General features: G+C 34.0%; 25 protein-coding genes, 12 long non-coding RNA genes, 1 other non-coding gene and 2 pseudogenes across 90 annotated transcripts; 26 read left to right on the plus strand and 14 right to left on the minus strand.

The window, feature by feature from the left end:
* The first annotated feature begins 2,608 nt into the window (after positions 1-2,608).
* Positions 2,609-4,378, plus strand: LOC107175952 (E3 ubiquitin-protein ligase RSL1-like). The gene is made up of 3 exons (XM_052442675.1): positions 2,609-2,852; positions 3,028-3,427; positions 4,261-4,378. The coding sequence occupies exons 1-3, from the start codon at positions 2,609-2,611 to the stop codon at positions 4,376-4,378; spliced, it is 762 nt and encodes a 253-aa protein (XP_052298635.1).
* An 8,384-nt stretch (positions 4,379-12,762) lies between these two features.
* LOC102617543 (putative DNA (cytosine-5)-methyltransferase CMT1) lies at positions 12,763-19,348 on the plus strand. 2 transcript variants are annotated; one of them, XM_025095778.2, is made up of 22 exons: positions 12,763-13,121; positions 13,212-13,255; positions 13,542-13,644; positions 13,742-13,849; positions 13,933-14,052; positions 14,160-14,259; positions 14,409-14,578; positions 14,705-14,770; positions 14,878-15,141; positions 16,066-16,124; positions 16,204-16,270; positions 16,357-16,456; positions 16,574-16,686; positions 16,763-16,831; positions 16,904-16,990; positions 17,084-17,171; positions 17,739-17,857; positions 17,947-18,051; positions 18,145-18,188; positions 18,281-18,350; positions 18,433-18,536; positions 18,936-19,348. In XM_025095778.2, the coding sequence occupies exons 1-22, from the start codon at positions 12,837-12,839 to the stop codon at positions 19,111-19,113; spliced, it is 2,463 nt and encodes an 820-aa protein (XP_024951546.2). In that variant the 5' UTR covers positions 12,763-12,836; the 3' UTR covers positions 19,114-19,348. The 2 variants fall into 2 exon arrangements, with proteins under 2 accessions (XP_024951546.2, XP_015383373.2); XM_015527887.3 differs by having other exon boundaries at positions 12,764-13,121; positions 16,357-16,686; positions 18,936-19,347.
* Positions 19,349-23,942: 4,594 nt separating this feature from the next.
* LOC102615293 (methionine S-methyltransferase) lies at positions 23,943-106,821 on the plus strand. 2 transcript variants are annotated; one of them, XM_052441241.1, is made up of 13 exons: positions 23,943-24,328; positions 25,995-26,188; positions 26,496-26,702; positions 26,850-26,945; positions 27,722-27,910; positions 27,982-28,170; positions 28,264-28,500; positions 29,411-29,545; positions 30,114-30,434; positions 30,597-30,776; positions 31,202-32,170; positions 32,302-32,631; positions 106,662-106,821. In XM_052441241.1, the coding sequence occupies exons 1-12, from the start codon at positions 24,085-24,087 to the stop codon at positions 32,626-32,628; spliced, it is 3,288 nt and encodes a 1,095-aa protein (XP_052297201.1). In that variant the 5' UTR covers positions 23,943-24,084; the 3' UTR covers positions 32,629-32,631; positions 106,662-106,821. The 2 variants fall into 2 exon arrangements, with proteins under 2 accessions (XP_052297201.1, XP_006470814.2); XM_006470751.3 differs by lacking the exon at positions 106,662-106,821 and having other exon boundaries at positions 32,302-32,788.
* LOC107174851 (putative disease resistance RPP13-like protein 1) lies at positions 34,929-137,489 on the minus strand. 29 transcript variants are annotated; one of them, XM_052441214.1, is made up of 4 exons: positions 135,643-137,483; positions 110,788-112,785; positions 72,932-73,194; positions 34,929-35,655 (listed from the first exon to the last, which is right to left on the minus strand). In XM_052441214.1, the coding sequence occupies exons 1-4, from the start codon at positions 137,325-137,327 to the stop codon at positions 35,129-35,131; spliced, it is 4,473 nt and encodes a 1,490-aa protein (XP_052297174.1). In that variant the 5' UTR covers positions 137,328-137,483; the 3' UTR covers positions 34,929-35,128. The 29 variants fall into 29 exon arrangements, with proteins under 29 accessions (XP_052297174.1, XP_052297173.1, XP_052297191.1 ...); XM_052441213.1 differs by lacking the exons at positions 72,932-73,194; positions 110,788-112,785 and adding exons at positions 74,871-76,216; positions 113,795-114,177 and having other exon boundaries at positions 34,929-37,594; positions 137,047-137,479; XM_052441231.1 differs by lacking the exon at positions 72,932-73,194 and adding an exon at positions 64,823-65,037 and having other exon boundaries at positions 34,929-36,545; positions 111,636-112,785; positions 135,643-137,479.
* Positions 85,287-94,686, plus strand: LOC102607930 (uncharacterized; annotated as a pseudogene).
* On the minus strand, positions 98,437-100,006 carry LOC127902340 (uncharacterized). The gene is made up of 2 exons (XM_052441246.1): positions 98,796-100,006; positions 98,437-98,479 (listed from the first exon to the last, which is right to left on the minus strand). Exons 1-2 carry the CDS (start codon positions 99,286-99,288, stop codon positions 98,454-98,456), a joined length of 519 nt encoding a protein of 172 aa, XP_052297206.1. The 5' UTR covers positions 99,289-100,006; the 3' UTR covers positions 98,437-98,453.
* On the plus strand, positions 107,170-130,362 carry LOC112496442 (22.7 kDa class IV heat shock protein-like). Of its 2 annotated transcripts, XM_052441244.1 has the most exons (2): positions 107,170-107,630; positions 130,096-130,362. In XM_052441244.1, exons 1-2 carry the CDS (start codon positions 107,259-107,261, stop codon positions 130,327-130,329), a joined length of 606 nt encoding a protein of 201 aa, XP_052297204.1. In that variant the 5' UTR covers positions 107,170-107,258; the 3' UTR covers positions 130,330-130,362. The 2 variants fall into 2 exon arrangements, with proteins under 2 accessions (XP_052297204.1, XP_052297203.1); XM_052441243.1 differs by lacking the exon at positions 130,096-130,362 and having other exon boundaries at positions 107,170-107,867.
* LOC102612651 (uncharacterized) lies at positions 121,061-123,163 on the plus strand. Of its 2 annotated transcripts, none has more exons than XR_008054726.1 (3): positions 121,061-121,318; positions 121,572-121,638; positions 121,919-123,163. It is a non-coding gene; the product is annotated as an uncharacterized LOC102612651 (long non-coding RNA). The 2 variants fall into 2 exon arrangements; XR_008054727.1 differs by having other exon boundaries at positions 121,582-121,638.
* On the plus strand, positions 133,677-169,232 carry LOC127902342 (uncharacterized). Its single transcript, XR_008054724.1, has 2 exons — positions 133,677-133,812; positions 168,643-169,232. It is a non-coding gene; the product is annotated as an uncharacterized LOC127902342 (long non-coding RNA).
* Positions 161,853-165,295, plus strand: LOC112497019 (uncharacterized). Its single transcript, XR_003063556.2, has 3 exons — positions 161,853-162,989; positions 163,347-163,444; positions 163,593-165,295. It is a non-coding gene; the product is annotated as an uncharacterized LOC112497019 (long non-coding RNA).
* Positions 166,552-201,601, minus strand: LOC107176807 (putative disease resistance RPP13-like protein 1). Its single transcript, XM_052441240.1, is given in 3 exon segments — positions 166,552-168,660; positions 197,723-200,389; positions 200,391-201,601. Coding segments are annotated over 3 exon segments (4,461 nt in total). The 5' UTR covers positions 201,221-201,601; the 3' UTR covers positions 166,552-167,696.
* Positions 173,771-175,951, plus strand: LOC127902345 (uncharacterized). 3 transcript variants are annotated; one of them, XR_008054730.1, is made up of 3 exons: positions 173,848-174,106; positions 174,360-174,426; positions 174,707-175,951. It is a non-coding gene; the product is annotated as an uncharacterized LOC127902345 (long non-coding RNA). The 3 variants fall into 3 exon arrangements; XR_008054728.1 differs by lacking the exon at positions 174,707-175,951 and having other exon boundaries at positions 173,771-174,106; positions 174,360-174,516; XR_008054729.1 differs by lacking the exon at positions 174,707-175,951 and having other exon boundaries at positions 173,771-174,106; positions 174,370-174,516.
* On the plus strand, positions 186,808-187,418 carry LOC127902339 (22.7 kDa class IV heat shock protein-like). The gene has a single exon (XM_052441245.1). The coding sequence runs from the start codon at positions 186,808-186,810 to the stop codon at positions 187,384-187,386; it is 579 nt and encodes a 192-aa protein (XP_052297205.1). The 3' UTR covers positions 187,387-187,418.
* Positions 193,366-196,796, minus strand: LOC127902338 (uncharacterized). Its single transcript, XM_052441242.1, has 2 exons — positions 196,265-196,796; positions 193,366-196,029 (listed from the first exon to the last, which is right to left on the minus strand). Exon 2 carries the CDS (start codon positions 196,022-196,024, stop codon positions 193,391-193,393), a length of 2,634 nt encoding a protein of 877 aa, XP_052297202.1. The 5' UTR covers positions 196,025-196,029; positions 196,265-196,796; the 3' UTR covers positions 193,366-193,390.
* Positions 196,742-197,947, plus strand: LOC127902343 (uncharacterized). Its single transcript, XR_008054725.1, has 2 exons — positions 196,742-197,480; positions 197,566-197,947. It is a non-coding gene; the product is annotated as an uncharacterized LOC127902343 (long non-coding RNA).
* A 13,465-nt stretch (positions 201,602-215,066) lies between the features above and the next one.
* On the plus strand, positions 215,067-219,122 carry LOC102627519 (uridine 5'-monophosphate synthase). The gene is made up of 6 exons (XM_052442541.1): positions 215,067-215,941; positions 216,415-216,498; positions 216,620-216,702; positions 216,790-216,877; positions 216,968-217,222; positions 218,709-219,122. Exons 1-6 carry the CDS (start codon positions 215,147-215,149, stop codon positions 218,835-218,837), a joined length of 1,434 nt encoding a protein of 477 aa, XP_052298501.1. The 5' UTR covers positions 215,067-215,146; the 3' UTR covers positions 218,838-219,122.
* Positions 219,123-219,645: 523 nt separating this feature from the next.
* On the plus strand, positions 219,646-228,020 carry LOC102618607 (uncharacterized). Of its 5 annotated transcripts, none has more exons than XM_052442543.1 (13): positions 219,646-219,932; positions 220,569-220,644; positions 222,437-222,613; positions 222,764-222,840; positions 222,928-223,082; positions 223,779-224,066; positions 224,288-224,417; positions 225,802-225,909; positions 226,038-226,140; positions 226,222-226,347; positions 226,789-226,982; positions 227,214-227,333; positions 227,580-228,020. In XM_052442543.1, exons 4-12 carry the CDS (start codon positions 222,788-222,790, stop codon positions 227,308-227,310), a joined length of 1,254 nt encoding a protein of 417 aa, XP_052298503.1. In that variant the 5' UTR covers positions 219,646-219,932; positions 220,569-220,644; positions 222,437-222,613; positions 222,764-222,787; the 3' UTR covers positions 227,311-227,333; positions 227,580-228,020. The 5 variants fall into 5 exon arrangements, with proteins under 5 accessions (XP_052298503.1, XP_052298502.1, XP_052298505.1 ...); XM_052442542.1 differs by having other exon boundaries at positions 227,585-228,020; XM_052442545.1 differs by having other exon boundaries at positions 227,214-227,315.
* Positions 228,021-228,376: 356 nt separating this feature from the next.
* On the minus strand, positions 228,377-230,941 carry LOC127902735 (F-box protein SKIP5-like). The gene is made up of 3 exons (XM_052442680.1): positions 230,881-230,941; positions 229,199-229,313; positions 228,377-228,822 (listed from the first exon to the last, which is right to left on the minus strand). Exons 1-3 carry the CDS (start codon positions 230,939-230,941, stop codon positions 228,477-228,479), a joined length of 522 nt encoding a protein of 173 aa, XP_052298640.1. The 3' UTR covers positions 228,377-228,476.
* Positions 230,942-230,944: 3 nt separating this feature from the next.
* LOC102627232 (uncharacterized) lies at positions 230,945-238,825 on the plus strand. 3 transcript variants are annotated; one of them, XM_052440431.1, is made up of 16 exons: positions 230,947-231,262; positions 231,363-231,496; positions 231,927-231,984; positions 232,464-232,679; positions 232,863-233,138; positions 233,480-233,614; positions 233,681-233,806; positions 234,390-234,434; positions 234,555-234,662; positions 235,460-235,602; positions 235,940-236,063; positions 236,328-236,402; positions 236,806-237,174; positions 237,305-237,397; positions 237,830-237,983; positions 238,425-238,825. In XM_052440431.1, exons 1-16 carry the CDS (start codon positions 231,014-231,016, stop codon positions 238,667-238,669), a joined length of 2,550 nt encoding a protein of 849 aa, XP_052296391.1. In that variant the 5' UTR covers positions 230,947-231,013; the 3' UTR covers positions 238,670-238,825. The 3 variants fall into 3 exon arrangements, with proteins under 3 accessions (XP_052296393.1, XP_052296391.1, XP_052296392.1); XM_052440433.1 differs by lacking the exon at positions 238,425-238,825 and having other exon boundaries at positions 230,945-231,262; positions 237,787-237,934; XM_052440432.1 differs by lacking the exon at positions 231,363-231,496.
* Positions 238,826-239,357: 532 nt separating this feature from the next.
* LOC102623699 (cell division control protein 48 homolog C) lies at positions 239,358-244,560 on the plus strand. Of its 4 annotated transcripts, none has more exons than XM_006470777.3 (11): positions 239,358-239,500; positions 239,670-240,612; positions 240,991-241,607; positions 241,729-241,881; positions 242,137-242,253; positions 242,372-242,476; positions 243,157-243,222; positions 243,348-243,412; positions 243,499-243,700; positions 243,909-244,046; positions 244,133-244,560. In XM_006470777.3, exons 2-11 carry the CDS (start codon positions 239,769-239,771, stop codon positions 244,178-244,180), a joined length of 2,355 nt encoding a protein of 784 aa, XP_006470840.2. In that variant the 5' UTR covers positions 239,358-239,500; positions 239,670-239,768; the 3' UTR covers positions 244,181-244,560. The 4 variants fall into 4 exon arrangements, with proteins under 4 accessions (XP_006470840.2, XP_006470839.2, XP_006470841.2 ...); XM_006470776.3 differs by having other exon boundaries at positions 239,373-239,550; XM_006470778.3 differs by having other exon boundaries at positions 239,373-239,550; positions 239,743-240,612.
* Positions 244,561-255,283: 10,723 nt separating this feature from the next.
* On the plus strand, positions 255,284-257,755 carry LOC102623397 (zinc-finger homeodomain protein 4). The gene has a single exon (XM_006470775.4). The coding sequence runs from the start codon at positions 256,436-256,438 to the stop codon at positions 257,378-257,380; it is 945 nt and encodes a 314-aa protein (XP_006470838.2). The 5' UTR covers positions 255,284-256,435; the 3' UTR covers positions 257,381-257,755.
* Positions 257,756-261,062: 3,307 nt separating this feature from the next.
* LOC102622928 (protein root UVB sensitive 6) lies at positions 261,063-267,597 on the minus strand. Of its 3 annotated transcripts, none has more exons than XR_008054957.1 (14): positions 266,918-267,597; positions 266,405-266,503; positions 266,149-266,262; positions 265,986-266,057; positions 265,796-265,906; positions 265,593-265,712; positions 264,500-264,601; positions 264,333-264,405; positions 264,087-264,170; positions 263,919-263,983; positions 263,704-263,805; positions 263,413-263,595; positions 262,135-262,348; positions 261,063-261,364 (listed from the first exon to the last, which is right to left on the minus strand). XR_008054957.1 is itself a non-coding variant. In XM_006470774.3 (13 exons), exons 1-13 carry the CDS (start codon positions 267,290-267,292, stop codon positions 262,286-262,288), a joined length of 1,563 nt encoding a protein of 520 aa, XP_006470837.2. In that variant the 5' UTR covers positions 267,293-267,597; the 3' UTR covers positions 261,821-262,285. The 3 variants fall into 3 exon arrangements, 1 of the variants encoding a protein (XP_006470837.2); XR_369809.3 differs by having other exon boundaries at positions 261,064-261,370; XM_006470774.3 differs by lacking the exon at positions 261,063-261,364 and having other exon boundaries at positions 261,821-262,348.
* Positions 267,598-275,659: 8,062 nt separating this feature from the next.
* On the plus strand, positions 275,660-283,195 carry LOC102622638 (CLP protease regulatory subunit CLPX2, mitochondrial). Its single transcript, XM_006470773.4, has 15 exons — positions 275,660-276,416; positions 277,202-277,263; positions 277,476-277,570; positions 277,701-277,780; positions 278,198-278,248; positions 279,302-279,373; positions 279,454-279,531; positions 280,677-280,739; positions 281,484-281,554; positions 281,657-281,756; positions 281,933-282,037; positions 282,296-282,358; positions 282,498-282,620; positions 282,727-282,885; positions 282,995-283,195. The coding sequence occupies exons 1-15, from the start codon at positions 275,820-275,822 to the stop codon at positions 283,052-283,054; spliced, it is 1,779 nt and encodes a 592-aa protein (XP_006470836.2). The 5' UTR covers positions 275,660-275,819; the 3' UTR covers positions 283,055-283,195.
* A 3,079-nt stretch (positions 283,196-286,274) lies between these two features.
* On the plus strand, positions 286,275-299,427 carry LOC102622126 (cullin-associated NEDD8-dissociated protein 1). 3 transcript variants are annotated; one of them, XM_025095780.2, is made up of 29 exons: positions 286,275-286,513; positions 286,837-286,940; positions 287,063-287,232; positions 287,522-287,732; positions 288,464-288,629; positions 288,749-288,878; positions 289,203-289,317; positions 289,572-289,729; positions 289,806-289,929; positions 291,066-291,116; positions 291,192-291,274; positions 292,406-292,490; positions 292,568-292,669; positions 292,770-292,868; positions 293,691-293,801; positions 293,882-293,965; positions 294,115-294,255; positions 295,300-295,392; positions 295,521-295,642; positions 295,740-295,902; positions 295,985-296,224; positions 296,630-296,869; positions 296,959-297,135; positions 297,240-297,386; positions 297,492-297,608; positions 297,865-298,033; positions 298,403-298,480; positions 298,590-298,728; positions 298,873-299,427. In XM_025095780.2, the coding sequence occupies exons 2-29, from the start codon at positions 286,905-286,907 to the stop codon at positions 298,967-298,969; spliced, it is 3,648 nt and encodes a 1,215-aa protein (XP_024951548.1). In that variant the 5' UTR covers positions 286,275-286,513; positions 286,837-286,904; the 3' UTR covers positions 298,970-299,427. The 3 variants fall into 3 exon arrangements, with proteins under 3 accessions (XP_024951548.1, XP_006470834.1, XP_006470835.1); XM_006470771.4 differs by having other exon boundaries at positions 286,276-286,513; positions 296,621-296,869; XM_006470772.4 differs by having other exon boundaries at positions 286,276-286,480; positions 296,621-296,869.
* A 536-nt stretch (positions 299,428-299,963) lies between these two features.
* Positions 299,964-303,244, minus strand: LOC102621258 (uncharacterized). The gene is made up of 8 exons (XM_006470767.4): positions 303,021-303,244; positions 302,412-302,480; positions 301,643-301,762; positions 301,153-301,235; positions 300,976-301,051; positions 300,723-300,893; positions 300,375-300,503; positions 299,964-300,297 (listed from the first exon to the last, which is right to left on the minus strand). The coding sequence occupies exons 1-8, from the start codon at positions 303,093-303,095 to the stop codon at positions 300,133-300,135; spliced, it is 888 nt and encodes a 295-aa protein (XP_006470830.1). The 5' UTR covers positions 303,096-303,244; the 3' UTR covers positions 299,964-300,132.
* A 10,368-nt stretch (positions 303,245-313,612) lies between these two features.
* On the plus strand, positions 313,613-316,969 carry LOC102620976 (protein NRT1/ PTR FAMILY 4.3-like). Its single transcript, XM_006470766.4, has 5 exons — positions 313,613-313,999; positions 314,368-314,585; positions 314,895-315,335; positions 315,676-315,800; positions 315,913-316,969. The coding sequence occupies exons 1-5, from the start codon at positions 313,870-313,872 to the stop codon at positions 316,814-316,816; spliced, it is 1,818 nt and encodes a 605-aa protein (XP_006470829.2). The 5' UTR covers positions 313,613-313,869; the 3' UTR covers positions 316,817-316,969.
* Positions 316,970-326,591: 9,622 nt separating this feature from the next.
* Positions 326,592-327,152, plus strand: LOC127902658 (uncharacterized). The gene is made up of 2 exons (XR_008055088.1): positions 326,592-326,742; positions 326,838-327,152. It is a non-coding gene; the product is annotated as an uncharacterized LOC127902658 (long non-coding RNA).
* A 4,162-nt stretch (positions 327,153-331,314) lies between these two features.
* Positions 331,315-332,797, plus strand: LOC102619854 (uncharacterized). 2 transcript variants are annotated; one of them, XR_008055010.1, is made up of 3 exons: positions 331,440-331,454; positions 331,616-332,512; positions 332,605-332,797. It is a non-coding gene; the product is annotated as an uncharacterized LOC102619854 (long non-coding RNA). The 2 variants fall into 2 exon arrangements; XR_369803.3 differs by having other exon boundaries at positions 331,315-332,512.
* A 17,812-nt stretch (positions 332,798-350,609) lies between these two features.
* LOC127902699 (uncharacterized) lies at positions 350,610-351,116 on the minus strand. The gene is made up of 2 exons (XR_008055154.1): positions 351,032-351,116; positions 350,610-350,928 (listed from the first exon to the last, which is right to left on the minus strand). It is a non-coding gene; the product is annotated as an uncharacterized LOC127902699 (long non-coding RNA).
* Positions 351,117-364,022: 12,906 nt separating this feature from the next.
* On the minus strand, positions 364,023-371,574 carry LOC102619176 (mitotic spindle checkpoint protein MAD1). 2 transcript variants are annotated; one of them, XM_006470764.4, is made up of 16 exons: positions 371,254-371,574; positions 370,680-370,779; positions 369,996-370,156; positions 368,955-369,152; positions 368,765-368,857; positions 368,299-368,415; positions 367,201-367,448; positions 366,925-367,096; positions 366,240-366,350; positions 365,953-366,156; positions 365,552-365,714; positions 365,319-365,409; positions 365,159-365,228; positions 364,877-365,005; positions 364,727-364,765; positions 364,023-364,359 (listed from the first exon to the last, which is right to left on the minus strand). In XM_006470764.4, the coding sequence occupies exons 1-16, from the start codon at positions 371,440-371,442 to the stop codon at positions 364,270-364,272; spliced, it is 2,175 nt and encodes a 724-aa protein (XP_006470827.2). In that variant the 5' UTR covers positions 371,443-371,574; the 3' UTR covers positions 364,023-364,269. The 2 variants fall into 2 exon arrangements, 1 of the variants encoding a protein (XP_006470827.2); XR_008055086.1 differs by lacking the exons at positions 364,023-364,359; positions 364,727-364,765; positions 364,877-365,005 and having other exon boundaries at positions 365,198-365,228; positions 365,319-365,416.
* Positions 371,575-371,652: 78 nt separating this feature from the next.
* Positions 371,653-371,726, plus strand: TRNAV-AAC (transfer RNA valine (anticodon AAC)). Its single transcript has one exon. It is a non-coding gene; the product is annotated as a tRNA-Val (tRNA).
* Positions 371,727-373,883: 2,157 nt separating this feature from the next.
* LOC127902742 (putative ribonuclease H protein At1g65750) lies at positions 373,884-374,864 on the minus strand. Its single transcript, XM_052442703.1, has one exon. It carries the CDS (start codon positions 374,862-374,864, stop codon positions 373,884-373,886), a length of 981 nt encoding a protein of 326 aa, XP_052298663.1.
* Positions 374,865-381,054: 6,190 nt separating this feature from the next.
* On the plus strand, positions 381,055-388,542 carry LOC102618110 (auxin response factor 1). Of its 4 annotated transcripts, none has more exons than XM_052441790.1 (16): positions 381,055-381,228; positions 382,007-382,105; positions 382,813-382,928; positions 383,310-383,405; positions 383,529-383,585; positions 383,719-383,871; positions 383,975-384,059; positions 384,257-384,347; positions 384,443-384,607; positions 384,898-385,017; positions 385,098-385,173; positions 385,438-385,606; positions 385,685-386,184; positions 386,552-386,742; positions 387,401-387,614; positions 388,282-388,542. In XM_052441790.1, exons 2-15 carry the CDS (start codon positions 382,048-382,050, stop codon positions 387,570-387,572), a joined length of 2,049 nt encoding a protein of 682 aa, XP_052297750.1. In that variant the 5' UTR covers positions 381,055-381,228; positions 382,007-382,047; the 3' UTR covers positions 387,573-387,614; positions 388,282-388,542. The 4 variants fall into 4 exon arrangements, with proteins under 4 accessions (XP_052297750.1, XP_052297748.1, XP_052297749.1 ...); XM_052441788.1 differs by lacking the exon at positions 388,282-388,542 and adding an exon at positions 381,729-381,913 and having other exon boundaries at positions 381,056-381,228; positions 387,401-388,133; XM_052441789.1 differs by lacking the exon at positions 388,282-388,542 and adding an exon at positions 381,729-381,894 and having other exon boundaries at positions 381,056-381,228; positions 387,401-388,133.
* An 830-nt stretch (positions 388,543-389,372) lies between these two features.
* On the plus strand, positions 389,373-390,127 carry LOC102617827 (uncharacterized). Its single transcript, XM_006470758.4, has one exon. It carries the CDS (start codon positions 389,513-389,515, stop codon positions 389,999-390,001), a length of 489 nt encoding a protein of 162 aa, XP_006470821.2. The 5' UTR covers positions 389,373-389,512; the 3' UTR covers positions 390,002-390,127.
* A 199-nt stretch (positions 390,128-390,326) lies between these two features.
* LOC102626958 (E3 ubiquitin-protein ligase RSL1-like) lies at positions 390,327-392,066 on the minus strand. The gene is made up of 2 exons (XM_006470871.2): positions 391,210-392,066; positions 390,327-390,707 (listed from the first exon to the last, which is right to left on the minus strand). Exons 1-2 carry the CDS (start codon positions 391,395-391,397, stop codon positions 390,545-390,547), a joined length of 351 nt encoding a protein of 116 aa, XP_006470934.2. The 5' UTR covers positions 391,398-392,066; the 3' UTR covers positions 390,327-390,544.
* Positions 392,067-413,056: 20,990 nt separating this feature from the next.
* On the plus strand, positions 413,057-413,702 carry LOC127902632 (uncharacterized). Its single transcript, XR_008055059.1, has 2 exons — positions 413,057-413,259; positions 413,374-413,702. It is a non-coding gene; the product is annotated as an uncharacterized LOC127902632 (long non-coding RNA).
* A 1,758-nt stretch (positions 413,703-415,460) lies between these two features.
* LOC127902104 (uncharacterized) lies at positions 415,461-418,476 on the minus strand. Its single transcript, XR_008054585.1, has 3 exons — positions 418,237-418,476; positions 417,562-417,642; positions 415,461-415,736 (listed from the first exon to the last, which is right to left on the minus strand). It is a non-coding gene; the product is annotated as an uncharacterized LOC127902104 (long non-coding RNA).
* Positions 418,477-420,750: 2,274 nt separating this feature from the next.
* Positions 420,751-421,887, minus strand: LOC127902635 (uncharacterized). The gene is made up of 2 exons (XR_008055062.1): positions 421,343-421,887; positions 420,751-421,149 (listed from the first exon to the last, which is right to left on the minus strand). It is a non-coding gene; the product is annotated as an uncharacterized LOC127902635 (long non-coding RNA).
* Positions 421,888-429,074: 7,187 nt separating this feature from the next.
* LOC112496511 (5S ribosomal RNA) lies at positions 429,075-429,193 on the minus strand (annotated as a pseudogene).
* A 538-nt stretch (positions 429,194-429,731) lies between these two features.
* LOC102611756 (uncharacterized) lies at positions 429,732-430,522 on the plus strand. Its single transcript, XR_372610.4, has 2 exons — positions 429,732-430,089; positions 430,208-430,522. It is a non-coding gene; the product is annotated as an uncharacterized LOC102611756 (long non-coding RNA).
* Positions 430,523-467,782: the final 37,260 nt, after the last annotated feature.

Consider the following 467,782-nt stretch of genomic DNA (forward strand, 5'->3'; position numbering starts at 1 on the left):
ATTTTCTGTATTCTATACTTTAAAATTGAAAACAATAATATGTGTTCGGTAGACATAATTGAGAAAGATAAAAACAGTGAATATGTTTTTGGTAGTATCATTTTGAAAAATAATTTTTACTAAATATTTTAGTCATACTTATAGCAAAAAAAAGTAATTGTAATACATACATAGACATACCATAAATAATTTCATATTAACATCAATAAAAAGAAATTTACATTGTCATTGTTTCTTTCACTATAATTAAATGATATATTACAACACATATGATTTATACAAAATAATCATTAAAAATTACACCATAGACATCGTACATCACATGTGTAATCATGCCACATAGAAGTTGCAAAGTCCTAAAACAATCTGTCAGTTGCTCTGACATTCCACCAAACAATATCTCTACAAATGACAGCCCTCCAAATATGGACTGCATGCAAAATTGTTAAAGCAGGCTATAGTCATCATCCAAATGCGTGTAGATTAAAATCTGTAGACTTAAATGTGAAACAAGAGATTAAAGCAGGTGATTACCTGATTATGATTTTCAGCATATATACATAAGTATCTTATCGGAATATTGTCCATTGCACACTAATGTGTTGACAATCTGCATGATAGAATCAAGTTCAATAAATTTCGGGATAATTCACAAAGAAACCACAAAATCTCATCTGATGTTGAATTAACATCCGATAATCAAATAACAACTTTGCTTCTACTCCGTTCGTGATCAGGAGTATTTTTAAGAAATGACAACCACATCTTTAATGCAGAAAGATTGAGAAAATAATCAAATCCCAAACCACCTTGAGTAGTTGTTTCACATAGTCCAGAATAATATGTTGCCTGGAAAAGAAGAGGACATTTTAAAGTGAGGTAATGCTTGTTCGATCTTAACCATAATAACAAGGCCAAGACAAAATGTTGAGTTTTGATTGTGAACCGAAAAGCACACAATTAAACCACAATACTTACATCTTTAACAATTGTTACAATGTTTGGATGAGGAGCATGCAATATCTCATTCACCAAAATGAGATATAATAATGCATCCTTGTCAACATATTAATTGAAGTACTTGCAACAAGAACACTTCATGTTGACAACTAGCTGTAACAAAGTTTACAAACATATCAAGAATAATTGTGAAGTTGAATATTGCGTTTAATTGCAAATTAGTCAGTTTCCTCCCCACATTAACTTGAGTCAAATAAAATGACAGTTTATCAACCCAAACAAAGAATAATCTCAACCCAAGCACGATATGAAAAACACAATAAAAGAATTGAACCCAACCAAATGACAGTTTATCGACCCAAATAAAGAATAATATGAATCCAAACATAATATGAAAAACAGAATAAAAAAATTTAACCCAAACAAAGAATAATATCAGCGAGCCAATGTCGATCCTCAAAATTTACCCAAATAGACACAGCACCATCAGCCGTCGATCCTCAACGCAACAGCAGAAGCAGTAGCAGTTGATCCTCTATGCAGTAGCAGCAGTCAATCCACCACTAGCTGAAGTAGAGCAGAGATGCACCACTGCCACCCCCACCAGCAGCCGAGATGCAGCAGCAGCAACAGCAGCAGTCGATCGCCAACGCAGCCAGCAGCAACAGTCGATCGACCACCAGCCGAAGCAAAGCAAAGACGCACCACCAACACCACCAGCAGTCGAAAGAGCCGAGAAGCAGCAGCAATACCCAATTTTGCTTGAAGAACTATGACGGAGAGAGAGGGCTGCGATGGTGAATTGTGGTTGAAGAAGAAGAGTATCCATGAAGAGAGAGAGTTGTGAATTTAGAGAGAGAAGTGAGTGTGGTTGAAGAAGTAGGGTATCTGAGGTTTTTTTTGTAATTTATTTTGGAGTTTGGATTGCGATTCATTGAGAACGAGTAAACACTTCTCAGTTTTATAACCATAAAGTGAAATCTGAATTTTTTATTTTATAATTTGTTCTTCAAATTCAATCTACTGAACATGTATAATATCTATACTCTCAAAACGAAAATGAAAACACCACTCTAAAAATGGTACCGAATAGGCCATTATTATCTATAAATTTATTGAGTTATTAATCTACTGGCCTCAAGTCAAGACAAATAAAAATTACTATTTAGTCTAGGTTATTGTTTTATCAAATGTTAAATTAACTAGGTTCTTCTGTATGTGAAATTTACATTTTGGCTCGTGGCTTCTTCGGTCAAAATAAATGGAAGTGTGATTAAGTGAGCAAAAGAAATTTTACTTAAAAAAAGAAAAATGATATGAAAAAGTCAGTGAATCCCACCACGATTCCATGAAGTCTAATTTTGTGGACAAGTTATTTAGGAATATTTTGTCATTAATTCAACTTTTATATACTCACGCGTGACCCAACCGGAGTCAATGCCAGAATTTTGGAAAGATTTAATAAGTAAAATTCTGAGATATTATTGTACTTTATAAGTCTAGTATTTTTTTATTATTAAAAGAATCTATTTCTTATTCAAATTAAAAAATTTTCCATGTTGAGTCAAATCGTGTTGGTTTTGGAGACACAAAACCTAAAAATAGGGTTTAAGTAGAAGAAGGCACAAACACCATCAGCGTAAAAATAATGGAGACACAGAAGATTCCCCAGATTGAGATTTTAGACCTTGAAGAAGAAGATGAAATGATTTTCTTCAATCCCACTTCACAAAATGGCAAAACAAAGAGAATTGAAATTTCAGTTCAGCATTATTGCAACGACGAGAGAGGCCCTACCAAGGCTTCTCAAAACATTATTAATCTTGAAGACTACTATGATGACGATGACGATTTGCATGTACTTAACTTTGTGCCTAACAACACTCCTTTTGGTAAAATAAATTAAAGAGGCCCTTTTCAATTCACTCAATGACTGAAAATGGGCAGTCTTCAAATTCCGAAAACCCCAGCCCGGTTTTGTTTGCGAGATTTGCGTGGAACCCAAGTCACCAAATGAGTCCTTTACAATCAAGGGTTGCTTTCATTCATACTGTACCGACTGCGTAGTCAAGTACGTGGCCTCAAAGTTGCAAGAAAGCATTACAACAATCGGCTGCCCTGTGGCCGGTTGCCAAGGCTTGTTAGAGCCCGATTACTGTCGGAATATACTCCCACAACAAGTGTTTGATAGATGGGGGAATGCTTTGTGCGAGGCAGTGATTCGTGAGGATCAAAAGTTTTATTGCCCTTTCAAAGATTGCTCTGCACTTTTAATTGTTGATAATAGAGGATCTAGAAAGGCCATAAAGGAATCAGCATGTCCTCATTGTAACAGAATGTTCTGTGCCCAGTGTAAGGTTCCTTGGCATATTGGGATTCAGTGTGCGCAGTTTCAGAAGAAGTTGAATGTAAATGAACGTAACGACAATAAGTTGATGAAATTAGCGGAGAAAAAGAAATGGAAGAGGTGTCCTAATTGTAGCTACTATGTTGAGAAGACATACGGTTGCGATTATATTAATTGCAGGTCAACTTTTACGGCTTTAATTTCTTGGATTAATTTTTCTTCATTTGTTGGTTCTTACTTTGAATGTGGGGTTATCAAACTGTTAATTGTTAACAGTGCAAATGATTTTGGGTTTTCTCCGATTAGTTTTGAATTGACTAATGACTATGATATCGCATGTAATGTAAAAAGAAAACAAAAACAAGATGAAAACATTCAATAATGATAATGTAAAAAAATGAAATAAAATAAAATAAAAACTCTGAGTTTCTCTATCAAATTGTCACTTTCTAGTTGAACGAGATTATAATGTCTTAGGGTTCATTTGATTCAAGTTCTGACATTGTAATTTGATTCAAGTATTATATTTGAGTCGGATGTGTCCTATGATGTATTATTATTATTATTATTATTATTATTATTATTATTATTATTATTATTATTATTATTATTATTATTATTATATATATATAATCTTTCTCTAGTGCCGTCGCCCTCTTTTTTTTTATGCCTGTTAAATTATGTGGTTTAATAGAGTTATGTGTGTAGACACACTGTTAAATCAAGAGGTTTAATAGAATTATGTGTAGAAATGCAATTAAACCAAATGATTTTATAGTAAATTAAAAACTGACTCTATTAAACCACATGGTTTAACAAAGTGTACACATTACAAAAAAAAAAAAAGCGTCTGCATTTGAAAATAATTATACACACGTGCACACATAAAATACAACCTCCTCTCTCACCAGTTATTTTTTCCGTTGTATTCCCTTGTGCTGCTATGTTCCCAGGTGTGGAGCAACATTTTCCTACGGGAAAGGAACATTATTGGCCAGCAGCAATGTTGCACCTGTAAATCCCATGTTTCCAAGGTATGCTAATGCTGCAGATTTTGCACGCAGACTATAAATCGATTGGTATCAATCGTCTTAAGTACCCTATCCAACTAATTAATTTTCCCAACTTATTGAAAACAAATTGTTGTTAACGAATGCTGCAAATTAATTTTCTGCAATACAATTAGCTGTTATTGCTTTATGCGATTTTTTCTTTTCTAGTCTGATCACGCGGTCTTGAAATTAATTTCATATACATAATGGATTATTACTGACTGGAATTAATCTGCGCATTTCTTTCTCACAGCCAATGAAGTGAAAATAATAATTATCTTAATCTATGTTTTGAGAATTTGCGCTGAAGGGGCTTCAAATTGACCTACATCATCCATGTCAAGCTACATCAGTGATTGTGTAATTGGCACTGCCTTGTGGTTGACGTATACAGACTTCAAAATGAATGATGCTGTGTCCAATCCATCAGTTGAAATTTTCGAGAATAATTTACACAAATAGTCTTCACAGATTTCATATTTGTTTTTACCACATAAAATTTCTTGTTAATTTATTTTAACATATTTACTAATTAATTTATTATATTTCTTTTAATGCTAATATTATTTTTTTTCTATCAATTAGATGTAAGTGGTGTAGAGTTTGCCAAAGTGTCTCCCCAATTATAAAAGGGAACTCAGTCCAAAAGTCAATTTTTAAGTTTGTAATCAAAGGGTAAACTGGTAATGATACCCTAAAAGGGGTTTTCCCATCCAAATAAATGAAAAAGGAGCATAATATTCCAAATCGCTCTTCTAGTACAGTAAAGCAAGCAACTTCTAGAATTACAGTCTCCAGTAAATGATTCAAGTAATATTGAAATTTCATAATGATAAACATATTGATTCTAAAAATTATCGATTCATTAAATTACTATTAAGGTAAATAATGTTACGCACCCCTCTTTCCAGAATTCTTCTAAAATTTAAATTAGTCTTCTAAAATATCCTTGAAATAAATTTAAAAAACTAAGGGTGTTCACCAAAATTTAGAAAATATATTTATGTGAAATTTAAGTTTTGGCGTTGGCTCCTTATGCTAACAAAAAATAGAAAAATGAAGAGAAAATAAAATACAATTAAAGAGGAAGTGTGATTAAATTTGCAGAAGAAATTTTACGGGAGAAAAGAATAAAGAAGATAAGGCTTTATTTATATTTTCAGATGTGGATGGAAAGTATAATTGAAGAGAATGTATTAAATTATTTTAAAAAATTAACTAATTATTAATTTTTAATTAAGGTCAATATTAGAAATATGAAAGTTTAAGAAGTAAAATACTGAAAGATAATAATTTGAAATTCTAGTATTTTTCTTATTATACAAAAGAAAAAATTATTTTCCTTAATCAAATTAAAGGTTTTTCTTTTTGAATCAAATTGTATTGGTATTAGAGACGCAAAACCTAAGAAATAACGCCAAAAAAGAAGGCATCAATGGGCCTCTGGCCTAATGGGAGAGTTTTTGCACTTACAATGTTAAGAGTAAGGGTTCGAGCCTTCATAAAAGTATTTAGAGGGTTAGTTTCAATCTTCCCTCAATTATTATATAATTAAGTGGAGACATAATCCCCTCGAATATTTGAGAGGGTTTGAAGAATTGGGATTAATTTCAATCCTTCCTCAATTATCATATAATTGAGTGGAGACACAGTCCCCTCAAATATTTGGGAGGGTTTAAAGAATTTGGACCGTGCTTCAGAGGAGCTTCAGAGGAGTACATGCCATGACAAAAGTCCCAGTTATATAATCTGTTTGTAAATACTAATTGTAATACCTGATATAATATCAGTAACAGTCCTGTATAACAATATTAAAAAAAAGCCAAAAAAAAAGGCAAAAAACACAATCAGCGGAACCCCATATTGAGATTTTAGATCTTGGAGAAGGAGATGAAATTATTTTCTTCAAACACTTCACAAAAGGGCAAAACAAAGAGAAGTGCAATTTTAGTTGAGCTATACAATGAAGAGAGGAGCCCCACCAAGGCTTCCCGCTTCATTAATGCTGAAGACTGCTACGATGGCGATGATGATTTGCACCCTTTTCAAATCATTCAATGACTCATGAATGCGGGTAGTCTTCAAGTTCCAAAACAACGAGCCTAGTTTTGTTTTTGAGATTTGCGTGGAACCTAATGGCCTGTTTGGTATTGTTTTTAAATTTGTATTTTTTGAAAATAAAAATGGTGTTTTGCAGTTGCTGTATTTCAAATTTAAATATGCGTATGATATTATTTTTTGTATCCTATATTTTAAAATTGAAAACAGTAATATGCGTTTGGTAGACAAAGTTGAAAATGATAAAAACATAGAATATGAGTTTAGTAATATTTATTTCAAAAATAGTTTTTATTAAGCATTTACATTATATTTATAGTTATAAAATAATTATTTAGCTAATACATACACAAATACAACAAAATAATTTTAACAAATTTATTATAAAAAAATTACATGATGATTTAAAAAGATAAAAACTGAGAATATGTGTTTGATAGTATTATTTTCAGAATAATTTTTACTAAACATTTAAGTTATAGTTAAAGAATAATTGTTTAATTAATTAATACATGCACAAACATACCATTAATAATTTTAAAAAATAATAATAATAATAAATTACATGATGACAGTTTTAGTATTAGCATTAATGAAAAAAAGTTTTATATCGTCATTGTTTTTACATTATAATTAAGCTATATATTGTAACACATATAAATTAAACAAAATAATTATTTAAAAAAATACATGATAGACATCATGCTTTAACAAGTGCTGGAGATAAATCAAATTCAACAGTGTACAAGGTTCTTGTAAATTACACTTATTTTATGAAAATAAGCTCTAATGACAACAATGTCAACTACGAGCCTACACTTTCGCCGTGCAGCAAAGATGATTACAGTATGTCAACAGAGTTTGACAAAATTTCAGCATGTAGTTTCTTTACCAACACAAACCATAAAACTGCTACTACAGAAATAGAGAACAAAAAAGATTGATAGAAGAAAAGCAAGTGCCATGCCAAAGAAAGGATGAACTATATTTGTTTGTCCTTGAAGCTGACTGATCCCAAACGAAATTGCGAAAACCATAAGTCCAAGTTAAGCCAAGAATCCATATTTCCTGCATGTGAGTTATTAAAAATGAAATTAAATACATATATGAATCATCAAAATTAATTGAGATTGCTCCCCTAAACTTAATAACCAGCAATGAAACTGGTAAGCTAATAATGTGTACATTGATAATTGATGCTACTTTTCAATTTGGTGACCAGTAATATATTTTCAATAAGGAAGTTCAAATGTGTGACCTATCTAAGCAAGTAAAGTAGTAATCTAGTGAGGGTTATTCACCCAGCTAAACAAACATAATTTTTTTAACAAGCTATCATCTTGAATTGCTAATTCAAATTCGACACATGTATGCACAGATGCACAAGAACAAACAGAATTTTGCACACCATTTATTATAATAATTGAGCAGATTATTTTGCTTTTATTATTATTATTATTATTTCATATAACCAAACACTTCTCAATCAATTTCATACGATTGTAGTCAATGCGAATATAAGTAAGAGAGCTCATACAGGAAATAAGAATTAGGATTCAAGGATTGCTCTCATTCATATACCGACTGTATGGTCAAGTATGTGGCCTCAAAGTTTCAAGAAAGCATTACAACAGTTGGCTGCCCAGTAAGCACCGGTTGCCAAGGCGTGTTAGAGCCCCAGCACTGTCGCAATATACTTCCACAACAAGTGTTTGATAGATGGGGGAATGCTTTGTTCGAGGCTGTGATTGATGATGATCAAAAGTTTTATTGCCCTTCAACAGTTTCTCTGCCCTTCTGATTATTGATGATGGAGGATCTAGAAAGGTTATAAAAGAATCAACATGTCCTCAGTGTAACAGAAGGTTTTGTGCCCGTGGTGCAAGGTTCTTTGGCAAAGTTTCAGAAGAAGTTGAATGTTAATGAAACAGACCATGATGACATTAACTTGATGAAATTAGCGGAGAAAAAGAAATGGAAAAGGTGTCCGAATTGTAGGTACTATGTTGAGAATTGTACGGTTGCGATGTTATTCTTTGCAGGTCAGTTTTCTTAGTCTTAATTTCCTTGGATTTATACTTTTTTATCTGTTGGTTCTTATTTTAGAGGGTAAAAGTTCATTTAATCCTTATATTTTAATATTAGTATCCATTTAGTCCATGTATTTTTAAAAATGCATCGAAACATCCCTACCATTAAAGTATTAATGCCCCTACCATTACTTTTTATTTCTTTTCGCTTACTTTTACAATATTACATTTTTATAATAATTTTTTGTTTGGACATTAATAAAAAAATAATAATTAAATTACCAATTTAACCCTAAAAAATTATATTAATTTTTAATTGTCAAAAATTGTATGCAAACTACCAAGTGTACAAATGGTGCTTACAAAAAAATTAATATAATTTTTTTTAAAAATTTTCTAGGGTTAAATTGGTAATTTAATTATTTTCTTTTTATTAATGTCCAAACAAAAAAAATTATTATAAAAGAGTAATATTGTAAAAGTAAGTCAAAAGAAATAAAAAGTAACGGTAGGGGTATCAATACTTTAATGGCAAGGATGTTTCGAGACATTAGGGACTAAATGAACACTAATCTTAAATATATAGAGACTAAATAGGCTTTTACCCTATTTTGGATATGGGGTTTAAAAAAATCGTAAATGGCTGAGGATTTTCGATATTTGGTTCTTTTTTGTTTAATAAGTCAACAGTGCAAATGATTTTGGGGTTTCTCTTATTAGTGTAAAAGCGATTATAATGGGAAAAAATTTCAGTATGCAAAAATTCAATAATGAATATGAAAAAAAAATTACTTCAAGTTTCACATCAAATTGCCACTACTCCTAGGGTTCATTTGAGTCAAGTATGGAGATTGCCATTCACCAAGTTAACTAGTTTTGAGGGTTTGGCCTTATTATTGATCAAAACTAGCAAGAAATTTTAGGAATAACAATTTTAACCAAAAAATTCAGTAAATACTGTAGTTATTTATTGGAAATTATTTTAGCTTAATCCCATCCTCGAAAGACCTTCAGATATCATGCGGTTGCCGTTCAATAATCTTCCCCTCTTGTAGCAAAATATAGATCCGCACCTACGAACAGTATCAGCGCAATGGAATAAAAAGAAAAAATAGTAGTAAGAGAAAGTAATATTATATATATATATAATATTACTGTGAATATTATTTATTTTGTTAGGGTTTATGATAAATTTTCTAAAAATTACGGTGTGTAAGAGGAATTTCCAGAGGCTCTGCTATACTGCCACTAATTGCATTTAAAAAATACTATTAAGAGTGAATGATAGCATTTTAATTTTTAGGCAATGCTAAGTTAGTCAACGTTAAAAAAAAGGAAAAAAAAAAAAGAAATGGGTAACGCTATAGCTACTTAATTTGTATTCCAGTTAATCTACCATCTTATGCATCGTTCATTAATTAATTTTATTCGTAAAAATAAAATAAATTAATTGATATCGTGCATGTGGTAGTAAATAACATCAAATGTAATGAAAATTTCAATATCCCAAGTCCCAACTGATTTATCATAGCATTAGTGAAAAAGAAATTACTTTGAAATACTACAAATTATACAAAGCTTTGAATTACCACAATTTCATATACCAGATGGATTAATTACTGAATGGAATTAATCTGTGCATTCATTTCTCAAAGCCAATTTAAGAATCAAATTAATTCTTTTAACCTTTGTGGCATTAATTGTAAAATTGATTATCTAAGCATAGGACTATTTGGATCCTAAAAATTACTCTAAACACTCTAATTTAATACTTTTAAGGACAATTTATTATAAATCAAATATTATATAATTACTTTAAACACCCATATAGTACACTCATTATTTAATTTAGGGAAATTATCAGCCATATACCCTTAAATGACACCAGTATCAAACGTGCTACAACCCTTTTTAAGTGTATCACTCGTATACCCTAAGTTGACAAAACACTTCTGCCATCCACCGATCCGTTAACTGCCGTTTGCGAGCGCTGACATTATAAGGGTAATCTAGTCTTTTTTAAAAACGACATGTCATCCCATTTACATAGTAAAAAACGACATGTCATATGATATATTTTGATAAAAATGACATGTCATCCCATTTATCAGATAATTGTTAATAATTACTAAAAAAAATAAAAACTACTTTACAACCAAATCTACTCCTCCAAAATTTAACCTAAATTATTGAAGATCTACTCCTCCAAGATCCAACTTGAATTTTTTATGGTATAATATGTATAATTATAAATAATATGTTGTTAATAATTTTTTATGGTATAAGATGAATTTTTTTATGGATAATTGTTAATAATATGTACCATTAATAATTCATATTTTTTTAATAAAAAAATGTATTGTTAATAACAAAATAAAAAAATTATGTATTGAAAATTTACATTAATTTTCAAGGCAAAATTGTTTTTTTACCTCATTTTGAGTTTAAAGGGTAAAATAGTCATTTTGTTCAAATTCTGTTAAGTTCTTAACGATAGTAAACGGAAAGGTGGACGCTAGAACTCTTTTGTCAACTTAGGGTATACGAGTGATATAAGCGAAAAGTGTTGTAGTACGTTTGATACCGGTGACATTTAAGGGTATACCGGTGATAATTTCCCTTTAATTTAAAACTTTTATTTCTAATATCTTAATTAATATTTAGATGAACAGCCAAGAAATCAATTTTGAGAACAATTTTAGCTACAAAGTATGTATGATACTTTTTATTTTTAAAAAATAAAATGATAACAAAAATATTGTAGAAGAACCTTTTTTTTTTTAATTTTGGGCTTTAGTCCTTCTTCTTCAATCTTCATCTTCTTAATCTCTTTATCTTCTTCTTCTCCTTCTTTTTCTTTTTCGTTTTTGGTGTAGTATTTAAGGAATATTTTTTATTATTATGTTCTCATTACAAGTTATTTTAGGTGAAAAAATCAATATTGAGAAAATAAACAAAAAATTAATAATTAAAATGATGTCAAACAATTTGTTTATAACTTAACTTGATTATATCGTTGTAAGCATATGTTAAATCTCTTAAAATTGATGTGCTTAATAGTTTTATTAAAGTATTAAGTACATAAATTTAATTAACTTAAATATTTTAAGTAAGGTTACTTTTGGAATTTTAGATAGTGTACAAAGTAAAACTTAATTTTTTGAGTGATAATACAGCCACAAACTCTAGTACAAATTTATTTTGTACAAACTCCTTTGGCCTTAACTCATAGGTTGAATAAAAATATAAAATAATATAAACAAATAATGTTCATCAATAGATATTTAATTCAACCAATTAAATCATGCCACATTAGTTTATACAAAAAAAAAAAAAGTTTGTATAAGAGTTTATACAGAGTAATAGAGTGCTCAAAGTAATAGTTGAAATGCAAATAGGCCCACCATTGTGAAAATCAAAATTTGAAATGTTGTTCCTTTTTTCTTTTTAAAATTAGATATTGATGGGGTAATGTTACTAAAAGTGATTTTTAAAAAAATTTACCAAACATCGAAATTAGATTTTAACTTCCTAAAATCACTTTCAAACATCTCAACAACAATCGCAAAAAGGCCCTTAGTCCAACATCAACTTTTGAATTTGTAATTGAAGGGTAAAATTGTAGTGATACCTTAAAAGAAAATTTCTCATCCAAAATAAATGGAAAATTAAAAAAAAGTAACGGAGCGGTCCTCTATGTATATGTTGTTGAAACATAAAAATCTACATGATCATAATCATAAAATCACAAGGGTGTTGATCTCGATGTTTTTTCCCCTTAAAATATAGTGATATTGTAATGTGTTGCATTGATTGATTGTCACGTTGGACGATACTTTTGAACTATTTGTATATGCTCCGGTGTACGATTTCCTTCAATTTAAGATGATGCTATAGATTTTCTTATTGATAGTCCGAGCTTGTTTGTTTTTTGATCCAATACTAAATAAAATTCAGTTTTCGTCATTAATTTGTTTTAATATTTTTGTTAAATTAATATAAAAAAATTTGCTAAATATGTTTAAAGAAAATTAATGCACAGCAGAAATCAGCAACGCAATATCGCAACGTACGTTTTGGAATGGTGATAAAGGCGATGGGCCTCGATGGTATGAGTCAAAAAGCCTAATGGGGGCCACATAAATTTCGGAATGGGATCAAATTGTCTAAAAATTAAACCCAGATATGTATAAGTATATTTAATAAACGTTTAAGGGTTTCAATGAAAATATAGTCTTTCCCGCTCGTTCCGAAAATTCAAATTCCCTTTTTAAAAATCCCTAAACAAAAAGGAAGAAATTTTCCTAAAATGTTCCTTCATCTTCTACCATTTTAGAATCCGAAATAAAACAATGGGTCGACGTCCATTTTAGAATCCGAACTAAAACAATGGGTCGACCCGTGAAGCGGACGTCGACCCAAGTAGCTGCAGAAGAATCCAACCATTCCAAAGCCAGGAGACGGAAACTAAACTTAGCAGAACAACAACATCAACAGCAAGAGGAACAACGAGAGGACGAGGAAGTGAAAGAGGAGCCGGTCGAGCTGGTGACCCGAGTCAAGAAGAAGACCCAGAAGAATAAGCCCGACTCCGACCTCTTTTTTGTGAGCCCGCCAGTCTCGGCTGATGAAGCTCTCAAGAGATATCCTGATAGATACAAGTACTCCTCAAAGGTTGATTTTTTTTTTTTTCATTTTTGTCCTCTTTTTTTCTGTAAGTGTTTTTTGGGTTGTGTTTCCTGAACTTTGTTTTTGTGTTTTAAGGGTCATAAGAAGAAGAAAGTTGCTGCAGGGGTTTCCTCTATTGGGTAACTTTTTTCACCATCCTTTAATGATAATTTATTACTTTTTTATTTACTTTTTTTTTTTGAATATTTGAAATTGTATTAGGCTACTCTTTATGGGGTATGTTTGTGAATTGTAACTATTGCTTAATTTTGAAAGCACAGCAGCATAATTTTACTTTGCTTAGTTGCTTTTGTTTACTTAGCACCTTCTTATTTTATCCAATATCAACTTTGGTTTAAAAGCCACACAGCCACAATCCTAAATATACCCAGTCTTGTGTTGATTTTAATCGTTTTGTGGGCGTAGAGCTTTGAATGAAGAAGAGGAGGTTCTGCAAGCAAGGTGTCATTACACCCAAGCTTCAGTAGATGGCTGTTTGTACAATCTTGGTGATGATGCTTATGTCAAAGTAAATTCTTATTTCTTTCTCTTGCTATGTTTATTCTCTCTTCATTTAACAATTGTTTTCTAATTCATACTTCTATATTTCGTTTCTTTGTTTGAAGGCTGAGGAGGGAGCTGTTGATTACATAGCTAGAATAGTCGAATTGTTTGAATCTGTAGATGGGGAACCATACTTTAAGGCTCGATGGTTTTACAGGGCTGAAGACACTGTGAGATTATTCTACAATTACTTAATAATATCCTCACATATTGTTTTGTTGGATAAAACTTGTAATCTTTGGTTTAATTTCAGGTCATTAAGGATCTTGCATGTCTTGTTGACAGAAAAAGAGTATTTCTTTCAGATGTCGAAGATGACAACCCATTGAATTGCATTGTATCTAAAGCTAAAATCGCTGAAGTGGCAACCAATGTAAGACCATCATATGCTTGTTTCTTCTGTTATTTCACCTTTTTTATTGTTAAGTAGTTGCTTGCATAAGATATTAATGACCATAATTAGTTCAATTAACTTTGCAGATGGACCTGGAGGCAAAACAAAAAAATATTCCTCCCTGCGATCTATACTATGATATGAAATACACATTGCCTCATTTGACATTTTTAAACATCAATAATGGTAATTTATGTTGCCCTAATGTAGGAGTTTTACAATGATGAGACAACGTATATATTGACAATTTTTTTTCCTCATGGCATTCAATATTGTGGTTTTCCTTATCACAATCTTCATTTATTGAACTTTTCTGTTTTACGTTGGTAATTCAGAAAGTAATAGAAGGGATAGTGATGCATCGTCAACTATTTCAAGTGAAACTGGCTCAAATAGTCCAATTGGGCAGCCTGAAATGAGTTTGCTGGACTTGTATTCTGGTTGTGGAGCCATGTCTACTGGTCTATGCATTGGCGCATCCTTATCTGGAGTAAAACTAGTCACTGTAAGTCAAAATCTGAAACTTGATGTTTATTTTCATCAACTTATTAATTAATATACTTGTATTTATGAAAATATTAAAGGCTAATGTTTTTGCTAATTTGGTGTGTGACGTATTTTGTTCATGTAGCGGTGGGCTATTGATATAAATCCTCATGCGTGTAAAAGTTTGAAATTTAACCACCCTGAAACAAAGGTAAAATATCTTAAAGTATTACTTATCTGTTACTACACTGAAGAGTGAAGATTTATTATTTCTTTTATTTTAATGTCTTCAAAATATCTCCGCTGAATGATGATCAGGTTAGAAATGAGGCAGCAGATGACTTTTTATCTCTACTGAAGGAATGGGCAAAGTTGTGCCAGTACTTTTCTATATATGATACTGATAAAGTACCTGAACAAAGTTTGAATTTCATGAGCGAAGAAGAAGAAGAGGAGGAAGAGGAAGAGGAAGAAAATGATGATGACGCCAATGTTCCTAATGAAGAATTTGAAGTGGAGAGGTTAATAGCTGTCTGCTATGGTGATCCGAACAAAACAAAGAAACCTGGAGTGTATTTTAAGGTATACATATTTGATATAGAAAATGATCAGTCATCTTGGACAACTTTATTTTCCTTTTTGTTGTTTTGCTTGACTTTTGGTTACATTGTATTCTCATCATTGTAGGAGCGTTGCTTGATTACAAGTTATCTCACTTTGTGCCATTTGATTGATTCATTCTGCTATCTAATTGGTGAATTGGAGCATCTCCTTATAATAGTTTTACTAATTAAAATGCCGGTGGTTGTCACAATAAGGGAGCACTGAAATTAGAATTTTGCTTCTAAAAATTACTGATGAAGCACTACTTAACAGTAGATATGGAATCCATCTTTTCTTTTGATAATGAAAGTGATCAAAGTTTGTAAAATGTCATTGCCCTGATTTCAGTAAAGTTTGCAATTTACTGCAAATTGCAAAATGCAAAGTTTATCACCTCTTTGCATTTTGCAATTTTCAGTATATGACTGCTCTGAAAATTTGAACTGGTGCTAATAAATTTTACCACCAAGAGTTCTTAAGATAAACTAGGACTAGCTCCTATTCATGATAACTTAAAAGAGTAAAAATTCTTTAGGAGGGTGTATTGTAGAGCAATTAATGAATGACTTTCAGTTATGGTAGAAATTTTACTATCTTGGTGGTGAAACTTGATTAACAAAATGTTTTCATAGTGGGTACATGTACTTTTAGGAGGGAAACTTGTAAGAGGTCCGATTAGGGAATGTGCGGATCCTTTGAGATCTACATGAGAGCATAAGATAATGAGCTCTTATGTGGTGATATGTCTAAAATGAAGATCAACTGTAGCTCTAGTTTGCAAGAAAACATGTGTATTCTGAGGGTTAATGTACCCATACTATTTGCTCGATCTGCAACATGTTTATTTAAGTTTGTTAAAAATTTGCTACACTGTAATAAATTTCATTATTTAATCACGTTTAGGTGCGGTGGAAGGGTTATGGTCCAAGTGAGGACACTTGGGAGCCGATCGAGGGCTTGAGGTACTTTATTTCATTGCTATTATTTTTTCCTTCTTAAGACGTATGCCAAATGATTTGTCTCACTTTATACGTTTATCAGTAAATGCAAGGAAAAACTGAAAGAGTTTGTGACAAAAGGGTATAGGTCAAACATATTGCCTCTTCCAGTAAGTCTCTAATAATATATCTCATTATGGCTGCATTTTCTGTTTTTAAATTTCTTATATATTGTATGTCCTCCTTGCTTTTGTAGGGAGATGTTGATTTTATTTGTGGAGGGCCCCCATGTCAAGGGGTTAGTGGCTTCAATCGCTTCAGAAACCCACAAGCTGCCTTGGAAGATATTAAAAATCGTCAGCTACTGGTGTTTATGGACGTTATTGAGTATCTAAAACCAAAATATGTTCTAATGGAGAATGTTGTAGATATTTTGAAGTTTTCTGGTGGATTTTTGGCTCGTTATGCTGTAGGGCGTCTTGTTTCCATGGATTATCAAACACGTTTAGGGATTATGGCTGCAGGATCTTATGGTCTACCGCAATTTCGTTTGCGAGTATTTTTATGGGGTGCCCGTCCTTTTAAGGCAAGTGCATTTCAGTTTTATCTTGACGGGACATAATGAGCTTTGAGATCCCAATGGTTTTCCCTTTTATTCTCAGAAATTACCGCAGTATCCTTTACCAACTCATGAGATTGTGGCCAGGGGTGTCATACCGAATGAATTTCAGGTATGTGAGTTATTAAACCTATGCTTTTGTCATTACCAGAACATATTTAATTAATACTTACCATTCTTTCAGGAAATTATTGTTGCATATGCGAACAATCAACCTTGTCAACTAGAAAAGGGCGTTCTTCTTAGTGATGCAATATCGGATCTCCCACTCGTATGCGTTCCTCTCAAATTAATTCATGCATTCATAAAGCTTGAAGGTTGCTTAAGCTTTAATTTTTCAAAAATTTTCTTTTTCTTGTCATAGGTCACTAACAATGAGAGTGAAGATGAAAGGAAGTATGGGACCGTAGCTCGGACAGAATTTCAAAAGTATATCAGACTCAGAAGGCATGGTGAGCTTATAAGAATATAGTTTGTTCTTTCTATCTCAACTGTTAAAAAGTTTCTTTTATTTGCATTTATTATTTTTTTCTTTCATTATTATTTCAAAATTACCATAGTTTACTTCGTAATACTGAATTTTTGTGACCTCCATTAAGGTAAAATAACTGTTGTAGATAGAAACTTTTGAAGAAAGTTTGTGAGTCTTTAATAACAATGAATATTTGGAAGATGCTGAAAGGATTGCTTAAATGATCGAGTTTTTAAGATTCTTATAGATATGTTTATTAACTGATGAAATTCATGTTATCTGATGCTTCTAATAGTTTCCCCCTTTTTCCAAATATTATTTTTTGGGATGAAATAATATTATCTGATGAAATTCATGTCATCTACTATGCCTTGCTCATCTAGTTTGAACTTGCATAGTGTTCATCAATTATATTCATGTATTGGAAATGTAACAATCGGTGCATCAGTTAACCTTTGTACCCTTGTCTACATAGTTTGAAATATGAATCTCGTAAAAGAACAAACTTATGAATGTTGGAATATGATAATCTCGTGCCTCTTTGTAGATGTGGTTAATCTTTCTTCTGCTCAAATGGCATCACGTCCCTCTTTGTTGTATGATCATCGTCCTTTCCAAGTGAACAATGATGATTATGAACGAGTCTGTTGCATTCCTAAAAGGAAGGTTTTATTTCTGTCTGCTCATGGTCTTTGGCTTATACACAAGTGCATACTTTTTTTTAAAAAAAATTTTTGCCTACTTTGTGTTTTTAGGGTGCAAATTTCAGGGACCTACCAGGTGTACTGGTTGGTCCAGACAACAAGGTACGATGGGACCCATCAATGGAGAGAGTGATGCTTAAATCTGGGAAACCATTGGTACTAAATTGCTAAATTGTGCTTAAAACTTTTTTTATTTTGTAAAAATTTCATGTCTACATAATGAAGTTATTGATTTAATTACTCGTAAAGGTCCCTGATTACGCCATGAAGTTTGAACATCAATCATCAACCAAGTAAGAGCGATATATTATAATCTTAAATTTGAGCTGTCTTTAACTTGTTATGACTTCATTTCTAAATCATCTTATATGTTGATTAAATATAGACCGTTTGGCCGTCTATGGTGGGATGAAATTGTCAATACAGTAGTGACAAGAGCTCAACCTCACAATCGGGTTAGTATCTGTTAATAAACTATTATGCTATATTTATGTTTGTGTTTACTCATACGCCTCTTCATTTTACCATTTTTGCTAGATCCTTCTTCATCCTTCACAAGATCGAGTACTGACTATCCGTGAGAATGCAAGATTGCAAGGGTTCCCTGACTGCTATCAACTTTTCGGACCTGTGAAGGAGAGGTAAATGAAAATAAATTTGATCGCTTGTTAAAATATTCCGTGACTGCTACTTGCATCTTGTTGACTTGTCTCTGAGAGAGCATGGGAATTATTGAGGTTTCCTACTTGCATTGCCATTGTTTTGTTGAAAATGCTTTTGATCTTTGCGATCTTGCTTCTGTCATGTTGTCACCCATTACTGCTTCTATGTTATTTAAAATGGCGTTTTAAAACCTGAAATCAGTCATCAAGAACAGAATTACTGGAGGATCTAGATTGTTATGGGCAAACAATGGAAGCATAACATCTGCAAAGACTTGCTTGTCTTTGATGGACAACTAGCAAGTAAAAACCTTGTTTGATATGGTGCTTTTGGAAACCAATTTGCAATCCAATTCAATATTACTATTCATTTTGCAGGTACATACAAGTTGGGAATGCTGTAGCAGTTCCAGTTGGTATTGCATTGGGATACGCTTTTGGTCAAGCTTGCCAAGGATTAGCCGATGATGATCAGCCATTGACTACACTCCCTTTCAAGTTTCCCAATTGTCTTGCACAGTCATCTTCAACGCTTGCAGAAGAGGATTCTGATTGAAATTGTAAGGAAAACATAAATATGATTCATCAAATTATACTCTTGTTAGTCGCTAGTTATTACCAATTTGATTTTTGATTGGCTATTGATGTACGGACAAGCATGTTCAATGCATTATTTGTTATTGAAGATGTTTCGAGGCAGGAATTAGAATATGTTGCATCTTTTAGTTAGTGTTTTAGATATGCATACTTTATGCTTTTTCAGTTTGTAATCACATGGATCAAATTAAAGGTTTAGTTTTTGGGGTTAATTTTGACATCAATCATAATTGTCTATATCATTATTGAAAGGGTGTTAAAGTAAATGCCAAAAGGATGATTTTTTTTCTTCTCTTGAGTGTGAGGGATGTTTATGAAAGTGACACCATCATATGGGATCGTGTCATACTATTAACGTATTGTTTGAATTTATTCACCAAATATCACATAATCATGCCTTTTATACAAGTGTATGTATGTAGACGTAGTACATACTCTTATATGTAGCCATGAGATCGAATCATGTCTTAGTAAAGGAAAAGTTGCTTCTTGTAATCTTATACTACGTTCTTTGATAAAGACTTTCGCTTTTTGCTTTGAAATGGCAACTACATAATGAAGTAAAGACTTTCGCTTTTCATTCTTTAGTGGCATTCTCGGATGAATTGACACATTTTGTGACCCCATGCTTAAACCATATGGTGCTTTTTATCATCATTGTTCCCATTTCCATTCTGCATTTGGCTTTTAGGAATTAAGGGCAAGCAACTTGCAAGCTTCTTTTTGTCACCAACCCAAAAGGCCAAAACCAAATAAAGGAAAGCAACTCTCATTAGATCGGTGTGCTTCATTTTCTAGTCTAAAACAAAATATCAAACGTTAATTGATTTGATAAATTTTCAAAGGATAATGAGGATGGAAATTGCACGAGAATCTATCTGGATAAAAATAAAACCTTTTTTTTTTGGGTTTTTAATTCAAAAGAGAGAAATATAAGTTGTATTTTACTAATTAATAGAAATAGAAAAATTTTAAAAGCATTTATTAGTAGAGGGGAAAAAATTATGAAAAGATTTAAGACAAATGTCACTAGTATTTTCTCAAATCATGAATGGTTACTACAAATATTAGACAACAAAGAGACACGCGTAATTTATTGAAATTTCCAATTCAGTTGTTAGTTTTTCATTTTTATGATATAAGTTTGTCTTAATTTTATTTTATTTTTGGTGAATTACATAAGTGGGTCACTTGTCTAAAGCTGTGCAGTCAATAACTACCGACATTGTTATATACTAGTCTTAATCAAGCAATTATCTAATAAAATCAGACATCATATATTGTTTCAATAATAATAATAACCCACTCGTATGTGTTCCTCTCGAAATTAATTCACGAATTCATAAACATTGAAGGTTGCATAAGCTTTCATTCTTCAAAAGTTTTATTTTCCTTATCATAGGTCACTAAACATGAGGGTGAAGATGAAAGGAATGGTGAGCTTATAAGAATAAACTTTGATCTTTCTATCTCAACTGTTGATCAAAAAGTTTCTTTTATTTGAATTTATTATTATTTTTTATGTCCCTACTATTTCTACATCAGCATAGTTTACTTGGTAATATTAAATTCTTGTGGCATTCACCAATTCTTGTGAAATTGTAAACTGTTATGGATAGAAACCTTGGAAGAAAGTTTGTTTGTAAGTCTTCAATGACAAATCATAGTAACTCTTTGTTGTATGATCATCGTCCTTTCCAAATGAACAATGATGATTATGAACGAGTCTGTCGCATTCATAAGAAGAAGGTTTTATTGCTTTATCTGCTCATTGATCTTTGGCTTATGCTCATGTGCATCCCTTTTTTTTTTTTTTTGAGTTTTTTATGCCTACTTAGCGTTTCTAGGGCGCAAATTTTAGGAACCTACTACATGTCCTGGTTGGTTTGGACAACAAGGTACAATGGGACTCATCGATGGATAGATTAATGCTTCTAAGAAACCATTGGTACTAAACTAGCATTTACATTTTAGACTCAGATGCGAGAATTCTGAGGGGTAGAAATTTTGAAATTTGGATTGTGGAGTAGGGGTATTTTATTTACTTACATTGCAACAAGAGTGTGGAATAGAAATTAGAATCTCATTCATGTATTTACTTTATCTTAGATTGAGAATGAATTGTTTTAAATTATAATTATACTCTCATTTAATTTTTAATTATAAAGTAAATAAAAATATTTTTGTAAAAAATAAACTATTTATTTTATAATTAATTTTAATAATATAAATTAATAATAATTATTGATATTCTTAATTATGTAAATCATAATTTTTTATTAATTTTAATTTTAATTATGTAAACTAAGAATTATTGACAAGGGCAACACAAATGAAACATTATTATTTATAATATATTACAAAACAATATTTTCTTAGAACAAACTATTTACTATTGTTAATTATTAATATTATAATACTATTAAAATCATATAAATATAATACTATTATATTTTCAATAATGATAGAATATAGTGATATTATTAATTCTCTATGAACATAATAATATTATTTCTAAATAATTTTAACTTAGATTAGATAAATTATTGTTTTTAAATAAGTTTAATATGATTATTATTGAATAAATATTTATTTTAATAAACATAATGATATTATATGTAATAAGAGAAACGTTAAAAAGAAAAACATGGGAGTGGAATCCCACTACTCATTCAAAAAATGAGTGGGACTCACGGTGTGAGACTCACATTCTCCTCTTTAAATGAGTAAGAAAATATTAGAGCTAGAGAAATCTAGACTTTCCACCCCCATTCACGGAAGTAAACACAATATAAATTGATAAATTGTGCTCGAAGCCTTTTTTTATTTTGTTAAACTTTTTGTTTACAAAATGAGGGTACTTATTGGTTTAATTATTCAGTAAAGTCTCTACTTACACCTTGACGTTTGAACATCAATTGTCAACCAAGAGTGAACTATATATTGCAATCTTAAATCTAGCTTTTTTTTTTAATTTTTAATTTTAACTTGTTATGGCTTGGTCTTTAGATCATCTAATATGTTGATCGAATACAGACCGTTTGACCGTCTATGCTGGGATGAAGTTTCCAGTACAGTAGTGACAAGAGCTCAACCTCACAATCGGGTTAATTAGCATTAATTCTTTTAATACACTATTATGCTATATTCATGTTTGTGTTTACTCACACGCTTCTTCATTTCACCATTCTTTTCCCACATCCTTCACAAGATCGAGCGCTGACAATTAGTGAGAATGCAAGATTGCAAGGGTTCCCCGGCTGCTATATATTGACTTTTCGAACCTGTCAAGGAGAGGTAAACGAAATTAAATTGGATCTCTTGTTAAAACATTCCCCGGCTGCTACTAGCATCTTGCTGACTTTGTCATTGAGAGAACATGGGGCATTATTGAGGTTTCCTACTTGCATTGCCGGCACATTGTTTCTTCGAAATTGAATTTTGATCTTTGTGATCTTACTATATTTGGTTCTTTGCATTCTTTAATCTTTAGTGGCATTCCATGATGAGTTGACACGTTTTGTGACTCATGCTTAAACCATGTGGCCATTTTATCATCATTGTTCCCATTTCTATCCATCTGCTTTCGGCTTTTAGGAATTAAGGGTATGCAACTTGCGAGCTTCTTTTGTCACCAACCCAAAAGGCCAAAACCAATTAAAGAAAGCAACTCTCCTTCTTGTTCTATCATTCATGTTTCATTCTCTAGATTGCCTTGCTCTTTGGTTTATGAAAACGACAAAATATAGAACATTAATTAATTTGATATGATTTCAAACCATAATGAGGATGAAATACGACAAAATATAAAACATTTATTAATTTGATAAAATTCCAAAGGATAATGAGAATGAGGGAACAATGCTTTGTAAATAGCACTAGAATTGGATGTGGATAAAAATAGAATGCGCTTTCTTTGGGTTTTTAATTCAAAAGAGAGAATTATAAGTTGTATTTTAATAATTAATCGAAAAAGAAAAGTTTAAAAAGCATTTATCCGTCAATGGAAAAAAAACTTAAGAAAATATTTAAAACAAATTTCACTTAATATTTTCTCAAACCAAGAATGGTTACTATGAACATTAGGCAACAAACAGACAATTTCCAATTTAATTATTAGTTTTATATTTTTATATATACAAGTTCGTCTTGATTTTTTAATAAATAACGCAAGTGGGTTACTTGTCTAAAGCCAGACAGTCAACAACCACCGACGTCGTTATATAACTTTCGTTTTAAATTTTTTAACACCTAATGTGAAATTATCCTCAAGGTGCCCTAGACTTTATAAAATATAATATTAAATCCAGTGCTGAAAAATGCTACAACTTAGATCCATCTTGTGCTCTTTTTGTTAGAGGTCAATAGAAGGTCCCATTGTTGCCGTGCAGTTTGGCTTCATAGTAAAATACTGCCATTTAGATTTATTTTGATGTTCAAACTAGGTAAAAAATTTATATAAATTATTAGTTGATACAGGTTAATTTTCTGACCAAAATCGTACAAAGAAACTGAAAGTGTTTATTTTTGTTATTTCATGACATTCTAACAATCTATAAGGGGTCACAGAAAGGTTGAACCCCTGCTTCCTGTCCTTGTTTTTCTTTTTTTTTTTTCTGTGTGTGACTCATGAGTCGACTTTAAAGAAATATCAGTAAAAGTGCTTGAAAAAGATATTCCACGCAGACTAAAAGTATCTACTCACCACGCACCACGTGTAAAACATATGACCTTTTCTCTTGCTCCGCATCAAAATATTTTTAAAATAAATAAAATGATAGCTGTATGTATGTATATCTGTGTACACACGCACACGCTCAAGTACCGGGAACGAGAAAACAGACTTCTACTTCCTTCTTTCAATTTTCTAAGCTCACGCTAGCATTCTCTCTCTAAAACTAGGAACCCGTAAATTGAGTGAACGTACGGAATGACGGCAGCGACGGCGACGGCGGAGGCGGAGGCGGTGGAGGAGTTCTTGAGGAAATGCGAGGCGTCGGGTGACGAGGCGTACGGTGCGTTTCGGTCGGTGTTGGAGAAGCTGGAGGATCCGAGTAGTCGGACTCAGGCTCGGGTCTTCCTTTCGGATCTTCAGAAACGGGTCAATGACTCGGACGAGTGTCTAAACAAGTACCATTTCCGGATCCAAGATGTCGTCTTGGACCAATACGAAGGTCCATTACTCTTGTTCATTTTTTCTTGTTTAATTCGGTTGACCTTTTTTTTTTTTTTTTGAGCTAGTGGTTCGACTTTCTTTGAATTAGGGACTAAAAAGTGATTGTTTGTTTTTTTAGTTTGGGGAGTGGTTTTGTGGAAGATAGTTCGGAGGAAAAAGTGCTTTTGAAATTAAGTGATTTTTGGGAAAGTAGTTTAAGTGCTTATGTGACATAAGAAGTGCATTGTAGAGAAGCAATTGTGCTTTTCGTATGTTTTAAAGGATTTTTGAGTAGCTCAGTTTGGCAGTTATCTAGTAGACGACAATTTGGAGAAATAGTGCTTCTAATAAATCGTTTTTTACAATGTGATTTATGTTTTTTTTTTAAATTCATGAAGTGCGTTTTAGGAGTTTTTCTGAAAGAAACCCCAGATAAAAACAAATGCTCTTTTTTTTTGGGTAGTTCAACTGGAAACTTGAAGAATCTGCAGAACTTATTTTTTTCCTTTTTTAAGAAGAATATGATTTGATTACTTGAAAAAAATTATGATTATGAGTGCTATTAATTATGTGCATTTTTTTATTCATTAACTTTCTTAACTTAGGGTGTTTATTTTATCACGATTATTTTCATTCAACCATACAATAGACTTTGGTTGGGTCCACCTTAGTTGGGTGTTTCTGAGCAACCAATGAGTGTCTTGAGAAAACTTGGATGGAGTGCCAATCTTTTTCAGGATTCAGTTCCCAAGAAAACAAAAACGAAGTCGTAGTTGTAGTTTTTTTTTGTCTTTTTGTGTGAGCCCAGTGAGCTTTTGTTTTCACTTTGTTCTCTTTTGTTTCTTTCCCTTCTTTTCCTACTGTTTCTTGACAATCAAACAGATCAGGATTTGTTTCATTTAAACGTTTACTTTTGGTGTAATCATTCGCTCTAACTCGAATAATACAGAAGTTTAGTGCTAACAAACTAGAAAGGGAATTAATATCTGAAGCTGACTTGGGAGTGGAATGTATGTTACTATGTAGTAGATAGAATTTGCTTTTTAGGTAACACTGAAATAATAACTGCTGTTAACTTATTTCAATAAGTTTGTAAATCATTTCATAATAAGTCCTAGATTTTAATGGTTTTGTTTCCTGAAATTTTTCGTCAGTGCATGAGCAAAGTTCAATGGATGAACTTCTCTTTCAATGTCACAGCTCCTCATATTAACTGTATGAAACAGTAATCTGGCTCTGTACTTTGGAGCACTTTAATAGTTGATGCTAATTCCTTAGCCATTTTATTCACCTCGTGCACAAATTATGCAATCAATAAGCCAACTCAACTTTCATCTTTCTTCAGTGAAAAATTTGCAAGGCCACTAGGAGGTTTTTGTACATCTTATGTAACTTGGCCGTCGTGGTTTCACCATGTAAATTTTCCCTATTGGAATTCATGATCCCTCATATGCCACTCATGAAGCTGCTTCTGCCGCTTTAAAAACACCAAATTTCAGTTTTATCCTTTCTAGCTTATTAACTTGTCTGCATACGCATTATTATCTTTGTTATTGTACGAAAGTTTCATTTATCATCTTCCCAACATAAACATCCATAGGTCATCGTTCACTTTTTCCCTTTAGATTCATGCCCGATTATGGTTGCTGGATTTTCTGCTCTGACAATATTGTTTCTAAGTATAGGCTACCAAGGGAGAAAAAAATTGACAATGATGGTCATCCCCAGCATTTTTATCCCGGAAGACTGGTCATTTACTTTCTATGAAGGACTGAATAGACATCCTGACTCTATTTTGAAGGACAAGACTGTTGCTGAGCTTGGTTGTGGAAATGGATGGATAACCATTGCCATAGCTGAGAAGTGGTTGCCTTCGAAGGTTTGTTGGTTTGTCGTCCTTTGCCATGTGGGAGCTTTTGTTTACTTCCTTACCAGTGCCTTCAGGAGCTCCATCATGATTTCTCTCCTCATCGTTTTCTATCTCCTTGTTTTGCAAGGCCACTTGTTTATAAGTAACAGCGTTGGCACCAGATTATGGTGTTTTAGTGCCCTCCTATTCAGAAAAATTACATATCAATGAACATCTGAATTATCAAGTCTGTCCTTGTCCAAAAGTCTTGATTGGAGAATGTTGAAAATATAACCTTGTAGCAGTTCTTTTATGCTGTCTGAATATTCTTTTGCAGGTCTATGGCCTTGATATTAATCCCAGAGCAATAAGGATCTCTTGGATAAATTTGTACTTAAATGCATTAGATGAAAAAGGTCAGCCCATCTATGATGCGGAGAAGAAAACTTTACTGGACAGGGTGGAGTTTCATGAATCTGATCTTCTCGCTTATTGCAGAGATCATGACATTCAACTTGAACGAATAGTGGGATGCATACCTCAGGTATTATCACTATCTGCAACTCATGATATTTCTCGGGGCTTAAATTTTGGTGAGGTTTGTTTTTCCAACATCATGTTCGAATTTTAGTGTGGCCACATGGATAACCTTTTAACTACTAGTTTAACTTATTTTGTTTTCTCCATGCAGATTCTTAACCCCAATCCCGATGCAATGTCCAAAATAATCACTGAAAATGCAAGCGAGGAATTTCTGTATTCATTGAGTAACTATTGTGCGCTGCAGGTTAGAAGATATTCTAAATAATTTAATTGTGATGGCAAATTGTGGGGAAGTTAGCAATTAAGTTGACAGGCTTCCCCTACTTTCACATATTCAGAAGTATACATGTTATAATTTTTGTTTGAATCTTGCATAACTTAGGTACGGTTGATGTCTTTAGTTGTTCAATATCAATTGGGAAATAAAGCAAACCAGTGAAGACTGTGGGAAAAGGATAATGTGAGTTTGACAGATGCTGAGAGGAGATAGGGAAACTTGATCTGAAAGATTTTTTTTTCTTTTTCTTTGCCCTGATTTTAGTTTTTTCTTAGTGTTTAACCTCTTTACAATAACATTGATTCCCATAGTTCATGTTTCTAGGTGCACTCAACAACTATCTGTTATGTCTTGTGGATGACTGAGAAAGTTTATTCATTTTGACAGATTGCTTTTTGAATACAGTACAAGTAGATTGACTAATAATGAATATATTGTATCAAGTTGTTGCATTTGAAAACTGTGCATGACTGCGGTCTTTATCACTTTTATTCTCAAGGTTCATGTTGACCTAAATTTAAAAGCCTTGGACGTTTGGAAAATCTATAGCACTGAGTTTGCGAAACCTTTTAGTGCCCTCAAAGATTGACTGCTTCAATTGTGTTTTCAATATCTTGTTTTTAACATATTTGTATATATTATGAAGGCTAAGCTGTGTAAATGAGAGATATAACGTAAAAGGTCAATACACAGCTGTGTCACCTTTTACTTCTTCTTTATTTATTTATTTTCTCTGTATGCAGGGTTTTGTGGAGGATCAGTTTGGCTTAGGTCTAATTGCTAGAGCAGTTGAGGAAGGAATTGGTGTCATCAAACCTTCCGGGATTATGATCTTCAATATGGGTGGTCGTCCAGGACAGGGCGTTTGTAAGCGTTTGTTTGAACGCCGTGGTTTCCGTGTCGACAAGCTTTGGCAGACTAAAATTCTTCAGGCAAGTGAACCTTTTTTTGTGGAAATTCATTATCTATCCCAAATATCCACCTCTTGAATGTGTTTTTGCAGGCTTCTGACACAGATATTTCAGCTTTAGTTGAAATTGAGAAGAACAGTCCTCATCGTTTTGAGTTCTTCATGGGACTTTCTGGTGACTTACCTATTTGTGCTCGAACAGCATGGGCCTACGGAAAGGCTGGTGGACGTATCTCTCATGCTTTATCAGTTTATAGTTGTCAACTCCATCAACCAAACCAGGTTTACATTTCATTTGGGTTTTATTGATAAAGTGGGTAATTGCTCTGACCAGGGAAGTGAGCTAAAATGATATCAACTTATATTTATGGACAGGTTAAGAAAATTTTTAAGTTTCTGAAAAATGGCTTCCATGAGATCAGCAGTTCTTTGGATTTATCTTTTGAAGATGATTCAGTTGCTGATGAGAAGATTCCATTCCTGGCTTATCTTGCCAGTGTTCTGAAAGAGCGTTCTTTTTTCCCCTATGAGCCACCAGCTGGAAGCAAAAGATTCAGGAACCTGATTGCTGACTTCATGAAAAAGTACCACCATATTCCGCTAAATGCTGATGTGAGAAAACCTTAACTACTCATCTATTTTTGTACTTCTCTGGACAAGTAACTTTTGTGTTGTCTGTCCTAGGTTCTGTTTTCCCTGATGCATTTTTTCAATTTCTTTGCATGTGAACTCCTAGGTTCTGTTTCTCCTGATGCATTATCTCAATTTCTTTGCATGTGAGCTTGGTGCATTCATATTAGTTTAGGAGGGAATCTATTGGTCATTTACTTGTTTGTGACGAATAACGTATGAAACAACCTTGTTATTTTTTGTTCTCAATACGTAGAGCTCTATGGACCAATTGCTTTTCTTCTTTTATCCTCATTAGAATTTCTTCAGACAACTTCTACTTCATGCAATTTGTGATAATTTGTACTGTTTTTGCGGTCATTCTTATGTCTATTGGACAAATACTGTAATGTGAAATTCTGTCTAATGGTATCCCTTATTCCTTTTGCATCCTGTCCCCTCAAGTAGTTAAATGCACTTTTGGATTTGTTGATTTTTTTGGTTTGATGAAATCTTGATTCTTATGTTATCTATCTGTTCATTTAATTTGACAGTGGAATGTGTTGTTGCTGTGAGTTATGCTGCACATGCTTGTTATTCGTCCAGTCTTTTTGTGTAAACATAGAGTTTTGTACGTACTTATATATGTACTGGACCTGGGATATTTGCACCTGACCTACTTATTAATGTACATGAAAAATGAAGAACTTTTTGAGATCTGGAATGGATCAAGACCTGCAACTTTCTACTTGTAGATTTTCCACTGTCCAGTCCAATTGTAAAATACAGTTTGTGATTGCTGCATGCATAAATTAGCCAAACTTAAAGATGTTGTAGTTGCCTTTTTCTCTTTTTTCGTATGTGAGTAAAACAATCCACATTCTTAACTTTTCTTCTCCACTTGTTTCTCAAGAACGTTGTTGTCTTTCCTTCAAGAGCTGTGGCAATTGAGAATGCTCTTCGATTATTTTCACCTCGCCTTGCAATTGTTGATGAACGTCTAACCAGACACTTACCAAAGCACTGGTTAACAAGTTTAACAATTAAGGTATGATCTATTTCTGATTTGTTTTCTGTTATTTTTGACATAGTTGAAAATTTCATTTTTGGGCAGATTTTCTTTGCTATTCTGGGAACAAGTAATAGTGCTCATTCCCTTGCTTGAACACATACTAGTTCAGTCGCACCGCAGATTTTTTTAGATGATAAAATATCAGATATGAACTCAGCACATTGTTCTGTTGCCTTTATTCCTCAAGTGACAGTAAAAACTAGTAATTGCAGTAGATGATATATTTAATGAAAATTACTGGGGCGACCAGACTTTTGTGTTGACATTGAAGGGGGAGATGGAGAAAGACCGCAGGAACATAGTGAGCAGGGATAGCTTTGTCTTATGTTGTGATGTTTGATTTTCGCAGCCTTGACTAGTGGAGCTAAGAAGTTTATTCCAATCCCTAGTGCACTGAGAACATTTCATTTTTATTTGTAGTTGCTGCATTTATTGTCCTGGCTACAATCTTGTTCGAAGACTTTCCCCAACCCACCTCCTTTGAATTTCTTTGTTGTCAGTAGTCATCTTGTGCTGCATAACTACAAAAACATGCTTCTTGCAGGGTACAGATACTGAAAACTCTTCGGAGCATGAACTAACAGTAATTGAAGCGCCACGCCAGTCAGATTTGATGGTGGAGCTGATAAAGAAGCTGAAGCCTCAGGTGGTAATTTCTGGGATTGGTGATTTTGAGGCTGTTACCAGTTCAGCCTTTGTACATCTTCTAGATGTTACAAGAGAAGTTGGATCTCGTCTTTTCTTGGATATATCTGATCACTTTGAGCTCTCCAGCCTCCCAAGTTCCAATGGGGTCCTTAAATATCTTGCTGGAAATGTTCTTCCTTCACATGCGGCAGTTATTTGTGGCCTTGTTAAAAATCAGGTGATTGTTTTTCATTATACTGGCCACTTGACTGTTATGCTATTACAAGAAGAGATTTCTGTTTTTTCTGATCAAGTCATAAGATGGGTTTCAAGATTCGTTCTCAGTGGTTATCTCTTAGCTTTTTGTTCTTATTTATGGAAGCCAAATTCATCTTTGCAGGTTTATTCAGATTTAGAAGTTGCTTTTCTAATCTCAGAAGAAGAGGCCATCTTTAAGGCCTTGTCGAAGACTGTGGAAGTACTAGAAGGGACTACTGCACTGATTAGTCAAAACTACTATGGTTGTCTTTTTCATGAGCTTCTGGCTTTCCAGCTTGCTGAGCGACATACACATAAAGAGGTTATCCTTCTCTCTTTTTTTGCTGTTTTCGTATCACAGAATCCATTTTTGAATATATGTATTTAGGTACAGAAGCACATGAATATTCATGTTTTTATGAGTATATTTAAGTATATCCAATGTTGATTAACTCTTCCATTTGAGCATGAGATAATCAGATAGTTGATATTTATGTTACAAAATTCAGAAGCAACATTAGCACTGCAGTATCATGCAAGGACTATAACAACCTGGATTCTTTTTCCACCTGGATTTTTTTGTTGATTCACTTGGCATATGTTTATCCAACCTCTGATTTTTCTTAATATTTCTCTGTAGTTCATTTCACGGCACTTTTAGTTGCTACATTGGCATTTTCTGCTATTTGTTTTTATTTGTTGAAGCAAGTTAGCTCATGAAATTGCTATTTGATAAATGTTGTTCAGAGGGATTGCGAAAAGGCCAAATCAACTGAGATGATCGGGTTTTCTAGATCAGCCATCTCTGTCCTCAACAGTGCTGAACTGTCAATTACCGAGACACCAAACTCTGGCCTGATTCATATGGATGTAGACCAAAGCTTCTTGCCTATACCGTCTCTGGTCAAAGCTGCTATCTTTGAAAGTTTCGCAAGACAAAACATGTCTGAGTCAGAAATTGATGTCACCCCCAGCATCCAACAGTATATCAAGAGCAATTTTGGTTTTCCAATTGATATCAATGCAGAATTCATATATGCAGATTGCTCTCAATCTCTGTTTAATAAGCTAGTCCTCTGTTGTATCCTAGAAGGTGGAACATTATGCTTCCCAGCTGGCTCAAATGGGAACTATGTTTCTGCTGCCAGATTTTTGAAAGCGAACATTGTGAATATTCCTACTGAGTCTGAAGTGGGCTTTAAGATGACAGAGAAGACACTTGTGACGATACTCGAGACCGTGAAGAAGCCGTGGGTGTACATTTCTGGTCCAACAATCAATCCAACTGGCTTGCTTTACAGCAACAAAGAGATAGAGAATATATTAACTGTTTGTGCAAAGTATGGGGCAAGAGTTGTGATTGATACTGCATTCTCAGGATTGGAATTCAACTACGAGGGTTGGGGTGGCTGGGATTTGGAAGGCTGTTTGTCAAAGCTGTATTCTTCCACCAATTCATCTTTCAATGTGTCGCTGCTCGGAGGGCTGTCTCTGAAGATGCTGACTGGAGCACTCAAATTTGGGTTTCTGGTTCTAAATCATCCTCAGTTGGTTGATGCATTTAGTAGCTTCCCGGGATTAAGCAAGCCTCATAGCACGGTCAGATACGCTATAAAGAAGTTGCTTGGTCTGAGAGAGCGAAAAGCAAGAGACTTGATGAATGCTGTTGCAGAACATATAAGAAACTTGGAAAGTAGATCAAAGCGCTTGAAAGAGGTACTTCTATCTGCCCTCTTACAAGAAAATTTGAATTAGCCAATTACATGTAGTACATAATCTTTGAATTATATTACTCAATTCCAAATATATGGCCTACCATTTTCTCCATGGTGATCTTTCTGCAACAGGCACTTGAGAATTGTGGGTGGGAAGCGGTTCAATCCTGTGGTGGTGTTTCAATGGTGGCGAAGCCCTCTGCCTATCTCAACAAAACTGTAAAGATCAGCCGGCATTCATCTGGCAGTGGTGAGAAAACTGCTACAGAACAAATCAAGCTTGATGACTCAAATATCAGGGAAGCCATAGTCAAGGCAACTGGTTTGTGCATCAACAGTGGCTCGTGGACCGGAATTCCTGGCTATTGTCGCTTCACAATTGCACTGGAAGAAAGCGAATTTGAACGAGCTTTGGATTGCATAGCTAAATTCGAAAGCATCGTACACGTAGTTAACTAAAAAGTGGTATTGTCATTTGTCATGATTTATTTCTATTGCCTGATGATGATACCCATCACGCCTTAGTTGTCGTGAATAAATTGTGACGTTTTGAGATTATAATATATGATAACACTGATTAGTGTTGTCTCCCATGTGAATTGAGAAATTATTTTCCCAATTGCGCTTTCATTTGAACAATTTCACTGTAGATTTATAAAATAATCACGAAATTGTGTTTTATAATAAGTTACGAGTAATTGGTTCAATATTAATACAAAACTATTTTAAGTAACATGTGCCTATTTTAAGTAACACGTGGCATATTCTAATTCTAGCAAAGTTTCCAACTAAGATTCCCAAATCAAAAGAATTTCAATCTCCAGAACATTCTGCAAAACGTATCTTCTAGTCTCTACGTTGTGCTAGAATTTTCTCTTAAGTTTTTTAGCAAAGACTTCTAAAGAACTATCCAGATATCGAGCTATAATCCAGTCAAAGTGTATATATTTCTCTAATGCACCTCCCTCCATTTCACCAGAAAATCAACAAACACTTAGCTTCAAACAAACACTTTCAAAAAGCTAGCTAGCTACCCAGATGGCAAAATCAAGAATTCTTGCAATGACAATGCTGTTTCTTGTTGTGGCAGCAACATTGATGAACATGGCATCACAAGCAAACGCTCTGATGCCGTACACACGATCACCTTTCTTTGACATGATGTTCCGAATGACGGAAGAGCCTTTCAGGGTTCTTGAACAAACCCCTTTAACAATCGCAAAAGGAGCTGATCATCATCAAACTCTAGCCCTGGCGAGAGCAGACTAGAAGGAGAGTGGATGGAGCCTTTACTTTCTATTATATTTGTAAAGCGTACCACAACACACGTGATCACACTCGACATTCTCGGAATGAAGAAAGATGATGTGAAGATTGAAGTTGAATAGAACAGGGTATTGAGAGTAAGTGGGCAGAGGAAGGCTGATGATTATTATAAGGAGAGGGTTGAAGGAGAGAGATGGCACAGAGCTAAGAGACCATTTGGCAAGTTTTGGAGGCAGTTTAGGATGACAATGAGTGCTTGACTTGGATCATATTAAGGCTCACTCAGTGCCAAAGCTTGCAGAGGAGATGAAGAGGCAGCCGAAGGCTATTAACGTTGATGAAGAGTCTGGTAATTCTTCCAATGAAGATATTAAGCCTACCAAGGCTCAAATGTAATTGATTAAAGACAGAAGTGATTGCTGTGCTTGATGTGCTGTTTGTTTATGATCTTTTCTTGGTTTTGTTGTGAGATGTTTCTATTTGGATGCTCTATTTAATGTATTTTGATGGGTTTTTGAGGAAGGCTTGTATGTATTGACAACAATAAAGTGCTTTTTATAAATCCTAGTCCTACAACACTAAAAGAAATTAATAGGCTTGGTTTATAGTTGATAAAAATATCTTTTTTTTTTAAAAAAAAAAAGTCTTTTTCTTTGGCATATAGTATGCGTTTTCAGGGGAAAAATATTTATCCCACTCCTAATTCGTCCTCTTCTGTGATATTAATGTGTTAGCACGAAGATTCATTGCAATTGCAACAATTTTGACGAATCCAAACGTTCAATAACTGTTAAATTGTATTTATAAATACTAATAGCGAAGGTACAGAAACGATTAATTCAAGAAGTTGCTTAAAGTGCATTAAATTAGAGAGTATAAATAATTGGCATTAAAAGAACATTATAACGTCATTGCTGATGAGTTCTGGTGAACATATTAAGTTAAGGCCACAAAAATCGAAATGCACGTAGCTTCGTTTGTTTTTTGTTTTTGATTTTTTTTGGGGGCAAATACATAATCTTCGTTTGTTTTCTTTTGATTTTCTGTTTTTGTTTGTTATGGGATTTGATGATGATGTACATGTACGAAGATTATGTAATAAAATGCTTTTGAGTTTTATACAAACACAACAAAAGAAGAACACTAACATACTAATTAATTACTAATAAGAACATTAACAATTTTTGTCGAAGTCTGATGAAGAGAAATATTACACATACGTAACGGTACCACGGAAGAAAAAAATAAAAGAAACTAAAGTTTATTTCAACAGCTAAGAATGAAATAGGCATAAAAAATTAACCCATTAATTAATTAATTAATATAGTCCCCCGCTACTAAATAATGCGAGCCCCTTACTGTACTTAACATTTTTTTTTTATTAATTTAAAACAATTTTCAACTGAGATTTGAATTTTAAAACTACATACACAAACACACCTGATTTTAAAGAAAAAAAATTCTAATAATAAAATATTTTAGATATGTAACCATACAGCGAAAGAACAAATATAAGAAATTAAAGTTTCAACAGCTGAGAATGAGATAAGCATAAGAAATTAATTAATTAATTAATTAATAGTCCTCCTTTGCTAAATAATGCGAGTCCATTGTTCTTTTTATTTCAAAAACCCATTAATCACCGACACATACACGCCCAATTTTGAAAAAAAAAAACTATTAATAAAATATTTTAGTCGTCCTCTGTTGAGTCGTCCTCTGTTGGGTCGTCATCAAAAACCCATTTATAATCTATACTAACATAAGGTATATGGGTTAACAAGTTCCAATATTGTCCTCCATCCTTTCTGCACTTCTCTTCTATCAACGGACAATCCCAGATCCATAGTTCCAAAAGTGAGGAAGGCAGGCCCTTCTCCGGAAAGTATTTGAGCTTGGGACAATCAATGAGTTGCAATATAGTGAGGTTTTGAAGATCAACAATTGAAGAAGATAGGCGTTCCAGATTTGGAAAATCTTCAATCCACAGAGACGTTAGAGAGGCAGGAAGAGGAAGCGCGGTCCCTAATCTTTTGTCCTCTAGTGGAAATGACACCATGTCGTCATCGCATCCGCTGATTGCAAGACGTCGCAGAGAGGAGAATCTGTGGAATCCCCGACCCCACTCAATCGTTGACTTCCAAATCTCCATATTACCATCAATCTCCAGTGAATGAAGGTTGGTGGGAAGGCCATCTTCTTCAAGGCTTGGAAGCTCAACTCCTTTTCCTATTGTTAATTCTTGAAGAGAGGTCAGATTGTGCAATCCCTTGGGTAAGGCCTCTAGTCTCTCACAATCATATATGTCCAGCCTCGTGAGTTTCGCGCAAGGCAATCCCCCTTCGGTAAAGGACACCAGATTTTCACATTCCCATATTTCGATCTTTTGAAGCTGGCGGAGATTATGTAAACCACTCGGTAAAATTTTCAGACTTTCACAATTAGAAATGTCGATTGTTTCAAGAGATGTGTTGTTGTCCAACCTTTCTGCTATTGACTCCAGCTTTGAACAATGAGAAACATAAAGGGACCTAAGAGACGGAGGTAGATTGCCAACTTCAAGGGACTCAAGCGTGGCAGGTAACTCATTTTTTGAAAATATACATGTCAGTGATCGACAACTGCAAATACGCAATTCCTCAAGAAGATATGAGGTGTACCTTCTGCTGCTGCTACTACTCTGGATGCCCTCTTCCACTGTCAAAGTCCTTATATTATCGCAATCGCTGATTCTCAGCTGCTTGAGGCTCGGTGGTAGCTGGACTCCAGCAATATATGTCAACGAATGGCAAACCCAAATCTCCAAGATCTCGAGAGATGAATTGGTGTCGCACATCCATGCCTCTGGTAACGATTTCAGTGCGTCACAACAAACAATCCCAATTTTCTTCAACTTGGAAGGCAGAGCAACCTCAGGAAAGGAAACGAGGGAACTGCAGCCGTAGATTTCTATCTCTCTCAAGGAACTGAGGCTGAGCGATGATTGTGGCAGCTTCACAAGGCCTTCGCAATAACTCAATCTTAGATATTCGAGTCTGCATGACAACTCGCTGAGCTGCTGTTGTTGGTCTTTCTCTTCCTCCGCCACCAAGGATTGAAGTTTGGGACAGCTTCTTATCTCCAGACTTTTGAGAGAGCAAATGTCTTGCAGTAATTCGTTATGACTCTTCCATATATATGTCTGCTCTTTCATATCATTTATCTTCAATTCTTCCAATTTTGGCAGTCGTGGCTTTAATGGCCCTGCGAGAAACACTTGATTTGATGTATCTCTACAAACCACTAAATTCTGTGAGCCGAGATGATCAGTTGCACTTCTCCACACAATCTTTTTACATCCACCAATCTTTAATTTGCAAAGAGCTGGAAGACTCGAAATTGAAACTGACAATTCTTCACATCCTTTAATAACAAGCTTCTCCAATGCAGGAAGGTGCTCTGGAAATGTTCCTTTCAGTTTAGAACATCTTAAAATGTGAAGCTCTCTCAATTTAGGAAACCCTTCAACTCTTTGACTGGATCCATGAGGAATCCAGTCTTCCCATTCTCGCATGTTTTCAAAACGAAGAGTCTCCAAGCATGGAAAAGGAATTGGAGGATCATTCCCATAGAACTCTGAACCCAACCTCTTTACACTAGTCATTCCACATACTGCAAGATGCTTTAGAGAGGGTAGTTGCCCGACTGACGGCAGGGTAGGACACATGCCACAATATTCAAATTTTAAGGTCACCAACTTTGAGAATGAGGAATCTCCGAACCAAGTTGGAAATTTTGCACCTCTATAGCCGCTGATACAAAATTGTTCCAAATTTTTATTGGGTTCTAGCATGTCAAGCACGTCCTTTTCAATTTCCGCCTCCCTTGAAGACGAGCCATCGGTACTGAGTGTCCATCGAAGCAATAATTCTCTAAGATTCTTCTTTCCATCCAATTGAGCCTCCTTTGCATCACCAACGTCTTTTACATTCTCCAATTTTGAAATGTTAAGTGTCCCATGAAGGTGCGTCAACAACTTTAGCTCTCGTAAACCGGAACCACTGCCTTTTCCCACAACAAAATTACACAACGTCTGAAGACTAGTCAACCTACCAATTCCTACTGGCATTTCCTCCAACGACTTCGTATTTGAATTCTTAAGATGATGCAATTTGGCGAGGTTTCCCATGTCTGCACACAACTTCTTCAGCCGATCACAATCTTCCAACAAAAGACTATGCAAATTGTAAAGCTTGTTGACTGATTCAGGCAGAGTTCTAATCTCAGTTGTAGACAGGTTAAGGTACCTTAAATACCTCAAATCACCAATTGAATCAGGCAGCTCAGGGATGCAGTATCCACGCAAAGAGAAGACCCTCAAGCGTCGGAGTTTGAGCAACTTAGGAAGAATGCTAGGAGCCAAGAAGCCAGGCGAACTTTTTGTCAACATTACTGGTAAAAAAGTTCTCAAATGCTGGATATCATACAAGTCCCCAAACCTTTTACCGCCATCAAAATATTCAGGAATGTATGATAGATGACGAAGATTTTCGGAAAAACTTTGCTGCTTGTAAATTTCTGAGGTATACTCCATTGTGAAGTATATCTCCCCCGCAGCCCAACGGGCAAGGTCATTGATAAGATCGTGCATCACAAATCGTGATGTATTGTTGCTTAATTGCTGGAAAAAAGATCTTGAACGTAGCTCTTGAAAGAACTTTCGACCTAGAACTTCGTTAGGATTCCCACTCTCTTTATGAACCAAGAAACCCGAAGCACTCCATAATAAAATTATCTCCTCCTCTTCAAATTCATAATCCTTCGGAAACAACGAGCAGTATGCAAAGCATTGTTTCAAAATTGGAGGAAGATAATAATAGCTCACTGCAAGAGCTGGTATAATGGGACATCTATCTTCTGGTAATTCCCATATCTTGCTACTGAGCACATCTTCCCACACACCTCTGTCATGTTCTCCACATAAAAGTCCTCCCAGTGTTTTTGCTGCCAAGGGCAAGCCATTGCATTTGATCACTATCTTCTTACCAATGTCCTCCAATGACTTGTGTGAACTGAAATCTCTTGTCCCCAAAGAGTGCTGAGCAAACACAGACAGACAATCCTCAGTTGACAAGTTTTTCAATTCATAAGCTTGATCCGGCCTCATGATTTTTGCAACCTGTTGATTGCGAGTAGTGACAACAATCTTACTTCCCTGTGCGCCAGCTTCAAACGGACGGCTCATGTCAACCCAGTCATTGTAATTCTCATTCCAAACGTCGTCTAAAACGAGCAAAAATTTCTTTTGAGATAACTTCTTCTTCAGCTCCTCTTGAAGCAAATTTAAATCACTGTCATCAATAGTCTGCTTGGTAATGGATCTTAGAATTGTTTTTGTTAGCCCCTTAACGTCGAAATCCTCAGAGACACAAGTCCATGCCTTGAGATCAAAATGATCCTGCACTCGCTTATCATTGTAGACAAGCTGAGCAAGAGTGGTTTTGCCCAGGCCGCCCATACCTATAATAGGAATAACAGAGAATCCACCATCGTTGCTTAAATCATCCCTCAACAGCAGTTCAACAACATCCTTCTTTTCTGTTTCCCTGCCATATACTTTGGCTTCAGTCACTAAAGAGGTTGTCTCCAGCCTTTGACTGGCTTTGTTGGACCCTCCAGCTGAACTTTCTTTCAAATCTAGCAAGTTTTTCTGTGTCACAATTTCTTGAAATCTGCTGTTGATCTCTTTGATTTTGGACATCAAGCCATAATCGAACTGAATCGATTGTGGAGTAAAAGTGGTGCAGCAAGCAGGAATGAGCTTCCGAAACTTACTTGTTCTGGCACGACTGCTACTGGGTTGATCATGAGCAGCAGCTGGTTCTCCATTTCCAAGCAGCAACATCCTCCGGAAAGCCTCAGTTTGAAACTCATCCAACAAGTCTTCAACATCATAAGCCAAGTTCTGAAGCTTGCCAAGCCACTTCTTCACAGACCGATTAGTTGTCTTCTTCTCCTCAGCATCATCAAGCACCGCCTTGATCATCTCCAACATATTCTCCCACTTCATTAGATAGTCTTGGATCTTCTCTTGGCGTGCAAAAAACAGAATCCCCTCTGAAGCTAACTTATTGACCAGCAAATCAACAGATGCCGTAAGGATTGCCTCTCCGATGATCGACATTTTTTTTCTTTTTTTTGGGCAAAGGAAGAAAGGAGCAGAATTATGGGTTATGGAAAGCAGAATGAGAATATTGAACGGGTGAGAAAATGGATAATTAAGCGGAATGAGTTTGTGATTGTGAAGGGTCTGGTACAGCAAGCTTAGTAGAAATCACGCGTTTGTACTTTATTGACCAATGACTAAATAATTTGGCAATGCACCCACCACCACCACTTGGTGAGCAAAATGAAAAAGTTTAATAAGTGGAGGGGTCCAGCAAAATACGACGTAAAATGTGGCAAGTCTCCCCACTTGTTGTTCGTTGCAGCTAAGAAAAGAAAAAACAGAGCCCACCACCCATTAATAATTTAGCAAATCACCAATCATCACAAAATTCCATTAGATATTCGTCGATCAAGTAGTTAATCCAGTGTCTGCTACGTAGAGCCTTCACTTTACAAATCTTCAACTCATAAACCAAGTTAAATCAAGACGTTTCTCTCTCTGTATATATTTTTTTTAACTCCTAAAACGTTTCTTTTTAGAAATATATTACTTTATTCATCTAATATGTTATCTAACAAATAGACACAGATGAAATCACTCTAAAGTGAAGATGAAAGGGGAAAAAAAAAACATTCCAACCACCAATAATTTAGCAAGCGTCACTTTTATTCCACCAAAGTGTAAATAAAGCCAGCCCCCACCACCATCGATAATTTTGCAAGCTTCACACGCTTGTTGTCTTCTCCTTGACGAACTGGACGGGGTGGACCAAGAATCAATGAAAGAATTTTAAAAATAATAATAAAAGAAAAACATAAACATTTTGGACTCAGAGTAGAACCGTAATTAATGCTAAAATTTACTCCGCTAACGTTTTCAAAATATTGTTCTTTACAATTGTACAGCAAATAAGACTAAGTTTTGGACATTTTCATATTCACTTACTTTCAAAAGCAGTATTTCGAAACATTTTACAGAATCAAGTAACAGTTATATAACGAGAAAAGTGCAAAGTTGTGTAATTCTAATGTTTATTTTATCACTGACACTCAGATCATTTTTTATTTGGGTCGCCAACTCGCCAATGAACCCATGATTGAATAAGTGTTTAGAAAGAAAATCAATAAAAAACAGTTTTTTTTTTGTCGTCGAAATATAGTAAGTGAGAAAGATTATTCTGTTTTTTTTGTTAATTAGGTTAGTAATTATGATTGAGTGACTCAGAACTATATTCTAGATTGAGAATCAATGGTTCTCCCACACTGAGAGGCTGTAAGTTTAAGATTGTCGTTTGCTATTTCATCAACAAGAGAACACTTGAATTTATTAAAAAGAGAAGGCCATAAAAGTTTTCTTTTATGAGAAATGTATCTGATCATTCCTTTTTACTTGAAAATTTCATATATAAAAACTCATTAATAAATGACAGAATATACATAAATTATTAATTCATTTGATAGTTGATTATCGAAGGACATGTGACCCATGGGAGCATGCAGACTATAAAATAATTCTTTTTTTTATTAAACAAAAAATCGGTGATGTTGAAAAGCAATATTAATTCGACTGATAATTGGGGTGAACATTCATAAAAAGAATGCCGTATGAAACTAAATTATTAATTCGTTTGACATGTGACCCACAATAAATAGTTAAATTTGGCGGCAACAATAATTACAAGACGAACTTAAAGCAGCGCATAGGTTTTTCTTAAAAATACATAAACAATTCGATATTTGAAATTCTAATATCTCAATAATCTAGTTATCCTGTATTTAGATCCACATACAATTTCTTTTTTTCTTTTTTCTGATTTCCAATCGTTACCAAAAGAAAATATTTAGTGATCCCTTTTATCAACTTGGTTTTATTGACTTTCTTCCAATCATAGAAGTGAAAAGAGAAACAGAGGCCAGCACCAATAAGTGTTGTGTTACCAGATTCTGTAAAGACAAAATCAGTGCCCAGCAAAAAGAAGCAATGTTTTCGTTATATGCTGCTTCCTATTTAGTACATGCATATAAAGATATGCACGTGCACATGCAGCACATCTATCTAAAATTTAAAAAAAGTAATTAGAAATACAGGAATTATGGTAGAAATATAACAGGAATAAGAGTGAAATTACAATTTTAAAATTTGGGAGAAATGAAATGCGATATTTTTTTTATGAATAAAATAATTTAATTTTTTTTAATTCTACCAGCAAAAACCATTAACTTATCAAGTTATTGGTTTCATTCACAGTTAACAGTCGGTTTCTTAGTTTCATTCCTTAATTCTACAAGAAAAAAACAGAATACTTGACATTTACTATTTGACAATTTTTAAGAAATGTCAAGCATATATGACATTTTGTGAAAAACTGAGTAATTGTGAAATATAAATGACAATTTATTTAAACGTCAAATAATTGTGACGTTTTATCAAATAAATGATAAATATATTACATATTTATTAAATAATTATCATTTACCTTTTCCTTTTATTGACTTGAGAAAAAAACAAAAACATTGACTATACTGCTTTTGTTTTCGTTCTTAGAACAGATTTTAGTTTCTTTTGAGAAAATTCAAACTCATTCCCATTACTTTCTTTTCAATAATCACCTCTCAGTTTTTCATCAATCACTCAATACCGAATTACATCTCCATTCTCTTTCGAAGAAGAACGCACGAAGAATTTTAGCTTGCTTTCGCTGCTTCTCGAATATTGGGTATTGTTTCCTTTAATTTAGATAATTTTTTTTTTTATATCTCTCTTTCTAGTTTGATAATTTATGGTTATACTTGAATTAATTGTATTTTTAATCAACCAAGGTTGATTTAATTGATTCCAAGTCTCAATTTCCTGTTCAACAAACAAGGAACGCACAAATAATTTTCATTTTCATACTCAATTTTGAAAGAATCAATTTATTTTATCTTTGGTTAGTACACTTCTGTTCAATTTTTGTTTATTTAACTTAAGATATCTTTTTCTTTCTTTTCTTCAAGCAGATTATAGATTATATTGAGAACAGAGCTTTCTCCTTAATTCCGCCAAGAGCAACGTTGATTTCAGGTGATAATTGAATGTGTAATATTTTCAATTGAAATTAATTGAGTCTCGTAATAATAATAGGGATTTGAGATTTACATCCTGTTGAAATGATTTTAGAGTGTTTTGCTATTTGAATGCGTATTAATTGTTCCTCTGTTTCAAATCCAAATCCACTGGTCTACTATTCATTATGACAATGCATATGCCGATATTGTCTTCCATCCTTTGTGTACCTTTCAATTTAGTGAGGTTTAGACAGGGGTTCCAGATTTGGTAAATCAACAATCACCAGATATGTAGAGCGGCCGGAAGAGGAAGCATGGTTCCTAATCCTAATCTTGATTTAGAGCAGATTAGGTAACATGTGACATTCTACATTCTTGCAATGCCATTTCTTGTTATGGCAGCGGCATTCTTGGTCATGGCATCACAAGCAAATGCTTTGATTTGAAGACTTGCTTGGCTATGAAAAATAAGGAGAGCAAAGGTAATTAATCTTGGTGTGATCAACATTTTTATGGGGGTACTAAGAAAAATAAAGATAATATAAGGAATGTTGTTGAGGAGTATTTTCATATTTACACAAGTATTCAAAGTAAAAATTGATTTCTTAAAACCCATTAGCTAGCGCACATAATAATGGGGAGAAAATTTTAGACTACGAATGGTCCCGCCCATTTAATAATATTCTTCAATCAATTATGTTTACTTCAAAAAAAAAAAAACCTATCTCTTTATTACTTTCTAACTATTCATATTAATGTGTTAATAATTATGAAGAACCGGTGTAATTTATATGATGTAGGAAGCACTTTAGGCAAAATCATTTGAATCTCAAAATTTCGTGATATTGTGCCAAATATCGAAAACAGAGCTTCCTATCACAGAAATTAGGAATCACTGGAGAGTAGAGTTACGTGACTGAATAGTATCATATCACAGAAACTCAAAACTCAAAAGTGCAATAACATTGAACATTCAGCTGGCTAGCTTATATTGATTAATTAATACTACTACTAGTTCTTTATGATTAATTAAAAGATAAAATATTTGACAATCACGAAACATTATTCCATCACTGAAGAGTAGAGCTTCCTACATTGTTACCCAAGCTCTTTTATATCTCCCAAACATTATTAGAGTCCCACATTTGTGGGCACATCATTAAGTAAAATGTGCCAATTAGGAAGAACTGGCTTCTTTGTTTTGTTTTCTTGGATGTGTTGCAATTTTCAAGTATCATTCAAAATTTTACACCATCAACACAGGAAAATTATATATATTCTGTCAGCACTTGCATATGTTGCAAGTGCTGACAGAACTTTTCATTTGATTTGATAATTGGCTAAGGGTGATTTCGATAACGTTTCCAAAGAAGACATAGAACAAAGATCAAAAAGAAAAATAAGTAATTTGATCAGTCGATGCAAAAAATGAGCGAGCTTCGTAGTCTGACTAACAGGAAATGGCTTGGAGCAAGGATCAATGGACAAGTTTGAGGTTTATGAATAAACAGAACAGAGGAAATAAGTGATCAATTTATTACTTCGTGCAATGGCCACAGCAACAGCGAAAATATGTCTACATGACTACATTATCCGACTGGCATGGTACTATAACCGTGCAGCATTACACTAACATTTCCTTATCAATCAATTTTGATGGTATGATATTAAAAACATAGATTTCATAATTTTATGTAATTCAAAGAAAAGATATAATTGATTTGAGTTAGTTTAACATATAAGGAAAGAGTAATGGGGAATGATGTTGATGTGGCATGTGATGAGTAAAGATAGACAACAAATATTGATCGTGTAATAATGAAATATGTATTTATTGAAAATAAATTGACAATTAAAATTAATAGATATATATCCAATGCATCGAGTTTATTTTATCACTTCGCTAACCATTTTGTAACTACATGTTAATTAGAAGTTCAATTAATTTTGACCAAAGACTCTAGAGAATGTCGAAAAGAGATTTGATTTTTGTCTTAAAAAAAATTAGAAATGAAATAAGTCAAAATCAATCACAAGAACAACAACAAGAGCATATTTTATAAAACCACAAATACATAATATAAATTTAGTTTCGAATTAGATAATTATTAATTTGTATTGTAAGAGAGTCTTATAGAAAAATAGGAATTTTTTAAAAGGAGATTTGCTTAAGGAACAACTTTAGTTAATGGAAGGAAATACAAGTTTGATTTTGACAAAGTAATCACTAAAATATTTGACAAGTTTGAGATGTTAAAAAACTGGAAAAATAGACAAATAATGAAAACCCTACAAGTTGGCAAAGCGAATAAACAGAGGAAAACAGAGCAAATATTTACCGTTATACATATATTTTTTTATTTTTTTCCGAAAAAGAATGTTGCGATATTTTTTCCCAAAAAGAAGCACAGTTTGATATTACTACCAAAGAACTTTAGCTACCATATATAAGCACGTGTCTAATTACCAAATGAATTCCGCTATAACAAAGAATAAAAGCTAATTTCATTGATGGCATATGTCGTGCTTTCTTTTCTTTTATTTTATTGAAGTTACTTTGTAAACTGCTCCAAGCTAAATACAAAATTTACTCTTACACTAGGATCTTTGCAATGGTCCAGCAATTTGTATTTCCATTCGGTGAGGTTGGTTTTTTTCTTTAAAGTTGGGAAGTCCATGTTTGCCATCAAGAGTACGATTAAAGAAGAGATGTTACAATACACAAAAAGGAAAAAAAATGCCCAAGGAAGCTTGGGACACTTTTGCAATGATTTTTTTTCAATGAAGAATAACACACAACTACAACTTTTGGACAATGAGTTACAGTCAATTTCACAGCAAAGCAACTTCAATAACCGCAAAATTTTTGGGTTAGATCCTACTGTTGCAATTTCTGAATCCAGAATGAAGAGAATTATTATCCATAGCTTGGTCATATACAATATGTGTGTGCGTGTGTGTATGTGTGTGTATTGGGATGTCACAGGCCCTAAAAGATACAGCTGAACATCAATCCTAAATCTAAAGTGAAAAACAGTAGCTAGAACATAATCTTTGTTTTGATGTCTTTGTTTATAAGCTCAAACAATTGACAGTATAGAAAATGCATGATAGAACATAGAACTCATATTTTAGCAATAATCCTAAGCTCACTGGCCCTTAGTTCAAACTGGCAGTTCTTATTAGTCAAAGAATCAAATTGACTTTTAGTTGTATATAAGTAGAGCACTAGATCAACAAATAATTGAAGACTTGCTTGGCTGTGGAACCATAGGAAGGCAATTCGTGAACAGCCTTGATATTTCATTTGGTTTTATTTAATTCTTTGTAAAGTCGTATTGTATGTAAAATTTTTGTTAAATGAAATCGGTATGTGAAGAGAATTTTTAAAAGCAACCATCAAAGTCACGATCAAAGGGACGAAATCAGTATAAATATTGATTGTCTCAAGTTAGATTATACAAAGATGAAATAATTCTAATCTAGAAAATTCGATCATTATAATTTGATTTCCATTATATTAATTATGTTCAATCTTGCTATTTTAATGAAGAACACTCGAGGATTTATATACACTCAGCTTATGAAATTAATTACAAAACGATCTTTGACCAAGTCTGATGAAAAGATCATATTATAAGTGCAAAGTTACACTTCCCGATCATGCAACTATCCATCGAATTGTGTATTGTGTTATCGTTGAGCTCTTAGGAAGATTCAGCTGCTGAGGAGAAGATGTAATCTGTTTTTATGTGACAAGCCATGTACTCTGCTTTTATGGTGTTTCTCTTGGTAGTTTTGGACAAAACTGTAATGTAAATTTCTATCTTAAGGGATTCCTAATCCTTTTAGTTAGTTTGGGATTGTTGATTTATCTATGATGTTTGGTATCCAAAATTCAGGTGATGATAATCTTCGCAGTACTTTTGTCAAATTTTCTTTTATGTTGGTGTTGTTTTAATTAAATATCACAAAGGTGCAAAATGCGGTAAAATTAACATTGAGCTCATGAGATTGCCATTAGATATATTGAAAAAGAAATTGATACAAGAAACTGAAAATTAGTTGTTAATTATGATGGGAATATAATCTTTGAATTATAATTATATCTATCTAACGCATGTGCACTAATCTTATTTATCTCTATCACTGAAAAAGCAGAGTGGCCTGATTGAATAGTATCATATTATGTCACAGCAATCACAAAAACTCACTCAACATTATGCTAATTTATACTAATTAATTAATACGACTAACAGGAAAAGTTGGATCTCGCCTTGCTAAAAATCAGGTGATTGTTTTTCATTTTTGCGGCTACTTGACTCAATTATGTTATTGCAAGAGGAGATTTCTATTTTGTCCGGTTTAAGCCATAAGATGGGTTTTAAGATTCATTCTGATTGGTTATCTGTTAGCTTTTTGTTTTAAGAACTTCTTATTTACGAAAGCCAAATTCTTCTTTCTAGGTTTATTCATATTCAGAAGTTGCTTTTGTCATATCAGAAGAAGAGGCTAAGACTGTTGAAGTACTAGAAGGGACTACTGCGCTGATTGCCTTTTTCATGGGCTTCTAATATCCAATGTTGATTATCTCTTCCATTTGAACATGAGAGTAAAAAGATAGTTGATATTTATGTTACAAAAGTTGGAAGCGACTTAAGCAATTCAGTATCATGCGAGGACTATAATAATAACCCCGATTATTTTGCCTCTTGGATTTTTTTGTTAATTCACTTGCTTTATGCTTATCCGACCTCTGATTTTTTCTTAATATTTCTTTGTAGTTCACTTCACAGCACTTATAGCCGCTGCATTGGCATTTTCTGCTATTTGTTATTGTTCATTGAAGCTAGTTAGTTTACGAAATTTCTTTTTGATAAATCTTCTTCAGAGGGTTGTGAGAGGCCAAATCAATTGAGATGACCGGGTTTTCTAGATCAGCCATCTTTGTCGTCAACAGTGCTAAACTGTCAATTACTGAGACACCAAACTCTAACCCGATTCATATGGATGTAGACTAAAGCTTCTTGCCGATACCATCCCAGTCAAAGCTGCTATCTTTGAAAGTTTCGCAAGACAAAACAACGTTGGTTTCCCAGTCGACACAAATACAGATTTCATATGTGCAGATTGCTCTCAATCTCTGTTTAATAAGCTAGTCCTCTGCTGTATCCTAGAAGGTGGAACAATACATTATGCTTCCCAGCAGGCTCCAATGGGATCTATATATGTTTCTGCTGCCAAATTTTTGAAAGCGATCATTGTGAATATCGCTGCCCAGTCTGAAGTGGGCTTTGATACTTGTGACAATACTCCATCGAGGCTGTAAAGAAGCCGTGGGTGTACATTTCTGGTCCAACAATCAATCTAACTGGCTTACTTTACAGCAACAAAGAGATAGAAAATATATTAACTGCTTGTGCAGAATATGGAGCAAGAGCTTATTTAGTGTCGTGTCAAAATAAATATAACAAAGTTTAAGCTGAATATAAATTGTTAATTACAGGCAGAGCAAGTTGAGTTTAAAAAATGCGAAGCACCCAGTCCCAAAACAGAGAAGCTTGACGTTGGCCGGCAGGATTAATATTATTTTTTTTAACAACAATCAAAGCCAGTCGGGAATTTATTAAGAGGTTAATTAGTTGAAGTATAAAAAAGGAATTAGCAGGATTCACGCCCGACCAAATCCACATGGCCAAAGCAAAGGATTAAGTTTGAGAGATTATAATGAAATATAAGTAAGCTTCGCACATGCATGCGTCTGACTGACAGAACAAATGAAGGAAACATAAACTTATCATTTTTAAGATGTAAGCATCAAAACATTCGACAAGTTTGAGGTTCGTGAGATATTGGGAAAATATACAAATAATAAAGCCACTACAAGTTAAGCAGAGCAAATAAACAGAGGAAATAACTGATCAATTTAGTTCTTTGTGCAATGGCCACAGCAACAGAGAAAATATGCCTACACGACTACATTAATCCTACTGGCGTGGTACTATCACCATGCAAATTAACATTAACATTTCATCATCAATCAGTTCTGATGACATGATATCAAAAACATTGATTTCATAATTTTATGTAATTTCATATAAAAGATATATATAGTTTATTTGAGTTAGTTTAAAATATGAAGAAAGAGTAATGGGGAATGATATCGCTGTAGCGTGTGATGAGTAATGATAGACACCAAATATGGATCATGTAATTATGATATATGTATTTACTGAAACATATTTGGCAATAAAATGATGCTTTAAAAATTTAATATTGTTTGCTTGAAAATAATTTGACAATTAAAAGTAAAAGATGTATATGCAAAACTTTGACCTTATTTTATCACTTCACTAACCATTTTGTAAGTACATCTTAAATCGAAGTTCAATTAATGCTGACGAAAGACTCCAGAGAATGTCGAGAAGAGATTTGATTTTGGTATACCAAAAAATTACAGATGAGATAAGTTAAAATCAATTACAAGAACAACAAAAAGAATATATTTTATAAAAGCCACAAATACATATAATATATAATCAGTTTCGAATTAAGTAATTATTAACTTATATAGTGAGAAAGTGTTATAGGAAAGTTGGAATTTTTTAAAAGAGATTTGCAAAGGAAAAAGTTTAGTTTAGTTTAGTTTGCGAAGGCTCAAGTAATTCAAAGCAATTAGCAATGCAATTGAAGGAAATATAAACTTCTAATTTTTACAAAGTAATCGCTAAAATATTTGACAAGTTTGAGATTTTCAAAAAGCTGAAAAAAATAGACAAATAATGGAGACCCTACAGATTGGTAGCGCAAATAAACGGAGGAAAATATGGCAAACATTTATTTTTTCCAAAAAGAATAAAAGCACGTGTCTAATTACCAAATAACTTCACTTTAAAAAATAATAAATGCTAATATCATTGTTAGCACATGTTGTGCATTTTTCATTTATTTATTTGCTATTACTTATTGAAGTTACTTTGCAAACTGCTCCAAGCAAACTACAAAATTTCTTATCACTCTAGGATCTTTGCAATGGTCCTGCAATTTGCCTTCCTTTCTATTAGGTTAGCTGTTTATTCAAAAGAAAAAAAATTGGGGAAATGGAAACCTCACCCTCTTAATACAGATTTTGAATTTTATTATTATTATTCAAAATTAGATAACTATGCAAATAATGGGCGGTTATAACCAGTGAAACTGTGTCTAGCTACGACGCAGGTTTAATTTTCTCTTGATTAAATATATAAACAAAACTAAATCACCTGAGCCTCTGGTTTCACTATTTTTCAACTTGAAATTAAAACGCAAAAATTGATGGTATTGGAGTTCGTTGTTTAGTTTTGCTGTAGGTCATGGGGAATCAAATAGCCATCCATTTTTAAGTCTATTTTATGTACTATTGGTCACTAAGTATTGGGATGTCATAGGCCCTAAAAGAAAAAGCTGAAAATCAATCCCCTATCTAAAGTGGAAAACAGTAGCTAGAACAGAATCTATGGTTTGATGTCTTAGTGTATAGGCTTAAACAATTAATAGTATAGAAAATGCATGATAGAATTCATATTTTAGCAATAATCCTCACCTCACTGGCCGTTAGTTCAGAATGACAATTCTTATTAGTCAAAGAATCAAGATGATTTTTAGTTGTATATGAATAGCGCAGTAGATCAACAAATAATTGAAGACTTGCTTTTGCTATTGAACCACGCGATGGCAATTCGAAGACTACAGCTTAGCTCTGCCATTCGAAGTAAGCAAATCAGCTGCCCAAAGACTGCCAAGCCATCAAGACAATACCAAGATACAACATCAAGAATTACATACAGGCCGTCACATATTACATTTCTCCTCTGTTTTAAGAGAGATTTACGAGCCCATGCAGTAGAAGTAATTAATTAATTTATACAGTTCAGTACTCATTCCTCCTCTGTTTCAAATCCAAATCCACTGCTCTGCCATTTATTATGACGCAGGGTATATGGGTTAGCAAGTGTCGATATTGTCCTTCATCCTTTGTGTACCTTTCTTCTAACAAGGGACAGCACGAGATCTCTAATCACAAAAGAGAGGCAGGCAGGCCGTTCGCTGGAAAGTACTTGAGCTTGGGACAATTACAGAGTTTCAATGAAATGAGGTTTTGATGATCAACAATTGAAGAAGACAGGCGTTCCAAATTTGGTAAATCAACAATCACCAAATATGCTAGAGTGGCAGGAAGAGGAAGCGTGGCTCCTAATCCTAATCTTGATTTAGTATTGCGTATGTAACATGTGGCATTCTACATTCTTGCAATGCCATTTCTTGTTATGGCAGTAGCGTTCTTTCACCATGGCATCGCAAGCAAATATTTGACTTGAAGACTTGCTTTGCCAAGAAAAATAAGGAGAGCAAAGGTAATTGATTTTGGTGTGATGAATATTTTTATGGGTGTTCTAAGAAAAATAAAGATAATAGAAGTAATGTTATCGAGGAGTATTTTGATATTTACAAAAGTGTTCAAAGAAAAAAGTGATTTTTTGAAATCTATTTGCTGGTGAACATAATAAAATGGCATTCCGACTTCTGCGTAAATTTAAAACTACAAATAGTTTTACTCTTTTAATAATATTCTTCAATTAATTCTGTTTCTTTCACAATAAAAAATCCATCTCTTTATTACTTTCTAACTAGTCATACTAATGTGTTAATAATGAAGAACCAGCGTAATTTATATGATATAAGAAGCCCTTTAGCACATTAACCCGAATTTAGCTAATGCATGTGCCTAATATAGCGAAATCAACATTCGGCTCATTAGAATGCCATTATATATACTGAAAAAGAAATTAATACAAAAAAAAACTGAATATTAATTGACACTGGATCATGTTGGATTGTTAGTTGTTAATTATGATGGGAATACAATTTTCATCTTTTGATTATCCGCTAACTAATGCATGTGCACTTTCATTTGTGTCTATATATACAAAAACTTGTATCCCATGGTTTACATATGTATGAAGATAATGTAATAAAGTGCTTTTGATAAATTCCCCTGGTCTGTTTACTTCACTAATTCATTAATGTGCAAGTCCTCTATAGAGCTGTGTTGTGCGTACAAGTTTTGCTACATGAAATCGTTAGGTGAGGAGAATTTTTAAAAGCATACATCAAAGTAATGATTAAAGGGACAAAATCAACATAAATATTGATTATCTTGAGTTAGATTACACAAAGATGATAATGTAGTAAATTTATCATAATACACTACTAAAAAATGCATTTTAATGACACAAATTTTATGACATACATCTTTATGTCATGAAAATACTTGCATGATGTATAATGCTTCTGTGATTATTTGATGATAAATTCATAATTGATGCAGATACAAAATGAAGTGATGATAGGTAAATATCATGTGATTTTTTTTATGGGTAAGAATATTTGAACCCACCAAATTACTCTTTAAACTTACTTTTTTATTGATAATTTTATTACAAAATTACTGATAATTTGAATTACTATTACAGACAAACAATAATTATATAAAATTATTTTACTTTACCCATTGTTTAAACCTACCGCAAAACTCAATCAAAGTATGCTTATTTTCTTCTTCTGCACAAGTGTAGCAAAGTTTTTAATAAGTTCCTCCTTCATCCACAGTTGAGAACTTTCTAACTTTTGTTTCTTGTTCTAGTAATTTGGATATGCTGTGTTAGATACTGAATTTATTAAATTTCTTCTTCTCTTTTGAATAAAATCTCTTTAAAATTCAATCCATAAAAAAAAAATTAATCTCCTTATAATTTAATATGTTTCGGCTGTCTTAGTGGAATGATGCAATTTGTGTCAATCAAAGTTTTGAAGCATCCTAAATTATATATTTTTTTGTTTAATTTGTTTAGAGTTCAATTGTTTAGATCTAGGCTAATTTTTATTGATAATATTTATGATTAAATTATATGAGTATGCTTAAATTTTTTTTTCCTTCAAATTTATTTTCTGATGTTGCATTTGGTTAGCAAAAAGATAAAAATAGTAGAAAATGTCCGAATTATTGTTATGAAAATGTTGTTTTAGTCTGATATTGGGAAAATATCCTTATACATATCGGCATGATATTCATGGGAGACCAAATTGAGAATGATGGCAGACTATGCATTGCTCACAACTAATTTAAAACTCACTATTTCTATTGTTTGTGTTTTAGTAACTTTGGGGGAATTCCAACTATAGTTAATAAGCTATAAACTTGTTTAGGATTACTAATCAACTTGCTAGAAAGAGTTGCAAACTAATTAGCTTTCTCTTATAACTTTTACAGATCATCTGTGGAGGAGAACTGCAAGGAGTTGAAGACTCTAGACCCTAAACTTCATATCTTGATTTATAAGTGCAATGGCCATAAGTCCGAATTATGGGCTGGAGATGGTATATGTAATCTTTCTGCTCTTGGTGTTTTTTTTTTTTTCCCCTCTAGTTATTTTTTGCTCTCTACTCCATTGTATATTTGTATTCAAAAGTATTTTTTTCTTTGTTTTAAGCTTTCAAATTTATGGAGATGATCTTATTAGGTGTTAAAAAAATAGTTGTAGAGCTTTACTAAAACTATGTAAACTCTTATTGAGATTTGGGTTTGATTTTGTAAGATTGCTAAAAATTTCATATTTTATACTTGTTTTATACTTTTCTAGTCGAATTTCTTGCTTGTGGAAGATAAAATAAAAGTCCAATTCATGTTGTAAAATTTTTTTTTCCTCCCTTTTTTCTTCCCTTATAATCTGGCTCTGGTTTTGGTGCAGTTTATGGTTTCAATGCAGGGAACCAATTTCATCAGAATCATCTTAAAGGATCAAAGTGGCTTCCTTTTGTAACTGGGTAAGTCAATGCTACTTCCTGAATTCGATTTGGAGTTCTTTCGGAATAGATTTCCTTCCCTTACATCACTTGGCTTCTAGTTGCATCTTCTTGGCTTTCTCCAACGGACTTTTTTATTGGCAAATTCGTTTGTTTCTATTGTTTTCAAGTGCTAGTGCTGGATTTGGAGGTATGAATGGTGCCTTCATTTTTATTTTTTTAATTTTCTTTTGGGTGTATAGTACTGTAATATACTTCTTTGTATAGCTAGTACAAAATAGTTCTTTAATTTTATTTGTCATGATTTATTTCTATTGCCTGGTGATGACACCCATCACGACTTAGTAGTCGTGAATAAATCGAAAATCAAATTGCACTGGTTTTTACCGGTTATCAACAATTGTGATGTTTTGAGATTATAACATACTTGACAACGCCGACTAGCGTTCTCTCCTATGTGAATTGGGACAAAAATTATTTTCCCAATCACGCTTTCGTTTGAACAATTCCACTTCAGATATATAAAATAATGATGAAATTGTGTTTTAAAATTAGTTACGAGTAATTGGTTCAATATTAATACAAAACTATTTTAAGTAACACGTGGCATATTCTAATTCCAGTGAGCTTCTAACTCAGATTCCCAAATCAAAAGAAACGTTTCAATTTTCTCCAGAACGTTCTGCAAAACATTTCTTCGAGTCTCTACGTTGTGCTAGAATTTTCTCTCAGTTTCTTTTCCATAGACTTCTAAAAAACTGTCCAGATACCGAGATATAATCCAATCTAAGTGTACATATTGTAAGAAAAACGATACACAGTGAGATAACAATTTAAATAGTAGCTAATTTAAACAACAATGTAAACTAGCAATGGGAAACAACAAATGAAGAACTGAAGAGAAAGGAGACCAAAACAGAAATATAAACCCGAGGCCTGCGGACAGTTTCCTTAAACATATTTACCCCCTCTTGGAGTGCTTTAGGTCAGCTGGTATCTGTTTCCCAGGATACAACAGGCACGAATTTTCGGCTAAGCACAGGCTAGAAATTCTGGCGAACCACAACAACGAGCTCGATCAGAGAAAACAGACGACGAAGATGGAGGAAGGAAAATAAGTGTGCTGGTTTTTTCAGTGTGCAAAAAAACAGAAGAGGAGATGCCTTTTTATAGTCATATGAGGATGTAACAGCTACTTTGTATTGAATTTCTGAATTCAATATATTTTATTTAATTGTTATAACAGCCAAATCAATTCAATGAATTGATTTCAAAATTGAATTAAAAAAAACGTGAATTATATAACAGCTAAAAATAATTGTTGAAGCTGTTACAAATCCTTTGAATTCAAACGTGAAACTGTTACAATAAAAAAAATTTTAAAAGGAAATTAAAAACATGCCAAGCTTGCATGGATGATTTTGGGCTGACATTCGCGTACGCAGACGAGTTCAACCAAATTGGTCATGGATTTGCACCCCCCTGCACACGCGCACGTGGAGAGAGCCTCTATCCTTATAATTCTTGAACAAGCATGGTTAAGTGTTTATATATAAACACTAATCCCTAGGCTTCTTTTTCCCATGTGGGATAAGCCTAATTTCTTTTCAAATTTCCAACTTCAAAGGTGAACTTTGAGAGACAATTTCTCATTCACCCAAGCACCATTTTGAGAAAATAAGATTATACTTTTGAAGTATCAAAGGAGTAGAATCCGAACCTCACAAGATTTTCCACTTTCGTTAAGTGGGACCCACTCAAAATATGCCCTCAAAATAGCATCTATATATGCTATTTTTTCAACAATCCCCCACATGAATGAAAATTGGCAGTAAAACAAAAAACCGCTATATTTTTTTTACATCAAAACCATTTTTGACCTTAATGATTGAGTTTATTGGATTGATACCTAGCACATGATAGGTTGGTGTTATCCTTTTAACCTTCCCTTGTAATAGTATAATTACTTTACTGGCTGATCAGTAGACGCGATGTCTTTGAACTGTGCGGCCGTTAGTGTAAACGATCATATACTACACATAGGTATTTCTCCTAACACTGTTGAGTTCTCATGGTTATGTTCGTTTTGGCCTTGAACATCTACCTGGTTCTGCAAGAGTTTCTAAGAGCTAAACCCATCATAGCTCCCTTTGAAGCGGCCCCACTTCTCTCTCACATAGGTGATATCTTAATTAAAAGTAACCCGCATTACTCCGCTCGAATTTTCCGACGCATAAGAATCATTAAGAGCCTAGCTCAACCTTATTCCCCACGAGCATCATTGTTTCATAATATGAATGGTCAATGAGGTAATCTTCTCAAGAGAATAAACCCCACAATAATCCAACTTTAGTCTTTAACAAATAGGTTGTTCAATTGAACCTAGATCTTGGGATCTCCAGTCTACTAGGTTGGGTTTTCCTTCGTTATTGACTAATCAATCTATGAGTTTTAATCCCATTCCCCTCGATGATTTTTCTACTAGCTCTCTATTTAACCCTTTGGTTAGCGAATCCGCAATGTTATCCTTTGACCTCACATAGTCAATAGAAATAACTCCAGTAGAAATAAGTTGTCTAATGGTATTATGTCTATGACGTATGTGTCTAGACTTACCATTATACATATTGCTTTGTGCCCTACCGATAGCTGATTGACTATCACAATGTATACAAATCGAAGGCACATGCTTTGGCCACTTTGGAATACCTTTTAAAAAATTGCGTAGCCATTCTGCTTCTTCACCACATTTATCTAATGCAATGAATTCAGATTCCATTGTAGATCTAGCAATTACTGTCTGTTTAGAAGATCTCCATGATACAGCTGCACCTGCTAGTGTAAATACATAGCCGCTAGTGGATTTTGAATCTTTTACATCTGATATCCAGTTAGCATCACTAAATCCTTCTAATACTTCTGGATACCTAGTATAGTGCAGTCCATAATTACGAGTGTATCGAAGATACCTAAGTACTCTTACGATAGCTTTCCAGTGATCAGTTCCTGGATTACTCGTATATCTACTAAGTTTACTTACCGTATAGGCTAGATCTGGTCTGGTACAACTTGTTAAGTACATCGGACTGTCTATTATTCTAGCATATTCTACTTGAGAAAAACCCTCTTCTCTATTTTTCGATAAATGGATACTAGTATCTAATGGAGTTTTAGACATAATATTATCATTTTTATTAAATTTTCCAAGAATTTTATCTACATAATGATTTTGACTTAGAATAAGTCCATTAGAAGCCCTTCAGATTTTAATTTCCAAAATGACATTTGCAAGACTCATGTCTTTCATGTCAAACTTAGACTTCAACATATTCTTGGTAGATTTAATCATGTCATCATCACTTCCAACAATGAGCATGTCATCAACATATAAACATAAAATGACATAGCCATTTTCCGTTTCTTTGACATAAACACATTTGTCACACTCGTTGATTTTAAAACCACTTGTGATCATCATATGATCAAATTTCTCATGCCACTGTTTCGGTGCTTGCTGCAAGCCATATAATGACTTTACCAATTTACAAACTTTCTTTTCTTGTCCTGGAGCTATAAAACCTTCAAGTTGCTCCATATAGATTTCTTCATCTAAATCTCCATTTAGAAAAGCCGTCTTTACATCTATTTGATGTATCTCGAGATTGCGCAAAGCTGCAATTGCTATTATCATCCGTATGGAATTTATTCTCATAACAGGAGAATAAGTATCAAAGTAATCAAGGCCTTCTCGTTGCCTATTACCTTTAATTACAAGCCTATCCTTGTATTTATTGATTTATCCATCAGCTTTCATTTTCCTTTTGAAAATTCACTTATACCCCAAAGGTTTACATTCTGGAGGAAGATCTGCTAGCTCCCAAGTATGATTTTGTAAAATGGATTCAACTTCACTGTTAATGGCTTCTTTCCATAAAGTGCCTTCAGCTGAAGTTACAACCTCTTTGAAGCTTTGAGGTTCACTTTCTAGCAAATACGTCAGAAAGTCTAGACCAAAAGACTTTTCTATCCTAGCTGTTTTGCTACGTCTAACCTCAATTTCTTGTTCTTGATCTTCTTCTTCTTCTTCTTCTGGTGCTTCATCATTTTCTTCATTTCCAAGTGTTGTTTCATGAAATTGTCGCAATTCTCTCGATTCCACTCTAGAATTGCAAGGAAACACATGTTCGAATGATGCATTTCTTGATTCTATTATCATATTTTTGTGGACATCTGGAACTTTAGACTTATGTAACAAAAATCGATAAGCACTACTGTTTTGTACATAACCAATGAAAATGCAGTCAACAGTTTTTGGTCCTATTTTCACTTTTTTATTGAAGGAACCACTACTTTAGTAAGACACCCCCACACTCGTAAGAATTTATATGAAGGTGATCTATTTTTCTATAGCTCATACAGGGTTTTATCTTCTTGCTTTCAGGGTATCTTATTTAATAAATAATTAGCTGACAAAACAGCTTCTCCCCACATATTCTGGGGTAACCCAGAACTTATCAACATTGCATTCATCATTTCCTTTAAAGTTCGATTCTTTCGTTCTGCAATCCCATTAGATTGAGGTGAATATGGAGTCGTGACTTGATGTATGATTCCATTTTGTTCACATAGTGACATAAACATAACAACATACTCACCACCACGGTCACTCCTTAATTCTTTGATTTTTCTATTAAGTTGATTCTCAACTTCATTTTTGTCGAGAATAAACTTTTTCAAAGCTTTATCTTTACTTTTCAATAAATATACATAGCAATATTTTGTGCAATCATCTATAAAGGTAATAAAATATTTATTATCACCTCTTGTTTGAATGGATTTAAAGTGACAAATATCAATATGTATTAAATCAAGTGGTTCGGTGTTTCTGTTAATTATTTGGAAAGATGACCTAGTTAGTTTTGCCTCAACACAAGTTTCACACTTATGTTTCAAATCAATTTGGAAATTGGGAATATGCTTCATGTTAATTAATTTACGCAAAGATTTAAAATTAACATGTCCTAATCTACCATGCCAAAGATTAGAAGACTCAAGCAAATAAGCAGAAGAAGTAGCTTTATTATTAATTATTGGTTTCAGAGTCATTACATTGAGCTTAAATAGCCCATCATTAACATAACTCTTTCCCACATACATCCCATTTTTAGACAAAACTACCCTATCTGACTCAAACACCATTTGGAAGCCATGTTTGTTCAACAGCGATCCAGACACCAAGTTCTTCTGAATTTCTGGCACATAAAACACATTGTTCAGAGTCAGTTCTTTCCCAGACGTCATCTTCAAAATCACCTTCCCTTGACCATCAATCTCAGACGTAGCCGAATTCCCCATGAATAGCTTCTCTCCATTGCTAACTGCTTCAACTGAAGTGAACAATCCTTTGTCCGAGCAAACATGTCTGGTTGCTCCCGTATCAATCCATCATTCTCTCGGATTATAGCCAACCAGATTCACTTCTGAAACCACTGTAGAGAGGTTTATGTCTGAAACATGTTGAGTGATGTTTTCCATCACATTCTCCTCTCGCTTCTTTTTAGGCAACCTGCAATATGAAGCATTGTGACCCATCTTATCACAATTAAAACATTTTCCTTGAAACTTTGTTTACTTCTTGGAAATTCCTCCTTTCGGACCCATTTTTTTATTTTTATTTTTAGGTCCATGTTCGACAAAATTTGCCTTTGCCATAGAAATAACTCCTTTTCTTTTTGCATTTCTGTTATCTCCCTCAATTCTGAACTTAACAACCAGCCCTTCAATATTCATCTCCTTTCATTTGTGCTTCAAATAGCTCTTGAAATCTTTCTAAGCAGGAGGCAATTTTTCAATAATTGCGGCAACTTGAAAAGTTTCACTTAGATGCATCCTTTCTGCAAGGATTTCAGATAATATAATTTGAAGCTCTTGTACTTGACTTATTATAGTTTTAGAATCCACCATTTTATAATCTAGGAAGCGACCAACAACAAACTTTTTGGTTCCCGCATCCTCGGTTTTATATTTCCGGTCAAAGGATACCCATAACTCCTTGGCTGTTTTCTTTCCTATGTATACATTATACAAGGAATCACTAAGGCCATTCATTACATAATTTTTACATAAAAAATCTTAATGATGCCATGCATCAATTGCACTTGCAACTTGAATATCCGTTTCACCCTCTTTAGGTTTAGGAGCATTCTCGATTAAGAAACTTGCAAGGTTCAACATGGTCAAGTAAAAGAATATCTTTTGCTGCCAACGTTTGAAATTCTGGCCATTGAATTTTTCAGGCCCTTCCGCATGATTGACAGGAATTGCCACAGAGGCTGGTTCCTTTACAACAGTTGGTGCAGCAACAGAAGATGAAACTGGGACATACGGAATATCATCAATGGTTTCAGTTGCCATCTCAATGATAATTGATTCTGTTTTAAGATTGTAAAAAAAATGATACACAGTGAGATAATAATTTAAATAGTAGCTAATTTAAACAACAATGTAAACTAGCAATGGGAAACAACAAATGAAGAACAGAAGAGAAAGGAAACCGAAACAGAAACAGAAACATAAACCTGAGCCCTGCAGACAGTTTCCTTAAAACAGATTTACCACTCTTGGAGTGCTTTAGGTCAGCTGGTATCTGTTTCCCAGAATACAACGGGCACGAATTTCCGGCTAAGCACAGGCTGAAAATTCCGGCGAACCACAACAGCGAGCTCAATCAGAGAAAACAGACGATGAAGATAGAGGAAGGAAAACAAGTGTGCTGGTTTTTTCAGTGTGCAAAAAACAGAAGAGGAGGTGCCTTTTTATAGTCATATGAGGATGTAACAGCTGCTTTGTATTAGATTTCCGAATTCAATATGTTTTACTTAATTGTTATAACAACCAAATCAATTCATTGAATTGATTTTAAAATTGAATTAAAAAAACATGAATTATATAACAGCTAAAAATAATTGTTGAAGCTGTTACAAATCCTTTGAATTCAAAACGTGAATCTATTACAATAAAAAAATTCAAAAGGAAATTAAAAACGTGCCAAGCTTGCATGGATGATTTTGGGCTGACATTCGCGTACGCAGACGAGTTCAACCAAATCGGTCTTGGACTTGCACCCCCCCTGCACACGCACGTGTGGAGAGAGCCTCTATCCTTATAATTCTTGAACAAGCATGGTTAAGTGTTTATATATAAATACTAATCCCTAGGCTTCTTTTTCCCATGTGGGATAGGCCTCATTTCCCTTCAAATTTCCAACTTCAAAGGTGAACTTTGAGAGACAATTTCTCATTCACCCAAGCACCATTTTGAGAAAATAAGATTATACTTTTGAAGTATCAATGGAGTAGAATCCGAACCTCACAAGATTTTCCACTTTCGTTAAGTGGGACCCACTCAAAATATGCCCTCAAAATAGCATATATACATGCTATTTTCCACTTTCGTTAAGTGGGACCCACTCAAAATGTGCCCTCAAAATAGCATATATACATGCTATTTTTTCAACACATATCTCTCTATGTCACCTCCCTCCATTTCACCAGAAAATCAACAAACACTTAGCTTCAAAACAAACACTCTAAAAAAGCTAGCTAGTTGATGGCAAAATCAAGAATTCTTGCAATGGCAATGTTGTTTCTTGTTATGGCAGCAACATTGATGAACATGGCATCAAAGCAAATGCTCTGATGCTGTACACACGATCACCTTTCTTTGACGTAATGTTCCCAATGACGGAAGATCCTTTCAGGGTTCTTGGACAAACCCTGTTAACAATCCCAAAAGGAGCTGAACATCATCAAACTCTAGCACTGGCGAGAGCAAACTGAAATGAGACACCAACATCACACGTGATCACACTCGACATTCCAAGGATGAAGAAAGACGATGCGAAGATAGCAGTTGAAGAGAACAGGGTACTGAGGGTGAGTGGGGAGAGGAAGAGCGATGATTATTATAAGGAGGAAGTTGAAGGAGAAAAATGGCACAGAGTTGAGAGACCATTTGGCAAGGTTTGGAGGCAGTTCAGGATGCCTATGAGTGCTGACTTGGATCATGTTAAGGCTCATTTGGAAAATGGTGTTCTAAGGATCACAGTGCCAAAACTTGTTGAGGAGAAGAAGAGGCCGCCTAAGGTTATTAACATTGATGAAGAGCCTGGTAATTCTTCCGATGAAGATGTTAAGGCCGCCAAGGCTCAAATGTAATTGATTAAAGAAAGAAGTGTTTGATTTGCTTGATGTGCTATTTGTTTTGTGATCTTTTCTTGGTTTTGTTGTGGGATGTTTTTCTTTGGATGTTCTGTTTATTGTATTTTGATGGATTTTTAAAGATGGCTTTTATGTATTAACAACAATAAAGTGTTTTTTATAAATCCGGGTCCTAAATTTGTAAAAGAAATTAATAATACTCTTGGTTTATTGTTAATAAAAATAAAAAAGAAGAATCTTTTTCTTTAGCATATATTATGCATTTTAAGGAAAAAAAAAATTATCACATTCTAATACATAAAGATATTCCTCTTCTGTCATATTAATGTGTTAATACGAAGGTCTATTGGAATTATAATAGTTTAGATGAATCCAAAATATTCAATAATTGATAAATAGTATATTGACACACAGAAAATGTGCGTGTGTATGTATATAAATGAGGTTTCAACAGCTGAGAAAGAGATAGCCATTATACATTACACATTTGCACTCAATAAGAAATCAATTCATTAATATAGCCATTAATACGCCTGGTTTATTGTTAATGAAAATTAAAAAAGAAAAAAAGTCTTTTCTTTGGCCTTTATTATGCATTTTAAGAGGAAAAAAAATTTATCCCACTCCAATTCATGAAGATATTCTCTTTTCTGTCATATTGATGTGTTAATATGAAGATCCATTGCAGTTGGTGAATTCAAATATTCAGTAACTGATGAAATTGTATTTATAAATTCATACTAATAGCAATTGAAGATTATAATTAATTTTGTAATATGGTCTAGCCCTCCTGTGTTTAATTAGCACTCAAAAACCACTTTACAATAGGGCATTAAAAGAACATTATAACGTCATTGCTGATGAGTTCTGGCGAAGACATTAAGTTAAGGCCACAAAAATCGAAATGCACGTAGCTTCGTTTGTTTTTTATTTTTGATTCTCTTTGGGGGCAAATGCTTGGCTTCGTTTGCTTTTTCGTTTTTGATATTTTATTGGGCTTTATTGTGTGGCATCTTCTTGTTTTCTTTTGATTTTCTGTTTTGGTTGTTATGGGATTTGATGACGACGTACATGTACGAAGATTATATAATAAAATGTTTTTGATAAATTATGGTCGGTTTAGAATTAATTAACTAAATTTAATTTACTTGATCAATTGATATTTGTAAGCATTGTTGTTATACAAACACAACAAAAGAAGAACATTAATGTACTAATTAATTACTAATAAGAACATTAATAACTTTTGCCGAAGAAGAGAAATATTACACATATGTAACCGTGCAGCATATGTAACCGTGCAGCTAAATAAAAGAAACTGAAGTTTATTTCAACAGCTAAAGAATGAGATACGCATAAGAAATTAATCCATTAATTAATTAATTAATTCATAGTCCCCCGCTGCTAAAATAAAGCGAGCGTCTTACTCTACCTAACATTTTTCCTTTTATTAATTTAAAATAGTTTTCAACTGAGATTTGAATTTTAAAATTACACGCTTGATTTAGAAGAAAAAAAAGTCAAATATATGTAACCGTACCGCGGAAAAGACAAATATAAGAAACTGAAGTTTCAACAGCTGAGAATGAGAAATTAATTCATTAATTAATTAATAGAGTCCTCCTTTGCTAAATAATGCGAACCCATTGTTCTTTTTATTTCCAAAACCCATTAATCACCAACACATAATACACGCCCAATTTAAAAAAAAAACTAATAATAAAATATTTCAGTCTTCCTTTGTTGAGTCGTCATTAAAAACCCATTTACCAGCTATTCGAGCATAAGGTATATGGGTTAACAAGTCCCAATATTGTCCTCCATCCTTTCTGCACTTCTCTTCTATCAACGGACAGCGATAGATTCTTAATTGCAAAAGTGAGGAAGGCAGGCCCTTCTCCGGAAAGTATTTGAGCTTGGGACAATCATAGAGTGTCAATTTAGTGAGGTTTTGAAGATCAACAATTGAAGAAGATAGGCTTTCCAGATTTGGAAAAAAGGCAATGCTCAGAGATGTTAGAGAGGCAGGAAGAGGAAGCGTGGTCCCCAGTCTTCTGTCCTCTGGCTCTGGTGGAAATGACACCATGTCGTCATCGCATCCTCTGATTAAAAGATATCGCAGAGAGGAGAATCTGTGAAATCCCCGGCCCCGCTCAATCATTGACTTCCAAATCCCCATATTACCCTCAATCCTCAGTGAATGAAGGTTGGTGGGAAGGCCATCTTCTTCAAGGCTTGGAAGCTCACCTCCTATTATTGTTAATTGTTGAAGAGAGGTCAGATTGTGCAATCCCTTGGGTAAGGCCTCTAGTCTCTTACAATCATATATCTCCAGCCTCCTGAGTTTCGCACAAGGCAATCCCCCTTTGGGAAAGGACTCCAGATTTCCACAACCCCCAATACCAATCTGTTGAAGCTGGCACAGATTATGTAAACCACTCGATAAAATTTTCAGATTTTCACAGTTAGAAATGTTGATTGTTTCAAGAGATGTGTTGTTGTCCAACCTTTCTGCTATTGACTGCAGCTTTGGACATCCATAAACATCAAGTACCTTAACGGACGGAGGTAGATTGCCAACTTCAAGGGACTCAAGCGTGGCAGGTAACTCGTTTTTTGAAAATATACATGTCAGAGACGGACAACTGGAAATTGCTAAGTTCTCAAGAAGAGATGAGGTGTACCTTCTGCTGCTGCTACTCTGGATGCCCTCTTCCACTGTCAAAGTCCTTATTTTATTGCACCTCTGGATGTCCAACCTCTTAAGGCTCAGTGGTAGCTGGACTTCAGCAATATATGTCAACGAATGGCAATCCCAAATTTTCAAGATCTCGAGAGATGAACTAGTGTCGCACATCCATGGCTCTGGTAACGATTTCAGTGCATCACATTCTCTAATCTCAATTTTCTTCAACTTGGAAGGCAGAGCAACCTCAGGAAAGGAAACAAGGGAACTGCACTTGTAGATTTCTATCTCTTTCAAGGAACTAAGGCTGAGAGATGATTGTGGCAGCTTCACAAGGCCTTCGCAATATCTCAATCTTAGATATTCGAGTCTGCATGACAACTCGCAGAGCTGCTGTTGTTGGTCTTTCTCTTCCTCCGCCACCAAGGATTGAAGTTTGGGACACCCTCTTATCTCCAGACTTTTGAGAGAGCAAATGTCTTGTAGTAATCCGTCATGACTCTTCCATATATATGTTTGCTCTTTTGTCGACAAAATTAATTCTTCCAATTTCGGTAGTTGTGGCTTCAACGGCCCCGCAAGAAACACTTGATTTGATGTATCTCTACAAACCACTGAATTCTGTGATCCGAGATGACCAGTTGCACTTTCCCACACAACCTTTTTGCATCCACCAATTAAGAATTTGCAAAGAGTTGGAAGACTCAAAACTGAAACTAACAATTCTTCACATCCTTCAATAACAAGCATCTCTAATACAGGAAGGTGTTCTGGAAATGTTCCTCGCAGTTTAGGACATTCTAAAATGTGAAGCTCTCTCAATTTAGGAAACCCTTCAACCCCTTGACCGGATCCATGAGAAATCCAGACTTCCCATTCTTGCAGGTCTTCAAAACGAAGAGTCTCCAAGCATGGAAATGGAATTGGAGAGTCATCCCCATAGAACTCTGAACCCAATCTCTTTACTCTACTCACTCCACGCACTGTAAGATGCTTTAGAGAGGGCAGTTGCCCGACAGACGGCAGGGCAGTACACATGCCGCAATCTTCAAATTCAAGTGTTACTAAATTTGAGAATAAGGAATCTCCTAACCATGTTGGAAATTTTGTACCTCCATAGCCACAGATACCAAATTGTTCCAGATTTTTATGGGGTTTGAGCATGTCAAGCACACCCATTTCAGTTTCTGCCTCCCTTGAAGATGAACCATCGGTACTGCGTGTCCATCGAAGCAATAATTCTTTAAGATTCTTCTTTCCATCCAACCGAGCCTCCTTCGCATTACCAACGTCTTTTACGTTCTCCAATTTTGAAATTTCAAGTGCCCCACGAAGATGCATCAACAACTTTAGCTCTGATAACCCCGAACCACTGTCTTTTCCCACAACAAAATTACACAACGTCTGAAGACAAGTCAACTTGCCAATTCCTAGTGGCGTTTCCTCCAACGAATCTGTATTTGAATTATTGAGATGATGCAATTTGATGAGATTTCCCATGTCTGCACACAACTTCTTCAGCCGATCACAATCTTCCAACAAAAGACTATGCAAATTGTAAAGCTTGTTGACTGATTCAGGCAGAGTTCTAATATTAGTTCCAGACAGGTTAAGGTACCTTCAATACCTCAAATCACCAACTGAATCTGGTAGCTCGGAGATGTGATATCCACGCAAAGAGAAGACCCTCAAGCGTTGGAGTTTGAGCAACTTAGGAAGAATGCTAGGAGCCAAGTAGCCAGGCGAACTCTCTGTCAACATTACTGGTAAAAAAGTTCTCAAATGTTGGATATCATACAAGTCCCCAAACCTTTTACCGCCAACATAATATTCAGGAATATATGACAGATGACGAAGATATCGGGAAAAACTTTGTTGCTTGTTAACCTCAGAGGTATACTCCATTGTGAAGTATATTTCCCCTGCAGCCCAATGCGCAAGGTCGTTGATAAGATCGTGCATCACAAATCGTGATGCATCGTTGCTTGATTGCTGGAAAAAGGATCTTGAATGTAGCTCCTTAAAGATTTCAAGACCTAAATCTTCACCAGTTTTCTCACGCTCTTTGCGATCCAAGAAGCCCGAGGCACACCATAACAAAATTATCTCCCCCTCTTCAAATTCATAATCCTTTGGAAACAATGAGCAATACGCAAAGCATTGTTTCAAAGGTGCCGAAAGATAATAGTAGCTCACTCTAAGCGCCGGCATAATGTCACATCTCTCTTCTTGCAATTCCCATATCTTGGTACTGAGCACTCTCTCCCAATCACATCTGTCATCTTTTCCTCGCAAAAGTCCTCCAAGTGTTTGCGCTGCCAAGGGCAAGCCATCGCATTTGGCCACTATCTTCTTGCCAATTTCCTCCAATAAGTTATCTGACCCCAAAGAATGTTGAGCAAATACAGCTAGACAATCATCAATTGACAACTTTTTTAATTGATAAGCTGAGGCAGTTCCCATGATGTCTGCAACCTCTTGATTACGAGTTGTGACAATAATCTTACTTCCCTTCGCTCCAGCTTCAAACGGACGGCTGAGGCGAACCCAATCATTGTAATTCTCATTCCAAACGTCGTCTAAAACAAGCAAAAATTTCTTTTGAGATAACTTCTTCTTCAGCTCCTCTTGAAGCAAATTTAAATCACTGTCATCAATAGTCTGCTTGGTAACGGATCTTAGAATTGTTTTTGTTAGCCCCTTAACGTCGAAATCCTCAGAGACACAAGTCCATGCCTTGAGATCAAAATGATCCCGCACTTGCTTATCATTGTAGACAAGCTGAGCAAGAGTAGTTTTGCCCAGCCCGCCCATACCTATAATAGGAATAACTGCGAATCCACCATCGTTGCTTAAATCATCCCTCAACAGCAGTTCAACAACATCCTTCTTTTCTGTTTCCCTGCCATATACTTTGGCTTCAGTCACTAAAGAGGTTGTCTCTAGCCTTTGACTGGCTTTTTTGGACCCTCCAGCTGAACTTTCTTTCAAATCTAGCAAGTTTTTCTGTGTCACAATTTCTTGAAATCTGCTGTTGATCTCTTTGATTTTGGACATCAAGCCATAATCGAACTGAATCGATTGTGGAGTAAAAGTGGTGCAGCAAGTAGGAATGAGCTTCCGAAACTTACTTGTTCTTGTACGACTGCTACTGGGTTGATCATGAGCAGCAGCTGGTTCTCCATTCCCAAGCAGCAACCTCCTCCGGAAAGCCTCAGTTTGAAACTCATCCAACAAGTCTTCAACATCGTAAGCCAAGTTCTGAAGCTTGCCAAGCCACTTCTTCACAAACTGATTAGTCGTCTTCTTCTCCTCAGCATCATCAAGCACCGCCTTGATCATCTCCAACATATTCTCCCACTTCATTAGATCGTCTTGGATCTTCTCTTGGCGTGCAAAAAACAGAATCCCCTCTGAAGCTAACTTATTGACCAGCAAATCAACGGACGCCGTAAGGATTGCCTCTCCGATGATCGACATTTTTTTTTCTTTTTTTGGGCAAAGGAAGAAAGGAGCAGAATTATGGGTTATGGAAAGCAGAATGAGAATATTGAACGGGTGAGAAAATGGATAATTAAGCGGAATGAGTTTGTGATTGTGAAGGGTCTGGTTCAGCAAGCTTAGTAGAAATCACGCGTTTGTACTTTATTGACCAATGACTAAATAATTTGGCAATGCACCCACCACCACCAGTTGGCGAGCAAAATGAAAAAGTTTAATAAGTGCAGGGGTCGAGCAAAATACGACGTAAAATGTGGCAAGTCTCCCCACTTGTTGTTCCTTGCAGCTAAGAAAAGAAAAAACAGAGCCCACCACCCATTAATAATTTAGCAATTCACCAATCATCACAAAATTCCATTAGATATTCGTCGATCAAGTAGTTAAGTATTTTTGCTAGAATGAATGCAACCAAGATTCTATGGGATATGTATGAAGATGATGTAATAAAGTGCTTTTGATATATTCCCCTAGTCGGTTTACTTCACTAACCATTAACGAGCAAATCCTCCCAATGACCCTCAATACTCTTGTGCACAATTAAAATAATTTCAATTATATATATATATAAATAAAAAAACTCTCAAATATATTATTTGATAATCACCAAAAAAAAAAAAATTCACCCCAATAAATCACATTACAGTCTATGTTGCAAGTGTTTTTAGGACTAATTCAAAGAGAAAATGCGAAGGACATGTAATTGAATTTGGGACACTGAATATATTCCCAATTACCCTTTAGTGTAAATAGTTCCACTTCAGATATATATAATGATGATGAAATTTTGTTTTCTCATAGCAATCATTCTAGTGTTTTACAATGAGTAATTGATTCAATATTAACACAACACTATTTTAACATGTGACATATTCTATCATAGTGTGCTTCAACTCAGACTTCTAAGTTTCCATTTTAGAACAAGTTAAAACAGTTCCAACTCAAAATCAGTAGTGCGCAATTGGGTTGTTATAAATATTTCTAAATTTTAGTCTAATTTGAATTATTTAATTGTGTTTGTACAAACTAGCTTTATCACTTCTTTTATATTGATACCCTTAAATTTCAACCTTATTTTATGTTGATGCACAATCTAACTTAACAAAAATAATATTCAAATTGTCACAATTTTTTTTTTTAAAAAAAATATACAAAGTTAATTTTTCTTCTTCTTTACTCTAGGATCCAGCTCCATACCCCTCTTTTTTGTCGTTATGCTACTCAGCCGTTAGATTTTAATTACGTTAATCTAATGGTTGGGATTTGCAAATGAATAATGAAGTGGTGTTCGGCTACTATCCGAGGCCATTGCATCTAATTGGTTTTGTGATTTTTCACTTTCTTCCCTGTAACACTTGACTAGTTCTGGAAATTGCTTTTTGGCATGCTAATTGTTGTGAAAATTTTAATATACTCGCAAGCGCACGAATCTAGAAATAAAATAGTGGTAACGAGGTCGATCCCACAGGGATTGGCACCCATCACGCCTTTAGTTGTCGTGAATAAATCGAAAATCAAATTGAACTGGTTTTTACCGGGTAGCAACAATCGTGACGTTTTGAGATTATAATATATGACAACACTGATTAGTGTTGTCTCCCATGTGAATTGAGACAAAAATGATTTTCCCAATTGCGCTTTCATTTGAACAATTCCACTGTAGATTTATAAAATAATCACGAAATTGTGTTTTATAATAAGTTACGAGTAATTGGTTCAATATTAATACAAAACTACTTTAAGTAACACGTGGCATATTCTAATTCTAGCAAAGTTTCCAACTAAGATTCCCAAATCAAAAGAATTTCAATCTCCAGAACATTCTACAAAATGTTTCTTCTAGCCTCTACGTTGTGCTAGAATTTTCTCTTGAGTTTTTTAGCAAAGACTTCTAAAGAACTATCCAGATATCGAGCTATAATCCAGTCAAAGTGTATATATTTCTCTAATTCACCTCCCTCCATTTCACCAGAAAACCAACAAACACTTAGCTTCAAACAAACACTTTCAAATAGCTAGCTAGCTACCCAGATGGCAAAATCAAGAATTCTTGCAATGACAATGTTGTTTCTTGTTGTGGCGGCAACATTGATGAACATGGCATCACAAGCAAATGCTCTGATGCCGTACACACGATCACCTTTCTTTGACATGATGTTCCGAATGACGAAAGAGCCTTTCAGGGTTCTTGAACAAACCCCTTTAACAATCGCAAAAGGAGCTGATCATCATCAAACTCTAGCCCTGGCGAGAGCAGACTAGAAGGAGAGTGGATGGAGCCTTTACTTTCTATTATATTTGTAAAGCGTGCCACAACACACGTGATCACACTCGACATTCTCGGAATTAAGAAAGATGATGTGAAGATTGAAGTTGAATAGAACAGGGTATTGAGAGTAAGTGGGCAGAGGAAGGCTGATGATTATTATAAGGAGAGGGTTGAAGGAGAGAAATGGCACAGAGCTAAGAGAGCATTTGGCAAGTTTTGGAGGCAGTTTAGGATGCCAATGAGTGCTTGACTTGGATCATATTAAGGCTCACTGAGTGCCAAAGCTTGCTGAGGAGATGAAGAGGCAGCCGAAGGCTATTAACATTGATGAAGAGTCTGGTAATTCTTCCAATGAAGATATTAAGGCTACCAAGGCTCAAATGTAATTGATTAAAGAAAGAAGTGATTGCTTTGCTTGATGTGCTATTTGTTTATGATCTTTTTTTGGTTTTGTTGTGAGATGTTTCTCTATGGACGCTTTGTTTAATGTATTTTGATGGGTTTTTTAGGATGGCTTGTATGTATTGACAACAATAAAGTGCTTTTTATAAATCCTAGTCCTACAACACTAAAAGAAATTAATACTCTTGGTTTATAATTAATAAAAATATATATTTTTTTTAAAAGTCTTTTTCTTTGGCATATAGTATGCGTTTTGAGGGGAAAAAAATTTATCCCACTCCTAATTCGTCCTCTTCTGTGATATTAATGTGTTAACACGAAGATTCATTGTAATTGCAACAATTTTGACGAATCCAAACGTTCAATAACTGTTAAATTGTATTTATAAATACTAATAGCGAAGGTACAGAAACGATTAATTCAAGAAGTTGCTTAAAGTGCATTAAATTAGGGAGTATAAATAATTGTGTGATACAGTCCAGCCTTCATCTGCTTATAATTAGCAACCAAAAACCACTTTGCAACACCATTAAAAAAACATTTTAACATTATTGCTGAGGGAAGAGGCAACTTAGGCTTATTAACTCGTATTATTAATGCTGATGACGCAGCTGGTAATCCTTTTGGTGAATATATTAAGGCAGCTGAAGCTTAAAATTAATTAAGCCCACTAAAGCTTAAAACTAATTCTTCTAGTGACGATGCTTTGCTTAGTTCGCTTTTTGTTTTTAATTTTTTTGGGGCTAACGTTTTGCTTATTTTGCTTTTAAAATTCTATTGGCGTTGCTGTGGAATATTGTTTCTCCTTCGATTTTCTGTTTTTGTTGTTATCGGATTTGATGATGGTTTATATGTACGAAGATTATGTAATAAAGTGCTTTTGTAACAATATATATATATATATATATATAGATGTTTCAACAGCTAAGAAAGAGATAGCCATTATACATTACACATTTGTACTCAATAAGAAATCAATTCATTAATATAGCCATTAATACGCCTGGTTTATTGTTAATGAAAATTAAAAAAGAAAAAAAAATCTTTTTCTTTGGCCTTTAGTATGCATTTTAAGAGGAAAAAAAATTTATCCCACTTCAATTCATGAAGATATTTTCATTTCTGTCATATTGATGTGTTAATATGAAGATCCATTGCAGTTGGTGAATTCAAATATTCAGTAACTGATGAAATTATATTTATAAATTCATACTAATAACGATTGAAGATTATAATTAATTTTTTAATATGGTCCAGCCCTCGTGTGTTTAATTAGCTCTCAAAAACCACTAAGGTAAAGGCAAAATCATGATAAATTGTGGTCGGTTTAATTTACTTGATCAATTGATATTGGGTAGCATTGTTCTTATACAAACACAATAAAAGAAGAACACTAACGTACTAATTAATTACAAATAAGAACATTAACAATTTTGCCGAAGTCTGATGAAGAGAAATATTACACATATGTAACCGTACAACTAAATAAAAGAAACTGAAGTTTATTTCAACAGCTAAGAATGAGATACGCATAAGAAATTAATCTATTAATTAATTAATTAATTCATACAATTTTCAACTGAGATTTGAATTTTAAAATTACATACACAAACACACCTGATTTAAAAGAAAAAAATTTTAATAATAAAATATTTTACGTATGTAACCATACCGCGGAAAGAACAAATGTAAGAAACTGAAGTTTCAACAGTTGAGAATGAGATAGGCATAAGAAATTAATTAATTAATTAATAGAGTCCTCCTCCTTTGCTAAATAATGCGAGCCCATTGTTCCTTTTATTTCGAAAACCCATTAATCATCAACACATACACGCCCAATTTTAAAAAAAAAAAATAATAATAATAAAATATTTAAGTCGTCCTCTGTTCAATAATCAAAAACCCATTTAAAATCTATTTTAACTTTAGGTATATGGGTTAACAAGTCCCAATATTGTCCTCCATCTTTTCTGCACTTCTCTGCTATCAACGGACATCCCCCGATGTATAATTGCAAAAGTGAGGAAGGCAGGCCCTTCTCCGGAAAGTATTTGAGCTTGGGACAATCCTCGAGTTCCAAGTGAGTGAGGTTTTGAAGATCAACAATTGAAGAAGATAGGCGTTCCAGATTTGGAAAATTACCAATCATCAGGGATGCTAGACAGGCAGGAAGAGGAAGCGTGGTCCTCAATCTTATGTCCTCCGGTGGGAATGACACCATGTCGTCATCGCATCCGCTGATTGTAAGTTGTCGCAGAGAGGAGAATCTGTGGAATCCCCGACCCCACTCAATCGTTGACTTCCAAATCTTCTTATTATCAATAATCTCCAGCCTATGAAGGTTGGTGGGAAGGCCATCATCTTCTTCAAGGCTTGGAAGCTCACCTCCTTCTCCTATTGTTAATTGTTGAAGAGAGGTCAGATTGTGCAATCCCTTGGGTAAGACCTGTAGTCTCTTACAATAAGATATCTCTAGCCTCGTGAGTTTCGCACAAGGCAATCCCCCTTGGGGAAAGGACACCAGATTTTCACATTCCCATATCCCTATCTCTTGAAGCTGGCGGAGATTATGTAAACCACTCGGTAAAATTTTCAGATTTTCACACTCAGAAATACTGATTGTTTCAAGAGATGTGTTGTTGTCCAACCTTTCTGCTATTGACTCCAGCTCTGAACAACTCCAAACATCAAGGGACTTAAGAGACGGAGGTAGATTGCCAACTTCAAGGGACTCAAGCGTGGCAGGTAACTCGTTTTTTGAAAATATACACGTCAGTGACGGACACCTGCTAATATGCAAGCCCTCGAGAAGAGATGAGGTGTACCTTCTGCTGCTGCTGCTGCTCTGGATGCCCTCTTCCACCGTCAAAGTCCTTATATTATCGCAATGGCGGATCTCCAACCACTTAAGGCTCGGTGGTAGTTGGACTCCAGCAATATATGTCAACGAATTGCAAATCCAAATCTCCAAGATCTCGAGAGATGAATTGGTGTCGCACATCCATGCCTCTGGTAACGATTTCAGTGCATCACATTCTCTAATCTCAATTTTCTTCAACTTGGAAGGCAGAGCAACCTCAGGAAAGGAAACAAGGGAACTGCAGCCGTAGATTTCTATCTCTCTCAAGGAGCTGAGGCTGAGAGGTGATTGTGGCAGCTTCACAAGGTCTTGGCAATCTCTCAAATCTATATATTCGAGTATGCACGACAACTGGCAGAGCTGCTGTTGTTGGTCTTTCTCTTCCTCCGCCACCAAGGATTGAAGTTTGGGACAACTTGTAATCGTCAGTCTTTTGAGAGAGCAAATGTCTTGCAGCAATTCGTTATGACTCTTCCATATATATGTCTGCTCTTTCATATCATTTATCTCCAATTCTTCCAATTTTGGTATTCGCGGCTTCAATGGCCCTGCGAGAAACACTTGATTTGATGTATCTCTACAAACTACTGAATTCTGCGATCCGAGATGACCAGTTGCACTTTCCCACACAATCTTTTTGCATCCACCAATTATGAATTTGCAAAGAGATGGAAGACTCGAAACTGAAACTAACAATTCTTCACATCCTTCAATAACAAGCATCTCCAATGCAGGAAGGTGCTCTGGAAATGTTCCTTTCAGTTTAGAACATCTTAAAATGTGAAGCTCTCTCAATTTAGGAAACCGTTCAACTCCCTGACTGAATCCATGAGGAATCCAGTCTTCCCATCCTTGCATGTCTTCAAAATGAAGCGTCTCCAAGCATGGAAAAGGAATTGGAGTATCATTCCCATAGAACTCTGAACCCAACCTCTTTACACTAGTCATTCCACATACTGCAAGATGCTTTAGAGAGGGTAGTTGGCCGACTGACGGCAGGGTAGGACACATGCCACAATATTCAAATTTTAAGGTCACCAACTTTAAGAATGAGGAATCTCCGAACCAAGTTGGAAATTTTGCGCCTCCATAGCCGCTGATACAAAATTGTTCCAGATTTTTATGGGGTTCTAGCATGTCAAGCACGTCCTTTTCAGTTTCCGCCTCCCTTGAAGACGAGCCATCGGTACTGTTTGTCCACCGAAGCATTAACACTTTAAGGTTCTTCTTTCCATCCAATTGAGCCTCCTTTGCATCACCAACGTCTTTTACGTTCTCCAATTTTGAAATGCAAAGTGTCCCACGAAGGTGCGTCAACAACTTTAGCTCTCGTAACCCGGAACCACTGTCTTTTCCTACAACAAAATTACACAACGTCTGAAGACAAGTCAACTTGCCAATTCCTAGTGGCATTTCCTCCAACGACTTCGTATTTGAATTCTTAAGATGATGCAATTTGGCGAGGTTTCCCATGTCTGCACACAACTTCTTCAGCCGATCACAATCTTCCAACAAAAGACTATGCAAATTGTAAAGCTTGTTGACTGATTCAGGCAGAGTTCTAATCTCAGTTCCAGACAGGTTAAGGTACCTTAAATACCTCAAAGCACCAATTGAATCCGGCAGCTCAGGGATGCGGTATCCACGCAAAGAGAAGACCCTCAAGCGTTGGAGTTTGAGCAACTTAGGAAGAATGCTAGGAGCCAAGTATCCAGACAGTGAGCTATTTGACAGCATTACGGGTAAAAATGTTCGCAAATGTTGGATATCGTACAAGTCCTCAAACCTTTTAACACCATCGTAATCTCCACGAATATACGACAGATGACGAAGATTTCTTGAAAAACTTTGTTGCTTGTCAACCTCTGAGATATACTCCATTCTGAAGTACATTTCCCCAGCAGCCCATTGAGCAAGGTCATTGACGAGGTCGTGCATCACAAATCGTGATATACTGTTGCTTGATTGCTGGAAAAAAGATCTTGCACGTAGTTCTCGAAAGAACTTTCGACCTAGATCTTCACTAGGATTCCCGCTCTCTCCGTGATCCAAGAGACCCACAGCACACCATAATAAAATTATCTCCTCCTCTTCAAATTCATAATCCTTTGGAAACAATGAGCAGTATGCAAAGCATTGTTTCAAAGGTGCCGAAAGATAATAGTAGCTCACTCTAAGCGCAGGTATAATGTCACATCTCTCTTCTGGTAAATCCCATATCTTGCAACTGAGCACATCTTCCCAATCACTTCGGTCACGTTTACCACGTAAGAGTCCACCAAGAGTTTTCGCAGCTAAGGGCAAGCCGTTGCATTTGATCACTATATTCTTGCCAATGTCCTCCAATGACTTATGTGAACTGAAATCTGTTGTCCCCAAAGAGTGCTGAGCGAACACAGACAGACAGTCCTCAGTTGACAAGCTTTTGAGTTCATAAGCTTGATCCAGGCTCATGATTTTGGCAACCTCTTCATTGCGAGTGGTGACAACAATCTTACTTCCCTGTGCGCCAGCTTGAAATGAAAGGCTGAGGTGAACCCAATCAGTGTAATTCTCATTCCAAACGTCATCTAAAACAAGCAAAAATTTCTTTCCAAATAGTTGTTTCTTTAGCTCCTCTTGAAGCTTATTCAAGTCGTGATTATCCACATTCTGGCCAGGAGCAATGGAAATTAGGATTGATTTTGTAAGCCTGCTAACATCAAAATCATCGGAGACGCAAGTCCATGCCTTGAGATTAAAATGATCCTCCACCTGCTTATCATTGTAGACAAGCTGAGCAAGAGTGGTTTTACCCAGCCCGCCCATACCTATAATAGGAATAACAGAGAATCCACCATCCTTTCTTGAATCATCCTTCAACAACAATTCAACAATTTCCTTCTTTTCTGTTTCCCTGCCATATACTTTGGCTTCCTCCACCAAAGAGGTTGTCTCTTGCCTTTGCCTGGCTTTTTTGGATCCCCCAGCTGAACTTTTTATCAAATTCAGCGAGCCTATTCTTTCTTCAATATCTTGAAATCTATCGTTGATTTCTTTGATTTTGGACATCATGGCGTAATCGAACTGAATCGATTGTGGAGTAAAAGTGGTGCAGCAAGTAGGAATGAGCTTCCGAAACTTACTTTTCGTGCTTGTACGACTGCTGCTGGGTTGATCATGAGCAGCAGCTGGTTCTCCATTTCCAAGCAGCAACTTCCTCCGGAAAGCCTCAGTTTGGAACTCATCCAACAAGTCTTCAACGTCATAAGCCAAGTTCTGAAGCTCGCCAAGCCACAACTTCACAGAATCATCAGTCGTCTTCTTCTGCTCAGCATCATCAAGCACCGCCTTGATCGTCACCAACTTCTTCTTCCACTTCACTAGATCGTCTTTGATTCGACCTTGGCGTTCAAATAAACGAAGCCCCTCCGAAGATAACTTATTGACCAGCATCTCAACGGACGCCTTCAGGATTGCCTCTCCGATGATCGACATATATTTTTTTTTTTTTGGGACAAAGAATGAAACCAGATTATGAGCTTGTGGAAAGCAGAATGAGAAAAGTGAATAAGCAGCGTGAGTTTGTGATTGTGTCTAGCAAGCCTAGAAATCAAGAAAAACCCACCGTAAAAGTGAAAAGTAAAACGGAGCCAACCACAAATATAAAATCAGAGGATCACAGAAATTAAAAAAAAAAATCAAACACGTAATGATTTGTAAAGTTATTAGCGATTTGTAAAAATCAAACATGCGTCTTCTTCCTCTGAGTGTTTTTTTTTTTTTTTAACTTTATTAATTAATTAGTGAAGTAAATTTGTAAAGATCACGGGCATCAAATTATTGGGAGGTATTAATTGCGCTTAGTATTTACAATTTTTTGTAAAACTTTTTAATTTCGTTGAAAATGTATCGTTATTAAGTTATTATTGATTTCACTCTCTTTTACTTTTTGACGTTGCGAAAAAGACAGTAAAAAACTTGCTAAATGTCATCAAATACTTGTATCTCATCTCACAAATTAGCAATATTTGTTTGGTATTTCATCTCAACGGGACGAAGGAACGATAGAAAACGCGTTCCCTCATCAAAATTTTCTTTCGTGAGACCGATAATAAATAATAAAATATTCTTTTATGGGATCGATTATAAATAGTAAATTAAAGAAGGGTCGACAGAAAACGCGTTCCCTCATCTAATTTTTCTTTTGTGGGACCGATAACAAATAATACAATATTCTTTTGTGGGACCGACTACAAGTACTAACATAAAGAATAAAAAAATGAAAAAAAGGATAGTGAAATAACTCAACGGAGAAGTCTATAAATGCTTTTGTTTGGTAGCTGGCTAAAGCAGAATCTGTAAGTTGCAGAGTCAAGTTACACTTAGCCTGCTCCATAACTCTAATGTGAAACAAAAAAAGTCCTGCCACCAATAATTCAGCAAGCTTCACTTTATTACACGAAGGTGAAAGCAAAAAGCCAAAAACAGCCCCCACCACCATCAATAATTTAGCAAGCTTCACGCGCTTGTGCTTGTCTTGTCTGCTTGACGAACTGGACATGGGTGGACCAAGCATCCATTGAATAACTGGAAAAAGTAAAAAATAAAAAACAGTGTCCCGCAAAAAGAATCCATCTTTATGTGTTGATATGCACATCTACCGAACATCTACAAAATGGAAGTAGAAATTGAAACTTACGTTTTTTAGTTATGGCTCATATATAATACAAGTATCAATATTTAAGTAGAATAGAGTTCACATATACACATGCGTCTAGTTTTAAGTTTTAACCGAGAGATAAATTAATCATTAATACTCAGGTGTTTCTAAATAATTGAATAATGATATTATACGAACCTTCCCTTTACAAGTCTTCAAACTCATAAACCAAGTTAAAATAAAATTAAAAAAAACGTTTCTCTCTCTCTCTCCTTTTGCTATATGATTACTTTATTTATTGAATTAATTTCCATGCTATATCAAAGACTTAAAAGTACACTATAATTTTTTATAATCATAATGGTAATTTCTATCATCATATTAAATTATTGTCGTGTCAAAATAAATTATAACAAAATTTTAGCTGAACATAAGTTCGACTCATTTATTAAATATATATACTTAATAAAATAATAAGACGATTAATATGTTATCAGTGATATAGACCCAACTGAAATAACTCTAATGTGAAAACAAAAAAAATCCCGCCACCGATAATTGAGCAAATTAACTTCACTTTATTACACGAAAGTGGAAGCAAAAGCCAGAGGCAGTCCCCACCACCATCGATAATTGTGCTTGTCTTGTCTGCTTGACGAACTGGACATGGGGGGGGGGGGGGGGGGGGGCCAACCATCCATTGAATAACTGGAAAAAGTAGAAAATAAAAAAATCAGTGTCCAGCAAAAAGAATCTACCTTTAGGTGTTGCTTCCTATTCAGTACATGCATAGATAATGTACATCGACCTGGAATTAAAAAAATGGAAGTAGAAATTAAAACTTACTTTTTTAGATATGGCTCATATATATTACAAGTATCAAGATTTGATTAGAGTTCACATATTTACAATGTGCCTAGTTTTAATTGAGAGACAAACTAATCATTAATAATCAGGTTTTTCTAAATGATTAAATAATGATATTAATTATTGATATTTAAAAAATTTGTAAGAAGTATAACTAATATGTTGGGATATGTATTTGTGTAGAATGGCAAATATAAAGAATAGCAATAAAAATAGTGGAACTTTAATATGATGAAAAAAGGTAAACTGTAGAAAATTAATATATAATTCAAGGTACGTTACAAATATCACTTTCCTTCAGACATTATTTACCCCACCAATTGAGTGAATGCACATGAGTTAAGCAAATATGTCTCTAGGATATAATGAAACGCTTCTTTGTTTGCTTGTATTGTGCATCGACAAAAGTAAATCTGAATATTCCTTAATGTTGCAAGCTTGCCACGAATTAATATATTGTTATTGTAAAAAAATAAAAAAAATAATGTATTGGATATTTGATGCATAAAAGAAATAGATATTATTAGATGAAATTCATTTTGAGAAATAGGGCTACAAAAAGAGTGGTGTAATGTCGTTTTATTAATGTCTAAATGGCATAAATATGACATCTATTTACAAATATATTTATGCTCTTTTATTTAAGTTATCGTCTTTAGTAATGCCCTTGATTCATATCCATTAGATCAAGCAACCTAATCCCCACTAAAACTAACTTATTGAACAGTAACTCAACGGATGCTGTAAAGATTGCTCTTGGATGATTGACATTTTTTTTAAAAAAAATTTGGGCAAAGAAAGAAACTGAATTATGAGTTTATGGAAATTAAAGCAAATGAGAAAGTGAATTAGCACAATGAGTTTGTGATTGCGAAGGAACCAGCAAATCAAAAAACAATTAAGCAAGAGAAAAGGACAATGAACACTTTAATATTCTAGAAAAGGGATATGAAACCTCTAAACATTTTAAAAAAGATATATAATCTCCTTTTTATTAGTAAAATCTGTTTATTTCAGTAGTAACATAATCTTTAATTTACATTTACTATCATGTCCCTATAATAAATAAATTAATATATTTAATTTAAAAGAGTGAGCCCTCCAATTTTACTTCCCATTTGCTCAATTGCCTTTCATTCATATACAAGCATGTTTAACATCTCATTTTGCCTAATTTGCCTTGGAAGAAAATAAATTTGATTTTATTTTTATCTATTATTCATCATTTTTTATCATCTTAACATTGGGAAGGATATATTCATAATTTAAAGTGAATAATTTGGATAAAAGATAATTATATCTTAATTTTAAGTTTTAAATAAAAAGTTGTTGGTTTTATTATACATGTCATTGATGACATGTCTTAAATTAATATATTTATTTATTTATTATCGGGATATAATAATAATTATAAATTAAAAATAAATTTATTATTAAAATAAATGGAATTTATTAACAAAAATAGGAATTATATATCTTTTTTAAAATATTAAAACATTATTTTTTTTTAGGGTATCACTATCCATTTCCCATTAAGCAAAACAAAAGTGAAAAGAAAAATCAGAGCCCACTATAAATATAAAATTAGTGGAGCTCATGATGATGCATTTGCTTTACATACTAAATTAAATAAAAGCCGAACCAAGAATCTTTGCCTTAGCTTAACATGATTAATTAGGCACTACTTCATAGAAAACGCGAAAGCAATGAACCCTTTTTTTAATCTTAAATGTCATGAATATAATTCTTCTGCGTTAATTAATCATTCTTCTCTGACCGTCTCTTCAGGTTCATTTCAAAAGTTTGAAGATAGTTTATCAATTCTTCTACTTATAAAAGCAAGTTAAATTAAAAGATTTTAATCTCTCTTCTTATTACTATAAGTGCACTGTGCACGACATTTTTTTACAATAAACAATGCCAATTTGTAATGTAATGTTATATTCATATTCCCATCGCGTCGAACTCTTTTTTTCCCTCTTTTTTAAAAGGAGACGGTGCGGTTTGGTTGTTCGCAAAATTAGTGGTGTGGGGCTCTATTTGCTTTTGTTTTCACTTTATTAATTAACTAGCGAAGCAAACATGTAATCATTTGTAAAGGAGTCACTAGCACCGGATTATGTAAGATGAATTCGTAAGACTTATTAATTTCAATTGAAAATGTAGCGTTATTAGGTTATTAATTCACTAAGTTAACTTGAGGTTCTAATATTTACTAATTGTGGTGATTAATTTATTTAACTTGTCATAATTTTCATTTGAGAATGAAATTCAATCAATGTATGAAAAAAGATAATTTTTTAAAATTTTTAATTCCTATGATTTGATTTCACTTTTTTCCGGATATTGACGCTGTAAAAGCTTGCCCAATGTCATCAAATGCTTGTATCCCATCTCACAAATTAGCAAATATCATTTGGTTTCTTTATACGTGGCCATCACAAATTAAAAGTAACAACATCCACCATATATCGAAAATTAATTTTGAGAATACTTTTGACTTTTAAAAGAAAAATGCGAGTACAATTTAATAAGAGAGAACAAGAATTGATCATGTCCCAAGAGACTGAAAATAAGATTATATAAACTTGAATGCAGGCATATCATATGTTAATCTTAATTTTTTTTTGTTGCTGAAAATTAATTAATTTGTTCCACTATTCCTTTTTTAATTGTATGGTGAGAAACACATTGGCCACTTCTGAATCATGTTGCATATTTGTTAACTCAAAGAAACAGTACACTTTTGTATCAATCAAACTCACTTTGTTAATATTCTTCATTATTATGGTTAATGGCTTAGCAAATGTAGAAGGAGGAGTCAACCAAAATGTAGCACTTTCTCTTGTATTAACCTTTTATTAATTGTTGAAGTTAAAAAAAATGTTAAAACAAGTTAAAATAGTTCCATCTCAAAATCAGTAGGGTGTAAGTAGGTTGTTATAAATATTTTTAAATTTTAGTCTAATTTAATTGTGTGATGCACAAACTTTCTCACTTCTTTCATATAAATAAAGGGGAGAACTATTTGAACTCATTAAATCACTTTTTAAATTCCTCTACTTATTAAGGCCATCATAAAAATTCAAAAATCCTTTTTATACTCACTACATCTCTTAAAAATATCGCAAATATGACACATTTGTCTTCACCTTCTATTTATCTTCAACATTCACAATTTTTATTTGAATCTGTAATATGTTTAACACTGTTCATTCACTCATTAGAGTTCCAATAATAGAATATAGAGATTAAAAATATCATTAGCAAATTATTTGTTTGTGTTCTATATGATATTCTTGGTTTGGAAAAAGCTTCATCGGCAATATATGTAAATAAAAGACTAAGAACTTCCAATAATTCAGATTTGATCGAAACTTCACAAACTTATTTTCACTTAAAAAAATAAAATAAAGTAAAAGAAATTCTCGTGTTTTAAAAGAAAAACTGCCAGACATGTTTCTAAAACAACTAGAAACCAAACTAGGCTTGAAGCAGTGAGTTTTGAATTATAAAAAATACATAATTGTAATTTCACCTAAATCAAATGATGAATTTCATGACAACGGATTTAGACTATAGACCAATACACAAAGAATTGGATGTTCATCGCATTTGTTCTTGAAATTGTTTTGCGCAAAAAAGTTAACTATTGTATTATGTTGTATTGCATTATTTTAATATAAGTGTATTATATTATGCTGTATTGCATTAACACTGTATTATATTAATACTATACAACGTTTGGTTCTACATTGTACTATATTAATTTTTAATTATACATACACTATATTATGCTATACTATATTATTTTTTTGGTGGTTAATTTCAATTATATGTTTGGAAATAATATTTATTAGTACTTAGCAAAATATAAAATATAGAACCTTAAATTTTAGAATATTTACATCAATTTTTTTTAGTATAAATGTAAATAATTATAATAATTCTTCATTAAACTTATGTAAAAATAACAAATTCTGAATTTTTGCTATCGTAACATTTTTTTTTTAACGGCGTTTTTCAAATGTATACCTTATTGATGATGCACCATAAAAATAAATATCAAATTTTGCGATCATGATCAAGTCGAGTTTTACATTATGAAAGCATGACACAAAAATTGAAAAAAATAATGGCCGGCAAAAAGTTATACAAGCAACAACAAAAGTGCTAATTACTCGGAAAATAAACAATCAAGAGCCGCTGATAGATATGAGTCATATGACAAGGTAGAGGAATACAGATATCTGCATACATTTTTAACAAAGATCATCTTTGTAACCAATTGTTGGCTTTGGCATTAAAAGATCATCTTTGTAACCAACTGGGTAGCTATAAAATGAATACTAAGTCAATCAAACGGGAAAGCTTGCTACAAGACTTTGAAGCATTATTCTGTTGCATCACCTTCCTCCTCTGCCTCACTTCCTGCATCCCAAATTAAAGAACAACAAATATTAAATAACAAAAACAAAATCTTCAATAGACTTTTCATACTCCATGGAGCAAATCTATGGGAATCCACAAAATAATTGAAATATATCAATGCTGCAGGTCATAGTAACAAATTACAGATACACAATCATGCATATGCAACTAAAAAATGCTTATTTATTACAGCCGCTTTTTGGCATGACTACTTCATAAGTTATATATGATAGATAACATTATTATTCTAATCACATGGTTATGATTTTAGTTGGACATACAAAAGCTACGTGCATGAATCTGTATCATGCCACCTTTCATGAGTCAAAAATTTAAATCAAATCAATTTGGTTGAGCCTTCAAATTCCTATTCCAGTCAAAGGAGATGATTTTTCCAAAGGTAAAGAATGAGTCCGGTTACTTAAGCATGTCAACCTTTTTTCTAGGCTAAGGTTTATCCCTTTCCATTTCACTAACTCTCCTCTCACTACCTTGCGTCAACATTTGCATACTTGATATACTTTCACAACCTTAATCTAATACTTTCATTTATGCTGATATAAAGAAGAAGTTTGATTTAAATCTGGACAGGTAACAAGATTAAAAAACTGCCTTGTAGTAGAGCCAATTCTTCCAACAAACATTTCTTGAACCAATATCTAAGATTAAGCTGGATCACGTAAGACAAATATGCCAAGAAGATTTTTAACTCACCTGACACTATGGATCTCCAAATGTACTCAATTAGCTTAGGTAAGCCATACTTCTTCTCAATTATGAGCCCAGTAAATAGGACCCGAAAAACTTGCATTCCTCTGCTGACATTCATTTCAGTGTTGCAAGAATTACAGATTCCATGACCATGGACTGAAGTTCTTTTGTTAAGACAGGCGCAAGAGAGTACGCCCCTATCCCACTAGTATTTGGCCCGGTGTCACCATCACCAACTTGTTTATGGTCCTGACAAGACATTAGAGGTATGGGCGTATGGCATTCTCCCCATCCACGAAGTCCTTTAGAACCAAAAGCATTGTTTACAAGCATCGAATCAACAACTTCTATGAATCATCCAATGTCATAGTTAGAGCTGGTAAAATTTGACACGATCCAATTATTCGACACGAACACGACACTAATAAATGGGTATGGGTCGTCAAATTTAACACGATTATTAAATCGGTCGGGTCCGGGTCAACACGATTTTTTTCCGTGTCGGGTTAGGGTTAAAATTCTTGACCCATTTACCCGATCAATGACTCGATTATATTTTTTATTTTAAAATAATTTATAGATTCTTGTCATCAAAACTTAAATATTAGAGAATTTTTTTTTATTCTTTAAAAAGATGAATATAGACACAATATTTTATTTATAAAATTTTAAATATATTTAGAGCTTTAATAATGTAAATGTATAAAATATTGGTAGATACGTATATTTTATAATATTGATATATAATATTATTTACATATATATAATTAAAACCTCAATAATGTGTGTAATATTTTAGTAGATATGAAAATTTTATAATACTGATAAATTATGTATGTATGGATGGATGTTGAGACAAGCTAGAGAAGCCATGAATGAGATTTTTCCTTTGACTCCTGCTATGTGGCAAGAATTTGCGAGAGATGAAGCCTCTATTTCAACCGGGTATCTGTCATTTCCTTTTTACAGTGGTTTTTGATTTTGTGAACAAATACTTTTTTTTTCGCTTAGAGATATAGATGTTTATGTTAGTTATTTGCTAATGTAAAAAGGAACAAAAACTGCTTAAAAGGTATTAAAGAAAGAAAAAAGGAACCAATTTGAAGAAGGGGATACTCATAGCGGGAGTTCTGCTTTGGGGTTTAATTGATGGGAAGAAGAAATAGTTTATATGTTTACAGAATTAAACAATTGATCACTGAGTTAGTTGAGGAAGATAATTAATCACAATGTCTGAAGCTGTTGCTGTTGGCGTCACCTATTGTTAAGATTTCATCCTTTTTTATGGTTTTACATAGCTGTGACCTAAAGCTTAATGTATACGTTGATAATTACATAATTGGTTTCTTGCTGATACTTGGCTTTAATTTGTAAGCCTGAGGCTCTTTCGGGAATTGAGAAGATTTACGGAAGAGGAGTTTCTGATTATCTGGTTTGTTCTCTTTATGCTTACAGAATTTGAATTAACGCTCTGCATGAATTTATGATTCATTTTTTTTGGAGAAATATTTTATGAAATTGAAGCATTGGAGTAAAGCGTACTAGTCGTAAGCTTGATTCACTTTGTTTTGATTTTATTACCAAGAGGTGCTAACAGTTCATGATGCATAAAAGAGGGGGAAAAAAACTCTTCTTGGTAGATACATAAATTTTAGTTTCTGAATCATTTTCAACGAAAGAAATAATTTTACAGAGGCTGAAGAGCAGCATTTTCATTTATATGAAAGTTCAATTGTTATATCATCTGTTTCCATATCTTTTGTGGTAAATAAAGTCCTTGATGATGGCAATAAGAAGCACAGAAGAAGTTGTTAGTTTCATATGTGGAGATTTTCATCATAGTAGTTCATTGAAAGTGAAGGCAGCTGAATACCCTTTTTTCTGATGCAGTCTGTCCCTCTTTGGTGTGATTATTTAAAATTTGTGCAAGAATATGATCCATCTATACGCGAATGTTTACCCAATGGCACTTCAAAGGCAAGGAATCTATTTGAGCGGCTATTACTGCTGCTGGTCTGCATGTTTTAGAAGGCAGTGAAATATGGGAATTGTACAGAGAATTTGAGCTAGCTATATTTAGTAGGATTGATAAGATTAACTTGAATGTGAAATATTTTAATTTATTTTACTTTTTTTTGGGCTTAAATAACGAGTTTATTCCCATCTATAGAAAGAAAAAGGGAAGGTTTTTTTTTTTTTTGCTGGGGGGGGTGTTTCCAACCCTAGCACATGACAAGCATTCCAAGACCCTTGCTGCTTGTTTTGCAGGAAAAGGAAAAACAGGTTCTGCGGATTCGAAGTATATTTCATCGCCAGTTGTCTGTTCCCCTTGCTAACTCAAGTGCAACTCTTCTTGCCTACAAATCTTGGGAGCTCAAACAGGGGGCTGTTCTTGATGTTGAATCTAGTAATGTAGATGGGATTTCTTCTAATGTTGCCGCAGCATACCAAAAGGCATTGGAGATGTGTAATGCACGAGCTCATGTTGAAGAGCAGATTTCTAGGCAGGATTTATCTGACTCAGAGAAATTTCAACAATACATGGCAGATGACTTTACTATCGTCATTTGATAGCTTTTTATAGTAAGTGAAATCCAGCCCTAAAAATTTTATTAATATGAATATTTTTTTGGGGGGATTTCTTCTTATGGCATTATTATTTTGCTTTTGTGTAGCTAACAATTAATATGTGCACTTTAAATATTATCTATTGTTTCTTAGCAAATAATAGTAATAATAATAAGTAATAAATAATTAATATCTGCATTGTCAAATAATAATAATAATAATGTCTGCTCTTTTTACTCTTGGGGGGGGGGGCATGCAGTGTCATTATCTTCCTTCTTCTCCTTTTTCTATTTTGTGCTTTCAAGTTTAATATTATTATATTAATCTGTTATTGTTGTAGATATACTTGAAGTATGAGCAATCTTCTGGAGATCCTGGTAGAGTTCAACTTCTTTATGAACGGGCTATTACCGACTTTCCTGTATCAAGTGATCTCTGGCTTGATTATACTCGTTATCTTGACAAAACATTAAAGGTTTATCCTTCTATTTTCTATTTTACTTCTTCTGTTGCAGCTATTTGTATACTAATCGACTCTCCTCTTCAGGTTGGTAATGTTGTGAGAGATGTTTATTCCAGGGCTACAAAAAATTGTCCCTGGGTAGGAAAACTTTGGGTACGATCTTTGCTTTCTCTGGAACATGGCCGTGTTTCTGAGGAGGAGATATCCACTGTAGGTTTAATTGTTACCCTTCATTCTGAGCTTAATCAATTTTCCTGAATGTATTCATTCTGAGCTTAATCAAGTTTCCTGAATGTAATTGATTTTGATTGTTTGAAGTTAAAGAAATGATCAGCTTCCTAGGCAAATTTCTTGGCAAGCACTTGATTGTGGGAGTAACTGAGGAGAAGCATTCCCTAGTGTTTTTTTTTGTTTTTCTCCTCCCCTAAAATTGCAATATACTTCCCTTGAAGAGTATTTTTTGCTTTAGCATTTACACATCTGTACAGAAGCAAACATGAATCAGAGAGATTTAGTGGGCAAATTCACCTGTGCTGACAAATTAAAGCATATTAAATACCGCGGTGGTTGTTGGAATGCTCCAAAAAGTGTTTTCTTGGTGCTCCTGCTCCTTTTGCACTTTCATAGTGTTTTAATAACTGGGTTGTTTAAATGTCCTGTACTTATTTTCTTTACAAATGTCTTTGTATTTTTTTAAATTTATAAAAGATTGTTCTAATTATATTAATAGCAACAAATTGCGCAAACTCAAATCTTAATTTCATTCTGCCCCTATTACATATATACGGGATTCTCCTATTATTTCATCAAATTTTCCATTACTAATTTCAGGTCTTTGAGAAGTCACTACTATGTACTTTTTCAACCTTTGAGGAGGTAGAGATATAATCTTATGTCTTCTGTACATACCTTGGTTTCTTGAGCTGTATGATTTGGTATATATCTACTTCTGATTCATCATGCATTTTTTTGTTAACTGGTTCTTTTTTGTTTGAGTACCTAGATCTATTCCTTACTTGAATAGATGGTTTGAGGTGGAGAATTTTATTCTCCGGTGAAGTTGAGGGCGCCTTGGATTATTCATTGATAACGGAAACCCTTCAGGTTTGTAAACTTATACTGTTGGCTATTCAATATTAAAATTGGTTATACTCCTTAATATCAAGAAATTGAAGCTTCCCAAATCATACCCAAGAAATGCTCTATTGTGGATTACTGGATGGAGCTAGTTGCTAGATGATACCTTTAAGATTCAAGACATATGTTGTTTTGTGTATGGCTATCAAGTACTTTGGCCTGCAATTGTGGCATATTGGTCTTACGCCAGCATCAGGTATAACATTGTGTCTGGCATATATACCATTGGAATTCTGGGTTTCTGTTGAGTGGGCTCCAACAGCTATATTTGTGTCCAATGTTGTGGGGTCCTCTTCTTTGGTGCTTTTAAGTGAAGTTTTAACTTTCCTTGTCAAAATTTTGTTACAAATCAAGTAGAAGGCACTGCACTGAAGCATTGGTACTTCTAGATTGCTTGTTTTGCATGGTAGATTTCAATCCATTGCTTTTATTTCTTGGATCATGTTTATCATTGAGGACTTTCTTGGCCAGTCATAGAGCTGACTAGTGCTACCATCATCATTGGTAGGGCAAAAAAGTCAATTCCTATGGGATGCTTTCTGACTTAGAGAAGATGTCTTCAAGAATTTGTGGATTTAAGTCTTCACACGATGTTCAACTCTTGATAGTCTAACCTTGGTACAGGATTTATAGCTGTCTTCCAAGTTTGTGCTCATAAATGAGTAACCTGTCTGTCTTTATGATACCAGTTAAATTTGTTAGCTTTCCGGGATTTGGAGGTTGTAAATGTCCATAAACAACAATGTCTTCTCTTCCTTACAGCGTGCATCAGATTACTTGTCAGAACAGATGAAAAATAACAATGGTTTGCTGCGTTTGTATGCTTATTGGGCACGTCTTGAACAAACTATGGGAAAAGATACGGTTTCAGCTCGTAGTGTCTGGGAGAGGCTACTTAAGATCAGGTTCACCAATTTTAATTTTTGCCAGTGCATACATAGCAAAATTTCTTTATATCTATATATTTTCGGATAACTTGTGCTTCTCTTAATGCAGTGGTACAATGTTGGAAGCCTGGCAAAGTTATATATCTGTGGAAATTGAATTGGGTCATATTAATGAAGCTAGATCCATCGACAAGAGATGCTACAGTAAAAGATTTACAAGGACAGGTTCAGAGGTAAATTTCTTTCATCCTGCTTCTTTAATGAATATTAACTGCTTAACAACGTACCTTGTTGTTTCCATCTTGTTTGTTTAACTGGTCTTATTTGTAAACACCTGAAATCATACATCTTAATTTCTGATAATTAGATGTTATTTTAGATATCTGTATCTGTTAATGTTCTTTCAAGTCTGATTCCAATGCATATTTAGTTAAACTGCTCTTTACTGCATTTTGGATTAGTTGATATCTTCCTTTCCTAAAAACAGAATCATTCAGGACATATGCCATGCTTGGCTGCAATTTGAATGGGAATTTTGTATAAAATTTTTAATGAATTTATGGGTTTGATGAGTAAAATTAGGGGTTCATATAGACTCACCCATAAATTGAACCCTTATTTTATGTTGATGCACAACTTAACTTAACAAAAATAATGTTCAAATTGTCACAAAATTTGAAAAAAAAATCATACAGTTAATTTTTCTTCTACTTTACTCCATTATTCAATGGGCATATAATAAATTAGGAGAGGGGAGAAATAAAGGGGAAAATTAGAGTATTGTCGCAATGATACACTGATACAAATGCCCATTGAGTGATTGTCAATGGGCATATAATAAATTAGGAGAGGGGAGAAATAAAGGGGAAAATTAGAGTGATTGTCACAATGATACACTGATACAAATGCTTATGTATGTGTAGTGTGTGTGTGGGGCGTTCTTTAATTTGACCAAAAATAAATGCATTTATTTGTATTTTTAATCAAAATCGAGGGATATAAACAAAAATTTTACCACTCCAGAGTCCAGACATGTATCATTGCCTCGTTAAAAAAAATTGCATAAAATTAAAAAACCATTAGTGGCTGAAAGAGAGAAACAAATTAAGAAAGGGTTCAAAAGATGGAACCCGAAGAGAAAACCCTAGCAACAATCCCAGAAGAAGAAGAAGAAGATGGAGACACGGCCATGCCCGACGTCAAGAACAACCCTAAACCAACAACAACAGCCAACTCTTCGGACTCGAGCGATGCCTCTGACTCAGACTCGGACTCTGACTCAGAAGATGAAGCAAAACAGAACATGGAGCTTCAAACCCTAGAGTATCAGCTATCCAATGAACCCTCCAATTACGACACCTATGTTCAAGTAACTTCAATACACATATTTATTGAGTGATTTTGTGGATAACCGTTTGCTTGTTCTTTCTTGGGTTGTGATAAAAATGGTTTTTATCTTTTTTTTTTCAGTAAATAAAGGTTTTGAGAAAAATGGGTGAGATAGAGAAATTGAGACAAGCTAGGGAAGCCATGAATGAGATTTTTCCATTGACTCCTGCTATGTGACAAGAATGGGTGAGAGATGAAGCCTCTATTTCAACTGGGCATCTGTCATTTCCTATTGCAATGGTTTTTTATTTTGTGAGCAAATGTTTTTTTTGCTTAGAGATATAGATGTTTATGTTAGTTATTTGCTAATGTAAGAAGGAACAAAACCTGCTTAAAAGGTATTAAAGAAAGAAAAAAGGAACCAATTTAAAGAAGGGGATACTTATAGTGGGAGTTCTACTTTGGGGTTTAATTGATGGAAAGAAGAAATAGCTTATATGTTTACAGAATTAGACATTTGATCGCTGAGTTAGTTGAGGAAGATGGTTAATCACAATGTCTGATGTTGTTTCTGTTGGCCTGAACTAGTTGTTAAGATTTCATACTTTCATTCAACAATACAATAGACTTTGATTGGGTCCACCGTAGTTGGGTGTTCTGAGGAATCAATGAGTGTCTTGAGAAAACTTGGGTGGAGTGCTGGTCATTTTCAGGATTCAGTTTCCAAGAAAACAAAAATGAAGTCGTAGTTGTAGTTTAAATTAATTTATGTTTTTATCTTTTTCTGTGAGCCCAGTGAGCTTTTATTTTCACTTTGTTCGCTTTTGTTTCTTTCCCTTCTTTTCCTACAGTTTCTTGATAATCAAACAGATCAGGATTAAGTGTTTACTTTTGGTTAGGGGTGGGCGTTCGGTTCGGGTTAACCCGAACTAAACCGAACCTGAAATTTATTTCGGGTTCGGTTCGGTTTGGGTTAACTCGTGCAACCCGAACGGATTCAAAGCTTCAATCTGTTCGGGTTAAATTTCGGTTCGGGTTCAACCCGAACCGAATTTTCAACCCGTTCGGGTTGAAGCTTTTTTTTTTTTAAAGATTTAGCTTTTAAATTAAAAATATATATACATTAATTAAACCAAAAAATCCCTAAAAATGAAAAATCCCTAAACAAAAATCTCTCCCTCTCGGCCTCCCCCTCCTTGCTCCCTCTTCTCACTTCTCAGTTCTCACTTTCTGTGAACTGTGGTTGATGACATCAGCACTTCAGCAGCAGCCACAGCAGCCCCGTTCAGCTCCAACAGACACCAGCCGGCCTCATCGTCTCACTCCCTCCCCCTCCTTGCTCCATCGTTTCACTCCCTCCCACGACGACAACACTCACAGGCCACAACAGCAGCCAGCAGCCCCGTTCACAGCAGCCCACTCGCGTCAGCCAGCACGCCTCGCCCGCAACTGCGCTGTGCGTTCAGCTCGCGTCCCACTCAGCCCAGGAAGTCTCGATCTGCCAACGCTGTAGCTGCTCTGACCTCCGAGATTAAGGTTTGTCTTGCCTTGCCGACGGCGACGCTGTAACTTGCTGACTTGCACGCAACTGATGGCAACAACCCGAATTGAATTTTAAGTTTTTAACAGCCTGTTGCTATTAATTAAATTGTAAATTTTTAATTAATTGATTGACAATTATTCAATTATTTGAAGTGGGTTTGTTGTTGTTGATTGATAATTGAACCCGAACTAATCCAAACTAACCCGAATTAACCCGAACCGAAATTGTAACCCGAATTATCAACCCAATCCGATCCGAATTGTCAATCCAAACCGAACCGAACCGAATTGGTTCGGGTTGGCGTTTTCAACCCGATTGGGTTCAATTCTCCAACCCGAACGGGTTGAAACCCAAACCGAAACCCGAACAACCCGAACCGAAACCCGAAACGCCCACCCCTACTTTTGGTGTAATTATTCACTCTAACTCGAATAGTACTTAGGTTTAGTGCTAACAAAATAGGAAGTGAATTAATATCTGAAGTTGACCTAGGAGTGGAATGAATGTTACCAAAAATATACTATATGGTAGATAGAATTTGCCTTTTAGGTAAGACAAAAATAATTACAGCTGTTAATTTATTTCAATAAGTTCGTACATCATTGAATAATAAGTCCAAGATTTTAATGGTTTTGTTTCCTGAAAATTTGTCACGAGTGCATGAACAAAGTTCTATGGATGAACTTCTCTTAGTTAATTTGAGTTCAATGTCGCAGTTCCTCATATTAACTATATAAAACACTAATCTTGCTCTTTACTTTGGAGCATTTTAATAATTGATGCTAATTCCTTAGCCATTTTATTCATCTTGTGCATAAATTATGCAATCAATAAGCCAACTCCACTTTCATCTTTATTTAGTGAAAAATTTGCAAGGTCACTAGGAGGTTTTTGTATGTCTCATGCTAACATGGACGCCATGGTTTCACTATGTAAATTTTCCCCACTGAAATTCATGATCCCTCATATACCACTCATCACTCATGAAGCTGTTTCTGGGGCTTTAAAAGCGCCAAATTTTAGTTTTATCCTTTCTAGCTTATTAACCTGTCCGCATCTGCATTATTATCTTTCCTGTCATACGAAAGTTTCATTTATCATCTTCCCAACATAAACATCCGTAGGTCATTGTTGACTTTTTTGCTTTGACACTTATTGTTTCTAAGTATAGGCTACCAAGGGAGAAAAAAATTGACATTGATGGTCATCCCCAGCATTTTTATCCCAGGAGACTGGTCATTCACTTTCTATGAAGGACTATATAGACATCCAGACTCTATTTTGAAGGACAAAGCTGTGGCTGAGCTTGGTTGTGGAAATGGATGGATAACCATTGCCATAGCTGAGAAGTGGTTGCCTTTGAAGTTTTGTTGGTTTGTCGTCCTTATGCCATGTGAGAGCTTTTATTTCCTTCCCTACCAGTGCCTTCAGGGGCTCCATCATGATTTCTCTCATCATTTTCTATCTCTGTGTTTTGCAAGGCCATTTGATATTTATAACAGCATTGGCACCAGGTTATGGTGATTTAATGCACTCCTATTAGGAAAAATTACATAATTATCAACTCTGTCCTTGTCCAAAAGTCTTTGTTGGAGTATGTTGAAAATATAACCTTGTAGGAGTTCTTTTATGCTGTCTGAATATCCTATTGCAGGTCTATGGCCTTGATATTAATCCCAGAGCAATAAAGATCTCTTGGATAAAATTGTACTTAAATGCATTAGATGAATCTTTTTCTAAGCTTTTCTGTCACTGTCACTGCAAAAGGTCTTTTGTATTGAGGGTTATCTGTGGGGCTAGGAAAGGTCAGCCCATCTATGATGCGGTGAAGAAAACCTTACTGGATAGGGTGGAGTTTGATGAATCTAATCTCCTAGCATATTGTAGACATCATGACATTCAACTTGAATGAATAGTGGGGTGCAGACCTCAGGTACTCTCACTTTCTGCAACTCATGATATTTCTAGGGGATTAAATTTTAGTGAAGTTTGTTTACCCAACATCAAGTTGGAATTTTAGTGTGCCCACATGGATTACTTTTAACTCCTAGTTTAACTTATTCTGTTGTCTCCATGCAGGTTCTCAACCCCAATTCCAATGCAATGTCGAAAATAATCACTGAAAATGCAAGCGAGGAATTTCTGTATTCATTGAGTAACTATTGTGGATTGCAGGTTGGAAGATATTCTAAATAATTTAATTGTGATGCGCAATTGCAATTGCCGGGAAGTTAGCAATTAAGTTGATAGGCTTCTTCTGGTTTCACATATTTCTAAGTAACAACTTTGGTTTGAAGCTTGCATACCTTAGGTAAGGTTGATGTCTTTAGTTGGTCAATATCAATTGGGAAATATAGCTAACCAGTGAAGACAGTGGGAAAAGGATGATGTGAGTTTGACAAATGCTGGGAGGAGATAGGGAAACTTAATCTGAAAGATTTCTTTTTTTTTCTTGGTTTATTTATTTATTTACTCGTGTGACCTCTTCACAATGCCATTGATTCCCATAGTTCATGTTGCTAGGTGAACTTAACAACAACCATCTATTATGCCTTGTGGATAACTGAGAAAATTTATTGCTTTGGACAAGTTGCTTTTTGAAATAGAGTGCAAGTAGATTGACTAATAATGAACTTATTGTATCAAGTTGTTACATTTGAATATATTAAGGTCATATAAAGCTTACTTGTTATACTTCTTTTTTTCTTTTTTCCCTCCCCATTTCCCTGTATGGAGGGTTTCTTGGACGATCAGTTTGGCTTAGGTCTAATTTTCTCGAGCAGTTAAGGAATTACTGTTATCAAAATAAAGTTTCCTCTCACTCACTAGCCAATTGAGCAGCTCGTCACCGGTCGGATTCATTGCCGATTGCAGCCCACCTCCATCATGTCAGTTCAGTAGCTTGTCGCTGCAGTCATGATCGGCCTCTTTGTTGTCGTTGAAGAACCAATCAATAATGATGATGATTGATGATGATGATGATTACCATTGTTGATGATTAATATTATTGATGATGATGATGTAGATGATGTAATTGCGGTGAGATGATGAAGATGAAACTGAATTGTGATGTTGATAATGAAATTGACAGAAGGAAGAAGAAGATTGTGAAAAATCTGACTTCTTCACTCGTATTACATTAGAGAAGAATACATATTTATATACATTACACCCTAGGAATAAAATGGTAAAAAAAAAACAGCTAAGATATTGCAAATCAGTATCCCTGAAAATTAGGGATTATATATCCTAAAATCTAGTATTTAAGTCAACACATAGCTGTAAAATACAGCTAACATCTACAACAATAGTCAACACACAGCTGTAAAATACAACTGACATCTGCAACACTCCCCCTCAAGCTGGAGCATAGATATTCTTCATGCCTAGCTTGCATACAAACTCTTCAAACTTGTGTCCATGCATTCCTTTTGTCAACATATCTGCAGTTTGTTGTCCTGTTAGAATATACACCAAACAGATAACTCCAGTTTCCAATTTCTCTTTAATAAAATGTCGGTCTACCTCCACATGTTTTGTCCTGTCATGATGGACAGGATTATGGGCAATATTAATTGCTGCCTTATTGTCACAGTAAAGTTGCATAGAACTATTTTTTATTAACTGTAGTTCTTTGAGAACACGTTCTATCCACATAAGCTCACATACCGCATGTGCTAGTGCTCGAAATTCTGCTTCTGCACTGCTTCGTGCCACTACAGTTTGCTTCTTGCTTCTCCAAGTTACAAGGTTTCCCCACACCTTAGTACAATAACCCGTTGTAGACTTCCTATCCATGATGTTTCCAGCCCAATCCGCATCAACAAAAGCTTCTACATTCCTTTTTTCTCCCTTCTCAAAATAAAGTCCCTTTCCCGGTGTTGACTTCAGGTATTGAAGTATTCGGTTTACTGCCACTAAGTGAGCTTCTTTTGGGGCGTGCATAAACTGGCTCACTAAGCTAACCGCAAAAGCAATATCAAGTCTAGTATGGGAAAGATAAATTAATCTCCCTACTAGCCTTTGATATCTCCCCCTCTCCACGGGTGCACTATTTTCTTCAAGACCCAACTTGCTATTTGGTTCAATTGGTGTGGCAGCAGGTTTACAGCCAATCATACCAGTATCCTTTAGCAAATCTAGGGTGCATTTCCGTTGTGTAACTAGAATACCTTTAGCTGTTCTAGCTACCTCCATTCCCAAAAAATAACGTAGTGGTCCAAGATCCTTGATTTCAAACTCACCAGCTAATTTTTCTTTTAATCCTTCCAGCTCTTCTTTGTCATCTCCTGTTAGTATAATGTCATTAACATACACGATCAAAATAGCTAACTTCCCTTCTTTAGACCGTTTGTAGAACATAGTATGATCGGCTTGCCCTTAAGAATAACCATAGTTCTTCAAGACTTTCCAAATCGATCGAACCAAGCCCTAGGGGACTGTTTAAGGCCATAGAGAGACCTTTTTAACCGACAAACTCTTCCAGCAGGTCCTTTTTCTTCAAAACCAGGCGGCATATCCATGTAAACTTCCTCTTCCAATTCTCCATTCAAGAATGCATTCTTGATATCAAGTTGGTTGAGAGGCCAATCTAAATTTGCAGCAAGAGAGAGAAGGATCCTTACAGTATTAAGCTTTGCCACTGGAGCAAAAGTTTCTAGATAGTCCACCCCATAGGTTTGTGTGAAACCTTTCGCCACGAGTCTTGCTTTATACCTGTCCACACTTCCATCAACCTTAAATTTGACTGTAAATACCCACTTGCACCCCACAGTCCTCTTGTCTTTAGGTCTTGGTACAAGCTTCCATGTGTTATTCTTTATTAAGGCTGCCATTTCTTCTTAAACAGTTTTCTTCCACTCATTTGACTCTAGGGCTTCATGGATGTTTCTTGGAATAGTGGTATTAGATAGACTGGCCACAAAATTCCTATACTCCTTAGATAGATTTGCATATGACAAGAACTTGTTGATAGGATGTTTAGTGCAATTTCTTACCCCTTTCCTTATCGCAATAGGCAAATCTGTGGACTTCTGAGCTTCGTTCTCAGCATATTCAGTAGGTGGGTTTTGATCCTCCCTTAGTTCAGATCTCGGTTCTGCTTGGTCTATAAGTGGCTGTACCTCTTGAGTTTTATTCTTCTTTCGTGAATAGACATGAAACTCGCCTATAGGTTCCTCCAAATGTGAATTGGTTTTTATTCCTTCATTCCTTGGTGACACTATTGGTTGATTAAGTTCTATGGTGTTAGGTAGGTTAGGATGAATGTCTGGACTGAGGAAGGAGGTATTTGGTAGATTGAGTTCTAGGCTGGAATTACTGGACATATTAGGTTCTAGGCTGGAACATCTGGACATATTGGGTTCTAGGCTGGAACTACTGGACATATTGGGTTCTAGGCTGAAATTACTAGGCATCTTAGGTTCTAAAATGCCAAGAAGATCCCAGGAATTATCTTCTCTCAAATTCTGCCCCTGAAGAGAATTACTCGTGTAAAAAGGCTGATTTCAAAGAACTTGACATCCATTGTGACGAATAATTTTTTGGTAAGAGGATTATAACACTTGAACCCTTTCTTGGTAGGAGAATATCCTAGAAATAGGCACTTGATGGCTCTAGGAGACAACTTTGTTCTTTGAAGACTCGGAAGATATACAAAGGCTGTACAACCAAAAGTTTTGAGTGCAAAATTAGAGGTAACAAGGTGATTTTGTGGGTAGCTGTCAAGAAAAACAAAAATAGGTGTCTTGAATTTAAGAACTCGAGAGGGCATACGATTTATGAGATAAGATGCTGTAAGAATGGCCTCTCCCCAATATATTTTTGGTACATTAGTTGTGAACATAATGACCCTAGCAACCTCTAAAAGGTGTCTGTTTTACGTTCTGCAACCCCATTTTGTTGTGGTGTTTCGGAACAAGAACTTTGGTGGACAATTCCTTGTTGTGATAGGTAATTCCCTAAAATAGAATTGAAATACTCAGTTCCATTATCTGTACGGAGTACACGATTTTCAGTTTGAAACTGAGTTTTTACCATGACATGGAATTGTTTAAAAGTTTGTCCAGCTTCAGATTTTTCCTTCAAAAGGTACACCCAAGTGGTCCTAGAGTGGTCATCTATGAATGTTATGAACCATTTTGCTTTTGACAGGTTGTTAACCCTTGAGGGGCCCCAAATATCACTATGAATCAAAGAGAAAGGCTGGGATGGTTTATAAGTACGGGTAGGAAATGAAACACGTGTTTGTTTAGCCATTTAACAAAAGTCACAATATAATAAACTCAAATTTTGATTTTTAAATAAGGAAGGAAACAAGGTTTTTAGATATGGAAAGCTAGGGTGGCCTAACCTATAGTGCCACAACATTATTTCAGAAGAAACAAATTCACATTGAGAGACCTGAGCATGTCCTTTCACGAGTCTTTTATTCTCGAGATAGTACAGTCCCTCATATTCCTTTGCATTCCTAGTCATCCTCCCCAAGATTGGATCCTGAAATAGACATTTAGAACCACAGAATTTAGCTACACAGTTTGTGTCTTTAGTAAGTTTACTAACTGAAAGAAGATTGCATTTAAGATTTGGGACATGTAAAACTGAAAAAGAGTCAAACAATTTGATAGTTTTACTGTTCCTTTTCCAGCAACAGTGGATAATGATCCATCAGCAATCCTCACTTTATAATTACCTGGACATGGAGTGTAACTAGAGAAAAATTGAGAAGACCCTGTCATATGGTCTGAGGTCCCTGAATCAACAATCCAAGAACCTTTTTCAAGGGATTGGATGCTAAGGGCTGATGGGTTACCTGTATGGACTGCATTACAACTAGAGGAGGTCAAGTCATTTTTATTTGCTTGCTGATTTTGTATAAGGAGCTGTTGCAGCATCTCAAATTGATCTTTTGCGAGGGCAAACTGATTAGTTTTCTCTGTCACCATTCCCTTTGCTTCTTGCTGCCGTTTTGGTTTCCAATCTGCTGGCTTTCCATGAAGCCTCCAGCATGAGTCTCGAGTATGCCCTTTCTTGTGACAATAGTCGCAATAGGGACGTTCTCCATGTTTTTGTCCCTTTTGGTTAGCTGACTGATCTGTCTTTTTGGTCACCAGCGCTGATCTCTCCGCCTCAGGTTCCTTCACCAGTCCCATCATGACTCTCTTTCGACTTTCTTCACGCCCCACCTCAACAAAAGCTTCTCGGATGGAGGGTAGAGGATTCTTTCCTAATATTCTGCCACGAACTTCATCAAGTTCTTTGTTGAGTCCATAAAGGAAATCAAAGAGACGTTCTTTATCCAACATCCTCTTATTTTGATGGCATCCTCAGAGCAATGCCATTGCGATTCATAGTAAAGGTCAAGTTCATGCCATATATTGTTTAGAGAATTGAAATATTGAGTCACTGAAAGACTCCCTTGCTTTTGGTCACGTAATTGTGACTTGATTTCAAAGAGCTGAGCTGCATTCCCCAGGTCAGAGTAAGTTTCTGTCACGGCTTCCCAAAGCTCCTTCGCAGATGGTAGGAAGAGATAAGTCCTACCAATATCCACGTCCATCGAGTTGATCAACCAAGTTTGCACCATTGAATTTTCAGCATCCCACTGTGGATAACCTGGATCCAAGACATCAGGGGCTTTGGTTTCCCCTGTAATATACCCTAATCGGCCTTTGCCACGAAGAAATAGGGTGACAGATTGAGACCATTGCAAAAAGTTTCTGCCATTTAACTTGTGCAAAGTTATTTGCAAAGAGGGGTTTTCGGTACCTAAGGAGACCGAAGAGATGTCCTGCCTTGTTACAGAACTGGAGGAAATCTCAGATTCTTGTGTAGGGTTTGTTGTCTTCTCCATTGGATGGGTTGAGAGTTTAGAATGAGAAAAAAATTCAGAGGCTTAGTTTAAAAGAGTTGCTCTGATACCATGTGAAAAATCAGACTTCTTCACTTGTATTACATTAGAGAAGAATACATATTTATATACATTACACCCTAGGAATAAAATGGTAAAAGAAAAAAAAGCTAAGATATTGCAAATCAATATCCCTGAAAATTAGGGATTATATATCCTAAAATCTAGTATTTAAGTCAACACATAGCTGTAAAATACAGCTAACATCTACAACAATAGTCAACACACAGCTGTAAAATACAGCTGACATCTGCAACAAAGATAATTGTGGTGATGATGATGATGTTGATGGAGAAGATGAAATTGACATGATTGATGATGAAGTAACGAAGAATTTGTAAAACACACACACACACACACACAGAGAGAGAGAGAGAGAGAGAGAGAGAGAGAGAGAGAGAGAGAGAGAGAGAGAGAGGAGAAGAGGATAAAAAAAAAGATAGAGAAAAACAGGAGAGAAAATAATAACAAAAACAAAAGAGGAAAATAATTATTATTGTTATTATTATTATTAACAATAACTTTCTTAATAACCATAATCATATAATAGATAATAAAAATAGAAGGTAATAATAACTAAGGGTATTTTAATAATTTAAATAATTTATTGTAATTTCAAGGTAAAGTAAATATATTAATGATAATACAGTTTATTTTAATTTTGATTCTTATAATTGAAGTAAATAATTTATTTTAATTTTTATTTCACATTTTAATTTTATTCTATTCTGAATTAGTAAACGCATCATAAAATCATGTGATTCTACTCTATATGTGAGATTGATTTTTTTCTTTAAGGCCTACGACATCCCAATACAAGTCTATATAGGACCAAGCTACTAAGTGGACGGTCATAAAAACTTAAAAAGGCATAAAATTGGATGGCCGTCTAATTAATTTCCCGTGACCTACAACAAAAATTTAAGAAGGAACTCCGATACCATCAATTCTGCATTTTAATTTGAAGTTGGAAAACAGTGAAAACAGAAGGATCGGGTGATTTAATTTTATACATATTTAATCAAGTAAAAATGGCACGTGCGTTGTAATTTGCCCAGTTATCTTACTTTGAATAATAACAAAGTTCAAATTTTGTATTCAGTGAAAAATCAATTCTATAGTGAAAAACACTAGCTAGAAAAAAATCTATGTCCTGATGTCTTAGTTTATAAGCTCAAACAATGAATAGTATACATACAACGCATGATAGAACACAAACTCATATAGATTTTTAGTTTTGAAATTCATTTCAGAAAATCTGTTCTGTTCAACAGGTTATAGATTATCAACTAAACTCTGCCCACATTCTTAGCTCTGCCATTGGAAGTACGCAACTCAGCTGCCCATCGACCGCCAAGCCATCAAGACAATACCAAGATACAACATCAATAATAATAACATCAAGAATTACATAGAGGCCGTCGCACGTTACACCCACTCCAACAGGAAACTAATTAATACCCTCCAAGCTCCTCTGTTTCAAATCCAAATCCACTGCTCGACCATTTACTATGACGTAAGGTATATGGATTAATTAACAAGTGCCGATATTGTCCTCCATCCTTTTGTGTACCTTTCTTCTGGCAAGGCCTTTTCTGGAAAGTATTTGAGCTCCAGACAATTGCAGAATTTCAATTTGCTGAGGTTTTGATGATCAGCAATTGAAGAAGACAGGTGTTAATAATTATGAAGAACTGGTGTAATTTATATCATGTAGGAAGCCCTTCAGTTACTTTTTTGACCGTGCTCAAGCTCTTTTAAGGGCTAATATTAAAATTTCGTGATATTGTGCCAAAAGAGCTTCGTACGTCATTGTAACTGTTCATCGTTATGTGCTGCTTCCCATTTAATTACATTTATCTAACATTTAAAAGATGGAAGTAGAAATTAAAACTCAGTTTTTCAGATATGGCTCATATACAATGCAAGTATCAAGATTTAATTAGAGTTCAATATACATGCGTCTAGTTTTTATTGAGAGAAACAAATCATAAATACTCAGGTGTTTCTAAATGATTGAATAACGATATTATTGTTATTTATAAATTTATAAGGATAAATAACTAATAGTCCACCATAAATACCGAAAAGGGTCCCCAGCATAACTTGAACAACTTTACTTGTGTTTGCTCATTGAATAATGTTATAAGAAAGAAATACATATGTCAGAAGATTCATAGTATATTGGAGTGTTTTTTGTACTTGAATGAGAATGAATGAAGGTATGTTAATTTACTTTAAATAATTGTCTAAAAGGAATAGAAATGCTCTATAACATACCAAATACTACCTTAATCAAAATTTATTTGACAAAAATTTTTAAAAAATGGAATAATTAACCCTAATTAAATAATTGTCTTATATCACCAAACTCTTTTTTTTTTAATTAAGCCATCACCAAACTCTGTAAAGCATAAAATATAATAGGCAAATTTGAGTTAAAAAAAAATGAAGTTAGGAAAATGACTTGCATATTGTCTTTGATGAGCGCATAATTTTCTTTTAAAAAAAATGTTGAAATGAACTCAAACTCGTTAGTGCAACTTGTCGGTTTTAAGTTGTAGATACGAGTGACATGTCATTTTAGCTGAACTAGATTCCAGAGCTCACATTTGGGCAGTGTCATCCAAGAACATTAAAACTCACGTGACTATTGCACGCATGGTTTAAGCTGAAATGACGTTGCTAGCAGTCGTTTAAGGAAGGCCTTTAAGTGTCACATGAGTTGCTCGTGATAGGAGGTTAAAAGCTGTTGGTTTTGGAGGGAAACCCCTGAAGCTGTTACGCCTGCATCTTCTGGTATATAAACGAGCTGGTTCTGGTGTCATAGTCAGTAATCAAGGAAAGAGAGATAAAGCATCTGTACTGAGAGAAAATCTTGACAGGGTGGTCTCTGTATTGTGTATAATTTCTCTATAACCTTGGAAGCTTAATAAAACTGCTCTCTGTGTTGGTTTTCTCCAGTGGATGTAGGCACCCTTCAACAGGTGCTGAACCACTTAAGCTCGGTGTGTTCTTTGTCTTTGGGTTATGATCTTTGATCTGTGCATTGTTCTTTGTTAACGTAAGATTAGTTCTTGAATCTTTGAGTCAGAGTTGGGTCTTGGGGTAAGGTTAATCTAGTAACTAAAGGTTAATTTCACAACAATTGGTATCAGAGCTCTAAACTCTGATTTCAAGGTTCAAGAATGGGTTCAAAAGTGGATCTTGAGAAGTTTACGGGGCAGAATGATTTCAATATGTGGAAGATCAAGATGGAGGCTTTGTTGATTACTCAAGAGCTGGGAGAAGCCATAGATCCAGTCACTAAGATTGAAGAAGGTGAGGCTTCATCATCTAAGATCCCAGAACAGGTAGCAGAGATAGACAAGAAAGCCAGGAGCACAATCATACTAAGTCTTGGTGACTCTGTAATTCGAGAAGTGGCCAAGGAAAGGACTGTTGCTGGTTTATGGGCTAAGTTGGAGAACTTGTATATGACAAAGTCTTTGGCAAATAGACTTTACATTAAGAAGAAGATGTTCTCACTGAAGATGATTGAAGGGGCATCATTAACAGAACATGTTGATGAATTCAATAAGGTTTGTGATGAACTGGAGACTATAGATGAAGGGCTGAGTGATGAGAGCAAAGCCTTGCTACTAATCAGCTCTTTACCAAAGTCTTACGAGCACTTTGTGGATGCACTGCTGTATGAGAGGCAAACACTCTCCCTAGAAGAGGTTAAATCTGCTCTTGGCACAAAGAAGCTGAAAGATAAGCAAGATAATCCAGAAAGTGAATCAAGTGAGGGATTGATGGCAAGAGGCAGGTCTGAGAAAAGAGATAACAATGAAAAAAGCAAGGCAGATCAAAGTCTAAACAAAAGAATTTGAAGTGTTTTCATTGCCATAAAGAAGGGCATTTCAAGAGAGATTGCCCTGAAAGAAAGAACAAGAATAAAGAAACCAAAGAAAGAACAGGTAATGCAGCCATAGCCACAGAAGAAGAATGTAACTTTGAAACAGCCGGAGTACTCATTGCCACAAGTCAGAAACCTCAAGGTCAGTGGGTCCTTAACTCAGGTTGTACCTTTCATATGTGTCCAAATAGGAGTTATTTTACAACATATCAGCCATGTGATGGGGGTATGGTTCTAATGGGTAATAACTCAATGTGTAAGGTAGCTGGTATTGGGACTGTTAGCCTTAGGATGTTTGATGGGGTGATAAGGGAATTGACACAAGTGAGATTTGTCCCTGATCTAAAAAGGAACTTAATCTCAATTGGCATGCTAGATCAAACAGGTTGTGTAATTAAGGCTGAGAAATGTGTATTGAGGGTAATTAAAGGATCAATGGTGATCATGAAAGGCATAAAACAAAATGGTCTATATGTGATGGATGGACATACTGTTGTTGGGGAGGCAAGTGTGACTGACAGTAAATGGAACAGATCAATGATGTGGCATTTAAGGATGGGGCATATGAGTGAAAGAGGTTTGAGAGAGTTACAAAAACAAGGAGTGTTTGGGGATGATCAAATAGGAGCTTTGGGGTTCTGTGAGGATTGTATTCTAGGAAAATCCTCCAGGTTAAGGTTTGAGATTGCAGCTCATACCACCAAAGAGAAGCTTGAATACATACACTCTGATTTGTGGGGGCCTGTACAAGTAAACTCACTAGGTGGATGTAGATATTTTCTGACTTTTATAGATGATTTTTCAAGGATGGTTTGGGTCTTTGCACTCAAAAGCAAAGATGAGGTTCTGGAAAAATTCAAAAACTGGAAAACTTTTGTTGAGAACCAGACTGGTCTGAAGGTGAAAACTCTGAGGACAGACAATGGCTTGGAGTATTGCAACAAGCTGTTTGAAGAATTCTGTGAAAAGAATGGTATTCAGAGGCACAAAACTGTCACCTACACCCCTTAACAGAATGGCCTTGCTGAGAGGATGAATAGGACTCTGGTGGAGAAGGTGAGATGCATGTTAATCTATTCTAAGCTCCCAAAAACCCTTTGGGCAGAAGCTTTAAACACAGCATGCTATCTAGTCAACAGGAGCCCATCAACTGCTATAGATTGTAAAACACCAATGGAGCTTTGGTCAGGAAGAAGGGCTGACTATACAAAACTCTGAATCTTTGGGTGCACAACATATGCTCATGTGAAGTAGGGTAAGCTGGAACCAAGGGCATTAAAATGCAGATTTCTGGGGTATCCGGATGGGGTCAAGGGCTATAGATTATAGTGTGTTGACACAAAACCACCACAGTGCATCATAAGCAGGGATGTAAAATTCCATGAAGAAGAGCTATTGAATAAACCAAAGAGCTCAGATAACAATATGGAATCAAGCACTGAGACTGATATAGTGAAGTTTCAGGTGGAGCCTCAAAACTTGAAAGAACTTGAGCCTGAAATTGAAGGTACTGAAGCAGAACCTGAAGCTGGTGTTGAACATGAATCAGCTGAAAGTGAAGAGAACACCTATCAGTTGGCTAGAGACAGAAAGAAAAGGACAATAAAGCCACCTAAAAGATATGCAGTAGTTGACTTGATTGCATATGCTTTGAATGTTGCTCAAGAGCTGAATGATGATGAACCTAGGACCTATCAAGAAGCTATCACAGGCAAAAACAAGCTGGAATGGAAGAGGGCAATGGATGAAGAGATGACATCCCTGATTAAAAACAAGACCTGGACATTGATTGAAAAACCAGACAAGAGGAAAACAGCAAGCTGCAAATGGATCTTCAAAATTAAAAATGGTGTACCTGGAGCTGAACCTAGAAGATTTAAAGCTAGATTGGTGGCAAGGGGTTTTACACAGAAGGAGGGAATTGACTTCACTGAAGTATTTTCTCCTGTGGTGAGACATGCTTCCATCAGAGTTATTCTTGCACTTGTGGCTGTGCAAGATATGCATCTTGAGCAGATGGATGTAAAAACAACATTTCTGCATGGTGAGTTACAAAAAGAAATTGTAATGCAGCAGCCTGAAGGATATGTAGCATCTGGAAAAGAAGACTATGTTTGCTTACTTAAGAAGTCTCTGTATGGGTTGAAGCAGTCACATAGGCAATGGTATCTGAGTTTCAGATATTTTTGACATGTCGGTTTATAACCTTGATTGTGCATGCCCTGTCGGTTGCGTGATGAAACAGGAGAATATTGACATCTGTGTATTATCGTTTACTTCCTGCAATTAAATCACATGTTGTTCATTCCATTTACACTATACGGCACATTTGGCAGTTGTTTTGGTCACTTATTGAAGCACGGGTTAAGTACTTGATTCAAGGTTGTTAACTGACCTTTACAAGGCGGGAAAATTCTGGGTTTGTTATAACAAACCCCGGAATGCAGCTAGTGAGTGGGGACTTTTCTAGACTCTTCATGATATGTATATATAGTCTTAGAGGCTATAGTTGAGACATATGAAAAGCTTCTTAATGTTTGTAGTTTGATCTCGGTGATGGAGATAAGATTGCTGCCCTGTTCTTCAGTGGATATAGGCTATCTCCAAGCCGAACCACTTAAATTGTGCCTCTGTTTTGCTTGATGACTACCAGTGGTGAGAAAACACCTACAGAACAAATCAAGCTTGATGACTCAAATATTAGGGAAGCCATAGTCAAGGTATCTGGTTTATGCATCAACAGTGGTTCGTGGACTAGAATTCCTATCTATTGTCGCTTCACAATTGCACTGGAAGAAAGCGAATTTGATCGAGCTTTGGATCGCATAGCTAAATTCAAAAGCATCGTACAAATAGTTAACTAAAAGACGGTATTGTCATTTGTCATGATTTATTTCTATTGCCTGATGATGATACCCATCACGCCTTAGTTGTCGTGAATAAATCTAAAATCAAATTGAACTGGTTTTTACTGGTTAGCAACAATTGTGACGTTTTGAGATTATAATATATGACAACACTGATTAGTGTTGTCTCCCATGTGAATTGAGACAAAAATTATTTTCCCAATTGCGCTTTCATTTGAACAATTCCACTGTAGATTTATAAAATAATGATCAAATTGTGTTTTATATTAAGTTACGAGTAATTGGTTAAACATTAATACAAAACTATTTTAAGTAACATGTGGCATATTCTAATTCTAGCCAAGCTTCCAACTAAGATTCCCAAATCAAAAGAATTTCAATCTTCAGAACATTCTGCAAAACGTTTAGTCTCTACGCAGTGCTAGAATTTTCCCTAAGTTTCTATTGCAAAGACTTCTAAAGAACTATTCAGATATCGAGCTATAATCCAGTCTAAAGTGCATATATCTCTCTAATTCACCTCCCTCCATTTCACCAGAAAATCAATAAACACTTAGCTTCAAACAAACACTCTCAAAAAGCTAGCTAGCTATCCAGATGGAAAAACCAAGAATTCTTGCAATGACAATGTTGTTTCTTGTTATGGCAGCAACATTGATAAACATGGCATCACAAGCAATAGCTCTGATGCCGTACACACAATCACCTTTCTTTGACATGATGTTCCCAATGACGGAAGAGCCTTTCAGGGTTCTTGAACAAACCCCTTTAACAATCGCAAAAGGAGCTGATCATCATCAAACTCTAGCCCTGGCGAGAGCAGACTGGATGGAGACACCAACAGCCCACGTGATCACGCTCGACATTCCAGGGATGAAGAAAGATAATATGAAGATTGAAGTTGAAGAGAACAGAGTACTGAGAGTGAGTGGGGAGAGGAAGAGTAATGATTATTATAAGGAGGGAGTTGAAGGAGAGAAATGGCACAAAGCTGAGAGGACATTTGGCAAGTTTTGGAGGCAGTTTAGGATGCCAATGAGTGTTGACTTGGAACATGTTAAGGCTCACATGAAAAATGGGATTCTGAGGGTCACAGTGCCAAAGCTTGCTGAGGAGAAGAAGAGGCAGCCTAAGGTTATTAACATTGATGAAGAGTCTGGTAATTCTTCCAATGAAGATATTAAGGCTACCAAGGCTCAAATGTAATTAATTAAAGAAAGAAGTGATTGCTTTGCTTGATGTGCTATTTGTTTATGATCTTTTTTTGGTTTTGTTCTGAGATGTTTCTATTTGGATGCTCTATTTAATGTATGTTGATGGGTTTTTGAGGAAGGCTTGTATGTATTGACAACAATAAAATACTTTTTATAAATCCTAGTCCTACAACACTAAAAGAAAACAATACGTTTGGTTTATAGTTAATAAAAATATATTTTTTTAAAAAATTCTTTTTCTTTGGCATATAGTATGCGTTTTGAGGGGAAAAAAATTTATCCCACTCCTAATTTGTCATCTGTGATATTAATGTGTTAGCACGAAGATTCATTGTAATTGCAACAATTTTGATGAATCCAAACGTTCAATAACTGTTAAATTGTATTTATAAATACTAATAGCGAAGGTACAGAAACGATTAATCCAAGAAGTTGCTTAAAGTGCATTAAATTAGGGAGTATAAATAATTGTGTGATACAGTCCAGCCTTTATCTGCTTATAATTAGCAACCAAAAACCATTTGCAACGCCATTAAAAAAACATTTTAACATTATTGCTGAGGGAAGAGGCAGCTTAGGCTTATTAACTCGTATTATTAATGCTGATGACGCAGCTGGTAATCCTTTTGGTGAATATAATAAGGTAGCTGAAGCTTATAATTATTTAAGCCCACTAAAGCTTAAAACTAATTCTTCTAGTGACGATGCTTTGCTTAGTTTGCTTTTTGTTTTTAATTTTTTTGGGGCTAACATTTTGCTTATTTTGCTTTTAAAATTCTATTCGCGTTGCTGTGAAATATTGTTTGTCCTTCCATTTTCTGTTTTTGTTGTTATCGGATTTGATGATGGTTTATATGTACGAAGATTATGTAATAAAGTCTTTTTCTTTGGCCTTTATTATGCATTTTAATACGAAAAAAAATTATCCCACTCCAATTCATGAAGATATTCTCATTTCTGTCATATTGATGTGTTAATATAAAGATCCATTGCAGTTGGTGAATTCAAATATTCAGTAACTGATGAAATTGTATTTATAAATTCATAGTAATAGCAATTGAAGATTATAATTAATTTTGTAATATGGTCAAGCCCTCGTGTGTTTAATTAGCACTCAAAAACCACTTTACAATAGTCATTAAAAGAACATTATAACGTCATTACTGATGAGTTCTGGTGAAGATATTAAGTTAAGGCCACAAAAATCGAAATGTACGTGGCTTCGTTTGTTTTTTGTTTTGATTTTTTTTGGGGGCAAATGCTTGGCTTCGTTTTTGATATTTTATTGGCTTTATTGTGTGGCATGTTCTTGTTTTCTTTTGATTTTCTGTTTTTGTTTGTTATGGGATTTGATGACGATGTACATGTACGAAGATTATGTAATAAAATGCTTTTGATAAATTGTGGTCGGTTTAGTATTAATTAACCAAATTTAATTTACTTGATCAATTGATATTTGTTAGTATTGTTGTTATACAAGCACAACAAAAGAAGAACACTAACGTACTAATTAATTACTAATAAGAACATTAACAATTTTTGCCGAAGTCTGATGAAGAGAAATATTACACATACGTAACGGTACCGCGGAAGGAAAAAATAAAAGAAACTGAAGTTTATTTCAACAGCTACTCTTTCTTTACCTAAATCCTGCACCTCTCATACTACCAACAAGATCGAAAACCTTATCGAATACTCCTACATCCCAGACTCTGCCCAAATCAGTGAATCCACATACCTCCAATACAGTACCCCGTTGCTAAAATAAAGCGAGCGTCTTACTCTACCTAACATTTTTCTTTTTATTAATTTAAAACAGTTTTCAACTGAGATTGGAATTTTAAAATTACGTACACAAACATACCTGATTTTAAAGAAAAAAAATTCTAATAATAAAATATTTTACATATGTAACCATACGGCGGAAGAACAAATATAAGAAACTGAAGTTTCAACAGCTGAGAATGAGATAAGCATAAGAAATTAATTCATTAATTAATTAATAGAGTCCTCCTCCTTTGCTAAATAATGCGAGCCCATTGTTCTTTTTATTTCGAAAACCCATTAATCACCAACACATAATATACGCCCAATTTAAAAAAAAGAAACTAATAATAAAATATTTCAGTCCCTCTGTTGAGTCGTCCTCTGTGGAGTCGTCATCAAAAACCCATTTACTAGCTATTTCAACATAAGGTAAATGGGTTAACAAGGCCCAATATTGTCCTCCATCCTCTCTGCACTTCTCTTCTATCAACGGACAATCATAGATACTTAATTTCAAAAGTGAGGAAGGCAGGCCCTTCTCCGGAAAGTATTTGAGCTTGGGACAATTCTTGAGATACAATGAAGTGAGGTTTTGAAGATCAACAATTGAAGAAGATAGGCGTTCCAAATTTGGAAAATTGTAAATCTCCAGAGACGTTAGAGAGGCAAGAAGAGGAAGCGCAGCCCCTAATCTTTTGTCCTCTAGTGGAATTGACACCATGTCGTCATCGCATTCGCTGATTTTAAAATGTCGCAGAGAGGAGAATCTGTGAAATCCCCGGCCCCGCTCAATCATTGACTTCCAAATCTCCATATTACCCCTGATATCAAGTGAATGAAGGTTGGTGGGAAGGCCATCTTCTTCAAGGCTTGGAAGCTCAACTCCTCTTCCTATTGTTAATTCTTGAAGAGAGGTCAGATTGTGCAATCCCTTGGGTAAGGCCTCTAGTCCCTTGCACCAACTGATATTGAACTTTATTAGTTTCGCACAAGGCAATCCCCCTTCGGGAAAGGACACCAGATTTTTACATTCCCATATTTCGATCTCTTGAAGCTGGCGGAGATTATGTAAACCACTCGGTAAAATCTTTAGATTTTTACAAAAATCAATTCTGATTATTTCAAGCGATGTGTTGTTGTCCAACCTTTCTGCTATTGACTCCAGCTTTGAACAACTAAGAACTTCAAGGGACTTAAGAGACGGAGGTAGATTGCCAACTTCAAGGGACTCAAGCGTGGCAGGTAACTCGTTTTTTGAAAATATACATGTCAGAGATGGACATTCGCTAATATGCAAGCCCTCGAGAAGAGATGAGGTGTACCTTCTGCTGCTGCTGCTGCTGCTACTCTGGATGCCCTCTTCCACTGTCAAAGTCCTTAGATTATCACAATTATGGATGTACAACATCTTAAGGCTCGGTGGTAGCTGGACTCCAGCAATATATGTCAACGAACGGCAACTCAAAATCTCCAAGATCTCGAGAGATGAATTGGTGTCGCACATCCATGCCTCTGGTAACAATTTCAGTGCATCACAAGAACTAATATGAATTGTCTTCAACTTGGAAGGCAGAGCAACCTCAGGAAAGGAAACAAGGGAACTGCATTGGTAGATTTCTATCTCTCTCAAGGAGCTAAGGCTGAGCGATGATTGTGGCAGCTTCACAAGGTCTTGGCAATCTCTCAATTCTATATATTCGAGTCTGCATGACAACTCGCAGAGCTGCTGTTGTTGGTCTTTCTCTTCCTCCGCCACCAAGGATTGAAGTTTGGGACAGCTGCCAATCGTCAATCTTTTGAGAGAGCAAATGTCTTGTAGTAATCCATCATGACTCTTCCATATATATGTTTGCTCTTTTGTCGACAAAATTAATTCTTCCAATTTCTGTAGTTGTGGTTTCAATGGCCCCACAAGAAACACTTGATTTGATGCATCTCTACAAACCACTGAATTCTGTGATCCGAGATGACCAGTTGCACTTTCCCACACAACCTTTTTGCATCCACCAATTTCCAATTTGCAAAGAGCTGGAAGACTCGAAACTGAAACTAACAATTCTTCACATCCTTCAATAACAAGCATCTCCAATGCAGGAAGGTGCTCTGGAAATGTTCCTTTCAGTTTAGAACATTTTAAAATGTGAAGTTCTCTCAATTTAGGAAACCCTTCAACTCCTTGACTGGATCCATGAGGAATCCAATCTTCCCATTCTTGCATGTTTTCAAAAAGAAGAGTCTTCAAGCATGGAAATGGAATTGGAGAAACATTCCCATAGAACTCTGAACCCAACCTCTTTACTCTGCTCATTCCACATACTACAAGATGCTTTAAAGAGGGTAGTTGCCCGACTGACGGCAGGGCAGTACACATGTCACAATTTTTAAATTTTAGGGTCACCAAATTTGAGAATGAGGAATCTCCCAACCAAGTTGGAAATTTCATACCTCCATAGCCTTTGATACAAAATTGCTCCAGATTTGTATGAGGTTTCAGCATGTCAAGCATGCCCATTTCAGTTTCTGCCTCCCTTGAAGAAGAACCATCGGTACTGCAAGTCCATTTAAGCGATAATTCTTTCAGATTCTTCTTTCCATCCATTTGAGCTACCATGGCATCACCAACGCATTTTGCATTCTCCAATTTTGAAATGTTAAGTGTCCCATGAAGGTGCGTCAACAACTTTAGCTCTCGTAACCCGGAACCACTGCCTTTTCCCACAACAAAATTACACAACGTCTGAAGACTAGTCAACCTACCAATTCCTAGTGGCATTTCCTCCAACGACTTCGTATTTGAATTCTTAAGATGATGCAATTTGGCGAGGTTTCCCATGTCTGCACACAACTTCTTCAGCCGATCACAATCTTCCAACAAAAGGCTATGCAAATTGTAAAGCTTGTTGACTGAGTCAGGCAGAGTTCTAATCTCAGTTCCAGACAGGTTAAGGTACCTTAAATACCTCAAATCACCAACTGAATCCGGTAGCTCGAAGATGTGGTATCCACGCAGAGAGAACGCCCTCAAGCGTTGGGGTTTGAGCAACTTAGGAAGAATGCTAGGAGCCAAGTAGCCAGGCCCACTATTTGTCAACATTACTGGTAAAAAAGTTCTCAAATGTTGGATATCATACAAGTCCCCGAACCTTTGAACGCCATCATAATCTCCACGAATGTATGATAGGTGACGAAGATTTCTGGAAAAACATTGTTGCTTGTTAACCTCCGAGGTATACTCCAGTGTGAAGTATGTCTCCCCTGCAGCCCAACGGGCAAGGTCGTTGATAAGATCGTGCATAACAAATAGTGATGCATCGGTGGCCGATTGCTGCAAAAAAGATCTTGAACGTAGCTCCTTAAAGAAATCACGACCTAAATCTTCACTAGGATTCTCATCTTCTTTGTGATCCAAAAAACCGGAGGCACACCATAATAAAATTATCTCCTCCTCTTCAAATTCATAATCCTTTGGAAACAATGAGCAGTATGCAAAGCATTGTTTCAAAGTTGGAGGAAGATAATAATAGCTCACTGCAAGGGCTGGTATAATGCCACACCTCTTTTCTGATAATTCCCATATCTTGCTACAGAGCACACGTTCCCACTCACGTCTGTCATGTTTTCCACGTAAAAGTCCTCCAAGTGTTTGTGCTGCCAAGGGCAAGCCATCGCATTTGGTCACTATCTTCTTGCCGATTTCCTCCAATAACTTATGTGACCCCAAAGAATGTTGAGCGAATACAGCCAGACAATCATTATCTGACAACTTTTTTAATTGATAAGATGGAACAGTACCCATGATTTCTGCAACCTCTTGATTGCGAGTAGTGACAATAATTTTACTTCCTGGTGCACCAACTTCAAATGGACGTCTGAGTTGAACCCAATCATCGTAATTCCGGTTCCACACGTCATCCAAAACAAGCAAAAATTTCTTTCCAGACAGTTGCTTACTCAGTTCCTTTTGAAGTGAATTCAAGCTGGGATCACCCACGTTCTGGCTAGCAACAATGGATGTTAAGATTGTTTTTGTTAGCCTCTTAACGTCGAAATCATCAGAGACACAAGTCCATGCCTTGAGATCAAAATGATCCTGCACTTGCTTATCATTGTAGACAAGCTGAGCAAGAGTGGTTTTGCCCAGCCCGCCCATACCTATAATAGGAATAACAGAGAATCCACCATCGTTGCTTAAATCATCCCTCAACAGCAGTTCAACAACATCCTTCTTTTCTGTTTCCCTGCCATATACTTTGGCTTCATCCACCAAAGAGGTTGTCTCTGGCCTTTGACTGGCTTTTTTGGATCCCCCAGCTGAACTTTCTTTCAAATCTAGCAAGTTTTTCTTTGTCACAATTTCTTGAAATCTGCTGTCGATCTCTTTGATTTTGGACATCAAGTCATAATCGAACTGAGTCGATTGTGGAGTAAAAATGGTGAAGCAAGTATGAATGAACTTCCGAAGCTTACTTGGTCTCGTATGACTGCTACTGGGTTGATCATGAGCAGCAGCTGGTTCTCCATTTCCAAGCGGCAACCTCCTCCGGAAAGCCTCGGTTTGAAACTCATCCAACAAGTCTTCAACATCATAAGCCAAGTTCTGAAGCTCGCCAAGCCACAAATTCACAGACGGAGCCGTCCTCCTCTTCTCCTCAGCATCATCAAGCACTGCCTTGATCATCTCCAACATATTCGCCCACCTCATCAGATCGGCCTCGATCTCCTTTTGGCGTGCAAAAAACAGAACCCCCTCTGAAGCTAACTTATTGACCAGCAAATCAACGGACGCCGTAAGGATTGCCTCTCCGATCATTGACATTTTTTTTTCCTTTTTTGGGGCAAAGGAAGAAAGGAGCAGAATTATGCGTTATGGAAAGCAGAATGAGAAATTTGAACGGGTGAGAAAATGGATAATTAAGCAGAATGAGTTTGTGATTGTGAAGGGTCTGGCCCAACAAGCTTAGTAGAAATCACGCGTTTATACTTTATTGACCAATGACTAATAATTTGCCAATTCACTCATCACCACCACTTGGTGAGCAAAATGAAAATGCTTAGTAATTAAACGTGGCAAGTCTCCCCACTTGTTGTTCCTTGCAGCTAAGAAAAGAAAAAACAGAGCCGTAATTAATGACAGAATTTTAAAAATAATAATAAGAGAAAAACCTACACATTTTCGACTTAGAGTGGAACCGTAATTAATGCTAAAATTTACTCAGCTAAAATTTTCAAAATATTGTTCTTTATAATTTTCAAAACCGTAATTAAGGTTCATCTCAAATGTTTGAAGAGACTCTATCAATTCTTCTGCGCTAAGAATATTAAAATTCTTATTTTTTCTTCAAACGTTGAATAATGAAAAAAAATGTTAAATATGGAGAAAAATAGAATGCATCCATCTTTGCTGTAGAAGTCTTCTACTTATAAAAGCAAGTTAGAATAAACGATTTTAATCTCTCTTTTTATTCCTGTAAGTGCACTACATTTTTTTTGTTTTAATCTCAATGTGAAGTCGTATCATAATGTTATGTTAATGTTATATTCTTGTTGGAAAATGAAATTTTAGATAAAACAAATTCGACTCATTTGTTGAAGGTATATATTTAGTAGGTTGCTAACATAAAGTAAATGAACTAAAAGACAATACTACCAGCGATAATTTAGCAAGTTTCGCATGCTCGTCTTTCTTGAAATATTATATGGGAATGGGATCAAACAACAGTGATACAAAGAGAAAAATGGTAATCCTCTGATTGTATTTTTTTTTTCTTTTTCAAAAGAGATGGTGGGGTTGGGTTGTTTGCAAAGTTATTAGTGTGGGTCTATTTAAAATGTTAAGAAATTTTATGTCCTTTTTTCAAAGTGAATTTCCATTTTTCATTTCTCATTAAGTAAAACCCACAGCAAAATTAAAAAGAAAAAACAGAGCCCACTATAAATATAAAATCGAAGGAGCTCATAATTATACCTTTGCTTTACATACTAAATTAAATAAAAGCCGAACCAAGAATCTTGCCTTTACTTAACATGATTAATTAGACACTACTTCAGAGAGAATACGAAAGCAAAGAACCCTTTTGTTAATCTTAAATGTTAGGAAAATAATTAGCTTGGAATAAAGCTGCGTTATTCTCCTCTTACCGTCTCTTCAGGTTCATTTCAAAAGTTTGAAGAGATTTTATCAATTCTTCTTATAAAGGCAAGCTAAATTAAAAGATTTTAATCTCTCTTCTTATTACTATAAGTGCACTGCTTTTTTTTTATAATCAACAATGTCAATTTGTAGTGTAATATTATATTCATATTCCTGTTGCGTCGAAATAAGGTAAAATGAAATTTTAAATCACACAAATTCGACTCGTTTGTTAAAGGTATATATTTAATAAGCTAATAACATAATTAACATAACGCTATTATTACACTAAATGAAATAAAAGACGGTACCCTCCACCAATAATTACATTAGCAAGCTTCGCATGCTCGTGTTTCAGGACCTAGACATTGGCGAATTAATCTAGGATAACGAAACAATTTCAAAAAGCAAAATGGATACTATACATTTTCTTTTTTTAATTGTACAGAAAACGGGACTAATTTTCAAATATTTTTAAATTCACTTATTTACAAAAGCTATACAAAATGATTTCCTTTTTATTTTTGATGAGCATAATTTACATACATATTTTACTATTTATTATATAATTACTAGTTATTTTTATTTGTTATTTTAATTAATTGAATTATTTTATTTCATAGGAAATTAATTGGAGATTATGGATGAAAAGTGCGTAAAGAATAACAATTTGACAGCATTGAAGATCAAATCAATTTGCGGAAGGAATTAAGCAAATGTGCAAGAAATTCTATTCGAAGAAACCGAAGCCAATAAATTGAATATCCATACTCGTGCAAACAAAGAAGAAGTTTAAAACTAAAGTGGGCAGCACATTAAAAAAAGCTTTTAATTAAGTCTTTGAATGGAAAGTCAAAATAGAATAAAGGAAGGAAATCAATAGCTTTTGGCTTTTATTGTTTTCAATTACGTGGCAGGCTTAGAGCTTTAGCTTGTAAGAGTTGGTTTGGTTATTATCACAATAGGATTTGGTGGCCAAGCAATATAAAAGGGAGTTTTGCTTTTGAATTAAAGGCTGGACGGAAACAAAAGGGAGGAGAATTCGGCTTTGAACAGAGAGCAGCGGCAACGGCAATATTTCGGCTTCCATGGCTGAATTTATTTCTTTTGTTGCTCACAATTTAAGTATGTCTAGCTAATTTTCTTATACTGAGGTTAAGGATGAAACCCTATTCAATGAAATAATTATCTTTTTATTTATTTAATTCCCTATATATGTGCTTTAATGTTTATGGTTTTTATTTCACATGATTAATTGGACGTTATTAAAATCTTTTCATCAATTCTGTCATGCATTATTAATTGTTAGGATTAATATTCAATTAATTCTATACTTGGATCTATAAAGTTTATACATGATTATCTTTGATTTTATGTCTTTCATTAAATTATTTACATAGAGTGCTTAGGAAAACTTTGACTCTTTGTTATTTAATATGTTTACATGAGATGCTTACATGTCATACTATTAAGTAGAAAAAGAACCTACATTACATTTAATTTTAATTGGGCTTAATTGTTATATTTATGAGATGACATAGATTGATTTTGAGTTGTCACTCTAAAATTAGGGATTCATTAATATTTGGATAATTACAAATTAAATAGTGGTGGATTCCGAAACCTTGATAATTTTTATTTTATTGATTTCTCATTTGCTTTAATTGTTTTCTTAGTTTAATAAGTTTAATTTCTTTTAAAAATTCAAATTACTCAACTAAGTTAGGATTAATATTAATTTTAGATTTAAATTAGACTTTTCAATTTATAACAATCCATGTGGGATTGACCTCGTTACTACTATTCTATTTCTAGATTCATGCGCTTGTAAGTATATTAAAACTTTCACAACAATTTTGAAAGGAATCAAATAACAGTGATACAAAGAGCGCAAAGTTGCAATTCTCTTATTATATTTTTTCTCTTTTTTAAAAGGAGATAGTGGGGTTTGGTTGGTTGCTAAATTATTGGTGTGAGGGTCTATTTGTTTTTGTTTTCACTTTATTAATTATACCAAGCAAACATGTAATCATTTGTAAAGGGGTCACTAGCATTGGATTATGTAAGATGAATTCATAAGACTTATTAATTTCGATGAAAATGTAGCGTTATTAAGTTGTCAATTCATTAACTTGAGGTACTAATATTTACTAATTGTGGTGATTAATTTATTTAACTTGTCATAATTTTCAATTGAGAATGAAGTTCAATCAATGTATGAAAAAAATAATTTTTTTAGATTTTTAATTCCTATGATTTAATTTCCCCCTGTTTCGATTATTGACGTGTTAAAAGCTTGTAGAATATCATGAAATGCTTGTATCTCACCTCGCAAATTGACAAATATTGGTTGGTTTCTCCAAAGGCTACCATAATGAATTGAAAGTAAAAACAACAACCATTGAAAATTAATTTTAAAATCATTTTTACTTGAAATTTTTTAAAAGAAAAATTAAGCAAATTAGATTACAGATATCAATCTTAATATTTTGTTGATGAAAATTAATTAATTTATCTCAGTACTTTCTTAATTTTGTGTTGTGCACCGCATTGGTCACTTCTGATTGTGTTGCATATTTGTTAATTCAAAGAAATAGAACTTCTTTATCGATCAAACTTATTTTATTAGTATTCTTCATCATATGGTTAATGGCTTAGCCAATGAAGGAGAAGGGGTCAGCCAAAACAAATAAAGTACTTTCTCATGCATTAACCTTTATTAAAAAGCTTTATTAACTGTTGTAGTTAAAATAATTTTAAAACAAGTTAAAACAGTTCCAACTCAAAATCAGTAGGCTGCAATTGGGTTGTTACACATATTTCTAAATTTCAGTCTAATTTAATTGTGTATGGACAAACTAACTTTATCACTTCTTTCATATTAATACTCATAAATTTCAACCTTTTTTTATGATGATGGACAATCTAACTTAACAAAAATAATGTTCAAATTATCACAAAATGTTCTTTTCTTAAAAAAGAAAAGAAAATCATATATAGTAGTTAATTTTTCTTCTTCTGTACTCCAAGATCCAACTCCGTACTCCACTTGTTCGTTGTTATTATACCCAGCCATTAGATTTTAATTACGTTGATTTAACGGTTTGGATTCGTAAATGAATAACGACGTAAAGTTTGGCTACCATCTGAACCCACCGCATCTAATTGGTTTTGTGATTTTTTGCTTTCTTCACTGCAACGCTTGACTAGTTCTGGAAATATCGACCGCCATCAACGGCAAATCTGAACCATGTATTATTTGCGAATACATTCATTAAACTATTAAACATTCAGAGAAGAAAGCAAACCGTGGCAGTATAACAAAAACTGCGAATGGTCATTCCCAACACGAACCCCTATGGTTGTTTTCCTTTTAATTTTCTTCTTTGAATTCTCCTTTTATTAATCATTAGAAAAACTCCATTTTTTTTGTTTTAAATCATGTGTTATTAACATTTACATGGTTAATGTCATCGAAATCGAATGGTTGTTATCTACGAAAAGAGAATTGCTAGAAATTTTGTTAGTCCCATTGCAACAATATATTGTTATAAATTGCATTGTTTTCCATATAACAAATATAATAAAATCTCAATAAATTAATAGTTTTTGGGACCATAAAAAAATTATTAAAATTAAACAAATATCAATTAATCAGTAAATTAATAAATTATTAATTTATGAAAATATTCATTATTTTGGAAAAACATGATCACGCTTTTAATATTGATTTACCTTGAGTTAGTATCTATTAGGTTTTATTTGTCTATTAGTTTTCTCTTGGGAAGATTTTTTAAGAGTTAGCTGCTTTATATTAACAGTAATAAAATTATTATTTAACGGTTTTGTTTTTCCATGCTAAAGACCGATTAGTCGTCTTCTTCTCCTCAGCATCATCAAAACCAGGGTTTTTAACTCCTAAAACGTTTCTTTTTAGAAATATATTACTTTATTCATCTAATATGTTATCTAACAAATAGACACAGATGAAATCACTCTAAAGTGAAGATGAAAGGGGAAAAAAAACATTCCAACCACCAATAATTTAGCAAGCTTCACTTTTATTCCACCAAAGTGTAAATAGTGCCAGCCCCCACCACCATCAATAATTTAGCAAGCTTCACACGCTTGTTGTCTTCTCCTTGACGAACTGGACGTGGGTGGACCAAGAATCAATGAAAGAATTTTAAAAATAATAATAAAAGAAAAACATAAACATTTTGGACTCGGAGTAGAACCGTAATTAATGCTAAAATTTACTCCGCTAACGTTTTCAAAATATTGTTCTTTATAATTGTACAGCAAATAAGACTAAGTTTTGGACATTTTCATATTCACTTACTTTCAAAAGCAGTATTTCGAAACATTTTACAGAATCAAGTAACAGTTATATAACGAGAAAAGTGCAAAGTTGTGTAATTCTAATGTTTTTTTTTTTTTATCACAGACACTCAGATAATTTTTTATTTGGGTCGCCAACTCGCCAATTAACCCATGATTGAATGAGTGTTTAGAAAGAAAATCAATAAAAAACAGTTTTTTTTTTGGTCGTCGAAATATAGTAAGTGAGAAAGATTATTCTGTTTTTTTTGTTAATTAGGTTAGTAATTATGATTGAGTGACTCAGAACTATATTCTAGATTGAGAATCAACGGTTCTCCCACACTGAGAGGCTGTAAGTTTAAGATTGTCGTTTGCTATTTCATCGACAAGAGAACACTTGAATTTATTAAAAGGAGAAGGCCATAAAGATTTTCCTTTATGAGAAATGTATCTGATCATTCCTTTTTACTTGAAAATTTCATATATAAAAACTCATTAATAAATGACAGAATATACATAAATTATTAATTCATTTGATAGTTGATTATCGAAGGACATGTGACCCATGGAAGCATGCAGTCTATAAAATAATTCTTTTTTTTTTTTAACAAAAAATTGGTGATGTTGAAAAGCAAAATTATTATTTCTCTAATTAGGGTGAACATTCATAAAAAGAATGCCGTATGAAACTAAATTATTAATTCGTTTGACATGTGACCCACAATAAATAGTTAAATTTGGCGGCAACAATAATTACAAGACGAACTTAAAGCAGCGCATAGGTTTTTCTTAAAAATACATAAACAATTCGATATTTTTTATTTGACAGTTTTTAAGAAATGTCAAACATATATGACATTTTGTGAAAAACTGAGTAATTGTGAAATATAAATGATAATTTATTTAAACGTCAAATAATTGTGACGTTTTATCAAATAAGTGATAAATATCTTACATATTTATTGAATAATTATCATTTACCTTTTCCTTTTATTGACTCGAGCAAAAAAAACAAAAAAACTGACTATACTGCTTTTATTTTCGTTCTTAGAACAGATTTTAGTTTCTTTTGAGAAAATTCAAACTCATTCCCATTACTTTCTTTTCAATAATCACCTCTCAGTTTTTCATCAATCACTCAATTCCGAATTTCATCTCCATTCTCTTTTGAAGAAGAACGCACGAAGAATTTTAGCTTGCTTTTGCTGCTTCTCGAATATTGGGTATTGTTTCCTTTAATTTAGATAATTGTTTTTTATATCTCTCTTTCTAGTTTGATAATTTATGGTTATACTTGAATTAATTGTATTTTTAATCAACCAAGGTTGATTTAATTGATTCCAAGTCTCAATTTCCTGTTCAACAATTTTCATACTCAATTTTGAAAGAATCAATGTATTTTATCTTTGGTTAGTACACTTCTGTTCAATTTTTGTTTATTTAACTTAAGATATCTTTTTCTTTCTTTTCTTCAAGCAAATTATAGATTATATTGAGAACAGAGTTTTCTCCTTAATTCCGCCAAGAGCAACGTTGATTTCAGGTGATAATTGAATGTGTAATATTTTCAATTGAAATTAATTGAGTCTCGTGATAATAATAGGGATTTGAGATTTACATCCTGTTGAAATGATTTTAGAGTGTTCTGTTATTTGAATGCGCATTAATTGTTTGATTAAATGTCTCTTTAAAAGATTATTTTTGTTTTTAGCAAACATCTTAATGCACTTTACAAATTGAATCCAACAAGGGAAAATTATAGAACTGCAGCAGTTTTCAAATTGATTGCATATTAGAAGTAATGTTAATTTATGCTGCAACAGTTCAATGGGCTGGGCACAAGTTTAGGACTTCAGTTGCTCAATTAATGAATCCACCACTCATCAGACTTGGAACTTATATCTATTGAATCAATAAAAATAGTTGATGGAATCAATGCCGAAAGCTTCATTTGATATTTATTTATAACATCTGTTAGATTCTGGACAATCACAAAGATATAGTAGCAGAAACTATGTTAGAGACACTATAGTTGCTTAATTAGTGAAATTGTGCTCTCATTGCCCCCTTTTTTTGGTTGATTCTATAATTTTATTAGTTGTTCTTGTGGTTGTAAACAATATCAATTTCTAATATTAATAAAACTGAATGAATAAAATGCGATGCATTTGCAGGAAAGTTAATAGTTTAAATATGGATAAATCTTGGATGTTGATGGATAGAAGGTCTATAGAATATGAGAACATGGTAAATGAGTTTCTCAAGTTTGCAGTACTTCATGCTAGTCATCTTGAGCTTTTGAGATGTCCATGCCAAGCATGTCTTAGTTTATAGGCTCAAACAATTAACAGTATAGAAAATGCATGATAGAACACAGAACTCATATTTTAGCAACAATCCTCAGCTCACTGGCCCTTAGTTCAGAATGACAATTCTTATTAGCCAAAGGTTCAAAATGATTTTTAGTTGTTTATAAGTAGAGAACTAGATCAACAAATAATTGAAGACCTGCAGCTTGGCTATTGAACTATACGATGATGCCAATTCGAAGACTACAACTTGGCTCTGCCATTCGAAGTAAGCAACGCAGCTGCCCAAAGTCTGCCAAACCAAGAAAAATAAAGACTTCTCCTTAGCAATTAAGTTAATATAAGGAATGTTGCATGTCCACAAAACTAGGTAGACGCAACTGGGACTTCAATATATATATAGATATATATATATATATATAAGCATTTCCTAGATCAATATTATTCTCAGTAACTGAATATTGAAGCTGACCATCACATTTAATAATAAATCAATATCAGGAATGTTGTTGAGGAGTATTTTGATATTTACAAAAGTGTTCAAAGTAAAAATTGATTTCTTAAAACCCATTAGCTAGCGCACATAATAATGGGGAGAAAATTTTAGACTACGAATAGTCCCACCCATTTAATAATATTCTTCAATCAATTATGTTTACTTCAAAAAAAAAAAACCATCTCTTTATTACTTTCTAACTATTCATATTAATGTGTTCATAATTATGAAGAACCGGTGTAATTTATATGATGTAGGAAGCACATTAGTCAAAATCATCAGAATCTCAAAATTTCGTGATGTTGTGCCAAATATGCAAACCAAAGCTTCCTACATTCTTTGTACGTTTGTGTTAGTTACAAGCAATCACAGTGGTAAACGAAAAAAAACGAATTAAAACACATGAGGAGATTTAAATGAAAATGTCTTAATCATATATCGCATGTAAGACCTTTTGTACTCAAAACTGATCAGCACCCATTCTGCCCGCCGTGTGATCACATCTTGAAGGGAGTGTTGCTTCAGCATTTTTATCATTTTTACTATTTCTAGGATCCATTTTGTCACCTCCCTCCCTCCCCCCGGTTTCTAAAATAATTATATAATAACCATATAATTATTGGTTGTTCTAGCAAATAAAAAAAATATATATATATATATATATATTAATCTTTTAATAACATTATCACTTTGTCAAAATAAAAAATCTCCTCATTAAATAATTATATTATATATATTCATTTATTTATCCAAATAAAAAAGTATGAAGTCAAATAGTACACAATAATTTAACTAATTTGAATTGGTTTATTTTTAATGAAACAAATAACATTCCTAAATGCTTCTCTTGATCCTTAATTTATTGATAATTTTGTCAATTTAAGGTCGGCTATATATTGATTAAATTACAAGCTTAGACTATCGAAAGCTGGTTACAGTTATGGAGGCAGGAAAAATTTTATTGTACCAGAAATTTTTTCTACAACAGTCCATGCAAAGTAAACATTTGTAAGGAAATTGGAGAATAATTACAAAGCCAACTAAATTTTATGAGAATCAATTTGGAGTTTTTGTTAATCGCCATTTTGCGTTCATACAAAGCAAGTGTAGATACCGGCACAATAAGCTAAATGCAAAATCCAATGTAGGACAGTGGGGTTGGGACAACGAAATGGGGAAATGGGAATCTAGGTAATTGCACTGAACCTTAAACTGAGAGTACGGGCACTTAAAATTTTTAAAGTGTCTAATAAGTTTCAGCTAAAAAGGAAATAGGCTGTAAAATTGCTAAATTCATTTTGATTTCTAAATTCATAAATAACCTTAAAAGTTCTCTGATACAACTTGTCAATAATGGTGAAAATTCAATTTCAGAATGACAATTCTTATTAGTGAAAGAATCAAAATGATTTTTAGTTGTTTATAAATAGATCACTAGATCAACAAATAATTGAAGACTGGCTTGGCTATTGAACCATACGCGGCAATTCGAAGACTGAAACTTAACTCTGCCGTTCGAAGTAAGCAACTCAGGTGCCCAAAGGCTGTCAAGCCATCAAGACAATACGAAGATACAACATCAATAATAATTACATATTACACCTACCCCAATAAGAAATTAGTTAATACAGTCCTAGAAAGAAATTTACAAACCCATGCTGTAGGAATAATTAATTAATTTATACAGTTCGGTACTCATTCCTCTTCTGTTTCAAATCCATATCCACTGCTCTGCCATTTATTACTACGCAAGGTATATGGGTTAGCAAGTGCCGACATTGTCCTCCATTCTTTATGTGCCTTTCTTCTATCAAGGGACAACCCAAGATCTCTAATCGCAAGAAAAATATTTCAAAGTAAAAAGTGATTTCTTAAAATCTATTAGCTAGTGCACATAATAAAAGGCCATTCATGGTAAATTTTAGATTACAAGTAGTCCCAATAATATTCTGCAATCAATTCCGTTTATTTTAAAATAAAAGAAATCCATCTCTTTATTACTTTCTAATTAGTCATATTAATGTGTTAATAATTGTGAAGAACCAGCGTAATTTATATGATGTAGGAAACCCGTTAGGCAAAATAACCTGAATTTTTTAAAGTAGGGGCTAGACATATTGGGCATAACCTCAGTTTCTGTTACTTCTTTGACCCTGCCTAAGCTCTTTTATGGGCTAATATCAAAATTTCGTGATATTGTGCCTAAAGAGCTTCCAATTCAAGGAGCTCCCCTGTTTTTGACTGAAACATATGTAATCCGAAAAATTTATAATTAGATAAATCATTCAAAATCTCCCTGAATCTAACCCACATTTCTATGGTTTAATAACATATCACAAAGGTGCCTAATATAATGAAATTAGCACTAGTTCACGAGATTGCCATTATATATTACAAGTCTTTTTATGATGTAGATTAGAAGGGAAAATACGAAGGACATATTATATATTATATATGATTGAATTTAATCCATGATAATTAGACAAAATAACACTAATCTAGCTAACTAATCCACCCATCATAATAATTTGATTTTCATTATTTTATTGTGTCCAATCATGCTAATTTAATAAAAAAAATACAGAACACTTGAGGATTTAGATATTCAACAACTTTGGCCAAGTTTGAAAAAGATTAGAGCTTCCTTCATGCTTTGTGTTCTTATGTTACACATGATCATATTATGTTACATTTGACAGAAAACTGAAAATTATTGAAAAAAAAAAATCTTAGTTAGCACATGATCAAAATGAGAGATTAATGCACACACATCACAACAATGTTTCATTCATTTTGAATCTATATTTACAAAACTTGTATCCGATGGTTTACATTTGTTTAATCTAACTGCTATGACATGTGTACTGTCAAAACGCTACAGCTGCCATCTCTGTTTGTCCTTGTTGCATCCTTGATCTTATATTATCCTGGAGATTATTGAATGTTCTTCTCATTCTCATGTGCTCGAGGGTCCTTTCTTGAGACATTTCAGCAAACACCTGATTCATCCTATTAAACATTAGCATCATTAATCAGTAAATGATGTAAGGTAGCCCTGTTTCGTGAAGTCAACATAAATCAGTCACCTTAGATTTTCTGAGTCTCAGAGCACAATGGGTGATGATTTGATGAGAAATATTAATATGCCTTCATCCCCTGAATTAGCTAGAGCTGGTTGTCATTTTCTTCTTTCTTTTGGTACGGTTTTAGATTTTTAATCAATCAGATTCAGCTGCATGTTTGCTTTTAGTCCAAACCAAAATAAGATATTAAGTACTTTTGCCAGAATAGACGCAACCAAAATTCTATGGGATCTGTAGTTCCTAGTTCATGCAGAAGCGACCGAATGCTTCCTGCAACTCAGGCAGATAGAACCTTGGTTGATTCGTTTTTCTTCATCTGAAATTCTACCTAATGCCTATCCTCTTAATTGGTTTAAATTCTTCTTTTTTTTCTTTGAATTGTTGATTTATAATGTCTTGTATGCAACATTTATAATTTCGGATGATGATAATCTTGTTTAAGAAGAGATTTCTAGTTACGGCAGCAGCGTTCTTGATCATGGCATCACAAGCACGTGCTCTGGTTTGCTTAGTTTCCTTTTTGTCTCTGATATTTTCTTGGCATTGTGGGATATTGTTTCTCTTTTGATTTTCTGTTTTTGTTTGCTTAGTTTCCTTTTTATGTCTGATATTTTCTTGGCATTCTTGTTCTCTCTTATAATAAAGTGCTTTTGATAAATTCGCCTGGTCGGTTTACTTCACTAACCATTAATGAGCAAATCCTCCCAGTGACTCTCAAACTCTTCTACACAATTATAATAATTTCAGTTTTACATATACAAAAATGAACAGCTCTCAAACATATCATTTGATAATGACAAAAACAATAATTCACTCCAATAAATCTCATAATAAATACATGATCTACATTGCAAGTCTTTTTAGGACGCATTCAAAGAGAAAACATAAGGAATGGCAATGCAAGAATATGGAATCAGAATAACAGTGATACAAAGAGAAAAAAAAAGGGGATGGTCGGGTTGGGTTGCTTGCAAAATTATTGGTGCGGGGGTCTACTTGTTTTTGTGTCACTTTATTAATTAATTACCGAAGCAAACACGTCATCATTTGAAAAAGAATCACTAGCACCAGCTTATGAAAAATAAATTTGTAAGACATATTAATTTGAAAATATTTTGGAATTTCAGTCTAAGTTGATTTGTCTAATTATGTATGCACAAACTAGCTTGACCACTTCTTTCATATTGATACCTATAAATTGCAACCTTATTTTACGTTGATGCACAATCTAACTTAACAAAAAAAATATTCAAATTGTCACAAAATATTTTCTTCTTAATATATATATATATATATATACATACACACAGTAGTTAATTTTCCTTATTCTTCACTCCAGGATCCAGCTGCATACCCCTCTTTTTTGTCGTTATGTTGCTCAACCGTTAGATTTTAATAACGTTAATCTAACGGTTGAGATTTGTAAATGAATAATGAAGTGGTGTTTGGCTACTATCTGAAAATATCGGCAGCCATCGACGGCGAATCTGAACAAAGGCAACAGGAGGTGATCGTGGTGAAATTGTTTTTTGGCATGCGAATCTAACGACTTTCAAATACGTTCATTCAAATATTAAATGCAATTCAGGCAAATAGAAACTTGGTTGATTGATTGCTTTTCATGTGAAATTCTACCTAAGGGCTATCCTTTTAATGGTTTGTACTGTCTTATATGCAAATTAAATTCGGAATTCGGGTGATAATAATCTTGATTTAGAACAGATTAGGTAACATGTGGCATTCTACATTCTTGCAATGCCATTTCTTTTTATGGCAGCACCATTTTTTATCATTGTTTGTGTGGACCTATTTGCTGAATTCAAAACTTGGCGTGTTAAAACGGCATCGTTTTGTCCATTAAGATGTTTCAAGTTGTCCCCGGCTGGACATATGACTCACTTAATGATACCAAAACGGCGAGGCATGAAGGTGTTTCGGCTAAGGGCTTAAGTTCTGCATGTGACAAGCACGTGAGAGAAGAATCAAGTTAGTTATAAGTTGTTATACACGTGGCTGGATCTGGTGCAATCTGGGGTAATGAACAGCCGTTATATAAGCTGAGCTTTCAGGCAGTTTCAGCAAGATGTAAAGAGCTTCTAGAGAGAATGAAGAGAGAGAAAATGTATCATCTTATTCCTTGTTAGTTTCTCCGTGTGAGCTCTGTAAAATACTTTGATTCATAAATAAAACTCATTTTAGTCGATTCTCCCTTGGATGTATGTTCTGCCTCATTGCACAGCCGAACCACGTAAACAGTGCTGGTTTCTTTTTTTTTCATTTGTGTCTATCACTAAAAAGCAGAGCACTTGCTTGATTGAATAATGTCATATTACATCACATAAACTCTCTCAATTATTGAAAAAGAAAATCGTAAAAGAGATGTGTTGAATTGATAACTGAAAAAATCTTAAAAAATCTTCAAAGTTTTCAATTATTGATAACTGAAAATTATTGAAAAAAAAAATCTTAAAAGAGATGTGTTGAATTGTGAAATTAAAACTGAGTTTCAGACATTTCTGACATGTCGGTTTATATTCTTGATTGTGCATGCCCTGTCGGTTGCTTGATGAAACAGGAGAATATTGACATCTGTGTATTATCGTTTACTTCCTGCAATTAAATCACATGTTGTTCACGTGATTCCATTTGCTCTATGCGGCACATTTGGCAGTCGTTTAGGTCACTTACTGAAGCACGGGTTAAGTACTTGATTCAAGGTTGTTAACTGACCTTTACAAGGCGGGAAAAACAAACCCGGAATGCAGCTAGTGAGTGGGGGACTTTTCTAGACTCTTCATGATATGTATATATAGTCTTAGAGGCTATAGTTGAGACATATGAAAAGCTTGTAACTTCTTCTTAATGTTTGTAGTTTGATCTCGGTGATGGAGATAAGATTGCTGCCCTGTTCTCCAGGCCGAACCACTTAAAATGTGCCTCTGTTTTGCTTGATGACTACCAGTGGTGAGAAAACAGCTACAGAACAAATCAAGCTTGATGACTCAAATATTAGGGAAGCCATAGTCAAGGCATCTGGTTTATGCATCAACAGTGGTTCGTGGACTAGAATTCTTAGCTATTGCCGCTTCACAATTGCACTGGAAGAAAGCGAATTTGATCGAGCTTTGGATCGCATAGCTAAATTCAAAAGCATCGTACAAATAGTTAACTCAAAAACGGTATTGTCATTTGTCATGATTTATTTCTATTGCCTGATGATGATACCCATCACGCCTTAGTTGTCGTGAATAAATCTAAAATCAAATTGAACTGGCTTTTACTGGTTAGCAACATTTGTGACGTTTTGAGATTATAATATATGACAACACTGATTAGTGTTGTCTCCCATGTGAATTGAGACAAAAATTATTTTCCCAATTGCGCTTTCATTTGAACAATTCCACTGTAGATTTATAAAATAATGATCAAATTGTGTTTTATATTAAGTTACGAGTAATTGGTTAAATATTAATACAAAACTATTTTAAGTAACATGTGGCATATTCTAATTCTAGCCAAGCTTCCAACTAAGATTCCCAAATCAAAAGAATTTCAATCTTCAGAACATTCTGCAAAACGTTTAGTTTCTACGCAGTGCTAGAATTTTCCCTAAGTTTCTATCGCAAAGACTTCTAAAGAACTATTCAGATATCGAGCTATAATCCAGTCTAAAGTGTATATATCCCTCTAATTCACCTCCCTCCATTTCACCAGAAAATCAACAAACACTTAGCTTCAAACAAACACTCTAAAAAAGCTAGCTAGCTATTCAGATGGCAAAACCAAGAATTCTTGCAATGACAATGTTGTTTCTTGTTATGGCAGCAACATTGATGAACATGGCATCGCAAGCAAACGCTCTGATGTCGTACACACAATCACCTTTCAGGGTTCTTGAACAAACCCCTTTAACAATCGCAAAACGAGCTGATCATCATCAAACTCTAGCCCCGGCGAGAACAGACTAGATGGAGACACCAACAGCCCACGTGATCACGCTCGACATTCCAGGGATGAAGAAAGATAATGTAAAGATTGAAGTTGAAGAGAACAGAGTACTGAGAGTGAGTGGGGAGAGGAAGAGTAATGATTATTACAAGGAGGGAGTTGAAGGAGAGAAATGGCACAGAGCTGAGAGGACATTTGGCAAGTTTTGGAGGCAGTTTAGGATGCATATGAGTGCTGACTTGGATCATATTAAGGCTCACATGGAAAATGGGATTCTGAGGGTCACAGTGCCAACGCTTGCTGAGGAGAAGAAGAGGCAGCCTAAGGTTATTAACATTGATGAAGAGTCTGGTAATTCTTCCAATGAAGATATTAAGGCTACCAAGGCTCAAATGTAATTGATTAAAGAAAGAAGTGATTGCTTTGCTTGATGTGCTATTTGTTTATGATCTTTTCTTGGTTTTGTTGTGAGATGTTTCTATTTGGATGCTCTATTTAATGTATTTTGATGGGTTTTTGAGGAAGGCTTGTATGTATTGACAACAATAAAGTGCTTTTTATAAATCCTAGTCCTCCAACACTAAAAGAAATTAATACGCTTGGTTTATAGTTAATAAAAATATATATATTTTTAAAAAAAGTCTTTTTCTTTGGCATATAGTATGCGTTTTGAGGGAAAAAAAATTATCCCACTCCTAATTCGTCCTCTTCTGCGATATTAATGTGTTAACACGAAGATTCATTGTAATTGCAACAATTTTGACGAATCCAAACGTTCAATAACTGTTAAATTGTATTTATAAATACTAATAGCGAAGGTACAGAAACGATTAATTCACGAAGTTGCTTAAAGTGCATTAAATTAGAGAGTATAAATAATTGTGTGATACAGTCCAGCCTTCATCTGCTTATAATTAGCAACCAAAAACCACTTTGCAACACCATTAAAAAAACATTTTAACATTATTGCTGAGGGAAGAGGCAGCTTAGGCTTATTAACTCGTATTATTAATGCTGATGACGCAGCTGGTAATCCTTTTGGTGAATATATTAAGGCAGCTGAAGCTTAAAATTAATTAAGCCCACTAAAGCTTAAAACTAATTCTTCTGGTGACGATACTTTGCTTAGTTCGCTTTTTGTTTTTAATTTTTTTGGGGCTAACGTTTTGCTTATTTTGCTTTTAAAATTCTATTCGCGTTGCTGTGGAATATTGTTTCTCCTTCGATTTTCTGTTTTTGTTGTTATCGGATTTGATGATGGTTTATATGTACGAAGATTATGTAATAAAGTGCTTTTGTAAAAATACTAAGGTAATATACATTACACATTTGTACTCAATAAGAAATCAATTCATTAATATAAGCATTAATACCCCTGGTTTATTGTTAATGAAAATTAAAAAAGAAAAAAAAAAGTCTTTTTCTTTGGCCTTTATTATGGATTTTAAGAGGAAAAAAATTTATCCCACTCCAATTCATGAAGATATTCTCTTTTCTGTCATAAAGATCCATTGCAGTTGGTGAATTCAAATATTCAGTAACTGATGAAATTGTATTTATAAATTCATACTAATAGCAATTGAAGATTATAATTAATTTTGTAATATGATCTAGCCCTCGTGTGTTTAATTAGCACTCAAAAACCACTTTACATAAATGAGGTTTCAACAGCTGAGAAAGAGATAGCCATTATACATTACACATTTGCACTTAATAAGAAATCAATTCATTAATATAGCCATTAATACGCCTGGTTTATTGTTAATGAAAATTAAAAGAGAAAAAAAAAGGTCTTTTTCTTTGGCCTTTATTATGCATTTTAAGAGGAAAAAAATTTATCCCACTCCAATTCATGAAGATATTCTCGTTTCTGTCATATTGATGTGTTAATATGAAGATCCATTGCAGTTGGTGAATTCAAATATTCAGTAACTGATGAAATGGTATTTATTTATAAATTCATACTAATAGCGATTGAAGATTATAATTAATTTTGTAATATGGTCAAGCCCTCGTGTGTTTAATTAGCACTCAAAAACCGCATTACAATAGGCATTAAAAGAACATTATAACGTCATTGCTGATGAGTTCTGGTGAAGATATTAAGTTAAGGCCACAAAAATCGAAATGTACGTAGCTTCGTTTGTTTTTTGTTTTTGATTTTTTTTGGGGGGCAAATGCTTGGCTTCGTTTGCTTTTTCGTTTTTGATATTTTATTGGCTTTATTGTGTGGCATGTTCTTGTTTTCTTTTGATTTTCTGTTTTGGTTGTTATGGGATTTGATGACGATGTACATGTACAAAGATTATGTAATAAAATGCTTTTGATAAATTGTGGAACAAAAGAAGAACACTAACGAACTAATTAATTACTAATAAGAACATTAACAATTTTTGCCGAAGTCTGATGAAGAGAAATATTACACATAAGTAACGGTACCGCGGAAGGAAAAAATAAAAGAAACTAAAGTTTATTTCAACAGCTAAGAATGAAATAGGCATAAGAAATTAACCCATCAATTAATTAATTAATACAGTCCCCTGCTACTAAATAATGCGAGCCCCTTACTGTACTTAACATTTTTCTTTTTAATAATTTAAAACAGTTTTCAACTGAGATTTGAATTTTAAAACTACATACACAAATACACCTGATTTTAAAGAAAAAAAATTTCTAATAATAAAATATTTTACATATATAACCATATGGCGAAAAAATAAATATAAGAAACTGAAGTTTCAACAACTGAGAATGAGATAGGCATAAGAAATTAATTCATTAATTAATTAATAGAGTCCTCCTTTGCTAAGCTAAATAATGCGAGCCCATTGTTCTTTTTATTTCGAAAACCCATTAATCACCAACACATAATACACGCCCAACTTTTTTTTTAAAAAAAACCTAATAATAAAATATTTCAGTCGTCCTCTGTTGAGTCGTCCTCTGTTGAGTCGTCATAAAAAACCCATTTACCAGCTATGACAGCAAGAGGAATATGGGTTAACAAGTCCCAATATTGTCCTCCATCCTTTCTGCACTTCTTTTCTATCAACGGACAATCCACGATTCTTAATTGCAAAAGTGAGGAAGGCAGGCCCTTCTCCGGAAAGTATTTGAGCTTGGGACAATGATAGAGACCCAAGTGAGTGAGGTTTTGAAGATCAACAATTGAAGAAGATAGGCGTTCCAGATTTGGAAAATTGTAAATCCACAGAGATGTTAGAGAGGCAGGAAGAGGAAGCGCGGTCCCTAATCTTTTGTCCTCTAGTGGAAATGACACCATGTCGTCATCGCATCCTATGATTTCAAGATGTCGCAGACAGGAGAATCTGTGAAATCCCCGGCCCCGCTCAATCATTGACTTCCAAATCTCCATATTACCCTCAATCCAAAGTGAATGAAGGTTGATGGGAAGGCCATCTTCTTCTTCAAGGCTTGGAAGCTCACCTCCTTTTCCTATTGTTAATTGTTGAAGAGAGGTCAGATTGTGCAATCCCTTGGGTAAGGCCTCTAGTCTCTTACAATCAAGTATCGTCAGCCTCGTGAGTTTCGCACAAGGGAATGCCCCTTGGGGAAAGGACACTAGATTTCCACAATACGCTATGCTAATCTCTTGAAGCTGGCGGAGATTATGTAAACCACTCGGTAAAATTTTCAGATTTCCACAATTAGAAATGTCGATTGTTTCAAGAGATGTGTTGTTGTCCAACCTTTCTGCTATTGACTCCAGCTTTGAACATCCGCGAACAGAAAGGGACTTAAGAGACGGAGGTAGATTGCCAACTTCAAGGGACTCAAGCGTGGCAGGTAACTCATTTTTTGAAAATATACATGTCAGTGATGGACAGCTGTTAATACGCAACTGCTCAAGAAGAGATGAGGTGTACCTTCTATTGCTGCTGCTGCTGCTACACTGGATGCCCTCTTCCACTGTCAAAGTCCTTATATTACTGCAATTGTTAATCACCAACTGCTTAAGGCTCGGTGGTAGCTGGACTCCAGCAATATATGTCAACGAATGGCAAAAGCAAATCTCCAAGATCTCGAGAGATGAATTGGTGTCGCACATCCATGCCTCTGGTAATGATTTCAGTGCATCACATTCCCTAATCTCAATTGTCTTCAACTTGGAAGGCAGAGCAACCTCAGGAAAGGAAACAAGGGAACTGCACTTGTAGATTTCTATCTCTCTCAAGGAACTGAGACTGAGAGATGATTGTGGCAGCTTCACAAGGCCTTCGCAATATCTCAATCTTAGATATTCGAGTCTGCATGACAACTCGCAGAGCTGCTGTTGTTGGCCTTTCTCTTCCTCCGCCACCAAGGATTGAAGTTTGGGACACCGTCTAATCGTCAGTCTTCTGAGAGAGCAAATGTCTTGCAGTAATTCGTTATGACTCTTCCATATATATGTCTGCTCTTTCATTTCATTTATCTTCAATTCTTCCAATTTTGGTAGTCGCGGCTTTAATGGCCCTGCGAGAAACACTTGATTTGATCTATCTCTACAAACCACTGAATTCTGTGAGCCGAGATGATCAGTTGCACTTCTCCACACAACCTTTTTACATCCACCACTCTGTAATTTGCAAAGAGCTGGAAGACTCGAAACTGAAACTGACAATTCTTCACATCCTTTAATAACAAGCTTCTCCAATGCAGGAAGGCGTTCTGGAAATGTTCCTTGCAGCTTAGAACATCTTAAAATGTGAAGCTCTCTCAATTTAGGAAACCGTTCAACTCCCTGACTGGATCCATGAGGAATCCAGTCTTCCCATCCTTGCATGTCTTCAAAATGAAGAGTCTCCAAGCATGGAAAAGGAATTGGAGTATCATTCCCATAGAACTCTGAACCCAACCTCTTTACACTAGTCATTCCACATACTGCAAGATGCTTTAGAGAGGGTAGTTGCCCGACTGACGGCAGGGTAGGACACATGCCACAATATTCAAATTTTAAGGTCACCAACTTTGAGAATGAGGAATCTCCGAACCAAGTTGGAAATTTTGCACCTCTATAGCCGCTGATACAAAATTGTTCCAAATTTTTATTGGGTTCTAGCATGTCAAGCACGTCCTTTTCAATTTCCGCCTCCCTTGAAGACGAGCCATCGGTACTGAGTGTCCATCGAAGCAATAATTCTCTAAGATTCTTCTTTCCATCCAATTGAGCCTCCTTTGCATCACCAACGTCTTTTACATTCTCCAATTTTGAAATGTTAAGTGTCCCATGAAGGTGCGTCAACAACTTTAGCTCTCGTAACCCGGAACCACTGCCTTTTCCCACAACAAAATTACACAACGTCTGAAGACTAGTCAACCTACCAATTCCTACTGGCATTTCCTCCAACGACTTCGTATTTGAATTCTTAAGATGATGCAATTTGGCGAGGTTTCCCATGTCTGCACACAACTTCTTCAGCCGATCACAATCTTCCAACAAAAGACTATGCAAATTGTAAAGCTTGTTGACTGATTCAGGCAGAGTTCTAATCTCAGTTGTAGACAGGTTAAGGTACCTTAAATACCTCAAATCACCAATTGAATCCGGCAGCTCAGGGATGCAGTATCCACGCAAAGAGAAGACCCTCAAGCGTCGGAGTTTGAGCAACTTAGGAAGAATGCTAGGAGCCAAGAAGCCAGGCGAACTTTTTGTCAACATTACTGGTAAAAAAGTTCTCAAATGCTGGATATCATACAAGTCCCCAAACCTTTTACCGCCATCAAAATATTCAGGAATGTATGATAGATGACGAAGATTTTCGGAAAAACTTTGCTGCTTGTAAATTTCTGAGGTATACTCCATTGTGAAGTATATCTCCCCCGCAGCCCAACGGGCAAGGTCATTGATAAGATCGTGCATCACAAATCGTGATGTATTGTTGCTTAATTGCTGGAAAAAAGATCTTGAACGTAGCTCTTGAAAGAACTTTCGACCTAGAACTTCGTTAGGATTCCCACTCTCTTTATGAACCAAGAAACCCGAAGCACTCCATAATAAAATTATCTCCTCCTCTTCAAATTCATAATCCTTCGGAAACAACGAGCAGTATGCAAAGCATTGTTTCAAAATTGGAGGAAGATAATAATAGCTCACTGCAAGAGCTGGTATAATGGGACATCTATCTTCTGGTAATTCCCATATCTTGCTACTGAGCACATCTTCCCACACACCTCTGTCATGTTCTCCACATAAAAGTCCTCCCAGTGTTTTTGCTGCCAAGGGAAAGCCATTGCATTTGATCACTATCTTCTTACCAATGTCCTCCAATGACTTGTGTGAACTGAAATCTCTTGTCCCCAAAGAGTGCTGAGCAAACACAGACAGACAATCCTCAGTTGACAAGTTTTTCAATTCATAAGCTTGATCCGGCCTCATGATTTTTGCAACCTGTTGATTGCGAGTAGTGACAACAATCTTACTTCCCTGTGCGCCAGCTTCAAACGGACGGCTCATGTCAACCCAGTCATTGTAATTCTCATTCCAAACGTCGTCTAAAACGAGCAAAAATTTCTTTTGAGATAACTTCTTCTTCAGCTCCTCTTGAAGCAAATTTAAATCACTGTCATCAATAGTCTGCTTGGTAATGGATCTTAGAATTTTTTTTGTTAGCCCCTTAACGTCGAAATCCTCAGAGACACAAGTCCATGCCTTGAGATCAAAATGATCCTGCACTCGCTTATCATTGTAGACAAGCTGAGCAAGAGTGGTTTTGCCCAGGCCGCCCATACCTATAATAGGAATAACAGAGAATCCACCATCGTTGCTTAAATCATCCCTCAACAGCAGTTCAACAACATCCTTCTTTTCTGTTTCCCTGCCATATACTTTGGCTTCAGTCACTAAAGAGGTTGTCTCCAGCCTTTGACTGGCTTTGTTGGACCCTCCAGCTGAACTTTCTTTCAAATCTAGCAAGTTTTTCTGTGTCACAATTTCTTGAAATCTGCTGTTGATCTCTTTGATTTTGGACATCAAGCCATAATCGAACTGAATCGATTGTGGAGTAAAAGTGGTGCAGCAAGCAGGAATGAGCTTCCGAAACTTACTTGTTCTGGCACGACTGCTACTGGGTTGATCATGAGCAGCAGCTGGTTCTCCATTTCCAAGCAGCAACATCCTCCGGAAAGCCTCAGTTTGAAACTCATCCAACAAGTCTTCAACATCATAAGCCAAGTTCTGAAGCTTGCCAAGCCACTTCTTCACAGACCGATTAGTTGTCTTCTTCTCCTCAGCATCATCAAGCACCGCCTTGATCATCTCCAACATATTCTCCCACTTCATTAGATAGTCTTGGATCTTCTCTTGGCGTGCAAAAAACAGAATCCCCTCTGAAGCTAACTTATTGACCAGCAAATCAACAGATGCCGTAAGGATTGCCTCTCCGATGATCGACATTTTTTTTCTTTTTTTTGGGCAAAGGAAGAAAGGAGCAGAATTATGGGTTATGGAAAGCAGAATGAGAATATTGAACGGGTGAGAAAATGGATAATTAAGCGGAATGAGTTTGTGATTGTGAAGGGTCTGGTACAGCAAGCTTAGTAGAAATCACGCGTTTGTACTTTATTGACCAATGACTAAATAATTTGGCAATGCACCCACCACCACCACTTGGTGAGCAAAATGAAAAAGTTTAATAAGTGGAGGGGTCCAGCAAAATACGACGTAAAATGTGGCAAGTCTCCCCACTTGTTGTTCGTTGCAGCTAAGAAAAGAAAAAACAGAGCCCACCACCCATTAATAATTTAGCAAATCACCAATCATCACAAAATTCCATTAGATATTCGTCGATCAAGTAGTTAATCCAGTGTCTGCTACGTAGAGCCTTCACTTTACAAATCTTCAACTCATAAACCAAGTTAAATCAAGACGTTTCTCTCTCTGTATATATATTTTTTAACTCCTAAAACGTTTCTTTTTAGAAATATTTTACTTTATTCATCTAATATGTTATCTAACAAATAGACACAGATGAAATCACTCTAAAGTGAAGATGAAAGGGGAAAAAAAAAACATTCAACCACCAATAATTTAGCAAGCTTCACTTTTATTCCACCAAAGTGTAAATAAAGCCAGCCCCCACCACCATCGATAATTTTGCAAGCTTCACACGCTTGTTGTCTTCTCCTTGACGAACTGGACGGGGTGGACCAAGAATCAATGAAAGAATTTTAAAAATAATAATAAAAGAAAAACATAAACATTTTGGACTCAGAGTAGAACCGTAATTAATGCTAAAATTTACTCCGCTAACGTTTTCAAAATATTGTTCTTTACAATTGTACAGCAAATAAGACTAAGTTTTGGACATTTTCGTATTCACTTACTTTCAAAAGCAGTATTTCGAAACATTTTACAGAATCAAGTAACAGTTATATAACGAGAAAAGTGCAAAGTTGTGTAATTCAGATCATTTTTTATTTGGGTCGCCAACTCGCCAATGAACCCATGATTGAATGAGTGTTTAGAAAGAAAATCAATAAAAAACAGTTTTTTTTTTGTCGTTGAAATATAGTAAGTGAGAAAGATTATTCTGTTTTTTTTGTTAATTAGGTTAGTAATTATGATTGAGTGACTCAGAACTATATTCTAGATTGAGAATCAATGGTTCTCCCACACTGAGAGGCTGTAAGTTTAAGATTGTCGTTTGCTATTTCATCAACAAGAGAACACTTGAATTTATTAAAAAGAGAAGGCCATAAAAGTTTTCTTTTATGAGAAATGTATCTGATCATTCCTTTTTACTTGAAAATTTCATATATAAAAACTCATTAATAAATGACAGAATATACATAAATTATTAATTCATTTGATAGTTGATTATCGAAGGACATGTGACCCATGGGAGCATGCAGACTATAAAATAATTCTTTTTTTTATTAAACAAAAAATCGGTGATGTTGAAAAGCAATATTAATTCGACTGATAATTGGGGTGAACATTCATAAAAAGAATGCCGTATGAAACTAAATTATTAATTCGTTTGACATGTGACCCACAATAAATAGTTAAATTTGGCGGCAACAATAATTACAAGACGAACTTAAAGCAGCGCATAGGTTTTTCTTAAAAATACATAAACAATTCGATATTTGAAATTCTAATATCTCAATAATATTGATCATGATTCAGTTACCAATTAGATCCACTTACAATTTCTTTTTTTCTTTTTTCTGGTTTCCAATCTTTACCTAAAGAAAATATTTAGTGATCCCTTTTATCAACTTGGTTTTATTGACTTTCTTCCAATCATAGAAGTGAAAAGAGAAACAGAGGCCAGCACCAATCAGTGTTACCAGATTCTGTAAAGGCAAAATCAGTGCCCAGCAAAAAGAAGCTATGTTTTCGTTATATGCTGCTTCCTATTTAGTACATGCATATAAAGATATACACGTGCACATGCAGTACATCTATCTAAAATTTAAAAAACGGAATTAGAAATACAGGATTAATGGTAGAAATACAACAGGAATAAAAGTGAAATAAGCAGAATGAGTTTGTGATTCTGTCTAGCAAGCCTAGAAATCAAGCAAAACCCACCATAAAAGCGAAAAGCAAAACGGAGCCCACCACAAATATAAAATCAGAGGAGCACAGAATTTAAAAAAAAAACAAAAGAAAAGAAAAAGCCAAGCCAAGAATCATATGCCTTTGCTTTACATATTAAATTAACATAAAAGCCAAGCGAGGAATCCTGCCTTTGCTTGATATTTGACAAGATTAATTGGACATTACACATTATTTCACAGAGAATAAAACTTGTATAGAACCAAACCCATCAAACCCTTTCTTTATCTTAAATGTCAGAAATATAATTAGCTTGGAATAAAGCTATACTCTTCTCCCTTTTCCATTGCTACAGGTTCATATAGGCATATCATATGGATTTTGTTTTATGCTAGGTAATTATTAATTTATATAATAATATATTTCCCTCAAAATATACTACTTGAATTTGAAATAATTTTTTAAAATAATTTAATATCACAATAATAGTCATGATTCAATTCGGTTTAGTTTAATTTTTTTAGAGAAAAAATTTGAGAAAATAGACAAATAATGAAGACGCAATTGAAGCACAACCAATAAACAGGGTAAAGTGAATTGCGTCCTGTCCTTGAGCACTCAATTCTCTTCAATCTCAAATTTATACGTACATTTTTGTAAATTCATGTCATATACTAGAGTCTTTTGGGTTCTGTTATATCAATTGTTTCGTGTTTATCTTGTTTTATTAATTTATGGAGCAAGATTGCTAGTAGCGATAAACCTGGAATAAAACGATTTATTTATTTTATATATATTTTGCGTTGTTATCAGCAAAAAATATGATGGGTTTCGTTTGTAACAACTAGCTAATTGCTTAATACATTTTTGTACTTCTCGTCGTGAAGTCACGAGGAACTTGTAAATAAGATCATAGACGTGGTACGATGTGACGTGATAAATTTAAATCAAATCTAAACTAAGATGGTTCATATATAGTTAAATCAAATCTAAACTAAGATGGTTCATATATAGTTACATACTGAATAAAGATATTTAAACATAAGCATTCAATTTTATGATATACCTAATAGTCATTGGCTTATAGTTATTAAAGGAACTGAATAGAAATAGACGAAGAAAGTGAAAAAGATGAATTAGCGCACATGATGATTTCTCAGATAAAAAGTTAAATTTATATTCTTTTTTTTAATAAGTGTGAGATGATTTACACCCTAAAATTTATTTTGAGCACTCATATTTTTATTACAAAAAACCCTATAATTCAATTTACTGGTATGGACAATTCAATAAAAGTAAATAGAACAATAATACTTTCGACACCATCAGGCTATAGCGCGCACGCACGCACCCACATAAAAATGATACAAATTTAAAAGCATATTTAACAAGTTGGCTATAGGCAACAATAATACTTTCGACACCATCAGGCTATAGCGCGCGCGCACCCACATAAAAGTGCTTAATACAGTGAAATTAACGTTCAGCTCACGAAGTCGCCATTATATTTATTGAAAAAGAGATTAGTACAAGACATTGAAAATTAATTGACATTGGATTAGTTGTTAATTATGATCTTGGTCTTTTAATTATCATCTAGCCAACACAGGTCCACTAGTTTCATTTGTGTCAATCACTGAAAAGTAGAGCTTGATTGAACAGCGCATATTACATCACATAAACTCACTCAATTTTCATTGCCATACGTGTAGCTCAAAAGTACATATTATATCAGTGAACATGGAACATTCAGCTAACCTACACTAATTAATACATACGACCATCAGTTAATAGTACCCAGCAACATCCATCCATTAGAGTGGAACTCCCAGTGATTTCGTACGTACAAAAGACAATATTTGACAATCACAAAAACAAAAACAATTTACTCCAATAAACAACATAACAAATACATGGTTGATATTGCAAGTTTTTTTTTTATGATTTTAGTTAAAACAGAAAGTATGAAGGACATATTTATATATAATAGAATGTTATATATAATGTTATCCTTGATAATTAGATAAAATAAGACTAATCTACCTAACTAATCCAATCATCATACTAATCCAATTTTCAATATTTAATTATGTCCAGTCACGCTAATTTAATAAAGAACACTGAACACTTGAATATTTATATATTCAACAACATTGGCCATGGTTGAAAAAGACCATAGCTGCATCTATGCTTTGTGTTGTAAATTAGGACATGATCATATAAATATTGATTGTTTCAAATTAGATTATACAAAGATGAAAAAATGCTAATCTAGAAAATTCAATCATAATAATTTGATTTCCATTATATTAATTATGTTCAATCAAGCTAGTTTAATAAAGAACACTCGAGCATTTATATATACTCAACTTATGAAATTTAATTACAAAACAATCTTTAACAAAGTCTGATGAAAAGATCATATTATAGGTACAAAGTTAGACTTCCCAATCAAGCAACTATCCATCAAATTGTGTGTTGTGTTACCGTTGAGCTCTTATGTTAATTACGGCCAGACCGCGCTTTGGCTAACAGTGAGACATATGCGGACATAAGATCTGCAAATGAGGTGCTGCGAACGAGCGATGTACTGTTTTTATGCGACATGCTATGTACTCTGTTTTTATGGTCTTTCTTTTTGTGGTTGTTGGACTAACTGTAATGTGAATTTCTATCTAATGAACATCCTAATCCTTTGAGTTATTTTGGGATTGTTGATTTATATATAATGTTTAGTATCCAAAATTCAGATGATGATAATCTTCGCAGTAGTTTTGTCAAGTTTTCTTTTGTGTTGGTTTTGGTATTTTAATTTTGTACGTACCTAATGTTAAGGTCAATAGGGACCTAATTTAAAAACTATTATAATTTTACATATATAGATACAAATTCATGTTTAAGAATCCTTTTAATCAACCATTCCAGTGTTTTATATTGAGTAATTGGTTCAATATTAATACAAACTATTTTAAGTAACATGTGGCAAATTCTAGTGAGCTCCAACTCCGACGATCGATTTATTTTTTTCTTTTTTTTAGGACAAAGAAAGAAACCAAATTACGAGCTTGTGAAAAGCAGAATGAGAAAAGTGAGTAAGCAGAGTTTGTGATTGTGTCTAGTAAGCCTAGAAATCAAGCAAAACCCACTATAAATATAAAATCAGAGGAGCACAGAAATTCTAAGGAAAAAAAAAAGGAAAAAGCCAAGCCAAGAATCATATGCCTTTGCTTTACATATTAAATTAAAATAAAAGCCAAGCCTGGAATCCTGCCTTTGCTTGATATTTGACAAGATTAATTGGACATTACACAGAGAATAAAACTTGTAAAGAACCAAACCCATCAAACCCTTTCTTTATCTTAAATGTCAGGAATATAATTAGCTTGGAATACAGTTATACTCTTCTCCTTTCTCCATTGGTACAGGTTAATCTCAACTGTTTGAAGAGAGTCTATCAATTCTTCTTAGCTAAGAATATAAAAAATGTATAAACTTAACAGCTAATGACATAATTAACATAACACAATTATTACACTAAATGAAAGAAAAGAATTTAACAAGCTTCCGCACAGTCTTGTTTCAGGCTGGACATTGGTGAATTGACCAAAAGATCAATAAAAGAATCTCAAAAAACCAAATGGAAATGGGACTAATTTTCAGATTTTTTCAAATTACACTTATTTACAAAAGCAATACAAAATGATTTCCTTTTCAAATTACACATATTTACTAATAGTGGTGATTAATTTATTTAGCTTGTCATAGTTTTCAATTAAGAATGAAGTTCAATCAATTTATTTGGGGGGGGCGGGGGGGGGCAAAGATATTTTTTATTTTTTTGGGGCAAAAAAAAACATAATTTTATTTTTTTTTCTTTTAGATTTTAATTCCTAGGATCTAATTTCACTATGTTTCGATTATTGATGTTGCTGAAGAGGGCAGTACAAGCTTGCTGAAAGTCATCAAATGCTTGCATCTCATCTCACAAATTGGGCAAATATCGGTTGGTTTCTCTACGGTTTGCCATCATGAATTGAAAGTGACAACAACCACCAACTTAAAAATAATTTCAAGTATCTTTTTTACTTGAAATCCTTGAAAAGAAAAATTAATCAGATTGAATTATACATATATGTTTGAGGGAAAGATAGGAAAGGTAATAGAGCGCCACGTGTCTGCCAATGGAATGATATCAGCACAATCGGAGGTACCCTGCATAATCCGAGGTGCCCGACATGACTTGAGGTACCCCGTATAAATAGAGGTACCCTGCACAATTAGAGGTATCCCACACAAATAGAGGTACCCCATACAAATAGAGGTACCCCATACAGATAGGGGTACCCTGTGTAATAGGGGTACCCTGCGTAATAGGGGGTACCCCATGTAATTCGAGGTACCAGGCAAAGCGGATGCAAGAGAATCCACCGAAAATACCCGCCATGAGAAACGTCTCCGCCTCCTAAAAGATATCATTTGATTTTTTCAGAATTAGGAATCAAAAGCGACGTGCTAAAAGGAGGGACAGCCGCCTGCTACCTCTGCCAAAAGTGAAGGACACTGTCCCAAGGACAGTGGTCCCTAGCCGCCTACCTGACAGCTACTGCAGAGGTACCCTGGACCACTCTCCAGCGCGCGCCACGTTTCCAAAAGATGAGATACGCCGCGAATATGCAAATAACGGCCCAAAAATAATTATAAAGAGGTAAAAGGACGTTAGCCAAAAAGGGTACGCCACGTGGCAGCTGAGGTACTCCATATATAAAGGTGCCTAGATTTCATTCTCCAGGATGCTCTCATTCGCCCAAAAATACTCACACTCCAAAAAAGAGGTTTTCTTCAACCTTAAACCCTAATTTACAGAGGGCTAGCTAGCTCTCTTTGCCATAAAAGCTTGAGTTTGCTAACTTGAGCGTCGGAGTGTGAACGCCGAGGTACCCCGGCTTCACCTCTAACCTCCATTTCACTGTTTTGCAGGCGTGAAGCTCATTTTGAAGGACACCTCTCTTGTTTCTGACCTTCCACCATTGTTACCACTCTCTCTCCCCTTCTCACCTCCCACGAATTTCAGATACACCGCACCGCGCACAACAAACCAGTGAGGTACCCCATCTCCCCTCAAAATAACAAATTTATTGTTCTAGATTGGTTTGGTTTTTCTTACCCCAAAATCAGTTGAAAACAATATACATAAATTCGATACCAGTTGAAAATGTGAGTATGATTAATTAATAAGAGAGAACAAGAATTGATCATGTCCCAAAACAGAGAAAACTAGATTGTGCAAACTTGCGTGCGCATATCATATGTTAATCTTAATATTTTGTTGCTGAAAATTAATTAATTAGTTCCACTACTCCCTTTCTTAATTTTGTGTTATGTACCCCATTGGCAACTTCTGAAATATGTTGCATATTTGTTAATTCAAAGAAATAGAACTTTTGTATCAATCAGACTTTACTTTATTAACATTCTTCATCATTATGATTAATGGCTTAGCAAATGTAGGAGGAGGGTCAGCCAAAATAAATAAAGTACTTTCTCATGCATTAACCTTTATTAAAAGGCCTTATTAATTGTTGCAGTTAAAAAAAAAATAAATCAAGTTAAAACAATTCCAACTCAAAATCAGTAGGGTGTAATTGGGTTGTTATAAATATTTCAAAATTTCAGTCTAATTTAATTGTGTATACACAAACTAATTTTAGTACTTCTTTCGTATTAATACTCATAAACTTCAACCTTATTTTATCTTGATGCACAATCTAACTTAACAAAAATAATATTCAAATTGTCACAAAATGTTTTTTTTCTTTAAAACAACATTGTACAGTAATTAATTTTTCTTCTTCTTTATTCCAAGATACAGCTCCGTACTCTATTTTTTTGTCGTTATTCAGCCGAGCCGTTAGATTTTACTTACGTTGATCTAACAGTTGGGATTTGTAAATGAATAACGAAGTGGCGTTTGGCTACCGTCTGAACCCACAACGTCTAGTTGGTTTTGTGATTTTTTACTATCTTCTCTGTAACGCTTGACTAGTTCTGGAATTGTCGACCGCTATCGACAGCAAATCTGAAGCATGCATTATTTTTGGGCATCGATTTTTCTTCTTTGAATCTGATATTCATTTCTTTTCTGTGGCAATAATATCATAAACTAATATTTCCTATTTTATTACGAAGGTTTAAAGTTCACCTTTCACACTAATGTCATTCAGTTCTTGAATTCTTGATAGGTTAAAGTTTTTGTGAAGCGCTAATCAAATATGTCATACATCAAAATGCAGGTCTTGCATTTCAATCGTTGAATACTGCCCCTTCTCTTACTAATTTTCAAATTCGTACTATCTTATAATTGGATCATCGATATTTTAAGCGCCAGACCTTAATAAAACTAAAATTGTCCTTAATATTAATAATATTAATCACTTATATAATATTGGCTTAAATTTTTTAGTAGATAATTAAATTAACTTTTACTAATTTACTAACAACCCCTTAAATTAATTATGTAGTTCGCGACCTATTTTCCTCATAAATAAGAGTAGATGATTAAAGCCTCCTTTAGTCGATGGGCCATAATCATTTGAAATTTGCGTTGCTTTTTCTATGTAGGACTAAGAGATGTACCTCAATTCTTTTGAACGCATGTAAAGTAAATTCATAAGCTTCGAAGAAGTAAATTAGTCAAACTAATCAAAACATCCATTAAGCTGGTCAGAGGATCAGACCGCTCTCTATCCACCCTTATCACCGCCTGGTCCAAACTCATTTTTCTTTGAAAATAGACAAATAATAAAGCCACTACAAGTTAAGCAGATCAAATAAACAGAGGAAATAGCTGATCAATTCTTTGTGCAATGGCCACAGCAACAACAAAAATATGTCTACATGACTACATTAATCCGACTGGCGTGGTACCATCGCCATGCAGCATTACAGCAACATTTGATCATCTATCAATTTTCATGATATGAGATTAGAAACATTGAGTTTATAATTTTATGTAATTTCATAGAAAAGATATAATTGATTTGAGTTAGTTTAACATATAAGGAAGGAGTAATGAGGAATGATATCGCTGTGGCATGTGCTGAGTAAAGATAGACAACAAATATTGATCATGTAATAGTGAAATATGTATTTATAGAAAAATATTTGGCAATAAAATGATGCTATAAGAATTTAATATTAGTTGCAAGAAAATAAATTGACAATTAAATTAATAGATATATATGCAATGCTTCGAGTTTATCTTATCAATTTGATAACCATTTTGTAACTACATATTAATTAGAAGTTCAATTAATTTTGACCAAAGACTCCAGAGAATGTGGAGAAGAGATTTGATTTTGGTATTAATAAAAATAGAAATGAAATAAGTCAAAAACAATTACAAGAACAACAATAAAAGCATATTTTATAAAAGCCACAAATACATAATATAAATTTGATTTTGAATTACGCAATTACTAATTTATATAGTAAGAGGGTCTTATAGAAAAATAGGAATTTTTTAAAAGAGATTTGTTAAAGGAAAAAGTTTAGTTTGGTCTAGTTCGTGAAGGCTCAAGTAATTGAATGCAATGCAAGTGAAAGAAACACAAACTTCTAATTTTTACGAAGTAATCGCTAAAATATTTGACAAGTTTGAGATTTTAAAAAGGCTGGGAAAATAGACCAATAATAAAGACCCTACAAGTTAGCATAACAAATAAACAGATGAAAACAGGGTAGATATTTACCATTATACATAGATATATAACGAATGTTGCGAATTTTTTATAATAGAGAACATAACTCATGGTTTAGCAATAATCATCGGCTCACTGGCCGTTAGTTCAGAACGACAATTCTTATTAGTCAAAGAATCAAAATGATTTTTAGTTGTTTATAAGTAGAGCACTAGATCAACAAATAATTGAAGACTTGCTTTTGCTATTGAACCATGGGATGGCAATTCGAAGACTAGAGCTTAAGTCTGCCATTCGAAGTAAGCAACTCAGCTGCCCAAAGACTGCCAAGCCACCAAGACAATGCGAAGATACGACATCAAGAATTACATACAGGCCATCTCATATTACATCTCTCCTCTGTTTTAAGAGAGATTTACGAACCCACGCACTAGGAGTAATTCATTAATCTATACAGTTCAGTACTCATTCCTCCTCTATTTCGAATCCAAACCATTTATTATGACGCAAGGTACATGGGTTAGCAGGTGCCGATATTGTCCTCCATCCTTTTGTATACGTTTCTTCTATCGGAACAATTTACAATTAAATAAATCATTCAAAATCTCCTTTAGTCGAACCCCCATTTATATGGTTTAATTAAATATCACAAAGTTGCCTAATACAGAGAAATTAACAAATTCAGCCCATGAGAGTGCCGTTTTAATGCAAGAAATTGAAAGTTAATTAACACTGGATTATGTTGGATTGTTACTTGTTAATTACGATGGGAATATAATCTTGGTCCTTTTATTATCATCTAGCCAACCCATGCGCAATAGCTTCATTTGTGTTTGTCACTAAAGAGTAAAGTTGCTTGATTGAACGGTATCATATGACAGAAACTCAAAACTCTATCATTGTCCGAGTATACCATGCCACATATGTAGCTCAAAGGTACAATAACATTGAACATTCAGCTAGCTAGCTCATACTAATTAATTTATAGGATTGTTAGTTCTTTATGATTAACTAAAAGTGAAAAAAAATTGACAATCACGAAAACAATAACAATTCACTCCCATAAATAACAAAATAAATGCATAGTCTATATTGCAAGTCTTTTTATGATTTTAATTAAAAGAGAAACTACGAAGGACATATTATATATAATTGAATGTTCTCCTTGATAATTAGACAAAATAACATCAATCTGGCTAGCTAATCTGATCATCATAATAATTCGATTTTCAATATTTAATTATGTCCAATCATGCTAATTTAATAAAGAACACTAAAAACTTGAGTATTTATATTTTCAACAACTTTGGCTAAGTTAAAAAAAAAATATTAGAGCTGCATTTATGCTTTCTGTTATTAAGTAGGCCATGAACATATTATGTTGCATTTGTTTGAAAATTATTGAAAAAAAATCTTAAAAGAGGTGTGTTGAATTGTGAGCCGGAAACTGAGTTGTACACGTTTCTGAGATGTCGGTTTACAGCCCTGATTGTGCATGCCCTGTCGGTTTCTGGATAAAACAAAAGAATATTGACATCTATGTATTGTCGTTTACTTCCTGTAAGTAAATCACATGTTCTTCACGTGATTTCACTTACTCTATACGGCACATTTGGCAGTCATTTTGGTCACTTACCGAAGCGCGAGTTAGTACTTGATTCAAGGTTGTTAACTGACCTTTACAAGGTGGGAAAATTCTGGGTTTGTTAATGTAGCTGGTGAGTGCGGGACCTTTCTATATTCTTCATGATCTGTATATATAGTCTTAGAGGCTATATTTGAGACATATGAAAAGCTTGTAACTTCTTGGTGATGGAGATAAGATTGCTACCTTGTTCTTCAGTGGATAAGATCGTCCAAGCCGAACCACTTAAATTGTGCCTCTGTTTTGCTTGTTTCTGTTCTTATTCTTGGGAGGTGTGTGATTTGCTAGCAATTAGAGAGTTTAGTGAGATCTTTCTGGTTTTAGGTTGAGTTTAATGGATCAAGAATCAACAAGATGTAATGAAAACAAAATGAGAGAATAATGCACACACATCACAGCAATGCTTCATTCATTTTGAATCTATATATACAAAATTTGTATCGGATGGTTTACGTTTGTTTAATCCAATGGCTATAACATGTGTACCATCAAAAGCTACAGTAGCCGTCTTTGTTTGTCCTCGTGGCATCCTTGATCTTATATTATCCTGGTGGTTCTTGAAAGTTCTTCTCATTCCCAAGTGCTGAGTTGCTTGCTGAGATGATGAATACTTGATGGTCCTTCCTTGAGACATTTGATGAGAAATGATGTAATCAATATAGATCTATTTTGAAAAATCAATATAAATCAATCCCCTTAGATTCTCTTTGTCTCGTAGCACAATGGGTGGTGATTTGATGAGAAATATTAGTATGCATGCATCCCCTGCATTCGTAAGAGCTGCTCGTCTTTTTCTTCTTTCTTTTGGGTACTTTTTTATTTTCATTCAGTCAAATTCAGTTGCAATCAGATATTAAGTATATTTGCCAGAATGGATGCAACAAAAATTCTATCTGATCTGTAGTTCATGAAAAGCGGCCGAATGCTTCCGGCAATTCAAGCAGATAGAAGCTTGGTTGATTGATTGCTCTTCATGTGAAATTCTACCTAATGGCTATACTTTTAATGGTTTAAATTCTTCTTTTTTTCTTTTAATTGTTGATTTATACTGTCTTGTTTGCAAATTAAATTCGAAATTTCGGATGATGATAATCTTGATTTAGAACAGATTAGGTAACATGTGGCATTCTACAATCTTGCAATGCCATTTCTTGTTATGGCAGCAGCATTTTTTTCTCAATTGTTTGTGTGGACTAATTTTCTGAATTCAAAACTTGGCGTATTAAAACGGCATCGTTTTGTCTATTAAGATTTTTCAACTGTTCATGAATGTGTTTTTGCTAAGGACAGCCTAAGTTTTAAGTTCTGCACGTGACAAGCACGTGAGAGAAGAATCAAGTTAGTTATAAGTTGTTATACACGTGGCTGGATCTGGTGCAATCTGGTGTTATGAACAGCCGTTATATAAGCTGAGCTTTTCAGGCAGTTTCAGCAAGATGTAAAGAGCTTTCTAGAGAGAATGAAGAGAGAGAGAAACTATCATCTTATTCCTTGTTAGTTTCTCCGTGTGATCTCTGTAAAATTACTTTGAATCATAAATAAAACTCATTTTGGTCGATTCTCCCTTGGATGTAAGTTGTGCCTAATTGCACAGCTGAACCACGTAAACAGTGCTGGTTTCTGCGTGTGATTGTTTGTTAATCTTGCTTATTTCTTGTTTCCTAATGGCTGAAATCTTGCTTTAAGTTCTCAACTCATCTATTGAGTTCATCGAGGTCATTCAATTGTTCATATGTAGCTAGTTTGATCTTGAACAAGGTCTTGGGCAGTGTTTTGATAGCTTGATTAGCGGCTATCTTGACAGTACAATTGGTATCAGAACTAGTTCTTCAGATCAAGATCCAAGTATGGCTACATCAAAGATTGATCTTGAGCTTGTAGACTCAGTGATAAGGGAAGTGGCAAAAGAATCCACGCTTGCTGACTTATGGGCTAAGTTGGAGAGTATGTACATGAGAAAATCCCTTGCTAACAGATTGTACATAAAGAAGGGGATGTTTACCTTAAAGATGATTGAAGGCTCATCTCTTGATGATCATATTGATGGGTTCAACAAAGTCTGTGACACTTTGAAAAGCATTGATGCAGAATTAAATGATGAAGATAAAGCCTTGCTATTAATGAGCTCTCTTCCCAAAGTCCTATGAGCATTTTGTTGATGGCTTGATGTGTGCATATATGCATATCATAAATTTTATTTTATGATCGCGGCTAATCCGACGACTTTCGAGTACATTCATTCAAATATTAAACGTACCAAGTCTACAGATTTACGTTTTGCCATTTGTGGCAGGATAGCAAAAATTACAAATGGTCATTCCCAGCACGAACACCTATGGCTCTTTTCCTTTAATTTTCTTCTTAGAATTTTCCTTTGATTAATCATTAGAAAAACTGCTTTCTTTTTTTTTTTCTTTTTTTAAACATGTGCCGTTAACATTTACATGGTTAATCTCATCGAAATCAAATGGTTGTTATTCCCATTGCAACCATATATTGTTATAAATTGCATTGTTTCCTATAACAAATATAATAAAATCTCAATAAATTAATAGTTCTGGGACCAATGAAAAATTAGTTAAAATTTAACGAATATCAATTAGTCGATAAGTTAATAAATTATTAATTTATGAAAATATTCATTATTTTGGGAAAAAAATGATTACGTTTATAGTATTGATTTACCTTGAGTTAGAAGCTATTACGTTTTATTTGAATAGTAGTTTTCTTTTAAGAAGATTTTTTAATTATAAAGACTATTGTATGATTTTTATTTTTCCATGTTAGAGATGATAGTTCTGCTATACAAGCTGTTTCGATCAAAGGATTAGATGATATTGACATTGAATAATTTTTTGTTGCAAAATGACAACACCAATTAGAATTTCTTTTCGCATTACAAAAGTAAAAAATGAAATCCAATTCTAAATTAATTTACAAAGAAATAAACTATGCTGAGAATATATTTTACACAAGCCATATAGACATATCATATGGATTTTATTTTATACTAGGTAATTATTAATCTATGTAGTAATATATTTCCTTCAAAATGTACTATTTGATTTTGAAATTATTTTTTAAAAATTTAATATCACAATAATAGTCATGATTCCATCGGTTTGAGGTTTTTTTCTTTTTTTTGTTTAAGAAAAAAGATGGGAAAATAGCCAAATGATGAAAACACAAGCTAAGCAGAGCCAATAAATAGTGGAAAGTGAATTACTGTCCTTGAACACGTTCTCTAATAATCTCAATATTCTACATACATTTTTGTAAATTCGTGTCGCATACAAAAGTCTTATGGGTTTTGTTGCATCAATTCTTTGGTGATTTATCTTGTTTTATTATTTTACGACGCAAGAGTCCTCGAAGCAATACATTTGGAATAAAACGATTTAATTTATTTTTTGTTGTTATTAACAAAAACTATATATTATTAATTAATCAACTCATCGAGATATTGGTTTCATTTGTAACAAGTAGCTAATTGCTTAGTACATTGTTGTACTTACTCGTTATCATATCAAGAAGAACTTGTAAATAAGAACATAGACGTGGTACGCTGTGATGTGATAAATTTAATTCAAATCTAAATTAAGAGATGATTCATATATATAGGTACATACCGAACAAAGATATTCAAACATAAGCACTCCATTTTATGATATACCTAATGATAATCGGTTTATTGTCCATAGGAAATTGAGTGAATAGAAACAGATGTAGAAAGTCAAAAAGACGAAAAAGCGCACATGACGATTTATAAAATAATAAATTAAATTTATATCGTTTTTAATAAGTGTGAGATTATTTGCATTTTAAAATTTATTTTGAATGCTCTTATTTTTTATTACAAAACCTCATAATTCAATTTACTATTAAGAACAATTCAATATAAATAAATAGAACAATAATACCTTTGACACCCACCTAGAGCGCACACACCCATGTAAAATTATTAAACCTTAAACCGAAGAACGTTCTTCCTCAACATTAAAACTCGTGCATTATTTAAAAGTATATTTAACAAATTTTCACAAAGAGACTCCATGATTCTAATTTCTTTGACTTACATTTCAATTTTTGTGGAATATATATCTATTCCATATTAAGAGATTCTGAATTTTTCACTCGGCTGTCAAGGAGATTGCACTGAATAAACAACAGCAGAAAAACAAATAAAAAACCTGATACACATGTAGAATATACTCATTAAATTTTAATTTTCGGCACAATTATGAGCTGCATATTTACACACACACACAAATAACTGTTCTGCAAATATGTACAAAGCAATTTCAGCCATCCAACTTTTTTTGGAATTTTAATGAATATAAATTTTATAAGTTGGACAACTATGAAACATAAAATTAGCAAAATGATATTATTAACAAATAAGGAGAGGAAAAGGTAATTATATCTTGGTGTGCTAAATATTTTTATGGGTGTAGTGAAAAAACTAAAGATAATGGAAGAAATGTTATTGAGGAGTATTTTGATATTTACAAAAGTGTTCAAAGTGAAAAGTGATTTCCTAAAATCTATTAACTAGTGCGCATAATAGAAGGGCATTTTGAGAAAATTTTAGATTACAAATAGTCCCATCCTTTTAATAATATTCTTCAATCAATCTGTTTATTTCAAAATAAAAAATCCATCTCATTTTTACTTTCTAATTAGTCATATTAATGTGTTAATAATTACGAAGAACCAGTATTATTTGTATGATGTAGGAAGCCCTTTCGACACAATAACCCAAATTTCTAAGAGTAGCGGCTGGACTTGATTGGGAACAACCTCGATTCAGTTTAAAAGGTTAATCTCAAAATTTCGTGATATTGTGCCTAAACAGCTTCCTGCATCCGTATAACAGTTTCCAAAACTTAATGAGTCCAAATATCCAATGGTGATGACACATACGCATGGAAGTCCCCTGATTTGAGTTTGACTAAAATAATCTGAATAATTTAAAACAACACATCAGGCCAAAGTCCTTAAGAGATGAACTGGATTTCGGTGCATCACATTCCGAAATTGATACTAACCTTAATTGGGAAGGCAGAACAGCCTCTCTTTCCTACTATTGCACAAAATGGCAAGTCAAGCCAATGCAAGGAACTTCCCTGTTTTTTTACTGAAAAATACATAATCTGAACAATTTGTAATCAAATAAATCATTCAAAATATCCTTTAATCGAACCCCCGTTTCTATGGTTTAATAAAATATCACAAAGGTGCCTAATACAGTGGAATTAACACTCAGCTCATGGGATTGAAATTATATATATTGAAACAGAAATTAATACAAGAAATTGAAAATTAGTTGACACTAGATCACGTTGGATCGTTAGTTGTTAATTATGATGGAAATATAATCTTGGTCTCTTAATTATCATCTAGCTAACGCATGTGCACTAGTTTCAATTGTGTCTATCACTGTAAACAGTAGAGTTGCTTGGTTGAATAGTATCATATTACATCACAGAAACTCACTCAATTTTCATTGCCATATGTATCTCAAAAGTGCATGAACATTGAACATTCAGCTAACTTATACCCAACAACATCCATCAGTCAAAGTGAAAACCCAATTGATTTCATAAATACAAAAGAGCAAGTTTCACACATGCATGCATGTGTCTGACCAACACAACATGGCTTGTGGCAAGGATCAATCAAAGAAATATAAACTTACAATTTTATAAATGTTAAGTAGATAAGAGCACCAGCTCGGCCATGTCGTCATCCCCACGCTGAGGTGGACCACCTCAGCCGAGTGGTACGAGCCGAACACTGGTAATGAGCCTTCTACAAATGGGCCGACCAGAGACGAGTACCAGCCAGAAGAGTATACCGATCAGAGACATATACCGAGCCGGTGCCCATCCCCCAAAGAGCGGGAACACGATCTCACAGAATCACGCCAGTTGCGCTTTTCCCAGAACCGTTGAGGGAGACGCGAGATCCCACGTTTGCCCACAATGTAGCAGTTAGAATCCCATGAGGGGCTGCCACTACCCGAAAAAAGGGGACGGAGGGTGAATGAAAACGTGGGACAGCGGCTATAAAAGGGGAAGAAATCGATGAAGAAAAGGACAGAAAAAAGGAGAGAGGGGAAAACTCTGCCAAATTGTATCCAGACCCTTTTTTAGTACCAATAGTGAGTCAATTCTAGGCAATTATTTGAACCTTAATTGCACCGTTTTCCCGTAAATACTTTGTGCTAACTTAGGCATCGGAGGGTTTACGCCGGCAAAACCACCGGCGTCTCTGACCCATTTTTGTGAACGCAGGCTTAGTGAGAAAAAGAAGGAGAAGTCTAACTCTAGCAACTAGAGCGATCGTTGAAGCAAGGAGAAATTGACATCCTCATTGCTGATATTACAAACGTTGGTGTAAAGATCTGGTCGGGCATAGGACGAGCAGATTTCGGCATCAACAATAAAGTAAGCATCAAAATGTTTGAGAAGTTTTAGATTTGTAGAATATTGGGAAAACAGACAAATAATCAATGAAGAAACTGCAAGTTAAGCAGATCAATTAAACAGAGGAAATAACTGATCAATTCTTTGTGCAATGGCCACAGCAAATGTGAGGTTATAAGTTGCTGATGTGTTGGGCTTAAATCCAAGATTCGAAGAGTTCTGTGTGAAGACTGACTTCAGTTGGAGGGGTCTTATTGTAAATTTTATGCTGATGTGGCAGAGTTCGTTGAGAATTCGTTATGCCTTTTCCAGAAATATCAGAATAAAAGGCGCTGGTGATTAGCCCCTGATCTGAGATCAATATCTTCTTCATTTCTTGTTCATTTTGTTGGAAATTTGGTTCTCTGTGATCCTTGTAATTGCCTCTTCGTAATCAACCTGTATCTCGATTGTTATGATCAACAAAAGAGCAGTTTTTTCCTTCATTGACTTGTGTACTTGAAACAGTGCTCTGTGTTCTATTCTTGGAATTGCTTTCGTGTTTGGTTGATCTGGTTTGATTCTTTCAAGTCCGATTCATCAAGTTCTTCACGAACTAACTTGTGTAGCCATTAAAGTTTCAACAGCAACAGATTAAATCTGTCTACAAGGCTACATTAATCCTAATGGCGTGGTACTATCTTCATGCAACATTACATTAACATTTCATCATCAATCAATTTTGAAGATATGATATTAAAAACATTGACTTCATAATTTTATGTAATTTCATATAAAAGATGTAATTGATTTTGAGTTAGTTTAACATATAAAGAAAAAGTAATAAGGATTGATATCAATGTGGCGTGTGATGAGTAATAATAGACAGTAAATATTAATCATGCAATAATGAAACATGTATTTATAGAAAAATATTTGGCAATAAAATGATGCTATAAAGTTTAATATTAGTTGCAAGAAAAAAAAATTGGCAATTAAGATTAACAGATACATGTGCAATGTTTCGAAACATGTATTTATAGAAAAAAAAAATTTCTTGCCAATTAAGATTAACAGATTCATATGCAATTAAGATTAACAGATACATATACATATGCTTCGAAACATGTATTTATAGAAAAACATTTGGCAATAAAATGATGCTATAAAGTTTAATATTAGTTGCAAGAAAAAAAATTGCCCATTAAGATTAACAGATACATATGCAATGCTTCGAGTTTATTTTATCACTTCGGTAACGATTTTGTAACTACATATTGATTAGAAGTTCAATTAATTTTGACAAAAAACTCTGGAGAAAGTCGAAAAGAGATTTGATTTTTGTATACAAAAAAAAAGTAAGAAATGAAATAAGCCAAAATCAATTACAAGGACAACAATGAAAGCATATTTTATAAAAGGCACAGATACATAATATAAATTTAGTTTTGAATTACGTAATTATTAATTTATATGGTAAGAGAGTCTTATAGAAAAATAGGAATTTTTAAAATAGATTTGCTAAAGGAAAAAGTTTGGTATATTTTGTGAAGGCTCAAGTAATTGAAAGCAATACAAGTGAAGGAAACATAAACTTCTAACTTTTACAAAGTAATCGCTAAAATATTTGACAAGTTTGAGATTTTAAAAAGGCCAGAAAAATAGACAATAATGAAGACCCTACAAATTGGCAGAACAAATAAACAGAGGAAAACGGAGCAAATATTTACATATATATATATATATATTTTCCAAAACCAATGTTGCGATTTCTTTTTGTAGAGCAAGTGAATCCAAACACAAGCCAGAATAAACGACAGCGTTTAGAGCAAGGGTTAAGATTCGTTATGAAGCCACGTGAGTAAGCTCGTGATCTCCATAAGTAAAACGACGCTCAGCCTTGCGTTTTGCTCATAACAGACTTAACAGAGTTGCTCGTGCCAGTCACGTGTTCATTTAAACTCTTCTGAATCGGTTTAACGGCTGGACACGTGGGAAGCAGCTTTGCGTTCTGGGTTCGAAGTTTGTTATTCTTCTGTTATATAAGCTCGTTGTAGTGTGATTTCGAGGGTATTCTAGAGTGTTGTTCAGTTAAGAGGAAGGTGATCCTTGTGCTCTGTAAACTCATCTCTGGATACTTTGTTTTTTCTTGTTCACGAATCAATAAAAGCAAGCTGAACCACATTATCTCTGTGATTTTGTCTCTGATTCATCTCTTTCTTTCTTCTTGATTCTATTTCTTGGAAGTTTAAGTCTGGTTTGTTGAATATTGAGTTGATTCAGATTCGGTTCTGTGCTTGTGCATCTTGTGTTGGTCTCATTCAAGATCTTGGGCAGAGTCTTTGGTTTGACAAGTTAATTAGATCGTCCAAAGCTCTACGTTTTTTTTTTTTTTTAACAAAAAAGAAGCACAGTCTGCTATTAATACTGTAGCATGTTAGCTACTATGAAAGCTCGTGTCTAATTACCAAATAAATTCCACTTTAACAAAGAATAGAAGCTAATTTTATTTTTTTCTTTTTGTTATTGAAGTTACCTCGCAAACTGCTCGGAAGCTTATTACAAAATTTCCTTTTACTCTAGGATCTCTTGAATGGTCCTGCAATTTGTATTCTTTTATGTGGGATTGGTTTTTTCTTTAAACAAAACTTCACGGATCAGAAACCTTACCCATCGAATACCAACTTTGAAATTTATTATTATTCAAACTTAGAAAACTGCAGAAACAAAGTGCCTTTAAACAAATTTCAAGGATAAGACAAAATTAAATAAGTTAATTTCATTGTTACTACAGAAACAAAGTGCCCTCATAGCACCAGTTAAGCTGTGTCTTGCTACCATGCTGGTTCTATTTTTAGTTTATTAAATATATACAAAATTAAATCACCTGAGCCTCTAGTTTCACTAGTTTCCAACTTGAAATTAAAACGCGAAATTAATGGTATTGGAGTTCGTTATTTAATTTTGCTTTGGTTCATGGGGAATCAGATGGCCATCCAATTTTATGTCTATTTTATGTACTATTGGCCACTAAGTAGCTTGCTTATATATGTGTATTGGGATGTCATAGGCCTTAAAGCTGAAAATCAATCCCCAATCTAAAGTGAAAAACAGTAGCTAGAACAGATTCTATGTTTTGATGTCTTTGTTTATAAGCTCAAACAAATTAGTAGTGTATAGAAAATGCATGATAGAACCCAAAACTCATATTGATTTTTAGTTTCGAAATTCATTTCAGAAAATCTGTTCCGTTCAACAGATTTAACTAAATTATCAACTAAACTCTAGCCATGTACTTGCTTATCTATGGGTAGAGCACTAGGTCAACAAAGGAGTCCATCTTTAAGGCCTTGTCTAAGACTGTGGTTGCCTTTTTCATGAGCTTCTGGCTTTCCAGCTTGCTGAGCGACGTACACATAAAGAGGTTATCCTTCTCTTTTTTTCTTTGTTTTCATATCACAGAATCCATTTTTGAATATATGTATTTAGGTACACACACACATGAATATATATGCATGTTTTTATGAGGATATTCAAGTATATTATTTGACAATCACAAAAACAACGATCCACTCCAATAAATCTCATAACAAATACATGCTCTATCTTTTTAGGACTAATTCAAAGAGAAAATACGAAGGACACATAATTGAATTTTGTCCATGATAAAGAACTCTAAACAAATTCATAAACTTATTGCAGTACCTGTTAAAAATTCATTTGTTTCTTCTTTTCCTTTGATCAACAGCTAAATACAGCCTTGAAATTTCATTTAGTTTTGGTTAATTTTCTGTGGAGTTGTGTTGTGTGTAATAGTTTTGTTTCACGAAATCGGTAGGGGAAGAGAATTTTTAAAAGCATATCAATGTAATGATCAAAGAGACGAAATCAATACAAATATTGATTGTCTCAAGTTAGATTATACAAAGAAGAAAGAAGCTAATCTAGCAATTCAATCATAATAATTTGATTTCCATTATATTAATTATGTGCAATCATGCTATTTTAATAAAGAACACTCGAGCATTTATAAATAGTCAACTTATGAAATTAATTACAAAACAATCTTTCGCAGAGTTTGATGAAAAGACTGTGTATTGTGTTATCTTGAGGTCTTATATCAATTAAAGCCAGGCTGCGCTTTGGCTGACAGCGAGATATATCCAAACATAAGTGCTGCGAATGAACTGGGAAGACGGTAGGAAGATTAAGCTGCTGAGGAGAAGATATATGCAAAAGAAATAAAGCTAATCTGTTTTTATGTAACAAGCTATGTACTCTGCTTTTATGGTCTTTCTCTTTGCGGTTGTTAGACAAACTTGAACGTAAGTTTCTATCTTATGTGTGTCCTAATCCTTTTAGATAGCTTGAGATTGTTGATTTATATATGACGTTTGGTATCCAAAATTCAGATGATGATAATCTTGGCAGTACTTTTATAAAATTTTCTTTTGTGTTGGTGTTGACTTAATAAAATATTACAAAGGTGCCTAATATAGTGAAATTAACATGAGCTCATGAGATTGCCGTTAGATATATTGAAAAAGAAATTAATGCAAGAAACTGAAAATTAATTGATACTAGATCAGGTTGGATAGTTAGTTGTTAATTATTGTTAAGTGTGAACCAGAATTCAGTGTGCAGGGCAAACAACAATGTCGACCATCAGACTTGGCAGAAGACTACATGTCCAATAAAAGCTGATCAGGGCTGTACGACAACCTTCCCATGTCAATCAGAATTCGTAAAGTAATGCACGTGTGTAACACGTGATCTCCTAATAACATATTAACTGAAACGGCAACTTTTTTTTTTGAAAAGGCTGAAACGGCAACTTACTACTGTCGTTTTGGGATATATATGTTACGCACACGCTCAGCACAAGGGGGATTGGTTACCAGTTAAAAGAAGCGGGAAAATTCTGGGGTTAACTACTTAACTGTAACAAACCCAGAATGATTTGCAGGCTTCTGAGATAGGTTTCTAGGAGCTTCAAAGCTTGTATAAAAAGGGTCCTGATGACTGAAGTTGAGAGTGGTTTTTTCCTTGTAATCTCTGAAAAGGCTTGAGCCTTGTTTCCTGCATTAATAAATAATCATAGCCCTGTTTCTCAAAGAGGATGTAGGCTGTAATGGCTGAACCTCTATAAATCCTTTCTGTGTTTTTTCTTTCTCTGTTGTGTGTTTCTATTCTTGTTTTAGATTGTATTGATTCCTAATAAAACTGTTAATCATTCTTCATACTGAATTTTATTAAATCTCTTCTTCTCTTTTGAATAAAATTTCTTTAAAATTCAATTCATAAAAAAGAAAATCTCCTTATAATTTAATATGTTTCAGTTGTCTCAGTGGAATGATGCTATTTGTTTCAATCAAAGTTTTGAAGCATCCTAAAATTTTGAGATCCAAATGAAAATAAATTAATTTAATTCGTGGTGTACTCTAAATTTTCAGCTATAAAAAAATAGCGAAATTGAAGTGCACTTGGGCAAGAAGAAACAGAGACTGCGATTATACAATTTCAGTGTTTGACTCTATCGGCAAAAAAAGAAAATAAAAAAGAACTCCCATTGTTCCATTGTTTTTCCCATAAATAATAATATACAGAGAATTTTGTTTAACGAGAGATATAATAGGTATTTAGGTGAGTTTATAGCGTAAATTTTAAAATTTTAAAATTTAATAATGGATTTAATAAGTAATTGGGTTCAAATAGTATTTTAGTGGTTTTAAATAGCCCCACCCTTTTTATTTTTAAAAAAGATTTAATTACAAAAATATTACTTCCAATCGACAGCATTTTATATTTTATTTTATTAAATATTATTTTATTTTTGAATTACTAATAATGCACAAAACGGCATCATTTATTGATATTTTTAAATTGTTTAAGATTTGTTTAATTAGAAAATTTCCATTGTTGATATTTAAATAATTTTAAAAAATAAAATAATAAAATTGGTGTCGTTTAGTTTTGTTAAATATACTAAGGGCTCGTTTGGTATGCCGGATTGGATTGGATCAGATTGGATAAGATAAAATTGGATTGGATAATAATGGATTATATATAATACTATATTGGGTTTGGTCCAATTTTAGATTGAACTATAAATAATCATCTCTTATATTATAATATTATAATTTACAAGTTATTATTATTATTATTAATAATATAAACTAAAATTTTGTATTATTAATTATACAAATCAACCTCAATGATATTAATGAAATATAAATCATAATTTAAATAATTTTTATTTTTTTAAATATATTTATGATATTTTTATTATTTTTATTCAATAATCTATTATTTTATAAAAATTTATATTTGTGAATATTAATTTAATAATAATTTATAATGTAAATTTGAAATTATAAAAATATTTAATAAATAAATAAATTAAAATAAAATTTTCATTCAATGTGAAATTAATAATGATTTTTAGTATAATTTATTATTAAAATTATTAAAATCAATATTTTTTATTACATTTATCACATATTACTATAATTTTAATATTTATAAATTATTATGTTTAATTGAATTATTAATATAATCTAATACTAACTAATCCCATAGTCCCCTTGAAATAATTTCTTTTACAAAATTGAAATTAGCTTTGGGGCTCACGATAAATAAATTCTAATACTTTTGACAGAACTAAATATAGGAATAGGATAAAATTTTAACAAAGAGTTTAATCTCCACTTTTAATCCTCCTCCAACCAAACATGCCCTAAGCTAACGGATCATGGCAAATTTGTAGTAAGTGATGAACGATTTGATAAGCTCTACTCCATCAGTTCCTTAATTGAGAAAATTCCCAAGCCCGTGCAGCCTCACAATTGATAGAGACCCGAAGCCACCAAACTCGACAATCATCACTCAACGTCGTTGCAGGCTACCGGTCGCTCAACAAGCACCAGTTCCTCACTCTACAGCCATCACTCAAGCGCTGCCATTTCCTGTTAATTATTCGCTCGAATTAGGGTTCTGATATTTGGGGATTTTTTCTTAATTGTGGAATTATGAAGTAATGATGATGACGACGAAGATGTGGTGGTTGACGACGGCAAAGGCAACGTTGAATATTGAGGCACTGGAGAAACAAGCATTGGCTATTATCTTGGTCGATTTGCCTCGAATTGATCACTAAAAATGGGGATATCGTGGGCCGAGCTTCAACGCAGTCGCAAATTTCATTTGGATAACTGAATTTTATTTTATTTTTGTGTTTAATTTGTTTAAAGTTTAATTGTTTAGATCTAGGCTAAATTTTAATGATCATTTTTATGATTAAATGACATGAGTATGCTTAAGTTTTTTTCCTTCAAATTGATTTTCTGATGTTACATTTTGTTAGCAAAAAGTTAAAAAATAGTAGAAACTGTCTGAATTTTTGTTATGAAGATGTTGTTTTAGTTTGATATTGGGAAAATATCATTATACATATTGCCATCATATTCATGGGAGACCAAAATGGGAATGATGGCAGGCTATGCATTGCTCACAACTAATTTAAAACTCACTATTTCTGTTTTTGGTGTTTTAGTAATTCTGGGGGCATTCCAACTATAATTAATAAGCTATAAACTTGTTTAGTAATTACTAATCAACTTGCTAGAAAGAGTCACAAACTAATTAGCTTTCTCTTGTAATTTTTACAGATCATCAGTGGATAAGAACTACAAGGAGTTGAAGACTTAAAGATAAGAACTACAAGGAGTTGAAGACTTTAAACCCTAAACTTCATATCTTGATTTACAAGTGCAATGGGGTTTCCCCCCAATTATGGGCTAGAGATGTACTCTTTCTTTTCTTGGTGCTCCCCACCCCCCCCCCCCCCCCCCGCCCCCCCAAAGTCATTTTTTGTTCTCTACTCCATTGTAAATTTGTATTCAAAAGTCTTTTTCTTTGTCTTTAGTTTTTAAATTTATGGAGATGATCTTATGAGGTCTTAAATAAATAGTTGTAGAGCTTTACTAAAACTATGTACAATCTTATTGAGATTTGGGTGTGATTTTGTAAGATTGCTAAAAAATTCATATTTGGTATTTGTTTTATTTTCCTAGTCGAATTTCTTGCTTGTAGAAGATAAAAGAAAAGTGCAATTTCATGTTGCAATAATTTTTTTTCCTTCCCTCTTTTTCTTCCCATATAGTCTGGCTCTGGATTTGGTGCAGTTGATGGTTTTAATACAGTGAACCAATTTCGTCAGAATCATCTTAAAGGATTAAAGTGGCTTCCTTTTGCAACTGGGTAAGTCAATGTTACTTCCTGAATTCAGTTTGGAGTTCTTTCGGAATAGATTTCCTTCCCTTACATTACTTAGCTTCTAGTTGCATCTTCTTGGCCTTCTCCAGCTGACTTTCCTATTGGCAAATTCCTTCGCTTCTATTGTTTTCAGGTGCCAGTGCTGGATTTGGAGGTATGAATCATGCCTTCATTTTTACTTTTTATGATTATTTTTTTAAGGTGTATGGTACTGTAATATAGTTCTTTGTATAGCTAGTACAAAGTAGTTCTTTAACTTCTTACGTTCGGCTATAATGGTCTTGACATATGATAGGGCAGCTCTATCACCAATTGACGTGGAATGAGAAATAGGAGACAAATGGGATTAGAAAAATAAGAAACATGACAAAAATAAAAATCTAATCTACTCATATAAGCAACTCATCAAATAAGTGTATCACATACTTAAGTGAATAACAATCTGTAATTTCCACGAATCAAAGTAAAATTATAATATTCTTTAAATAAGACTCATAAGCTTGTTAGGTGTTATATTGAATCATCTAAGTTGAATAATCTTTTGGGTCGAATATTTAATTTCTTATTCCATACGTTTCAGTCTCTCAATAGTTGAATTAGCAATGAAAATTTGAAAATGGAAAAATCCAATGCAATTATTTTAGCTGCTTATCATAGATAAGAATTTCAAATTTGACACTTTATTGTCTGTTGTCAAATTCATAAAGTATGAACCTGCATTAGTTTAGTTCTCTAATATTTATAAATAAGTAATACTTGAATTAAGATGAAAGAAAATTGAAAAGTAGAGTTGCTTGATTGAATAGCGTCATATTTTACATCACAGAAACTCAATTTTCATTGCCATACGTAGCTCAAAAGTGCATGAACATTTAAAATTCAGCTAACTTATACTAATTAATTAATACGAGTCTCAGTTCTTACTTCTTAGTACTTGGCAACATCCATCCATAAGAGTGAAACTCCTATTGATTTCATATATACAAAATAAATAACTTACAAAGGCAATATATACAATCACGACAAAAACACCAATTCACTCCAATAAACAACATAGCAAATACATGGTCTATATTGCAAGTCTTTTTACTATTTTAATTAAAAGAGAAAATACGAAGGACATATTATATATAATTGAATATTATCCTTGATAATTAGACAAAATAACACTAATCTAGCTAACTAATCCAGTCATCATAATAATCCGATTTCCTTTATTTAATTATGTCCATTGATGCTATTTTAATAAAGAATACTGAACACTTAAGTATTTATATGCTCAACAACTTCGGCCACGTTTGAAAAGATCATATTAATTATTAATATAAAGAAAATAACCCTACAAGGTACATATTACATATGCATGTAGTTGCAATAAATACATAATAATAAAGATTGTAAAAGTTCAGGGCCATTAATTCAACAATTACTAAACCAATATCCCAATAATTGTTTGATTACTAATCTTAGCATTAAAAGATCTGCAAATTTTATTCGGCCAAAACAAATGCTTCCTTATTGCTTCCTTGATCTTATCCTGCCTGGTGATTCCTGAATGTCCTTCCCATTCTGATATGCTGAGTTGTTTGCTGATTATAAATACAAATCACCTTAAATTTTCTTAGTCTTGTTCTTCATGCGAAATTCTACGTAATGGCTTAGTTGGTTTAAATTCTTCTTTTTTCTTTGAATTGTTGATTTGTAATGTTCTTCTCGCTCTCACATGTGGCATTCTGCACTCTTCCAATGCTATTTCTTGTTATGGCAGCAGAATTCTATATTTTCTCCCAGTTTCTTTTGTAAAGACTTCTAAAGAACCATCCAATGGAAGTTAGATTATACATGGAAGAATAAATAATGCTAATCTAGCAAGTCCAATGGTAAAAATTTGATTTTCATTATATTAACCGTGTCCAATCATGCTATTTTAATAAAGAACACTTGAATAATATTTTCATGTCCAGCATGTAAAATTTCAAAACAATTTTTGCCAAAGTCCTCCTCGGCTAAATTAATTTATGCATTAATAAAGTCCTCCTCTTCTAAATAATACAAAACCTGTTACGTTGTTCTACCATTTTTTTTTTTAAAAGCATTCTACTATTTAATAAAAGAATTCGAAAACTCGTTCTAGACATACACCGAACCATATTAATTTAAAACAGTTTTCAACTGAGATTTGAAATTACACACACAAACACACCGAGTCCTTTATATAAAGTGCTTTTAATAAATTATGGTCGGTTTACTATTAATTAATCAAATTTAATTTACTCAAATTACTCCTGTACACGATCAAAATAATATCAATTCTATGATATATATATACGTGCACATACATACAAAATGTAAATAACTTTCAAATATAAAATATTTAAAATAGACGAAATAACTTTCAAATGTTTATTGTATTTTGATGGGTTTTTGAGGATGGTTGTATGTATTAGCAACAACAAGGTGCTTTTTATAAATCCGGGTCCTAATTTTGTAAAAGAAATTAATACTCTCGGTTTATTGTTAATAAAAAAGAAAAAAGAAAAAGCATTTTTCTGTGGCATATATTAAGCATTTTAAGAAAAGAAAAAATTACATTCCAATTCATGAAAGACATTCCTTCTGTCATATTGATGTGTTAATAGAAAGATCTATGTAAATTATAACAATTTTGATGAATCTAAATATTTAATAACCGATAAATTATATTTATAAATATTAATACCGGTGGCACATAAGCACTTAATTCAAGAACTCGCCTATAGTGCATTAATTTAAAGAGTAGAAATATTTAATAAATCATGCCCGCTTTACTATTAATTAATAAAATTTAATTTACTCAAATTACTCCTCTACATGATCAAAGTAATTTCAAATATACAACACACAAAATGTAAATGATTGAAATATAAAATATTTAAAATAATCACCCCACTAACAATTCACCACAAAGATTATAAATAGTCGAAATAATGATAATCTAAGGGGTCCGGTCATAATAATTTAAGTTTTATTTATATTAATTATATAAAAAAGAGTACTCGAGATTATATATATCCAACAGCTAAAATTTCAAAACAATATTTGCCAAAGTCTGATGAAGAGAATACATATATATAACATGCACTTGCACACATTCTATTGTTTAATTAAAAAATTCGAAAGCCCATTATATACATGATAAAGACTTACCGACACCGAACCATATTCATTTAAAGGAATTGTTTTCAACTGAGATTTGAAATTTTTTTTTTTGAAAAGAAACTTCTATTAATTCTGAGATGATAACAGATACATGACTTGTAGAGGGTATGAACCCTTCCATACAACAGTTTCGCATTTCTCTAAAGCTAGTTTAGCTAGAGAATGGGCAATGGCATTGCAAGATCTATGTGTATACACACAACTAACATGATCGAAGCTTTCTTTCAATTTCTGAATTTCCAATACTACCCAATAGATCTCGGATCTGCTGCCCTGACTGTTGTTTACTAAACAAACTACTTCTTGCGAGTCTGACTCCAAAATTACATCTGTCACATGTGCATCTTTTGCCACCTGCAAGCCCCATTCCATAGCTTCTGCCTCGGCATAAGCTACACTTCCATGGAATTTTGAGACCTTGATCGCAGCTGCTGTCACTTGCCCCGTTTCATCTCTAATCACAGCCCCCAGCCCAGCAAGATTCTTTTCTGAGTTGGTAGCGGCATCAGTGTTGATCTTAACAAAACCTTCTTGAGGGGGATTCCATCCCAGCTGCGCCACTTTCTGCTGCTTTCCATGGCTTACAGCAACTGAAGGCTGCACTCTCTTATAAGCCTCCATCACAGCTTCAGCTTTAGCCACAACAGATTGGGGGTTCTCTCGCTTGCCTTTGAACAGCCATTGGTTCCTTGCATTCCACTTTGCCCAGAGAATCGCGGCAAACAAATCTACATCAGCTTTGCTTCTCAATCTTTTCACGCCATGCAACAAGCTCAAAACATCCTGCCCAGGGGCTGCTTGAATATCATTATCAAAAAGGGATAGTCTCCAAACCTTCTTGGCTGCTTTACAATCAACTAAGGCATGAAACAAATTCTCTATTCCCATTTTACAAAGCTGGCAGGTAGGCTCTTGGACAATCTTCCTCTTCCACAAATTCTCAGCTGAAGGAAGTAAGTTTTTGGCTGCCCTCCAAACAAAAATTCTGATCTTCTTCGGCAAAGCAAGAGACCCAATTTTTTCTTTTTTAAAAAAATTACTAATAATAAAATATTTCAGTCGTCCTCTGTTCGGCTGTCAAAAACCCATTAAGATCGATTTGAACAGAAGGTATATGGGTTAACAATCCTCCATCCTTTCTGCACTTCTCTTCCATCAACGGACAGCGATAGATACTTAATTGCAAAAGTGAGGAAGGCAGGCCCTTCTCCGGAAAGTATTTGAGCTTGGGACAATCCACGAGATTCAAGTGGGTGAGGTTTTGAAGATCAACAATTGAAGAAGATAGGCGTTCCAGATTTGGAAAATCTACAATCCTCAGAGATGTTAGAGAGGTAGGAAGAGGAAGCGCGGTCCCTAATCTTTTGTCCTCTAGTGGAAATGACACCATGTCGTCATCACATCCTTCGATTGTAAGATGTCGCAGAGAGGAGAATCTATGAAATCCCCGACCCCGCTCAATCATTGACTTCCAAATCTCCATATTACCCCAAATATGAAGTGAATGAAGGTTGGTGGGAAGGCCATCTTCTTCAAGGCTTGGAAGCTCAACTCCTCTTCCTATTGTTAATTCTTGAAGAGAGGTCAGATTGTGCAATCCCTTGGGTAAGGCCTCCAGTCTCTCACACCCATAGATCCTGAGCTTACTCAGTTTCGCACAAGGCAATCCCCCTTCGGGAAAGGACACCAGATTTTCACATTCCCATATTTCGATCTCTTGAAGCTGGCCGAGATTATGTAAACCACTCGGTAAAATTTTCAGATTTTCACACCCAGAAATATTGATTGTTTCAAGAGATGTGTTGTTGTCCAACCTTTCTGCTATTGACTCCAGCTTTGGACAATACCAAACAAAAAGGGACTTAAGAGACGGAGGTAGATTGCCAACTTCAAGGGACTCAAGCGTGGCAGGTAACTCGTTTTGTGAAAATATACATGTCAGTGATGGACAATCCCTAATTTCTAACTTCTCAAGAAGAGATGAGGTGTACCTTCTATTGCTGCTGCTGCTGCTACTCTGGATGCCCTCTTCCACTGTCAAAGTCCTTATATTATCACAACTAAGGATGTCCAACCTCTTAAGGCTCCGTGGTAGCTGGACTCCAGCAAGATATGTCAACGTACGACAATGCTCAATATACAAGGTCTCGAGAGATGAATTGGTGTCGCACATCCATGCCTCTGGTAATGATTTCAGTGCGTCACAACCTTCAATCTCAATTATCTTCAACTTGGAAGGCAGAGCAACCTCAGGAAAGGAAACAAGGGAACTGCACTTGTAGATTTCTATCTCTCTCAAGGAACTGAGGCTGAGAGATGATTGTGGCAGCTTCACAAGGCCTTCGCAATAACTCAATCTTAGATATTCGAGTCTGCATGACAACTCGCAGAGCTGCTGTTGTTGGTCTTTCTCTTCCTCCGCCACCAAGGATTGAAGTTTGGGACAGCTTGTAATCGTCAGTCTTCTGAGAGAGCAAATGTCTTGCAGTAATTCGTTATGACTCTTCCAAATATATGTCTGCTCTTTCATATCATTTATCTTCAATTCTTCCAATTTTGGCAGTCGCGGCTTTAATGGCCCTGCGAGAAACAGTTGATTTGATGTATCTCTACAAACCACTGAATTCTGTGAGCCGAGATGATCAGCTGCACTTCTCCACACAACCTTTTTACATCCACCAATTTCAAATTTGCAAAGAGCTGGAAGACTTGTAACTGAAACTGACAATTCTTCACATCCTTTAATAACAAGCTTCTCCAATGCAGGAAGGTGCTCTGGAAGTGTTCCTTGCAGTTTAGAACATCTTAAAATGTGAAGCTCTCTCAATTTAGGAAACCCTTCAACTCCTTGACCGGATCCATGAGGAATCCAGTCTTCCCATTCTTCCATGTCTTCAAAACAAAGAGTCTCCAAGCATGGAAAAGGAATTGAAGCAACCTTCCCATAGAACTCTGGATCAAATCTCCTTACGCTGCTCATTCCACATACTACAAGATGCTTTAGAGAGGGTAGTTGCCCGACCAACGGCAGGGCAGTACACATGCTACAATATTCAAATTTAAGTGTTACTAAATTTGACAATGAGGAATTTCCTAACCAAGTTGAAAAATTTGTGCCTCCATAGCCGCTGATACAAAATTGTTCCAGATTTTTATGGGGTTTTAGCATGTCAAGCACGCCCTCTTCAGCTTCTGCCTCCCTTGAAGATGAACCATTAGTATTGCGAGTCCATCGAAGCCATAATTCTTTAAGATTCTCCTTTCTATCCAATTGAGCGTCCTCGGCATCAATAATGTGTTTTACATTCTCCAAATTTGAAATGCAAAGTGTCCCCCCAAGTTGTGTCAAGGACTTTAGCTCTCGTAACCGGGAACCACTGTCTTTTCCCACAACAAAATTACACAACGTCTGAAGACAAGTCAGCCTACCAATTCCGACTGGCATTTCCTCCAACGAAGATGTATTTGAATTATTGAGATGATGCAATTTGATGAGGTTTCCCATGGCTGCACACAACTTTTTCAGTCGCCAACAGCCCTCCAACAGAAGGGTGTGCAAATTGTAAAGCTTGTTGACTGATTCAGGCAGAGTTCTAATCTCAGTTCCAGATAGGTTAAGGTACCTTAAATACCTCAAATCACCAACTGAATCCGGCAGCTTGGGGATGAAATATCCACACAGAGAGAAGACCCTCAATCGTTGGAGTTTGAACAACTTAGGAAGAATGCTAAGAGCAAAGTATCCACGCGACCTATTTGACCGCCTTACTGGTAGAAAAGTTCGCAAATGCTGGATATTGTACAAGTCTTCAAACCTTTTACCGCCTTCATAATATTCAGGAATGTATGACAGATGACGAAGATTTCTGGAAAAACTTTGTTGCTTGTTAACCTCCGAGGTATACTCCATTGTGAAGTATATCTCCCCCGCAGCCCATTGAGCAAGGTCATTGACGAGGTCGTGCATCACAAATCGTGATATACCGTTGCTTGATTGCTGGAAAAAAGATCTTGCACGTAGCTCTTGAAAGAACCTTCGACCTAGATCTTCACTTGGATTCCCGCTCTCTCCGTGATCCAAGAAACCCACAGCACTCCATAATAAAATTATCTCCTCCTCTTCGAATTCATAATCCTTTGGAAACAATGAGCAGTATGCAAAGCACTGTTTCAAAGGTGCCGAGAGATAATAGTAGCTCACTCTAAGCGCCGGTATAATGTCACATCTCTCTTCTGGTAAATCCCATATGTTGCAACTGAGCACACCTTCCCAATCACTTCGGTCACATTTACCACGTAAGAGTCCACCAAGTGTTTTCGCAGCTAAGGGCAAGCCGTTGCATTTGATCACTATCTTCTTGCCAATTTCCTCCAATGACTTGTTTGAACTGAAATCTCTTGTCCCCAAAGAGTGTTGAGCGAACACGGACAGACAATCATCAAATGACAACTTTTTCAATTCATAAGCTGGAGCAGTTCCCATGATGGCTGCAACCTCTTGATTACGAGTTGTGACAATAATCTTACTTCCCGGTGCGCCAGCTTCAAACGGACGGCTCATGTCAACCCAATCATTGTATTTCTCATTCCAAACGTCGTCTAAAACAAGCAAAAATTTCTTTTGAGATAACTTCTTCTTCAGCTCCTCTTGAAGCAAATTTAAATCACTGTCATCAATAGTCTGCTTAGTAACGGATCTTAGAATTGTTTTTGTTAGCCTCTTAACGTCGAAATCGTCAGAGACACAAGTCCATGCCTTGAGATCAAAATGATCCTGCACTCGCTTATCATTGTAGACAAGCTGAGCAAGAGTAGTTTTGCCCATCCCGCCCATACCTATAATAGGAATAACAGAGAATCCACCATCGTTGCTTAAATCATCCCTCAACAGCAGTTCAACAACATCCTTCTTTTCTGTTTCCCTGCCATATACTTTGGCTTCAGTCACTAAAGAGGTTGTCTCTAGCCTTTGACTGGCTTTTTTGGACCCTCCAGCTGAACTTTCTTTCAAATCTAGCAAGTTTTTCTGTGTCACAATTTCTTGAAATCTGCTGTTGATCTCTTTGATTTTGGACATCAAGCCATAATCGAACTGAATCGATTGTGGAGTAAAAGTGGTGCAGCAAGCAGGAATGAGCTTCCGAAACTTACTTGTTCTTGTACGACTGCTACTGGGTTGATCATGAGCAGCAGCTGGTTCTCCATTTCCAAGCAGCAAGATCCTCCGGAGAGCCTCAGTTTGAAACTCATCCAACAAGTCTTCAACATCATAAGCCAAGTTCTGAAGCTTGCCAAGCCACTTCTTCACAGACCGATTAGTCGTCTTCTTCTCCTCAGCATCATCAAGCACCGCCTTGATCATCTCCAACATATTCTCCCACTTCATTAGATCGTCTTGGATCTTCTCTTGGCGTGCAAAAAACAGAATCCCCTCTGAAGCTAACTTATTGACCACCAAATCAACGGACGCCGTAAGGATTGCCTCTCCGATCATTGACATTTTTTTCTTTTTTTTGGGCAAAGGAAGAAAGGAGCAGAATTATGGGTTATGGAAAGCAGAATGAGAAAATTGAACGGGTGAGAAAATGGATAATTAAGCAGAATGAGTTTGTGATTGTGAAGGGTCTGGCCCAGCTAGAAATCACGCGTTTATACTTTATTGACCAATGACTAATAATTTGGCAATTCACCCATCACACCACCACTTGGTAAGCAAAATGAAAATGCTTAGTAATTAATAAGTGTCAAGGGTCAACCAAAATACGACGTAAAATGTGGCAAGTCTCCCCACTTGTTTTCCTTGCAGCTAAGAAAAGAAAAACACAGCCCACCACCCATTAATAATTTAGCAATTCACCAATCACCACCACTTGTTACGAAATTCCTTCCGTTAGATATTCGTATAGGTCAAGCAGTTAATCCAGTGTCAATTACTTAGAACCTTCACTTTACAAATCTTCAACTCATAAACCAAGATAAATCAAAACGTTTCTCTCTCTCTATTTTTTTTTTTAAACTCCTAAAACGTTTCTTTTTAGAAATATTTTACTTTATTCATCTAATATGTTATCTAACAAATAGACACAGATGAAATCACTCTAAAGTGAAGATGAAAGGGGAAAAAAACATTCCAACCACCAATAATTTATTCCGCTAACGTTTTCAAAATATTGTTCTTTATAATTGAACAGGAAATAAGACTAAGTTTTGGACATTTTCATATTCACTTACTTTCAAAAGCAGTATTTCGAAACATTTTACAGAATCAAGTAACAGTTATATAACGAGAAAAGTGCAAAGTTGTGTAATTCTAATGTTTATTTTATCACTGACACTCAGATCATTTTTTATTTGGGTCGCCAACTCACCAATGAATCCATGATTGAATGAGTGTTTAGAAAAAAAATCAATAAAAAACAGTTTTTCTTTTGGTCGTCGAAATATAGTAAGTGAGAAAGATTATTCTGTTTTTTTTGTTAATTAGGTTAGTAATTATGATTGAGTGACTCAGAACTATATTCTAGATTGAGAATCAATGGTTCTCCCACACTGAGAGGCTGTAAGTTTAAGATTGTCGTTTGCTATTTCATCGACAAGAGAACACTTGAATTTATTAAAAGGAGAAGGCCATAAAGATTTTCCTTTATGAGAAATGTATCTGATCATTCCTTTTTACTTGAAAATTTCATATATAAAAACTCATTAATAAATGACAGAATATACATAAATTATTAATTCATTTGATAGTTGATTATCGAAGGACATGTGACCCATGGAAGCATGCAGTCTATAAAATAATTCTTTTTTTTTATTAAACAAAAAATTGGTGATGTTGAAAAGCAATATTATTATTTCTCTAATTGGGGTGAACATTCATAAAAAGAATGCCGTATGAAACTAAATTATTAATTCGTTTGATAGTTGGTTATCGAATGACATGTGACCCACAATAAATAGTTAAATTTGGCGGCAACAATAATTACAAGACGAACTTAAAGCAGCGCATAGGTTTTCCTTAAAAATACATAAACAATTCGATATTTTTTATTTGACAGTTTTTAAGAAATGTCAAACATATATGACATTTTGTGAAAAACTGAGTAATTGTGAAATATAAATGATAATTTATTTAAACGTCAAATAATTGTGACGTTTTATCAAATAAGTGATAAATATCTTACATATTTATTGAATAATTATCATTTACCTTTTCCTTTTATTGACTCGAGCAAAAAAAACAAAAAAACTGACTATACTGCTTTTATTTTCGTTCTTAGAACAGATTTTAGTTTCTTTTGAGAAAATTCAAACTCATTCCCATTACTTTCTTTTCAATAATCACCTCTCAGTTTTTCATCAATCACTCAATTCCGAATTTCATCTCCATTCTCTTTTGAAGAAGAACGCACGAAGAATTTTAGCTTGCTTTTGCTGCTTCTCGAATATTGGGTATTGTTTCCTTTAATTTAGATAATTGTTTTTTATATCTCTCTTTCTAGTTTGATAATTTATGGTTATACTTGAATTAATTGTATTTTTAATCAACCAAGGTTGATTTAATTGATTCCAAGTCTCAATTTCCTGTTCAACAATTTTCATACTCAATTTTGAAAGAATCAATGTATTTTATCTTTGGTTAGTACACTTCTGTTCAATTTTTGTTTATTTAACTTAAGATATCTTTTTCTTTCTTTTCTTCAAGCAAATTATAGATTATATTGAGAACAGAGTTTTCTCCTTAATTCCGCCAAGAGCAACGTTGATTTCAGGTGATAATTGAATGTGTAATATTTTCAATTGAAATTAATTGAGTCTCGTGATAATAATAGGGATTTGAGATTTACATCCTGTTGAAATGATTTTAGAGTGTTCTGTTATTTGAATGCGCATTAATTGTTTGATTAAATGTCTCTTTAAAAGATTATTTTTGTTTTTAGCAAACATCTTAATGCACTTTACAAATTGAATCCAACAAGGGAAAATTATAGAACTGCAGCAGTTTTCAAATTGATTGCATATTAGAAGTAATGTTAATTTATGCTGCAACAGTTCAATGGGCTGGGCACAAGTTTAGGACTTCAGTTGCTCAATTAATGAATCCACCACTCATCAGACTTGGAACTTATATCTATTGAATCAATAAAAATAGTTGATGGAATCAATGCCGAAAGCTTCATTTGATATTTATTTATAACATCTGTTAGATTCTGGACAATCACAAAGATATAGTAGCAGAAACTATGTTAGAGACACTATAGTTGCTTAATTAGTGAAATTGTGCTCTCATTGCCCCCTTTTTTTGGTTGATTCTATAATTTTATTAGTTGTTCTTGTGGTTGTAAACAATATCAATTTCTAATATTAATAAAACTGAATGAATAAAATGCGATGCATTTGCAGGAAAGTTAATAGTTTAAATATGGATAAATCTTGGATGTTGATGGATAGAAGGTCTATAGAATATGAGAACATGGTAAATGAGTTTCTCAAGTTTGCAGTACTTCATGCTAGTCATCTTGAGCTTTTGAGATGTCCATGCCAAGCATGTCTTAGTTTATAGGCTCAAACAATTAACAGTATAGAAAATGCATGATAGAACACAGAACTCATATTTTAGCAACAATCCTCAGCTCACTGGCCCTTAGTTCAGAATGACAATTCTTATTAGCCAAAGGTTCAAAATGATTTTTAGTTGTTTATAAGTAGAGAACTAGATCAACAAATAATTGAAGACCTGCAGCTTGGCTATTGAACTATACGATGATGCCAATTCGAAGACTACAACTTGGCTCTGCCATTCGAAGTAAGCAACGCAGCTGCCCAAAGTCTGCCAAACCAAGAAAAATAAAGACTTCTCCTTAGCAATTAAGTTAATATAAGGAATGTTGCATGTCCACAAAACTAGGTAGACGCAACTGGGACTTCAATATATATATAGATATATATATATATATATAAGCATTTCCTAGATCAATATTATTCTCAGTAACTGAATATTGAAGCTGACCATCACATTTAATAATAAATCAATATCAGGAATGTTGTTGAGGAGTATTTTGATATTTACAAAAGTGTTCAAAGTAAAAATTGATTTCTTAAAACCCATTAGCTAGCGCACATAATAATGGGGAGAAAATTTTAGACTACGAATAGTCCCACCCATTTAATAATATTCTTCAATCAATTATGTTTACTTCAAAAAAAAAAAACCATCTCTTTATTACTTTCTAACTATTCATATTAATGTGTTCATAATTATGAAGAACCGGTGTAATTTATATGATGTAGGAAGCACATTAGTCAAAATCATCAGAATCTCAAAATTTCGTGATGTTGTGCCAAATATGCAAACCAAAGCTTCCTACATTCTTTGTACGTTTGTGTTAGTTACAAGCAATCACAGTGGTAAACGAAAAAAAACGAATTAAAACACATGAGGAGATTTAAATGAAAATGTCTTAATCATATATCGCATGTAAGACCTTTTGTACTCAAAACTGATCAGCACCCATTCTGCCCGCCGTGTGATCACATCTTGAAGGGAGTGTTGCTTCAGCATTTTTATCATTTTTACTATTTCTAGGATCCATTTTGTCACCTCCCTCCCTCCCCCCGGTTTCTAAAATAATTATATAATAACCATATAATTATTGGTTGTTCTAGCAAATAAAAAAAAAAAAAAATATATATATATATATTAATCTTTTAATAACATTATCACTTTGTCAAAATAAAAAATCTCCTCATTAAATAATTATATTATATATATTCATTTATTTATCCAAATAAAAAAGTATGAAGTCAAATAGTACACAATAATTTAACTAATTTGAATTGGTTTATTTTTAATGAAACAAATAACATTCCTAAATGCTTCTCTTGATCCTTAATTTATTGATAATTTTGTCAATTTAAGGTCGGCTATATATTGATTAAATTACAAGCTTAGACTATCGAAAGCTGGTTACAGTTATGGAGGCAGGAAAAATTTTATTGTACCAGAAATTTTTTCTACAACAGTCCATGCAAAGTAAACATTTGTAAGGAAATTGGAGAATAATTACAAAGCCAACTAAATTTTATGAGAATCAATTTGGAGTTTTTGTTAATCGCCATTTTGCGTTCATACAAAGCAAGTGTAGATACCGGCACAATAAGCTAAATGCAAAATCCAATGTAGGACAGTGGGGTTGGGACAACGAAATGGGGAAATGGGAATCTAGGTAATTGCACTGAACCTTAAACTGAGAGTACGGGCACTTAAAATTTTTAAAGTGTCTAATAAGTTTCAGCTAAAAAGGAAATAGGCTGTAAAATTGCTAAATTCATTTTGATTTCTAAATTCATAAATAACCTTAAAAGTTCTCTGATACAACTTGTCAATAATGGTGAAAATTCAATTTCAGAATGACAATTCTTATTAGTGAAAGAATCAAAATGATTTTTAGTTGTTTATAAATAGATCACTAGATCAACAAATAATTGAAGACTGGCTTGGCTATTGAACCATACGCGGCAATTCGAAGACTGAAACTTAACTCTGCCGTTCGAAGTAAGCAACTCAGGTGCCCAAAGGCTGTCAAGCCATCAAGACAATACGAAGATACAACATCAATAATAATTACATATTACACCTACCCCAATAAGAAATTAGTTAATACAGTCCTAGAAAGAAATTTACAAACCCATGCTGTAGGAATAATTAATTAATTTATACAGTTCGGTACTCATTCCTCTTCTGTTTCAAATCCATATCCACTGCTCTGCCATTTATTACTACGCAAGGTATATGGGTTAGCAAGTGCCGACATTGTCCTCCATTCTTTATGTGCCTTTCTTCTATCAAGGGACAACCCAAGATCTCTAATCGCAAGAAAAATATTTCAAAGTAAAAAGTGATTTCTTAAAATCTATTAGCTAGTGCACATAATAAAAGGCCATTCATGGTAAATTTTAGATTACAAGTAGTCCCAATAATATTCTGCAATCAATTCCGTTTATTTTAAAATAAAAGAAATCCATCTCTTTATTACTTTCTAATTAGTCATATTAATGTGTTAATAATTGTGAAGAACCAGCGTAATTTATATGATGTAGGAAACCCGTTAGGCAAAATAACCTGAATTTTTTAAAGTAGGGGCTAGACATATTGGGCATAACCTCAGTTTCTGTTACTTCTTTGACCCTGCCTAAGCTCTTTTATGGGCTAATATCAAAATTTCGTGATATTGTGCCTAAAGAGCTTCCAATTCAAGGAGCTCCCCTGTTTTTGACTGAAACATATGTAATCCGAAAAATTTATAATTAGATAAATCATTCAAAATCTCCCTGAATCTAACCCACATTTCTATGGTTTAATAACATATCACAAAGGTGCCTAATATAATGAAATTAGCACTAGTTCACGAGATTGCCATTATATATTACAAGTCTTTTTATGATGTAGATTAGAAGGGAAAATACGAAGGACATATTATATATTATATATGATTGAATTTAATCCATGATAATTAGACAAAATAACACTAATCTAGCTAACTAATCCACCCATCATAATAATTTGATTTTCATTATTTTATTGTGTCCAATCATGCTAATTTAATAAAAAAAATACAGAACACTTGAGGATTTAGATATTCAACAACTTTGGCCAAGTTTGAAAAAGATTAGAGCTTCCTTCATGCTTTGTGTTCTTATGTTACACATGATCATATTATGTTACATTTGACAGAAAACTGAAAATTATTGAAAAAAAAAAATCTTAGTTAGCACATTATCAAAATGAGAGAATAATGCACACACATCACAACAATGTTTCTTTCATTTTGAATCTATATTTACAAAACTTGTATCCGATGGTTTACATTTGTTTAATCTAACGGCTATAACATGTGTACTGTCAAAACGCTACAGCTGCCATCTCTGTTTGTCCTTGTTGCATCCTTGATCTTATATTATCCTGGAGATTATTGAATGTTCGTCTCATTCTCATGTGCTCAAGGGTCCTTTCTTGAGACATTTCAGAAAACACCTGATTCATCCTATTAAACATCAGCATCATTAATCAGTAAATGATGTAAGATATCCCTGTTTTGAGAAGTCAACATAAATCAGTCACCTTAGATTTTCTGAGTCTCAGAGCACAATGGGTGATGATTTTATGAGAAATATTAATGTGCATGCATCCCCTGAATTAGCTAGTGCTGGTTGTCATTTTCTTCTTTCTTTTGGTACTGTTTTAGATTTTTAATCAATCAGATTCAGCTGCATGTTTGCTTTTAGTCCAAACCAAAATAAGATATTAAGTACTTTTGTCAGAATAGACGCAACCAAAATTCTATGGGATCTGTAGTTCATGCAGAAGCGGCCGAATGCTTCCGGCAACTCAGGCAGATAGAACCTTGGTTGATTCGTTTTTCTTCATCTGAAATTCTACCTAATGCCTATCCTCTTAATTGGTTTAAATTCTTCTTTTTTTTTTCCTTTGAATTGTTGATTTAAAATGTCTTGTATGCAAAATTTATAATTTCGGATGATGATAATCTTGTTTAAGAAGAGATTTCTAGTTACGGCAGCAGCGTTCTTGATCATGGCGTCACAAGCACGTGCTCTGGTTTGCTTAGTTTCCTTTTTGTCTCTGATATTTTCTTGGTATTGTGGGATATTGTTTCTCTTTTGATTTTCTGTTTTTGTTTGCTTAGTTTCCTTTTTGTCTCTGATATTTTCTTGGCATTCTTGTTCTCTCTTATAATAAAGTGCTTTTGATAAATTCGCCTGGTCGGTTTACTTCACTGACCATTAATGAGCAAATCCTCCCAGTGACCCTCAAACTCTTCTACACAATTATAATAATTTCAGTTTTATATATACAAAAATGAACAGCTCTCAAATATATTATTTGATAATGACAAAAACAACAATTCACTCCAATAAATCTCATAATAAATACATGATCTACATTGCAAGCCTTTTTAGGACGCATTCAAAGAGAAAAAAGGGGATGGTCGGTTGGGTTGCTTGCAAAATTATTGGTGCGGGAATCTACTTGTTTTTGTTTCACTTTATTAATTAATTACCAAAGCAAACACGTCATCATTTGAAAAAGAATCACTAGCACCAGCTTACGAAAAATAAATTTGTAAGACATATTAATTTCAATGAAAATGTAGCGTGATTATGTTATGAATTTATTAACTTCATTAATAGTGAAAATGAAGCGTGATTTTTGTGTCTATCACCAAAAAGTAGAGTTCTTACTTGATTGAATAGTATCATATTACATCACAGAAACTCTCTCAATTATTGAAAAAAGAAATCTTAAAAGATCCCTACTCTCTGCTTAAAAAAATCTTAAAAGTTTTCAATTATTGATAACTGAAAATTATTGAAAAAAAATTTAAAAGAGATGTGTTGAATTGTGAAATTAAAACTGAGTTTCAGACATTTCTGACATGTCGGTTTATAACCTTGATTGTGCATGCCCTCTCGGTTGCTTGATGAAACAGGAGAATATTGACATCTGTGTATTATCGTTTACTTCCTGCAATTAAATCACATGTTGTTCACGTGATTCCATTTACTCTATACGGCACATTTGGCAGTCGTTTTGGTCACTTACCGAAGCACGGGTTAAGTACTTGATTCAAGGTTGTTAACTGACCTTTACAAGGCGGGAAAAACAAACCCGGAATGCAGCTAGTGAGTGGGGGAATTTTCTGGACTCTTCATGATATGTATATATAGTCTTAGAGGCTATAGTTGAGACATATGAAAAGCTTGTAACTTCTTAATGTTTGTAGTTTGATCTCGGTGATGGAGATAAGATTGCTGCCCTGTTCTCCAGGCCGAACCACTTAAATTGTGCCTCTGTTTTGCTTGATGACTACCAGTGGTGAGAAAACAGCTACAGAACAAATCAAGCTTGATGACTCAAATATTAGGGAAGCCATAGTCAAGGCATCTGGTTTATGCATCAACAGTGGTTCGTGGACTAGAATTCCTAGCTATTGCCGCTTCACAATTGCACTGGAAGAAAGCGAATTTGATCGAGCTTTGGATCGCATAGCTAAATTCAAAAGCATCGTACAAATAGTTAACTAAAAAACGGTATTGTCACTTGTCATGATTTATTTCTATTGCCTGATGATGATACCCATCACGCCTTAGTTGTCGTGAATAAATCTAAAATCAAATTGAACTGGTTTTTACTGGTTAGCAACATTTGTGACGTTTTGAGATTATAATATATGACAACACTGATTAGTGTTGTCTCCCATGTGAATTGAGACAAAAATTATTTTCCCAATTGCTCTTTCATTTGAACAATTCCACTGTAGATTTATAAAATAATGATGAAATTGTGTTTTATATTAAGTTACGAGTAATTGGTTAAATATTAATACAAAACTATTTTAAGTAACATGTGGCATATTCTCATTCTAGCCAAGCTTCAGAACATTCTGCAAAACGTTTAGTCTCTACGCAGTGCTAGAATTTTCCCTAAGTTTCTATCGCAAAGACTTCTAAAGAACTATTCAGATATTAAGCTATAATCCAGTCTAAAGTGTATATATCTCTCTAATTCACCTCCCTCCATTTCACCAGAAAATCAACGAACACTTAGCTTCAAACTGAAGAAATTGTAAAACTGAATAAATGCTGCTGTTTGGCAGCTGAGAAAATGCAGAGGAAAATTCTTTATTTCATTAATGAATTGATATTTTGTACTTAGAAACAAACACGAAACGTGCAGCTATTTATACATGCTACACTTACTAACTAATTGCTTACTAACTGATTATTAATCACAAGCTCACTCAGCTAATCAATAACAGAACACAGAGTATGCATTGTGAGGTTAGTTAGGCTGGTAATTTCTGCTGACGTGGACCTTCTGACGTGGCACTAATGACAGCTGATAACTTGACACGCTGACTCTTCTTCTTCACTTCTGCACAATGAGCTATCTTCACAGCCCCCCTTAAACTCAAAGGACATGAAAAGACATTGAGTTTGTCCCTTAAATAATTGAATTGAGGAGAAGATAAAGGCTTGGTTAAGATATCTGCAATCTGATCTTCACTTGGCACATAACAGATTTTGAGATCACCAGCTAACACTTTGTCTCGATTAAATGAACATCAATCTCAATGTGTTTGGTTCTTGAATGGAACACAGGATTCTTTGCTAGTTCTGTTGCACTTATATTATCACACCATATTGTTGGTCTCTCTACACAGCATACTTCCATTTCCAGAAACAATGACTTCAACCAAGCTATCTCTGAAGCAGCTGAAGCAAGTGCTCTATATTCACTCTCAGGCTGAAGACTTAGTGACTACTGTTTGCTTCTTTAAAGACCATGAAATCAGATTGTTTCCAAGATACACACAGTAAGCTCCAATCGACTTCCTATCATCCAAGTCACTTCCCTAATCTGCATCAATGAATGCAGTAATTTTCAAATCACCATCCTTTACAAACTTTAAGCCATAATCCTGTGTCTCCTTCAGATATTTAAGAACCCTTTTGCAAGCCATGAGATGTTGCATAGTTGGTGCAGAAACATATTGGCTTAACTTATGAACAGAATAAGCAATTTCTGGTCTTGTCAAGATCAGATACTGGAGACTACCTACAATGCTTATATAATGAGTTGCATCTTCAACATAGTAACCCAATTCTCCTTTAACTATCTTCTGCAACTTTGAGTCCTTGCCACTGCACATTGGTGTTATCACTCCTTTACACTCAAGCATGTCTACTTTAGCAAGCAAATCTCTGATATACTTCTTCTGAGACAAATAAATGCAATCCTGACCATACAACACTTCTATACCAAGGAAATAGGACAATCTTCCTAGATCTTTCAATGCAAAAACAATATTAAACTGTTGAATGAATCTGTCCAATTCTTCACTGTTAGGTCCAGTAACTAATATGTCATCAACATATATCAATACCATAATGAATAACACTTTAGTTTTTCTTAAGAATAAGGAAGAATCAGATTTTAAATTTCTGAAACCCCATTGAAGAAGACATCCCCTGAGCTTTTCAAACCAGGCTCTAGGAGCTTGCTTAAGACCATATAAAGCTTTGTGTAATCTGCAAACATAGTTAGATTTACTCTTATCAACAAAGCCTTCAGGTTGCTGCATAAACACTTCCTCTGACAATTCACCATTCAAGAATGCATTGTTGACATCCACCTGTCTAACTATCCACTGATTCATCACTGCAAGACTAAGAACTACTCTCACTGTTGCTGGCTTTACCACTGGACTAAAAGTATCAAAATAATTCACTCCTTCAATCTGTTGAAACCCTTTTGCCACCAATCGAGCTTTATACTTAGCTACACTGCCATCAGTGTTATACTTTATTCTATACACCCACTTATTCCCAACAACTTTCTGATTTTCTATTCTTGGTACTAGAGACCAAGTTCTATTTTCAATTAGTGCATCATACTCATTTTTCATAGCTATAAACCAATTTGTGTCTTGCAAAGCTTCATCAATTGAATCTGGCTCTTTGTGAACTAACACTGCAGTATACATTTTTGGCTTAAAAATACATGTTTTTCCTCTTGTGGTCATGGGGTGATTGTTCTGAACAGGTTGAATATTGTTTGAGGTTATTTGGGACTGAGATGGTAATGGAATTTGAGTAGGATCTATTATGTTTGGTGAGTCTAGATCATGAACAGGTTCAAGAGCAGGATTGAGATTTGGTGTTTGACATTGTGTAACTTCATTTGCTTGTTGATGATCTGCTGATGGGAACAGTTCTGTGCTGCTGGAACATGCTGGAGAGCAGGATTCAAAACTGCTGTTACAAGGATTTGACACAACAGGTAGATTGGATAAATGGAAAACTTGATGAGGGGACAAAGTAGAGCTGGATATTGATTGTGTTTTGTTCTCAGAATTGAAAACAGGATCTGAAGAAAAAGGGAATGCATTTTCATCAAATATGACATGCCTTGCTATGTATACACGACTAGAATGATGAAGGCATTTATATCCTTTGTGAGCAGGGCTATAACCAATGAATATGCATTTACTTGTGTGAAAATCAAATTTATGCTTATTGTAATCTCTCAAATATGGATAGCAAACACAACCAAAACATTTCAACATCTTATAATCAGCTTTATGTTTGAAAAGTTTTTCATATGGTGTCAACATTTTAAGAGCTGAAGTTGGTAACCTATTGATATGATAAACTGAAGCATGGAAAGAATCCCACCAGAAATGCAAAAGAAGTTTGGCTTGAGCTAACAATGTAAGACCCAATTCTACTACTTGTCTGTGTTTTCTCTCAACTAAGCCATTTTGATGATGAGTATGAGGACAAGAGTGCCTAAATAAAATGCCACACTGATTTAAAAATTCAGTGAATGATCTGTATTCTCCCCCCCAGTCAGATTGCAGTATCTTAATGGTTGTTTGGAATTGGTTTTCAACTTGTAACTTGTATAGCTTAAAAACCTCTAAAGCTTCTAATTTCAATTTCAATGGGTAAATCCAAGTATATCTAGTGAAATCATCAACAAAACTAATATAATATCTAAAACCTTCTCTTGAAATAACTGGTGAGGGACCCCAAAGATCAGTGTGTATAAGCTCAAGAGCTGATTTGGTTTTGATTTCTGTAACTGGGAAATGCAACTTGTGTATCTTACCCAACTGACATGCTTCACAGAAATGTTGTGTTGCTTGTTTAACCATATTCAGAGAAAACTAATCAGCATGATGGAGTTTAAGTAAATGCAATAAGCTTTGAGAGTTTGGGTGGCCAAATCTTCTGTGTAGAAGAGCTATTTTATTAGGTTTATCAGAACATACATCAAAACCATTCTGTAAACAATTGTTTGAATTATTTATGTACTTTACAGATGGCATATGAGAAGCAAGATGACAGCATGATAACATTGACAGAGGTTTATTAGCTTGACTATGAGACAGGGGAGATGACTGAAAATTCTTGGTAGAAGACATAGGTTTGACCAGCAGTTTATACAACCCTTTCTCAGCAATGCCCTGCATTAGAACTTGTCCCTTCAGCAAATCCTTCACAACACAAAATGATCCAAGAAATTCAACAGAAATGTTATTGTCAGTGGTAAGTTTTGAAATACTTATTAGGTTCTTGGTGATAGAGGGAACAAGCAAGATATCTTTAAGTGCAATATGTGAATATGTAGGTTGAGATTTTGAATTCTTGAATGAAAAATAAGAGTCACCAATATGAGTTATTGACAAACCTTCACCATTGCCAATAATGAGCTTATCATTACCTCTAAACTCATCTCTGATGGTCAGATTTCCCATGTTGTTTGTCAGATGATGAGTGGCACCACTGTCCAGGTACCAACCTTCATCTGCAGGTCCTTCACAATATGCAGCAGAAGCAGTTCCAACCCAGGGCATACCAGAATTGTCAGATGCACAAGGATATCCAGACTATGACATGTGTAATCCATTATTGTTGACAGGCCATGGATCATCATTTGTTGGATAGTAAGGTATGTATGCAGGTTCATAATTTGCTATGTAGGCAGACTTTGAACCTTTTCCTCTCTGAAATTGCCTTGGTGGCTGAGGTATGTAATTCTCTTCAAATCTATGCCAGCATTCAACAGCAGTATGTCCTACTTTGAAGCAAATCTGACATGTATTCATAGAATCATCGCTGTTGGATACGTGTGACTCAAAAGGGGGTAAATTTCCAGTACCATTGAAACCAGTACTGCCAAAAGAGCCTCTTCCAGAAGAACCAAATCTATTGCTTCTCATCATCATTTGATTTCTTCCTTGATTACCAAAATGACCAGTTCCAGCAGGAAAACCCCTTGGATGAGAATTCAAAAACATTCCTCTACCATTAAACATACCATTTCTACTACCTGAGTGACCATTATAATTACCTTGGACACCTTCTGTATATCCTCCTTTCCTAGCTTGACCTCTTATTTGAGCATAGTATGCATTCATCATACTATTATTATTCCAGTTAGACATATTAGCATAGTTTACATTAATCATGTGCTTTTCACTTTGATTTTGTTCAAGTCTGGCCTCATGAGTAAGTAATAAGGCATAAGCATCATCATAATCCAATTTGCTTGCTGTGATAAAAGTAGCTAAATCCAAATAGCCAGCTCCTAGACCATTGAGAATTTGCTGCAACATATCTCTATCTGATACAGGACTACCAGCACATGCTAATTTGTCTGTAACTTGTTTCATTTTTAAGCAATATTCTTCAATACTTAGTGAATCTTTTCTTAAGACACTCATCTCATACTTAAGTTGAAGAACTCTAGCCTCAGATTGTACACCAAACCTTTTCTCTAGTGTTTTCCATATATCGAATGAAGTAGTGCATGAGTGAACTAAACTGAGAATACCTTCAGTTATTGAGCTAAGAAGCCAGCTGAGTAATGTTTGATCTTGAGATCTCCAGATTGTGTATTCAGGATTCTCGATCTGTTGAGAAGAGCCAGTAGTTGTTTCAGTAAAGCTTGATGATGCTATGAATCGGTTTGGTGCAATCCGTTCTCCATTGATGTATCCTTCAAGTCGATTTCCTCTAATGGAGGCCAGGACTTGATTTTTCCAGAGCATGTAATTAGATCTATCCAATTTGATTGGTGTGATGAAAGAAAAGGTTGTCTAATTTGTAGCTACTGTATTTTGATTGTTTGTAATTGCCATGATTGGCTCTGATACCATGAAGAAATTGTAAAACTGAATAAATGCTGCTGTTTGGCAGCTGAGAAAATGCAGAGGAAAATTCTTTATTTCATTAATGAATTGATATTTTGTACTTAGAAACAAACACGAAACGTGCAGCTATTTATACATGCTACACTTACTAACTAATTGCTTACTAACTGATTATTAATCACAAGCTCACTCAGCTAATCAATAACAGAACACAGAGTATGCATTGTGAGGTTAGTTAGGCTGGTAACTTCTGCTGACGTGGACCTTCTGATGTGGCACTAATGACAGCTGATAACTTGACACGCTGACTCTTCTTCTTCACTTCTGTACAATGAGCTATCTTCACACAAACAAACACTCTCAAAAAGCGAGCTAGCTACCCAGATGGCAAAACCAAGAATTCTTGCAATGACAATGTTGTTTCTTGTTACGGCGACAACATTGATGAACATGGCGTCACAAGCAAACGCTCTGATGCCGTACACACAATCACCTTTCTTTGACATGATGTTCCCAATGACGGAAGAGCCTTTCAGGGTTCTTGAACAAACCCCTTTAACAATCGCAAAAGGAGCTGATCATCATCAAACTCTAGCCCTGGCGAGAGTAGACTGGATGGAGACACCAACAGCTCACGTGATTATGCTTGACATTCCAGGGATGAAGAAAGATAATGTGAAAATTGAAGTTGAAGAGAGCAGAGTACTGAGAGTGAGTGGGGAGAGGAAGAGTAATGATTATTATAAGGAGGGAGTTGAAAGAGAGAAATGGCACAGAGCTGAGAGGACATTTGGCAAGTTTTGGAGGCAGTTTAGGATGCATATGAGTGCTGACTTGGGTCATATTAAAGCTCACATGGTAAATGGGATTCTGAGGGTCACAGTACCAAAGCTTGCTGAGGAGAAGAAGAGGCAGCCTAAGGTTATTAACATTCATGAAGAGTCTGGTAATTCTTCCGATGAAGATATTAAGGCTACCAAGGCTCAAATGTAATTGATTAAAGAAAGAAGTGATTGCTTTGCTTGATGTGCTATTTATTTATGATCTGTTCTTGGTTTTGTTGTGAGATGTTTCTCTTTGGATTCTCTGTTTAATGTATTTTGATGGGTTTTTGAGGATGACTTGCATGTATTGACATAAAGTGCTTTTTATAAATCCTAATCCTACAGCATATAAGAATTAATACGATTCGTTTATTGTTAATAAAAATATTTTTTAGAAAAAGTCTTTTTATTTGGCATTTATTATGCATTTGAAGGGGAAAAAAAAGTTGTCCCACTCGTAATTCATCCTCTTCTGTGATATTAATGTGTTAATGCGAAGATTCATTATAATTGCAACAATTTTGACGAATCCAAACGTTCAATAACTACTAAATTGTATTTATAAATACTAATAGCGAAGGTAGAAACGACTAATTCAAGAAGTTGCTTAAAGTGCATTAAATTAGAGAGTATAAATAATTGTGTGATACAGTCCAGCCTTCATCTGCTTATAATTAGCAACCAAAAACCACTTTGCAACGCCATTAAAAAAACATTTTAACATTATTGCTGAGGGAAGAGGCAGCTTAAGCTTATTAACTCGTATTATTAATGCTGATGACGCAGCTGGTAATCCTTTTGGTGAATATATTAAGGCAGCTGAAGCTTAAAATTAATTAAGCCCACTAAAGCTTAAAACTAATTCTTCTAGTGACGATGCTTTGCTCAGTTAGCTTTTTGTTTTTAATTTTTTTGGGGCTAACGTTTTGCTTATTTTGCTTTTAAAATTCTATTCGCTTTCTCCTTTGATTTTCTGTTTTTGTTGTTATCGGATTTGATGATGGTTTATATGTACGAAGATTATGTAATAAAGTGCTTTTGTAACTATATATATATATAGCCAATAACACGCCTGGTTTATTGTTAATGAAAATTAAAAAAGAAAAAAAGTCTTTTCTTTGGCCTTTATTATGCATTTTAACTTTTAAGAGGAAAAAAAATTTATCCCACTCCAATTCATGAAGATATTCTCTTTTCTGTCATATTGATGTGTTAATATGAAGATCCATTGCAGTTGGTGAATTCAAATATTCAGTAACTGATGAAATTGTATTTATAAATTCATACTAATAGCAATTGAAGATTATAATTAATTTTGTAATATGGTCAAGCCCTCGTGTGTTTAATTAGCACTCAAAAACCACTTTACAATAGGCATTAAAAGAACATTATAACGTCATTGCTGATGAGTTCTGGTGAAGATATTAAGTTAAGGCCACAAAAATCGAAATGTACGTAGCTTCGTTTGTTTTTTGTTTTTTATTTTTTTTGGGGCAAATGCTTGGCTTCGTTTGCTTTTTCATTTTTGATATTTTATTGGCTTTATTGTGTGGCATGTTCTTGTTTTCTTTTGATTTTCTGTTTTTTGTTGTTATAGGATCTGATGACGATGTACATGTACGAAGATTATGTAATAAAATGCTTTTGAGTTTTGATAAATTGTGGTGGGTTTAATTTACTTGGTCAATTGATATTTGTTATCATTGTTGTTAACAATTTACTTGGTCAATTAACAATTTTTGCCGAAGTCTGATGAAGAGAAATATTACACATATGTAACCGTACAGCTAAATAAAAGAAACTAAAATTTATTTCGACAGCTAAGAATGAGATACGCATAAGAAATTAATCGATTAATTAATTAATTAATACATATATGTCCCCCACTGCTAAAATAATGCGAGCCCCTTACTCTACTTAACATTTTTCTTTTTATTAATTTAAAACAGTTTGGGAAATTTTCAATAATAACCATTAAAATTTTCATTTTTTTCATCTTAACCCCCCAAAAATATTTCTATCAACATTAGCCATTAAACAACTTTTGAGACCAAAACACCCCTCCCTCATCTCTCCCCCAACACTCCCTTTTTCTCATCTCTCCCAAACCGATCCAACTCCCATCATCGGCGGCGACATCAACCCTCGTCGGCGGCGGCTCCATCTCTCACCGGCATCCGATCTACAACCTTCAACAAAACCTAGGTTAGTAATTTTTCTTATTTTCATTAATTTAAAATGAGATTTTAGAATAATAATAGTTATAGCTTGAGAATAATGGTGGTGGTGATAATGGTGGTGGTGTTTGTGGTGGTTGATGGTGTTTGGGAGTATTGTTTTTTGATTTTGATGTGGCTTAATTTTGGGGATGGAGAGGGAGGGGGGTACGGCGCGCGCGCGCGCCCATCGCTGGGCAGCAGCGCGCGCCGATGCGCGGCCCACTGTCGCACCAAATCTGGTGCGAGAGCGCGCGCCCGCGCGCCTGTCGCACCAGCTTTGGTGCGACAGGCGCGCGCTGTCGCACCAATTTGTTGGTGCGACAGGCGCCTGTCGCACCAGCTTTGGTGCGACAGGCGCGCGCTGTCGCACCAATTTGTTGGTGCGACAGGCGCGCATGTCGCACCAGCTTTGGTGCGACAGGCGCGCGCTGTCGCACCAATTTGTTGGTGCGACAGTCGCACCAATTTGTTGGTGCGACAGGCGCGCATGTCGCACTTAAAAATTATAGTGTTTATTATAGTGTTTTTTTTTCCGATTATTTTTTTTTTCTGTAAACGTAATGTAATAAATTTATAAATATTACAGATACATGGCAAAATCAGAATCACCGGATATTGATGTAGGCAAGATGTATTTTAGTTATGCCGATCACTTTCCTGGTCGAATTTCGAGCATGTGTAAGTTATCTTCGGTCATAAAAGCCATCGAGGAAAAATTAACAAAGCGGCAGTTGACTATGTTCAAAAAGGATATATTTGGGCATTTCTTGGAGTGTCGAAGTTTTCCATTTAGTGGGGTAATTGTGCACAATCTTTTGCTGAGGCAAGTGGCCCATGAAGAAGATAGCCGTGAGGATCAGTTATGGTTTCAAATTGGTGAGCATTTGATTCGCTTGTCAATTGTCGAATGGTGCTTGGTTACTGGACTTTCATTTGGTGTTGATACCAATCAAAAAAATGATCAAATGGAGCAGAGGCTACGGAGTACGTATTTTGGTGGAGTTCATCGTAAGATTAATGTGAAGGAATTCGATGCAATATTTAATGAGTTGAAATTCGAGGAATTGGACGATATGGACGCATTAAAGATTGCGCTGTTTTATTTTGCGGACCGAGTACTAAATGCAAGAAAAAATCACTGTCAAATCAATTTCGATTGGCTTGACCAAGTTGATGATATACAGTACTTCCGAAAGCGTCCATGGGGTCTGTTGTCGTGGGAAATGATTTACGAGAGTCTTGACAATGCACTGTTCGAGAAAGACCAGAAATTTCAGAAGACTCGGTCGAAAAATCCAGATCATAACATTGAAAAATACAATCTTTATGGCTTTACGTCTGGGGTTCAGGTGCGTATTTGTTTTTGTTTATTAATAAGTTTTATAGTATTAAATATTTGATATGTTGTTTTATTTGATTTTTTAATTTGGTTGTTGTAGGCTTGGATTTACGAAGCAATCGGAGGGTTGCCATCAACATGGGTCGTCAAAACGAAGAATAAGATTCCCCGCATTTTGCAATGGAAGCCCATGGCGTCTTCGAGAATCAATTTTGCCGAGGTTTATTCGTTCTTCAACGACGAATCTCGTCTTGTAAGTAATATGTATTACTTATTTTTTTAACTTTACTAAATTTAAGTTATGTATACTTACTTAAAATTTTCAATTTAATTTATTGCAGGGGGACGTTTTACAAACTCTTGAGCCAAATTCAAAGGAGAGTAGCAGAAATTATTGGGTCTCTGTGAAGGATTACTTGCCAAGCATTCCAGGCTGGGTTCTTAAGGTTGGTATACTCTAAGTACTAAAAATTTTTTAATCGAAATTTTTTACTTTTCATTTAATAATTATAAATGATACTTTATACAGCACCAACACTCAATCAACGCGATGCCGTCGGTTACAAGGCAATCAGACGAGCATGACGATCATGACGACAAACCAAACCCAATACCAGAGCAGCGTCATGACACTTATGAGGATGAGGTGGCTGTTGATGACCACCAGCAGCGTCATGACACTTATGAGGCTGTTGATGACCACCAGCAGCGTCATGACACTTATGAGGCTGATGATGACCACCAGCAGCAAACAGACAACTCTGATGACGCACGGGAATCTGAGGTTATAAATAATATACGATATTGTTTCTTTATAAATTATTTTTTTTTTTGTTATTCTAAAGTTTTCTGTTTTTTCTTTTGTAATAGTCGAGGACAAAGCAGTTTCAAGATTACATACAACGACGGCTGGATAAGATTGATCGTAACGTTTACGAAATAAAGTCAGAATTAAAAGATTTTAAAGAAACCGTTGTTGGCTTCATCGACACATTTTCTAAACGTCCAAATAAGGATTCTCCCACTGCACGCTCGTATGCGGTGAGCAAATTTTTATTTAATAATTATGTGCGTTTAACTTTTAATTTGATAGTTGTTTAATATGTTCTTCTCGGCGAATGGACAGGCCCCGGATGACTATGGAGTGTATACTAACGTGGGCAATGAAAATTTGTCTACGCCCACGTCATTGTATAGTTTCTACGGGGATGTTAGTGGGGAGAGCGTGCAGGTGTTCTCGGATGTGCCTCCCGGCGTTAGTAAGTTCGGCCGCGCGTACATACCGTCGTATGTTTATAACAGTCCTTACATGATTCCTCCAGTCAGGCGAAGACAGAACGTCCGCCCTTTGCCTCGACCCCAAATCTTGGAGCATGCGATTGACATGAGTACGACAGTGGATATAAATCCACTGAGAGGGTTGGAGGACTCTAGTATGTTTGCTGAGTTTGATCGATGGTTCACTGGTGATAGCAGAGTCTGCCGGAGAGTCCAGCACCCGCGGTCATTCTTTCAAATAATCTTGGGGACAGCTTCGATGGGATGGCTAGGCGATGAGGTATTTATATTTTCGTCGTGATGTATACTGTTGTGGATTTGTGTTTAATTTTTTTTTAAATCGTAATATTTCTGTTTCTCTACAGCATATTCACGAGTATCTCCGCTTGATTAGCGAGAAACAACGGCAGTACCCAAATGCCTTACTCCAACGTGTCACACATACTGACACATTTTTTTGGGTAACGTGCATACAAATCGTATAAATACTATTTAATTTTGTTTTTCATTATTGCCTTTAAGTTCTGTTAATGTATGCATTTCTTGGTTATCTATGTACTAGGTGTTCCTGAATCAGTTATGGAACAACGGGGATTGTGCGGTCGATTCATTAGTATTCGACGATCGCGTGAATAGTTATCTTTGTGGGCGACAGCACACAATGTCCAAATCAATGACGGATGTCGATATGGTATGTATTTTGCTGCAATTTATATACAAGTTGTCAATTTTTCTTAGTTGTTTTTCAATTTCATATATAACCAACATGTTTTTTAATTTTTATATACAGTTACTCATCCCTGTTAACTTGGACGGCGAGCATTGGGTACTGGCACGAGTAGACTTTCGGAAAAACAAAGTCTGGATTTATGACTCATTACTCACATGCCGCGACGACAAAAGATATAGGTTGAAATTCAAGCCACTTGAAGTTATCTTCCCTCGATGGTTGGAATATGTTGGGTTCTACAACATCCGACCTGAGTTGCGGAGTGCCGACCCCTGGAAAGTTATCGCAGTTAGGAGCGCGCCACAACAGGAGCCCGGAACTGGCGATTGCGGTGTTTTTGTATTGATGGTTACGATGTATTTAATGTTCGGGCTTGGATTGGAGTTTAACGCTAGTCATGTCGAGTACTTTAGAAAGAAGATTGCGGTTGACATATTTAATGACGATATTGTATTGTAAACCGTTGTAGTAATTTGAATGTTTAAACTTGTTTTTTTTTAAATTTGCGCACTTAAGTTTATATAATTTTAATGCTCACATTTTAATATTTAAAATCAAATAAAGTTTTATGAAATATAAGTGTACAATACACAAAACACAATAACAACTAACTTCGAGTCGACGCTATGGGATTCTTACATCGCTTACGATTATGGCCCAGTTCATGACACCGCCCGCATCTAACAGTCCGCCTGTTAACGTCCTCGCCAGCCGAGGGTATTCTGAGCTCTTTACGACGGCCAGGTGGTGGTGCCTCAACTGGTGGGTATACTTGCATCTCCACCATTTCATCTGGAATTTCCCAATCAGCCACATCACCAACTGGCTCTACTGGTTGTGCATAAGCCAACGCCAACGATTCTGTAGTGTAAAAGTCCGAGCATAGGTTAATAAAATCCACCCGGTGTGTTAGACACGCCGCAATTGCATGAGCACATACAAGCTGGTCAAGCTGAAAGACTCTGCATGTGCAAGTTCTCTTTTGCAAGTCAACCAAACCTTCCTTAAGCCCACCGCCTACCACTTGAAATCGATGCGGAGACACCGGCCGAACTATCATTCTTTCAGCTATAGTTCTCCTCTCAGTGACTATTTCATCCGCCCATGTTGTTAGCCGAGTAGTCATTGATTCAGCCACAATTTTTCTATCATAAAACCATTGCTGCATTGTTTTTCTAAAGTTATCAACAAGATGAGTAACAGGAAATTTTCTAGGTTCCCGCATGAAAGAATTAACACTCTCCGCGATGTTGGTGGTAAGTATGCTGTACCTCCTACCTTCAAATTGAGACCTTGCCCAATTACACGTACCGACATTATTTTCTAGGTAATCAGCCGCACCCGAGTGGATCATCCACAACCCTTCAAGTTGTCTCTTAAATTCCTCGTGGCCATATGCTTTTGCTGCATTAATAAAGGCAGGCTCAAATTGATCCCAAAGAGCTTTGGACATTCTAAACTGAGACTTAATGTTACCTTTGACGTGGTAAAAACAAACGCCATGAGTTGCATTGTGAAATACTTTAAGAACGGCTCTCCTTATGGCAGTGCATCGATCAGAGATAATTACCAACTCAGGTCTATCACCAATCACTCCGTGTAACTTCATCATAAACCATTCCCAAGCATCATTGTTTTCTGAATCCATGATCCCAATGGCTAACGGATACAATTGATTGTTACCATCAAGACATGTTGCCACGAACATGCTTCCACGATATAGTCCCTTCAGATGAGTACCATCTACAGCAATGACAGGCCGAATGTACTGCATAAAACCCTTGATGGAAGATCCGAGTGCTACAAAATAGTACAAGAAATTACCATCTCCATCCTGCTCGAGGTGAGTAACTGTACCCTCATTAGCTGTAGTTAGTACGTGAGAGTATTTAGGGAGCAAGTTGTATGACTCTGCAGGGTTGCCTCGAACTATTTCAAGACCAACTTCTCTCGCCCGATACGCCTGCTGGTATGTTAACTGAACACCGTATTCCTGTTGCATATCTGCTCTTATGTCATTCGGAGTATAAATCCTCTTGTCTTGAATATATTTTTCTGCGATAATATGACCGACAACCCGGCTCCTTACTTGATGACCTCCATCAACCAATACCTCATTATGACAAGTGTGTACATTGTCAATTCTCTTCACCACCCAAGGAACATTTTGCTCGTTCGAACATCTAGTTGCTCGAATACGCCATTTACATGATTCTGAACAACAGTGAGCCTCGAAACGTGTCGTAGTAGACCGTGCAATCTTGAAATCAAACTTATCTCTAAAGGCAACCTTGCGTAGTTGTAATATAAACTCATTCTTCTCAGCAAATAACTTACCCACACTGATATCATCTGAATCACAACTGCTAACAAAGCTTGGAGCAACCATGTTCGAAGGCAAAGTTGGAGCAAGGCTTGTAAGGGGGTCAATTCGCCTTCTCGATCGAACCATAGAAGGACTAGGTCTATTGCCTCTGTTATTCACAGGAGTATTGTCTTCACACTCATCGTCGTGCTGAAACGACGGAACATTCGAAGGACCGGCTCCTCCATCATCACCATCATTATTGAAATGAGTGCCCCTCGTATTATTAGAAGGTTCTGCACAAACATTATCCCCCTCTGTCTCATGATGAAAATCATCATTGTCCCGAAAATCATTGTTGTGATACGGAGAATACCGTTGCTCCAACGACGTCGTTAGTGGAAATACCGTTGCTCCAACATCCTCTAACGTAACGCCGTTATCATCAATGTTGTCATAATTATCGTGGATTGGAGAGTAATATTGCTGCAGCGATATTGTCCTTGGCAACACCTCTTCATCATTATCGGGGCCAGACATATTTGCTCTAAACGAAGTTTCTGTATCGACATGTGGCTCAATACCTTCGCTCGGAACTCGAGGTGATGTGGTCACGAATATAGGAATGCATCCAAAATTGGCTACGTCGGATGCCATATGCAACACAACCCTCACCATTTCATCATCAAATATATCCATGGGCAGTGCACATATACGATATAATGTGTTACTAGACCTCAAAGTTGTCTTCATTGTAATACTATATTCATTAGGGTTTATTTGTAACACCTCGTATACTCTTGCCAATAACTGATCAAACAGACAATTTTTTCCAACCAAAAAAGCTCGATTTTTACCATTCACATACTCCATACGGCCATCCTCTAATGTCTCCCACCAACCATCGTAACACAATTCAAGTACAACTGAATCCATTAAGCCTGAAATTATCAAAAAAAAATTAATTAGATCCGGATCAAATTAATACAGATTTAATGAATCTCCAAGAGTTGGTGCGACAGGCTGCCTGTCGCACCAACTCTTGGTGCGACAGGCTGCCTGTCGCACCTTCCTTGGTGCGACAGGCGCCTGTCGCACCAACTCTTGGTGCGACAGGCAGCCTGTCGTCAGATTCACCCACGACTCAGTTAAGCAAGTTCAGAAAATAACACATACCACTAAGTGATGTCGATTAGTGTTGGATTCGGATAGATTATGATCGGATTTCACCTTTACTGTTGTCTTTTGCCGTCGACGTTGGTTGATGATTAAGCTGCGTTTGGTTTGCCGATATGGGAGAAAGATTGTTGCTTTTGATCTGTAAAGAAGGGTAATTTGGGGAGAAAGGCTTGTGTTTGGCTAATGTTGATAGAAAAAAGTTGAGAAGGTTAGTTGGGAAAATAACAAAATATTTATGGTTATTTTCGTAAATTTCCCAAACAGTTTTCAACTGAGATTTGAATTTTAAAATTACATACACAAACACACCTGATTTTAAAGAAAAAAATCAGTCGTCCTCTGTTCAGTCATACACGCCCAATTTAAAAAAAAAAAACTACTAATAAAATATTTCAGTCGTCCTCTGTTGGGTCGTCATCAAAAACCCATTTACCAGCTATTTCTTTTTTTTTTTTTTGAGAAGCATTTACCAGCTATTTCAACATGCGGTATATAGAATATTTCAGTCGTCCTCCGTTCAACCATCAAAAGTCTCATCTATATATAGTAACATCAGGTATATGGGTTAACAAGTCCCAATATTGTCCTCCATCCTTTCTGCACTTCTCTTCTATCAACGGACATCCCCAGATGTCTAATTGCAAAAGTGAGGAAGGCAGGCCCTTCTCCGGAAAGTATTTGAGTTTGGGACAATCCCCGAGATACAATGAAGCGAGGTTTTGAAGATCAACAATTGAAGAAGATAGGCGTTCCAGATTTGGAAATCCAGAAATCCACAGAGATGTTAGAGAGGCAGGAAGAGGAAGCGCGGTCCCTAATCTTTTGTCATCTGCCTTTGGTGGAAATGACACCATGTCGTCATCACAATTAATGATTGTAAGTTGTCGCAGAGAGGAGAATCTGTGAAATCCCCGGCCCCGCTCAATCATTGACTTCCAAATCTCCATATTACCCTCAATCGTCAGTGACTGAAGGTTGGTGGGAAGGCCATCTTCTTTAAGGCTTGGAAGCTCAACTCCTCTTCCTATTGTTAATTCTTGAAGAGAGGTCAGATTGTGCAATCCCTTGGGTAAGGCCTCTAGTCTCTTACAACTAGATATCTCCAGCCTCGTGAGTTTCGCACAAGGCAATCCCCCTTCGGGAAAGGACACCAGATTTCCACACCTTCTAATACTAATCTCTTGAAGCTGGCGGAGATTATGTAAACCACTCGGTAAAATTTTCAGATTTTCACACCACAAAATACCGATTGTTTCAAGAGATGTGTTGTTGTCCAACCTTTCTGCTATTGACTCCAGCTTTGAACAACTCCAAACATCAAGTACCTTAAGAGACGGAGGCAGATTGCCAACTTCAAGGGACTCAAGCGTGGCAGGTAACTCGTTTTTTGAAAATATACATGTCAGAGACGGACAACTCTCAATGTGTAAGTGCTCAAGAAGAGATGAGGTGTACCTTCTGCTGCTGCTACTCTGGATGCCCTCTTCCACTGTCAAAGTCCTTATATTATCGCACTTGTGAATCAACAAATTCTTAAGGCTCAGTGGTAGCTGGACAGCAGCAATATATGTCAACGAATGGCACTGCCTAATACTCATGTCCTCGAGAGACGAATTGGTGCCGCACATCCATGCCTCTGGTAACGATTTCAGTGCGTCACATTCTCTAATCTCAATTTTCTTCAACTTGGAAGGCAGAGCAACCTCAGGAAAGGAAACAAGGGAACTGCACTTGTAGATTTCTATCTCTCTCAAGGAACTGAGGCTGAGCGATGATTGTGGCAGCTTCACAAGGCCTTCGCAATAACTCAATCTTAGATATTCGAGTCTGCTTGACAATTCGCAGAGCTGCTGTTGTTGGTCTTTCTCTTCCTCCGCCACCAAGGATTGAAGTTTGTGACATTTTGTAATCGTCAGTCTTCTGAGAGAGCAACTGTCTTGCAGTAATTCGTTATGACTCTTCCAGATATATGTATGCTCTTTCATATCATTTATCTCCAATTCTTCCAATTTTGGCAGTCGCGGCTTTAATGGCCCTGCAAGAAACACTTGATTTGATGCATCTCTACAAACCACTGAATTCTGTGACCCGGGATGACCAGCTGCACTTTTCCACACAACCTTTTTACATCCACCACTTATGAATTTGCAAAGAGCTGGAAGACTTGTAACTGAAACTAACAATTCTTCACATCCTTCAATAACAAGCATCTCCAATGCAGGAAGGTGCTCTGGAAATGTTCCTTTCAGTTTAGAACATCTTAAAATGTGAAGCTCTCTCAATTTAGGAAACCCTTCAACTCCCTGACCAGATCTAAGAGGAATCCAGTCTTCCCATTCTTGCATGTCTTCAAAACGAAGAGTCTCCAAGCATAGAAAAGGAATTGGAGAATCATTCCCATAGAACTCTGAACCCAATCTCTTTACTCTGCTCATTCCACATACTGCAAGATGCTTTAGAGAGGGTAGTTGCCCGACTGACGGCAGGGCAGTACACATGTCACAATTTTCAAATTCTAAGGTCACCAAATTTGAGAATGAGGAATCTCCGAACCAAGTTGGAAATTTTGTACCTCCATAGCCACTGATACAAAATTGTTCCAAATTTTCATGAGGTTTTAGCATGTTGAGCACATCCTTTTCAATTTCCGCCTCCCTTGAAGACGAGCCATCCGTACTGAGTGTCCATCGAAGCAATAATTCTCTAAGATTCTTCTTTCCATCCAATTGAGCCTCCTTTGCATCACCAACGTCTTTTACATTCTCCAATTTTGAAATGTTAAGTGTCCCATGAAGGTGCGTCAACAACTTTAGCTCTCGTAACCCGGAACCACTGCCTTTTCCCACAACAAAATTACACAACGTCTGAAGACTAGTCAACCTACCAATTCCTATTGGCATTTCCTCCAACGACTTCGTATTTGAATTCTTAAGATGATGCAATTTGGCGAGGTTTCCCATGTCTGCACACAACTTCTTCAGCCGATCACAATCTTCCAACAAAAGGCTATGCAAATTGTAAAGCTTGTTGACTGATTCAGGCAGAGTTCTAATCTCAGTTCCAGACAGGTTGAGGTACCTTAAATACCTCAAATCACCGATTGAATCCGGTAGCTCAAAGATGTGGTATCCACGCAGAGAGAAGGCCCTCAAGCGTTGGAGTTTGAACAACTTAGGAAGAATGCTATAAGCCAAGTGTCCACGCGAACTATTTGACAACGTTACTGGTAAAAAAGTTCGCAAATGTTGGATATCGTACAAGTCCTCAAACCTTTTAACGCCATCACAATATTCAGGAATGTATGATAGATGACGAAGATTTTCGGAAAAACTTTGCTGCTTGTTAACCTCCGAGGTATACTCCATTCTGAAGTAAATTTCCCCAGCAGCCCATTGAGCAAGGTCATTGATAAGATCGTGCATCAGAAATCGTGATATACTGTTGCTTGATTGCTGGATAAAAGATCTTGCACGTAGCTCTCGAAAGAACTTTCGACCTAGATCTTCGCTAGGATTCCCGCTCTCTCCGTGATCCAAGAGACCCACAGCACACCATAATAAAATTATCTCCTCCTCTTCAAATTCATAATCCTTTGGAAACAATGAGCAGTATGCAAAGCATTGTTTCAAAGGTGCCGAAAGATAATAGTAGCTCACTCTAAGCGCAGGTATAATGTCACATCTCTCTTCTGGTAAATCCCATATCTTGCAACTGAGCACATCATCCCAATCACTTCGGTCACGTTTACCACGTAAGAGTCCACCAAGAGTTTTCGCAGCTAAGGGCAAGCCGTTGCATTTGATCACTATATTCTTGCCAATGTCCTCCAATGACTTATGTGAACTGAAATCTGTTGTCCCCAAAGAGTGCTGAGCGAACACAGACAGACAGTCCTCAGTTGACAAGCTTTTGAGTTCATAAGCTTGATCCAGGCTCATGATTTTGGCAACCTCTTCATTGCGAGTGGTGACAACAATCTTACTTCCCTGTGCGCCAGCTTGAAATGGAAGGCTGAGGTGAACCCAATCAGTGTAATTCTCATTCCAAACGTCATCTAAAACAAGCAAAAATTTCTTTCGAGACAACTGCTTCTTTAGCTCCTCTTGAAGAAAATTTAAATCAATTATCAACAGTCTGCTTAGTAATGGAGCTTAGAATTGTTCTTGTTAGCCTGATAAGATCAAAATCATCAGAGACGCAAGTCCATGCCCTGCGATCAAAATGATCCTCCACTTGCTTATCATTGTAGACAAGCTGAGCAAGAGTGGTTTTACCCAGCCCGCCCATACCCATAATAGGAATAACTGCGAATCCACCATCCTTTCTTGAATCATCCTTCAACAACAATTCAACAATTTCCTTCTTTTCTGTTTCCCTGCCATAAACGGCTTCCTCCACCAAAGAGGTTGTCTCTTGCCTTTGCCTGGCTTTTTTGGACCCCCCAGCTGAACTTTTTATCAAATTCAGCGAGCGTATTCCTTCTTCAATATCTTGAAATCTGTCGTTGATCCCTTTGATTTTGGACATCATGGTGTAATCGAACTGAATCGATTGTGGAGTAAAAGTGGTGCAGCAAGTAGGAATGAGCTTCCGAAACTTACTCTTCGTGCTCGTACGACTGCTGCTGGGTTGATCATGAGCAGCAGCTGGTTCTCCATTTCCAAGCAGCAACTTCCTCCGGAAAGCCTCAGTTTGGAACTCATCCAACAAGTCTTCAACGTCATAAGCCAAGTTCTGAAGCTCGCCAAGCCACAACTTCACAGAATCATCAGTCTTCTTCTTCTCCTCAGCATCATCAAGCACCGCCTTGATCGTCACCAACTTATTCTTCCACTTCACTAGATCTGCTTGGATTCGACCTTGGCGTGCAAACAACCGAATCCCCTCTGAAGCTAACTTATTGATCAGCATCTCAACGCACGCCGTAAGGATTGCCTCTCCGATGATCGACATTTTTTCTTTTTTCTTTTTTTGGGTTTTTTGGGACAGAGAAAGAAACTGAATTATGAGTTGGTGGAAAGCAAAATGAGAAAAGTGAAGAAGCGGAAAGAGTTTGTGATTGTGCCTAGCAAGCCTAGAAATCAAGAAAAACCCACTGTAAAAGTGAAAAGTAAAACGGAGCCCACCACAAATATAAAATCAGAGGAGTACAGAAATTTAAAAAAAAATCAAACATGTAATGATTTGTAAAGTTATTAGCGATTTGTAAAAGTCAAACATGCGTCTTCTTCCTCTTGAGTGTTTTTTTTTTTTTTCTTTTTCAAAAGAGATGGTGGGGTTGGGTTGTTTGCAGAGTTAATAGCGTGGGTCTATCTGTCTTTGTTTTAACTTTATTAATTAATTAGTGAAGCAAACATGTAAGGATTTGTAAAGATCACGGGGATCAGATTATTGGGAGATATTGCGCTTATTATTCACAATTTCTTGTAAGAAGAATTTGTAAGACTTATTAATTTCGATGAAAATGTATCGTTATTAAGTTATTATTTAATTCATTAAGTTAACTTGAGGTATTAATATTCACTAATTGTGGTGCTGGTGAATTTACTTAACTTGTCATTATTTGTAATTAAAGAATGAGGTTCAATCAATTTATTGGAGAAAAATTGATTTTAATTCTTAGGATTTGATTTCACTCTCTTTTATTTTTTGACGTTGCCAAAGAGGCAGTAAAAAACTTGTTAAATGTCATCAAATGCTTGTATCTCATCTGACAAATTGGCAATATTTGTTTGGTATTTCATCTCAACGGGACGAAGTAAGGATTGCCTCTCCAGTGATTGACTTTTTTTTTTTCTTTTTTGCCGCACAGAAAGAAACAGAATTTTGAGTTTTAAAGCAAAATGAGAAAATTGAGCAAAATGCATGTAACAAGTCTTCCGCTTTTTTTATTCCAGTAAAGTGCAAATAAAAACAGAGCCCACCACCCATTCATAATTGGAAAATGATAAACGAACGAAAGCGCGTCGAAGGGACGACAGAAAACGCGTTTCCTCATCCAATTTTGTTTTTGTGGGACCGATAATAAATAATAAAATATTTTTTTATGGGACCGATTAAAAATAATAAAATAAAGAAATAATGATTATAAATTTTTGTATAAATTTATTTTATATAAATTAATATAGTATTAATTTATTAGTTAAATAAAAATATAAAATAATAAAAATAAATTATATGGACTAAGTAATATTTAATTTAACTAATTTTATTATACTATATTAATTTATACAAAATAAATTCATACAAACGTTAGTGGATATAATTACTCAAAATAAAGAATGAAAAAAAGGATAGTGTGCAATTTTTCTTTTAATAATTTGGCAATTCACCAATCACCAGTCACCACCACTTGTTACCAGATTCAATGAATGTAAAAACGCACCTCGACATTTGTGGAAAATGGGATGTATCTACTACGAACCTTCCCTTTGGAAATCTTCAAACTCATAAACCATGTTAAAATTACTTTATGGATTGAATTAATTTCCATACTAAACCGAAGACTTAAAAGTACAATACAATTTTTTATAGGCAATTCCTATCTTTTATATATATATATATATATATGTAAGGTACGTTCTCTTTATATAAACAGTATATATGTAGGATTTATATATTATTTATGTGAGGAGAATGTATCTTATATGTATATAAAATAATGAGATTTTTTTTTATAATAATCCCAATAGAATATCTCCTGTCACGTTACATTACTGTAGTGTCAAAATAAATTATAATAAAATTTTAGCTGAACATAAATTCGACTCATTTATTAAATATATATACTTAATAAAATAACAACGATATAGACCCAACTGAAATAACTCAACGGAGAAGTCTGTAAATGCTTTTGTTTGGTAGCTGGCTAAAGCAGAATCTGTAAGTTACAGAGTCTGTAACTTAGCCTGCTCCATGTGAAAACAAAAAAAGTCCTGCCACCAATAATTCAGCAAGCTTCACTTTATTACACGAAGGTGAAAGCAAAAAGCCAAAAACAGCCCCCACCACCATCAATAATTTAGCAAGCTTCACATGCTAGTGCCTGTCTGCTTGACGAACTGCACACAGCACATGGGTGGACCAAGCATCATTGAATAGTTGTAAAAAATAAAAAATAAAAATCAGTGTACCGCAAAAAAATGGAAGTAGAAATTAAAACTTACTTTTTTAGTTATGGCTCATATATATAATACAAGTATCAAGATTTAAGTAGAATTCACATATACACATGCGGCTAGTTTTAACCGAGAGATAAATTAATCATTAAAACTCAGGTGTTTCTAAATGATTGAATAATGATATTATACGAACCTTCCCTTTACAAGTCTTCACACTCATAAACCAAGTTAAAATTAAAAAAAAACAAACGTTTCTCTCTCTCTCTCTCCTTTTGCCATATGATTACTTTATTTATTGAATTAATTTCCATGCTATAACGAAGACTTAAAAGTACACTATAATTTTTTATAATCACAATGGTAATTTCTACCATCATATTATATTATTGTCGTGTCAAAATAAATTATAATAAAATTTTAGATGAACAAAAGTTCGACTCGTTTATTAAATATATATACTTAGTAAAAATAATAAGACGATTAATATGTTATCAGGTATAGGATCATTTGGGCAATGCAATCCGAAGAGTATTCCAGAAACCGAACGTGAGAGACAGTGGAAAGGGTATGCTTGCTATCATTGTCCTACGTCCATTGGAAAGTTATATTTTAAAAATCACCAACAAGGTATTTTAGCACCCCCGTGAATTATGTCGTTTTTGTCACCCATATTTGTAAAGTAAATAGAAAAGCAGTTGGACTGAATTATGATAATTCTCATTTAAGTTGTTGGACTAAATAGAAGACAAATATATAATACAACTTTTGCAACAAGAATAACAAAAAGTATCGGAAAAGAAGGATGACTCAAAAAGGAGTTCTATTATAAAAGAAGATTAAAGTCCTATTCTAAACGAAGACTCAACAACTTTAAGTAATTGAAACTGCAAATGACACGTATGTTCTTTATGCCCCCTCAAGATAGGCCACGGGTAAAGAGGCCAATCTTGTCTCTTAGCAGTAGGAACTGAGAACGTGGCAAAGGTTTGGTGAGGAGATCAGCAAGTTGGTCGGCAGAAGAAACATGAGCCACACGAAGTAAACCAGATTGAACCTGTTCACGGATAAAATGGTAATCCACTGCTACATGTTTCATTCGAGAATGAAACACAGGATTGGAGCTTAACTGAGTAGCACCAATGTTATCACAATAGACAACTGGAGAAGATTGCAAAGTCACACCAAGTTCAGCAAGCAGTGAACATACCCACCGAAGTTCAGCAGCAGTAGCAGCAACTGAACGATATTCTGCTTCTGTAGAAGAACGAGCAACCGTTTGTTGCTTTTTAGAACTCCAAGAAATAAGATTCCGCCCAAGATAGACAAGGTATGCACTAGTGGAAGAGTAATCATCTTTATTGCCAGCCCAGTCAGCATCCGAGAACGCATGAAGAGCATCAGAGAACCCATGAAGAGATAAAGGAGACTCACGATGGAGAAGAAGACCTTTATCCAATGTGCCACATAAATACCGTAGAATTCTTTTAACAAGTACCCAATGCTCATCAGTAGGCTGATGCATAAATTGAGCCATCTTATTGACAGCAAAAGAGATATCAGGACGAGTGAGAGAGAGATATTGCAAGCTCCCAACTACAGCACGAAATTGAGAAGGATCTGAAAGAGGAGTGCCTGAGGTGATGGTGAGTGAGGAAGAATTTGTTGGTAATGGGGTAAGGACGGGTGTAGCATCTGCCATATGAGTTCTTTTAAGCAAGTCTTGGATATATCTTCTTTGAGAGAGCAATATGCCTCGCCGATGTGGAACAACCTCAACGCCAAGAAAATAAGAAAGAGAGCCAAGATCTTTCAGGGAGAAGCGTTGAGCCAGGCAGTCAACAAATTGAGAAACAAGGTCATCACTATTACCAGTAACAATGATATCATCAACGTACACCAGTAAAAACAAAACATGTCTGCCAGTGTTGAGAACAAAAAGAGAAGTATCAGAGTGAGAATTCGTGAAACCCGAATGCACAAGAAATTGGCGTAGTTCATAATACCAAGCCCGTGGAGCCTGTTTGAGACCATAGATAGCCTTATGAAGTTTACAGACATATGTTGGACAATCAGAATCAACAAATCCTGGTGGTTGAGCCATGTATACATGTTCTGAGAGTCGACCTTGAAGAAAGGCGTTGTTGATGTCGAGTTGGCGAAGAGACCAACCATTGCTTACTGCAATGCTAAGTACAAGTCTCACTGTGGTAGGTTTAACAACCGGGCTAAAAGTCTCATGGTAATCCACACCGGGTCGTTGATGAAATCCTTTGGCCACAATGCGAGCTTTAAACCGATCAAGAGAGCCATCAGAGTGTCTTTTAATGCGAAAGATCCATTTACAACCAACAAGATTAGTGATACCATCAGGAGGAACTAGTTCCCATGTCCCATTACGAACAAGAGCATCATATTCTTCAGACATAGCTCGACGCCAGTTATGATCTTTGAGGGCATGAGTCATGGAAGTAGGTTCAAGATTAGGTGGGGATGATAAGTGGGTGTGAAGGTTGAGTTTTTGAATTGGTTTACGAATATTATTCTTGGCCCGAGTAGTCATGGGATGTTGGGTGGTATTTTGTGTTTCGGTGGGTTGATGGGTAGGATTTGGTGATTGTTGGATGGGTGGTGAGTGTTGCTCTGTTTTTATTTGATGTGTTGGTATCTCAAAGGAAAGTGAAATGTCTTCAACAGCAGGCAGTTCTTGTGGGCGCTCTTCAGGTGGAGTAGTAGAAGGCGGCTGAATTGGAGAAGGTAATGAGACAAGGAGCATTGGGGGAAGCCAAGTATCTATGGTGGTGGAGGTAGGGCGAGGTAGATGATCATGAAGAGAGGTGTATGGGAAAACTGACTCTACAAACTTAACATGACGAGAAACAAATATTTTGGAAGTAGATGGTTCAAAACACAAGTAGGCACTTTGAGATAATGAGTATCCAATAAAAACACAGGGTTTGGACCTTTGATCAAGTTTATGAGATGTATATGGACGAAGCCAAGGATAACATAAACATCCGAAAATCTTTAGTTTAGTATAATTTGGCATTTTATGGAAAATTAATTCATAGGGAGATGATAGATTGAGCGTTGTGGTTGGCATCCTATTAATTAAATAAACAGCAGTAGCAAAGGCATGGGACCAAAAAGTAACTGGAAGGGAAGCATGAGAGAGTAAAGCGAGACCGGTTTCAACAATATGGCGATGTCGTCTTTCTGAATAGCCATTATGTTCAGGTGTATGAGGTGGAGTGGTTAAGTGAGATATGCCATTTAGAGAGAGGTAATCTTTGAGGCCCACATATTCTCCCCCATTATCTGAATACAGGGTGATTATTTTGAGTTGAAAATAATTTTCCACAATGACTTTGTAACGCTTAAAAATTTCATGAACTTCAGATTTTCGCTTGAGTGGGTAAAACCATATGTATTTGGTAAAGTGATCAACGAAAATGACATAGTATTTGAAACCATCTTGTGATAAAATAGGTGAAGTCCATACATCAGAGAAAACAATTTCAAGAGGTCGCGTAGATGTAAGAGATGAAGTAGAAAAAGACAACTTATGACTTTTATTGCAAAGACATGCATTACATGAGAATTCTTTTGACATAGGAGAAGAAAAATCTAAGTGATAACTAGAAAGAATGTGTTTCAAAATGGGAGAAGCAGGATGACCTAATCGATGATGCCAATTTGAAGAAGTGGTTTTGACATTGGAGAATGCGAGAATTGGAGAAGACATAGAGTTATTAGTCGGCCATTCATACACTCCATCCTTAGTGCTGCCCTTCAGAAGGATTGCCCCTGTGCGAAGGTCCTTCACATGAAAAAAACATGGATAAAATTCAATTGATGCATTATTAGTAGAACAAAACTGAGATATAGAAATTAAATTCTTTTTCATGGTTGGTACACAAAGGACATCATTCAGAGTAAAGGTAGTAGTGGAAGTTGGAAGAGAGATAGAACCAGTGTGGGTGATGGAAAGACCAGTGCCATCGCCAATCATAACATCGTCAGAGCCAGTATAAGGTGCATGAAGGGATAAGTTGCTCAAGTCTGTTGTGATATGGTGTGACGCTCCACTGTCAAGTAACCAAGTTGGATAGTTCAAGGCATTGTTAGCAACATAATGCGCCTGTGGCTGCCAGGGTATTGCCGAAGTGTTTGGTAGTGAAGATCCTGTGTTGGATTGCTGAATTGGTACAAGCTGAAATGATGGACATCGCCTGGCTGAGTGCCCTTGGATGCTACAGATCTGACAAAAGCCTAGATATGGACGAGATGGAGGACGGTTGTTGTGTGGTGGAGTACCTGAGTGGGTAGGCACGAGTGGTCGGCCAGGATTGGTAGACGACGGGCGCCAGCCTGTGTTACCAGTAGGATGTTGAGATTGCGGTCGCCAGTTGGGGTTGAACTTTTGTGGGCGCCAAGTGGTATTTGTTCGGTTGGTTGGATTGGCAGTGATAGGAAAATGGACATCAGTCTTTTTGTTTGCTTGAAGGGATGCTTCAAAAGACAGAAGTTTCTCATGAAGCTCATCGAAGGTAATAGATGTGTCACGTGCTTGAACAGCACGAATAAGTTCTTTGTAGTCATCTTCCAGTCCATCTAAAATCCTTTCTGTAAGATCTTCCTCATCCATTGGGGATCCCAGTGTGGCAAGTTCATCTGCACAGGCTTTAATAGAGTGAAGAAAATCTGTGATATTCATGGTACCTTTGGTGTGATTTTTGAGACGGTTCTTTACTTGCTTGATGCGGCCTCGAGAAGGTTTAGCATATGTGTTGGAAAGAATAGTCCATGCTGCACGAGATGTGGTGGCTCTGGCAATGAAGGAGATAATTGTAGGAGACAGAGAACCGATGAGGGCATTAAGGATTGAGTAATGATACAGCCACAAACTCTTGTACAAACTTATTTTGTACAAACTGAGGTGGCATTAATTCATTGGTTGAATGAAAATATAAATTAATAAAAACAAATCATGTGGGCCAAGTGATATTTAATTCAACCAATCTTATCATGCCACATCAGTTTGTACAAAATAAGTTTGTACAAAAGTTTGTGGCTGTATCATTACTCTTAAGGATTAGTTGATCTTGTCGAACCCAGACATTGTAGGCTGGATTTGGTACTGTAGAGTTGTTTGCAGTGAGTGTTTTTGGCGGACAAGGTTTTGAGCCATCAATGTATCCAAGGAGATCATAGCCGATGAAGAGAGTTTCAAATTGAAGCTTCCATGAGAGGTAGTTGGTGGAGGTGAGTTTGAGAGGAGCCTGTGCAGAAATATTGATCGTAATGAGATGAAAGTTGTTGGGGTTGAGAGCAATGGAGTGTACTGGAGTGGTTGGAATTTCGTCTGTAGTGGCCATAGTCACTGTTTGAGGAAGAAAGGGGAAAAAAAAAAAACTAACGGGGAAGAGGAATGCGCTGCTCTGATACCATAAAGTAAATAGAAAAGCAGTTGGACTGAATTATGATAATTCTCATTTAAGTTGTTGGACTAAATAGAAGACAAATATATAATACAACTTTTGCAACAAGAATAACAAAAAGTATCGGAAAAGAAGGATGACTCAAAAAGGAGTTCTATTATAAAAGAAGATTAAAGTCCTATTCTAAACGAAGACTCAACAACTTTAAGTAATTGAAACTGCAAATGACACGTATGTTCTTTAATTTGCACCGACACTCGGTGGGGTGGTGCGAGGGACTATTAAGAATAAAAATATGGAGACATTAATTAGGGATTATTATTATTATTATTATTATTGCTTAAAATCTCTTAAAAAAATATATGTTAACATTGGGAAGGATATATAATCTCCTTTTATTAGTAAATTATTATTATTATTATCATTGCTTAAAATCTCTTAAAAAAATGTATGTTAACATTGGGAAGGATATATAATCTCCTTTTTATTAGTAAAATCTGTTTAGTTTAGTAGTAACTTAATCTTTAATTTACATTTATTATCATATCCCTATAATAAATAAATTAATATATTTAACTTAAGAGAGTGAGCTCTCTAATTTTACTTCCCATTTGCCCAATTGGCTTTCATTCATATACAATCATGTTTAACATCTCATTTTGCCTAATTTGCATTGGAAGAAAATAAATTTGATTTGATTTTTATCTATTATTCATCATTTTTTATCATCTTAACATTGGGATGGATATATTCATAATTTTAAGTGAATAATTTGGACAAAAGATAATTATATCTTAATTTTAAGTTTTAAATAAAAAGTTGTTGGTTTTATTATACATGTCATCGATGACATATCTTAAATCAATATATTTATTTATTTATTATAGCGATATAATAATAATTATAAATTAAAAATAAATTTATTATTAAAACAAATAGAATTTTTTAACAAAAATAGGAATTATATATCTTTTAAAAAATATTAAAACATTTTTTTTTTTCAAACGTTAAGATATCACTGTCCATTTCCCATTAATCAAAACAAAAGTGAAAAGAAAAATCAGAGCCCACTATAAATATAAAATCATTGGAGCTCATGATGATGCATTTGCTTTACATGCATTTCAAAAGTTTGAAGAGAGTTTATCAATTCTTCTACTTATAAAAACAAGTTAAATTAAAAGATTTTAATCTCTCTTCTTATTACTATAAGTGCACCGTGCACGACATTTTTTTACAATAAACAATACCAATTTGTAATGTAATGTTATATTCATATTCCCATCGCGTTGAAATTTTAAATAATGCAAATTCGACTCGTTTGTTAAAAGGTATATATAATTAACATAACGTAAATATTACACTAATTAAAACAAAAGACAGTATCCGCCACCAATAATTAAATTAGCAAGCTTCGCATGCTCATGTTTCAAGAACTGAACATTGGTGAATTAACACCAAGGATCAATGAAAGAATTACAAAATAACAAAATGGATACTATGTATTTTTTCTTTCAACAGAAAATGGGACTAATTTTCAGATATTTTCAAATTCACTTATTTACAAAAGCAATACAGAATGATTTCCTTTTATTTTGAAACATTGTATGAACTCGAATAACAATGATACAAAGAGAAAAGTGGTAATTCTCTGATTTTTTTCTTTTTTCCCTCTTTTTTAAAAGGAGACGGTGAGGTTTAGTTGTTTGCAAAATTATTGGTGTGGGGTTCTATTTGCTTTTGTTTTCACTTTATTAATTAACTAACGAAGCAAACATGTAATCATTTATAAAGGAGTCACTAGCATCGGATTATGTAAGATGATTTCGTAAGACTTATTAATTTCAATGAAAATGCAGTGTTATTAAGTTATTAATTCACTAAGTTAACTTCAGGTTCTAATATTTACTAATTGTGGTGATTAATTTATTTAACTTGTCATAATTTTCATTTGAGAATGAAATTCAATCAATGTATGAAAAAAGAAAAAGAAAAAAAGATAATTTTTTAAAATTTTTAATTCCTATGATTTGATTTCACTTTTTTCCGAATATTGACGCCGTAAAAGCTTGCCGAATGTCATCAAATGCTTGTATCCCATCTCACAAATTAGCAAACATCGTTTGGTTTCTTTATAGGTGGCCATCTCAAATTAAAAGTAACAACATCCACCATATATGGAAATTTAATTTTGATAATACTTTTTACTTTTAAAAGAAAAATGCGAGTATAATAAGAGAGAACAAGAATTGATCATGTCCCAAGAGACTGAAAATAAGATTATATAAACTTGAATGCAAACATATCATATGTTAATCTTAATTTTTTTTGTTGCTCAAAATTAATTAATTAGTTCTACTATTCTTTTTTTAATTGTATGGTGGGAAACACATTGGTCACTTCTGAATCATGTTGCATATTTGTTAACTCAAAAAAACAGTACACTTTTGTATCAATCAAACTCACTTTGTTAATATTCTTCATCATTATGGTTAATGGCTTAGCAAATGTAGAAGGAGTCAACCAAAATGAATCACTTTCTCTTGTATTAACCTTTTATTAATTGTTGAAGTTAAAAAAAAATGTTAAAACAAATTAAAATAGTTCCAACTCAAAATCAGTAGGGTGTAAGTAGGTTGTTATAAATATTTTTAAATTTTAGTCTAATTTAATTGTGTGATGCACAAACTTTCTCACTTCTTTTATTTCTTTTATATAAATAAAGGGTAGAACTATTATAACTCATTTAATCACTTTTTAAATCCCTCTACTTATTAAGACCATCATAAAAATTCAAAAATCCTTTTTATACTCACTACATCTCTTAAAAATATCGCAAATATGACACATTTGTCTTCACCTTCTATTTATCTTCAACATTCACAATTTTTATTTGAATTTGTAATATTTTTAACACTGTTCATTCACTCATTAGAGTTCCAATAATAACATATAGAGATTAAAAATATCATTAGCAAATTATTTGTTTGTGTTCTATATGATATTCTTGATTTGGAAAAAGCTTCATCGACAATATATGTAAATAAAAGACTAAGAACTGCCAATAATTCAGATTTGATCGAAACTTCACAAACTTATTTTCACTTAAAAAAATAAAATAAAGTAAAAGAAATTCTTGTGTTTTAAAAGAGAAACTACCAGACATGTTTCTAAGACAACTAGAAACCAAACTAGGCTTGAAGCAGTGAGTTTTGAATTATAAAAAAATACATAATTGTAATTTCACCTAAATCAAATGATGAATTTCATGACAAGGGATTTAGACTATAGACCAATACACAAAGAATTGGATGTTCATCGCATTTGTTCTTGAAATTGTTTTGCGCAAAAAAGTTAACTATTGTATTATGCTGTATTACTATTTTAATACAAGTGTATTATATTATGCTGTATTACATTAACACTGTATTATATTAATACTATACAACTTTTGGTTCTACACTGTACTATATTAATTTTTAATTATACATACACTATATTATGCTATACTGTATTATTTTTTTGGTGGTTAATTTCAATTATATGTTTGGAAATAATATTTATTAGTACTTAGCAAAATATAAAATATAGAACCTTAAATTTTAGAATATTTACATCAATTTTTCTAGTATAAATATAAATAATTATAATAATTCTTCATAGAGCTTATGTAAAAATAACAAATTCTGAATTTTTGATATCGTAACATTTTTTTTAACGGCGTTTTTCAAATGTATACCTTATTGATGATGCACCTTAAAACTAAATATCAAATTTTGCGATCATGATCAAGTCGAGTTTTACATGATGAAAGCAGCATGACACAAAAATTGAAAAAAATAATGGCCGGCAAAAAGTTATACAAGCAACAACAAAAGTGCTAATTACTTGGAAAATAAACAATCAAGAGCCGCTGATAGATATGAGTCATATGACAAGGTAGAGGAATACATATATCTGCATACATTTTTAACAAAGAGATGCATGTCCAAGAATACAAAAATGATTCACATACTAATATGCTAATAACAGGCTTGATAAAGCTACAACCTACAACATTACACAATTGTTGGCTTTGGCATTAAAAGATCATCTTTGTAACCAACTGGGTAGCTATAAAATGAATACTAAGTCAATCAAAGGGGAAAGCTTGCTACAAGACTTTGAAGCATTATTCTGTTGCATCACCTTCCTCCTCTGCCTCACTTCCTGCATCCCAAATTAAAGAACAACAAATATTAAATAACAAAAACAAAATCTTCAATAGACTTTTCATACTCCATAGAGCAAATCTATGGGAATCCACAAAATAATTGAAATACATCAATCCTGCAGGTCATAGTAACAAATTACAGATACACAATCATGCATATGCAACAAAAAAAATGCTTATATATTACAGCTGCTTTTTGGCATGACTACTTCATAAGTTATATATGATAGATAACATTATTATTCTAATCACATGGTTATGATTTTAGTTGGACATACAAAAGCTACGTGCATGAATCTGTATCATGCCACCTTTCATAAGTCAAAAATTTAAATCAAATCAATTTGGTTGAGCCTTCAAATTCCTATTCCAGTCAAAGGAGATGATTTTTCCAAAGGTAAAGAATGGTCCGATTACTTAAGCATATCAACCTTTTTTCTAGGCTAAAGTTTACCCCTTTCCATTTCACTAACTCTCCTCACATTACCTTGTGTCAACATTTGCATACATGATATACTTTCACGACGGCTAAAAACTCATTTAGTCCATGTATTTTAAGATTAGTATTTATTTAATCCCTGTATTTTTAAAAATACCTCGAAACATCTCTACCATTAAAATATTAATACCCCTACCATTATTTTTTATTTTTTTTCGCTTACTTTTACAATATTACCCTTTTATAATAATATTTTTGTTTGGACATTAATAAAATAATAATAATTAAATTACCAATTTAACTCTAAAAATAAAAAAAATTATATTAATTTTTAATTGTCAAAAATTGTATATTGTATTTGTACCTTATTTTACATTAAATTTGTTTCCATCCGTTGGATTTGAGAAATGGCAAATCCAAGATCCATATCGTCAGGCTATTTATTTCTGCACTTGTAACATAGGCGCTGCCAAAATAATCTCTCTTACACCTTAGTAATTTGATCATTTCAAACTACACAGGTTGTTAATCAAGGACTAATTTGATATAAATAAATATATTATGTTATTATTTAAAAGAAATAAAAAGGTAGGGATGTAAATGTTACTATACATTCAGTTATTAGCAATAATCCCCTGACTAGCGATTTTCTTTCTATTTTTATTTTTTTTAATTGAAGCAATTTACAAATATTTAAAAGTATTAAATACAACTTAGAATTCTATATAGTTCAAAAATCACCACAACTAGTGTCTAGCCATCTATTCCCGTGTTTAGGATTATATATACTCTTTCCATAATTGTGAAAGAGAAAATAAATTGTGGAGTCCCCACATCTTATATTGAGGAAGGTTTCTACCCTTTCTCACAATAAGCTCATTTTACAGGGTCCAATTACCCAGGCTACAGTCTCGGTGCTATTTCTATTTTTGAACTAATTTATTTATAAAGTTTCAGTCTTTAAAAATATATGTTAAAAACATATATATAAGTTATTAAAGAAATAGCATTGATATAACCACAAATAATTTTATAAATTATGACAAAAATAGAAAAAAAAGGATAAAATATTCAATTTTAAGTTATAATGTATTTAAGTTGGATACGCCGATACGGTGGTTGAAGATGTAGTTGCCATTGTACAAACAAGATAAGATATTACTTTATCGAAGCGGTTCGAAAAATACAAGCCTGAAAATAATTGTTTTATAGGAAAAATAAAAGATCTTATTCAATCATACTCTGAATTACACAATAACAAATTTTTTCTTAATAAATCCACTCATTAAATTAAACTCATATAGAAAGGTTGTAAAAAGATCCCAAACTAATTAAAATTTTTAAAAATTACCCTACATCAAATTATTTTTTTTGTACCATAAAACAAAACGATAGTCGCAAACTTATTTTGTACTAGGAGTAATGATTATGTACAAAAATGGGCACAGAAAGGTCTTTGGCTCTACAGTCTACTCGGTGATTCGTGAAATGCTTTCAAAGAGGGGACAAAAAGAAAAAAGAAAAAAGAAAAAAGAAAATAGAATATATTCTAATTTTTTTAATTAAAAAAAAAAACCCTACTATGTACTTTTATAATAACTCCCTCGAGTGCAATGTCTCAAAGGTTGTCTTCTTCGTCCCGCTGACAACCCAAAAGGCCGAAATGCAATGTCGTCGAATTCGATGGAGTCATTGATTCTCCAACTCCACGAGATCTCGGCGGTTAAATTCGGAAACTTTAAGCTAAAATCCGGCATATCGTCTCCCGTTTACATCGACCTCCGACTTATCGTTTCTTACCCTTCCCTCCTCCGCCAAATATCCAAAACCATCATCTCCTCCCTCCCCTTCACAACCAAATACGACCTCGTGTGCGGCGTTCCGTACACCGCCCTCCCAATCGCCACCTGCGTCTCCGTCTCCAACGACGTCCCCATGCTCATGCGGCGCAAGGAAATCAAAGACTACGGCACCGCCAAGGCCATCGAAGGTAATTTCAAGAAGGACGAAATCTGTCTGATCATCGAAGATTTAGTCACCAGCGGCGCGTCGGTCCTCGAAACGGCGGTGCCATTGAGAGCGGCGGGGCTGGTGGTGACGGACGCCGTCGTATTGATCGACAGAGAGCAGGGAGGGAGGGAGAATCTGAAGGAGAACGGAATTGAGTTGCATGCGATGATAAAGCTGAGCGAAATGGTTAGGGTTTTGAGGGAGAAAGGGAAGCTTGATGAGGAAACGGAGAGAGTGGTGATGAAGTTTTTGGAGGAGAACAAGAAAGTGGCGGCTTCGAATTTAGGTGGGGTTAGGGTTAGGGTTAAGGGTTTGAAGTACGAAGAGAGGGCGAATTTGATGAAGAATGAGACTGGGAGAAAATTGTTTCAAGTGATGGTGAAGAAGGAGAGTAATTTGTGTTTGGCTGCTGATGTTGCCACTGCTGCTGAGTTGCTTCAAATTGCCGAGAAGGTTTCTTGTTTTAAGTTATTCAATTTTCAATTTTTGTGCTTTAAATTGTAGGTACAAATAAGATGATGTTGACTATATTAGAGTACTTTACTCTGCCTACTGCCTGTTGTCTGTGGTTTGGTTGTTGATTTTGTGACATTTGGATGTAATAATGTATAAGAATGTCCAATATAATCATTCTGGATTATCTTTTAGAGTGCCATTTGTTCTTTTGTAGTAGTTCAATTTTTTCTCACGCAATTTAAGGGAAAAAGAGGGAAAAAAGAAGAAGTATATGCATCGGTGATAATATTACTTAACTAATTTAATATTGTTTTGTTAATCATTAATATTTCGTGAATGATTTACATTCATGTTTTTCACAGGGTTCATGATAGCACTGCACATAATACGATGCTTTATTCATCTGATTTTCATAAGAAAGATAGTTTGTTTGTTTTTTCTTCTCTCTAATTCTCATTTGAGATTTTCAGGTTGGACCAGAGATCTGCTTGTTGAAAACCCATGTCGATATATTGCCTGATTTCACCCCAGATTTTGGTTCCAAACTTCGTGCGGTATAGCTCCTCAACCCATTTTCTAGGGAAATAAACTCGACTATATTCTGATTTTGTGGATTCTTATGAAATGTTAATTAAGCAATACTAGTTATAGCTAAAAAAATTTCAACTCTTGAAGATTGCAGAAAAGCATAACTTCCTGATTTTTGAAGATCGCAAGTTTGCGGACATTGGTAACACTGTGACCATGCAGGCTGAAGGGTAAGACTCTGCGCTTCTATATTTCTTAATTTCTTTGTTCTTTGTGTCCTTGCTTCCTCTTGAGGGTTCCTGTCTCTGTGTCTGCAGTGGTATATTTCGTATATTGGATTGGGCCGATATAATAAATGCTCACATAATCTCTGGACCGGGAATTGTGGATGGTCTGAAATTAAAGGTTAGAATCAACTATTTGGTATAACTTTTGTTTGCCATGAAGTAATCAACTAATCTGTTTCTAATGTCACGCATACTATTGATTTACCAGGGATTGCCTCGTGGTAGGGGTCTGTTGCTGCTGGCTGAGATGAGCTCAGCTGGTAACCTAGCAAAGGGAGACTATACAGCAGCAGCTGTGAAAATTGCCGAGGATCATTCTGATTTTGTCATTGGATTCATCTCAGTTAATCCAGCATCATGGCCAGGGGCACCAGTCAATCCAGCCTTTATTCAAGCAACCCCTGGAGTTCAAATGGTAAAGGGAGGTGATGATCTAGGCCAACAATATAACACTCCATACTCGGTAAGTTCTGTTCGTTCACTAGCTCCCCTCAACGTGTTATTTTTCTAGCAATACTATCCATGAAAACTATTAATACAAACTTATCTATGCAAATGAACATGGGAATACAATTATTAAGGTAAACGTTAAAAGAAAGTCAATTTAATTGCCACATCACCCATTTTCATTTGTGGTTTTTTTTTTTTTTTACTAATCAAATTTCAATGTGCCAGGTTAGTTTATATTGGTTGAGTGTGTATGTCTAGTGTTTTGATAAATTTGTCACAAGTTGTAAAATAGATGTAAACTTGAGTGAAGAATTAGCAATTGAACAACCAGCTCCAATCGAATTAGCATTTTTGCCTTATGTTCAAATTTGAGAAGGCCTAACCGAAACATTTTTTCTTAGGGCCCCAGGTGCATTGAGCCAGCTGAAGGACTAATGGGTGCTAGTTACTTAATATAATCTAAGAAATAAAATCAGCATTTTACATGTAATGGAATTTTAGGCATGTTAATGAGGCATAAGGGGAAGAACTGTTGATTGCAAATTTGGGAGGGCATCAAAATGATTTGTTTTGGTGTGATAACGAAAAATTCTAATGAATAAACCCAAACCCTGGAATGTTTTGCCATATATCACTAGATCCTCAAAAGGTTAGGAAAATGAGGTAAAGAAGATCCATTTTCCTCCTGTTTTATATATGTAGGAACTTTATCTTTTCATGGGTACATCATTGCTATCACTAGATCCCCAAGAGATTAGGACAATAAGATAGAAAAGATCCATTTCGTCCTTTTTTTTTCACATATAGGAATTTCATCATTTCATGGGTACTTCATTTCTATGGACCCAAAGATATCATTTGCTCTGGTTTCTGAAATTGAGCTTCGTATACCATGCTTTGAAATTGACCCTTGACTAGAGAGAAAAAATTTTCGTTTATGACCAGAAATTTTCTGTAAATTGAAATGAGAAAAAGTTGGAGAGGAAAAGCTTGGGATTTATAATTTGGTAACATGTTTTATCTTTTCTTCAGGCAGTAAGCTTTGCTTAGCTGTGTCTAGATATCTTTTTGTCCTTGATTGGCTGAATTCCTAGATATTTCATCCTAAAGACTTATTTGTATCCATCTTTTCCCTCCATACATTGAACCAATGTTGTATCTTGTTTCAAAACAGGTAATTTCTCCAACTTCAAATTTAGCCTAGCCAACTATAATTTAACCAGGGAACAAGCTAGAAGGGGCAGAGTTAATGAACTAAGGTTAACTGGTGTTTAAAATAGTTGTAACTTGTACCTCAGTGATTTTATTCGAGAGCCTCACAGCCATGTGATATTCCCTTTGTCACACATAGTATGACTATTAAGATGCTTCTTGCAGGCTAACTAATCAAACTTGTTACACCAACAAAACAATAGCTGAGTGCTCGACTGCTCTTAACCTGTTCTATTTGGTTGACACTGTTGCAGCTTTAATAACTTTAACGTAAAATTGTTCTCCAGGTCATCTACGATAGGGGTAGTGACATAATTATTGTGGGTCGTGGAATTATAAAGGCAGCAGACCCTGCATTGGCAGCCCGTGAGTACCGGCTTCAAGGATGGGAGGCCTACTTGGCTAAGTGCAGCTGATCCTCCATTTAGGTCTGGACTTCTGCTCGCTTCAACGGTTGCGATAATGAACAGATGAGTCAAGTTCTGTTTAATATACCATGCATTGGTATGTCTTATGAAACCGAGAGAGTTTGAAGCTTTTGGCTGCATTGTACTTATAGTAACTTCTCAAGTCTGGTAATGCTGCTTGTCTGGTTTTCCCAATGAAACATGGTTCCAAGATTTCTGAGTGTTGTGTTATCAACAATATATGAAATTTATGAACGTGGTGTTTGGAGTTGCCAACCATCTCATTCAAAATTATCATATTGAATGATTCGGATGATTCCTCTTTTGTGGTTTGGATGGACACGTGGCAATGCGCAGTAGATGCCTTGGAAATTGGTATCGGGCAATCATCTTTAAATGTTGATATGGTAAAATGACCAGGATTACTTTATGTTTAGCAAAACGAATCCTTTTCTCTCTAATATTTTATAACCTACAAATAATAATGTTAAAATGTCAGTTTTTCCAACCGAAACAACTTATAATTTAAAAAAAAAAAATTGATAGCAGAATATTAAATAAAGGGATATTTTTTTTAGAAAAGGAAAATAGTTAATTTAGCCAAATAGAAAGAAGATACTCATTTTCCCAATGGTTTTTTTTTAAACTCTCATTTTCTCAATATAGAACTAATAATTTAACAAAGTGTTATTAATATATTAAAATATTTCTTAGGATGAATTGATTTTTAAACGCGAGCGAGAAGAAATTGATAAGATTTAATTAGTAACATTAAGATCGGTAAATGATATAATATAAAACAAAACTAGTAAAGAACAAAAAGGGCCAACATGAAGAAAACCCAAAATTGAAACCTGTCCTTTTTTGTATTTTCTCGAGAAATTTCTCTCTCCGACTTACAGCTCAACGGCTTTAATGGAAATTCTTCACACTCTTTCAATTGTCTTTCAACGCGCACACTTCGTATCCTTCGTTATTAATTGTTCACACACGCTCCCCCAACACCGAGCAGACTCTCTCTCTCTCTCTCTCTTCTGTCCGAATTAGGGTTCTGTTGGGCTGTGAAACATTATAATGCGCTTCTGATTTCAAATACTTTTCCAGGTAATTTAATCTTTTTTTCCTTTCTTGCTTTCTGGAATATTCTAAGATCTTAATCTAGATTTGTTTCCTCATTTCGGCATTTTAAAAAATTTGCTTTTTTTTTTCTCTTACGGTTTAGGGTTCTCAAAATCATATACGATGCTGTTTTACTGCCACATTTGTAATTCGGCCATTTTTCTTTTTCCTTTTTTTTTTGTGAGTGTTGAAAAGGAAAAAAGTGATATTTTCCTTTCTGGGTATTGCTGGATTTTGGCCCCAGAAAAAAAACTGTAATTCCGTCTCTTTGCGTGTATATATGTATAGGTATCTTCTACATTACCATCTTATTGGCTTTCTGGGTGACGAAAATGGGTAGCTTAACTTTCTTATAATTGAGTTATGCTATGTGGGTTTGTTGTGGTGATTAAATACTGATGGCAGTGTCTAATGAGATGATGAGGGAACTCTATCTATGCGAAAATGCATGGTGTATTTCGTGTTTAAAGATTTTTATGCAAGTTTTATTGTATTACGTTGTTTTATTAATATTACTGTCTCCCAATATTTGAGTTCTTGTGTTTATCGAATGATAGAAAAGAGTTTACCCTGATTTATGGTTTTGATTGAGATGTAATGGATATTTTTATTTGATTATAGGTTGGGAAGTCAAAACTTGACCTTGGTGCCTGCAAGGAAGAAGTCAAGAAGATTGACTAGGAAACAAGATCTGTTGGTAAGAATTCCTTCCCAACGAAAACTTTACTACTGATTAATGTCATAAACTTGTTGGTTCATTTTTTTTTATTTAAATTTTCATTTGCCTGGGCATGTTTGCTGTACTATTATTCATGAATTGGGAATTGATCTTTGAATGAGTATTGGAATCAAATAATGACGAAAGTATATAATGAACAGTTGAATGTTCTTTGGCCAAAATAAATTCACTTTGGCATGACTTAAGGCTGAAAGAAAAGATTATGTAATGAAAAGAAGACAATTTTTATGATGATTATGTATACATGTCAAACAATGTCGTAAAAAGGAAATATGTCATAGAATGCAGAAAATGTAGAATGCAGAAAATGTAGGAAACTACATTGCCCCTCTTATGAGTTTATCTATATATATAGTTTCCTTATATATATATATATATATATACCCTAAGGACCGGAAATAGTTAAAGCTTAGGGTAACTGGTAGAATTTGGAAAGAACAGTGATGGATGGAAGTGCTTTTTGTCTTGCAGCTTCGTGCAATCATGTTTTGCCGTCATAGCTGGTAGTTGAGTTTTATCTTGTTGGTGGGTAGTCTAGTGAGTCCTCTGGTTCATGTATTTTTTTGTTATGTAGAAAGCAAATTCTCTTTGCATGTCCTTGCACTGAATGCATGAGTGGGGAAGACGTGTCGTGACTCTTTATGCCTACAATTGTAATATCTATCTAAATATATTTCAATGTATTGCATTGCTGCAATGCCATGTACTTAGTGATATCGATTATTTGTAGCTAAAAAAGGATATCTGAATGAATTTATGAGAATTTATGAAATTGAGAAGAAAAAAAAAGAAAGAATTAATTAAGTAATTTTTAAAAATTATTTCGATAATAAAATTTTTAATTAAAAAGAGAGAATTTAATGTGTCATTTTTTTATTCAATTGCAAATTGATAATAAGAAAATTTGTTTCTTTGAAAAACTTTCCAGGAAACTCTTTCAAGTGCTTCATGGTTAAACTAATGACACAAAGCTTTAATTCCTGTTGACTCCGTTCATATGCATCATAGGCAAAGAGAAAACTAATGGCACTGCAGCAATGCAATATATTGAAATGTATTTAGATAGATATTACAATTGTAGGCATAAAGAGTCACGACACGTCTTCCCCACTCATGCATTCAGTGCAAGGACATGCAAAGAGAATTTGCTTTCTACATAACTCAAAAAAATACATGATCGAACGAAGCTGCAAGACAAAAAGCACTTCCATCCATCATTCTACCAATCACCCTAAGCTTTAACTCTTTCCGGTCCTTAGGGTATATATATATATATATATAAGGAAATTCTACCAGTTTTCTTATATGAGTTTCTCAATTAATGTTGGGCCCAAATGTAGTGTTGTGCAATGCTGCAAGTCAAACATACCCTTCGTGTAATACATTCACACACGCACTCTTTTTTTAAGTAAGAGCATCCCCACATTGTTAAAGTAAAATGTCACCAAAATACAAAAGAATAAAAATTTCAATATATATATTTTTTATTTGTTAGTATAATGAAAATTGTGTTTTTTGTTTGTTAGTAGCTTCCTCATTTTAACAAAGTTAGGATGCCCTCACTAAAAAATGATTATATATATCGGAGTGAGTTTTCAATTAAAGATCCATTATTATATTAAAGTCAATGATAAATTAAAAATAAAAAAACACTGGTTAATAATATATATGCATCAGAGTCTGTAATTTTATTTTTTAACTTATTGTTGATTTTAATATAGTTAAGATTCATGTATATATATTTAAAAAGTGGAAGAAGAAATCAATTTAAAGGGCCATTGAGATCCGGATCCAAAAGCCCAGAAAACTTCAAATTGGACTATGACCCAAACATTAGAAAACATTCACCCAAACAAAACCCAAACAGAACCCCAGAATCAGCTTACACTCGACCTCTCCCGGAAGCGGTATCGAGCTGATTTTGCAGGTGCAAATCCGTTGATTTTAATTTCTTTTTCTCCAAAATTTTCATTTCAGTTCTTATTATTATTATTATTATTTTTCAATAAGTTCATTGAATTTGTTCTCTGTTTCTTAACCAAGAAAATGATTAAATAAAGTCTTCTTGTTGATTCAGGTTTATACTCGTAAATAATATATCATGCCGGACACTCAGGCTCTTGTGAATGACTTTCTTAACAAGCTTAAAAAACGGTGACGTTTTGGACAGTATATTTTAATTATTCTTTTTTTTTACTGATTTTAGGAGCTGATTTTGTTTGTTTGTTTTGTGAGTGGCAGTAAGATCGAGGGCTCGCAAGCAACGGCAAGGCAGACCGCGGAGCTGCTTCGCTCTGTGATTTCGCAGCAGCGCGTGCCGTACACAAATCAGGCTGGAGCTTTAATTGATGCTGTCAAAGCTATTGGCGAGCAGCTCATTGCTGCCAATCCTGTTGGTTGGTTTTTTTTTTTTTCCCGTTTTCTTTTCGACTATTAGTTTGCTCTTGAATAAATACAAATATGGTACTTAGTCATGTTAGTTATTTTTAATATCATTGTGATGATATCACCTTTTTTCTGCTGAATTGATTTTTATCAAAATGTTATTAACTTGAACTATGTTAATTGTTTTCATCGCTCTTAATTTAGTTTTGTTGTAATCTAGCATCCTCCAATTAGTAGTTTAGTACAGCTAATATAGTGTATGTGCTGTAGGTAATTTGGCATAGTTACCTCTGAGGTTGGGGTCTTGTACAATTATTTATGTTAGGCACCAGAACTTGCATTTGTTTGGGGCATGCATTAGATAATCTGGTATCTACAAATTTATTGTACTTCCATAGCAAATATTCTTCTTTTCTTTTTGAATCACATGGATGAAACTATGCATTCTGCTGTTGAAAATTAGTACTGTTGCTATATTCACTATCAAATGGATTCGGCATCGCTAAGAAACCTTTTCTACAAAGTTATACTTGGTTTTTTATTTATGATTTGTTTCTTTTATTTCTTTCCCTTTTGTGGCTTTTCAATTCTCCCTAGCACTTTTTTCCAGATCCTCTTTCCAAAATTAAAAATGATTAATTTTCTTCTTTGTTTGTGATTTATGTTTTCTTCACTTTTCTGATTGATTAAATGATATATCAATGCAGAGCTTGCCGTGGGTAATATTGTGAGGCGTGTTTTACACATCATTAGAGAGGAAGATCTGTCTTTGACTACGGCTGCTATTGGTGGGCTGAACTTATCTGCTGTAAGTGATGATGAAAATGATGATGATCGAGATGGCGACTCAACTCTATCGGCAGCTGCTGTTGCTGCTGCTGCTAGAAGTACTTTGCGTCCACCTTCTTTGCAAACTCTGCTCGAGGACACACCTGTCTCTGCAGCTGTTCCTCAGACTTCCTCATCTGGGGGTGATTCTGAAGGAAAAAGCAAATGTGTGTTACTTTTTTTTTTATAAAGTGTTTTTGATAATTCTTCAATCACAGCATCTTCTGTTATTTTCCCTAAATAAGCTTGTCTTATGTAACACATGTTTTAAATATGCAATCGGATGCATCTTGGTGATAAACTGGTGTTCCTGAATGTTTTAGCATTGATGATTTAGTTAATTCAGCCTTATGATGGTAGATAGTTAACATACTAGTTACCTTCACAGCTGCTGATAAAAGTTCAAGAAGTCGGAAGCTGAAGCATGATGTTATTGAAGCGGTTAATGAACTTATTCAAGATATTGTCACTTGCCATGAACAGATTGCTGAACAAGCAGTGGAGCATATACATCAGAAGTAATTATTCCTTTTCCTGATTTCAACTAGACAATATGTTTTTTCTCCATACTTGGACTTTATTTTCAGGAGAATTGGATGTCTACATAATTCCTTTTTACCTGTTAATTTAGGATATATGTATTCAGTTTGTTGTTTATGAATGTACTACACTTAAAAATGCATGCAATATCTCATTTAGAAGCATATATATATGCTCTTTTCATTCTTGTTAGGTTTTTTCTATGTCACTTTCTTAAGTCTAAAAGAATAATGTTGTTTGTCTATTCTCATGTTGTCTTCCCAAGGAATTGTAGGATGATAATTTCATGTATCGATGATGAACTGTAAGCAGTTTTCATATCTGGCTTGCAAGCATTCCCTTTTAGTATGATGTGGAGGTTAGGTTGTCGGAATTGTTGGTGATTCATTGACCTGAGGGCTAATTACGGTGCTGGCATGAGTATAATTGACTTTTAATGACTTTTCTGCACAGAACTAAGCTGGGCTGTGTATTTCTGTATTGATCACTCATTTGTGCTCTTTAGAACTTAGAAGTGCAGGAGGGTAGGTTATGAGGGGATTTGGAAAGTAGGAATTCAAATGCTTAAATTGATAGGCATACTTGGGCAATAAGGCGTTTAAATGCTTCACTTGTATGATTTAACTACGATTTGCAACAAGAGCGGCATCATTCATTTAAACATAGAAGATTTAGAAAAATTGTATTGGATGTGTTAGTGCTAATGAACTTTTAAGCATTTGGTGTTTCTGCTTTTTTCCTTCTAGGTGAAAGTGAATATGTTTTATTTAACTCATTCAACAAATTGCAAATTTGGTAAGGTGGTAGCTGCGACTTTGCTCATGTTATTGTTTGACTGTGTAACGAGTTCAACTGTGTGCTTTACTGCCGAGAGAGCTCTAATGAAGCTGTTTTTTGATTTTGAGGGGCAACTTCATTAGCTCTTTCATTAGGATAATAATATATGTATTATATTCGTATTCTCCTTAGAGATAAGGATAAGAGTGTAATAAGTGTGATGTGATTTAAAGTAGGTAATGAGTTGTAAAGTAGATTCCTTAGTGATAAGGATCAATAATGCAAATAGTGGATCCCTTGAGCCTATAAAAGAGAGTCCATGGTTTGTATTTAGGCATCGAGTCTTGGAGTGCAAATAGTGGATCCCTTGAGCCTATAAAAGAGAGTCCATGGTTAGCAGGGGAAATATTGTGATTCATGGCCTTTATCTAGTTTGGGTCAGCTATGGCATATTATATATGTTCTCTTGTGTCTTATCTCCTATATTGTCCAATACATGTATATGCTTATTTTTAAATTCTTCATCTATGTTTCTTCCTACCATTTGCTACTTCCATTAATTTTAGCTATTAAATGTATTTTCAGTGAGGTAATATTAACTTTAGGCAGTTCAAGGACGGTGTTGGAATTTCTTTTTGCTGCAAAGGAGAAAAAAAGATCATTCCGGGTATTTGTCGCAGAGGGTGCTCCAAGGTTTGTGCAATGGCTTGCTATTTGTTGATTGCAAAGAAATATTTCACTGGCTACTTTGGCTCTGATGTTCTCTCTCTCTCTCTCACATTCTCTGTTTGGTTGCTGTTCTGCTACTTCTTGTTTTATAGGTATCAGGGGCATCTGCTTGCAAAAGAATTGGTAGCAAGAGGTTTACAGACCACACTGATTACTGATTCTGCAGTTTTTGCCATGATTTCCCGAGTAAACATGGTATGTTTGGGCCACTTTTCTCGTTTGGTTTTGGATTTCCTGAAATGTTTTTAGCTTGATCTAAAATTTTGCAATGTTAAGGTTATAGTTGGAGCTCATGCTGTCATGGCCAATGGTGGGGTTATAGCACCTGTTGGGATGAATTTGGTTGCACTTGCAGCTCAGAAGCATGCTGTCCCTTTTGTTGTACTTGCCGGAAGTCACAAGGTAGTTTGGTGCAACAAACTGCTTAACTAGAAAATTAAGTAAAATTTAGAAAGCCCATTTTCCTTAACTGCCATTCCTAAATTCGTTGGTCTTGTGTATGAACTGGTGTGGAGTTTAAGATGGTGCTCAGTTATTCATGTGAAGTGAACTTCCCTTTCAGATAAAACTGATCACTAATGTAAGGAGTAGTATGTGCAAGATGCAAATGTGTTTATGAATAGTATGTGGGTGTAAAAGCTCATATTCTTTGTACCAAATATTATTGAATGTTGGTTGAATTAATCTCTGTAGCTGCAGTCCTTTTTAATGCATCAACATTTTTGCTGGGTATTGAATTGCATCTGGTTGTAATAACATTGTAGTTGGAGATAAATCATTGAACTCTGGTACTTCAGTTCTGGGTATGATCTTTTTGACAAATGTGGTTGGTCTATATGACAGTTATGCCCCCTCTATCCGCACAATCCTGAAGTTTTACTGAATGAGTTGAGATCCCCATCAGAGCTGCTGGACTTTGGAGAATTCTCAGACTGCATGGATTTTGGGAGTGGCAGTGGTTCCCCTCTTCTTCATGTGGTCAATCCAGCATTTGACTATGTTCCACCGAAACTTGTTAGTCTTTTTATTACTGACGCGTAAGTTCAACTGCCCTTTTAGCATGAGACAGAGACAATCTACACCTTACGTGCAATTTTTATGCAATATATATATATATATTAAGATTACTTATTTGATTTCATCGTAGAGTACCAGTTTTCTGGCCCCTTTATTTTCCATTGGTGTTCCAGTTCTATCTCTCAATATATTTCATTTTTTTTCCTCTGCTATTGCTGTGTTGTTCTGCTAATTTCTTTTCTTCTTCACAGGGGAGGGCACAATCCTTCATACATGTATCGGTTGATTGCTGATTATTACTCAGCTGATGACTTGGTTGTGCAGCGAAGAGCTACTGCTGGGAATTGATTTTGGTTTGTATCATCTATTGTGTAAGTAGTCTTTTTGTGCCAATGCTCTGGTGGAAAATTGTTGATTTTAACAAAAAGGATAATCTTTTTAAATTGACATAACAATTGGTACTCTTTCTGTTTGTTATGATTCCAATAAACTTAATTGATGTTGCAAACTGCTTCATCTCAGGATATAAAATAATTAAAAGATGACAATGAGTGAATGCTGTAACTTGGTATATCATTTTGAGCTTTGACTTTATCTAATCTTTGCCCTATTTTAAGGTCAGGAATTTATTACGGCAAGAGCATTAGCTTTGGGTTTGAGAAATTTCAAATCACTGAATTTGGAGCTGAGCTGATGCTGTAAAAGAACTCAGGGACATAGCAATTGCGAGGCAATGGTGTGAACTTAGTGCAAATTTTAGGGACGCAAACAATGATAGGATAATTTTTGTTGGCAGAAATTTTAAAATGTAAAATAGAGGCTAAGAGTTGTACTCAGATAAAAAGGTGGATACGGTTAGATAATATTTTTTGATTGTATCAAGGTTGGTGGTCAAGTGCTGTATTCTTCTTCATCAGTGATTTTCAGACGGACGGTATAACATTGTTGTATTGCTTGTTGCTTAAAATTTTCATAGCAGAACGTAGCTGTTGAGATGTTTCCTAGAATAATTTTCTCGTCTTTGCATGAATAACATTGGAGAATAATTATCTGTTTAACTGTGTGTTTTCTTTCGTTCCTCGACGGTTGAGACATGTTACTTTTGAGTAATGATATGAGCCCAAAGGTCGACATAAATGAGTGCCATGTGGATGCCTCCAAGAAAGAAACAGGGCGTCCAAACGGCATCATGAGAGTGACATAACGTTTCTGTCGGGCTCAATATATCATTACATGTTACGTTTTGGAACATAAACCAAGGATTTGAAATGCATTATTATACATTAATCCCCCTGACATAATAGGCCGAACCCTTTAAGCCATTTGAGAAGGGTCGAGTGTTAAAAAGGGAGTAACAAGAGCTACGAGACTAGTCTCTTGACTCGCATTACAAGAGGTTACATAAAACTTCGGATATTAAAATTAAGGCGCACATAATGCAACTTAGATAATGAGAAATCAGCAGTAACTTTGCAAACAGTGGAAAATGTTACATAAAAATGAGAATACAGTTTTCATTGATGGTCTACATCGAACCAGAAATACAGATAAGTCCTGGCATATATAACTCGAACTAGCTGCAGCACAAGATCTCCACTAGTCAAAACAGCCTTGGCACCTCCTTCAATTCGAGTATGCAAAACAGTAACACTATCACCATTACTCTTCATTGGAGTAGATGTAATACAGCTACGAGCTGTACTCACGATTGGGCATGAGAGGAAGTCCAGTGGATTCGTCTCACACTGAAGTACACACCCATCTATAGTTAACCTTCCACTCCGATGGAGAAAGCAGCAGCCAAGCTCTGCTTTCACTGTTAAATTCGCCAGCTTGCATGTGGATAGAAACTCCAAGGCACTGCCCAAACAAAACAAATATTGCATAGCAAATTTTGTTGCTTGAGATATTATGCCGGTCATTTTCGAGGATCCTACTTCATATTTTTGGATAACTAAATCTAAAGGAAGAGGCTTGGTATAAAACAGCTCAACCTTAAAATATATAACAAGATCTTGAAAAAGAGCAACCAGCACATCACAATTATTCATCTTATGTGATGATTTATTATATCTACCTGTGAACCATGCATAAAGTCTGTTGAATTAAAGTGTCACTCCTATTAAAGGTATCTTCTGTAAAATCCAACAATATGAAAGGGTCCTCATGTAATTGTAATTAATCTCCACAAAACAGTATAACTTAATCTGAAATAAAAACCAGAAAATTTACAAACCTGTCCGAATCTCGAGAACAGATGAGGGTTGTTTCATCAGGAAGCTCACCTCCACCGACCTGAAAAGTAAGTTCAGAGAAAAGGAAAAAGTGGAAAACATTTAGATGACAGAGATCTTATTTCTCTCTCTTCTGCTTTCCAACCAAGAATAGAAAGTGAGAAGCCATGTTTTTATCTTCAGTAGGCAATTACTTTGCGATCATAATACAAAAAGGAAACCAAGGAAATAAGTGACAATAGCCAGCTTTCATGAGTTGCGCTGAAGGCAGATTTGTCACTCAGACGAAGCTGGTTTACTCAATCATATCGTTTCTCATATTGGATTGATTCCTTGAACCCGCATGATAATGGGATTAATCTGATGTTGACTTGTGCAATAAAGTTCCCTAAGGTTAACCAAACTATGAATTTCAAATTCACCAGTCCTCGTATGACTGCAAAACTTAATTAGACATTATGAGCCCTATATGAGAATAGGGTTTAAATTTTGGGATTTATGGTTTAGGTATCTGCATTAATCTGTGTCTCTAGTATAGATAATTTTTATTTACTTTCTCTTTTTTTTTTTTTTATGACATGAGACTATTGCTCAAATTACAACTCATATTACATGAGAGTATAACTGATATGTACAATCCTATATATATACTGAGACCTATTGATATTAATGTTGATATGACATTGCTCAGATTTTTTTTGTAACCCTCTCAAATATTCGAGGGACGTCAAACTCCCCTCCTAGGAGAAAGACTGCATTCACTCGAGCTCTGGGACTCTAAGGAAAGAAATATAAATTAAACCCCTATAATGCGCATACGGAGGCTCAAACCCCTTCCCTCACATTTGTGAGGGAGTGGCTCTAGCCACTTGGGCTTAGCTCAAGTGGTTTTATTTACTTTCTATATGAGCATGCCATTCACTCTTTTTTTCATTTTGGGAGAAGAAACAGTCAACCTACAAAGATAATAAAATTCAAGCAAATATAATAACAATTAATGTCAACAATAGCCCCAAGAGGTGAAGAAATTTTACCCATCACCTCACACAGTTCTACCACAAGTCAGAGTTAATCCAAATTCATTAGTTGGGGGCAACGCCTCAGGTCAACTTTGAATCAACTTCAGAAGAATAACCTTCCATTAATAACTTATACAATTCATTTTTAAATTAATTTTAACAATAAGTCTGTATCAAACATATCTTGCAGCTCATTATGTAGAATATGAATTAAAGAATAAGAATTCTGTTGGACTAAATGACTGTAATGAAATATGTACAGTAAAAGGACAAATAGTGTGCCCCTCTTTTTTCTTTTTGCCTTTTTAAATTTTCATGATATTAACAGTCCAAGAGACTTTCCTAACCAAGTTTCTATAGTGTAAATTACATCGCGGAATGGGAATAATCCTTTAATTGTTCACATGGGTGTATTATTGAGAACAAGGAACGATTGAATAACGACCAAATTAAGTCAGGCACAGTAATTTGTATTCGCACACAAATATGGGTAACGAGGATATATTTATAATTTTATTAATAATATATAAATAAATTAGATAATTAATAATTTTTTTATATACTATAAGAGTATAATGATAATTTTTATTAAAAAATATTATTTTTATTATTAAATTAGAATGTAAATATTTTTTTTAAACATTAAATAATTTTTTTTTCTTTACCTAAACGCGTGTGTTTTTGTCCTTTTCCCAATTTTTCCACCCCAGAGTCGACATTTATCATTTTCTCGTTAACAAAAGAAAATTGCATAAAATTAAAAAAACCATCAGTCACTGAAAGAGAGAAACAAAGAAGATGGAACCTAAAGAAGAAACCCTAGCAACAATCCCAGAAGAAGAAGAAGATGGAGACACGGTTATTCCCGACGTTGAGAACAACCCTAAACCAACAACAAAAGACAACTCTTCGGACTCGAGCGATGCCTCTGACTCAGACTCGGACTCGGACTCTGAATCAGAAGACGAAGCAAAACAGAGCATGGAGCTTCAAACCCTACAGTATCAACTATCCAACGAACCCTCCAATTACGACACCCATGTTCAAGTAACTTCAATACACATATTTATTGAGTGATTTTGTGGATACCCGTTTGCTTGTTCTTCTTGGGTTGCGATAAAAATGGTTTTTATTTTTATTTTTTCAGTATATAAAGGTTTTGAGAAAAATGGGTGAGATAGAGAAGTTGAGACAAGCTAGGGAAGCCATGAATGAGATTTTTCCATTGACTCCTGCTATGTGGCGAGAATGGGCGAGAGATGAAACCTCTATTTCAACTGGGTATCTGTCATTTCCTTTTTGCAGTGGTTTTTGATTTCGTGAACAAATTTTTTTTCGCTTAGAGATATGGATGTTTATGCTAGTTATTTGCTAATGTAAAAAGGAACAAAACCTGCTTAAAAGGTATTAAAGAAAGAAAAAAAAAGAACCAATTTGAAGAAGGGGATACTTATGGTGGGAGTTCTATTCTTTGGGGTTTAATTGATGGGAAGAAGAAATAGCTTATATGTTTACAGAATTAGACATTTGATCGCGGAGTTAGTTGAGGAAGATAATTAATTACAATGTCTGATGTTTTTTCTGTTGGCCTCAGCTAATTGTTAAGATTTCATACTTTTTTCTGGTTTTACATAGCTGTGACCTAAAGCTTAATGTATATATTGATAATTACACAATCCGTTTCTTGCTGATACTTGGCTTTAATCTGTAGACCTGAGGCTCTTTTGGGAGTTGAGAAGATTTACGAAAGAGGAGTTTCTGATTATCTGGTTTGTTCCCTTTATGCTTACAGAATTTGAATTAACACTATGCATGAATTTATGATTCTTTTTATTTTTTATTTTTTGAGAAAGATTTTATGAAATTGAAGCATTGTAGTAAAGCATACTAGTTGTAATCTTGATTCACTTTGTTTTTATTTTATTACCAAGAGGTGCTAACAGTTCATGATGCACAAAAGATTGGGGGGGGGGGGGTTTGGGGGAATCTTCTTGGTACATACATAAATTTTAGTATCTGTATCATTTTCAACCAAAAAAATAATTTTACAGTGGCTGAAGAGCAGCATTTTCATTTATATGAAAGTTCAATTGTTATATCGTCTGTTTCCGTCTCCTTTGTGGTAAATAAAGTCCTTGATGATGGCAATAAGAATCACAGAAGAAGTTGTTAATTTCATATCTGGAGATTTTCATCATAGCAGTTCATTGAAAGTGAAGGCAGCTGAAAACACTTTTTTCTGATGCAGTCTGTCCCTCTTTGGTGTGATTATTTGAAATTTGTGCAAGAATATGATCCATCTATACGCGAATTTTTACCTGATGGCATTTCAAAGGCAAGGAATCTATTTGAGCGGGCTGTTACTGCTGCTGGTCTGCATGTTTCAGAAGGCAGTAAAATATGGGAATTGTACAGAGAATTTGAGCTAGATATATTTTGTAGGATTGATGAGACTAACTTGAAGGTGAGATATTTCAATTTATTTTACTTTTTTCTTTGGGGGGGGGGGGGTAAATAACGAGTTTATTACCATCTAAAGAAAGAAAAAGGGAAGGGACTTTTTTTTTTGGGGGAAGGGGGGGGGGGGGGGGGTGTGCAACCCTAGCACATGAGAAGCATTCCAAGACCCTTGCTGCTTGTTTTGCAGGAAAAGGAAAAACAGGTTCAGCGGATTCGAAGTATATTTCATCGCCAGTTGTCTGTTCCCCTTGCTAACTCAAGTGCAACTCTTCTTGCCTATAAGTCTTGGGAGGTCGAACAGGGGGCTGTTCTTGATGTTGAATCTAGTAATCTAGACGGAATTTCTTCTAATGTTGCCTTAGCATACCAAAAGGCATTGGAGATGTGTAATGCACGAGCTCATCTTGAAGAGCAGATTTCCAGGCAGGATTTATCTGACTCAGAGAAATTTCAGCAATACATGGTAGATGAATTTACTATCATCATTTGATAGCTTTTTATAATAAGTAAAATCTAGCTGTAAAAATTTTATTAATTTCAACTTTTTTTTTTTTTGGTGGATTTCTTCTTATGGCGTTAGTATTTTGGTTTTGTGTAGCTTACAAATAATATCTGCACTTTAAATATCATCTGTTGTTTCTTAGCAAATAATAGTAATAATAATAAGTAGTAAATAATTAATATCTGCTCTTTTAACTCTTGGCCCCGGGGGGGGGGGGGATGCAGTGTCATTATTTTCCTTCTCCTTTTTCTATTTTGTGCTTTCAAGTCTAATATTATTAGATTAATCTGTTATGGTTGTAGATATACTTGAAGTATGAGCAATCTTCTGGAGATCCTGGTCGAGTTCAACTTCTTTATGAACGTGCAATTACCGACTTTCCTGTATCAAGTGATCTCTGGCTTGATTATACTCAATATCTTGACAAAACATTAAAGGTTTATCCTTCTATTTTCTATTTTAATTCTTCTGTTGGCTTTATACTAATCCACTCTCCTCTTCAGGTAGGTAATGTTGTGAGAGATGTTTATTCCAGGGCTACAAAAAATTGTCCCTGGGTTGGAGAACTTTGGGTACGATCTTTGCTTTCTCTGGAACGTAGCCGTGCTTCTGAGGAGGAGATATCCACTGTAGGTTTAATTGTTACCCTTCATTCTGAGCTTAATCTATTTTTCTGAATGTAATTAATTTTGATTGTTTGAAGTTCAAGAAATAATCAGCTTCATCGGCAAATTTCTTGGCAAGCACTTGATTGTGGGAGTAACTGAGGAGAAGCATTCCCTAGTGTTTTTTTGTTCTTCCTCTCCCCTGAAATTGCACTATATTTCCCTTGAAGACTAATTTTTGCTTTAGCATTTACACCTGTACAGAAGCAAACATGAATCAGAGAGATTTAGTGGGCAAATACACCTGTGCAAGCAAATTAATGCATATTAAATACCGTAGTGGTTGTTGGAATACTTTAAAAAAAGTGTTTTCTTGGTGCTCCTGCTCCTTTTATACTTTCATAGCATTTTAATAACTGGGTTGTTTAAACATCCTGTACTTATTTTCTTTACAAACGTCTTTGTATTTTTTAAATTTATACAAGATTTTTCTAATTATATTAATAGCAATAAGTTGCATAAACTCAAATCTTAATTTCATTCTGCCCCTATTACATACATATGGGATTCACCCATTATTTCATCAAATTTCCGTTACTCATTTCAGGTCTTTGAGAAGTCACTACTATGTGCTTTTTCAACCTTTGAGGAGGTAAAGATATAAATTTATGTCTACTGTACATACCTTGATTTCTTGAGTTGTATGATTTGGTATATTTCTACTTCTGATTCATCATGTATTTTTTTGTTAACTGGTTCTTTTTTATTTCAGTACCTAGATCTATTCCTTACTCGAATAGATGGTTTGAGGCGGAGAATTTTATTCTCTGGTGAAGTTGAGGGTGTCTTGGATTATTCATTGATAAGGGAAACCTTTCAGGTTTGTAAACTTATACCGTTTGCTATTCAATATTAAAATTGGTTATACTCCTTAATATCAAGAAATTGAAGCTTTCCAAATCATACCCAAAAAATGTTCAATTGTGGATTACTGGATGGAGCTAGTTGCTAGATGATACTTCTAAGATTCAAGAAAAATGTTGTTTTATGTATGGCTATCAAGTACTTTGGCCCGCAATTGTGGCATATTGGTCTTATGCCAGCATCAGGTATAACATTGTGGCTGGCATAGGTACCATTGGAATTCTGTGTTTCTGTTGAATGGTTTCCAGCAGCTATATCTGTGCCCAATGTTGTGGTATCCCGTCATTAGTGCTTTTAAGTGAAGTTTTAAGTTTCCTTGTCAAAAGTTTGTTACATATCAAGTAGAAAGCACTGCACTGAAGCATTGGTACTTCTAGATAGCTTGTCCTGGATGCTAGATTTCAATCCATTGCTTTTATTTCTTGGATCATGTTTATCTTTGAGGACTTTTCTGGCCATAGATAGAGCTGACTGGTGCTACCATCATCATTGGTAGGACAAAAAAGTCAAAATTCCTATGGGATGCTTTCTGACTTAGAGAAGATGTCTTCAAGAATTTGTGGATTTAAGTCTTCACATGATATTGAACTATTGATAGTCTAAACCTCAGTTCGGGATGTATAGCTGTCTTCAAAGTTTGTGCTCATAAACAAATAACCTATCTGTCTTTATGATACCACTTAAATTTGTTAGCTTTCTGGGATTTGGAGGTTGTAAATGTCCATAAACACCAGTGTCTTTTCTTCCTTTCAGCGTGCATCAGATTACTTATCAGAACAGATGAAGAATACCGATGGTTTGCTTCGTTTGTATGCTTATTGGGCGCATCTTGAACAAAGTATGGGAAAAGATATGGTTTCAGCTCGTGGTGTTTGGGAGAGGCTACTTAAGATCAGGTTCACCAATTTTAATTTTTGCCGGTGCATACATAGCAAAATTTCTTTATAAAGTAATAATATAGCCACAAACTCTTGTACAAATTTATCTTTTTTTTTTTTGAAAAGTTGTACAAATTTATCTTGTACAAACTGATATGGCATGATTAAATTAGTTAAATTAAATATCTCTTGGCCCACATGATTTACTTTTATTATTTTGTATTTTCATTCAACCAATGAATTAATGCCACATCAATTTGTACAAGATGAGTTTATACAAGAGTTTGTGGCTGTATCATCACTCTTCTTTATATCTATATATATTTTTGGATAACCCATGCTTCTATTAATGCAGTGGTGCAATGTTGGAAGCCTGGCAAAGTTATATATCTATGGAAATTGAATTGGATCATATTAATGAAGCTAGATCCATCTACAAGAGATGCTACAGTAAAAGATTTACAGGGACAGGTTCGGAGGTAAATTTCTTTCGTCTATCTTCTTTAATTAATATTAACTGCTTAACAATGTACCTCGCTGTTTCCATCTTGTTTGTTTAATTGGTTTTATTTGTAAACACCCGAATCTTGCATCTGAATTTATGATAATTAGATGTTATTTTAGATATGTGTATCTGTTAATGTTCTTTCATGTCTGGTTCCAATGCATATTTAGTTAAACTGCTCTTTGCTGCATTTTGGATTAGTTGATATATTCCTTTCCTAAAAAACAGAATCATTCAGGACATATGCCATGCTTGGCTGAGATTTGAACGGGAATATGGTACACTTGAAGATTTTGACCATTCTGTGCAGAAGGTATGCGCTCTTGCTGCAGTTCCACTTCTATATTTAAATTCCAAGTTTTCACCTATTATTTGTTTGACTGATGTTTTTGATGCGTTTCAATTGCTTTTAGGAGCTCGGATATGTAGAAATATAAATATTGCATTTCTTAATACAATGATATCAATAATTACATGTTATCCACATTGTTGTTGTTAGTTTTTACATTGCAAGTGTCTTTCTCATTGAAGCCTACTGGAATTGAAGTGAGAATATATTATGCTTGTTGAATAATGATTAGAAGTAATCACCTTTTTGAGTGAAATTTGCCCAATCAGCTGTAGTCTTCGAATGATGTCTAGTAATTTGTGTGTATATGCATGTGCACTCATCTTGGTTTAGCTTGCTATTTTAAATATTCTGCCATCTTTCTTAGGTTACACCTCGTCTAGAAGAACTGCGGCTATTCAGGTCACAACAAGAATCCAAATCTCTTCCTGAATCAGCTGATCAGAAAGAGCATTCTGTTAAAAAAACTGGTCGTGAAAAGAGAAAATCAGACTCGAACATAAGTTATGAACAGTCTCCTGCTAAGCGGCAGAAACATGCACCCCAGAAACCCAAGAAAGTGCATGACAAGGAAAAGCGACAGGTGCAGAACTTAGCTGAAGAAAATGAAGGGAGAGAAACCAAACAGACGGTTGAGGAGCAGCCGAAGAAACAGCCGATCAAAGATGCTGTCCCTGGAAGAACCAAAGGATTCACAGATGAGTGCACTGCATTTTTATCAAATATTAACCTTAAGGCAAGTAGACAAACTCTCCCTTGCTTCCCTGTTCAGTGTTCATAGATTTGGAAAGATTTTATTTTACCTGTTTGTTCGCTGCTGGATAAGCAGGTCCCAGACATAACTGTGATGGTTACAATGTTTGCAGGCCACTTATGAAGATTTGCGACGATTCTTCAGTGACGTTGGTGGGGTTTCCTCTATTCGAATTCTGCATGACAAGTTCACTGGAAAATCAAGGGTCTCTTTCTTTCTTTGATTCCATCAATTCCAATATTTGTCTCTTTCTTTTATTTGTTTTATGTGCTTGAAGTAAGAAATAGGAAGCAAGCTGTTTGAGCTTCCAAGTACACATCAGTCATGTCCTCGAGATCCATATTGAACTCCTGACTACAAACTTTAATAGCATAATGTGCACATTGTGAATTGCTGCATGGGCAAGATTTCTGGGAATCACGGTATAGCAGGAATGCATAGGTGGTTCATGGTGCAATTTGATTTACTTTGGATGGAATTTCAACATGTATAGATGGTTCACAAAATGTTGTATGTTGTTCTTTGTTCATAAGGTTTGAACATAAGATTCACCATATCATAGCTTACCCTCAACTTTGAATTTTAATTCTGAAGGTGCTGCAATCAGATATTTATACCCTCTGATGTCCTTGTTCAGGGGCTGGCATATGTGGACTTTATCGATGATGAACACCTTGCTGCAGCTGTAGCCAAGAACAAGCAGATGTTCCTTGGGAAGAAGCTAAGCATTGCACGGTCAAATCCAAAGCAAAGAAAGGATTCTAGTGGTGAGAGGGCCCCAACAGAACATGGTACGCTAAATGAATAGTGTTTAAAATTGTTGTTGCTGTCTTTTCCATCTCTAAGTATGTGTGCATCCGCTTGATTTCTGGGGCACATGTTAGTTCTAGCCTGTGGATGCCTTCCCTCCATTCTTGTTTGCCATAGCATTTTACATGCAAACAGCAAATGTGTGTATCGGCTGTGCATGCATACATTAACCAGAAGTTGAAAACGTCTAATTTTGTGGATGACCAAAATAGTAGTAGCTGATTTGGGAGGAATTGCTTTTCTAGAACAACTCAGAAGATCTGTAGTTTTTTTTTTTTGGGGTGATAACTCTGTAATCCCTCGGTGCTTTGGATTGCAACTAGATCATATAACATGGAATAATTGTTGCTTTCATCTCCTTCTTGTTCTTGCTTTGGGGCTGTGCAATTTTCATTTTCTAAGTACTTGAGTGTAACTTGCAGCACAATCTCACCAGCAGACTGGAAATGCTGGGACATCGGCATCCAAAGAATCATCCATCGAGACTTCCAAACAGTCTAGAGGCCGTGGTGACAGCGTGCAGCTCAAGGGAAAGAACACATTTGCAGTGCCAAGAAACGTCAGGCCACTTGGTTTTCCTGCAATTAAACCAAAAACCGAGGAAGGGGAAGATTTGAAGCCCAAATCCAATGATGAGTTCAGAAAAATGTTTATTAAGAAGGACTGAGCCTCTTTTTGTTCTTGGGATCAGTCATTAGTCGTTTCTGTGTTGGTGATACTACAGTGATGTCAACTCTTTTTTGTAACTGCCTTGGAATGTTTTAAACATACTTATGGGGGATGAAGTTGGACTTTATTGGAGGGTGATTTCGGCTTTCGGTGACCTCACTTTTTTTTTTCTTTTTTCTTTTTTTCATCTACATTAGCGAATTTAGTCATAAATTTGTGAAGTAAAAGAAAATAAGATAAAGTAACCTTATTTAAGCTTTTTAATACTTCCACAACTCTTTTTTTCAGTACGTGTATATAATTTTTTTTGGGGGGAGGGGAGGCAAATAAAACACCTTATTTTAAGTGTTTTTATCTATCCTTCACAATGATTTAACAACTGAACAAAAAAAATGTAGTTGTTTTGAATGGGTTATGATAACACAAAAATTTACTTATAAGTGCAATATCCATCTCGAATACGCGTATGATAATATTAATACCTGTAATTATATACAGTGTAGTTCCGTCTTTGCGACTCGAAGTGGGAGTATTGGCCGAGTGAGGGGTGGAAAAAAAGAAAAGAAAAGAAAATTGTTTTCTTTACAATAATGAAATAATTAGTGGCACGTGGCATCCAAATATGGGAGGTTGCATGATAATGCAATAGTCACGACCGCAAGGAACGAAGATATATAGTTTTTTTTTTTTTTTGGGTAGGAGAAAAGCGAAATCCCATAAACCCACCCAAAATGCATTCCCTCTCCTCTCCCCCAGTCCCTGTAGCAGCCGCCACGGTCCTCTCCCTCGCGTCTGCTCCGCCGCAGCATGTGATTTTACGTCGCCGCTGGTAATTCGCTCCGCTCCGTGGCCTTCACTTCTCCGGAAGCGTTATATTGAGTTAGTTTTTAAAAATTCTATACTTTGATAATTTGTTGATGTTAAAAATTTATATCATTTGTCTTATTTTAGTGCTAATTTAGTATTATTAAACAACGAAAATAATAACAATTGTTTAGGTTAACCGAAGAGAGAAAAATTCCCGACCTTTTGAAGTTTACAACAGAAGAATTAGTATAAAGATTGAATTAGTTTAGAGGAGGTTATTACGGAGATACATGGGGAGAAGAACAGGAGGAGGCGGAGCCAGGTTCCCCTCGGGGATTCTACGGCGTCGTATTGAATCATGTGAGAATAAGTACTCAACGGTGGAAGACCTCGTTGATTATCTCCGGTCGAATTATCCTGACTATAGACGAACCAAGCAGCAGCCTTTCGCTAGACTTGTGCAACAAACCCTAGACTCGGTTGGAAAAAGGACGAGCAAGAATCCAAAGAGAGTCCATGAGGCCGAGGAGAGACTGATGCATTTGGAGGATGAACATGTTAAGAGAAGGAGGCAGACTGATCACGACCTTCCATCCACGTCGTCTTCTACATCTTCTTCATCAGAAGAAGAAGATGGAGTGTCGACGTCGGAAGATGCGGTGTATGGGGAAAAGGTGGAGCCAGAGTTTGATTTGATGAAATCAATGTTACGGGATTCATACTCGGAATCAAAAATCACGAGACGGAAAAGCGAAGAAAAAAATATTGAGTTTGAGGTTACGCCGAGGAAGATTGATTTGGTCAATGCGGAAAGTAGGGAGGTTGAGGTGAAGAAAGAAGAATCAGTGAAAGGAGGAATGGGTTTGGGGGCTGAAGAGTTGAAGGGGAAGGAGGGGCCAAGATTTCAGGACTTGGGAGGGATGGAGAGTGTGTTGGAGGAGTTGAAGATGGAGGTGATTGTGCCTTTGTATCATCCTCAGTTGCCACAGTGGCTGGGAGTTCGACCAATGGCTGGGATTTTGTTGTACGGGCCACCAGGTTGTGGAAAGACCAAGTTGGCTCATGCCATTGCTAATGAGACTGGTGTTCCTTTCTATAAAATTTCTGCCACTGAAGTTGTCTCGGGTGTCTCTGGTATGGATTTGCTTTTCTTATGCTTGTAGTTTGCTTGCTTTTTCAATTGTGATTGGGAATGCGTTCAAAATCTGTTAATACTAAATAGTGTTTTGGGAAATGAGCTTAACCATACCTCTCAAAAGGAAAAGAAAATGGGAAAAATTATTGTCCTTATGTATAGTTGTGTAAATTAGGATATTGCGTTCAGTTTAAAGAATTGGATATCAAATTAAATTTTACTCCTGAATTTGGCTTGAACAAACCTTTCATCATTTAATTTATCTCCTTCTGCTATGGGCTTTACCCTATGGCTTGGGGTATTTTGAGAATCGTAATGTTTATGTTGTGTGCTATCAGATAATGTCTGTCGATGATTTCTTGATAATATGCTGTCAGGCGCATCGGAAGAAAATATCCGAGATCTTTTTTCAAAGGCATACAGGACTGCACCATCAATTGTATTTATTGACGAAATTGATGCGATTGCTTCAAAGAGAGAAAATCTGCAGAGGGAGATGGAGAGACGGATTGTTACTCAATTAATGACTTGTATGGATGAATCTCATAGACTTGTACAACCAGGTGATCAAAAATCTAAGTCAGATGCCTCTGATTCAAAACCTGGCTATGTTCTTGTAATTGGAGCCACTAATAGACCGGATGCTGTTGATCCTGCACTTAGAAGGCCTGGACGATTTGATCGTGAAATTGTTCTAGGTGTTCCGGATGAGAATGCCAGGGTACAGATTCTCTCTGTGCTTACTCGTAATCTAAGGGTAGAAGGCTCTTTTGATCTTGTGAAAATAGCCAGGTCTACTCCAGGGTTTGTTGGAGCTGATTTGGCAGCACTTGCTAACAAGGCTGGAAACCTTGCCATGAAGAGAATCATAGACCAAAGAAAGTCTGAGCTTTCCGGAAATTCTATAGCAGAACAACATAGTGATGACTGGTGGAGGCAGCCATGGTTGCCTGAAGAAATGGAAAGGCTGACAATCACTATGACTGATTTTGAGGTAACCTATAGTTAAAATTTTGAGTAATCCCTCTAAAAGACAATATTATGACTGCGAAATTGTGCATGATATTTAGCTTACTGTGACTGAGCCAAATGCCGTTTATTTTTATCCGCTGCAGGAAGCCACCAAAATGGTTCAACCCTCATCAAGAAGAGAAGGATTCTCGGCCATTCCTAATGTTAAATGGGAAGATGTTGGTGGGCTTGATTACCTAAGGCACGAATTTGACCGCTATATAGTTAGGCGTATAAAATTCCCAGAGGAATATGAGGTAACTATAGATATAGCTATATCTCTCTTATTCTTTATCTGAATTTATATATATATATATATAAAAGATGGCATATTTCTGTAGAAGTGCAAAGAGATGGAAAATGTATGACTAGGACAAGTCCTGAGAAGACTGGAAGAAAAATTGAGGAAGGAATAGCAGACTAGTAAAAGTTTTAGATAGCTGTATGCGAAAACATCCAATTAGAGATTATCGGTTTAGTTGTACGAGTTCTGAATTCATTTATTTCTTTAGGAATTTGGAGTAGATTTGGAGACTGGATTTTTGCTTTATGGGCCACCAGGCTGTGGTAAAACGCTTATTGCCAAAGCTGTTGCTAATGAAGCTGGAGCCAATTTCATTCACATCAAGGTTAATCCTTTTTTGCTTGTTTTTTTTTTTTCTCTCAGTTAAAACCTGATTTTAGATGCCGTGGATCTTATTTTATCCACGAATATATTTGAGAGTTAAAAATTCATTGTCACTGTAGGGACCTGAACTCCTGAATAAATATGTTGGAGAAAGTGAGCTGGCAGTTCGAACATTATTCAGTCGTGCAAGAACATGTTCACCATGCATACTTTTCTTTGATGAGGTTTGTGGTTCTCCCTGAAGCCAATTAACATTTGTAGTTATCTAATTTGACGTATGGGCTTTAGCTGGGGACTTGTTAATCTTGTGTAATTCCCGTGTCTCTCACACACTTTTGAATTTTATACTCTTTATCATTGTTTCTGTAATTCCTATACAATGAAATTCATTGGATGGCACTATTCTAACATAAATTTTTTACTTAAACTTTTGATCTTGAACCATTGATTTTAAGCAATCCAATGGTAGATTTGGAAAGTCAAAGTAGCAGTTAATGATTGTTATTCGCCCACCATCGGATTTCTTGAAATCACTGGCTTAAGATTCGTGTCAAAATTTTAAGTAAAAAATTTTAGTTAGAATAGCCTAACCCATATCGGCCTAGTTTATTGTAGTATAGTATACTGTATTATATTGTTGTAGAAAAGTACCAGGACGAGAGATGTAGGATATTGTTCAAAACCAAAAGGTGAAAAAAAAGGTAACTAGATGGAAGTCTGTGGAGTTCTTTCCTTTTCTGGTTCTCTACAAGGTCAAAATTCCTTTGCAAATGCAGACAGCTCCTGCTAGATACCCCAGAAACATCACAAAATAGAGTGTCCTCATTGTCTCTTTGTTGTATTTCCAGGTGTTATCCTGCGGTGATCATTTTTCATTGTCTTATATTGTTTTGATTATCTACAGGTGGATGCTCTGACTACAAAGCGTGGAAAAGAAGGAGGTTGGGTTGTTGAGCGTCTTTTGAACCAGGTTAGCATGATCTGCAATGACTATTTATAAACATTCATTCTCTCCTAGCTAGTGTTTTCCTTTTCTCCAAAAAAAGAAGGGCTAGTGTTTTTCTCTACATATGAAATGTATTTATCTTATTGCAGTTACTCATAGAGTTAGACGGGGCAGACAAGCGGAAGGGTGTCTTTGTCATCGGTGCAACCAATAGGTATATTAAATTATTCATCTTTTCTCAATTTGTTTTGACAAGGTTTCTGTTATGTCTTCCTTCAAGCCGAGGCTTTCTGTTGGCAGGCCTGATGTGATGGATCGTGCTGTCTTAAGGCCTGGGAGGTTTGGTAAACTCCTCTATGTCCCTCTTCCCACTCCAGATGAGCGCGGGTTGATATTGGAAGCTCTTGCTAGGAAGAAGCCAATAGATGACAGTGTTGATTTGCACACCATTGCACAATCAAAGTTTTGTGAGAATTTAAGTGGAGCTGATCTTGCTGCAATGGTTTGTCTGCGCTTTTCTCTCTGTTTCCTTGTGTTTAATGGAATAGACTTTAATGTTATGATGACATTTTAAGGTTGTTTTGCTTCAGCTTGTGGACATTTGTATGCACCTGTTCGTAATTATGATATTTTTACCATCTATGCTCATTTTGACTGTTAAGAAATTTATCTCACTCTTGTTTAACATTTATGTTTCAAACCAATGGCAGATGAATGAAGCTGCAATGGCTGCCTTGGAAGATAAACTGATATCAAGCAAGAGCTCCTCGGATGTGACTCCATTTACAATCAAGTTAACTCATTTTGAGCAAGCACTAAGTAAAATCTCACCATCTGTCTCAGAATTGGTATGATTCAGTTTACTTACATATGAAATGCACTGATATCTGACCCATCCAATTCAATTGACTCGTTTTTCGCTTCTGGAAAGCAGCAAATACAGAGGTACAAGACCCTGTCAGAGACCTTCAAAGCAGCATGAGAAGAAGTATAAATTATTTCCTGAAGGCTTTTGAGTGTGCTTAACTGCCAAATTATTTAAAGAATCACATGGCTTATGTGAGAATCAAGAGCGAGTGGCTTCACTGTGTTCCCCTTGTATTTCTACTTCATCGTGGGGCAAAAAGTTTTGTTAGTGATGGTAGGATTTAGGATTTCATGTATTTTTAGTAGTCACGGATGGCAAATGGTAACTGTTTCAGTTGGAGAACAGTCCATCCTACTCAGATAACTGTATCACTATCCCTCCGTTAAATCAGTTGATTAGGTCTTATTTCTTTGGTAGGATAAATTTATTTCTTTGTGTTTATTGAATATTTATGCAGTTCGATAGTGCGTAGCAGCATTCTTTTTCTTGTGCTAGCTCTCGGGTTTACTTGTCAACAGTCATGATTACAATAGTTCTAAAGCACAGCCTCGTATTGGCCCTTATCCCGAATATATAGATAGATGTATACCCTTACCACTAATTCTTTAAGCTCACGGCTGCTCTTTGATTCAAGAAGGCATTGAATAATGAATATTCCTGGAGAGGTTGGACTGTTTGATATTTTCTTTTACCTTTATCTATCTAGTGATTCTGGTGTAGTGGAGAATCCATAATACCCATTTGGTAACAGTTGCTAAATCCTCCCGGATAATGTAGGGACCGCAAGAGCACCATTCAGTTTTGTGTATCTTATGTCGAGCTAGCATGACGCATCCCTTAGTGCGTGTTTCTGTTATCTCATGCCTGTGGGTGGTTTTGATGTCGCTCTACACTTCCACTTGTGCATTGTTAATTTTTCAGGGAGCAAGCATTACAGAGTACAAAAAAATTTAGTATGGCGTTATTAATATTTTGCTGCAACTTTGATGCACTTGCTCAAGCATACATAACTTTTTTTTTAATGAGAATTAAAAATATTGTTTTCACTCAAACTTTGAAGTTTCAAGAAAAAAAATTTAAATTAAACCCCTACAATACGTCTGGGGAGACTCGAACAACTCGTGAGGGAGAGTGGCTCTAGCCGTGGTTAGGATTCATAACTGTTGAAAGTTGAAATTGAGATAACTTTTTATTTTAAATGCAGAAGACAAAATATTCAGAAAGGAAGCTGCTGGCTGCAGAGTGCAGGCACGGAGTTAGATGAGTCATTTTTTCACAATTTTTTGTTGTTGGGTAATTCAGTAACTCCTGAAGTGCTGTCTGTTCATGTGATAAAACAGTAGTGAAAATCAGAGCTGGTATCCATAAATATGCAAAAAAGACTTTCTGTATTCTGCAATGCCAGGGAGGGTAGCGGCAAAGGCAAAATTCACTGATTTCCATTTTTATGTGTTTTCTTACACGCAATTCTTTAATTTGTTTCTGTTTGATTCTTTTGTATTTTCAGCAGAGCACGGACTGTAATATTAGTACTAACTTCTTCTTCTTCTTTTTTTCTTTTTTTTTTTTGATATGTAGTACTAACTTCAAGGCACGTAAATTTTGCTGAAAAATTATCACAACCGAATTAATAATAATAATAATAATAATAAATGATGAAAAGAAAATGAAACAAGTTGATGGCATTGGCCCAACAAAGACCTTACCACACGCTTTGTGATTGGCTCACAAAAGTGCTTTTTCGAGTTGCACAAGTTACCCACACATGGTGGAACTTGCATGTTGCTGAAGTGCTTTAATTTATTCATTCAATTATTTATTTATTTTTTTCCTTTTTTCCCCCCTCTACAGAGAAATCTGGATAAATTATTGAGTGAGAAATTTTGTAGTCCTACGATTACATATTTAGAAGACAAAGGGAAATTTTTATTTTCGGATGTCTACGCTTTGATTTGATGGGATAGAAATCTAATCCCACTTATTGTTTGAGAATTTACTCACAATGCAAACGAAACTACTCGGGATGGAAGTGAAATCTACTCTCATTTGAGAAATTTATTCTCAAATGTTTTATCTTAATGAGAGAGAAATTATTCTTCATGAAATATAACTTTACACCATCTTAGAAAGTATAAAATTTACTATTGACTTGACGAGAGTGAGGTTACATTCTAGAGTAAATTTTTTTGACGGATTTAGAAATTTATTCTAAATGAAATACAATCTACCAACAATTCTTGAGTTCAAATTTTTTAAAAAATAGGGAAATGAAAAAATCAATTTAAATTTTATCTACCACTATCTTTATCTATCAATAATAAAGAAATACTCTAACCTGACGAAGAGATTACATGTAGTGTTTTTTTTTTTTTTATGTCAAGTGAAATAAGTGCCAACACCAAAAATAAAAAGAAAATTAATTGTAACAAAGTAAAAGTGAAAGGAAGAATAAATGAAAGTAAAAAAATGGTAGTGTGGACCCCAAAAGAAAAACAATTAAAAATTACGTAAAAGGTTGAATGTTGTACAGAGAGACAAATTAAAAGCTTCGGTTCTCTCAGTTCATGCGTCCCTGAGCATGCGTTTCTTTCTTTCTTTCTTTCTTTATTTATTTATGGGATCACGCAAATGCCAGAGACTTGATCATTGATCATGTTTTGCATTATTAAGTTTTTTGTGAGTATGTGTTTGCATGTGCAGTAAAGTTCATCACACAATGCACACACATCTACATTCTCTTTCTTTTGAGTGGCTTTAATTACTCTCTCTTTAATTTCTATCATTTTTTTTTTATCTTAACCACGAGGTATATTGGGGAGAGCCCCAACTGTAGGAGGCACCTTTAAGTCTGTACCGCGATCTAAATTAGAAGTTTACGCTCGAAACGGGAGGCACATATTCTCCCAACAAAGACAACTTCTCTGCGACTCGGACTGGGGAGCAAACTCAGTTAAACCACTTAAGGGGACTCCATTGTCAGTGAAGCCAACACTTTGTTGGTTCTATTCCTTTTTTTTAATTCTATATCGTTAATTGATGTTATGCAGAGATTAAAATTGCTGCAAGCGTATACATCTTAAAGTTGTAGCTTATTAATTATTAATTAATGAGCTCACATGTATTGCGTTTGCTATTGATTATACATATTATTAAATATAGATTCTTGTTGTTAGATTCTATCGTCTATTAATTTAAGTTTATTTCAAAGTAATGCTTTTCCTTTCTCCTTCTGACACCATTTTTCACGTAGTCAACTGTTTAAGTCATTTCTAAGAAATGATATTTGAAAAAAAAAAAATTGACAAAAAACTGATAGAAACAAGGTAATCTAATAAGTGGTTTTCTGGTTGAACCTATCTTTTTCTAAAATTGTTTAACTATAGAAAATAGATTGACTAGCTAATTTTTTGTGCTTGTGAGAACAAATTTCTCCATTTATATATATATATGAGAGACACCTCTTACTTCAGCATAGAACACCTCTTACCTCAGCATAGAGTCTCATGAAGACCTTAAGATATATTGATTTAGGCTGGCTCAAATTAATAGAGTTGAAAGAGAAAAGATATAGATTTTTCTTATCCACTTGATGCATTATATAAATCGACGTTAATTAAGATGAAAAGTTTCGAATAAAACTTGTAAAATGTAGTATTATTCGAAGTTTGAATGATAGGCAAATCCATACACAATAGTTCCAACTTAAAGTGATACGAGATTAGTTAGACAAAGAAGAAACCAATAGATAGATGCTAGCTAATTACAATTTTTTAAAGAGGGTGAGATAAAAATGTTCACTGTTCTTTAAAGATCTATGCTTTATAAGCCGGCTCTCTCTTTCAACTTAGAATAAAGAGCATACATCTATATATATGGAGATTACAAAGCACACAAAATTCCAAGAACCAAAAAAGAAGATAATAAAGCAGAGTTAATATTCGCTAGCTATTAACTTCACACCATACATAAGAACTCTGTCTATGTTTTGATCCTTTTTTATCTATTGGATCTTTGAAGAAGAAGATAGTTATCATAATTATTCTGCAGGTGTTTATTGGGTCGCGAGCTGTATTGCATGGTCCCCTTTCTATCAATTTTCTAACCCCAAGGCCAGGAATTGCCCGATCTTTTATTATCTCTCTCTTTATCTCCTTGTTTATCTTTACATTTTGGAACTTTATTTAAGAAGGAAAAAAAAAGAAAGAAAGAAAAATCAGTGAAGAATATGCATTGCAAATCAACTTGTTTTTTATTCACCTACGAGATGTAATCTCAGTCATTCAAAGTGTATTCATTTAATATTTTATAATAAATACGTGGGTAAAAAAAAAAAAAGGAAGGAAGGATCTCGTGATCCTAACCGTTCATGCGAAAAACTAATTAAGTGAACTTGATTTAAAGCGAAAATAAATACTCTCAACAGCTAATGTTTCTCAATATAATGAGGCATGAGGGGATTTGAAAATTACGTGAGTTAGCAACATAAGTTTTGTATTTTTCAAAGTGGATGATGTGTTTAGATTGAAAAAAAAATCAATAACAAGTTTATGAAAGCTATATATGTTCAAATTCAAACGTCAAATCTTTAAATCGAATACAAGATTTAAACTCATTAAACAATTAAAATGTTTCTAATAAAATAAAGTCATAGAATTAACATTCTCAATCATGCATGAGAAGATATAGTAATGACGCATGGGAAGAGAGTTGGATACTAACGGATTGTGTAAAAGGAAAGGCAATCGCTCTTTCTTTATTAGTTCCTTTTTTTCTTTTTTCTTTTGGGTTAATTTGCTTTGAATCTTATGCCTTGGAGAATGTTGTTGGGTTGGTGAATGGCTTCGGCTTTTGGGTTTAAAAGCCAGACAAAAAATTTAAAGTAGTGGGAATGTTCCCAACGGCTAGCTCTTGTCTTTGCTTTTTATTTCGAAAACTTAAAATAAATCAAGTGAATTGAAAAAATTATTCGATCTATCATGAGAGGAGGGTCCCAAAGACAGAAAGCGCACACACCGTATTCCCTCAACCCAATGTACAATCCTCAAATTTTGTCATACCTTGCTAAGGTAAGCTGTGTCTAGACACCAAATTTACAATAAAGTTATTGTCTTTAAGAATACTCATTTTGCCTAAGAGGGATTGGCAAAATGGTCAAACTCATTGGTCATTATTATAAGCTCACCGGTTCGTGTCCTTATCGGCATCTCTGTCTTATCTTTCGTTTAAGCGTAGATATAACTCAAAACGGGTTAGCCACTGTGGTTATTGCGAGAGCAGCAGTTTGAACTCCTACAAAGTATTATAAGGATAATTTATTTTCTTAATTATTTGTAATAATTGAGAGGAGGCAGTATTAGTGAGAGACTAAATATCCCTCAAATATTAATAAAAAAATTAATAGACATCCCTCGAATATTAAAAAAAAATTAATATAAATAAATCCCAATAATAATATTAATATTTATTAAAGACCAACTTAGGATACTTCCAGTTATACATCAAACTTATAATATATATATATATATATACAGAAAAAATGTAGGAATCACTCACTTAAAAGTGCTTTCATCTTACCTACCAACTAATTAATAAAAACTTTTGATGATTTACACTTTATAGTCTGTGGGGCATTGGCTTTTGCATGCGTTTCACAAATGCATATGGTTTTTAGCAGGCATTAGTTTGTTCATTTTTTTCTATTTCTTAAAATATCATTAGCCCACAACCTATTACTAATGTGTACACTGAATAAAAAGAAATCCAAGAAACTGAAACTTGAAGATTTGAATTGGTGTTTTCAGGTTAGAAATCAGGAAGCAAAAAAAGTACTGAAAAAACAAGCAAACTCAATCAATTATACATAAGACTAACAAATACTTGATGACTGAAATTTCCTTTCATCATATGATACCATATGCTGTGTTTTATATTTGCTTGGCTTTTCAGCTGTATGCTTTACTTTTCCTAAACATTTGCTCTATGATCAATAACTATCATATTTAAATACGTTAAATATGATATAGATAGCTATGTTCCTTGCTTGGGGACAGAATTTCCTGAAAATGGGTTGAAAGAATTTGGCATAACATATTTTATTTTCAATGAAATAGATAGATTTTAAGAAGAATTGGCTTTTGTTGATCAGTTGTTACATCCAACTATAATGTTATATATTTATGGTTGTTGTTTGTCCTCCAATATTGACATTGCATGTTTTAAAACGAGAATTTAGAATTAGAGACTGTTGTCTACCACAATTAATTTACCACAAGACAAAGTTATCTAACTTCCAATTTATACTTCAAAACATATAGATATGCACTTGAGGGCTTTTTTATGGTAACCAGTAAATAGTAGAAACTAATTACATGGAAACTGTTAAGGAGATAATCCCACATCAACTGAAAAAAAATGAAACTCAGTATATAATGAATTACATAACAATCATGTGTTTGTGAACCAACTTTTTTAATATGAGTTAATCTTGTGAGCTTCTAAAAAAAAATAAATATAGAAGAATTTGAGATTGTGTGCCAAAAGGCATCTGAATGAGTGAAAATTTCGCTAGCAAGAATGATAGCACGGAAGCTTGAAAAATCCTAGCAATGAAGGAAAGATCGGACTTCATATGCTATCTTCTGCAAGTTTCAAGCTTAAGGAACCAGAAAGCTTTTGAATAACTAGCTAGCTGTTAAACTTTTGAAATAAGAATAAAAATGATCTCATCAATTCTAGTGCTGCAAAGAGAGAGAAAGAGATAAAGAGAAAAAGTGGGAAAATGAGTATGAAGTTACCAAGAATGATACCTCATTGGTGGTGGTCACTGTTTGGATTTTCATTTGCTTTGAAAAAGAAACACACAATGTAGAGCAGTTGTCAAACAAACATTAAAGCCTCACTTGTCACTTGGGTAAGTAAAATAACAAATTATCTTGTGCACAATTCATTGGTGATGACTAGAAAATAGTAATTATACTTCTTGTCAAGATGATGATAGGCATAAATTTTCATTTGCTAAACGGAAATGATTGGCATCTTAAAAGAAGATTTGGTTTCCTAAAACAAAGCAAATGTGCAAAAGAAGATGTAGGTGGTGATGGGATTACCATAGGAAAGTTGGTATATCTTAAAAAGTATTATGTGAGGGGTCAAGTTAATTATTTTTTGGAGGACTCTAGCTAGTTGACCAAATAATATATTAATTAATGCTTTCTTTTGATATACCATAAAAGTTAATATATCTCTGTAGTTGGTAAAAATCTCTTCATGATTTCTTATTTGTTTGTTTGGTTTTCAAACAAAATGACACAATCAACTACATGTTAGGCTTGATGACGATATGTGTTTTTTTTTAAAAAAAAAAAAAAACGAATACGTTACCACTCCAAAACTTAGACAAATCATATTAACAGAAGATGATAATTGGTATATTCTTGTGAAAAGTTTAGGGCATATAACAGGTTTTTCGTTGGCAACCCAAAACGCCAGAACATGATTCTTGTTGACATTTTCTTTTTCATATATAGAAAAAAATTTACAAAAAATAAATTTACGTATTTTTCTTTTACTATTAACCTTAATTGTAAATCAAACATGCTAGTATAGTACTGAAAAAAGGTTGAAATTAATGTGTGTACACACTAGAATTTAATTTTCAAATTGAATCCAATCAAATGACCATAGTATAAGATCATTACTCAAGTGGAAACCACACAAACGAACAATAATTGATATATGACTAATATTATCTCTTCAATAATTTTTTTTCTTTAGCCTAGGATACGCAGTATGCCATTTCTTTGATTGGTAGGTACCTAATAATGATGATAAGACAATATCAATCTCAATTATCCAAACTACATCTTAACTTTCAAACTTTAAATTAGCTTTGTAAGGTTTAGGACGCTCAAATTAAAGGAAAGCAAAATATACAGAGAAATTGGGCTGGCAGTGATTGGGATAGATGGTAAATACATGTTTCCTCTCCAAAGGAAAGACAAAATTTTGGCTCTGAACATTCTTGAAAATTGTGATCAAGGTCATGTCATCGACACTATTTATTCTTGTGGACCCTTTTTCCCAGAATCATAATTTACCATTGCTGCACAGCTCAACATCCTTCTTCTCTCTCTTCTCTACTTCAAATTGAAACCATAATATAGAGATTAATTCCCTTATGAGAAAGAAGATGAAAATAGATGACATTTGTAACGTATCTCGAAATAATATATTGTTATATGTTTCTTTTTTTTTAATTATTAATAAATAGTTAGAGGTTTGTCGGACATGCTTAGATTAAATCTATTATGACTCAGTTCATGTATTTAAGTTCCTTATTAAATAGGTGTAATTTGTTTGATCACAATTTTCAAGAAATCAGTCTGCCTCCAAATATTGTAATAAGAAATCAGGGTAATTTTTAAAAACCTCCCCTGAGCTTTGAGGCTGTTGCAAGTAGATGGTGAAAATTATTTTATTTGTAAAAGACCCCCTACCGTTAGTTAAAATTTTTATTGACTAACTGTTGACTTTAAAAAGACAATATTACCCCCAATAATAGTTTACGTCAGTTAAAATTTCCTTAAAATCTTAAAAAAAATAAAATTACAAATTTAAAAAAAATTATATTTTATATCAAATAATTAAGATTTGTAATTTTATTACAAACTTTAAAAAATTACATTTTTATATCAAATAATTAAGATTTGTAATTTTATTACAAACTTAAAAAAAAGTTTACGTCAGTTAAAATTTCCTTAAAATCTTAAAAAAATTAAAATTACAAACTTAAAAAAATTATATTTTTATATCAAATAATTAAGATTTGTAATTTTATTATAAACTTTAAAAAATTACATTTTTATATCAAATAATTAAGATTTGTAATTTTATTACAAACTTAAAAAAAATTATTTTAAGATTTGTAATTTTATTTTTTTAAGATTTTAAGGAAATATCTTGATCATGGTGAAAATAATTGTTTTAATTACTTATGAAATTGTAAATATTTAGAATTGTAAATATTGGGGGTAATATTGTTTTTTTAAAGTCAACAGTTAGTCAATGAAAATTTTAACTAACGGTAGAGGGCCTTTTACAAATAAAATGATTTTCACCATCTACTTGCAACAATCTCAAACCTCAGGGGAGGTTTTTAAAAATTACCCTAAGAAATCATGAGCGATTTTCAATATATGTACTAGGATATTACATTAGTGTAATTCGTTTTACTTGGATTTGTATCATAATTTAATAAATTCAGAATCTCATGAAAAAAGATAATGGTGAATCTTAAAAAGGAAAGGCAGAAAGAACGCAACAAAGAAAAAGTATAGGTAGGAAGAATTACTAGAAGAAGAGACAACAGAGATGAAAACAAAATACTAAAAGGATAAAGTCTCTAAATGCGATCTGCATTGTGGAACAAGGCCAAGGATAATAAAGAATAAAGTGATTTGGATAATTATTTAATAAAGGGAGGACTAAATCTTTGTCTTTCTCCATGTAAATTATGAAAATGAAAAACTTTGCAACAAAACATTATTAACAAAGAATAATTCATCAATAAGGTGTCTAAAAGTTTCTACATACCATTTGGACCTATATATTTTCCTTTTTCTTTTTACTTTTCTTTTCCCTTTTTGGAGTCCTCTTTTAATCTAAGTTATCATTGGATACTTTCATTTTAATGCATTTTAGTTATTTATAGCTCCATAAAAATATCAGTTGCTTGATCATTTACAGATACATATCAAACGAAGTTGGTTTTAGGGGCTCTTTTTAAGGAAATTATTTATTTATTGCCACACTTTGGAATAAAAAATGATATTCAACATGGAAAAAATGTCAGTTTTGTTGTAAATGGTGTGAAAATAATGTTAGTAGCCTGGATTGAATATTAATTGACTAAAGTGGCTTTGGCCGGCCGCCTCTAGTAAATGCAAAGTACTCAAAGAATAGTTAGAACAAATATTTTCAAAGATTGGTGGATAATGCAGAGTCTCCCCAAGAAATAATTATAACCCCTAGCTGAACTACAATGGTGAAACTTGAAAACAAGTATTTATGTAAATTATAGTTTCTCTCTCTTTTTTTTTTCTTTTTTTACATCACATAAATCTAAACTACTCAGTACCACGCAGTGTGAGCAGAATTTGACAAGATTTGTTTATTATCCAAAAGTTTTATAGATTGAACCAACTAGCAAGCACCATTACTTAATTGTCCTAAGGGTAAATGGATTCCTCTAAACATTGTATACATCACTGTTGGATTGACAAGTTCTTTACTATTCCTCTCATTTTTCTCCATTTCTCTTTCTATAACGTTTTTCATGTGACGATCTGATCAATATATTGTATGTAATTGTGTCCTTCCTATTTCAAAGGCACATCATTTTCAAATTGATAAGTAAGCCCCTGTTGATTATACATAGAACACATTCACAGGTGGAGAAAGCAGATCAAAGAGAGAGGTAGATTGGAAGGATACGTTTATAATTTCAAAACACTTAAAGCAGCTTCTGCAAAACTATGATTAGTTTTTCTCTCATCAGCAAGTCTGGTGCTTCAAGGAAGAACCCCACTAGCCAAGCTTTCTATTCTCAGCCTCTCAACTAATTATAACTCTTCACCACCACCACATTTTGATCTTACGTATATTATATTAATTAAGAGCTTATGTTTATTTACTTAGAAAATATATCAGTTTTTAGCTTAGAAGAAATGATAATATACTGGATTCTTTATTGAATCCTTGCCATTAAATCATTCGCACAAGTAGCATGACATATATATAGCTAAGGTTACCATGCAAATATAATTACAATTTATTTTGTAATTCAAGCTATAAAGACTTGTAATGACCAAGAAAAAATGTAGTAAGCAATATACTAATATAAATAAATTAAAATAATTTTTATTTTAAAGGAAAATATATCTTTCATTAAAGAATTAGTAATTGTCAACAGTACATCACCTTACGGATGCAAATATAAGATAGTACCAGTCTAAGTACGTAGAATGAAATCTAAGATCTTACATCAAAGTTAAGACAATCCTTAATAACAAAACATAATTACACAAATAAAACCAGAATAAATTTTCAATTACTAGGAAAAAAAAGGATTTCACACATTAAAATAATTTATTGAAAGAGAAAGCAAAACTTGGTCCCTCTAAATGTGGACAGACACGTACCACTCAACTATGTTGAAGCTTTGAACTTAAACGGCAGTATGAACAAAATGCGCAAAATTTTTTCTTTTAATTAATTAAATTTAAAGAGGATTTTCCTTTTTTATAATTATTTTTGTGGCTCTCTTTATCTCTCTTTTCTTTGTCCTCTCCACTCTCTGACACACACTGAACTCTCTACATGGCGTAAAACTTGATGCCTGATAGTGCAAGCAAAGCAATCACCCTAACTTTTTTTTTTTTTTAAGTATCACCATTGCTAAAACTCACTGTATTTTTATTTGTCTGTTAAGAAATAAATAAAAACTTAAAAACAAAAAATAAATGTGCTTTTCTTCTCTTTCATCTCTCTCTCCTTTTTGGCTCCCCAACACTACTATAAGCTCATGTTTAGTGCTTGCTTTCACTAGCAAAACCCACCTGCAAAACTCCCTTCATTTTGTCTCCCTTTCTTCCTCTCACTCTCTTTCTCCCCCAATTTCAAAATCCACCTGCTCTAGCTAGCTAGGGTTTTTAAAACCAAAATCTTGTTTTCTCTCTCTTTTTTCTCGCTTAAATTTCTTTGTTCTATTACAAACCCTTTCTTCTTTTGCCATGGAATAGCTGTTTAAGCTCATAGCTGCTTAAGCTCAATAGGTTGATGATCGTGATCATGAGGGTAACTTCTTGAATCCCTTTTAGTCATCGTCTTTCATCCATCCTTCTCTCTCTCTCTCTCTCTCTCTCTCTCTCTGTCTCTGTCTCTTCACTTTCAAGACTGTGGTTTTAGTTTTTACTTGAAATATTTAGTGACCATTCGCATTGCCAGTTTCTTTGTCTACAGTCACTGAATTTGAGTACAATCACAGAAAATTTATGACCCCTTTTCTTTTCCCTTTTGATAAACTCAAATACATGTCATCCATTTCTTTTATATTTTTGGCATGCAAGAGAGAAGGGCTTTGGTGCTTTTAGATTTATTTTTAAGTTTCAATTTTATTGCTTCTAGAAAAGTGGACATATGTTAAGAAAACTCCTAAGATTTTTAGAAAGCAACCACTTTTAGTTTTAGTAGATCATTTAGGTCTTCCATCTATTCGTTCTTAATTATCTCTCTTGTCTTTGTTTCTTTCTCTTTTGGTCTCCAAATAAACAAACAAGATACTAATAAAAATAGAGAGAGAGATACCTAGAAATGGAACTTTCAAGTCAAGACGGAGAGATCCCAATTCCAATAAACAGTGCATATGGTGGTGGTGGCCATGGCCACATGATCCATCATGATCATCATCATCATCATCATGCACCCCATGACAACATCATCCCAGTTGCTTCATCAGCACCTCAAATTTCTCCCATTAATGGCCCCCCAATTCCCATATCCACAAATTTGGAAGATCAACAAAATGGCTCCACCATTAATGTCAATAAGAAAATGGTCAAGTACAAAGAGTGCCTCAAGAACCATGCAGCTGGCATGGGAGGTAATGCAACTGACGGTTGTGGAGAGTTCATGCCCAGTGGAGAAGAAGGTACAATTGAAGCACTCACTTGCTCAGCTTGCAATTGTCACAGAAACTTCCATAGAAAAGAAATTGAAGGTGAGCAACAACAACAAGCTGCCATCAACCCTTTTGATTACTATCATCATCACATGAACCCTCATTTCAATAGGGTCGGAAGAAAAGTGATTTTAGGACACCATAAGAATATTTTAGCGGCAACCCCTGAGGCTTTAGGGTACCCTACACCAACAGGGACACTAATATCTTCAAGGCCTGTTGGAGGAGGACCAACACCTCATCAAATGATAATGTCCTACAACATGGGGTCAATTCCTTCAGAGTCAGATGAGCATGAAGATGGCATTGGTGGTGGGGTAGTAATGGCAGCAAGACCAACAGCACAGCTTGTGAAGAAAAGGTTCAGGACAAAGTTTACGCAAGAACAGAAAGAGAAAATGTTCAACTTTGCTGAGAAAGTTGGGTGGAAAATTCAGAAACAAGAAGAATCTGTCGTGCAACAATTCTGTCAAGAGATTGGAGTCAAGAGGAGAGTGCTTAAAGTTTGGATGCACAACAACAAGCACAATTTAGCAAAGAAGAATAATATCAATCCTCCTTCTACTACTAATGCTTAAAAAAATTTAATAACCTAATTAATTCACTTTTTTTCACACTTTTTTTTTTGGGTTATGTTTCTTGAGTACTCTTTATGATATTCAGAATAATATTGATTGTGTAATGTAGCTTAGTTGTTATAAAGTGGTGCGTTGGTAGAGTTTTCGGTCATGGTTATTGCTGCAGCACTTAATTAGTGTGAGGTACTGAGATGTAATGTTATTAATGTTCATTTGATCCATAGATAACTAAAGACCTTCTTGGTTAATAAATTTCCTCCTTTTTCATTTGATGACTCATTGTTGTATGTAATGTATTTTATATGGCTGTACATTTTCAAATTCTTGAGTATAAATAGATCATCTTCTTTGCTTAAGGATTTTGAATTTATATTTTACAGCTATTATGCAGAGATTTGATAGATGTTATCTCTGGAAATTTCTTTTCTTTTCTTAAAAAAAATCCAACACCAAATCTCTTACACTCCTTTGGAAGTGTTGTTGGTCAAACCAGCAATGACCAGAGAGCTTTTTTAATATAGGTAAGTCTTTAATTATCAATTATTCATGATAAAATGTTTCGCTCGATATTCTTTGTTCTTCTTCAAAATTGCAACACAAAATAAATAGAAATAAAAATCTTATATAACTAATATACATGAGAATATTAAAAATTAGATATGTATTGAAATATATGTATTGTACATCTATATGTTCTTCTTGTAGGAAGACAGGAGAGTACTTCTCATTATACTTTTGTGTATGATATCTTCTTGTGCGAGAGCATATATAGATATGTTGCTCTTGAAGTGTCTTATTTAGCTATTCTAACAAATATAAAAAAAAAATATTTCAATCTAGAATTTGAAATTTGTTGAAATTTAAGAAAATTATTAAGTCATATAATTTAATAGTATTATACTATTAAATCATATAATTTAATAACTTTATCGAAGATCTTAATAAAGTTCACAATCCTGTATAGGGTGATTCGAATTGAGTATATATACTCAACTATATTGTGATTTATTACAACTCATATTACATGAGAGTATAATTGATATGTACAATCATATATTTATACTGAGCCCTATTGATATGAATACTGATATGACACCGCTCAGATTTTTAACCCTCTCAAATATTCGAGGGATGTCAAACTCTCATCCTAGGAGAAAGACTGTTTTCACTCGAGCTCAAGGGCTCCAAAGAAGAATATTTAAATTAAACCCCTACAATGCGACTGCGGGGGCTCGAACCCCTTCCCTCACATTTGTGAGGGAGGGGCTCTAGCCACTTGGGCTAAGCCCAAGTGGTTAATTAAATTATTGGTTGACACATGATCATTAGTGATTAAAGCGACTATTTGTCATGTATGAGTTAATATTATTTGCTATTGGTATTTAATGTTTAGTATGGTGGATAAATCGAAGTTATAACTCGGGTGTCAGTTTGTGAATTTGTACTGTTTTTTTAGCCATTGTTTTAACCCACGGACCTTTCTGATGGGATGTTTTTTCACTGAAAACAAGAAAATGAAGAGAAAAGAAAAGATTTCTTGAACAATTACAAAGAAATATTAAAATAAAAAAAGTGAGCTGCGATTAGACTTGGCAAAATCCGGGTCCGGTCCGGGTTTTGGTGTTGCCCGGGACCGGACCGGATGAGAGAAATGCAAGCCCGGACCCGGGTTAAAACCCGGTTTTTCCGGGTGCGGTCCGGGCTTGAGCCCGGCACCTTCCGGGTCCGAGTTTTGATCCGGGTTTTTAAAACCCGCATGTGATAACTTCAATTTTTTTTCAATTTTTTTCTTTAATTTTTTTTTTCATTTCTCTAACAATGTAAATTTTAAAAAAGAAAATAATCAAATAAACTCATTCAATCTCAAACTTTAAAAAAGAAAATAGTCAAATACAAATATATAACACATTAACAATGCAAATTTTGCACAAATGATAAATAAAAATTATTTCAATCTACTTTCTAATACCTAAATTCATCTAATTTCTAACTTAAACTCATTCAATCTATATATAAAATAAATAAATTAAATTCAACAACACAATAAATTTAAATAACATCTAACATATCATAAATTCATAATTATATATTTATATATAATATATTTATTTTTTAAATTTATTAAAAAACCGGGTCCGGTCCGGGTTCCGGGTTTTTTGTGTTGAACCCGGACCCGGGCCCGGAAATGTCCGGGTTTGAGAATTTCAAACCCGGATCCGGTTTTTATATGCATGCGGTCCGGGTTTTGCCCGGACCGGATTGGCCGGGTCCGGGCCGGGTCCGGTCCGGGCGGGCTTTTTTGACACCCCTAGCTGCGATTAGTAGTGTGTATGTCTCTCATCAATCCCAAGTAAAGTTGAATGAGTAGAATTTATAATTTCTGTCTCATATCACATGTTTCATTAAATAGATTTGGTTAGAGACCTGCCTAACTCTTTGTAAGGCCAATATGACTTGCCCAAAATTTTCCCATGCACATCTTGTGCTTTTCATTATTTATAACACATCAAAATATACTTGTGAGAGTTTATTAATTACTACTCACAAGGAGATTTATAAGATGCCGACGAGGCACATATAGTTGTATACTTCATATATATCGATTTACATTTGGGGACAAAGTAGTAATCTCCCTTTTACATTTGTAAATTAAAATATTATAATTTTATTTATTGTGCAAATTCATGTTATGATAAAGAAGCCAAACAATACATAGGACCATACATATTTTATCTTTTTATATTGGTAATTCAATTTCTTAAAAATTGCGTATGATTTTTCCATCAACCACCTACAGTCCCAATCCCACACATTGCAAAGAAAGAGAAAATGACTGGACCTCTTTGCTTTTTTTAAAAAAAATACTATTATTGCATTTCAATTATAGGAATAACCTTTCCAATTCAAAGGAATGATACATTCAAGAGGCCTATTAATGAGGCACCATGATCTTCCGAGACGTATTTATTATGCTTAGAGATGATATTTAATGAGACACTGCTATTTCTGCCCCTCAAATGATCCCACATGTATCCATCACATCACTGCATTTCTTTATTTTTAATTTTTTTCATTTCCATCTCAATCTTTAAATTAATTAATCACCTCCTTCATCACTGGAATGTTTAGTGTAGTCACACGGGCTGTTGGTTGTTTCCTTTTGGGATTGTTAGTGGGGTTTTGTTTTAAAAACTACGAAAATATCTTCTATTGGGAGCATATCATATCAAAGCGAGGTGACCTTGTGTATATATGCCATTAAAGCATTTGGTCTTCTTGCCATGAGCATGAGGAATATTGTTGCTAGATTTTGAGACTATTTGCTTGATTGTTGTTTGAAAGAGAGATATGTCAACATTGAGATTGATGTTTTGCCTGAGGCTTCATGTTTCTGATTTGTGAAAAATAGGAGAGCAGGTAGAGTTAGAATATATAGGTTTAATTGGGATGTATTTGGATGGATGGTTCTTTAGAACTCATAAAAGGAAAATGGAGAGAAAAATTTAGGTTAGTGTAAAGACCTGAAGTGACAAACAACAATTATGTCCAGCATTGACAGCATAATCCATAACAAAAACATACCCTGTGGTGAAGTTGGATGAACAAATAATTCACATATGCAACAAGATATCATCAAACCAAATTGTGTACCAAACATCATATACCTAACAATCTAAAAGTGCATTTAAACTAACTAGGGGTTCCAAATTAAATTGGATAGGGTAAAATTTCTCCCTGTTAATGAGTAGAACAAATACCTCTCCAATATTATATCAGAATATAAATTCCGAATATACCATACTAAAGTAGATTATCAGTAGAATTTTGATTGTAATATACCAATGTATTAAAAGAAAAAAATAGAGGGGACAAGAGGCAAATGAATTCTACTAGACAAAATTTCTAAATTACCCTCCACATTTTCTTTCTCAACGCACTGAAATAATTAGTTTATGGAGTATCGGTCATCTTCAATCTACATTACTGCATCTACAATTAAACGAAACCTAAGTAAGAAGAAAGATTTAATATTTCCCAAAGTATAATTTAAAAGAACCCGTGTTGAATGAAGGGGTTCGCACGTGCATATATCCAAATAAAACACAAAACACATGGACTTCCAACACGACGCAAAAGGCCTGGAGGCCCAGAGCAGCTGTGACTCAAATTCTGATAAATACTGGTTTCACGGGCCTATAGAGCTACACTAGCGGCCGCCTGAGAACTAGGGCCATTGTAATTTGTGACAAAAAAGAGTTCATGAAAAGTAGTCTCTATATTCTAAATTTTTAATTACAAAAAATTATCTTAAATAATATAATATGTTATTCATCAATTAATTGATAAGATAATACAATTAATTTACTTAAATTTAATAAAAAAATTATCAATCACTTCATAAATGACACATTATTTAAAATAAATTTTTGAGATAAAAAATTTAGAACATCTATAATTACTCTTAGCTCATAAATTAGCAAAAATGCATTTCCCGGCCCATGCTGCGATTCTCTCAACACTTTGTATAATAACAAAACCGAAAAAGAAAGACCCAATACAAAGAAGAAAGGTCACCGCAGAAAGATTAAAGAATGCCTTCTATGCACATTATTACAGCAGCAACTCTATGCAAACGACTCATTTCAGGACTCGATAATGCACAATGCAACTGCAATCTTCCTCAAATATATATGATCATGAGCAGGAAACGTGGATCATGGACAAAAGTGGGCTGCTTAACAGAGAGAACTGACCGGCGCATATTAATGAGATTTATGGTTCCCATAGTCTCATTGATATAATATAAGCCTTTGTTTTGCCTGCATGCTTAGTTTGCAGGTTCGTCTGTGGATGCAGAATCTGCTTAGCAAGTTTGACAGCCAGCTTTTGAGGATGTTGTTCCATTTAACCGGGTAATATAAGCCGTGCTCGGCCAGGATTAAGAAGGGAATCCGAAATTCTCCAACCCTACAGGAAAATCAATGATAAAAAAGTTAAAAGCAGCAGAAGAACTATATCATATAGTTCACCAAATTCTCTGGAAACCAAAGCTAGGTACTTTAATGCTAAAACCAATATCCAAGTGAACCACATTTGCATTGTGGCATACTGGCATTTCACTTCATTTCACATGTGATCAGCGCATGCTGAGAACATCCTATGTAAAGTTGAAAAGAATTTCCAGCTGGCTTTAACAAGTATTTGTTCGCATTACTGTAGGCGTCTACAAGATAGTTTCCAGGGCTATTTCTAATTTCCCAACACAGTCCAGGAGACATCGCAGGTTCAATTTTGCCAAAACTAATGAAAGAAGGTGCATGTCATATTACGTTGAGGATTTTTATGATCTGGACAAAACTCTTTTAAGTAATCACTTAATAAAAGACTGCACATAATATAACATGCCATGCTTGAAATCATTTTTAAATGCTTTTTGTTCTCATGAGATGGAAGTACCTATAACACAAGTCACCCGCAAAAGCAATGAAAGAAAACTGCATACACTATTTCATGAAATTGATTTTTCCCTTTTTTAATCATAGTTAGTCCTCTTAAATTATTTCTAAAGACAGGTACTACTTGCATTTTTGAGAAACAATTTGAGTACCATTATCAAAGTAAGATTTGAAGAGACATTGGGAACAAGATTCATGATCAACCAGTGAATGACACCCACACCAAACTAACCAGCAGCAAGCTGTAGTTTGGTATTTGCTATGAGTTGTTAGGACACCAAGCAAAAGATTGGGAGATGCAATGCTCCATTAGAAGAGGGGAAAATATAACCATCAATGAGAAAACCTTTCTTAAATAGATTGTAAAGTAAAACTACAGAAATATCCATTTCTTTTTTTTATTAAACTCAGTATTTAAAAGTCTTCCGCAAATTCTAACAATCTAAAAGCACAAAAAGAGCATACCATTGAGAAGCCACAGCTCAAAGCTATTATATTTAATTTCAAATAGAGTTCTTCTCCGAGGACAAGAACGCAAGCAAAAAGAAAATAAATAAATGGATGATTTATACTAACCTGTTCAACTGTTTTATTCTTGAAAACCCCATAAGCTGTTGAGACCACCTTACAGGACTCTCCAATATGAGCTTCAAGATCAGCAGTGGTGAGCATAAGGTTTGAGTTGTCATATTCGTGCTGCTTCAGAGCTAAAGATCGATGACCACTGGATGAATTTATACAATGCAAAAGCACATACGCCTGCAAAGAAAGATAAATTACAGATTAAACCCGAAAAACATGAAGAAAACCACTAGACTGTCGTCTAACAACAACAAGAATTTAACACAAAGAAGTCAGTAAGCTTACATGGAATGCCGCTTTTAAAATGTCATCGGACTTTGCCTGATCTTTGAGCAAAGCGTAAACTTTACCCTTTGAAGGATTATATGTCACTACATATCTCTCTTTCTGTCATCAATTGAAAGTAAAAACTAAATGCATAGAAGGGATGCATCAAGGTAGAAAAAACTCATCTAGAGAGAAAGAGACTTCCATGCTTGTGAATCATTTTATTCTCATACCTCAAAGAAAGGTTCTACAGCAAGATATGCACCTGGGTCTTGAAAAGCGTCTTTAAATCTCGATCCTGCAAAACATGTGAAACAAACTTCAGATTAAACATGAGTGGAAGAACTCCATAACAACGTATTCTTTAACGAAAAAGAAAAATTCAGCAGTGTAAGGCTTACCAAGAACAACAGGCTTATCCCTCAGCCAGGGAAAACTGAATATATTTTCCTGTAAATTTCCCTCTCGCAATGAGGGAACATGCCCTGAAAATAGATAAGAGAACATTTTAAGAGTTGGCATGAAAAGAATTCACTCCTTATGCTTCCATGTACAACTTAAATTTAGTCTGCTTGGAACATCACAGAACACTAGTAAATTAAAATTAACCGTAATAATCTCATGTCATGTAGAACACTCATACTAACCCGTCTTGAGAAAGGATTCCACAGCCACGGAGAACCTGGCACGGTTTAATGTGTGCAACACTACAGATTTAACCTAGAAAAAATGCAGCTAATCAGTTAGCATGCTAAACTCAACTTCCACAAGAAATGAAAACAGAAAATTATATCACCAACGCTACGGGCCAAACCTCTTGGTAGGAGCTGAAAACATATCCACAAGAGAGGAGGGCAAATGTAGTAATCAGAGAGGGATTTCGTTTCGAGATCATTATGCTCAACCCAGTTCCCAGCTTCACAAAACAAATTCAGAATATTAACCTCAACCAAAAGAATAGGGCCAGAGTAATATGTAACAAAAATTTATCAGATATACTGCAGAGATAAATTCCAGATTACAAATCGGCATGGCCATTTAATACTCAAACAATTCCTCAATTGTGTTATAATGTCTGGTTATGTAAGAATAATATCATCATTGAATGCACAGTTTTATCTTGTGATTTTACCGAAGGACAAACTAAGCTCACATTCACGTTTACTTCATTTTTGACAAAACATGCAACATAAACACACACAAGATATCCAGCAACACAAAACATGTCTGTGTTTCAATGATCCAATACATGTCTGGCTATCAATTGAAAACCCACTTTATCACTAACTCATCTTGGAATGACCAGAGAATAAAGTAAAGAAATTTAACACAGCATATACAGTATCCAGCAATACCAATGATATAAACACCAAAGCTGGCTCAAATTGAATTCCTTAAATTGAAGCACAATACCAATCCCCTAGTTTTATTTTCTTTCACTCTCAGTACACCGTATCAATAGCAAAACTAAACTGCTGTTGATTATAAGCTATAATCAACATATAAATCTTTGCACAACAAGGCAAGATTTGTTGCTAGCTTTTAAAGCAATAATAATCAATCAAAGCATTTGAATTTCTTACGTGAAAGGTTATAGGCCCATTTACAGTTCTAATTATCATTTATAATCGAGATAAGGATAGGAAATGTGGAATCAGTTACATTTGAGACTGGTCTACCTAAATTCAATATCTGAATTCTCCATTTACTGACTCTCAATTTATGAATTTAGATCTGGGACCTAAGTTAAATATCTGAATTCCCCATTTAATGACTCTCAATTTATGAACCTTTATATACAGGATTTTAATTTCGTAAGATTCAAAAGCGATTCATTTACCAAGAATGATTCATATACTATAGTTCTACTACAGTGACATGAGGAATTTTTAGTTTGCCAAGAATACCAGATCTGCAATATTTCCAACACATTCTCCTTTAGCAGTAACATCCCCAATGTTCTCCCCTTTAGCAAATGCTTTATAAATTGGCGTACGCGTTGATGTAGATGTTACGGCTGCCACATTCTACAATTAAACAATTAAAAAAGGTATTAATCAGGAAAACTGACTCAACCATGTAAAGCTGTGCTGCAAGAAAACAACCATACCTTTGCCACATTAGCAGCACAAGCCAAAGGAAGAAAAAGGTGAGGCACAGCCGCAGTTGCCAACTCTACCCCTGCACCCAACTCCATAAGAAGATCGCCAGCAAATCGAAGCTACAACATATGCATAAGTTAGGAAAATTTTATGGTGAGAACTAAAGATAAAATATACCAAAAGTGAAACTAATCTTACCTGCTTTAAGTCGTAATCAAATTTCTTCCCTTGCCGGGCAAAAATCATTTTTCCAACTCGACCAGCACCATCCTGCAAATATGGCATAACTTTAATGTCAAGGATTATTTTCTTAATATTAACCTGGATACTGAACCCAATACCCAAAACTAAGCATATGTACCTTGAGAATCCAATTGATAGCAACAGCACCAGGAGTTGCTCTGTTTCTAGAGACACCAACAGAATTCAAAAGGGTTTGGGTTGTGAAAACACCCATTGCTCCACCAAAGAAGTGCTACAACAAACAAGGTAGCTGATTAAGCAATTTCAAAAGACAAGATCAATGAATCCATTGTCTAAAACTCTATATAAGTTCTACCCCTTCAATCCCTTAATTTACCACTTTACACTATTGTTCACGAAATCAAGAAGATTACCTTCAAAGCCCTCCAAGTCATATACGGCACATATGAAGGGGTGACGCTATCCGGGAAACCATCGGGCACCACATAGGATCTAATGAACGACATCAACTCCTGCAACACAAATTCAACACATGAACCATGATCACAGCCAACTACCCAAGCTAGAATTCGTCACAACCCCCAAAATTTTTGTTCAAAGATAGCATACATCGCTACAAACATAATGAATTTTCAGTTTATAACCCAAGATCAAGACCTGGGTAAGGCCAAGATTGACTAAATGAGAAGTGAGATGAAATGTCAGCATCTCACTTCACCTGAGCAGAGACACTGTCACTAAATTTTTTAAATGAACATTCTTTGATTACCAACTAATACTGACAAACTCATTGCTTACTTCATCATTGGAACTAGAAAATTACATTTAACAAATAAAAGAAAAACATATATATAAAAGACAAAATTATTATTTAAAATTTAAAAAGAAAAATCAAAATAATAAAGAAATGAAACAGTGAAAGTGACCTCAGCAGGAGCCTGAGGGCTCTGCAAGCTGATTGCACGAATGGAATTCCTCTTGAACTTTCCAGAACGGTCTCTCTCCGCCACGTAATTCCATCTCCGACCGTCGATATCCTCGCTACAAATCAACCTCAGGCTCGAATCCACGAACTGATCTTCCACGAGCCGGAACGCCGTCGTTTCGTCCGACTCAGATTGCAGCAAAGTAGCGGCAGCGCCTCCGCCCCCGACGCCAATCGGCGAACTAGACGTCGCCAGGTTGGCGCTTATACGCATCGTTTCGCGCACGAGAAGCCGCGCGTCCTGCGCCGCAGAGGAAGCCGCAGCCGCAGTGGAGTTTGCGGATTGCTTTAGTTTGATTGGAGGAGGAGTAGTCATAATTGAGGAGCAACGGAATCCGAATTTTGGAAAAAAAAAATGGAGAAGAATTCAAAAGTGTTTTCGATTGTGAAATGAGAAGGGGGGAGAGAGAGAGGTATTTAAATTACAAGAGGAGGGGCTTTGGAGTTAACGAAATGGGAATTCCCGCTGAGAGAATATAAAGGAGGGCAGGTGGCCGGTGGCCTACATTACATTTCCCTTTTAACGGAGCTCTAGAGGAAGAAACAAAGGAACACAACTATGTCAATTTTTATTTTTTTTTGGAAGGCACTGTTTGGATCGCCGAAACAAAATCTTGTGGCGTGTTTAATTTTGTTATTTGATAAAGACTAAAGATCCAAGTAAATATTTTTTAATATGTAGGATAGCAGAAATTTAAGTACATCGTTTTTATCGTGTAGCATGAGTCGTGCGCATTCATGACTGATTTTTACATTCACGGTTTAGAAAGGGCGCCTCTTTTTTTTTTTTTTTTTTTCTCCTTTACAAGAATAAACTAGAAAAGGGGTATGTGTAAAGTTAATGATCGTTAAAGCATAATTGTTTAAATAATTACATTTATTTAGGTCTAGTATAATTTTAAAGGGTTATAATTTTTAATTTATAACTATTATGAAAAAAATATAAAATAAAAGTAATAATATGTATCAATTATGTAATATGTATCAATTATGACTTTTAGATAACAAAATTTGACAAAAATAATAATCATATTTTATATTTTTTTAGTAGAGGATCAAATCAATTTAACTTTTAAGTTATAATATTTAGTATTTATTTAATATTTTACTGTCACTTAAAAGCTACCGCTATCTAACTATAGTACTAAAATATACCTTATTATGGAGAAAATTTTGGGTGAAATACTAATATAACTTTATTTCTACGTTCATCTAATAGAGTTTGTGGTATATTTAATTATTTTAAAATTAATCCAACTCAAATGAGTGAAAATTTAGTAAGCATAACATTTTTCTTTACTAATTATATTGAAATTGTGTTTCTCGAAAATGTAATTTTTTTCATGTTTTATACTAATTTCATTACAATTTTCTCTAATTTTAGTCCAGTTGTTTATTTAAAATGTTGTCTACTAATATTCAAAGATCTTTTTTTCTCAAAAAACTTATACAATGTGATAAATTAATCACCCTAATTTTCGAGGGTTATCCTTGTCTAATTGAAGAATAACTAAAAGAACTACTTCTTTTCCTAAAACAAAAGCCAATTTCAAAGGACGGCCAAACAAGCCCTTAATTAACCAAAAAGAAAACGAACTCTCTATCTGTCAGATTCTACGGACAGGAAAGCCAAATGAGCTACACAGTTGTGATTGTGAAGACTGAAAGTGGAAGGCATCTGGCTCGTGATGACGTGGCGACGGCTTGGTTGACAGACCGCACATGACCTCGCTGACCTTCTATTGGGCATTGGCGTTCATCAGCTTTTGCACATTGCCCTATGATCCTTCCACGTGTCCCCGATCATCTTAGGGAGAAGTTTTATCAAAAGCCTGTGCATTCTGTCGTGAGATCTTACTTCTCTCACCGTGCGTGTTGCTGAAAGGGGAATTTTTAAAATAACAGGCAATGTACGACGACCGTGCAATTTTTTTAGCTTTGTAATTTTCAAGTTTGTGTGAACTCTAAACAATATTTTTTTTTAATTATAAACTAACATTACGATTAGAATTTATCAAAAATTTAAATCGAGATATACAATGTTGTAGATTTTGAAATCACACCAAAAAAATTTTAACTATAAAACATATTCAAAAAAATTTTATAGGAGCACAAAAGTGATTTCAGAAATATATACGTCTGTTTTTTAAGTTAAATTTTAAAGAAAATGCTTTAAAAAGTTTTAATTTTAAAAATGTATTTGTTTTATTGTTTTCACCCTTTATTTAATTTATTTCTTAAGAATGTTTTCTCGTGTCCGTCCAATAAATTCTTCAACTTACTGTACATAGAAAGATAATGATTGCCACGCATGTAGGTGAAGTCGGTGTCGCGTACGTGGCAAGAGCAGACAAACAAAGTGGATTTCTCGTTTTTTTTAAAAAAAATGAAGATTCAGGTTCAAGTGGAGTTTGTGAATCGTGATAGTGAATATTCAATCAATCACATCACAGCCAATCCAAGTTGGATGCAGCTGGGCCCGCCCGCACTTTAGTGCTCTTCTCAGGCGGTTCACCGCTCATTCACCAACTCACCGGCGCTATCAATGCTAATTGATCATTATAGATTTTAGGTACACACATGAATTATATAATCTTGATTGTCAAAAGGAAAAAATTGGAAACCCTTAAGGCTACGATTTGAAGACAGGATTGGATTGGATTAGCTTTTATGATTAGATTGGATTAAATTATATTAGATTACACTAGATTAAATATAGTACTTGCACTGGATTAAATATAGTACTGTCTTTTGTTTGGTGCATGTCGGATAGAATTATAATAGTGTTATCTTATGTTTGGCATTTTACAGGACTGGATAATAAAAATAATAATAATTAATAGAAAAATTAAGTGAAATGCCATATGCTTAAATTTTGACAATAACTTTTGAATAAAATTTGCCTTCTATAAAGCATATAGATTCACTTACTAATTGAAAGAGAAATGTGAGTTTTCAATTCCTGCAACCAAGCCAACAACAAAAGAAAAATGGAAAAAAAAGTCAAGTTTAAGATCCGTACTTGAAGCTCCAATTTAATTAGAAGATAAGAATCAATTTAAATAATATTTTGAGTACCTTTGATTATTGCTCAAATCATCTAAAACAATTTTTGGAGAATCAAGATTTGTTGAGGAAGGAAGATGTGCATGCTCTGCATTTGTTTGAGAGTAATTGTAATTGGGTTTGCTTTCGGCTTGATGAAAGAGAGGAGATGATTATAGATTCACTAGATTTTTTTATCCAAGATCAACCCACCTAAAAAAGGGGATTGATAATCCCAAGATTATGCAATAAAAAATTAGATTTATTTTTTAATCTTTACAGCCAAACATGGCTATGGATGAAATTAATATTTTTAGTCTTGAAAATTAGTCTTATCCTACCTTTATCCCAGCAGCCAAACGTAGCCTAAAAGGCCAAAATAAGACGTAGGCTTAAGGGAGGTCCACGATGAGCATTGTTATCAAACTCGAAAATATATAGCCTATAGTTTCTATTAGTGGTAATATTGCCTATGTACTTCTATGAAAGTCAAGACCATCTCATTTTTATTGAATTATCTTTTAGGAGTCCAACAATGACGTCTTAAAGAATAGTGCATTTTATAGTCGTATGTTGTAAGATTACTATAATAAGGTAGCCTTGATAGAGTTTATTAGTCTCAAAATAATATGAGTAGTCTTTTGATCTTTGGTTAAAACTAAGCGTGAGCATTTGGTTTGAGTTAAAAGACAAAAACTAAATAGTTCAAAAGTTGGCAAACCTATTTGTTTGTGTTTGGTTCGGCTCAAAACCAACTCAAACTGACAAACCAATCGCTTTGCTTCATTTTAAATTATAAAAGGGATAAATCATTTTCAATTTCCTAAATGGCTAAATCCCTAATCGCCACCGGCAGCAATTCGGCCTCTCTCTCTCTCTCTCTCAATTAACTGTGGCACAACAGCTTCTCACAGTGACACTGACAACATGATGCCTTCATGAAGAGCCCTTCACACATGTCAACCTTGATACGACTCAAAGATATTTAATTTACTCTCAAGTATAAAAGCACCTAATTATAGTGAGCCGAGATCGATTCACAAAGAAAAAATTTATTTTTTTTTATTTTAGTTTATCTAAAAAAATTAAAATAAAATTTAAAGATATGCAACTTAATTTAAGTAAAGCTACGAAATTAAATTAGTTAGGGTTATGGATCCACTCTTAATAGTAAATACAATTTAATAAATTCTTTTTGTTTTTATTTTATTGACCAAATGATTAATTGTATAGATTACAATTATTTTTCCAATAATTTTATTATGGATTAAGTATTTAGTGTGCAAAAATTTAACTTGTCTACAATAAGTCAAAATATCATTTTACCATACTTTATACTAAGATATTAAGAATTCATTGTGTCAAACCTCATGTTTGTCTACAATAAATCAAAATTTCAAAATATAAATATGGACAAAATTAGATGAAAAATAATTTAATTTATATAATTAAAATAAAATTCGATTAAATCATTTTTTTAACTAAGAGTTTCACATTCTCCTAACTATTAGTATTTAGCTAAGTATAATTGGAATAAAAGTAATTATTAAAATTAAAAAAAGGTATTTGAAATTGAAAATAAAACTAATTCTGTTTATTGAAAATATATTACAAAGAGAGATGAGAAGAAGAATTTGAGGGAAAAGAAGCGAAGAAAATGTGTAGATAGATGTGTTCTCCCTTCTCTATTTATACTTATATATGATTAATCTACACCACACAAATAAATAAAACTAATTACATTTTAAATATACATTTGTCCCACTAACAAAACATAAATCTAACTTAAGTCATGCAAGCACACGCAACACATTCTACTAACAATTATCACACATAACATGGTAAAAACTTATAATTTCACAATTACTACATTTGTTGTGATAAAACTTATAATTTTACAACAAAAGTCGTGGATCCTCATCGGTAATGACCTAACTTTTCGGACTTCCAAAATCTAAATTTGACATCTATACACTTGTTTGGAGCATCAACTTGCGTGAAATTGTTATTTTTACCTAGTAAATATACAACAATACACAAAATTAAATATTTAGAAAAATAATTAGAAATTAACAATATGTTACATAATTACAAATGTAAAATATAATATAAGCACAAAATAACATTTTTATTTATTAATGAACATACAATTTTTAACATTAATCAAACCTATTTAAGAGCTGTTGTCTCATTCATAATCTCAATCTCTCTAATCTCAGCCCACTAATCTGCCATCAGCAACCCCGGTCGCCCGCCATCATCTTCACCACTTGTCTCACACTCATCACTTATGGTCTTGCTCTCTTTAGACTCAGCACCCATCACTCATCTTTGCCAGCACACATCACTTATCTTCGCTGGCCGTTTCAGTTTCAATTCCGCCGTTGCTGTCGTGCAAGTGAAAGTGAGCATCACTAATTCAGTTTCACTCACTCTGAGCACCTAACAGCAAGCCATTAATTGCCAACTAGTATCAATTTTATTTTAATTCAATTTCACCTCATTTATTGTTTGATTAATTCAAATTTTTGTAAATAAAAAATGAGTTGAAAACATATCTGATTTGATTGTCAAATTATTATCAGTTGGATTTGATTTTTGTTAAATTATGATCTATATGTTTGGTTTGATTTGCTCATGCATCGGTTGGTTTGACTTTGTAATTTGTAATTGATAATTTGATATTTGATTGGGAAAAATACTATCAAATAAATTAAGTAAAATTACTATATATATATATATATATATATATATATATATTGTTATATTATTTAAGATCATGTTTACTTATATATAGTGTTACCATGTGTATAGAGTGTAAATGCTACTTGCCAGTTAGTATAGGTGTAAACTATAAAGTTGAGTAAAATCATGTGAAAATTATAAAATTCAGTAAAATTAGGTTAAAAATGTAAAATTAAATTGTAATTAAAATTTCGGTTTGATTCGGTTATGTTCTAAAATTTTGTTATAATTCAGTTCAAGTTCCTGAGAACCATTTGATTTTAGTTCGGTTCGATTATGGCCACGAACTGATTCTAACCGGGAAACGCACACCCCTAGTTAAAACGTAATAAAACTTAATAAAATTTGATCATCTAATGATATATATGTTGTAGGATTATTTAGCACCTATAGAGTATCGTATTCATTATCTTATTTTAGCCTTTAGAGTTATGCAATATTTTTTTTGCAAGTAATTAATACCTATTGATAAAAGTAGAATTTGCCCCTTTTTCTATCAATTACATGAAGCTTGCTCACTCTAAGCCCATGCTTCTTTGCTCAGCCTACCCTCCCATTTTGCAGGAGACTCACATCTAATGTGACGATCATTTAATAATAACATGCACAACACGAGTTCTCAAAAGTCTCTGGTCTATATGCAAATAACAACTTTTATGTGGATGTTTTGATATCGCTTGTCATGCATCAAGAACTTACCATCAACTCAAAAGACTATATTATTGTAAAAAGTTACTGTTGATGTCAATAACGATTTTAACAACTGAATTTGTTTTTTTGAGGGCAACAACACAAACTGAAACTTAATCGTTGATCTAATTGCAACTTCTCTCACCTGCCAACCACAAAACACAATTAAGATTTGTTAGTGTGGATGCTAGCATAGATCTTTTGATGCCTGAATAAGTTATTTAGCATATAAAAGGAGAAAATAGACTGAAAAAACTAGAAATAATGTTGGAATTCAATGAATTTTCGGTGTAGTAGTTGAAGATCATGTAAAAGGTAAAATGGTTGAATAGATGATAACTTGTAAAAATTTATAGTTGATTTCGCTGACCCCCTCATCTGATGCTCTTTTTTGTTTAAATAAGTCCTTAGTTGTGGGTAGTTGCCTCCATTTCACCACGCTTACCAACAGTTAATGGTAGTTATCTATTAGTTGAGGGTAATTAAAGAAAGTAGTGGCACATAACTTCCTTAGAAAATATGTCACGTTTATCCAACCTAAACACCCGTTCTCTAGTTTTCAATATTGGGAAGTTATTACCGGTATTAAAAACTAATTGTCAAAAAATAAAAAATTTTAGCAAATCCAATAATTATTTACTCGAATTTAGATATTCTACCAAGTTAAGTTATGTTAACTTTTTTATAATCTTTTATTACAAAAGCATTTAAAATGGTATACGATTATAATTTAAAGATATATACTTATTCAATAAGTAACAACAAATCTCAACTCGACATTGAATCGAAGTTCTGTTTATCCAATATTGAGTTCAAAATCAATCCTATTATTTTTTGTGCCTAGTCATTACCAAGCAATTAGATTCTAAAATTGGTTTGACATGTGTATACACCTGCCAATTAAGTTCTCTTGCTTTCTTTCGGCGATGCGAGTAAAAGTATCTTTGATGCCTATTTCACCATCATGTGTTGTTATTATTAATGAGCCTAATCAAACGGTTAGTGGTTGATTGGTGAAGTTTCTTTAAAATGACTTATCGTTTTAACAGACAGCATCCTGTACATTTGCTTTGCGTTTCTGAAAACATGTTTCTAAAATAGGAAAAAGTTTATTTGCTTTGAATTTCATAACATTTATTTTAAAATTAGCTGTGAAGTAGAGGATTTGAGAAGTTGAGACTTGAGAGTTTATGATTAATGAGTTTGATCTATTTTTTCTTTTAAATAAATAAAGTTTTATTAATTTCATAAATAATTTAATTTTTATAATTATTTGAAGAACAGTTATTATTTAGCAAGGGTTCCTTTAGTTTAATATGGCAAGAGGCAAATTAAAAAACACAATTTTTTTTTAAATATTACAGAATAAGTAAATCATATTAAAATAATAAAATCTATATTTTTCTTATTTTCAGTTTATTCATTAAACACACCCCCAATGTTTAGTTAAAGGGACAAAAACCCCCTAACGTTTCAAAAAAAGATATTTACACCCCAATTCACTAAAAGAAACAGTAATTTTTAATAGAAATTACTGTTATACCCTTCTAACATATAAAAAAATATATATACAACTTTAATTTGTGGTATTAATACCATAAAATTTTATTTAAATTTTATTTAAATTTTAAACTTATATATTTAACAATTCTACACATGCTATCATTTAAACTTGTATATTTATAACTAATTGTTTATGTTATTTATTATGGTATTTAAAATTGAAATACAAGTCATTAATAACCAATTTTATTTATTTTTATTCTTGAGTAATGAATTAAATTTATTTAGCTTGAAGAGGGAATTTGATAAAAATTTAAATAGAGAAATTGGGTAATGAGGGTATATTTATAATTTTATTAATAGTATATAGATAAATTGGATAATTAATAATTTTTTATATGCTATAAGGGTATAATGGTAATTTATTCTTTTTTAAAATGTTAGGGGATTTTTATCTCTTTACTTAAATATTGGGATTTGTTTGTCCTTTTCCCTTAAAAAAATACTCTTTAAAAACAGATATTGATGAGAGCATGTGAAAAATGAATTGGTAAAGTAGTAATGAAAAATTTCCTGTAAAACAGAATACAGGGGTATATATGACATTTCCTCATAAAATTGACATGGTTATGTAATATATTTCATTTCGGCATGCTACTATGGTCAGTGAAGTTTTGAGGGATAAACACATAATTATCCGTCAATTTCTGTCCAAAAAAAATATATTATTTGTTGATGTATGCTCCTCTTCTCTAAGCTCTCCGTCACCACCACCAGTCCACCGTCACCACTTGAACCCACTCGATTACACCTATTTCCGACAACAAAACGGACAAAGCAAAAACACAGAAATCAAAAACATGTTTTCATCACTTCTTCTAAAACGCACCAACCAAACCCTAAAACAACTCACAGCCAAACACCGCCTAATCCCGATTACCTCCAATGCCACCACCTCCATCAACACTTCGATTATCCACTCTAAACCCCTACTGAATTCCCCAAATTGCCCCCACTTCCGCCCACTCTTCCGTTACAATCATAACGGCGGTTACGGCACCGACTACGATTACATTCGAGCCGACGTTAACTGTCCCCGATGCTCCGCCGAGTTCCCCGTCCTCTTCTCTAACCGTCCGTTATCGTTAACTAATCGCGAGCCGGGGGTTTACCAGGCCGTTAATTTCTGTCCGAAGTGTAAGACGGCTTTCTATTTCCGGCCGTTTAAGTTGACGCCGTTAGAAGGGAGCTTTATTGAGTTGGGGAAGGTTAAGGTGGAGGAGATTATGGGTGGGTTTATTAGGAAAGATGGTGAGAGTAATGGAATTGAAAGTGAGAGTGAAACTGAAAATGGGAATAGGAACAGAAATAGTGAGGGGAATATTGATTTGCCGACGCCGAAGGAGATTTGTAAGGGGCTTGATGAGTTTGTAATTGGGCAGGAACGAGCGAAAAAGGTCTGTTCGTGGTTGTTTATGAATATTTCTATAGTTTAGGGACTTACCTGTTATTTTTTAATTGTTTAGTATTTAATTTTTGAAGCAGGTAACCTTTTACTTGGTGTGTGGGGTGTTAAAGTTACTAGTTTTAGAAATAATGTTACAAATTTTAAGCTCAATCGCGAGTTTCACGGATGGCATTGCCAGGATGAGTTTTACGTCATACATAGCTTGTCAATGGTATGTTTGGGATTGAGATATTGTGGCTTCTAATGCAGAGCTGCTGTGGAATAGAATCAGTAGCTGTTAAGTATAAGTGGAGGGGTAATTGGAAAAAGATTAGCGATCTAGTTGCTTTGATCACTCTGTAGACATCATGCTACAAGTTGACATGAGATGAGATTATAACTTGAGATATGAGTTGTAACGTGGTAGACTTGTAAATGCCATTGTTTGGGTATTATAGCATTTGCATTACCTTATTTTTATTAGCAAATTTTCTTGTAGAGATGATGAGTGGGTAGAACATAATTTCAGTTCTTATGGTTGTCTGTTCATTGTTGTTGAGTTAGAGAAGTATCAGACTATCATGTTGAACTAGTTAACTTCTGAGTGGGGTTTTATGATTTACTTGAGTTTGAATTCAGGCTCTTATTTGCTTATTTATTTGTGAAATTTAAAGTCATTGTTTAGCAATTTTCTATAACTTACAGAGTTTACTGTAATTTTATTTAGTTGTTGGATTTGTATCTCACAGTCACATATCTTTTGCATTCTTGTTGACATGCTTGTTTATGTGATAGGTGCTTGCTGTAGCAGTTTACAACCACTACAAAAGGATATATCATTCCTCTTTGCAGAAAGAGTTAGTTTCTGATCACCTTTATGTTGACTCAATCTTAGGGTCCTTAGTCCTTATTGTTTTTAGTTGGTTGCTGCTTTTGGCATTGTTCAATTTTTGTTTACAAGCATGCTTGCTTTGCACATGCCAATAATGCAGTTTTTCACTAGTTAGAAGTTAGATATTTGACAGTTTGAGGCTGCTTCATTTAATTGAACTTGTTCATCTACTACCAGGTCAGGTGTAAAATCGGGCAATTGCAATGTTGAAAATGATGAAATTGTTGAGTTGGAGAAGAGCAATGTTCTTTTGATGGGTCCTACTGGATCAGGTATGGTCAAGTTTTCTTTACCTGGTTCTTGCTTTTCCGCTTCTTATTGTTATTATGTTATCATGTGATAACTCAAAACTTATTAGACTGTTGTCTTCGTTTTTGTATTTTTCCTTGACCATAAGGATAGGGAAAACTTTACTTGCTAAAACTCTTGCTCGCATTGTGAATGTGCCATTTACCATCACTGATGCAACAGCTTTAACACAGGCAAGTTCATTGGTTCATATAGTTTTTCAGCTCTCATTCCTGTATGTGTACAGATTAGTGGTGACACTTATATCTTTGTTATCATGAATACTGTTAAGTACATTTGTGTTTCTGATGAATTATTTGTTTTGTCGAATATCATATTGAGAAAAAAAGAAGCAAAAGCTAGTTACTCCTGTTTCTTCATCACATCTAGTCATAATGTACGTGCTTATCAATCACATTTTGTCCATGCATGTTGCTATTTATGTATAGTTTTCTGTTCTGGTTTGTTTGTAGGGATCTTTTCCTCTTTCATTTGTCATCGCAGGGCATTTTAATTTAACGTTAGTTGATTTCTTCATAAAGAGCTTTGTTTTAGGGTTGTTTTTCTAAATTACTCTAATAAATTCTACTATGTTCTCTCTCTTTCTCCAGGCTGGGTATGTTGGAGAAGACGCGGAATCAGTATTGTACAAGTTGTTAGCGGTATGGTGCACCTTTTCCGTGTTTTTATACATAGTTCCTTGATAAATTTCTTAATTTTCAGATACACTAGCATTTGCCGATAAAACTGTCAAAGAGCATAGGCTAAGATAGTATCAATTTACTCATTTCATAAAGAGAAAAATGAAATTGTTTTAAAGGGCTGGGGTGATATACTAGTTTTCCATTTACAATTAGTCAGTTCATCTTTCTGTTTATGTGGGATTAATACTTTTGAGTCAAATGCTTTTGATGATTGAACTTCTAAGAAGAATAGGCTGAGTCAGTTAGTCTTCATTTGAAAAGGACAATAAAGTGACAAAAAGGATTGGGTACTCTTTTAATTTTTTTGTTCCTTTCTTGTGTTTCTTTTTGTCCCTTTAGTTTTTAGGTATTCATAATTTTAAGTTCTTGTAAGGTTAAATTGCCAATTCTTAATAAGTAGAATGTATAGAAGGCCAAGATTCCAAATTGGTGTGTTAATGTCATTCTTTGGCTCCAAGAGAAATGGTATTGTAATTAATTCTCTGCCGTTGGCATGTGCATGCCCTCATGAACATCTGTGGAGCATCAATAATTTGATTGTGCTTCCATGCTATGTCCGCTGCTGGGTTGGTAGGTTTTTGATATATGTGGTTCATTGTGCGAGAATATTGTGATGTATGGCACTCATAAAAAAAGAAAAATGATGAGGGATATGGCAAAAGAATATATTGCCATGTTTACTCTAACTGCTGAGTTATTGGAATTTTTGCGTAATTTGATTCATTGAGAATTTTGATCTAAAAATTGATAATCAGAATTGATTAGTTCCTTTGATCTGTTCATTTGGAAACACTCATATTAAATTTCAGGTCTTTGATGGTGAAGTTCCCGTTCCAGGACTTAGGAATTTTCTGTAAACTCATTAAACAAATATACTCACTTTTATGTCCATTCATAAGATTCTTGTGTTTATGTTTGAGAAAATCTATTCTGTATTAAATTTGTAAGAGCTTTTATTCAACAGCGATTCTTTTATCTTCGCCTTTTCCTTGAATGCTTTTTGGTCCATAGGCTGCTGATTTCGACGTGGAAGCAGCTCAGAGAGGGATCGTCTACATTGATGAAGTTGATAAGATAGTGAAGGTAGTTTATGATTTGTCAATATAGCTATTGTAAATTTAGCAATGCTAGAGTTATGCATACCTTATCATATTTGGTTGCAGGCTGAGAGTCGAAACAATGGCAGAGATGTATCAGGCGAGGGAGTCCAACAGGCATTACTGAAAATGCTAGAAGGAACTGTGAGTGAAACATCTGCAAAATTAGTCTGTCAATTTAGTATTTTCTTCCTTGTTTACTTTTTCCTTATTGTTATGGGCAGTGCATTTGCATTGCTTCAACTGCCATAATTGAAATAAAATACAGAAATAATTGATATTTTAGTGCCCAATTGCATTGTAAGAAATGTTTGATTCATTTGTGGCCTAAATTATTATGACAGAATTCTGTGGTGTAATTTAGTATTTTCTTCCTTGTTTACTTTTTCATTGTCGTTATGGGCAGTGCATTTGCATTGCTTTAACTGCCATAATTGAAATAAAATACAGATATATTGATATTTAGTGCCCAATTGCATTGTAAGAAATGTTTAATTCATCCGTGGCCTAGATTATTATGACAGAATTCTGTGTTGTAATTTTATTAATTTTTTAATCTGTTAAGTCTTTTGATGCAAATCAACTACTGACAACTTTCTGCTATCACTGCAGAGTGCAGTATGACCATTTCAAATAATAAAAAAGAAAACACTAAATCCTAAATGTTTCCTAATTTCAGAATTATTGGTCTAGAGATTATATCTACTATTTTTTCTTTCCTCAATCCGTTGATGATGATGATGAAAAAGGAACTGCTTTTCATTTTTTTCTTGTCAATATTCCTAGTTATGCCTAGTCTGATATTTCGTGGCTGTACCAAAATCCATACTCATAATATCTTTATCTTTCTTGAATCCTGCACGCATGAAAATAGTCTCAAATAGTTATTTAATGAAGTGATAATAATATTCAACACATTTTTGGTCTGTCAAGTGAGCCAGTTCGAAATTTGACTTTAAATTGACCAGGCTTTCTGATGCCACTGGTGCTTATTCCCTGGCCCTCGTCTCTGGTGTTAAAGGGTGAAATATTGTGGGGCAAGTGTCAAACTTGGCACTTGGCTTATAAAAGGAAAAGAAAAGTTCTTTAAATGCTTACCCTTAGGCATCAAGTAAAATGTATGTTACTGCTTTATTGAAACATTGTGATTTTATGATGCTGAGATATCTTAGTTTAGTCATGTTCGTACTTTTTAAGGATAACTGCTAAGTTTCGAGTTTGAAGTATTAACTTTTCTTCTGTTTCTATAATTTTTGGTTATATAAGATCCAATGCTTTCTCATTCTCAGGTAGTAAATGTTCCTATACCTGATAACGGACCTCGGAAGCATCCTCGTGGCGATAACATTCCAGTATGTTATTCTCTTACTTTTCTGCTGTGTTAACACAATTAAATTTATTGATTGTGAGATTTTGTGAGTGTTACCCTCATTGAAGTACAAAATTTTCTTTCTAGAGGTGCTCATGCCAAGCACACATTTCATAGATGTTTTGGTAGAAATATATATTATATTCAATCTGAAAATTTCAAGTATTTGAAGAGTCCACTAGCAGGGTGTTAGGGTAGTTTCAAGAAAGAAGAGAGAAATGCAGAGAAGTGTATACCACAAACAGACTGGAGCAGCTTTGTGTATTAATAATGATAAATGAAATTAGTAAAGTACCATCACACCATATTAATAATAATAAACCTTTTTTCAGATATTTTGAACACAGGGTTTATTAAAAACTAATCACCATTCTTTGGGTTTATTGAAAACTAATCACCATTCTTTCTGGCTAAAAGATTAAGCGAAGAATAATTGTAAACAACCATGTCTTGACACCTTCTCTTCACGAGCTTGAAAATGGTATCCTGTGCCACATTTTACTTTCTTTGTAAATGCCTCAAGTCATCAAGGTTTTCCTAATTGTCTTGCCTTGTGTGCCACTGGCCCCATGAGTTTAATGCCTTGTGAAAGCTTGAATATGCATTTACGGTAGAACTAAAAAGCATGAAATAAAAATGTGAAGCAATCTCTTTCTTCCTTTTTCGTCAGATGTTTGCCAAGACTAATGTGACTATGAATCTTATAACTTAATTGTGATATGTGCAGATTGATACGAAAGATATCCTTTTCATATGTGGTGGTGCCTTTGTTGGTTTGGAGAAGACAATTTCAGAGAGGTAATGCCATCTCTTAAGGATTGTTTGTTAACAGAGTCTTTTAACGAATTTTGCTTTCCATGTTCTGGGAGTTTGAAATGTTCAAGTACTTAATCTTTGTAGACGGCAAGATTCTTCTATTGGCTTTGGAGCACCAGTCCGTGCAAACATGAGAACTGGTGGATTGACTGATGCGCTTGTGACGTCATCATTGTTGGAATCAGTGAGAATCAAAATCCAGATGGCTAGATTTGCTGGTTCTTTTTGATTTATGAATGAGCATTTTTTTCCGTCCTAACCTGGAGATCCTTTTCTTCTTTTGTTTGATTATTGGCATCAATGTTTCTTATCCTTTTCTTCTTTTGTTTGATTATTGGCATCAATGTTTCTTACGGTCAGGTAGATAGTGGTGATCTTGTAGCATATGGCCTCATTCCTGAATTCATTGGACGGTTTCCGATTTTAGTGAGCTTGTCAGCTTTAAATGAGGATCAACTTGTTCAGGTGTGTTCTATCTTCTGATGGTATACTCGGTTAACTTCTTCCTGTGTTTAACTGTTGTGTTGACCATTAGTAGGCCCTATCATGCACACCAACCTCCAAAATCATTTAGTACTTATTAAGTCTTCAATTGGTTGTTGATGCATCCAAAATCTGTGCAGCGTGCAAAGGAATTTGAATTGAATTTTTTTTTCCTCCTTTTCTTCTTTAATTATTACAAGAAAGTAGACAAGTTATGATGGAAATATTCTTGTAAGACAGGTTCTCATGGAGCCCAAAAATGCTCTTGGTAGACAGTACAAGAAGATGTTCAGCATGAATAATGTAAGATTTTGATCCATTTTGTTGGTGGTTTGGAAATTTTTACTTCATTCTCCCTTTTAAATCATTGACAACTGTCACCAATATGCAGCTCTCTAAATGTCAGCTTCTATTAACTACTGTGTTCCTTTTCAAACTTCAGGTCAAACTGCATTTTACTGATGATGCATTGCGATTGATTGCAAAGAAAGCAATGGCAAAAAACACTGGTGCTCGGGGTCTAAGAGCCTTATTAGAAAATATTCTAACAGAGGCAATGTTTGAGGTATATTATCTGTCTGAAAAATTGCAACGGGTTTGCAGTTGGACCAGCTCCTCATGCCACCATGATTGAAAGTCTTTTTGTTTTCTTTCTTTTTATTTGCGGTCAGATTCCGGAAACCAAGATTGGAACTTCAAGTGTAAATGCAGTATTGGTCGACAAGGAGGCCGTTGGATCAGTGGATGCACCTGGATGTGGTGCAAAAATTCTTCATGGAGATGGTGAATTGGAACGAGTTCTTCATGAAACAAAGTCAAAGGATTTTATGGTACGTTCTTGTTCTTCCCTCTTTAGGAGTGCATTCCCCCAAATTTATGATGCTTTTCCGAAATCGAATTTGAAACTTGATTGATTGATTAATTAATCTTGTCTTGCAGGGGAAAGGCAAGTTTGCACAGGGTGGGCTAGAGGTTCAATCAAGATCACTGAGCTTGTAATTAGATTAATATTTTGCTGTTGTATAAATTTTCTGTAAATAATAAAAATAGTCACAGTAAAATGGAAGAAACAATGCAATTTTGTTTTTCTTTTTGTTCAAATCCTCTTCAACAAGTTCCAAATATATTCGAATTTTGTGACATCGGCCTTCTGTAAAATTTTTTGGTAATACTGGTTGGTGAGAAGTGCCCATGAGAATGATTCTGAAGTGCTTCTCAAATCCCCGGGTGCATGTGACGAATAAAGAGGAAAAAAACTTGCCTTTCAATAATTTGTTCGATGGGGCTTTTGCCATTATTAAGAGTGCTTTTTGACATGTCCAAAATTTTTTAACTGTTTCATTGACGGATGACAATTGCTCGGGTCGGGTTTGGCTGAGCTCGAGCCCGCCCCGATAACACATATAAAAGTTCCGAGCCCGGGATAAACCCAATCGTTTTGGCTTCGGGTCAGGCTTAGCATTAAGAAAAATTCTCGTCGCAAGAAGAGAAGCCATGGCAAACAAGTATTATTAGACCGAAAGAAGTGGAAAGCTTTCGATACAATTTTTTCTTTTTTATTCTAAAGAAAATCAAATGATTTTGAATAAATAAAAAGCTGCTAAAAAATGGATAATTAAATTAATGAGTGAATGAGTGAAGATCTACTTTATGAGAGTAGTAAATTCTTGTGGATATAATCAAAACCATTAGTGATAATTAAATAAAATTTGATAATAAGGTGAGCCAAAGCCTAGAAGGCTTCATCAAAAGGCATTGCCATTTGCCTTTTTCTGATAAAGGGCTTTTTATTTTTTTTTCTTTTCTTTTTTCCTTTTTAACATAGACATTTTAATTAAATACGAATATTTTTGTAATTAAAAAAATATTCGAAGTTTTTACTAAATTATATATTACAAGGGAATGATTTATTAATTGATAACAAATGAGTTATTAATTGATAAGAAATTTATTCATTGACTTAAAATTTCAATATAGTTGCGAACAAAAATTATAATTTTTTAATGTTTCTCGTAAACCCATTTTTCTAACAAAAAATTATGCTTATGTGATACAAAAAACGAATCCTTCAAAATTTTAGAATTTATTTTCGAACCCATGGAAAGACAATTACAAAAGGCAGGGTCATCATCGTCCTTACACGTTCAAAATATGGTATCATTTCATATCAACACTCGTACTCAAAGGTAATGCTACGTGTCAGATAGAAACAAATAGGGTTTCAGTTTCGATACGGTCCCACACCCGCACTGATATGGTATGTATATGTAACAAAACAAGGAAAGGTGTTAATTAACATGTAGGTTCTCATATTTAACAAAATTACAAATAGGAACCAAATGTGCAATTTCGTCCTAAATTTTGAAATAATCAACTTCAAAAACAAGTTGATGATATGATTGGTAACTTTAGATTATTAAAACAACCAATTAATTTTCCGTTTATGTTTGGTAAAACAATTATAAAAGCGCAGTTTATATGAATATCCACCAAATACCTGAATTTACTATAAATTTAACACATAAATTTTAAATATTAACAATTTTAATACAAAATAAGAAAATGAATATAACATAAGTTAAACATGTATTTGAGCCTATTATGTACAAAGTTGGTCCAATATCAAATAATGAAATCATCATTAAATGATGAATGATTTTTTTTTTTTTATTGTATGCATTATCCAAAAAATAGTCATCGCCACATTTCTTAAAATTTTAACAATATAAGATCAATCAAATCGTCAATTAAACATGATTAGTAAGAAGATTTTTTGGGTTGATTCGAAGAGAATGAGTAGTGTAGTAGTTAATCAAAATTTTTATGTGGATTTTGAATTCTTCTAGATTTCATGAGGAGGTGCAAGTGAGAGAAGTCATGATAATACTCACCTCCACCAATGCTTGTTAAATATAGATTTGTTTGGCCTTTTTTTTATGAGTCTGCTCTATACTTGGTCTAACCGCAAAGATAGTGGACAGATTATTACCCAAAACTTTAACAGAGTGTTGGTTAATAATAATTGGTTGTGCTTCATATCTAGTATTTTTTAGGTCATCAAATGTCTTCATCATTCAACAATAATTAAGGGGATATGTGCTTTGTGGAATAAATTTCAATGTTAAGTGTGTTAATTATGACAATATATCAAAATTGCAAGGGTGCTCATAATCCAATTCAATCCACTTCATCTGTTTGATCCATAATAATCTGATCCATGAAAATCTGATCCATGAATTGGTAGATTGGATTGGATTAAAATTTTAAAAATATGTAGTTGATGGATTGGATATAGATTTACTTCTACAAATCAGCAAAAATATGTGAATCCGCAAAAAAAATTATTTAATAAAAATTAAACTTGTAAAAATGACATTATACTTACTAATAAATAAGTTAAAATATAGTTACATTAACAGCATATTTTATCTTATCCCATAATAACATAAAATAAAAATAATTAAATAAGAAAATATAACTTCCTAAGCAGTTAATTTTCATGTAATGATCTAAATAAATGAGTTTTTTTATTTGTTATATTTTGAAATTTTAATGTATTTTCTAACTTTATTTAAATAATTAATTTATTTACATCTTATTTAATTTTGAATTTGATCGGTAGTAAAATTATTTTTATATTAATTTTTACTTTAGTTATTTCGTGGATAGGACATGATTAAAAATTTTTATCCTGCAAACCAATATGTAAAACAGTCGATTAGATATGGATTGAGTCAAACCCACATCCGATCCGTAGACGTATGTATTGAATTTTGATTGAATTTCATCAGTTTGTGGATTCGATTGGATTAAAAATTTCTAATCCACAAAATCGTAGATCGGATATGGATTGATGTCCAATCCGTAAAATTCGATCCGCAAATACCCCTACAAATTTGTATCTTTCCTGAATGACATAACAACTGGTAATAATAATCTTTCTTTAGCAACCAATGACTTCTATTGGTATTCTTTTTTTTTTTTTTGGTCATGTATAATTAAATTTGTAATAAAAATAATGTGAAATTAATAGTTAATACATGGACGTTTTCGGATTCAATCGCAAACTCATATCCTTTACAAAGAAAATCTAAACTATATCCCTACACAAAATGTCCTGAAAATTTAAGTACATATATAATTTATCAAATATAAAGGGACTCAAATGTTATTACTTCAAAAGGGTGCAAAAGGAAGAAGAATAAGAAAGGAATCAACAAATCCGAAATGCCACTTTCAATTCAGCTTGTAAAGAAGCAACAGTGAGAAGGAGATATAGGGAGAGTGAGTAATGAGCGGGAGGAACAAACACAAAAATCCCCACAACCTTCTCTCTGATAGCGTCTCTTTCTATTCGATTCTGTATCTCTCTGTAATTATCGAATTCGCCGTCGTTTCGAAATCACACGCAGTATCGATTTCATTGTACGGACGGACACTTCATTCGCAGTTCCTAGGGTTTACTCTCCTCAATTATTTTTTTTTGATTTTTTTTCAATTTCTATACACTTGCGTCTGCAATATTATAATGTGACAAGATTCGCACACCTCAGTCGAATATTTTTTTATTTTATTTAAATTTATATTTGGAATTTGGTATTTATTTTAAAAAAATTTATATAGATATATTTTCCTTTCTTAATATACAGTATCTAACGTTGATCCTTTGTTTCGTTAGCTCATATTATTTATATGAATTTCTTCGGGTTTGTTATTTATCTGTGTGTGCGATTGATTGATAATTAATTAATAATATTATCCTTTGTTTTTGTGTTGCGTAGGTTGTAAAATAAGAGAGCATTGTGTGATTACAACATTGTGCATAGCATAGTTGAAAGCTAAAGCAGATATGGCAAATTTACAGATGGCTGCTATTCTTGAAAAGGTAATGTTTGTTATTTAACTGTTGTTGATTTGGTCTAATATAATGATTGATATAATTAATCTGTGTTTTGGTGTGGATATGTTTTGTGTCTTGTAATTTTGTGATCCTTGCCTTGTTTACAGATTACTGGTAAAGATAAAGATTTTAGATACATGGCAACATCTGATTTGCTGAATGAATTGAACAAGGAAAGCTTCAAGGCTGATGCAGATCTCGAGGTTAAGCTATCTAATATAGTTGTACAGCAGCTTGATGATGTTGCTGGGGATGTTTCTGGATTGGCTGTCAAATGGTATACTACTTTTGGAAGTTATATTTGGTGTTTTTTTACTTTGTTTGATTCATTTGTGTCACTTTAATGCATTCTAAGGCCTTTCAGGGGAAAAGGAAAAAAAAAAAAAAATTTGGCATGAGAACCTCAAATGTTGTTTACTTACAGCACTTTAGTGGTTGTTTTGTTTTGCTATGTCCAAGTGGAAAAAAATAAAGGAGAAAGAAGAGGAAAAAGAGTTGCTACCCTGATAAAGCTGTTATCCCTTGTGTTGTCTATTTTTATGTCATGTCTTAATGTGGTATTGCAGTCTTGCTCCATTGGTGAAAAAGGTGAGTGAGCCACGTGTTGTGGAGATGACTGATAAATTATGCATTAAGCTCCTAAATGGGAAAGATCAGCATCGTGACATTGCTAGCATAGCATTGAAGACTATTATTGCTGAAGTCACCACTTCATCTCTTGCTCAATCTATTCATACTTCGCTAACTCCACAGTTGACAAAAGGAATTACTCTAAAGGTGAGTTGCTAAAATAGACTGGACTATCTTTCTGGCCGCTTGAGAAGTTTTGGTAAAATTTGGATATGACATTATGTTCTTATTTGGAAAATGTCAAGGCATGTTTACAGACGGTTTATGTCCTAGGTTTGGAAGTTTCAAGTGAAAAAGAGAAGTCCTATATACTCAACTTATTTTTGTACATAGTTTTAGAAAGTGGATGCGTACATGGCTTGGTTGCTCAATCACTTAGCTGTGGATTTTAGATATTCAATTTTGTAAGTTCCCTTGTTTCCGTGCTGTTTCCGTGCATTATATGCTGCAAAGGGGCTATGTTATCCTAATTATCCTGTTGTTTGCTTGCATCTTAAATCCCTAAATTTATCTGTGGACTGTATACGACAGAATTTATTTGATAATTAGGACCAAAATTATGGTTACAAGTTCACTCAGTCAAAAATTCTCAATCTTGGTTCGAGTTTGGAGAACACTGGTTGTTCAAAGATTGCTGTAGGAGTGAACTTTGTGTGCACAGAAAAATGAGGTTCTTGGAAAGAAAACTGAAATTTAGGTAACAATATCCTTAGATTTGCTGGAAAATATGTTGAGGCAATTTGGAAACTTTAAATTAGTTGGTCTAGTTACTGCTTGACATTATGTGTATATTTTTTTCGCTGTTTATCACATCTTGTGATTGGTTTTCACTTAGCTGTTTGGTGTTCTTAATGCCTTTCCCACCTCTCTTCCTATAGGACATGAACACAGAGATTAGATGTGAATGCCTTGATATTTTATGCGATGTCCTTCATAAGTTTGGAAATTTAATGTCAAATGATCATGAGCGGCTGTTAAGTGCACTGTTGCCTCAATTGAGTGCCAATCAAGCCAGTGTCAGAAAGAAATCAGTTTCGTGCATTGGTAAGATGAATAATCTATCTGCAGCTGGTTTCATCTCTAGGTTATCATTGAAGCCATTTTGAATGATGTATCAATCCAGTAACAGAGATATCTGACTTGAACAACTTCTCTGTTTTCAGCATCTCTTGCATCAAGCTTGTCAGATGATTTGCTGGCAAAAGCAACCATTGAAGTTGTTCGTAACTTGAGAAGTAAGGGGGCAAAACCTGAAATGATTCGTACAAACATTCAAATGGTTGGTGCCTTAAGGTAATATTATTATAAGTTTCTTCTATGTGGTTCCTATATTTGCATTTTCCATGTTCATATCTTGGGGGAAGTGGGTGAAATTCCATGAAGAAAAAAGGTAAAATGTATAACTGTATGTTGGAATGTTAATGGTTAAATGTGGAAAGATTACACATGCAATTTTTGAATGAGTGTTAATATACTTGTTTGCATGCATATTTCATCTGGCTTCTTATAGTATGTTCATTATCAATTATGAATATATTATTGCTGATGTTTTGTTTTAATGTTTTTCTTCCTTGTAAATTGAAAGTTTCTTTAATTATTATGCTGTTGTTTCTTAAGCCGTGCTGTTGGATATCGATTTGGACCCCATCTTGGAGACACAGTACCGGTGCTTATTGATTATTGCACAAGTGCATCAGAGAATGACGAGGAGCTTCGTGAATACAGCTTGCAGGTACATTCCCCTCACAACCCCCCCGCCCGCGCACACACACACACACACACATGGATGCTCCTGAGGGCAACGTTGCTCACCTTATGGTGAGTGACACCTCCGGTTGCTGCATGGTTATAACACATCTATATGTTTGCTTCATGAGGTAGTGCATGATCACATGGAAATTCCATACATGTATGAACTGCATACCTTTCTTTTTTGAGGCTATATTGTTTATTTATGTCTTTCAATCTATCAAATTTTGAATGCAGGCATTAGAAAGTTTTCTGCTAAGGTGCCCTAGAGATATTTCTTCCTACTGTGATGAAATTCTTCATCTTACGCTGGAATACCTGAGTTATGACCCAAATTTTACTGATAATATGGAGGAAGATAGTGATGATGAGGCTTATGAGGAGGAGGAAGAAGAGTATGACACTCATTGTTTACTATTAATATCTGCATGATAGATTTGTTGCTTATCTGCATCCATTATTGCTGTGTAGCGAGAGTGCAAATGAATATACAGATGATGAAGATGCCAGTTGGAAAGTTCGAAGAGCAGCAGCTAAATGCTTGGCAGCTTTAATTGTCTCTCGTCCTGAGATGTTGTCAAAGTTATATGAGGAGGTATATCTGTGATATTATTTTGGAATATATTTATTTGGATTAAAACAATGAATTTCTTATGCATTGATTAATTTCTTTTTCATTATTTTGCTGTGGTAGCCTCAATAAAAAGTTTGATTTGTTGTTGAGATTTGAATTTGAATTTATTGCTGTTTTATTCTTTACGAAAAGGATCGTAGCTGGGTACTCTAAAGGCAAGAACTGACATTAGTCTGCTGGCAGTGTCTTGGATGTTTCTTTGTCTAGGGGCTTCTAGAATTTTTTGAGTTTAGGGTCTAGTATCATGGGAGGAGGGCTTACAAAGAACGGATATAGTATAATTTGATGGCTGATTGCTGGTATGTACTGGCCAACTAAAAGTTGTATTTTTGGGGTCTGTTTTGTGTTTCGATTGATGGGATTACTAGAGAAAAATATGTTGTTAGTTGGGGTAATGATGCCAGCAATAGAATATAGTTTTGTGGTTGGAATAGTTGATTATGCTAAGTCTGTGCTGTTTTAGTGCAGTAGATGTTACACACGAAATAGGAAATTTGTTGAATATTGGAATTTGATTTGTTGGGTCTTGTGTTTGATGAACTGTTTGCAATTATTTGAAGGTGAAGGGTTTTGTGAGATTAAATAGAGAAAGAGAGGAAAGAGGAAAGACAAATCGAGGTTGATGGAAGAAGAATTAGAATGAGAACAATTACATGAAAACTGTCAAGGTTCAGATTGAGATTTGACTTTTTTCCTAATGATACTAGGCTCTAGACCATGAGCTATAGAAATTGAACTGCTAAAAGATAAAATTAAAGATTATTACCACAACAGAAAACCAAAGAAGGTTGATGAACCCTGGGAAAATAGGAAATTACCAGAAAACTTCTAAGTCTAAAACCAAATAAACTAAAAATTGGACTGATGATACTTATTCCTGTAAAAAGGACATTTCTTTCATTATGTAGGCCATGGCTTCGAATGTTGGATGTTACTTTTAGAATCATGAAATCGTATGCGATTGTTTATTTATTTATTTTTCTCATAATTGTGTTCCTACAGTTACAATGTAAATTGCTGTCAGAAATATGGATTTATGCTTTGCCATTCTTTTTAAGTAGACAGCTTATTGAAGATGGCGTGCTCTTATTTTGTAGGCATGTCCTAAGTTAATTGATAGGTTCAAAGAAAGGGAAGAAAACGTGAAGGTACGCTTGGTAACCTTTATTTTCTAAACTTATTATATTACTGTGGTATTGTTATCCAACATTCTACTCCTGCAGATGGATGTTTTCAATACATTTATTGAGCTGGTGCGTCAAACGGGTAATGTAACAAAAGGGCAGATTGACAATAATGAATTGAAGTGAGTTCCTTTGATCCTTGAATTGCCAAGTTACTTGAAGTTACCTCTTTGATTTTACTTCTTTTTAAACTTGTTTAGTTTAGTTCTAGATTCATTTATGCTTACTCTCCAATTGGAAGAATGAGAAGCATAGGGATGGAATCTAGTCATGTTGCTCAAGAGATGGGATGTATTTTATAAGCATGTTCCTTTTACTTCCATTTTTCTGTATTTTTCTCAAGCATTTTTGTAATTGCTCTGGTAGATAGTTTTTAAAAATTTACTTGAACATTGCTCTGAACTTTTTAGAATAGCCAGGTCAGTTTTTGTTCAACTTCTAGATTTTGATTGCAAACCTTGGGGAGTTGTAGTAGTGATATCATTAGAGATCACGGCTACTTAGATAGTCTCAGTTGAACTTTTATGACATTTGTCGTTTTATGTTAGTTCAAATGGCACTGGTGTTTCCTAAGTTAATCTCGGTTTCAACTATAGGCTGGTTAGATAAATTGATCAGTCGATGTAATGGAATCTTTATTTACAATTTCTTCTTTTCTTTCAAAAAGCAGTTGAATTGGATAATTTCGGAGGATTTTGTAGGAGAAGGTTCTTCATCCTCCTACTTTTCCCTTGGAAACTTAACCTAAGATTTCATGCGTTGATATAGATTTGTTTAATGTTTGACATCTTACCTTTTCACCATGTTTTAGCAAAAAGGATACTTTTACTTTCCAAACTTTGTGCCTGTTGTTTTTTTGTCCAACTGATTTAGAATTGATGTCAGTGTGCAAGAGGTTTCCCCAAGAATTTTAATACCTAAATTTCAACTCTAATATTTTATTGCCTGTAATGATTTTTGAATATATATTACTGTGTCAATGTTTGAAAGTTTGGACCTTAATAAATATTCCTGACTAAGTAATATAAACTTATAAATTGTTCGGCGCGATGGAGAAACTAGGTAATTCATGAACTGATGCATTACATCTTCTGGTTCATATAGCTTCGAGGTCCAAAATGCATTTACTTTTTGCTGAGCCATTCATATACAATTTTTTTTTTGTTTTTACATTCATTATTGTTGTGGTTTCCTGCTTAGTATTTATATGTTGATGCTATTGATGTGTAAATATAATTGCCAATATTATGTAGTCCAAGATGGTTATTGAAGCAAGAAGTGTCAAAGATTGTTAAATCTATAAATAGACAGCTGAGGGAGAAATCAATTAAAACAAAGGTAAGAATTGATGATATCTATTATGGGTTGTTGGCCATGCGTTCATTATCACTAATAAGTGTCTTGCGTGTTAGCAGGTTGGTGCATTTTCTGTTTTGAGAGAACTTGTGGTTGTCTTGCCAGATTGTCTTGCAGACCACATTGGTTCACTCATTCCTGGGATTGAAAAGTCCTTAAATGTGAGCAAAAATGTTTCTAGTTGAAATGAGTTATGGGCTTGTGCAGATTTCTTTTTGATGCTGATGTTTTGACTTACTCTCATTATTTTTCTTAATCCAGGACAAATCTTCTACTTCAAATTTGAAAATTGAAGCTCTTACTTTTACACGATTGGTGTTGTCTTCACATTCACCTCCTGTTTTCCACCCTTACATCAAGGTGAGATCGCTGTTTACTTGTTTTTTTAATTTGTTTTGTGTATCAAGTTTTCTTTTCTATATGCATAATTTTATTTCTATTGAAATGACTTCCTCTGCTCCTATCTTATGCCCATCTGTCTATGGCTATATGCTTATGTAGTCAAAGGCAGAAGACTTTCTTGATATGGTTCACTTCTATGCATGACAGTTAAGTTAGTCCCATTGCACTCATAAACTTCATCCCATTCCACCTCTGTGAATGGGAGTCCTTCAGAAATGTATTGTTTTGCAGAAGAATAAGAGATAGTTGAAAACTTTCTTTGGTCTAGTGCTGTCATGTTTTTTTGACATGTTGACGTTTTATTAATGCCGATGTTTGTGCACAGATTGATTAGGAAAAAAATAAGAGAGATATTGATACTTCAACTTTTGGGTTGCAATTTTGCAATTACTGAATCAATTTATGGAAGATAGCTACCATATTTGTTGTTTAACCAAACATTCATGGAATGTTGGAATTTTCCTTGATGATGTGAAATTTTTGTGAGGACGAATGTTCTTCTTTATCTGAAAGAAACCGTGAAAGAAAGTTGGTCATTTGGTGCATGGACTCAATCTCTGATTTCTATGAGAACTGAATTTAAATTCTGGTATCTACTAATATTAAGGTTTTCATCTTCACTGGTAATGTGACAAAAGTTATGATAATCCATTGTCTATTGGTCCTCATTTTTCATTGAGTTCTCTGTTTGTTGTGTCAGTTATTTTCCTTTACTAGTTTATTCTGTTTTAAGTGTGTGGGCATGGGGTTTGTATGACAAAATTCCTGATGTTATTGCAGGCTCTTTCTAGTCCTGTTTTAGCTGCTGTTGGTGAGCGTTATTACAAAGTCACTGCTGAGGCTTTAAGAGTGTGTGGGGAACTTGTCCGTGTTCTCCGCCCAAGTGTGGAGGTGAGAATGTTTAGCATTCTCTACACTTCAGGGTCTTGTTCGGCTATTATCAAATTATTTAAATGGATTTTGTGTTGCAGGGCCTTGGTTTTGATTTCAAACCTTATGTTCAACCAATTTATAATGCCATAATGTCGCGCTTAACAAATCAAGATCAAGATCAGGTCAGAAGAATTTCCTTTGTCCTCTTACTTTCATTTTTAATATATTTCTGTTTCTTTTATCTTAATGGGTATAATTATTGAATTATTATTATTATTATTTTTTTTTTTTTACCAAGGCTTCTCTGATATCTCGTGATTTCCTTCTTCAGGAGGTTAAAGAGTGTGCTATTTCTTGTATGGGACTTGTCATTTCTACCTTTGGTGATAACCTTGGAGCAGAATTACCTGCATGCCTGCCTGTACTTGTTGACCGGATGGGAAATGAGATAACTAGACTCACAGCTGTCAAGGTTCGTCTGTTAAGAGTGTATTGATCACATAATTCTCCTATGTCGACCTCCTATTTTGTTTTTATATGTTGGCCTCGATTGTTAAAGCCTTATAAAGTTTTCTGTAACCATTACCGAGCCTGGTCTCTGAAATTAATTTATGAGAACAATATGAATTGTACTGTGGTCTTGTACTGTTCTTCTGATGAGATGGTGAAACAGTGACTTTGAAATATTATGACTCTGTGCCATCGTGACGTTCCCTTCCTGCTCTCGTAGATGATGAAAGCATGCATTTTAATTGAAATGAATTGAGGATTTTCTGTTGTCTTCATTTTAAATTGAGTGAAGAACTAGTGGCTTTTGAAATTTTTGCTGTCACTGGAAGATAAATAAATACAAAAGAAAGTGAGAGCAGTGTGTTTTCACTTTCTTTCACTGGTGTGTTATTTTGTTTTTAGTGTATAAGTATTTATGCAAACCTCTCTAACATCATAATAGCTTCCCACACCTGCTATGTAGGATAATTTTGTGTGAGCGCCAAAAAAATGATGGTTTTTTGAGAATTAGATTGTGCGCAACTGGGAAATCTTCAATTTTGAGTGAAGGCTCAACTTCTCTGTTGACAGCGTGGCTGTATCTGTAGCCAGTTCCCACCCCCTACCACCCTTCCCACCATTTGCTGGGCTCTGTTGCAATATTTTAAGGGTGTATTTGAATTGGCTATGGTTCAACTTGCCTCACTTCAGAGTTAGTAGGGATTAAGGCATTATTGGTTTGAGTAAAAATGTGTAGGCTTTCAATAGTACACTGTGGTGCAGGCTGCTATTTTGATTACTATGGAGTCAAATTTTTGCTGAACCTTTGTAGGCTGGATGCTTAAAAGTGTTCCTCAATGGATCTGTTATGTGGATGCAAGGTGGACATTGTGTTTACTGTGTTTTCTTTAGTATTATGGATGACTTACTAAAGTTTTATTGAATTCAGAGTTTTGGAAAATTAAGTTTTTTAAATGGTTTTATTTAGTAATTTTCTGGTTGCTCAGACCTTAGTTTGTGAATACAGGCATTTGCTGTCATTGCTGCCTCCCCACTCCATATAGATCTAACATGTGTTTTAGAGCATGTAATTGCCGAATTGACTGCATTCCTGCGAAAGGTATGGGGCCTTGTTTATTTGCTATGGAATTTGATGATTTGCCTTTGGAGATTACTTATTTTGCTTTCTTTTTTTTTTTGGTTTCGTTTTTTGTTGTGGGTGTTTGGGGGGGGGGGGTGTTGTAATAGGCTAATCGAGCTCTGAGGCAGGCTACGTTGGGGACAATGAATTCCCTAGTTGTAGCTTATGGTGATAAAATTGGTGCATCTGCTTATGAAGTTATCATCGTGGAACTTTCAACACTGATAAGGTTTTCTCTTCTTTTGGGATTTTCCAAATATTTGAAATGAACAAGTGCTATTTTATTGTTTCTCAGTCATAGTTCTCTTGGTTTGCCTGTGTATCAGTGACTCGGACTTGCATATGACTGCTCTTGCCTTGGAACTTTGCTGTACCTTAATGGCTGATAAGAGGTCAAGCCCTAATGTTGGTTTAGCTGTTAGGAATAAAGTTCTTCCTCAGGCTCTAGCTTTAATCAAAAGCTCATTGCTGCAGGGTCAAGCACTCGTGGTACTTTGCATATTCCTGGAGTTTTTTCTTTGTTGTCCCAAATGATTCAATGTTTCTAATCTTTGTTTGGTTGATATTGTAGGCTTTACAGAGCTTTTTTGCTGCTTTAGTTTATTCTGCAAATACAAGTTTTGACACTCTGCTGGACTCTCTTCTTTCAAGTGCTAAACCATCTCCACAGTCGGGTGGTGTTGCAAAACAGGCTATGTACTCAATAGCCCAGTGCGTAGCTGTTCTCTGCCTGGCTGCTGGTGATCAGAAGTGCTCATCCACTGTGAAGATGCTTACCGACATCCTTAAAGATGACAGCAGCACTAATTCTGTATGTCTATTTTCTATTAACAGACTTTTATGATTTATTGATGTTCTATTTGAGCTGACAGAGACTGAAAGGAAGATGATGATGGGGCATGGTTTTACCTTGGTTTGTATCCTTTGTCGGTTTGTTATACTTTGCCCGGTGCATGGATGGTATGGATTGATTTAACACTAAAAATTAATGCTGAAGAGAATAGAATTTTGCTATAAAATTAAGACTTGGGTTTTATAACAGATTGGATTATTAATGCTTTCGCAAACTTCGCTTTTAATTTTAATGATGCATTTGCTATTTTAGGAGCATATACTACATACATACCCATACAATATGATTCTCTTATTTTTGGAGTATTCTTTTGATTTACTGTGCTCTATAAGTGCATTTAATGTTGCTTTTTAGGCCAAGCAGCACCTTGCCTTGCTATGTCTGGGGGAGATTGGGAGAAGGAAAGATCTGAGCTCGCATGAGCATATAGAAAATGTTATTATCGAGTCTTTCCAGTCTCCTTTTGAAGAGATAAAGTCTGCCGCTTCTTATGCTCTTGGGAACATAGCCGTTGGTAATTTATCCAAGTTTTTACCCTTTATCTTGGACCAGATCGATAACCAGCAGAAGAAACAATATCTCTTGCTTCATTCTCTGAAGGAGGTAACTATATGCTAGGAGTCTATATCTGAAGTGGATGTTGTTTTGAAAACAGTATCTATGCTTTAATTTCTAAATTTTTCTTCATACAGGTTATAGTAAGGCAATCTGTAGATAAAGCAGAGTTCCAGGATTCTAGTGTTGAGAAGATACTTAATCTACTATTTAATCATTGCGAAAGTGAGGAAGAGGGTGTCCGCAATGTAGTAGCTGAGTGCTTGGGTAAAATTGCACTTATTGAACCAGCAAAACTAGTTCCTGCACTCAAGGTACCTGACTGTCAAAAAAAAAAGTGGCTGTTTACTCAATATTACTGTAACATTGACACTTTATGCAACATATTCCTTTGCTCTGTTTTGTTACTGTCCTGCAGGTGCGAACAACCAGTTCAGCTGCATTTACTAGAGCAACAGTTGTTATAGCAATAAAATATTCTATAGTTGAGCGGCCTGAGAAGATAGATGAGATTATATTCCCTGAAATCTCATCATTCCTTATGCTTATCAAAGACCAAGACAGGGTAATACTCATCTTTTTGATATGCTAGTGAACTTATATGGATTGTTGATTGGCTATTAATTGAGGCATCAAACCTTGTGGTTTCTTATTTGATGTGGATGTGCAGCATGTCAGGCGTGCAGCTGTATTGGCTTTGAGTACATTTGCTCACAATAAGCCTAATTTGATCAAGGGTCTTCTTCCAGAGCTGCTGCCACTTCTTTATGATCAAACCATTGTTAAGGTAGCTTAAGAATTAAACTGAAGATTGTACAGTTAGGATGGATCCTCTTGAACTTGTCTCTTATATAGCAATATAGCCACTTGATGAGTGGTTGGGAAATAAATTTAGCATAATACATGGAGTTGGAATTGTCATTAATAAAATTTGCTAATGGTCTTGTGATCGTCGAAAGAACTTATTTGATTTCTTGATCTGAATTAATTTTGCAATCCCTATTATTCTCAATTTCTTATTCTATAACCTTGGATTGTTGCAGAAAGAACTGATAAGAACAGTTGATCTTGGCCCTTTCAAGCACACCGTGGACGACGGACTTGAATTGAGGAAAGCCGCATTTGAATGTGTCGACACATTGTTGGATAGTTGTCTTGATCAAGTGAACCCTTCATCTTTCATCGTTCCTTACCTCAAATCGGGCCTGGAGGGTAAGATAGCTAACATGATATTTTAAAGATGGACTGACCCCTTCTATTTTTAGGCATCGTTTTTTTTTTTTTTTGGGGGGGGGGGGGGGGGGGGGAGACATTCAGATTGCTGGGTTTTAGTGCCTATTGCAATTATATTTTTTCTTTTCCGAGTTAGATTTAACCTGAGATTTCCATTAACATGTTTGTTAGAAGTCAGCTTTTTGCATGTAAGTTACCATTTGAGTTTGAAAGACGATTCCATTTTACTTCTAACTTCTAATTTTGGAAGATTTTGAAGAACATTGGTCTTTAATTGATTTCCACTTTCCACTACATGCTTTGGCTGTTAGCTCTTGGCTAATGTGACTTTTGCTCTTGCTCTTACAGATCATTATGATGTTAAAATGCCTTGTCATCTTATCCTCTCAAAGTTAGCAGATAAATGTCCATCTGCTGTATTAGCAGGTTAGTAATGTAACTGATTAAACTTGAAGACTGAATTTGATTCAAAGGTTCTGAGACTTGAATGTGCTGCAGATTTTCTTAATCTCATGTATACTATTATTACTTTCAGTGTTGGACTCATTGGTGGACCCTCTCCAAAAGACTATCAATTTTAAGCCAAAGCAAGATGCTGTCAAGCAAGAAGTAGACCGTAATGAAGACATGATTCGCAGTGCACTGCGAGCAATTGCGTCCTTGAATCAAATAAGGCATGTTTTTTTGCTTTGTGAATAAAGCCACACGTTTCTGCTATCATTTAGCTTACTCGCGATCATTGCTCGTTGATTAGTTTACTGGAGTGATCAACAGCAGTTTACTTACAATGAAGCTTCTTGTGTATACTTGTTTTGCAGTGGAGGAGATTGCAGCATGAAATTCAAGAGCCTTATGAGTGAAATTTCGAAATCACCAATGCTATGGGAGAAGTTTTATACCATCCGGAATGAGTGAGTCGATTTGTCCTTGCAATTGAACCGTAACATATCAAACTCTCCCGACAAGGAATGAAGAGGAGTATATTGCCTGTTGTGGGGCCTGCAGAGAACGACCCTTAGGGAGAAATCAAGTGGGAAAGTGGTCCCTGTTTGATTGATGTACATGTACAAAGGGCATTTGATAATTTTAAAAATTTTGCTTGAAGCAGCAGCAGCAGCAGCAGCAACTTATTATAGAAAAGAACCTCATGATGATTGTGTTAATTGTATAGGGCCAAGTCCACTGCCCTCATCGTTTCATGATCAGATTTTTCATTGTGATATTTTAATCTAGTTTTTACCATGCATTTTTGCATGAATAGAAAAACAGATGTCTTACGGCATTTGAGGCAGATGATACCCAATTAGTTTGCATTGGCTTAACTTATATAAGGTGATGGAATCTAATTTGGTTCTCTCACAGGAAATTAATCATATCATGTTGATGGGGCAGGACAGTCCAATTATAAGTTGCTGTGGGTGAAACCAATCATTGTAAAATTAAGTTCATGGCACAAATGGTAACATGTGATTGGAAGATAATATCAATTCAATGCGGTAATGTGGTGGTGAATTCTGTTTCTGTTGCGTCTTTGCTCTCATTTTCCTTCTGAAAAGGTCCTCAGTCTGGGGAAATGGTTTAAACTCACCCAATGACTAGTTTCAAACGTTTTAACGTAAAAGATTTTGATGAGCATCAATGAAATGTATTCTATAGTCCTTCGTTTGATCTTGCCGTGCAAACATTTAGGGGGAATATCATTCGTGTCTCCCATATATTAAAATGAAATTGCGGGTGGACCATAGAATATAATCTCATTTCATTTTCTCCACCCACGAATGCAACATTGAAAACATGGAAATATCATTCCTGTCTCGCATATGTTTAGCTGGTACTCTGTATTTCGTTACAATGGCTAACCGACCAAAAACAGGTTCATCAAGTCGAACATAGAAAAAATACTACTAAATACTACAAAATTAAATCTTCTCTATAGACGGAAGACAAATAGTGTCAGTATCTGAACATTCACTTGAGTTATAAATCCTAGCACAGGCAACTCATTTACTTTATGTAAATAGGACAAGTCCCTGGCAAGTATACAAAAAACATGAAAGATTAAAAGGGAACTTGAGAGTCTAATCATCAGTATCGGCAATTCCACCTCCCTTTAGATGTAAGTGCTTTTCTCTCTTCTGAAAATCTGTCAAGCCCTTTCCGCTTCCCGTTACACCAACCTTACCATAAGGATCATCGGGAGACTTGAAGATGCTCTCTCGTTTGCGCCCAGAGAAGAAACCAACCTGGGAGTGTATATAGAAGAAATACCAGTAAGTATATGTTGAAAAGTCAGAAAACACAAAAACATCTATCATCATACCTTCTTAGTCTTGCCTTTCGTAGTCTGGAACTGCTGCCATGCATTTTGACGTTTATTTTGGGTTACTTCAAGTTGCTCGAATCGCATCTTTGACTTAAAAGCATGTATCTTCTTACGCTTTGCCGCTTTCTGCGAATATATAACTGTTAGAAAGCATCTTCAAGGACGAGAAATCATAGATTGAAAACCATCAGTTAAATTCGTCGAAGTGAGAAGAGGGATTTCATAAGGTACGGCAAAAGCCATGGGCTCCATTTTATCTAATAATTTAGGGAGCATGTTACAGAATAAGAAAGCAGGAAATTGACGGAAAACATATATAATAAAGCTTTGCTGAAAACCACCTACCACATCCTCCGGATCATCGGGATTTATATGAAGTTTTGCTGGCAAGCTTTTAGACTGAAAGTCAGATGCAGCAGCTTGTTCAATCTTCCGTTTGATAGCTAGTTTAGTAGCTTCAGCTACCTTCTCAGCTTCCACCAATAGATTGACAGGCCTTACGTTGGCAGGGTCCACCTGGAATTTGCAGCCAATAAAATGTAACGACACCACCTTTCCTTTTTATTAAATAACCAAACCAAAATAAAGAGACAATTACCTCTTCCTTATTTCCCCAACTGTCATAAGTAACATAGTATCCATTCGGCGTGATTGCCTCAATAGTGGCATCATACCTGGACATTCAACTAATCAAAAAAAGGGAAAAGAAGGTAAAGCAAATGAAAATGAAGAATCCAAAAACATAAGTAAGATTAGTTCAGCGTTTTATACAAACCATTCCCCATCTTCACTATATACAGCTTGAACTTTGGTGCCCACTGCAAGCTTCTCTTGATTATCAGATATGCTTCCTGATTCCTACATGTAAAAAGGGACATCATTCGTACAATATGTAGCTGAAATGCATTCATGTTTATCATAAAAGATAAATAAAGTGTTCTACAGAATTTTTTTTCAGCTGTAGCACTGGCAATAGCGTTAAAAATTCAGATACTGAAACCCTCATGAGCGAACAAATTTCGCTGTCATAGCAACATGATAATGCACAAGAAGCCGATTATATATAAAAGCCAGGTAATTGAAAAACAAAAATATATGCCTGTATAAGTTAACTCAGGTAGAGTTAAGCCATTAAGGTATACATTTGGTAAATTTCATAAATAAATTATTTACCAAACCAGTCAACGTGAATTTTGCTACCATGAAAGTATAAAGCATATTTCTAAAGAACAAAACAATATAACATCCAAAGGATGTTAACTTACTGTTTTATTCTCCTTAGACTGGAGTAAATTAGGAGATGCACTGGCACTTGTCCCAGTTTCAGATACAGAAATAGCATTTTGCTTTGCAGTTGCAAGGAGTTCCTCTGTCAAGGCAATCACCTGCATTCTTAAATCTTTTAGCACAGATATGATACAAGAAAAAGACACAAAACTAGCATTGTAAAGAGCATATCATTGTCAAAATTCGAACTTAGAATCTCATTGTGACATCTGAAATCAGGTGAGAGAGAAGCAGACTGGTCATCACCACACATAGCACCACCTGCAAAGGAACCAAGATAGAAGTGATGTGCACCTTGTTGAGACTCTAAACTTTCACATATAGCTCCAACAATTCTTTTTTCATTCTGCGTGAAGTCCCCATTTCCGGAGAATAAGAACTTTATTTCATTCAACATAAAAACCATCCTCACCTTTTCAACACTTAAATGAAAATAAATCTCCACGAAAGCCATTAGCAGTTAAATTGTTGCTTCTTTGAGCAACATGTCGATCCTTCAAAAGAGAGAGGGAAGAGAGATGATAGAAAGATCTACACAGATAACCTAGACATCTAAAGGGATTTCATGAATTTGTACTGCTACATGATTACCACCTATTCCCAATGCAGTACCCTGACTATGAGCATTAGCAACAGATTCACGGGGAAAGAATCCCACATACTCATAATATGTGAGAAGGCAAATAATTCGAAAAAGATAATTTTACAAGAGAGAACAATGTAAAAGGAAACAATCATAAGAGTCACCTCAGACAGCTCCTTTTCCATGTCAGCATATTCAGAGTTTCCAGGATCATGAACCAACAGCTCTCTGACCTAATTCCACATCATGGGAGAGAAGTTATTACCAAGAAAAATATGTAGACAACAAAAAGTAACATTAGCATACACAGGTATTTGGCTTGTGACTTAGGCAAAAGATAATGATACATCATAAGAATCACACTATCCCAGAATGCCGACTTTTAACTTATGATGGTAAGAAATACAGTAGCCCCAAAAAATTAAACCAACTAGAATACAATAAGTATTCTGAGTGTGCAATTGACCATTAATTTAATTGATAATTCACCATCAAATTACTTAAGAATCACAAAGAGCATACTTAACTACCTACCTATTCATTTACAAACAATTCAACAAATAGAAAATACTAATGAATAATCATAACCCCATAATCATCATTAGAAACCCTAATTCAGTTCCGTTTCTATAGAACTCCAGAAACCTAATCCCAATCCACAAATTTTCAGATACCCATTACAGAATTTACAAAATTAATTTAAAAAAAATCAAAATTAAAAATTTCAATTCACCCACGAAACTAAAACTATAAGAACACAAGCAATATAGCACCTGTTGAAGCTGCTCTTTATAAGTAGAAAGATTTGAAAAGAGCTCTTCAATGCTCAGCTCTTCTCCTCCTTGCATTTTTATTAACTCAATTAACTTTGTGAATCGAAAATTAAAGAAGATGGAATTACAGCAAGACAGACAGAAAGCGAAAGAACAAGCTCAAAATTGAAGAGAATTGAAGCGTGATATATATCTCGGAGTTGAAACTCGAAACCCTTTTCGAAGGAAAGCTAAAATTTTTATTAGATATTATATTACTTTTTGAGATGGGCCTCCAGATTGGGGCCCAATTACATATTTATTGGGTCTTCCCAGAAGGTTTTTGGGTCCAATAGTTTCAGTATCGGACCCAAGATTTGTTATGTTTAGGCCCAAACAAACGTGAGCTGGGGCACATCATGGTATCTTATTTCCTCACTCTCAATATTTTTTCGGGAATGAAATTATGTGGCCAATAGTCGAGCCTAGTTGGAGTTATCTTGTATTAATTATACTTTTTGTTTCTAATTTTAATATTTATTAAAAACGTAGAAGGATTAGTAAAATACAAATTAATTTTTAACTCATATTTCTCTAAAATTTAAATTGGTGGACCAACGAAATAAAACTGCTTGTAAACCACTCAACAAAATTACTAGTTATACTTTATTATATAATCAACTCTTCTTGATGCTATTATAAGGAGTCTGTTTAAAGACACTTGACGTTTATTTTAGGTATCAATATGATTCTCTTAATTAGTTTTGTTCTTTCTTGAAGTGTTTATCTATCTTGCAACATGGTACTTCTTGAAAAAGAAATAACGAGATGCTGGTGTGTTCAACCTCGCAGAACCACTAGGGCTAGGAAGCCTAATCCAAAGTATCTGACACTTCTGGATGTGAGCAATACTAATGACGTGGGGGCTAAAAGGCTTAGTCAAGTGTTGGATGCATAAAGGACCGGGTCTTGTGCTGGAAAATCTCTATATCTTACTAGTAGCTTCAGTAGTTGAGTTAAAATAGGAGTTAACCGTTGTTTTGCTTTATTATTTAATAAGCTGTAAAATAAGTAGTTGGGTAGCTTGAAAAATAAGATTTGTCATTGTGGTTTACTCCAAACCCGAATTGGAGAACCCAGAGATAACAAGAGAATTATCAAATTTATTGATTCTTGTTGCTGAGATAAGAATCTTCTTCCATTCTATTTTGAGTTCTAACATAGTGCCAAGGGTTACAAAACTTAAGCCATTGTATCACTTTGGTGCCAATTTTTACTATCAATTGAGTGAGATTTGAAAGAAGTGTTAATGTGAGTGATTGGTTCATTGTTACGGGAGCAATCACTTTCATCTGATCATCGTTGGTATTAATTTGAGGAGTTCTTAAATTTTAATACGGATTAAAAGTGTGATTGTGGAGCATCATTTGTTGAAACACACCTAATTTTTCTACTTTCTGTGTTCATAAGAAGGCATACGTGGCAAGTAATGAGCCATCGAATAAGACCCTGTGTTGGATGACATCTGAATTCCTTATCAATTGAGTCATTTGCCATTACTTTTATGAGAATGATGAACACAATACAAAATTGTGAATGCACCTATCCCTCCTATACGTTAAAAAAAACTTTTTAAGTTTTGGAATTATTTTTTATTAGTGATGATTTCCTAAGTCTTTGTTTATATTCCCCAATATATGTATATTATCCTAAAATCTGAGGTGTTAGAAACAAAAAATTTAAAAAATTAAAATTTTTTATTAGAGGGTAGAGAGTGTTGTGCAAAACAGAACAACATTATTAAAATAAATTTTATTTTTATGTGTAATCTTTTTCTGTCAATGTTATTTTCTTTAATGATTTTATTTGTAGTACATACAATATCATAATTTCAATCCTCTATTGTGGAAGTTTCTTTTTACATCTCATATCAAATAGATAGATGTGAAAATGGTTTTTAAATTTATTTTAGCTTTCGACTAAAAGTCTAAAATGTGTAAAAATCTTTACATAGGGATCGCGTAAAAACTTCTTTCGAGAAATGGGTCAAACCGGGACATTTCTTAAGAACCATGGCTAAAGGAAATGAGACTATCACTTTGATCTGGATCCTACACACTGATGCTCACGACTTTTTATTATTAAAATAAGAATTTAAATTAAACAAAATTTTTTATCAAATTTGAAGAATATTTGATTTTTTTTTAATTTTCTTTTGCCTTCCAAAATACTCGAAAGCATTTTTAGTGAAAGGTGCTTTAAGCAAATGCGTATCTATCGAGTGACTTGTGCCATTATAAACTTTTCCTTTTCTTTTTCATTATAGAGATTCAGTTTCTCTGACCCCATAATTGAGAACATTGGAAGATGCAATGAACATGAAGCTCCTATTTTTTCTTAACGAAAAGGTGATGTTAATAGCCAAACTAAGTGAGTGACAAACATAAAAAGACTTTCACTTTCATTTTCATATAGCAATGACTCGCAAGTCAAATTGGTACCATATCTCAACCATTCTGGAACCACATCTTTCTTTGTGAGGGTGACTGTAAGAGCTAGCTTTATATGCTTGTTTTGGTCCATAGATGTTTGAGCACCATTGGTTTTTTTCCTCAAATGGAATCTAAATACATATATTTGATATAAGACCTTCAATATATGTGTCCACATCAAGAAAGATTATTGTTTCTTTTATAGATTTATTCGTATCTAATATAAGATCATGATTGATACCCTTTTTGAGTTTTACCCATCAAAAAATTTGTATGGGTTTCTCTCGAAAACCATATTGTGTGGCTATGGAAGCCAAAGTACAAAAATTTCACAACTATGGATGGGGAAATATAACCATGAATTGAGATGAAAGATTAATGATTACTTCTTTGGTTTGAAGAGGAAAAGAATTAATCAATAGTATGATAATAATTTTGAAAGTCAAAATTTAACAAGAAATGTTTCTAATACGAAAATTATTGGTGGTCCGCTTAATATTTAGTTAAAAAGAAATTAAAATTCTTAAAACATAAGCACTAGTCCACTTAAATTTTAGAATTGCATAAGCGAATTATTTTTTCATTAACACCGTGTGAATTTTCTATCTAAAAATACCATTATATATATATATATATATTGCTTCCAAAAGTAAATTATTACCCATAAACGAAATATTTTCTTGAGAATTTTAAAAGGTATTGTTATGTACATGGTGAAAATTATGATTACTTGAGATCCCATCAGTTTCGGAATACCATTGGATTTGGGGCAAATAAAGTTTCCACTTAGCGTGTAAAAAGCTACGGCAAAGCCCATTGTCAAAGGCTTTGACATTCTTTACTTGCATTATGCAATAAAGTCAACAATGCTCAGTACTTCAGTAAATATTTAATCATGCACTAAAGCTTTTCTTTCGATTTCATATCAGATCTATATCATGCTGTAATCTGAATATTCGGTAATAAGACAACCGCATTTATTTTTGAATATTTAAAAGAAAATTTTAATTTATATACAGTAAAATCTTCCGATAATTATAAGAATGTTAAAATATTATTGAGGCGTAGTTTAAAAAATATTATTTTGATTTAATTATTTTTAGTACAAGTTATATAGAGGTAAAATATGTCATACGTTGATAAAATAAAGCATGTTTTATCAATGTATATATAGAGATAATCTTAGTTTAAAAATACTAGTAGACAAATTTATAATAATTCTCTAATAAGAGCATCGTTATTTTGTTAAAATAAGGATGCCGCTAATAGACAAAAGAAACACATTTTAATATACTAACATATAAAAAAACACAGTCTCTAATGTATTAAAATATATATTTTTTAGTATTTTATTGACATCCTCACTTTGTTAAAATATGTCCTTACTAAAGAATAACTCTACAAATCTATATAGTGTTGGGAATATGTAAAATAATTTTAAAAGTCTAAAGAGTTAATCAATGTCCCAAACAACTTTAGAAAAATATTGTATTCCATCTTAAAACTTTAAATATAACATAACCTTAGTTTTTACAATATACAAATAATTATTACTATATAGAGGTAAGGTCCTTAAAGCAAGATATATAAAAATTATAACTTACTATATTATAAAATTTATTCTTAATTATAACTTATTCAAATCGAGATCAGCATTTTTTATAATTATATGAAAATTATTCCTATATTGTGTATGATTATGTAGACTAGAGAGGCTATATAAGAAGAGAAATGATCTATCATTCAATTATTAATAATTCCGGCCCATGCATGTATAGAAAGAGAGGTGCTAACTGCTTTAACTAGCAAAATCTAGTGTTACAGCAAGATGCTTGAATTTTGAACGTGCAATCACTTTGGTTGAGAGGAGATTAAGTTGGCATCGGACAATACTTGGAAAAAAAAAATGTACTAATAGAACATGTGCAACATGATTTGGCTTATCACGTGGATCTAAATATAATAAGACACCCTTTCAAATGTATATATATAAAAGACACAGACGAATCTAAATATCAATAAAACTCGGACCATTACTTCGTTTTGCGTGAATTATAAATTAATGTGTGCATGATAAGGTGATTTGAACGCAGACTATAACTATCATGTTAGTTAAATAATTTTATTTAGGAGTTTAACCTTGAAGGCAAGAGGTTAAGGGTGTGTTTAGTATATTATATTGTAATATATTGTATTGTATTATTTTAACATAGGTGTATTGTATTATATTATATTGTATTATTACTATATTATGACAATGCCACACAATGTTTGTAACATATTCACTTTAGTGTTATACTATATTTACTTTGGTGTTATTTACTTTGTGACATATTAACTTTTAATGTTCACTTTGTAACATATTCACTTTGTAACATATTCACTTTAGTGTTATACTATATTTACTTTGTAACATATTCACTTTGGTGTTACAATATACTATATTAATTTTTAATTATACTATATTTAGTGTTGCATTGTACTATATTAATTTTTTTGTGATTAATTTAAATTATATATTTAGAAAATAATATTTATTAGTACTTAGAAAAATAATAAATATAGTTGTCTTAAATTTTAGAATTTAACAATATTTTTATGTAAACATTAAAAAATAGCATAATTTCTTCATAAAGACCAAAGCTTATAGCCTTAAAATTTTGAAGTATGACATTTGATGAAGAGTAGGAATCCATATTATACTAGGATTAGTTTCCTTATTAACTAAAGTTTAAGACTTTTAAATTCCTTTCTAATTTAGAATTTTGTTTCCCTTTCAATTTAGGATTTTATTTTTCCTTCATGAATTAGGATAATTACTACTACTATAAATAGCTCCCTCTTGTAACCTTTGAAGGAGAGAATTTTGAGTTCAATAATATTTCAATTTTCAAATCTCTTTGTGAGTATTTGAATAGTTAATTCTCGGTATTCTGAATCAACGAGTCTTAACCCCTAAGTTCGCGGTATTCTTTTGAATCAACGTGAATTTAGTTGTTCTTTTATTCCGGTATTCTCTAGAATCAACGGAATATTTTGAACATTAAACTTCCGCTGCATCAACATTTATTTTTAAGCATTTTCTAAACATATAATTTGTGAAATAAAGATCGAAGTAAATAATTCAATCTAATAATCTCTAAATAATATAACAACGTAGATAAATGATTAAAACCTAAAAGATTAGTTCAAAAGTCATCTTAGGATGATAGAATAAAAGTTTATACATGCCACAAGATAATCATAAATTAATAAAGTGATACAATTATTGTAACATATTCACTGACAAAATCTATTGTGCTAAATAATCCAAGTACGAGTTTGTATTATATGTAATTATATTTTATATTATTATTAATTTTAAATTAATATTGTTTAAATTTTGTTGTATTTAAATATTTATTATTAGTTATATTAAATTATAACTTTATTAATTTATATTAGTGTTTATAATGTAAAAATAATAATAGTATATTATATAAATAATAATAATAATTATTTTAATAAAGTTAATAATAATAATTATTATTATAATAATAAAGTATAAGTACAAAAAAAAAGAGGCAAGCTAACGCAGCCGTTGCCGCATTAGTTGAACCCGACTTCCAGCCACTTACTACACTAAACTTGGGGTTGCATCATGTATGTAATGAGGGATGCCAAACACCCCCTCCATGTATAATAGTAGAGGCGAATCTATGAAGAAGGCTAACCCTGGCTGTAGCCCAGGTTAGTTTCTTGAAAAAAAAATAATTAATTACAAATTTATTTTTAAAAAAAGACTTATAGTAAAATATAAAAATATAACTAATAATTATAGTCAATATCTATTTTTTCTAAATCAAAAAACTCACTCAAATCTCTGACTAATTGATCCAATTATCTAAAGTCTAAATTTCTCAAAACTCAGTTGTTCAAGTCATCAAGTTGCCACCTTATGAGTGATGGTCACACTCTACTGCACTCGCATGCTCATCTTGTTTTCGAATTAGTTATTAGCTTACACTTTTGTCAGATTTTTTGATAAAATAATTAATAATTCTCTAATGTATTATTATCACACACAATATAATTCAGATATGATAATATATGAGTTTTCTTTTTTAAAGAATTGGACAAAATTTCGTTGATAGTGTTTTTCTATTCACATTGTACTTTTATAGTTTTATTGTTAGTTTTTTGTTTGTCTAGTGTATTTTAATAATTATATTTGTATAGAATAAATTTTTTGAGAAGTAATTGAATTTTTTAAAAATCTAGCCCACCCCAAAAAATAGTGCTAGCTTCGCCACTGTATAATAATAAATGATTATAAGTTGTAGTATTTTCAAACCAAAAGTATTTTCTTGCCATATTTTTAGAGTGAAAAAAACTCAATAGCATTTTTTTAAAATTTTTCTTGTAGGATAAAAAGCACCAAATATAAGAGTTTTTTTTTTGTCATTTGAGATATTTTATCACCATATATCTTATATATCTTGAAGAAATGCAGCGAATTAAACAATTTTATGGATTTTTTTGGGAAATAAAAATATTTCCATAAGGAGCCATAAAGGCTAAAGCAATAACACTGTCTTTGACCCAAATATGTCAAAGAATAATCAAGAAGATGGCCAATATTGTCAAGTAAAATTTAGTGGGTATGAGAAAATCCGGACAAAGTAGCAATTGCATGCCTCATCAAATCTTTAATTTGTCGGCAAACCAAACGGAATTAAAAGACTATACAAAACAATGTCAAAGCCTACAAAATTCAATATGAACATGGCTACTCCATTAGGACAATTAATGTTTCAATTTTCCAAACTCAAAGTGCACTTTCACTTCTTAACTAATTAATTAAATTGATTGGCTAGACTTTTGTCTTTTAATAGATGATAAAAGATAAATTAAGCATATGTTGAACCCAAATAGTACCAAAGGCCCTCCTTTTTTTAATTTTTAATTTTTTAAAATATACTGTGGAATTGTGAATGTGGGCATGGACATGGTATGTGAACAGAAAAGAAAAGAAAGGAAGTAAAAGGAAGACATAAAAGAAGAAAGAGGGCTTGAGGTTCTATGTATGGTGTGCTCAACCACCAACCCATCAATTGCTTTTTTGACTTATTTCAATAAAATAGTAAAAGAGTTTTGAAAATGGTGTGGTGCTTCGATTTGATTAACTCATTGCTCCAAAATGTTGATTTTTCATTTGTGGGCGTGCGTCTAAGTTCATTTTGACTTATTTTACGGATTGAAGGTGATATGTATAATATTGATAACAGGAAATCCACTAAAAGAGGGCATTATATAGATAAATCGTTTCACTTACTCAATCTTCGAAATTAGACCAATAGAATAGGAGTGACATGTCAAAAACACATATAAATAAGGCTATTTGACTAAATTAATATATATATATATATAACCCCAAATGTTGGTGATATATCAAAATGTATATTCTTTAGATGATTAATCATCTAATGAATATCAATATAGTATTCTCATTACGACTGATTAAAGACAAGAGATCTATATGTTGGATTTAAATTTAATGAAATTCATTGTTATCTAAGTATTTATAAGCCATAAGCCAGTAGCGGAACTAAGATTTTGGTTTGATCGAGTTTATACTGGAGAGATTATAAATATAGTAGACTATAACATATTTATGTAAAATTAAAGGGGCTACATATAAAATTCATGTAAATGTGGTGAAATTTCAATTGAGACCTTTATTTTTTCGTAATTTTGTTTTTGGTTTGAGGTGAGTTTGCGCTAGTTTCTTTTTTGCTGTTAAGGATTACCTCTGCATAATCAAATGCCTATCAAGCGGATCATTTTTTAACTTGATCTTCAAAATCTAAGTAGATTTTTTACTTATCCTTCATATCGTAAAAAGTCAAAAGATAGAGATTAATTATGTTATCTTCAAATGTTTTAGAAAATTAAAGAAACCAGGCTAATAATAAATTATTAATTAACTTAAATGGAGTCAAAATTGTTGGCACTGCGAGAATCCTCTTGAGTTGATGACTTGAAAGGAGAGGAAGTGCCTCTTTTCCCAAATTGTGTTCAGTATTAATGCAAGGTTTGACTAGTGTCAGTATCATTATTATGCAAAGAAAGGATGACGAAATTGAGGACACGTGGCAATCTCAAAGTGGGTGATCATTGGATTGATCAAGGGCCCACTGTATGAGGAAAATGGGATCCACAGAGGATTATAATTCATTTGTCTCCACTTTGTCTCCCGCAAAGTCCTCCAACACTTTAGCTTCTTTCATTGTACTTGAAAATAAAAGCATAGCATACAATAATACAGCATCTACATACGTTTAGGTTGGCATGCACTTGAAAATATTGAACACCTTTTGTTGCCGACAAACCAATAAGTTTCTTCCATGTTGCTGAAAAAAATAATCGAAGCAAGAATTAATCTTATAATTAGAAAAAAATTGGAATATAATATATACTATTGATCTGGCAAATGATGTGCTTGCCGGTGCGCAACACTATCAAGCACAGTTTAATTAATCTACAGCTTCAATTTTATTTGTAGGAAGTCACAGAATTTTGTCACATATCCAAATGTTCATCATTTGGTAGACACTAATGTTCATTAGATCAACTCATCTTATATATATAATAAGAATCTTGTGAAGTAAGTTGAATTTTCTTTTATTTGTCTTTTATAATTTATAATAAATTTATATCTAAATCCTTTTATCTTAAGTTTTATCACTTTATTTCCATTTCTTATCGGAATGTTTTGTATGTTTTGCTTTGACAATGCTCTAATGGCAATGACCAAACATACAAGTAGATATGATTCACTTTTACAAGGAAAGTCATGATACTGGCCTTGGAAAAGAGACTTCGTCCGATTACAAATTTTATACAATATCATATTCAAAACTTAAAACTCTTCAAATTATTATTATTATTTTTTGTAATCAAAATAAAAATAAATCAAACCCTTATGAACCAAAAAAAAGAAAAAAGAAGAAGAGAATATTATAGTGTTTCAAAACTTTTTGTTGTTAAAGGCCGACAACCTTTTGACTTGGTTTCTTTGTCTTTGATTTCACCCGCATCAGTAAATCATACGCAGCATTATATAGTTATATGTTCAAATTAAATATTCTTTGTTATTTTTATTAAATTAATTAAACAAATCATTGTTTTTTTTTTCCACCAAGTGTAGTGAAAGTTACACCTAACCCTTCGTTTTTTAGTTTAAATGTTTTGAATCTCAATGGTCGGCATAGTATATACCTCAATGGAAGATTTTAGATAATTAATTAATTTAATCTATTTTAATATTGGTACTATTTTTTATTTATTTTTTCATGTGTTATGTAGACAGTAGTACGCATTTTGAATCCTTCCATTTGATTTTTTTTTTCAAAAGGAATAGGTAAAGTTAAATATAATTTTTTAATTCTTATTTTAAAAGGACGTAGATGTTAAAAAATTGATTTGGACCGCTCTTATATTTGGGGAAAAAGAAAAATAAATTTGTTAGGACATAGCTGAAAGTATATGATCCAATGAAAGAGAAGTAAGCCAATTTCAAAATAAGAATAAAAAAATATTTTTATAAAACACAAGGAGCTCAAATCGTTGAGATAACATTTACTATGGTAGAGAACGCTGCTATATGCATTTGGTAATTGATATGACTTGTATGATATTATTTTTCTTTTTTCTTTTTAATCAATCGCCAATTATTTAATTGAATCTGTTTAGTTTCTTAGCGAATCTGTAGTCCTTCTTTTTATATGTGATTTTAAGTAATAATAAATTTGATTATTATATTAAGATTTTAAAGATTAAACTAAATCAATCATGTCTAAAATTAATTGAAAATGATTTGATATAATCTTAAATGAATTAAAAAAAGGGGAGAATATTACATTAAACAATACATAGGGGCATATGGCATGGACCACCAATCAAAGAGAGGCCGAGAAGCAAACCTTATGTGTATGTCAACTCTATCCAACGCAAAATTACAAATCATTGACACGACATTCAATGAATTGAAAATATGATTCAAATACCCTTTAAAAAAAGTTGAAAAACCGAAAAAAAAATTAAAAAATTAGCAAAATCGTCTACTCTTTGTCTAGAACAAGTGTTATCCACGTGGTGAGAGTGCATGTGGGGCTTGAAATTCTCATTGAGTTTTGATTTTGCAAAGAATCTTGTAAGGAATTTGTGGCAACTTGGAGATTATAAATTTAGAGCAACCCACATGCCTCAATTTCAGCATAGAGTAAGACAACAATTTCTAAAATACTTGCAAAGTTTTTATTTGCTATCTTTCTCTCAACCTTAGAGTGTGAGAAAACAGAAACTGCTAGTTTCTGTGTGTGAGAGAGAAAAACAAAATGGAAATGGAAGCAAGAAGGCAAAACAACAACAAAGGCATGGAGGTTGAAGAGAGCACTGTTGATTGGAAAGGCAGACCCTCAAACCCTAACAAGCATGGAGGAATGAAAGCTGCTGTTTTCGTTCTTGGTATCTCTTTATATACATACATATTGACATATGGATCTATCTATCTATTTATTTATCTGTCTGCTTGCGTAGTAGATTAACATGCATATCTATTAATTTACATATAGTGCATCATGTATATATATAGTTTCTGGTGGTTGCTAGAGGATTGAAAGTAATTTTCTTGAGAATTTTTCTTAAGATGGTTTTTCTTTTATTTTTTTTTCATAAAGTTATTTTTCATATTAGTGGGTGTAATAAATTTTGAGAAAGAAAAATTATATATATTATCGGTTTAAACTCTCTCTCTAATTATTGTGACTGCCCACTATTTTCTTTACAAATTATGATAAGGTTTTTGATTGTGAATTGTGTAATAATATTGTCAGGTTTACAAGCATTTGAGATTATGGCAATCGCAGCAGTTGGGAACAACCTTATAACATATGTGATAAATGAAATGCACTTCTCTTTGTCAAATTCCGCAAATATTGTGACAAACTTTATTGGAACTGTCTTTCTCTTGGCCCTCCTTGGTGGCTATCTTTCTGATTCTTTTCTTGGTAGCTTCTGGACCATGCTTATCTTTGGCTTTGTTGAACTTTCTGTAAGTTTTTTCCTCTTTCAAATTCAACCCTTCCATTTTCCTCTCTCTCTCTCTCTCTTATATATATCTTCTGCATATAGGATGTATTTACAAGTACAACTAGCCATTGGAATCAAAGCACGTGAGTGTTTTTATATATACAACATGATTCCATGCATGTACGTACAGAGAGCGCATTTAAGAATACATCAGAGCTACTATATTATCTGTATATAATTAGTACATTTATGTCATATATACACAAACACATACTATTGCTGGATAACGAAAATTGATAATGATTTTGATTCTAATGCAAATAATTTTCAGGGTTTCATATTGCTTTCAGTTCAAGCTCACCTTCCTCAACTAAAGCCACCCAAATGCAACATGGTAACGGATTCAGAAAACTGTGAAGAAGCAAAGGGATTTAAGGCCTCAATATTTTTCTTGGCATTGTATTTGGTGGCAATAGGCAGTGGGTGTGTTAAACCCAACATGATAGCTCATGGGGCTGACCAGTTTGATCAAAGCAACCCTAAGCAGTCCAAGAAGCTCTCATCTTACTTTAATGCTGCATATTTTGCCTTCTCCACAGGTGAATTGGTAGCCCTAACTGTTCTTGTTTGGGTACAAACTCACTCCGGCATGGACGTTGGCTTCGGAGTCTCCGCGGCTGCCATGGCACTGGGCTTGTTCGGCGTGGTTTCTGGCACACTTTACTACAGAAACAAACGGCCTCAAGGAAGCATTTTCACCCCCATAGCTCAAGTAATAAGCAAGCGCTTTTATTTCTTAGCATACAATGAATATACAATTTAATTTCTTTTGATCTTGATTGCATGTTCCCAAAAACCAAATCTTGTCTGTAAATTTGTTTGCTTATGGCAATAAAAAATTAAAAAGGTAACATACTAATGGGTGCTTGTTGAATAATATAAGGTTATCTAGACAAGAAATGAAAAGCTGTCTGCTGACTTAGTGTCGTAAAAAAGTTGTCTATACAATGTATTATATTGTCGTAGAATTAATAATTATTTTATCCTCAACGGATCATAATCTGCTGAATAATTACATTTTTTTGTGTTAATTTTATAATTTTTGTTTTCAGGTTTTTGTGGCAGCGATGTTAAAGAGAAAGCAAATTTGTCCATCTAACCCACAAATGCTTCATGGATTAAATCAAAACAATGTGCCAAATGACTCTGGAAGTGTATTTCTTACACAGAGATTCAGGTAAATAATGTTGAAAGTGTAATTAACACCTTTCACATCCCATATTTATTGTTTTATTAAAAATATTGTTTACAGAATGCATTTAGACCCCGATTGCTTTCAAAATTTCCAGGTTCTTGGATAAAGCTTGCATCAAAGTTGAAGATGGGACTAATAAAAAAGAAAGTCCGTGGAGATTATGCACAGTCACTCAAGTTGAGCAAGTTAAAGTACTGATTTCAGTTGTTCCGATTTTCGCTTGCACCATTATTTTCAACACCATATTGGCTCAGCTTCAAACGTTTTCAGTACAGCAAGGAAGTGCCATGAACAATAAGCTCACCAAAAATTTCCATGTCCCTCCAGCTTCCCTTCAATCGATCCCTTACATTATGCTTGTCATTCTAGTTCCATTATACGACAAATTTTTCGTGCCTTTGGCGAGAAAATACACAGGCCATGAATCCGGTATCTCCCCTTTGCAACGCATCGGGTTTGGCCTTTTTTTGGCAACATTTTCAATGATTTCTGCTGCCCTGATGGAGAAAAAAAGAAGAGACTCAGCATTGGATTCAGGCAAAACCTTATCAATATTTTCGATCACCCCTCAGTTCCTGATTTTCGGATTATCAGAAATGTTTACAGCAGTTGGCCTTATTGAGTTCTTCTACAAACAATCCTTAAAAGGGATGCAAGCATTTTTAACAGCAATGACCTATTGCTCATATTCATTTGGATTCTACTTAAGCTCATTGCTAGTTTCCTTCGTAAACAAGGTGACTTCAAGTTCTTCAAATCGAGGTTGGCTAAGTGAAAATGATATCAACAAAGACAGGCTTGATCTTTTCTACTGGCTGCTAGCAGTCCTCAGCTTCCTCAATTTCATCAACTATCTCTTTTGGTCAAGATGGCATTCTAAAAATTCATCTCCAATGAACACACAGCAGAATGAGAAAAATGGAGAGGGCTTCATCATCACCAATCACTATGGCTTTAACAATTCAAAATCATTGGAGATCAATGAAAACATACTTTAATTAATTATATGATAAAAATGTTTTTTTTTTCTTTTTTGTGTTAGTTAAAGAAACTATGAAACAAATTATGCCGGAGAGGCATAATTTGATGTAAAGAAGTAAAGTAAATTAAATGCCACAAGAATAATATTATCAATATCCTACTTTAGTTAATCCTAATGTACGTTATTTTGTTGATATATAGCATCTTAAAGTTTAAGCGAATTCAATCTTTTACGTTAAAAAGGGGGGGGGGGGGGTTGGGGTTTTTTTTTTTTGGTCTTAACCATCCGGTGTCCAGCGACTACATTGGACCTCGACTACTCTGGATTCGAGCTGGGTGCCAATAAAGCCCTCCCAACGAGGGCGACTCCCAGGAGACTCAAACTAGGGAACAATTCCAATTGAGCCACTTAAGAGGTTCAGCCGGCGCTAGCTGAACCAACACCTCGTTGGTGAGGGGTTGGAGTTTTTAAGTAGTAAGTAAAAGAATTAAGTTGCACTTTTTAATAAGGATCCCAAATTAATCTATGAGGATAGCATGTTAGGTAAAATCCCATTTGATTAAATTAAGATTCAATGCATTATCCTTATTCCTTTTTCCAATGTTATACTTTTATCCTGAAGACCTTTTCATTTTCTTTTGAATAAATGAGTGGTGGGTAGCAGGTTCTTTCTTACTTGATGGAAGAGTCATTAATTTGGAGGAAATCTAGTAAACTCTTTGACGCAAGGGATGGTAAAAATTTCCGCGGCACATATTTGATGAATTTTTCTTATTTAGAGAGGGTATGAAAATAATTTTATATGTAATTTTTTATTTAATAAAAAGATAGAGATAATTTAATTCTTAATATTTTATTTAGAGAGGGGACAGAGATTTGGTGAAATCCTCACCCTCTCCTGATTTCCCGTATCTATTTTTATTTTTTTGTTTTATTTCTTCTAAAAACTTTAGTAAATACTCTTAAATTTAAATTAGAACGATATGGATGTAAATAATAAATGTCATAATAGTTATAAAAATAATAAGTAATGTAAACACTTAAAAATTAACGAAGATACTTTTGTTGATGATTTATGCCATGTGATTTTTATGGATTTGTTCAATTAGGAATCTCTACTTTTGCTTAACTTTATAGATTATCCTGTAATATTGATAGCATTGACTTAGTTTGATGAAAATGATTTTAATTGCTGTAGTTTATTTTAGTTTTTTTTTGTATTGGTAATATGATTTTGTACTTTTACTTTAGCATGATTAAATCAGGATTGGAAAAGTATTAGCTATTTAGAGATCGATTATCCTCAAAAATCTCCTTTTCTTATTTGAGATCCCATCCTCCTCTCAAATAATTTTGAAAAGAACAAGAGATATAGAAACATATAAACAGAGTATCAGAGATGGGCACGGATGCCGATCCTTTCCCCTCCTTGTGGCTATTCCTAGATGTGATATATGGATATGGAACATAATCAAACCTCTAATCGTAAAAGTCAAAAAAAGAAAAGTGATTTTTGAAAAAGCACACCAAAACTGTTCCCATTTCCTTGTTTCGTCAATCAAAAACTTTTTGCGAGGAACATGTCTCACACATGTCTTTGCGGTTGCAGCTGAAAATCCTTGATTCACCATTGCTGTGAATAAGATCTCATACAAACAATGGCTAGATAAATATATTCATGAAATTGTTGAGAAAAATAAGGGAACAGATATTGTCCTAGATGCGAATCCACCTCATGACTAGTGCAGGCTTGAAAAAATATAATTTCAAAAAAATATTAAAGAGAAAATTACTTAAATTATTAATTAGTCTCTGTTAAATGTATTAAAGTAGCCTCTATTAAATTTATAAAAATAAGTCTATAAACTCATAAGCCCATAAAATTTAATTTTAATTTTCAAAATTATAAAAGCCCACGCTTTAATTTTTTTTAAAAAATAAAACTCACATTAACCCATATAAGTGGTTTACTATTGTTTAATTTATCCCCTTAATTTTCATATTTTGTTGCTATGTAATTTAATCTGATAAGTTATTTTTCTGGATATGTCACAGATATGGTCCGGCCCCATCTAAACAGTATTAATCTAGCATCAAGTCATGAGCCAGATTATTGTGCGCACCACTATAACCAGCACTATGTCACGAAGTGATTAAAGGATAAAGAAACAGATAATTTGACAGTTAATTATAGACCACAATGAATATATATATATTTTTTTTATTTTTTTGGTAAAGTAACAATACTAGAGACATAAACATTTTGTGAGGTGGTACCGTGGTATAAGTATATTAGTTAAATGAAAACCCAAACTAATAAAAATTGATAGGTAGCGTACTATTAAAGTTATAAATTCTTTGCACAAACTATTTTTTATGAATAGAACTGACGTAACACTGTTAGTTGGATTAGAACATCAAAAAATGACCTATTTAATTTATTTTTAATTCAATCAATAATATTTTTGCATATCAAATTTTATAAAATAATTTATGACTCTATCGTAACAAGCCATGACCTTATTGCCTTTTCATTTCCCCCTTTGAATGAAATTATAAAGCTATAAACACAATTATTATCTTTCTCATCTAGTACATCTACTTAACAGTCAAAATTAATTTTTTTTTAAGTGTGTTTGCTCAAGCTAGCATTATGATATGTCCAATCATGCGGTATTAATTGGCATTTTGGCCCCTCAAATCCAAAATTAAGTTTACATGAACACTTCGAATAAAAACAAAAATGAATCAGTGGTTAAAACTTAAAAGCTGATCAAATCACACCGATTGGTTATCAATAAAGGAAACAAAATTTTCAATAAAAAACAAGTGAATTTTCAATCGAAAAATTTCAATTAAAGGTTAGGTCGCATTGAAGCAAATTATTATTATTCAAATAAACTTGTGATGAAAACTATCAAAATGAGAAAAAAAAGGATAAGAGGAGTGATATTTAATCCTTCAGTTTATCTCATCAACTTTAGTTAACCACATATATCTTTAGAATTACCTTTATTTATCATTTTTTCTAACAGGTCTTATTCAAGTTCTTCAAGTGTCTTCTTTAGACCCGAATTAAAAATTTGTAATTTTTTGTGGTCCTTATTCGACATATGGGTCAAATATCTCACATGTGGTTCAAAGAAAAAGATTTTTTAGTGGCTTATCACAATTTTGAAGATCTCAAACATAAGATAGAATAACATTAACATGCTTTTTACAGTATCACAGTGAGTTAAAAAAAGGTCATATTAACAACTGAAAATTTTGGTTTAGAAAGTTCACCCGAAGAACTTGAGTAGATATTAAAAGAAAAAAAAAGTGATGAATAATGGTAATTTTAAAAATAGATAGAATTAATTGAGAAGTACACGCTGATGAGATAAATTATTTGCCAAAGACCATTCACTAGAAGAAATTGGGGTAAAAACTCATTTACTCCCTACATTTTAAGATTAGTATCCATTTAGTCCCTGTATTTTTAAAAATGCCTTGAAACATCCCTACCGTTAAAGTATTGATATCCATACCGTTAATTTTTATTTCTTTTGGCTTACTTTTACAATATTACCCTTTTATAATAATTTTTTATTTGGACATTAATAAAAAAATAATTAAATTATCAATTTAACCCTAAAAAAATTAAATTAATTTTTTTAAGCACCATTTGCACATTTGGTAGTTTGCATACAATTTTTGAAAATTAAAATTAATATAATTTTTTTAAATTTTTTAGGGTTAAATTGATAATTTAATTATTTTCTTTTTATTATTGTCCAAATAAAAAATTATTAGAAAAGGGTAATATTGTAAAAGTAAAGCCAAAAAAAATAAAAAGTTTCAGTATGAGCATTAATACTTTAACAGTAGAGATATTTTAAGTTATTTTTAAAAATATAAAAATTAAATAAATACTAATTTTAAAATATAAGAACTAAATAGATTTTTACCCGAAGAAATTGCATATAAATTACATGGCGTTATTTGTTCGTTTTATAAAATCAAAACCTGCTTAAACCCGTTGGGCCAATAAAGACTGATCCAAACAAAACTCCAATTTTAAGCCCATTTCGACAACAAAGACATGCAACCCGCTCCGAGAAGAAGAAAAACATTTGCCTCAATTAGAACTCGGAAACGTCATCGGCTTCATCCCTCTTTCTGAATACCCCAATCAATTCTAAAATCACCCACCCGTTGTCCGTCTCAATTCCGAAATAGCCCCATTAAACAATAATACCATGGTTGCAGGAAGAGTGTGTGGTGGCATGTGCTTCAAATTTTTTAAACTCAATTTGCTCTACCCATAATGGGCAGTTATTATGATTATTATTTTTTTCGGGGCTAATTTCAGTTAAATATTATTTATAAAACTATTTTAATATATTCATTTATGAATAAGTTTACTTTTTGTTTTGTCGAGTTGAACGTGCTAAAAATCCGGTACATTCCGTTTTGTTTTTCATCCCAGTCTTTTGCGACACTTCAGGTTTACTTCTTTTGTTAGGTCTTCCTGGACGAAGTGGAGCATTAGCTCAAAGGAAAATGATATTTGTTCCGAGTCAAACCCCAAATTAAACATGTTATTTTACTCAATGGAAAAAACGCACCGTTTTGTCAAGTTATTTCTCTTTTCCTTCCTCACAGCCATCACGTGTGAAATTGTGCACAACTCACAGCTATTCATAATCCACAATCCGCCTGCAAATCAGCCACCGCCACTACCACCAACGACAGCCATCACGCAACGGCCACACCAACGTGATACTTCTGCACTTGAGGTAGTGCTTCGATCTTTGGTTGATTTTAATCCTTCAGAGTTTGGGTTTATTGTACCAATGAAAAATGGAGATCTTGGGTTTTCTTGTGAATATAATTCAGATTGAAGGAACAGTTGAATCATTCAAAAAACTTTGACTTTGAGTTGATTCCTTCAAAAAACTGTCATATGATTTTTTATCCTCATCACACTTTGACTTTGAGTTGATTCTTTTGACACTTGTATTGAGCAACGAAGTGTAATGTCGTGAAGAAGAGGATGACAAAATTTGAAGATTATGAATGTGCAAGTGTTTTTTCCATTTTCATAAATGTGTAATTGAAAGTTTGAACTTTACCTTCTTACTTTCTTTTTCATAAATTGCTCATGGTGCAGTCTCATTTTACTAGTTGAAGAAACAATTAAGGGGGTTTGTAGTTGGGAAGAAAGAGGAAACGAAAATGAAAAGAGAGAGTAGAAGTTAAGTCATGGGTACGTGCAAATAGCATTTTTTTAATTAAAAAAATTAATTCTCAAAACGGCATTGTTTTCTAAAGATTCGAGGTTTGACCTGGGGTAAGAGTATCTCCAAAAGACTTTTTAGATTGTACTCTTCAAATATTAATTTGCTTACTGATGTGGTAAATAAGTAGATAGAAAGATACAATCTCCTCCAAAAGACTCATCAAATAAGAATAAGTTAACATTATTTTAATCCAATCTTTCTATTATTAAATTGAATTGCTGTTATGTTTTTGAAATGAAACATAAATAATAATTGTTGCAGTCGTATCTTTTTAATAAATAATAATAAAATATTAATGGAAGAGGGAGAAACTCACTTGGCAATATTGAAGAGTAGGAAACTAATCGTATTTGAAGAATTTAAATTAACGTGTCTTTTGGAGTGTTTAATATTGATACGACTTTTCAAATAAAAAGTAAAATTTTATTTGAAGAGTCTTTTAGAGATGCTCAAGTATCAGTGTTGTTAGCCCAAATTCGAAGTAACTCAAAATTCTCTCATTATGCCTCGTCAATTCTAAAGTTATCCTCAATTTGTCCGTTTCGATTATCTATATATTCATTTTTTTATCTTTAAAATTTTGTATGAATTTAACTTCTAAACTTCATTGAATCAGCTTTCCTTTTGGTAATTTTTGGGGGAAAATTGAACATCGTACTTCTTTGAACCACCTTTAATCATATATTTTCCCTGTCTTCATATTCAATGGAATATCTTCACATACTACAGATATTAGCTTCCACTTTTGATGATACATATCCGGATTAACCACCCTAGTATCTCCACAGTAAAAGACACACGGCAATGGGGATGAAATCGCTTAACGGAGAAAGTAATATTTACATCATCCAGTCTAGAAATTAGGACTATATTAAAGTTTAAGAAAGCTGTTACGCTATGCTATATGGTGTAACGGCGTAATAGAATTATATTGTTATACTATATAGCGTAACAGTGTAATAGCATTACATTGTTATACCATATGGCATAATAGATTTCCTGCACTTTATTAAAGTGTGAGAATCCTCACCAGTTAAGCGGTCATATACATTTACACACTCAATTCATAATCAAATTTAAAACAAAGCTGGTATATAATTATATTTATACCCCCGCATGTTTGTGGCTCTAAAATTATTATTTTCGATAACATCCGTAATAGTGTGTGGCACAATACACAAAATGGCTCCATTTTTTTTAAAATTTAAAAACATTTTATTTTATTTAAATTCTTCTAAAATTACTAGAAAAATTAAAGAAATCGAAAACTGAAGGTGAATTTCTGCCTTATGCGAATCAAGAGTTTGATTCTTTTGCAGCCCAGGCTGAAGCAGCCAACGAGATCGCCGGAGCAAAACATTCATCCATTCTGAATGATAGAATTATTCATTTTGTGAGAGCTGTACTTACGGATTATGAAAAGTAGCCAAATCCTATAAATTGTAATAACAGAATTAATAAAATTAGATGAAGAATAGCGTGAAAGTGACAAATTAGTTAAAAATAGAATCCGTTTCTTTCATTAATCTCTTAACCAGAGGATTTGGATCCAATAGATTGACGCTCCCTTTAGGATCTGTACACTGTGATTGCAGTTTAAAAGGCATAGTTGCAAAGTGATTGGTTATGAAAGAGCATAATTCCTTCAATATCTTTGAAAATGACGAATTTGTCCTTCATCATCAAGCTCTCAAAATTTAGCATTAGGCTGATATTTGTAAATGTATTTCGATGCTCAAGTCAGTTATTGATTCATGAGAGAACAAAAAAAAAAGTATTTTGATAGCTTCAAAGGAACTCTAGCATTTGTCTCCTCTTTCCTTTGTGAGAGAATTTGTTAATCAATCTTGTGGAAGGATCGGTTTTTAATTAGCTCAAAACCTTTATTTACAAAGACCTACAATACCGTTGACTCTTCTCCATTCAAATCTATATCTACAATGAATCTATTAGGGGTGGATATGGGTTTGATTGGATAAGGTTTGTGAAAACTCAACCCAACCCATTATTGAATGGGTTGAGATAAACCCAACTCAATTCAATTAAATAATCATGTTCAACCCAATCCAATCCAACCCTTAAATTATTGGGTTGGGTTAAAGATTTGAAGTCAAATTAAAATTAAAAATTAAATAAAAAAAAGATACGAAAGTTAAAATAAAACTTATTGAAATAAAAAATAAAAATATTATATTATGAAAATTTTATTCACTATCTAGTATTTGATAAAGAAAACTAAAATAATATAACATGAATAAATCAGAAAAGTACCTTAGTTGATTGAGAATTGAGATTTAAGAGAGAGATTTTAGGTTTAGAGTTAGAATCTAGAGTAGTAGATATAAGAACAAATTAATCTCTTTTATAAAAGAATAAAAAAGGATAAAAAATAGAATAGTTGTTTCGATTTTTAGGATTTTGCAATTGAGAATTATCTTATTATTATTATTATTATTATTTATGTGGGTTGAGTTGAGTTACATGGGTTCATCATCATTAACCTAACCCAAATCAATTATTGATTGGGTTCAAAAAATTGATCCAATTAACCTATAATAACCCACTCAACCCGTAAAAATTAAATTGGGTTAGATTGGGTTGGGTTGGGTCAATCAGGTTGGATTGAGTTTCCCCATCCCTAGAATCTATCATTTTCTCAATTAAAATTTTAAAAAATGTAATGTAGTTTATTTATTGGATTATGTTATTAAAAATATCTCAAATAAATGATTTGAAAATTTACAAAAATATAGATGATCAATTTACAAGATACCGTGCGATTTGTTATACTTTACCAGCTAAGCATGATTCGTAATGCTCGAGCACTGTGGGAATTAACGCCTTTTTCTTGAGGTTATACTTTTTCATTCTTGGTCTATGCTTTACGATTTCTACGTGTTGTTAAGTTGATTGGGGCATGATTCGTTTATGTGTCTTCATTTTCAGGGATAAAACTTTTAGTTTACGGCTCTCTATCTTCCAATTTTAGTTTTTTAAAATAGGGAAATTATTACCCACTGCATGATCTTTCCGACTTAATTAGAAATACACAAACACTTTTTTGTTAGCCAAAATCCACTTAAGATTGACACACAACTGAAGTAAAATTTATGAATAATGGGGGTAAAAATAGGACACATAACTATTGGATGGAAAAATTCCAAATAAATAAACGTAAAGGGATTTCACAATTTAAATAAGGATTACAGCGCTTCTCTTTAAATACAAGGAGTGAATAATTATTCTCTCTCCCTTATATGCTAGGAGAAAAACAACTTCTCTCTCATTCAAAAGCCAAAACCGAGAAAATAACACTTATACATGAAAATTTGACTATTTCCGCCTTATAAACTCACAACTTTTTCTTCTTTCTTTTGTCTTTCTCTGTCGAATACAAAGAATCGGGATGCGCTTGCTCTGAAATGGAGCCTCCTTTCCAAATATTGGCTTTTTCAAATTCAGCAATTTTGGCTTCATAATTCAAAGAATGCGGCACTTCTCTTTCTTCAGAATCATCAACAAAGGCGGCACCATTTCTCTTTAAAATTCAATCACATTTTGGTCACATTTTCCAAATTAAATTTATATTTTGAAATAAAATATAATATTACGGCAGCCATGGAGTGGGGCTTACAGATAGCATCAAGAGTTGGTGTTACTGCTAGGATTTTTGAATCTGATTCATTAGAAGTAGTTGAACTAGTTACCAAGAGGACAAGTAATATGTCTGAAATTTTCCGGGTTATCTCTGAAATTCTGGAAATTCTTCCATTCTGAAAAATAGGAAGAATTTCCAGAATTTCAAAGCTCAACATATCCCCAGAACTTGTAATGGCATAGCTCATGCTTTGGCTAAGTTAGCCTTGCGAAGGAACGAAACTGTAATATGGTTGGATGAATTTCCAACAGACATCATGTGTTTTGTTTTCCAGTTAATCTATTGAAAGGCATACTTTCTTTTTTTTTAAAAAAAAAAAAAAAAAACAAAGGCGGCACCATTTCTCTTTAAAATTCAACCACATTTTGGTCACATTTTCCAAATTAAATTTATATTTTGAAATAAAAGATAATATTACTGCTATTTGTTTAACTACGCTCCAATCGCCCGCCTTTGGCACTGCCGTCAGCGTGAAAATCATCCTGCCAAACAGAGAGGACGATCGAATGCGTTGCATTTATTTACTTTTGAATTTTGATTCTGGAAGCATAGAAGGACCAAATTTTCCAAATGAAAATATATTAATTTGTCACACATCATTCATTGAATACTATTCAAAGGTAATATTAATATATGTTATCTGCTTATAATTCAGTGAGCCATTTATATCAATGTAGGAAATATTCAACGTTAACAAATATTCAATAGATGTAATTAATCATCCACGTTGGCACTGTCGTCAGCGTGAAAATCATCCACAGAACAGATGGCCAAGTAGAGAAGATGAACGCGATGTTGGAAGAATAGTCAAAAATAATATTTTGATTAGTCTTAGAGTAATCCGTAATGGTTACTTCATTCTCTCTACGTATATATACACGTATATTACATTAAATCAGAAGCAAGAACTTGCAAAAGCAACTATTGGTTACTTTTTGAGTTTTGATTCCGGAAGTAGAGATCTTTCCGATTTAAGGAATATGGAAACTATTTGTGCAGGTATATAGGCTAATTTCAACTGAATATAATTTAATTTATAGTTCTTATTTCAATGTCTGCATTTGTGAATATTTGTTTTTAATATGAAATTTCAGGTAAGAACGATTGGTCAGAGGGTTTTGCAATTATTTTCTTTAGCATTAATGTTGATGATGATGTTGCGAATGATCTCGATCTTCTTGCTGTCCCTCAATACGGAAGGAATGCTGATCACACTGGTTAAGTGAATGCAATGTTGTTGCTTTGTGTTATATGTAATTGAATAAAAGGATTGGCACGTTATTACTTGTCAATTATATGAGTATTGTTAAGATCTCTTGATATATACAAGAGATTTCCTTTGTTTACTTTTATGTAGTACTGTATTTTCCTGAAAAGGAGAATTAATAAATAAAATTATTGTGTGGTAATTATGTGTTGATTAAGTTAGTCTGTGCTTGCTGACTTAATGATGCCCGACCTTCTTGAATCTTTTTATGTAACAAACTCCACATATTGGTTAGCGAATTCTTGCAAGTAGAGACTGATCCTTCATTTAACTTTTAATATTTCAGCTTTTAAAATAGTCAAAATAGTCAAGTTGTTTAGTAGGTTTATCAACTTGACTTTCAGCCATAATCACTGCTAATTTGTTTATTACTTTGTTAAAAGAAAAAAAAATATAGAATTTTGGTATTTGAATATATGTAGAGTTCAAAATCTCTTGTCAATATATCTAATCTCATCATCTGAACATCGTTTGTTAACGTTATGTAGAAAACGAAAACACATTCCAACATTGGATAACTTCAATTTTCTTTCTGTCACAAGTATTAAAGAACCTCTTTGTAAACTATATACACCTAAGACTAAGTGTGCAACAAAATTCATATGGCGCAACATAGTGATAACATTACATTGTTATATAATATGGTGTAATAAATTTCCCACAATTGAATAAAGTGCAATAACCCTCACCAGTTAAGCACTCAATATATATGTGTATATATATATATACACTCACACAACATAATTAAATTTAAAACAAAGCTCGTACATAATTATACCCCCACATGTTTGTGGCTCTAAAATTATTATTTTCCATAACATCCGTAATGGTGTGCTGCACGTTACACGAAACCGCTCATTTTTTTAATTTAAAAACATCTTATTTTATTTACTTCTAAAATTACAAGAAGAGTTAAAGAAATCGAAAACCGAAGGTGAATTTTCGACTTATACGAATCAAGAGGTTAATTCTTTTGGAGCCAAGGCCGAGGCAGCCATCGAGATCGCCAGAGCAAAACGTTCATCCATTCTGAACATTGCTTCATTTTCTAAAGCGCCACCCATGAATTACCTCATTTTCATGTAGAACAATTAATTTGAAGAAACTTGGTTTCTCCTGCGGTTGGTCCGCTAGTTGTTATGATCATTGTCGATTACATAATAATATTAATTTATTCCGTGTCAGAACTATTCATTCTGCCTTTTTCTTTTCCTACTCTTTTCTGCATTACAACGTCCTGGGATCTTTACTATTGTAATTTCGTAAATATCTATCTATATATGTTCTTAATGCAAAATTAGTTTCTGCTTTTCTGTAACATTACCTTAAGTGGTTTACATTTTGTTGCTATTGCAGTATACAAGTGGGTTCCCAATCAATTACCTCAGTTGCATGGCTTCCCATGTTACAATTATTTGTAACTCTCTGCAGGGATGGATGACTTCAAGTTTGGAAGACAAGAGTGAGAGCTAATCCTAATAGACCTCCGATGCAAGCAAATTTTTTTTGAGCCTGTTTGTAAGTTAATTTTTTATTCTTTTTGTTTCTCAAAAGAAAAGAATGATGGCTATAGACGTTAATTTTGTTTCCCATGTTACAATTACTATGAAGTCAGTTTTTATACTGTAGAAAAGGTATATTGTCTCTGATGGTTGTGATTTAATTAGCACATGGGTTGAGCTGCCAATCTGGTTATGTCCTTAATTTTTACCGATATTCTGACCAAGCGCACACAATTAGGATTAGAACTTTAGAAGTTCACCCAAGATCCACTTTAGCGGCCCTATTGTTTGCAGTTGAGAGCACTTTCGCTTCCGTTCATTTATGAATAGCTTGTTAATGCCTCAAGTGTGAGCGTAGTTCTGCTGTGACAGAATTTCACAGGTGGTGACAATATTAAGCATCGAGCTGCGTACACCAGAGAAGGAGGGAAACAGCTCTTTGCAGTTCTACAAAGTGCAATGGGATCTTCAGGTAAATGTTTATCGAATCTGGATTTTATGTTTTACGAGGGGATCAGTCTATGGATAACTTCTTTTACCCAATTTCTTGTAAACATCCTGGAAGCCTCTCTGGTTTTATGGATCTTAATAACATCTTTGGCGTGTTGTATTTGTGCATACATTCTGAATGAAAAAGTGGGCAAATTCCTTGAACGTTGAGTGTTTTGCCTCCATTACATTGTTCTGTTGAAATATGATACTACCGGACATGCTGATGTGATGTTACCGCATCTATTTTAAAGGAAAAACTCTCATCCATGGGCTCATCTGGAATTTCAGTAGACCATCAAATTCAAGCACAGTTCCAGGAGCATCATCTGAAGGGGTAAATTCAAAATCATTCTTTTACAGACCATCAGTTTGACGAAATAATAAATTGACAGCCTGATCTTTCATGCGGATGTCTACAAGATTTTAATTGGTTTGAAAATTGGAACTGTTATGATTTCCTTGGAACTAATGATAAGTGTCTCTCACTGATCCACACGTGCTTTAGTGCTTGTGAAACCTTGAAAATTCTACATTTGATTCTTTATTGTCCGATCTCGCAGCCACAGTCTCTTGACAATTTCTGACATTGCAGGGGATACTTTTCTTTTGTATGTTGAGTCTTCTCCATTCAAATCTATATCTACAGTGAATCTAATCAATCTATCATTTTCTCAATTAAAATTTAAAAAATATAACGTAGTTTATTTATTGGATTATTTATTAAAAATATATCAAATAAATGCTTTGAAAATTTACAAAATATAGATGATCAATTTACAAGATTCCGTGCGATTTGTTATACTTTACTAGCTAAGAATGATCCGTAATGCTCGAGCATTGTGGAAATTAACGCCTTTTCTTGAGGTTATATTTTTTTCATTCTTGGTCTATGCTTTATGATCTTTACGTGTTGTTAATTACGTTGATTGGGGCATGATTCGTTTATATGTCTTCATTTCAGGGACAAAACTTTAGTTTACGGCTCTCTATCTTCCAATTTTAGTTTTTTAAGTTGATTGGAAGCATAGAAAGGCCAAATTTTCTCTTTAAAATTCAACAAATTTAAGGCCAAAATTTTCCAAATGAAATATATTGATTTGTCGCACATTATTCGTGACCCGATAGGGATAATTTGAAATTGTCATTTCGCAAAGAATAACTAGAAATTTACCCAGAATAAGAAATATTCGAACGTTGGATAACTTCAATTTTCTTTCTTTTACAAGTATTAAAACACTTTTTACAAACTATATACAACTAAGAGGATGCTAATTTCTTAATTAAATTAAAAAAAAGACAAATTCTTTTTTTTTTTTTTTTTTTATCTTCAGTGCGACAAATTTCCTAACCCCAAAACCTTATTAGTAGTTTTAAAGAAACGAAGACAAAAATTTTTCATCATGTATTATCTTGCACGCGCATTCAACATATAGTTATACAAAAATTTTCATCGTATAATTATCTTGCACACTCATTCAACATGTAATTATATAAAAAAAATTTCATGTTATAATTATCGTGCACACCATTCGACACATAATTAACTTTCCTTAAAATTTTTCTTCTTTTTTTTTTTTTCAGCACCCAAAACGTTATTAGTAGTATTAAAGAAATGAGTACAAATCGAAGCATTCATTCGGCCAATTCAACCGGATTTAACACTTATTAGTCGATTTGTCCTTTTTACGTTTAATTTGTCCATTTCAAAACTCTCGATTTGTTCTTTTTACGTCATTAGAATTTTGCATAAATTTAGTCATTAAGATTTTGTATAAATTTAACTTTTAAACTTGATTGAATCAATAATTATTTTTTCTTCACATTTTCTCTAATTTGAATTGTTAAGATAATTAGTGAGCTGGTTACACGTGTGAGTTAGTTAAGTTTGTTAGAGACGGTGATGTGTAGGCTGAGTCAGCGAGTTAGTCTAGTTTGTTAAGAATCTAGTGTGAAAGGCATAGATACAACTGACGTGCATAGTGCGTGGATGTATAATATTCTAGAATTTCTTACAACTCCATTCTTCATTTTCTCTCAACTCTCGCTTACATTTTCTCTCTGACTCTCACATTTTCTCTGCGTCCAAACACCATAATATCTGTTCTTAACTTGGTATCAGAGCTCAATCTAATCTGCCATGGCTTCCTCAAACACGAATTCAAACACAAATCAATCTACTTCATCTTTTACCATTTAAAAATACAATCAAATTGGACAGATCTAACTATAAGCTCTGGAAATCGCAGATCCTTTCTTCAGTTTGTGCTAACGGACTTGAAGGTCTTCTTAATAGAACTAAAATCTGTCCGCATCGATTTCTTATTCAAGAAGCTGAAAATCCTACTGATGAGTCACAAGAGAATCCACCTTTTACTGCTTGGAAAAGGTAGGATCAGTTGTTGTTGAACTGGCTCATGTCCTCGGTTAGTGTTGAGATCCTTTGCCGTGTGGTAAATTCTAACTTCTCTCATGAACTTATATTAATCTTGAGAAACGATGGCTAAGAAAGTACACTTGAAAATACCAGTTATACATGAAAATTTGATTTTTTCCACTTCACAAACTCACAATTTTTTCTTCTTTCTTTTGTCTTTCTCTGTCGAATACAAAGAATCGGGATGCAATTGCTCTCAAGTCTCAAAGGGAGCCTCCTTTCCAGATATTGGCTTTTGTCAAATTCAGCAATTTGGGCTTCATAATTCAAAGAATGCGGCACGTCTCTTTCTTCAGAATCAGCACCGGCGGCACCATTTTTCTTTGAAACTCAACCACTTTCTGGCCACGTTTTCCAAATTAAATTTATATTTTGAAAGAAAAGATAATATAATTGCTAATAGTCTAATTAACTCCCAGTCACTCACCTTTAACACTGTCGTCAGCATGAAAATCATCCGGCCATACAGAGAGGACGATCGAATGCGTTGCATATATGCTGTATCAAATCAGAAGCAAGAACTCGCAAAAGCAACTTATTTACTTTTGAATTTCGATTCTGGAAGCATAGAAGGGTCAAATTTTCTCTTTAAAATTCAACAAATTAAAGGCCAATTTTTCCAAATGAAATATATTAATTTGTCACACATCATTCATTGAATAGTATCCAGAGGTAATATTAATATATATTATCTGCTTATAAATCAGTGAGCCATTTATATCAATGTAGGAAATATTCAACGTCAACAAATATTCAACAGATGTTAATCCGTTATCTAGCTAGTAATTAATCAGCCACGTTGGCACTATCGTCAGCATGAAAATCATCCACAGAACAGATGGCCAAGTAGAGAGGATGAAAGCGACTTTGAAAGAATAGTCAAAAATAATATTTTGATTAGTCTCGGTGTAATCCGCAATGGTTACTTCATTCTCCCTATATATATGCATGCATGTATATTTAATTAAATCAGAAGCAAGAACTCGCAAAAGCAACTATTGATTACTTTTTGTGTTTTGATCCCGAAAGCAGAGATCTTTCTAATTTTGAAGAATATGGAAACGGCTTGTGCAGGTTTATAGGCTGATTTCAGTTGGATATCATTTACAGTTCTTATTTTAATATATGCATTTATGAATATTTATTTTCTAATATGAAACTTTCAGGTAATAGCAATTGGTCGGAGGGTTTCGGAATTCTTTTTAGTGCCGGTGATGACGACGTTGTGAATGATCTTGATCTTCTTAATGTCCCTCAATACGGGAGAAACCCTGATTACAGTGGTTAAGTGCAAGCGACATTATTGTTTTTTGTTATTTTCAATTGAATAAAAAGATGGGTACTGTTATTATGTATCAATTGTGTGAGCATTGTTAAGATCTCTTGATACATGCAAGAGATTTTCTTTGTTTACTTTCATGTAGTTCTGTGTTTTCCTCAAAGAAAAATTAATAAATAAAATTACTGTGTGCTAATTATGTGTTGATTAAGTTAGTCTATGCATGCCGACTTAATGATGCTCGGTCTTCTTGAATCTTTTTTTTTTTTTTTTAAACAAACTCCAAATACTGGTTACCTAATTCCTGCACTAGAAACTGATACTTCATCCTAGTTTTTTAAATATACAAAGTAAATTTGTAATCTCACATTTTAAAATAGTCAAAATAGTCACATTGCTTAGTAAGTTTATGAACTCGACTTTCAACCATAACCACTACTGATTTGTTAATTATTTTGTTAAAAAAATGTTTAAGTCATAGAATTTTGGTCTTTCAATATATGTAGAGTTAAAAAACCTCTCATCAATATGACAGTATCTGTGGTCTCATCATCTGACCATTTTTTGCTAATATCATGATTAATTTTAGATTATCCCCTTCATAAAATGACAATCATAAAAATATCTCAAATTATTATAAACCTCAGCTTATTCCGCGCTTTTGTAAAGAAGACAAAAAAAAAAAAAGATTGCGTATAAAATACATTTTTAAAAAAAAAAAACAAACAAAATCTGCTTAAACCCATTGGGCCAACAAAGACTAATACAAACAAAACTGTGCTTTTATGCCCATTTGTCAAAGACATGCAACCAGCACAGCCTAGGAGAAGAGACACATATGCCCAAATTGAAGCATCATTTCCCAAATTCATTTCAATTTTTTTTTAACATGCCCTCATTATGCACCATCAATTCCAAAATTACCCTTAATTTGTCCGTTTCCATCCTCAAATAAACCCATCAAACGATAATAGTTACAGGAGTAAGTAAACAAAATTAATTAATTTTTATTTTTCGCTCCCTGAAACTACTCTTTTGTGGTAATTGATAAAAGGCAAAAGGAACTTAGAGGCGCATGTGGCATATTAAAAAATAAAGAAAATGAGGTGGAAGAGACGATTAACATCAATTGGGCAACAGTTGGGTGCAAATTGAACATCGTTTCTCCTATGGGTGGTTCGGTGGTTGACTTGTGGCATTTTACGATAATTGTGGATTTTAGTCCTCAATTATTGCATATTTATATTCTTTGTTTGCTATTATATGTTTTATCTTATTTGGAAGTCTCGTAATAAGGTTCGATTTGATAATGTAGCCCCTTCTGTTCATAAAGTCCAAGCTAATTGTCGAGGCTCGTCTTCTTCATTTTGCGATGCTTAGTCCTCGCTATTTTTTCTGTGGTTGAGACTGAGATATAATGACCTCTCTTGAATCCAAATCAAGAAGTTTGTAGGCTTTTGAATTTTTTGCATAGCCAAAAAAAATGCTTTTGAAACTTTTAGGACTCAATTTTGACCTCCTTAGGCTGTGAGACCTAAAAATTGTAAAAAGCCGAACACCCCCACACTTTAAAGTATTCTGTATTGGGCTTTCTTTCTTTCCGTATATCATAAGGTGAAACATGCAATTTTTTAAAAGGAATTCTATTATGTATGTGACATGCTGTAATAATAGCTTCACCCCACAAATTCATTCGCAATTTTAGCATTTAAAATCATAAAATTTACCATATCACTAAAAGTCGGTGATTTTTCTTTCTGCCAAACCATTTTGTTATGGGGGTAAAGTGTAGTTTTGTGATGTATTATACCATGCTCTTCATGGGAAGATGGAAATTCATTTGAAAACTTTCACCATCTCTATCAATACGAAGTATTTTAAGTTTCCTTTCTTTTTTATTCTCAACTTTAGCTTTAAAATATTTAAAGAAATCAAAAGTTTCATCTTTATTAGAACATTAGACACACACACACATATATAGAACAATTATCAATAAAGGTGATAAAACATCTTTTACCTCCCCTAGTTAAGATACTAATGTATTCACAAATGTTAGAATGATTTAACTCTAAAATTATTCATTTCTTTCACTTTTTGGAAAAGGTTCTTTATCAATATGCAAATGTCACATTTATTTTCAATTTTATCATCATTGGAAACCAAGCCATGCTTAGACATATAATTTAAAGATCTAAAGTTTAAATCCGCTAGACGACAATGTTAGATTAATTCTTTAATCAATATAATATTTGGGGCCACACATGAAATAAATAAAATGTGTGTGTTATTATTTAATTAGCCAACAATTAAGTGATCTATTTAATGTTAATTAAACGGTTAAGGGTATAATTGTTGTGGGTTAAATACATAGATACTAGAGTTTTAATTATTACTTCTATGAGGGAGAGTAGTGATAATTAACACAAAATAATTGCTATACGGTTTTAATTAAAACTGTTAGTTTTCTTATATACGGAGGTTATGATCCCCATTTTATATCAATCTCCTTTCGTTCTCAAAATCCTCTAAGTGATAATTCTTTAAGAAGGATAGAAATTAATTTGGAAGTCCATTACCAAGAATCAGGAATCTCTACACAACAACAATGGATTTAGGTACGCTTCCGAAATTATATTGCTTAGTAATTTTAGTCTGGATTCAAATAAGGTTTTAGAGTTTTTTTTTCAGACAATTCCATAAAGAAGAAGAACAATCAACAATATAACCAGCAGAATTCTCTTCATTTATACTTATTTTGATCATCCCGTTACAAGAATAGTCCTTCCCAACAAATACTCCGTTCTTTGACAGTATTAATTTTTAGGACTCAAGTACGACTTTAATATCGCATTACACACAAGATTTGCATATACAAGATATTTTCTAATTTCTGGGACATGATAAGCATTAATAAGAGTAAGTATCTTCCCATATGTAAACTGAAGTTCAACACTTCCTCTGCCAAGAACTTTTACAGAGTTATGATTTCCTATTAACACTTCTTGTCATCTCATCATATTTTTTATATTGTGCTTCATCATTACATGTATAGTAGCCCCATAGTCAAGCCACCAGTCAGGGGTCTTAATTGTTGTTGCCATATTTGATTCAACAACATGCCGATTTGCATTTCAAAATCCATAGCAATAAGGTCATGACCTTCCAATTTTTCATTCAAATTTAAACAACATTATCTTTGTTCTCATTATTTTTCATATATCTGTTGTCTTTGATAAAGTGGCCTTTCTACCACAATAGAACAATGTCCATTTTTGCATTTATTGTTGGACCAGCTTTTTCGAACTTTCCTTAATTATCTATTTTGAAGTTCCTTTGATAGTTTGCTCTTTCACCATTATGCACATTAGAAGAATTTTTAGTCACAAGTGAGAAACTCTGAAAAACAACCATAACAATTCGCTATCATTAAACTTACTACTCTTGAGCCCAGTTTCATTTGTTAAGAGCATAGGATAGGCTTCACCAAGATCCATGATCAACATGTTTGATTCAACAACTGTATAATAACACTGATCTAATCTAGCAATGAGATGAGTAACCACGTCAATATTGCTTACAAGACTACCAGCCAATGCAAGACCATCAGTAACAGTTTTAAGTTTTATGAAGTATTCAGTCATTGACTCGGATCCTTTCCTCAAATTACTAATAAGCATTTTCAAGTGAACTTTCTTGGCCATTGACTCAGATCCAAATTGCTTTTTCTTATTTTTTCATAGCTCAGAGAATGTTTGAGAGCTTACCACAAGACTGAGTATGTCAACACTTCATTGAGATATCAGTGGAAAAGAATTTCTTATAATTTTGGGAAATGATCTATGAATTATATGTTAACTTGTGCATTGTATGTACCATAACTTAGAGGCACAAAATTACGCCAAATGTCCAAATAAAAAAGAAAGAAAGAAATTATTCCGGAGAAAGTAACACTGGAACAAAATTCCCCTGGGACTTACGATAATAACTAAGAGTAAAAAATCATTCTAATTCCAGGATTCTAGGGTCTAAAGAAACCACGACTAATTCCAGGATTCTAGGGTCTAAAGAAACCACGACTAATTCCAGGATTCTGGGGTCTGAGGGACACGCCCAAGATCATAGGAGTAAGGAAGCACATGGGCATGGAATAAATGACGTAGGTCCGGACTAAATATATTTATTTCCCTACGAACAAGTTTATGTCCACGTGTGCAATAATAGTTGGTGGCACGTGTCATCAAGGAGAGAGACCAAGGCAAAACCCTAGACCCATTTCATCTATCAACTATAAATAGAGACCTTCTCACCAAGAAAAAAGGGGATCTCTCCTAACCCGAAAAAAAAACCCTAATCTTGTTTATTGTTTTTGCTTCTGTTAGACCTTAAAATCAAACACTGACTTGGGTGTCAGAGTGCCTTTTTCAGGTACCCACGACGCCAGATTCAAGTTCAACATGTGTCACAAGTTCTCCACAAATCAAAAGTATGTGTGAAGGTAAGTTCTTGCCCCTTCATGCATATATGTACAGCATCCAATACATATGATTTTGCATCTTAGGGAGTCAAAGAGAATGGAAATCATGCAGAAGCAAATATAAAGAATGTTATGCCCCATGGGATAGTTTCTGAAGTGAAAAATTCTTATATCTATTATTATTTTAAGGATAAATTTATAGTCCATATATTTTGGGTTAAGTGCCCGTTTAATGTCTGTATTTTGAAAAATATCTCAAGACACCCCTGCTATCAAATATGTGATACTGTTGCCCTTATTTTTCTTATGTTTTATAGTAATACCTTACCAAAAATTTTGGAAACATTAATTAATTAATCTATAGAAAAAGTTAACTAACAATATAACCCATAATTATTCGTTAGTAGATTAACTAATAACTATTTGTCTGAATGAACTAGTATTTTTCATATCATCACAATAGTCTTCAAATTATTTAAAATGAATTAATATTAATCAATTAAAACAATGTTTAATACCTTGCAATTATAATCTTGCTCATAAATATTTATAAAAAATTAATTTACCAAATTAGTCCCAACGAAAAATAATAACAAAAATTTTTTACATTCATTTTGACTTTACTTTCAGGGTTAGTTTGTTAATTAATTTTTTTATATAAAAAATTAGTTAATACCCCAAGAATAATATTGCAAGGGTATTATTATAAAAGTAAAAAAAAAAAAAAGCAAAGGCATGAGTATAATAAATTTTATTAAAATAATTGGATTTATTTATTAAAAAATCCCAAAATTTTAATAATTTAAGGGTTTTTTTATTAAATCTCAAAATTTAGTAATCATTTTTATAATTATAATTATTTTATTAAAATATAAATTCTAATTTTGGGATTTTTTATTAAATTTAAGAGTATTTTTATAATTATAATTTTTTATTTTTAAAGCTTTTATAAAATAAAATGTTCTTTTAATTTATTTAGAGGTAAAATTATTATTTTATTTAAATTATTTAACGGTGTTAGTGCAAAAGTAGGTAATTGATACAAAATTAAAAAGAAAGATAGTGCAAAGAACATGTTAGAATTTTGTGGTTCAAAAGAGAGGTGGCGCAGTGATAATTTTCATATATATATATATATATATATATATATATATAGGATGTATATCAAATCTAAGCCATTAATTAAGTAGCATCTTAATTTTAAATTGTAATTAATTTTGTTGATTTTGATGTTGATCTCTCGCAAATTTTTAGTTGTAATTAATCCATTTTTCAGTAGTCTACAGTTTAACATCTGCTGTTGATCCGTCATTTACTTGAGTTTTTTATATTTATAATCTTATAATTATTGCAGATAAGGCGATAAACAATATTTCCCAGCAAAAGGAATCTATATCGAGTCAAAAACTATATATTAACTTCAATTATCTTTTAATCGACTAATTAATTACAAAATTATTGTATCCATGAGATGCATGTGAGCCATTAAAAAATGTTTCAGAGAACATTTTCGAAAATGAAACAATAGTTTGAAAGAAAAGACTATTATTACTATTAGTTTTTCTTGGCACTGTTTTCGGCTACGAGCTGCTCTTGGTTGTATTATTCATGACTTGGTTTCCACCTTATAAAATCCTACTCGAACAAAAAAGGCAATAAATTACAGACGGAAAAAAATAAAAAAACCCTTATTGTTTGTTGTTTGTTTTGAGTCCCTTTATCTTGGTTTTGGCTCTTTGCAACGTTATTTGAGTTTTTGCAATCTCACATGCTAGCTGCAAGAATTAGCCAGTCACTATGTGGAGTTTGTTTTAGAAAAATATTGAAGAAGAGACAACATAATTAACTTGACAACAGATAGATAGATCAACTTAATCAATGTTAACTTGTTGATACACAACGATTTATTTATTTATTTTTTATTTTTAGGAAAACACAATACACGTAATTAGATGAAGAGAATCTCTTGTATATATTAAGAGATCTTACAAGCTGAACTGAAGCAAACTGAGACTCACACAATTGACAGGTAATAACGCTACCCATCCTTTTATTTATTTACACATAACACAAAATACTAACACTGCATGTATTTAACCAGTGTGGTCAGGATTTCTTCCATATTGAGGGATCTCAAGGAGATCAAGATTGCCATTAATTTCTTCATCTACAGTGCTGAATCGAGGATTGAGGTTCCCCTCCGACCAATCGTAATGACCTGCAAAATTCATATTAGAAAACTCAATCATAATAAATACACATTAAAATAAGAATTATAAATGATTTTTGATTGAAAATGCATGGCTTATATATAAACCTGCGCAAGAAGTTTCCATAATCTTAAAATCAGAAAGCAAAAAGATCTCTGCTATTTTCGGATGAAACGTATTCAAAACTCAAAAGGTAAGTAGATGAGCTTGAGTGAATTCTTATTTCTGGGTTGATCTGATATATATACATGAAGTAGCCGCCATTACAGTGCGAAATAAACAAATAATGCACGGTATAGATAATGGATCAACAGATCAAGTTTAATCAGACAAGTGAAAGGTGGTCGAAAAAATAAATAATTGTACAAAGGAAGACTACCAAAGGTAATTTTAATGGATGGTGTCAGACATCGCGTTTTAATATATCCAAAAGAAATAATAGGCCAGTTGTAAATTTGTAAATACTTCTATGAAAAAGCCTTAGTGGAAGCATGTTAACTGTTCATTAAGTAGCTTTCCTAACTTTCAATATTTCTCTTCATTTCTCTTGTTTTGACTAGTTTTCTCTGCTTCTTTAAGTAGTTTTTAGTGTGTGTGAACTAGAAGGTACAATAACTTTAGCTTTTATATATATATATGATTAAATTTAGGTTTAGGAATTAGGAAGATTAGGTTACGAGTAATAACTTTAGCTTACATACATTTATAATTAAATTTTTTGATGTAATTTTTATAATTAAAATTAGAAACATAAATAATTAAAAAAAGTTTCTTAATACCAATCCACCAAATTATACACAGCGGGAGGTTACTGCTGCCAAATTTAAACGGGTCTGTAGGTTCACGGGTGATTCTACCCTATATAGGAGCGTGGATGGGTCCATAAAACAAATAATTATAAAATTCGAAGATTAACAAAGTGATGCCAGACACTTCATGGGAAAAATAGGAAAAAGGTTCGTTTTCGTTTTGTTTTGATAAATTTCTTGATGGGATGGGACCGGAGCCTCATTTGTTTTACCCACAAAATATACAGTCTTAACTTTTTATCGCTAAACAAAGTTAATGGGTCCATAAAACAAATAATTATAAAATTCGAAGATCAACAAAGTGATGCCGGATACTTCATTAAAATCCTTAAACAAAATCCCATCGTAAACACTTTATAAATTTTAAGTTGATTCCATCACTTCGTTTAGTTCAAGTTTCATATATACTGTATTATTAAATGCGTTACGTGTCGTAGTAATGCCCGCTAATTCAGCATTGCAAAAGTTTATGGTACATAGTATTTTAAAAATTTAATTCCAAAGTATGAATTTATCTTTGAATCACATGTCACATGTCATTTCATGTCTAAAATTTCAAAAGTTTAATAATAATCATTTCATTTTGATAAGGATCAAGCTGCAAAACAGCAAATAATGCATGGCAATTTATACATGACGGATCAACAAACATTTCTAATAAAATATATCTAATAGACTATAAAATATTAAATTATTTTTTAAAAATTGAAATTATTTTAAAATATATATATTATTACATTTATTTTAATATCATATTTCTATTTATTGTAAAATATTAGAGTTAATTCTTTTGAAATAATAGAGATAAATGGTATAGTTGTCAAAAGGGGGTCTTGGTGTCCCTCTTTTAAAATTTGGGGGTATTAATGACCATTTCCCCAAACTTTGGAGGTGCACATGTTCTTTTCCCATAAATAAATTATAAAATTATCGTGGTTTCAATATATTGATTAAATTGGTCTGTCAATGGAGATAAAATCATATGATGTTATCTGTATCAGTTTAGTTATGCTGTCTCTCTTCTTAGATAGATATTATTAGCTAATTCTTACATCTCGTAGGATCTTTATAATCAAGATTTAAGATTATGTTTCTTAATTAAGACATTATTTGGTATTGAGATGTTGTAGCATAAAAGGTATAGCTACTCTAGGAAACAAATCTGTAATTATAAAATAAAAATTAATAACGAATAGTAAATATGACTCTTAAATAATAATTTTAACCAAAAAAATTAAAGGTATTATAAGTTTTTCACCATATAAATGGTAGATCAAATCAATTTAGCTTACAAGTCGCAACAACTAGTGTTTACCAACTTTTAAATTACAGTTGTCCGCCCTCAATACTAAACAAGGCCTAAATGGCGGGTACCATCATGATAAATTGATAATGCCATTACAACTTTCTCTCTTTTCCATAAGCATGTTCTTACACTATCAAAGTCGCAAAATGAAAATACAAATATAAATTAAAATTAGAAAGACCTTCGTGAGACTTTTCATCATCATATATAGGCTGTAACCTAAATCCATCATAAGAAAAATCAAATTTCATTTAGTCAAATTTAAATGTCCTCAATAATAATTTTCTTTGGATGAACCTCCACAGAGCAAGAGGATCCTTTATTTATTTATTTTTTTAAAAAAGATACACCTAATTAGAAAGGACGTACTGAACCGCACCTTTACAAAAAAGCTAAAAACAAAAGATCACTAAACACACATGAGACAAGCTTCCCCAAGTTTGGAATTTGTTTTATGAAAGCGTGGGTTTCTTCAAAACATGAAAGATGGATTACACACAGTAAAGAATATATGCTTGCTCGCGTGCATCTATCGAAAACATAATGTCACAACTTATATTCATACCAAAGTTAGCTATTATCAATCCAAGTAATATACAAAATTTTTGAAAATTTCAGTTCTACCTATTCAGATTATGATAAAGTTCGCCTATTGAAAGATTCCGCCGTTAAGTTGGCAGTGAATGCCGGAATTGAGTTCATCTTCCGAACAAATAGGTCCACCTACAATGATGTAAATGGGATTCAAATGAGTCATCCACTGAGAAGTTGTTAAAATGTGAATATCAATGATTAAAGTACACGCTGGGCACAGTTGCCCAGTGTTCAAGCCCCCCAACGAGGGCTCATTTCTCTTATCCAAAAAATTGGGATATGTGGGAGCAGATTTCTGAATTAGTACTGAGCAAATACCCCCATTAGAATTCAGATTGTTATAGACCAGTAGACTGTAAAAATTTCAAAATAAAAATTATAAAATTATTAAAGTACTTGTTATCCGCAACTTCTTGTCTCATTTCTATTTAATACAATCAAATAATTTGAAAGACTTGGAAGAAACACTAATCTCACAAGCATGTGTTTGTGTATACATAAATTACAAATATTTGGAAACTGCCCCATACTTGACGAGATATCTCAGGCTAAGAAGTGTAATCATTCACCTGAAGAATCAAAAATATAATTTCTTACCAAAATGTTGGTATTGCTCGATTCATATTCAAATTCAAGCTTCTCGTCATCACCTTGAGCGTAGATGGACTGCAAAGTAAATTGTGCTAGAGGGTTTCCATTACGACGTTGGTGCTCATCCATAACAATCTGCCACAAAAATCAACCAAAAGCGTAAACATTTTAAAATAAGCAATATATACGACACCTATTGACAATCCGACACGGTCAGTGAAGATTCGAACAAAATAAAGACTTCATATTTATGGGAACATTGAGAGATATGAGCAATGGGTATGATACCTAGTAACCAAATAGTTCACAGCAAGCTCTCCTGAAAACTGAGATTCTTTCTGCAAAAATGGTCTTATATATCTGTTCCACGTGTAAAATTCAAATGATTCAGTCATAAGAGATGACAAAGAAGGCAAAAAGTGACCAAATATTTCAATCATCAACTCAACTTTCTTCACGTTTTTCAGGTGTTGCAATTTGTTCTTTTTACTACTTTATCTTTCCATATAGAACTAGAAGAAGGACAGATATTCTAGGACCTGAATAAACCCTATTGTAGTACTAAAGAAACGAAAACAAAATTTTTTCATCATATAATTATTTTGCACACCCATTCAACATTTAATTATCGTCCGTTAAATTCTAATTTTTTTTCAGCATTTTAAACAATATTAAGTGATGAATAAAGGTAATTTGAAAGACAATGATTTTTTGGAGCTAATCTCAATTCCAAAGATTTTTAAAAATAAGTTATAACAACTGTACCATCTAATTTATCAAAGTAAGTTTAAAAATGTCAATTATGAATAACGGGCTTCATAATTCTGGAATTGACAAAGCGTTGGTGCATCTAACGGATGATGCGTCGTTTATAATTTTATTTATAACCGACATGACGTTCCTATTTAAAAAATAAATACATGTCATTTAAAAATAAATTGTAAACGATGCGTCATCCAGTGCATGCGCCTATTTTGAAAATCAGTGTGGACGTCATGCCGTCCCTATTTCATAGAGAAGAACGACTAGTCATGTATCAATAAATTATAAACGACGAATCATCCATTCGAATCACTATCGCATACTATTTATGCTCGTAGTTCCGTACTCATGCCGTCCATTTTTTTGGTACTTGGATGGTACGTCATTCTATATAAGAATGATAAACGAAGCGTCATCCGAATAATGCGTGGAGTCGTACTGTTTGCGCTTGTTGGTTTCGATAAATTTAATTATAATTTACAATAATTAATTTATTAATGATTTATTTAATAGATTAAATTACATCACAGATTAGGTTTTTTTTTTGAAATTTTACTTTATAATAAATATTGAAATCACAACACTGAAGTGTGAAATTGCCAAATAGAAATTAAGTAATTTCCTTTCCAGGTTTCCTTGTGAAATTCTACACCAAACCAAACATTAAATGTAAATTTCACTCTTGCTATCATCTCCCCTCCTCTCTTTTATTTTGATTTCCTCTCATTTCTTACAACCAAACACCATCTCAGGATTGAGTAACCTTATTAGTTATCATTACAAATCTTTTTCCCTTTCTATTGTAAATCTTATAGGAAAAGATAACCAATCACCCGTAATTTGGTGAAACCATCACAAAATTTCCTCTATTTTCATTAATGATCATATATATCTCTTTTTGAACAGCAATGCCCCTTGAATAATTTATTCATCTGGACATAATTGTCCAAAAAGTCATCTGTGTGGTAATTTCCTTATAGAATTTTATAACAAACCAAACATTAGATTTAAACACTGCTATCATCTTGTCTCCTCTCCTTTATTCTAATTTCCTCTCATTTCTTACAAATTAGCTAAAGAAAATTTAAGTTTGAAAAGGACAAGAAAACTTGAATAAATACAGTTAAAAAATGATGAATGAAGATATTTGTAAAAGTAAATGGAGTTAATTAAAAAGTGCAAGCTGAAGAGATAAATTGACGGCATCAAATATCATACTCGGAAGAAATTGCATATAAAGTAAATGATATTTTTCTTTTTATAAAAACAAAATCTGCTTACATCTGTTGGGGCAACAAAGACTGATCCAAACCAAACTCTGTTCCTAAGCCCATCTGGACAACAAATTCATGCAATCAGCTCCTGGAAGAAAAGAAACATTTGCCCAAATTAGAAGCATTATTGGGTTCATCACTCTTTCTAAAAAAGCACGTCAATTCGAAAATTACCCTTGGTCCGTTTCAATTCTCAAATAACCCATTCACAATTATTATATATGTACTTAATTAACTACAATTATTTACTTCATTTCTCTATATATATACATGTATATATAGAGAAATGAATTACAAGACAAAGTAATAGTCTTTTCTTTCAAAATATTATTTAATTTGGAAAATGTGGCCAAATTGCCAAAATCTGGTTGTTTTGATGTTTTCTGAGATATTTTTTTTATGGCTTACGTGCATCTCGTGGCATCAATAGTTTGTAAATCAACCGCAGATGTTAAATTGTAGATTAGCCGAAAAATTATCAACAGTTATAGCTCAATTTGCGAGAATAACATGGGAGCTTGTATGGGTCCCCATCCCATGGATCAATCAGATCATGGACAGAACAACATGAATAACGTGAGAATGATGTTGTTGCTACTTGTAACGGATCAGATTTAATATCCATTTGTATCAAGCAAGTACGTTCCCGCTAAATAACACCGCGTTAAGTTGCACTTTTTTTTTATCTTTTTTAAATAATTGTAACTATTTGGGGAGAAACATGAAAGATTGTAATAGAACGTCACGTGTCGATGATCGGAATGACTCCTAGAAATCACTGTACGTATCTGGGGTACCCCCCATAATTCGGTAACTAAGAGACCCCACATAACTCGGTAACCAAGGTACCCCACAGAATTCGGTATCCAAGGTACCCTGCACAACTCGGTAGCTGAGGTACCCCACACAATTCGGTAACCGAGGTACCCCACATAACTTTGTCATTGAGGTACCCCGTCTAACTCGATATTCGGAGTACCCCGCATAACTCGGTAACCGAGGTACCCCACATAAATCGGATACCGAGATACCCCATCTAACTCGGTATCTAAGGTGCCCCACATAACTTGGTTCTCGAGGTACCCCGTTTGACTTGGTATTAGGGATACCCTGCATAACTCGATACCCGAGGTACTCGACAGATCAGATTTGAAGTGAATGAGGAAAGTTCTCTGAAAAGACGGTCATGAGAGACGTCTCAATCGCTTGAAGGATAACATTTGATTTTGTTAGAATTAAATAATAAAATATCGTACTGAAAAAGTGGCGACGGTCGCTTGTCACCCCTGCCAAAAGAGAAGGATGTTGTCCCAAGAACAGTGGTCCTCAGCCGCCTTTTCAGACAATCGCTAATGAGGTACCTTGGACCACTTTCCAGCATGCGCCACGCACCCAAAAAAAAAAGATACGCCGTGAATGCCTTCTTACTCCCCAAGCATACATATAACGGCCCAAAAATCATAAAAAAAGGTAAAAGGGCATAAAAGGACTGAAAAGGGACAACTAATAGGCTAATAGCTATAAAAAATACGCCACGTGACAGCTGAGGTATTATATATATAAAGGTGTCCAGGTTCAATTCTCATCATTCTTTCATTAACACTCACACTCCATAAAATAAGACATTCTTCAATCTTAAACCTCAATTTACAAAGGGTAGGCAAGCTCTCTTCACCATAAAAAAAACTTGAGTTGTTGACTTGAGTGTTGGAGTATGAACGCCGGGGCACCCCAGTTTTACGTCTAACCTCTATTTCATTGTTTTGTAGGCGTAAAAGCTCATTTCGAAGGACTTCTTTTCTTGACTCAGACCCCTTACCTCCATCACTAGCTCCCTCAACCCTTCTCACCTCCTCCGAATTTTAGAAATATTGCACACGACAAACTAGTGAGGTACCCCGGTTCCCCGTAAAATCAATTTATTGTTCTAAATAGATTTGATCTTTTTCTACTCCCCAAAATCTATCTAAAACGGTAACTATTAGAAAAAAAATAGTAATTCAACTTATTCAAATAGTACTTTAATTTTGTATATCTCAAATGAGGTGATATATGTTCATTTATTTGATAATGGTAGAAGCTAATAAGTAAATCCGCAGGTTTAAATTAAGTATATCCAATAAATAAATGTCACTTGACATACTACTTAGACACGAAAAGTAACTTCAAATATAATTAGGTGATTTGAACGACAAGTGAAAGTGCTTTTTTGACTAAATAATTTGCAGATAAAACAGACGTTCATCTGCGACTAATTTTACTTGTTATTCTAAGATAAAGGGTGACCAATTGGTTTGCCTTCAGTGACCAAATAGATAGTCACTAAGCCATTCTTTGCATGTCTACATCACTTTAGTCTCAAATATTTTCCTTGTTATTTTAATATCACCCATTCTTTGCTTCCACAAAAATTAATATATATTCTTTTTATTTCTATTTTATTTTTTAGGTTAAATTGATAATTTATTTTTTTCTTTTTATTAATGTAAAAAAAAGGTAACATTATTGTAAGAGAGTAATATTGTAAAAGCAAGTTAAAAAGGATAAAAAGTAATGGTAGGGGTGTCAATAATTTAATGGCAGGAATATTTTCAAGTATTTTTAAAAATATAAACACTAATTAGCACTAACTTCAAAAAATATAAGGGTTAAATGAGCTTTTACCCTACCAAAATTGGTCAAATTAAGCTGATCATCTAAGAGAGACCAGCACTTAACCACCAAAACCAACGTGAAAGTAGGAGACCCAACATACGGCTAGTAACGGACCGAATCTAATTGGTTGATTTACTATAAACATCTCGTATTGTCTTTGAAAATACAAGAATCCAATTACAAGAAAAATATATCAAAAAAAAAAAAAGGAGAAGAAACACAAGTAAAAAGAAAAAAGAAATGTAGAGCAGGATCAACAAGAAGCGAGAGAAAATAATTTATTTTATTTTAATTTTTTTTTATAAGGCCTTATATGTAAAAATTTTGAAACCTACAATATTTATTAGTTTTAGAAAACAACATGTACTGTTGAGTAATTGAGCTGAAATTAGGGTGGCATTGGCAAAACGAGTTCGCGAATTGAATTCTTAACTAATCCTAACCGAATTCGTTTACATTATTTTTTTGTTTTTTAATAATTTCTACAGACATGCAATTTGGATCGTGTTTGCAACTCTGTGAGATGCATTTTTCCAATATGCTATTTCGGCACTACCACCAAGCCTTTGCCGGTTTAGAGAAAATGGAAATATTAATAGACGTACATGCTCTAAAATGAAAATAAGTAGCAGGGTAATTATTTAATTAAACTCCTTATTATCTTATAACAGAAAATTATCCATTTGAGATAATTTTTTTCTTTTTAATTAATGGTTTATTATTTGTGGATTTATATAATATATTCTTGTGTTTTGTTTCGAGGAAAATGATAAAGAAAATGAGCCCCCTACATAGTATATTCCTATTCTAAAGTGTAAAAAATCTCAAGGCAGTGGAGTATGCCGTTAGGATTATTTCTCCGATGAATGATTTTTTTTTTTTTTGGAAAGTAAATTGAGAAATTCGAATAATAAAAGTGAGAATAAAAGCAAAGGCCACCACCAATGACTAATAATTTGGCAATTCAACAACCACCACCACTTGGTTTAGATCACTCATTGATGACAGGTTCCAGACAAATAGATGTAACACGACTTGTTACAGGTGTGGGGACTGTTCAGCTTATGCCCAAATGCGGAATAAAGAATAACTATTTTCCGGTCCGGATTCTCGTACTTAAATAAAATTCGGACCAAATTATATTTGCATTATTGTCAATACATGAAAATTTTTTAACAACATTGTAGAAGTCTGAATCAGATTTTATTAAAATCCAGGATGCTGGACCAAGAAAATGAACTGTTTACAACTTCGCTTTAGAAATCTTCAGCTTATAAAGCAGGATAATATCATGACGTATGATCAAACTTATATATTATTGTCACAATTGAAATCACACTTCGAACCGGAATGGGTGGACCAAAGCATCCCCGAAAGAATAAAAAAAATGGAAAAAACCTAAACATGTTTAACTAATCAACTTTAAGTAGAAAAGTAATGCTAAAAGTTACTATGCTAACATTTCAACATATTGTTGTTCTTAGTAATTTCACAGCAAATAAGACTCATTTTTGGGCATTTTCAATTTCATTTCCTTTCAAAAAGCAATATTTTGAAATGTTACTCGCCGCAAGCATCAAGATGTTTGATTGTTTTTGGGATCAACTCCTACAACATATTGTTGTTCTTAGTAATGCCTGATGTTTGATTGTTTTCCATCTGTTTAGTGGGACACTGCTGGACAGGAGCGATTCAGTAACTGAGTTTCTGCAGATGGTAAAAGCAAAAGCTGACGAACCTGCTCTTCTTGGAGAACCACTTCATACAGAAGATCTTACAGACAAAATTCTTGATGGACTCGGGGGTGATTACTTTGAAAAGTAAAACTAGTTATTACCGAGGAGCCCATGGAATCATAGTAAGGAGCCTTCCCGCTTCTTGGTTTAAATCAGAAAGTTTGTGATTTACTTGTGACATCTTAGCAACCCTGTATGTGCTTGCAATTAACTTATTTTTCATCTTTCATTGAGCAGTACATTTTCCAATAAATCTGTATACAAGATGATTTGGACCAATAACGGGAGCATTAATTGATGAAACAAAAACGAATTTTCTGCCCTTAATCGCGCATTTCCAAATTAAACACATAGTTTAGGGAATTTCGAAATTACCGTGATCTCCCATGAATCCGACCTTGAAAGCTTGTTATGGAGTCTCAAGAGAGTTGCTACTTGCTTGATCTAGCTTCTGAAATCAGTTTCCCTTGCTTCAGCTCAAGGATCGGTTTTCCTCCACAAGTTACTGTACACACACGGGAGAGAAGAGAGGGAGAGGTGCACTGCACACATGCCACTGATTTTTCCAACAGTTAACTCCCAATGGGCTGAAGTTACTTAAATACAGCGGTTGAGCGCAGGGACCCCTCATGTGGGCTGAAGTTACTTAAATACAGCGGTTGAGCGCAGGGACCCCTCATGTGTTAGTACAAAATTGCCCATCCCATTATGAGCTAAAATAACACAATTAAGGATATACTTGTCCATAATATACTATTGTATAGGGTATGTCAAAATTAGACTCATTAACATAATATTTGATCACTTAATAAATGAGTCTGTCAAATTTGCTCAATAATATTTGACATTAGTCACGTATTAATTCGGTAAAATATAAAAAATAATTAGAATGATTTATGCCAGTCCACATAATGTGAGAAATTAATCTAACATTAATATGATGCAAACTGTCTATAAATTCTTATGACATATGATGTTGTCGGAAGTAAAAATCTTGCAGTGCTTTATTCTCATTTAAGAAAGAATAACTGATAATCTTGTTTTTCCAATTTTTTAATTGAGCAACTGTGTGAGATTCATTAAATGTGTTGGGATTTCAACAGATTGTCTATGATGTTACTGAGATGGAGAGCTTCAATAATGTCAAGCAGTGGTTTAACGAGATTGATAGATATGCAAATGACAGTGTATGCAAGCTTCTAGTTAGGAACAAATGCGATTTAGTTGGGTGACACCCAGATGGCCAAGGTATATTCGTGATTCTATCTTCTGAACTTTGAGTACAATTTTAAACTCTTCTCAATTATATTTGCTTGGTAATTTTCTGCATACCCAGGATACTCAAACGTTGGGCAGTTTGTATCTCGAGATGGAATTTTTTCGCAAAAATATTCAAGTAGAGAGAGCATAATTAAGTTGATTTGGTTAAAACCACACTATTTGCTCTCTATTGACAAATTAATTTAACTAACACATCGACACACAATAATTTTATTTGTTTATTAAAGTAAAAAAAAAAGTACATTGATGTAAACAAAGAAAGTCTTTAGTACATCTTAAGTGATCGTTTTGGTTGAACTAAAGATACTCACACTCACAATCACATGACTGATATGCAGGTAGCCTATCATTTTATTTAATTTAACATATCTAGCACAAAAGAGTAATAACACACTTAATCAGCGTGGTCAGGATTTCTCCCATACTGAGGAACTACAAGAAGATAAAGATCATCATTAACCATTTCATCAACAAGAGAGCCCTCGAGTTTGATAAAAGGAGGAAGCCATAATGTCTCACCTGAAAATTTCAGTGACATAATATATAAAACGATACGCAATGATTTCAATGACATAATATATAAAATGATACTCAATGATCTTGTACTAAAACTATTATTTACCTGCAAAAGCAGTTTTCATAATCTTCAATTCAGAAAGGCAGTCTCTGTCTGGTGTATAATCAAAACTAAGTAGTTGAGCGTGTCGTTGCTTCTAGTTTGATATCATATATATAGATTGAAGTAACTGACAAGAAAACAAATAACGCATGGAAGATAACGAATCAACGGCTGAAGTTTAATTTAAGTGTAGATAAAAAGTTAATTAAGATTAAGGTCAATAATTCAATTCCATGCGTAGAACGTGGGAGTAGGGGTCCATAAAATAATTCATTTCCTTTAAAAAAGTTGGTGAGGATGAAAAACGTTATCCACTAAATACTCACACTACCTTATATTATTATTACTCGAATTCGGGTGACAATTCCATTATATATATATCTATTATTTCATTTGATGGTAGGGTTATCCAATGACATGAGTGACCCAATAAATAGTTTAATTTGCCGGCAATAATTATAAGACAAACTTAAAGCAACCGCACGAACAGACTTTCCTTTAAAATGTACTGTTCGAATGTGAAATTTTAGTATCACAATAACAGTGATCATGATTCAATTGGTAATTAGGTCCACTATCTTTTTTCTTTTTTTCTGATTTCCAATCTTTACCAAAAGAAAAATATTATCTCTTTTATCAACTTTCTTGCCCCTACTTCATACCAATAATTTGGCAAATTCTCCGATTACTAATAAAGAAATAATTTGGCAATTCACCAATTTTCTTTTACTCACACACTGTTAATTACCAGATTCTATAAAGATAAAAATCAGTGTCCAGCAAAAGGAATCCATCTTTCCGTTATGGCATTATGTGTTGCTTCCTATTCAGTGCATGCATAGATAAGCACATCTATCTAAAATTTGAAAAATGGAAGTAGAAACCTTCTGAATAGGAATAGAAATACTCTGTTGACATACCAAAAATACAACTTCAATTAACTAAATTCTAATTGACAGAATTAAAATATTTCGTAAGAAAAAATAAGACTAAATAATTGCCCTCCATCAGCAAACTCTTGAGTTTATAAAGTAAGCATAAAATATATAATAGACAAGTTTGAAATTATTAAAAAAAAAGTTTGGAAATAGACAACTAATCAAGACACAATTTAAGCAGAGCAAATTGAGAGAGGAAAAACAAATTGCATTTGCATACCGTACTTAAGCACTCAATCCTTTAATAAACTTAATTTTTTTTTTTTGGATAAATTCATGTCATGTACTAGAGTCTTTTGTCTTTTGTTGCATTAATTCTTTGGTGTTTAATTATTTTTGTTTTATTCTTTTATGATGCAAGATTCTAGTGATAAATCTGGCATAAGGTGAATCCGAATCCTAAAATTTGAAGATAGCTCCACATTTCTTTTGCTTTCCGTTCACATCGGTCTTACAAGGTCCTTATGATTTTTCATGAATAAAAAAAATTAATTTATTATTGTTTCTACTAGCAAATTAAAATTATTAATCTATCAACCCATCAAGATATTGGTTTCATTTGTAAGCCAGTCATCAGTTTCTTACTTTCATTTGTTATCTTTTGACAGATATCGTAATGCTTTGAGGCTCCGTTTGGTACAAAGGATTAGAACTTATACTAGCAGAGCTTTTGACAAAAGGCTATTGGGTATTTGGTTGTCAAATAAAAATGCTCTTTTGAACGATTAGACTGTTTGGTTCTACAAAAATAAAAGTACTTTTGTATAATTAAATTACCAAAAAAATATGTAAAAAAGTTTGTTTCATAATTATATAACTTGTAAACAAATGCATCCAAGCTATCAATTAAAAAAAAAATCAGTTCAACCATTTCTTCAATGTACAAAATTAAAAACACATCAATAATTTATTCTTCCGGACAAATAATACATAAAAATTAACTTGTCCATAATTTTTTTGGTTACATAAAATATGTTTAATATACAGTAAATAATTTGATCACGCAATAGAAATATATTAATTTATTTATTATATTTTTTTTTATAAAATTAGAGTCCTACATTTATTACACAACATTATTGGTGCCAATTAAGTAAAGAAAACAGCGAGAATCGTTGCTGAGTCAAGTTCCGAGAATGCTGCATTTTCCTTTGAAAATTATTACTGCCAGTTAGTTTCTTGGTTCAATTGTTTATCTCTTGCGCTTTCTAGTTTTGCCTATCATATCATGTGTTTGATAAAATGTGCCAATCAGGAAGAGTTTGTTTCTTCTGTTTTCTTGCATATGTTGCAATTATCAAGTATCGCTGAAAATTTTATACCGTAAACACCCGCAGCAAAATTATATATAATTCTACCTGTCAACCTCAACAACTGTTAGTTCTCAAGAGCAGAAAATTGTTGTGTTAATTATTCCGAAGTTCTCTCTCGAAAGAACACTGAAGAAAGAGGAGAGTGAAATTTCAACTGAGATTGCCATAACATTTACACCCAACAATTGAAGAAATTAATTACTACAGTCCAGTGCTCATCTGTTTATCAAATTAAAAATCACTTACTAAATAAGTCGATTTAATCCAACAAAAGGTATGTCGTTTATAGTAGGTGCTAAAATTTTGTCGCAACTGATCGATGTAACATGTAATGTATCATTCATTAAGTGGTTAATAATTTTTCACAAGTTCAATGTCAACTATTACATTGATAAATGTTCGTGCTAGTATTTAGCTCAACCAACCAAACAATAAACACAATAGAGGAAGATTGAGTGCTAGAGGTCGCCTAACTATGATTGAGGTGGTCTCACGCAAATGGAGTGTAGATACAGAGGGAGTAAAAACTAGTTTGACTGTTTGACTGTAGTTATTTTACCCCTTCCTTGCCATGTGTCATTGAGTCATTGGTTCACATTGGCTCTCATAATTGCCCCAAACAATATATATGTATTTATTACATTTTTTTATATAAAGAAAGTAAGCATTTCATTAATTCACATCAGTGAAAACTGAAAACATTTGATCTTTGCTGGTAGAGAATTTAGCCATACAACAAGACTATTGTGTCCTAAAACTAATTTAGCTAAGGAGTGGGCATAAACAATACATAATTTAAAGATGCACTAACATTTAACATGTTGCATAAACAATACATAATTTAAAGATGCACTAACATTTAACATGTTGAAAATCCATGTTGTTATTTTGAATTTCTAAAATTATCCATAAAATTTCTGATTTGCTACCCTGCTTGTTGTTTATTAAACTTGCAATATTTTGGCAGTCAATTTCTATAGCTTTAGATTGAAACTCTGTATTTCTGCGCCTAAAAACCCCGTTTTGCAGCTTCAACTGCCGAATATTTAACATCTCCATCAACTTAGTTTGTTGAATTGCTACAACTATTATTTTGTTATCTGAGTCCCTAACTACAACTCCTAACTCTACTATATTCTCATTACATCTAAAGGCTGCATCTACGTGAGCCTTGACAACATGAGCAGGGAGGGGACTCCACTTTTGATGCATCTTAGATAGTTTCTTCTCTGCAAAATTTTGTCCATCTTAAGTCTCTTAAAGGCATCCATCGATTCTGCCTTTGCAACACTTTCCACAAAGTAGAAACTTGTCTTGTCAAAAATCTGCATCATAAAACACAAAACCAAGCAAAATAAAATGAACAACCTCAGATTTGTAAATATGGGTAGAGAAACAATAACAAACCACCACAGATCTCTAGATCTGAGTGGAAGAACATGTTGTGCGCGAAATGCGGAATCAAGCACACCAAATAATTACAAAAAAATAAAACACACAATTATTTAACTTGGTTCGGTAATTAAACCTACATCCACGGAAGCAAGAAAGAATAATTATTTATTTAACAATTAATAGAGTACAAATATTGGAGTAACGAATCTCACTTCCCAGAAACCTAAATATACCCAGTACTCTCACACTCTGCAAAAAATATAAATTCCCCAGACACACTTCTCTCACTTCTCTCAAAAGCTTAGAAACTTATAAGCTTAACAATTTTGGGATGAATGAAATCCTTAGCTATTTATAGGAGAAATGAGTTACTATGCAAAGAATAAAATAATTGAAAATATAATTTTTAATTATTATTATTTTTCAAACATTTTAGCTTCATCCCCTTTGTCCATTCTTTCTTTTCGGCTGCAAAATCAAATTCAATTTGATTTTGCTTCCTTTACAATTGTTGGTTGCAATTTGTTTGACTTCAACAGAACATACCATCACAGATTTGAAAATTTCAGTGGAAGAACAAAACCACCACAGATCTGAGGATCTGAGTGGAGAAAATAAGCAAAGAAAATAAAAAAATGAAAAAAAGAAGGTTTCGCCGGAAAACCAACTCCTAGAGCTGATTTTCCGGCGAAAGACGAAGTTGAAATGTTTCTGGATGTTCAGAGAGAAGAAGAGAGAGAAAGTGCTTATATGTATTTATTACATTTACTAATGAAACATATACGTATTTATTGAAAGGTATTTGGCAATAAAATAATGCTATAAAAAGTTAAGATTACTAGCAAGAAAATTTTTTGGCAATATGTAATTCTTTGATTTTATTTTATCACTTCACCAACCATTTTGTAACTACAAATTGATTAGAAGTTTAGCTAATTCTGACCAAAGACTAAGAGATTTGAGTTTTGGCCATACATAAGTTCATCGCATCACACGTGCGCGGACGTCTGTTGCCGCCCTTTAATATCTCCAAAATATCATTATCAGAGATATCGCTGTGGTCAATCGGCTCATATCAAAAGAAATAAACTATCAACTAAGCTCAAGAAATACTTGTAAATAAGTAGAGCACTAGATCAACAAAGGGAACAACGTCTTTTGGAAGATAATTAAAGAGTTGTTTGGCTGTTGAAATATTCAACGGCAATTTGAAGATGACAATTTATCTCTGCCATTCGAAGTACGCAAGTCAGCTGCTCAAAGACTGCCACACATGAAAACCCTTTCTTCTTGAAGAGACAAGACCATGAAGACTAATGAAGGCTGCAGCCAAGCCATCACAACTCCATCAAGTAATCAAGATACTACATCAATAACAATATGATAATAATAACATGAAGATTACATGCATAGAGGCCATTACGAATTACATCTACCCCAATAAGATATTAACTAATACAGATCAGTTCTCTCCCCCCCCCCCCCCCCCCCCCCCCCCCCCCGCGTTAACAAGCGGCAATAAGGTTCAAGACACATTCCTCATCTTTCTTCTATTAACGAGCTGTAAAAGTGAGGTAGGCAGGGCCTTCTTACGAGTCCAATCGAGGAGTACCAATGAAGTAAGGTTTTGATGATCACCAATTGAAGAAGGCAGGCGTTCTAGATTTGGAAAATTGACTCTCTCCACCGGAGTTAGAGAGGCAGGAAGTATACATTAGTGGATCCTAATCATATCTCCTCAAGTGAATGAATCTGTGCAATCCCCAATAGAGAGGCAGGAAGTGTACATCCGTGGATCCTAATCCTATCTCCTCAAGTGAATGAATCTGTGCAATCCCCAATCAATCTATGACTTCCAAAGCTTCATACCATGAATCTGAAGTGAATGAATCAACGCGTAATGATTTGTAAACGAACATTAACAGATTATTTGCAAGTACTTGGAGGGGTTACGCTGAGAATTTACATTTAACGTAAGCAGAATTTGTAAGACTAATCTGATGAAAAAGTAGAGCATTCATTAATTTCTCTATGATGAGGTGTTTGAGGTATTAATCATATATATATTTACTAATTGTAGTGATTAAATTTTACTTATTTAACTTGTTAGAACTTTCTGTTAAAATTTAAGAATGAAGTTATCGAAGAGTTCAAAAGAAGAAATTTATATATATATATAAATTTATTAATTAAACACACATGCACATGCTACAAGAAAATTGGGATAAGGCAACATCATTTTAACAACGTGCACAAATGGAATGTTGTCAAATTTATAATTAACAACAGTCATAAACTGCATGTTGGTAAATATAAAGTTTTAGCAACACGCAAAAAGTGACTGTGGTCTAAAACCTTACGACAACAAGCGACCATTTATTGCGGTATAGGAGTATATAATGACAACATTCATAATTTGCATATTGCAATTAGTTATTTAAGGCAACAATGAATTGCCTGTTGCAAAAATTATTATTTAAATTATTATTTAAATAAGAACGTTTATATGTTGCATGTTGTTGAAAATATTTTTTTTTGTAAAATTCTTTGTTAACTCAATTTAATATGAAATTGGTGAAAATTAAAACATAAATAGGTGCTCATGGAATTTATGCATAAAAGTATTATAACAAATAAATTTTTTGAGGGTATCATTAACTACAATATTTTTTAAAAGTAAAGTGATAGAAAATAATGTGTAATAAATAAAAAATTTCATTTTGCGCGCACGGGTTAAAGCGCGGTAAAAAGAAGGGGGGGGGGGGGGTGAAGAGACAAATTGACTTAGTGAAACCCTCGGTTCTCTTTGCAGTACCCCTTTACTCTTTCTCTGCCACTAAAGCAAAGCAAGCCTCTCAATCTTCATCGTAATGGCGGCTGCCCACCCAAGGAAATCGTAATGGCGGCTGCCCACCCAAGGAAATGAGTGTATCAGGTACTCTTCTTTTCAATTTCATTGACAAAGCTCACTTTCACTTCCCTAATTACATTTAATTAATAATTTACTCTTTCCACCTATTTTGTTTTTAGAAGATTTGGGTCTTCACCCTATACTTCTTCTCACTCAAAATTGCTCGACATCGTCCCATTGTAGATTCATTGTTTGGTAAGTGGCACAATTCTTTATTGCTTGTGGGGTTCATTTGTTATGACATGAATAAAATAAATGTTACTTTTTTTGTTGTGGGTGATTGAAACCAAAAGATTATTTTCTTTTGAAACGCCTGAAGCTAAATATTTTACATGGAAAAGATAATTTTGAAGATTATATTTTATTTTCAAGATAAACTGATTTCGGTAAAAATAATTTAAATGAGTAAGTATTACTAGTGAGATGGATAATGATTTGTTTTTTCAATTGAAAGGCACAATTTTAATCTCTTATTGGTGTTGTTGACTTTATGAAACAAATAAGTTACTTCTGTTAATGCCATTAATCTCCTGAATCAGCTGTGACATTTTAGGATCTGATTATAGAGCAAACTTGAGGTACTGTTTCCCCCTTGTATAATTAAAATTCAAAATGGATTTCTCTTTTGGAAAAGTTACTTACTATGGAGTTTTGAGAGATATATTAGTGCTTGATTACAATACTTTTAGTTCCCTATTTTCAAATGTGACTGAACTGATATAGTTAATGGTGTTAAAGTTGCCGAAGGATTCACTTTGGTTAACCTTCATGAGGGACAAAGCCAATTTGGATTTATTCTAAGGATAATGAAAAATCAAATTAGTATTTAGTATTGAAAAAACCACAAAGAGGGTTCCAAGATTTATTATTGGCTAGTGAGAGTGATTACATTTTGTTTAGTATAAGTAAGAATTTTTTTTTTGGTTCAACTTTAAATTATAGTTTTTCATGTTCATATACTTTTTTCTAGTATGTTTATTCCTACATTAATTTTGCTATGTGTTACAAAGTCTTCTAGGCAAGTCGAGATAAATTTTGAGAAAATGCAACTATTCAAGAGGAGAATGGATCATTAGCAACTAGCAATAGGGAAAATGCACACAAACCTCAATCTGATGATAGATGCACCAAAAGACAAAAGAGGTCCAACCAAACTTGGAATGATTCAAGATTGTTCTCCATCATTAAGCATTGAATTTAACAACTATGGCCAGCCAGTAGGTGTAAATTCTTAAAAATATGCACTTTTATTAGAGTTATAACATGGGAGCATGTGCTTGTGTGCATTGAAAATTAGCTTTTAGTTGACGGCGAACTATTGGCCATTGGTGCATTTTTATGGAATTACATAGTAATTATCTTTATTTAGAAATACATTATTTATCTTGAATGCTTGGCATTAAGAACGATGGGTGACTGTTGGAGACAATACAAATCAGAGCTAACAACTAAGATAAAGGAAACCAAAAACGTACATGACAGAGCAGGTTGCTCTTATTAGGCCAAAAAAGTATAATTTTCAAAGAAGATTGGGCTAATATTGTCAAGTAAAGATTGTCTCCAGAATTTAAAGTAAGCTAGTCCGTTGCATTGCACTTATAGTATCCATGTTAAGTTTCATGTCTATGAAAATTATACATTTTAATATTTGCTGGACAGACAATAAGCAAGAAGTTTAGAGAAATGAGAAATAATCAGGAAGTTGTATCAAATTGTTTTAAAAAAGGTATGTAGGCATAAAATATTCTTCTTGGGGGTGTGTGTGTGTATAATTATATTCCAAATGCAACAAATGAATATTGATTCAGTTAATCTTTTTGTAGGAGTTTGTGCCTTGAAGATGTTTTTGTTGGAGTGTATATATGCCCTGAACAAGTTTTTGATGGAATTGCTAAATTGAAGAAGCTTTCGATGGAGATGGTTTTTTTTAAGTTGATATTTATGGAATTGCAACAGCCACTAATGTGTTTTTTTACTAATTTTTTGGGTGTTTGGCTAGATGAAATTTAAACTGATGTTGTAAATTTCTATGGATTAATTGTTATATGGTGTTTTTCATATTTGCTATGTAATAGAATTTGTATGAATACAAAAATGTTGGTGTGACCCTTAGCTGTGATGTGTGCTTATTACTAAGTTTATGAAAACTTATTATAACAAGCCAAATTGTAGAATTAGTTCGCAGGAATTTTACATATGGCGGCAGCAATAGTGTAATAAAAATGATAATATTAGTAGTCATAATAATGATAATAATAATTATTAATAATATATTGTTGTTTTTTTGACAACATGCAAGATATGTGGTTTATTGTAAATAAAAATTAGAATTAATGGCGACATTTAGTTGCTTGTTGCTATATAATTTATAGCCACATTCATAGGCTTGTAGTCGAAAGTTTGGAAGCACATGATCTTTTTAACCACAATCATTGTAAGTTGTCATATGATATTTAACAACGTTCATATATTTTTCAACAACGTGAATTGCGCGTAGTCGAAAGTTACCTACTTTTCGCTACATCAAGAACCGCAACGCTCAGATACTTGTTGTGATATCCCTTCTACAACACTCTTTGCCGGTTGTCATATACTATTTTTCTTGTAGTACACCACATGAGACACAAATCCAAGACCTGACTGCCCACTTAGATGCAAATTTTCTGAAAGATTCGTCTTTTTATATATTATCTTACTTTTACAAATTTGAATTGGCCGAAAGCAAAACTTGAGAAAGTCAAATAGAAGGCAACATAATCTTAGTTTATTTTCCACTTTCATATCGAAAACATTGCCTTAGAAATCTGCTTTGCTTGACAGACTTTATGGTTTACTTGAGTTGATATATAAATTAAATTATTTCTGATCTTACCCAGATTAACGTATATTGGCTGACACATGTGAACGGCAGGAAAGTAATGATATTTCTCTTGGTTTTATTTAAATTCCATGTAGACTTGCGTTGTTTATAAAAGTTTCGTTACATGAAATCGGTAGATGAAGGGAATTTTGAAAAGCATCCATCCAAGTGAGGGACAAATTAATTTACGGATTGAAAAAATAGTTATGCAGACCCTCAAATTTTTAAAAAGAGATATCAAGATCCCTTTTGATCATACTCATTAAAAAAATTGAATTTAAAATTTATAATACAAATAATATAATCTGTATAGACGTCTAGTAAAATTAATTTTTTTTAAATTTAAAATAATTTAAAATATGTAAATTGCTATATTTTTTTAATAATATATTTGCATTCATTATAATGATTTTAAAGTCTCTGGGTTAAAAAGATTTTACATTTAATAAACCATCTCACGTGTTAATAATATTAAAATAATTATTTTACATAATATTCAAGACAATTCAAATTTTAATGTATTTACTTGTAATAAATATTAAGCATTTTTTTTTTTAATGAAGTTGGTTGAAGTGAGGCGCTTCAACCTCCTCATAATATCAACTTGGATCTTGTCTTATACAGCGACAACGATGAAGCTGATGTAAGCTTCTTCTTCTTCTTCTTCTTCTTCTTCTTCTTCTTCTACAACTTTTTCGATTTTGTTTTGTTTTGTATTGCATTGGATTAGAGCTGCATTTGCTGCTTTGTGTTACTAATTAGGACATGATCATATTGTGTTGCATTTTTAAGGAAACTGAAAATCATTGATAAAATCCTTAAAAAGAGATTGTAAGTCGTGTATCTGATGCATTGGTGCTTTTTTATTATTAAATTTTAATTCTTTTCTTCGAAAAGCAATTTTTTAATTTATTATCTTGTAAGCTTACCAGTCTATGGTGATTTTTCTTGCTCAATACATATACCGAATAAATGTGAATTCGCATGAAAACACACTTGTGATGAGATTAAGCACGTTGGTCATTGGAAGAAAAAAAAAAAGGACTAAAGATTTTTGTTCTTTTGCTGGTTGTTTACATGTTGCATTCACTTAAACTATAATGATCACTGGGGTGAAACGGCCTGTGAGTCGATTTCAGCCGTGCTGAGTTTTTATTTTTATTTGTAATTTTTTTTGGGTACTGATTTTGGTTAATCTTAAGCCTTCTTAAAGTACTCAAACTTGTATTTATCTATTACAATTGGGAAGGCTTGCTCAATTTACATCTTGTAGAGCTTTCCCAGGCTTTCCATCATGTTATAAATAGTTTCATGTCAGGGAAGTATCAAGCTTTACCCCAATACTATGAAAAGCACAGACATATTGCACGCTTTTAAAACATTTGAAAGAGAAAGAGGCACCGTATGCAACAGAATTAAGTAGTCCAAAAATGAAGGCTGCAACATTCTTCCTGTTGTTTTAGAAATAAAAAATGGGATTACACGCAGATTTTGTGTTTTTGTCTAAAAAGAAAATTTTTGCTCGTTTAAATTTCTGATTACACTTTATTTGCTTGATTCGAATTTCAATCAGGAGGCTGACGTTCGAGAAGTAAGTAAACTGAAAGCTTCCGATGAAAACACTGAGTTACTGAAAGAGAAATTATTGGAAGAAAAGGGCCGCAGAGAGAGGGGATCACAAGAATTAGCAAGATTGCAATGTGCTTTCATAACTCTTTACAGGATGTAAATTGATTAAGGAAGGTGAGTTGGAGGCTGATGATTTTAGTTGAAGAAATGTCATCCGAAATAACAGTATAAAGAAAATTCTCACCACCTGGATCACATTTGGCCATAGATTATAGCCTTGACAAACTGATCTTGGAAATCTTAAAATCTCATCTTCATGTAAATTTCCCTTGCTTGACACTACTGAAAAACTCTGGTGTCACGAGTGTATCGTGCAGTCTTGCAAGCATGTGACTTTGTGTAATAAAAATATCATCTTCGTGTGAAGTTAACATTCTAACAGATATTTCTGAATTCACCATCTGGCCGGCCACCCATATCCTATTCTGCTTAAAGTTCATATTGTGTTTTAAAACTATCAATTACCACTCACATATAAAGCTTTAAAGATAACTTTACGGTATTGAGAATTTTCTACCGCACACAACTAACCCACAAATTAAAATAATCAAAATATATCAGTATATTTTAACTCTTTCAGCCGGGAAAAAAAAAAAAATTTTGCAAACAATAATATAACCATCTTAACTCTTCCACAAATTTCTTTTCTCCCCACTTTGATATTTAACTGCAAATTGACTAGTTCCAAAATGAAGAAAATAACAAATTGAATACATAATTATATAAGGAAAAAAATAATGAAGATAGGACCTGGTTTTGTGCAATAAAATGCATGCGCATGCGCGATGACAACATGAAAACACAAAATATATTAATTATGTCGAGTCAACAGACTCTTCACACACACACACACACACACATGTTAGCCGGCAAATTGGTACATAATTATTGCCAGCAAATTATATGTATTTATATGTGTATGTGCCGGCAATGACCAACATGAATCTATATATATGTGTGTGTGTGCATATTATATATCAAACCAGAAGCAAAGAAATCGCAGTAGGAGTTCGCTCACTTCTGTACTAGACGTATGGAAATTGCTTGCTCAGGTTTTTTTCTAGCCAATTTCAGTTGAATTTCATTTATCTTTCTTACACTAATATTTGGAGTTATGAATAACAAAGTTTTTTTAATATGGAATTTTCAGGTATGAAAAAATGGTCAGAAGGTTTCTTTTTCATTTATATCAGTATGGTTGATGATAAGATCGAGAATGACAATCTTGATTTTCTTGTTGTTCCTCAATATGGGAGGAATCCTGACTACATTGGTTAAGCGCAATATTATTCTCTTGTGAAATATTTAATTAAATGAAATGACGAGTACTGTTATTATCTAATCAATCGTATAAGTGTGGGTTTGGTTCAGTTCAATTACTAAAATGTATTGAGCTATACAAAATATTTTACTTACCTTCATGTACTTTCTCTTCCTTAATGCATAAATAAAGTTGTCATGTGTCATCGTGTTGGTTAAATTAGTCCGTCAATAAGATAAAATCTTGTGATGTTGTCGGTATCAATTTAGTTATGCTGTCTCTCTCTCATATATTTTTGGCTCATTTTTGCAAGTCACACACAAGAGACCAAGATCTTCATATTTAAAATGTTGCTTGCATTTCTTAATGAAATGGCGTGCATCGTCACAATAATGTCATCACAACTTTTCTCTCTCTTTTTCGTAACCATGCCCTTAATTACGCCATACAATTCATCAAGGAATGACCGAATTAACACTATCGAAGCTGCAAAATAAAAATTAGGACTAAATATAAGAAGTCGTTTTGCATTTTGTAAGACTCAGCAGCCTGGCTGCAATTTAAACCGAGTGGTTGCACAATTTTAAGAAATAAACTGAAATAGTTTGGAATTTAATTCAAAGCTCAATGTGAAAAGAGCCAAAATTTCTTTGTTATCTCACACACGTGCTAGGATGATTGTCAAAATTATATAAAAGAAAAATCAATAAAATTGCAAGCAAAGAACAAATTGTTTGTCGTTTTATGGTTTTCAATCAAAATTCAAAACCAACTACAACTTTTGAGATAAAAAGTCTGCAAAGAATGTGTGCTTGGTCGCCTGCATCTATCGAAAACATAATGTCACAACTTATATTCAAGCCAAGTAATATACAACTTTTTGAGATAAAAGTCTAAAAGTGACCGAAATGTATTTCAGTTCTATCTATTGAGATTATGACAAAGTTCGCCTGTTGAAAGATTCCACCGTCAAGTTAGCGGTGAAAGCCGGAATTGAGTTCATCTTCCGAACAAATATGTCCACCTGCAACGATGTAAATGGGATTCAAATGAGTCATCCACTGAGAAGAAGTTCAAATGTGAATACCAATGATTACTACTGTGCCCAGTGTTCAAGCCCCCCATCCTAGGCTCATTTCTCATATCCAATAAATTGGATATAAGTAGATATGTGGGAGTATATTTCCTAATTAGTACTCAGCAAATACCCAAGTAGAATTCAGATTGTTATAGATCTTTAGACCATAAAAATTTCAAGTAGAATTTGCAATTTCTTGTCCCATTTCTATTTAATATAATCAAATAATTTGAATGACTTGGAAGAAATGCTAAACTCACAAGCATGTGTTTGTGTATGCATAAATTACAAATGCTTGGAAACTGCCCCATACCTGACGAGAAATCTCAGGCTGAGAAGTGTAATCATTCACCTGAAGAATCGAAAATATAAATTTCTTCATAAATTTTGTTTAAGATAAATTTCAAAATAAAGTTCCAAAAAGAACAGAAAAAATATATCTCCCACAAATGCTTTGTCTTACCATAATGTTTGTATTGCTTGATTCATATTCAAATTCAAGCTTCTCATCATCACCCTGAGCATAGATGGATTGCAAAGTAAAATGTGTTACAGGGATTCCATTAGCACGTTGGTGCTCATCCATAACAATCTGCCACAGAAATCAACAAAAGGCATAAACATTTTAAAATAAGCAATGTGTATGACACCAGCTGACAACCCGATATGGTCAGCCAAGATTCAAACTAAATAAAGACTTCATATTTATGGGAACATTTAGATATATGAGTAATACGTATGATACCTTGTAACCAAATAGTTCACAGCAAGCTCTCCTGAAAACTGAGATTCTATCTGCAAAAACGGTCTTATATCTGTTTCACGTGTAATATTCAAGTGATTCAGTTGTAAGAGATAACAAAATAAGGCAACAAAGTGACCAAATATTTCAATCATCAACTCACCTTTCTTCACGTTTTTCAAGTGTTGCAATTTGCTCTTTTAACTGCGTTATCTTTCCAGATATATAGGAGTCTACCAATTTTCCAGTATCACCTAAGTACTTAACAAAATAACAAATCAGTAAAAAGAAACACACACACACACACACATATGTCATCTAACAGTTCAACTAAAAGGAGCTATGTAATCATTACAATAACTAAAACTTAAAACTTGTCACTAGCGGAACAAATACCTGACTGACTTTTCAACTCTTCAACAGCTTGTAGTTTTTCCTTCGTCTTCTGTAATTCAGTCTGTAAAGCCTCAATAGTTTGCTTTGCTTCATTATCAACTGCAAGAGTATTAACCATTCGCAACACTTTCGTATTTTCTGAGGAAAAATCACCATGACCCAACTGCAGAAGGAAAATAACAAGATAGTTGCTAGTGATTACTGGCCAAGAATATAAACTAAAACAAGCATCTTCAGCAAAGGATTCATTTTCCCAGTGTAGGTCTCACTATCATGGACAAGAAACAAGGAGCTAAAAACTAACATTCATAAATGAAAGAAGCAATCACCAGTGTACTAATCCTGGAACCTCTATTAACAAAGCATTATTACAGAAGCCAAAAAGTATTTTCAGCTCATACCTTGGATTCTAAGAGAGAGATCTCTGAACGGAGGCGATCATTCTCCCTCTCTAATGACTTTATTCTTCTTTCTTCATTGTTTAGCTTCTCACTGAGTGACTTTATTTCATCACGTTGACGACTATTAATTTCTTGTTGAGAATGTAAATTACTTTCTAATTCTTCAATGAATTCTTCCTTCTTGGCTAGAGATGATTCAAGCTCCTGCATATGAACTATGTGATAAAGATAGATTGTTAATTACAAAAAAAATGCAATACGTAGAAAAAGGACAGATTTTCTAGGACCTTGGTAAGAGTTAGATTAGCCCTTTCATCTCCTCCTCCATCATTCTTTGGCTTCTTGAATTCATTAACCACATTTCTTAACTTGTCTCTTTCTTCAGTAACCACAGAGAGCTGCAAGAAACAATCGGCATTTTAAAAGCTGAAGATCAAAATATAAACTAAAAGAAGATTAAGCATGAGGGATTCTCGGTAATTGGAAAATATGAAGCACGTTCTAGTTTGTTCCTTTTTCCTCTAATTTATCCACTTTGAAGCTGATATAATGCTCTTGTTTATACATTCTATCAGACATTTGTCAACTACGATTGTATGTAGTACAAGTTTACTATAAAGGTAATCTAAATGCTTAATATTTATCATCTTGGATTCACATGTTCAAGAAAAAGTGAAGATTATACCTTATGTCCTTGCAACACATTAACTAAACGAAACTAGATAGAAAGACATGGGCACACAGAGTCATTTCAAATGGAAAATGAGAAAACGCAAATTCTGACCGAAAAATAAACAGTAATGAAGCAGGGAGAGAAAGGCCGCACTTTATTTTGAATATCTAATTTTGGCTATCCAAATTAGAAAAGCAAAAGTTGGAAGGTAAAAAGAGGAGGAAGAAGTTGAAAAACAAACAAAATGGAAGGAAATTATGTTCAAAGAATGTAAAAAGAATAAAGAAAATAATAATCACCATCGACTCAATGCGTTTGACCTCTGATTTTGATACTTCTTCCTTCTCCTTAACTAATGCAGCCTCAGTTTCAGCACTTTGCTTGCCAAGTTGTGCAGCATCCAGAGCCACCTCCATTTGTTTCAATTGCGCATTTGCCTCGCCTAACTTCATCATGCTATCAATTACCTCTCTGCATTCAACCAAAACTTTAAACATTAGAAAAAAGCATAAAAAATGGTGAAGCAGTCTCCAGTTTGTGAAACCAAAATTGTCAAAGTGAAACTATTCTCATACTTTTGTAAAGCTGCAAACTTCACAGGTATATCTTCAGAACATGACACGCCAGGGATGTCTCTTATCAAGAACTTCCAAGATGACAATTCATCTTCCAACTGATTCATACTCTGTTGAACTTCTCGCAATTTTGCTAGTTCTTGTTCTACCCTCTCTCTGCGGCTCTTTTCTTCCAATAATTTCTCCTTCAGTAACTCAGTGTTTTCATAAGACGCTTTCAGTTTTCTTGCTTCTCGAACTTCAGCCTCCTGATTGATGTGAATCAATCAAATAAAATGTAATCAGAAATTTAAATCAGCAAAATTGTCTTTTACTCTCGTCTTTGGGAGAAAAACACAAAATCTGTGTGTAATTCTATTTTTTCTTCTAAAACAACAGGAACAATATGCAGACTTCATTGTGGATTCTTTCTGTTGCATACGTTGCCTCTTTCTTTTTCAAATGTTTCAAAAGCATGCACATGTCTATTTGAAACACACTTCACTTTGATCCTTTTGCCTATGCTCTAGGAGAACCTGAAGAGCTTTTGTGCTTTTCATAACCTTGGATTAAAACTTGATCCTCCCCTGACTTGAAACCGTTTGTAACATGATGGAAAGCCTGCGAAACTCTTCACAGGATGTAAATTGAGCAAGCCTTATAATAAGACGAAAACTCAAATCGTGCCAAATAAATACAAGTTTTTGAGTACTTTAAGCAGGCTTAAGATCAAGCCAAATCAGTACCATAAATACACTCAGCGCAACTCACAGCCCATTTTGACCCCAGTGATCTCTAGAGTGGAAGCAGTAGATGGGTAAGGTATAACCTATTTGAAAGAACAAAAATCTTCAAGTGGATGTGAGCATATGGTAACTTGAAAATGCATTAGTCTTTTTTTCCCCCTTTTTTATATTTTCTTCTGATTGTCAACATCCCTAATCTCATCACGAGCATGTGTGCAAGTGCATTCACGTTTATACAGTACATAAATGAACAAGAAAAATCACTGTAGACAGTGGAAGCTTACAACACAGTAAATTAAAAATTGCTATTTAAAAAAAAAGAATCAAAAAGTTAATAGTAAAAAAGCACAATGCATCAGAAACACAAACTTACATAGTTCCTAATCTCTTCCTGCAAATGTTTAACCAAAATATTACTGTCTGTAGTAGAAAATTCTTGAAATGTGGAACTTGATAACTTCTTCTCCACTTCACTCTTCTGGTTCAAACACTGGAATGAAATGGCATCAATGATTGTTGGAAAATAAATAAACCAGTTCATTACATGATAAGTCAAATAATATAGAGAACAACCAAACCTATGATATTACAATTTGCAACTATCATTTTTGATATTGACAAGAAGCAGAATGAGTGTGCTGATATCGGAAAACCTAAATTGCCAGCATAAGGTGATGATATAACAATATGAACTAAAGGAAAAAAATTGTTAACTACGTATCTCAATTGGCATGGAAACACCAGAAAAGAACAAACAACAAAGCAAGACAAGACAAAATTAAAGAAAGCCTATCAGACATCTGAAGAAAACATACACAAAAGAGGGGAGAGAAAAAAACCTCATTAAGTTGTTCCTTAAGATCTTTCATCTGATTTTTCAACATCTCAGATTCTTTCTCCGCATTTTGTGCTCTGCATTCCATTTTTTCCAGCTACAAGCAATTTCCACAAGTCAACAAAGATATAGATTAATAAACAAGGCTGAATATATTATATCCACAAATGTGAACAAGTTCCACAATAACTCACATCTGCACCTATTCGAGAAATAGAAGACTTGGATTCTCTCTTCAATTGTGTAACCTCATTATTTAGGCGTTTCTTTTCCCTTTCTATGCTATCAGAAAGATGGGTAAGTTTTCCTTCTAAAAGGGATGCTTTTTCTTCAGCAGAAGCTGCAGCAGACTCGGCTTTACGGCGAAGGTTTAATTCATTCCGATGCTTTACCTAAAATCCAAAGTGAAGAAAATTTACTTGGTCTCACATTTAACTTGACTACAGATAGGAAATTGGACAGGTAACAACATTTTTCTCCAGGAAAAATAAAAGAGATAGATCAGTATCAACAAAATTCAACTACAACAGAATATCTTAATGCGATTATAAACCAAGGGCTGACTTGGTAGATATACTTGTAATGTGAAAGAATTAAAATTAATATTTTAAATATAATAGAGAGACACAGATCTTTAAGTTATACGACCAGAACATTCAATATTTATGAGTCAAAAGAACAAATCTTCTTCTACAAACCACAAGATTTACCACCTAGAAAGCACCCCATCAAAAATTCTCTTCTTGGACTACTCTTCTCAAAATCTCAGATTAATCCTTCATCTCTAGTTGGCCATTGTCATATAATGATATACGAAAAGTTACAGATGTCAGAAAAGAAAAGACTTTAGGCATGTACGGATATCAACAATTTAGCTCATTCATAAAGGATTATCCTTTCTCATCTCACAATTAGTTCTCATGACCAGAAACTGCTTCTACGAGTTGCATCATGGTTAAACAGAAGTTGTGAAATAGCATCAGATGCAAGAACAATGAACGGACTTGAGAATATGCACAATTAGATTAAAAGAACAAACGTAAGCCTATTTATTTTCACATGACCGGGATCACGATAGCTTGCAAAATTCCAAAATAATACTGGAACCGTGAAATAAACAATAATTGGGAAGCAAATTCACAGAGAACAAGAGAGCTCCATTTTAAGAACACAAGGAGGTACAGGATCCAGCAGATTAACTGACTTATTTCAGTATAGTTAATCACAAAATGTACCTCAAGTTCACTGCACAACTGTATTTGTTTCTTCAATCGTTCCCGAGAATCATCGACTTCCTTTAAAAGCTGCTCCTGTAGGACCCCTTCCCTTCCTTTGGCAGCAGCAAGTTCTTGTTCTGCGTATAAGAATTGATCCCGAAACTTCTTCCTCTCAGCTTCTGTGAGGTTTCAAACCACATTAGCCTTACTGAATTATGCCAATTCCAAAAAATACATAGACAAGGAAATATTTGCAAACCCACTTCCCCCCACCCCTAACAACACCCCCCCTCCCGCTCCCCCAACACAATGCAACAACCCCAAAACCAGGAAAGAAAAAGACAAAAAGACCCCAAAGCTATGCCTATAAAACATCTGTACAACATTCCATAGAGAAATACAGCAAGAGAAAAAAAAAACAAAAAAACAAAAGAGACTTGAGCTGTGAGATAAAAAAAAAAGAAAAAAAGAAACTTGAGCTGTGATAAGTAAGAGTATGACCATATCAAGTTACTAATCCTAGACTATGAATATACTTTTTACCGTAATTTTCAAAAACTATTGACAGTGATCTCATGAAATTTGTTATTTCCTTTCATGAAACTCCTAAAGATCATTTTTTTTCTTCATTTATATAGGAATTACATAGACGTAAAACAAATGTTATAGGCATATTGTAAATCCTTTTCAAAGAGAACCTACCCGCTTTGCTGAAGTTTTCATTCAATTCCTCCAATTTAGATTGATAATCACGAACTTGTTTCTCTGCGTTGGTTAAGGCATCAAGAAAATCTGATTTCACCTACAGCAGGTAGATAGAGTTATTTGAAATAATAATACAGCAAAATATAGAACAAAGGTAAATTTATCAAGCCCACAATGTAAACTAAGCCTGACAACTAGAATCATGATCATTTCCCTTTTTTTTATAAGCATTTCCCTCATCTCTAATTGAAAGAAATCATTTTTTTTCTTTTCATTTATGTCAAAATACTCAACAGAACACTTTGGAGTGCTTTTTGAAGAAGCACTTAATAGATATTTCACTTCGCATTTTTCTCAAAGGCACTAAATTGCTTCTCAATTGAAGCTCTAATTAGACAATCTTATCCCCTCTCGTTCAGTCCTTTTAGCACGTATACAAACAATAACGTTAATCCAAGAGATCTTAAGTCTTAACTAACATGATAACTGAGCATTTTTTTAATTAAACATTTAACCAATAAAATAAAATAAATAAAAAAAGGTTATAATAGTGATGATGATGAGTGAGTACCATCTGACGGCACTGATAAGTGCAGAGTAAATGATCGGATGGTTGATGAGACGACTCCCGTCCCGCCGGCGAAGGATCTTCGTAGATGACGAGTCGGCGGTCGGATCCGCCGGCGGTTGGTGGACACTCGATAATAGGTTCGCCGGCAGCATCTCTTGGCCTCTTCGGCGGTGGCGTTCTCAGAATCATTTTCTCTCTCCGGGGTTTCAAAAATTTTGTGATTAAACAATTGTGTCTTGTTTGCGACTAATTTGAAATCAAAGGCGCCAATTGCTTGAAGCAAAGGAACCTATAATCTCTCCTCAAGGGCCAGAGGCCGAGAGCATCATAGATTTATAAATATCCACGTAACTCCCAGATTAATGATAAAAAATTTCAGATTGTCGTTAACCATCGAACGGTGTCGTGGTGTAGTTGGTTATCACGTCAGTCTAACACACTGAAGGTCTCCGGTTCGAGTCCGGGCGACGCCAATTTAGCTCAACTATTTTATAATTAATAAAAATGTTTTTATTTGTTGGTTTAAATTCTTTAGAAATTATTAACACGGATTTTTTTTTTCTGAAGGTAATTAATATCGATGTTTAGTTTTAGAGTTTATATGATTTTTAATAAAGCAAAGAGAAACCTATGATTCTTGAACATTAGTAAAAAACAAAGCGACTCTTTTTAATCAATTTTAGATTTGTTCGCAGATGATGATGATACAATCAATATTTAAAAGTGAAAAAAAGTACTATTATTAATTTAAAACATTTAATGAAAAAAGAGTTAAAAAAATTGGGGATTAATCAAATAATAGAACTATCTTTACTAAGTTTGAATACTTAATTAGAACACTCATTGATGTGTATATATATACACTATTAATTGATTTTATTATTAATTATTCTTAATTAAAGCTAGCATTTTCATTTTGAAAGATTATTGTTTCATTGGTGCTTAAGTAACTTTTGATTTGGCACTCAAGTTATATTTAATAAGCACTAATGGGAGACAATAAAAACTATTGTAAGTACTTAAACGGCGAGTACGCTTATAGTTGCTTACTTGCGACAATCCTTAAAATAGGTCTCTCTATCCCCAACTAAGATAATTTTTTTTTATTAGCAGATACATATTTTTTAAGAAAAAATCTATTGAATTAATGGAGCAGGTCGATATAAAAATAAATTCAAGTAAACTCGGAGTGTAAATCAAACTCATGTTTAAATTGAAATTGAGATATAAATACAAGTTCTTCTACTAAAGTTCTATTAAAAAAATATAAGTATTTATGAGTTCAGTATGAAAATTACTATGAATTAAATTATAAGAATTTTTTCAGTTGAAAATGTATGTTTGTGGACAATAACTTGGATATCATTTGAAAATTATTAGTTGAATTTGATTTAGAAGCAAAACCTTATAAAAAATTATATTGATTTTTATGAAATAAGACAAGATTAATGGAGGTTGCTCAAATAAGTGAGAGTTTGACAAATGAATATTTATAGAATCACCATGAATAGAATCAGATCTTATTCTATGGTATTTACATGAGATTTCTTTTTCTTAGTATTAAGTAAGTCACAGAAAAGACTTATTTGATGTATGATTTATATTTTAGAGTCTAATATATATAGATTATTTGATTCTTTTGAATATGCGTCAAGAAAACTTTATGAAAATTGAAAAACCATTCGGTTCTTTCACTTAAAAATAAAAAATATTTTAATATTGATAGATATAGGTAAAGTGAACGAAAACCTAAATCTCACACTCTCATCTCTCAAACACGGCGGCAGCACACATTCCCTTACTCTTACACTCTAATAAGCACATCCGATTTCTACCACCAGCAACTGCTCTTCTCTAACACCATACGTGCAGCTGGCAGCCGCTCTTCTCTCACCACACAACCATCATCAATCCTTAGCACAGCCGCCTATCAGCCACTGCCACCGGCCGTTCATCACAAACCCGCAACAGTCGTCCTTCAACCACAATCATCGCAGGCCATCAGCCACAACACAAGGATTCTTAGTTTCTTCTTGTTTCTCTCACGACAAATATTATAGATCTAGATCTATTTCTTTGTCTAAATAAATTTTGATTTTTTTTTAGCTTTTTTTTGGGTATTTGTAACTGTTGCAGACTTGCTAGCTTTTGGTTTATTGTATTTGCTGATGTTGCCGATTGCTAGCTTTGACACTCATGTGTTGACCTCGTTTGGTTGGAAAAATGGGGATTTTGATGGCCTTATTTGGTTATTAAAGATGTTGATACTAAAACCCCATGCCTTGTTTGGTTGTTGGAAAATGGTGATTTTGAAATCTATGAGATTTTTGGTTTGCTATTATTATTTTGACAATGAAAAAATAATTTTTTTTTGTTTTTGTCGATTTATAATACGTTGGGGTTTTATTATTTTGCTGAATTTTATTATATTGTATGTAATGTTAACAATGTGGGTAGTTTTTTTTTTTTCGTAATATGAAAATTTCATTAACTAGAAATAACAGACAAATAAGGATTTAACCAAAAAGGTGGAACATGACTCCACTCTCCAGAACATGACTCCACTCTCCAAAGCCTGACAAAGAACCCCCCACCCTTGCAGCAGCATGGGCAGCAGTGTTCGCAGACCTTCAAACAAAAGAGAACCTAATATCTCCTATAGAATGAGCTAAAGCTCTACAATCATCAAGAATAAGGCCATAGCCATTGGGACAAGAGTAATTCTCCGTGAGAGCTTTAAAAACCTGAAAGCAATCCATCTCAACAACAACAAAAGACAACTGACGACACTTAATCCAACTTAGGACCTCACACACTCCCAGAGCTTCAGCATCCCTAGCACCAAAACATCCAACCACAAATGCACAACATGCTGCCATGAAAGCCCTCTCAAAGTTACGAATAATACCTCCATAACTAACTTTCCCCTGAGCCATAAATGTTGCACACTTGAGCCACCCAGGAAGGGGTTTTTCCCAACAAACAGCCCCATGACAACCTTGATTAGAGCCATCATCATAAAAAACAGATTGCATCCTTGTAGCTTGCCATTGAAACAGATAATGACCAGCTGAATTAAGAACATGAGACATACTACAAGTTTTGTTATTCCAAATTTTATCATTCTTACGCATCCAAAGTTTCCAACATATCATATCAATTAGGTTACACATCTCCTTACTGCTACGAGTAAAAACTAGCTCTAACCTATTCAAGGAAGAAGAGCAATGACCAACAAACCCAAGGGAAGAAGAAATCCAACATGTTCTAGCAAAAGCACAGTCCAACAGAGCATGTAAAACAGTTTCATTTTGATGATTGCAAAAGGAGCAAATAGGCATTACCTCGACTCTCCGCCGAATAAGGTTATCACATGTTGGCAAAACATTCATTGTGGCTTTCCAAAGAAAGTTCTTCACCTTGTTAGGTACTGACAAATTCCATAACTTCCTCCAGACACCAGATACTAGGGCATGAGAGCAGTGAGTAAGCATTTTATAGCAACTGTGAACTGTGTACTGGCCATGAGTAGAGATGGCCAACGAGTCGTGCCGTGCCGGCCCAAGCCCATCAAAGGAAGCCCACGCGTGCTCGTGCTTGTGTCGTGCCATGCTCACTATTCATTTCGTGTCGTGCCGTGCCAACCCGGCACACGTGCCGTGCCAACCCGGCACACGTGCCGTGCCAACCCGGCACACGTGCCGTGCCATGGGCCGTGTCGTGTCGTGCCTAGGAAAAATAGTCCACTAAGCTTTTTTCTTTTTTTTTTAATTTTTTTAAGAGCGTATGCCAAGTTGTTGTCTTATTTTTTTTAAGCTTATTTATTTATTTATTTTTTGGATCCATATGCCTTTATTTAAATTTAATAGAATAAAAGATTCAAAACTCAAGTCCATATTCAATAATAATAAATTAATAATAATAAGAGAATGTAATATTAGTTGCTAAGTTTGACTCTATGGTATTAGAATTCTTTTTTAGCACTTAACAATTACAATAATGATAAGTTTTTTTAAGGGTTAACTTAATTGTTAACTTAGAATTACGTAGAGTCATATATCATAGTTTATAATAATATTAATACATATTTATAAAATCATTATATTTATAATTTTATTTATTAAAATCATATCAATTATTTATTTAATAAATTATAAATATAAATCAATTACAATTTTTTTGAAACTAAGAATTAAATAAATTTAAAAAACTTGAGTCAATAAAAGATATTAAAAGATTCAATTTCAAGTTATTTATAAAATCATTAAATTTTAAGTTTACTTTCATTAAAAAATGAAACGTGCTTATTGTGTGCTTTTTCGCGTGCCGTGCTTTGGCCCATCTCTAATCGTGCCGTACTTTTAAGGCCCGCATGCCTAAAATCTAAGCCCGGCACGGCCCACGTGCGTGTCGTGCTGCGTGTTCTACTGAAACGTGCTCGTGCCGTGCCGTGCTGTACGGACACGTGTCGTGCCCGTGCCGTGCCTCGTGCCGTCCAGCCCATTGGCCATCTTTAGCCATGAGGATCCACCAGCCAATACCACACATCTTCATCTCTACGATTACTAAGAGGTATCTGCAATTTGAGGTCCCTATCCCTGGTATTAAAAATATCAGCCACGACATCATAATCTCATCGACGCTGCTTAGGAACCATCAAGCTATAAACGGGTGCTGAAGCTATACTCTCATTTAAGCTTGTAGATACAAATCTATTTTCCACATTTGGTAGCCATGGATCGGAGCCAATAAGGATATTATGGCCACCTGGATTCTACTACCACGAACAATGACTTGCTTTGCTACCATTAGCGAACGCCACACAAAACTCGGATTGTGACCCAAACCCGCCTCAATAATAGAAGTTCGAGGGAAGTAACGAGCTTTAAAAATCCTGCCAACCAATGACTCCGTATTCGTTTGAAGCTTCCAAAGTTGTTTACCCAACATAGCCACATTAAAATTATGGAGATTCTTGAAGCCAATGCCCCCGCTCATATTTATGAATTAGAGAACTAAGACCTTCCGCATAGAGAATGAATAAATATGGCGACAACGGATCTCCTTGACGAAGGCCCCTGCTAGGAACAATAGGCCCGATCTCTTTGCCATCTCGTATTACATGGTACCGAACTGTAGAGACACAGAGCATGACCAATTCCACCCATTTAGCATCAAATCCCAGTCGTAACATCATGGACTTCAAAAAGCTCCATTCAATTCGATCATATGCTTTCGACATATCAATTTTGAGAGTTGTTACCCCGATTTTTCCTTGTCGCTTCCTCTTCAAGAAATGCATAATCTCCGAACTTATAAGAATGTTATCGGTTATGGCCCGACCTGGCACAAACGCACTTTGAGTAGCTGAAACTACAGAACTAAGGACAGACTTCATTCGGTTGGCATGCATTTTGGCCACAATCTTATACAACACATTACATAAAGCTATAGGTCTCATGTCTGACAATATCTCTGGCTTTTGATTATTAGGAATCAACACTATAGAAGTATCATTCAAACCCACCGGAAGAGAGCAATTGTTAATGAAACTCAAGCAAGCATTAGTCACATCTTCACCAACAGTATTCCAAAATCTTTGGTAAAAAACGGAATTCATACCGTCTGGTCCAGGTGATTTATCTGGATGCATATCGAAAAGAGCCACTTTCACATCATTTTATGTAAAGGGAGCCAGAAGCACTGAGTTTTGATCATCGGTAATCTTCTTCTCCATACAATCCAGCACTTCAATATTGTAACCCCCAATAGTAGCAAACAAATGAGAAAAATAATGAGAGATCAAATCCTCCATCTCTTCCGAGCTTGTACACCATTGTCCATTAGCATTCCAAAGAGAGATAAAAGAATTCTTGCGCTTTCTCGCTGAAGCCACGACATGGAAATATCTAGAATTCATATTCCCCTCCTTAAGCCACATCAATTTTGATCTCTGTTTCCAGAATACCTCCCAGCTATGGAGGAGCTCGTTAAATCGCTTTCGAGCCTCATTAAAATCCTCAATACCAGCAAGATCACGACACCCCCTCAACAAAGCCATTTGTCTTCTACATTTAGAAACGTGCTTTCGAAAGTCCCGCGCTAAATGAACCCCCCCACTTGAGTAAATCAGTCCCACAATGAAAAATCTTTTGTTGAATTAAGAGCTCATTCGAGGAAAGCCAGCTAGCTCGAACCACATCAGCACAGTCAGCCTCTCGAATCCACAAATTTTCAAAACGAAATCTACAAGGCCTATGAGTATGGATCAAGGGTGTTGGATCCATAAAAATAGGCAGATGGTCAGAGGTAGAAGACTTTAAACACCACACTCGCGTCTCCTTGAATCGTCGAATCCAAGACTCAGTGGCAAGAGCTCTGTCCAGCCTCTCCTCCACCCAATTCTTTGAGCCCCGAGCCCTTTCCCAAGTAAATTAGTAGCCCTCCATACCAATATCAAACAACCCACTATCAGATACAGCTTGCTTGAAGCCCTGGAGCTTCCAATTTGGGTGTTCATGCTACCTTTGCTTCTCATGAGCTGCTAAGAGGTCATTGAAATCTCCAATGCACGCCCAAGGAAGAGAAGATGTAGCTGAAAGAGTACGAAGAAGATCCTAAGACTCCCTTCATCGATTGGATTCCGGAAAACCATAAAACCCTGTCATCCTCCACCTTCCCAGACTTTGGTCCTCAACCGCCACATTTATACAATTTTTAGAAAATTTTAATAAGCTAACTTTGTGACTTGACTTCCAATACAAAGCCAATCCACCACTTCGACATGCTGGATTAACAGTAAACAAACATTCAAATCCCAATTTTACTTTGAGACATTCTAATTTGTTTCTACTGCACAGAGTTTCAATGAGAAAAAGAAAGTTGGGCTTCTTCCATTTGACCAGTTCCACCAGAATTTGAATTGTCTGTGGTTGGCCCAGCCCATGACAGTTCCAACTTAGGACATTCATTGATCTTGGTGGGCCTGATTTACAAGGCCCACCGCTGGTCCGTTTTTTGAATCTATTGGTACAATCATCAATTGGGGAGACACCTCATCTTCACAACCTAAAATGCTGCCTGACCCACGCTGTGATATTCTCCTTTTTGAATCGTTCACAATTATTCCTTCTTCCAAATCTTCGTCAGTTTCCTTACTAAAATCAAGTTCATTAGCTGTCACCTTAGCTAAAAAATGTGGGTAGTTTTATACATGAGAAAGTTGTAGACTTGAAGCCCAAAAGAACCGAAATAATTTGAATCGAATCGAAATTCATAACCAAACCGAAATTTAAAATTTTGGGTTGCGTTCGGTTCTAATTTGGGAGAACCAATTGGCGTCAGTTCAGTTCGGTTTTTTATCTAAACCGGACCGAACCGTATAGTGCCCAACCCTACTTTTCGCTGAGAAGATGTAAAGTAAATAAAATAATATTATTTTTATATTTATTAACAGATTTATTTCCAATAACAAAGGGTGAAATTTTATTTTAGTTTCCTCCACTACTATTCCTTTTTTTATAATATTGATTAAAAATGAAGATGAGAAAAGGCCTTTATGTTAAACTATAAATCATAATAACAAACATGCTCTTTATTTGATTTCTTTCATGCATCTTATATACGTTCAGTAGATAAAAAAAAAAAAAACACGGATCTTGTACAACAAAAAGAGACAAAATCTCTCACAAACTCTGTAATTGACGAGAAAAAAATATTTAACACATGACTACCATAAACAAAAAATTTATAATCTTTTTTTTTACAATAGATTATTTTTTATCTTAAAAAAAATTTATAATAATTTGATATCAATAAAAAAAAATTATGATATTTACTAATCCATTTTCCTTGCCTAATGATCAACTGTACTTATTAACATTAATATTGTTTTCTATTTAGAAAAATAACAACGATATCTTTATTGTTTGGTGAAAATCATCCCGACCTTTTTATTTGTAAAAATAGTTACATAAACTTATTTTAAATAATTATGTTAAAAGAAAAAGTTTATGTGATATTTTTAAAAATAATGAGGTCTCTGTCTAACCATATCATGAAACCATGAAGATGTCACCATCTAACTTTCCCTTGTTATTTATTGAGGAACGAAAACTTACCGAATGAAAGGGCAAAAGTAGTTAATTTTCTGCAGGTATAAGGGCAAAAAGGTAATTTTGTGCCAATACTAATACAAACATTAATCTGACGTTGGAGTGGCGAATAAAATAAGGGAAGGATTATGTTGCGCGTGGACAAAGGGACAGCAGTGAGAAGCTGTAGGGATTTTTCAGGCAACAGCACATTGGAATTGGATCCCATATTTATTTTTTAAATTTAATTAATTGAAAATGCGAGAAAGCGAATGGTGTGCGCACTGCGCACCTCCCCCAGCTGTTGGGTCAAGTCTATCCATTTTGATACTCCACCACCAGTTATATAATATATTATAATATACTCCATAATTATTATATAGATGGATTATGCATACCAGCAATAATGATGGATTATTGAAATCTATGTATCAAAAGAAAGTTTTTTTTATTTATATATTCTTATTGTTAACTATAGTTTTTCTGCCAAATTATATAATTCATCGTTAAAAATAGGAGAGATAATATCACATTTGTATAGAGTTCTTTTTTAAATGAGAATATCTTTATTTTAATAAAATAAAAATGTCATTATGTAGATATAAATATTCATTAGAATTGGATATTTATTTATTTATTAAATTTAATTAATTGAAAAAGTGAGAAAGTTGAAAAAGTAAGCGCATTAAACACCTCCCCCAATTATATAGCCAAGTCTATGCATTATTGAATGGTAACGTATTAATATACAGGTTTGAGCATATACAAGAGATAAGTTATAGTTTTTTTTTTTTTTTGGTAACAAATTATATAATTCATTGTTTAAAGTGTGAGGTATGTATGTATGTGTGTGTGTATAAAATCAAAATCTTTATATATATAATTATTTTTTAATAAAGGCGCCTTCATTTTATTAAAAATATAAGTAAATACATATTTCAATGCACAAGTAATTGTGTTTTTTTGTCAGTTAATATATTAGAACTTGTATTTTTTTTTTATCTATTAGTAGTTCTTTACCTTATTAAAATAGAGATGTCCTCATCAAATAATTATATAATAATAATAATAATAAGAAGAAGAAGTTATTAATACAAGAAATAAAAACATACGCTTTACTACATTACAAGATGAAATATACTATGTTTTACTTGTCTCTTAATTTATCCTAACTTTAAGTACACTATATTTTACTCATTTTTTTAGTTTATTCATAACTTTAATAACATAAGAAATCTCTTATTAAATAATGACTCTCTTTCTTTTTTTTCTCTCGGTAAATAATAGCTCTAAGGGTTTGGCTACATTAAATTTAGCTTTGCTCAGACTTATTTACATCTAAAAAAATCCTTCATATATTGAACTAAACTCTTTTAATAAAAAATTATTAAGTTTACTTATGAATATATAAATGCTGAATAGATATATCATAAAAGTGGTAGTGATTCGATCGTATCAAAAATTTCAAACATGAGATGGGCATACTCAAATGTCCACAGGCATAAATAGTTAATTAAATGTGTTAGGTAAAAAGCATTAAAAAAATTCACGGTGTTAAATTTCCAATATCCAATAGTCATACAGGCATAATATTAATAGAAATAAAATAAATATATAATAGAAATAAAATGATATTTCATGTTTTGTTAAAAAAAAAAATTAAAAAAAAGGTAAAAACAAAAGAAAAACCGAGAAAGAGAGAGAGAAAGAGCGTGTAAGAAAAGAACAGAAAAAGAGGCAGAAGTGGTCGTGTCGGCTTCGACCAAACATTGACGATATATTCATTCACATATTTTTATTGCAATTCATATTTTAATAAAAATATTCATTTACTTCCATCTCATTCGATCTGCTCGATCCACAGCCCTAATTCAGCTCGCAGGTACCCTCTTGCTTTTCCTTTCCTATGCTTCAGATTTAGTTTCTTTTTAAAATTTTCTAGTTCCTGCTTGGGTGCTGAGAAAATGAAAGAAAATGATGGATTTTTAGTGAAACCTTGTGCTATTATTAATTTATTCGATTGCCCATTACATGTTTTTGCGTTTTGAGTGTAGATATGTTGTTAATTAGTGTAAGCAAGTCCTGGTTTTCACTCAACCGAAAAGTTTTTCTTTCTTTTTTTTTTTCGGTTTTTATTATTAGATCCTAAATAATTTCTTGCTTTGTTCATCTCATGTGTCTGTGTTACTTTTAGTGAATTATTTTTGTAAAATCACGATCTGGGTTTTACCCCCTTTTTTTGCATTGAAAGTTGTGTACTTCTTTTGTTTTTTAGTATCCTATATTTTGATTATATTTATCAACTTTTTTCATGAAAATTTGCTGTTTTTATGCTAGAAAGTGATGAAAAGTTTCATTTCTGTCACCTTTTTTTTTTTTCAGAGGTGCATAGTTATTTCCCTGACAAATTGGCGTTAAAGGTTTAAAAGCCAGCTTTTTTTGGCTCATTAAAGGCTTAAAGCAGGGCTAGACTGACACATTAAAGAGAGTAACTAGAGCCGTTGGTTAGATAAATCTGAACAACCTGTGACAATAACAAGTCATAGAAGTAAATGCAGCATTTTAAGGCAATTTTAGTTGATGGTTTTTGTTGCTGAGAATCTTGTAGTGGGTTTGTTTTCAGTGCATAGTCCCTTTTAACTTGGTGCTTTTGTTTGTAGGTTGATCAAGTGACTCTTTAAGGGTTTGTTGTGCTTCTGTTATGGCATTTGCGGCTGCGGCAGCGCCTTTGAATCATGCCTCTGGAGGTCCCCGTACAGGTTTGCTTCAATATTTGCGATTTATTGATGATTCATTAGTGTCAAATGATGTACTGTTCATTGGCGTCTTTTTGTATTGGTTGTATTAATTTCAAATTAGAGATGGAATCTGACTGAGGCAAACGGGTTACAGGGTTAATGTTTGTTTGCACCTGATGTAGTCTATGACTTGCACCATGGCTTATGTAACTACAATTCTTCTGCAGTTTCTTAATTGTTGCAGTTAATTGTGTTTGGTTTTTCTCAAGAGCAGTTCTTTGATTCTGAGAGCATGCTTTTATCATAATCTTTTCAATATAGAAGCTAGAAGATTCTTTTGGGTACTCAGCACACAGTATCAGATGATTCGCATTTGTTTTTCTTAGATATGATAGTTATTATTATTCTTTTTGAACTTTTGAATCCTAACCGGACCAATATTGTGTGACAGTGCACTTTAACTCTTATGAATTTAGGGTTTTGAACTTTTGCTTTGATTTTGATCTGTACCCAATTTCAAGGTGGCTGGTAAATGAACGAATTATAAAATCCTTGATAATAAGGTATATTTTGTTGGGGACTGGGATGGTAATTTTGTCTTCATGTCATCACAGTGTGTTGTATTTTATGATCTCATTGATATGTTTGGGCGGTTTGTGTTTTGCTCACTTTCTTCCTGTCCCAGCTTTAATTGTCTGCTTACTTTGTCCTTTGTGTTCACTTTATAGGGGGATCCAATGATGCACTGTACAGGGAATTATGGCATGCCTGTGCCGGACCTCTTGTAACCCTTCCTCGTGAAGGGGAGCGAGTTTATTACTTTCCGCAAGGTCACATGGAACAGGTTTGTTGACCTTTAACTGGAATCTGTCTCTGTTTTAGTGTTCTTTTAGTTTATATGAGTTTACTATTATAGAATGACAAATATGACTACCCTATTTAAAATTGCCAAACACAAAAAATGGAAAAAAAAGAAAAGAAAAGAAAATGACCAAAGTGTAGAAAACACTCAAATTTTTTAACAGAAGAATATAATGTGAGCTTATGCATTCCCCTGTTTGAGAGTTAGCAATTTATGTTCCTCAGACATGACTTGCTTTATTTCATTGGTCTGGAAAATATCGATCTATCACCATTTGCAGGTTAATAAATTTTTTCTTTCAATGTCGTAGGGACAATAAGGTTTCAATCATATTATAACTATTGCTATTTTTGAAATTTTCAGCTTGAAGCATCGATGCATCAGGGGTTGGAGCAGCAAATGCCTTCATTTAATCTGCCATCTAAAATTCTGTGTAAAGTGGTCAATGTTCAGCGACGGGTGAGTTATCTCATGATCGTTCTATTATTTTTTGGGGAGCATGTCAATGTTCTTAAGCTCTGTTAAAAAGTTGTTTCCATTTCTAAGTCCTTACTTCAGTTGCTCTTTTTACTTTGACCGTAGGCTGAACCTGAAACGGATGAAGTTTATGCACAAATAACTCTGTTGCCTGAACCTGATGTGAGCTTTCTTCCTTTTGCTCTAATCTTTTAATTAGCTGATTTAGAAACTACTAAATTTGTTAGCTTGTTATAGTTGCTTGCAATTCTTACGGTTTTCTTTCTTTCATGTCTGTCTGTGTTAATTTCACCAGCAAAGCGAGGTTACCAGCCCAGATCCCCCCATCCCAGAGCCTGAAAAGTGCACCGTTCATTCATTCTGTAAGACATTAACTGCATCTGATACGAGCACCCATGGTGGGTTCTCCGTTCTTCGTAGGCATGCAGATGATTGTCTCCCCCCATTGGTTAGCTTCAACCGTGAATCCATCATTTTTGTGTCAGATACTACAGGATGATATGTTGTATTTATAACTTGCTTGACCTGCCTGTCTCCCTTGATCATTTCAGGATATGTCCCAGCAGCCACCTTGGCAGGAACTAGTTGCAACTGATCTGCACGGGAATGAATGGCATTTTCGGCACATTTTCCGAGGTTTGGCTTCAACTTCTCTGACTGGATATAACACTTTGTTGCTTAAGTTGAAGCAGAAACATTGCTGCAACATGCTTATTTTTAAAGTTTGCCAGGTTCATGTATTTTGTTAAATATTGTATCCAATGTATTATAAATTACACATGGTTTCTGGAAATTTGAGGATTTTGATACAAAGTCAAGGTTTCCTATCACAGGTCAACCAAGGCGTCACTTGCTCACCACTGGGTGGAGTGTGTTTGTTAGTTCCAAGAAATTGGTAGCAGGCGATGCATTCATATTTCTGAGGCAAGTACTCGTATATCTAATACGAAACGAAGTATGTTTTGTTTCGTTGCTTTATTTCCTATATTTATCGTGTTCGCTATTGATAACTGTTTCAGAGGGGAAAATGAGGAGCTGCGTGTTGGGGTAAGGAGGCACATGAGACAGCAGACAAATATGCCATCTTCAGTTATATCTAGTCATAGTATGCATCTTGGCGTACTTGCAACTGCTTCTCATGCCATCGCAACTGGAACACTCTTTTCAATCTTCTACAAACCAAGGTATTTTCCTTTGTGCAATTTGAAGTTTGAAAAGTGAAACATTTCCAATTTCTGAATTGAGAGATAGAGTAAAACTTAGGACTAAATGCCCAAAGCTCAATGTAAAGACATGAAAAAAGTTTTTACAAGATGTTGTGTTACAAACATTGAAATTTGCCAGAACTTCTATAGTTTGGGCTTTTTTAAAAAAAAAATCCCTCTATGTTCTATCATGCTATGTATTTTTCGAATTATCATTATTAATATTTCTCAATAAAATATTTTTGACATAAAATATAATTATGTGCCAGAACTAGCCGGTCTGAGTTCATTGTAAGTGTTAACAAGTATCTTGAAGCTAAAAGACACAAGCTTTCTGTTGGGATGAGGTTCAAGATGACATTTGAGGGTGAGGAAGTTCCTGAACGAAGGTAACCTTCCTTTCTAATTTATTTTTGTGGAAGAGGAAGTTAAACAACTTTTATTAACCAATTTTATCATTGTTCCACAGGTTCAGTGGTACTATAGTTGGAGTTGGGGATTGTAGAAGTTCAGTGTGGCAAGATTCAGAGTGGAGATCCTTAAAGGTTAGCAAGTTCTTTTCCTATAAACCAAGTTAGTTTTGAATTCATTCAAAGAATTTACTAAGGTGGCCATTCCAATATTCCACTCAGTTTTATCCACACTTTTATACTGATCAAATTAAATAGTGGCTTTTAAAATTACTAATGTTTGAGAAGATTAGGTGTTTGTTTCCTTTGTAACCGGTCAAATATTTCTGTGTTCTGAATTTTGGCGGGGGAAACTCTGTGTGGCCTGGTTGACTTTATCATGTTTCAATTTTATGTTAGGTTCAATGGGATGAACCTTCATCAATCTTGCGACCAGAAAGGGTATCATCGTGGGAATTGGAGCCACTTGTTGCAACTACAACTACTACAAATGCTCAACCAGCACAAAGGAACAAACGGTCACGACCACCTGTTTTACCATCGCCAGCTGCAGATATCTCTGTCCTGGGTATTATAGCTTTATATATGATGCATCTTGTTCTTATTCTTCTTTACTTCTGTTGCTAATCTTGTCTTTCTGCATTAGGTATGTGGAAATCTCACGTTGAATCTTCAGCTTTCTCATACTGTGACTCACCGCAAGGACGCGACCTCTATCCATCACCTAAGTTTTCCACTGCCACGAAGGGCAACCATTTTGGTTTGAGTGGAAATAAGTCACTGGCTGCTGTTTCCAGCAACTCAATGTACTGGCCCAACCGTGCAGAAAATGTAACAGAATCATTTGCTCCAGTTGTGAACAAGGAATGCAGTGAAAAGAGACAGGGCAATGGGAACACCTGCAGGCTATTTGGCATTCAGCTCGTTGACAACTCGAATGTAGAAGAAGCTTCACCTGCTTTTACCATGTCTGGAGCAATGGGGGATGATCGAGCAATTCCATGTTTAGATGCAGACTCTGACCAGCATTCTGAACCATCAAATATTAATCGATCTGACGTTCCTTCTGTAAGTTGTGATGCAGAGAAATCGTGCCTGAGATCTCCTCAGGAGTCTCAAAGCAGGCAGATTCGAAGTTGCACAAAGGTAATATGGTTGCTTTCTGTTTTAACTTTCCTTTCTTAACAAGCTAGCATGCATTAGATAAGATCTCAGAAAGGGCTTTATTTTCCTTTTGAAATTTTAGTTTTTGTCTGCCTGTCAGGCATCCTCTCTGTCTATCTCTCCCTCTCTCTCTCTCTCTGTGCTCAACTTTTAAAATTTTTGCTAACCTGGGAAAATTAAATGAACTATAACTTAGTGGAAGTGCAGATATTTTTCTTTTGACCGTTTTCACACAACTTCCTATGTGTCCCTCCTACTCATAAGGCATGAGCGTCTTGGTGAACTTGTACTTTTGTAGTTTGTCTTGCTACATGCATTTTGCAACGTTTAATTGAGTATCTGTTTCCAGGTTCATATGCAAGGAATTGCAGTTGGGAGGGCTGTTGATTTGACACGATTTGACTGTTATGAAGACCTTCTCAAGAAACTGGAGGAGATGTTTGACATTGAGGGAGACCTGTGTGGATCAACCAAGAAGTGGCAAGTGGTCTACACTGATGATGAAGATGACATGATGATGGTTGGAGATGATCCATGGCAGTAAGTTTGTTTAATGCCTCTTCTTGATTGTCTGTGTTTTACAGTCTCTTCCAGTCTCTTTCTTGTGCTATAATTTCAGCCTAATACGACTACTAAATATCAGTAAGATTTGAAAAGATGTATTGCTCATTGTGCAGTATAATTGAAAATTAATAGATTGTCTAATTCACATGCTTTCTCTCTCTCTGTGGTGCTATATATTGAGTTTTTTTTCATCATTTTGATTTTAAAACTATGAAGAATGGTAATGTGTATAAGAGATCATCAGCTGGGTTTTTTGAAGAATGAAGCATGAAATCATGGTTGTTGCACTGGTTGCTTTTTTGTGATACACCATGCAAAATAAGTGCAATTTTAAACTCAGGTTGGACTTAAGGTCATGAATGTGGTTTCCCCTTGGTCTCTTATCTTGCATTCTGATTTATGTCATGGCCAGTTTTGCTTTGAATTGAATTTAAACTTCCTTGAGAGTAGCATAAGAATTTAAAGTTCCTTGAAAGGAGGATAACACACTTAATTTTTTGGTAAAACCATTTGCATAAATGGGTGATGAAAGTTAAACATTTTGTAGTCGCACAGTAATTTGTTTACAGATTGCAAATGCAAACTCTTATATGCTACTAATTTTGTTGTTTAAATTTCTTGTATTTTACGGCAGTGAGTTCTGTAGCATGGTGAGGAAAATTTTCATCTACACAGCAGAAGAAGTAAAGAAGCTGTCGCCCAAGGTAAAACTTCCAGGTAACGAGGAGCTCAATGCAGGCAAGCCAGATGTTGAAGTGGTTGTCAACACTGATGATCGGTCATCTATTGTTGGACCTGGGTGCTGATATGCCTATGCAGTAAGAAATCAGCAGAGTATGGAGGTAATGGTAAGTTGACTGCCTTTAAGATTCGCCCTATAGTAGAATCATGAGGTTTAGAGAGAAGCAGCCTTTATAGTCGACATGCCATCCAAAGAGGGAACTTGCCTTAAAGCATAAGAGTTTGGGTGTTAGAAGTTTCTTATTTTGCTTTTGCCAAGGGAATCTAATAGATGCTTGCTTATTCAAAGTCCGGGTGAACGTGAAGTTTGTTGCGTCATATCTGGCGCCCAGCTTATGAGACAGAGAACTTGTTCCTTCTCATTTCTTGTTTCGTCTTTTTTTCTTTTTTTCCTAATATATCTTCTATACACAAGACACGGTGACATTTTCCCTTTGTATATAAGTATATATAGTCTTGCTCTCTCCTGTTTTGGCTCGCATGTATATGTACCCCTCTCTGACTCCTTCCCTGAAAGAATCTTTTCAGCTGAATTGATGAAAGATTTTCTTGGCCAAATTCTTTTAGCAGTATGGGTTGTCTTTGTATGAATGAATGAATGAATGACATCTTTAATTTCATTTTGATATTCATGTTTTCACTACTTTCATATACAGTCGTTAGTGTTGGAAATAAAAGTATCATATTGTATGTACATTTTTTAGATAATGATAATGAATGATTCCCTTATCTAGTGAATTTTGTATTTTACTGGCTTTTATTTGCTAATTGCAGGCATAAGTAATTGAGTGGAATTTGATTGTAAATGATGATTCGTAAGTATTGCCTTGTAAGAGAGAGATCTGTTTAAGGGTGTGTGTGGGATTGAGGTTAGGCAGCTGTAACTTAAAAGTTATAGCATTAAAGTGTTTGGTAAAAATTAGCTGCTATAACTTGTAAGATATGTTAATATGATTTTTCACTTGTATAATGAAAAATTTATTATATATGTAATAATTTAATCAAAATTATTATTTAAATTTTATATTTATTATATATTATTAATTTTTGTTTAATAGTTATAGTTTTTTTTTTGTTTTTCAAAGCAGCTGCAATTTAAAAGTTACAACGTCTTAATTTTAAACGGGACCTAAGTAAGGTTATCATCCTTTTCAAGTACTCTATAATTATGTTGAAATAACAAACGTTTATAAGAATTACAAGAATTATTGAAGCATAACATTTTATTTCATTAATTAAAGAAAATGATATTTTAACTATTTTTCCGTTAAATAAAAGTGGAAAACAAATGAGTTATTTATTCATCATTATTTTTAGGGTTAATTCCGTCCTGTCCCCAAATGTTTCAACATTTTTCACCGTGTCCCTAAATGTTTCAACAATACTCACTTCACACCCAAATTTATTATTTTGAATGTTTATTGTAACGGTCAAAGGGTAAATTTAGAAGTTCATGCACTAAATATTATTTGATGATGATAAATTAAATTTATTTAATAATTTAATTGATGAGATTATTATTAATTACCTTTAAATAAAATTTTTTAATGTAAATTTAATTATTAAATTAGTATTTTATCTCATTTTATTCTTCTTTAATTCAAGATAAGGGATATTTCGGATATTTACTTAAATTTTAAATAGTTCCGTTAAACATAACGGTAAAATTAACAGAATTGGATTTGGAGTGAGCATTGTCGAAATATTTGGGGGCTAAGTGGAAATAACCCTTATTTTAAAATCATTCTCGAATATGAATACAATCTACCGCCACAAACTTTTATAATGAGTAGCTCTGACTAGTGGGCATGCAACGGTTACAAAATTTGAAAAAGCATAAAGTAACGATCAATCAAAACTTGTCATTTTTAAAAAAATGTCATAAGACAACGCTCTTACTTGAAGAATTTTAAATCTATATGCAAGCACAATTAATTAAATTCATAACTTTGCATCTTCTTTCTTTTGCCGTCTCACTGCACTCACATCAAGTTCCAAAGACACCATGAAAATGATAAAAGCCATGAAGAAGCTCAAGTTCTGGTCAAGAAAGAAGAGAAAAAAGAAGCATAATTACGAGCCTTACACCTACTACCACCCCCCTGCTCCTGCTCCAACATACCATCAATATTATTGCTGCCCCAACAGCTCTGCACCTCAGCCCCAGCCTCAGCCCTCGGCACCGCCCTTGCCTCCGTGGCTCGACTACAATCAACCCCATGACCTTGCGTTTGCAAGTGCAGCCGAATCCCAGTACTCATCACATGAAATTGTCGTCGAAACAAGCTCTGTATTAAGTGCTCCAGCATTGCCTAGTGACAGTGGTAGTTCTTGCTCCTATCAGCAGTACATGGTTCCAAATCCTGTGTACGGATTGCCTGTTGTGAAAGCAACACGAAGCGAAAAATCTGCTGGGATTTTTGGGTGTGTTTTCGGATTTGGTGCTAATTTGATTCGCTGCTTCTGTCCTTGTTTTCGCATTCGAGAAGTTTAATCATCAATATGCTTGGTGCTATAATTTATGTATGAAAATAAAGAAAAATCAAGAATGTGTATGCTTGATTTGTATCGCTTTCTCCTTTTTTTTTTTCAACTATATATATTATATTCATTTTTTTAATCTCTATTCTCTTCCCAATTTTTTGTCCTCAAATTAATGTGTTAAATTTTAGATTTTCAATTTCAAGTTTTTAATATATGGGACGTGTAATGTAAAGTTCAAACAATATGGAGTGAATCACTCAAAAGGAGAAAAAACAAAGAAAAGCCCTTAAAAACCAGTAGAAAACTGAGAAAAAGCAAAATAATTAAAAGTTGGGATATCCATCGTACTTGAAGTCCCGTTAGGTAGAAATCCTCAAAACAAAGATTATAATCAGTTTTTTCATAGCAGTGAGAGAGGAAAGGATAGTTTATGAATATTTTTTCAAAAAAAATTCAAATATTAAAATAAAGTTCAAAATAAATAAAAGATGAAGAAGCCAGCCAAGGCTTGACTTTTGAGTAACTGAGGTAGGTAAAAATTTTCATAGTGGCATTAGGGTGGTTTCCCCTCTGGCAAATCCAAAAAGTCGAAATACTCTAAAGTCCTCACAGGGTCACGACTTTTTAATCGAAAACCCTTCTGCCTGGAAGCAGGTCTGTATGGATAAAGCTCAGAAAGATCAGCCCTGGAATAATAAGGAAATGAAGTTCCACACCTGAGAACAAATGAACAATGCAGTGAAAGGAGAAGGAAAAAAAGGAAAAATAAAATATGTGGCTAAGTAAGTAATCATTTTTACAGTAGTAATTTAGAATTATATATTCACAATAGGGTCACAAAGCAAGCGAGAATTTTCGATGGTCACAATAAGATAAAATAAACTATTAAATCAACATTCAAAAGTATATACTTGAATCAAATGAACCCTGAGATATCAGGCTCCTTGTCAACTAGAAAGTGACATTTTGAAGGAGAAACTTGAAGTGTGTGTGTGTGTGTGTATCTATATTTTCTTCCTTTATGATTATTGAATGTTCTTATACTGAATTTTCTTAACCTTACATGCTACACATCATAATCTATCTTAAATTAAACCTAATCGAAGCACACAAAATCAGCCTGCAATATTGTTAGCCCCATATTCAGAATAAGAACAACAAAACTGAAAGATAAATAAATCCAATAAATTAATTTGAGTACTGCAACATAAAACTAACCGGCATATAATTATGTTGCAACCGCGAAACTTTTCGACATAATACCCACAATTAGGACACCTCTTCCATTTCATTTCCACAGCTAATTTCTTCAACTTGATGTCATCATTCTCGTTCTCATTCAAGTTCTGAAAATCTTCACACTTCATATCTGTATGCCAAGGAACCTTACACTTGGCACAAAACATTCTGTTACAATGAGGACATGTTCATTCCTTTATAGCCATCCCTGATCCTCCATCATCAATCAAAAGGGCAGAGCAATCTTTGAAAGGGCAATAGAACTTATGATCCCCAGGAATCACAGCCTCACACAAAGCATTGCCCTATCTGTGAAACACTTGTTGCGGGAGTATATTGCGACAGTACTCGGGATCTAACACGCCTTGGCAGCCGGTTACCGGGCAGCCGATTGTTGTAATGCTTTCTTGCAACTTTGAGGCCACGTACTTAATTATGCAGTCGGTACAATATGAATGAGAGCAACCCTTGATTCTAAAGGACTCATTGGGCGACTTGGATTCCACGCAGATCTCACAAACAAAAGAAGGGTCGTTTTTATGGGAATCTGAAGGCTGCCCGTTTTCAGCCACTGAATGATTTGAAAAAGGGTTTCTTTCTTTTACCTAAAGGGGTGTTGTGAGGCAAAAGGTTGAGTACGTGCAAGTCGTCGTCGTCGTCGAAGTAGTCATCAAGATTAATGAAGATTTGAGAAGCTTTGATAGGGCCCCTCTGGTCATCAATGTGTTGCCCAACTGAAATCGCACTTCTCTTTCTTTTGCCCTTTTGCGAAGTTGATTTAATGAAGATTTCGTCTTCTTCTTCAAGGTCTAAAACCTCAATCTGGGCAATCTTCTGTGCCTTCATTTTTTTGGCCTCACTCTTACGGTGATCAAACCCTATATGTAGGTTTTGCGTGACACTGGGACGGGTTAAAGCATATATATTTATCCAAATGTATTGGCTTTGGGTCGATTTAAAATAGATTAGATGAGTATCCAAAATAAATATGGAGAGAGTGTAGATTGAGTTTAAGATCTGGATTTATATTCATATTCAATTATAAGTCTTTTAATTTTAATTTATTTTTAAAAGTTCTAGCCATCTATTGTTCACTATTTCTACAATCAAATTAAATTTAAACCTAACTGACTAAGGGTACGTGACTAACTGACTACATTACATGTTTGGCAAATTTTTCAGTTCACATTGTGGTATAACATAATACACTATAATGCGGATAATTCCACGATAAATAAATCTAAGGATGGGTTGGGATTGAGTAATACGACACTGTTTAAATTTTTTTTTTTTGCATTTCTTTAATTAAAATAATAATAAATAAATAACAATATATAATATTAAATAATCTTATAAACTCAAATAATCTTAAAATATTAATTTAATATACATATTAAAATAAAAATATTATTTATATAATACAGTCCATATTACATCAACTATAATATTGCATTACAACTTAACATAATATAATGAAAATATGCAGTACAACCTAATGCAATACAATACAATGTGTCATACGGATTCTAAAATCAAAATCAAACTTATAAGATAAAATATTCATCCCTTTTATATGAAATTTAAATTTTTAAATTTTATTTGAGTTTAATTATATTTTTTAGTTGCTATTAGGAGCTTAGCCTTATAGTCCCATCAGACTCATTTCTCCTTCTCAATATATATTTCCTATATATTTGAATGAAAGTTGTCTTTTCTCCCACTAGTTTGTCAGTGGAGCTGACTTCTCCTCCGCTAACTTGTGAATGAAGCTACTATTTCCCTAAATTTCTAAGAAATTTACTAACATTGAGCAATTTGTAAGGGATAAATTCTGGGGTGCATTGTAGTAGTACTGAGGTAGAGATAGTTCTTATTAAAATTCTAATTGTAAACATCTCAGTTTTATTGAATCCCAAAAAAAAAAAAAAAAAAAAATTGACAGCGAACATTTTAATTTTAATTTTGGGATATTATCATTTTCCCACCAAAAGTATTCTGACACATCATGTCAGTACCACGGTTTGGTAAAACCATCAATTTACCACCAAAAGTTTAAACTGTTAGCATTTTCCCACCATTCCGTTAAAACTCAGTTAATATGTAACAAAAAATTCATAAAAGGTCAATTTTACCCCTGGAGCGTAAAATAATAAAGTGTTACAGCCTAATACTTTTACCATATTTCTTATTTTAAAATTTTATCTTTTTATTTTATAATTTTTTAAAGTATTGAAAGATTAATAGCCCATATTTTTAATACATATTCAATTTATTTATTCTATATTAAATATATATTAGATAGCAAAAAGATATTATTTACATTTTATCAATTTTCCATGTGTTTAAAAATTTTTACATGATATTACATTTTTGTTCTTACAACGTCCCTCAGTCAAACTAAATTAGTGGATTAAATTTTAAAAATTTTAAAGGAAATGAGTTATATAAATAAATATTTAAAAACTTTTGGCTTTTATGATTTTATAATAAACAGTAAGGACTGTAGTGTTAATAACCAATAGAATGCATCTAAACCGTTGAATAGTTGGGCTATTAGATCTATTGGCCGAATAAAAAAGGACAAACTCGAGAAATGGAGGGAGAATGAGAGAGCGAACAAAATCAAATAAGTTATTTTTTTAATAAAAAATTTAATTCGTAAAAAGCTTGACAGTGGGAGATGTAGCTGGTTCGCAGAGGCAACAAGCTTGACAGTGGCATGATGAACAGAGGAAGAAGACAGTTGCGGTTGAGTTTGGGAATGAGGGGCTGAGTTTGAGATAAATGAAGGGGAGATAAGTTTGAATAAAAGAGGATTAAGTGCGAGAGGGGAGTTTGAGAAAAATTAGGATAGAGATTTGGGGGAGAAGATTAGGGGTTTCAAATAAACTAACCCATTCTTACAATGACACAGAAACTGAGAGAAAGAGAGATGGAAACCCCATTCAGATTTTGAAATAATGACGGAGACATGAGTAGCTTAAGCCAAAATATAATTTTAAAATAATCTATAATTAGTCCAGCATGTTGTCCTTTAACTCTTGAACATGCTCTTCATTCTTAAAAAAATATCATATTCTAAAATTAACTTTCAACTTTTTAAAATTACTTTCGACCATCTCAAAAATAATTTCAAATGAAACCCTTAATCTAATTTTAAAAAAAAATAGTAAAAAGTAGTGGAAATTTTATTAACATAAGTAAAAAAATATGAACAAAATAATTTGTTCTTCGAAACTCGAATAGATTCGAGGCATATCCTGCCCAAAACCAAATGATGCATCAAGATCTGTTCTTTGAAAAAAAAAAAAAATTAATTTGTGAATATATACTTGCGTGTTTTACTTTCAAAAAATGATAAAATAATTTCAGCCCTTGGATGCATCTAACGGCTGAAATCACAAGTCCGGATAAATCTCAATATTTGGGAGACCGCACTAAAGTCTATTAATTGTTCCCAAACATTTACAGTCAATTTTAAAATTTATAATACTTTCAAAAATAAATTTTATCAAATATTTAATTATTACTGTTTATAACTGAATGTATGCTTTGAAAATTAAGAACAAACGCAACAATTACATAAAAAGTGAAAATCATTATATGTATACGATAATATGTCATCAATGGCTCTGTAACTTGTGAGCAGGATTCGATTTGAAACTCTTGTACCTTATTTGTTAGTGATATCGAAAGCAGAGCACAGAAGCAGAGTATGACTGACTGCAGCTGATTAGCTCATAAAAGCTGACTTGGCAAGTTAGTTATCCAGCTCACCTGAATTGTTGAGTTGGTTCAAGCTTGCTATATAAACGTGTATCTTGTACTCAGATGTTAAGTTGAAGAAATATTAATAAAGTTACAGATTCATTTCAATTTCTCTTTCATTTTTCTTAAGCTTTCTAATTAACCAAAGAACTCTTTTCTATAGTTTTGTCATGGTATCAGAGCCACGGATGACGAATATAAATCAAAATAATCTTTCCTTCAGCTTTGTTACACCAGTCAAGCTAGATCAGAATAATTTCATTCTTTGGCGCACGCAAGTTCTTACAACTGTGAAAGGAAATGGCTTGGAAGGTTTCATTAATGGCGATAACAAATGTCCAGAACAGTTTCTCATTTCTGAGAGTGATATTGAGAGTGTAGTATCAACTGGAAGCTCAAGATCTATAAATTCTGACTTTGTAGCATGGATGAAGACAAATCAGCTACTGCTGAGTTGGATGATGTCATCGATCCAGCAAAATCTGCTCTCTACAGTGATCGATTGTACAACATCTAAGCAACTCTGGGAGACTCTTACTGGTATGTTTATCTCCCAATCTCAGGCTCGAATTCAAACATTAAGAATGCAAATCCAAACCATTAAGAAAGGTTCAATGCATATGGCTGACTATTTTGCTAAAGTCAAACGAATAGCAGATACTTTAGCTTTAGCTGGTAAACCAGTAGAGTTAAGTGATTTGATTATGCATGTCCTGACTGGTCTTGACTCATCTGACTATGAATCCTTAGTGACTGCTGTCTTGGCTAGAGGTGATAAGATAACACTGGATGAATTATACTCCTTGTTGTTGAATCATGAAATTAGAATTGAACAGAAGAGAGGGAAAATTACTAGTGATGTAATGCATAATATGACAGCTAATGTTGCTCAAAGAAACACATATTCTGGTAAAAATAATGGTGGTTTTCAAAAGAATTATGGAGGAAATTTTGGAAATGGAAACAGTTCAGGGTTTGGTGGTTTTAATGGTGGTGCTTCTGGTAATAGTTCTGGACAATTCAACAATGGAAATAACTTCTCTGATGTTGTTTGTCAAATATGCTACATACCTGGACATGGAGCTTATAAGTGCAGAAACAGATACAACTCATCATTTGTTCCTCAGAAAAACTATGGTAGAGGCAACTTTAATAGTGGTTTTAGACCTCCTGGACAATTTGGAAGAGGAAGATTTTTTAATGGTGGTGGTAGAGGCCCTGGACAATTTAACAACAATTATAATTCACCAAGAGGTTTTGGTTTTCAAGGTGGTTCTGGTTTTCAGGGTAACATAGTGCATGCAGAAAATTCCTTTGGCACTCCATCTGCATTTTACTCTTTTACTCCTGGTTCATCAACATATGCTCCAACTGAAACCCCTGACAATAGTGGTCAATACAATACCTCTACTTCATCATCTCTGCCTCCTTCAAATCAAAATGTGTCCCCTGAGCTTGTTGAGGATCCCTCATGGTACTTTGACAGTGGAGCAACAAACCACATCACTAATGATTTAGGTAAACTTCTTCATTCACAAGCTTATACTGGTGAGGAAAAATTATTTGTTGGCAATGGAAATGCATTGGTTATTAATCATATAGGATCAGCAATGCTTACAACTTCAACTTCAAAACCTTTATTGCTTAATCATGTCCTTTATGTACCAAACATAACCAAAAACTTGCTTAGTATTTCAAAACTTGTGGCTGATAATTTTGTTGTTGTTGAATTTCTTGATAATTCATGCTTTGTCAAGGCCAGGGACACAGGAATAACTTTACTTGAAGGTGTTGCTAAGGGTGGCTTGTATCAAGTCAAAAACATCTTTTCTCAGTTTTCTCAATCAACTCAGTCAGCTCTTTTCAACTCAGACAGTTTCAATAAACCTGAATCTCTTTTTGCTTCTTGTGCTATGTCTCATGTCAATAAACCAGAAGTTGTAAAAACCTCTGAACCAAGTCTTCAGTCTGTTTTTTCTGCAGTTGCACTGCAATCAGTCAGTATGGATGTTTTTCATAGGAGACTTGGGCATCCAGCACCTTATGTTCTCAAAACAACATTCAAAGCTTGTAATGATTCTGCTGTTTTTAATAAGATTGAAAAATTGTCTTTCTGTAATGCTTGTCAATATGGCAAAAATCACATGCTTCACTTCAATTCAGTAGAAACCAAAACAACATTACCTCTACAGCTGATCTATGCTGATCTTTGGGGGCCTTCTCACATTTCTTCTACTCAGGGATACAAATACTATCTCTCTATCCTTGATGACTTTAGTAGGTTTACATGGATATTTCCCTTATCTGCAAAATCAGATGCCATTGAAGTTTTCTCAAACTTTAAACTCTTCATAGAAAACCATTTGCAGCATAAAATTAAAACTGTTCAAACTGACTGGGGAGGGGAATTCAGAACCTTTACCTCTTTACTCAAAGCTTCTGGCATACATTTTAGACACCCCTGCCCACATATACATCACCAAAATGGGAGAATTGAAAGGAAACACAGACACATAGTTGACATTGGCTTAACCCTACTGTTGTGCAAATTTTAATGTACTCGCAAGCGCACGAATCTATTGTAGTATAGACTAATGGTGACGAGTGTCGATCCCACGAGGAGGTGGATTTTAATTGTGTAGAATTAATTTTGTAAATGGGTGATTGGATTTATGGTGGAAATGATTTGGAATATGCTAAAACTTAAATTAAAATGGTGAGAATAAATTCTAAAATTGGTATTGAAATGGCGAGAATAAATTGACGAGAATTATATTGAAATGACGTACTTGGGTATCTGGATCCGTATCAACATGCATCATGGGCTAAATAATCCGTATTAATGTCAATTAAATCATGAGGGGGGAATCCACACCTCATGAACAACGCTCTAATCAATATGGTGCTAAGGGCTTATCGTGCCAAATAATAATAACCTTATACTAGAGAGCCGGTGTAACCAAGGCGGTACTAGACAAGATTAGTATTATTTGTCGACGAGAAGTCAAAACATCCACAAAAACTAGAGGGGAAGAGAAAGTAAATTTACCAAATTAAGCCCATGACACATGTTGAGACTTCACCTTCAACCCAAGCTTGAAAGAAAATTAGCCACTCATAATTGAACTAGGGGCAAAATGGGAATTTATTAAAATACATAGAAAATACAAGATGGAGAGAGAATTACAGAAAATGGATCCCAAAAATGGATTCAGAGATATCAAATTAGGGGGGGGAGGCCCCCTTTTTATAGATACATGGAGTAAATCATGGCCATCGGATTAAAAACAGTTTGGACGCTCAGGATTGCGCCACGTCATCAGTCAACAGTCCACGGTTTGACCACGCGGATGAACAGTAACACGGTTTGACCCGACTTTGAACAGTAACGCGGTTTGACCCGGATGAACAGTAACGCGGTTTGGTTGAAAATAATCCTGTGTGATGCATGCACCGTACGCGAGATTTTTCGTCCACTGATATGCTGCCACGTCACCATCAACAGTACATAAGAATTTTAGTCCAACAGGATCGTGACACCTCATCAGTCAATGCCACATCATCGGTCAATGCCACGTCATCATCCGTCTATGTGAACAGTGTCGTGAACAGTAACGTATACAGTACCGTACACGTGAATAGTACCGTACATGTGAATAGTGCCATTTTTCCTTTTATGCTCCTCCTAAGGTTTTCGACCGTCCTGAGTTTAAAAGTGATGTCCGTTTTGCCGTCTGATCTCTCCTTTATTGTGAAATGACTATAATGCCCCTAAAATACATAAAATACTTAATTAAAATAAAACACATGTAATTAAATCACAAGAAGGTTAAATATATAAAAGTAAGGGTTGTTAGTAAGACTTAAAATGTAAAATGACGGTTTTCTCCTTTATAAATATGCATTTTCTAATACTCAACACACCCCCCAACCAGCTTATTGCTAGTCCCTAGCAAATAAAGCGAAAACAAAATTCAAATTCAAAATAATTTTTTTTTTTTTGTTTTAATAGAAACACTCGTATTTATTCCATCAGATTAATGATAACACTCAAATAAAAGTATAAGCATTATCTCCAGTCTAAAGCAACATCACACCCACATCAACCATCCACATGAATTAGCCCAGTAGACTTTGTTTTAGCTACTCTCAAGAATGACATGTCAAACCCCAAAATCTCACTGGAAGTAGTGACACTCTCACAAATAAATTAATCCCAATAAAAATAGTCACTCCAATGAATGGTAATTGAGAGAGAAAATAATAAAGAAGTGATATCACATGCTCTCACCAAGATGAAATAAATATGCCCTCAGCTTAGAAATAATACGATCTCAAGTCAAATAAAATGTTAGTCAACCCACTTTATTTATCTTTTTTTTTTTTTTTAATTATGCATCACTACATCTTTTTAGCCCATATAACTAGCTTCTACTTCAAACTATAGTTCCCTAAAATCAAGAAGGACTTTTATTAGGATGAAACGTAGGCTAAAGACATGGCTAACAAAGAAGGAAAATAAGGAAAACAAAGTGTATGTTTGAGAAAAATGCAGAGAAATTTTTTTTTTTTTTTTTTTTGGAAGTTGCAAGGTGGATTTCACCTATTTTTATTCTTTTGAAACAACAACTTTTGTTTTTGTTTTTGTTTTTGTTTTTATTTTTATTATTTTTTTATTTTTTTATTTTTTTTATTTTTTTTATTTTTTTTTTTTGGCACAACTTCACTGAACAACATAATTATTTACATTTTCTCAAACATAAATAGGTGATGGAACTTATAAGACATCGGGTAATACTCCAAATCGGAGTGGGTCAAGATGATAAGTTGACAAAGAAAATATATATATATTTTTTTTAAAGGCTCAAAAGGGTTAACTATGGATATTTAATAAAAGGGATGGCTAGAAAGGCTCAAACGGATCAAAGATGGCCTTTCCATCGTCTTTTAGGGCTCTAAATAACCTTCCATATCTACTAGTTAGATGGGCCTCCAAATGTAGCAACACACTCTTTTTTCTTTTTTTTTTTATTTTACAATTTTTTTTTTAGGGTTAACTCAAAAGTAATTTAGAGATCGTGTATAAAATAATAAACTGCTAAGCTGTATAAAGAGTGGGCAAAAGGGTTATTCTCCAAGAAAAATAATAGGCTCAAAAACTCACTTGGTACTTATTATGACATGTTCATTCCTTCAAGCAACTCATATATGTCTCCGACATCAACATGTAGAGTAGCAAACATAATGTAACATCACTTAAGACCAAAGATAATACAAATACTAAAATTTAAAATTAATCATGTCACCCAATGTTAAAACAAATCACACAAATTTTTTTTTTTTTAAACAACATTCTACCCCCCAACCTATTCTAAACATGAAAGGAAAATATGCATGCAGAAATGTGAAAATGATGCATAAAAACTAATTAGAAAAGTTACACGTAAAATGATAGAAAACGAAAATGATTTTTTTTTTTTTTTAAAGAAGAAGATGCGTTTCTAGAGGAAATACACTCCATATTCAGCCATCTTCGACTCAAAAGTTGGAAAATGTATATTTATAGAGGAGAAATTAAAAAGAAGAAAAATAAACATAAACACATAATAAAGAAAAAGAAAATGTCTGAATTTTTTTTTTTTATAAACGATGAAGATGCGTTTCTAGAGTCACTACACTCCATATTCAGCCATCTTCAACACAAAAAGTTAGCAACAGTTAGTTTCTACAATAAAAATTAGTAAAAACTTAACCAAAATTCTACAATTGTCGACTATTCCCTCCCCCCAACCAGAACGAAACATTGTCCTCAATGTTTGAAAGGAAAGAAGTAGAGTTTAGAAGACATCACCTGGGTGGTGCAACACAGAAGAAAATATTTATAGGCGGAGAGTTAAATCTAATTTGTACTTCTTACTGCTGCTACTGTTACCATCATTATTTGGACGCTCCAACACGAAGGTCCAGGGGTCTGGCTCCGGTCTATAAGCTTGTAACAGATCAAGTAGCTCATTAGCAGTGTGAGCACAAATAAAAAGTTTTTTCACATTAGCGGGAATGAAATAGTTTTTTATTGCATGGTTAAGAAATGCGATAAAGCCATCATAAAAGTTATTGACATTTAACAAACCGATGGGTTTCTGGTGAATGTGTAGATGGGCCCAAGATGCTAGTGTCATAAGTACCTCTAGTGTTGCAAGATCTCCTGGAAGGAAAATAAAAGCATCAGCATAATTAAGCATTTCAGTTATTCTTTCTTGCATACCTGAGACGACTAACTCTTCTCCAGTTGATGAGTCAGACGAACTGCCCAATGGTTTTAGGACTCTTGGGATGATGCCTAACACTTGACTTCCTCTGATAAAAGCTGCTTCTGAGACCATTTTTGATAACCCTCGATTACCTCCTCCATACACCAAGTGTAATTTTCTCGCTGCTATGCTTCGACCAAGATCTATGGCTGCCTCAACGAACTCTTTATGTTTGCCATAGGTAAATCCAGAAAGCACACAAATGTTCTTGAATTGTCTATTGGGAGTAGCTGCCATTGTGATACTTCTCGAAAACAATTTGTGAGTGCTTGACAAAAAAGAAATCACATTTAAGAGTCTCGGTGATAGTGGGTCATGGTTGTGTATGAGGTAATATGTTAGTGTCAAATAACGCGTAAAGCACGTGGCTCGCAAGTCAAAAAGAAAACAGTAAAAAGGAAAAAGCAAACAGTAATAAAATTATTAAAGACAATAATGCAAACAATAAGACAATAGTGAAATAAAATAACAATAAAGTAAAAGGATATTTACAGGTAGTTGCGACTGTGGCTCACATCTTCCTCTGGTTTTACGTCCAGAAACGGCTTGAACGCCCTCTATGGGTCGAGGATAGGCTTCCTATCCAGTTTTCTTATAAACTGGCAAACAGGGTCGTTTATAGTCAGATTCCCGAGACTATATCGTGCATGCTCTTTCTGGAATAATGGCCATAACTGGAGAATCGCTCCTTGCACATATCCACTGGGATGCGTTTCAAGAGACAAAAGGATATCATCCAATGACTCCTTATTCAAGCCATCCTTAATGAATTGAATCTTATCTTCCCTATTATCAGACACCATTCCTAAAGAACATGGGTTTTTATTGCAACTCATTCTGGCACACTTATGACAAGCAACAGAAATTCTTCGAGCTCGTCGTTTTCTTGCATAATTTCCTTTACCACAACCAGGCATGAATGCAATAAATTTTGGAGGTAACTCACCTGCTGATCGTACTTTAGCCTCGATTAACCAACGGATGTCAGCAGGTATGTTATTCCTCATGAGTAATCGCATGCGTTCGGACCGAGCTTTATAAATCGTAAGGAGGGCATTCTGAGGAAGTGAAGGGAATCGCTTGTGAAGCTTCGCTAGAATCTCGTTTCTGTCCATACCTTCGCCTCAGAATATCAGTTATTATGGGAAACTGAAGTAACCGACTTGATTGTCACGGAGTACCGTTATCCGCCACTTCACCGGGGTAACAAACTAAAGCACACAAATAGAAAAACAAATTAAAACACACAAAGAAAATTAAAATCGTCCTCTTATTGAATTTACCTCAAGCTCCAACTGGATGTCGTAAACACTTCTCTCAATGTCTCTGAGTTGGTGTTCTAAACCCTCAACATAGGCTACTAACTCTGGTGGTTGTAGAGCCCAAATGCGTTGTGTTTTACAAAATTGAATCTGCCTTTTGAGATGAGTTTTGACACGTTGAAGTGGTTTAAGAATGTTCAGGAGGAACGGTCTAAGTATGAGACTCATGATTAAAAATGATAAGAGAAAACTTAATGGTAAAATAAACACACTTATGCAAAAACAATTTCAATTAGCAAAAGAATAATATAAAGAAAGAAAGAAAAATCAAATCAACGAAAAGAAAAAAAAACAATTCAAATTTGGTGGGTCACTCAAATTTATTTCGGTGTCTTCTCCACGTGGTTGGTATTCTAGATATGGCTTTAATCTTTGACCATTAACTTTAAACGTGACACCGTTCTTTGGGTCCTTAATTTCAATTGCCCCATGTGGAAAAACAGTATGAACAATAAAGGGACCAGACCAACGAGAGCGTAACTTACCTGGGAATAGGTGCAAGCGAGAATTGAACAAAAGCACTTTCTGACCTGGGGTGAAAGATTTTCTCATAATTTGCTTGTCATGGAAGACTTTCATTCGTTGCTTGTAAATCTTGGCATTTTCGTACGCGTCATTGCGAATTTCGTCAAGTTCTGCCAGCTGTAATCTTCTTTCTGAGCTGGCTTGCTGCATGTCAAAATTGAATTTCTTGATGGCCCAATATGCACGATGCTCGAGTTCCACAGGTAGGTGGCAAGCTTTTCCATACACTAGCCTGTAGGGTGACATCCCAATCGGGGTCTTGAAAGCCGTTCTATATGCCCATAATGCATCATCAAGTCTTAATGACCAATCTTTCCTGTCTGGCCTCACCGTTTTTTCTAATATGTGCTTTATTTCTCGATTGGATATCTCAACTTGGCCACTGGTTTGCGGATGATACGGAGTTGCCACTTTGTGTGTGATTGAATACTTTGTCAAAAGAGCTTTGAATGCTTTGTTACAAAAGTGGGCACCACCATCACTGATTATCGCTCGTGGGAATCCAAAGCGTGAAACAATGTTGCTTTTCAAAAATGCTATCACCACCTTGTGATCATTGGTCCTACATGGAATTGCTTCTACCCATTTCGATACGTAGTCAACAGCAACCAATATGTATTGATGGCCAAAAGACGGGGGAAAGGGTCCCATGAAGTCGATACCCCATACGTCAAAAATCTCAACCACTAAAATTGGATTTAGTGGCATCATGTTCCTTCGTGTAATGCTCCCCATTCGTTGACACCTATCACATGAAGAACAGAAAGTGTAAGCGTCTCGAAATATAGATGGCCAATAGAAACCACATTGTAAAACTTTAGTCGCTGTTTTCTTAGCGCTGAAATGGCCTCCACAAGCTTGTTCATGGCAGAATGAAAGGATATTCTGAATTTCACTTTCTGGGACACATCGTCTAACAATTTGGTCTGCACAATACTTGAACAAATATGGGTCATCCCAAAAGAAATTCTTTATCTCTGCAAAGAATTTAGCCTTATCTTGCTTGGTCCAATGCTCTGGAAGTTTACCTGTAACAAGATAATTAACTATATCAGCATACCAAGGTAATACTTCCACACTCATTAATTGTTCATCTGGAAATGACTCATTTAATGGTAATTGTTCTATAATTGTGTCAAAATGGAGACGAGAGAGATGGTCCGCCACAACATTTTCTGTCCCTTTTTTATCTTTGAATTCCAAGTCAAATTCCTGCAAAAGTAACACCCAACGAATTAGTCTAGCTTTTGCATCTTTCTTTGTGAGAAGATATTTAAGAGCAGCATGATCTGTGAACACAATTATTTTACAACCAATGAGATAAGATCGAAATTTTTCCAATGCAAACACTACTGCTAGCATTTCTTTTTCAGTAGTTGAATAGTTCAACTGTGCATCATTCAATGTCATACTAGCATAGTAAATAACATGGGGAATTCGATCAACTCTTTGTCCTAATACTGCTCCTACTGCATAATCAGATGCATCACACATGAGCTCAAATGGTAAGCTCCAGTTTGGGGCCTGAATGATGGGTGATGATGTCAACAACCGTTTTAATTTTTCAAACGCCATAAGACATGAATCATTAAAGATAAAAGGTACATCCTTAGCAAGTAAATTGCATAAGGGTCTAGAAACTTTGCTAAAATCTTTAATGAAACGTCTATAGAAACCAGCATGCCCAAGGAAAGATCTTACTTCTCTGACTGTTCTGGGTGGAGGAAGATTAGAAATGAGATCCACCTTGGCTTTGTCAACCTCAATACCTTTGCTCGAAATGATGTGACCGAGAACAATACCTTGTTTTACCATAAAATGGCATTTCTCCCAATTTAATACCAAGTTCTTCTCGACACATCTCTGCAAAACTAGTGTTAGATGATGTAAACATTGATCAAACGAGTCACCAAAGACAGAAAAATCATCCATAAAGACTTCAAGAAATCGTTCAACCATATCAGAAAAAATGCTTAGCATGCATCGTTGAAATGTAGCAGGTGCATTACATAATCCAAATGGCATTCTTCTATATGCAAATGTGCCAAAAGGGCAAGTGAAAGTAGTTTTCTCTTGATCTTTTGGTGCTATGGGAATCTGATTATATCCTGAGTAGCCATCTAGAAAGCAATAAAATTCATGTCCTGCTAATCTATCAAGCATTTGATCAATAAATGGTAAAGGAAAATGGTCTTTACGTGTGACAGAATTCAACTTTCTATAATCAATGCATACACGCCATCCTGTAGTCACTCTAGTGGGTATCAATTCATTATCAGCATTGGTAACTACTGTGACTCCTGACTTTTTAGGGACAACTTGTACAGGACTGACCCATGAACTATCAGAAATGGGGTAAATGATACCTGCATCTAATAGCTTAAGGACTTCAGTTCTAACCACTTCTTTCATATTAGGATTTAACCGACGTTGCATTTCCCTAGTAGATTTAGCATTTTCATCAAGGTGAATGTAATGCATGCAGTCTACTGGATTTATACCTTTGATGTCTGCTATGGTCCATCCTAATGCTCCTTTGTGCTCTTTTAAAACATCCAACAACTTACCTTTTTGTTCGTCATTGAGGGATGATGAGATGATTACCGGTAGAGTACTTTCTTCTCCCAAAAATGCATATTCCAATGTGTTGGGTAATGGTTTGAGCTCGAGTTTCGGTGGTGATTCTGATGATGGGATGAGTTTCTTCTCTGATGGTGCTAGTTGTTCAACTCTTGACTTCCATTTATTAGTGTCCATAGATGGTGCTGAGTCAAGCAGGGCGTTGACCTCATCAACCGATCTGTCAATATCAAAATCAAAACCAAAGTGAGTTAAACATGTTTGTAAAGGATCATCACTAAGGTTTGAAACAAAAGTATCATCAACTAATGCTTCAATTAAATCCACATCAACAATTCCATCATCTGCACTGTGAGGTTGTTTGGCAATGTTGAAGATGTTCAGCTCCATAGTCATGTTGCCGAAAGACAACTGCATATTTCCAGTCCTGCATTGAATGTGAGCATCCGCAGTTGCCAAGAAAGGTCGGCCTAGAATAATGGGGATGTGCTTCCTTGAATCCTGTATTGGTTGAGTGTCAATTACAATGAAATCAACAGGAAAATAAAACTTGTCTACCTGGATAAGCACGTCCTCCACAATACCACGAGGTATTTTCGTGGACCGATCTGCAAGTTGTAACACCACTGGAGTTGGGTGTAATTCTCCCAGTCCAAGTTTCACAAACACAGAGTAAGGCAATAAATTTACACTAGCTCCTAAATCCAACAAAGCATTCTCAATTGTGTGGTTCCCTATACTACATGAGATAGTGGGGGAGCCTGGGTCTTTGCATTTTAAAGGAATTTTATGTTGGAGTATAGAACTAACGTTTTCTGTTAAAAATGCCTTCTTTTGAACATGCATATTTCTCTTTTTAGTACAAAGGTCTTTAAGAAACTTGGCATAAGATGGAACTTGTTTAATAGCATCAAGCAAAGGGATGTTAACACTTACCTGTTTGAAGATTTCGAGAATCTCACCTGTAGATTTTCCCTTTTTTCCTTTCGCTAACCTCTGAGGAAATGGAGCTTTGGGAACGTATTCTCGTGGGTTGGCTTCTTCTCTCTCCTCCGGTGGTGAGTCCTCAACGTTTACAGGTACAATTTGATTTTCCTTTGTCACCGGCATCTCCACTTTGTTGTCGATTTCTTTTCCTTTTCGCAAGGTCATTATTGCTTTGACCTCTCCATGCTGCTGTGGTGAACTGGTACTCGCTTCATGCACTCCTTTAGGATTAGGCACTGGTTGACTTGGAAATTTTCCTTTCTCAACAGTCATTGCCAAGGTCTGAACTGAAGAAGCGAGTTGTCCCACCATCTTCTCGAGGCTTGAAACTGATTGAGCTTGTGAGTTGAAGCCCGCTCTCAATTCATTTCGTAGTCCATCAATGGTGCGGTTCTGTTGCTCAATCGTGGAGTGAGTAACATTCTTGAAATTTTGGAATGCATCCTCCCATGGTCTGGGTTGAGAGTAGTTCTGATTCTGATTGAATGGTCTAAATGGGGGCTGAGAGGCTTGAGGAATTTGTTGCATTGGTGGAGCTGGAGCTGCTGGTCCATTTTGTTGGAATCCTTGAGACCATGAAAATTGGGGTGGTCTCTCCATCCAGGATTATATGTGTTGGAGTATGGGTTGTAATTCGATGGTTTTCTCATTACACCTATGGCATTGGCTTGATCTGAGTATGAGTCATGGTCATGTGGTTCTGTTGATTTAGCAGTCGATAACGATGCTATTTGTCGAGCAAGACCTTCAACCATCTCCTTGACTTCTTTGATTCCCGAAGTTGACTCGCCAATTTGAACCTCATTTACTCCCTTAATTCGTCTAGTATTCCTGAGTGATCGACTCCGTTGTTGGGAATTATCCGCTTGTCGCTGGAAGAATTCCCAAATCTCTGATGCACTTTTTGACATTAGCTCTCCTCCACTTGTTGCCATTAGCCATTCTTGCACATTTGGCAATAATCCCTCCAAAAAGTATTGGCATTGGTGCCATTTCTCGTACCCATGATGTGGACACTTCAAGAGTAGCCCATTGAATCGCTCCCAAGTTTCGAAAAATTGCTCGTCTTCTCTCTGGGTAAACTCTGAGATTTCCCTGCGAATAGCATTGGTTTTATGCACTGGGAAATATTTATTTAAAAATTTTGTAACCATTTGTTCCCATGATGCAATGCTATTAGCAGGCAATGTATTAAGCCATGAACGAGCTCTATCTTTTAAAGAAAATGGGAATAGTCTAAGTTTAACATCATCATCTGAAAAATTCTCATATTTGAATGTTTGACAAATGGCATGAAAATCATTCAAATGATTATATGGATCCTCATTTTCTAGGCCATAAAATGTAGGGAGACAATTTAACACACTAGGTTTTAATTCAAAACTCCTAGCAGCTACATTTGGGTATCTTATGCATGACGTGCTCAAATTAGCTAAGGGACTAAAATAGTCCTTAAATGACCTCTCCTGTGGTGCTTGTAAATCCATTTTATTTTTAACGTGTTTGTGTGTGCGAAGTGTTTTTTCTAGTTCAAGGTCTATAGGTTCAAGATTAGGTAATAATGACCTACGACCATGCATGCAAAATAAATAAAATAAAAATAAAGATGCAAACAAAAAGAAAAATAAAGATGGGAACAAAACAAATAAAAATAAAGAAGAGGGAGAAATTACGATACTAACCTTATTGCGCTATTACAACATTTCTATAAAAATACACAAAAATAAATACGTGAAAGAAATTAACTAAAAATTAAATTAATAAGATAAACAAAAAAAATTACAAAGAAAAATAAATGGAAAATTAAATTACAAAATTTTAAAGAAGAGAAAAAAAAAAGAAATACTAACCTTTAAATGTAGATTCACTTTTTTTTTTCTTTTTTTTTTAATAATAAAAAAAATACAAGAAAACAAATAAAAGAAATTATTCACAAAAATTAATTCTATGAATTAAAATTACTTACCTCCCCGGCAACGGCGCCAAAAACTTGTTGTGCAAATTTTAATGTACTCGCAAGCGCACGAATCTATTGTAGTATAGACTAATGGTGACGAGTGTCGATCCCACGAGGAGGTGGATTTTAATTGTGTAGAATTAATTTTGTAAATGGGTGATTGGATTTATGGTGGAAATGATTTGGAATATGCTAAAACTTAAATTAAAATGGTGAGAATAAATTCTAAAATTGGTATTGAAATGGCGAGAATAAATTGACGAGAATTATATTGAAATGACGTACTTGGGTATCTGGATCCGTATCAACATGCATCATGGGCTAAATAATCCGTATTAATGTCAATTAAATCATGAGGGGGGAATCCACACCTCATGAACCACGCTCTAATCAATATGGTGCTAAGGGCTTATCGTGCCAAATAATAATAACCTTATACTAGAGAGCCGGTGTAACCAAGGCGGTACTAGACAAGATTAGTATTATTTGTCGACGAGAAGTCAAAACATCCACAAAAACTAGAGGGGAAGAGAAAGTAAATTTACCAAATTAAGCCCATGACACATGTTGAGACTTCACCTTCAACCCAAGCTTGAAAGAAAATTAGCCACTCATAATTGAACTAGGGGCAAAATGGGAATTTATTAAAATACATAGAAAATACAAGATGGAGAGAGAATTACAGAAAATGGATCCCAAAAATGGATTCAGAGATATCAAATTAGGGGGGGGAGGCCCCCTTTTTATAGATACATGGAGTAAATCATGGCCATCGGATTAAAAACAGTTTGGACGCTCAGGATTGCGCCACGTCATCAGTCAACAGTCCACGGTTTGACCACGCGGATGAACAGTAACACGGTTTGACCCGACTTTGAACAGTAACGCGGTTTGACCCGGATGAACAGTAACGCGGTTTGGTTGAAAATAATCCTGTGTGATGCATGCACCGTACGCGAGATTTTTCGTCCACTGATATGCTGCCACGTCACCATCAACAGTACATAAGAATTTTAGTCCAACAGGATCGTGACACCTCATCAGTCAATGCCACATCATCGGTCAATGCCACGTCATCATCCGTCTATGTGAACAGTGTCGTGAACAGTAACGTATACAGTACCGTACACGTGAATAGTACCGTACATGTGAATAGTGCCATTTTTCCTTTTATGCTCCTCCTAAGGTTTTCGACCGTCCTGAGTTTAAAAGTGATGTCCGTTTTGCCGTCTGATCTCTCCTTTATTGTGAAATGACTATAATGCCCCTAAAATACATAAAATACTTAATTAAAATAAAACACATGTAATTAAATCACAAGAAGGTTAAATATATAAAAGTAAGGGTTGTTAGTAAGACTTAAAATGTAAAATGACGGTTTTCTCCTTTATAAATATGCATTTTCTAATACTTAACACCTACTAGCTCAAGCTCACTTGCCTCTTAAGTTTTGGTGGAATGCTTTTCACACAGCTGTCTACCTAATCAATAGACTTCCTACTCCAGTTTTAAATAACATTTCACCTTTTCAAAAATTGTTTAATCAAACACCAAACTATTCTTTTCTCAGAACCTTTGGCTGTGCTTGTTATCCAGCCTTGAGACCATACAATAAACACAAGTTTGATTTCAGAACTTGCAGATGTATATTCCTTGGTTATAGCTCTTATTATAAGGGTTATCTGTGTCTTCATTCTTCAGGAAGAGTTTATACATCCAACCATGTTGTTTTTGATGAAAGTTCCTTCCCTTATGTCTCTGGTTTAGATTTTTCATCTCCAAATAAATGTCAGTCTCCAGTTTCTTTCTCAGAGTCATCTTTCTCTTCTTCTTCTTCTGTTCCTTCTTTTGTTCATCTGCAGGTTCCTTTAGCAACATCCTCAACAAGTATTCCTGATGCTTCACAAACACACAGAAACCAAAATTCTTCTCCTTCCTTACCTACTGAATCATTCAGTCCTTCCACACATCATTCACCAGCTCATACATTACCTTTATCTCAATCCACTGGTCATCAAATGATAACCAGGTCAAAAGCTGGCATCTTCAAACCAAAAACTTATTTGTCAGCTTTATTAGCTCAGCCTTCTGAACCTCTTTCAACATCTCAAGCACTTGCTGATCCTATGTGGTTAAAAGCTATGCAAGAAGAATTTCAGGCTCTTCGACACAATAAGACATGGGAACTGGTATTGCCTGATACACATGTTAAAATAGTTAGAAATAAATGGATTTTCAGAATCAAATACAACTCTGATGGATCTATTTCAAGATATAAAGCTCGGCTGGTTGCTAAGGGGTTTCATCAAACCCATGGAGTTGATTATACTGAAACTTTTAGTCCAGTGGTTAAAGCCTCAACAGTAAGGGTAATTCTCAGTTTAGCAGTTCTTAACAAATGGGTGATTCGACAAGTGGATGTCAACAATGCCTTTCTCAATGGCATTTTAGTTGAAGACGTGTACATGGCACAACCTGAGGGTTTTGTGAACTCTGCTAAACCTCATCACATTTGCAAGTTAAAGAAAGCTATATATGGCCTGAAACAGGCTCCTAGGGCTTGGTTTGATAGGTTCAAAGATGCAATGCTAACTCAGTGGCATTTTCAGCACTCCAAATCAGACAGCTCTCTCTTCTATAAATGGATAAATGGTCATGTAATCTTGGTCCTGGTTTATGTTGATGATATCATTCTCACTGGTTCCAATCCTCAGCTAATTCAGCAAGTGATTAAAGACATGCATCACACTTTTGCTCTAAAAGATTTGGGGGATCTCAATTATTTTCTTGGAATTGAAGTAGTTAAGTCAGCAACTGGTCTTTATCTGTCTCAAGCAAAGTATATTGCTGATATTTTGGCAAAACATGATATGGTTTATAGCAGTCCAGTCTCTACACCTATGTCTACTAGCCAATATCTTACAAAGGATTCAGGTAACAACATTCAAAATGTGTCTCAATACAGAAGTATTGTAGGTGCCTTACAATATGTTACCCTTACACGACCTGATATAGCCTATTCAGTTAATAAGCTCAGTCAATTCTTATCTAATCCACGCACTTCTCATTGGGATGCTTGTAAAAGGTTGCTGAGATACTTGAAAGGCACCTTACATCTTGGTCTGCATTTTCACATGATTGGAGCACTTCAACTACATTGCTTCACAGACTCTGATTGGGCTTCTGATCGAGATGACAGGAAGTCAGTAGCTGGTTATGCAGTCTATCTTGGTCCAAACTTAGTCTCTTGGTCATCCAAGAAGCAAGCAATGGTATCCAGGTCAAGCACAGAAGCTGAATACAGAGCTTTGGCCCATGCTACTTCAGAAGTGATATGGATACAATCTCTTCTTCAAGAGCTGCAAATTAAACTTAGTACTACTCCCATGATGTGGTGTGATAATCAAGGGGCTATTGCTCTTGCATACAATCCTGTCTATCATGCAAAAACAAAGCATGTTGAGCTGGATATTCACTTCATTCGAGACAAGGTTGCAACAAAGAGTATTGAAGTCAGCTATGTGCCTAGTGATGATCAGTCAGCTGATATATTAACCAAAGCACTTTCATTCAAGCAGTTTGATTATCTGCGACACAAGCTGAATGTCTATCCTGGACATTTCAGCTTGAGGGGGGATGTTAGTGATATCGAAAGCAGAGCACAGAAGCAGAGTATGACTGACTGCAGCTGATTAGCTCATAAAAGCTGACTTGGCAAGTTAGTTATCCAGCTCACCTGAATTGTTGAGTTGGTTCAAGCTTGCTATATAAACGTGTATCTTGTACTCAGATGTTAAGTTGAAGAAATATTAATAAAGTTACAGATTCATTTCACTTTCTCTTTCATTTTTCTTAAGCTTTCTAGTTAACCAAACAACTCTTTTCTATAGTTTTGTCATTATTACTATATGATAATATCAAGATTTATTCTTGGGTCTTTGCTTGATATCAAGATTTATTCTTAGGCCTTTGCTTGGTGCTTTCGGTCGCAGGAGCCGTCGTGAATTAAGTTAGATTTTCGTATGCACACTATTACTGGTTCATCCAAGTATGCAATAAACAGATGAAATGATATTTTGAAAAGAAAATTAAGACTATTAGTTCATTTGTCTTGTAATTAATTATTGCCGACAAACTATGCATCGAATCACCGACTTTTTTGTTCAATTCTTATCTACTTTGCTAATTTCTACCATTACTGTCTACATTTTTCAATGAATTATTGCTTGATAAATATTTTTTTCCACCTATTAAAAAAAATAGTTTTTTCACAATTATTTATTTGGTGGACCAGACGGTGTTTCGCACTAATTGCAATCATTTAACCATATGTAGCCGTTAATCTTACCCCCACTATTGTGCGAAAAAACCTCAGCCGTTGATCTTTTATCTGTACCATTACCGTAAATTATTATTGCTTTGCCCGTGGCTACGTAATTGAATCACTATAAATATCTGATCAAACCAGAAACAACAACTCGATCAAGCTCAACTAAAGTTTTGATTTCGCTTCATTCACCGTAAGCTAGCAGAGATTTTCCCCTTTCTACTTTGAAGAATATGGAAACTATTTGCGCAGGTTTGTAGCCCATGTTCAATTGAACATCATTCATAATTCTTATTTTAATATATGCATTTATTATTATTTTAACATATGCATTTATAAATATATTTTTTAATATTAAATTTTCAGGTAAGAACGAATGGTCAGAGAGTGAGTACTCACATTTTAGTAGCATTGCTGATGATGAGGATGTGAAAAATGACAATCTTAATCTTCTTATTGTCCCGCAATATGGAAGAAATCCTGACTCTACTGGTTAAATACATATAATATTATTCTTTTATGTTTAATTAAATAAAAGGACGGATATTACTATTACCTGTCAATCATGTGAGTGTCGTTTTGGTTCAGTTCAACTATTAAGATTTCTTGAGATGTTCAAGAAATTATCTTTGTTAGTGTCCATGTACTAAGTCTTTCTTAATAAATAAAATTATTCCGTGTCAATGTGTTATTTATTTCGGTCTCTCAACAAAATTCAATTTAATTAATTATGCACTCTTTTATCTGCTTCACACACACCTGTATATAATTATTGCCGCTTGTGATGGAACCAAGATCTCTATAATTAACTAAGAACGTTTGTTTTTTCTTAAATGGGTTTTCCTTTACAACCTTATCTCTGCTGAATAAAATTCATCCAGCTATACAGTCAAAGTCACAAAATAAAAGTAAAAGAAATATTAGGAATACTTTTTAATTAATTTAATAATTTTATTATCCTATTAATAAAAATATCGTGTTTCTATGTGTTGCTTTTAAGTTAATCCATCAATAAAATTAAAGGTATTATCCTAATTAGGCTTACTTTCATTTTGAATATTTTGTGAAATAAACACGACATATTTTTCTCTTAAATCATCTCGTGGTAACAAGAGAAATTATTGAAGAATAGAATGAAGAACACAGCAACTCAGGGGAGACAAAATGTGCCGTACATCTGCACTGATCACTCCAAAAATCCATGATTCTACTCCTGAAGATATGCTTAAATACACTTTCTTTACTTTGGATTGGAAAAAAAAAAAATAGTAATAAACCATTACCAAAATCAGCAGTGCGCCTGAAGAATAATGTTTGAATGTGTGATATTATGAGAATAATTGACTGTACAGCAGTACAAGAACAATTAATGCCCAGTAAAAAAAAAAGGATAAAAAAAATTAACCTTCCTACTCCGGTATAATTATTAGTCAAAGGAGTCACAATATATGAAAGTTCGAGAGATATTGACGACATGTCGGAACCACATGAATATAACAGAAGATCCGTCGTAAACATATAAAAGACGTGCCGTACAATGTTTACCGCTGAGTAATGGCTTTACGCTGGTCTTTTGTTTCTTGTAAGTTATATGCGACTGACGACGTTTGTTTTTTCAAAATAAATGAGCCGTCATTTATGGATAAACGATGTCTTTTAGTTGGAGTAAAAGGTTTCTATATAATTACTGCATGCATGACATATTTAGTTAAACGCAATATAATTATCATTTAAATGGTAATTTTTCTAGCCAAATACGCACATGACATACATGTTTTAATTTGAGTGAAGTACCGTTAATATACTCTAAAATTTTTGATAGTGTGATTATGCATTTAACCATCCTCGTTCGTGGCGTAAGAATTGTAGAAAGTTCAATTAGGAAATAGTGATGGCTCGATTTTTAGACTATGCGATGCAGTGTGGTGGTGGAAGCGAAAAGTATGATAACGGAAGTTGAATAATGGATACAAATGAAAATAATATACAAAAGCGAATTAGTCCAAGGGAGACGATGTACCAATGCCAAAATAGTGAGACGACCCAAGGCTAGTAATACACCATAACAGTGAGACGATCCAAGGCAAATAACACACCAAAGCTTAAGATTAGATGATATTCTAATTCAAGAGAGATTTAAATAAATAATTCCATAAAAAATATTAATTATAGATATTATCAATTATATTTGTCATTTTAAAATCATCAAATCCTTTTTACATATTTTGATCATCAAATATTAGTGACAACACAAACTACCATATAAGTATGATAGTTTATAATAGTCATATTATGACTTTTAAGAAAATGTCAATTACATATGACAGATTGAAAATATCAAATTTTACAACTTTTACAAAGAAAATTATAATAATGGAATCTCTTTTGTAGGCTTCATGTGATATAAGCTATAACATTGAAAACCTGATAAAACTCCAAACTAAACAATAAAATAGCAAACTCAAAATCATATTAACATAAACTGTATATATAAAAAATAAAATCCAGTTTGAAACTATACATTTATATAAATTATACAAGGACAAACTTTAAATGTTTGAAATGTATATATATAATTAAAAAAAAAAAGATCTAGTTTGTTGAACTATACATTTATCTAAATTCACTCCACACTTTAAGCACAGAATCAATACCACCGAACCATTTTCCGTATAGTTCAATCCTTAGTTAGCCTTCCACCATTGATCCCAAATGTTTACATGGCAACCCTACACATATAAATAAGATAATAAGAAATGAGAGACTGCAAAAAGTTATAAACAGTGAACGCATCCAAATAGGGAGATGGAGATGGGAAAAAAAAAAATAAGGGCAAAAAATCTTGCCTTAGTCATATTGATACCATGCAAATTTATCACAATTGTACAGTACATCAACCACAACAAATTGACCAAATCACAAAGGACCTTCACGTTTACTTTTTTTTACAGGGAAAGATAATCAAATTAAATATAGATTTACTTGCATGCTAGGCTAATGACTAAACAAAATCATTCTTGGAAAGTCATATTAGCCACATTCGACATTACCAATCTGCATAGGCACCTTAATATCATTCTATTTCAGATTAATCTTTTTCACTTGTCCTTTTTGTAACCCAAACTGAGCCCAAATGGTTTCAAATTTGTAACCCAAACTGAACCCATATATCTGAATTAAATTCAGTTTGGGTTACAAATTCGGTTTAAAATAATTTCAAAAAATACAATCCAATTTTTTTCCCCAGAAAATCACAAAACGTAAAATGAAAAAGAACTAAAAATTAAAATCCCTCTAAACTATTCGATTGTCTTCAACAATCAATTGCCTTCAACAATAGCTAACTAAACTACTTATAACAGCCTTCAACAACAAAAAATCTTCATATTACTATTCTTACAAACACACCACAATCAATTATAAAACACCCATGAAAAGAGTGACGATGATGACCAAGATCTGCGTGAGACAAGAAGTGAGAGATTATGATGGAAGATATGAGTCGGATCATCCAAAGTGTTCAACTACTTCACCACTTGAAGGACGGTAAAGCGAGATGTAGCTGGTTCGCAGAGGCAACAAGCTTGACAGTGGCACGACGAACAGTGAAAGAAGACAGTTGCCGTTGAGTTTGGGAATGAGGGGCTAAGTTTGAGATAAATGAGGGGGAGATAAGTTTGAATAAAAGAGGATTCACAGGCTGAGTCTAAGTGCGAGAGAGGAGTTTGAGAAAAATTAGGATAGAGATTTGGGGGAGAAGATTAGGGGTTTCAAATAAACTAACCCATTCTTACAATCACACAGAAACTGAGAGAAAGAGAGATGGAAACCCCATTCAGATTTTGAAATAATGATGGTGACATGAGTAGCTTAAGCATTTTAAAATAATCTATAATTAGTCCAGCATGTTGTCCTTAACTCTTGAACATGCTCTTCCTTCTCAACTACTTTTTTTTTTTTATCCCAATGATAAATGAATTTCAACTCCTCTGTTTCCCTTTAGAACAAATGAGAGCGACAGTGCATAGACTTGATAGTGAAATGTCATTTTATTATGGGACAGGGTATTGTCTCTTAGATTCATCTGTTGTTTCTCACCTAAACCACTACCCTGTAACGCTCATCTAACAGTCACTAAGTCACACAAGTCATGCAGCAATTGCATTTTGCTTCTGAAATTAGACTAGGACAGAAATTTGACTTTGATATAAACAAGAAAGTTTTATTAAGTTTATTTACTTAGATAGCATAACAAGACAACGGGCAAACATAGAGAAACGGATTTGTTACAGGCATAAACATCTAGGATGTGCATTCACCAGCTATAGTATATCCAATCATTTCAGTAGCTAACAGCAGAACATTGCTGGCATAAACATCTCAAGTAATTTCAACAAGATTATAATTTATGTGCATAAACATCTCAATTAATGTCCATAGCAGAACAAATCTAGAATCTAAAATAATTCCAACAAGGTATAAATCTCAAATCCCTATTACTATTACGAGACTCAAGTAATTTCAAACTGAAAATATTACATATTCAATTATTACCTGAAATCAACATCGTTCTTGGTGGAATTAATAAGGAAGTGTCGTTCTCAATGGAATCAATGAGAGGAGCAGCGCAATAATCTGCTTGAAGAGAAGAAAGAAAATAATATCCTAGGTTAATTAAACAATAATCAATCAAAATTGATGAGGAAGTGTACTGACCGTGATAAAATTAATTAATTCAAAGAGATAAAATTATCACATGGCCACGATTGAGAATAAAATGAAAATGATTTGTGCGTTCTTCGTTTTCTGAATAGGAACAAAGATGAGACTTAGAATCAATTAAATCAAACCCAAAATTGATTAAAAGAACAATTTATTCGAGCATAACAATAAAATTATCTAAACTAGAACGAAAGAAGTGAAAAAAATTATCAAAATCAAAGGAAAAAAAAAAAACACCTGACATTTGAGAAGCAAATGAGGCCGAAGAATGTTGAAATTCTTCATCATAAACAAAAATGAAAAGAGAGTTAAAAAAATTATCAATTTGACTAAATAGTGAAATCACCAGGCTACATTGCTATTGTTGTCTAAAATTGAAACCCTAGGGTGAATTTACAGCCTCAATAAAAAAAACTATTAATTAAAGGTATTACGAGTGACAAAATCAAACTTAGAGCATTGAATAGAGAGAAATCACGTGAAAGAGAGTAAGAATGAAATAATTACCTTAGTTCTTCTTCACGCAATCGAGAAGTGAGAATAAACAATGGAGACCAATCCTAATTCTATTAGAGAGCGTTTAATTCAGAAGATGGAGGCTTGGAGTTATGATTTTGGATGTGGAGAAGCTTTGATCGGAGATGAGAAATGGCGGCTGCGAGCTTATTGAATCGTCGATCTCTGAAGAATGTTTGCTTTTTGCTATTTCCAGTGAAATGTAACTTAATAATCAAAACAGGGGGTTTTTTTTTTTTTTAAATTTAAATACCGAACGCTTTAAGGTTTATGCTTAGTTTTGGAAAAAAAAAAAAACAATAGTTAAAAGGTAAAAACAACTTAAATAAGAGTGGATTTTCAATCATGAATCATTGACCATATTAAAGTCAAGACAAGGTAAAAAAAAAAAAAACTCAACGTTAATACAAAGTATATTGTTGTATAATGTTTTGAAAAATTCCTGCAAATATATGGAAACTGAAAATGATCGTATTATTTCTGGCGATTAATGATTCTTGTGGAGTAGATCCCTGATCTATGAAATGACTTGCATGAGCATATTCACCCTTTGGGAGTGGGAAACAAGTAAAAATATGTGTGCTAGAGGAGACAACATTGGGGAGTTAAGTCTGTGCTTCTCGTAATCAATTTCCATATCTAAAGAAAATGGAGTTTATAATCTTGCTTTTACTAACCTCGTTAACTACTTTGTGAACAAGTTTTTGATAGACAAATCTCAAACATCCAATGTTTGGTTTTAAGGCCTTTAAGTTTATGTACTTTCATATTAGGACCAATGTCGGATCTTTAACAACTTTTTTAGATTTTTAATTACTTTGGTATGTTTAGGCCTTCAATTATTAATTTCAGCAAAAAGGTTGAGAAGGAGGAATTTCTTGAAGATACGGAGCTTTATCGTGATCCTACCACTACACTTTACTAGTAATATACTCTCTAAGATTCTTTTATTGACATTGTTTGTTCAATCCCTTCTTAACCTTCAAGGATATGACTTTCCTCTTATTATACTATTAAAACATTTAATTCTTGATATAAAAACATTTTTATAGGCCCGAAGTCAGTCCTACATCAAAACGCAGATCTTCAGAAATAAATGTAAACCTCTGTTGTTGCAAAAATTTAATTCATGTTATTTTTCTTTTAAATTTATGGTGATTTGCAGTTCAAGAGTAGTCGTTGGCATTGTTATGATACTATGATAGTAGTGCATGCACCAAAAGAAAAACAAGTAGCCGGGTAACTAAGTTCCTTGATTAGTTATTTTATTTTTTGTTTGCCTCTAGTCTAACTACAATTGCCAATTGTATGCCCCAAAATGGTTGCAATGGTTACATCTCGAGGGGAGACTTTCGTAGTGAACTTCAACATTGAATCCATAATCAGATAGTTCGACTGTGAAGATTTCCAGCAAATCACCATGAAAATCCACCTTTATTAAAATCTTGGCAAAATGGCCATACTTTTTCTCTCTTATTGCCTGATGAATTTGCAAAGAAATGCCAACTTCTCTAGCCACCGTCATCAGAATTCTAGGATGCCAGTACTCCACTCTGGGACCATATGTTCTTAAGGACGTGACTGGATAGTTGGCTCACAAAGGTTGAAATTCCATCACCATTTGTATAAGCGAAAGAACCCCTGAGGTAGTTTATAATATTGGGGCAAGAGAAAACATTTGGTGAAAACCATCATTTATAAACTCACGAATATTCATGTTGTATCATCAAGAATCAATAACATAATTATGCTAAAACGTATCTGAATTTATAACGCTTAATTCCTCTATGGAGTAGCGTGGTTGGCCTTTCAGATCTACACATTCTGCTAGAGAGTCCTTTAGTTCTCTCTGCGCTCTCTCTCTAATGATGGGATATCATAAAGAATGGAAAGAATACATGTAACCTGAGGACCATAACTACTTATATAGACAACTTATTCCTGTTGTCACCTGATATTCATAATTCTGCCTATCATAGAATTAGAATATTATTGGGTCCTACACATTAAGGCTCACACTATATTAGATACATTAAAGCTTATAATACCGAAAATCTAAATAGATCATTTTTAATTGAGCTTAACCTTATACGACAGTCTGTAACACATAATTATTCACATATAAGCCCAACGTTGGATTAAGGATCCAACAATATTGAATTAAAAAATCCAACAATCTCTCACTTGGGCTATATGTGTAACCTTATAATTATGTTTTGCAAAAATAACCATATGAGCTCAACCTTACTGTTATTATAGAAATATATCTATAACTAATCCGGTCCATAAATCATACTAACGTAAGATTACCCGTACTTCTAGCTTTTACACAATAACTACAGAACAATTATATTTCAACATAAGTATAAGAAAAGGTGCACGCATAAGTACACAGAATGGACTGTAGACCGTAATATCCGGATTCATAAGTACAAGAGGCAGAACTACAGAGCAATTATATTTCAACATAGCATCATTATCTAAGAAAAGGTGCACGCATAAGCATTATACGATGAAGCCTACTTGCTTAATTTATAATGGAAGGAAAGCCAACCATGATGACTCGTCTGCCATAATGTTTAATGTCAGAGAAAAAGAAAAAATTCTTTTGCTAATATGCATTCTTCTTAGTTCTAAGACTATCCATCAAGAAAATTGACTTCATTAAGATTGTTGCCTTTCAAAGAATTCATCAACTGTACAAAAAGCAACTTCGAACAACCATTATATGCTCTATTGAAAAATCAATATCATAGGTCCGCACGTTTAATATTTTCATTCCTGGCAACAGAGAAAAAGACTGCACCTCTCCCAGAGTCACGTCCTAAGATAGTTGTCAAAAGCCAATGCAGTTTCTACCACGTCTTATGTCTCGACGAACATGAGCTTATACTGCATTATTTCCTGCAAGAAGAAGGCCATCAGGTTTCCCTCCCAAGAAAACATGAGCTTCTACTTAAATGTGAATTAATTATCAAGTTATAACAGAGAAAAACAAAGAAAAGATGCCAAAATGTTTGAAGACAGACTGATAAACTGAAAGGAGACAAGTGGCAATTATTTCATCCATGTACAAGTAACTGAGAAAAAAACATACAATCCCATTAGGGACAACGGAGGCCATCTCCACCAAGAGCTTTCCATAATTAATTTATAAACATACAATCTCATCAGGCTTTCTGGCGAGTGAGGCTTCACGGCAGCTAAGCTGCAACCCAAACATTGAACAGAAAAGGAAAAACATAAAGAGATCAATGGAGATTTTAGCATAAAAATTAACAGCTTGTGAAACAAAGATGACAGCATAACAATATGCACTATTTTTACATCAGAAGCCATAGTATTGCATCAGCAGTGGAAGGCGACAACTAACTAAAGAATGATGAAACTCATTTTTCATAGCAAAAATAATGATATTGAATCCAAGCACAGTAAATATTATTAACTTCAGATAAGCCATCTAGCTAAAATAGCAAAATAAATATGTTAGCACTCTAATAGCTCAAGATACAGAGCTACCAAAGCACTGCCCAAGATTTCTTGCTCACAAACTGCCTCAACTATCAGCTTTATGCCAGCTGATATACACTCCAGTTTACACAGATTAAAAAGCCACGTGTATAACGGCCTCATAACAGATTTGATTCCCTTTTCACGTGCGTTTTCACGTGCTTTACTTAAACCAGCTTAAAACGATCTTGGATGATGCCGTTTTAAACAGTCAGTCAGCAGATTAATGCACAAAATCAAATCTGGAAACCGAACGAAGGCCATTCAAATTTTTTCGGAAGACCTTCAAATTGAACATTCTGGAGGCAGGGGAAGTAAAACACGTTCCAAAATTTCGTACCTGTCTGTAAAACCTCCGTCAAAGTATGAACAAAGTTTGCCCTATAGCTTTTTCCATCTTTGTTATTTTTTACAAGACCAAAACTGGATAACCGAGGGTCACCATCCTGCCATGAAATGAAAATTAATTAATGAACCTGTACAATCAAAGGCATATGAACATGCTGAAAAATCATATGAAGCAGCCACAAGTTCCCTGACCTATATATTTCTCCAGTAATTAAAATTATTCTTATAGAAGCAATGAAATGATTAGCAGACTTTTACCTTTCAGATTGCGTACAAGTCCCCTTACCCATGTAGTCATCCTCAATATTTGCATGTAGCCATCCTCACTCTTTGCATAAATGTATTGCAACTCCAGCAATGACCCTAATCTTGTAAGAACACGAATGTGTAGCAATCGATAGTCAACGCAACTATTTATTTCAAAACTCATGCTTCCTAGGATTTTTTTTTCCTTTTTTTTTTGAAAAAAAAACTTAAATTAGCGGGAAAACTGGAGTCTAAAGATATATAGGTATTAGACACATAATAAAATCATGCAAAACCCATGCTTCCTAAAAGATTTTTTTTTTTTAAGTAACGTGATACTAACAAAGTCAGTGGCTTAATAGAAAAAATTCAAAATCAACCCACAAAAAATTCTTATGCTTCCATTATTAACCCAACTGCTATTCTTAACCCCAACATTGTTCCTCGACCCCAAAAATCATTGGTGGATGCTGTTTCTGGATCTACAGCTGAACTGATTCCAATCAACCCGGTGTCTCTGGTCCGGGGAGAACCTGCAGTTATTTTTTCAGCTGAAGAAATTAAATCCATGGCAGAACCTTTCAAAATGTCCCTTGTAGGTAAGTTCTCGTTTGGCCAACCTTCAATGGATATTATAAGAAAATTTTTTGTTTCATTAGATTTGAAATGCAACACCCAAATTTCATTACTATATCCTCGCCATATTTTAATTAAATTGCAACTTGAGAAAGATTATTCCCGAATTTGGTTTAGATAGGCATGGTACATTAATGGAAAGTCCATGCGCATTTTTAAGCGGTCAACTTCTTTTAGATGTTCTGAAGAGTCACCTGTAGTTCTTGTCTGAGTATCTCTGCCTTATCTCCCATTGCATTTTATTCATTGCAAGCCAGCTTTATTCTCTATTACTGCAGCCATTGGTACTCCTCTGCGTGTTGATCACGCCACAGCCTCAGTTAATAGGTCATCAGTTGCTAGAGTTTTGGTTGAGTACGATGTTTCGCGGCCTTTATTGTCGCGTATTTGGATTGGAGAGGGGGAAACCGAATTTTTGCAAGATGTGGTTTTCGAGAGGGTTCCCACATATTGTAGATCGTGTAAACATCTTGGCCACTCAGCTGATACATGTTATGTTTCCAATCCTGGGCTTCACTAGCCCCAACAGCCAGTTAGCGAGCCTCATACTAAAGTAATTAATGATAAGAGGAAAATGCCAGTTTCTACTCAAGAAGTACAACCAGGGGCTCCTACTACAGCTCAGTATGTGGTGGTTGATAACAAGCGGCCACAAGGATCCAAAATTCAGACTATAGTCAGCTCAGACCAGAATAATTTGGCTCATACTGTTACTCTCCCTACGCTCCAGGATATCGGAATGGTTGCTGATAGAATTCCTTGTCCCCCAGTTACAGATTGTGGTGGACCTTCAGAAGGACAGAGAGCTTGTGAGGTGCCTATAGATGACCATTTACAAGTCGGTTTTGACTCCCATTGCACCGATATCCCTGATTTTGATGAGAACGGTGATGGCGGCTTAGGAAGATCCCGATTGGCTGGAGATGCTGTTTCGGATACAGCGTCTGGATCTGGCGACGAGGGCCGCTTCTCGACTGACCCTGATGAGGCTCACACTCCCTTAGCCCCGGATGCGGTGATTGACAACTTTGATGGCCAGCGGATTACTACTCATTCTAGGGATTTTTCATTAGTTACCGGTCGCAGACACCGTAAGACTCAGAGGCAGATGCGGGATTCCCCCATCACCCCATCATGATTCGCTCGCTTATTTGGAACATTAGGGGGATCAGCAAGGCCCCCGCGGTCCGCAGATTGCGGAAATTGATACGATTGCACAGACTATCTCTTATTTGCATTTTGGAGCCATTTGTTTCGTCAGATCATTTGGAGGAGATTCGAATTCGTCTGGGAATGGACCACGCTCTGTCTTTTCACTCAGGGAAGATTTGGGTGTTTTGGTCAGCACTTTTTTTTGTGGAGCTGTTGCAGGGTATGGGTCAGGTGATTCATTGCCAGGTTAGCCATTCTCATTTCTCTGACCCAGTGGTTATTTCTTATGTTTATGCTAGTTGCCTTATGTCTATTCGAGAGGATCTCTGAGATGCCCTAGTGACATACTTTCATAGCCATGATCGCCCTTGGATTGTTGGGGGGGACTTTAATGTTGTTCAGTCTGTTTCGGAGATTTCTGGTGGGCATAACCAACCCCAGGGAGCTATCGATGCTTTCAACCTAACATTGGTGGATTGTGGGTTGGAGGATGCTGGGTTCGATGCTTTTTAATGAATGATGGAAAAAATAATTCATAAGCATCTTAGCATAACATTTTCACTCAATTAATGCATATCAACAACGGTTTACTGATGCTCTATATGTGACTCATTTCCAGGAAGCCTTTATCAGGTATGCTTAACTCATTGAAAACTTATTATTTTTCATGTTTGGGCCATCACAACATTGACATTGTTGATGCTGTTCGTGTCTTTCTCACTGTACATAAGAATGTAAACTCTTTTTGGAAGGTATAAGATCAAGATTCTGTTTGATATCTTTACCATCAGCTTGCTTTTCATTTGGTGGATACTACTATCGATAATGTCATTTTTGTCATCACAAACATGACGCCTACTCTTCATCTGTACAAATCACCATAAATTTAAAAGAAGAATAGACATTAATAAATTTTTGGAGCAACACAAGTGTATATTAACTAATCTTCATATTTTTAATAATAAAAAATAATTTTTGACCCTTAGCAGCTGCTTCAACTTGAAGTTGACCTTCCCAACATTTCCAACTGACATTTTGTCCATCGATTGTTACATTCATCCTCAAAGCATGCACTGAAGAAGGGAGGCTCATACTCCACTGGCTGCAAGCCTGCAACAATTAAGCTCAGGGATTATTAAAAAAAACCACAATTAATTAATTCCAAATACAAATGTAGAAACTTAATTAAGACATCAGATATCAGTTCTACAAGATCATCATAGTAGAGCAGCTTCACTAATACATTACGCTGTAACAAATTAGGAATAATAGATATCTCATTAGTTGATAATAATGTGCCATAAATAATATTCAATCATGTGAAAATACTTGAAAAATTAATCTTCAAAGTGCAAACTGAGACTATAGCGAGTATCACTACAGGCATTTCCAAACCCTTATTATATCTCGGACGCTTTTGCAATTTACTAAACAATTTAACAGGTGAGGTGCTGAATGTATAGTGCAGATGTGACAAGTTAAATAAATACAGTCTACACAAAAGTAGAAAGATAAATGAAATTTAATTATTGATGTTGATTAAATTAAATGAAACTGCATATAAAGGAAGACATGTTCCAATGTCTTTATAATCCTCTCAATAAATATCTCAAGAGTAAGAACATAAAAAAAAAGAAAAGAGAAAATAGAAATGAAAATAAAGCCTTAATTACAGGAATATTCTTCAATCAAAGGCCCTTCATTTTCATAAAGAATTTTCCACACTGAAAAAACGAACAACATTGCATGCCTAACGAAAAATTAAATAAAAATTGTTTCTAATTTCGAATAGCGAGCCCAAATTTTCTATTTCCAGAAGAAATCTTATGCTGTTTAAAAGTTTCATATTAGGAATCATTTACTGCTAGTGTCAGTGAAGTCTCCTCAGTGATCTGCGGTTTCTTCACTCGTGATCTACCAGACTTGAAACGATAATCATATAATGAGATAAGTATTAACTGTTAATTGAACTGTAGAATCTAAAAAATGAGTAAACGAATTACAAATTAATTATGACGAGTTTGTGTATCCCTTGGATTAAAATACCAAGATTTATTAGGTCTATATAATTAATTTGATATTTTAATATCTTCAATTTGGTATATCAGAATATTAAGATTTATTGGGTCTTTATCAAGAGCCGTCGCCAATCGATCATTTCATGGGGTTTGATACAGCCACAGAACTAAGATAAAATTTCATTCGCAGACTATTACGGTTCGTTCACCATAAAACAAACGATATTTTGAAAAGAAAATTACGACTCTGGTAGTTAATTTGTCTCGTAATTAATTATTGCGGACAAACCATCACAAAAAATTTTCAATTATTATTTACTTTTCCATTTTCTTTAAGGGTGAGACTATTTACATTTTAAAAATTACTTTGAATATTTTTTATTTTGATAAATTACTTTATTACAAAAATACTTATCATATGAATTACTAATAAAGACTGTATCTTTTATAAACTAATATAATATTATTACTCTGAACACTCATATAGCATAGTCAATATTCAATATATAATTTCTTGCTATAAATTCTAAAAATCTCAACCACAATCTCTTAGAGAATGTTTAATTAAACAAGGGTCAAGTCAATACTTCAAATATATTTAGAACATTTTTTGCTTTTTAATTTTTTTTAAAAGTATGTTTTCGTAGTCTTCTCCTTCTTCTTTTTTTTTGTTGGGGGGGGGTTGGGGTGTGAAAATCAATATTGCACATATTCTTTAATAGACAAAAACTAATAATTAAAATTTATGTTAAAGAATTTGTTTAGAACAAAATTTGATTCTATTGTTGTACATACTAAATTGTTATTAATTCATTTTGTACAAATGCTCGTTTAGTCCCTATATTTTAACTTTAGTGCTTATTTAATACCTATATTTTAAAAAACGCCTCAAGATACCTATACTATTAAATATGTTGTACTCTTTTCCTTACTTTTTCTTAGCTTTTACAATGATACCCAACAATATTTTTTACATTAATTGTTTAATCTATAAAAAAAAGTTAATTAGCAAATTAACTAATAATTAAACATCAATATGAAACAAGCGGTATTTTTTATACTCTTACAAGAATCTTGCTGATCATTATTTATAAATAAAATAATAATAGCCAATTTAAAGTAATGTTTAATATCCTTTCAACAACATTACCAATAATTTTTTGTCAAAAAATTAATTTACTAAATTAATCCTAAATATAAAATAATAGCAACTAATTTTTATTTTACTTTTATGGCTAATTTAATAAATTTATGTTTTTCATTAATATCTTTAAGAATATTGTTGCAAAGATATTATTATAAAAGTGAAGAACAAGCTCAATTAAAATAAATAATGCAAGCCAGTACTAAATACCTATTATAATTTTAGAATAGTTTATTAAAATAAAAATGAAAAATGACATCTACACCTCCAAAATTTGGGAAAATGTCACCAACACGCCCAAGGTTTTCAGAAAGAGGCACCAAGACCCTCTTTTGACCATAATATCCTTTACCTTTATTATCCCAAAAAGATTGTCTTTAATGCTTTACAATAAATAGAAACATAAAATTAAATAAATGTAATAATATATACATTTTAAAATAATATCTAAAAAATATTTTAATATTTTACAAACCATTAGATATATTTTATCATATTAAACTTAATAGTATAATAAATAGAATCATGATATTAAAATAAATGTATTAAAATCTAAATTAGTTTAAATATTATGTAAAATAATAATTTTAACATTGTTAGTATGTGATATTTTTTTATTTGTAAAATGTATTTAACGCAAATATTCATTTAAAAACTCTACAATAAATAAACATATATTATTAAAATAAATATAATAATTTAAGTATTAAAATTTTTAATATTTTAATATTATTAGTCTACCGCATAGATTAGATTATTTATATATATTTTTATTTTTAAAAAAATTTAGCGTCGATTTTTTATTTTTTGAGATAATAGAAACAAATGATATAATGGTAAAAAAAAAAAAAAGTCTTGGTGTCCCTCTTTTAAAATTTAGAGATATTAATAATTATTTTTCTAAACTTTGCATGCGTAAATATCCTTTTTGCAAATGAAAAATTTAGAATGTTCAGTACTAAATATAATTACAAATGCAAAAAATTAATTATGAGGTACAGCATCAGTTTCTCGCAATTAACAAATAAGCACTAGTACTGTCACATCATCGTAGTTGAGGAGTTAAATCATTACTTTGTTTGTCTTCTTGTTGACCATTATTTTTCCTCTTTGGACACCTTTAGCAGATGCAATTGAACCATAGCCATTAATCTTCCAATCAAACTTCAGCTATAGATCTGTTATCCATATGCCATGCATTATTGGTTCCGGCTTTGGCCGTTTGGCTGTATTTCTTTGCTTGTCTTCTTACAATAATTTATTTTGGGGATCACATATGGCACATGCTTTAATTTAACAATAGCAGTTAATCTAACCTATTTATTATACTGTTAATTAAACTTGAGCCATCCGTTATCTATACATGCATTATTTATTATGCTACCTCAGCATCATTTTATCTCCAAGTGCAAATGCTGAAAATTAATTAATACACCTGGTAAGTAAGGCATCAGTTAAATTTGCACCCTACTACCCTGTACTTTTTATCAATCAATACACCTGGTGAGTCCCTAAAATTTGCACCCGAACAACAACAGCTAGCCACAATTAGTCATGAACACCAAAAAGTCCGCGCAGGATGTGTAAAATGGAACATGTCTACGACATCATTTTTATAACTATAAAAGTAATAAAATATTCTCATAAATATATTAACCAATCACGATTATGATTATTAAAAAGTATAATTTCATTAAAGATTCATCGGTCTCACTAAAATATGTAAGAAACGTGTAAAGTAATGCACATAACTTTTTTTTTATTTTTTTAAAGGAGGGGTGCAACACAAGGACTTCTCAAGAGGTCACTTATCTTAGTACTGTTCTCGCTCAAGCATGCTTAACTGCAGAGTTTTGATGGGATCCGGTGCTTTAGTGATGGTATGGTCGCACCCAAGCAATGCACATAACCTTAATTTTTCAAATGTTCTTCATTTTTTTTTTAATCCTTTTGGATATCGTGATATCTTTAATAAGGTGGGAATCAGAGGGGGCCAAGTTCGTTTGGACAGTCTTTCAAAATATACTTTTAACTAGTCAAGAAAAAGATTAGGAGTTGTAATATTAACGAAATTTTAGTATTGATAAATATGTACGACAGATTATTAATACTAAATTGAACTTAAAATGTATTTATTTATTACTTTGATTTTATTATAATTCTATTTATTATAAAACAATAAACTGAAATCAATTTTTGTTCAGAGTCCAACAATAAAATAATCGAAAGGGCCATTTCCGAGACTATTTTTTAAACATTAAGGTCTATGTCCATAATTAAATAAATTATGGAATATAAATATCCTTTTCCTTCATAATTACCGCCAAATTACTCCCAATCTCCACGCGCATTAAATTTGGTTGGTATGCTTTGATTGTCGGTTCGTCTTCATGTTTACAATTATTTACTTTTTGGACCACGTTTGGCACATGCCGAAATTGAATCTTAGCCCTTAATCTTACCGACTAATTGTACGATAAAACTTGAACCGTTGATGCCTTATCTATACTTTGCAACGTCACAATCACCCCCGTTTGGCACATGCCCAAATTGAATCTTAGCCCTTAATCTTACCGACTAATTGTACGATAAAACTTGAGCCGTTGATGCCTTATCTATACTCTGCACGTCACAACTACCCACTTTGGCACCGTAGGCGACTTGATCTCTATATATCATGCCAAATCAGAAGCAAGAACTCGCTCAAGTACTTATTTTTTAATATAGTGCACTCGAAGCTAGCAAATATCTTTTCTGACTTGAAGAATATGAAAACTCTTCCTGGCGCAGGTATTTAGGCCTACTTCAGTTTCTTTTTTGAGAAGGGCCAACTTCTGTTGAATATCATTTATAATTCTTTTTTTAATATATGCATTTATGAATATATTTTTCAATATAAAATTTTTAGGTATGAGCGATCCGTCAGAAGGTTACTTACTCCCCCCTTCCAGTATTGCTGATGATGATGTTGGGAATGACAATCTTGATCTTATTGTTATTCCTCAATATGGGAGAAATCCTGATTATTATGGGTAAGTGTCTGCAATCTGGATGATGATATATATAATTAAATAAAAAGATGGGTACAGTTATTATCTATCAATTATAAGAGTGTCAATTTAGTTCAGTTCACTTACAAAAATCTCTTATACAAGAGATTATCTTTGTTTGCGTTCATGTACTTTGTCTTCTTTAATTAATAAATAAAACTATTGTGTATCAATGTGTTGATTAAATTAGTCCATTAATAGATATAAAATCATTTGAATTTGTCCACATATTAGTTTAGTTAATTGTGCTCTCTTTCTTCTTGAATATTTGTTAAACAAAGTCTACCTATTAGTTAGCTAATAATTGCAGCTCGCTGGGAACCAAGATCTTTATAATTAATTACGAACGTTTATGCTTCTTAAATGGCTTGTGTCATCGTGATAATGCCATTACAACCTGTTATATATATGTATATATATATATATTCAAAAGCATTCCAACTCTATGAACCTTCTATTACACAATTTTCATATGGTATAAACATCTATTTTAATTAGAGTAAAATGTTGCTTGTTAGAATGGTCCGTGAGTCAATCTAATTTGCGCTGGGACAAATTAATAAAACTTTAAAACTTTTCGACTGCTTTTGATAAGACTTTAACTTGTCAAACCGTGGGCTGCTGTACGACGGGACTTGGAAAAAAACATGAGTTCTTCACAATTACTGGAGGTCAATTAATCTCCCAATTAATTTATTAAAGGAAATGAGCGGGGGGAGAAAAATTACAAGCCAGTAAATGGACAGATGCGTGTTTAGAGGACGATATGGAGGATCTGTTTGATCACATTGAATCCGCATGCAACAGTTATTCTGTCACATTCTATCACAGATTCACGAAAGCTTCTCATCAAAGAATAGAAACAGAAAACTGTAAAATTTAACGGGGGAAAACCTATTAAACAAGATAACAAAGCAGCCCCTCCGTATTTTGAAATTACTTGCAAGCCAGTTGCGGCTGAGTTTGGGAATGTGGGGTTGAATTTGAGATAAATGAAGGGGAGATAAGTTTGACTAAAAGGGGATTCACAGGAAGACTTTAAGTGAGAAGAGGCGAGTTTGAGAAAAATTAGGATAGAGATTTAGGGGAGATGATTTGGGGTCTCAAATAAACTAATCCATTCTTACAATCACACAAACTGAGAGAAAGAGAGATGGAAACCCATTCAGATTTTGAAATAATGACGGTGACATTAGTAGCTTAAGCCAAAACATAATTTAAAAATAATTATATATAGTCATTATCTAGTGCAGGTGTTCTCATTTATTTTTTATACGAACACATTTTAAAACCGTGGAATTTAAGAGAATTAATTTTTAACTCTTTAAAACCGCACAATTTAAAAGTTTATCCGTATTAAAAAAAATATGGGCGTCCGCACCTGAGAATGATTATATATATACATGCGCGCGCGCGTATAAAGTAATTTTTCAATTGTGAATCATTGACCATATTAGAGTCAAGACAAGGTTTATCAAAAAACCACCGACGCTAATACAACGTATTTTGTCATGTAATGTTTTGAAATATTCCTGCAAATAAATGGATACTGAAAATGTTTTGAAATATTCCTGCAAATAAATGGATACTGAAAATGATCATATTATTTTTAGTGATTAATGATTCTTGTGGAGTAGATTTCTGATCTATGAAATGACTCACATGAGCATATTCACCCTTTGGGAGTGGGAGACAAGTAAAATTATGTGTGCTAGAGGAGCCAATATCGAAGAGTTTAAATCTATGCTTCTCGTAATCAATTTCCATATCAAAACCAAATGGAGTTGATAATAATCTTGATTTTACCAAAAAAAAAAAGGAATAATAGATGTCTCATTAGAAAATAATAATGTGCCATATATATAATAGTTCAATCATGTAAAAATACTTGAAAAATTAATCTTGAGAATGCAAAATAAGAACTATAGCAAGCACCTCTACAGACATAAAATAAAAGAATTGCAACGTGTACATGAAGACTGCTAGACATAGAAAAAAGTGTTAAAAAAAAAACTGATATATGATAAAGAGCATATAGAGATAGTTGTTATTAGGGATGGTAAAATTTTCCATGGGTTAGGGTCCGCTGGACTCCATGATACAAACTCTTAAAATAATTAAAATTATTTATTTTATTTTATGGTATTAGTTAATCTTGAACTAGTCAAAAGTTGTCACTTATTTTGTGGAACTACATGTAAGTAATGGCGCATTATGTGAAAACAATGTTACTAATTTTTAGGTTGTAATCTTAAATAAGCTTTATTATATAAAGCTTGATGTTAGTCAATAAAAAGTATCATGAGTTTATTATTTTGGCAACATAAAAGTTGTAATTGAGAGTTTATTGGTTTCTCAAATAACCAGTATTTATCTGGAGATTTGAGTTTATTCGAATTAACCCAAATTGTCATCTAATTTTTTCTGTTTCATTTGATTTCTCCTTATAAACATTAGCATTCATATCATTCCACTTTAAATGGGGTGAATTTTGAATAATTTTTGGAGAATGAGGTGGGGAGTGAGAGAAAATAATCTCCAAATTCTTAATGAGATGGGGTTTGATTTTGTACTTCCTACTCCACACCCACCCTAATCCCCATTATATATAAATATTTTTTTAATTTTTAATTAATAATTTTTTTATCAATTACAATGTCAATTAATAATTTTTTTTATTTTCACTTGATATAAATGAGTATAACTAAAAGAAAACCCTATAATATAATTTTTATTCAACCTTAAAACATTGTTATATTTTCTTTTCTATCTTAAAATACCGCTCTCTTCAAACATTTTTTAGTTTTGATATCATTTCAAGATATTGTTTCAGACATTTGAAGATTTTTTAAATAATTTGAATACTTCATAATATAGTAATGATTTTATTGAAGTCTTTAATTTTTAATTTATCGAAATCATGTATCTATATTTACTATCAAATAAAAATAAATGGGGAATGGGGAGGGATGGAGATGGGGAAATCATTTCTCATGTGGGGATTCCCCATCCCCACCCCACTAAATTCATTGGAGAATGGAGTGGCAATTGGAGGCAAAATTTTTAACGGTGTGGGGAATAGGGTAGCCTCCCCACCCCACCCCACCCCACCCCACCCCACCCCACCCCACCCCATTGTCATCTCTAGTTGTTATATGATGGATAATTTTTAAATAAATTAATTGTATTAAACTTATTATCCGAATAATAAATTTAATACAATAATCAAAACAGGCTTCTTCTTCTTTTTTTTTTTAAAACCTAAAGCTTTGTGGTTTATGCTTAGTAACAAAAAAAAGTCAAGTATCAGTGGTCTCTATAACTAACAGTGAGCAAGATTGGATTTTGAAAAATCTTGTACCAATTTGCTTTTGTGCTATTTTATATTCAATTGACGAAAGAATTAATGCTGTAACTGTTACCCTTGCGTCTATGACTACATTAATAATGCCCCCAAATTAAAGCGCACATAAATTAAATAGTATACTCTAGCAAATTAAATTAAGTCATATTGTAAGGTACCGAGAATTAAATATTCTATTAGCAAAATCAAAACGTAAAATCTATCCAAACTAAGCCCACCGGTTTGTCCATGAAAATTAATTATTTCTTCATTATTATCCAATTAATATCTTCACTTGATCACATGGTTTATGATTACTTCATAGTTATCCAACATCTTCATACACTTTTTTATGACTAACCTATTGGTCTATCCAAATTAATAGTAGTCACTTAATTTGTTGTGGTCCAATATCATCACTTGATAAGATTAAAGCATGTATACCCACAGCCCCCTATATGCCTTTTATATATCATGACTTTGTCCAGCAAGAGAGAAAGAGAGCAAGGGTACGACTCTTTTCCAGCTTTTACAAATCTACTGTAGAATAACATGATTTAGGTAAAAATAATTTAAAAAATATCAAATATTAAAATTAACTTTTAAAATTTTAAAATTATTTTCTGCCATCTCAAAAACAGTGTCAAATGAAATCCTTTAGCCAATTAAAAGAAAAAATAGTGAAAAGTAGTGGGAATTTTATTAACCGCACAAATCGTAAGTCAAAAAATATGAACAAAATAATTTGTTCTTAGGAACTCTAATAAATTGGAGGCATGTGCTGCCCGAAACCAAATGATGCATCAAGATTTGTTCTTTCAAAAACAAAATTAATTTGTTAATAGATAGTTGCGTGTTTTACTTTCAAAAAAGGCTAAAATAATTTCAGGCTTGGATGCATCTAACGGCTGAAATCATAATATCAAGATTTATTCTTAAGTCTTTTTTTGATATCAAGATTTTTGATTCAACCACACAATTAAGTTAAAGTTTCGTATGCAGACTATTAGGGATTCATCCAGTATGCAACAAACAGATGAAATAATATTTTGAAAAGAAAATTAATTTGTCTGGTAATTAATTATTGCCGGCAAACTTTATCTCAAATCGCATACTTCTTTTCAAATATTATCTACTTTTCTAGACTCTACGATTACTGTCTACATTTTTCAATGAATTATTGCTCGGTAACTAGTTTTTTTACAATCATTTATTTAGCGGACCAGACCGTGTTTCGCACTAATTGCAATCATTTAACTATATATGGCCGTTAATCGTACCCAGCCATTGCGCGAAAAAACATCAGCCGTTGATCGTTTATCTGTACCATTTTATAATATTTATAATATTTTCCTTATAAATCATGATCTTCCCTAAAGTTATGGATTCTTCCATATAGAGATGATTGTGATTTATTTGTCAATTTAAAAGTTCCAACAGTATCTCAATGTTGTGCATTTTCAGCTAATTAGTCAAGGTAATCTAGTGCATCTTTAGGATTTTTATCCCTAAATTTACTATTACACATCATTTCAACAACCTATCTACTTTAGGGTGCCAAGCTCTCGTAGAAATAAGTGACCAATCACCAAGTTTTAAAACCATGGTGTGGACATATGTCAAGCAATTCTTTAAACTCATCCCAACATTGGTACAATGTTTCTCCATTTTTTTGACTGAAAGAAGTGATTTGTATTTTAAAAGAATTGATTCTATGAGGTGGAATTTTTTTTTTCAAAAATTGTTCTTGCATGTTATTCGAAGTTCTTATTGATTCAAATCTAAGGTTTTGCATCCAAGTTTTAACTTTATCTTTTACGGTGCGTTTACTTTATGAGAATGAAAATATGGTAGAATGAGAATGGGCTGGGAATGGGAATGAGATTTCAATGTTTACTTGGCAAAAATAAATGGGAATGAGAATATGCTGGAATGTCATTGATGTGTTTACTTGGCAAAATAAATGGGAATGAAGAATGAGAATCATTTTACCAAAATACCCATAGTATTAATAATTAATAAAAATAATTATTTTATCAATATTATCATTATTGTTTTTGTTGTTAATATTATTTTTATTAATATTATCATTATTAACATTTATTATTATTATTATTAAATTTTATTAAATTTATTATTTTAGTTATTATTAATTACTGTTAATATTATTTTTATTAATATTATCATTATTAACATTTATTATTATTATTAACTTTATTATTTTAGTTACTATTAATTATTGTTAATATTATTTTTATTATATTATCATTATTAAAATTTATTATTATTATTATTAACTTTATTATTTTATTTATTATTAATTATTGTTATTACTATTTTTATTAATATTATCATTATTAACATTTATTATTGTTATTATTAAAATTAAATTTTATTAACTTTATTATTTTAGTTATTATTAATTATTGTTATTATTATTTTTAATAATAATAATAATGATAAATGTTAATAATGATAATATTAATAAAAATAATAATAACAATAATTAACAATAACTAAAATAATAAAGTTAATAAAATTTAATAATAATAATAATAAAATTAATAATAATAATAACAACAATAAGGATAATATTGTTAATAATGATAAATTAAATATTTTTATCATTATTTTTATTGTTAATAATGATAATATTAATGAAAATAATAATAATAATTAATAATAACTAAAATAACAAAGTTAATAAAATTTAATAATAATAATAATAATTATTATTATTATTAATGATATTTAAAATAATAAAATTATTTGTGATTTGAACAAGGGTGATTTAGGAAATATGAAAAAATTAGAAGGATAGAAAAGTAAATTTATATTTTATTCTCATTCCCACATTTTTATTCCCAACCCCCCATGGGAATGAGATTCCTATTCCTTATTCCCAAATTGTGTGAGACCCACACATTTTATTTCCATTCCCAAATTACATTTTGCCAAGTAAACATATGTTTCATTCCCATCCCTTCATTCTCATTCCTGAAACCCGTTCATTCCCATTCCTTCATTCTCATTCCCAAAACCCATAAGTAAACACACCATTAATGAAAAAGGAAAAAAGTTTAACCTAATTATGTTCATGCTACAATTTTGGTCTGTGTATGTATTACAAACTTCCTCAAAGATGCAAGTATGGATTCTTATATTCTAAACCATGAAATATTGGTAAAAGTTGGATAACACATGGTTTAAAGTTGAATTGAGAAGCTTCTGGAGGAAATACTATACACGACGGTGCTCCGGTTATGGTTGGATTCATGTAGTCTCTCAAGATTCTTGGTTGATTATGATCACGTCCATGTTGAGAATGATTGTCTCCCTGATAAATCTAAGGATTAGGTTCGCCCAAAAAGTTTTCGTCTTGGATTTCGTCCATGATTGGTGGTGGAGATTGAGATCTACGAATTAACCTGCCACTTGAAGTTCGAGGCCAACGTCTCATGCAATGGTTATATCACAAACGTAATATTCAAATAATTTAGTAACAAAAGAACTAAATGAAAATTGCACAAAACAAAAATAAAAATTAAATATGCAAATAATAAGAGGATGGATGCCCCGAAATCTGGGTTGTGACTTCTGATCATTGTCCCAGCATGAAGTTTGTTGTGACTTCTAGTTCACATGCACTCTGTTTTTGTAGTTGCCGAATGTCAATGTTATTGTAGTTCCCTTTTAAGGCTATATCTTGTCTAGTTGTCTTTGTGCTCGAAAGTGTGAACTTAGTCAGCGTCGATAAATGGAGTGCTTTTGCATGTTACTTTTTAATGAATGGTGGAAACAATAATTCATAAGCATCTTAGCATAACATTTTCGCTCAATTAATGCATATCAATAGCGGTTTACTTATGCTCTGTATGTGACGCATTTCTAGGAAGCTTATATATGGAGTTCATTCGTTTCTGAGGTATGCTAGATTTTCTATTATTTACGTTGTTAAAACTTGTTTTTTTCTCATGTTTGGGCAGTTAGGGCATTCCGCTGGTCACGACATTAACATTATTGATATTTTCTTGCTGTTCATGTCTTCCTCACTGTATATAATATTGTAGACTTAAGTGGGCACCTGATAAAAATGGATAGTTAGACTAAATTTTTCTGGAAGGTACAAGATCAAAATTCTGTTTGAAATCTTTACACGCGTTTGTGGTAATTGTTCTCTAATTACTTTTCGTCTATCAGAACGACGTGGTCCATGCCTGGAGGCCTGGATATTCAACTCGGCTATTGTGCACAAGTAACTTTTCGAAAGTCCTTTTAACCTCAATTTCTCACTCTCTCAGCGGTGCCAATGACATTTAATTATCTTTAAGGGTGATTGAACAAAAAAATGTCGGTGTGGTCGACTCTGCTGAGTACATTGTTCATCTCAGTTTCCCTACGCTTGGTGTCACTACAGAACCTTAGGCAAGTAGTTTAATTCACATCAATAACAGAATCTTGAGACTGAACTGCTTGAACTGTGTTTAAGCTTTACATTTGAGTTGTCGATTCTCTTATTATACTATTAGAACATTTAATTCTTGATATTAAAACATTTTTATAGGTCCGAAGACGGTCCTACATCAAAATGCAGATCTTTAGAAATAGATGTAAACCTATGTTGTTTCAAAAATTTATTTCATGTCGTTTTTCTTTTAAATTTATGGTGATTTGCAGATCAGGAGTAGTCGCTGGCATTGTTATGATACTATGATAGTCGTGCATACACCAAAAGAAAAACAAATAGCCGGGTAACTAAGCTCCTTGACATCTCGAGGGGAGATTTTCGTAGTGAACTTCAACATTGAACCCATCCATAATCAGATAGTTCGACTGCAAAGATTTCCAGCAAATCACCATGAAAATCCACCTTCACTAAAGTCTTGGCAAAATAACCATACTTTTTCTCTCTCATTGCCTGATCAATTTGCAAAGAAATGCCAACTTCTCTAGCCACCGTCATCAGAATTCTAGGATGCCAGTACTCCCTTCTGGGACCATATATTTTAATCCAAACTTGAGCACGTGACTGGATAGTGTAATTCACATCAATAACAGAATCACGTTAATTCACATCATTTTCGTATGCACACTATTACGGGTTCATCCAGGTATGCAATAAACAGATGAAATGATATTTTGAAAAGAAAATTAAGACTATTAGTTCATTTGTCTTGTAATTAATTATTGCCGACAAACTATACATCGAATCACAAACTTTTTTTCAATTATTATCTACTTTGCTAATTTCTGCCTTTACCGTCTACATTTTTCAATGAATTATTGCTTGGTAAATCGTTTTTTCACCTATTCAAAAAAAATATATATATATAGTTTTTTCACAATTATTTATTTGGTGGACCAGACCGTGTTTCGCACTAATTGCAATCATTTAACCATATGTAGCTGTTAATCTTACCCAACTATTGTGGGAAAAAACTTCAGCCGTTGATCCTTTTTCTGTACCATTACCATGAATTATTATTGCTTTACCCGTGGCTACATAATTGAATCACAATAAAAATCTGATCAAACCAGAAATAACAACTCGCTCAAGCTCAACTACTTAAGTTTTGATTACGCTTCATTCACCGTAAGCTGGCAGAGATCTTTTCCCTTTCTAATTTGAAGAATATGGAAACTATTTGCGCAGGTTTATAGCCCATGTTCAGTTGAATGATTAACTCTTATTTTAATTTATGCATTTATGATTATTTTAACATATGTATTTTGATACAAACTATTAAAATATCTATTTTATTTATTTAATTTTATGGTATTAGTTAATTTTGAACTAGTCAAAAGTAGTTGCAATTATTTTGTGGAACTACATGTAATTAGTGGAGCATTATGTGAGATTATGCTTAGTGTTACTAATTTTTAGGTTGTAATCCTAAATAAGCCTTATTATATAAAACGTGATGTTATTCAATAAAAAGTATCATGAGTTTATTATTTTGGCAACATAAAAGTTGTAATTGGGAGTTTATTGGTTTCTCGAATAACCAATACTTATTTGGAGGTTTGGATTTCCTCAAATTAACCCCATTTGTTATCTAATTTTTTTATTTCATTTTATTTCTCTTTATAAACTTTAGTGTTCGTATTATATTTATAAATGTATTTTTTAATATTACTTTTTCAAGTAAGAAGTCCGCATACCCACTTTATTATAATAATATTGCCGATGATGATGATGGGAAAAATGATAATTTTGACCTGTTTGTTGCCCATCAATATGGGAGAAATCCTGACCATACTGGTTAAGTACATGTAATATTTGTTTATTGTCCTTCAATATGGGAGAAATCCTGACCATACTGGTTAGGTACATGCAATATTAATCTTTCGTTTTATGTTTAATTAAATAAAAGGATAGGTACTGTTATTACTTATGAATCATGTCAGTGCCATTTTGGTTCAGTTCAACTATTAATATCTCTTAGAATGTTAAAGAAATTATCACTGTTAGTGTCCATGTACTTCGTCTTTTTTAATAAATAAAATTATCACGTGTCAATATGTTATTGATTTTGATCTTTCAACAAAATTCAATTTAATTAATTATGCCCTCTTTCATCTCGAATGTGTGTGTGCGTATATGTTTGAAAAAACTAAAACAATGAGGGGCACTATAATTTTTTATTTGCCAAACATGAGCTTGTGTAAAATTAATACAATGAGGGACTTTAATACAACAACCAAACAAGCTCTTGAGGAAAAAGGACACACACACACCCCGCATGCCTAATATTTAATAAAGCAACTGATATATTTGTTAATTTATAAAGTTTATTAACTAATAAATGCCAAATATACTAATTTTTATTGTAGTATAAGCCCAAGTTCATGGTAGAGAAAACAGGCCTAGGCCCTTTGTAGGATTGTCCAAGTTGGAACAGGTCGAACTTAAGACTTTTTTAACAATTCAATAAAATAAAACAATAGCTAAAAGGTAAAAACAACTTAAGTTAAAGAGGATTTTATTAATTTTTTCTCTATTCAACTAATTATACAACAATATTTATTTAAAAAAATTGAAATAACCTCCAACAAAAAAATGAATTTTACAAAAATTTACAGCCTACAAAATGTAGGTTCAATTGTTCAACATAAAATTACTATAACAACAATAATAATAAAAGACATAATTAGCATCAGATTCCAAATCCAATAATCCAATTTCCATAAACACTATCACACTAACATTTTTTTTCTTTCTTATTTTTCCATTCCATTTTTTTCAAACTTAATTCGTAAATTAAATTTAATTATTTAAAGAAAGAATATGTTTGAGATTTGATGCACAAAACATATATAAATTATTCATAATTTCAGTATTAGGAAATAAATGTTTAGGGGGATTGAATTGATGTCCAAAATTCAAATGGCCTAAATATGACCCCTTTATATATATATACAGTTATAGAATAATTTTTCAATGCTGAATCATTGACCATATTAAAGTCAAGACAAGGTAAAAAAAAAAAATCAACGTTAATACAAAGTATATTGTCGTATAATGTTTTGAAAAATTCCTGCAAATATATGGAAACTGAAAATGATCATATTATTTCTGGTGATTAATGATTCTTGTGGAGTAGATCCCTGATCTATGAAATGACTTACATGAGCATATTCACCCTTTGGGAGTGGGAAACAAGTAAAAATATGTGTGCTAGAGGAGACAACATTGGGGAGTTAAGTCTGTGCTTCTCGTAATCAATTTCCATATCTAAAGAAAATGGAGTTTATAATCTTGCTTTTACTAACCTCGTTAACTACTTTGTGAACAAGTTTTTGATAGACAAATCTCACACATCCAGTGTTTGGTGTTTGGTTTTAAGGCCTTTAAGTTTATGTACTTTCCATATTAGGACCAATATCGGATCTTTAACAACTTTTTTAGATTTTTAAGTACTTTGGTATGTTTAGGCCTTCAATTATTAACTTTAGGAAAAAGGTTGAGGAAGAGGAATTTCTTGGAGATACAGAGCTCTATCGTGATCCTACCACAACACTTTACTAGTAATATACTCTCTAAGTTTCTTTTATTGACATTTTTTGTTCGATCCCTTCTTAACCTTCTAGGATATGACTTTCCTCTTTTATTTACACTACAAACTGGGGTATAGACAACGCTGTTCCTGTCTTACTTGTTGACGGCTATAATTTCTGTGGCAATTGGCCTAAGCTGAAGAAACATTTTATGAAAGGAACGCTAATTGTCGCTTGTCAAAAGCTAATTGATGCACTTGCGGAATTTAGTACGACAAGACGTTTGTATCTGTTTTTTTCCTCTTCTGTATGGGGGCTTCATTGTATGGTACAGCCAATCAAACAGGATGCAGTCTTGCTTGGGCTATACAACAGTGATGTTTTTATATATAATCTAATTGACACAATCATTCCCAATTTCCTGTTAGGAATTGGTGGGTGAAGTAGACACGCAGCTAAACTGAAATTGGAAGAAAATAAAGAATAAGCACAATAGAGGACACCAGAAATTACGTGGTTCGGCTTTTAGCCTACGTCCACGGGCGAAAACAGAAGGAAATATTTTACTAGTGAAAATGAGTTACAAGTATTATAGTATTTTAGCTCACTTTCCAAAACCCCAATACACCCAAACTCTCTCAATCACTGTAACAAGAGCTTATAAACGCAAGCTCTCTAAACTCTCTCCTAAGTACTAAATTGCTCTCTAAAAATGGAATGAATAAGCTCTTCATTTGCACTTGTATTTATAGCAAAATGATGGCCAAGAAAGTCAAAGCCGTGGGTATCAAAATCTTCTTCAAAACCGTGTTCAATCTTCAAAGCCATGTGCCAACCATTCTTGTCAAAGCTTCTAGATGCAGCCATGCCAACCATTCTTGTTTATTTCTTTGGTCGGCTGCCAAAACCAAGACCAAGAAGATTTGGGTAGGCCACCACCAACTTTGACATTTCTCCCACTTGGAGATTTGATTGAGAATCAATCAATCTCCACACCATCCTTTCTGCTTCGCCATAATCATGTTGCCTACGTTTCTGCTAGGCCACAAGAGGATTTACTTCAGATAAACTTATCAGTATTTAACGGCTTGGTCAAAACATCTGCTAGGTTCTCCTTCGTATGGATTTTCTGTAAATCCACACTTCCATCTTCCACTACTTCTCGAACAAAGTGATATTGAACTCCTATGTGCTTTGTCCTGGAATGAAAGGCTGGATTCCTTGCAATGTGCAAGGCACTCTGACTGTCACAAAACACAGAAATTTTCTCTTGTTTGTGCCCGAGCTCCTCCAATAACCTTTGTATCCAAATAGCTTCCTTGCAAGCTTGTGTAGCTGCCATGTACTCTGCTTCTGTTGTAGATAAAGTCACAACGGTCTGCAGTTTCGAAACCCAGCTTACAGCCGCTCCCGCAAGTGTAAACACATAACCAGTAGTGGATTTCCTTTTATCAAGATCTCCTGCAAAATCTGAATCCACATATCCCCTGACAGTAAACTCTGATCCTCTATAACATAATGCAACATCTGAGGTTCCTCTGATGTATCTCAGAATCCTCTTTACAGCTATCCAATGCTCTTCACCAGGATTCGCCATGTATCGACTTACTGCTCCCACTGCTTGTGCAATGTCCGGTCTTGTACATATCATAACGAACATCAAACTTCCCACTACTGATGCATACGGCACTCGAGACATCTCCTTCCTCTCTACTTCATTGCTAGGACATATACTTGAGGATAATTTGAAATTAACAGGAAGTGGGGTAGAAATTGACTTACAATTTTGCATGTTGAAGCGCCGCAAGATTTTCTTCAAGTAATTCTTCTGTGAAAGCCAAATTTTCCTGTTATTTCTATCTCGGTAAATTTGCATCCCTAGAATCTTGTTTGCTGGTCCCAAGTTCTTCATTTCAAACTCCCTAGCCAACTGTGCCTTCAATTTTTGGATTCGATCTTTGTTGGGACCTGCTACCAACATGTCATCCACATACAACAGCAAAATGATGAAATCATTATCTTTAAACCTTTTGTAATATGCACAATGGTCTGAACTGAGTCTATTGTATCCAAGGCTTATAATGAAGGAATCAAATCTCTTATACCAACACCTCGGCGCCTGTTTGAGTCCGTATAGAGATTTGTTCAACCTGCAAACCAAGTTCTCCTTTCCTGTTTCTGCAAAACCTTCTGGTTGAAGCATGAATATTTCTTCTTCAAGTTCTCCATGAAGAAATGCAGTTTTCACATCTAACTGCTCTAAATGTAGGTCAAATGTAGCACACATTGCCAAGACTACTCTGACTGTTGTGAGTCGAACCACAGGTGAAAATATTTCATTAAAGTCAATACCTTCTTTCTGAGCATATCCTTTCACCACCAATCTCGCACGATACCGCTCCACTTGGTCATTACCATCACGTTTGATCTTGTAGACCCATTTGTTTCCAATGGCTTTTATTCCATGTGGTAGTGGTACAAGTTTCTATGTCTTGTTTTTGTGTAGAGCTTTAATTTCTTCCTGCATTGCTGTCATCCACAAAGCAACATCTGAGCTGTTTAAAGCTTCATGGAAAGTTGAAGGCTCTCCATCCTCTGTTAGAAGACAGTACGCAACATTGATTTCTGTGATATATTTCGAGTGCCACGTTGGCGGTCGTCTCTCACAAGTTGACCGACGAACTTCTGGAGCCTCGGACTCGACTGGTTCTTGTTCCTCGTGCTCTGGTGCTGCTTTAGAAGAATCTAAATCTTCTAGATTATTTTCCACATATACCGGTATAGTCTCTGACTTTTCTTTTACATTGCTATCATCTTCATCTCTCCTTTGCAGTTGATTTTCTATAAAGATAACATCTCTGCTGATGACGATCTTGTGGGTAGTGGGGTACCACAGACGATACCCCTTTACTCCATCAGCATATCCCAAGAAGATACATCTTCTAAATTTTAGATCCAGCTTTGTTCTTTCTTGGGCATTATACATCACGTATACAGGACATCCAAATGCATGTAGGTAAGAATAATCAGCTGGCTTTCCAGTCCACATCTCCATCGCTGTCTTCAGCCCAATAGCTGTAGATGGCGATCGATTTACTATATAATAGGCAGTTTTGGCTGCTTCTGCCCAGAATGAATTGGGTAGACCAGCAGTCTTCAACATAGCTCTTATTCTTTCTGTAAGAGTCCTGTTCATCCGCTCCGCCACTCCGTTTTGTTGAGGAGTGTATGCCATCATGAACTGCCTCTGAATATCTTCTTACTTACAGAAAGCAAGAAACTCACCGTCTGTATACTCTCCACCATTATCTGTCCTCAAGCATTTGATCTTTTTACCAGATTCAAGTTCCACCCGCGCTTTGTATTCTTTAAACACTGAAAATACATCTGACTTTTTCTTAATTGGATGCACCCAACATCTTCTGGAATAATCATCAATGAAAGTCACCATGTACTTTGCACCTCCCATGGATATATCCGGTGATTCCCAAACATCAGAATGAATCAAGTCTAGAATGCATTTACTTCTAGCAATAGATCTACTGAATTTTAATACATGTTGCTTACTTGTAACACAATGCTCGCAAAATGGTAAACTTACCGATTTGAGCCCTGGAAGCAATTTTCGCTCAGAGAGAATCTTCAAACCTTGTTCCGACATGTGACCAAGTTTGAGATGCCACATCATCGTTAACTCTTCTCCATTTGATGCGACACACGCATCAGCCTCCTGTAGTGTTTCTCCTTTAAGCATGAATAAATTAGCACCGATCTTTTCTGCCTTCATCAATACAAGCGCGCCCTTAACGATCTTCATAATTCCATTCTCCACATGAGTTTTGTACCCATGACTATCCATTTGTCCCAAAGACAAAAGATTTTTTTTCAGGCCGTTGACATGTCGTACTTCCCCAATTTTGTGAATTGTACCATCAAACATTTTTATTTTGATCGTACCAATACCAGCGATCTCCAAGGCATGATCATTACCCATATATACAGATCCTCCTGAGATAGGTTCATATGTGTGGAACCATTCTCTCCGAGAGGTCATTTGCCAGGTAGCTCCTGAGTCTATAAGCCAGACATCAGATAGTCGTTTTCTGCCTTCTGAAACAATTGTTGCCTCGCTGTAAAGAATTTCGCCATCATCCGAGGTACTTGCTACACACCCCTGAGCATTTGATGACTCAAGTTCTTTGCCCTCTTTTCTCTTCTGGTTACTCCAACACTCTTTCTTGACGTGCCCTTTCTTGCCACAGTTGTAGCACTTAACATTCTTCTTACTTCTGGATTTTGATCTACCATGATTTTGACTCCCACTGGGGCCACGTTCCGTTGGTCTCCCTCTCGTCACCGATAGCGCCTCCGCTTGCTGTGAACTTGCTTGTCTGTTTTCCTTATTTTTCTGCCTGCTCTCCTCATTTAATACGGAGGCTGCAACATCGTCGAAAACTAGACTGTCCACTGGATTGTTGTTCGACAGATTGATGATGAGCTGATCATAAGAATCTGGCAGACTTTGAAGTAGAAGCTCTGCACGTTCATTCTCCTCTATATTATGACCCAACATTGTGAGTTGTGAAAATAGAGTCTTCAAGGTGTTGATGTGGTCGGTCACTATTGTAGATTCCACCATTCGAAGAGTATAGAGTTTCCTCTTCAAGAAGATTTTGTTGTGTAGTGACTTGGTCTCGTACAATTTTGTAAGAGTATCCCATATTTCCTTCGCTGTATTTTTCTCTGCCACACTGGATAATACTCCGTCTGCAAGTGCCAAGTGTAGATCAGAAATGGCATTGCCGTCTACCTCATTCCACTTGTCATCAGTTATCTCCAGGGGCCTTTCTCCAATTGCTGCCAAGCAATTATTTTTCCTTAATACAGCTTTCATCTTCATTTTCCACAATGAAAAATTATTTCAGTTAAACTTCTCAATTTCATACTTTGCCGCCGTTTTGTTGATAAGTACCGCACACAAGCTAGTGTACCACCTTGAATAGTTGTGAGTATGTGTGAGAATGCACACCAAGAAAGTTCCCAGGAAAGACTGGAGGGGTCACAATGGTCCCACTTAAAATCCAGACTCCTTAAGCTCTTATCGCCTTTGTGACAGAACTTTCCTAGACATGTACAAAATCACACAGCTGTTTTACTCACACCACTATTCTCTGCTTTGCACCGCAAAATTCTTGGATCGCTCCCACCGTTTCACGTAAATAGTACCGTATATGTGAATAGTACCGTATATGTGAACAGTGCCGTATACGTGAACAAAACTGTATTCGTGAACAGTGCCGTATATGTGTATGCGTGTACAGTGCCGTATACGTGAATAGTACCCCTTACGTGAACAGTTCCCGACTCCAAAAAATACAACCAATAGCTCTGATACCACTGTTAGGAAATTGGTGGGTGAAGCAGACACGCAGCTAAAATTAAATTGGAAGAAAATAAAGAACAAGCACAATAGAGGACACTAGAAATTACATGGTTCGGCTTTTAGTCTACGTCCACGGGCGAAGACAGAAGAAAATATTTTACTAGTGAAAAGGAGTTACAAGTATTGTAGTATTTTAGCTCACTTCCCAAAACCCCAATACACCCAAACTCTCTCAATCACTGTAACAAGAGCTTATAAACGCAAGCTCTCTAAACTCTCTCCTAAGTACTAAATTGCTCTCTAAAAATGGAATGAATAAACTCTTCATTTGCACTTGTATTTATAGCAAAATGATGGCCAAGAAAGTCAAAGCCGTGGGTATCAAAATCTTCTTCAAAACCGTGTTCATCAAAGCTTGGTGGGTGAAAACCGTGTTCAATCTTCAAAGCCATGTGCCAACCATTCTTGTCAAAGCTTCTAGATGCAGCCATGCCAACCATTCTTGTTTATTTCTTTGGTCGGCTGCCAAAACCAAGACCAAGAAGATTTGGGTAGGCCACCACCAACTTTGACATTTCCCACTGCTTAACTGCCTTATCAATTTGGATATAATTAAATACTAGATTCCATGATAAAAAGTGATAATTTGAACATTAAAGACTCTTCTTGGTGATCACTTTTCTACTTGATTTAGTTTTGCCATCCAATGCTCTTCTTTGAAGGCGTTCGCCAGAGACCAATTATAGCTTCAACGTTTCATAGTGGTTTCTAGCTTGAATCTCTTTCCAACCCAATGTTATAGTGCTAAAGCCATACACAGAAAGAAGTAGAGATAAAAATAGTTGTTACTTTTATTTTTCATACATGTATATTGTAACATTTTGAATTATAGGATATGTTGTTTTGTCAGTTTCATCCACAATGAACTTGCATCCGGTTATATCTTTGTATGCTCGACTCGAATTTCATGAATGTATAAATTTTATCTTTTCACTGTTAACTTCCCCATCAGTTGTATCATTGTCCTTTCGATCAGAAATTCATGGAAATTTCATCCATTAGCTTTTTCTGGCCTATCTAGTGGTGGATGCATCGTTCTTTTGACCGTGTCAAAATACCCATATTTCCAAAATCTTTAAGCTTATGGGATAAACAGTTGCTCAATACTGCCCTTGATATCCGAGCTAATCTAGATGAGAAGTCAGGTTTCTGAATTCCACCATTCAAAATGGCCTTACAACTTCCGCGCTTGTCTTGGCAAGAAAAAGCAATAGAGGCCTTTTATTAACCATAAGGAGTGGACTAATTCATGGTTTAAAATCTTTTGACAGTCATTATTTTACTGGTTCGGACTTCGGATATCAAGCGGACAATCAAACATTTTTCCTATTGTAATGTGGTGTTGTGGGAATTGTTACACGATGCCTTCATTGTTCAAATGACTAGCAGGCTGGTACCATATTTTTGTGATCGATTGTAGCATTAAGAGAGCATGGATGCCCCAAAATTTGGGTTGTGACTTCCGATCATTGTCGCAGCATGAAGTTTGTTGTGACTTCTAGCTCACATGCACTCTGTTTTTGTGGTTGTTGCATGTCAATGTTCTTGGAGTTCCCTTTTAAGGCTATATCTTGTCTAATTGTCTTTGTGCTTAAAAGTATGAAGTTAGTTAGCGTTGATAAATGAGTGCTTTTGCATGTTACTTTTCAATGAATGGGGAAACAATAATTCATAAGCATCTTAGCATAACATTCTCGCTCAATTAATGCATATCAATAACGGTTTACTTGTGCTCTGTATGTGACACATTTCTAAGAAGCTTATATCTGGAGTTCCAAGGCATTTGTTTCTGAGGTATGCTAAATTTTCTATTATGTACGTTGTTAAAACTTGTTATTTTTTCATGTTTGGGCAGTTAGGGCATTTCGCTGATCACGACATTAACATTGTTGATATTTTCTTGCTGTTTCATGTCTTTCTCACTGTATATAATATTGTAAACTTAGGTGGGCACCTGATAAAAATGGTTAGCTAAACTAAATTCTTTTTGGAAGGTATAAGATCAAGTTTCTGTTTGAAATCTTTACACGCCTTTGTGGTAATTGTTCTCTAATTACTTTTCGTCTATCAGAACGACTTTGTCCATGCCTAGAGGCCTGGATATATTCAATTCGGCTATTGTGCACAAGTAACTTTTCGAAAATCCCTTTAACCTCAATTTCTCACTCTCTCAGCGGTGCCAATTGTCAAAGCCGGTGGCCTTAACAAGCCAAATTCAAATTGGGTTTCAGCCACCAATCTAGAAGAAGTAGAATTTCACAGTCAAAAAGAAAGAAAAAGAAAAATAGAATTTGAAAGCAGCAAATGTTGAAGGATTTGGTGCCGTCCAAAGAAAATAAGGAAAAAGAAGAATAAAGAAGATAATGGCGGTGAGAAAAAAATAATATTTTAATAGTCAATTTTGGCTATAAAAAGGGAGAGCTCCCCATTTCATTTTTGCATTCAATTTGTGAGAGAGAAAAAGCAGAGAGCTTGAGTAATTTTTAGAGTTTAAAATTATAAAACTCTTGTAAGTCTCGTGAGTGAGAGATTAGGTGTATTGGGTTCTGGGAAGTGAGCCAAAATATTACAATACTCGTAATCCTCATTTTACTAGTATAATATTTTCCTTCTGTTTTCGCTTGTAGATGTAGGCTAAAAACCAAACCACGTAATTCCTAGTATCCTCTTTTTGTGTTTGTTCTTTATTTTCTTCCAATTTTACTTTAGCTGTGGCCTTACTTCACCCACCAAATTCCTAACAGTGGTATCAGAGCTATTGGTTGTATTTTTTAGAGTCGAGAATATTGTTCACGCATACGGTACTGTTCACGTATACGGTACTATTCACGTGAAATGGTGGGAGCGATCCTAGTATTAGCGCTGCAAAGCAAGGAATAGTGATGTGAGTAAAGCAACTGTGTAGTTTTGTACATATCTAAGAAAGTTCTGTCACAAAGGCGATAAAAGTTTAAGGAGTCTGAGTTTTAAGTGGGACCGTTATGACCCTTCCATTCTTTCCTGGTACTCATATTCACACATACTCACAACAGTGAGGTGGGCAGTGATTTTATCAATGTAGTGATTTTATCAATGCTCATTTTAAAATATTCGTCCGTCATTGCTCTAATTCCCCTATGGCACAATACCTACAGATTTCCTTTGGGTTTCAAAGGAATGCCTCATACCATTGTAAATCGAACTATTTAATAGTTTTATATTCCATCTAAAGATATACATTTGCAAAGATGTTAGAATACAATGGATTAAACCCTTAGTTTGGTTGTACTAGGAGTTTCCTGGCAAGAAGATCGTCTTGATAAGGATGAACAAAGAATTATATTTCTATCATCCTTGATTTTAGTTAAAATTTTATTTGTGGCGAACGTCAAAATAGATGAAGATGAAACAAAAAAAACTCAAAAGCTAAATCTATTATGAACACTCATTTACTCTGCATGCTTTTGTTTAATAATTTTAAAAATATTAATTTTTGCTTAGGATACTTTTTTCAAATATCTATTTGTCCTCATTATCCAATTCTTAATTTTCTTATTTCTTCTTTACACCTAATAAAATATTTATCCTCACAAGCAAAATATCTAACTTTTTTCTATTGTATTAAATTTTTATGTTTCTTTCATAATTTCGTTTAATATATGTTTGTTTTTTCAATGCCGTAATTTAATTTTGCATTCCAAACCCGCGAAAGCAGGTGGATTAGCTAGATTGAAGATCACAAAGCAAATTAGAAAATATACATATATATTCTCTTTGATTTATTTATTTACTTATGTTGGATTAGTGTAATTTATTGTTCTTCCTCTACTTCTGTTTTTAATTCCTTTTGTTTCGATTTCAAAAAAGGGAACATGTTTCTTCATGTTTTTCTATCAAGTAACAAACAAATGAATAAATAGAAAAAGTCTGTTCATGTCTTTATATCAATTAACAAACAAATGAATAAATGGAAAAAGTTTATTATTCACAATATTTTGACGTGAACATTGATTCAATTTTTCATTGCTGATGTAGTTTATTATAGACAAAGTATGACGCTGGACAAAAAAATTATTGCATTGTTCTTAATAGTAAATCACATAAACTTAGTAATATAAAAAATTGTTAAATGTGTAGAGTTCTAAATAAGGTTTAGAGTGCAAATAACTCCATCCTTAATCAAACCTTTACAACTAATGAAAAAGGCTCATCATTTTTAATTAAATTGATTTTCTTCTCTGATATCTCTTCACAATGTGGCATGATTGACTTGATAAACTGGAAAAAAAAAACAGAAAAAAGTATGGCCCAAAACATAGGCAGAGAGCCGAAGAACCAAGGGTATTTTGTTTAAATCATATATTTGTAAGGGTAAACATAGGTTGTAATTCTCCGCCCTTTGATGATAAAATAAGATTCCTTCAATATATGGATCAGAATTCATTTCATTACATCTTGAATTATTAAACCAAATTAAAAAAAAAAAAGAATCAGTTACAGAATATTAATTAACTCCCAATCATCATTGAATTGTACTTAAAATCTGACAGCAAATTTCTGTCCCTGATTGATTAAATCATCCCCCAAAAGCAAAATACAAAAGCAACAGCGTGAATGATTGATTTACTCAGAACCGACAAAGTTACCAAAACTTATGTTATTTTTAGAAGCCATATGAATCTTACGGGTGTACTCTTGGACGGGCGAATCCTTTGGAAGCAAATCAAAGCATTCATAAGTTGTCTTAACAGCATAGTCAAGTTCATATTCCAAAGAGCCGAAATCTTCTCCTTTAAGCGATACAATGGCTGCATTGCTTCTGGCGAAAATCATAGTGTAATAGGCTTGGACCATCCCGAGCCTAGCTGCATCAATACCGTCGGTTTCGGATTTCAATTTTTCAATAGCCTTAATACCTTCGTCAGCACGTTCAGCGATGACCTTTAGTCCAGCTAAAAGGATATCATTATGGGTGGGATTCTCAGGATTCTCCAAGTATTTTGGGATTGAATCGGAGCAGTCGTTGGGGAATTGGGAGCCCAAGCACAGCTCATCAACACGACTGGTGCCTTCAACGTTATGCAATGATGAAAGAAGAGAAGATAAAGCGATGGCAAAGATGATTGTAACTTTAATTGCCATTGTTCTTGATCTCTTCTCTTCTCGCTCTCTATATCTTCTTTATTTGAGGAGAAATGAGAAATAAGAGACACCACTTGGAGCTTAAAAGGGGAGGGCCTTATAAAGGCCTGTGTATGTATATTTATGCATGCAAAAATAGGAACTGCCATTCAAATTTTGTACAATACAATCGCTAAATTGGTTGAGAAATATTCTGTTTATAGATCGTGTTTGTTGTTGATTTGACCTTGTCCCCGTTAAGCCTACCTCTAATTACCACAAATTACTTTCTTAATCTAAATTAAAGAGAAAAAATTAAATTAAATTAAATTAACAAAAAATGATGAAAGATTAAAATAAAATATATTAATACTGATTAAACAAAGACGTGATGCAATTTATATGTCCATATTAAGCGCTTTCATCACCATCCTGATCAAGACTCAAAATATGAACTTTTTTTTTTAAACTTTTTTTTCATATCTTATATTCTATTCACACTATCCATAGGATTAAACAAAAAAGAAAAATATTGAACCAAGGTTTTGCTAATAAGATTTATATGGATGAAAAGAATGAATAAAAAACTATGTACGCACCTTGATGTAAATATAATTTTCTATTAATACATTTTTTTATATTCTCCATTAATTTTTCTTTTCTGTTATTTTTTTAATTTTATTCTGTCAAAGTTTTTTTTTAGATAAAAATGCTAAATACATGATTTTAATTAATTTGTACAATGAAAATATCAACTACAAATGCAAATTTAAAAATAAAATTCAATAAATAAATTTTACGAAATATAAAAGGTCCTAAACGTTGAATTTCGCCTAAGGCCCAAAGCGCAGCGAGTTTTGTTCTATATAGAATGCTTATATATGTAACAAGTTTAATAATCATTTTTTTTATTTTTTTTCATTATCTTTATCACTTGTCCACTGCGTTATTCAGAAATTGAAAAAAAAAAAAACCAAAAGCAAGTGAACGAAAAGAAAAAAAAAAAAAAATTGTTCATGGAGTCGCATGAAGCGATTATGAGCTCAAGTTTGTTTCCTTTGGAATCTTCATCAATTCAGCAGTAATTTAAATAATAAAACAATAGAGCTCTCCTTAATCCTCAGCCCTCATTCAAAGTTGAATGAGATATTATTATTATTATTATTTTGGCTCTTGAGATATGATTTAGATTTAAACAATTAATTGTTGGTAATTCGTGTCAGATTTGAAGCGGATACGGTGAAATCAACAATAAACTGGATCTACAAACGGAATACACTAAGCCAAAATTAGCTGTTGAATAGTACTAAAAGTTGAATGGGAGTAGCTAGCTATTTGCATGCCTGCACGTATACATATATATCCTAGATGTTAGCTTGAATTTCTATCTCCTGTTCTGGTTTTTCTTCCCCAAATTAAAATTAAATAAAGAAGAGAAGAACAGATCAATAACAATGGCAGTTAAAGTAACAATAATTTTCGCCATCGCTTTGTCATCTCTCCTTTCATTGAATTATATTGAAGCCAATATTGTTTGTTAGGAAATTGGTGGGTGAAGAAGGACCGCAGTTAAGATGAAATTATAAGAAAATAAAGAACAAGCACAAAAATTAGATACAAGAAATTACGTGGTTCGGCTTTTAGCCTACGTCCACGGGCGAAGACAGAAGGAAATATTTTACTAGTAAAAAGGAGTTACAAGTATTGTAGTATTTTATCTCACTACCCAAAACCCCAATACACCCAAACTCTCAAAATCACTAAGCACACAAAATTCTTTGCTCTTGCAAGAATCACTCCTCACAACTCTCAACTCTCTCTACAAAATTGCCTCTCAAAATTGGATGAAAAATGAGGGTGGGAAGCCCTCTTTATATAGCCAAAATTTTGGCTCTTTTTTTTTTTTTATTTATAGAACAAGTCAACACGGCACCACCAATAATGGCGGGCCGTGTTGAATGGTTGGCACCGGCCATCTAGATGGCCGATGCCAGCCATGACTTTTAACATTCTCCCACTTGGAGATTAGATTGAGAATCAATCAATCTCCACATCATCCTTTCTACTTCGCCATAGTCATGTTGCTTACGTTGCTGCTAGGCCACAAGAAGATCTACTCCAGACAAACTTATCAGTATTTATCGGCTTGGTTAAAACATCTGCTAGGTTCTCCTTCGTATGGATTTTCTGTAAATCCACACTTCCATCTTCCACTACTTCTCGAACGAAGTGATACTGAACTCCTATGTGCTTTGTCCTGGAATGAAAAGCGGGATTCCTTGCAATGTGCAAGGCACTCTGATTGTCACAAAACACAAGAATTTTCTGTTGTTTGTGCCCGAGCTCCTCCAATAACCTTGTATCCAAATAGATTCCTTGCAAGCTTGTTTAGCTGCCATGTATTCTGCTTCTGTTGTAGATAAAGCCACAACAGTCTGCAGTTTCGAAACCCAGCTTACAGCTGCTCCCGCAAGTGTAAACACATAACCAGTAATAGATTTTCTTTTATCAAGATCTCCTGCAAAATCTAAATCCACATAACCCCTGACAGTAAATTTTGATCCTCCATAACATAATGCAACATCTAAGGTTCCTCTGATGTATCTCAGAATCCTCTTCACAGCTATCCAATGCTCTCCACCAAGGTTCGTCATGTATCGACTTACTGCTCCCACTGCTTGTGCAATGTCCGGTCTTGTACATATCATAGCGAACATCAAACTTCCCACTGCTGATGCATACGGTACTCGAGACATCTCCTTCCTTTCTGCTTCATTGCTAGGACACATACTTGAGGATAATTTAAAATTAACAGGAAGTGGGGTAGAAATTGACTTACAATCTTGCATGTTGAAGCGCCGCAAGATTTCCTTCAAGTAATTCTTCTGTGAAAGCCAAATCTTCCTGTTATTTCTGTCTCGGTAAATTTGCATCCCTAGAATCTTGTTTGATGGTCCCAAGTCCTTCATTTCAAACTCCCTAGCCAACTGTGCCTTCAATTCTTGGACTCGATCTTTGTTGGGGCCTGCTACCAACATGTCATCCGCGTACAACAGTAAAATAATGAAATCATTATTTTCAAACCTCTTGTAATATGCACAATGGTCTGAACTGAGTCTGTTGTATCCAAGGCTCATAATGAAGGAATCAAATCTCTTATACCAACACATCGGCTCCTGTTTGAGACCGTATAGAGATTTGTTCAATCTGCAAACCAAGTTCTCCTTTCCTGTTTCTGCAAAACCTTCTGGTTGAAGCATATATATTTTTTCTTTAAGTTCTCCATGAAGAAATGCAGTTTTCACATCTAACTGCTCTAGATGTAGGTCAAATGTAGCACATATTGCAAAGACTACTCTGACTGTTGTGAGTCGAACCACCGGTGAAAATATATTGTTGAAGTCAATACATTCTTTCTGAGCATATCCTTTCACCACCAATCTCACACGATACCACTCCACTTGGTCATTGCCATCACGTTTGATCTTGTAAACCTATTTGTTTCCAATGGCTTTTCTTCCACGTGGTAGTGGTACAAGTTCCCATGTCTTGTTCTTGTGTAGAGCTTCAATTTCTTCCTGCATTGTTGTCATCCACAAAGCAACATCTGAGCTTTCTAAAGTTTCATGGAAAGTTGATGGCTCTCCATCCTCTGTTAGAAGACAGTATGCAACATTGATCTCTATGACATACTTTGAGTGCCATGTTGGCGGTCGTCTCTCACGAGTTGACCGACGAACTTCTGGAGCCTCAGACTCGACTGGTTCTTGTTCCTCATTCTCTGGTGCTGCTTCAGAAGAATCTGAATCTTCTAGATTATTTTCCACATATACTGGCACAGTCTCTGACTTTTCTTTTACAGTGCCATCACCTCCATCTTTCATTTGTAGTTGATCTTCTGCAAAAATAACATCTCTGCTGATGACGATTTTGTGGGCAGTGAGGTCCCACAGACGATACCCCTTTACTCCATCAGCATATCCCAAGAAGATACATCTTTCTAAATTTTGGATCCAGCTTTATTCTTTCTTGGGCATTGTACATCACGTACACAGGACATCCAAATGCATGTAGGTAGGAATAATCAGCTGGCTTTTCAGTCCACATCTCCATCGCTGTCTTCAGCTCAATAGCTGTAGATGGCGATCGATTTACTATATAATAGGCAGTTTTGGCTGCTTCTGCCCATAATGAATTGGGTAGACCAGCAGTCCTCAACATAGCTTTTATTCTTTCTGTAAGAGTTCTGTTCATCCGCTCCGCCATTCCGTTTTGTTGAGGAGCGTATGCTACCGTGAACTGCCTCTGAATACTAGGGGTGTTCACGGATCGGATTTTACGGATTGGACATCGATCCATATCCGATCCATGATTTTGCGGATTATAATTTTTCAATCCAATCCAATCCACGGATTGATAAAATTCAATCCAAATCCAATCCATACATCTGCGGATCGGATGCGGATTTGACTCAATCCATATCCAATCCATACGTCTGCGGATCGGATGCGGATTTAACTCAATCCATATGCAATCCACCATTTTCCGCATTAGTTTTCGAATTAAAAATTTTTAGTTCTCTCCAACTAATGAAATAAAAAAAATCTAATATAAAAATAATTTTGCTACCAATTAAATTTAAAATTGAATAAAATTTAAATAAATAAAATTTTTAAATAAAGCTAAAATAATACATTTAAAGTTTCAAAATATAACACATCGAGATTAATTATTCAAATAAAGCTACAATAATACGTTCAAAGTTTCAAAATATAACACACCAAGCTTAATTATTCAAATAAAGTTTCAATAATATGTTAATATAACACTGAAATTAATTGTTCAAATAAAGCCACAATTAATTGAAATGGTGAAGTTTTGGAAACCAAACACAGTTTGATCCTTCACCAGGGCTGTTGTGCCTGTCAAAAAGTGGTGATTACGGAGCCATCCACGATGGGAACCAGGAGAAGCTGTACGGGTGGCGATCTTGAAGGTTGTGATAGTGAAATTGTTCAGTTGGAACCAGTGAATGTGAAGTGGCTCGATGGACTTGGGAAAGAAGATGGCTTGCTCTTGCCAGAATCGCGCGGCCGATGTCCTTTAAATCCGTGTCGAGAGTGTATCCAACCCGTATTGAGTGTTGCTAGTGTGTATGACGGCGGGGAAGTTTAGGGTTTTTTTATTGTAAATTGTTGGTGACTTGGCGTTATGTTACTTTGCTTTTGCTAGTGCGTGTGACTTTGCTTTTATTTTGTTTTACAATTTTTACAAGTTATATTTGTATATTTGATTATTTAATTATTTTTCATTTTATATTATTATTGGGTAATGGTTAAGATATGTTATAGTGCTTAGTAACTATGCAATGTCACATTTATAATTTTTTTAATTAAATTTATAATAATTTTTTCACATTTATATATATATATATATAATTTTTTTTTTTTTGCGGATTCACGGATTTCTGCAGATTTACAGAAGTAAATCCATATCCAATCCATCGACTGCGGATTTTTAAATTTTCAATCCATATCCAATCCACCAATCCACGGATCGGATTTATACGGATCGGATTGAGCGGATCAGACGGATTGAGCGGATCATATTGGATTTTGAACACCCCTACTGAATACCTTCTTGCTTACAGAAAGCAAGAAACTCGCCGTCTGTATACTCTCCACCATTATCTGTCCTTAAGCACTTGATCTTTTTACCAGATTCAAGTTCCACCCGCGCTTTGTATTCTTTAAACACTGGAAATACATCTGACTTTTTCTTAATTGGATACACCCAACATCTTCTGGAATAGTCATCAATGAAAGTCACCATGTACTTTGCACCTCCCATGGATATATCCGGTGATTCTCAAATATCAGAATGAATCAAGTCTAGAATGCATTTAATTCTAGCAATAGATTTACTAAATTTTAATCTATGTTGCTTACTTGTAACACAATACTGGTAAAATGGTAAACTTACCGATTTGAGCCCTGGAAGCAATTTTCGCTCAGAGAGAATCTTTAAGCCTTGTTCCGACATGTGGCCAAGTTTGAGATGCCACATCATCGTTGACTCTTCTCCATTTGACGCGACACACGCATCAGCTTCCTGTAGTGTTTCCCCTTTAAGCATGAATAGATTAGCACCGATCTTTTCCGCCTTCATCAATACAAGTGCGCCTTTAACGATCTTCATAATTCCATTCTCCACATGAGTTTTGTACCCATGACTATCCATTTGTCCCAAAGACAAAAGATTTTTCTTCAGACCGTTGACATGTCGTACCTTCCCAATTGTGCGAATTGTATCATCAAATATTTTTATTTTGATAGTACCAATACCAGCGATCTCCAAGGCATGATCATCTCTCATATATACAGATCCTTCTGAGATAGGTTCATATGTGTGGAACCATTCTCTCCGAGAGGTCATGTGCCAGGTAGCTCCTCAGTCTATAAGCCAGACATCAGATAGTCGTTTTCTGCCTTCTGAAACAGTTATTGCCTCGCTGAAGAGAATTTCGCCATCATCCGAGGTACTTGCTATACACCCTTGAGCATTTAATGACTCAAGTTCTTTGCCCTCTTTTCTCTTCTGGTTACTCCAACACTCTTTTTTGACGTGTCCTTTCTTGCCACAGTTGTAGCACTTAATATTCTTCTTACTTTTGGATTTTGATCTACCATGATTTTGACTCCCACTGGGGCCACGTTCCGTTGTTCTCCCTCTCGTCACTGACAGCGCCTCCACTTGCTGCGAACTTGCTTGTTTGTTTTCCTTATTTTTCCACCTGCTCTCCTCATTTAATACGGAGGCTGCAACATCATCGAAAACTAGACTGTCCACTGGATTATTGTTCGTCAGGTTGATGATGAGCTGATCATACGAATCTGGTAGATTTTGAAGTAGAAGCTCTGCACGTTCATTTTCCTCTATATTATGACCCAACGTTGTGAGTTGTGAAAATAGAGTCTTCAAGGTGTTGATGTGGTCGGTCACCATTGTGATTCGGTCATTCGAAGAGTATAGAGTTTCCTTTTCAAGAAGATTTTGTTGTGTAGTGACTTGGCCTCGTACAATTTTGTAAGAGTGTCCCATATTTCCTTCGCTGTATTTTTCTTTGCCACACTGGATAATACTCCAATCTGCAAGTGCCAAGTGTAGATCAGAAATGGCGTTGCCATCTATCTCGTTCCACTTTTCATCAGTTATCTCCATGGGCCTTTCTCCAATTGCTGCCAAGCAATTATTTTTCCTCAATACAGCTTTCATCTTCATTTTCCACAACAAAAAATTATTTCCATTAAATTTCTCAATTTCATACTTTGCCGCCATTTTGTTGATAAATACTGCACACAAGCTAGTATATCACATTGAATAGTTGTGACTATGTGTGAGAATGCATACCAAGAAAGTTCCCAGGAAAGACTGGAGGGGTCACAATGGTCCCACTTAAAACCCAGACTCCTTTAACTCTTATCGCCTTTGTGTCAGAACTTTCCTACACATGTACAGAAACCACACAGTTGTTTTACTCACACCACTATTCTCTGCTTTGCACTGTAAAATTCTTGGATCGCTCCCACCGTTTCACGTGAATAGTACCGTATACGTGAATAGTATCGTATACGTGAAAAGTGCCGTATACGTGAATAGTACCCCTTACGTGAACAGTACCCGACTCCAAAAATACAACCAATAGCTCTGATACCACTGTTAGAAAATTGGTGGGTGAAGCAGGACCGCAGCTAAGATGAAATTGTAAGAAAATAAAGAACAAGCACAAAAATTAGACACAAGAAATTACGTGGTTCGGCTTTTAGCCTACGTCCACGGGCGAAGATAGAAGGAAATATTTTACTAGTGAAAAGGAGTTACAAGTATTGTAGTATTTTAGCTCACTACCCAAAACCCTAATACACCCAAACTCTCAAAATCACTAAGCACACAAAATTCTTTGCTCTTGCAAGAATCACTCCTCACAACTCTCAACTCTCTCTACAAAATTGCCCCTCAAAATTGGATGAAAAATGAGGGTGGGAAGCCCTCTTTATATAGCCAAAATTTTGGCTCTTTTTTTTTTTTATCGAACAAGTCAACACGGCACCACCAATAATGGTGGGCCGTGTTGAATGGTTGGCACCGGCCATCTAGCCGGTGCCAGCCATGACTTTTAACATTGTTTCTGTTGAGGAAGCATGTTCTAGCACCCAGTTCCCCGACGACTGCATTGATTCAATCCCAAAACACCTAGACTTTTCTAAGGATGTTACCCATAATGATATCCTTTTAGCAGGACTAAAGCTCCTCGGCAAACGAGCTCAAGAAGGCATTGATGAGATCGAAAAATTGAAACCCCAAAGCCAAAGTATTGATGCAGCTAGGCTTGGCATGGTCCAAGCTTATTATAAAGTGGTTCTCGCAAGAAGCAAGGCCGCCATTGAATCACTTAATGGTTCTGATTTTGGCTCTTTGGAATATGAACTTGATGGAGCTGTTAAGACTGTTTATGAATGTCAGGATTTGGTTCCTAAGGATAGTCCTGTCCAAGAATACACTGAAAATATGCATATGGCCGTTAAAAACAACTTGAGTTTTGGCATCTTGGTCGGTAACAAGTAACTCATCATTAATTAACTAATTCATTGCCTTCTGCTTTTGCATCCCCAATTGCATTCAGGGGGTGATTAATTTAATTGAGCAATTTGATACGCATACTAGTTTTCAAATTTTATTCACAGTGAAATGGTGATTGGGTATTAGTATCTTGTGTTTTTCACTTTTTTTCGGCATTTTTGTTTTGTTTGTTAATTGAAAATAGATTCGTGGATTTCAAAGGAATTCTAATTCCATTAATTGACGTAATCCTAATTCCTATTAGGATTCTTTCCCTTCATTCTTTCAAATCCATGTTTATCATGAGGTATGATTATTTATTCTTTAATAAATACATATTTCATAAACTCAAAAGATAAATTTAATAACATCTAATTTATAATTTGTGAATAATTTTTAGACTGTCAAAAAAAAAAAAAAGAGGAAAACACATTCTGCCACCGGCAAGGGCATAAGCAACCAGTCGTAGCCGACCAAGTGAAAGAAATTTGTTCAATGACCTGAATGAAAGAATTAAGTGAAACAAAATAAAATTAACTGCTAAAGGATTGATATGAAGAAAGGAATATCACAATCTTTTGTGAGGAGAGTAAGGTTTAATTTTCCTCTAATACATAAGAAGTTCGCCGGGAGTGGGTTCTTCAAGAAAAAGCAATGTTCAATTTGTTTCTTAATTAGATAATGATAGTTATTCGAATAAGATCTTTTTTTATTGAATTTGACTTCATGTCTGTATTTGTTTGAATCTCTTATGCTACTTATCTTTTAGTATTGGTGTGTGATGAAATTTAACTACTTTTATTTTGAATTTATTAGCCACTTATTTTTGAGTGTTAGTATAATTAGAATTTAACGACTTTTATTTTTTTATTTATTAACACTAATCAAATTATGAGATATCGAAAAAAACATCAGATTACTCCTCCTAGTAATATTCCCACTATGCAACTTTTTAACATATTTTTTGCGTAGAGATTCAACTGAGCCTTGGCTTTCGCCTCAAGGATTTCAATTTAGTATCAAAGTGTTTACCCGACACCGGTCCGGCAGCATGCACGTGACGTAGTATTAAAGGGATAATCCCACATCAACTGAGTTCTTAGACTAATATAATATAAGCTTAGGGCAATTTTCTATTCTTGGGTTGATTTTTTAGTATGAGTTAGTAACATGCGTTTCTATTTCAAAAAATGCACGAGTAATAGGTCAAGTAATGAGTCAGTACGAGTTTGGGTCTTAAGTTTAAATTGTATCATATGATTAGTGCATGAGATTGTGTACCAGATCAGCAGTCACTTGAATAAACTACCAATGTAGAACACATATATAAAATGCATGGAATTTATACTATGTAAATAAATTGTCAAATTCTCTTTTAGTTCCTTTCTGAATTGTGGTCGATTTAATTTGGTAGGATTTTTACATAATTATTTTTATTTCTATCGTCAATAATTTTCTTATAGAATGATGATAATCGACATCCTTATGTATAAGGATTCCTTATTTACTAGGGCTGTATTTATAAACTAGTGTAAATAGAGAGCCTTATTGAAGGCAAGCTGACACATTCAGCCATCAAACTTGTCTCTCTCTTTGATTAAAGTTCCTAACTAATCAATTAACGTGTATATTTGTATCTCAGTTCAGTAAGGGAACCAATGGAAGATCATCAAGTTGGGAAGACGCTCAACAAAAAGCAATCATGCCTTCAAGGCTCTACACCAACAGGCAAAACATCGGAACACCAAATGGAGCCAGCAAAGATTTTATCTGTTCTGTTATTATTTGGTCTTATTCTTTTATTTTTTATTATTCTTTTCATTTGGATTGTATCAATTCTCAAGTTACCAGATTCCGGAACTCGTCCTCCAGAGTTTAAAGTTGATCAAGTCGTTGTTTTTCAATTCAACATCCGTTCTTCTCATTTGGACACTTTATCGGTTGTCACTTCTTCTCATTTAGACAGTAAATCGATTGTTACATTCTCTGTCAAAAACCCTAACTCTTACCGTAGCGAAAATATTTATTGTGAAGATGTTATGGCTTCGGTTCTTTACAAGGATGTAAACATCTCGTCTGTGAGAATTGAACCCTTCTTTAATTATCAAGATCAAAGGATTTGGGTACCGGCAATTATGGGCCCCACCTCGATGTTTATCCAGGGCTCCAATATTGCAGACGCCATTGTGGCAGATTTGTCAAGTGGTGCTGTGAATTTCACTGTCATAGTTAACGCGACGGCAAAGATTAATCCTTGGAGTATTGAAGGTGAAGCAGAAAGGAAGCAGATGACTGTCTCATGTAAGGACATCAAGGTTGTGTCTCCATATACTGACGAGGAGTTTGGAGGGACAATGGTTGGTGGTCCAAGTAAATGCAATGCTACATTTATTTAGCTGATGGTGGCCGTGGTAGGTACTAATAAGTAGTTTATGGTACCATTGGTAGGCATTAATCAGTAGTTTATTGTACCATTGGCAGGTAATATTTATGCTTGTCATATTAGTCAGTAGTCTTGGAATAATTTTACATATCGCTATCTTTGTCTGCATTTTTAATCATGAGAAGATGGAAAATGATGTTCTCACAAAATTGCGCACAAAGGTTTGCACAAAACGGTGCGTTTTGTTCAAGCTTTAAAAGAAAAATCACACGTTTGTTTTTCGAACATCACATGCATGCCAATTCACAGCATCATTTTCCCACTCACTTCGCCCTTCTTTGACAGCAATGGAAACGACACAAAACGGGAACCACACAGCAGCATATTCGTATTTCGATCTGTCCACACGACAAATCCCAGCAGCTTATCCCGTCAGTCACAGCTTCGTCCTGCCTCATCCTCTCGACGCCATTCTCCCTGACTCTCCCGGCTCTGTGCTCCCTCATTCTCGCTGGATCTGTTTTGCCATACTCTCTCAGCTCCGTTCGCGCTTATTCTCGGTGGCTCCGTTCTCCCTCACTCTCTCAGCTCCGATCTCCCTGACTCTCTTGATCTCAGCTGCATCACTCTCTCTCCCCCAACACAATCGGCTTAACGCGGCTTGTTAAGGTCAGTGTTCAATTTATTGCTTTAATTTGTAATTAAAGATGCAGCCACTTGGATTAATTGAAGATTAATTAGTATGCTTCTTAGGCCACTTTGATTTTAAATGGTTATTGTTATTGTTGAGGGTATAGTGATTTTAGGTTGTACTGATATTAGCTTTGGATGTTGAACGAATTGATTTATTTTGCCCTATTTCAGCTGTTGGTTATTGTAATTTGGGAATTAATTCTAATCATTCAGATTTTGCTAAAGAAATTTGTGGCCACCATTCGAATTCGTGAAGTGGTTGTGTGCTTAAATTGTATTTAATATGTATTGTATTTAAATTGTATTTAAACCTTTGTGAGCAACTTTGTGAGAACATCATTTTCCATATATTATTAGTGTATCAGATGTTGAAATTTTGACACAGTCCAAAGATAGCCGAACCATACATGCATGAACAAAATTAACTTAAACTGAAAATGAAGACCTTATCAAAGTCTATATACAACAATCTTGGTATCACAAGTGTCAAATCCGATTCAAAATAATGTCCCCCGCCAAAATGAAGAGAACAAAATGGATCGATACTGAATCACATTTGAAATTTAATAGCAGTAATGATGTTTGCCCCTCTAATTTTACCTACACAGAAGGAAATAATTAAGAAGCATAAATGAAAATCTACAATTTACAGTTATAGTGTAGAGGGAAGTTTTTTTCGTTTCTCTGCTGCAATGTGTGGCTATATTGAGACTTAATTTTGCTATTCCAGTTGAGTCTATGTTGAGACTTAATTTTGATATTAGAAGCAACCAACAATTAGACAGGAATTTTTATAACCCCTTGAAAGTTTTGCTATAAATATACATTGATAAATCTACTGCGCAAGTGGAAAACATCACACCAAATTTGTAACTATCATGTAAGAGTAAAACCTCACTTTACTCAATCCATCAGATACTGTAAGGAAATTTCTGGATTTCATAACGCCTCTCCATATCCTCAAAAGCGCGCAGCCTTTTTCTCAACTCCGGATGAGGCCAATGTAACTCCAATTTGCATAAGCTCTTTATCCGCCATAGCTCTTCAGGAAGCTTTTTCAAGTAAACACAGGGATTGATAACTAAGCTTTCAAGTTTTGGCATGGCTTCTCCTCCTATTATCCACTCCTCCAGCCAAAACATTGATTTCAGGTGCAAAATCTTGAGCTGTGGAACACTACCAACTCCGAGACAAGCCAGCTCTCTTCCATAATATGATTTCTGCTTCAGTTTCAGCACTTGAAGGTGAGGAAGCTTTTCCAGTGTTGGCATGGGATCCTTCTTACAATCTAAGAGGGTAAGATGGGTGCTTACGAAGGTTGTGAGCAATGAATTGTAGAACAAATAAAGTTTACACTAATTAATTACACCGACCTTAACAAGCTCATTAATTCGGTTGTGTTGGGGGAGAGAGAGTGATGCAGCTGAGATCGAGAGATTGAAGGAGATCGGAGCCGAGAGAGTGAGGGAGAATGGAGCCACCGAGAATGAGAGAGAACAAAGTTGAGAGAGTGAGGATGGTGCCGAGATAATGAGGGAGAACGAAGCCGTTACTGTGTAGTTTTCGTTACTCTCTGGTTTTTGTTGCTGTGAAAGGAGGTAGACGCGAGTGACAAACATTGCTGCCAATTGTTGCGTGCGTGTGTGTTGTTTGGTGCACGTACGAAGAGGCTTTTAAAGCTTCCACAAAACACACCGTTTTGTGCAAACTTTTGTGCGCAACTTTGTGAGAATATCGGTGCTGTGAGAAGATAAGCTGCTTTTGTTGTGCTAATAATACAACTAGCTCAATTGAAAACATAGTCAGATATTGGATAGCCTATGTTGTTGAGACTTTCGAAAGCAAAAGATATGAAGTGGGGAAAAAAAAAGATATTATCATTACCACCTAATCTTTTTATCACCACCAAACCATTAAAGCTTAAAAAATTATAATAAAAGTCTATTTTATCTTTAAACAAGATAAGTGTAATTTAACCTTCTAAATGAAAAATAAAAATAAAATAATTATATAGAAACAAATTATACTTACATATATATCTAAAATTATTAATTGACAAAATTGTAAATATTATACCTTGTGAAATTTCTAAAATACTCTTGTGATATTGGTTGAGTAAGAAAAAATAATTGTCAAAAAAACTTTAGAGATAAAATGATATGTCAGAAAACATTAGGTGATAAAATAGTAATATGACCTATTCAAATTTTTGTTGGGCCTTAATAAAATTTTCAAGGGCTATAACCTCCGCAAGTCCCCTCATAGTGTGAATTAAAAACAATATTCTTAAGGGTACCCTGAATTAAAATTGGGCCTTGGAAGATAATTTGTTCCATATTCACTCTTTGTTATGTGTGTGTGAATTAAAAACAATACTCTTAAGGGTACATTAAATTGATTTAATTATGCTTATTAACAGGTTTTCCTACATAATAGAAAATCCCAAATTAAACTAATAACTCCACTTTTTCTAATGCAGTCTTAGATGGCGTTTGATTTTTTGTCTGAAATCTAAATAGACCTAAATTAGTCTGAATTCTGAATAGGTCTGAATGTCTGAATCTGAATAATATGTTTGTTTTTTCGTTTGAATCTCGAAAAATAAGTATTAAGTTGTTTGTTTTTTTCAACTTAAAAAGCTGAAAATATGTACTTTTACATTTGTATCCTTATTAAATTTGAATGTCAAATAAATAATATATTAAATACCATAATATTTTAACATTTATAAATAAAACTATATTCAAGTGAATACATAATTATTTTGAAATTTTAATATATAAAATACCATAAATTTCAAATTTTATCGTATATAATATAAGAAAGAAAAAATAGGGATATTTTTATGTGGGGTAAATATCTATGGGTGAGTTTTGGGATAGACATGAAAAATAAATTATAAAACAGAGATATTTTTGACATTAGCAAGTAATTGAGTTAATTCATATTCTCCATTAAGTAAAAAGCCAAAAAATAGCTTATTTTATTAAGTCAAAATTATCTAAAAAGTCTTATTAAGTTATAAAAATAAACATCTCTAATTAACTTAATTAATTAAATTAAGTCACTTTAAGTCATTAAGTTAAAAAACAAACGTCACCTTAGTTAACTGAATTCAATACATTTGAAATAAATTAAAAGCAAGGATAGCAAAGATGCCACATTGGGTTGGCAATTTGTGGAAGTCCAAGCCCAAGCCCATATTATTTTTAAGTTCAGATCCTTTAAAAATCCATCTAAGTGTGAATGGGTTGGACGTAGACCAGGCCTCAGCTTCCAACAATTTTAAAATAAATTTTCAACAAAGTTAAAAAAAAAAATCTTGATTCATTAAAACACCAACAAAATTCTCAGTTTCCGAAAAAACAAAATTAACAAATTTAACAGCTACCGCATGTAATTCATCAAATAACAATCCACCAAAATCTAAAAATTCCTAATGAAATAAACACTCAATCCTCATCCAACAACAATTGACACATAGAAAAGTACCAAAATCAGGCACCTTATATTGGAATACAAATGCCACTTGCCAAAAACTTTGAATAGCCTATTTTTCTTATATTCCTTTTGTCATTCAACAATCCTGGATATCGTCCTTGAGCAAAAAAGTAAACTGAATCGAAAATTACAATTGCCAAAAGGAACAAACCGAAAAACGAAGATACTTATACAACAAATATCATAATTTGGTGTACTTAAAAGATCTGAATTGACAATTCCAGTCATCAAAAGGATCAAAGCAAGCAAACCCATGAAATCTAACACGAAATGAATAAACAACTTAGACTCGCCAAATTTAATAATTTTAATAGGTAGTATCTCACGAAAAAATTTAACAATTGCTGCAAAAA

This window comes from Citrus sinensis, chromosome 5 (assembly GCF_022201045.2).
Source record: "Citrus sinensis cultivar Valencia sweet orange chromosome 5, DVS_A1.0, whole genome shotgun sequence".
NCBI classification, from domain to species: domain Eukaryota; kingdom Viridiplantae; phylum Streptophyta; class Magnoliopsida; order Sapindales; family Rutaceae; genus Citrus; species Citrus sinensis.

Excerpts from the sequence above, each read along its gene's own strand:
- LOC102627232 (XM_052440431.1), top strand. The coding sequence starts at position 231,014 with ATGGAACCTAAAGAAGAAACCCTAGCAACAATCCCAGAAGAAGAAGAA. Across the intron at positions 234,435-234,554 it reads CTTTTTCAACCTTTGAGGAG|TACCTAGATCTATTCCTTAC; the intron begins GTAAAGATATAA and ends TTTTTATTTCAG. Across the intron at positions 237,175-237,304 it reads TATCAAATATTAACCTTAAG|GCCACTTATGAAGATTTGCG; the intron begins GCAAGTAGACAA and ends CAATGTTTGCAG.
- LOC102623699 (XM_006470777.3), top strand. The coding sequence starts at position 239,769 with ATGGGGAGAAGAACAGGAGGAGGCGGAGCCAGGTTCCCCTCGGGGATT. Across the intron at positions 241,608-241,728 it reads TCACTATGACTGATTTTGAG|GAAGCCACCAAAATGGTTCA; the intron begins GTAACCTATAGT and ends TATCCGCTGCAG. Across the intron at positions 243,223-243,347 it reads TTGAGCGTCTTTTGAACCAG|TTACTCATAGAGTTAGACGG; the intron begins GTTAGCATGATC and ends ATCTTATTGCAG.
- LOC102617827 (XM_006470758.4), top strand. The coding sequence starts at position 389,513 with ATGAAAATGATAAAAGCCATGAAGAAGCTCAAGTTCTGGTCAAGAAAG.
- LOC127902742 (XM_052442703.1), bottom strand. The coding sequence starts at position 374,864 with ATGGCACGACACAAGCACGAGCACGCGTGGGCTTCCTTTGATGGGCTT.
- LOC102622928 (XM_006470774.3), bottom strand. The coding sequence starts at position 267,292 with ATGACTACTCCTCCTCCAATCAAACTAAAGCAATCCGCAAACTCCACT. Across the intron at positions 266,504-266,917 it reads GCCCTCAGGCTCCTGCTGAG|GAGTTGATGTCGTTCATTAG; the intron begins GTCACTTTCACT and ends TTTGTGTTGCAG. Across the intron at positions 264,406-264,499 it reads TTTTCAGCTCCTACCAAGAG|GTTAAATCTGTAGTGTTGCA; the intron begins GTTTGGCCCGTA and ends CATTTTTTCTAG.
- LOC127902735 (XM_052442680.1), bottom strand. The coding sequence starts at position 230,941 with ATGATAAATGTCGACTCTGGGGTGGAAAAATTGGGAAAAGGACAAAAA. Across the intron at positions 229,314-230,880 it reads ACAAAAACACACGCGTTTAG|ATCTCTGTCATCTAAATGTT; the intron begins GTAAAGAAAAAA and ends GAGAGAAATAAG. Across the intron at positions 228,823-229,198 it reads TGTTCTCGAGATTCGGACAG|TGCCTTGGAGTTTCTATCCA; the intron begins GTTTGTAAATTT and ends TTGTTTGGGCAG.
- LOC102617543 (XM_015527887.3), top strand. The coding sequence starts at position 12,837 with ATGGGTCGACCCGTGAAGCGGACGTCGACCCAAGTAGCTGCAGAAGAA. Across the intron at positions 13,645-13,741 it reads GTGATGATGCTTATGTCAAA|GCTGAGGAGGGAGCTGTTGA; the intron begins GTAAATTCTTAT and ends CTTTGTTTGAAG. Across the intron at positions 14,579-14,704 it reads CTGGAGTAAAACTAGTCACT|CGGTGGGCTATTGATATAAA; the intron begins GTAAGTCAAAAT and ends TTGTTCATGTAG.
- LOC112496442 (XM_052441243.1), top strand. The coding sequence starts at position 107,259 with ATGGAAAAACCAAGAATTCTTGCAATGACAATGTTGTTTCTTGTTATG.
- LOC102623397 (XM_006470775.4), top strand. The coding sequence starts at position 256,436 with ATGGAACTTTCAAGTCAAGACGGAGAGATCCCAATTCCAATAAACAGT.
- LOC127902339 (XM_052441245.1), top strand. The coding sequence starts at position 186,808 with ATGTTGTTTCTTGTTACGGCGACAACATTGATGAACATGGCGTCACAA.
- LOC127902340 (XM_052441246.1), bottom strand. The coding sequence starts at position 99,288 with ATGTTGGATAAAGAACGTCTCTTTGATTTCCTTTATGGACTCAACAAA. Across the intron at positions 98,480-98,795 it reads TTGTAATGCAGTCCATACAG|GATCCAATCTTGGGGAGGAT; the intron begins GTAACCCATCAG and ends TGTCTATTTCAG.
- LOC127902338 (XM_052441242.1), bottom strand. The coding sequence starts at position 196,024 with ATGGATTCAGTTGTACTTGAATTGTGTTACGATGGTTGGTGGGAGACA.
- LOC102622638 (XM_006470773.4), top strand. The coding sequence starts at position 275,820 with ATGTTTTCATCACTTCTTCTAAAACGCACCAACCAAACCCTAAAACAA. Across the intron at positions 276,417-277,201 it reads GGCAGGAACGAGCGAAAAAG|GTGCTTGCTGTAGCAGTTTA; the intron begins GTCTGTTCGTGG and ends TTTATGTGATAG. Across the intron at positions 281,555-281,656 it reads GAGAAGACAATTTCAGAGAG|ACGGCAAGATTCTTCTATTG; the intron begins GTAATGCCATCT and ends TAATCTTTGTAG.
- LOC107174851 (XM_052441209.1), bottom strand. The coding sequence starts at position 137,327 with ATGTCGATCATCGGAGAGGCAATCCTTACGGCATCTGTTGATTTGCTG. Across the intron at positions 112,917-135,773 it reads TGCACGATCTTATCAATGAC|CTTGCCCGTTGGGCTGCAGG; the intron begins CTTGCCCGTTGG and ends CTTATCAACGAC.
- LOC107175952 (XM_052442675.1), top strand. The coding sequence starts at position 2,609 with ATGGAGACACAGAAGATTCCCCAGATTGAGATTTTAGACCTTGAAGAA. Across the intron at positions 2,853-3,027 it reads GCCTAACAACACTCCTTTTG|TCAAGTACGTGGCCTCAAAG; the intron begins GTAAAATAAATT and ends CCGACTGCGTAG. Across the intron at positions 3,428-4,260 it reads GAGAAAAAGAAATGGAAGAG|GTGTGGAGCAACATTTTCCT; the intron begins GTGTCCTAATTG and ends CTATGTTCCCAG.
- LOC102618607 (XM_052442543.1), top strand. The coding sequence starts at position 222,788 with ATGCCGGACACTCAGGCTCTTGTGAATGACTTTCTTAACAAGCTTAAA. Across the intron at positions 222,841-222,927 it reads CTTAACAAGCTTAAAAAACG|TAAGATCGAGGGCTCGCAAG; the intron begins GTGACGTTTTGG and ends TGTGAGTGGCAG. Across the intron at positions 226,983-227,213 it reads AGTCTTTTTATTACTGACGC|GGGAGGGCACAATCCTTCAT; the intron begins GTAAGTTCAACT and ends TCTTCTTCACAG.
- LOC102620976 (XM_006470766.4), top strand. The coding sequence starts at position 313,870 with ATGGAAATGGAAGCAAGAAGGCAAAACAACAACAAAGGCATGGAGGTT. Across the intron at positions 314,000-314,367 it reads AGCTGCTGTTTTCGTTCTTG|GTTTACAAGCATTTGAGATT; the intron begins GTATCTCTTTAT and ends TAATATTGTCAG. Across the intron at positions 315,336-315,675 it reads TTTTCACCCCCATAGCTCAA|GTTTTTGTGGCAGCGATGTT; the intron begins GTAATAAGCAAG and ends TTTTGTTTTCAG.
- LOC102622126 (XM_006470771.4), top strand. The coding sequence starts at position 286,905 with ATGGCAAATTTACAGATGGCTGCTATTCTTGAAAAG. Across the intron at positions 293,966-294,114 it reads CAAATCAAGATCAAGATCAG|GAGGTTAAAGAGTGTGCTAT; the intron begins GTCAGAAGAATT and ends TTCCTTCTTCAG. Across the intron at positions 295,643-295,739 it reads GAACTTTCAACACTGATAAG|TGACTCGGACTTGCATATGA; the intron begins GTTTTCTCTTCT and ends CCTGTGTATCAG.
- LOC102621258 (XM_006470767.4), bottom strand. The coding sequence starts at position 303,095 with ATGCAAGGAGGAGAAGAGCTGAGCATTGAAGAGCTCTTTTCAAATCTT. Across the intron at positions 302,481-303,020 it reads ATAAAGAGCAGCTTCAACAG|GTCAGAGAGCTGTTGGTTCA; the intron begins GTGCTATATTGC and ends ATGTGGAATTAG. Across the intron at positions 301,763-302,411 it reads TGGAAAAGGAGCTGTCTGAG|GTGATTGCCTTGACAGAGGA; the intron begins GTGACTCTTATG and ends TTAAGAATGCAG.
- LOC102615293 (XM_052441241.1), top strand. The coding sequence starts at position 24,085 with ATGACGGCAGCGACGGCGACGGCGGAGGCGGAGGCGGTGGAGGAGTTC. Across the intron at positions 26,946-27,721 it reads GTAACTATTGTGCGCTGCAG|GGTTTTGTGGAGGATCAGTT; the intron begins GTTAGAAGATAT and ends CTCTGTATGCAG. Across the intron at positions 28,501-29,410 it reads ATATTCCGCTAAATGCTGAT|AACGTTGTTGTCTTTCCTTC; the intron begins GTGAGAAAACCT and ends TTGTTTCTCAAG.
- LOC102618110 (XM_052441790.1), top strand. The coding sequence starts at position 382,048 with ATGGCATTTGCGGCTGCGGCAGCGCCTTTGAATCATGCCTCTGGAGGT. Across the intron at positions 383,872-383,974 it reads ATGATTGTCTCCCCCCATTG|GATATGTCCCAGCAGCCACC; the intron begins GTTAGCTTCAAC and ends TGATCATTTCAG. Across the intron at positions 385,174-385,437 it reads CAGAGTGGAGATCCTTAAAG|GTTCAATGGGATGAACCTTC; the intron begins GTTAGCAAGTTC and ends ATTTTATGTTAG.
- LOC102626958 (XM_006470871.2), bottom strand. The coding sequence starts at position 391,397 with ATGTTTTGTGCCAAGTGTAAGGTTCCTTGGCATACAGATATGAAGTGT. Across the intron at positions 390,708-391,209 it reads TGCAACATAATTATATGCCG|GTGTGGAACTTCATTTCCTT; the intron begins GTTAGTTTTATG and ends ATTTGTTCTCAG.
- LOC102627519 (XM_052442541.1), top strand. The coding sequence starts at position 215,147 with ATGTCGTCGAATTCGATGGAGTCATTGATTCTCCAACTCCACGAGATC. Across the intron at positions 216,703-216,789 it reads GTGACCATGCAGGCTGAAGG|TGGTATATTTCGTATATTGG; the intron begins GTAAGACTCTGC and ends CTGTGTCTGCAG. Across the intron at positions 217,223-218,708 it reads AATATAACACTCCATACTCG|GTCATCTACGATAGGGGTAG; the intron begins GTAAGTTCTGTT and ends ATTGTTCTCCAG.
- LOC102619176 (XM_006470764.4), bottom strand. The coding sequence starts at position 371,442 with ATGATTCTGAGAACGCCACCGCCGAAGAGGCCAAGAGATGCTGCCGGC. Across the intron at positions 368,858-368,954 it reads TTTCTCGAATAGGTGCAGAT|CTGGAAAAAATGGAATGCAG; the intron begins GTGAGTTATTGT and ends AATTGCTTGTAG. Across the intron at positions 367,449-368,298 it reads AGGAAGAGATTAGGAACTAT|GAGGCTGAAGTTCGAGAAGC; the intron begins GTAAGTTTGTGT and ends CACATCAATCAG.